General features: G+C 53.1%; 2 protein-coding genes across 2 annotated transcripts; one reads left to right on the forward strand and one right to left on the reverse strand.

The window, feature by feature from the left end:
• Nucleotides 1–40324: 40324 nt before the first annotated feature.
• Nucleotides 40325–463335, forward strand: DOCK1 (dedicator of cytokinesis 1). Its single transcript, XM_036264869.1, has 52 exons — nucleotides 40325–40481; nucleotides 82158–82241; nucleotides 88753–88793; nucleotides 91008–91063; nucleotides 94396–94492; nucleotides 97492–97640; nucleotides 101377–101512; nucleotides 102564–102721; nucleotides 103864–103945; nucleotides 104354–104489; nucleotides 107220–107292; nucleotides 110351–110430; nucleotides 115438–115563; nucleotides 120068–120192; nucleotides 120948–121046; nucleotides 121940–122012; nucleotides 126983–127086; nucleotides 127451–127634; nucleotides 131771–131868; nucleotides 134489–134578; nucleotides 134905–135005; nucleotides 139826–139960; nucleotides 147909–148017; nucleotides 185790–185860; nucleotides 189461–189567; nucleotides 206015–206142; nucleotides 208304–208399; nucleotides 315962–316063; nucleotides 323725–323819; nucleotides 381050–381128; nucleotides 387792–387892; nucleotides 393237–393295; nucleotides 400363–400511; nucleotides 409285–409370; nucleotides 409541–409697; nucleotides 412252–412292; nucleotides 414218–414308; nucleotides 416733–416852; nucleotides 427105–427194; nucleotides 428139–428243; nucleotides 432329–432470; nucleotides 432850–432928; nucleotides 434360–434444; nucleotides 437737–437823; nucleotides 440377–440553; nucleotides 441450–441533; nucleotides 447366–447503; nucleotides 449928–450073; nucleotides 454386–454584; nucleotides 457231–457384; nucleotides 458618–458775; nucleotides 462202–463335. Exons 1-52 carry the CDS (start codon nucleotides 40436–40438, stop codon nucleotides 462295–462297), a joined length of 5604 nt encoding a protein of 1867 aa, XP_036120762.1. The 5' UTR covers nucleotides 40325–40435; the 3' UTR covers nucleotides 462298–463335.
• On the reverse strand, nucleotides 215821–251226 carry INSYN2A (inhibitory synaptic factor 2A). Its single transcript, XM_036264870.1, has 3 exons — nucleotides 250055–251226; nucleotides 230541–230612; nucleotides 215821–216007 (listed from the first exon to the last, which is right to left on the reverse strand). Exons 1-3 carry the CDS (start codon nucleotides 251215–251217, stop codon nucleotides 215821–215823), a joined length of 1422 nt encoding a protein of 473 aa, XP_036120763.1. The 5' UTR covers nucleotides 251218–251226.
• Nucleotides 463336–570037: the final 106702 nt, after the last annotated feature.

Consider the following 570037-nt stretch of genomic DNA (forward strand, 5'->3'; position numbering starts at 1 on the left):
GGTCTGAGCAAAGCCCAGCTGTTTGCCGAGCGCACCTGGCCTGTGGGCTGCCCGTGTGTGAGCTCTGGCTCAGAAGCGGCAGCAAAGCGCTCCCTGGCCGGGCTGAGGACAGAGCAGAAGGGGACCGGACCGAGGAGGCCGAGCGTGTGTCCAGAGCACCTGGCCAGGGGCTCGGAAGGACGAAGACGTCTCCTGTCAACATTGTGACATCAGCTCCCTCATCCCAGCAGACCCCTGTGCAGGGTGGAGCAACAAGGCTCACTGGGCTTGATCTTGGCTGGTGGGGCTCTGCCAGGGCCGAGGTTTCGGTGGGCCGCACGTCCCCCTGAGCTGGAGCCCCGCATCGGCTCCCATTGGACTGCGCACTAAAGGTTTCATTACAGTCTCACAAGCACCCATGGGACACGTAGCTACTGCTTTTTAAAAACATTTTTTCTTTATTGATTTTTGAGAGAGAGGAAGGGAGAGGGAGAGAGAGATAGAAACATGGGTGAGAGAGAACATCGATCGGCCGCCTCCTGCATGCTCCCACTGGGGATCAGGCCCACAACCTGGGCATGTGCCCTGACTGGGAATCGAACTGGTGACCTCCTGGTGCATGGGCTGATTCTCAACCATTGAGCCACACCAGCCGGACCATACCCACTGTTTTAACTTCTCACGTTGCTTCTACCTCAGCAGACACACGGGTCCTAGACTTCTTGGCACGTTACAGCCCCATCCAGCCCATGCCGTGCCCTGGGCAGCAGAGGGGTCTCCTGTACCAGGCCCAGTGGCTCTAGCATTGGGCATTTCAAGCCCAAAACAGTGGGTCCAGGGGTGAAGGGGCATGTTTGCAGAAATGCGGGGGGTGCCTGGGCTCTTGTTCTCACCCCGTTCCTCCTGTGCCAAGCCAGGGCCAGCTACCTGCACACGGGCTGCAGCCCACACGTGAAGATAAAAGGCATGTTGTCTTCCTATCACTTGAAAGCATCCCATAAGATACACGTCGCACTTTGGGGATCCCTCGCCTACACCAAGGAGCGCAGACATTCAGGTGTGCTTCCTTCCACCAATTTCACAGTTTAATAAAGAGTCGACGCCGCTGGATAGGACCTATTCTTTGTGTACCAAAGGGACAGGCACTGCTGCTTTAAGGGAAAAATAAGTTGGAAATGTGCCCTTGGAAGCCACCATCCCTAAGTCCTTTAAACCGTTTTCTCCCGGGGACAGCGTGACATTCTAGCTGAACAGTGTCTTTGTCTCCAGCCGTAAGAGGACGCTTTATGTCCTCCAACAATTGGAAGGATATTGTCACCGTTATGATTTTATTACGCTTCTCTATCGTGTCATTCGCGCTGGGGACGTGGGGCAGCGAGCCGGAGGCCAGGAACAAGCAGGGCGGCCCGACCGGGCTCCGCCGCCTCCAGTTCCCTTCCGTGTAACTGGGGAGAAAAGCGTGGGTTTGTTTGCGTTTCTAATTATTGGGAAAGGAGAGGTTCATTCGTCCAAGTTAATATTCCTTAACCAAGTTAAAAATTAGCATATATCTCTTTAATTACACCTCGGGGTGACAGCATTGTGTGCCAGCCACCCGCACGGGGCCATTTACCCCGGTTCTCATTCACCTCATCCACGAACGAGGGGGCAGGGCATGTCCTGGCCGCCTGCCCCCACCTGCCTTGCTGGAGGGATGTCAGGCCTCCCCAGGGACCTCCAGCTGCCCTTCCCCACCGCGCGGGCCTGGGTGGCCAAGCTCCCGCTATCTGTTCCGATGGTGCCACTTGGTGCAGGGACAAGCAGAATAACTGCTGAATGAGGGCACAAACGGGCCAGTGAATGAATGAACGACAGCTGAGCAAAGCTTGTGAGCCGTCCAGTGTGGCACCACAGGGCACCGATATTTGACCTTGGAATCCAAGCTCTGAGGGGCCACGTGGAAACTGCTGCGGCGCCCCCTGGAGGCTGAGCAGAGAAGAGGCGCTCCCGCTGTGAGTCACCCTTCATTTCTGAGCCGTCACCCGGAGGTCCCACTCATTCCCTCGCTTATTAGTGCCAGAAGCAAGTGATCTACGTCGTAAATGTTCAACACCCAAGAAGCAGTGGAGGAAGGACTAGAATAGCAGTGTACGGCATTGCTGGTTACAATGATGTTTATAGCGCTCCCAGGAACATGAGGAATGTCCTACGATCAAATCCGAGCAGGAAACAACGTGTCTGTGCCACACAGTGTGATACGAAGACTCTTGTGGCAAATGCCCTTTTTCAAAATCAGAGAGTTCGAAGGTAACGCCGGGAGAAGACAGACGGGCTCTCTTCGGCTGACGCGTCTAGGAGACAGTTTCTCCTTTACGCTGCCCATACAATGAGCACCTGCTAATTTGATTCTATAAAGAAATCTCAACTTTTCTTTAATAATAGAAGGGGAGCCCTGGCCGGTTTGGCTCAGCGGTTGGAGCGTTGGCCTGCGGTCCAGAGAGACCCGGGTTCGGTTCCTGCTAAGGGCGTCACCTTGGTTGCAGTTTGTCCCCGGTCCTGGTTGGTCATGCGGGTGGCAACCTCTCTCTCTCTCTCTCTCTCTCTCTCTCTCTCCCCCTCCCGCTCTATCTGAACAAAAAATGGAAAAATGTCCTCGGGTGAGGATAAAATAAATAAATAAATAATAGAAGGGGACCTATAGCTACCTCTATGCCCACAGGCCAGCCTGAGGTTGCTTGTTTTGCTTTTCCCAAAGAGGGGGATCTGGTGACATCTCTGTGGCCAGGGGGCTTCCGCACATCTGCAGGGCTGTGGGGTCCGAGCTGCAGGGGTGTCCCGGTCCCCCCGCCCCATGGTGGCCACCCCTCTCCAGTGACAGGGGGCAGAGTTAGCTCCCAGATAAGTGGGGGACTGGAGCCGGGGCTCCTGCACCTGCGATCCCTGTTAATTACTCCGACCTGCATGCCTCACTGACCCCCACTTTCCATTTCCAAGGTATTTTAAAATCAATAACTAATTTATATATGGTCGTCTAAGAAATAGGCGTTATTTTTCATCTCATTAAAACGCAACTCGGAGTCGGCCATGGCTGATGCCAGACTCCGCTCTGGGGCTGGCTCCTGGGATGCGGTGGCCCGGCCAGGAGGGCGAAGACAGTCTCCAGACACACTGGGGCCCAGGGGAGAGGAGGGCAGCTGGGCAGGGAGTCACAGGTGCTCGGCCTAAGAACAAAGCCACCGCGGTCACAGGAAAGGGACCGTTCTGAGCTCCCGCTCGGAAATCTCTCAGTGCAGCACAGGGAGCGTTCACTTCTGCGACTCCAGGAAGCGGTAAACACTGCACGTGGAGGTGCGTACGGGGAGGGCTATTCAAGGGCCCCGTTGGAAGTCTTACAATAGCCATAAATACCCAAAGCGCGAGGTTATTACTGCTAATGTGCCCCCCACCTCCACATACCCACTCGAGCGTATGCCCAGGGAAGCAATTGCGGCGTCACACGCTTCCTATAATGTTTAATTTTTAAGAAAAATCTTTAAGGTTTTATTTAACAGCCTCTCCAACATTGCTGTCGTGGGGACAGAATCTCTTTTTAAATTGCTTAGGGGAACATCCGTCACTGGCGTTCAGAGACGGTGACAATCGTCATCGCGGCGCCGTTGAGGCTGAGAACGCTGCAGCTGTCACCTCCAGGCTGTCACCTCCAGGCTGTCACCTCCAGGCTGTCACCTCCAGGCTGTCACCTCCAGCGCCCGCTGCACCTTGGGGTGTGGCACTTCTGAAACCCAGCAATGACACTCAGGCCTCGCCCTGGCCATTTTGGCTCAGCGGTTAGAGCGTCGGCCTGCGGTCCGGAGAGACCCGGGTTCGGTTCCCGCTAAGGGCACGTACCTCGGTTGCAGTTTGTCCCCAGCCCTGGTTGGTCGTGCAGGTGGCAGCCACTGGATGTGCCCCTTTCACATCGATGTTTCCCTCTCTCTCTCTTCCTCTCTCTCCCTCCCACTCTACCTGTACAAAAAATGGAAAAATGTCCTCGGGTGAGGATTAAAAAAAAAAGAAAAGAAAAGAAACTCAGGCCTTGCATCCTCTTTCTCCCTGAAGCCCGCCCGTCTGCACACTCAGTGCCACAGGCACCTCCTCTCGTGCCCAGGTGCCTCCAGGTGCCAGGTCCTCTGAACAGCTCCGTTCTCCTCTGTCTCCTCCAGCCCTCTGGCTCTCCGGAGGCTCCAGAGCAGACCCACCACACCGTCGCCCTCTACTGGCGTTGCGCGGCAGGGCCGTCGCCAGGCGGGTCGTTTGGAAGAGAGGAGGAGGGAAGAACCAGAAAACAGCGGGTGAGACCACCAGGTTGGACATAAAAGGTAAGAGGAAGAAGGTGGAGATCATCCAGAAGGGCAGAAGCGGGTTGCTTTTGCAGGCCCCAGAAGGCCATGCTGAGACACGTGCACATCCATCAATCTGCAGGGAATAGGGAGCCATGGGTGGTTTTCAAGCCCAGGAGCGAGGTGATCAGAAATTGGATCTTGGAAGAAGGTCTTGCAAACAACGTTAGAGCTGCAAAACACACCCCCCTCAGACCCCCTTTGAGACCCCTCCTCATTTTGTCTATTCTCTCCATTGAGGAAGACTCCTTTCTACCTGTGACACGGCATCTCTGTCCCCACGTGGCTCCTCTTCCCCCTCGTCTGTCATCGGCATCTTGCAGGCAGGGTCTGCGCCTGACGCCCCTGTCCCACCAGCCCCTGGGCAGTGGGCAGTGCAGTCGGTCTCTGCCTGATTTCCAGAGACTCAGGGCCAGTCGCCGGTGGTAAAGAAATGAGATGAGCACATGGATAAATGAATAAATGAAGGAGTGAACACGTGTTTAAGGAAATGCCAGCTTCCGTTGTCCCAGGGATGCCAGGCTGGCCATGCATCTAGAAACCTCTGGGCATTGAAGGTTGAAAGAGAGAGAGATTCCTGGACCGCTGCCCATTCATCACTGAGCACCAGCTGGGCTGTGTCTCACATGAAGGTTCCTGGTACTCTCTCTGTCCCCTTGAGACCCTCTTCGTCTTCCTTGTCTCGTTCCTAAAGGATCGAGACCTTCTGTGAGACTAGCTTATGTGAAGACCATCACAGCCGAAGCGTTATGCCCTCGTCATGTCAAACTGCCCTTGACCACAGTCCTTAGGAAGGTAGATGCTGTCACTGCTCAGACTGAGCAAAGTGGTCTGCAGAGGACCACTGGTCCGCCCCACACCCAATACCGGGGTGGTTTTGTTCTGTCCCACCCTGTACCTTTCCCGGGTGAACTGCACCCCCTGGGTGAGAAAGCATTTTACAACGCCCACCTCCGTACAAACTTACTGAGCAGAAAGAGGATGTGTATCAGAGAGAGAAGGAGATGCTGGGCCTCCAAGTTATATCTATTTTTAAAAATAGCCCGTCCTCAATGCTCTTTATTTACAACATTGAAAAGCAAACCGTTTGGAAAAGCTGTAATAACTTTAACTACAGCATAAAGGAAGGTAACACGAAGCGTGATTTGCTTGCCGTTATGTTACTCGCACTGTTTAGATACAACATCTCAGAATCAGATGTTTTATGGGGACTCATTGCAATTCGGAAAATGTGACTGAACTTTTCCTAAATATGTAAAAAATGGAACAGCTTGTGAGCATACATAATGGGAAACAAAGTTTATGAGGCGGGAGATGCCTACAGATACCCACGGACGCTAACGGGAGCGTGTCAGAATGTGTTTTGTGTATGGCACCAGGAAGGGCTGCCCGGCACAGAGCGCGGCTTGTGCGGTGGGCGGCACTAAGCCCGTTCGCAGATGGCAAAGCGGGGTGGCGAGAGGGGCTGTGGGGTCTGGGACAGATGGGCTGCCACGTCCAGCCCCTCGGGGCGTTCGCCGAACACCTGCGTTCGCACAGAGAAGGGCACGAAGGGCGCTGGAGCCGCCTGGCACAGGGCGGCGAGGTTTGGTCGGGGCACTGACCTCTTTCCCGTAGGTGGTCGAATTTTTAAAAATGGTAACATCCAACACAACGATAGCTGTCTGGGGTGACTGAGTCAAAATTATATGTATTCTTTTGGTCAGATCGCCAAAAAATCCATTGTTGGTGTGCCACGGGATTTTAGGAATTAGCGTATGTGTGGCGAGATGGAAACGGTCGCGAATCGCTGGTGTGGGTTCCTCACGAGCCACCCCGCGAGGGAGAGGCAGGGCCCACCGTGTGCCCTCAAAGAACCCGGCCGAGAGGGAAATAAATACCAGCCCCCGACTCCCCCGAACCGTCTGCACTGCTGGTGGGAACGTACACTGGTGCACCCCCTGTGGAAAACGGTGTGGAGGGGCCTCAAAAACATTAAAAACAGAATTACCAGCAATTCCACTTTTGGACATTTATCCAAAGACAATGAAAACACTAACTTGTAAAGATATCGCCTCCATGTTCATGCAGCAGTTTTTTTGTTTGTTTGTTTTTTTGTTTTTTTTTTATCCTCACCCGAGGACATTTTTCCATTTTTTGTACAGATAGAGTGGGAGGGAGAGAGAGGAAGGGAGAGAGAGAGAGAAACATCGATGTGAAGGGACACATCGAGTGGCTGCCACCCGCACAACCAACCAGGGCCGGGGACAAACTGCAACCGAAGTACGTGCCCTTAGCGGGAACCGAACCCGGGTCTCTGCGGACCGCAGGCCGACGCTCTAACCGCTGAGCCAAACTGGCCAGGGCCATGCAGCAGTTTTTACAACAGCCAAGACATGGAAACAACCCAAGTGCCCATCCATAGTCAAATGGATGAAGAAGAAGTGGTATATATACACCATGGAATATTACTCAGCCATAAAAAAGGAACAAAATCTTGCCATTTGCAACAACATGGATGTACCTGGAGGTTATTCTGCCAAGTGAAATAAGTCAAACCAAGAAAGATGGATATCATGTTGTTTCATTTATGTATGGAAAGTTGTGGTTTTTTTAAATCCTCACCCAAGGATACTTTTCCACTTATCTTCAGATAGAGTGGAAGGGAGAGAAAGAGAGAGCAACACTGATGTGAGAAAGACACATCAATTGGTTGCCTTCTGCACAACCCCAACCAGGGCCAGGGACTGAACTGCAACCGAGGTACATGCCCTTGACCAGAATCGAACCCACGACTCTTTGGTCTGCAGGCTGATGCTCTAACTGTTGAGCCAAGCCAGCCAGGGCTATATATGGAAACTTAAAAAAAAAAAAAAAATACCAAGCTCATAGGTATAGCCAACAGATTGGTGGTTGCAAGAGGCAGGGGGTTGGGGGATGAGAAAATGGGTGAAAGGTGTCAAAAGGTACAAACTTTGAGTTATTAAAAAAATTTCCCTAGCAATCAGAACCACTTCCATATCCATCTATCCATCCATCCATCCATCCATCCATCCATCCATCCATCCATCCATGCATCGATTCTTTTATTTAACTCTTGAAGTTGTGAGTTCCCCACAGAACTGTCAGGGGTTGCCAGGGGATCCCTGCATCAATGAGGTTTCCAGGTGCTTAAGGTTTTTAAGTACTGACGCTGAGAGGCTGCAGCTTCGCCGAGTGGGGACTGGTTCGGGTGGCGACAGCTAATGTTGCCAGGCATTCTGAGCAGAGGAAGCGGGTGAATGAAAGGACCTCCGTGACATGCCCTCCAGCCCTGCTGGTAAGAGCCTACGTCCAGGCTTCCAACACTCTGCTTGGCGAAGTTACACAGACTTGCCCTAGGGCAGCGGTTCTCAACCTGTGGGTCGCGACCCCTTTGGGGGTCGAACCACCCTTTCGCAGGGGTCGCCTAAGACATAACAGTAGCAAAATTACAGTTATGAAGTAGCAATGAAAATAATTTTATGGTCCTGGCCGGTTTTGCTCAGCGGTTAGAGCACTGGCCTGCGGTCTAGGGAGACCTCAGTTCGGTTCCCACTAAGGGCGCGAACTTCGGTTGCAGTTTGTCCCGGCCCTGGTTGGTCGTGTGGGTGGCAGTCACTTGATGTGTCCCTTTCACGTTGATGTTTCTCTCTCTCTCTTCCTCTCTCTCCCTCCCACTCTACCTGAACAAAAAGGTGGAAAAATGTCCTTGGGTGAGGATAAAAAAAATTTAAAAAAAGAAAAGAACTTTATGGTTGGGGGTCACCACAACACGAGGACCTGTATTGAAGGGTCGCAGCGTCAGGAAGGTTGAGAACCGCTGTCCTAGAGGCAGAAGGCGGGAGGTGATTCTGCTCTGACCTCACCTCTGCTGTGGCTGAGTCATGGGACCTGGAGGTAAACATTCCACAAGCCCCTTGCTTTGTGCACCAGCCGCTGTTTCCATCCAGCTGACATCCCCGCCCCTGCACCCGGATCTGGACTCAGCTTCTCTGATCTCAGGGGAGGGCAGAAGCCCAGGTTGCAAGACCCCGTCCCCCGCCCACCGTGATTGGTCCAGAGGTGGGTGTGGAACCTTAAGCAGGCCAATCAGAGCTTTGCCTGCAGATTTTTACCTGAAGGTGTCGGGGAAGGTCTTGCTGGGGACAAGTGGCCAGGATGGAAGTTCGTGCTACCTGAGGCCAGGGCTCCACTGGCCTGAGAAAGCTGTTTGCATAAGAATTCCCCCCAAAAAAATGGGAGCTGAGAGGGTCAAAGTAGAGCAAGCCCCCCAGGCCTCAAGTCAGCCCACAGGCGCCCTCCCCCTGCTGTGTCCCCTTCCTTTTGTGAGTCAATAAAATACTTCCTTAAAAAAAAAAAAAACTTATTCTAATTTGAGTTGAGTTTCTGTCATTTGTAACCCAAAAGTCTTAATGAATATGGGGTAGAAATGAGGTCCCCAGAATGTGGGTGCTAGCAAGACCCAAGGACACAGAAGATAGGGCCCAACCTTTCTGCACTAGAAATATCTATTGGCAACACCTATGCCCCGCTCAGAGCGAGAGGAGAGAAGAAGGGATGGAAAGGAGAGGGAGAGAGAGGAGCCAGGAAGGAGGCAGAAGGGAGGTGCTGCCCTGCTGGATCAGCTGAGGGTCTGGGGTGCTCTAAGAACAGCAGTGCTAACGCTTGGCACATGCCAGGCAAAGTCACGACTCTCTGTGACCATACACTTTCTGGAAACAGTCTGCCACCTGGAAGTGGCCCATGTTCATGGAAGTCGGAAGGTGGCGATGAATCCAGAAGAAAGGGTGTCGGCTCACAGCCGGGCTCACCCTAGGTGCAGCTCAGGAATCACCAGGGAAGGAGAAGTCTTCAAGGCAGGAAATCAAGGCGTCTGGCCTGCCGTCCTCGTGAGAAGTGATGGGTCATTTGCAGACATCCAGGGTAGGCTTTTGATTTCCGTGGGTTTTTGAGTTACTGTTATCTAGATGTTGTGGGACCTGGAGATCTCAGAAGACATTTAGGTCACGAAGGAATAATTCCCGTTATCCAAGAAGACATTAAAACGTGTACTCGCCAACCTCCTCGGGTGTTCACTCGACTTTAAGGCAGGTGTGTGTAGGCAAGTGAGTGAAATGTTGTTCTTTGCTGAGAGAACGTCGTGCTGCGATCCAGATCTACACGTGAGCATCATTAACAGTGGTGGATTCGGTCCCTTTCTCATTCTGTGAGGGGCATTGTACAGTAAAAAATGCACAGCAATAAAAAAAGATTTCCCCAAGTCTGAGCTGCGCAGGACAGAGCCAGTACGACACAGAAACTGGAGCAGGACGGGGTCAGTAAAGCCGACGCAATGACTGCACCAGCCTTGGGGAACGAAGTCCTTCAGAATCAAATGGGCCTGGGCTAGAATCACCAAGAACACCCTTCTAAGGAACAAGCGACCATGTTTTTTGAAACATGCTAAGCTTACTTCAAAACGACTTCACCATTCCATGTCCACAAAAGAGGTTGAATGGGAGCGAGCGCGATGTGCATGAAGTCATTTCAAACACCCTCAGTTCACATCCACTCATAATGATGAGTCTGAGGAGCTGGCTCCCGCCGCCCGGAGCGGGGCCCGGGAATAATTGCCCGCCCGCGCGGTGCCCGCCAGAGCACACGAGCCCGCAGGCCCTGCGCCGGTGTGCCGCCCGCCTGGCGTCGCAAAGCAGGAAACTAGGCCTGGGGAAAGTGCTTTTAGGGTTGCAGGTTTCCATGAAACGTGGGCGTCTTAACCCCTAGGGAGGGGCTAGAGCAGCGGTTCTCAACCTGGGGGTCGCAACCCCTTTGGGGGTCGAACGACCCTTTCACAGGGGTCGCCTAAGACCATCGGAAGACACCTATTTCCGATGGCGGTTCACAACAGAAGCAAAATTACAGTGATGAAGTAGCAACGAAAATAAGTTTATGGCTGGGGGGGTCACCACAACATGAGGAACTGGATTAAAGGGTCGCGGCATGAGGAAGGTTGAGAACCACTGCCCTAGAGGGATCGATGGACAATGAAAATTTGTGCCAGACCCTTTCCTATGTCTGTCTTAGTTTTGAAAGGCGGAATTATAGGGATACGGAACAGATCTGGGGTCACCGGGGCTCGGAGCTGGGAGAAGGTTGGTCACAAAGGTGCAGCAGGGCGGATACGTGGCAGTGACGGAATTCTTTTGCGTCTTGGCCGTGGTGGCAGTTACTCTAGTCTATGCATTTGTCAAAGCTCATGGAACCGTACACCAAGACTAGTGATTGACGACATGCAAATTAGAAACAAAATTTTAAAAGCTGCAGTTGCCTACATGGGGTCAGTGGCTACCATACTTCGTGTGCAGCTCTGTCTGGCCCACTGCTGAAACAAACCTGGTGTACGCGCTGCGTGCGTCGGCGGTGAGGTACCGACTCCCGGCGGACCGATCCGTGAGCTGAGAACGTTCCGCAAAGCACCGCTATGCTCAAGTGCACTCCTGCCTCACACGGGGCAGCATGCCAAGTGCAGGGTGTCGGCTCCCTGGGAGAAGCACAGTCAGACAGCAATCTGTCACGAGCCTACATCCGAGTTTCCTTCTCCTTAGGACACTAGACACCGGTTGAGGGTCCACCCTAATCACTATGACCTCACCTTAACGTAATTAGATCTGCGAAGATCCTATTTCCAAAGACGGTCTTATTCACCAGGACTTGAATGCATCTTTTTGGGGGACATAATTCAGCACATAAGAGACCCTGACCATCATGGGGACAGAACCCCTTTCCAGGGTGGAGCATTCCAGGTCAGGTATGGCTTCACCTCTGACTCCTGTCACCATGTGCGTGTGTCCGTGTCCTTGCTGCACTGCGTGTTTTTGCTATAAGCCGAGCATCCTGCTCGTGGCCAGGGAGTGGTACCTGGCCCGTGTCTGCCCTTTCCCAAGCTCTCACAAGCTCTCCGCACTCAGGAGAAACTTGCCTTCATTAACCAAAGGGCAGGCCCCTGAAGCAGAGATGTGGCCCCTCCCAGCTCGGTGGCCGGAGCTGGGTGGTAGAACCCTGGGCACCTGGACGTTCTCATGGGCAACATGCAGCAGGGTAAGAGCACTGGGGTCTGTCCTATAGGATGCTTCTTGTGACAAGTGACACTCAGTGAGTCCCTTCACCTGTGAGCCTTACCTTTCTCCTTAGTCCCCCGGGAATGCAATGCCCTCTTGGGTTGTTCTGATCATTAAATAAAACACACAGTGAGCATTTCGTAGCGAAACGATAAATGTGACGTTCTAAGTCCTCCCCTTTCTGACTTTTTCCTTCCACTTTTCCACGCATACAGGGACCTTACAATGTAAAAATGTCTAATTAATATACAAATGAAGACAAGTTTGAAGGGCGAATTAAAATGTCTGTAATCCCCTCACCCAGAGATCATCATTATTTAAACTTTTGTGTATTTCCTCCCAGTCTTTTAAAATGTGTGTTTACACACACTCTTCCTGCAAAATTGGTTTCATTCGGTACATATTTGTTCTGTAACTGCTCCCACTTAACAAGATAGTACATTTTCATATTTCATCAAGTCATCTTCTGAGGCAGGGTTTATAATAGCTGCAGCGCAACCCATCACGGGTAGAACATATTTCTTCAATTAATAACTTTTTGTCGGCCATTTCGCTGTCCCTAATTTTTTTTTTTTTTACCATTTGAAACAATCTTGTTAGAAACATTCTTACGGGTGAAACATTGTGCACCTGTCCGATCGCTCCTGTTAGGAAAGTGACAAGAAGGACTTAAATCCACCCCTCAATGACCACGTCCTCCCTCTCCTTCCTTCCTCCTCTTCCTCTCAGCTGATCACCCCTCCTCTTTACTTCGCGGAGAGAACGGGAGCTATCGGAAGAGAACGTTCTGATGTTTCCCTGACTGACTCCACCACCTGCCTGTGTCTGGACCATCATGCTCTCCGGCCTCCTTCCTGACGGGCCCGCCCCCACCTGGCCTTCTGCACGATGCTGCGCCTGGAGCCCCCCCCCCCCCCCGCGTCTCCACGGTCCTTCCCAGATCTCTACACCATGCAGACACGCGGACTCCTCTTCTAAGTGCTTTTCCTGGGACGGCTGCGACCAATTACTGTGAACTTGGTGGCTGAGAGCCGCACCAATGTATTAGAGGAACATGCGGCTCTGGGGTTTCTCTGTGGACGTCACTGGGAGATCGTTATCCAGCCAACTACATCTTCCACCTGCCACCCTTTCTCCCAGAACCCAGCAGGGTTCACCCCCTGCCACGGCCCCCACGCGCCACATCCCGTGGTCAAGCTTCAAGCTTGCCGTGTCCTGGTGCCTCTGCTGCGTTCGATCATCTGACCGTTGTTTTCTTCACGGGGCTTCTTCAGCTTTGCAGGTGCCGGAATTCCTTGGTTTTCCGCTTATTTCACTGGTTGCTCCTTCTCAATCCCTCTTGCTAGGTCCTGCCCTTCCCCTTGACCACTGTGCAGCCCAGGACTTTCTTCTTTATCAGCTCTGACTCCTGGGTGGCCTCATGGGGTCCCATGGCACTAAAACTGGCCTATGTACTGATGGTGCCCAGGTCTATAGTCCCAGTCCCTACCTCTCCCCCGAGCTTCCAGACTCAGACGCCTCCCCTCGGTCTAACAGGCCCCGCAACTCGACATGCCCCAGACTGAACTCAGGGTTCCCCACATTCACCTGTCGGTGTGGTGTTCCGACCTCAGTGACTGGCCAGTGCTCCCAAATGCTCAGGCAGCCGTGTGGGTTTGTCCTGAGTCTGCCCTTTCCCTCCAAACCCACTGCCCTCCCTCAGCAAGTCCTGAAGGTGCCACCTTTACCCCATATCCCGAGGTGACCCCTCATGTCCAGGGCATGCCTCACACTGTCCTGTATCCAGGTGCCTCCAACTTGCCCGGATGACTGGTGTCCCTGCTTCTAGACCCGCCCTGCAGACTAGACTGTCTCCCATGCAGAAGCCGAGGGACCTTTACATTTTTACTGCAAGTGATGTCATCCTTGTGCTCAAACCTTCCAACGAGAGTGCGTGTACAAGACCAGGGGGTCACAGTGGCCCTGGATCTCAGCCATGTACCAGGGCACTAAGACCTTGCTGATGACCAGTGAGCAGGGGGAAGGGCCAGGTGTCATTGGCCCTGGTGGGCCGTGGGTGTTACAGGAAGTGAGCTAGAAACAGGTGGTGACCAAGCGACATCAGACTCGTTAGGGTTGGGTGGGGACAGTTTCAGTTTGGGAGATGGAACGTTCTGGAGAGTGCACAGTGAGAATGTACTTAACACCACTGAAACGTATGCTGACAAGTGGTTAAAATGGTAAATTGTGCATTTCACTACAATTTGAAAATACTATTTTTTTTTTTTAATTCTGTCCTCTGCCATATCTTCACTGAGTACCCAAGTGGGAGGCTCACGGTCCTCTGGACACCCTGGACACCGCCACCACCTAACTACTTAGAGGTGCTTCCTCCAGCAAATGGGGGCCTCCGGAGGGCAGGAAGGCCGGGCGCCTATGGGTCTCTGCAGCCTCAGCACCCTACACAGATGCCGACACATGGCCAGAGCAAAACAAATCTTTGCTGATCCATTAGGACCCAAAGTGGGATGTCACCATGAGGGGTCGAGCCCTCCCTGGCTCTCCTATGATCGCAGGTCCTTGCAGACTCCATCCGAGGCCCCGACAATTGACAAGCCACTTACAGAGAATCAGCCTGACAGATTGGACACCTCCCCCCTGAAAAATGGAGATGAATAAGAAAATATCCAGTATCCCGAAGCGATTGGATGATTTACAGAGTCATTAACGAGAGCTGAGCCCTGCCCAGCTCAACTTTGCATTGTTGGCATCTAAAATCCGCCCCCGTAGCCTTCCTCCCCTTCTCAGGATGACAAGCACATAAATATTGGGGTAGCATATGGCCGGGGGTCGGGGATGTCAGCCTCAGCGGGAAAAGTGTCTGTCAAAGGAGCTTGAGAGTGACTCAGAGGAAGACGAACGGGACACGGGACGTGGTGAGTGTTGGTTACAGAGCTGGGGTTTGGGATCCAGGCGCAAAGGCAGCCTTGGGGGGCAGGAAGAAGTGGGGGGGCGCTGAGCCCTCTTAGGCCAGGAGCTGCCCAGGACCTCCTGGCCTCCTCCTGAGCTGTTTGCTGCCCTCTGTGCCCAGGCTTTGGGTCCACTGTTATGGGGTGACTGAGTCCCAACAAAGGCCCAGCATGTTTTCATGGTCCCCCGCCTTTATGCTGCCTGTTCCCCATCCCCACAGTCAGCTTCTGGCCTTGGCTTGGGGTATGAAGAGAAAACAGCTAGATGGGGCCAGTGCCCCAAAGAGAGGTGAGTTGTAAACCCAGAGATGTGGGAGGAGAGGGGTCCTCTGTGGGAACGGGGTGAAGAGGTTGGAGTTGATTGGAAATGAGCATCTCAGAACAAGATTACCAAGATGGTCTATCATGACTCCTACCAGACCTGGGGGGGGCTTTAAAAGGGGTCTGAAAGCAAACAGAAAAGTGGTCACCAGCTAAGTGGCTTTGCTGACAACAACCTGACTTACGCCGACTGAGCCCTCGCTTGACACCAAGCGCTGTGATACGCATTTTTTCCCCATTTATCTTCAGATAGAATGGGAAGGGGGGCAGAGAGAGAGAGAGAAACATCGATGTGAGAGAGACACATCGACTGGTTGCCACCCACATGACCCCAACTGGGGCCGGGGACAAACTGCAACCGAGGTACGTGCCCTTAGCGGAAACTGAACCCGGGTCCCTCCGGACCGCAGGCCGATGCTCTAACCGCTGAGCCAAACCGGCCAGGGCTGTGCTAAGCATTTTTAAATGGACTATCTCATTTAATTCTCCATAGTACAGCATGTTGCATCATCTCCTCTTTCCTGTAACGAAAACGGAGGCCCCAAGGATTAGTGTCCTGCTCAAGGACCTGTGTGATGTGTGGGGAAGGACACAGGGGGGAGGCTGGACAGGGGTCATCATAAGTCAAGGAAGGACCACAGCCCGGGCCGGGAGCTGCGGGGACAATGGCAGAGATCTGTCCGCAGTTACTGTCATCACCCGTAGGCAGATGTTCGGAAGCGGGAACTGAAACATCACCGAGGTACCGCGCCCCGTGCTAATCGGAGGGTAACCTGATACCTCAATAAAGGGGCCGCGGAGGAAGTGGGGCAAGACAGCGGCCGCCCTGCCTGGAGACCGGCCGCAGCAGCAGGAGGCCTGGGACCCAGAGCAGCCACCGGAGGGACGGCGGCCCCTCCCCCAGGGCCCACTCCCACCGCGCCAGCGGGACCCTGGCCACACGCAGGGGTGCCCCGACCTGGTAGTTCACAGATACCTACGTCCTCAGAGAAAAGAGGACGGCGGTCCCTTAGCAAGTCTTCACCTGGCCCTTCTCCAGAAGCCGACATGCAATTCCACGTCATTTCAAACACTCACTCGGGGGACGTGCGATGGAAGGAGGCCAAGGCCCCCCAGTAGCCCCTGGGGCGGCACCCTCAGACATCTCAGCCCGGGACACGCACCAGGGAGGGAAGCCCGTCCTTGGCTTCACACCCAGCATGGACTCAGCGCGCCCACGGGTGCTGTGCCGGGCCCACGGCGTCGGGGGGATGGTCAGGCTGCAAGACGCCTGAGACGGAGGTGCCTGGAGCCCTGCAGGACCCCAGCGGAGGGTCACTGCCTCCGTCTGGCTGCACCCAGAAGCCAACCCTGAGACAGACCAGGACTGAAGGACCTACTTGGGAGGCGCAGGGCAGGCTGGTAGGGGACTGAGGAACGGCGGCCACCCTGCGGGGGGAAGGAGCTTTGTCCTGCTGGGAACTGGGAGCCAGTGTGGACTGCCTGCCTCTGAGCTGTCCCCAGAGGGCTCCTGCCATCACGCCGTCAGCGGCCAAGCCTACCCCCCGAGGGCTTTAATTCCCTGGCACGTCTTACCTGCCGTACAGGTGGCAGACGACCCCGTTGGCAAGAAAAATGTCTCAGGGGGTGGGCTATGCTGGCCTTGGACGCTGGCCGGTGTGCCCTAGAGTGGTAAAGGCAAGGGTATGTGGCCAGGACACTCACAGTGACCGCCCGAGGCTCACGCTGCCCCCAGGGACTCTTTTCCTGAGTTCTGTCCTGCCTCTCAAACTAGACTGTCAACCGCTCCATGGAAAGGCCACTCCTGCACCTGTAGGCATCCAGCCACAATATTGCCTGACCACTACCCTGTCTCCAGCACAGACCAGGAGGGCTACATGCATTATTTCCCCGGCGACGTGGTGGGACTGTGGGATCTGTCGCACAGGGAAGGAAGCAGACTCCGCGTCTGGGCCGCAGCTCCAGGCTCTGGGCGCTGCACAGCGCAGCACGGGGCCGGGCCTGCAGACTCTGCACCCTGCGCCACAAAGGCCAGGAAGCCACAGGGTGGAACCCGCCCCGTCTGCTCCAAAGCTCCGCTTCCTGGTGCCCACTTCTTCCCCTCCACGGCCTGGGGAAGGCGCCCCCCGTACATGCTCACAACACAGGGTTCCCAAGGAAAGCCCATCCGAACCCTTCCGGTCGCTCAGGACGTGCCCGTGAGTCATCGGCTTCGTGGCGGAAAGGGTTTGCTGGCTTCCCCAGGGAAGAGCCCTGACCCAGCATGAGTCACGGTGGGCCCCTCGACAGGCAGAAGACAGAGGGGGGAGGAGCGGAAAAGCAGGGCAGTATAGGGCGAATCGGTGAAGAGGAGAGGAGGGTGATGCAGACTAGGGAACCCCGCAGCATTCCCAAAGAACGGGGAGCCCCGCTCACAGGGCTCCGTGTGCCCAGCCCCAGCGCCCCCCCCCCCCCCAGGGCACCACCACCATCCACTGGCGCCGTGCCCGCGGCTTGGAGCCAGGCTGCTGAGGACGGCCTTCCAAATGAATGTTCGGGGCCCTGCGAGGCATTCAGACCAGCAGTTTCCTTCTCCTTTTAACCACAGTGAACTACCAGCGATCTGGCCCCTACCTCCCATCCGCTGGAGCTCGGCTGCCCCCGGGACAAGTCACCCAGGCTCTGAGAAGCAGAAACCTGCAAGATGGCCCGTGCCCGGGCTTGGAGAGGACACACTCCAGCACATGGACACACGCACACCTCCCGCCGCCTCCTGCTCTGGGTCCGAGGGCCCACGCTCTCTCAGGCTCCTCCCAGTGCAGTGAGCATCCCTGGTGCTCTGAACCCCATGCACCCCGTTCCGGCCAGGGCTGGGCCCCTGGGCACCCCACCCGTTCTTTCCCATCTGCATGCAATCCTGCACCTGAACTAAATGTCTCTGGGCTCTGCCTCGCATGTGTCTCTGACCTCACTCCAAACAGGCCTCAGGATGCTGGCGAGGTTGCTCGTGTCCCGGTCACACATGAGCTCCGGGCTGCCCCTTCAGTGGTCCCTCCTCCCTCTCATCCCAGCTTCTCAGCACCTTCCTAGGGGCCCACTCTTTCCTGCCAGCTTCCCCTCTTCCCTGCCCATGAGGACGTCACCCTATCTGGGGTCCTTTCCTGATCTTTGGGGGGCTCCTGCCCAGCTCCCTGTGCTGGCTCCTCCTCCTCTTTCTGACACTGACATATCCAGGGTCTGCCCTGGGCCCTGTCCCTGTCTCTAGGCGTGTCCTTCCCAGCTAATCTCACCATCTCCTGGCCCCCCACGGTCTGCTCTCATCTCCTCCCCAAATTCCAGACCCCCATATCTAACTGACAATTGATACCACGCTGCGGATGTCTGAGAGCCTCTCAGACTTCACAGGACAAACAGAACCCTCCCTGAGCCGTAGCCTGGACCTTCCTGCATCCCCTTCTCCTCCGCAACCCCCCACTACCCACCGGATTTTCAAACCAAACACCTCGAGTCCTCACAAAGTCCCTGCTCTTCCTCACTTCCCACCTGCCACTCAGCACTGAGTCCCGGCGTGTTCGCTGCTCTGTGGACCAGGACACCTTGCTCCCCGAGACCTCGGCACTTCCCCTGGGTCTTCCTGCCTGGCTGTTGGAACCTCCTCCTTCTCCGCTCAGGAGGCAGCTGGCAACATTGTTTCAACATCAGATCCAGGGTGGGGCAAAGGAGGTTTACAGTCTGTATGGAAAAGAATACAATAGTTAATAACAATACCAGGGTAAACTGTTCTGTGTACTCACAACCGGAACCTACTTTTGCTACATCCTGTGTGTTACTTCTCAAGTGTGTGTGTTACTACACCCACGGCTCACCGCCACCCTTAGAGTAACACCCAGGCTTTGCCATGGCCTCCAGCCCCTCAGGCTGATCGGCCCCTCTCCCTGCTCATGTTGGTTGGCCACGGGGCTGTGTCCACTCCCCACACACACTGTGCCCGCCTCAGTCCCGCTCCTTGACGGCACTGCCCCTCCCCTTGGCAGCGTGGAGCCTCATGAGATGCTCCCTCCCTGTCTCTGTCCTGATTTTAATATTTTCGAAGACCTTTATGCCACACCATTTGTTTGCTGGTTTATACATTGTTTTCATCCTGTATCACTCAACATGGGAGCAGGGATGGGCCACTGAGAAGCACTTGAGCAAATTAAGAATGAGCAAGTGTGCCTGGCAGGTGCGGCTCAGTGGTTGAGCATTGACCCCTGCACCACGAGGTCGCAGGTTCAATTCTCAGGGCACATGCCCAGGCTGTGGGCCCGATCCCCAGTGGGGGGCATGCAGGAGGCGGCCAATCAATGTTCTCTCTCATCGATGTTTCTATCTCTCTTTCTCTCTTCCTCTCTCTAAAAATCAGTAAAATATATATATATTTTTAAAAATGAGAAAATGTTTGAACTGACCCACGCTGTGAAGTCACTCAAAAACAGGCGTCCCCCCAAGAGTCCTCTGAGAACCAAGCCACCTGAGGGAAGGATGAGGTGGCTGCTTCCGTCCCCAAACACCACTGAGAAAATGAGGGTCAGGCCCGCAAGTCGCGTCCAGGACGGACCCCGCCTTCTGATGCCTCCTCTGGAGCGTCTCATCGGGTGACGCGCGCACTGCTTTCGAGCCAACCTGAGCTTCGCGGCGGGTGAGTCAGTGACGCGGGAATGACACGCAGAGAAAACGTCCCATTTCACGACCCTCGGGCTCAAACTTCACAGACATCTTTATTTCCACCTTGACCCCTAACTCCCGTAGCCAGCCACTGGGACTTGGAGTTTGATCTGTCATTTTTCTATAATTATATGTCAGGATTATGTTTCAGTAAGAAAACCCACTTGAAGCCGAATTTAGACGTGAAACAAACGCCCCGGCCCAAGCACGGGTGTGAGCCCCTGTCAGGTAACAACCGGAGTCAGAGGGGTCGGCCCTGCCCGTCGCTCAGCGGGAACCCGGATGTACAGAGAACACGGGAAAGAAGGGCCAGGGTTATTATTATTTTTGTTTTTAACCCTTACCTAAGGACATTTTTCTACAGATAGGGTGGAAGGGGGAGAGACCGATGGAGAGGGAGAGAGAGAGAAACATCGACGTGAATGGAACACTACGCAGCTGTAAGAAAGAAAGATCTCTTACCCTTTGAGACCGCATGGAGGGACCTGGAAAGTATCATCCTAAGCAAAACAAGCCAAGCAGAGAAAGACAAATATCACATGATCTCACCTATTTGTGGAATATAATGAACAAAACAAACTGATGAACAAAATAGAGCTAGAGACCTAGAAGTAGGGTACAGACTGACAACCCTCAGAAGAGGGGGTAGGGGGAGGGAAGAGATAAACCACAGAACTTAAATGCATGTATACATAACCATGGACATAGACAACAAAGCTGGGGACAGGGTTAGGGGGTTGGGGGACCGGGAGGAGGGTGTCCCGATGGGGGAAGAAGGAGAAACATCTGTAACAAAAATAAATTAATAAAAAATTAATTTAAAAAAAAAAGAAAGAAACATTGATGTGATAGAGACACGTCGCCTGGTTGCCTCCCACATGACCCTGACCAGGGCTGGGGACAAATAGCAACTGAGGTACACGCTCTTGACCGGAATCAAACCAGTGACTCTTTGGTCCACAGGCCAACACTAACCGCTGAGCCAAACCGGCCAGGGCTAGGGCCGGGATTATTGAACGGAAATATGCAGGACTTTCCCCCCAGAGACAGATTTTGTCCTTTGACCTCTGTTGCCGCTCTCAGACTCTGTGTGACCTAGGCTATGAAACTTCTCCTCAAAATTCTGACTATAGAATCCTAATGCATTTTGCCTGGCCGGTGTGGCTCAGTGGATTGAGCGTCGTCCCATGGACTGAGAGGTCCCGGTTCAATTCCTGGTCAGGGCATATGCCTGGGTTGCGGGTTCGATCCCCAGTAGGGGGCGTGCAGGAGGCAGCTGGTGGATGTTCCTCTCTCGCATCGATGTTTCTATTTCTCTCTCCCTTCCTTTCTAAAAAAATCAATAAAAACATATTTAAAAAATCCTTTAAAAATCCTAATGCATTTTGTAATGTGTTGGCATCAAGCCTGATGAAAATGGCATCATACGAAATACTAATCACCATCCTCCCAATGTCACTGTGTTCTAGAGGCGGGTTTTGTGACTTACAGACGTGGGTCTAAGGGAGACACGGCCCCACTGCTCCCCGTGAGACACGCTGCCCCTGAATAATTGGTGTGAGGTCACTCAGGGTGCCAACAACCAGAGGCCCACTTGGAAGGCTCTTCTCTCTCTCCTGCGCTCAGATCTTAGCTCCCACCTGTCCCATCGGCTCCTACCCTTCCGTGGCCAGGCCCCCATCACTCCCCTGCGGGAGAGGTCTGCTTCACCTCCCTGAGCCCTCCCCTCCAGATGGCATCTCTCATGCACCTTCCCGCTCAGCCCTGCCCTGCCTGCGGTACGAACAGTCCCACTGGTACACGCTGCGCCCAGAGGACAGCCTGCAGGAGGAGGCTCATGTGGCATGAACCGCGGGTGACGGAAGCAGCCGTGCCCGTCCCCCGTGCCCCCCTCACCTCACCCGCAGCTCTTTTCCGGGCTCGTTTCTTCGCTCCTCATCCTGCCATCTCCGCCCATATCCCAGCTCCACTGGGCTGTAGCCTTCACGTCTTCCTAGCTTTACCCAAACACGTTTTCCTGACATGGGAACTAATTCATGTGAACAGAACTTCCAAGAGGTGAACGTGTACATTAAACAGCTTACATTGACATCAAAAACCGAAAGGCTAAGTCGCCTGGGCTGCTCACTTACGGATCTGCGCACACTGCCAAGCCAAGGGCCCTGGGGACGTGAACTTCAGCAAAGGCTGCGGATTGGGTGACCCTAAGCGTAAGGCCAAGGGACGCGGCCAGCCGCTGCCCGTCTCCACCAGAAGGTGGCCTCTCTCCCCCTCGTCAGAAACCTGGCTTTAGATGGACCCCACTTTGCTTTCTACCTGTGCCTTTTCCAGCCCCTCTCCCTTCGTCAGATGGCACAGAGGGCGTTAGGTGTAAGGCTTTTCAAAATAACACCAAAATTAGATGGTGTCTTGGTTGGGTGCTCCCCAAAGCAGATGCCATGATAAAGATTTGGGTGAAGATAGTTTGGTGGAAGGTGACCCCAGGAAGCACAAGAGGAGACGTGGAAAGTGAACCCAGGAAGAGAGAAAACTTGATGAAATTTCATTAATGATCAGGGCGCTCCTGGTCCCCACGGTGGGTGGGGCCATGTGGAGTGTGCCCAGGACTTCTCCATGGGATGGCATTTATCCCTGGGGGCACTTGCACCCCACTCCACTCCCAGCTGCACCCCCGTGTGCCTAGGCAAGCTTCAAGTGCAAGAAAGCCTTCAGCAGAGGGTGAGAAACCAGAGCTCAAGGGGGAGCGGTCAGCGCTCGGGTACTGTCCGCAGGGGCCGGTGAAGTCACACAGGCTCAGCTCCCTCCGGCCGCACATTCATAATCACCTGAGTTGCTCCATAAAAGGCTAATTGTCTGGTACTTGATTCTTTCCTATTCCCCCAGAGGAGTAACCTCGCGATGACCCCTGTTCAAGCCTCAGCCCCAAGTTCACGGTCCACAGTATTCAGCCCAAGAATTCAACTCCAAGAATAAAAATGACACTCCGTGAAAAGATTGTTCTTTCCATAATAATTTTCATTCGCTGTGGACTATAAATGATTTATAACTTGATTTTCCCCATCTGCCACAAAATAGAAATTTTCAGTTCATTTTCAAGATTGATTTTTAAACTTAAACCAGCCCCTAAAAAATGCTAGCGTGATATTTAAAAGAATCTTTCAATGCGCTTCTATTTCAATGCAGAGATGAACGGACCTACTCAAGCTGTAAGACTTTATCTTTTCCCTCAATTAATATCTTAGACGTAACACTAATTATTAATATGAATGAGAACTTTTTAAATGATCAGTTGTGCCTAAATTACAACAAAGTCAAAATTTTCCAGCTGAAGAAGTGATACCCAAACCAACAGGGGCCTTTCCGCTCACGGTCTAACTAGAGAGACGGTCAGCCTGCTGTCTGTCCCCAGTACTTTTCAACCGCATTTCAGACCACTCCCTTAGGACGAGATCCAGCCACTCTCGGCTTATGTCTGGGCATCTAGAGCACAGTCTTTGTTCCTCCTTCGATGGCATCAGCAAACAGCAGTGCACATTTTCTCGGTGCTACCTCTAGCTGGACTGCAGCTACGGAGGAGTGACCAGGAAGGAAAAGCCATCAGAAAGCAAAGGTCTGGGGGAGTTGTGGGGCGAGCACTTGAAAGCAGGGGGTCTCTTGCCCCTGCAGCCGCTGGTGACTAAAAGGGGCCCATGCGAGGAAGGTCAGAGGGCCTGGGGCAGCTCAGGTCCTGTGCGCTCTCAAAACCCCCAGCCAGGGGTCTTCCTAGGTCAGGCGCAGGAGGGAAACCTCAGGGGGTGGAGTTAGAGTCAGTCAGGGCAGGGGCAGCAGAGATAAGGGAAGGACCAGACACGGTGGGGCAGGGGAATGGATCCAGAAAACTGTGCTTAGAAAGCAAGTTGCCGTATTTATGAACAGTTCACACACACACACACACACACACACATAGACACACACACCCACACACACACGCAGAGGAGGGAGCCTGTGGACTTAGAACGCTTTCCTGAAGAACTGATTCCACTGACAAATGAGCACGACAAGTATCAAGGTCAAATTCCGTACAAAACGACTATAAGAGGCTGAGAAGCATCCTTACAGACACTCGACGTCTGCCCGCAGGCATGCCAACAGGACACATCAAAATCAGCCTATTATTTCAAAATAAGCTAAAATGATAGGACGAAACTCAGAAATGAAACATCAGAACTCAGAAGAATTAGAAGTCCAAAAAATTTAGATAAACAGTGAAGACTAAATTAGAAGGAACACAGTAGTGAATAGACAAAAATAATTCCTGAAAAGAAATAGCAGATTTGCCCGGCCAGTGTGGCTCAGTGGTTGAGCGACGACCCATGCACCAAGAGGTCGCCAGTTCGATTCCCGGTCAGGGCACATGCCCAGGTTGTGGTCCGATCCCCAGTGGGGAGCGTGCAGGAGGCGGCCAATCGATGTTCTCTCTCATCAATGTTTCTATTTCTCTCTCCCTCTCCCTCTCCCTTCCTCTCTTACTAAAATCAATAAAGAAAAAAAGTTTTTATAAAAAAAAAGAAAAGAAAGAGCAGATTTTAAAAAATGTAATAAAAACAAAGATTCGAGAAAAGGTAAACCATGGAAAACATGAGAAGGAGAGTAAACACGCAGATCATGGGAGCCCACTGATAGAACAGTCACAGCGGGGAAGACAATACTAAAACATAATTCAAGAAAACCCCCCGAAACTGACAAACACACGGAGCTGCTTGTTAACAAGCACCCCGCACCCGACGTCGCTGACCCAGAAGACCAGCCCCGAGGCGTAGCCGGATAAAACCACCGAGTTAAAAAAAGTCAGGACGTGAGACCTTTAAGGGAAAGAAAAGTGGGTGATCTTCAGACTTCTTAACATCAAAGACATATTTAAGAAACTCAAGGAAAGGGGCTGTCAGCCTGAAGAGTGTATATCCAGCAAAACCGACTTTAAATATAAACACAAATTACTGTGCACAGGCAAGAAATCGCGGGGTAGGGTTTCCGTGAGGTCTTCCCGAGAGATTGAATAGGACCAGTTCCAGGACCCGAAGGATCAAGACGGTCATCAGCGTGTGGATGGGTGGTGAGCCATGAACGTTTAGTACTGGTGGAACCGAGGCGGCTGGGCGGGGGGGGGCGGGGTGGGGGGTGGGGTCTGGTAAGTCACGAGGATGCGCTGAGCAGTGTAGACACAGACTGCTCTTTTCCATGGGGGAGGAGCGGGTGTGCCAAGGTTTGCTAAGAAATAGTTCAAAGCCCTTAGAGCATCGGCCTGCGAACCAAACTGTCTCGGGTTCGATCCTGGTCAAGGGTTGCCAACTCGATCCTCAGACCTGGTCGGGGTCGTCTGGGAGGAAACCAATCAATGTGTCTCTCTCACATCGATGTTTCTCTCTCCCTCCTCCCTCCTACTTCATCTAAAAGCAATGGAAATATATCCTCGGGGGAGGATGAACAAACATATATGTATATAAAATATGGTCGTGTTAGTATTAGTATTTGTATTCTGAGGCTGCTGTGTACTCAATATGGGGTAAAATAAATGTGTGATTGTGGGCTCTCTCTGTTTTTTTTTTTTTTTAATATTTTTTTTATTAACTTTAGAGAGAAAGGAAGGGAGAGAGAGAAAAACATTAATCGGTTGCCAAAGAAACCATCATGTGATTGGAGGATTGAAACTTTCAGCCCCCAACCCCTCAATATCCAGGGAGGTCAGGGGCTAGAGACTGAGCTAATCACCAGTCATCAATGATTTATTTACTCCATCCTGCCTACTTAATAGATCCTCTACAAAACCCCTGAATGATGGGGTTCGGAGAGCTTCTGGGTTGAACACATCCACATGCCAGGAGGATGGTGCCCCCCAAATTCCAAGGGGACAGAATCTCTTGGGTTGGGACCCTCCCAGCCTTCATCCTCTGCACCCCTTCGTCTGGCTATTCATCTGTATTCATATTCTTTATCATACACAGGTCACAGTAAATAGTGTGTCCCTGAGTCCTGTGAGTCAATAAAGCAAACTAATTTGAGGAGGGGTTCATGGGAACCCCCAAATTGTCACCAAGTTGGGCAGAAGTGTGGGGAACCTGGGGACCCATTGCCTGTGATTACTGGGTGAAGTTAGGAGGCAGACTGTGTGGCTGAGCCCTTACCTGGTGGGGTCTGCTTGCTCTGGGTGGTTGGTGTTGGAAGGGAATCAAGTCCCAGGACAGGCAGGTGGAGGTGGAGAATTGCTTGGTGTGGAAAATCCACACGTTGGGTGTCAGAAGCGCTGAGTAGAAATCCGGTTTGCTTTTAATAGCGGACAAGGATGCATGTTTAGGTGATAAAAGTCCATTTTAAAAAGCACAAGAAAGTTATTACTATAAAAGTCAGGACAATGGTTGTCGGATACCGGGCCGGAGGAGGGTCGTGATTGAAACAGGAGCTTGTGATCCGGGAGGGGCTCCTGGGGCGGCTGGCAAAGTTCTCTCTCTTAACCTGATAGCGTTTGCCTGGAAATAATCCGCGAAGCCATACATTTGATGGGTGAAGTTTTCTGTCTATGTGGTTCACTTTTCAATAAGAAGAGTTTTAAAAGAAAACAGAAACAAAAACAAAGGTCAATCCCAGGAGGACAATATCCTTTTTGAACGCTAAAACCTGCTTCGTCTCACGTTCTCGTCTGTACATTCTGCAACAGCGATTTCTGTAAAACACAGATGCAGTCGAAGCGTCTCGAGGAACTTGTGTCTAGTTCCAGAGTGAACACAGAACTGACTCCTTGCTTAGTTTCACAAGGCTGGGTCTGACCTCTCCAGTCTGCAGAATGGAGGAATTCACCCACACAATTCCTGCTTTCAGTAGAGGATTAAGTCATGTTTCTTCAACAGAACGAAGGCATACTTCTCTATTATCTGCTCGAGAGCAACAGAGGCAGCCTGAGATCCTGTCATTTCCTTAGACAAGAATAGCCCAGTTCGGTCACGTAAGGTCATCCACGTCAGACTGGCCTTGGGCTGGGCAAGAGCTCCTGCCTCGAACTGCTGGGTGGATCTAAGCAGGTGTGAGCACGGACGGCGCTCCGGGGCTGCCTCGCCTTGGCACATGCTGGCTCCCGTGCCCTTAGGTGGGGTGCTGGGACAGGAGTCAGGAAACAAGAGGGAGTCGCTATGGCCAAGCCGACAAAACCGCTTAAATCAGAGCGGGCTGCCACACGAGGAACTGGTTTCACCTTGAACTGGGCTGAGAACGTCATCTGTTGACCTTTCAGTTCTGCACCGGGGCACAGGTGGACTTCCACCCGAGACAACCTGAAGATTTAGGCAAGAAGGGTCCACCGCCCAGCCCACCTGGAAGAGCACCACCTCGGACCAACCCAGGGGCTGACCACAGGGCTGACTCTTCTCAAGAACGTGCTTTGACTATGAACACTCAGTTTTCCGTTTCCTTCGGAATGCTCTGGGCACCGCCCGGATGTTTCCGAACTGCAATTCGCTGAAGACGCTGGCGTGAAACTCGGTCATTTGGTTCTGGTGAAGCCTCCTGACTCCTTCGTGCCCGCTCAGCGATGCTCCCTCTGTACCTGGCAGAGGCCGCAGAGCTGGGGCTTCAGCACAGTCAGCCACAGACCCCGCAGAAATGTTGGCCTTAAACTTCGTCCCCCTGACCCCACCGCTGAAATCAAGACCATCCCCGTGCGGTGCTCAGGAAAAGGAAACTGCGGAAGAGCAAGACGAAGCTTTGCTTGCGTGAAGTCCCCCTCCCTTCTGCCTTTGTCCTAAGCCAGACTCATCAAGGTGCACACCGCAGTACCTGCCCAGGTAACCTTACCTGCCGGTGCTGGCAGTGTTCACGCGCACTTAAAAAGTATCAAGAAACACTATCGCTGTTTCTAAAAATGGCACTGGAGCCCTGCTGGTGTGGCTCAGTGGATGGAGCGCCGTCCCGGAGACTGAAAGGTCCCAGGCGGGGCACAGGCCTGGGTTGCAGGCTTGATCCCCAGCAGGGGGCGTGCAGGAGGCAGCTGATCAATGTTTCTCTCTCACACCCATGTTGCTATCTCTCTCCCTCCCTCTCTCTCTAAAAAAATCCATTAAAACCATATTTTTAAAATGGCACCATACCTTTAAGATGCACCTCAAAAAGGCCGAGGTGCTGGGTTCTCAGAGCTCCCTGATAGTGGGAGCAGCAGGGGCTTCCAGTCCCAGCCCCCAGCCAGCAGGGCCCTCATGCAGGGTAATACCTGCAGAAGGGTAGCTCGACTACCTATTGTTAGTGTATATACTACACGGACACACAAATCAACTCAGAAATAGATGATCGTACAGAGTATTAAGTCATGTCAAGGCCTAGTTTCTGCCCTGGGGGGGGGGGGGTTCCTGTGGGTCGACAAGGATCACGCACATAAACTTAAGAAGCCACTTTAAAGCCGATCTGTGCTTCCTGCTCCCTGCCTCTGCCCCTGCCCCTTCTCCCTTCTCCCCTCGGCCCTACACTCCGGGGCCTCCTTTCCGACCTTCGCACCCACCAGGCGCATTCGGGCCCCGGTCCATTGTCACTGCTGTCCCTCAGTTTTGGTTACTCTGCCCCGGATTCTGCAGACCTCTTCCTTCTCATCATCAGGCCTCAGTTCACACGTTGCCCCCTCCCAGAAGCTATCCTGCAAGGCCACGTCGACCTGGTTGGTTTGTTCGCTGGTTCGTTTCCTGTCCCCTTGCTGGACCCTGAGCCCCATCAGAGCCGGAATCCTTGTCACGTACACATCCTGAACCTCCAGAACCCCACCAGCCTCCAAGAGTGCTCAGGGGACGAGAAGTTGAGAGGTGGCCGCCGGCCTTCCCTGTCACCATTGGCTCGTCCTGGCCCAGCAGGCCAAAGAGTTCACCGCGTCTCACGGGCTGGCCGTGTGCGGAATCAGGCGGCCTCGTGCTGGGGCCCTGTGTCCCTCGGCCCCCTCCCAGTCCGCCCTCTCCTGACCTGCAAGTGTTCCCCCCCCCTCCCACCCGGACAGCGCCTCTGCCTTGAACACACAGCTCAGGTCAGTTTGTCTGGAAGCCGGAGCTGGGAGGCCCTGTCCAGCGGCCTCAGGAAAAGAGCAGGAAGGTTTGGAAGCAGGGTCGTGGGGACTCTGCAAGAAGACAGCTTCAGCCAGATGCAAGGAGAACCCTGGGGCAGGAACTACTCCGGACGTGTCCCTGGGAAGACATGAAGTGTGTTCGGCATCTGCAGACTCAGTCACTGGCCTCAGTCTGGGTGGGGGTGGCTCCCCAGCGCCCATCCAGTGAGGCAGCGTTACCAAGGGGACAGCCACATTCACAGCAGCCGCAGGTCAAGGTACCGGGCGGGGCTCCTGACTTCAAGCAGCCCCTGCTTCCTGCCTGTGGGAACCCCCAGGGAAGGGATCACTGCCAGGGCACCTCCGCCCTGCCCACGATGAAGAACAAGAGAAACACGCATCCAGGAACCTAACTGGCCTCCCCAGTATCACGCCACAGAACAGGGCTCGGCCACTGTGAGCTCCCAGCGCAGGTGTGCCAGCTGCAGGGGGGGGAGGAGACCAGGCTCCCCCCTGCCCTCCCATGGGGCCCAAGTCCCTACGCCAGCCATGTGGACTCTGCCGCCTTGTCTGCTGCCCCACGGGGGGCGGGATGCCGGAGACCCCATCTCAGCAGCTCCTGGGCCACCGTGTCTCCCTCTCGTCTCTTTCACATCCGCGGGAGAACCACAGCCGCAGATTTGATCGCTTAGGAAATCCTATTCGACTGGCTCTGTTCTTGGGGGGCAGCCCATTACTATTTTTACTTGCAAAAGAAAGAAGAAATCAAGGATGCCCAAAATACACCAAGAGCACCTGTTTCTGAAAACACTTTCATTCCACTGATTAATAATAACAAAATCAACTTTGGAAAATAACACTCTCTTGGAAACCCCCCGGAGGAGGAATTCTGAGCATATTGCAGTCGTGATACCATCGCAGTAAAGAGCAGGCTGGTCAACCCCAGAAAACACCCACGTGTCCACCGGGCAGGGCGGGGTCTTGCTATCTCGGAGCGGGGTAGATGCAGAATGGAATCTAAATGCCTGCCCCCAGCACCTGTACCTGGCCTCTCACCTGCAGCCAAGTCAGAGAGGGAGCCAGGGGCCCGGAGGGCTGGGGACCCGCCTCTTTGCATGTTCGGGTGGCACGGCCCCGCTCACCATCACTGTCTAGTTCACCGCAAAGAACCAAGAGCTGAGCACAGCCCACAGCCGCTCAGCCTCGGGCTAGTTCTGCTTCTCCGACTGCAGCCGGCCCCTCTGGCGTCTGCCTTTCCAGGGCAGCAGAGTGGTTTTCTAGCTCAAGTCTTATCACCCCGCTAACCCCTCTTGGCTCCGCCTGCTTGCAAGACAGAGTCCCCATGGCTGAGCCTGGCTCCTGGGTCGTCCTGGAGCATCTCTCAGCCACCAGCGTGTCCAGGACCTGCAGGGTGCCCGCGTGGAGCGGGTGTGCCTGCCCACGTCCTGCCTGGAGCTGAGCCCGTAAGCTCCTGGCCCCCATCCCAGCAGCCACTTGCTCATTGCCTGTGGGCCTGGGCTGGGCCACAGCCATCAGAGACGGGGTGGGGCATGTGCCTGCCTCTGGCTGCGGCCCCGCCTCAGAGGTCCTCGCTGGCACGGGGTGGCTCGGGGCCGGTGTCAGGCCCAGGACCAGACACGGCTGGGCAGCGAATGTGTCTGTGGGCCTTGTCCTCTTCTGGGCAGCGCCTGGGAGTGGGCCTTCCGGACGCTGAGGTTCAGGTGGCGTGTGCAAGATAAAAAAGGGTTGAATGGGACTGGTCCCGACCCACCGTCACCCATGCTCTCCTGCTTAGGCCAGATGGTCTGGTCCGTGGGCTGGGGACGGGAGCTCACGTCCCGCTGACGCTGCAGGAGCAGCTCCCAGAAGGGAGGCGAGGCCCCCATATTCACTCACTAACTCACTCAGCAAACACCATGGATGACGGCAGCCAACAGCTGCTGCGCACGCACTCGGGCCGCGCTCTGTGCTGCCCACGCGGGTCTCTGCAAACGAGAGGCTATCACGATGAAATGAGCAGGAGCTGCCCGTTCGTATCATTAGTGCCCTCTACTCAGTGACCAGCTCCAAGGCAGGTCAAACGCACACGACTCCCTCCCAGCCTGTGGGGCGGTCACAGATAATTACTGGACCAGGTAAATGTTGCCCCAAGGGAAGGGCTTCTGAGCGCACCGCAGAGGGAGTGACTAAGTGCCTGGAGCCAGTCACCTGGCTGACCTCTGACCCTTGCGGGGGAGAGAGTATTCGCCTCGGCCAGAAGGAAAAGGCGGGGCAGGGCGCTGGCCTAGGATGGTCTCCACGCAGGTGCACTCAGGACATGAGCTGTGGACGGCCAGAGACCTGAGAGGCTCTGTGTGGCGGAAGCACCTGGCTCAGCCCAGTGTGCTGGGTGAGCGCCCGAGGGCGGGTGGGGGGCTGGGAGATGGAGCCTGGGCACGGAGGCAGCTCCCCGCAGGGTTGCCCTGGGCCCTGCCACCTGGCTGCCCCACTGGACCTGACTGCCAGTCAGTAGTGGTAGGGACACTGTTATTCCTGCTCTGAAGACAGGCCGTGCAGCCTAACCCCCTCCAAGAGGTCAGGGGTGTCTGCTTGGTCTAATGGCATGGCCAAGGCGGCCACTGTGAGGTCCGGATGGTGAGTGTCGTTCCCCTTCTAGGTGTGCCCGTGAGCTGCTGAGCCCCGGTCCCTGAGGACGGAACCCTGGGGGCCTGGGCAGAGCCCCTGCAACCCTGTCTGCCTCCTTCTCTGCAACGTGGGCGTAAGAACAACACCTGTCACACCCACCTCATCGACTTGTGGTCTACACCCAACTCCCAATTGGTTAAAAGTCTGGGCTCTGATGTTAGAATGATCGGCTTCAATCTGTTTTTTCTCCCTTTTTTCAGCATTTCAGAAAAACAAACACAGAGGCTCCACTGGAGAGTTGATGGTGGGGGTACAGCCCTGCTGTCTAAGTTATCAGCAGTAGCGTGTAATGTCCCTCACACACGTGGCTGATCCTCGGAGGGATAAGCCAACCTGTAGAAGGGGGAGAGTATGTCCTTTCTCCTACCAAACCACTGGCCAATATAGGGAGAAATCAATTGAGTTCCACAAACTAGTAATGGGATGAACAATGTGTTGATTGATGTGGTAGAGAGGGACACACACACACACACACACACACACACACACACGCACGTTATTGAGGGTCAGCTTACTGTGTGGGAGAGAACAGGGGGAAGCTCTGGTCCACACTCTTAGTGACCTGTCAGGACTAATCGAGAAAGGTCACTATACAAACCCGGCGGAGAGGGAGGCCCTGAGCAGGGAGACCCCGCAGGCTGAGGGCCGGCCTCCGGAGGCCAGGGAACGGGAAGGAAGCTGGCCAGCGTGCTCGGACGCAGGCCCTGGCGTCCCCACCACCCAAGCCGCCCTGTGCGGGTGACATCTGAGTCACCCCACCCAAACGGGAGCCTGAGAACAAGTTAGAGGGGAGAGCTTGCCCACACCCCGCGTGTATCAAACAAAATAGAACGAAGACAGATCCATCCGACTCTGCCCTGAAGTCCTAACTATAGGCGATGCGGTGGGACCCCACGCGGGGTGAGCCCCCCACGAGCACCAGGCCGCGCTCCTGATGGATTCAGCACGAGGGGCCCACTGTGGCTCTCAACCATCAAACCCTCCGTTACCTTTCTTTTACTTTTTTTTTTTTTTGGATATATTAAGATAATGTATTATTATGCAGTCTCAAATCGTGGAGGGTATTAACATAATTTTTCCGACGATGGATTTCCACTGTATTTTGCTAAATCCTTTTTATCATCATTTAATAGTTTTCCGGTCATGTTTACATGGATTCATCTGCAAGTTCCCACCTCATAGGTGGTTTTCATCACACGTGTTACCACCCTTCTTGCTCCCCCTCAGCAAGAAAATCAACACGTCAGCGGGGTCAGCTTCTCCTAAGGCCTCTCCCTGGGCTCAGAACGCTGTCCTCTCCCTGTGTTCGCGTGGCTGTCCCTCTGTCTGGCTGCACTCGGGAGCCTCAGTGTCCCCATCTGTAAAACGGGGTAACCATAGCGCCTAACGCATGGCTTCTTGTGAGGGTTATAAGTTCTCAGCACACCAGCGGGCTCCTTTGTCAGTTAGCTGGTATCAAGCTTCCGAGGGCTTCCCAAATTCACCCCACCTTTCCTCTTCACTTCCTCTCCAGACCCCGTCCTCCATCCTGCCGACTACCTTGCTCTGGCCCCCGGCAAGCTTCCAGATCGGGACCGGCTGGCCCCGCGGCTTGGTGTCACCTCCCTGCCCGCTCTGGCCCCGGAGCCTGCCACCCCTGTCCACCCACCCACCCTCCTGTCCAGGCCCTGAGCACGTTCCGGCCTGGCCATTGCTCACGCAGTTCCTTCTGCCTGGAATGACGCGTCTTGGTCGTAGTCTACCTTCTCCCCAGACTGCCACCTCCTTGTCTGCTTTCCTGTTCCCCCAGGTGGTGCTGTTACTTTCTCCTGGACACCCCCAGGCCTCCAGAGGGGCTGACACCCCAGAGCCCGCCCCCGGGGGCCTTTCACAGGTTGGCCCTCACCAGCCTCGTCCCGGGGTGTCAGCGGAGGCTCAGAGGAGGCGCAGCCTCGGCAGTGGGTGCTCTCCGAGGGCACCCGCAAGAGCCTGGAACAGGGCCAGCCTCGGCACGGTGGCCCACACCCCGTCCCCGGCTTTCGAGGTGGCTCTGGGTGAGGCTGCATGGCAGCGGGAACCCCAGCAGCTACCGCGCCGGAGACTCAAGAAGCCAGGGAAGAGAGACTCATTCCTCAGAGTTCTGGGGGCTGGGAGTCCCGAGGCCTCTGCATGGCTGCCACCTGGCTGTGTCCCCACGGCCTTTCCCCTGTGTCTCTGCGCGTGGCCAAATGTCCTCCTCTGACAATGACACCAGTCAGAGTGGATTAGGCCACCCTAAAGGCCTCATTCTAACTTACTCCCATCTTCAAAGGTCCCGTTCCAGACAGTCACCTTCTCAGGTACTGGGGCTTAGTGCTTCAGCATATGAATTTGGGGGGTCCCCTAGGGACAACCAGGATGGTGATGTCCAAAGAATGAGAAGTGGGGAAGGCAGGGGGACAGACAAGTCCAAGGGGTACCCACTTGAATTCCCGACTATCAGTTCTCATGGCCAAGATTCCCCGTGCCCCATGCCCGAGGCAGTGACGCTGTCAGAGCCAGAAACAGAAAGGTCTCATCTGAGTCTGTTTAAAAGGAAAAAAGCTAGCCCGGCCGGTGTGGCTCAGGGGCTGAGCGTCGACCCTGCACCAAGAGGTCGCCAGTTCGATTCCTGGCCGGGCACATGCCCAGGTTGTGGGCCCGATCCCCAGTGGGGGGCATGCAGGAGGTGGCCAATCGATATTCTCTCTCATTGATGGTTCTAGCTCCCTTCCTCTCTCTAAAATCAATAAAGAAAAAAATTATTTTTTCAAATAAATAAATAAAAGGAAAGAGGCTACAAGATCCCAGAATTTCCCAGATGGGAGGCAATACCTCGGAGATACTAGCACCGACCCACCAGGACAGTCACAGCTCCTGTTCACAAGTGTGAGCTCTGACCTCATGGTCTTCGTTTCTTCCCTCCTTACCTTTGTGTCTGCACCTGCACAGGGGGCCCAGGGGGCACAGGGGGCACACTGAGAACACTGTGCTCAGGGCTTTGTCCTGTCATTTCTGCAGCTGGAGTGTTACCCCTGGTTATGGGTCCTGTTTTCCGGCATCTTTGCTGCCTGGTCATTTTTTTTTTTTTATCCTCATACGAGGACATTTTTTCATTCTTTGCTCAGACGGAGCAGGAGGGAGAGAGAGGAAGAGAGAAAGAGAGAGAAACATCAACGTGAAAGGGACGCATGGAGTGGCTGCCACCCACACGACCCAACCAGGGCCAGGGACAAACTGCAACCGAGGTACGTGCCCTTAGCGGGAACCGACCGCAGGCCGATGCTCTCACTGCTGAGCCAAACTGGCCAGGGCTGCCTGGTCATTTTTGATTGGATGCCAGACATTGTGACTTGACAGGTCTGGCTCTGGATACGCTGTATTCTTGTAAGTAGCGTTACACTGTGTCCTGGCCTGCTGTTACTCAGGCTGTTTCATTCTTCTGAGCTTGCTTTGAGCTTTATCATTTCCCGGAGCAGCCTTGGCTTAGAACGAATGAAGCCCCACTCGGAAGGTGTGATCCTTTGGAAGAGTCTATCTGTCCCACGCTACACTGAGGTCTTTCCACCCCGGCTGGAGGAAACGTTGCTGTAAGCTCTGGGGCTTACTCGGGGCCTGTTCTCCCAGCAGCCAGCCCACAGGGGGCCTTGTGCAGGCTGGCACTCGCCTAGACTCCCCCAGTTTCCCTCCATATATGCCCAGGTCAGTATTCAGAGACTCAAGGGTGAACTCCTGCAGATCCTGGGTGTGTTCTCGCTGGGTGGGCAGCCCCTCCTCCTGAGTTCTTGGACCTGCAAGTCCTAGCAGCCTTGGCTTCTCTGAACTCCAATATCTGTCTCCACTCAGGGCAGCTGAGTTCCCCTTCCTGTGCTGCAGCCCGACCCTGCCTCCAGGAAGCCAGCTGGGCAACCAACCGCAGGCTCACCTCATTTGTTTCCCTTCTTTCGGGGACCCCTGTCCTGCACTGCCCAATGCCTGATATCTGAAAATCACTGATTTATCTGGAGCCCCCACCCCTTAAGCTCTGCTACCATTATTTGGTTACATGCTCATGACACCCTAGAAGTCAGGGGTTTTACAGCCAGGCAACTTAGAGCTGCCAGGTAACTTGCCCAGAGTCCGCCAGTGGCCAGCGTCTTGGTCACTGTCTGGCTGGTTGCATGAACGGCTACCCTGCACCTTCTGAGGCCCCTAAGGCCCAGGGGGATGGGGGAGGGGGCAGGCATCCAGCCTCCAGGGCATGGCCTGGACCACCTCAGCCTTGCAACCCATATCCAGGCTCCTTTAATTTCAGGAGGCTCCACCTCCTGCAGGTGTCCTCCAGCTCCCCAGCACACTCATTTCTGTGTGTGCTTGGTCTGCATTACCTTGGCGGTCACAGTGGCCCACAAGGCACATCGGCCCAGCACCAGCATCCTCTACGGAACAACACATTTGCTCCACGGAGCTGGGTGAAGTTCACCAACCAGAGCCTGCCCTGATCTTCCCGAGAATGCTGAGCGGTGCACCTGGGGGGCGAGGCCGCCCCAAGCGCCTGGCGTGAAGTCAGGTCGGGCTACTGCTTCTCAAGCTGGTTATAACCCCAACTCCCTCCTCTCCCCACATAGACTTGATTGCATGAAATTTTCTAACATACAGAAAGAGAGTAGGGAGCTAGATGAGGTGCTGTAGACCCATCGCCCAGACTGAGGGATGTCGCTCCATCTTCTTTTTTCTATAGTATTTCAGAGTAAATGACAAACAGTGCCAGGTCACTGCTGACCACTTCAGCCTGCATCTCTGAAACATAAGGTCTTGTTGTGGGTGTAACCACAGCAATACTATTATTACACCTAACAAAATAAATACTAAATTTTCAAAATGTTTTAAACCCCATCTTGTCCTCACATCTTTGGGAGTTAGTTTGTTTAAAGGGGTGTCCATCAATGCCTAGGCATCATGTTTCAATGTTATATTTCCCAAGTCTTTAAAAATCTGAAATGTTTCTCATCTACCCATTCTTTTTCTCTTTTTTTTAAAGAAAAAATATTTATTGATGAGAGAGAGAGAGAAAGAAGGAGAGAGAGATTTTTTGTTCCACTTACTTATGCATTTATTGGTTGATTCTTATATGTGCCCTGACTGGGGATTGAACCTGCAACCTTGGTGTATCGGGATGATACTCCAACCAACTGAGCTACCTGGCCAGGGCTCCATTCTTTTTCAATAACATCGACTTGTTGATGACCAGGGTCCCACAGAGGGGCCACCTTCCAGCTTCGTCGTTACATTTCTTGTGTGTGATTTAACTCGTTCCTCAAGCCCTGCTGTTTCCTGTCAACTTGAAAGTCAGGTTGACAATCTGGATCATGCATTGTCGTGCTCTGTGCACCGAGGCCACATGCCTGGTCACCTAATGTGATGCCAAGATCTGTCACTGGGTCAAAGGGCAGCAACTAGACACGTCACTGGGAGACCATGTTCCTTCCCTTTCCGGTGGTAGCAATGCGGTCACACCCCTGTCCCATTCGTATTCGTGCCCCCCTCCCAGAGGAACAGGACCCCCCCACCACCACTCACTGTACCTTCTGGCATCTCCACCAGGCAAAGGTTTGCATTGTGAATATAAAAATATTTTCGCATCAAAAATAAATTAAATTTGATTTTCAGAAATGTAAACAGTAATATCAATTATGCTTTTTCATGGCCCCATCTCAAGATTCTGCCATATCTCGGGCGGGGTCACCAGTCTGACTCCCACACGGGACTGGGCTGCGGGGAGCCCTGCTGCTCCTGGTGCATCACACATGCAAGCTTGGCAGACCCGAACCCTGCACGGTGTGCGGGAGGCGTGGCTGGTGGCCCACTCAGGCCAACCCAGGAGTTAAAATGCCAACCAGCTACCACGCCCAGGGCTCCTGGGATCAGAGATGGAACAGAGTCCGAGCCGCCGCAACCACGGGGCAGGGAGCCAGGGCCTCGGGCGCCACTGAGGGCCACAAGATGAGGCCACCGCAGAGAAAGCCAGGGGACGCTGACGAGCCTTCGCGGGGCTGCAGGACCTGTGGCCACACCTACGACCTCTCAGCCAAGACTGGGCACATGGCATGATAATGGCACCAAAGCCTCACTGCGCCCTACACATGGTCCATCGGGGGTTATTACTATTATTTTCAAACGATAAGATAAACTTTATTTAGAAAGCCACAGAGGTAGAAGGAGTAAGCTGTAGAAGAAAATGGGTCCAGGAGACAAATGAGAGGCCAAGGAGCAGCCCCCGGAGCTTGGGAGAAGGAGGCTAAGGTGGTGCACCTGGGGGGAGGGGGCGGGGAAAGGCCCGGCTGGCTCCCAGGAGGGAGCACGCCATCTGGAGCTTTTAATTCTGATTTAGAAATGTCCTTATATGACAGTCTTACATAAGTATACAAATCCCACACCACATTTATTTATATGTTCAGTGGGTCGGCTCTACCAGGGGGAAAGTGGTAACTGTTCTAGAACGTGTGAACTTGAGCTTCTCAAAGAACCTGGACGCAGCGTCTAATGACAAAGGCAGTCACGGTGAGTGTCTCACCTGTGGTCCTCGGAAGAGCCCCTGAGGCTGGTACGACGACCCCTCGTTCACACGCAGGAATATCAGAATCTGAAGGCCTGGACGCGGAGTGGCCAGGAGCCGCAGGCCTGGACACAGAATGGCCAGGAGCCGCAGGCCTGGACGCGGAGTGGCCAGGAGCCGCAGGCGCAGGGTCACACAGCTGGCAAGGCGAGGTCAGGCCTCCCAGGTACCCGACTCTCCAGCTGGGTCTTCTGCTGCAACAGGCCACGGTCCCCACTGCGGAGCCGGAACCCCCCAACCACCTCCACACGGGCTGGTCCTGTTCCTAAGAAGACACTGAGCTGCTTTTCAGAGACAACAGACCAAAACCACAGGGTCCGCAGAGAAGCATGCACAGAGGAGAGGACTTTGACCTCCAGTGCCCCGGAACCAAACTCTGTCCCCTCCAGGGAACCAAAGGACTGGACAGACCTGAAACTTGCAAGCCAGAGCCCTTTCCGCAGGGACGCCCCCCCGCAGGGATGCCCCCCTTGTCCGGGAAGATCAGTGCTGAAGCCTCTCAGGATAAAGGGCCACATTTCAGGTCCCTCCAAAGAAAAGGTGCCCGCCAGCCAGCGCTTCCATGTACCTGCTCCCCAGGACCCCTTAAACCTGCTCTGAACCCTGCATCCCAGAGACAGGTTTGAGCGATGTCTCCCGTGAGCCTACTCAGCACTGATTAAATCGCTCTTTCTTTTCTCAAGACCATGTCACTGTTTGGGCCTCCGTGCATGCCGGGCAGCGAACCCTTGTTGGGTAACACAGCCAGGCAAGCAGAATTGAAATTGGGCATAGAAGAGGAGGTGAATATCATCAGCGCTTGTTTTCTGGATTTCCTTTGCAGAATCTGAATTCCTAGCAGGACCTAGAAGGCCCTTCGAGGGCCGGTTCCTTTTGTGTCTCTTTCCTGTTGTTCCCTATGCTTTAGACATGCTGGCTTTTCAGTCCCTTGAAGCTGTGTGTTCCTCCTACCCCAGGGCCTTTGCACACGCTGTTCCCGCAGCAGTTCACCTAGCTAGTTTCTGCTTATCCTGAAAGCTGGGCTTGCGTGGTTTCCTCAGCGAAGCCCGCCCTGACCTAGTGTCTTGGAGCGCCCTACATCTCCTGTGCTGCACCTTCACAGTTGCTTGTTCCTCAAGGGGTCAGTGTCCCCAGGCCGTGGTTCAGGGTCTGAGCCTCTGAGGTTTCTAGTTTCCACGGAAGGCTCTCGTGCGTGCGATCAGAGCTCAGGCCCCTTCCGTCCCTGGGACTTAATCTCCTTATCAGTGAGGCAAGGTCTGTAACTCTACGAGCCTGTGGTTGATTCACCTCCAGCTCTGAGGTCACAGGCTATCCAGGCGATGGGCATTCTCTTCAGCAGAAATGGTGGCCCACTCTGCCTTTCGCTGACCCTACCGCCACCTCCCCAGCGCTGCCATTCAGGACAGTCCCTACTCCATGGGACCTTCCATCCCTTTTCATTTCTGCCCTCCAATCCTCGAAGGGTTCCAGGCCTACTGCCATTGTCAGCAGTCCTTGGGGGCATGAGAGAGAAGAGGATCGTCAGCTAACAGTCTGTGAAACCAAATGTACTCCATTTAATGGGCTGCCTTCATTCTGAGGCTGTCGCCTTTAACCTTTCTATTCTTTTTCGGAATTATGGTAAAAATAAATAGGTGTGTGTTAAGTTTTTCCTTGCGGAAGTCCGAAGCCCCAACTTTTAATGGTGTGAAACTGTGGAGGTCTGAGAACTGACCTACAGGGTAAAGACCAGGTTCCTAAGGGCCAGGCCTGAAACTTTCCCAGCCAGCACCTCTCCCTCCTTCCCCTCCCCCCACTTCACACACTTCAGCGGTTTCTGCAAACACAGGGAGGCTGAGGTCTCCAGGCCATGGTGCTCTCCCTCCTGGTCTCTGTGAATAACTGCTCACACTCCAGCAAGGGGTCACCTCCAGCAAAGCTCTCTGACCAGCGCGGAATCACCTGCTCAGGTGTTCTGCCCAAGCACTAAGAGGCAACCTATCTGTCTGTTGTTACCTGCCTCATCACCTCCCTACCCCTAGCCTGGCTAGCTTGGTGCTCCTGATACACCCAGGCATCGGGTAGGTGCTCTGTTAATGTTTGTCCAATCAATGAATGAGCCACGTGTTCTGGAAGGCTCCTCCCAGGGGGCCTCCTGGGTTTGCTCTGCTCCAGGACTCCCCACCCAGATGGAACCTGAGTTAAGGGCATTACATTAAGGGGCATGATGCTAACTCCTGGCTGAGCAAACCACATGCTTCACAACTCAACTAGAATCCCCTGGCTCCCTCCCCGGGGGCTCGGCCTCTCATTCATTGTGTGACCTCCAGTCCCCCAAAGGATCCACTGAATCTAGGCACCTCCACCGATCACGACAAGGCCACGCCCCCGCGGGGTGCTGGGGTGCTCCCCTGGGGCTGTCCGTGGGCCAGGATGTGGAGGACAGGGTGGGCGCGCGGCCACAGCCGGGTGCCCCGGCCCGGGGGCGAGGCTCCGAGGCGGCGGCGGGTCCCAGCGAGGGCGGCGCGCGGCCCGGGCCGTCCCGCCTCCCGCCGGCGCTCCCGGCCTTTCCCATCCGGCCGCGACGCCCCGCCCGCCCCGTCCCACATGACGCCGCCTCCGCCGCAAACTTTTTCCTCCCCATCCTGCCCGCTCGGAAGGGATGGAAAATGGCGGCCTAGGCGCCCGGTTTCCTGCCCGACCAGCGGCGGTCCCGGCGGCCGGGGGCGCGGGGTCCGCGCGGCGCCATGACGCGCTGGGTGCCCACCAAGCGCGAGGAGAAATACGGCGTGGGTGAGCACGCGCGGCCTCCGCCCTCGCCCCACTCCGGCGCGGGCTCGGCGGGCGGGCGGGGGCCGGGGCCGGGACCCGGGGCGCAGGCGGGAGGCAGCGCGTCCGCCCGCCCGCCCGCCGGGCACTGCCCACTCCGCCCCCGGGCGCGCGCCGTCCCCGCGCCCCCGCGAGAGCCCGGGCGGGCCGGGCCGGGGGCACGCGGTGGGGGGCGGGTGGTGTCACTTCCCGGGTGTCCCCTCCGACGTCCCGTTCCCGGGGGGCACCGGTGGCGGAGCCTTCCAGCCGCCGGGCCGCCCCTGACTCGTGGGTCCGGATCTGCGCGGCCGAAACCTGCAGCTGCGCGGGGCCGGCCGGGGGCCGGGGGGCCGGGGGGCCGGGGGCCGGTCGGGGGGTCGGGGGGCCGGGGGCCGGGCATTGTTCGCCGCGCCTCTGCCTTTCGGGGACGTGAGCGTGCGCCGGGCTGCGGCTCCGCGGCGGCAGTTCAAGTTGCCGGGATCAAAGCGAACTCCTCTCCCCCGGCGGGAAGTGGCGTGCGCCACCCGGGCGGGCCGATCGCGCCGCCGCCTGCCGCTGGGTGGCCCTGTCCCGGACCGCGCGGGACCCTCGCGGAGACGCGGCCCAGCGCTCGGGGTCCCTGGGCCCGGGGGCGCGGGCAGGGAGGGCGGGACCTGTTTTGGCGGCGGGACTGCTCTTTGTCATGTCCCGAGGAGAGTAGGGGGAGTTGGCTGCAAGTTTACGTTTCGGACCCCGGCACACATTCCAGAGAGCGTGGCCTGCCTTAGTGGCAGAACAAACACAGCAGCGCCCGTCTGCTGGCCGGCCCTCCCAGGGGATTTGCAGCCGGCCAGCCCCGGCTCCTGCCTTCTCTGACTTGCCCGCCGGTCTCCAGGCTGGGCAGGCTGCTCCCTGGTCTCCTGTCTCCCCTGCAGGTTTTCAGTCTCACTCTCGTCCGCCCTGTTAGGCGACCCCAAGAACTCTGAGGCTGCCTCTGCCTGACTTGTGACCTTGCCTGCCCCCCATGTCCTCCTCAGGTTCCTTGTCCTCAGCCCCTGCTCCCAGTGTCTTGCCCACACCCACTGCTGGTGGGCTGGTTCTGACCCCCTGACCTTAGGAAGCCTTCAGGCCTCTCCTTTCTGTGACCCCAGGTGCTTACCTCTCCTGGGTGTCAGGGACATACAATGGGACTGGCAGGGCAGTGGCTTGGGGACAGTCCTGAGGCACGCCTGGCGTGTTCCACAGGTGGAGCTGGGGGCCTCCTCACTTCAGGACCGTTGTGGCTGAGTGCCTTGCCCAAGCCCGTTGTAGAGCCGGGAAACTGAGGCTCGGGCAGGTGCACAAAGGTCCACAGCAGAGGTGGGTGTCCTGACTCCGGGAGCCGAGGGAGTGAGCAGCAGCCTGTGCGGATCCCAGTGGGTGCAGTGAGGCACCTCCTGATAGAACTGTCCCCAGGGGTCTGCATCTGATGAGGCAGGTTTTGGACAGAGATTCCGTCTGGGACAGTGACAGCCATGGGTGTGGCTGCCAGGAACCTGCTGGGGTGATGCCTGTGAGGAGAGAGAGAGCTGGGTGCAAACCCACTGGGAACAGAGCGGTGGGAGGGAGGAGCTGGGGCGCCAGGACAGGCAGGAGGCCAGCGGAGACCAGGTCTGCCTGCCCCGCTGAGGAGGCAGGGAGGGTGCAGGGAGCAGCCCTCGCCTGAGCCCAGGGTTTGCCCTCAGTCCTGTGCTGTGGGAATTGTGTCACTTCAGTGCACAGAGGCTCACCCACTCTCACGCCACGACTAATTGCTACATTCTGGATTTGAACCCTGGCCTTGACTCCAGAGCTCAGGCATGTCCTCCGTGTGCTTGTCAGCCAGGAGCTGGGGGAGGGCCTTCACTTTGGGGCGCTGCATTTTCAGACACGATGCCCTTCATTGGCACTCAGGGTGGCCTGGACGGTGCCGGTGAGGACACCGTCTGTGTTGACGCTTGTAGCTGGGCTGACCTGTCCACCCGCTCAAAGGGAAGGTCTAGGCGGAGGGCAGGGTCTCCTCACTGGCGAGGCAGCTGTGGGTGACAACAGAGCCGTGTCCCTCTGCCTTAAGTCTCACACCTCCCAGAAGTTTCACTGCCGCTCACTGTGGTGACTTCTAACATTGCAGCTTTGGCTGATACTTTGGTTTTAAGAAAACTGTGTTGGAAAATTTCCAAAGCTCAGTATGGATGTTTCTTTCCGGACAATTCTAGGAAGGGTGTGCGAAGCTCTGGGAGGAGGAGTGGACTGTTCCGCTCAGTGCACCAGGTGGGGATGATGCCGCTCACCTGCCCGGAAGCCAGCAGGACTCTGCAGCTTTAAATACCTGAGGCCCCTGTCAGGGAGGACCCAGGCCTGAACTCCCGCCTTTGTGCAGATGCAGGGAGGAGGGTGGGGTGTTGCGCTAGGAGGGTTCCTCCGGTTCCCCAGAAGGGTGCTGTCTGGGGAGAGGTCAGGCCTGGATGCCCATTAGCTTACTGGCTGTTTCAGCCTAAGGGAAAATTACTGGGCACCTCCCTCACCAACCACAGTAGGGCTGTGTGGGCCTAGAGGGGCCCTGGGGAGTCTGAGCGTGGGCCCCGCTTCCACCCTGGCCACTGGCTTGGCCGATGAATGAATCACGAGGGGAAAGAAAATGATAAAACTCCATCTCATTTGGAAACATGAATCACAGCTCATTGTTTGCAAGTGCTGGGATCTGTTAGAGGTGTCGTCCGTGGATGAAACACTTCAGTTACTTAGTTGTTTTGTAAAATCGGGAAGGAGTAAGGAGCTGAGCAGTTGCTTCCTCAGCCATGGCAGGAAATGCAGCCCCTCCCCCCGCCCCGCCTCCCACCCCAAGCCACTCCCCATCATTCCAGTGGGGTTGCCTGTGAGAGTTACCAGCCTTCGAATTCCCCCTGGACTTGAGTTTGGAGGGTCATTCACAGATCTGGCTTATTAGCACAGGCGGGGTTTGACCCAGCTGTTACTGAGGGGCTGGGCCAGATGAACTTTTCCATCACCCTTCCCACCCCCAGGTAGGCAAGGTCTTCTGTCCCAACACCAATAGAATTGTGTTCCTAGGGCCCGGCCATTGTGGCTCAGCGGTTGAGTGTCGACCCGTGCACTAAGAGGTCGCCAGTTCAGTTCCGGGTCAGGGCACATGCCCAGGTTGTGGGCCCAGTCCCCAGTGTGGGGCATGCAGGCGGTGGCCAGTCGATGTCCTCTCTCATTGATGTTTCTATCTCTTTCTCTCCCTTTCCCTCTAAAATCAATAAAGAAAGAAAGAGGGGGAAAAAAAGGAAAGTAGGCATAATTTAAGAAAAAAATTGTGTCTGGCTGGTGTGGCTCAGAGGCCAAGCATTGACCCGTGCACCAAAAGGTCATTGGTTCGATTCCCTGTCAAGACACATGCCCAGGTTGTGGGCCAAATCCCCAGTGCTGGGCATGCAGGAGGCAGCCAGTCAGTGTTCTCTCATTGATGTTTCTCTCTCTCTCTCCCTGTCTCTTCCTCTCTCTCTAAAATCAATGAAGGAAAAAAATTTAAAAAAAGAAAATTGTGTTCCTAGGGATCAGGTTCCTAAGGCTGGGTGAAAAGGGGCAGCACGTTCTCCAGTCACACTTGCGGCTGGTGTGTGGGGCAGCATCCCCCCAGATGCCCGTGCCCTGATCCTCAGAGCCTGGAACACAGCGTGTGACATGCAGAGGGACGGTGCAGATATGATAAAGGTTGCGGACCTGCGATGTGGCGGTGATGCCGCGTTATTCACATGGGCCCCGCTAGCAGAGGACTTCCTCTCTCTGCTCACAGACGGACTCGGAAGGAAGATGCAGGCCCCTCGGACAGATTCTGAGCCTGGGAGGGGCTGGAGGCATAGTTGCTGGCCCTGAGATTTAGGGGCTCGCTTGCAAGGACCAGAGAGAGGCCCCTAGGAGCGAAGGCAGCCCCCAGCCGCCAGCCAGCAAGGAAGTGGGGACATCAGTGCTACAGTCACAGCTGGATTCTGCTGGAAGCAGATTCATCCCAGAGCCTCCCATAGGGGCCCAGCCTGCTGACCCCTTGACTGAGACCCGGCGCCACTGGTGTCTGGGAGACCTGACGTCACACACGTGGGTGGTTTAAGCTGCTCTGGTGTGGTAGTTTGTTGTTGCAGCGACAGAAAACCGACAGGTGTGTGGAGAGCAGCGTGGCAAGGAGTAAGTCTTTCTCTAGCCTGGAGCTTGGTCCCGAAGCCGACCGAACAGCTTCGAACCGAGTGTGACTCTCCCCTCTGGCCTCTTCCACGCAGAGCTGTCCAGGGGGCACACAGACACCTGAACTCCTGGCTCGCATTCATGACGTGACCCTTGAACAATGACTCCTGCCTTCTTAGCCTCAGTTTCCTCATCTGGAAAGTGGAGCTAAGCCTGCCCACTGCAGAAACCAGCGAGGATGCATGGAGGTGATGCTGGCAGACCACGGAGCACCCTGCTGGAGATAAACCAGGCACTCCACGGGGTGTTGCTTTATTAATTTTTTATTGACTAAAGCAGGGCTTAGAAATGTAGTGACAAGTGATTTCCTGTTTGGATTTAAGTCACGAGCTGAAAGTGCTTTTTTTTCTTTTTTTGATCCTCACCCGAGGATATTTTAATCTTCATATAGAGCTGGAGGGAGAGAGAGGAAGAGAGAAAGAGGAGAGAGAGAGAGAGAGAGAGAGAGAGAGAGAGAGAGAGAGAGAGAAAGAAACATTGATGCGAGAGAGAGACACATCGACTGGTTGCCTCCTGCACGACCCCAACCAGGGCCAGGGACGAACCGCAACTGAGGTACGTGCCCTTGACCAGAATCAAACCCGGGACTCTTTGGTCCGTGGGCGACACTCTTACCACTGAGCCATACAGGCCAGGGATGAAAGAGTGGTTTACTGAAAGGTTAATTTCTTAGTGGGGTGCTTTGCCCCTGTGTTTGGGGCTGGTGACACTTGCCGGGTGTGGGGGAGCATCCGTGAGCGGGTTCAGGTGAGCCGGAGTGGTAGGAATAGTGTGATGCCCAAATAAACTTGGGAGAGGTCGTTGCGGAGAAAACTTTTGTTATCTAGAGCAGCAAACAAGCTGCTGCTTTGGGGAAGAAAATCAGGTTTGATCGTAAGTAAAGAGAAATGCAGATGTTTTCGTTCACTGGAATGGCAGAAAAAACCAAATTAGGGCCTATTTTATTTCTACAAACCCGATTTTACTTTGGAAACATCATAAAAATTTAAAATTTATTGTACCGGTGTTTGCCTAGAGTATCAGACACCTTACCGGGATTGTCTAGTGTGTGAATAGTTTTTCTCTTGTTCTCCGTGACCCCTGAGGATGCTGGTAGTGAAACTTGGAGAAAGAGGAAGAGGGTGTTGAGTCCTCCACTGGGTACATGGGAGGTTGCCATGGTGCCTGGGTCCAAGCACGCAGCGAACTCTGCTTCCTTTCTCTTTCCTTCCTCCCTCCCTCTCTCCCTCCCTTCCTCCATTCCTTCCTCTCCTCCCTCCTTCTCTTCTCTCTTTTAATTTAACTTTGTATTTTCAGATGATTATGGACATGTGCAGTTGTAGGAAATAATACTGAGAGGCCCCAAGTACCCATTGCCAGTTTCCTCCAAGGCTCTGTTTTGCGAACAGTGGACACGGTCAGCACCAGGATGATGACCTGGGTCCAGTCAAGATACAGAACATTTCCATCACCCCAAGGACCCTTCCTGTTGTCCTTTTGTAGCCACATCCTCCTCCCTCCTCCTTCCCACATAATCCCTGGAAAACTCCTCCGTCCTCCATTTCTGTAATGTTGTCCTTTCAACAATGTAACATGAACAGAAGAATCGTGTCTAGTATGTACCCTGTTTGGATTGCCTTCTTCCCCCCACCCAGCATACCTCTCTGGATTTTCATCAGGTTGTTGCACGGATGGATACTTTGTTCCTTTTCACTTATGAGAGTGATCAGGGTGTGGCTGGACCACAGATACTTCTCCATTCACCCAGGAAGGGCATCCAGGCTCTGGCTATGGCCAATACAGCTGCTAGAACGTCCACGTGCAGGTTTCTGGTGAACATAAGCCTCCCTTTGCTGGGATCGATGCCCAGGAGCGCAGCTGCTGAGTCCTGTGCGGGCTGCATGGTGAGCTTTCCAGGGGACTGCGAGACTTTCCCAGAGCGGCTGCGCAACCCAGCAGCCACCCAGCAGCCCTGTGTGATCCGGTTTCTCGAGCTGGTTTCCCCAGCGCTGGGTGTGTTCCTGTGGTCTGCGTCAGCCAGTTCAGGAGGTGTGCAGCGGGTGTCATTGGGGGTGGCATCTATTTGCATTTCTCTAATTGCAGCGCATCCTTGGAGGATATCTTGGTTTGGGAGATGATCCTGTACGCAGGTGCCGGTGCTGTGGGGCCAGGAAGGCTGCTGGTGGAGGGAGGCGGTACTGGCAGGAAGGGCAGAAGGATGGGGCCACCGAGCTGTGAAATTGTCCAGTTTGTTCACGGAAGGACCCTGAGTCCCTTGCGAAGAGAGGATCACGGAGTGGAGGATGGTGGGCAGGCCTAGCAGGGCGGAGAGAACAGCGCTCTCCAGACAAGTTGCACTTTTCCACCTCGGTCCGTCTAGAGAAGGTCTTCAGAGAGTTCAGCCAGGAGGCGAGGAACCCCGAGGGTTGGGGCCTGAGTGTTAGCCCTGACTCGGTCGCCCTTTTATTCCTGTGGCCTGGTACAAGTTTCCGAACCCCTCCAAGCCTCATTTTCAAGGTGGGGTGCCAGTGCGTGGCCTGCCTCCGAGGGCAGGCTGGTGGGAGGTCGCAGGCAGTAACTGTCTTAAGGCAGCTGGGGAGCTTTGTTAGCCGAGAGTAGCAGAATGTCTCCTGAGTTTGCTGTGTTCATTTGGTGGGAGCACTTTGGGGCTGTCATTGGAATCCCGTGTAAAGTGCGCCTATCAGTTTGCTGCCTAAGCCAAGTACCACAGCCTGGGGCTTGAGCCCCTGGAAGTCTTCCTTCCTCAGTCTGGAGGCAGGACATCCAAGGTCAGAGTGTTGGTGGGTCCTCTCGGGGCCTCTGCTTCATTTGCAGATGGCTGTTCTCAGTCTGCCCTCTGTGTGCGCCTGTGCCCTCCTCTCCCTGTAGGCCCCCATCATAGTGGATTAGCGCCCACCCCAGGACTCCATTGTATCTTAATGGGACATTCATTTCAAGTGGCAGAATTATGGAAAAACTGAGAGTGCAGAACATGGTCCTAGTGAACTGGGGCCATGCTCAAGCCCTCCGCTGTCACAGTTTGGGCGTGGACTCCCAGCCCCGTGGTCTCCCAGCCCCGTGGTCTCCCAACCCCGTGGTCTCCCAACCCCATGGTCTCCCAACCTGTGGTCTCCCAACCCGTGGACTCTCAACCCCGTGGACTCCCAACCCCGTGGTCTCCCAACCCGTGGACTCCCAACCCCGTGGACTCCCAGCCCCGTGGTCTCCCAACCCGTGGACTCCCAACCCCGTGGACTCCCAACCCCGTGGACTCCCAGCCCCATGGTCTCCCAACCCCGTGGTCTCCCAGCCCCGTGGACTCCCAACCCGTGGTCTCCCAACCCGTGGACTCTCAACCCCGTGGACTCCCAGCCCCGTGGACTCCCAGCCCCGTGGACTCCCAACCCTGTGGACTCCCAGCCCCGTGGTCTCCCAACCCGTGGTCTCCCAACCCCGTGGACTCCCAGCCCCCGTGGAGCAGTGGGTGAAATGCTGCTAAATGTGTTGGCAACACTTTCTCTACAGTGTCATTGCAGTTACTAGAGACATCTTCATTTTAAGTACATCTTATAAAGGCAACAGAGACTTGGAGTCTAAGCTGTTTATATTTGTGCTGTGTTGAATATAGATTCTTTCCCATGGCTGTGTTCATGTGTGTGTATGAACCTTCCCTGTGTGGCCGGAGCCCCTGAGTGGAAAACACTTTTCATTGTACGTAAGTCTCTTCACTCAGGTGGTTTATCCTAAAGTTTTCTGACAATTTAGAGGATTCTGCTTTGGATATATGACCTTGAGCTGTGGCATACTGAACTAAAAGACCAGTGTACTGTCTAACGTTACATGTGTTATTAGATACATGTCAGCCAGGGCGTAAGACAGGATGGCTTGCTATTCAAGAGATTTTACATTTTATTTATTTACTTATTTTAATTTGTACCCAATCACTTCTTTAAAGACTATCTCCAGATACTGTCACATTCTGAGGTATTGGGGTGAGGACTTCAACATTTGTATTTGGGGGACACAACTCAGCCCGTAACGTTATGATTATCATGACATAAGACTTTTCTTTCTTTTTTTTTTTTTTTTTAATCCTCACCCGAGGATATTTTTCCATTTTTTGTACAGATAGAGTGGGAGGGAGAGAGAGGAAGGGAGAGAGAGAGAGAAACATTGACGTGAAGGGACACATCGAGTGGCTGCCACCCACATGACCAACCAGGGCCGGGGACAAACTGCAACCAAAGTACGTGCCCTTAGTGGGAACCGAACCCGGGTCTCTCCGGACCGCAGGCCGACGCTTTAACCGCTGAGCCAAACTGGCCAGGGCTCGCTCTTTATTTTTTTTAAGAAATGTTTTTATTGATTTTTTTAGAGAGAGAGAGAGAGGTAGAAACATCAATGAGAGAGAACACCCATCGGCTGCCTCTTGCACGCCCCCCACTGGGGATCGAGCCTGGAACCCAGGCATGTGCCCTGACCAGCAATTGAACCAATGACCTCTCAGTCCATGGGACGACACTCAATCCACTGAGCCACAGCGGCCAGGTGACATAGACTTTTCCTTTGAATTTTCACTCTGCCTTTGGTGGCCACCCTCTAGGTGGTGTTTTCTGGAAGGTGATGGGTCCCCAGTGCTTTGGGACATCTGGGAAGAGAGGGGCGGTGGAGCCGGCGTTGTAAAACTCCTGTCGTGGGCGCGTGGAATGTAATGTCAGGACTCGAACTGGTTTCTCTGGTGCAGCCTGGAAATTTCGTGTGAGGCAGCCAGGTGGTCGGAGACCCTAGAGAAGTCGCACCCTTTTTAAGCGCGATCCTGCCCATCGCGAGCACACGGGTGTTCCCGAGGGTGGTCTCAGGCTCCTTGACTGCGTGCAGCTGGTGCTGAGTGTGCAGGCACCCGCCCTCTCTGCCCTCACACGGCAGCCGGTTTCATCCAGACAGTGGCTGTCCGTTGTTACACTTGCATCGGGGTGCCTGGGAGAGAAAGGTGGGTTATGCCAGGAGGTCACAGGTTCGGAGTCAAACAGATCCCTCCTGGGATCTCAGCTCCCACTTAGCCACGTGACTTTGGGCGAGTGGTTCCCTGAAGCTGGCTCCTTCGGCAAGTTGGTGGTGACACCCGCCTTGTTGGGCAGTTCTGGGGAGAAAGAGACAGCCTAGCACACGCCTGACCCCTCTGTGCTTGGAACGTGTTCGTCTCTTTCATCCCTGACTGATCGTGAGTAGAAGACTGTTGCCCGGGACTGAATCTCTGGATGAATAAGTCTCTCCCAGCCCCCCGGTCTCACTTTTGGGCTAGAGGATGGGGAGCTGTTGCTTCATGGAGGTGCTGTGGCTTTTCCTAGACCTGCAGTGCTCCCCTACGGTCAGGGTGCTGAAGGGACCAGAGGAAGGCAGGTCTCTGCGGCCTCCCGGGGTAAACCTCTCACCCAAAACCATTGCCTGGTGCAGTGGCTGCTGCTGCGTGTCAGGAGTGGGACACAAGTCTACATGCCGTCGTGAGCCATTTTGTTTAACTTGGATACGTGAGGGACACTTGTACATATAAACACAACTATTGTGATTTCCTTTCTCAGTTCGCGTTGGCTGCTGGAGGGGGCGCCCTTCCTTCTGCTCACATTTCTGTGCCCAGAGCTCAGGCCTGGCCAGACCTGGCAGCACCCGGGGCCCCGCCCGGAGAGGGGGTGTGCCTCAGCGCCAGGGTCCTTGTCTTGCTCCTGCCCGAGGTCAGGAAGCATTCCGGACCCCAGCGCCTTCGGCCTTGCGCACGGGGAGGTGAGGTCCTTGCAGCCGTCAGTCCCCGAGAGGCACCTGGAGCACAGCTGTCCAGACCCTCACAGCCATGTGCCGTGATGTGAGTGAGGCCAGAGGGTGCGTGTTCTGCTGCTCACGTCTCCTGGGCTTCAGGTGTTCGTCCCTGGGTGCTGCGCCCAGAGGGTGCTCCCGTGGGTGGGCAGTGGTCCTGCCTTCAGGGTGGCCTCGTTCCAGTGCCTGTTGAATTCTACTGGGCTCAGGAGCCTGGCTGGGAGTCCGAACGCCTGGAATCCAGGCCTGGGTGGCACGCCTCTCCACCCTCCCAGCCTCAGCCCTCCCTGGAAGAGGAGCGGACACGCACGCTGATGGGTGCCGAGAACTTTCCGGGAGAGGCCTGCTCACCTGAAGTTACTAATGTTTGCTTCCGTCGTTGACGTTGATTGACTCCTTAGAGAGATGACAAGCCGATCCTGGTGACGGAGCGAATCCCTCTTTAGTGGGAGACGGGCAGCCGGCACCGTGCGCTTTACTCTCCCTGCAGTTCCGTGGGTTTGTCCTGTGTGACTAGACGCGTCGTCTCGTAGTGGGTTAGCGTGGCGAGCAGGTGAGCCTTCTGCATGAGCGCCGAGCCTGGGCCGTGGCGCCTGCGTGTGCAGGGGAGGGTGACGGAGGTCAGAGTGCGTCTCAGCTCGAGGTACACGTCGTTGCCCCTGAGCCTCCGAGGAAGTAGAGCTAAAGGAAAACTGTGTTTTTAGATGACCCCCCCTTCCCTCCCTCCCGATCTGCTCTCTAGCTTGTTCTTAGACACTGGGGATCCTGAACCTTGGGGCTTATATTCTAGTGCGAGGTCAGTAATCCCTCAGAATTCAGGTTTGTCTCCACACGGAGAGAAAGTGGGTGTCTGTGTACCCCCAGCAGCACCCCGCAGTCAGACATGGCGGGGGAGCTGTGGGGAGCGGTGCTGGGCATCTACAGCCGGAGGAAATGAGCAGTAATTAGCCTCATTGTCACTCAGGCTCATTTTTACCAGAAACTCCGTGGTTTTGGGAGCTTGGGGGGTTTGCAGGGATGTGGGTCTGTTTGCTTTTTTCCCATGGCAAAACTGACAGATGCGGTTCGTTTCTCAGCGTGGATGTCTGTCCCGGGCTCTGGTTTTCTGATCTCATTTCTCAGACTGTCGGTGGCTTGGGAACCCTCTGCCGTGTCCTTCCTGGCCCCACTTCCGCGCCATGCCTGCCCACTGGTGCCTGGCTGGTCCCAGGTCAGGGTCTGTGATTTCCTTTCTCCTGCCTGGTTCGGGTTTGTGCCTCCGCCCCCAGCTTCGCAGGCCTCGTCCCCTCGGCCTCCTGTCGGCTTCCCAGAGAGACTGCCCCTTGTCTCCAGCGCCAGGCTGTGGGGACAAGTGAGTGTGAGGCCTGGGGGCCCAGCAAGAATGGCCTGAGCCCCTGGAAGTCTTGAGGCAGAGGGGGAGATGGGGGAGGGGATGGGGGTGAGAGAACATGGGGTGAGGATCAGGATTGAGGAGACCAGGGGCCTGCCCCCCCAATCTCAAAGCACTGTGGGTTCTCTTCTTAATTTCTTAACCAGAGTCCCTGAAGCAGACTCTGGGCTGATGGAGCTGTGTGCCCAGGAGGCTGAGTGCCCATGGCTCATAGCAAGGGGCCCGGAGGAGCTGGTCCTGACTCCAGATGCCAGGGGCCCAGCGCTGCCCACTGGTAGCGTACTGCCCCGAAAGTGACCTGTCTGAGGTTCAGTGCCTGTGAATATTCAGTGGCATCACTGCCAAGAAGGAACTTCCGGTGGAGGCTGCCCGGTAATAGGCAGGACCGTGGTGTCCAGCCAGGCTGGGATGCACAGGGTAGGGGTGGGTGGTGGGCATCTGACCTGCGTGGGATTGACATTCTGGGTTGGGTCATGTTCGGTCCTGAGGGGCTGTCTATGCGTTGTGGGTGCTTAGCAGCTTCCCTGGTCTCTGTGTACTAGATACCAGGAGCAACCCCCTTCCCTCGGTTGTGACAACCCCAGATAACCGCAGGCATTGCCAGGTGTCCTTTGGGAACATGAGGGCTCCCCCCGAGCACCCCTGATGCTGGGAGTGGCACCCCAGCCCTAGTCGACACTGCTTAGTTTATTGTTTGTGCCCTGACCCCATCGTTAGCAGCACTCTTTCCTGCATGTTGGGGAAGAAGAGGGAGAAACCTGCAGAACTTGATTCCTGAAGGGTGTGTTTTGGACCAGGGGGTGGGGAGGAGGTGACGGGAGGCAGGTGGGTGGGGGTGGGGTGTCTTGGCCCGCTGTGTTTCTTCTCCTTCCTGAGAGGTCAGGTTCTAGGACAGGTGCACAGAGCACCAGGGAAATTGTAGGGCCCCCCCCCCCCCGGACGTCTGAGAAGCCCCTTAGCGGCGGCTGCGTCCCCGGCAGAAATGCAGGATCTCACCATTTGCTCTTGGAGTTTTCTGGCATAAAAGGCAGTTATCAAACCTCCCTTTCCCCCTTTCTGAAATAATAACTTATTTTCCTTAACGTAATTGACTTTACCAGGGGCAAATAATGATTTAGCAGGAGGGAGATGTGATTATTTTTCTTCCAAATTGCTCTGCTTCTATTAACTTCACGAGATTTATTTTCAAGTCCTTCGAACGTCATGTGTGTTCTGCCCATTTTTCAAAGGCAGGAATGCATCTCGGTCCTGCAGGCGCTGTGGCCAGGCGGCTGTTTCTCCAGATTGTTTTCTGTGGGTGTTGCTTTGAGGATCCGCCTGGAGAGGCCAAGGGAGGGAGATGTGAGGGTGGAAACCCCTGCTGGGGACCCCCACGTGCAGGAGGGACATGACTCAGCCCAGCTGGCCTGCCTCAGTGATTCCTGGTGGCATTTTCGTACCCAGGCTCTGAGGTGCTCATCCCTGCATGTTCTGACAGGCCACAGTGCCTTTGCACATGCTCTTCCCTCGGCCTAGAACTACCCTTCATTCACCTTCCACCTGTCTAGCTTTTCCAAGGTCAGATCCACTTTAACCCCTTCTTGACTCACCCCGTCTGAACCCCTGCAGGCTGCTCCGTGCGGCTCCATAGCCCTCGAGTCTCTTGGACAGAGCACACCTCACCCATGTCCCTGCCGGACAGAGGGTCCTGAGGATGAGGGCTGGGCTGTGTTCCTTCCGCGCTGCCTTGCCCCTGGTGTGGTCCCTGGCACCCTGCTGAATGAAGGCAGAGGGGCAGAGAGATTCCGGCTCAGCAGAGTGTCAGGAACTGCCTAGAGAGCCCCACCCTGGGTGGGTGGCCCTCCCGGGACGTGTTGGAGCCAGCTCGGGAATCCAGTGGGTGATTGGGGGCAGTGGCTTTAAAGCGCCCCACTGACTGTGGGGAGCTCCCTGAACAGGGGCTCTGCCCCGAACTAGTGTGGTTCCACGTGGTATATGTATTTGGTGATATCGGTGGGCCAGACATGCCAAGCACAAACCTCCGTTCATGTGCTCCTTGGACTACGGGGGACTCACCAGCATTTCTGTGTCTTTACTGTCCCAAGAACGACCCCCTAAGATTCCCCCTCCTGTCAATATCAATATGACACTCAAGTCCCTTTGAATGAGTCCTTCCAATGGCTTGTTTTCTTTTTTTTATCCTCACCCGAGGACATTTTTCCATTTTTTTGTTCAGGTAGAGTGGGAGGGAGAGAGGAACAGAGAGAGAGAGAGAGAGAAACATGAATGTGAAAGGGACACATCGAGTGGCTGCCACCTGCATGACCGACCAGGGCCGGGGACAAACTGCAACCGAGGTACGCGCCCTTAGTGGGAACCGAACCCGGGTCTCTCTGGACCGCAGACCGACGCTCCAACCGCTGAGCCAAACCGGCCAGGGCCCAGTGACTTGTTTTCTTAGTCAGCTGCCAGGGTAGTGGGCTTCAGGGACTCCGTCGGCAGGAGGCCGAGGGGCAGGGGACCTGAGTTTGAGAGGGGAAGGCAGTGTGGGACCCCAGTGAATCTCCGACGGCTCTCAGGGCCGCCGGTCACCTGCCACAGCATGGTCTTGCCGTCAGGTATTTCTGCCCCAAGAGGATGGTGATAAAAAGTCGGCGACGTCAAAGTGGACCGTATATACCGAAGTGCCCTGTAAAGCATTGGACAGCTAAAAGCAATAGTAAGCTGCTTCTGCGTAGGAGCCATTGGCAACCTCTACATCCATGCCCAGGAGTAAGATACCTTAGGCTTTGCAGGCCAAGAGGCAAAACTGAGGATGCTGTTAGGTATTTACGTAACCATTAAAAAAAACGGAACCATTAGAATCATGTAAAAATCAGAAAACAGTTCGGCGGGTCCTCAAAATCCAGCCTAGAACTACCACACGAGCCAGAAGTTCCATTCCCAGATTTATACCCAGAAGAATGGAAAGCGGCGTTGAGACGGACACGTGTGCGGGGTGCGCGGGGGCCCTCCCCACAGCACCCCGGAGCGGCCTGCCCGTCCCTCCGTGGATGGGCGAACACAGAGACGAGGGGTGGCGGGTCCGTCCACTGGAATGTTTTCCAGCCATAAAAGCGAATGAGGCCTGACCCGTGCGCCCACCTGGATGAACTTGAAGAATGTGTTATTGGCGAAGGAAGCCAGGCACGAAAGGAGACAGCTTACGATTCTCTTTATGTGAAGTGCCCAGAATGGGCAAATCCATAGACCCAGGAAGCCGCCCAGTGGTTGCTGGGGCCCGGCGTGGGGGAGTAGCCACGGGGTGGGTACCGGCTTTCCTTTGGGGTGACGACGGTATTTTAGAACTAGACAGAGTTGGCGGTTGCACAACATTGTGAATGTATGAAATGCTACTGAATTGTACACTTTAAAATTGCTTCTTGTTATGTGAATTTTATGTCACTTTAAGAAAATGGTGACAATTGTATTGGATTTGGCCTGTGGGCACTAGTTAGCAGAGCCCTGGCTTAGTGTCTTAGGATCTTCAGAGTTTAGAATAGTGGCTGTTACTTTTGTAATAACATTATGTGCTAATTATGAAAGAGTTCAGGCAGCCCTGGCTGGTGCGGCTCAGTTGGTTGGGCATCCTCCCCAGACCTAGAGATTTTGGGTTCGATTCCAGGTCAGGGCCCTCGCCTGGGTTTCGGGCTCCCTCCCAGTAGGGAGAGTGCAGGAGGCAGCTAATTGATGTTTCTCTTTCTCTCTCCCTCTCCCTTCCTCTAGAACTAATAAGAACATACATTTTTAAGAAAGAATGCAAGCAGCAGGAAAGGTACAAAGAGGTAGAGAATCTCCCAGGCTTTCTCCAGAGAGTGACCATTCAGAAGTGACCTGTATGTAGAGAATAACAGAGAAATGGGGGATTCACAGACCTCAGATCTCAGCCTCCGGTTTTGCTGGTGGAGGAACCAGGGTCTGTGAGGGTGCAGCTGAGCTGGGACCCTCTCTGGCTTCCCCTGTCCAAAGTGTTAGTGCATCTCAGGCCCTTGAAATACTGAGAGGGGGGTGGGGTGGGGCAGAGAGAATTGAGTGAAAGGTGGAAAAAACATGATTGAACAGAAATCCAATTCTTTAGAATCCCTGCTTCTTCAGCCGTGTCCCCGCCAGTGGAACAGAAATAAAATCTCCATTTCGCTTCCCCTCTGACTGGCAGTTCCCGGTGGGAGCCGAGGTGCTCCGGGCTCCACACATTTGTCTGCGATTTCCCTCTGACCTCTGGATGCAGAGTGGCGCTTGGAGGTGGGGTCAGCCTGGAGGGGGCCTTAAAGCAAGAATCCCCCTCCCTGGAAGTGAAGTGTGGGAGGGAAGTGTTACTGAAGGACACAGTGTTGCTAATCCTGGCGTAAACAGTGTTGCATTAATACCTCCCTTTGGAAAGTTGGTTTATTGACCTGCCAAAGCCTGCAGCTCCCCGGCACATATGCACAGCAGCTCTGCACATTTTCTTTAAATGTGTCATCCGAGAAGAGTTTATACCAGCTTGTAAAATTTTCTCTGGGCCTGCACCTTCATCGGATAATGATTCATCTTGTGGGTGGGAGCGCACCGCTACTCCGAAGAAGCAGTAGGGTGCTGTTGAGTCCTGTCTTCCTGCTGAGATGGTCCATCTTACTGGGCCGCAGGCCAATGTGCCCTCTGCTTGTGTCCTAAAATACTTTTAATTATGTGCACACACACAAGAGTTAGAGCTGGTGGCATCGCGGCCTCTTCGCTTTACCCATCAGATCTCTTGATGTCTTTCCGTACCGCTCAGGGGGCTCACGGGTACATTTCTAAATACACACACGCCGCAGAATGCATGCAGTGAGCCCCGTGTGCAGTGGTTTGTTCTGGTAGCTCCAATATGCAGGACGGGGGCAGAAATGCATTGGAGACACAGGTGACGAGGGGTTTCTCGAAGCCGGCATTCGGAAGGAGGGATGCGTGACCTCAGAGGCCTGGACCTCTGCGCCCTGGGCCCTGTCCTCTGGCTCACACAGGTCATGCTCCTGGATGTTTTGTGTTATCTTTGCAGAAAATGGTCCAGAGACCGAGGTGGTCACGAATGTGCAAGGTCTGCGACAATGTTAGTAGAGGTCACTCTCTCTTTGGTCTAGTTTTTCCTTGCAGTTTGGATTTTACTTGAAGTTTGTTGATCGGAGCTTGATGGGAATAGGCATGCTTAATTATCAGCCATCCCTCCAAAGGGGTCAGCCGTCGAATGCCCCTCGGAGATCCTTCTGGCGCAGGTTGGTCTGTGAGTCAGTCAGTCCTTTCCCTCCTGCCCTCATCAGCTCTCCTGAGGCAGACCCCACGGGCGGACCCCTTCCCGGGCTGGGACTTCGTGAAGAACAAGGCAGCTTCCTGTGCGCCTCGTGTCCCTACCTGTCCGGCGGGAAGGACGGACTTGGTCCAGGCGGTTCTGATGCCCGGAGTGAGTGACTGCTCTGTCACAGGGAGGGCACTGCCCAGGGCTGACAGCCTGCAGGCTGTGGGAGCTGGCGCCCTTCATGGAGATCGGGGGGCTACGGGGGTGGGGGGAGAAGGGACGCGTGTTCTCCCCAGAGTGACCTGTGCATCGAGGTTCGGGGGAGGGAGCGGCTGTGGACGCTGAAAGGACGCACACAGTGAAGGTGGTCCCGGGGTGCGGCATGTGAACCCCGAGTGACCTGGAGGACCCCCAGGTGGAATGGGGGGCCTGGAGGGAGGGTGCGGGAGATCAGACCCAGCTCCCTGGTGGGCCCTGCTCTGTGGCCGCTGCCCTGGCTTTCAGCCGTGAGTAATTGCAGAGCTGTGTCCTGGGCTGGTGGCTGGGCTCTGCCCCCGGGGCCTCGGCTGCGCCCACAGCCTGACACGTACCCTTGCCCGGCATTAAGTCTCCAACTCCCAAGTTACCAGACACGGAGGAGAAATGGACTTCCTTGCTTCTGTTTATAAGTATGATTTTGCAGAATCGCCGCACACCCAGCATTGCCCTGAGCCGGAAGGGTTGATCTGTCGAGTCTAGTTTGGTGTTATGGTGAAGTGTTTCATCAGGTCGCTTTCAGATGCTCAGCTGTGGGAATTTTCACATCTTGTTCGAGGATGGTGTCTGCCCGGAAGGTCTGCGGGGGAGAAGTATTGAACGCGACAGCCGCCACTGGGGAGGTGCAGGGACTGGGGTTTCCAGCGGGTACGGATCCCTGGGGTACAGATGAAATCCACGCACGTTTATGACATCAGAATTGATTCTGTAACTCGGCAGGTCCTGTTATGAACCGAATAGTCTTTGGCCTGGATCCGAGAGGGTTAAGAGACGGTCTGCAGTCACACCGGACTGGGGGTGACCAAAGAGGTGGGAGCTTCTCAGAAATGAGGTGTGGGCAGTATATTCCCGGGTGGCCTTGGGGGAGGACAGCGGCGTATTTTCACGGAAGACTCTCATGGCTCCGACTTGGAGAGACAACATCGCTGGAAAAACGAAGTCCACAGCCTCCAGGCTGACCTGGGGAAACAGGTGAACAAGATGTGGCCGGGAGGGTCAGAGCAGAAGAGATGAGGACACATGGCCGATGCCCCGGCCAGCGGAGTCTGTCCCAGAGCAGCCCCAGGGCAGTGCCAGCCCAGGGGGCAGGTCGTGGGCTGGAGGAGCCGGTGCTGTCTGTGCTGGGGTCTTCGGGTGGAGGGCAGTGCACTGCCCCCCGGGGCACCGTGAACGCACGTGGGAGGGGCACACCCTGATGCACCGTGGGTGTGACCTCAGAAGTCCCAGGGGACGGAATTGGAAGATCTCCGAGTCCCTTTCCTCCTGAGACTCACTTCAATTACTGCTGGTCCTGGGGAGCTTTATTTTTATTTATTTATTTTTTTAATCCCCACCCGAGGAAATTTTTGCATTTGTCTTCAGATAGAGCAGAAGGGAGAAGGGGAGGAGGAGGAGAGAGAGAAACATCCATGTGAGAGAGACGCATCGACTGGCTGCCACCCACTTGACCCCAGCCGGGGCCGGGGACAAACCACAACCGAGGTCCGTGCCCTTAGCGGGAACCGATCCTGGGACTCTCTGGTCTGCGGGCTGATGCTCTAACCACTGAGCAAACCGACCAGGGTGGGAGCATTGTTTTAACAGCAGGTGCCCAGGAGTGAGGTCATGCTGAGGTCTTTGCACAGGGTCATCTTGGTTCTCCGGCAAACCCTCCTTTTTTCCTTGCGGGACATATGTCCTCTCGTCCGTTTTCCACGGGTTGGCTTGGGGAGATACGGAGGGACCCCACGGGCGTTTTTGTGTCTGGGGGAGGACAGCAAGGACTGGCTGGAAGAGTGGACGGCCAGGGGCGTGGAAACAGCACTGAGGGTGGGCTGACCTCTGGGAGGCTGCCCGTTTTGCCAGGCTGGTGCCCACTTCCCACGGTTGGATGGACTCTGGGGTGGGGAGCGTTGAGGTTTGTCGCTCTTGCAGGTGTGTTGAGATGGAAGTGGGGCTTTATTTGGGGGAAGCACGTAGCTGATGAAAATGGCTCCTGTCAGTGCTATGACGCGCTCACGGCATCTCTTGGCTCAGTGGTCTGCGCAGCGAGGCCGTCCCTGTATGAGTGCCAGGGCACATGCCCTTCGCTAAGGATGTGTCTCTGCATGTCAGGGGGCCAGGGAGACGTGGGTGCAGGTCAGAACCCGCTGGGCTCCTCGGTGCCCAGCGGGACAGAGTTGCTTCCTGCCCATTCTGAGTTAAAGGAGTCAGTGATGGGAGATTATGCAATAATTCTGTGACAGTCTTTGACCTTCCCGGGTTTTGCACATGGCATTGCGGAGGGCTCTGTCCTGGCGCTGGCCTAGGGCTGGACTAAAAGGAATGGAGAAGGCACCCTTGCTCCTGGGCTGTTCCCCAGGGGCATGGGGGAGGAGGACAGACTGCAGGGAAATGAGGGATTCCATCCAGTTACAAGTGATGGTGTCCTTATTCATCCTGTTTCCCTTTGACACCCTCCTTGTTTATAGAAGGTGGCGGACTTGAACTCTGGGACACAGGCTCTCCAGCCGTGTTCACATATGCGAAATGGAAGCTATTGTATTTACTCTGAACACTAGGGCTTCCATTCTACAGGAGCCCAGGTCTGTTTTTTTTAATTTTACTTTTTTTAATCCTCACCCGAGGATATTTTTTCCGTTTATCTTCAGAAAGCTTGGGAGGGAGAGAGGGAGAAAGAGAGAGCCAGAGAGAAACATCGATGTGAGAGAGAGACATCAATTGGTTGTCTCCTGCACGACCCCAACCAGGCTGGGGATGAACTGCAACCGAGGTACGTGCCCTTGGCTGGAATCGAACCCGGGACTCTTGGGTCCACAGGCCAGCGCCCTAACCGCTGAGGCAAACTGGTCAGGGCAGGAGCCCAGGTTTTAAATGTAGCATTTCCATTATCTTTGCATCTTCCGAGGGTTTAGTTTACATTGCCCGGATCCCCCAAACCAAACACCCTGGTCCTCGCCTTCCCAGGTGCATTTCTGATGAAGGAGCAGATCCGAGCTGGAGGGCGGAGGGACGTCTTGGTGTGGTACAGGCAGATGCGTCGCTGTGACCTTGGGCAGAGGAGCTCACTAACTCTCAGGCGCTTGGTGACAGAGCTCTCCTGAGAGAAACCACATGTCCACTGGATTTACGTGTTCCTGATCATCACACGGGTGTTTAGGATCCAAGCCTGATAAATTCTGAGAATGCCTGGAGATGAGTTTTAACTTTATCTTTAAAAAGAATCACTGTTACCTGACGTGGAGCAATAAATCGGAGCAAGACCGGGCAGCGGCTGAATCCTCTGTGCAGGTCCAAGGTTTCGCTCCCGTTCAGCCTCATCTGTCTGCCCACCGCTGTGCGCTGGCTGGGTTTGTGGCTCCGCAGCATGGCCGGGCCTGTGGAATTTAGGGGGTTTTTAGTTTTGCTTTATTCTGATTTTTAAAATATTTACTTATTTAATTTTTATTCTTCAGTGACAGCTGACACCCAGGGGCGTGTTAGTTTCGGGTGCCCAGCATCGTGCTTTTGGGGTTTATTTTCGCCGTGTCTCTGGCGGAGCCCTGATGGGATGAGGATGTGAGACGTGGGAAACCTCTCCTTAGAGATGTGGTGTTACATTGTAGCCACGTAGAAAGCCTCTGTCGGGAGGTTGCTGATTTTCATCCGGAATTTTCTACTTAAGAACTCCACGAAGTTGAAGAGTAGTCCACTATGAACACGTTTCGTTGGCTTCTGATTAGCGACTGAGCGGTTTTAATGTGGACAGTGTCGCGTGGGGTGGGCTGGGGCTCCGGCTCCCTGTTGTCCAGAGGAACTCTGGCTGCCAGACAGGGAGTCACCTGCCTGCGGGGGCAGGGCTCTCGGGGGCGGGGCTCCTGGGGACTGGCTCTCGGGGGCGGGGCTCTCGGGGACTGGCTCTCTTGGGGGCTGACCTGGCCTCTCCCTGGCGGCCCTGGCACTGCTCTCTGAACTAGCCAGGCTGGGCCACCTCCTGTGGTTTCAGGAAAGCGAAGGCGTCTTGCTCTGTGAGCCTGGAGGGCACCTGCCCTTCCCAGTTCCTGCTCCTTCCTCCGCTCTTCTCTCTGACCTTCTGAGGGGTGGACTGTCCCCTGGACACTTGCCTGCGGTGTGGTTATGTGCTGCCCACCGCATCCTGGGTACGAGAGCCCAGGCTGCAGGCAGTGCTGCGGCCACCTGGAGATGGGGCCCTGCCCAGCGTCAGGCAGCTGCCCCGCCCGTCTGCATCCTGGCGGCCGGTGCTGCTCTCCGCACGGGACCAGGGCTGACATGGTAACGTCCCAAACCTCGTGGTGATTTGTGGGAGCGTTGTTGCGGAGCACCCGAGTCGGAGCTGTGCTAGAGGAGTTGGCAGACCTCCTCTCGAAGGCCAGGAAGCAGATGTTTTGGGTGCTCGGCTCTGTCACAGAGACTCCTGCTCCGACAGCCCGAGCTGGTCCTGTCCCCGTGAAACCTGCGTTTCGGACACCGAAATTCGAATTCTGTGTGATATTTGCGTGTCATGAAATATTTCTGAGCCCCCCCCCCCCCAGCTATTAAAAATGTGAGACCCTTCCCGAGCTGCGGTTTGCAGACCTCTCGTCTGTGTGGGTTCAGATTGTGTTCCAGCCCTTCCCCCGCAAGGGCCGGGGTTCTCACTTCAGAAGAGTAAAACCATTTAGTGTAACGTCAAAGAAAGTCATAAATAGTTGTCTTAGCTGGGCCCATTGCCCTCTGGGGGTCAGGCTCCCTGAGCACACAGCCTGGATGGGGGCCGGAGCTAAGGGGGTCCAGTGGAAGCCGGGGTTGAGTTGAGGCCCCGAGAGAGGAGAAAGGGCACCATTCCTGCCTCCTCCCAAAGGCCCTTCTGTCCAGAGCCCTCCATCTGTGGTATTTGTGCCTCTAATTTGGACATTTCCTTGTAGTCTTAGTAACCTGCAAGAAATTGACCCGGTGAATTCAGCTTGTTTTTAGGAGTGGTGGGTGACGCTGGGGACTGGAGGGCTCTGACTTGCCTTGGGCCCTAATTTGGTTAAATTGCTGGCAATGGACTGAGAGTGGTTTAGAATAAGTGCCCCCCCCCATCCACGCCACCATTATGCTTATTCTTTCAAACCGGGGTGATTTTCCAAACTAGATAACACAGGAAATCTGGGGCATTTCATCCTCATTATAAAATTTCCAAGTACCTATTTTGGTAAACAAACTCTTCACTCCAAATCTTTCGGAGCCAACTTTTGTGGTTGGCCAGGGTGAGTGTAATTAGTGCATCGAGGACCATTTGAATCTTACCACAGAACTGGAGTCGGTAACAAACAGTGATCGCTTTACCTTATCAGGGAAACCAACGTGTCTATTGAATTGTAGTGATTCCATTATGTGGCTCTGTGAATTCACCAAGATAACTTTTCGGAGGGTGATTAAATGTGATTGTGAGACCATATATAAGAGAACACAAGCAGATGGATAAACAACCGGAGTAATTATGGGCTGTCCGCCTACATTTCTCATCACCGTATTTCCAGGACCTGCTGGTCCGAGGACTCTGTTGGGATAGTTGTCTGAAAGGATATTCTTCAGATCTCTTGATTGGCTAATCTACCCTGGGTGAGACCAGAAGGCATTTCAGCCGTTTGACCTCCCAGAAACATTTGGGACTTCGTGGTTTTGTGGGACCTAGTGGACGGAGAGGAAGAGAAAGTTGGATGGTGGGGATTTTGTTGAAAGATGCCGTTCTGTGTAAAGAAACGCCAAGAAACAGGTGCAAGAGGTGACATTTTGTGGGCAGGTTACATATATCGAAATCCCAACGAAAGTTTTCCTTTTGTGGTGCTAGTTGGGAGTCTACCCATCCTTTAAAATACAAATGCAAAACAAAATCAATCAACCCAACAAGAACAGCAACAAAAGAACTGGCAGAGTCACAGCTGAAACAGGATTTGTGGCCTTTGCCTGTCTGAATAATGTACAGTCGTCTTTCCTGCAGAATGTTGTCCTTCCTCAACCAGCCTTTGCAGGTGGAGGGCTAAGATTCAACCCCCCAGGGGAAGCTATTGCAGGCAGTGGTTCTGTGAGTCTTAGGAGCCTTTTTGGCTTAGTGTCCTGGGTGTGGATGCCAAGGTCCCCTGATGAGGAGCGGGGGGTCAGGAGGGTGTGTGCTGGCCCCTGTGATGCTTGCTTGCTGTTGCCCTGCTTCCAGAGTCCCGAGTAATGGGCACAAGGAGAGGTGGGCCGAGCCCTCTCCTTCGTTTGTTTTCAGTGGTGGGCGTAGTGTGGTCCATGCACTTGGGAGCGGGTTGCCTGATGCTCTAGTGGAAATAAATCTCGAGAGACCCACAAGCATTAGAATGGAAGAGTAATGGATGACTCTGCTTCTTATGTCTGATTAGCAGGAAGTTGCCTTAATGGAATGAGCTGGCCCCTAGGGATCAGCCAGCGCTGGGAACCTGAGACCTGCCATGAAGCCGGGAAATAGAACCCGGCTTCTTTTTCCTGTAAATACACTCAGCGTTACACAAATTCACTGAAAGATAGCCACGATCGGTCCTTTTGGGAAGCTTACGTGGAAAGTAGGCTATAGTGATGGTTCCCCTGGCCGGGTCTTTATTTACGAGGTGTTTCTTTCCAGAAAATACTTAAATAGATGGTATGTTTCACGACCTCAGGATTGATTCTTTAGTTTTCATGAGCACTTGTGGTTTTAATTACTATCCTAAAAAACATTGATTTCCATTCCTTTTTCATCTCAAAATAATCATTAAAAACAAACAAACTAAAGGTTTAAGACCTTCTCTGAATCTGGCCGCCTTACTTTCTCGGAAGGGCTACTTTATCTGTGATCAGAAGCACAGACTCTGCAGCCAGACGGCCAGGGGTCAAATCCCAGCCCGGTCACATGCTAGCTGGGTGACCTTCGGCAAGTCAGCCTGCGTGTGCCTCAGTTTCTTCGTCTGTCAGATGGAGATAATAACAGTGATCATGGCAAGAGGGGCGGGTTAGCATGTGCAAGCACTTACTGCGTTTATTTAAGCTTGAGGCCATTAATGAGTGGGTTTTGCCTACATTTAGACATTTGGTTAATATTTAGCAAGTGCCCAGAAAACGCCAGTCACTCTGCTAAGTTCAGGGATACAATGTGGTAAATGCTAGGAGGGACAGAGGACAATCAGGGAAGCTTTCCTGGAAGAAGTGGCATTTAGTGGGTGAGTTGAAGACTGGGTATGAATTCATGAGTTGAAGAAGGGTAGGCAGGGGTAGCATAACCATACCTGAGGCACGGAGAGTGACTGCGACTTTGAGGTTCCGTCTAGATCATTCTGAGGTTGGTGGGAGGGTGGAGCATACAATTCAACATAATATCTTACAGGATTAGTTTTTAAAACTGTGGATATATATTCTAAGGTTATTTTTATTTAGGGGTTTGGAAAGCCTGCGTTTTTCCCCTGGGTTGCTTGTGTGGAGTTAGGAGGGAAGAGTGGGTGTTGGAGCAGACAGGTGTGTGCCAACCTGTCCCCCGCGGCTGTTCACAAGCACACGTCCAGGGGGCGGTGCCGCTGCGGACTGGGGGGTCCCTGTCCCTCGGGAAGGGAGGACGTGCCAAAGCTGCGCCGGCTCGGGACTGACGTGCTCCTTTCCTGGGGGTCATTCAACTTCGCAAACATGGGGGGCTAGAAGTTTGTTTCTCTAGGGCAACCACTGTTCCTTTAACAAGGATGTCCAACCTCCCTTAGCTTACAAACTAAAATACACTTAGTATATTAAGTTGTAGTAAAAACTAATATAAACGACAGGAACACTGTATACATATAAATACATAAACTGTATGTAAAGCTGTGTGTATATATGTATACACACACACATATATGTATACACGCATATACACATACATACATGCATACGTATGGGCTAACCCTCTCCTACCTGCAGTGGGTCAGGGATGGGCCCTCCAGCATCACCGTGGAGTGGCGGTCCTGGTGCTGGGTCCGAGGACCAGCGTGCTGGACCAGAGGCCGTTTCCCCAGAGTCTTGGCCTCTTAAGAAACCCGCGATTTGTGAGTCTAGCCCCTCAGCTACGGTGAGCCCCAAACCTGTCACCCCTGGGAGCGTCTGAGCCCCTCTGGTTCTGTGGGCTTCATTGTCCATCCTCCCCTCACAAGGAGCCCCTTCCCCCATGTGCCCCCCGAGGCAGGTTTGTGTCCCCTGCCTGGTCCTCAGAGCTACCCGGGGCCGTGCGGAAGGTGGTGTGTTCACCAGCGAGCCGGGGTCCAGATCCCTGGCCTCTCACCCAGGCTCACACCCCAGAATTCGTTCCCCATCGTAACTGCCCTTTCTCCTTGGACCCTGGGACTCGGGGCACCCTTCCGGGTCTTGCCCGCCTTTGCCTGGTGGTTGTGTAGGTCCTGACAGGGAGGGAGAGCCTTCCTCGTCTGAGGACCCCACCCCTTGCTCCCCGCCTGGCTCCTGGGTCCCTGTCCCTCGAGCCCTGCTGTTGGTTGCGGGCGCACTGGGGGCGGGGCCCTGGGGGCAGGAGCCTACTGGGCCCCACTTGCTCTGACTCGGGGAGGCGGGAGCCTGGAATGGCCCCTAAGCCCTGCAGTGCCTTCCTGGTTACAGAAGGGTGCCTCCTGGGGTGGGGGGTTCGGCTCCTACTTGCCCCGTTGGACCTCAGCCTTGTGCAGTCCGCAACCTACCCAACTGCACCTGGTGCTCTTGAATTCGTAGTGGCTGAGGGTTGTGCCTGTCACGGGCTCTGTCCTTGCGAGCCCCGTCTCCTCGGAGCACTGGTCGCGCCCCTGTTTTATTGCAGAGGCGCAGGGCAGAGCTGGGACACGGATGAATCTCTCCGTGACAAGAGCAGGGCAGTGAGTGTCCTTTTCCTGCAACAACTATCAATCCCCGTCAGACAGGAGAACGTGGGATTTGACTGATGCTGGAAGAGTCTGAAGGGAGAAAGTATTACTGAGAATATTTCACTAAACGGGACTTGGTGACAAGTTTGCTTGTGACAGCCCTTGTGTGATACCAGATGATATTTTGTGTGACTTTTGCTTTGACATCTTTCCGCCTGGTTTTATAAGAGCTTTTCAGGGACTGCCAGAGGGAGAGGAACTGGGGGGAGAGCTGTGTCCAGCTGCCCGCTGTTCTGTTTGTTGTTTTTTTTTAAATTCTCACTTGAGGATATTTTTACATTTATCTTCAGACAGAATGGGAGGGGGAGAGAGAGAGAGAGAAACATCGACGTGAGAGAGACACATCAATTGGTTGCCTTCTACGTGACCCCAACCGGGGCCAGGGACGAACCATAATCAAGGTTCGTGCCCTTGGCAGGAATCGAACCCAGGACTCTTTGGTCTGCAGGCCGACCCTCAAGCTGCTGCCCGGTGTTCTGTAGCATCATACACACCAGTCAGACGCTTGACTCCAACAGCCGATGTTCCCCGCCTTCCAGAGCCGAGACTGAGCAGGCACCCTGACATCTCTGAGCCTCTGCTTTCTTACCTGTGAAGTGGGGGTGATCGCGGTCATCCCTGCCTTGGGAGGTTGTCTGATAATTAGATTAGGTAATTCTCGAGTAGCATGCAGCAGGGGCAGTCATGGTCAGGCATTCGGCGCTCTCAGGGAGATTTTCCTGGTTGTGTCTTTTGGAGACCTGGCTTGAAATCGGTTCTGTCATAGTGCATCCGGTCAGTCACAGCTCCGTTTTCGGCCGAGAGGACCTGTCTGGGGTTGTGAGCTCACAGCATAGGAATCTTGCCTTGTTCGTCTCCGCCTGCCCCTCGGTGCTCACCGGACCTTGGGTGGCGCCCAGGTCCCTCCTTGCTGGACCGGATGGCCAGCGGGTGGTCTTCGAGGCTCTGCGGAGCCCTGTTTGTGGGGGAAGCTAAGACAGATAGGACACGGAAGGGTGGTGTCGCCTCTGGACTGGGGCTCTGTTCATGGGAGTGATGGAATTGTCATTTCATTATGTCTCAAGGGCTTTCTGGATTAAGGGGTGTGGGGCCTCAGACACTGTCTGCAGTTGTCACAGCCCCTTTGAAGCCAAGGGGGCCGGTGCTAGAGGAGGCCCTGTGAGGCCTTGTTTGTGACCAGCAGCACAGTTGCTCTTTGTTTGTGAGGCGCAGAGCAGCCAGAAGGGGCTGTCCCCCGGCCAGAGATCACGTGATGCCACGGCCTCCTCCCTGTGCTCTGCTCAGCGCTTCTGTGCAGAGATGGGGTTGCTGTTCGTGTCCGTTCATGGGGCTGGTGTGGGGTGAGAGGAGGAAGGACATGAAGTTTTAAGCGCACTGCCTGAAACTTAGCTGTGATTTTTACCATAACGATGGTTGCGATGATGGTGGTGATGGTGTGGTTGATGGTGGTGATGGTAGTGGTAATTGTGGTGTTGGTGGAAGTGTATTGGTGTTATTGGTGGTGGTGTTGGTGGTGGTATGGGTGGTCGTGATGATTGTGATGGTGGTGGTGGTGGTGGTTATTGGTGGTGATGATGGTTGTGTTGATGAGGTATATTGGTGCTGTTGGTGATGGTGGTGTTGTGTGGGTGATCGTGATAATTGTGTTGCTGGTGTTGGTGTTGGTAGTAATGGTGTTAGTGGTAATGATGGTTGTATTGATGAAGGTGTATTGGTGATGGTGGTGGTGGTGGTGGTGGTGGTTATGATAATTGTGATGATGGTGTTAGTGGTGGTGGTGGTGGTATTTGGTGATGGTGGTGGAGGTGATGGGTTGTTATTGGTGGTGGTGAATACCCTATCTTCCTCACCAGATGCCTGTGTGGAATAGATCTTGTGGGAGCAATGTGAGTAGGATATCCCTCATTTGTGGTTGGGCATTTTCCTAGGAACCTGTTTTGGTGGAATAAATCACTTTCTGCGTGTGCTGGGCTTACAGGGGAATGTGGCTTCTTGGTGGTCAGCGTGGTGTTATCCAGAGCACCCTGCGCACGAGTCAGATGGAACAACGGGGCCTTGCAAGAAGAGGGGTGTTTTCTGATATCAGATCTGAGAAACTTTAAACTAAAAATGAAACAAAGTAACAAATAGTAGAGGTATGGTCAATTTTTTGCTCAGTACATCAAAAGAAAATTCTGAGTGGATGCTGTCTGTCGAGTATCATGGCGGATACATTGTTGCATGCATTTTCTGGAATGGAATCTCTCCTGCCTCCCTTTTATCATCTTCTGCTTTTGTCCTGTTCAGCAGCAGCTCTGTAAGCAAGCAAACAGGCCTTTATAGCCTCTCGCTAAGTATTTCTCATCTCACGCTAAGTATTTCTACCACGGTGCAAAAGCAATTTTATTACGTGATGCTGTATTTTTATAGTCGAGGGAAATGACTATTAAAATATCACACAGCGTTGCAGGCCCACAGCGCTCTGCTGGGGAAGCAGCGCCCTTGCAGAGGGGGCACCTTGTCCTGGAAGCGAGACCTGGGAGCCACAGCCCGATTCTCAGGCCTGAGACCTGTGGCCACCCGGACCCTGCGCTGACTTCTTTCTTCTGTTCGGAATTATGGTGACACGTGCACGACGTGACATTTACAGTTCTAGCCATTTGTCGGGCTCCGGTTCAGGGGCACGAGTACAGTGACATTAGTGCGCAACCGGTACTACCCTCTGACGCCAGAGCTTTTGCGTCTTGCCAAACCGAACCCTGTGCCCATTGAGCGCAAGTCCCCATTCGCCACTCTTCCCGGCCCTGGAAGCCACCATTCTACACCTGTCTCTGTGAGTTTGACCACTCAGGTTACCCCACGGACGTTGGATCATGCTGGGCCCTTTGTGACCGGCCGATTTCCCTTGGTGCCATGCCCTCCAGGTGTGTCCATGCCGCAGCGGTGACAGAGGTTCATTCCCTTGAAGACCGAAAGTGTTCCACTGTGCACATGTCACACGTTGTTTATCCAGTCACCCACTGGGGGGACGTGGGGGCCTTCCACCCTTCGGCTGTCGTCCATCTGCTGCAGTGAGCGTGGGTGTACAGCGGTCCGGTCGAGTTTCCGGCCAGGTGTGGCTTCAGCCACCTGATGGGCAAGACGAGGCTGGTGCTTCTGTGCCCGGAGGCGGTGCCCGCAGGCCTGGGCCTGGGCAGAGGAGCCTGTGAGCAGTGAGCAGGCAGGCAGACCGGGACCCCGGCGTCTGCTGCTTGGCTTCCTACCTGTCTTGGACCTGAACCCATACCTGGGGGCGCATGTGGCCTGGTGTTTGTGAGCGGAGCCTGTGGCCTGCTCCGTGAGGGCAGCCCACCCGCAAACACCCCTTTTCATCACCACGCTGCTTCTCCCATCTGCAACTGCCCACGGAGGGCGCGTTTATCGAGCCGTTGACGGGCGAAGATCTGTCTCGTGTCCCCCGCGCTTATACCGACAGGAGGGCTGGAGAAGGGCCTTGGGTCAGACCCATCCGCGTGCCTGCTGCACCGGACACGAGAGGCAGGTGGCTCAGGTCTGGCTGAGTCAGGCCCCGGGCTCCCTCCTTCAAGGCTGTGCTGGGATGGGCTCTCCTGCTTCCCACCTACCCCTTCAAGTGTGGAAATGTCCCTTCTCCCCACGCCGTGACCGCCCAGCGTGGGGAGAAGGAACAGGAAGGCTGTGCGTGGGCAGCTTGGCTGGCAGATTTGCAGTGACAGTCCTCGCGGGCTTCCCTTCTGAGCACACTCCTCTGTGGGCATTTCTGGAAGGCTGGGGTTGCACGGAGGCGGAGGGGGGGTGCTGGTCCCGACCTTTGGTCTCTGAGGTCAGCTTCCAGACCTTCTGGAGTGGGCGCCCCGCGAGCTGAGCCCCTCCCCTCTGTTTGCTGTTGCAGAACCGACTCCTCTGTCCTGGTCCCGCTCAGAGAGTGGGAGGAGACGGGCTCAGGAGGGCAGGCTGTGGGGCTAGCTGATGAGGCTACACGTGTGCAGGGCCCTGGGGAGGGCTTGGCACCGTTTGCCCGCGTACCTCTGTGCTTTCTTTCCGGGTGTGTGGACTCCCTGGTTAGACGGGCAGGACCGAGGTATCAGAGGTTGTCTCTGCCCGCTGTGTCCTGTCTGGTGCTCACTTTCTAGTGTGAGATGAACACAAACAAGACTACATGGTTTTCCAGAGGATTTGGGGTTCGGTAATAGGCTCGTTGCCTTGAATTTCTGTATTGACTTGTTAAGTGATTGTGCGGTCAGCGTCGGTGACCCTGTGGGTACCGGCTCTGGTAAGTGTGGATGCAGAGGTGGAGCAGATGCGGGCCAGGTATGACAGGCATGGGGAGCCCAGAGGGGCGAGGACCGGAAGCTAGCGGAGGGAGACCCCAGCCCAGGGCTCCATTTGAGGAATACCTATTGGGCACCTGGTCTGTGGCAGGTGCGAGCTGCAGTTCCCCCGGGGTGGGCTGAGGGCGCTGTTGAGCTGCTGTGCATGCTCCTGATGGGTGACCTGGAGGACCAAGCCCGGTGAAGAGGGGGAGCCACCCCTTCAGTTAGAGTGCATGGTTTGCAAGGAGGAGAGGGGGAGTGGCCTCGGAGTCTGCAGAACAGATCCCCTGAGACTTGGCGGAAGCCCAGGGAGAGGAGTGGGGATGATAAAGTGAACTTACCATTTAGTACCACCCAGAAAATGGACCCATGTTCAATCTTCTGCCCCCTTTGTTCCTGTGTGTCCCCGGGGGCCTGGCTCGCTCCCAGGCCTGTGCCTGCTCCACTGTGCCTGCTCCACTGTGACCCGGGGCGGGGGGCGGGGGCTGCGAGTGGCCTTGTTTGTAGCAGGGAAGAAAGACCTGCGTCATATCAAACCTTCAGCAGGTCCTGGCTGCCCCTGGTCCTCATCTGGAACTGCGGTGGGACCAGCCCGAGTGTGGCGTCCACGGGGCTCTCGCCCACCTGGCTTGCAGGCTGCAGTTCCCTGTGCAGAGAGCCTCTCCAGCGGCCAGAGGGGTGGGGCTTGCTGGCCCAGCCCCCCAGGTCCCTGGGACGCGCCCATGCCTGGGGGTGCAGGTATGCTTCTGGCTGGTTCACCCACATATCTCCCTAAATTGCAATAACCTTTCCTCCTTGAGAAGGGTGATTAAAGAGATTAGACCTTTCCCCCATCTCATCTCTGCACCTCTTTGCTGCTGAACAAAATGAAATGCAAAAACAGATAATTTTTAGGTCAGCCAAGTCTTTTCGTATTTGTGGGTGGATTTGCAAAGACTGTCAATAATGAGGCCAGCGGCTGTCTACTCCAGCACCGACTTTATGAAAGACGAATGTGGAATAGTGGAGTCTTATTTTTCCTGTCATGGAAAGAAATATAAAGCCAACATTCATCCACGACCCACTGTATTTCCTAAGAAACCTGCATGTTTAGGGCACTGTAACCTTTTGGACTAGATAGAGAAAAAGATAGTTGCTGGCTAGTCATGAATAAGGCATAAGGTGGTATTTTATTCTGAAGAGAGATATTAAAATGTCTTTGAATTGTGTCTATCACTTCAATTAGAATTTGAGAAAAGACTCTTTTTATATATTTCTTTTCACATGCTTATCTTCCCCTCCCCTCCCACCTGTTTCCATCCAAAAGGCAAAAAGAATGTGAATAACAGATAATGGTTACCTATCTTACTGTGCCCTGCACCCTGTCTTTAATTATTTAGATGAGTTCCTTGATTCTAATATCCAAATGTTGCATTCAGTCCTGCCTCAGGGGATTTCATTGGCCGAGAAACAATCTTTCTATTCCTAAGAAAGAAAGATAGGAACCCAACAGGAGTAACTGTGAATTTGGAAGTGGTGTCCTTTTTAGAAGCGTGATTACACACACACACACACACACACACACACACACGCACACGCGCGCGTGCGCGCCGGCGGGACCATCATCCTAATTTCCCTTTTCTTTGGACGTGATGTACGGGGAGCTGCTAAACCCACTGGGGGTTTGTATGTGGAACCCTTGAATATTTCACATGCCACTCAAGATGCTGAATTCATAAGAACTTTCCTCACTTACTGTTTGTTTACAGCCTTTCCTTTTATTCACTGCATCATTGTCATTATTATGGTGAAATAGATGTAATGTAAATCGACCATTTTGACCACTGTCAGGTGTTCGGTTGGGTGCCATGAAGCACATTCACCTTGTTATGGGGTCCTCAGCCACACCCACCTCCAGAACTTTCCGGTCCTCCCCAACTGAACCGCTCCACCCTTTAAATATTAACTCCCTGTCCCCCCTCCCCCTAGCCCTTGACAATCACCATTCTACTTTCTGTCTCGATGAATAGGACTGTTCTAGTACCTCATATTCATGGAATTATACAATGCCTGGCTTTTTGTGTCTGGCTTATTTTGTTGAGCACAGTGTCCTCAAGGTAGCATGGGTCACACCTCCTTTTTAAGGCTGAATAGCTTCATTGTATGCAAAGACCGGGTTCTGCCTCTACGCGCACCTGTCCGTGGACTCTTGGGTTGCTTCCACGTTCAGCTACTGTGAATAAAGCTACTGTGAATAAAGCTGCCGTGAATGCAGCTGCGCAAATACCTGCTCAAGTCCCTGCTTCCTGTTCTTTTGGCTGTCCACCCAGAAAGGGTGCCTCCGATCTGGTCGTCCCCCCTCCCCCCCCCCCCCCCCCCCCCCCCCCCCGCACTGCATTTCTGAGTGCATCCAGTGTGTGGAAGGCTGTTCAAATACCTGCTCGAGTCCCTGCTTCCTGTTCTTTTGGCTGTCCACCCAGAAAGGATGCCTCCGATCTGGTGTCCCGCCCCCCCGCACTGCATTTCTGAGTGCATCCAGTGTGTGGAAGGCTGTTCAAATACCTGCTCAAGTCCCTGCTTCCTGTTCTTTTGGCTGTCCACCCAGAAAGGATGCCTCCGATCTGGGTCCCCCCCCCCCCCCCCCCGCACTGCATTTCTGAGTGCATCCAGTGTGTGGAAGGCTGTTCAAATACCTGCTCGAGTCCCTGCTTCCTGTTCTTTTGGCTGTCCACCCAGAAAGGATGCCCCCGATCTGGTGTCCCGCCCCCCCGCACTGCATTTCTGAGTGCATCCAGTGTGTGGAAGGCTGTTCAAATACCTGCTCAAGTCCCTGCTTCCTGTTCTTTTGGCTGTCCACCCAGAAAGGGTGCCTCCGATCTGGCCCCCCCTCCCCCGCACTGCATTTCTGAGTGCATCCAGTGTGTGGAAGGCTGTTCACATACCTGCTCGAGTCCCTGCTTCCTGTTCTTTTGGCTGTCCACCCAGAAAGGGTGCCTCCGATCTGGCCCCCCCTCCCCCGCACTGCATTTCCGATGCATCCAGTGTGTGGAAGGCTGTTCAAATACCTGCTCGAGTCCCTGCTTCCTGTTCTTTTGGCTGTCCACCCAGAAAGGATGCCCCCGATCTGGTCCCCCCTCCCCCGCACTGCATTTCTGAGTGCATCCAGTGTGTGGAAGGCTGTTCAGATACCTGCTCGAGTCCCTGCTTCCTGTTCTTTTGGCTGTCCACCCAGAAAGGATGCCTCCGATCTGGGTCCCCCCCCCCCCCCCCCCGCACTGCATTTCTGAGTGCATCCAGTGTGTGGAAGGCTGTTCAAATACCTGCTCGAGTCCCTGCTTCCTGTTCTTTTGGCTGTCCACCCAGAAAGGATGCCTCCGATCTGGTGTCCCGCCCCCCCGCACTGCATTTCTGAGTGCATCCAGTGTGTGGAAGGCTGTTCAAATACCTGCTCAAGTCCCTGCTTCCTGTTCTTTTGGCTGTCCACCCAGAAAGGGTGCCTCCGATCTGGCCCCCCCTCCCCCGCACTGCATTTCTGAGTGCATCCAGTGTGTGGAAGGCTGTTCAAATACCTGCTCGAGTCCCTGCTTCCTGTTCTTTTGGCTGTCCACCCAGAAAGGGTGCCTCCGATCTGGCCCCCCCTCCCCCGCACTGCATTTCCGATGCATCCAGTGTGTGGAAGGCTGTTCAAATACCTGCTCGAGTCCCTGCTTCCTGTTCTTTTGGCTGTCCACCCAGAAAGGGTGCCCCCGATCTGGTCCCCCCTCCCCCGCACTGCATTTCTGAGTGCATCCAGTGTGTGGAAGGCTGTTCAGATACCTGCTCGAGTCCCTGCTTCCTGTTCTTTTGGCTGTCCACCCAGAAAGGATGCCTCCGATCTGGTGTCCCGCCCCCCCGCACTGCATTTCTGAGTGCATCCAGTGTGTGGAAGGCTGTTCAAATACCTGCTCGAGTCCCTGCTTCCTGTTCTTTTGGCTGTCCACCCAGAAAGGATGCCTCCGATCTGGTGTCCCGCCCCCCCGCACTGCATTTCTGAGTGCATCCAGTGTGTGGAAGGCTGTTCAGATACCTGCTCGAGTCCCTGCTTCCTGTTCTTTTGGCTGTCCACCCAGAAAGGATGCCTCCGATCTGGTGTCCCGCCCCCCCGCACTGCATTTCTGAGTGCATCCAGTGTGTGGAAGGCTGTTCACATACCTGCTCGAGTCCCTGCTTCCTGTTCTTTTGGCTGTCCACCCAGAAAGGGTGCCCCCGATCTGGCCCCCCCTCCCCCGCACTGCATTTCCGATGCATCCAGTGTGTGCAAAGGCTGCTCCTCAGAGACCAGGCTGTGGGCCACTTGACTCCCTGGGGCAGTGCTGTGCTCAGCGGGGTTCTCTAACCCCAGCCCAATGCGGGACCAGCGCAGGGGCCCACGAGAGGCTCGGGAACCACCGAGCGGCTACTGGTGTGGACCAGATAAACGTGTTAGGGTCATGAGACTTGAGGACAGCAGACGGACAGCCCTTTAGAATAAAGCCAGCCCTGCGGGGCCCAGACAGGCCCCTGCCTGGTCTCCTTCAGGACGAGGCCTGCATTACCCCAGCCCTGGGGAGAGGTGTGCAGTTGAGCCCTTTTTCCCAACTGAAGGCAAGGTAGAGGGAATGAGATCCCAGACAGAGCCATCCATTTTCAAGGGACTTTTCAGAAGAATTAATTAACTTTTAGATTGCTACTTGAAATTCCGAAGTCATGTTTCAAGAGGACAGGGTGTGGGACAGAGGAATGGAGCTGAGCAGGCTTCCTGGTACTGTGTGGTCGGCCTCCTGCCTTGGGGGCCACAAGGGGGCCACAAGGGGGCTTTGAACCTCAGGGCCGAGGGCAGATTCTCTCATAACGTGGGAGAGACCAAGCCAGAGCCAGAGCGTGGAGCGCTGATACTGTGTCCTCTTTCTTATTAATTAACTACATCTTGGTCTCCTAGATCTTTCTGTAAAGACAAGGTCATTTTGAAGAGGAACAAATGATACAGTTTTTGCTGTCAGTCCATTGCCAGCCTCACAGAAAGGAATATTTCGTGATCTGGTAAAATTCAGTGAATTTTTATCGAGTGCCTGCGAGGCATGGTGGTAGCTGTTGTGGACAATCCAGTGACGAATACGTGGTTTGTTTCCCCCTAGGAGCTTGGTCTAGGGGGCACAACTCTCCAAGGTTGTGGGATGTCACAGAGCTCATAGGAAAGTTCAGCAGCAAAGCAATGCGTTTAGGTCTGCACATATCTGTTTTTGGTTGAGGAAGAAAGTCAGAATTCAGTCAGGGTCTGTAGAAGGGTGTGAAATCCAAGGCAGGCCTTCAGGCAAGAGGCGTCTTCAGAGGTGCCAGAGGAGGGGACTTGGCTTGTGGCAGGCCTGGGTGGGGGCAGGTGCAGTGGGGGGAGAGATGAGGTTAGAAAGGTGGGTGGAAGTCAGATCTCACGGGACTTGGAATGTGTGCTGGAGAATTGAGCTGCTCTTCGGAAAGCCAAGGGAAATGGTGCAGTGACGATAACTGTGGGGATGGAGAGGAAAGAGAGTTTATACAGTTAATATAAACTGAGCTGGGAGAACAGCCAAAATATTACTTTTTGTCTCAGTGAGAGATGGTGAAGACTTAGGCCAGGCAGAGCCGGGTGGTGGAGACAGTCTGGAAGAAGTCGGCTGTGCCGTCCCAAGTAAGTCACACCTCCTCCTTGTGGGACTCTTACATGGGCCGATGGCTGGTAGCATTGTTTTCCTTGATGCCAGAGTAGCCAGGTAGGTCTTACTGTTTTTTCCCTGGCAAGGAATTACGTTTCCTCAGATCCCTTTCCTGCACCAGTTGGGATGATCGTGTGGTTTTTTTCCATCCTTTACTCTGTTAATGCGGTGAATTTAATTGATTGGTTTTCGGTTGTTGAACTAACCTTGTATTTCTGGAATTACCCCACCTTGGCTTCTTCTGTGTGAGGAATGAGACATCCATTAGCACCGTGCTTTAGACATTGGTGGATTTCAGGACTGCACAGACCTGTTTGCCTGCCGGGGACTCCAAGCTGGATGTTGTAATTTGCTATCAGGAGCCAATCTGAGGCCCAGAGGTGACCGGCTCTGGCTGAAGGTTGAGGACAAGCCTGTGCAGGGCTTTGTCACTGTGGCCCTTGATCCTGCTGGTGTCTGGCTCCGTGCAGCCCCTCTGCTGGCTGCTCACACGTCGGCAGCCTCTGAGCTGCTGGGAACCTGATGAGGGAAATGGGAAGAACTCTGTGTCCACCGCACAGGACTGTGTGAGGGTTCAGTTAGTCTGAGCACGGGAAACTTACCTCAGTGCTTGGCCCATGGAGGAGACTCGGTAAATGTCAGTTAGTGTCACAGCAGTACCGTCCTCACTGTCATCATCACCGTCATCATCATCACCATCATCACCATCCTCACTGTCATCATCACCGTCATCCTTATCACCATCACCCTCATCACCATCATTATCATCATTATCATCACCATCCTCATTGTTATCATCACCATCACCCTCATCACCATCATTACCATCATTATCATCACCATCCTCACTGTTATCAGCACCACCATCACCATCACCATCATTACCATCTCATCCTCACTGTCATCATCACCATCATCACCATCACCACCATCATCACCATCATTGTCACCATCACCATCCTCACTGTTATCATCACCGTCATCCTCATCACCAACACATCCTCACTGTTATCACTGTCATCCTCTCACCACCATCACTGTTATTATCACCGCCATCCTCATCATCACCATCATAATCTTCATCATCACTGTCATCACCATCATCACAATCCTCATTATATATTATCCATCATCACATTATCTTCATCATCATCCCCATCATTATCACCACCATCACCATCACCATCACCATCACCATCATTATCTTCATCATTACCATCATCAACATCATCACCATCCTAATCAGCATCACCATCACCACTGTCATTATCACCATCATCACCGTCATCACTATCCTCACCATCACCATCATTATCTTCATCGCTGTCAACATCACCATCATCACCATCCTCCTCATTGTCATTGCTGTCACATCATTTGTGACATCCCAATATCATACCATCACTCGCAGTGTCTTCATTCATAGTATCAGCACCTTCAGTACTATGAAAAGAGTAGCCGAGGAACTTACATGCATAGCCCATGGACACAGATAACAATGTGGTGAGGGCCAGAGGGAGGGGAAGGCAGGGAAGGGGGGCCCAAGGGGGGGACATGGAGGACACCTGTAACGTCAACAATAAAAATAAAATTAACTTTAAAAAAGGAATAAAATCATATAAAGTAAGATTATGCATATTGAAAAGAAATAACATGGGTACAAGTGGAAGCTCCCCTCTCTGATTTATAGCTGCAGGTCTTTCCTTACACCCCTGAGTGGCATTTTTAGGGCGATCAGATTGAGCAGAGGTGAGGCCTTTCCCTCTTCACATCTCTGATGAGTGTACACCCGAGTCTGCAGTCCAGGACTGAGAAATTCGTATGCCCGTGCAGGTATGTCCAGTGCCGCCGTCTCTGGCCAGGCTAGTACAAGGGTAAACGGACTGGAGGAGGAGGGATGTATCAGCCATACAGCCCCCCAGACGAGGTGAGTGCCACCCTCTCCAAAGATGTGGATGGACACGCTGTGACCATGTTCTCTGGTGGACTGTCCTCAGATCTTAACTGACTGGAAAGATGCAGAAGGCAGATTGGCGCCGGGCACGGGGCTGCCATCTTGGTACTCTGTCAGGTGGAGACGTTTACCACCTAGATGCCCTCTGCTTCATCCCCCTGCTAAAGGAGAGACGCTCTGCACTGCCCTGTCCCTGCTCTGACCCCAGAAAGGGGCAGCTTTGAACCATCGAACAATCAGAATGAGGAACAGCCTTTTGCGTGGAATAATTTTGGGTTTATTTAAGAAAAAGGTACTGCATTCCCGTATTTTTCTATCCCCTGAGGACTGGGGAGCCCTAGTCACAGACTTGTCAGAGTTAGTCACCTGCCCCTTAGGCAGTGACTGAATAAAGCACAAGACACCCTGTGACATTGTTGCACACACCTCCCTGTATGCGTTTCCTTTGCTGCTGGAGCACAACCACGCATCTTCAGGGTTCAAACAACACAAACTCACACGCTTACCGTCCTGGAGGTCAGAACCCAACCTGTGGGTGAAGGCGGTTCCTTCTGGAGCCTCTGGGGGAGAACCCATGTCCTTGCCTTGGACAGCCTCCCGAGGTGCCCACAACCCTTGGGTCGCGGCCCCTTTCCCGCGCCCTGTGACCTCTGCCTCTGTCCTCACATCTGACTCCCGCCTTCCTGTCGCCCTCTGTGCACCCTCGTGGTTACATAGGCCACGTGGGGAGTCCAGGGTTAGCATCCCCTGCCCTAGTCCCTCCTTCCAGAAAGCCCCACCCTCACAGCGTCTGGGGGTTCCACGTGGATGACTTTGGGGGCTGTTGTTCTATCACACGCACCCCTCCCCCCCACTCCCTTGTCCAGTAACCTTCAAGAGTTGAGTCTTATTTTAGCTTTAATATAGGACTGTTTAGGCAGTGAATCTAAGAAGAAGAGAAAGCTGGGGGCTGGGCAGCCAGTGTGGGGGTCCTTAGCTCTGCTGTCTCATTTGGGGTTACGTGCATAAACCCTCGGAAGCCCTTTCTTCCTCCATCCATGAAATCGGGGTCTTTAAGGCTCACTTCACAGTGCGGTTGGGGGTTTCTAGATTCAGGTGGGAGGTTCTGTCAGCTGCCCGGGCTGCTGTTCCGAGCTGGAGGGGCAGGTGCCCGGGCTGCCTGCTCCGAGCTGGAGGGGCAGGTGCCCGGGCTGCCTGCTCCGAGCTGGAGGGGCAGGTGCCCGGGCTGCCTGCTCCGAGCTGGAGGGGCAGGTGCCCGGGGTTCGCCGGGGGCCTCGCGGATGCACGTGGGCCGCCGTGTTCCCCGAGGACGTGCTCCTTTCCCTGCGCGTTCATTCCTCTCGATGTGTGTATTTTCTCCGCGTCTGTCGCAGAACTGGCGTGCCGGCAGGAGGCTGTTGAGAACTGTGCGGAACGCATTTCTGGTTCCTCGGGGCTGGGGAACACGGTGACACCGAGCCGGGGGAGCCAGCCCCGCCCCAGCTCCGGAACGCGTGCAGCGGCGCCTTGGTCAAGGTTCGCCGTCACCTGCTAACGAAACGGAAATCACTACCAATAACCATTTGTGTCAGTCAAGGACATTACACTTTTATGAGTTCTGGTGAAAATATGGGAGAATTCCTGCGAAAATGGGGTTTTCTCCTTATATGTGGCTTTTGATGGATTAGGATTTCTGCAGACGTGGGACAGGGTTTTGCTGTGGCTTTTCAGCAGGACCCGGGCAGCAGTAGAAGTTTCACTGCAGTGAGAACAGCACTGCCAACCACACCGAGCCCTTAGCCTTTGCTGAGTTCACAGTGGGGCCCCTGCCCAGGGCCCCAGGTCTCCAGGTCCCCAGGTCTCCAGGTCCCCAGGTCCCCAGGTCCCCAGGGCCCCAGGGCCCCAGGTCCCCAGGTCCCCAGGTCCCCAGGTCCCCAGGTCCCCAGGTCTGCCAGTGCCGTTGTTTTAAGACACAAAACGCACACACGATCCTAGGAGGGGAGGTATCAGTATCCTCATCCGAAGACTGACGATGGAAGGGCGGGTCATTTGCTGGCCGTCAGCAGGTCTTCAGGGCAGAGGCGTTTCCCTGCCTGTCTGACTCGAGTTTTCGGACGTGAAGACCGGGGTGGCTGTGTGGGCCTGGATTCGGGCCTGCTGCCTGTCTCGGGGCTCAGCGAGGAGCTGACGACTGCGGTTAGGGTGCTGCGGTGCTGGGGATGTTCGGAGAAGGGCGTTGAAAGAGCACACGTGCTTGGACCTGGCTTTCCGGAAGAGGTCCCCCTGCGCGGAGACCCAGCTGTCGAGGGGAGGCGATGACACTGCACACAGGTGTGGGAGGAGTTGAGGTCTTACCTTCAGGGGGGTCAGGAGTGTGGGGTGCAGGGCAAGGTGAGGTGTTCTGGTGCTGGAGGGCCAACTGTGCTTGCTGGGGGAGTTGTCCCACGATACGACCGAGGAGAATTTTACAGACACACACAGGCTGGTCTGGCAGTGTGTGCAGGACGGATGGGCGAGGCATCGACCAGGCATTTGGAGATGAGTGTACGTGGACGGTGGCATCCTTTTGGGTGGAACCCCCTGGGAAGGAGGGACATCACCGTATCTCTGTATTTTTTTTTTTTTTTTTAATTAAGAGTGGGCTAATTGAATAATTTTTGGGACTCAGACATTTTCTAACATCTTTTTTTCACTGTGACAGTTCTTTATCCCATAATGTTTGAGCACAAGTATGATCTGAATGGAATGATATCACTGTTTTAGGGGCTCATCCGGGAAGGGTAGGAGCTGGTTTCTGTCGGGATAAGGATTTGGGATTTTAGAGATGTGTCAGGGGTTACCAGTTTTAAGGATCTCTTCTTCTTCTTCTTTTTTATCTTCACCTGAGGATATTTTTCCATTGATTTTTTTCTAGATAGAGTGGAAGGGAAGGAAGGAGGGAGGGAGAGAGAGAGAGAGAAACACCCACGCAAGAGAGACACATTGACTGATTGCCTCCGGCACAACCCCGACCAGGGCCGGGATCTAACTGCAACTGAGGTGTGTGCCCTTGACCAGAATCGAACCTGTGACTCTTTGGTCCGAGGGCCGACGCTCTAACTGCTGAGCCAGACTGTCTGGGCAAGGACCTCTTTTTAATGCTGGGCGTGTTTTTGCCTATTCGATTGTAACATAGTTCTTGGGCTTCATATCAACATTGGTTGTATGATTTCAAAACCAGTTTGGCTTCCTACATGTTTTCAGTTCATGTGTAATTGGTTCATAGTCAGGAAGACATCATCCAATGACCAAAAATCTATGAATGGAAATCTCAGATAGCGTATCAAGCGATCATTGAGATGCTGTTAGTGGTGTCCTCTCTTTTCTTGATATTATCAATATTATTCAGCCATAAAAAGAATGAAGTCCTTATACGAGGCACAGTGTGTGTGAACCTTGAAAACATGCTAAGGCAAAGAAGCCAGACACAAGAGGACGAAATCGTGTGTTTGCTTTTAATATGAGGTAGCCGGTTATCATGGTATCAGGGTTGGGTTCTCAGGGGCTGGGGGAGGGACAAATGGGGAGCAATTGCTCCATGGGTGTGGGGTTTCTGTTTGGAGGGATGGAAAGTTTTGGGAATTGATGGGTGACGGTACCACACCATTTGAATGTGATCACTGTCACTAAATTGCTACACTTAAAAATGCTCAGAAAGGCAAATTTTACATATATATGTTTTACCACACACACGAAAAGTCACTTCATGGTTGTCTGAGTAACTATGAATTTCTTCTGCTTAAATGACGACTCTTTGTATTTGTCTCTTGAAAGAAAAGGCTGCGTCTGTGGGTATCAGAGAGGATGACCCAGGCAAAGACAAGTGTATGTCACATCAGACACAAGCAGAAACAGCACTAACATGTCGCCCTCTTTCCGTCTCTGCAGCCTTTTATAACTACGACGCCAGGGGAGTGGATGAACTCTCGTTACAAATAGGAGACACCGTGCACATCTTAGAAACGTATGAAGGTGCGTATACAGTGTAGCGTCTGTGCCAGTGTTGTTTCGGGCGGTCAGCACACTTTCCCGGTACCCGGTAGGCAAAGCGTGTCCTGCTAAGAAAGCATGGACACTCATGTGCCTTTCTCACGTGACTGGTTTTCTTGCCTGGCGGATGCCTTTCTGGTGAGGACAGTAGTGAGGCTATCCGTTATTTATTTATTGCTTTTTAATTCTTATGGATTTTGTAGAGAGAGAGAAAGGGAGAGAGAGAGAGAAACATTAATGTGAAAGAGAAACATCGATCAGCCGCCTCCTGCACGCCCTCTACTGGGGATCAAGCCCACAACCTGGGCATGTGCCCTGACGGGGAATTGAACCAGGACCTCTCAGTCCATGGGATGATGCTCAGTTCACTGAGCCACACCCCACACCGGCTGGCAGGGCTATCCATTATTTAATGAAGGTTTTATTAAGATGAAATTTAAACTAAAAACTCCTTTATTACATTTATTGATTTTTTTTTTTTTTTTTTTTGAGAGAGAGAAGCATCAATTTGTTGTTCTACTTATTGATGCATTCATTGGTTGCTTCTTGTACGTGCCCTGACTGGAGATCGAATCCGTAACCTTAGTGGATCAGGACAGCGCTCTAACCAACTGAGCTATCTGGCCAGGGCAAAAATTCCTTTTTTGAACCTCTAAAATTTTCTGTTGAAAAAGCTGTTAGCATTAAAAAAAAACAGACAAACTCTCATTGGTTCCTCTTTTGCAAATGTTTATAAATCCTGAGGTTAATAACTGACCACTTGGAAAAAAATTTAAAAATACATTTAAGATGGTTTAGTATTTAAGTCGTTGTGAGGTGTGTGATGAGAATGGTGAGCTTTTATATTTTTATTTATTTATTTGTTTTAATTCTTACTCGAGGATATTTTCTATTTGTCTTCAGATAGAATGGAAGGGAGGGAGAGAGAGAGAAACATTGACTGGTTACCCCCTTCATGACCCCATCCAGGGTCAGGGACAAACCGCAATCGAGGTACATGCCCCTGGCCCGAATCGAACCCGTGACTCATTGGTCCAGAGCGCTGAGCCAAACGGGCCAGGGCGTGGTGAGCCATTTCAGGCTGTTGCTTAGATGCGAATAACATTCTCAGAGGAACCAGAATGGTCATTTCTTACTTCCTTTTCTGTTTTAAATCTGTGGCCCCATTTTCCTGGGAGTGAACAGAGATGGTCACGGCTGCGTGGGGGGTGGTCCAGGGAAGCAGTTGTTATAATTATCCAATAAATACACAGCTGCTGCCAGTGGTTTTCCAACGTCCTTGCTTTCCCAGGCGGTGGTCTCTCACGTGGAGGGTTTGCGGATTAGTTGAGCGGCCGCCTTTCCTCGGCACTGTGGTTGTCGCTGCACAGGAGGGAAGCAGCCTCAGGCTTGATGTCCACCTTCTTCAGATCTGCACGTTTCGTGAGAAGGAGGTTTAGCATCAGTGGTCTTATTTCCTGCTGGAAAGGGTGACTCCCGTATAGCATAGGAATGCAATAAGCTACGAAAATCGGTCATGTCAACAGCAGCATTGCTTTGGAATTGGGTTCAGCCAGCGCCGTGCACGTGGGCGGTGGGGGCGGACAGGAATGGCAGGCATCCTGTCGTAATCAGCACACTGCACTCAGGCTCAGTCCTGGAAATCCACTTTGCACCCGGCTCAGCGGCGCTCGCTTTAGGCACTGGGCAAGCTGCGGCTTGCGTCGGTGTCCTGGGGGACTCCTGAGACAGGCACAGACCTGGTCGCACACCCAAGCTCACGTTCCTTAGTTCCCAAGTGACTCACGCTGACTTAGAATTCCAGTCCCTGTGCCCCCTTGACCCTGCCGGAGTCCTGCTGGGAGGAAAAGGCTCCAGCCGTGTCTTCCTGGAAGCTGGTGTTAGCACCGCAGAAGCGGAGCCGACCCTTCGGGGGCTGAGTCCTGGGGACGGGCGCCTCCGTTTCTGCAGCGGACGCTCGGATTGCCTCGTCTGCTCTCAGTATATAGTAGCAGTGGCTGAGAGGACACCGAGAGGCATTAAGCAGAGGGTAAGGATCAGAACTCATCTCAGACACGTTCTTGATCTGAAGGGGAAAATGCTCTTACAGCTGTTTTATTTCTGCCCTGGGTCAGCTGAAGCGGACTCCCGGGCAATAAGCACTGGGCAGTGACGCCATCCCTGAATAGATCAATGTCCCTTGCGCCCCGTGTGTGGGGACGGCAGCTTCTTGTCCTTTGCGTCCTAAGAAGAATGTCCTTGTTCACGCAGAGGAGTCCTTAGGCTCGTCAGTGAGCCTGTTACACGTTTCGCTTAAAAACCAAACCCCAAAACTGGAGAGCAGACATCTGACTTTTTGGCCGGCACCCTGAGAAAGGACCCTTCTGAGAGCCATCTCCCAGGTTTCGTTTAAAATACTCCCTTCTTTGCGAAGGCTCTTTCATGTAAAATGAATTTCTCTATTTGGAAACTGTCCTTTGGCTCGAATTAGACCCGGTCAGGGACATGCGTATGGGACAATCATTTGGACTTGGGGGGACGTGGTGATTTTACTACCACTGAATAGAAATGGAATGTTTGTCTGCTCTTGTCTCTTGTTCCTTTTAAATTTTGTGGATTGTATTAGGGTTTGGTCTTTTCTACCCTGCACCCCACTTGTCCTCGACGAACATTTATTTCTGTTTTGTTAAATTGGATTTTCTTTTTTCGTTGTGGTCGCTCTCAGGATATGACTGAGATTGTTCCGGAGAGTGTACCTTTTCTAGAGGGTCACTCTTTACTTTAAATTTCAGACGACACGTTTGCCCTCCTGTGACGGTTAATTTCTCTGTCTCAGGCTCCTGACGGCTTGGGGCTTCGCACAAGGAAAAGGAAGGTCACATGTCCCTGTGGAGAGGGCAGAGCTGTCAGGGTCATGGAGAGCACACCTTGCTTTACACAGTGTCCAGGGTCAAGCTGACCCAAGATACAGATGTTTGTTAAGTGACACACTCGAGGCCACGGATATGCCCGGCCTGTGGCCCGTTCCTTCCCACAGGATCCCCAGGGGAAGGAGGGTGTGCCCGGGGCCACGGATATGCCCGGCCTGTGGCCCGTTCCCTCCCACAGGATCCCCAGGGGCAGGAGGCTATGCTCGAGGCCACGGATATGCCCGGCCTGTGGCCCGTTCCCTCCCACAGGATCCCCAGGGGCAGGAGGCTGTGCTCGAGGCCACGGATATGCCCGGCCTGTGGCCCGTTCCCTCCCACAGGATCCCCAGGGGCAGGAGGCTATGCTCGAGGCCACGGATATGCCCGGCCTGTGGCCCGTTCCCTCCCACAGGATCCCCAGGGGCAGGAGGCTGTGCCCGAGGCCACGGATATGCCCGGCCTGTGGCCCGTTCCTTCCCACAGAACCCCCAGGGGCAGGAGGCTGTGCCCGAGGCCACGGATATGCCCGGCCTGTGGCCCGTTCCTTCCCACAGGATCCCCAGGGGCGGAGGCTGTGCCCGAGGCCACGGATATGCCCGGCCTGTGGCCCGTTCCTTCCCACAGGATCTCCAGGGGCAGGAGGCTGTGCCCGAGCAGAGCACAGGCATCACACAAAGATTAGGAAGTTATTCTTTTGATTAAACCACAGTGTCTGCTGCAGCCAGGTTTGTGGTTGCCCCCTGATGTCCGAGGGAGCCCTCCAGTCTATGAGCTCCCGGAGGGCAGACGTTGGTCTGGTCTGGTAGACTTGCTCCGTCCAGGGTGGCGTCTGGCCATAGTGTGTGGGCTCAGTTGTTTGAATGAAGAGTGCATGCTTGAAGTCTTGGGGAGGAAACCGTAGGATTTTCAGTTGCTTAGCAAGCCCATCAAGAGAAAATGCTGGCCTGGCAGTTTGCACAGTGGTCAGAGCATCGGCTCCTAGGACCAAAGAATCCTGAGTTGGATTCAGGTCAAGGGCAGGTAACTCGGTTGCTGCTTGGTCCCTGGCCCTGGTTGGGGTCTTGTGGGAGGCAACCAGTTGATGTGTCTCTTGGTGCTTCCCAACCCCCCTTCTCTTTATTGATTTAGTGAGGAAGGGAGAGGGAGCGAGACAGAAACATCGATGAGAGAGAACATTGGCTGCCTCCTGCGTGCCCCCCACTGGGGATTTGGCCCACAACCTGGGCATGTGCCCTGACTTGGAATTGAACCAGTGCATGGGTCGATGCTCAACCACTGAGCCACACCAGCCGGACCAATGTGTCTCTATCTGAAGATAAATGGAAAAATATCCTCAGGTGAAGGTTAAAAGGAGAGAAACTGCCCTGTGCTAGCATAAGCAAAAGAAGAGCCCCCGCCCCAGGGCTCACTGCTTTCTCCCGCTTTGCATAGAGAACCCTGCTGCTGTGTTTGAAGTGGTGTTTTGTGCCTTGACGTGCTGCCTTGCATCTATTTTTCATGTGTGTAAACATGCTCCTAGCTCTCTGTGTCTGACCTGGTCCTTGGTGCTCTCTTCAAAGACGTACTCCTGCTGCCGCAGCACCTGGAGCCTGTGGCTTTCACCCCCCATGTTGTACTAACTGCCCTCCCGCTACGGGCCCCCCATGCCTGCCCTTCTGCCCCCCTGGATTGCGCAGCCTGGAGCATCCTGTGTCCCCCCACTGTGTGTGGATGGGGGTGTGGATGCTTTGGGGTGCATTCCCCGGAGGGGCTTGCTGGTCTCAGGGTGTAGGTAAGTAGGGTAAAAGTGTGGGTAAGTAGGGACGCCCCCCCCCCACTAATTGCCACAGTCTACAGTCTCACCTACAGTGCCCAGGGGTGGCCCATATCCCCTACTCTAAAATTGCGTAGCAATTGTGTTTTAAATGTGCGTTTCTCTGGTCACCGGGTTTGAGCATCTCTTCATACGTGTGTGAGTTCTTCAGGGTTCTTCTGTGCAGCGTTCATAAACTTTGTCTGCAGTTCACTTGGTTTGTTTTTCTCTGGTCACTTTTCAGTACTTTCTTGTATATTCTAGGACACGAACCCCTTGTCAGGTTCAGAAAAGAAAGGGCGTATCAATACTGAGAATGCAGCGAAGATGGTGACAGGAGAGGGGACAGAGAGCCCCTTATGCTGAGTAAATGTAGCTTTGAATCACCGACTTCATGGACCGTCCACTTTTTCTGTGTCTGTGTCCCCAAGCACTGTCCTCGACGGCACCCCCTCTGGACTGGCTCGGAGAAACCACTGACCTGGGCAGCCTGGCTCTGGGGAGAGGAACCCTGCTGTGCAGCTGCACCTAGACCTTGTGTGTCCGCACCGCCCCACGATCTGTTCAGCCCCCTTGTGCAGGCAGTGAAGTGGGTTCATCGGTCGCCCAGGTCTCAGCAAGTCCTTTGCGAAGCGCCTGGGAGCCTGCCCGTCCTGTTCTGATGCTTAGACAGCAGCACCTGCTCAGTCGTCCCCGAGGGCCTGGCTCATTTGAGCCCCGTGGCTTTCTGGGTCCCCACCTCCGGTTGTAAAGACGATCGCTTCTTGAGAGGGATCCTGCCCTGGCTGTGTTGTTTGCCCAGGTTCCGTTTCTGAGCGAATTCACACCCTGGTTTCTAAGGGCTGACCTGATGCTGCCGAAAAACCCGGTATCTGGCTGCTCTGGGAATCCACGCAGCTTGCACTTTCCACGTGGTCGTGACGATTCCTGGGCTGGTCTTGTTGCTCTTGTGGGGCGCAGTTGGAATTTGCCTTTGCGTCAGGTGTAGTTTCCCCGAGTGAGTGGCCCAGAGGGACTTCAGGGTGTGTGAGCTAAGGGAACGTCTGCTGGCGTCCTGCCGTGGTGGGGTGTTGGGAGGCTGGGGCCTGGCTGTGGACCCGCGGGTGTTGCAGGGACAGTGTCTGCCCTGGGCCTGAGGGGAGGTGCCCAGGCCGTGGTGCGGTCTGGCCCAACACGGAAGAGACTCTTCCACTTACCAGGAATTCGTGCCAACGGCTGACGTCTGTCTGCCTTCTGCGCCCACTGCTCGCTCCCTCCCCACGGCGGGGACGGGGACTCGCGTGTAGGCCAGAGTCCGAGGGTAGGTGGGCCCAGTTCCTGCACTGTTGCTTCCTGTCCCGGACTTTCGCCACAGAAATACTTTGTGAGTTTCGTGAGTTCCTGGTTGCTCCGGGGCCGGGCCCCTCAGTCCTGAAACGGGAGGAAGTCTGTTCTCCGTGGGATTTCTGCTGTGGGGCAGCTCTCGGTCTGAGGGTGCCGGTATTTGCACTTGGCAGTGACCCCGATCCAAATCAGATGGAGGGGGAGACAAGAGAATCATTCTCAGGGAGCCTGCAGTTGTGCTTGGTAACTTCCCGCTGACATCTCAAGGCCGGGGTTGCAGATGGAGGGGAAGGGGCTGGCGTCTGTCTGTTCAGGCCGCTGCCCAGGCCTCAGGCACAGCCTTGAGACGGTTTCTGCAAATCCCCGTAGTGTATCCCCCGGCGGAAGGATTACTCAGCTCCAGAGGCGAACTGACTGTACCCCGTGGACGTGTGGTGAGGACCCTCGGATGTCTCCTGGCACTAACTGTCTCAACTTTGTGTTTGTTTAGGGTGGTACAGAGGTTACACCTTAAGAAAAAAATCTAAGAAGGTAAGTCGTTCTTTTCATTAAATCCGGTGCACGTCCCTTCATACATCACCCCGTGAGAGGAAATCAATTCCTTCTCATCCGTGTCTGTGCATTTTCCTTCTCTCTCTCTCTCTGAGTTTAAACTCTATACGGGCCGACATGCGGACTGCCCTGAATTGTCCTCTTCTGAGCCACACGGCACAGGCATCGCGGCTGCGGTGACTGCGATCTGGGCTGTGACACGCTGGGACCAGTTGCCATGGGCGGTGGGACCCTCCTGTTCTGGTAGAATTTTCCATCCTATTGAAAGTACAGGATGTGCCACAGAATGTTCTGGGTACCTTGACTCCAGAAAACAACAGCAGCAACAGCAGAAGCCAGAAAACTGGTCAGGGCTGTCAACTCGACGCTGGCCTCGAGGGTCAAGGGTTTGCGCAGCTCCCGCGCGCTTCCTCCCCCCTGCTCAGCTGTTTTTGTACCACGTGGCCAGCTTGCAGAAGACAGCTTCTGCTTTCCAGGGCCCTGGGCATGGGTGGTGTCAGACTTTCTGAGGCTGAGACGTACAATTACACGTGGGTCCCTGTGGCGGACACGCCCCAGCGCAGCTCTGCCGTGGCTCCTCCGTGCTTAGCTCCCCAAACCTAATGACGGCTCTTCTGTTTCCGCCGCTCGCGAGTGCTGTGCTTTCTTTCCTAGCTGTGGTTGGGCTATCCATGTGATCTTACATGTGCTTCGATGTCTAATTATGCTGGACAGATGGTTCCTTCTCCCTCTGTTCCTTAACCTTGCCTCTCATTACCTCCCGATTGGGCTGGGCTCCTCTGGTGGCCCTGAGCCTGTAACTGTGTCCTCTGAAGCCCTTCAGGCAGGGACTTCCCACCCGCCCCGCCAGGCTCAGACTGGGCCTCAAGTCTCAACCTGTCCAGTGACCTGGAGCCTGGAGGTTTGAACGAGGTTAGGTTCAAACCAGCTGGATGGTGCACTGGAGGAGTCCAGGGGGCGCTGTGGTTCACAGCGACTGCCCTTCTGGAACAAAGTGTCCTCCTGCAGGTGCAGCCCGAGCGTGCTCTGAGATGAGGCTCACGGGCCACCATGGACCCTTGTCTTTGCTGCTTAGCCTCTCTCTCTGCCCCGCTCCTTCTCTCTCTGGGATAATTCTTTCTTTTTTTAAAAAATATGTTTTTATTACTTTTTTAGAGAGAGAGGAAGGGAAATGGAAACTTTCATGTGAGAGAGAAGCATCAATCAGCTGCCTCCTGCACGCCCCCTATTGGGGATCGAACCCGCAACCCTGCCATGTGCCCTGACCGGGAATCGAGCCGGGACCTCTCAGTCCTTGGGACGATGCTCAGTTCACTGCGCCACACTGGCCGGGCTGGGATAATTATGTGTATGAAATTCGAGGACATAGACAACAGTGCTGGGGGTGGGGGCAGGACAGGGAGGAGGGTGTCTGGGGAGAAAAAGGAGAAACATCTGTAACGAAAAATAAATTAATTAATTAAAAAAATAAAGAAAGAAAGAAGACATTTGACCGCTTTCCTGGTAGGCAGGAGGATCAGGGATCGTGGTCCCGTACCCTTCCCAAGCATGACAGCGCGTGTGCCGTCCGCATGGCCCGTGTCCGCCCTCTGGGGCCAGGTGCCAGGGAAACCTGGTCAGAAGCTCCTGCTCCCACGACAGGTGCACCGGAGCCCCAGCGCTACTGAACGGTTTAGCCGGCAAGCCCTCAGTTTCGCCCACCAATTTCTGTGCCTAGCACACAGCCCCTCTGTCTGGAGACCGTGCAGAGAGTCTCTGTGGGTCAGGCCCGTCGTCAATGAGAGGTGGCGATCAGTAGTGTAAACTGAACCTTCGGGGATCACTTTGGCGCGTTGAGATCAGGAACAGTCAGAGACCATCACCAACAACTGTGTGCAGGCGTCAGCTGGCTGTTGATCTGCTTATGTCCAGGGCCACAGTGAGAACGAGCTGCGGCCTGTGCAGGGGGCAGGGATTGCTCCTTTGCAGAAAATGTGCCTGTTCTTTCCGAAGACATCAGCAGCCTCTTTGAAACAGAAGCTGACTGAGGCACCATCCTTGAAACTTTCTTTCCTTTGCCGTGTTGTGTGTGATGCTTAGCTTAAGACTTGCAGAATGCTTAGAGATCCCGTGACTCCCACTTTTTGGGGGACAGTTGTTTGGCCATCAGTATTCATCTTGATAATAAAAACGGTCTTTTTTTCCTCTCCAAAGGGTATATTTCCTGCTTCATATATTCATCTCAAAGAAGCAATAGTCGAAGGAAAAGGGTGAGTCTGGGCTGCGTGTTTTGACGAAGGCAGGGCTGGGCCTCGCTGCCTTTCCCGTGATCGGGTCACAGGAGGGGGTTGGGCGGCGGGCGGGATTGGCCATGGTGACCAGAGTTTTGGGCGAGAAAGAGGGCTTTGGGGTTGGGCGCAACATGCCTTTGAGCTCTTGAAGGGTCTAAAGTCAGCTCCTTAACTGCAGCCATTGTCCTTGAACCTGATGTTGATTTTGGAAAGCATCCCGTGCCCTGTGCTTCCCTGGTGAGCTACCCCATGAGGCAGAGGCTGCGATACGCCCCCCACCCCCCAGCTCGGAATCCGTTTCTGGAAGGCTTTGGTCCACATGGAGTTTAGGCTGAACCACAGCTGTTACATTGGGTCATGTAAAGTTTACATTTTGTCCACTTGGGAGGTATGCTTCTTAGAGGTCATCGAGGTGCTGCATACGGTCATTAAAAGGACATCTGCAGGGCAGGAGCCCATGGGGCAAGGGTGGCATGAATGGCCAGGTGTGAGCTGGGAAGGAGGGACATTAAAATGTTTTCCTTGTTTCTCAGCTCCATCTCCACACTCTGTTAAATATGTAAGTTATAAAATTGCTAATCACAGGATTGACTGCATAATGACATCTCTTTGGCTGATTACAAAATTGCCTTTGCAAGTACTGCACTTGCAACGTGTGAAAAAGGCCAGCCTGAGTCTCTGGTTCTGTGACACCTCATTAAAGTGAAGGAAATAATTGGGAGGCAGAAATGTGATCACCTGGAGAGTAGTATTTTGTTGCTGTTGTTGTTAATCCTCATCTGAGGATATTTAGATAGGGAGGGAGGAGGAGAGAGAGAAACATTGATGTGAAGGAGACACATTGATGGGTTGCCTCCCAGATGACCCTCACCAGGGTCGGGGATCGGCCTGCGACCCAGGTGTGTGCCCTTGACTGGGAATCGAACTCATGACCCTTTGGTCTATGGGCTGATGCTCTAATCTATCCGCTGAGCCAAACCAGCCAGGGCTGTATGCAAACTTTTAAAGGGGAGATGAAAAAGCAAAGTTCTGAAAGTTTGCCCTGAGCTGGAAGATGATCGGCTACAGGACGCTTCTCATGTATTTTCCATCTGCCTCCGCCAGCATCGGAGTAACAGTCAGACTGTGGGATCATTTTTTCAAAACACACTTTGAGGAATACAAATATGTGGGAGATACAAGGATGAAGCATGATAGTAAAGTGAAGAAGAGGTTATTTGGATTCTCAGTAAATAGAGTCATACCCTCCCAGACAGAGCTGGGCACAGCCAGACACTTTCTGGTCTGTGGGTTTTTTTTTAATCCTCACCCGAGGACCTTTTGCATTTATCTTCAGATAGAGCAGGAGGGTGAGAGGGAGGAAGAGAGAGAGAAACATCGATGTGAGAGAGACACAACGACTGGTTGCCACCCACATGACCCCAACCAGGGCAGGGGACAAACTGCAACCGAGGTACGTGTCCTTAGTGGGAACCGAACCACTAAGAGACCCAGTGGGGTCTCTCTGGTCCGCGGGCCGACGCCCTAATGCTGAGCCAGACCGGCCAGGGTGACACACTGGTGTCCCCATTCATTCTCCCTGCGCCCTGCAGGATGCTCTGCCCCGCGCCTCCTCAGCGCCCCTGCTGCAGGCAGGGCTGGGTTTGTGTCTCGCCAGCCGTGCGGGCGACAGTGGCTACAGAGGTAGAACAACACAACCACATCACCTACGTTGGAGCCAGTGGACACATTCGTGCAAGGGACACATTGGACCTTTCAAAAGGGACAAGGTTGGGAGAGTGCAGACTGACACCAGGCGCGGCCTCAGCTCTGAGCCTCTGATGGCCGGTGGGAGGTGCCCACTGACTCTCGGGAACCTCAGGATCACCCCACAGTGGGGAGAGCTTCCCTCTGGAGGCCTGTGGGTGCCCTGCAGACTGATGCACCGTGTCTTCATCAGCATCCTTCCCGGGAAAGGGACACAGACGGGGCAGGGCTTTTTGTTTAGTCCTTACCCGAGGATATTTTTCCATTGATTTTTTTAGATGGAGTGGAAGGGAGGGAGGAAGGGAGGAAAAGAGAGAGAGATAGAGACAGAGGCATTGATTGATTGGTTGCCTCCCGCACGACCCTGGCCCGGGCTGGGGATCAAACCTGCCACCCAGGTATTTGCCCTTGACCGGGAATCAAACCCATGACCCTTTGGTTTACGGGACGACGCTCTAACTGGTGAGCCAAACCAGCTAGGGCTTGGCCGGGCTGTTTCAGTTATCACATCTTGTAATGGACACCAATGATGTCCCTTCAGAGGTTAGTTTCTAAAAGCCATTTTGTGGCGTGTGGTCTTGTCTCCATCCTGCCCTCAGACTTCTGGTCCCTGCTGCTCCAGCCGGTGCCGTGGCCAGACCTCTCTGCAGGCTGACTTTCTCGCAGGGTCTCCATGGCCTCCTCCTTTGGGAGCCCTCCACTGTCAGGAAGTCCCTGCAGGCCTGCACCCCAACTGTGAGCTAATGTCAGAGTCCTGCCCCCAGGTCTGGGCCCTGTGCCAATCGAGGTATGTAGGAGTGACCTGTTCAGTGTCCCTGAACATTTCATGCTGAGTGGACACTGAGTGTGTTCAGGACCTCGGCGCCCACGTGGGCCGACTACACAAGCCACAAGTTCAGTCTCTTCCGCAGTCCCCAGTATTGTGGGTCCTACGCAGCCCGTGTCCAACCCAGAGCATGTGACCAGAAAACAGTGGTCGACTTGATCAAGACCAAGGCTCACGTAGGTAGGACAAGTCACGGGTTAACCTGCTGTGGGGGAGAGAAGAGCAGGAGATAATCAGTGTGGGATCAGTCGGCGTGCCTGCGGCAGCGACTTCACTCCTAGTTCGTCACGGGTAACGGCTCTGGTATTATCGTGTAATGAGTTTTATGCACAATGGAAATGTAAAAACCGTCCTAATCCAAACTGCATTTTAATGCCACACAGATAGGTGGTAATTTATGGCATGTGTCACATGGATGGGTACCCATGTCATGAAGGTACTTCCTCTTCCCAGACTTGGACGTTCTGGAGTTTCATGGGGTGGTACGCGTCCCCTCCATCTGGGCTTGACGTCAGGGGTGGACGGCTTGCACACAGGCTGACGACAGTCGCAGGCTTTGTCCGAATACCACCTGTTGGTCTTGGAGAAGTACGCGTTCGTAGGTGCGGACACAGCCCTCTTCTGTATCTTCTCCCCGTTTGCTTATTGAACTCTGCGGCCTAGGTTTGGAACTGACGAGGTGCAACTTGCAGAGATCCAGAGCTGTGGACTTAGCTGTCCTCTCCTCCTGTCTTCCCAGGCAACATGAAACGGTCATCCCGGGCGACCTCCCGCTCATCCAGGAAGTCACCACGACGCTCCGAGAGTGGTCCACCATCTGGAGGCAGCTCTACGTGGTGAGGGACCGGGGTGGCGAAGCCCTGACCGTGGTTCTGGGCCTTTTCTGTCCAGGCGGATGCTTTGCCGTCCTCAGAACCTCAAACGCAGACTTGGGGCCGGGCGGTATGCAGAACGGGCAAAGAAAGTAACATGTCGTCGGTGTTCTGCTCAGCCACGGGGGGTCATGTGCTCTTTGACCTGGTCCATGTTGGGGACCAGCTGGGCTCTTGACAGTAAACGGGCCGCAAGGGACGGGGTTACGGGTCTCACCTTCCTCGTGTGCTTTGCTTTTGAAGACAGGATTCGGCAGTCAGCATTCATGTGGCCTCAAGGTTTGCGTTTCGATCTTGAAAACAAGAATCTGTTGTTTTTTGTTTTTTTTTTTATCCTCACCCGAGGACATTTTTTGTTCAGATAGAGAGGGAGGGAGAGAGAGGAAGAGAGAGAGAGAGAGAAACATCGACGTGAAGGGACACATCGAGTGGCTGCCACCCGCACGACCAACCAGGGCCGGGGACAAACTGCAACCGGGGTATGTGCCCTTAGCGGGAACCGAACCCGGGTCTCTCGGGACCGCAGGCCGACGCGCTAACCGTTGAGCCAAACCGGCCAGGGCCAAGAATCTGTTTTTAAACTGTAATATTGCAGGTGCTTATTTATGGATCGGGTAGAAGATGATTACTATTATTTATTTATGTATTTTTTGCCACTGTCTGCGGTAGGTAATGCTTCTTACCATTTAAGAAAGACCACACCGTCTTCGAGGTTTCAGCGTGTTCATCAGCGGTGGGGCATCGCTCCCATTCTGGCTTCATGAGCCGTTGCTCGTTTCTGCTGGTTGTGGAAGAAGCCTTATTAATACAGAGAGGCTGGGGCTGTGACATGTTCCATTTCCGGTCCCCACAGGGCGTTTCCTTGCACATAAATTCATATTTGCAGAAGATTACCTTTTGTTAGCCAGTATTTCTATCCGAGCTGTTGATTTCTTCTCATATGCTAATGTTGTCAGTGCAGAAGCTGGGTCTGGGCAGGGACTCAGTGCATTGGTTTCTCGGGAACACTGCAAACTTCCCGATGTCCTCCAGCTGCTCTCTGGGCTTGTTGTTTTCATTAGACAGCGGTTCCCTGTAAATGCACAGTAATGAGCAGTTGCAGTAATTGTTCATCAAATGTTCTCCAAAACCTAAAAGCGCCAAGTTAGCTCTAGATGTTTTGTGTAAATCTGAGCAGTTTTGTAGTCGGCGTTTCGTGTCCGACTTAGCAATTCTTAAACAAAAATATGGTCGCAAAACAAACAGGAATTGATGGGAAGAGGTTAGGGGACTCTGTTTTAGCCTTATTGCCCTGAAGCAGACATTCCTGATGACCCCTTTGGTCTTCTTTTGGAAATTTTACCTTGGCCTTTTATGGACTTGTATTGTTGGATTTGTACAAAGCCAAAGAGAAATGCTTATAATATTGTCTTCTGTGGTTTTTGTTACTATTTCTTTTGCTCTACTGTGTTGTTGTAGACAAGTTAGCAAAACATTAAGGATTTAAATTTTCTTTCTTTATTGATTTTAGAGAGAGAGGAAGAGAGAGGGAGAGAGAGATAGAAGCATTGATGAGAGAGAACATTGATTGGCTGCCTCTTGCATGCCCCCCATTGGGGATTTTGCTCACAACCTGGGCATGTGCCCTGAACCGGAATCAAACTAGTGACCTCTTGGTGCATGGGTCAGCGCTCAACCATTGAGCCACACCGGCCAGACAACATTGAGGATTTCAGATGTTTGATAAGGTTTTAGAAAAATGGACAAGGAGAATTAGTACAAGGGAAACAAACAATTTTTCAATAAACCATTCATTTTGACTGTTTTGTTTTCATTTAATAAATTAAAATCCCGATAATGCTCTAAGAATTGATGGGATATAAAATAGCCTGTTAGGGCATTATATGAAGAGTAGGTGATGGTGATCTTAGAAATTCTTCGAAAGAAGGTCAAATACTAGAAATGGGGGCGGGGGGTTGGCAGGTTTAGATATGTAGAGGAGACATTATTTTAACAAGTAGCAATGATCGCATTTTAATTTTCAATAATTTTTTTTTATCCTCACCCAAGGATATTTTTTCCATTTATCTTCAGATGGAATGGGGGGGGTGGTTAGAGAAAGAGAAACATTGATGCGAAAGAGACACATCAACTGATTGCCCTCCCCTCTGCATGACCCCGACCAGGGCCAGGGACCAAACTGCAACTGAGGCACGTGCCCTTGGCCAGAATCAAACCCGCGACTCTGTGGTCCCAGGGCCGATGTTCTAACCACTGACCCAAACTGTCCAGGGCTGCGTTTTACTTTTTTATAGGATCGTATGTTTAGAATTTTACCGACCCGGGTGCCACCCAGATTTCTTTTCACAGAAAGAGCCACGGAGTTGCTTTTCCTGGGCCTCAGCCCTCATTTCCTGGGTGAATTGTGCTCTTGCAGGCGCAGAACTGTTTCTTCCCCTCATACCAGCAATCCCTTTGACTAGGTGGAGAGTGGTCAGGATGGTGGATTTTGCATCTTTTTTTGTTTTCCTTTTGGCATAGACTCACCCAGAGCTTGTAGATTCAGATTTGGCTTCCTACCGGAGCCCGTGTGTGTGGGCAGGCGAGATCGTCAGGCTCGGGCTCATTCCGAAGGAGTGCCAGTGGTTGCCCATCGGGGGTCAGTGCCTCTAGTGGGGTGGCTCTGGGGCTCTCAGTCCACACCCTGCTCTGGTCAGCCTCTCGACTCAGCGGGGCGTAGTCTGCATGGCCGGATGGAATACTGGGGATCGTGCAGGACTTTTTAGCCTTTTGATGTTTTAGTGTCTGATAGGAGCCAGATTCCAGAGCGTGTGTCCCAGTTCCATGCTAAAAACATCTTCAGACTGGACGTACGTTGCATTCTACTGTATAGAGCACACGCTGCCTGCGTCCTGGGAGAAACAAACCCACATGCTGTTTATACCCAGAGCGCTAATGCTGGCTTCTCTGTCCCCTCCCTGCAGCAAGACAACAGGGAGATGTTCCGAAGCGTGCGGCACATGATCTACGACCTGATTGAGTGGCGGTCACAGATCCTTTCTGGGACGCTCCCGCAGGATGAGCTCAAGGAGCTGAAGAAGAAGGTCACCGCCAAAATCGATTATGGAAACAGGTGTGTTTATTTGAAAGATGACTTCATGCTTCAATAATTGGGTATACCAACATCCACAGAAACTTGAGGAGGCTAACATAATATCTTATCCTGAAACCAAACTTTTCACATGCAAATAAAGAGTGCCGTGGTTTTCCTTAAATTTTTAAAAATTGATTATTTAGAGAGAGAGAGGAAGGGGGGAGGAGAGAGAGTGAGAGAGAATATTGATTGGCTGCCTCCTGCACGCCCCCTACCGGGGATAGAGCCTGCAACCCAGCATGTGCCCTGACTGGGAATCGAACCGGGACCTCTCAGACCGTGGACGACACTCACTCTACTGAGTGACACTGGTTGGGCTAAAAGGATGAAGTATTTTCTATTGCATCCCAAAAGTTAGAGTTTTCTGAGTCATAGTAGAAACCTGTTCTTCTCTTCGTGCAGCTGGGGTTAGGGCAGGTGACTCACCCACAGGGAACCCCTACTTTCTGTGCAGTGTTTGATTTGGGGGTACTTGGTGCCGTAACAAGCACCCAATTTCTTCCTGGATCTCTAGGTTCTCAGAGCTGAAAGGGACGTCCAAACTCACCTTTAAACTTGTCACCATTGAGGGGATGCCAGACTTGGCAGACAGTGAGGAAGTCACTGTCTTCGTGATTGTGTCAGGCACAGGTCCCCGTCTGCAGCCAGCCTCCGCCCAGCTGCGCACGAATGCGCTCTGCGGTGTCGCGGTCACCTCCCCAGAGCTCCTGTGCTGGTCCCGGCCTCCCTCTCTGGTCTGGAAGGGAAACAGCTGCTCCAGCCGAGTTCTGCGGGGGCTGGAGCCAGACTGTTCCTTCCACGCTGGGTAACTGTGTGCTTGTTCAGAGCGGCAGGAAGGCTTAGGCGTGGTCGGGTCCCATGGTTCCCGCACACGGGTCCGTGTCATAGGCGCTGGGAGAGCTTTGGAAACGCAGACGCCTGGGAACCCCTGCTCAGGGTTCTGCTGTCTGCCGATTGGAGGTCTCGGCTTCTGAAAGTCGAGCTAAGCTGTGATGGACAGCAGATTGGGAGACGTCAGGGTTCATCCAACCCCCTCATGTGACATGAGGACGTACGCAGAGAGGAGAGTTTTGTCCCCAGCCATTCTGCCGAAGGGGCCTCTGGGTAAACTGGACAACCTTTCCGTAAAGTCAGAATTGGAATGTGATTCTGTTTTCTGCTAATTCCTACTTTCCAGGGAGAAAAGTTTCTCTTGATTGATTTATTTTATTTTTTTGAGAAAAGTTTCTAAAAGGCACGTGATTAGATAGGGGTAGTGTTTGGATTCGACTGCTGCAGAAGGTGTTTGTTTTGGGAAATTATCCCCCCAGAAATCCATGGATTCCGGGCAGTAGGGTGTTTGATATGGTCGCCGTGAAACCCTTTTCATAACTACCTGCCGGAAAGCACCACACTTTTGGAGCTTGGATTTTATTTTCTGTTCGAGCATTGCATTTGGAACCTGTGTGCAGAGCCCACCTGCTCGATCCGGCTGCCAAAGCACATTATGTGGTGGAACAGTCTAGTTGAGAGAGGAAGTATTTCCAAATGGAATTTACAACTTGCGTCGGAAGTGCGGTCCTTAGCAAGACAGGTTTTTGCCCGAGGAACTCAGGTGTGCTCCGTTATTTCTCTCTAGACTGGTGCCCTCCACGTATCTTTCTAGTCCCTTTTCCTAAAAAAAAAAACCACCAAAATAAAATCACAGTGTTGCAAGCTTGATTTTAAAATGGTTTCCGGGAGACATTTGAGCAAAGTCATTGGATTAATGTCAAGGACCACCTTTCTAGGAAAAGGCACACACCTAATACCCTCAGAGTTGTGCACGTAATTTCTGGGGTGTTTCCACCCCCCTTTCGTCGGAGGTCCTTTGGGCGGCCTTGGCCTTCGTCTCTGATGCCGTCAGGTGCTCTCGCTTGGCGCACACACGCCTTCTACCGGAGGCGCCTTCTACCGGAGGCGCCCTCTGCGTGGAGCTCTGAGCCGTGGCACGAGGAAGCCCCCTCCGGCCACTCCTGTGGTTGTTCGCGTGGCCTTCTGGACGGAGCCTGGGTTCGGCCATCAGAGGGTTCTGGCTCGGAATCCAGGCTCTGGGCTCTTCTCCATGTTTCTCTGAGTTCCCCTTGCCTCCTTTGCGAAGGGGGTCTGATCATCTCTCTTGGCAGGACCGTGGTGAGGGGTACATGGCGGGAGGTGTGCAGCAGTTTGGCAATGGCCCGGGTCTCCACCCCTCAGGATGCTGACCCCGTATGGGCAGCCGTGTTAGCCAGGACCTCTGGCCAGTCCCTAAAGCCAGCTGTTCTGTAGCTCTGCCCATAGGAGAATGGATTCCCCTCCCTACCCTCATTAGCATGGACTCCGCCCACAGGAAGTGACCCCGCCCACTAAGTACCCAGGGGGCACTTTCAGGGCCTGGATAAGAGGTACAGTTTGGGAAACATGTTGCAAACACCCTTAATGAGAGCTTAAAAGGCTTTTTGAAATGTCTTTCTGTTCTTCTTGGGGCATCCGTAGTAGTCCGCAAAAATACCCAGGCTGTTTTCACTCAGGGTGGGAGGCCTCTGACTATTTGCTTAAAACAGCCTGTTTGCTCTGTGCTGCCCACTGGCCCCGCGGGCCCTGCTTCACCACCAGTGCATTTGCTTAATTGGTATTAAAGGGGAAAAAAAAGAGATTTTTGTGATTGCTTTTCAGATGGTGCTGTGGTCAGGCTTAACATCAAAGCAAAACCCGCCTGACTGTCCTCAGAAGCCGGGGGTGGCAGCCTTCAGGTGTGTGACCCTCAGGAGGCAGAGATTAGTTTGTCTGGATGGAGTCTTTATTGCCGTCAGTTTTCCTCTTAAACTCTTAACCATTAAAGACGTTCTCTAATTGAAATTTATCTCTCTGTAAACAGACTTTCCTATGTTGTATGGTTAAAAAAAAAAAAATTGCAATTTTCTGCTCCTCTAGTCTCGTTAATAGCAGGCAGGATGTCCCAAAGGCAAAGTGGAAGGATCTGTGGTTAAGATCCTCATGTCTTATTAGGAGGAACATCAGACCGCACCGCCACAGTGCAGCTCTCGGCTGCTTTCGTTATAGAATTGCCTTTGTCGGTTCCTTAAATAAAAATGACGGCTGCAGAAATCACCAAACCATCTTGCTAGATTTGGGAAGAACAGAGAGAACGTTGCCAAAAACCGTGACCAGATATAGATGGATAGCTTTGGCCAGATGCTAGGCGTGTTTTAAGTTGGCTACTGTATTTCACCATCTGGCCGGAAAGTTGCTTCACGTTATTATGAGTAATTTCCATATGTTTGGTGTTGAAAGACAATGGAACATCTTTGCTGAGGATCTTCTGACGGGCTGATTTAGAGATTCGAACCGACTCCAGGTGCAAGGGAAGCCGTGCGGTAGAACCTATCGGGGTGTTTTAAGCTCTTTGTACTGCTCACATGGCGATCGACAAGAAACTTGTCACTCGGGCTGCATAAATCTGTGACATTGGGCACGGGAAGGCAAAGTCACTGTTGCAGTGGAAGACTTTGTTATTGAGTTACGTTTTTGATTCCCAGGGGATACGTGTTCAGCGAAAGGAAATGACCTTGCAGAATTATGTTCCTCGAGTATGTGTGGGTGACCCCGCCACTTTCTGTGATGTTTTCCTCTGCTCAGTCGCTGGGACGGCGGTTGTGTTAGGAAATTCAAGGCTCTTGGTGTGTGTCCCTGAAGTCCCGAATTCTTGCCATTCTAGAATTCTCGATCTGGACTTGGTGGTGAGAGACGAAGATGGGAACATCTTGGATCCAGAGCTAACCAGCACGATCAGTCTCTTCAGGGCCCATGAAGTGGCTTCTAGACAAGTGGAGGAAAGGCTGCAAGAGGAGAAGGTAGGTGCGGCGCCCTGGGATAGGCCCTTGGCCAGGAGCGGTTTTCAGCACCAGCCGAACCCCAGCGAGGCCTGGGGTTTGCCTAGAAAGGACGCGAACCCGCACATGTGTCTCACACGGTGATGGATGGCGTGGTGCTGGTGTCAGAACACGTGCTGATGACCTGGACGGATTTCATCCCTCAGGAGCGTGGGGGGTGTCAGGAGGCAGGATCTTAATGACGTTGACGTGTTCTCATGGAAAACGATGCTTGGTTCTGTGCGTCCTCTTTGGCACGTGTAGAGGGTGGCATAGGCTAAGCTCAATGAGGGCAGGGAACACATGTCTTATTATTAGTGTTTCTTTTATCCTCACTCAAGGACATTTTTTTATATTTTGTTCAGATTGAGTGGGAGGGAGAGAGAGAGAGAAACATCGACGTGACAGGGACACATCGAGTGGTTGCCACCCACATGACCCAACCAGGGCCGGGGACAAACTGCAACTGAGGTACGTGCCCTTAGCGGGAACCAAACCCGGTTCTCTCGGGACCACAGGCCGATGCTCTAACTGCTGAGCCAAACCGGCCAGGGCGGGAACACATGTCTTATTGATCTTGTTCATCGTGTCTTGTGTAGAGGAGATGCTCAGGAATCGATGAACTGGTTGTCCTCCATTCATTAGCAAGTAGTGCTGGGTGCCAGGGACTGAGGACGCGGTGCGGAGTAAGACACAGATGTCCTTGTAGGGTTGTCTCATGGGAGAACCAGTATGTCACCAACGGCTCTGTGCGTGATCCCGTTATGACCCATTGGGCGCTGTGTGTCTCTGAAGGAAACACTCAGCCCGCCCCGTGACGGCCGTCAGCGTGGCCCGGGGCGCTGCTGTTTTCGGTCGGCTGCAGGCAGGTTTCAGAACTTGAAGTGGGGACAGAAGTGGCTCTGTGAGTGGCTCTGCTGCGTGGTGCCCCCTGGTCACACACGGAGTTCTGTTCTGTCGGGGAGGGAAAAGCCGGGGCTGGCGCTGAGCGCTGCTAACGTCAGCTTTCCGTTTTCCTTCCTTCCGCCTGCAGTCGCAGAAGCAGAACATAGATATCAACAGACAGGCCAAATTCGCCGCCACCCCTTCGCTGGCCTTGTTCGTCAACCTCAAAAACGTGGTTTGTAAGATCGGAGAAGATGCCGAAGTGCTCATGTCTCTGTATGACCCTGTGGAGTCCAAATTCATCAGGTCAGTGACATTTGCGATGCCAGGACGGTGGCCTCCGAGCCATGACAAAGCCCACTCTTGCAGAGAGCCCCCCACTGGTCAGACGTCCCCCAAGCAGCTGCCCCCGATGCTTTTTCGGGACAGTGTGATGGCAGAGAGTTTAGGCTCTGGGCCAGGGCAGCTTTCTCGTGGACGCGGGTATTTGATTGTAGTTTTAGTCTTGTCAAGTTTTAAGGACCGGGCCACTAAAGATTGAATAATACTGCTTCCTATGTTCCTGGGATCTTATTTATCCAGAGTCCCCAAATATCACTCTTCCCTTCATCTTGCTTCTTTGAATTTTTGTTCCCTGTGAATGCCTCTTCTGAATCTTTGACCTATAATTTCTCCATCATGATGGACGGGGAGGCCGTATCTAGACCGGTGCCCACCACATAAAGTCTCTGGGTTAATATGCCTTGAATAAAATACAGTAAATCCTGTCTGTCGTCCCTGTCATTTCTGATGTGGTCGTCTCTTTCCCATTTCTTGCTTTTGTCCCTCAGCGTGACTTTCTCTTGGTCTAGATGGAAAAATGATGGTTTAAATCATGTGTGAAGCATGCGTGTGTGTGTGTGTGTGTAAAACTCCAGCATCTTCAGTTCTGTTACTCAGAATTTTAAAGTGAGTATATACCAGCAAACAGAGCGAAGGGGAGGCTTCCAGTCTCACTTCTGACAAGGACTTTGCTTCTTCTTGGCGTAGGATTCCGTGTCTGCTTCTGGGTCCTATTTGGTTTTTCGAGCTCTGAAATACACAGTATCTATTTTATGCCATAAATGAGTGGATGGGGAATCTTCGGCTATAGTCTTCTCAATGGACAAAAATGCCTCACCGGTAATAACTGTTGAAATGCCATTTTCAGATCCCTTCGTTGTCCCTGCAACCCTAGACGTCCGGAGTTGCAGCCTCCCGCGCTCCGGGCAGGCCTGGACGCCACCTCGTGTGGCCAGTGCCTCGTCTTCTCCGTTAACGCAGGAGCAGCCGTGTTTGGCGCTGACGTTTCTGAACTCCTGTAGGGTGTCCGTGTCGTGGGCCTCCGAGGCCCTCATCATCGGTCAGTGTGGCTGTGCGTTTGGTTAGCCCTGGAAAATTAATCGGCTTTTCCTTCCTTTTGTTTCAAGTGAAAACTACCTGGTTCGCTGGTCAAGTTCAGGATTGCCTAAAGATATCGACCGACTCCATAATTTGCGAGCTGTTTTTACTGTAAGTGCCTCCAAAGATGTTGACTGGAATTGTTTACCTTTCTAATGACTATTTGTAATGACCCCCCCCCCCCCACCTCTCACCACACTAGCTCATGGGGTTCTTGCGATGCCTGCCACAGGTGGTCATTTAGTAATAATAACACCTTCCCACCATTGTCCAGCTTCCCTTGGAGTCCCCAGAACAGACTTGCTGCCTCACAGTGAACATAGCTGTCAAACTTGTATCTTCAGTTCGCTAAATGTTAAGTGGCTGCTGTTGCCCCGTTGCCTTGGCCGTGAACAGCTCGTTGCCGTGCTGAAGGCTGGTCAGGGAAGTGAGTCTCCGGCCCCTCTCTGCTGTCCGCTTCCTTCGACCTGCCCTGGGTCAGGGTGCTCCCGAGTAACTTGGGGAAATCACTATTTCTAGGACCTCGGGAGCAAAGACCTGAAAAGGGAGAAAATCAGCTTTGTCTGTCAGATCGTCCGTGTGGGTCGCATGGAGTTGAGGGACAACAACACGCGGAAGCTGACCTCGGGCCTGCGGCGGCCCTTCGGAGTGGCCGGTAACTCATGTCTCTTTGTCCTTGCGGGTCTCAAGATCGGCCCGTGACCCCGATCAGGGCTGCTGCTGATATTGGGAGAGAAAAAAAAAAATCTCTGAGTTCCCTCCTGGGTGGATTCAAGTCCTGGTGCTGCACAGGGTGCCGTCCGAGGATCGGATGTCAGTCGTACTTGGTTTGGAAGCTGGGGGGACCCTGCCCACATCCTCAGCCTGGAGGGAAGCCAGTCATTGCAGGGTGCCAGGCTTCACACACTGCTGATTGATTGATTGATTTGGGAGTGAATTCGCGAGTGGTCGCCGGCCAGGAGGAGGACACGGTGCACTCAGTGTAGGGGCAGCCCAGTGTCCATGTTCATCCTGTTTGGTTTGAGTGGTGGCAGCCCGGGAAAGGGAGAAATTCGTTGTCTCTGTTGAGGAGAGCCGAACCCGTCCCCAGCAGTTCCGATCGGTTGCCCATCTCTCCGTGTTGGGACGGATGGTGGGGGCGTTTCATCGCCCACCCTCTCTCGGGTCTCGTCCTTCTTGCCGATGCTCTGGCGGGCGTGTGAGAAGCGTTCTTTCTTCCCGCTGCTGCTGGTTTCTCGGACGAACAGTGGCTGGCACGCTTCACCCGGGCGGCCAGGGACCTCGGCTTCGTTCCGCTCCCTTGTTCCCTTTTAAACCTTTGAAACGGACTTGACTTTTGGGACAGTTTTAGGTTCCTAGCAAAATTCAGCAGAGAGTTGGAGATGGCAGTATCCTTTCTCCTGCCCTGCACGCAGCGACCCCAACCTGCACAGGGCCCCCCGATGGTGCGTTTGTTACAGCCATGAACCCACCTTGACGCGTCCTTGTCCCCCAGAGTCTATAGTGTACAGTCAGGCTCACTCTACATATTGTCCTTCCTGTGGGTTTTTTTTTTAAGTATTTTTTATTGATGTTTTTGAGAAAGGAAGGACAGAGATAGAAACATTGATGTGAGAGAGAAACATCTATTGGCTGCCTCCTGCACGCCCCCTACTGGGGATCGAACCTGCAACCCGGGCATGTGCTCTGACCAGGAATTGAACCGGGACCTCTCAGTTCATGGGACGATGCTCCATCCACTGAGCCACACTGGCCGGGCTTCCTGTGGGTTTTGATAGACATATAACCACTTCTATTTCCCATTTTACAGTATCATACAGTTTTCACTGCTCTCAAAGTCCTCTGTGCCCCTCCTGGATTTTTCTAGAAAAACCTATCCAGTCATTTAAATAAGTGATTTGCTACTTCCGAAGGATTGATGAGAGCAGTGATCGGGCATGGTGGGAAGGAAGCGTGTACCTCGTGCCGGTCCGTTTCCCAGCGGGCTCTGGTGCGGCCCTGCCACCGCGCGTCCCGGGAGCACGAGCTCAGGAAACTCTCCCGCTTCCACCCCCTATTTCTCGGACACGAACCTGGACTTTTGGAAAAACACGAACCGCTGTTTTTCAGAACCTGCACCATCTTTTGTGTGAAGTCTGATACGGCAGTTGGACTACTGAGATTTTTCAGGATTCTTGTTCTTTCCCACCTCCGTGGGAGTTTAAGGAAGTACTTTGTTTTTACCCCAGATGTATTAGGCTTCCCTTAAGCGAGCGGAGAAATCGTTGACCTCTATGTCCGAGGGGCCTCTTTCCACACGGGTGCTGTGGAATCTTTGGTTATTGGGCTACCAGTGCAGCGCTAAGTTCCTGTGAGTGCACAGGTTTCTCAGAGCCCCGATGACACCTGACCGGAGCTTGACAGCTTTCCCTTCCTTTTTTTAAATCCTCACCCAAGGATATTTTTTTCTATTTATCTTTAGATAGAGTGTGGGGGGGGTATTGATGTGAGAGAGACACATCGACTGGCTGCCTCCCGCATGATCCCAACCAGGGCTGCAACCAAGGTACGTGCCCTGGACCGGAATCGAACCTGTGACTCATTGGTCCGAGGACCGACGCTCTAACTGCTGAGCCGCACCAGCCAGGGCAAACGGTTCCTTCTGATTAAAGTGGGAATATTCTCAGCCTGCACAGGTTGTCTTGTGTGTGTGATGAAAACCATTTTCTACCTTGATCGGGCTGGTGTTTCCATGGATGGATGCATTTTTCAAAAGTCATTGAACACTATTACAATCGGTGCACTGGATCTGAACTTTTTATAAAGAAAGAAGTCAAGTCAAAGCATCCTTCCCTAGAGAAGTCTCCCCTGAGCCCCACCTCTCCTCTGTGCCCCAGTGACTCTCCGAATCCTTCCCTCATAGGACTTCACTTAGCCCTGCCCCCTCGCACACCTGTTGAATATATTTGCTGAGCTCCCGCACGGTGAAGACCCTGACTTACAGGTGTACTTCTCTGGTTCTACCACAGCCACAGGGAGTCAAAGTAACGTGGACTCAGCCACCATCCCATTCCTCCGCCACCCTGCCCCGTTTCAGGCCCTTGTGGTTCTAGAAGATGCCGTCACCCAGAGTTCTGCTGGGAAGCGCAGCTCTGGGGGGGCAGTGGGATGACAGGCAAAGGGGTTCATGAAACAGAGCTGTGCCGTTTGAGCCCCAGCCCCAGGCGGGCCAGCATTTCCAGAGAACATCACTCGTCTTTCAAACAGGGAGAGACTTGGCTTGAGTCGAAGAAAGTCCCCCCCACACCATTCCCGCCGCTGTTTGTCAGAAGACATTCTGATGTTCTTTGTTTCCTCTGATTATAGCATTGAAACAAAACGGTCTCTGTTCTTTTCTTGTCCCCAGTGATGGATGTAACAGATATAATAAATGGAAAAGTAGATGATGAAGATAAACAACATTTCATTCCCTTTCAGCCGTAAGTATGGAACAATCGAAGTACTTAACCAGAGATGCTGTAGAAAACATATGCTTATACTAAATATCTTGATAATTAAGTTTATAAATTCAGCACAAGTAGGGATTGGCTATTTTAAAATAATGAAACATCTATTTAGTCCTTGCTGTAGTGCACGGAATTCTCGTTCCCGTGAAAGAATCCAGGGGTAAAGTCTGGTCTTGCAAGTAGGCCGTTGCACGTGTGACCCCGAATCCCCGAGTCACTCCGCGCATGCGGAATTCTGGTTCTGCTCCAAGCGTGAATGTTTCTTTACCTGATTGATTATTCTCACAGCGATTCACGCTTTCAAAGTACAGTACTTTCAAATTCATCACAGGAGGCTGCCGTTGTGAAAATTGCAAACCAAACAAAATCATGATGAATCCTTTCGGAAAGCGAGGACTAACGCTCTCAGGCCGGTGCTCAGGCTGCTGAGTTCTGCCTGGGCCGCGGCCGGCGTGGCCCGAGTCTGCACGCCTTCCGAGCGCTTGTCTAGTTCGGACGCGCAGCCTGCGGAGGCCGGGGAGCCTGGGCGGCGGAGGGGGGGAGGAGGGGAGCAGGTCCTTCCGCTGATTCTCTGATTTGAAGGTAGAGCCTGCGGAACAGGCTGAGGAATAGGTGTCACTCCCCTAGAGGTTTAGGCAGGAGGGCGCCAGGATGAGGTGTGAGGCCGCTCTGAGGGCACCGCTGCACCTCCGAGGCAGAGAGGGGAAATCAGAAAGGGTTAGGCCACGTGCCGGAGACAGCTTCCTCCCGGGCGTGAGAGCCGAGCAGGGTGAAGGACAGAAGACCTGTCACCGTGCCTGCCCCTGTCGTGTCTCTTCTCCTTATTTCTGTTTTGGCGTTAGTGGTTTCAGACACGAAACACGTTTTAGTCTAGAAATTGATCCTCGTTTTCGGGAGTTGGCTGAGGGGGACTGGAGGCTGGTGGGTGGGTGGCTGAAGGGGTCCCGTCCTGGGCAGGGGTGGGGTGGGCTTCCCTCTGCACGTGAACCCACTCGGCCGGTGACCACCCCTTCCAGATGAGAGAAGGATTTGCTTTGTAGGCAGGCGACCTGGTCCCACGGCGTCCTGAAGCCTGGCTCCGTATACAGGCTTGCAGCCCTTGGGCACGAGGGTATCAGGAACCCCGTATTGTGGAGCTTGACGCGGGGTCCAGTTTGTGTGTCTCACCCCACACAACTGGGGCCGAGGTCCTATGGGGCTTCGGTGCCTTAGGGGTACTTTTCTGTTCGATACAGTAACCACCAGCCACCTGGGGCTATTTCAGTGAATGGAAAGTAAGCAAAATTAAATATTCAGCTCCTCAGTCACACTCGTCCCCACTCAAGTGCTCAGTACCACAGGCAGCAGGGACAGGACATTCCCCCCACCGTGGAGAGTTCTGGGTACAGCTGCTTTGGAGTCGCACCCAGTGAGTGTCGTTACTAAGGAAGCCGTTCTGCAGAATCCGGAAGCTCCCTCAGTAAACAGAGCCAGGTCCTGACATAAAATACACCCTTATAAAATGGTAACATCAGACTTCTTCCTTAACCCCGTGAGAAACGTGAGAAACAATGTAGCCCAGTTCTGTTTCCAATGCTGTCGTGTATATGAGGCCTCAGAGGTCCTTGAGGCCCAGATGTAGCCCTGAGTTGAAATTACTCATTGCCTGCTGGTGTCTTCTGGGAAAAGTCAAGGAAAAACGACACAGAACTTGGGTTATTGTTTGAAAAGCTAGGGAGAGTCTTAGTTTTAAGTTCACTGATCTCAGTGTCACGGGGACATGTTAAGAGCTACTTGAAATGGCATCTGGCCCCCATCTTTTTCTGCCTTTTCGTGAAACACCCGCTTTAGAAAATATTATTACATGTTCAACTCTTTCTGTAATTTGAAACTCCTTGCCCCATTAAAGGGAGTCTGATAATACACAGATTAATGTTTGCAGTGTTGGAAACAGAAAAGCAGCATGATTTTAGTAGCAAAATAAGCCATGACACCAGTTCTGTGGGAAATGCCATGCTAATGAAACCGTTTTTTGGTCCATTAAAACGGATTTATTATGTCACAAGATAAGTTTTAGGGAAGGGAAGCACAGTCCACATTTCTCTCCCTCTCTCTGTCTTCTAACTTGGAGAAGTAAATAAAACAGCCCTCAGCCCTCTTGAGTAACGGGGGCTCCCGCGGTGAATAACACTCGCCGTTGCTTCTGGAAATGGTGTTAAACATTATGCACGTGGTATACATTTCCTTGCTCATTCATATTGCCCTCTGCTGTGCTACATGGCACTTATCTTTGCCCACGTTGCCGTGTTTGCATTTAGTCTCTCGATTACTAGGGCAACTTCTATGAAAAGATCCTCTCTCGTGAGCCCCCAAAACACTGATGATCACATTCATAATGGTGTCACGATTCCACTTTCCAGAGACCGTGGTTGCGTTCTCCAAAGACTGCCATTCTTTTCACATCTAAGTATTTTAGGCCACATTGAGCACATAGCCTTTTGGAGAAGAGGGGTATCACCCACGCTTCTCAAGAAATTAGGTTGGAGGGATCCTTTTTAAAAAAAATCTTGGTTTTGCTTTTGCCCTTTAAAACACCTGCCCCTTCACCTGTGCTCTGGGCCAGAATCATTGAAACGGAAGAAATGCCCACACACGTTTCTTGGGATTAGATGCCATTCACTGCATACTTCAGATTAGTTCCTTTTTTTTTTTTATTGCCCCGTAGGAAAGGAGTGTGGGTTACGTAGGTTTATTTCCCGGGGGTAGGGTCGACCTCGCTGCTTTACTTTTCTCGTGTGGTGCAGCATTTTCCTGATCGATGCTCTTCCCTGTCTCTCTTGTCCATCTATCCCGTCCTTTGTCATGCGTTGACTCACGATGCCTCTCTCGCACTCGGTGACGATGATCTCTTGTGTTCCCTTGTTATCGTGACATCTGGGTCTCTGTGCCCCCTTGTCTCCTGTGGTCTTGGTCGTCCCGTGCCCTCCAGGCTCGCGTTGGATGATGCCATTCGACACAAGCCGCTGAACATGTCATCCCGTTTTTCACCCAGGGTGGCAGGGGAGAATGACTTCCTTCAGACTGTTATAAACAAAGTCATTGCTGCCAAAGAAGTCAACCACAAGGGCCAGGGTACGTATTCCATGGTTTTGTTTCTGTAAATGTCCACTTGTGTGAGCTAGGGGCAGTGCGGAGGGGTTTGCATTTTAGGTTGATGATCATGATGATGGTGGTGGTGGTGATGATGATAAAAATAATGATGAACATGATGGTGATGATGGTGGTGATGAGGATGATGATGAGGATGGTGGTGATGGTGATGGTGGTGATGAGGATGATGATGAGGATGGTGGTGATGGTGATGATGATGGTAGTGGTGATGATGATGATGATAAAAATAATGATGAACATGATGGTGATGATGGTGGTGATGAAGATGATGATGAGAATGGTAGTGATGGTGATGATGATGGTAGTGGTGATGATGATGATGATAAAAATAATGATGTACATGATGGTGATGATGGTGGTGATGAGGATGATGATGAGGATGGTGGTGATGGTGATGATGATGGTAGTGGTGATGATGATGATGATAAAAATAATGATGAACATGATGGTGATGATGGTGGTGATGAAGATGATGATGAGAATGGTAGTGATGGTGATGATGATGGTAGTGGTGATGATGATGATGATAAAAATAATGATGTACATGATGGTGATGATGGTGGTGATGAGGATGATGATGAGGATGGTGGTGATGGTGATGATGATGGTAGTGGTGATGATGATGATGATAAAAATAATGATGAACATGATGGTGATGATGGTGGTGATGAGGATGATGATGAGGATGGTGGTGATGGTGATGATGATGGTAGTGGTGATGATGATGATGATAAAAATAATGATGTACATGATGGTGATGATGGTGGTGATGAGGATGATGATGAGGATGGTGGTGATGATGATGGTGGTGATGAGGATGATGATGAGGATGGTGGTGATGGTGATGATGATGGTGGTGATGAAGATGATGATGAGAATGGTAGTCATGATGGTGGTGATGATGGTGGTGATGATGGTGATGATGAGGAGGAGAAGGAAGAGGATGATGATGGTGATGATAAAAATAATGATGAACATGATGGTGATGAGGATGATGTGGAGGAGACTGGTGGTGATGGTGATGATGACGGTGGTGATGGTGGTAATGAGGAGGAGAAGAAGGAAGAGGATGATGATGGTGGTGATTATGGTGATGATGAGGAAGAGGATGATGGTGATGGTGTTGATGGCGATGGTGATGGTGATGGTGGTGATGATGAGGAGGAGGATGGCAATGTTGGGTAATATGTGTACTTATGTGTCTGATGTACAGCATTACGAGGATTTTCTTGCTGATCAGCTGTGTAAGTACAGCTAAGAGCTAACCTCCTGGGTGCGAGGGTAAGACTAAGTGGTATACAGTGAAATGTTTGGAAACCAGAATGCGTGAGGCTGAAAGCAACTCATTTGTTTCTCCTTCAGTCTTTTCCAGCCATCTCCTTTTGTTCCAATTAGTTGTTTTGTTTTATCCTCACCCAAGGATATTTGTCCATTGATTTTTCGATAGAATGGGAAGGAAGGAAGGAAGGAGAGAGAGACAGACCGATTCAGACACACATCCATTGGTTGCCTCCTGCACGACCCTGACTGGGGCCGGGGATTGAACCTGCAACCAAGGTATGTGCCCTTGACCAGAATCCGAACCCGTGACTCTTTGGTCTGCAGGCCGACGCTCGAACTGCTGAGCCAGACTGGCCAGGGCATGTCCCAGTGATTTTTAAAAGCACTGGAATGACTTCATGGGAGCATCTAGGAACTGCCTTCTGGCTGTTATTTCTCTGGCTGTTTAGAGAAACGTGAGCCAATGACAGAACCCACCTCCACACCTGCCCTTCCCGTTTCCTTGCTGGTGTCGTTTTGATCACTGCACATCATTTTCTGGGACACCCCCTCTCGCCCCCTGAGAAAGTGGCTTCATTTCCTACTCATTTCCCTGAGGTTTTGTGGTAGAGGGATTGCTCCTTCTCCATGCCCTTTTGAACACTCCTCATTTTAAATCCGCCCTGACAAGTTTCCAAGCAGCTGAGCTTCTGTTGGCAGAAGCAATGAATCAGTCACCTCTGGCTGGGGATCGCTGGCACTTGGGCGGACCAGGAGAGCCGCCAGACGACAGGTGTTTACGGGGCCTCCAGCCTGAGAGGAAGCACCTGCAGCACCCCCTGCCTGAGACTGCTTTCAGCACCGTGGGGAGACGCACTGGCAGCCCCTGGCTGGAGGGAGGCTGACTCTTGCCTTTTGGGGCTTTGATGAGCAGACCTGTTTCATTGCCCAGTGGCCTGTGTCAGTAGACGTCTAAAACACGGTTTCATTTCTCCTCGTTCTGAGGGAGCCCCGTTCCCCTTGGGCCTCCTTGCTCTGACGGGATCCTCCGAGTTCGGCACAGTGGTGTCACTGCAGTCACACAGGAGAGGCGGAGATTGGTGTCAGGCCAGCAGGACATTTCTTGGAAAGGGGATCGAGAGCCGGCCTCCGTCAGTCTCATATCCTGTGACCAAAATCTGGGACACCAAAGGCCCTTGAGCTGATCGTAGGCCCAGTTCATGGAGCCGCAAGGGCAGGAGGGGTGTCTTCAGGTCACAGTGAGAGCTGAGAGAATGCCCTTGGGCCAGGTCACTCACTCAGGTTGACCTGGACATGGAGGTGAACTTCAGGGCTCCCTCTAGCCCGTGTCCCTGCTTTGCGGGCGGAGCCGGGAGGGCCCCGGGCCCCGTGCACACAGCCCTGGATGAGCCGCGGGTTCGCTGGGCTGGCCCGGGCTGCTCTGTGTCTTCCTCAGCAGGCACCTGGGCCCTCCTGATGCTTGCTGCCCATCTCCCAGTTCAGAGTGTGGGCAGCGGGCGGGTGGGAGGGCCGGGACCTTCACAGACACGAGTTTCCCACGCTCGTCCGTTCTCGCTGGTGCCTGGCCCCTCTGGCGCCTCTCTAGGCTTTGGCCTAGTTTAGGTTTACATCAGCGTGTTTACTTGTCCCAGTGGAAAACATCGTTTATAGTTAGCCCACATCGTTCTGCACCCTGACCCCAGAGGTGCTGTCTGGCTGGCTGACGTGGGTGGACAGAGAATCTTTAGACACCCCAGTACATCTGCCCCTATTGCTTTACGTAGAATAATTCTACCCCCACTTCCCTTTTTTCCCTTAATCTTCACTGGAGGATATTTTTTCCTTTGATTTTCAGAGACAGTGGAAAGGAGGAAGTAAGGCTGGAGGGGAGAGAGAGGGAGAGGGAGAGACACATCGATTGGTTGCCTCCTGCACGTGTGCCCCAACCAGGGTCGGGGATCGAACCTGCAACCCAGGCGCGTGCCCTTGGCCAGGAATCGAATCCATGACCTTTTTGTCCAATTTGCATATTTCACGGAGGTTCACAGTGAGCGTTTTGCCTGTGAAATGGAAGCCACGTCCCTGGTGGGGATGGGAGTTCGCCCTTTGTCTGCTGTGCCTGATGTGTGTGGGACACACAGTGGGTCCTCATTAGATACTTTTGAATAAATCCGGGAATCAGTAGATGGCAAGAGGACAGGGAGTTCAGCTGGCAAAGCAGACAAGGCCGTCGGTGCCCGCGGGCGCTGTCCGCCCCAGCAGTGCAGACCTTCGCAGACCACAAGGTGTTTCCAGGCCAGCTGCTTGGGGACCAGGGAGCCAGGGGATCAGGGTGTGAGGTGTGTGGTGTTCCCATTGTCCTCTGCTGAGTGTGGGTGCTGAGCTGAGCCGTGGTGCACAGTCCCTGCTCCCTGGAGGAGGACTAGCTAGGCAGACAGACAGACACACACACAGTAGCAGTGAGAATGAGGACAGACGCCTTTATATTCTTTTTTCTGTTTTTTTTTTTTTTAATCCTCACCTGAGGATATGTTTTCATGGATTTTAGAGAGACAGGGAAAGAGGGAGAGAGAGAGAAACATTGATGTGAGAGAGAAACACTGATCCGTTGCCTCCTGCACATGCCCCGACCTGGGCATCGAACCCACAACCTGGCTATGTGCCCTGACCGGGAATCAAACCCGTGACCCTTGAGTGCTCAGTATGATGCTCCAACTAACTGAGCCACACTGGCCAGGGCACGATGCCTTCCTATTCTCACGGGAACTTGGGGTCCCACATAGCTGAGTGACCAGGGAGCAAGCAGGCCAGGCCCCAAGAGTCTCAGGGACAGAGCCCCTGACGCGCCGGCCGACAGTGGCAAACTCCCTTCCGACCCGGGAGGGAGGCCAGGTCCTTGGAAACGGCTGACAGAGCCAGGCAGCCGCTTTGGCTCCTGCCTGTAACCTGGTCAAGTGTCCGCTTTCCCCCCGTGTGTTCTTACCTCCCGCTGACGGCTGCTCAGGACCGTCTCCTTACAACATGCGATTCTCCGTCAGCTTTTCGAGGGGGCTGGCTGGGCACAGCTCGGCTCGCTGGTGTTAGCAGGTTCGCCCTGCTCCACCCGGGGCCCCCTGTGCCTCTGCTTGGAGGGTTTGAAAGTCTTCATTTCCCCTCCCGTGACATTGAAACAGGGACCGGACTGCCCTGGCTCCGCTGTCTCAGTCCCGTGGGGCTGGCCCAGGGGCCGCCCGCAGCCCAGCTCTCCGCCGCCCACTTTATGGAGAGTGTGGATGCGACCTAGCAGTTGGAGACTCGTGGGTTAGTGAAGCCAAGAATGTACCTCCCGAATTCCCCTTTGCTGTTCTTAGGGGAACGAGAGGCCGAGCCTGTCATCCCCTCCCGGAAAAATGCCGCCTGCCAATTTGTCTGAAATGCACATCAGCTCAAAGCGTCGCTGTTCGCGGGCAGATGTGGCCCCCAACTGTTGTCAATGTGCACACCTGTTTGTGAGGCCCCCTAGTGCAGGTTTTGTATCCCAGCCAGTCAGATGCAGGGAATTCCCCTGGGCCAGCCCCATGTTTTCCTGGCCCCTCCCTGTCTCCTACACTATCTTTTCTCTGATTACATTGTGAATGAAAAGTTGCTCATTCAGGGAAAATGGTTTGTGATGTCTTCTTTTAAAAGGGGACGCGATAAAAGGTAATCCGTGCATCCTTTGTTTCCTAGGTTTGTGGGTAACTCTGAAATTACTCCCTGGAGACATCCATCAGGTTAGAAAGGAGTTTCCTCATTTGGTGGACAGGACCACAGCAGTGGCTCGGAAGACGGGCTTCCCGGAGATAATCATGCCTGGTAAGAGCCGCCCCTCCCCCAGCTCGGAGTTGGTGTGGTCGTAGCCGGCGTTTGGGATGGCCACAGAGTGTCACGTGGCCAGGGACTGTGGGAGCCCTGGCCGGCGGTGGGCTGAGTGTGGCAGGTGGCTGTGGACCCCCGTGTGGCTCTGCGTGGTTTCTGCAGGCAGGCACTGCGGATCAGGCCGGGGGAGGCGGCTTCTCGGCTGTAATAACCTGGGCGGGCTGGAGGGAGTGACGCCTCACAGTGCCGGAATGGGGACCCTCGGGTGAAATAGGCAACTGCCTGCAGGCACCGCCCCGGGAACTTGAGATGGGTTCCTGGCAGCGGCTGGGTAAATGTCATCCCTCGGTGAACAGCCGTGACGGTGCCAGGTCCGTTGTTGCCTCGTACCCTGGCCGGAAGGCTGTGTATTAGGTTGGGTCATCTGCAGTCATGCAACTCAGGGTGATCGGGCAGGGGACCCTTTGGAGGGTTTTGGAGAATTCACTTTCAGGCTCTGATGAATGGGTTGGTATGATGTTTGGTTCACTCTAGGACTAAGGCGACTCCTTTATGACGATCACGTACGTTCACAATGATGCCCCTGGGCTCCCCTTATGGCCCTGTGACAGCATCTGAATCATGCAGAACATGGTCCAAGTGGAGGGAGCGGTTTAGGTGAACTTACCCTGCTATGTTCCGGGCTTTGGAAAAGGGCCCTCTGGGGAGGCTGTGGGTTCCGTGTCTCGTCGCCACGGTGCTCCACAGAAGAGGGAGTGGGACCTGGATGCAGGTCCCTGGCTCCGAGTCCTCCTCTACCCCTCTCTGGCTCTGTGGCCTTGGGCAAGTCCTACCCGCTCTTAGCTGTGGCTTCCTCTTCCGAAGAACGAGAAGAATAATATTCCCACCTGTAGGACTGGTTGGGCTTATGAGACTAGGGTCTAAGGAACAGAAAACCCAAGGCCAGTGTGAATGGCCAAACCCTGAGGATACTTACGGATCAGCTCCGGAGACAGAAACAGAGACAGAGCAAGCCACAGCTCCCTCTGCTGAGCTGTCACCTTTGCACGAGGACGTTCTCCTCTGGGGACAGTCCCTGCTGATGCCCAGCTTCTTCCCAAATGCCAGTGTCCTGAGACACATGGCATGCTTTTGACCCAATGTTCCCAATCAAGGAGCCTGAGCTCATCCTGGGACCCTGACAGCGACCGCCCGGCAGGTGGCGTGTGCATGTTGGCCACCTGGACGTCTGGAGGGGGTCAGCTCCCCCCACCTGCACGGGTTGTGGGAGGGTGGCGTGGACACCCTACAAATCTGGATTGGCACCTGATGAAAAGAAGGAAGCAGGGGCAGAAGGTGAAGTGTACCCCTGGGGCCTGCTCAGTTCGTACCTGTTAGCGTACGGACCCTGCTCGGGCCGGTTGTGGAGTTTCAGCTTATTAAACCAATGATGGAATTCCGTGTTGAAATTAACCTCTTCTGGTTATATAATGCTTTTTGGTTTTCAAATAGCATTCATAAGGTTATTAACAATCCGATTTGATCCTCGCGAGATCTGGGGAAGCATGTCAATATATATCTTTTCTATCTGTGGGATTCTTTTTGGTTTGCAAATAGCGCTCACATTTATAGTCTGGCTCGCTCCGCCTCAGGATCTCCGAAGCTGACAAATTGGTGTTGAACTCATTCCTGACAAGATTCAGCCACAGCCTAAAGTCACACGGCTAATGAGCGGTGGAAATGGGGCCAAACCACCCCACATTTGACAACTCCCCGCGGCCACCTTTCACGGGCTGCGTCGCGAGGCTCCAGGAGAGGGGCGTTGGGTGAGCAGCTGTCAGCGATGGCTGTTTATTTCAGGGCAGTTGGGGACGTGCTCTTCCGACTCCCTCTCTCAGGGTTGTAGTGGGTCACGGTGTCCTCTGTCTGCTAAATCAGTGTGAAAGACATCCAAAATTGGCCAGACTGAATCGCGGAGGCCCAGCTGGACAGAAAGAAAGCGTGACTCTGCACCTTGTGAAACGGGTGCGCCCACCGCTTGTGGGAGGCACGCCTGTGTGCCGCACACCCGCTCGGACTCCCAGCGGACGGACACACTGCATTCGGATTCGCGGTGCACATTTATAGACTGTGTCCTTGAACTCACCCTGAGGATGCCCTCGTGTCCAGTGGAGGGCTTGGGAAGTTCTAGGTCATCGTGGTCATATCTCCCTTGTAACGGAGACTTTTTTTTTTTATTCTCACCTGAGGACATTTTTGCATTTATCTCCAGATAGAGTGGGAAGGAGAGAGGGAGGGGGAGAGAGAGAGAAACATCGAGTGGGCGGGACACATCAACTGGTTGCCACCCACACGCTCCCAAGCGGGGCTGGGGACAAACTGCAAGCGAGGTATGTGCCCTCAGTGGGAACTGAACCTGGGACTCTCCGGTCTGTAGGCTGACCCTCTAAAAGCTGAGCCAGATGGGCCAGGGCGTAACCGAGACTTAGACATCACGGCTGGACCTGTGACATCTTCTCATAACAGAGTCACAGGAAGCCATACAGCTGCTCATTGTTCCTGCAGCTTCCGTGGTTCCCGCAGCTTCCGTGGGCTGAGTCGGGAGTGGGGTTTCCAGGGTTAGGCATTCTGGCTTGAGTGAGCCCCACGTCTTACCCTGGGGCGAGACGGCGTGGGGCCTCCCCTCAGAGCCCAGGCCTCGAGCCCACGTGGTCCCGTGCATCTCACGGGGCCGGGTGTTCCCGCTGCTCGGGGAGGGCCTGCGGTGGCCTCGCTGTGGGCTGTCCTTTCTCCTGACCCACGGGAAGTCCTGGAGCCCTGGAGGACTTGTCGGGGGAGCAGTTTGTCCCCAGCTGGGAAGGTGGCTGGAGGCTTGGATGAGGCCAAGTGAGGGCCCTCCGTGAGGTCAACCCTGTCTCCTTCCAGTACCGTCCTCCCCTAAATGACACCCCGGAACTGGGGGGGGGGGGCATGTGCCGGGGGCCTCTTGTGAGCAGCCGCCTGTGGGGTTTACTTATTAAGATTAGGGTCACACTCTGGGGTGGCCCCGCCGCGCGCATCTCCAGCCGGCGGGAGAGGGAGACCCTGCCGTTGAACCACCGCCCAGCCCGTGCTGCTGCCCTGGCTGATGAGGCCTCTGTGATGCTGTTGGCACCCTTGGGGCTGATTTTCTGCGTCGGTGGACGTCTCCGGCTGAGGGATCATACACACTGCCCTGCCTTGCTGATGAGGCTGTTCAGTGGTGGGTGGCTCAGTGGGTGGAAGGCTCTGTGACTTGTCCCAGGTCACACAGCTCGCTGGTGGCAGGTCCTGGACCCGCGGCCCCTGCCCTGTGCCCTGTCATTCTTAACGACTCCCCCAGTCGGGAGCCCGGCGGGCCGCTTCCTTTCCCAGCAGCTGCCTGGCCCTGCTGACAACCCACTGGGGTCCTCCTAATAATGACTTTTAAATGAAAGCGTAATTTACTAGTTGGATACATTAAAAGCAGAATGGAGCAGGAGAAAACAACAACAAACCAAAAACAGGAAGGTAAGGAGGTTTCTCTTCTTCAGGGAGCCTTGTTCCTTGCCCAGAGCAGGCTGTTGGCTTCTCTGGGCGAAACCGTTCCTTGGGCCCCCGTGGGCCGGCAGGTGGGTCAGCCGTGGGAGGCGGCCGGACAGACAGCCGCGGAGCCGCCCCGGTGCTGCTGCGTCCTCTCCATCACGCTGCTAACGAAGCTTGCGGAGTTTTCCCAGTCGGACCGCTATCAGGGGCGCCTTTGTTCTCCGTGGGTAGTGCGTCCTGAGCTCGTTAGTTGCATTTTTCTCTTGCACAGTTTAAGTCCCTCACTTGAAAGTACACAGGTCTGCACTGTATGTCAACTGTACTTGAATAAAACAGGATGCACAGGTGTGTTCTATTCTCCTTCTGCTCCCTGTGGTCCCCATGCAGGCTCCTGACAGCTGTTTGCCCGGAGGAGAGAACCATGCAGAGAGTTTCTCCTGACCCATCCCTAGTCCCGAGCCCAGCAGCGCAGAGCATGGGCCTGTGGTTTGAATTCTTCATCAGCTTTTCGTCCAATTCCTTAGTAAAATGCACAAGAGGCCAACATTGCCATTACCCTCGGTGTCCGTCGATGTTACGATATTCTTGGCTACTGCGACTCCGATGACCACCGCCAGGAGTCTCACAAGGGGTGGTGACGTGGGTCGCTGGAGCGGGGATACGTCCTTGCAGACCCTCCGGCAGCATTTGGTCTGCTCAGGACACGGGCTGCCCAGAGATGTCCGAGCTCCCACCCCCATAGTGAGGAGCCTCGACATTTTTTTTTCCTCTTTCTTGCAAGTCCTAGGATGATGATGAAAACCGCTCTTGTTATGCTTCATGCGCCGGAACTGTTTTGTAGAAAGTATTTTGCTACCCTCTAGTACAGTCTTGGTCATACTTTGCTAGGAGAGGTGACGAGGGAAGACTATTCTGCAAAATTCACGGTTACTCAATGCATAATGGATTGGTTTTAAAAGCATAATTCCCCTCCCACCAGGTGATGTTCGAAATGATATCTACGTAACATTGGTTCAAGGAGATTTTGATAAAGGAAACAAAACCACCGCGAAGAATGTCGAGGTCACGGTGTCCGTCTACGACGAAGACGGCAAGCGGCTGGAGGTATTGGCCTGTCGTTCACCTGCAGGGATTGCTGCTTTCTCAGCATCCACCTCTGCTCTGCTTCAGACTAGGAAATCCTGCTCCTGCTTCTAGGGCTGCGTCTTTCTCTTTCTCCCCTTTCTCCTGCTGTCTAGAGCGGGCTCCCGCCGGGTCCTGGCAGCCGGCCTGCCCCAGGGGGCCCTGCACTCACTGCCAAGCTCCCTCTACGGACCAGGGCTGAGGGCTTAGCCCTGTGTGGCACCTGAGGCTCAGCTAGCTCTGCCAGGAGGTGGGCATGCCCTTTCTCTCCGGGTGGCTCTGTGCACGGTCCCACCGTGCAGTGCTGGCCACTTGGGCTCCCCCAGTATTGCTCCCACGGGAGTCGTGTGGTCAGTGTTCACGGCTGGGGATGAGCGGGAGGGAGTGTTCCTACCTCCTGGATTCTGTCTGTGGCCTGTATTTGGGGCCTACCCAGTGAATCAGGCGACTCCCTGAACGAAGACCCTAATGTCGGCGTCGTTCGGGTGAGGGTGTGAAGGGTGGAGGGCAGCATGGCCCCACATGGCCGCTGTCCAGCTCCTGAGTGTCTGGGAGTGAAGTTGGGTGCTGGCTTTGGCGCTGGTGGATGTGTCCTGGGCGGGGAGCGTGTTCCTTCCAGTTGCTGGGCCATTGGACCCCTGGAGCGTTCTCTCCTAGCTCGTCCGGGGGGAGGTGGGGAGGCGGAGGCCGCATCGAGCTCTGAGATTGACGTGAACCCTCTGTGCCTTCTTCTAAAGCACGTGATCTTCCCGGGGGCCGGCGACGAAGCGATTTCAGAGTACAAGTCCGTGATTTACTACCAAGTGAAGCAGCCGCGCTGGTTTGAGACCGTGAAGGTATCACTGACGTGGTCACTTTATCCCTCGGGGTTGACGATGAAATGCTCACTGGAGCCGAGGGAAGTCCCCACGTCCCACCTGACGGGCCCTCGCCCACGGGCACCCTGAGCCGCAGGGGCACCTCGGCAAAGTCACGCGAGGTTGCTAAGGAACCTGGCATTCCTTGGGATACATTTACTCTCATTTCCTTTTGGACATAAAAATGGCACTTTCATGGAGACAAATGACCAATCCTTTAAGGACAGCTATTGTTCTTCTCTTCCCGGGTCTGTTTTATGTGTGAAATGCTGTCTTTACAGCAAATGGGAAAAAGCAGAGACGGCTGTATGTAGAGGGTATCGCAGGGGAGACGGGCCTGCTCCCCGGGCACGGCCCCTCGTTTCACGGGGCACCAGGCTGCTGTCCCACCGCAGCGCACACACCGCGGGCCGGGAGAGTCGGAACCAGGCCAGCGGATGGCCGTGGGTACACATGTTCCATGTGAGAACTAGGGACAGTCTTGGCTGACAGGCAGCATGCATCAGGTCTCTTCTTTCACTGTAACTCACAAGAAGGCTTTCATCCTGCCGTCGGGGGAGGTCCCCACAGCTGTGCGGGAACCCGGACACCTCGGGGGGGGGGGGGGGCTGAGGACCTGCGCGGCCGCTTTTCCGACACAGAATCTTCACAGTGAGGGTCGGAGCATGGGGGGAACCTTGAGCCGCTCACGGAGTATCTCATTGACATTGTCCAAAGGCATTTGCGTTCGGGGAGTCTGCAGAGGGGAGTAGGTGTTTCTCCACGGCCATGCAGAAATGGGTGCCGCCGGGCAGGGTGCGCCCTGGAATTGTGCTGTCAGTGCGAGAAGACGCTGGTGAAGGTGCTCACACCCCCCTTTTCCGTCTCGCCAGGTGGCCATTCCCATCGAGGACGTCAACCGCAGTCACCTACGCTTCACCTTCCGCCACCGCTCCTCACAGGACTGTGAGTAACCGCTTCGTCCCTCTGTGTTTGTCAGCGGGGAACTTGGGGAAGACTCGGGGGGCTGCCCTTGTTCTAGATGGTTCTAGGTGGTTTTGGAACTGGGCGACCGAAACGCAGCAGGGTCTTGTCTCTTCCACCCGTGTCCCGGGAAATGTTATCAGCTCTTTCGCTGAGCCCGTCTGGGGAAATCTTTATCTTCTTCTCGGCTTTTTCCCAAGAGGTGCTGCCACGTACCGTGCTGTTGACCTCCTCCCTCCCGTTTCGGTTTGCGATGCTGTCCCGTCCGTCAGCAACGTCACCGAGGGACGCGGGGATTCCAGGCCCGGCTCTTCTGTCGGACCAGGAAATCCCGAGGCCTTTTTGGGAGCCTGGAGCCTGGAGCTGGGGCCAGGCTCCTCCCGTAGGGTGTGGGTGCAGCTGGGGTCTGTTGGCAGCTCTTGGGGAGGAAAGTACTGGTGTTGGAATCACTTACCTTCCAAAAGGCGTCATCATCCATGACTACAGTTGGCCTCATCACGTTTGCTGAAGTAACTGATCACTGAGGACGTCGCCCTGTGTTAGACACTAAATGATGTCACAGTAGGCACACTTGCCCCGCCCTTCGTGGCCTGTGCTCACGTGGCAGTGGGCCGAGAGCTGGAAGAGCACGTGGCAGTGGTGGTGCAGCGTTGCTGCAGCATGCAGGGAGAGGCGGTTGGTGTGGCTGTGTCTGTCACTGATGGCCCCTTAGGGGTCCCCAGCCCTGGCTGTGTGTCCCCCCATAGTTGCTTCAGCTTGAGGGGAAGAATGCCCGGGGTTTTGGTGACTGAGCAAGGTGGAGGCTGCTGACCCCTCGGCACAAAGCCTGGCGTAGAGCAGAGACTTTGTAGACACTGCTGCTGCTGTGACCGTGTTTCTTACCGTGTCTGGGGGCCTGCTTGACCTGGGCCCTCTCCAAGTGTGGGGTGCTAGAGACCAGTCTGAGAGGGAGCACAGAAGCAAAGGCATGACGTTGGGTGTGTGTAGACCCTGTGTGGGCTCAGTGAGAAGCCTGAACCCCACTGTTATTCAGAGGTTTTGGGGGGCATGGGGTATGAGGTTTGCAGGGCTGGTGTGTGGACAGCATCGACACCAGCCTGAAGATGCATGGTCCATCGTGTGAACGGGATGCATGGACAACAGAGGGGACGGAAGTGACCGGGAGCATTGTCCCTCTCCTTGTCCTGTCCCAGTGTCTAAGCAGAGCTGGGTCCAGCTGGAAAGGGCCAGGGTTCAAGTCGAGTGGGAGAAGCAGGGGCCTGAAGGCCAGGCAGCTTGGGAAGCGGAGCCCACGGTGGCCTCCATTCCCTGGGGCCAAATGCAGGCCCCAGGCAGCCGGCCAGGCTCTGCCAGGCGTGCGTGGAGCTCCCGATGGCCGAAGCTGGACAGCTGTCAAGGAACAGTTACCGACATCCATGTGCTCTTACCGTGCTCCTGACTCACCGTTTTACTATATTAGGTAATCGGTCATCATTTTCCACATGACAGATGAGAAAACCAAGGCTCAGAGAGCCCACCTCAGGGGCCCGAAATTTCTCGTCGTCAGGGCAGAGCTCTGGTTCAGACCGCAGCCCTGTGCCCAACTTCGCGCCCCCACACCTCTGGGGCGTGGCGAGGCCGCTTCCGTCACCTGGTCTCACGGAGGGGGCTCTGCTCTCGCAGAACGTAGATTTGAGTGGAGGACTGAGGTCACCTTGCAAGAACCAAGTAGAGAAGGGCAGTCGGGGGAATCGTGGGACATGCAGAGGTGGGGGGTGAGCAGAGCGGGGGGCGCGCATGGGGGACGCTTCGGGGCCAGGGCAGCGGTGGGTGGGCGCCCTGCATGAGTGGACTAGCAGGGCGGGAGAGGCCGGCTCACCGCCGAGGGCTGCAGAGGAGCAGGTGGGGAGGGGCCCCGGAAGGCAAGGGCGAAGCTCTAGAATCCTCAGAGGTCTTGTCTCAAAATCCGAGCACACTCCCCCTTATAACAAGCTCATTCCCTCTAATTAACAAATCACACTAGGGCAGAGGGGTATCTTCTGTAGCATTTCAATTTTCAAAATTCTTGTTTTTCTTGTCAGATTTAAGTACTCATTATAGACAAGATGCTATCACCCGGCATTACATGACACATTTGTATAATTAATGAAGTCTCCCCGGCCACAGCTTATGGGGGCTTGGGAACGTGGTGAGCATCCAAAGCGTGATGCTGATGAAATCCCGGGTTGTCAGCTGCTGGAACGATGTGGCCCCCAGAACCTCTCCTGCGGCCCCATCTGTAGACACTTCGGGTCAGAAGTGGAAAAAACCGGGGCCACCTTGCCCTCCCCCTCCAAGCAAAGTGTGAGCTGCTGTCCCCCTAAAGGGAGCAAGTGATAGGCTTTCTCGGCTGGCATCTGCCCTGGGCGTTTGGAAACTTTGTTGCTGATGTAACTAACACTCTCCAGCAACTTGTTAGCCATTCCAGAGACATCAGCTCATGTTTTGCAGGGATGCCAGCAGATGTGTGGCTTTGGGGCCAGGCCTGCCAGGAGCTAATGTCCCCTCCCTGTAGGGGGCCTGGTTGGGCGGGGCCTCCTGTGGCACTCTGAAAATTTGTTATCGACCTCATAATAGCTGCTAATGAGCATGTAACAAGTGCACTCCGTTCCCTTGCTGGGAAGATGTAAAATGTTGCTTAAAAAAAAAAAAAGTACACGTTTTTACTCTGTGCTACTTGATAGCAGGACCAGGGGACGCCGGCAGTTGATGGACACCCTCACGTGTCCTTCCCAATCATGGCTGCTTTTGCAGAGACATGCTTGATTTTTTTCATATCAGCCCGAACTTAGAAGAATCTGTTCTTGTCACCTGCTCGTTAAGACCTGCCATGTTTTCTAGTGCCCTTTTACAGCGTGTTTTTCTCGATTTCTAGGGGTCATCTTTTACTCTTATCCTTCCCTTTATTCTTGGTTCGTCAGTTGTTCATTCTTTCATCTGATTAGCATTTATTGAGCACCTACGATGTGCCAGGCACTGATGGACACCAGAGTGCAAAGGCTCATGCGAACTGCTCTCCCAGGTAGCGGTGTCTTCCCGCGAATATTCTGAGCCCTGACTCAAGGTGCACGGATGTGGGCTCCTCTCCTCTTTGACCTCTGGCCTTTCATCTCTAAAAAGAGACACCGGGACACCTAACTCGAAGGATATTCTCTAGCTCTGAAAGTCCGTGTTTCCATGTTACACGTGAATGCCCTTCTTCGGTCCAGGCTCCTTGTCCATCCCTACCTGACCTGGCCCCTGCCTGCCTTGGAGCCCTCCCGCCTCCTGCTCACCAGCCACACTGGCTTTCTGTCCCCAGACTCCCAAACCCAGTCCCTCTTTGGGACTTCTTTATCTGGTCATCTGTCCTCCTGGAAGGTTGGCGTCTTGGCTCATGGGTCGTTCATCTCCACAGGGAGACCTTTTCCACGCACCCGGGGGGATCGTCCCTGCCCCACCGTCACTCTAACAAAGCACCACCTTTTATTTTCTTTGTCATCTGGAAGAACTTGCTAGTTGGCGTCTCCCCACGTAGAAAAGATCTTGCCCTGGGCAAGTACCACAGAGGAAACACACACTGTCCCTGCCGTTCAGAGTTCGGGGATGAAACTAACCACCATCAACAACGGACACGCACGTGCGTCTGGTCATGTAGGGTGACACAGCTCTCATTTGAGTCAGCTCGGGCAGCCGTAATCAAATGCCGGAGACTGAGGGGCTCCAAGAAAAGACGTTTCTCTCTCATAGTTCTGGAGGCTGGAAGCCTGCGTCCGGCCAGGCGTGTGTGAGGATGTCTTCTCGACCCCGTGTGCTGCTTCTCGCCCTGGACTCGGAGGAGGAGCGCCCTGCCATCTCTCCCTCTTATCTGGGCACCAGTTCGAGGGGTCAGAGCCACACCCTAATGACCTCACTGAACCTTAGGCACCTTATTTTTTTAAACATTTTTTTTTCTTTAGTGAATTCTAGAGAGAGGAAGAAGAGGGAGAGAGAGAGAAAAATAGCAATGAGAGAGAACATCGATCAGCCGCCTCCTGCATGCCCCCCACTGGGGATTTGGCCCACAACCTGGGCATGTGCCCTGCCCGGGAATTGAACCGGCGACCTCTGGGTGCATGAGGCGATGCTCAACCCCTGAGCTCACAGGCCAGGCTAAGCATCTTATAGGCTTATCTCCTAGAGGGTCACGTGTAGGTTTGGGCTTCACCACACCAATATGGGGACACAGTTTAGTCTTTAGCAACTATGAAGAAAAATAAGCCAGGCGAGGGGCCAGAGTGTGACCGGTTACTCACTCACTCTTTATATGGCGGCTGACTGCTGACCGCAGAACCCCTGCTCCCTCAGCAGGGACTTGAATGAAGTGAGGGACCGAGTCTCACCTGCCGGTACCTGATAGAAGAACTTTCTTGCTAAAGAGAACAGCGTTTCCCGTTCAGGTCCTTGGTCTTCCTGTAATTCATGTCCCTGTTCTGTGTTTCATATCCAAACCCAGTTTTCGCAGCCAGTGGTCTGCCCCTCCGGCCGTCATTGACGGCGGCCTGTCCAAACGCGGTCGGTTCCCGCTGGTGTGTGCATCCCTGTGTTCGGACACCCTGTCTCATCCGGGCCGCTGTAGTTACTCCCGGTGTCCAGTATCGCAGGCTTTTCCTGCACAGTTGTCCTGGAACCTGTGGCCCATCCTCTGGAGTCAGAGTCCCGGTTCCACCAGCAGGCTCATGTGTGCGTTCTGATTGGAACGGCTTTGCATTCACAGGTCGATGTGAGCGCAGCCGGTCCCTGTGGGATAAGAGTCTCCCTGCCGGTGACCCTTGTCTGCTTCTCCCGTTACTTACGTTTGCTGTAAATCTGTCAGTGTGGTGGTGTCATTTCCTCAGAGAGACAGTCTTCGCAGCCCCTTCTGACGTGCTGCTCCCACGACAGTGGTCGGAGATGCTTGTTGATTTCTGTTGCAGCGAAGGATAAATCTGAGAAAATATTTGCCCTGGCGTTTGTGAAGCTGATGAGATACGACGGGACCACTCTGCGGGACGGGGAGCACGACCTCATCGTCTATAAGGTAGATCGTGTGGCAGGTGCAGGAGGGCGGAGGCTGCCTCTTCATCCTTCCCGCCTGAGCCGACATTTCTCCCCTCGGGGAGAAAGCGACCATTCAGAAACGTTAATTATGCAAACCCATGTTTCCAGTGGCCGGCCTCCGTGCTGCTCCTAATGAGAGATGATGTACAATAACACATTAGGTGCTGTGTAAAGAAATGCTCTGTTAACACGAATTAATCTACAGGAATTAGAGAAATCATTAGAATAAACAGTTTAGCACATGATAAACAGCAAAGAGCAGGATGGTTAAAAAGGATTAGGGATAACAAGGGCTAGGAAAAAACAACCGTGGGTTGCTGACGGCAGCGTCATTCGACCCGCAGGCGGAAGCCAAGAAGCTGGAGGACGCGGCCACCTACCTGAGTCTGCCCTCCACGAAGGCCGAGCTGGAGGAGAAGGGCCACTCGGTGACGGGCAAGAGCATGCAGAGCCTGGGCTGCTGCACCATCAGCAAGGACTCCTTCCAGATCTGCACTCTCGTCTGCTCCACGAAGCTCACCCAGAACGGTGGGTTTGGGGGCAGGTGCTCACCTGGCGGATTTTCTGCCGCCGCCCGATGCTTCTCACGCCTTTGGTTGTGCGGGGAGGCTTCTGTAGGCGCGGGACCAAGGCCGGTCACACGTGTTATCCCCGGTAATCGTCCTAGGAAGGGGTGACGTCCATCAGGTTTAAACGCCACACTCCGATTTTGATCTGAGATTGCCCTGAAAGAGAGATAAAGCAGTGGATGTACTGTCAGCAAAGCTCTTTGGCCAGGGGAAGTTGGCATGGCATAAGGTAAAATCCCCAAGACTTGGAGTCAGACGGAGGACCTGGGGTTGAGCCCTGGCCCTGCGCTAATCCTGGGAAGGACCTTGAGCTCGGGCCCGTGCACCTCACTTTCTTCACCTGTACACATTGATGCGGTGTCCACCTCAAAGGGCTTTGTGAGGGCTTGGTGTAGAATGTGAGGCTCCCGCCCTCTGTCTTCCCGTCCCCCAGCTCGTCATTGAGAAAGTTACCAGTTCTCTTTATTTTTAAAAGTTGGTTTTGAGGCCATTTCTAGTCCCCCCCAACAGTGAGATAAGGTGCCCCTCGATGATTGACGGACATCCAAGCTCAGCTGTGACCCAGCGTCAGGTGGTACCCGGTGACCCCGTGCTGGGCCGGCCGGGCCGCTCCCTGCTGTGTCTTCCTCTCTGCGGCTCCCCAGCGCCGTGGCGTCTGGCCAGGGGCACTTCTTGCTCGGAGCACACTGTCTGGCCGAGGCACAGGCGTCTTGGCGCAAACCCCCCCAAATGTCACTGCATCACAGCTGTGCAGAGTGACTCTGTGCTCTCTGGAAACTCAGCCTGACAATCCGCTTTTTCCCTCTTAGCCAGCTGCTCTGGGTTTTGATTATTAATATCTGTTGCTGTCCTGATCTGTGTCCCTGGGGCTTGTCCGTAAGTTTTGGCAGTGGTCTCGAATTTGCCCGAGGGACAGTCATCGTTTGGACTTGAACAGGATAATCATAGGACAAAAGGAAAGCCATCACCTGCTAGCTACTGCGTGGTGGCAGAAAGGCGCTGGGGGGGGGGGGGTGTGCACGCTCTCTTCAGACCTGCCGCGTCTGTGTCCTCACACCAGCCCTGCTTTCTCACCCCGTCTCGAGGGAACTGTGTGGGGGAGGGGAGTGTCACTCATGCATGGAGGTCATTTGCATGCACCTCTCTAACATGGCCCTAGAAACATTAGTTCATCCGAGACATTATGGTTGTTGTAGCTTTGGTGGTGCAGTGATCTCCATGAGAGAACGGAAACCTTACCTGGGCCCTGGCTCTGCACCTGGGCGGCGGGAAGGGCGACCACACAGAGAACTGCCGGGTTCGTACCCAGAAAGCACGCGGCCAGGGCAGGGCTGGTTTGGGCATAGATTACGGAAGGGATGCCCCACAGATCCAATGTGACTCTGGATATGGTCCGGATAGTCCCCTAGCCTGATGGCTGCACCCAGGCCCTCCCTCAGCTCAGGGCATTGGCTGCCTGTCCGGGGCGGCACCAGCCCATGCGTGTGCCCCGTAGCCCTCAGTAGGTGCCGATGACTGAGCTTCTGTGTGTTTCCGTTTTCTTTTTTTTTTTTTATCCTCACCCGAGGACATTTTTCCATTTTTTGTACAGATAGAGTGGGAGGGAGAGAGAGGAAGAGATAGAGAGAGAGAAACATCGATGCGAAAGGGACACATCGAGTGGCTGCCACCGCACGACCAACCAGGGTCGGGGACAAACTGCAACCGAAGTACGTGCCCTTAGCGGGAACCGAACCCAGGTCTCTCTGGACCGCAGGCCGACGCTCTAACCGCTGAGCCAAACTGGCCAGGGCTGTGTTTCCGTTTTCAATGTGCAGGAACCAGCATCTCATACGTGGGTCATGTTCCAGTCGTGTTCCAGAGGCATGTTTGCTACTCGAATCTATTTTCCCCACCAAACAATGTTCCGAATAGCAGTTAGGTTGTGCGACCTGCCCACAGCATCCTTCTTAACCCACATGCTCCCAGAGAGGAAGACTGTGAACCAGGAAAACCCCACTGTTCTAGAGTCACAGGAATCTCCCAGGGGGACATCCTTTCACCCCTGAGCTCCTTGAATGTCCCTGGCCCCAGGGTCATCCCTCCCTGGAGCTGAAGGAGAGAGGCACCCCGGTCTCCCAGTAGCCGTTGCTGGGCAACAAGGACATGCCGGTGTGATGCTGCTCACTCAGCAGAAGGGGGGCACCTTCTGCATTTTCTTTGGCCCCAGCCAGTGATTCCTCCTTTGGGGACGGTGGCATGTCAGGTGTACAGAAGATGAGGCTGCCCCAACATTATCCGTGGGCGCCCAGATTCTTTGGAGAGTCGTTTTTCTGAATCTGTGATTTGTTCTGTGAAGTCCATTACTTAGGGAAAAGCTGTGGCTGAATTATTCATCGCGGTTTGTATTATTATATATCTCCGTTCTCAGAAGCGTGCTGGATGCTGTGGGGATATAAAAAGACATGTAAGATGTGGTCCCTCTGCTCCGTGAGCATCCTGTATAATTAGAGAGAGAGGGGCGAGGGAACAGACCTCTTCAGGCCCCGCTGTGGTTGTGCCAGGCCGTGACGGCAGGACAGGGGAGCCTGGTCTGACCCTTTCTGAAAGCACGCTCCTCCTCCTCAGGGGTGTTCCTCCACCATAACCGGCCCCGTTGTACCTCCCCCCAAATGTACGGGGCAGAGGTGGCCTCAGCCTCCCTCATATCCACAGCCCTGTAACCGTGCAGGGGTGAGGTCTGCATGGTGCACCATCCACTAAGATACACCGGGCACGCTTGGGAGGTGGACGTCTCCCCAGACCCGGGGACGAGCGCATGTCTGGCCAGGGCACAGCCTTTCTCTTCACTTTTCATCGAAAATGAAAACGTTGACTTTCAGCATGAATGGCTCAAATTTTCAACTCCTGATCGTGTCTTTGGTGGACGATCTGCTGCCCTCAGTCTTCACCCTGGGCGTCATGCCGTTTTCTCCCCATCGTGCCATCTAACTCTTGCACCAACCCTGTGAATCGTTAGCATTGTACCCATTGTGCAGATAGGAAAACTGAGGTGAAGTTGCTTGCCCAAGGTCCTGTGGGGCGACGGGGCCCAGCGGGTATTTGAGCCCACGCTTTGCAAATCGACAATTATTTGGGATGCGGTGCCCTTTTTATGTCACCTTTTTTAACTTATTTGTCAGCTACACTGGAGGGTAGGGTCACATGGGTGAAGATGGATGTTTTAGGGCTCATCACAGGTATGCCTTTTGTGCGGTTTTACCTTCAAATTCCAATTTGGTGCCTTGTGTCCCCTGAAATCCCACCTACTGCCAGAATTGTATCTCTTTTCAATATTTTCTAGCGTTTTTCTTAGGGAGACCGTTTCTACAGCTGAAATTTATTCCTGACGAGCCTTCCCGGTAAATCAGATGCACTCTGCTAATGGTGTTTTTTCACGTACTGTGTAGTAAAATAACTTCAATGAGACTGTGTAGACACTCACTCTGTCCTAGAGATGTTCTAGATTCTGACTTCACGTCTTCAAGGACACCTGGCTGCCGTAAAGCCCTTTCCGGACCTTGTCGTCCACGTGTAGTCTGTAGAACCCAAGTAAGTCAGTCTGATTTTACAGCTAGAAAACAAACACACAAACCATGAGAAACAGCTGCGAGCTGAGCACAGAGAGGGTCCCCGTGGGCCCGGTCCCTGTCACCTCTCAGTACAGTCACCTTGAGGCATCAGGACCTGACTTTGTCAGTTCTTTCAAATTACTTTATGTAAAAGATTGAAAAACAAAAGTTTTATTCGGAAACTTGGGAGAGGATGTCAGGGCACCTGCCCTGCTGCAGATGGAGAGACCAGGTTTTCTTCCTGGGCCCCGGAGACGTTGCGAAGCTGTCACACGGCAATCACCTCCTGGTCAGTGGAGCTGGAAGTCATGCGTTCAGCCACTTCGTGTCAAGCCAGGTGCCGGGACGTAGTGCGGGATTGAGCGGGCGAAGCTTTGCAGAGAGGATGTCTGCAGGGAGGGCGGATGCCTCTGTCCAGCGGGGGGCTGGAGGACCTCGCGGGACGCAGCCCCTCGCCCCAGGGAGGCGGAGCCCGGCGAGGGCCTGACGCAGCCTCTCCTTCCAGTGGACCTCCTGGGGTTGCTGAAGTGGCGTTCCAGCACCAGCCTGCTGCAGCAGAACCTCGGGCAGCTGATGAAGGTGGACGGCGGGGAGGTGGTCAAGGTGACTCGGGCCTGGGTTCGGGGCGTCGGGTTGGTTCCCCCCCGTGGGTGGGGTGGCCGCTGCCTCCTGGGCTGGTATGCCATCTGGGTTGTCCCTTAACAAAGCGTTTCTTTGGGATTGGCGCGCCCTCCGACTGGGCAGCATCCGTCCGGGGGCTGGTCTGCTTCCTGGGGAAGGCGGTGGATTCCGCCGCCTCTTGTCCTGGGGCCTCACAGCGGGACCCACAGGAGCTCAGTCACCTCCAGCCTCAGATTCCCCGCTGTAACGTGGGTAACAAGAGTGCCTTCTTCAGAGGGTGGTTGTGGGGTCCAGTGAGATAAGGTAGCCTGTTACCTGCCACATGGGAAGTGTCATTGTCATCACCTGGCCATGGTTAGTAGCCCTGGCTCACGGCTCACCCATAGCTCCCGCAGTTGGCCTGGGGACAGGTATGGTGTGTTGGGCAGGTCAGAGCAATAGACTCTTGTCTTGGCCACTTTCTTCTCATGTGCCCTCGGACTAATCTCTTAGCCTCACACATAGCGGGCTCTGGAGAAGAAATGTTTGGTGTCCTCCCAAGTCTTTGTGAGCCCGGACAGTCAGACTAGGGCGATCTGATTCTTTTTTCAATCCTTACCTGAGGATATTTTTCCATTGATTTTCAGATAGAATTGGAGGGAGGGAGGGAGAGAGAGAAAGAAAGAAACATCTATGTGGGGGACACACCGACTGGTTGCCTCCCGCACGACCCCTCCAGCACGACCCCGACCAGAGAGAAAGGGAAAGAAAGAAACACCAATGTGTGAGATACATCGACTGGTTGCCTCCCGCACGTACCTCGACCTCAACCATGGTACGTGCCCTTGACCAGAATCGAACCCTAGACTCTTTGGTCTGCGGGCCAACACTCTCACCGCTGAGCCAAACCTGCAGGGCCGATCTGCTTCTTCACTGGGTGATTATTGGTGGTTCTGAAATTTTCCTCAATATCAGGATCTTCTTGTCTTTTATTTGCCCAAGTAACTTACACACATGGAAACACATTTAGGTTTTCAGTATGTCCCCTTTGGCCGGTGGATATATGACACTGGTCCCCCACTTGGGGAGTTTCATGGTCGAGGTCTCGACAGCCTGTCGCTGTCCCAGCTCTTGCCCGTCCCCAAGAGGTGCTTGCCAAAGGAGACTGTCTTATCTCTGTAAAAATTAATTACATAAAGTAGCCTTAATTAAACGGCAATATGGTCCACGTCAGAATAAATTAATTCCGTTGCACCGTTTTCCTAACTTCGTTGTACAACCATTGAAACGTAATCTCGCTCATCATCTTCACGGGCCCTCGTTGGCTTCCGCGGCTGGACCCCGTTAATCGCATTTTAAAGTTCCCTGGGTTCTGTGAATTCCCTGATTCGGATGGAAGCTGGGCGAGCAAGTTAACATAACTTTAGAAGACACACGGTTGATGAAATCCTGTCCCTTGTCATTTTTAAGTCCCGTGTCACCTCCGGAATTAGTTGTATTTCTGTTTGACCCATTGCCACCCTTGCCAGGGGACATCAAGAGCCCTCTTATCTGGTTCTCCCCTCTCCTGATCTAATCTGTTTCCAAATCTGATTGCTCATCGCTGGACACGCTTTTCCCTTCTCGCCCTCTGTCCCTGTGCGCACTGGGACCGCTCAGGCCGGTGACCTGTCCATCCCTCACCTCACCCGTCTGGTGTTCCCTTGGCCAGCAAACCCTGTAGGCCCGGAGAGGTGAATCGACTTTTCCAAGGCCACACAGCTGTTACTGGGAGCCAGGACTGGAGGGATCCCCAGCTTGCTTGGGGGCTCCTTTCACTCCAATGAAGGACACTGATAACCTGTGGGTTATTTCCATTCCTTCTGTATATTTATAACTAGTAATCGAGAGATGACATTGCTTGATAGATTGAGAAAAGTACTTGCTTTTTTAGCAAAAGATACTGTCTCCCATTTTGGTGAAAAATGAAAACAGTGACTTTGGTTCTCAAGGGATAGTCTTAGAGAGAGAGTGGCTGTCCAAAGAAGCCCTTTCCCAGCCCCGCCTGTGGGGGGACCTCCTTCGAGGTGCTCGCATCCCCCATGCACTGCAGCTACACACAGGTTAGCGAGCCACGGCTCTCTGCAGTCACGCTCTGTGCTATGAGCATGTCACTTTCTGGGGAGACCTGCTGCAGGGACTCGGGGTGAATGGGACGAGCCAGGGCTTGGCACCTGGACAGTCTGTTGGCCGTGACATTGGGCTCTTCGCAGATGGCAAAGTTTTGACCTTTGCAAAGATCAAGCAATGTGAAGAGGGTGGGAAAGGATGCAAAAGTAGTTGCCATTGAGCTCTTTGTCACCGGACTGATGGAAACAGGAAAGGGTTGGACAGGTCCCGTGGGAGGGGACCTCGGAGCCTCCCCTGCTGCCGCCAGCCCCGTTGCTCGGCTCAGCATGCCCATGTCCTTGTTCTGAAGTCACTAATCTCTGGTTTTTGTCTTGTGCATGAAAATGGCTGGAAAAATCCCTAAAGCGAATAGCGTCAGAGGTGACCTCTGGGAAGGGGGGATGAGCATTGCAGGGCTCGCGTGGGGCGGGGGCAAGCGGTCTGAGCTCACTCTCTCTGGCCCCTGTGTCTGCAGTTTCTCCAGGACACCTTGGACGCCCTGTTCAACATCATGATGGAGAACTCCGAGAGCGAGACCTTTGACACGCTGGTGTTTGATGCCCTGGTAAGAAGCCACTGCGTTTCCCGTGGGCAGAGAGCGGGATGTACATTCATGCTGCCGCCTTTGCGGCTGGGGCAAGGGGACCCATCGTGGTGACCTTGAAAGCACTGCCCTGTTCATCTCATCAAAGCAGATGAACAGAGAGCCAGAGGTCTCTTTCAGTGATGCTCTAGTGAGACAAGTGCGGTTTCTAGGGCAAGAAGAGGCACTGACCCGCTTCTGTCGGAAAATCGTGTTGTTCCTCGAGTCACACGGAGCAGATGATCCCGATGAAGTCTCCAAAAGGGTCTGCATTACCATACTAATGAAAGTATTGGTGACTGTCGCAGGTATTCATCATCGGACTCATTGCTGATAGAAAATTCCAGCATTTTAACCCCGTTTTGGAAACCTACATTAAGAAACACTTCAGCGCAACTTTGGCCTACACGTAAGTGGTCCTGGTGGTTTCAAAACCAAACCTTTCCCTGTGTGTGTGTGTGTGTGTGTGTGTGTGTGTGTGTGTTAGTAAGAGTCTGTCCTGTGCTTTTGTCTGTGATCATACATCCCCCTTCTCAGAACTCTGAATTGGCTGGGAGTATTTTCATTGTCGTTTCCCTCTGAACAGGACACACAGTCTTGTCAGCGAGGTATGTGGTCAAGGACCGTAGCCTTCTGGAATTCCTTCTTTCTGTCCTCCAGGTCTTCCGCTGGAGACGCTCAGTTCGTGTTGGACGACACTGAGGGACGGGGGCGGGGTGGCCATCCCAGGGTGGCTTCTCAGGGAGACTGTGCTGAATGAGGGGTGCAGGGGTTCTGGTTCGGAGATGACTGGTTCGGTGATACTTTTCAGTAGAGCTTTTTGCTCTTTAAAGAATGCCTTTCTCTCCGGCCGGTGTGGCTCGGGTTGAGCGTCAATCCGTGCACCAAGAGGTCACCGATTCGATTCCTGGTCAGGGCACATGCCCAGGTTGTGGGCCCGATCCCCAGTGGGGGGCATGCAGGAATTGGCCATTCGATGTTCTCTCTCATCAATGTTTCTCTCCCTTCCTCTCTCCCAAAAAAAAAAAAAAAAAAGATCAATAAAATATATTAAAAAAACAACAAATTTTGTTCCGTCAGTGGAGATGCCCAGTTTGCCTGCAATTTGGACAGTCCCTTAAGGACTGTGGGGAGGGCGAGTTCGTGTCCCCATCGCGCTCTGGCAGGGCAAACAGCCGGCCAGTGTGCAGGAGCGCCCGTGTGCGGCCCTGAATGGATATGGTCCCCGGTGCGTCACTTACGCAGTTCCGCTCTTTCTTTCTTTATTTTTAATCTTCACCCGAGGACATTTTTCCATTTGTTGTTCAGATAGAGTGGAAGGGAGAGAGAGAGAGAGAAACATCGACGTGAAAGGGACACATCGAGTGGCTGCCACCCACACAACCCAACCAGGGCCGGGGACAAACTGCAACCGAGGTACCTGCCCTTAGCGGGAGCCAAACCCCGGGTCTCTGGACCGCAGGCCGACGCTCTAACCGCTGAGCCAAACCGGCCAGGGCCAGTTCTGCTCTTTCACTGAACAGTGGCCAAACAGCTGTCCTCAGTTTGGACTTTGCACTTAATTTCTGAAAATCAGGACCACGTGTCCGCATGTTGCACTTCGCCCCTGGGGCCCGCGGAAGGAACGCAGCGCTGATTGATTCTCAGGGGCCGCGGGAACATTGGGGCGCTGTGGCCGATCAGTCAGTGGGAGAAGCAGAAAGTACCATTTGTCTTTCAGCGGTGACGCAGTGGCGCTGTGACCCAGTGTCCCCTGCTTCAGTTGCTGTAGTCTGCGGACAAGGGCATTTTCATTTTGGAGGAGTGTTTGTATCCTGTTCTGAGAAACGAACAAGGCCGGTTTGAACTTTACTTACACCTGGAAAACCAGTGGCGCTTGCTGGGATGCACCCGGGTTGACCACGTGCCAGGCCGGTGCTACTGTTACCCGGGAAGTCTCCCCCGCCCCAAGGCCGGGGCGTGTGTGAGACCCTTGTGCTGGTGGTTTCTCTACCTCCTTCCTTGACAAAGGCTGAGCATTTTAGCCTTTCTTTGCAAAGACCTCCAAGAGAAGTTAAAGACGACCGTAGGCACCGGGCCCCGACTCTTCTACAGACCTCTGCACAGGTCATCCATGGGGCCGGGCCTCATCAGAGTGACCAGTGCCGGTCTGGGGGGAGGGAGGGCACCGTCAGCTTAGGGACCACTCTGCCCGAAGAGCAGCAGGCCGGCTGCTTTCCGCCCCCCAGGTCTTTTCCCGGAGCTGGTCCAGGCCCCTCCCACTCCGTCCGCGCCCCCACGCTGGGCCGTGGAAGGTCCCCTCGCTGCAGCAAGCTCTCCCGGGCCACCCTGTATGAGGAGCTGTGTGCTTTTTCTGTGAAATCTCCGTAATGTAGAAAAATATTTAACACAATGTAAGATCCGCTTGTGATAAAACTTCCCAGCACACTAGGAATAGAGGGATCATCTCCTGTCTGACAAAGAGCCCCTAAGAGAATGCACCGCTAAGCCTCGATGCTGAAACACGGACAGCTCCCCCCACGTCCGGGAACAAGGTGGGGTGTCTGTTGTCACCCCATCTGTGCATTACTGTGCTCCATGTAAAGCGGAAAAATAACCGAAAGTGTAACCATTGGAAAGAAAGGAGGAAAGCTGTCTTTATTTCACAGATGTGAGTACGTACTGATGAAACCCTAGCGGATCTTTTCTTTAAAAGCCCCCCCCCCCAAAAAAACGTACTAGAGCTGGGAGTAAACTTAGGAAAGTTTAGGTCCAAAGCTAGCATAGAAAACTCAAATGTACATATGCAAAGAACTGGAACATGAACTACACTATAATTTACCATATTATATATATAAAAAAATCATTAAATACCCTGGAGTACATTTAATAAATGCTAGGTCAGACTTTTAAAAGTGACAAAACATTGCTGAGAGAAATTCTAAAAGAATGAAATAATTAAAGTATTGCCCAAATGTGCATTTTCCCCAAATTAATCTATGGTTGAACATAATCCCAATCAAAACCTAAGCATGCTTTGTGGAAAAAAATGACTAGCCTCTTTGAAAACGTATATAGAAATGCAAAATGTCTAGAATAGTCCGAGTAATTTTTCAAAAGAAGACTCTGATTTCAAGTCTTACTACAAAGCTGCAGAAACTAACTGTGTGGTTGGCACGGAGGTGGACCAAGGACGATGGGAAGAGAATGTAGACTGAAGAAGCCTCCCCTCCCCTCGGTTTTCTTTGAAAAGAAACACTGTAACTGGCCACGTATCCATGTTTGTGATGCTGTGGCATCTCCTCCTCTGGCCCCCACCTTTCTATTTAACATCTGCAATATTGTGTTGTAAGGCTGTATCATACGTTACTTACCCAGTGCTCAAGTGATAGACTTTGGCACTGTTTATGAACATCTACCATTGTAGACGTTACTATAATCAACATCCTTCAATATTTATACTTGTTTCTGTAGAATAAGTTACAAGTACAACTGCTGGAGTGTAAGGATTTGAATATTATTCATTGTGACCAATGTCTCCAGTTTATTGGCTGAAATATCTCTTACCTGTTACCCAATCAGCAGAATCCCCGCTTCCCCTCATCAAGTCTGATCACCGTATTTTCAGTCTTTTCTGTTTATCTGAGTATATTCGGCTATTTACTTCTTGTTATTTTAAATGGCATGCATTTATTTATTAGGGAAGCTGATTTTTTGTGGTTCTAGACTTTTTCAGTGATATACCTGGACATGGCCTCTTAGACTCCATTTCTTTGTTTATTTATTTATTTTTTTCTTTATTGATTTTAGAGAGAGAAGAAGGGAGAAGGAGAGAGAGATAGAAACATTGATGAGAAAGAACATCAATTGGCTGCCTCCTGTATGTCCCCCACTGGGGATTGGGCCCACAACCTGAGCATGTGTTTTGACAGGAATCGAACCGGTGACCTCTTGTGCATGGGTTGATGCTCAACCACTGAGCCACACCAGCCAGACTGTTTTTAACAAACCTGTTTTTAATGAACCATCTTATACACTCCGATGCTTTGAGCAAATTTACTAGCATTTGAACTTTCTGGTTATTTGAATTACAGAAAAACAGAAACATTTTCATGCTTTTTCTTTGATATGTAATGGATTAAAAAAAAAAAAAAACTACCTATGATTTATGCACTTAATCTAATTTATAAACCTGTGAATGAAAATCAGCCTTTAAATATGTACTTTATTTGTACTTACTGTCTGCAATTACTTATGTAATAGTATGACACATTTAAAAATAAGTCTGACCAATTTAGGTATATTGTAAACTATATAAACTTCAATGATCCCGAAAAAGGTTTTAAATGTTTTCTTGTTAGGGAGTTACTTGTTTTTCTTTCGGAATTTGTAAAGATACAGACTCTAAGAGGAGTATAGTCATTATATTTTTACGACTAAATGTGTGCAATTCTATTAGAAAATGTAAAAAATTACCAAACTTTCCAGGTAATGCCCATGTTGTTCTCATATATTGTTTATAGTCTTTTATATAAAGTTTCTTAGAAAACTCATTAAAAAATCAGGAATGTTTCTTATTTGAAAAATTGGTTATCCAATTTTTATTTTGAGTGTAAATAGTCTCGTTTTAGAAAATGAACTGCAGGTTGTGAAATGGTTCCCGATAACAAACACTATGTCAGGCGATGCCCTTCGAAAATATAGCTAAAAGCCACCTCACACCAAATGTAACATTTTAAACCATTGTCAAGGGTACAGTCCCGTCTATACTTTCAGCACGTAGTAGATTCAGTGCTGTGAGAACAGTATCTCGTTGCAGACTGTTTTCAGACTCGTTTTGCAAAGATTTGCTTGTGCCTCTCCTGGCTGGGAAGAAAGGCCTCGGATCTTTTTATTTCATGCTGGGAAGCGAGTCGACCTGTGCAAACCTGGGCGTGCCCTCTGCAGATCAGCAGTAGTATCCGCTCCTTGCCTTACAGTGCTGCTGTGAGAATTAAATTAGGTGATACACTAAAATGCTTAGAAAACATCTGCAGCGGAGAACGCGCGCGTTGCATGCTCAGATCCCACTCTTCGGAGAGTCGTTGTATGGGTGGGTCCCTTTTCCTCTGCTTCAGCGCATTTTACAGAGGTGCATTCCTGACAGATGGGAGGCGAAGTAACAAAAACCCACGTGCGTGCTTCCGTCCGAGTTGAGAATTGAGGCGCCGTGCTTTCGGGGGGATTGACTTGTGTTTCCGTTACGAGCAGGAAGCTGACGAAGGTCCTGCGGAACTACGTGGACAACGCGGAGAAGCCGGGCATCAACGAGCAGCTGTACAAGGCCATGAAGGCCCTGGAGTACATCTTCAAGTTCATCGTGCGCTCCCGGGTGCTGTTCAACCAGTAGGTATCGCCCGGCTCCCGGAGGGCTTCCTCCCTCCCTTCTCCCAGCCCTCCGCTCCCCCCTTTTCTTTCTCCTCCTCCTCTTTTCCCTTCCTTTCCTGGCTTTCTCGGAGGGCAGAGCAGTGATGGACACCGGCTGGGGCGGGGTGGCCACTTCTGCCGGCAGGTGCAGAGAGATGCGACAGAGAAGGTGGCCCAGCTCCCTGCTAGCGAAACAGTGTCCCCGGGAGATGTCGACAGGGCCCCAGATGTCGTGCCGGGTCATTCCAAGGGGGCCGAAGTCATGTTCACTGCATCTTAAACAGCAGATAGCTCCCCGAGAACAAACAACACGAATACAACCAGCAGCCAGGAAACGCCACGCCACGTCAATGGCCACGTCAATGGCCTCGCGTGGGAAGACGGCGGGGCTTCCTCCCTTCAGCCGCAGTGTTGTATTCCCAGAGAGGCGTCCCCACGCAGGAGATGGCCACGCGGAGGGGCCGCTTAGTGCTGGCGCTCAGTGACGTTTCTCCTGCTATCTGGTCGGATTTGAATGGTTTTTGAACTTGATGACGTGAATGGGAACCTTTCTGACGTCACTGCTTGATAGAGAATGTTGATACTGGTGTCCAGAGATCCCCCGGTCAAGGGCTGTGCCGAGATAAGGGACTTGCAGATGTCCACGGTCGTTCCCCGAAGGGGTGTGCCAAGCAGGTGCACATTGTCGGTGTTGGATCGACTCCCGCCTCCTGTTTCCTCTGGGGGACATAGCTTTGGGGGACGCCCTCGGGGCCATGGTGCCTGCTCGTCCTCGGCGGTTGATGTTTTCAAAGGTCGTGAGTTCTAAACCCAGATTGATTTCACGAGCCAGTGTCCCGCAGGATTAGCGAACACGGCACCTTTTACAAGCACAGCACTCTGGGAACCTGGTGTGAACTGGGGGACAGGGTTGAGCCAGTGGGGACCTAAGTTCATACCTACCTATTTCCTCTTCACGCTACCTGTTTGCCTGAGGGAGCTCTCTCCAGAAGAGCCCAGGAGGAAGGGGGGGTATTCCGAACCCAACTACTGCGCACCAGGGAGCGGATGGAGCCCTCGGAGGATGTCCTTCCCCTGTGCAGAGCTAGGAAGTCACGCACAGGGTGGTGCCCCATTGATCAGTGGATACAGCTCCCGTATTCCTGGTCAAAGGATTGATTGTGCCGTGGTCCCCGGGTCTCGTGATTAAAGCGATAATTGCTCCACTGCTGTTTTCACTCACCGTGCTCTTGTCTTCGGCTGGAACTCAAAGGTGCGCGCTTTTATTTTGTGGATTATGGACAGGAAGGGACCTTGATGTGGACCGAAACCTTCTCTTCCTAAGGTCGAAGCCATTGATTTTCTTACTCAGATGTGAGAGATGACCAAGTGCACTAGGCTGTGTTTTCCCGTATTTTCTTTTCTTTAGAATTAATCCTGTTGAAGTGAACTTGTCCCCCTCCCTCTCGATCCTGTACACCCCCTGCTGATTTGGAGCTTGAAGGCGTCTAAGCCGAAAGCTGCGCTGAGGGGAGAGGGTCACGTGAGAGACTAGAACCACTAGGGGCCACGGGACCAATCTGGTCTTGTTTGATTTGAGCCAGTTTTGATCTTGGACAGTTTCTGATCGATAGGCATTGTACCAGGGGCTGGCGGATGCCTGCCTCCTCTCCAAACACCCTGGAACATCCCTTCTCATCCGGGATTAGTGAGCATGCATTGGGCATCGCTGCCTTCCTGCGACTGTGATACATGCCAGGATCTTGTGCAAAATAATGCTGCGTAGACAAGATTGGGGTCACCCAAATGGACCAGTGACAGGATTCTCTGTCTCCTTCATCTCTTTCAATCTCAAAATACAAGTGGCATGAGATCTTAGAATTATGATCCATAAAAGTTCTTGAGTTTGTTGGTATAGTTATCAGGAATATGACTGGCTGCCTGTCATAGAAAACCCTAGAATCCTTACCAGATGAGGTTTCCCTTCCCTTCCCCTCCCTCCCTCATGTCCTTTTCACCCACACAGCATGGAGTTCAAAGGTCATGCATTTGTCCCGTGGTGACCTCGTGTTCTTGGTTCCTTTTATCTCTCTGCCCCACCATCCTGAGGGTCTTTTGTTTTTACTCATGGCCCCAAGTGGCTGCTGCCCCTCCTGGCATCAGGACTGCATTCCAGGCAGCAGGGAGGAAAGGTCACTCTTCTTTTAAAGCACTTTCCCCAGTCCATACAGAGCCATGTGCTTTATGTCATTGGCCAGAAGTATGTCCCACGAGCACTCTAGAAGCAAAGGATATTGGAAGGGATTTTCACAAAAGCATATTGATGCTTTTAGTAAAATCAGAGTTTTTTTTGTTTTGTATTTTTGTGGTACATGCCCCTAGCAGGAACCGAACCCAGGACTCTCTGGTCCACAGGCCAATGCTGAACTGCTGAGCCAAACTGGCCAGGGCCAAAATCAGATTTTTTTTAGTAAAGAGTAAATATACATCGGATGGGCAGTTAACATTTTCTTCTTATACTTCTGACCCAGAAGTTCTGTGGCCTGACAGCAGAGGACGTCCCTAATTTACTCCGGGTTATTAAATCCTCCTGAATTAGGCTCCTCGAGTCTCTCCTCTCTTAGTTTGCCGGTCAGTCTTCCAGACTCCTGTCTCCGAGCGTCTCTGGGTGTAAATCACTGAGCCCCAAGCCACCCCCAGGCGTGAATCAGTCCCACCGGGTGGTGTGGAAATGGAGTGAGATGCCCGGCAGCCCCTTGTCCAGCACCTGGGAAGTGTTTCACGTTTGGCATCCCTGGCGTTGCCTGGCAGCAGACTGCTGGCCCCCACCGTGGTCCCCGTGCCAGCCTTTTATCCTGGACTGGCCCTAGCAGGAGGTTCTTTGCTGGGAGAACTTGTTTGTCCAAAGAGCTGACACTGTCCAGGAGAGTAAGTGCAGAGAGGTCAGAGGTCAAGAAGTAGCAACTGTCAAAAGGCAGTGAAGCTTCCCCAGCCGTCCAGCGCCCCTGTCTGGGCGTGCCTGACCTCATCCACAAGGTATGAAGTGGTCCCGGGACTTCCGTGGACCGGATCCCTCCCTCGCTCCTTTGCTCCTTCCTTCCTCTGTGAGCTCGTGCTGAGCTTTGGAGCCTGCCTGCAGCCAGACTGGAGTCATTTGTCGACCTTATTTTTTCCTCTAAAAGTTTCATAAACGTGCATCCTGCCGGCCTCCGCTAGTTCTTGAGTGCAGAGAAGGACACAGGTTCCTTTGCAGCTTAGAGCACAGTGGTAGCCACAATGTGTCAATGTAACACTTCTTACATTTAAATCTGTAGGCTGAGTCTGCTGACGAGCTGTTACAGTATCTTAGAGATTCTAGGGTAGTAGAAAATCCCAGCCTCAAAATCATGGACAATAGTCATGTCCCATTGTCCTCCTCAGCCAACCCCCTTCCCACTCCATCCTGCTTCTACTGTTCTTCATCTGAGATACCAGAGATGTCCATTTTAGATGAAATGGTATTCCTATTTTGTGTAGGCTGCTTAAAGAAAAAGCAGTCCTGTGTCCTAGACAACATTTGATCGTGGTGTGGTGCTTCAGAGAGGGGGGACAGAAGGAGCCAGAGCCCCTGTTTTCTTGGTTGCAACACATTTATTACCTTGGGAGAAAACAGCTGTGCTCATGGCTGGAATTAACAAGTAGAGGTTTTTTTTTTTTTTGTGCAGAACAGTCTGCCGTATTTTCTTATAACGTGGTAGCTTCATAAAATTCCAGGGTAATTGGCAGTAATTATTCTTCTAGAGAACAAAGAGGTGAAACTCGGGAGATGAAGATACTGAAGCTTATTGTGACCCTGCTCTCTTTCCCACCAAGCACATCCATACTTGTTGCTTTGTTCAGAAAGCTCATTTTGTTTCGTAATGAGAACAGCCGTTTTAACACTCTGGTCCAAAGACGCCTGGTTCCCCCGGGGAACCCGAGGAAAGATTCCTGACAGCCAGGGGCATTTCTGCTGGTTTATGTTGGTCTGTGTTTTCTGTGTGGGTGGATCGCATTAACCAGAGAGCCGGCAAGCAGACACGACCTGATCAGACCTTCTGAATCTGATGACTAGAGCTAGCCGTCACGGCGCCCCCCGCCGTCTTCCCTGGCTTCGCGGAGTTCTTGCCTGTCATCTGGTGTGAGCTTTGTGCATAATTAGTTATTGATCATGAATGAGCGGTCACAGAGCTGCTGCTCTGCTCTCATTTCCTGGGTAACGAAAGTGAGATGTGGGTTCCAGGCAAAGATCTTGTCATTCCTCGTTAAATGAAAACTTAAGATGTTAAGTAGAGCAAGAAATGACGACTGGGTTTTTCTGTATAAAATCTTTATTGTTGAAAGGATTACAGATGTCTCCCCCCTGCCATTGAACCCCTCTTTCCTGCACCCTCTCCGCTCCTGGTTTCCCCAAACTACTGTCTGTGTCCGCTGGTTGTGCATCGATGCATGTAAGTTCTTTGGTTTATCTCTTCCCAACCTCCCCACCCTCCTTCCCTCTGAGGTTTGTCAGTCGGTTCCCTACTCCCATGTCTCTGGGTCTAGTTTGATTGACAGCTTATTTTGTTTGGGATGTTCCATGAATATGTGAGGTCATGTGGTGCTTGTCTTCCAGGGACTGGGTTGTATCCATCTATTTATGTACTGATATCCTCGGCTTCCCCTCACACCTTCTGCCTTCAGGTGGCTCAAACGGGTGACTCTTTGCTTTATCTGCTAAACCCAGAGGTGAAGCCCTGGACACCTCCCTGTCGTTACAGAAATATGCTTTACGTCGTTGACTTCATCTTTGTGTTTGAAGGATGTTTCCGTGTGATCTGGGGTTCTAGTGGGCAGTTAATTTCTTCCTGCCCCCTTTTGGTTTCCAGAATGTCCGGTGAGAAGTCAGCTCTCGGACTTACTGTTGCATCTTCGAAGGGAATGGAGTTTTCCTTTTCCTCTAGCTGCTTTGGCAGTTTCCCTCTTTTCCTGCCATTATTAGCGGTTTTGACTATGGATTGCATACCGACACTATGCTTTTCATTTATCCTTCTGTTTCCAGACCGCTGCCGCGCTGGGGGCTGGTAAGATCCAGGGTCTTCCGCGTGTCAGGAGACCTCCAGGTGCTTGATGTGCCCTGGAAAGATTTCAGGGATGAATTGGAGTGGGAATAAAGCAAGTTTTATTCAGGTGGAGACAAAGAAAGAAGCCAGGGTACTGGTGCTGCAAAAAGTATGGAAGAAGGGAAAAGTATCCATGCCTAAGTGCTCGTGGTCAGCTGGTGCTGGCATTTCTGTGTTTCTGGGGGCTTGTCTCCCAGCTCTGTGGCACCGAATTCCGACTGCCTTCCCCTTCAGAGGGTTCTTGTCCCTAATGAGGTCCGAGGAAGTGGCATGGCCTTCGTCCCCAGCGGCCCCCTTCTACTTGAGGTGTCAAGTTTCATTATAATAATGGCTTAAAGAGCTTTGGGGGTCTTGCTTTGGTTAGTTGCACCTCTATCTTGGATTAGTCTGGCTCTCCATTCTTTGTTTTTGTCATCTATCTCCCGGACTGAGGCGATTTGAACCGTTTGCTCTTAGATATCTATGGTTAGCGAAAAGTAGCTGGCTGTTAATTGCTCAGCTATCCCGGCCATTTGGTTCGGCCATTTGTCTCAGTTTCCTTATTCCGCTTGCCCGGGAATTCCTAGTTTCTTACTACCCTGTCTCGCTGTGTTGATTTTCAGAGCTTCTTGGATTTTGGGTTGATGCCTTTTATTCATGTTGGAAAATTCACGGCCGTTATCCATCCCCATGTTGCATTTCTCTGTTGTATCTCTCATTTTCCTGCAAATCTCCAACCCTCTGCATTTTCCATGTTGGTGCTTATTTCCCTGTTGACTGTCTTCCATTTCAGTAATTCTGTCTTTTACTCTAATCTAAATTTTAACCTATGTAACGACATCTTAATTTCAAATATTATATATTTTCTTAGTTTTAGAGCTTTCATTTGATTTTTTTCTTCTAAAATTTACATCTAAGCCTCTCTTCTCTCCATCTCTTTATTTTCCATATTTCTGTCTTTCTGTTTCTCTACCTTTTCTTCTTTGTTTTAAAATATAGTAGTTATATTTATTTCACATTATTGTTTGGTAATTACAGTATCTTGTTCATCTGTGGCTTTTTCTAGTGGCTTTTCTTCTTCTTTGATTGGCCATTGGTCTGGTCTTTTGCTGTGCTTAGTGATTTGTGTTTCAATGCAGGACAGTGTACATGTAAAAGTGTAAAAGCTCCAGGGGTTGTGACCTCCTTTCAGAGATGATTCGTCCTTCCCCTTGTAGGCAGAGGATGTGGGGCTGAGCCCCTTACTGGATGGAGGCTGTGTAGGGTCAAGGCTCAGGGTGGCCTTGCTAAGCCTCAGTCTACAGTACTTTGCTGCTGGTGCTCCAGGGTTTGCAACATAGAGTCTGCTGTGGCTTCTGGGGCCCCCTCCCTGGCATTATCCAGACTCTATTCATTATCTCTGGACACTAGTAAAAACTCTGCTCTGATTTATGGAGATTTTCATTGTGGTCTTTTTCTCCTAACCCATATAGTTGTAGGAATGGGCAGATATCCTGAGGGGACCGAATAACTGCCTGTCTGAAGGCTCACAATTGCATCGGTCCGCCAAGCCCTGCTCCCTGTCACCTGCAGCAGAGGTTCATGACGCGTGATTTTAATCGTTTAGTATGCCCTTGAAACCAACGTCTATTTGAGAACCCTTTGCAAAACAGATGCACTAGGTTGTAATTTCCCATTTTAGACAGTTTTTTGCTTTACAGTGGAACTCATTTAAATATAAGATTGCCTCTAGCATAGTTAATTATTACTTACTTTACAAAATTTTCCATTGCACACAAGTTTTCAGGTATGATATAGTTTTAATCAGGCAGAAAACTAGTCTATATTAATAAAGCACGTGAGTTGCAACATTTTAAATTGCAAATGCATTGCTTCTTAGTAACAGCAACTTGAAGTAACTGCTAATACATAATTTATAGATGAAACTTATTTACAATTAACAATACATATTTGCATATGTGTAACCAATACCCAGCCTTCCCATGATCCATTTATTGAATATGCTGCACCTCTTTAAAGTTTTCCCACAAGCACCAATTCTAGGATGAATGAATTTGGATAGTAACATTTTTCTCAAATATTTTTGAGTTGACTATTATGATATGACTTTTCAGATGGTTATAAGATTACATTACATTTAGGCAATTAAGTGTCTTTGTGACTCAGTTATGTGATATTAGAAGCTTAAAAACACTGGCAGGAAATACACCAAAATATCAGTGAGATCACTTCGGTGGGGTAGAATGAAAGCTGAATTTCTCCATCCTCCTTCCTGCCCTTTCTCTCTTTTTTACCTCCTTCCTGCCCTTTCCAGACATTTCTGTGTTTTTCAGGTTTATAAACTGTATTCTGTTACAGTGAGAACCACAATACCCAGTGTGGTTAAACGTCAGCTCCATCGGGGTGAAGGGGTCTCCATAGTTGGGTGGTCCAGAGCAGTGGGGTTTCCAGGCCGCCCACCTGGTTCAGGGATGTGGAGGGCATTCACCCCCATTCTTTTTTTTTTATCCTCACCCGAGGGCATTTTTTTTTTGATATTTTGTTCAGATAGAGTGGGAGGGAGAGAGAGAGAGAAACATCAATGTGAAAGGGACACATCGATTGGTTGCCACCCACACAACCCAACCAGGGCCGGGGACAAACTGCAACCGAGGTACATGCCCTTAGCGGAACCGAACCTGGGTCTCTCGGGACCGCAGGCTGATGCTCTAACCCCTGAGCCAAACCGGCCAGGGCGGCATTCACCCCCATTCTAACGTGTCCCCCAAGCAGCCCCCGCACAGCTGGAGACGCAGGGGCCCGAAGTCGCGGCGCTGCGGCCGGTCCCTGAGCGGTGTGTTCCTTTCCAGACTCTATGAGAACAAGGGCGAGGCCGACTTCATGGAGTCCCTTCTGCAGCTGTTCCGGTCCATCAGCGCCATGATGAGCAGCACGTCGGACCAGACCTTCAGGGTGAAGGTAGGCCCTCGTTTGCCGCCGTGCCCACGCTCAGGCCCGCTGTGAGCTGCAGGCTCCCGCGCCGGAACGTGCGCGGAAGGCCCGGGAGCGGCCTTTGTGGTGACGGTGGCCACTCTCCCCGGGGAAGGGAGTGGATTTTCCTTCCTCTGCAGGCTCTTCCATCCTGCCTTTGCTGCGTCTGCTCCTGGCAAGGAGAGGTTCTGAATTCACTTTATGCAAATGTGGGGGAGCCGATGAGAGTAGTGTGGTCAGGTGTCAGTGTCTGAGAGATGTGGGGGGCTGTCGGGGCCCCGGCTTCCATCAGACCCCAGACTATGTCCATCAAGCGGTATTGGGTCTGCGCCCTTCGTGCACCTTACGCCTGCGCAGGAGAGCGAGGGGTCGGGTCTGCGCCTTTCGTGCACCTTACGCCTGTGCAGGAGAGCGAGGGGTCGGGTCTGCGCCCTTCGTGCACCTTAACGCCTGCGCAGGACAGCGAGGGGTCGGGTCTGCGCCCTTCGTGCACCTTAACACCTGCACAGGAGAGCGAGGGGTCGGGTCTGCGCTCTTTGTGCACCTTACGCCTGCGCAGGACAGCGAGGGGTCGGGTCTGCGCTCTTTGTGCACCTTACGCCTGCGCAGGACAGCGAGGGGTCGGGTCTGCGCTCTTTGTGCACCTTAACGCCTGCGCAGGACAGCGAGGGGTCGGGTCTGCGCTCTTTGTGCACCTTACGCCTGCGCAGGACAGCGAGGGGTCGGGTCTGCGCCCTTCGTGCACCTTACGCCTGTGCAGGACAGCGAGGGGTCGGGTCTGCGCCCTTCGTGCACCTTAACGCCTGCGCAGGACAGCGAGGGGTCGGGTCTGCGCCCTTCGTGCACCTTAACACCTGCACAGGAGAGCGAGGGGTCGGGTCTGCGCTCTTTGTGCACCTTACGCCTGCGCAGGACAGCGAGGGGTCGGGTCTGCGCTCTTTGTGCACCTTACGCCTGCGCAGGACAGCGAGGGGTCGGGTCTGCGCCCTTCGTGCACCTTACGCCTGCGCAGGACAGCGAGGGGTCGGGCATTCCCAGGTCCTTCTCTTCTCATCACCTTGGTTACCTGTTCTCGCCTTTGGGAAGAAAGATGCCTTCATCCCTCCTGGGGTCTGAGTGCTCTTCAGGACCCCGGCGTGGGGAGGTGCCAGGAGGTGTCAGGAGGTCCCTGTAGCATTCCCCGGCCCTGCACGCCCTCCGTGCCCTGCCGCCCCCTGGGGGTGCGCAGTGCGATGCCCGGCCTGGGCTTTGCCCAGAGCCCTGGTTCTCCTGCGGCCCCGTTTCCTTCTACGCTATGTGGGATCCAGGGGCTCCACGGTGCCTTCCGTGGCGGGGGAGCCGTCTCACGCTCAGAAGCCATCTGTCTGCTCTCATCGCCTGTCCTTCCCTTGGCATGGGGCCAGTGGCCGAGTCCTCCGCCTTCCGCCCAGGCCGCCGGGGCACTGCTGAACCAGCCTGTGGGATGTGGGCACCATCCCGCAGCGGGAGGGAGCATTTGAGCCCGAAAGTGTCCCTGGAGCAAACACTGCAGTATTTTCTTCCCTCCCTGTCTTTCCTCCTCCTCTCTCCCCTCCCTCCGTCATTCTCTCTCTTTCTCTCCCTTTTCCTGAGGGTTGGGGCTGTGGCTTGTGTCAGTTGATCCGGGAATGACGTCAACGCCAAGCAGGGCCCTGTTTCATCGTTGGAGAGGACAAGGATGAGACGGCTTGGACGGTGACCTTCCAGGTCGCCTCGTCGGTGTGGGGGGACACTTGTGGAACCAGAACATTGATGGCCGAGGGTCGTGGCTGCACTTGCCTGAGAGCCGGCATCAGGCCAGTCCTTCTGGAGAGTGCTCCGTGGATAGGCGAGAGGGCCGGACGGCAGGCAGGGGAGGGACAGGCAGGCGGGGGGTCAGTCCCCTAGTGGCGCTGTGACCAGGGCTGCAGGCAGAGCTCCTTGCAGACGTGGTCCCCCCTCAGCTCCTCGGGGTGACGGGCTTGTCCGCGCGGCACTGCTGTCACAGAACCACGGATGGCAGGCTCATGAAGCTTTTGTTCCTCACTGTTCTGGAGGCTGGCATCCAGGATCAGGGTGCCCTCGGGGTCGGGTTCCGGTGAGGACCCTTCCTGGGTGGCCGATGGCAGTTTCTCACAGGGCAGAGAACAGGCAGGAAGCACCTTTCCTCGGGGTCCTTAGAAGGCAGCTTGGTGTCCTCACCTAATTCCAATTCCTTCCCAGAGGCTCTGCCTCCTGACGTGTCCCAGTGGAGGTGGGGTGTCGGCATATGGATTTAGGGGGACAGCAGCCTTTAGCTGATAAGTGTGCTCTTCAGAGGAACCTGCTGTGCGCCTTTCTCCTCGTTTCTGGTGGTGGCCACAGCCCGTGGTGTAGAGGGACATCATTCCTGTCTGTCTCCATCTTCGCCGGGTGGTCCTCCTGTAACTTGACGTCACTTGATTCCATCTTCAGAGACCCCGCCTCCACCTCAGGACACACTCACAGGCCCCAGGGGCTAGGGCTTGAACATCTCTTTTCCTGGGACATAATTCGACCCACAGCAGAAGTCAGTGGGGACATTAACAGGGATGTCAAAGGCGCCAGGTCCGTTGGAGGAAAATGAGAGAGGAAGCGGGCCCTGGTCCAGGCGCCCCAGGTGAGCAGGGCCCACAGGGAGCCGCTGCACTTCTCTGGGGCACAAGGTGTGTCAGGGGCGGGGGCGGGGATAGTTTGGGGTTTGAGGAGGTGTCCCGGAGGAGTTAGGTAAAGCAAGGATAGGGTGTGGGGGAAACTCCAGGTAGAGGCCGCAGACGGGAGGGTTTGCTGGTTTAGGAATGATAAGGTCCAGCTGTGGCTGGACAGGGGCCAGGAGCAAGCGGAGAATGGAGAGGCCGGTCTGGGCGTACTGGGCGGAGCCCTGGACACTGCCCGGTCAGACCACAGGTGGCTTTTCCAAGGGTCGTCTTGGCTGCTGTCTGCAGGGTGGATGGGGGAGGTTGAAAGGAAGCAGTGGGGTGATAGGCTGTCGTGGGATGGGGGTGAGAGGCCATGGGATGGGGCTAGAGCAGAGTTCTCCCCCTTGGCACTGTGGGCATTTATTTGGGCGGAGGGTTTGTGGTGGTGTGGGTCCTGCCATGTGCACTGTGCAGTAATTCGTGGAATCCCTAGTGGCTACATATGACATGTACTCCTTAGTATGACATCCAGAGCGGTCCCCTGGGTGGGGTGGGGACCAGCGGGCTGCAGTGTCGGTGAGGAGCTTGAGGACACAGGCTTGCTGGTGTAAGTACAGGCTGTGGAGCTGGGTCTGACGTGGGAGGTGAGGAAGAGGAAGGGAGGCGTCATGATCGCCTCCCCAGTTTTTGACTGAAGCTACTGCGTGATGGAGACCTGTAAGAAAGGGGCAAAGATGGTAGAACGTGTAGACATTGAGGCCGGGCATCTCCTGAGACCCTGCTTGAATGTTCTCTTGTCCTGGGACCTGCTGTTAGAACCTCCGCCCCCTCGCCTGGGGGAGCCTGTCCTTGTGCAGCTGAAGGTGCTGGTCCATCCCAACGTCTTGCCTCACATTCTGGACCTCTGTCCATGTGCGTTCACCTGCCATTTATAACAGGACCATCTCTAGGACCAGATTCCCATTGTCTTTTTAATTTTTTTTCCTTTATTGATTTTAGAGAGAGAGGAAAGGAGAGAGAGAGAGAGAAATATCGGTGAGAGGACATCGATTGGCCGTCTCCTGCATGCCCCCCACGGGGGATCAGGCCTACAACCTGGGCATGTGCCCTGACCGGGAATCGAACTGGTGACCTCTTGGTTCATGGGTTGATGCTCAACCACTGAGCCACACCGGCCGGACTCATTTTCTAATTATGTCTGGACAGTGTCCAGTGTCTGCCTCTTGTCCGAAGGTGGCTTAGCCACTGCTGGTGGCCACCAGTGTCCCTGCAGATGTTGTTGTCACTGTGGGGGTGCTTGGTTACGTAATACAGGGCGGTGAACTCCAGGCCCAGGCCCCCCTGAGGTTTGCCGAGTGCTCCTCTGCGGGTCTGTCCAGTCGGATGCGGGAGGCTGAAGTGATCCTAATCCCTGTGTCTGTGCCGCGCTCTCCTCCAAGCCTTTGATGCTGGTGACCTCTGACCCTCCAGCGCCGCCGTGGTGTCTGGCAGAAGCAACCATGAGAAAGCCTTCTAAGCATGGGCAGGAAACTAACCACGGAAGGTCTGTGCCCTTAGTAGCCGGGTCGTCGACGGCGACGTGTCTGCCCACACCACTGGCTTTTCTCTGGGATCTGCACATCGCAGCTGCCCCGCGAGCCCCTTCTGAGAGCCCTGCGTCTGGGGAAGGTGCGGGGATGCCAGACGGCCGCGAGCAGCCGGACTAGTCCAGGCAGAGTCTCCGCGTGAGCGGGGCGCAGGGGCTCGCGTGCCCCTCCCCTGCGGAAGGCTGTTTACACACCTGCTTGCTGCAGGTGTTGGTGGATTCTTCGCTGTTTTGAATTTCTGTGGATTGAGGCTTCTTGGTGGCAGATTGCATGAAACCACTCGTGACGTCTAAATACATGGGAAGAGGTTCCGCTTTCTGGGTGGGGAGACTCTGTATTGTTGAGATGTCAGTTCCGTCCAACTTGACCTCCACATCGGAGCCCTCTCAGTGAGAAGCCCAGCAGGTTCCTTGTGGGATGTTGACATGTGGATCCCCAGGCAGGGGTCCCAGGAGACGCAGCACAGGATTGGAGGCAGTCGGAGCAGGGGACTCGCAGGCTTGGCCGCAGGTCTCACTGTGGGGCCACAGCCCCCCAGCTGCCCAAACCCCACCCACATTAGCTCCGGAAAGAGGGGGGCCATGGATTCCTGTGGGTGGGGCGCCCAGGGCATGAGGGAGCTTTGCCGGGTCTGGAGGTTAAAGCGTGTCCCCGCTCTCCGCCCAGTTTCTCCTCTGCTTGAGGGGACGGTGGCCGCCCGTAGTCAGAGGCTCACCGGTTTCTTGTGTATAATCCTGGAGGAAGAGAGTGACTGCCTTTCTCTTCGAGGCCGTGACAGTCCTCAGGAGGAGCCTTGTTGATGGACCTTCCTCCTGTGAAGGGAGCATCATCCCCCCAAGGAGAAGACTCAGGACGTTGAGGAGAGGAGGAGAGATTCCGGGTGCGGACAGTGGGGAGGGGGCTGCCCACAGCTGGCAGGAGGGTTGGTGGGACATCTGTCCATGGAGCTGAGGCTGCTGCCAACCTGTGACTTTGTGTCGTGGTGCCTCACGTGTGCCTGGCCCTGTCTGCCGGGCTGGTGATGGAAAGGGTCGTGAAAGCCCTCGCTTCGGGCTGGTGTTCGAACTGGCGTGCCAGGCAGCTCGGGCTGAGCCCAGAGGAGCCCAGACCCCGAGTTTGCCCGGGAAGAAGTGCGTCGAGAACTGTTGGCTGGTGTGGGATTACCAGCGACAAGGAGGCGTGTGCCGTCTGGGAGCGTCAGAAATGATCGGCACTGTCGCACCGAGAAATTAAAACTTTCACTGACACTGTCTTGCAGACCTTTATGGTGGAACAAGTTGTTGTTGTGTATGTACTGATGAAGTCATGGGCTTTATGCGAAGTCAGTCTCAAAGTCCTCGAATAGTTAACGTCGGGAGTCGGGATTGGGGTGGCCACGTTGCATCCAGAGTTTTCTCAGGAACGCACTGCGGGGCGGAGAGTGTCCTGTGAGGACACCTCAGCCCTCGCTTTTCCGTTATCTGGCCCCTTGCCGCTCCCGTGACGTCCCAAGTCCGGTGCGATGTTTGTCCACGACAGCGGCGTCATTCAGAATGCTGAGCCAGCAGCGTCGCTCTGCCGAGAGGCCGAGCAGCCTCAGTCCCCGTGAACTGTGAATGAGACGCTTGTAATTCAAGCAGAATTATTTCCCCCCTGGGAAATCCCGTGCATTCGATGTGGTGCGCTGAGTTAGGGAGAAGTAAAGGACAAAGGAAAAGGCTGTAAAAGGCACATCGTGTTAAAACGTAGCAGGTTCCATTCTCGCCCACGTGACCTTTAGATGCAGGGCTGATTCTTTTTTTTTTTTTTTTTTTTTTTATCCTCACCCGAGGACATTTTTCCATTTTCTGTCCAGGTAGAGTGGGAGGGAGGGAGAGAGAGGAACAGAGAGAGAGAGAGAGAAACATCGATGTGAAAGGGACACATCGAGTGGCTGCCACCCGCACAACCGACCAGGGCCGGGGACAAACTGCAACCAAGGCACACACCCTTAGCGGGAACCGAACCCGGGTCTCTCCGGACCGCAGGCCGACGCTCTAACCGCTGAGCCAAACTGGCCAGGGCCAGGGGCTGATTCTTCATCGGAGACAATATATATATTTTTTAGCATAAACTGTCTTCTTTCCAACTCGATGGTGAGGCAAGAACACCAGTCCTCATCATCTGATGAGGCAAAACCAAACCAAAGAGTAATTCATTTCTGAGAAAGATATTTGCGTAGGATCCCTGGACAGGCCCGATGCAGCATGACACCCTTTCAGGGTCGTCATTCACGACTAAAGGCAAAGGCGCTATGTCTGAGAAGTCAGGTGACCGCCAAGGCTTTCATTGTCTTTTAAACAATTCATTTTCTGTTAAGATGAAAAAAAAAGCTACTCTGCCCAAGTGCTGTGGCTCAGTGGAGGGAGCATCCTCCATGGACTGAGAGGTCCAGGTTCGATTCCAGGTCAGGGCGCGTGTCCGGTTGTGAGCCCGATCCCCAGTAGGGGGCGTGCAGGAGGCGGCCGATGGATGTTGGTCTCTCACATGAATGTTTCTACCTCGCTCTCACTTCTCTCTTTAAAAAAAAAATCAATAAAAACATGTTTTAAAGAAATGCTATTCCTACTGCCATTTGTCAGGCGGATCATTCTGTGACCGTTCCCGCGTGGGCCCTGCCTCTGCTGGAGTTCTCCCCTCAGCATCCCCCTCAGAGGGGCAGCTGCGTCCTTCATGACCCCAGCAGACCCCTGGCTGGCGGCACGGTCGGCCAGCTGGCCCCTTCCCCTTTCTGCTGCGGTAGTTTGCCAGGTCAGTAGAGTACACGTGGGGATAAACCGCTGGCTCAGCAGAAGGTGGTCAGCTCCAGGTTGTACGATTCCCTTGCTGGAATGGCCCCTTTGCTGTGTCTGGTCTGTGAGTGTCGGCACTCATCCTTTCTAGGGTCCCACCTTTCCAGGGGTGCCCTTGGACAGAGGGCAGCCGGAGTTGATAACAAGCTGGGGTGGGAGCGGAGTGTCCTTTGTGGTTCTTTATTAAAACTTTTTTGTCTGCCACCTAATCTTGAGCCAACAAAAACTGTAGCGGGACTGTTTTTCAGTGAGAGTTTTGTTTCTGCAAGACAGGTAACAAAACGAGTGAAGTACTGTGAATGAGTCCACGTCAGTCTACTCCGCACCGTCAGCCCTTGGCCAGGATCATCTCTGAGCCCTTGGCTCCTTTAAGGATTGTGTGTCTTGAGATAAGCTGAGGATGAGCATGTGGCCAGTGTTTGTCCCCTTACCCCGCGTCTGAGCACCTCTCCATGTGACTAGGGAGCACCTTCTCGTAGACACACCGGCTTGCTGGTGGGTCCGATCACTAGCCAACGGGATGCTGATACTTTGAGGACAACCTGCCATCCAGTAACACTGAGGAGCTCAACCAAATGACCAGCCAAGCTCCATTAAGGGAAGACAAAGAGCCAGGAAGCCGGGTCACCGTGTAAAGCCCAGCTGGAACCTGGTGTTCAAGGCTGAGGCGTAGTCCCTCCTGATGGCATGGGGGGGTCTCCTCGGGGTACCCCTGGTTCTCCTGCTGCACCCCGTGCTCCTCATCCTCTTCCTGCCCTGGGGATGGACCTGCCTGTCAGGCCTGCCCCACCTAACCCGGGGTCAGCTCTCGGCCTGGACTCTGTCCTCTGGTCCTGTGCTCCTGGGCCGGCTCCCTCCTCCTCCTCCAGGATCCGCTCCTTCCTGCATTCGTCCTGGGGCGTTTCCCTGTTGGGGTCTCTCCTGCTGTTTCTCTGTGGGCTCAGGACTGGTGCGTGGACTCCCGCACACTGCCCCCTGCCTCCTGGCCTGGGTTTCCCTGCGTGGTGCAGACCTCTCTGGCCGGAGGCAGCAGGTGCTGCTGTGCGCACAGTGAGCGGGGAGCTGATCCCGGCGGGGGGTGGCCGGAGGACTCTTCCTGGGAAGGGCGCCACGGTGACCGGAACACCTGCGCAGTCTGCGTGTCTGATGTTCGTGAAGCTCGGGCCCGAGAGCAGCGTTGGTGCTTCCCCAGGTCCGCCTGCGCGGGCGCCGTGCCTGCCTCCTACCGGCAGGGCTCGTGTCCTGACAGCGTGTCCTGGCGTGTGCGCAAAGCTGACGTGGTCCGATCGCATGGCTCCATAGCCGCGTAGGTGCTCGTTGGGTGGCACCCGCTCTGGATGCCCCCGGCCCTGGGTCGTGAGGAACACGGAGGAACGGGTGGCCCTGGACTGGGTCAGGCTGCACCGGGCGCGGGAGGCGAGGGGGGGGGGGCACCTCCGTCCCCTGCCGGGACCTCCGAGCTGAGACGTGGACGTCCTGAGGGTCAGATAGTTCCATCTGACATCCTGAAGTGACTCACTGAGAAGTGACACATGGGTTTATTGTTTTAATCTTAACATTGCATTTTTAGAAAAGGACGCGATCTCCCCGGGAGGAACGAGGGGGAACAGACTTGTCCCCTGGGAGTCTCTCAACATGAAAATTACATGAGCTCTTAGAGATCTTAGCTTATGAAATTCCTTATTAGTGCTTTTATTTTTATCATGGGATGACTTTTTTCATTTACACTTTAAAGTAATATATGTCTTTAATTGAAAAAAGTTTTCTTGGTATCTGACAAGTCCTCTTTCAGAGGTTTGTGAGGTTCGCTGGGTACCCCTTCGCGGGTGGCACAGGGAAGCCTCCAGGAGCTTGGGTAGTGCCACCCGTTCTTCACACCGGGCGCCCTAACCAGGCAGAGAGGCGGCGACATGGAAGCGGGCCAGCCTGCGTGCGTGGAAGGTGTTCACAGAAAAGAGGAGCCACTTTCCAGGGGTCAGTCATCTTCGGAACGGGATAGGACGTGTTCTGAGTCCTCGCGCGACAGGAAGATGGCTCTGTCCCTTGCCTTCTGTCTCCTTCAATTCTGGGGTCCTGTGGCTCCCTGGATGCCCTGAGGGCTCTGCATGATCCTCGTCACCAACTCCAGGCAGGCCGCCGAGCCTCCTCCTGGGCAGCGTACAGGAGACGCCGGCAAGTCCTTTTCTCTCCAGGGTGTCCTCGCCCGCGGTGGGGACCAGTGCTGTTGGGAAGCTCAGCATCATTCTGCTTGCTGTGGCTGGCGTGTGCACGGAGGGTCTCTGTCAGCCTGAGATTTCCGTCTCTGCTCTCGGGGTACCGGCAGCGTAGCAAGCAGCACCGTGTTCTTGTTTTCTCCACTCTGGCAACCTCTGTCTTTTATTGGGAGCCTTTAATCTACTTTAAAATGCTCTGTTTACAGTCCCATTTTCAAAACGCTGAATTCTGACTTGGGGTATAGTCCACACACACTGAAATGCACGAAGGTGTCAGGTGCTCACGTCACGGAACCCACACCTCCCTCCAAGGGAAAGCTTTTCCCTCACGGCCCCTGTCCCGTGGGTTTTGGTTGCGTTTCTGTCCTGTGCCCACCTGGGACCTGAGCCGCAGCTCTGCTGCCGTAGACGGAAACCTCCTGCTGCTCCAATGTTCTTGTCCCGCCTGCGAAACGAAGGAAGGGTGGGGTGTGGACTGTTCTGGGGTTCCCTCCGCACTGAACACTCTGGGACCTTTTTTCTAGAAAGTGCAGGTCACCTCTTTGAACTAGGCGGTGAGCATCAGCTAAGCTTTGTGGAGGCCGGAAAGGATCCCCCCATGCCGTCGACGGCTCGCCTCGGGGAGTGATTCCCTTCGAGTGCCCCAGACAGCTTCAGAGAAACACTGCTGCTGGGACAGTCAGTCTTTGCGAAGTGATGTGTCTTTGTATTTTAAAGCGATTGTAGCTCCTCAAATGACATGGGTGTCATATTTACAATCTTTTCTTCAGCTCATTTAAAAAAAGTTGATTAATTTTTTTTTAGAGAGAGAGGCAGAGAGAAAGTAACATTGATTTGTTGTTCCACTTCTTGTATAGTCATTGGTATGTACCCTGACTGGGGATCAAACCTGCAACCTTGGCTTATCAGGAGGATGCTTTAACTAAATGAGCTGTCTGGCCAGGCATGCTACTCTTTTTTTTTTGGTTACTCCTCACCTGAGGGCATTTTTCCATTAATTTTTAGATGGAATGGAAGGGAGAGAGGGAGGGCGGAGAGAAACACCTGTGTGAGAGAGACACATTGATTGGTTGCCTCCTGCAGGACCCCGATGAGGGCTGGGGATCGAACCAGCAACCCAGGTTCACACCCTTGACTGGGATTCGAACCCAGGATCTTTCCACGGGCCGATGCTCTACCCGAGCCAGAGTGACCAGGGCCAGCTCATTTTTTGATCCTATGTCAAGTTCAGTGGAGCAAAGTCTCATTCCCAGCCCACTTCTTCATAATCTGGGATAATGACTTTCCCAGCTGGGCTGCCAGTGACCTCTTCAGCGGGGAGAAGGCGGCTTTGGCAGACAGTGCGTAGTGCAAGCAGGATTAGTCCGTGACCGTGTGCTTGTATTTCTCAGACAGGAAAACCTTTTCAGGAGCCCCCGAGTGTCCGGAGTCCTCCTCACTCTCGGCCCACCAGCTGGCCTCCAGGGAGTGGAGAAGCGAGGTGCTCCAAGTGCCCCTCAAGCTCAGAAATTCTAAGTTCCTGCCAGTGTCATGCTAAACCGGGCTGTTAATTTCCTGTGGGAACTTGAAAGTAATAGCAATTCATCTTTCGAAAATGTATCATTCTTACTTCAGAGTTTTTACTAATCTCTCCCCCACGCGCGCCTACTGCCACACTCCAGGGTTTGGTTGATATTTGCTTTTGTATTCTAATTAGTGTTGAATAGCCAAGCATCCCTAGCTGAGCAGTTCTCCCCTGCAGCTGGGTCTCCTTGCATCCAGAAACTGACATCACCTGCAGGAGGCGGGCTTGCCTGTCAGGGTGCACGGAGGGGCTCCTGGCCCCCCGGCAGGTCCCTTCAAGGTGCACCTTCAATGATGTGTCATCGTCGACACCCAGTCTGCTCCTCCAGCCCGTCGTTAATGCCAGGCTGCTGAAAATCGGTTCAATTTGTTCTGTGTTTGAAGTCGGACAGTAATTTACTATTTTATAATTTCCTACTCACTGGTTTACTATTTTCAGAAGGACACCGTCGGTCTGTGTCTGACCTGAGCGAGCATCTTGTTGGCCAGCCTGCTATGTGCCTGTCCTCTCTCTCGCCCTGCCAGCGTCTGCTCATTAGCTCGTAATTGTTTTCATAACCTCTGCGGAATCTGGCCTGATCCCACGCTCAGTCCTGGGTGAGCTCCCCTCCCCCCACCCACGGTACTTAGATGTTTTGCTGTCTCTGTGAATTAAATATGTCATCTCTATTTGAAATGTTCCTGAACGCAGGGCGCTAGGTTTTTGGCAAAATAAACACTAATTTCAGAGTGTTATCAAGCCCATCGTTTATATTTCCTTTTATCAGGAGATAGAATGACTTCAGGAGGTACGGGGCGGTCAGCTGATGTTGACCTTCTTGGAAGACGTGGCTGCTGGTGGTTTCGTGGTCAGCGTGCGGGACAATTCTTGCTTAGCGACTTGATCTCTGTGACTTCCCGCTTCAAGCGCCCATGGTCCCCAAGTCTGAGAAAAGATGGGGCCCCTGGGCCCGCTCCCTACCTCAAATCAACCCCAGGGGTCAGCGTGTTCTATTTTCCTTCCTGCCTTGACTCATCTCGCGTCCACTTTCATCTCTTTTTCGGGGCGGGGGGGGCTCTGTTACATGGACCTAGCTCCGTTGTCACCTTGAGTGACAGCAGCTTCTAGAGCCGTATTTCCTGGGGGGAGATGCCTGTGTCGGGCTCGAATTGCAGGACTCTGTCCCTTCTTCCATGCTGCCTCCGACGGACAGAATCGGGGTGCCTTAGGAGCGCTTTCAAACCCACGTTCATTGAGGTGCCTTTTGCTTTAATAACCGCAGCCCCATTGGGCGGTGGCTCGAAGAGCGAAATGGGCACCTCCTGTTGTCGCGCGTGGTCCAGAGTTGGGGTGTTCCTCAGCAGGCAGGCTGGGTCTGCCCCGTGCTGCTTACACGGCAGACGGTTGTGCTATGTGAGTCCGTTTTCTCTCCACCACCGTGGCAGGTGCTGGCCCCGTAGGTCAGGGAACGTTAACTGTGGTCACCAGGACCTAGCCTTCCCACTAGGACATTCTCCTCCCTCCGCAGGTGGAAATACCGTCACCCCGTCCTCCCAGGCCCTGCAAGGTGGCCAGCCTGGGTCTGGCTCACGGGAGAGCAAGCAGGGGCTGGAGCGGGGAGAATCAGAGGTGACAGCAGGGGTCTGGCTGGCGCAGAAGGAGCCCGGGTGTGCCCTGGGCTTGCGTCCCTGCCATCCGCTGTGCGTCCCTCCTAACTGGCTCTGCTCGGCCCCAAGGGACTGCTCCTTCCCTGGCCACACGGTCTCTGAGTCTGCATGCAGAAGTCTCTGTCCCAGGAACGCAGGCGTCACCCCTCCCCGGGGGGCTTGCCCGCCAGCCTCTGAACCCCAGTGCCGGAGTCACCGGTTCCTTTTTGTCCCGGTGTCCTGTGCTTCGTGCTGGTGTCCCCAGAGGCCTCCGCCCAGCGCCCGCGTGTTTGGTGAACCCCGCGAACAGCTGCGTGGGCAGTTGCCATGGGCGCGTTCTGCTGGTCCAGCAGCTCACAGCTCTTGGCTGCTGAGCCCTTGGCCTGTCACGCCACCTGTGAACACATGCCAACTGCAGGGCACTGCCTCTGGGCACGCGGCTGCGCCGGCCTCTGTCCGGGACCCCTGGCCGGCCCGGCTGCTTCCCGGCGGGCCCCCGCCCTGCGGGCTGGACTGTGTCCCCGGGGCCGCCGCCTCCTTTGCCTGGACCCCTGACCCAACTGCTGCGAACTGAGAAGCCCTTTGGCTGTTCGAACCGGAGTCAGTCGCAGGAGAAACTCGCCGTGTGAACTTGGGAGGGAGGAAGCACGCTTCCCGTGGATAGCTAATAAAGCAGAGTGGAGTAACTGGAATTCTTTCTAATGGATGTGATTATAAGTGATTTCCCTATTTACTCGTAGAAAAGGCTAAATGGAAGATGATTAGTGAGTTCTGTGTTCTGTTTTTCCTAAGGTGATTTCTTAATCTTCCAAATAAATTCCTGTAATACATCGAAGAAAAAGAAAACCCATTAAAAGTTACTTAAGATCGTTAAGTAGCTGTTCAGAGCTTTGGAACTGAGTCATTTTTCTGTCCCTTTATGATGTGATGACACAGGAGAGGAAATAGAGACAAACATTTCTCTGCACCTTGTGTACCTGGGGTCACATTTGCTAGACGGGTTTCTGATCGCAGTGTTGGGGCTTTCGGCATCTGTCATAAGGAGAATGATGAGTTTTTAGATTAAGAAAAAATACTTATGCTTTTTCCTCTTTTGACGCCCACCCCCAAATTAGAATTTATAATGTATCCAAATCTTTCTAAATCCCATTACTGAATCTTGTTCTGTCATTTGTTGACTAAAGAATGCCATATATATATAGATATATATATTTCTTACCGCCTTTATTCTCAAATCTCTCACCTATTAATCTCCTGGGCATTCTGTGGGTGTTTTATGACTGATAATTAATCAATTCTTCACTGTAAGTGATTGCTGTACATTGCCATTAGGAAGATAACATATAAAGCCACTTTTGGCTAAATGCATATGTTCTGTACTGAACTCACATGTGACAGGCGTCTGGTTACTTCATTATAACTGCCTCCTATTTTTTTTTGCTACGCAAGACGTCTGGCTGAAAACCCCTCTCTCACTAGCACACGAAGATGTTAACTGTAAATGTAGTGTGGAGACCCTGTCCCCAGGTGGGCTGTCCTGGTGCCCAGCAACTCCCCTTTGGAGCTCATAGGCTTCCCAGCTTACACATGCTGCCGCCACCCTGTGGGTCAGTCTGCTGTCCGACAGAGCAGGACTGTGGTCCTGGGTGCGGGTGGGGGGTCCTAGGTCCTAGGTCAGTGGGAACAAAACACAAGCTAATAGCTCAACAAAATGCTAGTTTGCTATGTCTTCCTAATGTTTGCCTGAGGAATTCCACGTTCAAGGGCCAGAGCTCAGCTACTTCGGTAGTTTCTATGCGAAGTATATTCACTCCCGGCTCGCTCCCTGGCCCACTTGGCACACCCACTGTGGGGACGCAGAATAGTGCATAGGTGAGGAGGAGGGTAGGAATGCCCTATGGGGGGGAGGGGATTGGCATCAGTCAAAGAGGGTTGATGAGAGCATGTGCCTCATGAGGACTTGGAAGGTGGGCGAGACTCGGGAGACTTGTAGAGATGGGAGCCCCAGGCAGCCGACAAGGGAGGGCTTGGACACCCCTAACCCAGGTGGGGATGGAAGACGAGGAATCCTCTGCCTTTTGATTGCTGGCTTGTTCCTCGTCCTCTAATTCAGTATTGTCTACCCCAGGCTCGATTCTTACCCCATCCTGCCCATCCCTGGCCTCAGCAGTCATGCAGAGGCTTGGGCCTGGATTTCGGGGGAAGATTGGGGAAAGAGAGAGAGGTTGGGAATCCTCACCTCTTGGCCTTCTTCACCCAGTGGGCTTCCTAGATCTTTTGGCCCAGTTTAGCAGGATCTGATGGGCCAGTCAAAACAAATTGTCACCAACAAATGAACTGTATTCACCTGGTCTTCGGGCTCCATGTATGTGCCAGGCGGTATTCCAGGCCTGGAGAGCGTTCAGTGGCCGTCAGGACGTGGGGAAGGGAGTGTATGGGAAGTGACAGTAGAGAGCTGTGTCACCGATCAGTTCGTGATGAGAGAGCAGTCAGGATGACTGCTGGTCATCGTCACCAGTATTTTATTTAAAAAGGGACCTCCTGAACTTTTGAAGTAGGAGGGATCCGATCTCATATTCCAGGACAGGTCTGCATTTTAAAAACTCTTGACTGCTATAAAATTGTGTCTTTTTCTTATTTTGGTCACACGGTCCAAAGAGGCCCCGTGGTGGCTCCTGTCGGGTTGCACAGAGACACTGAGGACCGTGTCTTCAGAAGTCTTTCAGCCGGAGGCCTCCTTTCTGTGTCCCAGATCTCCTCTGGGGACGCTGCGCTTTCTGCAAACCGTTGGTGACTGTCGTCATGCACATGTTCTTTCAACAAACAAACGTTTTTTAGCACCAAACAGAAGCCAGACTCTGTGGAAGGTGCTGGGACGGGGTGAATTAGAGCCTCAGCTCTTTGGGAGGTCCTGAGTGAGTGAGGGGTTACAAGAGGACCCCAATGAGAAGGACACGGCCTCTGCAGTCCTGGGGTACGTGGGGGCTGGAGGAAATTGCTGGGTAGGAACCAGATCTGAAAAACCCCACATCCAAGAAGCGAAACCTGCCCCGTGTCCAAAACGTAACAACCCAGCCTGTGAACATCCCACGTTTGCCTCCCAAGGGGGTTAATCCTTTCAAAGTTAAGACGCCTCTCTTTGAGGTCTGATAACTTCATTCTCATTATTTTATTGCAAAGTGGTACTAAAACATGTTAGCCTGAAGCCTCGATGCTCATTGGCCATGATTCTATAGGTTACCTGGCGGAATTGATTAAAAAAGGAGCAAAGACATTTAGCTGCATTTGACAGTTTTCTGCCGGCGTGAACACGAATGTTGGATGGCATTACATACCCTTTCAAGGTCACTTACAAAGTAGAATAATTGGTTACATTGCAGTGACCAAGGAAGATCATGAATGTGTACCTAATGTGTAAATTAGACAAAGAAAACGGCTGTCATTGTATAAATGGGGGCTTGTGGCTTGGGAGATAATTCACATCACTTTGGAAACATTTAGATGCCCAGGAATGTGTGTTGGTGATGATTGAGAGACTGAGAACAAAGGCGCAAGTGAAAAGTGAACTTAAAGTCACTTTGTAAAATGTGCGAGTGGACAAAATCTATTTCCAAACCAGTAGGAATATACTGTGATGTTAGGTAACGTGTAATTACATTAACGAAGGATTACACATAGGCAGTTGGCTTCTGGCTACGTACGTAAAAGTAGATATATTTGAAGTGGTCAAAATACAAAATTCTCTCATTGGGAAAATGAGGGACTGTCCTGTGTCCAGGGCCACCTGACTCACAGGGACAAAGGTAGTTTCGTACAGCTGGGTGGGTAGGAGCAGAGATAGCAGGTGATGTTTTGTGGTTGGCTCCAGAATGCTCCGGACGGACGCACACCCTAAGGGTCTTTGTTCAAGCGACGCGTGTTAGATCCACACGGCAATTGCCAAAGTGATAAGAGCCTTCAGAAGATGGGCTTGTAGTTTTCCAAACAGTCCAGGAAACATCATCTTTCTGAAGGGAATGCTAAGAAGTTCAACTAAGATAGGACATCGCTTTGTCAGATTTCGCCTGGTACTGACCAAGGCCCTGAAATGTGTTCTGGGCGCTGTCCATGGTACTCAGGGGCGTGGGGAGTGAGCAGGGGTGCTCTGTGGATCATCCTGGGGAGGATATTGAGTAAGGGGTTGGTTCCTCGACCTGTTAGGGTGAATCATGATCCGGAGGAGGGTCCCTGAGAAATCCTGGATTTCTCTTCCAGAACCCAGTTTAGGTTTACCCGAGGTCGGCGTGAGGAGCTTTTTGAGGGTGAGGGCATCCAGAGAACCTTAGTTTACAAACTTGATTCCCCGGAGACACGCCCATCCTTTCCTCTCTGTCAAGTGTCCTGCGGGGTTTGGGATTGCGGCAAAGTGTTTGCAAGGTTACCCTGACGAATTGTAAGCATCAGCACTGAGCTAGACATTTGCATCATGAGGGCTATTTAAAGTAGAACCAAAATAACTTTGGTATTAATTGGTCATTAAAGAGATAAATGACCCTTTGGTTACAAATGCAGATCTTGGGAATAAATGGGGAATCTTATCGTACTGTTCACGCACTGTCGTGTTTGTCGAATCCCAGATCTTCTGGGCTTCAGAGCCGAGTTATTTAATTTTCTCTGAGGATCATGTCGTTTCATTTTTCAATAAATGTAATTGTTTTCTGGCAGTTGCTTTTGTATTTAATTTCAGTGTTTTCTCCAATTCAATCTAAGTCATGCTTTACAAATGCAGAGCGAAAGCCGGCAGGTGTCCTGTTTCGTGTGTGGCAATTATAAGGGTAATTGTGAAATGAGCTCTAAATTTTATTTAACGTGATAGCCAGTTCGCCATAGCCAGGTGCCTCGGATTTTCCTTGGTCATGGCTTCAGGTGCACTGTAGGGTCCCACAAACCTTCGATCAATTGGAAGTGGGTGCTTTTGTCTTTTTCACTTGTTACTGCACTATTTCCTGTGACATTTTCTGTGTCCTTCAGTCATGGATGTCGGTTGTGTCTTCTAGCACAAACTACCATTTTTTCCCAGACCACAAACAGGGATATTGCATTTGTGTCTGTGTTAAACCGACCTGTCAGAGATTGTTAACAACTATCAACTTGACTGCCGTGTATGGGCACAGTAGGTACCGCAACATTGTTTTTTATTTCACGCCGGTCTTATGTATTTCTGTGAACTCTTGTTTGGGTTGGAATTAATCTGTCATTTCTGTTATTGTTTCTGAAAACACCAACGATCGTGGCACTTTCCAAAGAACTCTAATGTATTGGAACTGTTTCTAGGGAGGAAAACACAAGAGGTCCATTTGATTCCTTTTAGTGTTACTGGAAAAACACATTTGAAGCCAGGTTTTGGGAGAAGTCAATTTGAATGAATTTATGTTGCCTTCTCTGTGATTCTCATGTTTAATAGTGTCGCACGTCAGAGGCATTCAGGCCTGAAAGGGACCGAGAGTCCCCTCTGCCGAGGGGTCAGTGAGTGATCCACCCTCGCTGGTCGTATCTGTTAAAGACTGAAAGGAAAACCCTGTATTTGGAAGGTTTCTTTAGAGGAGTTCCATGTCCTCACCGAGTCATCCTCGTGGGAATTTTAACACAGCTTTTCTTCGCTCAGTCAGTACATTTTGTTTGAATCAGCGAGTGAGTGAATGAATCAGCGAGTGATTGAATGAATGACTAAATCATGGGAGGAAGGAGTTCTTGCCTTTGTAAGTTGGCTGAGCGTGTATTTGTCTCGCCCTGCATGGATTCAGCCTGGGATTAGGGAGCAGCAGTCCATCCCGTTCCCCAGCTCTTTCTCGAATGTCCTGCAGGGGTGGAGGACCCTGCAGAGCTCGGCGAGGCCCTTCCCCCCACAAGTGTTTGGTTTGGGCAGTTGGGCCCAGGTAAACCCAGGTGAGCTCACGCAGGGCTGTGCATGAGAGGTGTATCAGTCCAGCGCCCATTAGGAAACAGAGCCAATGGGTTATATATTTATGTATTGCAGTGAATTGGTTTACCTGATGCTGGGGCTGTCTACCTGAGTCTGAAATCTGGAGGGTGGGCCTCGGGCGGAAACTTTTCTTCCTCAGGGAAACCCTAGTCCTGTTTGTAATCTTGGGAAACCCTAGTCCTGTTTGTAATCTTGGGAAACCCTAGTCCTGTTTGTAATCTTGGGAAACCCTAGTCCTGTTTGTAATCTTGGGAAACCCTAGTCCTGTTTGTAATCTTGCAGCTGATTGGACCAGGCCCACCCCGCTCTTCCAGGTGAACTGATGGCAGCTGTTAATCACATCCACAGATTACCGTCACAGGTACACCTGGACTAATGCGCCATTGCCCTGCTGGGTGCTCTGGCCTGGCCACTGACACGGCGCGGTGGCCGTCACAGCAGGTGCGGTCCGAGTCCGTCTTGGTGTGTCTGTGTGTGTATCTGAGGAAGGACTGGGGGGGTTTCTGGTGCAGGGCGCCTCGGCCCCCTGGTCTGGCTCCGGGAATGAGTTAGGGAGCAGAGGGTGGGGGGTACCGGGGAGGAGGCAGGCTCTGGGAGGAAATACAGATGAGCAGAGCTTGGGGCAGGAAAGGCCGGTAGGCAGTGGCCAGGCTGTGGGGGGACCTGGGTGTTAGGAAAGGAGCTTGGCCTGGGGCCGCCGGAGGTTTCCAATCCCTGCTGCTCCAGGGAAGTGGATTTCTCTGCAGAGGCCTGGCTGCCTCGTCCGCATGGCCCGGGGTCACCGCAGGCTTTGAGGGGCTGTGCCCGAAGCCATAGCATCCGCCTCTGCTCTGGGAAAAGCAGAGGGGCATTTCCCATTTCTGCCCCTGGAGGGCGTTACAGGGCTGTGGGTGCCTCCATCCCAGGGAGGAGGCTTGGAGGAAAGGTGGGGGGCGGGGGGCCTGCCAGCTGGAAATAGAGTGCTTGCGTGTTGGGAGGTGGCCTGGGCACCAGGGGAGGCGGCTCGGAACCAAGCCTGCCCGGCTCCTGGGGCTGACGAGCGCCGGGGGGGGGGGGGGGAGCAGAGGGGAGGCCTGAGGGGAGACAGTGGGCTGAGCCTTGGAGCGGCCCCGTGTCTGCAGAGGCCGCCTCCCTGGTCACCGCGCGTCGTGAGCCAGCCCTGTGTGCCGACTTCGTGTCCCATGACAGAGCAGGGCCATGGAGACCAGAGCCACGTCTTTGGGGTCCCAGGTCCGGATCCCCGACTTGCTGCCTTGGGGGTGCCCTCCTCTCCACAGGTGCGGGGCTTCACTGTCTGCCTTCCCCGCCGACACCAGGAACTAAACATCGCCCACCCTGCGGAGCCTTGGTCCTTCGTTCTGCATGTTGTTGACCTTCCTCACATGCCAGGTGCTGGGCCCATGTGGGCACAGTCACGAGCGGGAACGGGGCTCTGCCCGCAGTGGGTTTTAGGCGGTAGGGATGGCACCAGGTGTTAGACCAGTGGGGTCGGACCGGACCTGCGTTCAGCAGCCTCGAACTTGAGTTCTGGCTGGGAACGAACTTGAGCCAGGACCCAGACTCTAAGAGAACATTTGTCGGGAAAATCACAGAGGCAGAAGTAACCTGCGGAAGAAATGGGCTTAGGAACCAAGTCATGGAGGCAGAGGCAGGGCCTTGGAGCTTGGGAGTGAGGACGGTCAAGGTGCCTGAGGTGCCGGGGGAGGGCGTGGAGTCTGGGAAGGGAACGGCTCGGGGTGCTCCTGGGGGGTGGCGCGCTGGGTCCCCCATTCTAGGATGCTAAGGGTGGAGATTTTAGGAGAGGTCCCAGTGGAAGGTCTTTTTTTTTTTTTTTTTATCCTCACCCGAGGATATTTTTCCATTTTTTTGTTCAGATAGAGTGGGAGGGAGAGAGAGGAACAGAGAGAGAGAGAGAGAAACATCGATGTGAAAGGAACACATCGAGTGGCTGCCACCCGCACGACCGACCAGGGCCGGGGACAAACTGCAACCGAGGTACGCGCCCTTAGCGGGAACCGAACCCGGGTCTCTCAGGACCGCAGGCCGACGCTCTAACCGCTGAGCCAAACTGGCCAGGGCCCCAGTGGAAGGTCTTAATGGAATGTCCAGCCGCTGTCCAGGTGTGTCCTTTCCGGGTCGGGTCTCCACTGACCGGCTGGTCCCGAGTCTGGTGCCGAGGGCAGCCATGGCGTTTTGTCCGGTTTTGCTGCTTTTCTGGGCCTGGAGCTGAAATACAACGGAGGCCTAGATGTTCTCTCCAGGGAGGAAAGGTCAGGGGTCCAAACCACATGACCACCGATACGCTAGTGGAGGTCACGCTGGGGGTGAGGGTCCCGCCCTACAGTTGTTCTTTGCTGGACACCCAGGGCTTCCCCCCTGGTGACCTTGACCCTGGCCCATCGTCCTTGCTCTGCTCACGTCTGTCTAACTGCCCACCACAACTAGACCGGCTGTCTACAGTTTCATACCCTGTGGTTTTAACCCCCAGGGGTACTTGTCTGGTCAGGCAGTGGGGTGTCCCTGCACAGTCCTGATGGCTGTGTGTTACTGGGTGGCTGGGGGCGGGATGTTTAGAGAAGGAACTTTAAAAAAAATTTTTTTTTTTTTCTTTATTGACTTTTAGGGAGAGAGGAAGGGAGAAGGAGAGATAGAAACATCGATGAGAGAGGAAATTGATTGGCCACCTCTTGCATGCCCCCCATTGGGTATTTGGCCCACAACCTGGGCATATGCCCTGACCGGGAATCGAACCAGTGACCTCTTGGTGCAGGGGTCAGTGCTCAACCACTGAGCCACATCGGCCAGGCTGGAGAAGGAATGTTTGAACGAACGTATTTGTGGGCAGATTTTGATCTTGCCCCACTCTGGGTTGCCCTTCCTTCCAAGGACCCCGTCGTGCTCTGGGTTGCAAGGATTCATAACAATGAAATTGTCATTAGTAGAAGAAATCTTACTGATTAGTAGACAAATGCCTTTGTATGAAGGAAGGAGAGGCAGGAGGAACAACTCTGTTATGGGCTGAGCTGTGCCCCCCACTTTTTTGTATAATTTAAAATTTTGTCGTTTCTTTTTGACTTTTTGGGAGTGACATTGGTTAAGAAAATTATATAGGTTTCAGGTGTGCAGTTCCATAATCCATCATCTGTATATTGTAGTGTGTGTTCACCGCCCCAAGTCAGGTCTCCTTCCATCACCATTTCTCCCCCCTTTACCCTCTTCTGCCTCCCCACACCCCTCCGGTTAGCACCACACTGTTGACTGTGCACATTTGAATGTTGATGCCCTCGTGCCCTGGGCCTCTGGGAGCCCCATCGGCGATTTACCAGTGTGATAGCAAACTCACAAAGCCAAGGAGCTCCTAAATCTGGTCCTGACTTAGCCTCACTCTCCCGCTCATCCCCTGGGGATGTCCCGCCTCCTCCAGGACCTCAGGAGCTCAGGCTTCTGCCCCGCCTCTAAGACACGGGACAGAAAGGCCACCCTGGCGAGCAGGACAGCAGGCTGGCTCCTGCCTTTGCAGGTCCCAGGGACCTTGCCTGAGGCCAGGGTGGGCCGAGGGGTGAGGGAGCCCTCGGAGCAGAGCGGCTGACGCTCCGGTCTCCAGGAGATACGCTGCCCCGCCCGGGGACAGCGGTGATTCATCTTCTCCAACCAGCTTTTCTGTTGGCGGAGAAGAGACTGTCTGGCCTGTAGAAAATATTTTAATTACCTGACCCGAAGCATTCCGTTAGGCTGGCAGCATTTTTAAAAATTCCCCGTGGGGCATCCGAGTACATTTTTAAAAAGGTACTCATTCCTGTGTTCGTGTTTTAAATCCTCAGACCTAAATACTGAGACGTGAATTAGACACATCAGTACTGGGCCGTGTTTTGGAGCAATGTCCTGTGTTGGGCACATGGGGCAGAGGGGTGGCTGTCCTCCCTGCTGTCCTTGGATTTCTACCTGGGTCGATGGCATTCCATTTTGCTTAATGAAGGTGTTGGCATTGATGATGACATGCTTCGGGGGAGAGGTGGCTGTCAGTGGACAGGCGGTAGCGCTGGGTCATTATGACACTAATTTCATGCCTCATTTTCGAGATGGTTTGAGGCTCCGCACTGTGTCCAAGCTGCGGGCCTGTCACCGCTAGAAACCGTTGTGTGGTCTCACGTGTCCCAGCTCCGGTGACGGTGTCTCTGAGTCAGGAAGTAAAGAGCAGATCTGTGACTGTTTCCATGAAAAGTGTTGTTGACAGTCACTGGCCGAATGCCCCCTTTTTTTTTTCCCAATTAATTTTTTGTGGGAAATATACATCAAAGAAAGTGCATCATTTCAACGAGTTTTTAAAAATCTTCATCCGAGAATGTTTTTTCATTCATCTTTAGATAGAATGGGAGGGAGGGCGGGAGAGAGAGAGAAACATCGATGTGAGAGAGACACATCGACTGGCTGCCCCCCACCAGGGCCGGGGATGAACTACAACCGAGGTACATGCGCTTGACCAGAATCGAACCTGTGACTCTGGTCCTCCGGCCGACGCTGTACCACTGAGCCAAACCAGGCAGGGCCATTCTAAGGATTCTGAGGTGAACCTTGAGTACCTGCACCCTATTGTGCTGCTGTCTCCAACCCAAGCCTGTCCCGTCTCCTGTTCCTAGAACAGTCCCCAGCCCCGCCTCCCCAGCCTGGCCACCCCCAAGCAGTCTGCTCTCTCAGTCTGCCTGTTACGTCATTTAAATGACCTCATGCGGTACGTGGCTTGTGTCTGGCTTCTGTGGTGCCCTCGCATTCCCCGAGGTTCACCATGTGTGGAGCAGGTGCCAGCACCTGGGTTCGAGGGCGGAATCGAATCCCAGCGCACCTTTCAGTGTCGTCCGTTCATCGGTTGATGGACCGTTGGGCCGTGGCCGCGCTTTGGCTGCTGTGAACGGTGCTGCGAACACCCTTGTACACGTCTTCGTGTGAACACGTGTGTTCAGTTCTTTCGGCGTAGACCCAGGAGTGGAACAGCTGGGTCATCTGCTGACTCTCTTTAATTTGTTGAAGAATGGGTTTTTTTCTGTAGTTTAATTTGGATGGAGCCCGAATTACACACGGAGGGTGGTCTGGGAAGGCTGCCCTGCCTCCCCCTTTTGTAGTAACCCTTCTGTGTGATGAACTCAGGGCTGTCTTTTCTGTTTTTAAATAGGGTTTTCATTGAGAGTTAAGACCCAGGGTGTCAAAAGCTCATGCCCTGTTTCCCCTGAGCGGGAGACAGCTTGTCCGGAAGAAAGAAGGACACGAAGATCACAGTCTTGTCCTCGGTCCCCCAGCCACGTTCCAGGTGTTCAGTAGACACAGGTGCCTAGTGGCTGCTGTGTTGGACAGAGCGTCATCCTAGGAAGTTCTGGACGGGGCTAGTTAGACTGTAAATAGTGGGGTGACACAGCAGTGATGCTGGTGCTGTGGGGGTGAAGGTGAGAGGAGGTGCTGGGTGGGAGGTGGTTCTGGGTGGGAGGAGGTGGTTCTGGGTGGGAGGAGGTGGTTCTGGGTGGGAGGAGGTGGTTCTGGGTGGGAGGAGGTGCTGGGTGGGAGGAGGTGGTTCTGGGTGGGAGGTGGTTCTGAGTGGGAGGAGGTGGTTCTGGGTGGGAGGAGGTGCTGGGTGGGAGGAGGTGGTTCTGAGTGGGAGGAGGTGGTTCTGGGTGGGAGGAGGTGCTGGGTGGGAGGAGGTGGTTCGGGGTGGGGGTAGGTTCTAGGTGGGGGGAGGTGTCAGGGTTTGATTCTGGAGAGGTAGTCATAATCTTTGCTCTGTCTTTTCTGACCAAAGCATACCCCTCCCCACATGGGCCTCGCCCACTGTGTCTGTGTTGCCTCTCACATCAAGTGGTCTGGCGCCCTTACCTGGGCTCAGGTGCTCATTTCCTCTCCCGAGTGACACCAGGACAAGCATGGACAATGTGTGCTTAGAAACTTATGTGGTAACTTGACCTCACTGGGTCATCCGTGCACCATTTCGGTTTACTAGAAAAGCAGCGTCACTGTGTGTCACACAGCAACTGGTTGGAAACAGACTGGAGATGCGAGCAGACCTCCGTCTTTCACTACTGGTGGCGGGAGACTCTCGCCTTAGGTCTGGGGACCGGTGAGTTTCCAGGGCTCCTTACGGAAGCACATGCTCTGATGACATCACACTGCAGACGTCCATCCTGTCTGTTCTCTCCTACCTCTCTGGGCATCCGCCGGGCTGTGGCCTGGGAGGAGTCCGGGGAGGATCCTGTCTGTCTCTCGCAGCTCATGGAAGCTGCAGGCAGTCCTTGGCGTTTGGTGGCTGGCGGCGTCACCACCCCACCCCCCTGCCTTCTCCAGTCTCCTCCCTGCACACCCCTCTGTGCCCAGTCCCCTCTCTTTCCTTGTATGAAGACACTATCTGCAGAGACTCTGTTTCCAAATAAGGTTCAGAGGTCCTGGGGGTTAGGATGGGAACATGTCCTGGGGGGTAGGCACAGACCCACATGCTGTGAGTGGGTTTGTGTCGGGGGTGCAGGGCAGCCAGTGTGTAACTGCTCGAGGTTGAAGCGGGAGCAGGAAGGGTGGGCCTGGGTCCAGGATGGTGGGACCCCTCTTTGCTTTCATCGTTTCCTCTCCCCAAAAGGCCTTCTTCACCCTGTTGGTCTACCTCTGGCCATAGTTTCCACACCCTTGACCAGGGCCTTCTTCACCCTGTTGGTCTACCTCTGGCTGTAGGCTCCACCCCCTTGACCAGGGCCTTCTTCACCCTGTTGGTCTACCTCTGGCTGTAGTCTCCACCCCCTTGACCAGGGCCTTCTTCACCCTGTTGGTCTACCTCTGGCTGTAATCTCCACACCCTTGACCAGGGCCTTCTTCACCCTGTTGGTCTACCTCTGACTGTAGTCTCCACACCCTTGACCGGGGCCTTCTTCACCCTGTTGGTCTACCTCTGGCTGTAATCTCCACACCCTTGACCAGGGCCTTCTTCACCCTGTTGGTCTACCTCTGGCTGTAGTTTCCACCCCCTTGACCAGGGCCTTCTTCACCCTGTTGGTCTACCTCTGGCCATAGTCTCCACCCCCTTGACCAGGGCCTTCTTCACCCTGTTGATCTACCTCTGGCCATAGTCTCCACACCCTTGACCAGGGCCTTCTTCACCCTGTTGGTCTACCTCTGGCTGTAATCTCCACACCCTTGACCAGGGCCTTCTTCACCCTGTTGGTCTACCTCTGGCTGTAGGCTCCACACCCTTGACCAGGGCCTTCTTCACCCTGTTGGTCTACCTCTGGCTGTAGTCTCCACTCCCTTGACCAGGGCCTTCTTCACCCTGTTGGTCTACCTCTGGCTGTAGTCTCCACTCCCTTGACCAGGGCCTTCTTCACCCTGTTGGTCTACCTCTGGCTGTAGTCTCCACTCCCTTGACCAGGGTCTTCTTCACCCTGTTGGTCTACCTCTGGCTGTAGTCTCCACACCCTTGACCAGGGCCTTCTTCACCCTGTTGGTCTACCTCTGACTGTAGTCTCCACCCCCTTGACCAGGGCCTTCTTCACCCTGTTGGTCTACCTCTGGCTGTAGGCTCCACACCCTTGACCAGGGCCTTCTTCACCCTGTTGATCTACCTCTGGCCATAGTCTCCACTACCTTGACCAGGGCCTTCTTCACCCTGTTGATCTACCTCTGGCCATAGTCTCCACACCCTTGACCAGGGCCTTCTTCACCCTGTTGGTCTACCTCTGGCTGTAGGCTCCACACCCTTGACCAGGGCCTTCTTCACCCTGTTGATCTACCTCTGGCCATAGTCTCCACACCCTTGACCAGGGCCTTCTTCACCCTGTTGGTCTACCTCTGGCTGTAGTCTCCACACCCTTGACCAGGGCCTTCTTCACCCTGTTGGTTTACCTCTGGCTGTAATCTCCACACCCTTGACCAGGGCCTTCTTCACCCTGTTGATCTACCTCTGGCCATAGTCTCCACACCCTTGACCAGGGCCTTCTTCACCCTGTTGGTCTACCTCTGGCTGTAATCTCCACACCCTTGACCAGGGCCTTCTTCATCCTGTTGGTCTACCTCTGGTTGTAATGTTTACACCCTTGACCATCATCTCTAGTTTGTCTGAGCGGAGGTGGGGGCAGCGGGAGGCTGCGAGGGTGGGAAGGTCAGGCATTTGACACAGACCAGCTTGTGGGTTTTCTCCCTCCTTCCTGCCTCCTTGTCCTGCACAGGCCCTTCCGCCCATTTCCGTCCCTGCTCGGTTATGTGGGGTTGTTCAGACCAGGAGAACACACAGGTGTGAGGGGCATGTCCCCCAGTCCCTGTTTCCAAACCGCTTCACTGCGGTTCAGGCTCTTGAGACACCTTTGAAGGGGACCACTGTCCTGTCGGCTTCCAAGGGTTTAGAAACTCGCAGTCATTCAGAGGCAGGCTGTGCCTCCGTCCCGGGAGCTGTCTGGAGAGGGAAGCGATGCTGGCCGGTTGTGGGCTGCAGAGGCCTGTTCAGAGGGTGCGCACTTCTCCCTGTGCCTGTTTGGTTAGACTCCTGCTGTGCCGGTGGAAATTGAAAGGAAAGCTCAGTAATGTAATTCAAATTTATTCTTGCCTAGATTACGGCAACACTCCTATTTAACATAACTTGACTCCCAGCACGTGGATTTTAGGAGGTTAAGGATTTAGGAGGTTATTCTTGCGTGCCTGCGGTTTGCTAACTCACCCCTGTCCCTGGGGCGTCGTGTTGGATGCTGGGGTCCTGCCGCTCAGCCCCAAATCTGCAGACGCCTGTGCTCGGAGATGGAGCTCTGCCCACTCCCTGGGCAGGGCCGGCTCCACCCGTCCATGCTGTTTCGTGGTTTATTCTGTCCTTGATGGAACTCCTTTCTGGCCTCCCGTGTGCCCTGCATTGGGGAACCCGGATGAAAGGGGTTCAGGCTGGGGTGCTCGTTCAGTAATGCATCTTACCACTGAGTGGGGGACGGACAGTGCAGAGCAGGGTGCCGGAGCCCGTGCCTGCCCCTTCTGTCTGCAGGTGCGGGTACGTAGAGACTGAGCACAGCTCCAGGTGGCCGGAGTGGACCAGTGGCCCATGTGTAGCCAGGCTGACCAATGGCTGAGGGCTGCTGGGGACCCATCTGCCACACAGCCACACACGCGGGGAAGTTCTTGTCCAGTGTGGTGGTTCTCAACCAGGGGCTGTTTGGGAATGTCACGGGCCTTGGCTGATTGTGACAATGACTCTGTGTGTGTGTGTGTGTTGCATATACTTCCTGAGGTATGTAATGGCAGGAGCTCACGGTGCCCTGCCCAGTGATAACACCCTGCCCTGACAGACATGGGAGGCCCCTCATCTATGGTTCTCCAGTCAGACAGGATACATTGTTTCCTTCTCCACTTGTTCTGAACTGTGGTCAGAGCTGCAAAGATAACATTCACCCTGTGAACAGGCCTGAAGTATTCAGTTCAGTGGGGTTAGCTCTACTCCTGTTGTTGTGAAAACAGATCTCCAGCACTTTTCATATTAAAATCTAAACTCTGTCCCCATAAATGGCTTCCTATCCCCCTCTACCCCCAGCCCCCGGCACACAGTCTTCTGCTTTTGGTCTCAGAGTTTGACTAGTTCAGATGCAGTGTGTACAGGAATCCTATAGAGTGTTTGTGTCTCTGTAGAAGGGAAATCCTAGTGTGTGTCTCTGTAGAAGGGAAATCCTAGTGTGTGTGTCTCTGTAGAAGGGAAATCCTAGTGTGTGTCTCTGTGTAGAAGGGAAATCCTAGTGTGTGTTTCTCTGTAGAAGAGAAATCCTAGTGTTTGTGTCTCTGTAGAAGGGAAATCCTAGTGTTTGTGTCTCTGTAGAAGGGAAATCCTAGTGTTTGTGTCTCTGTAGAAGGGAAATCCTAGTGTGTGTCTCTGTAGAAGGGAAATCCTAGTGTTTGTGTCTCTGTAGAAGGGAAATCCTAGTGTTTGTGTCTCTGTAGAAGGGAAATCCTAGTGTGTGTGTCTCTGTAGAAGGGAAATCCTAGTGTGTGTCTCTGTAGAAGGGAAATCCTAGTGTTTGTGTCTGTAGAAGGGAAATCCTAGTGTGTGTGTCTGTGTAGAAGGGAAATCCTAGTGTTTGTGTCTCTGAAGAAGGGAAATCCTAGTGTGTGTGTCTCTGTAGAAGGGAAATCCTAGTGTTTGTGTTTATGTAGAAGGGCAATCCTAGTGTGTTTCACTGTAGAAGGGAAATCCTAGTGCTTGTGTCTCTGTAGAGGGGCAATCCTAGTGTGTTTCTCTGTAGAAGGGCAATCCTAGTGTGTTTCTCTGTAGAAGGGCAATCCTAGTGTTTGTGTCTCTGTAGAAGGGAAACCCTAGTGTGTGTGTCTCTGTAGAAGGGAAATCCTAGTGTGTGTGTCTCTGTAGAAGGGCAATCCTAGTGCTTGTGTCTCTGTAGAAGGGCAATCCTAGTGCTTGTGTCTCTGTAGAAGGGCAATCCTAGTGCTTGTGTCTCTGTAGAAGGGAAATCCTAGTGTTTGTGTCTCTGTAGAAGGGAAATCCTAGTGTGTTTCTCTGTAGAAGGGAAATCCCAGTGTTTGTGTCTCTGTAGAAGGGAAATCCTAGTGTGTGTCTCTGTAGAAGGGAAATCCTAGTGTGTGTGTCTCTGTAGAAGGGAAATCCTAGTGTGTTTCTCTGTAGAAGGGAAATCCTAGTGCTTGTGTCTCTGAAGGTCAATCCTAGTGTTTGTGTCTCTGTAGAAGGGAAATCCTAGTGCTTGTGTCTCTGTAGAAGGGAAATCCTAGTGTCTGTCTCTGTAGAAGGGAAAACCTAGTGTCTGTCTCTGTAGAAGGGCAATCCTAGTGTCTGTCTCTGTAGAAGGGCAATCCTAGTGTCTGTCTCTGTAGAAGGGCAATCCTAGTGTCTGTCTCTGTAGAAGGGCAATCCTAGTGTCTGTCTCTGTAGAAGGGAAATCCTAGTGCTTGTGTCTCTGTAGAAGGGAAATCCTAGTGTCTGTCTCTCTGTAGAAGGACAATCCTAGTGTTTGTGTCTCTGTAGAAGGGAAATCCTAGTGTGTTTCTCTGTAGAAGGGAAATCTAATGTTTGTTCTCTGTAGAAGGGAAATCCTAGTGTGTGTCTCTGTAGAAGGGCAATCCTAGTGTTTGTGTCTCTGTAGAAGGGAAATCCTAGTGTGTTTCTCTGTAGAAGGGAAATCCTAGTGTCTGTCTCTCTGTAGAAGGACAATCCTAGTGTTTGTGTCTCTGTAGAAGGGTAATCCTACTGTGTTTCTCTGTAGAAGGGAAATCTAATGTTTGTGTCTCTGTAGAAGGGAAATCCTAGTGTGTGTCTCTGTAGAAGGGCAATCCTAGTGTTTGTGTCTGTAGAAGGGAAATCCTAGTGTGTTTCTCTGTAGAAGGGAAATCCTAGTGTCTGTCTCTATAGAAGGGCAATCCTAGTGTCTGTCTCTGTAGAAGGGCAATCCTAGTATCTGTCTCTGTAGAAGGGAAATCCTAGTGTCTGTCTCTGTAGAAGGGAAATCCTAGTGTTTGTGTCTCTGTAGAAGGGAAATCCTAGTGTTTGTGTCTCTGTAGAAGGGAAATCCTAGTGTCTGTCTCTGTAGAAGGGAAATCATAGTGTTTGTGTCTCTGTAGAAGGGAAATCCTAGTGTGTTTCTCTGTAGAAGGGAAATCCTAGTGTGTGTGTCTCTGTAGAAGGGCAATCCTAGTGTGTTTCTCTGTAGAAGGGAAATCCTAGTGTGTGTGTCTCTGTAGAAGGGAAATCCTAGTGTGTGTGTCTCTGTAGAAGCGCAATCCTAGTGTGTGTCTCTGTAGAAGGGAAATCCTAGTGTCTGTCTCTGTAGAAGGGAAATCCTAGTGTGTGTGTCTCTGTAGAAGGGAAATCCTAGTGTGTGTGTCTGTAGAAGGGAAATCCTAGTGTTTGTCTCTGTAGAAGGGAAATCCTAGTGTTTGTCTCTCTGTAGAAGGGAAATCCTAGTGTTTGTCTCTGTAGAAGGGAATCCTAGTGTTTGTCTCTCTGTAGAAGGGAAATCCTAGTGTTTGTCTCTCTGTAGAAGGGAAATCCTAGTGTTTGTGTCTCTGTAGAAGGGAAATCCTAGTGTTTGTCTCTGTAGAAGGGAAATCCTAGTGTTTGTCTCTCTGTAGAAGGGAAATCCTAGTGTTTGTGTCTCTGTAGAAGGGAAATCCTAGTGTTTGTGTCTGTGTAGAAGTGAAATCCTAGTGTTTGTCTCTCTGTAGAAGGGAAATCCTAGTGTTTGTCTCTCTGTAGAAGGGAAATCCTACTATTTGTCTCTCTGTAGAAGGGAAATCCTAGTGTTTGTGTCTGTGTAGAAGGGAAATCCTAGTGTTTGTCTTTCTGTAGAAGGGAAATCCTAGTGTTTGTGTCTGTAGAAGGGAAATCCTAGTGTTTGTCTCTCTGTAGAAGGGAAATCCTAGTGTTTGTCTCTCTGTAGAAGGGAAATCCTAGTGTTTGTGTCTCTGTAGAAGGGAAATCCTAGTGTTTGTGTCTGTGTAGAAGGGAAATCCTAGTGTTTGTCTCTGTAGAAGGGAAATCCTAGTGTTTGTCTCTGTAGAAGGGAAATCCTAGTGTTTGTGTCTGTGTAGAAGGGAAATCCTAGTGTTTGTCTCTGTAGAAGGGAAATCCTAGTGTTTGTCTCTCTGTAGAAGGGAAATCCTAGTGTTTGTCTCTCTGTAGAAGGGAAATCCTAGTGTTTGTCTCTGTAGAAGGGAAATCCTAGTGTTTGTCTCTCTGTAGAAGGGAAATCCTAGTGTTTGTGTCTCTGTAGAAGGGAAATCCTAGTGTTTGTGTCTGTGTAGAAGTGAAATCCTAGTGTTTGTCTCTCTGTAGAAGGGAAATCCTAGTGTTTGTCTCTCTGTAGAAGGGAAATCCTACTATTTGTCTCTCTGTAGAAGGGAAATCCTAGTGTTTGTGTCTGTGTAGAAGGGAAATCCTAGTGTTTGTCTTTCTGTAGAAGGGAAATCCTAGTGTTTGTGTCTGTAGAAGGGAAATCCTAGTGTTTGTCTCTCTGTAGAAGGGAAATCCTAGTGTTTGTCTCTCTGTAGAAGGGAAATCCTAGTGTTTGTGTCTCTGTAGAAGGGAAATCCTAGTGTTTGTGTCTGTGTAGAAGGGAAATCCTAGTGTTTGTCTCTGTAGAAGGGAAATCCTAGTGTTTGTCTCTCTGTAGAAGGGAAATCCTAGTGTTTGTCTCTCTGTAGAAGGGAAATCCTAGTGTTTGTGTCTGTAGAAGGGAAATCCTAGTGTTGTCTCTGTAGAAGGGAAATCCTAGTGTTTGTCTCTCTGTAGAAGGGAAATCCTAGTGTTTGTCTCTGTAGAAGGGAAATCCTAGTGTTTGTGTCTGTGTAGAAGGGAAATCCTAGTGTTTGTCTCTGTAGAAGGGAAATCCTAGTGTTTGTCTCTCTGTAGAAGGGAAATCCTAGTGTTTGTCTCTCTGTAGAAGGGAAATCCTAGTGTTTGTGTCTGTGTAGAAGGGAAATCCTAGTGTTTGTCTCTGTAGAAGGGAAATCCTAGTGTTTGTCTCTCTGTAGAAGGGCAATCCTAGTGTTTGTGTCTCTGTAGAAGGGCAATCCTAGTGTTTGTGTCTCTGTAGAAGGGCAATCCTAGTGTTTGTGTCTGTGTAGAAGGGAAATCCTAGTGTTTGTGTCTGTGTAGAAGGGAAATCCTAGTGTTTGTCTCTCTGTAGAAGAGAAATCCTAGTGTTTGTCTCTCTATAGAAGGGAAATCCTAGTGTTTGTGTCTGTGTAGAAGGGAAATCCTAGTGTTTGTCTCTGTAGAAGGGAAATCCTAGTGTTTGTGTCTGTGTAGAAGGGAAATCCTAGTGTTTGTGTCTGTGTAGAAGGGAAATCCTAGTGTTTGTGTCTCTTTAGAAGGGAAATCCTAGTGTTTGTCTCTGTAGAAGGGAAATCCTAGTGTTTGTGTCTCTGTAGAAGGGAAATCCTAGTGTTTGTGTCTGTGTAGAAGGGAAATCCTAGTGTTTGTGTCTCTGTGGAAGGGCAATCCTAGTGTCTGTCTCTCTGTAGAAGGGAAATTCTAGTGTGTGTGTCTGTGTAGAAGGGAAATCCTAGTGTTTGTCTCTCTGTGATGGGCCCCTTTCACTCAGCATAATGTCCTCATGTGGCAGCTGTGCTGAAGAGCATGTCAGAACGTCCTCCTTGTTTAGGGCGGAGTTACATCCCCCTGTAATGTATTTGCTGCGTTTTCTTCATCCCTTCACCCGGCGGTGGGCATCCATGTCGCTCCCCCTAGCTTCATTTGAATGATGCTGCAGTGTTCCGGGCCTGCACATCTCTGAGATCCTGCGTTCAGTGCTTTCGGTCTAAACCCAGAAGTGGAATTGCTGGACCGTGTGGCAATTCTGTGTTTAATTGTTTGAGAAACGTCCATCATGTTTTCCTCCGTGGCCGCACCATTCACCGTTCCCATCCACGCTGTACGAAGGGCTCTAATTTCCCCATGTCTTGGCCAGCACCTGTGTTCTCGCTTTTTTTGTCGTGGGCCATACCAGGTCCATTTTCAGTACAGGGGTTTTAAGTGTAGGCGCTTGTCCTGGGTTCACTGAAGAACCGTAGTAATAAGTTTGGGCTTTTTCTTCATCATTCTTTTTGTTTTGAACCTTGGGGTACTTGAACCTGAAAGTCCTCGTAGGAATGATTTTCTCCAGCTGCTGGGTCGCCGCTTGTGGTCGAATGAGCCGGAGCGCTGGCCGCAGAGACGGATGGCGAAGGCTGTTTGAAGGAACAGCCTCCGATCAAAGCGAGCCTGAGCACAAAGAGAAGCGGTCATTTTCAGATGAGAGTTACGAAGGATGTCGGCCGTCCTTCTTTAATAGGGTATAAGGAATCGAAGACGTGGCTGTCATCCTCTGTTTGGTGTGTTCTGGTTCCTGCAATACATGCAGCAGAGTGGCACGGAGCGGCGCACCCTTGAAGCGCCCCAGAGAGCCGTGCGTTGTCATTTCAGCCGCATGAAGCCATCATGTTCGGCCATCTGTCCTGTTTCATCCATTGCTCTCGAGAGCCGCAGCTCGGGTCCAGGGGCTCCAGTTGGCCAATCTGGCCTCGCTATGTTTTCCTCGGTCAGAATATTCGGGTTCTGCTGGGGCTGTGCCCAAATCTTCCAAAGGCGACACACTTAAGTCTGAAGGGAGAATTTGTGGACCGTATATATTGTAGCTCAAGACCTCCAAATGGAATCATATTAATATGTGTTTTCTGAAGAAATATGTAAATTAATAATTGCTTCATACATTATTCAAGAAAAACTTATTTTGTATCACCAATAGCTCTTGTAATCTTATATAAAGATATGCTAATGGATTTAATTAAAATAATTATACCGACTAATCTAGCCTGAACTTTACCCTAAAATAGTGTCTATTAATCATCATCAGTGGTAATATTTTTAGCCAGAGAGACACATAGAACATGATACCAGATAGAAAGTGCATTTTTATTTTTATTTTGGTTTACGGTTTGGATGAAGTTGGCATTCTCAGGCAATGCACAGCAATTAAATTTGCTTAGAAAAGAGTGCAAAATATATTTAACTTCTTTATTCTGACCTATGCCATTAATTAAAAAACGGTTAGTATTTTCTGCTGTTTCTTAACCTTGTGTGTTTCATGTCCCCCCTGAAACGCGGTGACAGTGTGTCTGACCTCACCCTTCTCAGAGTTGTGGTTGCTGGGCACCAGGAGGCCTTGACCGCCTGCGTGTTAAGCAGTGAACCCGGTTTTAAGGGGCACTTAGCCACTCACCCATCTTCTCACGTGTACAGGGATGGTCACTCCTGGCCATGTTGTGTCTAATTTTGTGTCTGGACTCTTCCCCGGCTTGCTGGCTTTTCATCGGTGCTGATGGTTGGGGGGCCCTACGGTATTTGGAGGAAATGTCTGCTTTCCCCGGAGCCTTTGTGTGCCTGAGTGTGCAGGGACTCAGGTGCGTGTTCTCAAGGGCACGTCAGTGTGGGGCACGTCAGGGTGGGGTGCATCCGTGAGGGGCGCATGTGCCCGTGGCTGTGGCCCAGATGCAGTTGGAACTGGACTCGGCCATCCTGGGCCGAGTTCAAAGGGACAAGCAAGCCAGGACTTAAATGGCCATTAAGTTCATGTAAGTGAGTTTAAAGTCCAATCTGGGAAGTAAGTTTCCTAAAAAGCAAACATTGATTTGATAAATTCAATGATGACTTAAAAAACTGAAGACGCACAGATAAAGCAAAAAGCAGTGAATTCATGTGCGTTCCTGTCTGTTCTCTGTTCCTGGCAGTCGCGAGTGGGTGCTGTCGCAGGGCTGTGGCTCACGGCTCAGCCCTGGAGGGATGGAGGAAGAGGCCCCTCCACACCAGCTGTGTCTCCAGGGCTCCCCCCACAGGCCTCACCCCTCCACTCCTATCCCCCACCCCCACGCTCCACCCCATCCCACCTCCAGTGACTTGATTACCACCGCCCCCCTGTCTGCAGGGGATCCAGCCAAGGCCGGGGAGGCCCCTTGGGCGGGGGGCTGCTCACGCGCTTGCCTCCTGGCCACTCACCCACCATTCAAAAGGGCCTCACGCATTTTGAACAAGATTTTATTAAATAAAGAACTGATTTACAAAAATGAGACAAAAACAGAAAAAAATAAATAAATAAAAAAAACCTCTCCATTACCCTCCACGTCGGTTATCCAAACTCCTTCGACTTGACAAATGCGTCTACGGAGTATTTACCTCTGTCTTCGGGGCGTTGGAAGCCGTATTGAGGGAGGTCATGTCGGAGGTCATGTCGGAGGTCATGTCGGAGGTCATGTCGGAGGTCATGTCGGAGGTCATGTCGGAGGTCATGTCAGAGGTCATGTCGGAGGTCATGTCGGAGGTCTCCGCGGGGGCAGCGGTCTGTCGTGCTCGCGTTCGCGCACATGCCCGCGGCTCGCGTCCCCTCCTGCGCCAGCGGTGGCCGGAGACCAGCCTGGAGCAGACGCCGGGCCCAGCCCGCCTTGTCCTGGGGCTCATGCAGGAGTAGCTTCTCCGGCCCGCGTCCGGGACCTTTATATCTGGAGGCGTCTTTCTGTACATACCTGCAGGCGCCCCGCTTGATTGGGGGGTGCTCTCCTCTGCCCCTGGGGAGGGTTCTGAAGCAGCAGCCCCTCCCGCGGGCAGGGCCGAGCTGAGGGAGCCGCGCAGTCCACAGGGGAAAGGTGCCTTTGCAGGGAGCTCCGGCCAGACCCCAGACCCTTGAGATGCCGGGCAGATCACCAAAGATTCCGGACAAATAACCAAAGCCAGGAAGGGCGGGGCTGGGTGAGGCCCTGACTGCCAGTGGGCGATGGATCAGACTTTGTGAGCAGGTCAGAGAGCTGGCCGGCCCTGGGAGCATGTGGGGGTCCCGGTGCCCCTCCTGTGCTCCTCCACCTGGAGTGGACCCGAGGGGCTGAGGATGGCGAAGCCTGTGGGCTGAAAGGAAAGTGGTGGGGTGTCTCTTGGGAACTGAGAGGTGATTTTACATGAAGCTCTGTCAGTCTGGGCGTCCTGGAGGTTCTGCTGTGCTCAGGATGCTTGGCAGGGATGACCACTGCTCAGCTGTGACTTGGGATCACAGTGGTCACAGGCCCCGAGGTCAGGGGCGGAGGTGAACATCAGCCTCCTGTGAACACAGCACCTGGCAGCCAAGGGTAGAAGGTGGAAGATGGGCCGCAGAGGCCTGTCCAGTTTGTCACTGTCTGCTTTGTCCTGTGACATGGAATCGATCGTCCTGCTGCAGGCTGGTGATGCTCTGTTGGGTTCGGGATAAAATGCACGAAGCGGATGTGTTCCTCACCCTCAGGACCATCACAGACTAAACGAGACGCTTCTGGGTCCAGGCAGTCAGCTGTGCAAATGCTGCTTATTAAATGTGACGATAAATAATCTTTTAGTTTTTCAAAGCAACTCCGAGGTCGGCGCGGCAAGACTTCTGAAACCGGAATGAAATTGTTTGTACTGAATGCTCTTTCCAAAAGTTGCATCTCAAAGTAGGTAGTTTTTACAGATTGTTTTTAGTGTCCAATATGAGAAGTCTTTGCTTAGCCCGAAGTCACAAGTATCTTCTTCTAGAAGTTTTATAGTTTTAAGTTTTGTATTTAAAGTTAATGTTCAGATAGTGTGTGAGGTGTGCCATGAATGGCAGCAGGTGGAGGAGGAGGAGCCTGGGCCCCTGGGTTGTAAATCAGTTAATTGACCATCTGTTCGGGGGATTGTGTTTAAACGGAGTGTCTGCCTACTTGCTTTTGGAAAAGGGGCTAAGGATGGTTTAAGTAATAGGTGTTGTATTCTCTGCGTTCAGATGGTTATCTTATTCTGTTTTGAATTTGATTTTGAGCTTTATGAGTGTTATTGTCCTTCATTTCATCCAGGGAGGGGAGCCCAGCCTGGTGTAAAGAGTCACTCTAAGAGTCACAGATGGGGTGCAGGGGGTGCAGTCAGACCCCTAATGTCCGGGAACTTTTCCCAACAAACTGTAGATGAGGAGGCTGAGGCTATGTGGCTTCCCAGAGAAGTGAATTTTATTTCTAGCTCAGTTCAGTCCTGGCTGTGTGATCGGGCGGTGGGGGTGTGTGTGTGAAAAGTAACTGATGGACATCAATTTCCTAACCTTCCTACACTGCTCACTTCCTCTAGGAGGTCTGTTGGAACTAAAACTAAAATATACGAGGGTCCCTAGCATAGTGCCTAGCATCATTATTTCCCTCACTCTATGTTTTTGCACACATAGGTTTTCTAAAAGATATGTAATATCGATATAGGAGACAAAAGTTACTACAGAAAAAATTATTCCTTCCAGCCGATGTGGCTCAGTGGGTTGAGCGTTGTCCCATGGACTGAGAGGTCCTGGTTCGATTCCCGGTCAGGGCACATGCCCGGGTTGTGGGCTCGATCCCCAGTGGGGGGCGTGCAGGAGGCAGCTAATCAATGTTTCTCTCTCTCTAAAAAAATCAATAAAAACATATTTTTAAAGAATGGTTCCTACGTCAGGGCTGCAGAGACGTCCAGGAGGACAGTTTTGGAGTGGAACAAAGACAGTCGCTTTAATTGCGGAATAAGATCGATCCTGACGGTCGAGGATCCTGCTGAGGGTGCAGGTCCTCCGTGGCCGCGTCAGGCTAAGGAGGAAATGCTCAGCAGGGTGCGGGCCTTCGGTCAGCCGGCGCCGTGTCAGTATCACTGTTAGTGTTCTGTGTTGAGACTGGAACAAACCACCAGTTTGTGGACCATCGATTTTTTTCTTTGCTTTTTTTTTTTTTTCCTCGTGTTTCACTACGAGCCGCTCTCCTGGAAAGGGATCTTTCTCTTCTTGGTATCGCGCGGCTCTGCCGAGTGAGTGTAAATGCACATTAACACGGGCTCAGCAATCTTCTCTGGTCTTGGTTTGCAGGGCGCCGCGCTCAAGTACCTGCCCACCATCGTCAACGACGTGAAATTGGTGTTTGATCCCAAAGAGCTCAGGTAAGGAAGCCCCTGGCCCTCCGCGACCTCCCCTCAGCGCGTTGAGTTCGTGGGGTGCTCGCGGTTCTGTCCCCTGGCAGCAGAGGTCGGTGCTCGATCGTTTTGGAGTTTGTGCTGGTCGTGGTGGCTGTCACGTCACTGATTATGACTCCGGAGGGAGAGGGCATCATCCATCGACAATCACAGTGTTTTCTTCAGAGTCCTTAAGCCAGTGGTTCTCAGCCTGTGGGTCGCGACCCCTTTGGGTCGAACAACCCTTTCCCAGGGGTCACCTAAGACATCACAGTAGCAAAAGTACAGTGATGAAGTAGCAACGAGAATAATTTTATGGCTGGGGGTCACCACAACACGAGGAACTGGATTAAAGGGTCGCAGCGTCAGGAAGGTTGAGGGCCACTGCTAAGCCCAGTGGGTGCCCAGTACCAGTGTGGCCTTTTGCATTCTTGAGGCTTTGAATGTCAGTATGTGGTTGTTGCCTTTTGTGTTTGTTGTCAGCACCCGAACAGTCTTGCACGGGGCCTTGAACATCCGCGTCTCACCTGTTTGTCAGGAAGTCACACCTGCTCTGTGTGAGCTCCTGGCGGGGAGGGGGATCTCAGGTGCAGGAGTCGGCACTTGTTATCCGAGATACACTGCTGGTCATCAGGCCTTCAGACCCAGGAGTGAGGCTGGGGACCAGACCCTTTCTTCTGCCTTCAGAGGGGGCCGCTGTCACCGGCCAGGGCCGTGCCCAGCCCCTGGTGTGTAGACATCACCGCCTTGAGCAGAGAGTGGCCCTGAGCCAGGCGGTGTCCAGGGTTCTGCACCCGGACACCCACAGTGCAGTTTCCTCCTGTTTTTGTTTTATTTTGTTTTAACGTTTGACACAATAAACCATGTCCAGGTGATGACAACGTTTTTAACCAGCCTGAAAAGCCCACCTAAATACTAGTAAAGGACCATCTTTCCCCTGAACCCTTCTACCGAAGAAAAATTGGTCATCCTTCGCATACCCTATGTCCGCCTTGGCTGGTGCCTGGAAGTGGAGGGCGGGGCTGGAGGGTGGGGCTGGTGGGCGGGGCTCCCCTCCCCAGGTTGGCCTGTTTCCTGAGGGCCTGAGGATTCCTTGTCCTGTGTGGACACATTTATTTTCTGCTCCTGGAGACAGCAGCACTGGCTAGAGCTCAGCAAACCCTAAATGAGAAAAGGAGAAACATACGGGCTTGTTGGGAGTGTCTGCCTCCCCGCCTGCTGCCCATCCCCCGCCTGCTGCCCATCCCCCACTCAGCTCTGGGCGTGGACTCGGAACAGCAGCCCAGAAGCCCGGGAACTGGTCAGAAAACACGGCATTTCGAGTTCCTGTCCAGACCTGAATCCGTCAGGGACTTCCCGGGGTGGTTGACGTGTCCGTCGTGGCCGTCCGCTGGGCCCGCCCTCCTCACTGTGCTCGGCCCAGCCCTCGCCCACAGGAAGGGTGGCGTCAGTGCCCACAGTGAGGGCTGGCACCATGTGCTTGGAGCTCCAAGGACAACCCCTTTCCCCGGGCCAGCCCAGTCTGCTCTTGGTCTCTTGGTTTTTTCTTAATCCTCACCTGAGGATATTCTTCCATTTATCTTCAGAAAGGGTGGGAGGGACAGAAAGAGAGAGAGGGGGAGAGAAACACTGATGTGAGAGAGACACATCTACGGGTGGCCTCCAGCACAACCCTGACCCGGAGAAGAACTGCAACCGAGGCACGTGCCCTTGACTGGAATCGAATCTGTGACTCTGGTCTGCGGGCCGAGGCTCCAACCGCCGAGCAAAGCTGGCTGGGGCGGTCCCTGGCTTCTTTGTGCACGGTGAGCCCCTTGCACACCTCTCTATTGATTAAAGAAAAAAAGACATTGAGTACGACATGGGTGTTTTTTCCTGTTTAGAAAGTTGATTCACATGTTGATGAAACAGAGGAGATCACAGGAGAACAACTCACCCTCCATGTCCCTGGACCCTTCTAGTTATCTTTTGTGCACCCTGCACACACACCCCTAAAATGTTCAACACGGTGTTCCTTGTCTTATAATCAGCCCCTGCACTGAGACATCTTTTCCCACCGCAGGATGGAGTCTTTGTCGTCACAGTCTCCATTGACTTTCACGGTGTGTCAGCCACGCTGGCCTGTCATTTATCTCCGTGACACTAGACACATTGATGACGTGCTTTCTCCACGCAAGACAGGTTTCCACAGGGCACTTTCCACGTTGCACTCAGTTAATCCTCACAGCAGTGGTGTGACCTAGGTTCTGTTATTAGCCTACTTTTGTGCTAGGTCAGTTGTTCATGAAAACTTAGTTGCGAGAGGCAGTAGACTGTGTCCAGTTTTTTATGATTGTGAAATATGAGGATAAAAATGTTTTGAGCTTAATTGTATTATCGGCCCTTATTGATATCATTAGAATAAACAGAAGTGGGATTACTAGGTCTTGCATGTTCATAAAAGATTTTTAATAGCTATCATCCAGTTGCCCTCCCACAGGTCAAACCAAACTTCTACCCGTGTGTATTGGTGTTGGTCTTAGTAAACTCTGTCAATGCTTGGAGTTGTTATTGTATAAAACTTTGCCAATGTGATTGGTGAGAAAGGATTTCTCCATTTTAATTTGCGTTTCTTTGGTTAATAACAAGAACTCTTCTAATCCTCCTTCACAGGTTTTCGGGCCATTTGTAAAAACAAAAATTTAAAGACATTGCTACTGAGATATAATTCATATACTATAAAGTTTACCAACTTCAGAGTCATCAGTTACATAGTTTCCAGTGTTTTTACAGAGTTGTGCGACCATCACCATAATATGATGTTAGAACAGTGTCCTTACCCCAGTAAGATCCTCTGTGCCCAGTGACAGTCACTTCCCATTCCGACCCCAGTGCTAGGCTACCATAGACCCACTTTCTGTATTTATAGGTTTGCCTTTCCCGGGCATTTCATGTAAACGGGGTCATGCAACAGGTGGCGTATGGGACAGTCTTCCTTCGCTTAGCGTGATGTTCTCCAGGTGCACCCATGGTTTAGGCTGTGTCAGGATTTCATTCCTTTGTTGGGTGAGTTGTATGGGCGTACCGCATTTTGTGTAACCCCCCTCCAGCTAGTGGACATCTGCACTGTTGCCCCTTCTGGGGTATTACGAGTAATGTTGCTGCATTTCATGTACAAGGTTTTGTGTGGATATGTTTTTCTTTCTCTTGGGTATGTACCTAGGAGTGGAAATGCTGGCTCAGGTCGTAACTGTTTTCAGTATTTTGGAGAACTGCTGAAGTTTCTTCCAAGTTAGCTGTATCATCTTACATTCCCCCCCACCGCGGGGTCCAAGGGTTCCGATTTCTCTACACCCCAGCCAATACCTGATAGCGTCTATCTTTTACACTATAGCTATTTTAGTGGGTGTGAAATGAAAAAATAGCATTTTAAAGCATCATTTTGGGGACAAGATTTTGGCCCATACTAGGAAACGGGCTTTAACCAACATTCTGGTGGCATTTGGTGACCACTGAATGACCTCGCATCTCAAAAACTGTCTTGTGACACTTTGGGCCATTTTGTCGTATTTCCCTAAAAGCTGTCTGTTGTGTTTTTTTTCCTCATAGCAAAATGTTTACTGATTTCATCCTAAATGTTCCCGTGGGTTTGCTGACCATTCAGAAGCTGTATTGCTTGATCGAAATCGTTCACAGTGACCTCTTCACGCAGCACGGTGAGTGGAGCCCTGAAAATCATGCAATCGTTACATCAGTGGTGGTCTGTGGGCCTTGCCCCTTCTGAATTCTCTCCTCCTCGCCTGAAGAAGGGGAGGCTGCAGCCAATTAAGACAGCTCCTTGACAAGACAGGAAGACGGAGCCCTTACAAAGCGTGTAATTGACACCTGGCAAAGGCAATAGATCATGGAGGCGGGAGGGCAGAGCCTCCTGGTTTGTAATTCAGGTGGGAACCAGAGGCCCCGGGTAATCAGCTCGCATTGTCGCCTTTTGCAGGACTGATTGTCTGTCCTGGGGAGGCAATCACTTGCTTCTGTCGAGAGGATTGCACAGAAAAATTGTAAGCTTTCTTTAAATTTAGACGTAATGGTCCTGTCTATTCCCGAACTTTGCCTTCTTTGACAGGGCTTCTTCAGACCCTGCTCAAGTAATGAGACTTCTAATGATTTCTCAACTCGTTGAACCTGAGGAGGACCTTACATTTTCCCCACATTATCTCCCTACCCCTTGTATGAATCATTGGCTTTCTTTCCCGACAGATTGAATTAATATTTTACACTTGGCGCGCGGTTTTCTTGAAAGCTTAAAACCTTTGCATGGTTCCGGGACCTGTAACCTTCCTCATTAGTCAGGGACAGATGTGAAAATGACCGCGGGACGTTCTGCCTGCGAAGCACAGCTTTGTTCTGTCGGCCCTGTGTCCAGACACCAGGTTTCTGTTCCTTTTCTCTCGTCCTCGTGCGTGGTGCTGTTTTGGGGCCGGAGCAGCCCACGCCTGGGAATCGGGGGTGTTCTCGCCGAGTTACCGGCTGGACTTTGAACTCAGTGTATGTCTGGCTTAGTTTTTGTACCTTCTGGGCTATTGGACTCTTCTTTTGTCTGCTCGTTTGAGCCTTATTTCTTGGTTTAACTTTATAAAATGGACTAGAACCTACACGTACAGCTAAGCTCGTGGTAAAGGAAAAGACGTGACGACTTCACCTGGGTGTTCTGGAGAAAACAACATCGAGGCCAGGGGAGGGAAGCCTTCTCCGGGCCCTGTGCGCAGACCTCTCTCCGGGCCAGGTGCTCATCTCTCACTTTCCTGAGAGAAAGTCAACTCTGTTGCATTGTTTGCCACTCAAAGCACAGGACTCTTCTCGAAGCCGTTAGTCCTGACTGTCCGTGTTTCCGGCTCTCGCTGGAGAGCAGGTCTTGCATTGTTCATCCTCCAGGTGGCTGCTGACGCTTGGGGACCCTGTGTGGCTCGGGGGAGGCGTGGTGGTGGGGGTGATGGGTGGGGACACTCCTGGTTTGCTTTCTTCCATATGGACTAAACTTCATACCAGAGCAAGTAAAGTACTCTGACAGTGTCCACATGGGTCCTTCTAGGTAGGTCAGTGATGTCCCTTCTTCCAGCCCCGACACACACGTGCCACCACTGTCTTCACGGACTTCACAGTCGTCAGTACGTAGCCATCGTCGATGGATGGACCGGACTTGGCTCTGAGAGACAAGGCAGACCTTTCTGAGGACAGATTTGTTCCCCATACGATTGCGCTCTCTTTGAATAAGAACCTAAGACATAAGCGCTTCCGTGAAAAATAGTGAGGATGGAGATGCTTTGAAGAATGCATTTCCAGGAGACGTTTCTTCTGTGGAAACACCACACGTGAGCCAGCAGGACGTGGTAGGGGGAGTTCTGGTTATTCCTGGTGGTGACCTTGGCCCAGATGTCTAGCTCTTTCTCGTTCTTGAGCCGTATTTCTCTTTCTTCTCATTTCTGTTCCACGAGTCTTTTTTTTTATGTGCATAATTTTATTTATTCATAGTTGAAAGTATTACTGTCCCCCATTTTACCTCATTACCCACTCCTTCCCACTCCCGCTGTTTTTCTTTTTTTAAATCCTCACCTGAGGATATTTTTTCCACTGATCTTTTTTAGACAGAGTGGGAGGGAGAAAAATCCATGTGAGAGAGACACATGGATTGGTTGCCTCCCAAATGACCTTGAGTGGGGCCAGGGATTGAACCCACAACTGAGGTATGTGCCCTTGACCGGGAATCGAACCCTCGACTCTTTGGTTGGTGGGCTGACACTCTAACCGCTGAGCCAAACTGGCCTACATGTCTTTTCCACAGACCGCCTCAAAGCCTGTTTTGGAAGTACGCAGTACGCAAGTAAACGTTTATAGCTCTTGTTAAGCATTTATAGCTTTTTATTAAGCAATAGTTTTGCTTAATAAGGAGTTACCAGGGTACATAATATTGTGGAATAAGTTGTATCATTTTAAGTACAGAGTTAGGAAGTTGATCTTAACAGCAAGTTGTACCCACCCACGTAGTCAATGAGATTGTATGAAAGACGTAAATCCAAAACGACCCTGGGCTAAAGGAGCCCGATCGGCCCGAGGCTTCGTGTCCTCCGAGCTGCCCCCGAGTCCCCGGCAGCTGTGGTCAGCAGCCCTTCCCGAGAGCCCGGTGTGCTTGCCCGTGCTCGCTGGCCACCTGGGGGTGCTTCGGGGGGTGCTTTGGGGTGCGCAGGCCAACGGGACCGTGGCCACACTTGCAGGCTTGAGTTCTAAGAGTCCTTTTGGGGAGGGATCGCAAGGACAGCCCGATGTCTCCCCTCGGGGCTCCCTCCTTCTTTCAAACAACCAACAGCATCCATCCGACCTCATCAGGAAAGACCCAGCAGTCGAATCTTCTCATTGGTCTGTTCTTTTTTTTTAATCCTCACCTGAGGATATTTTCCCCTTTATCTTCAGGTAGAGTGGGAGGAAGAGGGGAGAGAGAGAGAAACATCGACGTGAGAGAGACACATCGACTGGTTGCCTCCTGCATGACCCCAACCATTGCCAGGGATGAACCGCCATTGGGGTGTGTGCCCTTGGCAGGAATCGAACCCGCGACTCGCTGGTCTGTAGGCCAACATTCTCAGCGCTGAACCAAATCGGCCAGGGCCCGTTGGTCTGTTCTTACAAAGATGTTATACTTTTGCAAAAATATTCTTTGCCATATCCGTTATAAATATTTAAAACCAAACCATTTTCTGATGAGATGCGATGACTGTGATTTTCTTGCTCTGTTCCTTTTTTTTTTTTTGTTAATTTGTAAAATACATAATCGTCTATGTCTTGTTTCCTTACTCCCAATGGGACCAGGCACACCAACTTCCCACACATCCAGATTTTTAGAATTGAGGTAACTAGATTTAGCCGCACGAGCTGTGCCAGCCCCGAGGGGACATCCTCGGGCATGTGATCAGAGGGCACCGCTGTGCAGTGCCTCCGCGTTCCCCGGTGGCAGCTCCAGGGCGGGTCTCTGCCGTCAGCCTGGGTGATGCGCCACGGTAGACACTCACTTTGCTCTCAAACTTTCCATCTGCCTCAACATCAGAGACATTCCACAGTTTCAAGAGTCTCTTTTCAGTGGGGATGGTGAACCGATCTGTGCCTGGAGGCTGGCGATGACTTCTGAATCTGTACCTACCCCTCTGCAGAAGAGCCTCCTCTTGCCCAATGTGGGTCCCAGTCTGCCAGCTCACAGCACCTGGCTGTCTCTTCCTCCTTTTCCTGTTGCTCCTCCTCTGCCCCTCTGAAGGCCATGGGGCCTGAGCACCACCCAGCTGAGTGTGCTAGGCTACAGCCGACGTGTGTTTTGGCAAATGGAGTTGTGTTTGTCAGGCCCCAGCCTGTGTGGACACCTCGGCTGCTGTCCTGGCCACCCTCTGCTCATAGGCGTGCCAGTTGAGATGCTTCTTCTGGAGCAGTTTTATAAGATTAAGGTTGTCTTTCATTTGCTAATTATTCTCATTATTTCCCAGCGTGGTGGAAATATGAAGGGCGGGGCAGTTCAAATCTATCTCTGGAGTTGCCGTAGCTTTCTACTAAAATCATGGAATATTTCCAATGAATAGAAAAGAGTAGGGGTAACAAATGCCCATGTACCCATCACTGGGCTTCACAGTGTTCACGTCCTGGTCCGTCTTGTTTTCCCCCAGGGACTTGGAAGTGATTCTCAGACATTACTGCGTTTCGTTAGGGCGTCTTTTTAAAGGTATGGTGGTATTCAGAGTGCCTGACGTTGTTTCAGAAACGAGGGGGTGTGCAGAGGGGCTGGTCCCCACACTGGTGTCTGGAACTGACCTTGGATGTTCCTGCTTCTGCCCTGGCTCCGGGTGAAGGGCCTTTGACTCGTTAGCATGCCGTACACGGGAGCCAATGAATGGGTGGTAATGGCTTCCAAGTGTCGTCTCGCGATGTGACCTGACTACTTGAAAGCGGGTTGAAAAGCTGTGTGCTTCCCAAAACGATGACTCTCGCATATAATCTGTGGGGTGGAGTGAGCAGATTTCCCGAGCAAGATACGAAGAGACAGAAAGGTGACAGTGTCATAATTTGTGTACTTGTAACTGTGTTCCCAAGTGATCATCTTGTTGCCCAGGTACCTGACAAAAGCGGTGAGGATTAAAGCTTCGGTCCTATTCTAGGCATGAAAGGTTGCAATGTAATTACATTGAAATAAATGCTAGCACTCGCAGGTTTAGAATTTTTGCTCACAAAATTGTTTGACATGAATGTTATAGAAATTGCAATAAAAGGAATGGACCTGAGCATTAGTCGAGAACATTGGACATGCTTGCAAGAAGCCTTCGCGCTCAGGGGGAAGGCTTTGTGGGGCGCACGCTCTTCCCCACACAGCTAGCTCCCTCCCTCTGGGGTTCCGACCCTGAGACCATTGGAAACATCATTCCAGGTAGCACTGAATTGTTCCTTTACCTTCCTAGATCCCATCTTTCCATACCCCCGTATCGGAAGTGACCAAAGCAATGACAGTGTACCTGTCATTATGTGTCAGTGCTGTTCGGGGAGTTAGTGTGAGATTTGAAGGGTCAAGATGGGAGGATTTAGTGGGAGACAGCACTCTGTGGTCTTGACGGTCGTTTATTGTGAGTGGATCCCTTTGAGGAAACTCGCTGTTCCTGGGCAGCTTGTGTTTGTTGGTTGTCGTCTGGGTTTTTTCCCTCCGACGGTTGGCGTCTGGTGGTGAGCAGGAATGAAACCATCTCCTCTTTCCCAGCCATTTCTGCAGCACAGTGAACAGGCTCCTTCCACAGGGTGCTCGTCATAAAACTTCATCAGCGTCCCATTCTTGAGCAATACAGAGCTTCTTAAAAATGTCGGCATAACGAGCTTAAATTATTTTCCTCATTCTCATTTTCAAGGTGAATGATTCTTCCAGTTATGAAACTGAGTGAAACTCTCCTTTTTAATGGTGGGGACATTAGTTACAGCAGCCCTTTGAAACTTGGGGGCAAAGGCCTAGTTACCCATTGAGACTAGCTATCAGGAAATATTGAAGTCAGATTGCTAGGCTATTTTCGTTGTGATGAGATCCGAGGTAGGGGATTTATATCTCTAAAAGTTATCCTATTAATCAAATTCCGGTGCTTTACATGGTAGAAAGAAAAGCTGTGTGTTTAATACAGACCTATAATAAAATAGACCTTAATGCTTCGACCCATAAACAAATCAAAATGAAATCTCTTTAGCTTCTCCACGGTGGAAAATGGAGAGGTATTTCTTTTTCTTGAAATGAATCCCAAGCACAGAGCTACACTCTGCAGTAGTTTTGTTAACTTGATGGATGTTTTACAGAAAGAAAAATTGGGGTTGGGACCATCGTGTGCCATAATCACTCAAGGTGCTGCTCATATATCATTCTGGAATACTTCAGTTAGATAGTTGTGCGGATGATGTCTAATGAACGTGACCGGCTGTGAGCCCCAAAGACTGATTATTTTAAATAATGGTGGAATATGAACGGCGTTCTCTTCTCTTCCATTTTTCCATGCCTTGAAGAACATTTTAATCTTTATCTGCAATGCACTGTACCTTTTCCATCCCTCATTCTACAGATCCCTCTGTATCTTTCATTATATGTGTTTGTGGAAAGACCATTTGTTAAAACAATGCAGCATTTTAGAAATGGTTTATTGAATTCAGGAGGGCGAAGTCAATTTCAGTTTCTTAATTACATCCATTTCAATTCCATTATAATGTGTTGAGCACCTACCATGTGCTCAGGACAGTTTGTTAGCAAATTTAATTTCTCTGACAGGCTTCAGAGCTATCAACGTAAAAAAATGTATAATTGGAAAAGAGTAATTCTTTCAATTTACAGATAAGGGACCAGGAGTTAAGGAACAAGTTCTAGTCTCTAAGGGAAATCATGGGCAGGGAGCTGTCCATGACTGTGGTGCTGATTAAGGAGTTGTCTTTTTACAAATTCATCCACCTACTCTGAAACTTTTCCACCCTCCCCAGGAGTCATGCATTCCGACAACTGACTTAACTTCAAATGTCGTATGTAGCAAGATAAAATATAAATATGTGAATAAGTAGCGTGTCAATAAACATAAGTGAAGCACACGGTGTTATGTTCATACTCTCGCAGATTTTTCATAGCGTCTCTCTTGATTTTCTGTGTGGGGCTCTCGCCTGTAATCAAATTGGAGAGCCAGCAGTTTCTCGGGGCATCGTTGGCCTAAACGTAATTTTAGTCAGTTGACTCTGTGTCCTGTCCACCTCTGGGTGGTCTCCTGTCCCTGTTGCTTGTTGTTGGGAGGAGGAAGATCAATCTTGGAAGAGGCTGTGTCCTATCTGCCCAGCTGGCCCTGGACACCAGCACAGCCAGCCCCGCAGTCTCTCCAGTTTATGATCCCTTCCTGGCTCAGCTCTGTGCCTGCAATCACGTCACCTACAAGTGACTTGCCTGGGACAGTCGGAGGAGCCCCAACTCAGATGGCTGTTTCCTAGGCCTCCTTCGAGGCCTGGTTTTTTTCTCTGTTACCTTCACCACTCCCTAAGTGCACAGACCTTTCCCCAAGATGCAGTGTTCCATACCATATGCTTCTGCCATTGTTTTTATTATGTACCTTGAATCGCCAGGGCAACCAGGAGAGAAGCGTGTGCCTGACCACCTTGACTAAGACCTATGCGCTTGGTGATGACCTTGATTTTCCTGGTTAAAGAATGCATGCCACCCCCCAGCCCTGCATATTCCTCCCGTGTTTTATCTTCCTCCGCGTGGTAAGATTCTGCACAGACACTGACAGTCACGCAGAACTCGTTCTGAACTCACCACGCTGCCTTCTTGCTGTGCAGCATTCGATCTGCCTGGGAAACAGACTCCCGCTCCGCTGGTACTTCACACACGCTCGTTCTCAGCAGTTTTCTTGAGTCTTTCTCATTTTTTCATGCACTTATGTAGAGGAGTCATTTTATTATTTTTCTCCATTGGTTCTTCTTTCATTTCTTTTTTTTTTTCTGACAAGTTGTTTATTGTTACAATACTAATGGGCATTTAACTCCTGTTATTACACTTCTCCAAACTAAGGGATACAAGATATCTGTTGCCCACCCTTCTTCTGAAAGATGACATACTCATTCCTAGGCCCAGTGGCTTCGGCCAGAAGGTATATCTTTGACCAGCTTCTTTTTCCCATTTTCTGTAGTCCACGTCCCACCTCCCATTTCCATGATACTTGTAATCGCTTTGTCACCCTCTCAATGAAGATTCCGTGGCACTGGGGACCTCTGAGCTGGAATGCAGATGACCTTATCTCTGATCCCTCCAGCGCTCAGCTGAGTGGCGCTGAGGGTCTTCTGACCAGCACACCTACGGAGATGCTACCAGTCGACAGGAAGACAACCCAGTGCAGGGCAGTTGTATGAAAAACAAGTTCAGAAAGGGGGAAATGGCATACCTCGGGTTACTCGATTTTGTTTCCTGCTACTGCTAACAGTCATGCCTTGCTACATTTAGATGATTCTTGGAAATACTTAATTTGCATTTGACATGTAAAGATACCAGATTCATACATGTTTATACGCATGTGCTCATGCATGGATCAATTGCCCTGGGGTGCTCTGGCCTCCCATCTGGCTTGGTGGTGCAGTCTCTGTGTATCCTTCCCTCCGGCTCCTGTTCCCACATCTGTACCTTGTGGACGTACCTACAAGGCTCCCGTGATCCTTCATCGCTGGCTCCGTTTGGCGCATTTCTGTTGCCGAAAAGCTTGTATGGAGGGAGAAAGTCACTGGAACACATTGAATCATGTGGATACAGAGTTCTCAGATGGTTGAAATTAAGATGATTGTCTGTAAAAGATAAATAGCAAGCACCTCCCATTTATATGGCTCTTACTGTTTAATTCTCATTAAAAGTGTTACTTGGGATCTCAGTTCTGTGTAACAGGCTCAAGGTTATTAAATGTACTTTATGGATCATTTGTTTAATGTGACCAAACTAAAAATTAAGAAGCACATTACTCAGTGTTCATAAAACAAATGTTTTAAATGAACAAATTTATTCTCGTACTTGCATCTTGCTTTAATGTAGAGCTGTCTTGGGGTTATGGACGGATATTCTGCCTGGACATTTATAAGCTGATGATGCCTGTTGAATACCTTTTATGAAGATTAATATTTTTCGCTCTGTGCCCGTTACCAGAGCATTAATCGCCATGGCTTCAGCTCGCACAGCTGACGATGAGCAGATGTTGAATTACTGCTGTCTGTCATCATAGCGGCTCACACTGGGAGGGGGTGCAGAGGGGGGCCGGGGGGCTGCAGGACCTCCATCCCTATAGCTGATCTGCGTGGGTGATGGGTCTGCTGGGCTGCCTGCCTCTTCCTGGCGGCCTGGGGAAGCCAGGACCACAGTCCTAGATGGTTCTGCTTCCCTGTAGGGACGTCTGTGTCTCGACTCAGCGCTGGCGACAATGGTAAGTGCTGGAGTCACAGGCATGCCATGGCAGGTCTGACGGGAGACAGCCGTGGCCCGGATTCTGCCTTCAGGGGTGATCACCGGTTCATGCAGATGAGAGACTGCACACGAGGTTGCCCCCGAGGCTGTCACGTCTGGTCCCTGGCGCACTCCAGACTGTGCAGGTGTTCGGCCACATCTGCAGTTTAAAACGTTCCAGAGGCCTCGCTTACGCCAAAGTACAAAACCATTGGGGAGATTCATTTTAATGATGTATTTGATCCAAGATACCATCTCGACAGACTTCAGTCTAAAAATGACTGACGATGGACTTTGTGTTGTTTTCCACACCAAGTCTGAAATCCAGTGTGATTTTTACACTTACAAACCCATCTTGATCAGATGCCACGTTAAAAAAAAATTTTTTTTCTTTATTGGTTTTAGAGAGAGAGAAAGGTAGAGGGAGAGAGAGATAGAAACATCGATGAGAGAGAACATCGATTGGCCCCCTCCTGCATGCCCCCCACTGGGGATCGGGCCCATAGCCTGGGCATGTGTCCTGACCGGGAATCGAATCAGCGACCTCTTGGTGCCTGGGTTGATGCTCAACCACTGAGCCACACTGGCCGGGCCAGATGCTTCATTTTTATCAGAAATACTTGATCTGTATCAAATCAGCATTAATAAAATCTACCGTTGAAAAGTAGACTCCTGTACCCAGATTATTCAAAACAGTTGTCTCCAGTAATTGGGTCGAGTACACTTTTTTAACGTTGACATTTAAATTACTCCAAGTTAAGTAGAACCAAACATTTTGTTCCTCAGCAGGGCCACTGCCCACTGGCTCTGGCGGGGCGGCGTGGGCAGCACGGCGGCATGCGCTTGTGAGCTTGCCGTGGGAAAGGCTGCCCGTGTGTCACATTGTTCCCATCCCCCGTCATTTAATTCTCACAGTGCCCTGGAAGGTGAGCATCTTGCAGAGGAGCAGCAGTCGGGCTTGGAGCGTGTTCGGTGATTTGCCTGAACGCAGGGCGGAGTGTGCACGGAACGGCCGCGTGTGTGGCGAGCCGGGTGGCCTCCCCAGGCTCTCGGAGACCCGGGGTCCTGGACTGCGGGTCAGTGTGCGCCGCAGCTGTTTCCAGATGGTTGTCCGTGGGCAATTGATCTGAAATGCAAGGGTTTTTTTTTTTTATGTTTTTAATTGTCAGATGCCCAGGCCATCTGTGTTGTGCCTGAAGGGACGATCGACACAAACCATGGTGTAGCAATGACATTCTGTTCATGGGGAGGCGGGGAAGGGCATTCAGGACACGAGTGGGGTGTCCTAGTGTGAAGGCGAGGCCTCCGCCTTCCTGCTGGGGACCCTCTCGTGCTTTCAGATAGTTCCCTGCAGGTGTGCGTGGCGTTGGGGTGTATGGTATGTGAGAGCGTGGTCTGTAGGAATGTGTGGTGTGGATGAGTGTGTGTGTGAGTGTGCATGGTGCACCTTCTCCCCTCCCTTGAGTCTGGGTCCTGACTCGCAAGGACATGGGGGAGCCTTCATGTCATCGGGGCCACCTTACAGAAACCGAGATGCGGAGTGAGAGATGCCCTTGGGCAAAGGAGGGTTTGCGTCCCTCGGTTTGTTTTGCTCCTGGGAGGCAGACCGGTCCCTGCAGACCCGTCGCGGCGCTGTGCTCCTGTCGTTGCACTCACACACGCGCATGTGCGCCTGCACGCGGCTGTCGGATCAGCCTGGACGCCGTCCAGGGAAACTGGGGCACCAGAGCGGCCGGAGGGATCTTGATAGGATGTCCTTGATCCTCTGTTGTCTCCAGGGATGCAACCGGCTGTTCTAGACTGTGGGTGTCTCCTGACTGCTTCACAGGTGTACCCTGGCTTTTAGGTGAAAAACGAATGTGGGCAAAGTAACAATGCAGCGCCCCTCTGTTCAGGAAGGGGGCTCTTCTCCACAGTAGGCAGGTGCGCGCGTGCACACACACACACACACACACATACAGACATACACACATACATACACTGAGATATACATACACACAAACACAGACACATGCACACACAGACACACACATACACACAGAAATACACGCGCACACACAGACATACACACAGACAGACATACACAGACACACACAAACACAGACACATGCACACACAGACACACCTACAGGCACAGGCACGCACAGACACATGCACACACACAGAGACACACAGACATACAAACACAGCACATGTACACACACAGAGACACACATACAGACATATACACAGACATACAAACACAGAAACATGCACAGACATATACACATAGACACACACACGCACAGACACATGCATACACAGATACATACAGGCATAGGCGCAGACACACATACAGACATACAAACACACAAACATACAAACAGACACATGCACACACACAGATACACACACAGACATATGCACACACACAGACACACACACACAGACATACAGAGACGCACATACAGACATATACACACAGACACACACACACGCACACAATCTCCGCCAGGTCTTGGTTTGTGTGCAGGGCTCCCTGCATTGGTGAGAACAAGGCCTCTCTCTCACGGAGATCACATCCCGATGAGGAGGAACGGAGCATAGAGCCAGTGGTAACTCACAGTGCAAGAGCCTGGCATCTGAGGTCCTCCTGTGCCAGGCCAGACAATGGGCTGTGTGCCCTCGGCTTCGGTCCTCCCAGTGTCTCTGAAGGACTCTGGGCGTTGCCGTTCTCGCTTTGGGGTCCTGGGACATATTTCTGAATGGTGCTGCTGCCCCTCCGACCCTCTGTCCTTGGAGGCCTGCCTGAGATGCCGGTGTGGTCAGTGTGGCCTTGGAGGAGAGCCTGGGCCCCCGGCGATCTGGTCCTGGGGTCATGTATGCTTCGGGGCTGGAGCTCTGTCCTTGGGCTGGGGGTGGCCCTCCACCCTGGCATGGTGACTGCTTTTACAGTGTCCTTCTGCAAGCATCGGCTCCCTTCCTCCTCTTGGCGAAGGTTGCTTACCCCACGTCCCCACTCAGCCTGGACCGGCCATCGGTGGGTGGACACTGACAATGTCCAGGTTGTGAGTACAGGTCTGTCTGGCGGGTTGTAACACGTGCATTTTACGTTCTCGTGCTGAGAGGAGGAAATGCTGTCAGTGAGGTTGCCAGCAGCTCTGCTGCTTCTGACCAGGGGAGGCTTGGTAACCAGCGGCCGACCCCGGGCTGGAGGCAGAGGGCGTTCCCACCAGGTAGCCACACACGGCTGATAGCATCTCCCCACTGAAGATGGACAGGGCAGCCATCACCTCCTTCGCCTGGAGGGATTGTGACGAATGACCCCGACACGCTCAGAAACCCAAAGACAATGTGTCCACTGCAGCCTGTCCAGCGTGACAGATAAGGGAGGCGGAGAGGGATGGACATCAGCCAGAGCAGCTGGTTGCCAGGGCCTGAACGGCTGTTCCTGCCAACACTGAGCCTGGAACTGTTCCTCTGGGTACATAGGACTGCGCAGGGACACCTCCTGCCACCCTGACCGGCCAGCCCTCCAGGCCTTCTGCCTCTGTTGGTCCCTCTTAAGCTTGCCCAGGGCAGCCTTGCCCAACTTCCACAGTGATTTGTTTTCCTTTGTCGCGTTGTCCTGGTTTCTCTGTTCCTGCTCAGCTCTTCCTGGTCCTAACTGCTCCCTCTGAGATGTCCTGGGAATTTGGCATGTCCTTCTGAAGGGTGGCCGTGGGTAGGGATGACCCACAGTGGATGGGGCGGCCAGGAATTTGCCCCCGCTGAGGGTGGGCGGTCACACCACCAGGCATTGTGCTTCAGGTGGAAGGGTGTGAGGACGCATCTGGAGATGTCCTGCTGGGGACAGCAAGGGTGGACATGAGCAGGCAGGACTCGGATAGGTCTGCCGAGGGAGCTTCTCAGCCTGCTGGTCCCTTACAGCAGATGCTGTGTGAGGTTCAGATCCCAGGTCAAGGGCTAGTGAGGGTGATGTGCTTTGTAAACGTGAAGATCCTGTTGGAGCGACACTGAGCTTCGGGGTGTTGGTGGGATTCACGGATTCAGTGGGTTAGCATTTGGGGCGGATGTTGAGATTGGCTTCAATGCTCTAAGGCCCTTTTTTGGGGGGTGGTCCTTTGACTGGCTCTGCCATCTTTGTACCCTCCTATATAGACAGGCGTCCTGCATGAGTCCAAGGGCTTGTAGCTTTTGGGGAGACGCTCACCATGGGGGCCTGAGTTCATCCAGCGGCATCATAGGAGGGGCTGGGTGGGAAGGTGGGGTGATCCTCCCAGGGCCCCCGGCATCCAGGCACACAGGTTCGGAGGGACTGTTCCCGTGACAGCACCTTCTCCCTGGGCTATGCTCTAGGACACGGTAGCCTCTCATGCATTCATTCTGCCGGAGTGCTGATTATTGTAATTAAGAAGTCGACAAGTGATTTCATATATGCATTGGACAAAACTCTTTCTGCATAAATGTGGTTGTCATCAAGCCTTTCCTGGGGAATACATCTAAATGGAGTTTGCCAAAGTCTGAGTGTGACCTCCTGCCTCAGCCCCCGGAACACAGTGGCGCAGGAGGGCTTGTGCGTTTCTGCCTCCGGGTTCCTCCAGGCTGCGCCCGCCCCCGCCTGCCCACGCCGGCCTTCCTGACCGCCGGCCTTGGGAAAGTCTCCTGAGTGCGTGTGCGCGTACTCACAGGAGCCTTTCCAAGGCTGCGTGCTCATTTTCTCTCATAGTAAAAAACAGTCAGGAAACGTTAATGCGAAACATGCTTCTGTGTCTCATTAATGTTGCAAGTCCCGAAATGTGAAATCTTAACAACAAGGCGCGTGCAGTTAATGTTTCAGCACCCTGCCGCCTGGCCGCCTGCTCGGCATCACCGAGGAAGACGCTGGCCGGGCCGGCTCCGCGCGCGGACCGGCTTGTACGCGGAGTGCGTGCCGGAGGGGCAGCGCCACCGCTGCCTGGCGCTCCCCAGTGGGAAGCCGCCCAGTAATGGCATTTCATCTGCAGTCTCATTTGTATCAGTTTCCTTAGTGTTCTTTAACTTTCTGAACACCCTTTTCTCTGCTCCGGTGTGAAGAGCACACGGAAACCTGAGTGATCTCTGGGATCCTCACAGCCCAGCGTCCCTTTGCTCTACAGCTGCTGCTTCAGGACGGGCGTCTGCTCCTCCCCTGCACTTCTGCTCAGACCACCCAGGGAGCTGCCCAGGGGAGGGGTCTCTGGGCTCTCACAGCGTCCTGAGCGGTCCTCGTCCACGCGTCTGGCCGCACATGGCCACGTTGACTGTCCTGGTTGGGGTACCTTCACCTACCCCTGCCTCTTTCCACGTCTCCGGGCTTGTTTCACGTCCTCCAAGCCTGTCCCAACACCTCCGTCCTCATCCATTCAGGGCTTTTCCTTCTCCCTCGGCACGCTCCCCACGGAGAGGCTCACCCGCGCGCTTGCTTTCACTACTGGCCCAGACGGCGGCTCTCCAGCCTGTGCTTCTCAGCCGGAAACCCCCTCCGGCCCGGGAGCCCTTTCCCCAGTCGCCTACTCGCTGGGGTCACGTGGGTATCCAGCAGGCGACCCGAACTGTCCCAACCCAAGCCCTGGTCAACTTCTCCTGAAACACACGTCTTCTCCCAGTGCCCTCCCCTGCTCGTCAGCAGGAGGCTGGGGTGGTGTCCGAGCCTCAGCCCACACCCCACCCACCGCTCAGCTCATCACCCAGCTGTGTGGGCAGCCTGCTCAGTTTGCCCTTTTCTAGGCCTCTTTCCGTTTTAAACTTTGTTTTCTCTTTGTTGAGTTTAGAGAGAGAGCAAGGGAGAGGGAGAGCGAGATAGAAACACCGATGAGCGAGAACATCGACTGGCCGCCTCCTGCACGCCCCCCACTGGGGATCAGGCCCACAACCTGGGCATGTGCCCTGACCGGGAATCGAACCTGCGACCTCTTGGTGCAGGGTCGACGCTCAACCACTGAGCCACACCGGCCGGGCTCAGGCCTCTCTTTGCAAACTCATTTCTGCAGCAGGAGCACAGGCCTTTGCTATTTCCTGCCTGGATGGTTGCAGTAGCCAGTTGGCCCGTTCGGGGCCCCGTCTCCACTGCCTGCTTGCTGGCATCACAGAGTTTCTCTCCAGGCTGTTGTCTGGTCACATCTCCAGGGTTCTGGTTCCCACCCCGCCCGCCTCACCCATCATATTCATGATGAAATTTACCCACCCCCTTCCCTTTGTCCCCTCACCCTCCTCATCATTGCTCCGGTCTCCCTGACTTTGTACATTGTGGTCTCTTTCCTGGGCCTCCCCCCCCCCCCATGGCTGCCCCATGTGGCAAATTCCTCTTCTTCCTGCCGGCAGGTGCAGGAAACACTGCACCCTGAAGGAGGCCCCTGGCTCCCCTGCAAGGTCAATGCCGGCTCCCCATGCTCCCTCCCTCTCGTGCTGATGCATCAGCTCAGGCATCTGGGCGGCCAGCGCGAGGCTGTGGCTCATTGGTCGCGTTGGTATTGCGTCATGAAAGGGAGTCCCCTGTCCTGAGCCTCTAACCTGCACCTGGCCCTGACCTTCCAGTGAGCCTTGTGGGAGTCACTGTGCCTCTGCGTCGTGCCCATGTTGCAGATGAGGACACTGAGGCTCAGAGAGGGGACCGAGCTGCCCACAGTCATGCTGCTAGGAAGCCGCAGAATCTGAAGTCAGACCACGTGCTCCCAGAGCCTGAGCTCTGGTCCTCTGCCCACTGTCCCCCAGGGGCGAGCCCAGCAGAACGTGAGTCCAGACAATGGAGAGTCTAGCAGGTTGCGGGCCGATGGAGCTCAGAGACCTTTAGGAGGTGGTGGCATCTGAGCAGAAGGAAGCTGTGCTTTGAGCCTCCCGGGGATGAATGAGAAGAGCTACAGTTCAAGTCATTTTGGTTGGAAGAAGTATTTCTTTCAAAGTTGCACATCATTGAATTTATAGGCCCACAACATTAGTTAAAATCTCAGCGTGCATTTGAGTTCGTATCCGTGTGTACAGTATGGGGGATATGTGTTTATATGTTTTCATGCATGTACGTAATTCTATCTTATGTGCAGGGGATCCTAGTACCAAATGCTGTATATACTGTATTTTCTCCTATCCATGCGCACCTATGATATAGTTTAGTTTATAAATTAGGCACAGTAAGAGAACACCACGAGTAACTGCTAATGAACTAGAACAGTTATAACAGTCTACCGTGACGTGAGGTGCAGTGAGGATACGCCGGACGGGGGGCGATTCCCGGCCCAGGCGGACAGAGCAGCACTGTTCAAAGGGTCATCACACGGCTCAGAACACCGTGCAGTATGCAACGTGTGACTTGTTTATTTTTGGAATCTTCCATTGATTATTTTCGCACCGTGGTTGAGTCGGGGTAACTGGAACCCTGTAAGCGACGTGGGGGATGAGGCGGGGACGGCAGCATGTTTGCGAATTCTCGTGTATTTAGAGACACCCACGTCACTTACCCGTGTCGCTGTGCGTAAATGTCCACGTAGCCATGGAAGTGATTTCCTCCTCGTCCGTGAACTGCCGCCCCCAGAGGTCAGGTGGCAGAATGTAAATGTCCCGTCCTGGAGCACCCTGTCACGCGCTCCGGAAACAGGCTCCTAGCAAGCACCAGCTTTGTCTTGTTGGGCCCCCTCCTAACGGGCAACCCCGTGTCTCCGCAGACTGCAGAGAGATCCTGCTGCCCATGATGACAGACCAGCTCAAGTACCATCTGGAGAGACAGGAGGACCTGGAGGCCTGCTGCCAGCTGCTGAGCGACATGCTGGAGGTGTTGTACAGGAGGGACGTGGTGAGTGACGGCTGCGCCCGGGTCCGGGGCTCACGCAGGCCCTGCCGGGGGGCCGGGGCACGTGGGTTCTCTCCAGAAGCCCTGGCCTTGAATTTGAGGGTTGTCCTCTCTCTGTAAACTTGTGCCCGCACATTACTTTTATTTATGTCTAAGGTGCTAATTACACCACAATGTTTATTCTTCCCCGATAAAAATATTTCAGTTTCTTTCCTGTACCATCCCAGCTACAAGCCTCCCCAGACTTCGATTTTAATTCTCAACGTCAGACAGAGGCTTGGGGGTTAAAAGTGGGAAATGAGCAAATGGAGGGCCGTGGCCGGCACCCTTTCCTTCAGTTCTTACTGGGTCACAGTAACACACGCACATCGTTTGTTCGCTTTTATGTCACGGTGCTTCTGAGAGTTTGGAGGAGAGCGGATTTCTGCCTCTGCCCCCGGTTCCTCCCCCGTGAGTAATTTCTTTTGAGGCTCCCCTAGCTGGGTTTTGGGGTTTTTTTTTTAAATGGTATTTCCTTTTGCATTTCTAAATTGCATGCTTATTCCATGGACCCTTTCCCTTAATCATTACTTGCATACACATGGAGAAGTCTGACCCTAAGCTTCCCCATCCCCAGTGTACCCACTATATATATATGTGTGTGTATATATCTGTGTGTATATATATATATACACACAGATATATACACACATACACACACACACGTGTACACATGTGACATCATTGGTTCTCCAGGGGTGTCTGGAAACGTGTGCAAGGCCTTGGTGGTCTGCCCAAGCACTGGACAGACTGGTTGGATTTTCAGGTCAGCAAGGGTGGCTCTTTTTTTTTTTTTGCATTTATCATCAGATAGAGCGGGAGGGAAAGAGGAAGAGAGAGAGAAACATCGATGTGAGAGAGACACATCAAGTGGTCGCCACCCACACAACCCCAATAAGGGCCAGGGACAAACTGCAACCGAGGTGCGTGCCCTTGGCAGGAACCGAACCCAGGACTCTCTGGTCCACGGGCTGACGCTCTAACCACTGAGCCAAACCAGCCAGGGCAGGGGGTGGCTCTTAGTTCTATCCCACATGACCTCCAGACACCTTCCCAGTCAACATGCACACACAGACACACACACACACACACACACACACACACACACGTCCTGCCCACTTCCTCCTGCCCTGGCTCCTTCTCTGAGCTAGTTAGTGCCCTCAGAGGTAGACATCAGATAAATTCATTTTCAGTGGTGATGGCTTCACCCAGGGCAGCCTCCACTGGTACCAGTCCAGGGCTTGCCCTGATCTTACTGGAGAAAATGCCAGAGTCTGGTATGGCCAAACCTCACTGAGGAGATGGCACCTGTCCTGGGCTTGTGCGAATGTGACTAGAAAACATATTTTAAAAAATATTTTTTCTTTATTGCTTTTTAGAGAGAGAGAAAGGGAGAGGGAGAGAGAGGTAGGGAGAGAGAGAGAGATAGAAACATTGATGAGAGAGAACATCGATTGGCTGCCTCCTGCACGCCCCCCACTGGGGAATTGGACCCACAACCTGGGCATGTGCCCTGACCGGGAATCGAACCCGTGACCTCTTGTGCATGGGTGGACGCTCAACCACTGAGCCACACCGGCTGGGCTAGAGAACATTTTTATACACGTTCAGAGCTCATGCAGAAGAATCGAGAATCCCATGTCACGCTAAGCAGAAGCGCAGATTTGTACCGAGAGGAAGTCCTACGGCTGCACGAGTGTAGGTCGTTTATAACCGGCGTGGAAGCATTCTGCTCTGAGCGCTGCTCCCCCGTCGCAGGCTGACCTGTGGAGCGCCCCTCGCTGGCATCTGCCTGCCTCCTCCTCGAGGGCCAGCGCCTCCGGAAACGACTAATCAGGACTAATCAGGAATCATTAACCTTATGTTGTTTAAACAGGCTTGCTTTCATTTTTAAGGTTTGCTTAAATTACCGTGATTATATAACAAATATCATTAATGGACGGTAATTAATAAAATGGCTTGAGTTTGCTTTGCGAACGCTTTTGCCTTTGACAAGGACCATTTTTCATCTCGGAAGGGTTGGCCTCGATTCGGTTTCCAGGGGAAGTGGATGCAGTCACAGCCCAGGGCTTGTGTGTTCCCGACTGTTCTGGGTGCTGGTTCACACCCGTGTGTCCTCCCGCAGGGTCCCACTCAGAGGCACGTCCAGATCATCATGGAGAAGCTTCTCCGGACGGTGAACAGGACGGTCATCTCCATGGGGCGGGATTCCGAGCTCATCGTAAGTGCCCAGTGGCAGCGCGTGGCCGCTCTGTTGTGCCCAGCGCCTCTTTCCCAGGAATGGCATTTACCTTCCAGCCTGAAACTCCATCGGGTCCTTTTCCGACTGTCTTTCGAAACTAAGCCCACTTTGCTGTGGCCCCGCGCGGGCGAGGTGCCTCCGTTGCCTCTGCTGTGCGCGCGGTGCCCCTTGGCCACGAGCGTCGGAGGTGGACGGTGAGCCGGCCGCGCTTCGGGGCAGAGAAGGATGTGTGCTTTCTTCTCAGTCCTCATCCTTCTGGAGGTTTCTTTCTTCAGTTTACGTGGAAGATGCCATGACTAACACGTGACGAGAGACCTTGGCACGTAGCCGAGGTGCTCCAACGTAGCCGTTTGCTTCTGCTCTGATGCCCGGTAGATGTTTCTTCTTGCAGATCGTAGAGGCCTGGAATGGGATCTGAGAATAATATAAAATGTGTATTATGGCACCATTTTTCCCCAGAGTGGACCACTTTCCTCCTCATTTCATTATTCTTAAATTTGGCTGCTCTGGCACTTTCTGAGGATGGTTATGACAGGGAGGACCGTACTTGGTCTCACCCAGCTGTGGCCTACTTCCCGCTGAGCAGCTGGCAGCGGCCCAAGGCGAACGGCCCACATCCGGCCGCTTCCCACCGAAGTCTCCAAAGCAGGGCGTGGATTTGGGTCCCAAGCGGACACCTTCCAAGCCCCACCTCGGCGGTATCTGTAGGAGTTCAGAAATCCCATTTGTGAGACCAGCCAGGCTGCCCCAGGGTGGATCTCAGAAAAGCAGTTCTGAATGGGCTGCAGTTGTTTAAGGAGCCCGCAGCCTGGGATGTTTTCAGGACGCGCACTTGCCACTGGAAGTCGGGGCTGTAGAGAGGGCTCTTTCTGCTCTCGGGGGACCAGGCGTCCCTTCGTGGTGGCCACGGAGCGGCAGGATGCTCCCCTGAAGGCTGGGTTTGCCCTTGCATGCGACCTTGTGCTCAGATGGAGGTGTGCGCCTTCACTTCCTGGTGTCTCATCCCCGAGTCCCTGTTGTTGCTCTGTGAGTTTAGGTTAGAGAAAGGTGCTGGGGGTGGCGGGGGGCGGGTGGGCCTTCTGAACTGGAAAAAGCCCAGAGAAGGGTCTGGAGACCTGGTTTGGGGGAGCGCTGACATCCCTCTATGTCAGAGGGGTTTCAGTTCTTTTGTGCTTGTTCCTCGTTTTTAAGGGGATACAAGTGTTTTGAATAGATGCGCTTCTCTTCCTGACTGACCCCGCGATCCTGCCAGCAACCATCCTAAAAACGGGACCTCTTTTTCCACGGAGTTGGTCCGGGGGAGGCTGTTGGGTCTGGCATTTTCCCTGTCTGCCTGTGCGTGGAACGGAGACGCCGGGCTGTCCCGCGTCCTGCGTGGAATGGAGACCCCGGGGCGTCGCGCGTCCTGCGTGGAACGGAGACGCCGGGCTGTCCCGCGTCCTGCGTGGAACGGAGACGCCGGGCTGTCCCGCGTCCTGCGTGGAACGGAGACCCCGGGGCGTCGCGCGTCCTGGGGTGAGCCTGGGCACACCACGGAAGCCTTGCTTTGGGCTGCGTCCGGGTTTCATGAAGCACTTTGAGTTGGTTGTCTAACATTTGTTTCAGTGTATTTTCCATCTGTCCACATTCTGTTTGAAATGGGCTCTTGGAAAACATCTTATACTTGGAAGAAAAATACGCCATGATCTTCAGGATCACACTTTTTTTTGTAACCAATCAAACGCCACTTGGCAGGTGTGGAGCCATGGATGGGGCGGGGCCCTGGCTCAGGCCTGGTGTAGCGAGGAGGCTGGCGTGAATCTTGCCCACTCAGGATGCTGTTTTATCTTCACTGCAGTGTAGTCCACGCTGCAGAGTGACCGAGTGAAGGGCTTACTGTCAGACTGTCGGATTTCAGACTGTATTTTTCTGTTCCTGTTTGAAAAGGTGTCTGGGCCCTCAGTGTTAGGCGGTCCTCTTAGACTTTGGGGAAGCTCTCCGCAGGTGGCCGTGGTGGGTTCAGGTGCTCTTGCCTGGTGGACAGGTGGCCTGAGCCGTGGTTAGGTGGGCGACGGCCCCCCCAGGGTGTCTGCTGGAACGAGCAGAGCTGGGTTGAGAGCATGTGAAATGACAAACACGCAGGAATATTCCTTCTGCGATATTAGCTGCCACTTCTAAATGGTCGGGTTTACCTTCCGCTAATGGGTCCTTTAAAAATGTAATTGCGTGAGAAGGACATTTAGATTTTTCTGTGGCCTGGATACACACCACAAGACTACAAACGACCGATTGACTAGAAGGAAAAGGCGGGCCTTTGCCCAGGAAGCTGAGCCGTGGAGAACTCTCAGAAGCAGGCTTAGGAAGGGCACCTCTGCCTGGATCGTCCACTGGCCCGTGTGCCCGCCAGGCCTCCTGACCCACTGGACTCCAGTGTCGGCAGCGGGACGCCGCGGGGGCGGGAAGGTTTCACTGTGACAACAGCGTCGTCTGGGGAGGGCACCGCGAGGGAAACCCAGTGCTGTCCTCGGGCCTGGGTGGTCCTGGTCCGCGAGGGCCCAAGTGCTGCTCCCCTTGGAAAACACTGTCACAGTTGCTCAAAGACGGGATGTCTCTGCACGAACACGCACTTTGTGATGTCTGTTCTCGTGGAGTTCACGAATGGCTGTGCTTTTCAAAAAAGGCTGTTCTTAATTTTGTCTGCAAAAGAAAGTAATACATTCTAACACTTTCAAACGGACAGTGTCTGATTCTCTGTACTATACTTGTGCTGTCAAAAGTGTCGCTCATGGGCCCTGGCCGGTTTGGCTCAGCGGTTAGAGCATCAGCCTGCGGTCCAGAGAGACCCGGGTTCGGTTCCCGCTGAGGGCACGTACCTCGGTTGCAGTTTGTCCCCGGCCCTGGTTGGGTCGTGCGGGTGGCAGCCACTCGATGTGTCCCTTTCACGTCGATGTTTCTCTCTCTCTCTCTCTCTCTCTCTCACACACTCTCTCCCTCCCTCTCCCCCTCCCTCCTACTCTATTTGAACAAAAAATGGAAAAGTCCTCGGGTGAGGATAAAAACAAAACAAAACAAGTGTTGTTCATGGGACTTGGGCAGTCAACCGCCTTAGAGAGCTCGCGGCTTCCAGAAAGTCACCCCCGCCCGGTACGCATGTCCTCCTAAGTTCCCTTCTATCCGCCGATGGTGCGACGGGTTTCCCTGCCTCCCTCAGATTCCCGGGGCCCCGCAGTTTGTCCAGGGTGCTCACTGACGGGGGCATCACTGCGGAGGACGTGAAACCCGGCCATTGCCCAGGGTGCTCACTGACGGGGGCATCACTGCGGAGGACGTGAAACCCGGCCATTGCCCAGGGTGGTCACTGGCGGGGGCATCACTGCGGAGGACGTGAAACCCGGCCATTGCCTGGGCAAAACAGGCCACAAGCCCTGCGCGCTCATCCCGCACGGCAAAGGCAGCCCCGTTGGTCCCTGAGCTGCTTACCCGGCAACGTGCGGCTCTCGGGCAGCCTCTCTGCCAGATCTGCCCGTCACGGCCCGAGCGCACGCGGATGCGCAGAAGGGGGCGCTGCTTCCGAGTCGCAGCGCTCTTTCTCCACACCTGCCCTGCGCCCCGTGGGCCCCTGCTGGGGTGTCCAGATGAGAGACGTGCACCTGCCTGCACAGCAGCTCGCTCAGGGTGGCGCTGTGCCCTGGAGCTGCCGGCCCCGTGCCAGGTCGGATGTCACCGGCCGCTGACCCTGCTCCTGGTCGCCCAGTCCCCAGCGGTGGTCAGGGGAGTGCGGCTGTCTCGGACAGTGGGGCGCAGAGGCGCTCACGCTCCGCACTCCGTTCTTCTTGTCCCCGGTCCTGGTCCTGCGTCTCCGAGGCAGAGAGCAGGCGCTTCTCCGTGCGGAGTGTGCTCTGAGCCGTGGCCGAGGGCCGCGCGTCCTGTGCCGTGCCCACGCTAGCACCCAAGGACAGCGGTGTGGCACGGCGGGCTCACTTCCTGTTCGAGACGGGTCAGCCTGCTGCAGGGCACTGCCACCACACCTCAGCTCTCCGTGGTGGTGGTCACCTTGGCAACCTTGCAGGAAGCGTGGGGAGCTTCTGCCCACGTCCTAGGCCCTTTCTTTATTAGGTAGCATGGTTCTCCCTTGATTACCTGCCCTTTTTATACTCTCCTGGAGCTGGGGGAGGGTCTGAGGTCCACAGAACAGGGCACAGGCCTTGGGACTTCTTGAGGGTAGTGGCACACTGTAAGAGTGGTGGGCAGTGGCCCAGTGGGTGTCCTTTACAGCTGAGGACCTCAGAGGCACAGCAGTGGGGGGGACTCACCGGTGATTGTGGATGTGACTTCAGGTTCCCCAGCTGCTGTGGGTGGTGTCTTGGGTCTCACAAACTGTTGTGCCTGGAGTTGCTCAGCCCCTTCTCCCCCCTGAGGAACTGGGAGATGGGGGAGCTGTCTGCCTCAGCCCACGGCGGCCCTCCATCCTTGCAGAGACCAGGAAAGGGGGTACGGTTTCTCCTCTGGGTTTCCTGGCGGAACTCTTCCTTCAGAAGGGTCAGTGTTGGGCTAGCCTCCGCAGGAGAGGGTGCTCCTCAGCCAGCTGAGGTGTCGGTGTTCCACCCAGAGGAGGGGACAAGAAGGGGAGGAGGTGGCTGGTCCCCTGGGGCTGGGACCTGATTGATGATGGTCAGGGAAGCTGTCTCCATGGGACCATGGCAGGAGTTTCCCTGGAAACAGGGAGTTCAGTTGTCTGAGGTTCTTTAAAAACTGGACATCAGTGAGTGACCCTACTGTGAGCCTGTATGGTGGGTGCCCTGCATCCTCAAGAAGTCACCCCGTCTTCCTGGTGGCCGAAGCCCATGCCAGGGCGCATGGTCTGGTAAGCTGAGTCCCAGCCGGAGTGTGAGCCCCCCCCCCCCCCCCCAGCCGGGCAGGCCAGGCCAGTGCCCACACCTCGTAGTGGTCTCCTCTCTCGGAACCTCGATGAAGGTTTTTCAGCCTGAACGCCCTTCTTCTGTTGCTGTTTTCTAGTTTACTTCTATTTTCCCAAATAACTCAGACCACGCAATAAGTATAATAGCCACACAGAACATTACCTTTCGTTTTTTTTGTTTTTTTTTTTATTATTTGAAAATTAATAAAGAACTTAGTGACAAGTATAATAATTTAATCTCCATACGGAATGCCGTGGGCACATCTACATATGAGGGAACACTGTACCTTTTACCTTGGTTTTTGTATCAAAGTTCTTAAATCTTTCTAAGAGAAGAATCATCTGTTAATGACACATTGCAATTAAACTATGAAATGACTTTGAAAATAGTTTTCCTATTCTGAAGACAGTTTTATTTTTTAAATAGGAATGAATGTATCTTCAGTCTCCTTTTCGACTCGGAAAATTAATTTTTTTTTTTTAATCTAGGCTGCTTTTGAAAAGGGATGTTGTTTTGTTTACCAGGATGTCCTCGTGTGTCGACAGATTTATAGAACTAATTAGAAGGCTGCTCACATCTTTATTTCAGCTCACGGAGAGAGTTGGGAGTCCTTAAAACACGGAGAAATAACGTTGCGACATTTTTATAACATTAGTTAGAAACAGTACAAAATACATGGAACACATTTCTCAAAACTTTATGTCTCCACGACACAATTGCACTTCCTTCAGGGTCACAGGATCATCTTGTTTGTCCTTCTTTTGCACAAAAATATTGCTCAATTCTGTTTACCGATGGCCAAGGATTTGTATCCTTGTGCATCGTTTCAACAGAGGCCTATTTTTTCTTTTAATGAAAGAATTACCTACAGCTGTGGTGTAGCTGGAACAACCCCCAGAGGATGTCTACACCTCAGACTCTCCAGGTTCAGATCTGATCGCTGATCACTACAAGGTCCTTGTAGAGTCAAAACACTTAGAGCTAAAGTCAGTCTGCTGCCGAGTCAGGAGGAGAAACGCAGGGGGAGAAATAGCCCCGATCTGACAAATTCAGGAAGAGGACCTAAGGGGAGCCACTCTGCCCCTGGCATCTGATCAATGACAGGTGTATGTCTACACTAGATTAGAGGTGAGACTGTGAGACAGCAACTTGAAGACTAGGTTTCCTCATGTGTTCACAAATTATTCAAAATTCCATTTGTACAAAAACAAAACAAAAAAGGCAAAAGAAGATCCCTGCGTCCTACTGTGAAAAGCAAACGTCGATAGACAAGGTTATTCATAGATCAGGGGACTTTGATTTGTATAAAAAGATACTTGCCAAGGAATGAGTGAAAAAATAAAGGAACTAAGATTTATATTGCAGTGTGTAATCAAAAGAGAACTCTAAGTGTCACTGTTTATTGTAAAAAATACCTAAAAACATTTGATTCACAGCTTTTCCCCTAGGTATTTCGTTGAGTACAGCTGACTAATAGGTTAAATGGAGGTGATATTACGTTTGTTGGATGGTAGCCGCTAAACCACACACACTGTGTCTCGTTGAGGTGGTCAGGTCTTCCACAGGTGTCACCAAGCACGACACATTGTCTACGATGGCTGCCTGCGCCTTCGGTGATGAACATCGTTTCAGAGACTGATCCACAGAAACGCCTTCCGGCGGCAGAAAATGCCTGTGACTGATCGGCAGCTGCGTTACCCACGGTGTCTTTCGATGTGTGTTTTCGAATTCTTGCCAGAATTTAGCGTTTGGACTTTGGGTATCAAAAGATTAAAAATGAGATCCAAGGAAGCTTAGTGACCAGTAGCTCTGACCCTGTCAACTCGCAGTGATTCCAGCCATGTCCTGACTTTGGGAGACTCGGGCTGCTGGCCGTTTGGAAATGAGCGGTAAACATGTTGCCGGTCTGAAGGTGTGGAGGATGCTAAGGTGTCAATGTGACACTGTGATGTGGTCACTTGGCTTAGCGCTACAGCACATGAAGGCAGATATACACAGAGTCACATTTGAGAGAGTATTCATGGTCTCTGACCACTTGAAAAAAATTGTGCTTTCTCCGGAATCGGATGTGCTGGAAGTCGCGCCTGCCCCCTGCTTTGTTGGAAACGTAAAAATGAAGTCCTTTGCCAACATAAGGCTTGCTTTTTCTTCTCGTTATTAAAAAAACGAACAAAGGCTTAGAAATAGCCGTGAGTTCTGGCTGTGTACAGAGGGACCGCCCGCGTTCCGCAGGGTGACGACATGGGACTTGCCGACCTGGGGTGGGGGCAGGACGGCCAGGCGTCCCCTTGACTGGACGCGGCGTCACTTCAGGTTTCACCGCCCGCGTCGGCCGACGGGCTCCTGTTCACGATCGATCAGTACGAAGGCCTTTTTGGTAAGCGGGGTGCGAACGGGGTGGCGCCGGGTCGGCCACGGTTCACGTCCGTTCGTTTCGGGGAAGGGCTGACGGGACCCCCGTGGGTTTCAGAGTCGGCCTTGAGACTCCCAACGCCATGGGTTTTAAAGGAACCAGAGTTTCCATCGCCCGTGCTTTTTGGATTCGGGTTTGGATTTTTGCTTGGGGGTCGAGGCGTGAGGCTCCTGGGAGTAAGGCGGAGGAGGTGCGACCTGAGCGTCCTCGAAGGGGTGGAGGTTCCTCAGCACGGGCTGCAGTTTGTCTTCTTGCTGCTTGAAGTCCAGCTCCACGCTAGGAGGAAAAGAGAGGATGAGTTTAGTGTTTGGTCTTTCCTGTGTAAAGATCCTCCTAGTGACACTGAGGTGGGCGGCTTCTAACCAGGGTGCCGACCCTTCACAGGGTGTTTATGCTGTGGTCTTACGGCTTGGTAGCAAGCAGCGGGCTGTAATATATCCCAGCTCTGCGTCAGTCTGAACTGCACTTGAGCCTTGAACAACAGGGGGACGAGGGGACCCCATGCCCCTCGCAGTTGAAAACCTGTGTATCACTTTTGACCCCCCAAATCCTTAACTACTAATAGCCGACTGTTGACCGGAAGCCTTTCCGAAAATGTAAATCGTGGCTTAACGCATATTTTCTGTGTTATACGTAGTATAACACTGTATTCTTACCAAAGAAGAAGGCAGAGCAAGGAAAACATTATTATGAGAATCATAAGGAAGAGAAGATACATTTATGGTACAGTATTTATTGGAAAAAAAAAATCCCACTTGTAAGTTCAAACCTGTGTTGTTCAGGATCCTCCGTATTTCAAACAGGTTTTTTTCTGTGAAAAATAACTTACTTGCTTTCATTTTGAACCCCTGAACGGTTGTCAATGGACACAGGTGGTGTCCAAGTATAATCAGGGATGCATAATGACATTTTGGTCAACGACAGACCCTGTAGGACGGTGGTCCACAGGATGACAATGGAATTGAACATCCTGTTGCCTAATAACGTCAGAGCCGCCACCCTGTGATAGCACAGCACCTGGCCCAGGTGCTTATGGTGATGCTGGTGTGAACAGACCTACCCTGCCCGTCCCATCAAGTGCATCACACACAATTGTGGAAAATACATGACACTTGAGAAGGGTGATAAACAGCCATGTTACTGGCTTCTGGTTTACTGCGCTGTTCTTCCCCGTGTTGTTTTAGGGGGGGCTCTGTCTACTCACAAAGAAAGTGTTGCTTATACACAGCGGCCGTGTTACGCCGCGTGTCAGCTGTCTCGTGTTCCCCGTGTCTCTGGTTGTGCCCTTGTTGCCAGCACGGGACTGAATCTGGGGTTGTTTTGTAGTCACACGCTGTAGCCCAGGGGCACTGGGCTGGACCGCGGAGCCTGGGTGCGCGCTAGACTGTACCGTCCGGTTTGTGTACGTGCCCTCGGGATGTTCGCACCACAAGGCGATGGCCCGGTCACACCTTTCTCGAAATGCATCCTCGTCGCTCAGTGGTGTGTGACCTCCGAGTAACCCCTTTGCCTGTTTGCAGACTGCACCTGGAATGAGTAGGTCCCCACAATCTGTGTGGTCGGGAGCCCCCTTAGCACACACGGGCCAAATGTGCACGCGGAAATCCCGTTCTCACCCGGAACAGTCGGGGCGTGAAAGGGCCTCGATACCGTTCTCCTCGTGGATCCGATCTGCCTGAGAACCCCTGACCGCCGGCGCCTCCGAGGCCGGGGAGGCGGGGTGTGTGCCGTCAGCGCCCTGAACATGACTCAGTTCTTATCAAAGGCGGGTTTCGCGTTTGGGGAAAGTAACCCCGGAATTGTAATTACACCACGGGAGCCCTCGTGTGCAAACATGTTGCCCCAGGGGAGGACACTTGGCGGAAGTAATAATGTCTGTGTTAGAATGACAGGATTAGAGATGATGATTTTAAGAATTTGCTGTTTCTTAGGAAATTTCTCCTCTTCCTCACTTTGAAAGGACCAGAGCTGGTCCCCTAACCTTCGCTAACTTCGTGGTCCCCGAGGCCTCGGGACAGCACCCTGAGCCCCGTGTCACTTTCCTGTGGGGATTCCGGCACTGCTGTTGCTTCTGCCCACCTCCCTGTACCCCCGCTACTTGACTGGCTTCCAGAAATTCTACACTTCTCTTCCTTGTCTGGTCTTGAACACCAGGCTAAGTGTCAGTAGATTTCAGTAAAGTTTCAGCGATGATGATACTACGTGAGCTCGTAACATTTCGTATCCAGTGCGACCGTAAACCATTTACAAACATGAAATCCTGTTGATTGAGCTAGCGGTCCGTTCATCGCAGACAAATTCTGACATTTTGGAAACAGCCGAGGCTCTAGAATCTTGAGTTCTGAAAGCAAGTTCCAGACCCGCCGATGGGCCACTTTGTTCTACATCCTCTGCCCCACTTTGCTCATCCTCCAAGGTTGTGCTGTTCCGGGAAAAACTGAAGATGTGTCTGGAAATGGCCCGTGGCCCCCGCTCCCAAAACAAGAATTCGTCTTCGGCCCAATTTCCCGAGGCCTCTCTGGGTCCTGCTGTGGTTCCCTGCACAGAGAGCAAACCTCACGAACTCACGTCCGCTCGTCTGGAACCCTCGGGCACCGCTCCCCTGAGGACGGTCCTGGGAAGTGTGCGTCTCGCACGTGCGTGTCTGTGAGCATGCCCTCCGTTCTGTTACCTGCGCCGCAGACGGATGGGTTCGTCCTGTCGTTACCCCTTGATATTGGGGGGCAGGGGGGACTCCGGCACATCCCTTATCCTCTTAGGGCTCAGTTTCCTTCTCTTCAAGGGACATGATCATTGCTGCCCCGGCGATCTCACTGAATTAGGTAAGGATCCTCCCTCTCCACACCCCCCGGAAAGGTCCGTGAAGACGTTTTCTAAAATACAACAATGAATTCAGATATTGTCCTGATTATCAGATGACCATCAATTTTGTAATGAGAAAAAGAGCTATCCGTGATCCAGATAATCCTTATAAGAGACTTCTTCAACTTGGATATTTAACAAGAAAAACAGGAACCATGCTATTGAGTCTGAGATATCGTACCCAATACGGTTGTCAGATACAAGGAGTAATTTTACCAAGGTGCTTGATGGGTATTGAAAGCCCTCCGGATCAGAGCCATTTCGAGAGTCCCAGAGAGGCTGTGAGTTATTAGCTCGCAGGGTGGGGCTCGCGCTGCAGCTCTGGGTACCTGTAATTATTGAATTCCCATTAAGCAACTACATTGGGAATCCTGTTATTAACCAATTTATCACACCACGGAACCATGTAATCACAGAGAAACCTAATCTGAGCTCTTGTTAACAGAATGACTCGACTTTATCTGTCGAGTTGATTCCTGTTGGCTCTCCTCTGGTACGGAGAAGCTGCACCAGCAGTGGGGGTCTTCCTGGAGGGGTGTGTGGGGTGACTGCTGATGGAACGTGCCTATAGAGGGGCCAGCGAGGCGACCCTGAGCCCTGCGTCCCCCTCCCCTCTGTAACCACAAGAGCCTTCGGATGAGACCTGTGCACCCGCCGCAGACTGGGGGCCCGTGCGGCAGACGGGGTGGTGTGCCTGCACTCAGGTGCGAACACTCTGCCACCCTGCACCGCACAGTGCTTTCTGCTGGGGGCCTTTTCTCACTGGGGCAGGCACACACCTAGTCGCCGGGTTGCATCCAAAGCACACAGCTGCTGCAGAGGGCGACGCATGAAGGTTAGTGGTGTGGCCAACTCTGGCCGACACAGAGCAAAGCTGCTTTCAGTCTGGACAGCCAAGTGGCCAGAAACAAGCACCTGCTGTCCTGGTCAGACCAGGGACTTGACGTGGACAGACGCCACCGGCCACTGTAGGGCCCGTTGGCTGCTCGGCGAACACAGCGCGCTGTCCAAGCAGGTGGGGCGGCCGACTGGCCAGGGGAGGGCCCCACTCCGAGCTTTACCGCTGGTGTCTGGGTGGCACCGGGCGTGGGGACAGGTGCCCGCATGCTGCCTGGTACCGGCGTGGTCGCCCTGGGGTGAGTGTGAAGGCTGGGTGCGCCCTCCTTGCCGGTGGGACATCGAGCTCGGGCTGCAGGTGGTGCTGGGTGAGGGCCGCGGGGCCGGGGGCTGGGCATCGGCCGGAAACCCTGGGAGCCGCATTGTTTGCTTTCACACCCTTCCTGCCCCTGCCTGCGTCCCCGTGTCTGCCACACAGCCAAGCCACCCGGTCACACGCCCGGCACGGAGAGCCCCCCGCGTGCCATCACGAAGCCACCGAGGGCACCTCACGGGGCTCATGGTGACGGGGCACTGAAGCGACAGGGCGTACGTTTCATTTCATCGGTTAGCCTTGTTCTTAAAAATGCAAGTGCTGAGTATGGGGACTTTTCTGACACTTATTTTTCTGTACACTTCGAAGAAATGCTAATCTGCCCCGAGTCCCAGGCCGCGCCGGCGCTGGCTCCCGCGCACCCTCGTCTTCCCGGAGCCACTGCTGGGCTTTGTGGCCACACGTGTCCGCACGGCCCGTGTGCAGAGGCGGTCCCGCTCCAGCCGCCGTCGCTCGGGCTGACACGCCGTGAGGACGTGGGCCTGTGCAGTTCCCTCCGCAAGCTGTTGCCGACGCCTCGGTTAACGTCAGAGAAGTGGGGCTAAAAGGTCCTCCCTCCATCGCCCCGTGTGGACCGGGGAAGAGTGAAAAGGAGGCGGGATTGGCTGCAAGCGCTCGTTTCTGGAAGGAAACCTGAAGTCTGATTTCTCCGGCCTCGCCCACGGTGGCGTGGCTCAGTGGACCGTGGGCAGAGGCCTCCGTGTTTCATGGGATCGCAGAGTCCCCAGGCGGGAACTGGCCCTGACTGGCTCACGCTCTCCACTGTGGATAAATCACCTCACCTCCAGGGGTCTGAGCCTCCCGGGATCCTACGGGGGTTCCACGGAGCAGCCACATGTGCGGGGAAGCGCGGCCACGCCCAGGAGAGCCAGCACGTGGCGGGGCGTGATGCTCGTCCTGTGTGGATGTGGATGTGGGTGGACACTGGCCGTCCCAGGAGCCCGAGGCTTTGGGGCAGGGGAAGCAGCGGGCGGGTGCCCGTCGGCACCGCAGGGAACACCGGCGTTGTTCAGAGGACGCGGCAGCTGGCTCTCAGCTCCGGGCCTGGCTTTCTCCCTTGCCAGCGAGGTGAACACGGGCGTCTCTCTGTGTTCTGGTCCCCGGTTGACATGCGTGGCTCCGGCCATACTTGTAGCAGTGAAAGAACCAAGACTCAAAATAGCCGTCGTTGTCTCGTGAACCCATCTTTTTGTGAATGTCATCTGGCGGCACCCTACATCCAACATGTCCAAGGTCAGACCTCTCCCCAGCCTGCACGGCTACTCCTCCGGCTGGCCCAGCCTCGCACCTCGAACCCAGCTGACTCATCCTTCCTGGTGCCCCACCCGCTGGGTCACGGATACGCCCTCAGCATCTCCAGTGTCCATGCTTCAGCCACCTCCAGCCATGGTCCAAACCTGCCAGAGTTTTCTGTGTGTCCGTTGGCTCAGCTGAGGGTATCTGTCCTCTGCATCTCTCCCCTCCCTAACCCTTCCACCTCTGGAAACTCCTGGACCAACTGCTGTCGTCCTTCAAACCTGGGTCCTGTGTCACCTCTTCTTCCCGTGGATCCTCTGTCGTGAACACTGGCGTCGCACACACCTCTTTCCCGCGCAGACGCCTCCTCGGGCAGGGTCCCTCCCTCGTTTTACTACATCTCGTCTGTCTCACAGTTGCGTTGTAGTTATTTTCTCTGAGGTCCGTGGACTCGGGGAGGGATGGACCGTGTTTATTCATGCTACGTTTGTGGTGGACTTAGTACAGTGTCAGGCTCAGAAACACTTTGTTTACTGAACTGAAATAAACAGATGACCTGATCCCCTAATCCTCTTACTTCTGGTCTCAACAGAATGATGCTGCTCTGGGTTGTTTTACATCGATAATTCAGTCATCAGAACAAGCAGATACGCGCACATGTTAAAACCCGGTGTGGGTATTGACGCATATATATGGATCCCATCCCAGCAGTGTCCGATGTTAATAGTTTATAATCACCAGCTTCCAACATGGTGAACCTAGAATTGATTCATCACAACTCGGAATCCATCCGCACCACGACTTCCCATAGTAGGCACACAACATCGTTTACAGAATTACTGTCGTATGTAAATGACCAGAAGTAGGTGCGTCTTCAGTCATGCTGACACCCAGAGGATGAAACCTGCCCCTTGTCCTGGTATGCTGTGGCAGGGGGGTCCTCACGGCAGTTCTAGGACAGAACAACGGGAGAAAGCCGTGGTCTGTTTTCCTAGCGCCTCGTTGTTCCGGGAGGCGTCCCGAGTTCTCGTGGACAGTGAAATCGGACAGCATGGGGCTCCTGCCCACACCATCCCGCAGCAGAACCGCCCCTGGTGCTTGACCACGCTACCATCCTCGCTCCCTCTCCTCCGTGACTCTGGGGCCCAGATACTCCCCGATGTCCAGGGCTCACCTGCGTGCCGGCCACGGCATCAGGGAGCCACGTTTTAACCTCCCGGATGTTGTAAGGTCGAATCAGAACGACCCGAGGCCACTGTTTATCATATCTGCCCCTAGTAACTTCTCAGTAGGAACGGGAGCAGGTCACTAACAAGAGTGGCCTGTGTGTACTAAGCGCATCTTAGCCCGCACTCCTCCAGGCCACAAGGGTTAAGCAGTATTGGGGGAGGGTCAGTAACTGCACTGTGGCCTGCAATGCACCCCTGCCCCCGGCCTCCAAGAAGAGGGTGCGGCTTCTGATCTCGGCTCAGACAGTGCATGTCATTGCACTCAAAGGCAGAAAACTCAGGACCCTCCGAAATTGTCGTAGAGAGCCTCGAAGGGGACGGGTGGAGCCCCAGGTCAGGTGACGTGAGTGTGGTGACCAGGATCTTGGCTGTCGCCCTGTCGGTGCTTCTCCTTTTGCGATGGGCACGCGCCTTCCCGGGGCGGCAGATGTCTTCTTCCTGGGACCCAGTGCAGGAGCTAAGGCCCCGAGCAGCCTGACCTCTCTGAGCCCCGCCCAGACTGTGTTCCAGGCCCTCTCCAGGCCCGTCCCCTCTGATATGGCCCCGTCTCCCAGACCGGGAAGCACTACGTTCTTGAGTGTGTCCTCCGGGGTCACCAGTGCCCCGTCTGAACGTCGGCTCCGCTGTACCTCCGAGGATGCCCTTTCTATGACAGGAGCTCTTTCAAGGTGACTGATGGGGAGAAGGGGCTGCTGAGTGGTTTCAGCAGCCACTGTCTTCCCTGCTCACCCTCTTTCCCGGGGGCTCTCCCAGGACCTAACTCGGGCATTGTAGCCAGCCCACAGCAAAGTCTCAGCTGAACATGAACAACGACACCGGTTTCCTAGGACACCGACAGCGTGACCCCGCCCTGGAGCTTTGGACATTGGTGAGCACTGGAGTAGCTTTTCCCTTTGAGCATAACCGGAGGTGCACGTCCTATGGGGAGGATTATCAGCATAATTAACCCTTCTCTGATAACTGCTTTACAAACACTCGGTTGAGATGAACAGTCACGGTTCAGTTTTATAGCATCTAATACGTATCAGAGTTCCATGTTAGAAATAAGGTGTTGATAGGTTCCTGAAGATTACTGAGACCCAAATCCTTACCTATTGGGTAAAAAGAAACAATATCTTTTTAGAATTCAAATAGAATAGAAAAAAAACCCCTTAGATTATTGGCTTTGGGCATCTCCAAAGAGAATTTTGAAGTCTGTTCAATCATTCTTGTTTCCTGACTTTTCATTTACTTGATTAAAAAATGCTTCCTTACACCAGAATAGCGCTGCATACGGTATTGTCCAGGGAGTCCCTCTGTCCTCTGCTCCCCAGCCCGCCACTCACTGGACATCCTGACAACAGAGCACCACATGTTAGACAAAAGGCTACTTTTTTTCACTGCAGTTCTCGCTGTTGAAGAGCTTAACAGGCACAAGGGATGGTGATTGGAGCTGGACAGCAAAGGGCATTCCTACTGCAAGGGGACAGGCCAGCGTGCAGGGGCGACGGCTTCCCAGCGGGCAGACTGATCACCCTGAGGCCCCCCATGCCGATGGCTGTCCTGAGCACCCTCTCCCAGCTCCTCCTGCGGGAAACAGGATCCGTGGCATTTCCACCCACGTTTCTGTCTGCGTCTTTGCAACCTTGTATCTTGTGCTCTTACTGGTTATGTAATGCATTCCCACAGATGATCTGAGAAAATGGAACCCATTAATTCTGTGCATTCCTCGTTCGGTCTCAGACTGTTCGGGTACGTTACTCGCCTGTTTTCAAATCCTCTTGTTATGTTGGGAAGGAACGTGCTGAATTTTGGAACTTCCGACAGGATATGCAGAGGTGGGGGCCTCCTCGGACGTTCCCCAGCTGCTGGCAAATGGGTTCACGTGTCCAGCGAGGCAGCCCTTCCATCCTTGGCGATGCTCTGGCTGCCGCCCCCCTGGAGTTGCTGCCAGATGTCCCTAATTCTCTAGCCTTGGAGGGGGGTCGCTCTGCAGAAGACACCTAACACCTCCTCGACATGGTATCCCTCGACCACGACCCTGTCTCGGCTGAGTCAGCTTGTCCCCGGGTCCAGCAGCCTGGCTTCCTTCAGCTCCTCCTCTTCTGCTCTTTGTCACTGTCTGTGGCCTCCACTTTCAGGACTGGAGGTCCCCTTTTGTCAGAGTCTGATGGTGGGGGTGTGCTTGGGGTTGGCATCAGCCAGATTCCAAATTCCTCCCTGTCTCGCAGCCCCTGTCCCCTCTGGGGAGTCCCAGGACAAATGCTTGCTGAAGAAATGCATATAAGCATCAGGTGGAAGGGGCCGGGTGTTTTATCAGTGTGGTTGTTTGAAATCCTGACTCTGCTTGACCATCCGGGGGTCATGTCCAACGCTGAAACTATGACAGACACCAGGGCGTTCCAGAAGCCGCTCTCTTCAGTGCTGCAGAGTGATGGGCAGACCCGAGTCCTTCCCATCCATTCCGGGTCCCAGCCACTCCCGGACCCCTCGTCATCATTAGTATCACTGAGGCCAGCTGTGTGGTGGCCTTGATGAAACCGAGACGGAGCAGGTGTAGGCCTGCTGGAGGGCACAGTCCCTTAGGGTCTGGTAACGAACGGTATGAATTCTGACACGTGGCAGGAACATTTTAAATTCTGATGAAGATCCGACTTCCTGTGTCTTAATCAGCATCACTGTGATCTGGCCTTCATTCCCTTTCGCACAGAGGCTAGCAGGAGCCTCTCTCGCAGAAATGTCAGTTTGGAATTGAAGCCACTTTTTGTGGTATTTTACACACGAACCGCTCCAGCGAAGGAAGGGTCCGTGGCTGTGCCCTCGGCGTGTGTCATGGCTCCGTTCGGACGAAGGTGACTCACAGGTGCCTGACTCACGGGATCTGTCTGTCTAGGGAGCAGCCAGGCTAGTCGGGGTGCCGACGATTCCGACTGCTTCTGAGCAGAGATTCTATTCGCAACGTATCCTTCGAAAACTTTCTGAAATAGTGGCGGCGTATTTCGACAGGAAATATGGGTGACGATCGGGGAAGCTGTGTGCCCGGGAACACTCAGACGTCTACCTCTTTTAATACCTTGTTCACGCTGAGATGATCTTGAATTAGAATTTCACAGTTGGTCTGGATCCCTGGGGGGGGGACATGGAATCGCTTTAATGACCTCCCCACTCCAGCTGTGGAAAACACCACCTCTCACGCGCGAGGTTTCCGTGGCCTCGTCAGCGGGGCAGTGGCTTCCGTGCCCAGTTGTTCGTCTCTCTGCAAATCGATTTGCCGATACGGGAACGGATGCTGTGCGGATGAGAAATGGCTCGTGTGCGTGTCCGCACTTCTGGCTCCCGGGACCTTTCTGGGAAGCTCTCAGGCCCAATCCTCTCATTACCGTAAATCACTGGCTCAGATTTCAGAGCCCGAAGGGACCGACCTGATCAGTCACGGACCCTCCGTGCCATCCTGCCTTAGGATTTCAGGGACGCCCGCCAAGGACGGAGAGCGGCGGGGGTGGGGGGCGGGGTTCAGCCCCATCCGTCCCTGGGCGCGGGGATCCAGCAGCAGCCTGGGGCGGGCTGGTGTTTCCAGCCTCTTGCGCGTGGTCCTGGCAGCCCTTTTCCCTGAAATTGCTTCGAGACCTTTTGTCTTTCTGATGTTTTTCCCAAGCCCTGCATATTGCCACGACAGACTTATTTTTTAGAGAGAAATATGTGCCATCATTCACGCCAAGGTACACACTTATTACAGGCCTGTGTGATCAAGCCCCGGGCAGCGGGTCTTAGACACGGCCCTCTCCGCCGCTCCCTGTTTCTGGCGCCGCCGTGGACTCTTATGCAGCTCCGAGAGGGTAATTGGGTTTCCAGTGAAAAGCACTGCGTAAATGCAAGACAGGCGGGGTCAAATTCATTGGCCTCCCGAGCTCTCGGCTGCCAGCACACGGGTATGACAGATTGTAACACGTGGACGTGGCAGCTGTGGTGGCCTCTCGTGTTCTCCCAGGCTCTGGGACCCTCGCAGTCCTCTGGCATTTCAAATTTCTTTATTTTGAAACTCCCGTAACCGATTCAGTCCCAAGATGCTCCAGGCAGAGTGGGGGAGGTGGGGGAGCGGGGGCTCAGGGACATCTCCAAAGCCTCGGATGCAGGCCCTGGTGCCCACTCGCCTGGTGCCAGAGCCGGTCTTGGAACCTACGGGGAGGACACTGACCTTGAGCCCAACTTGCCCTTTCTGATGGCTCCTCTCTCTGCAGAGTCGTGTGCGGAGATCGAAAGAGGACTTGTTTGCAGGTTTCCTTGATGGAAGACGTGGACTCCACCCTGGCCGGTGTGGCTCTGCCGTTAGAGCGTCGGCCCGCAGACCAGAGAGACCCGAGTTGGGCTCCCGCTAAGGGCACGTACCTCGGTTATGGTTTGTCCCCAGCCCCAGTTGAGGTCCTGTGAGTGGCAGCCAGTCGATGTGTCTCTCTCACATCAATGTTTCTCTCTCTCTCCATCCTGCTCTATCTGGACATAAATGCAAAAAAAATGTCCTCAGGTGAGGATAAAAAAAAAGAAGTGGGCTCCAATCTAAAAAGCCTTTGACACGTGGACATTCTCTCGGGCTCACTTGGGTCTATAGTTCTGAGATGTGGCTCCCAGTGAACTCGCTGCCACAGGGCCACCAAACAGGGTTTTCTCCTGCCTGGGGCCACTCAGTGCTGAATGCTTCTCCACCGAAGAAACCTGAATCCTTTGTTTTTTGTTTTTCTTAACTCCTCACCCGAGGATATATTTTTTTCCATTTATCTTCAGATAGAGTGGGGGAGAGAGAGAGAGAGAAACATTGATGTGAGAGAGACACATCGATTGGTTGCCTCCTGCATGACCCCGACCAGGGCCGGAGCCTGAGCTGCAACCGAGGTCCATGCCCTTGATGGGAACTGAACCCACGACTCTTTGGTCTGCAGGCTGACACTCTGACTGCTGAGCCAAACCGGCTCAGAGAAAACCTGTATTCTTCATGAAGCGTTCGGCCTTTGAGGGTTGAGTCACAGGGCTGACTGAATGCTGAGCAGTCACCTGGCTGGATTCCCACTCGCTCCCCGTTCTATTGGGCCAAGAGAAGCCGGAGGGAAGTTACCCAGCTGAGTGGGGTGACGGTCATCGGCCATCAGGGAGGTCTCCGGTAGCCATGGGTTTCCCTCCTCCCCATGCAGCGTGTGGTGTTCGCCCAGGATTGTAACAGTCCCCTTAACCGACTCGCCGCATCAGCCACCCCTGTCCTGTGCCAGGTGACATCTGGGAGGCCGACACGAGGCTCCTGACAAACAGGCCACTCTGTCCGTCATCCATGTCCCTCTCTTCTTACACTCCAGCCGCGCTCACCAGGGGGATGTGGCGTTTGGGTCTGTTGGTGCCATCTGTACGCATGCCTGAAGAGCCACGTTGTCTTCGAATGTGATGTAAGCCGACATAATATAACTGAGCGAAGGGGACTGACTTCTGTGAGTTAGGTGCTTGGGGACGGGGAGGGTCCACAAAACGCTGAGTGTGAGAAACGAGGTGCAGAGCGGCGTCCGCAGGGTTCTGCAGTCAGGTCCCCACACCCCGCCTTGTTTCTAAGGCCAAGGAAAGGGGGCGTGGTCACGGGACAGAACTCTGCCCCCCCGTGGGCCTCCCCTCAGCAGTGTTGTCGCTGTAAATCGGGGGGCTGTGAGGTCTCCACCTATATGATTCAGGTGGAGCAGCTCAGCTCAGGTGTGATGGCTCTTCGGCCTGGTCTTTCAGTTAACTGACCACAGGCGGGCTCTCCTGCCTCCTCATCTGAAGAGCTCAGGAAACTCCCTTCCAAAGTCAATACTAAGGGTAGGGTCACTGTTAACGTTCACGTCGACACATGACATCGTCAAGTTAGCAGCTGTTAACTTTTAATGACTTCCAGCCTGAAGTCACAGGGCCGCTGGGAGATGGAGTTTGAGGAGCCATATGTACGTTCTACGTGGTGGTCACTTCGGGCTCTTCGTCCGAACTGATAGTTGGAGGACTGACTTTGCGGGGGGCCGGGGGACCTTCCTGTTCCCGCTGCAGGCGTCATTTCTGTTCACGGCAGGAGGTGGACTTGGGGGTTGTGATCATCACTCTGATGGAGAGATTCTGAACTCGTTTCCTGAAGGAGAGACCGAGCCCCCTCTTTCTCCGGGACCGCTGTCCTGGGAGCCTGGCTCACGTAGAGGCGGACGGGTCCGCGTGCCGTCTCCACCCAGCTCCTGCAGACACACGTCACCAAGCCAACAGCCCCTCCAGCCACGTCTGTGGTGAAAAGGTCTCTATGAGCAGATGCACATCTCCCCATGTTCTCTGCGACCGCTAAGGGGCCGCGGTGGCTCAGTGCCGGGGTGCGGATGCCCACGGTTCTTCGGAAAGGGGGCCAGAGGCCGGTTGTAAGGGGTTCACGCAGGAGGTGGTTTGAGCCAATTCTAAACAGTAACCACTCAAGGGTAATTTTCTGAGAAAGACAAGTTCCTGTTCTTCACAGGCCTGTTAAATCGCTTTTAATATCACTTTTAATGTAGGTTCCTTCTGGATTTAGAGCCAAATTTATTTAAATTACTTCAGTTACATTGGAGAGTGTCCTAATAAATCCTTTCCAATCGCCCACAGAATGGTAAATGGGCTCACGCGCACCACGCTCGCCCCAAACCTGCCTGCGCGTCTCTGCTCACGTCTGCTGCGTTCAGACTGGATGCGCAGCAGCCCGGAGTCCCGGCTACAGAACCGTGAGGACCCGCATCGGGCACCCACGTTCTTCCCGATTTCCCACCGGCCAGTCAGTGAAGGGAGAGTGCAAGTTGGTCACATCCCTTCCCCTGATTCAGGGCTGCCTCTGAGGTCATCTGAATTTTGTCGGCGTTGTTGACACAGGGAACTTGCCGGGGTGCTGGCTTTTCCCGGCCTCTTTGGGAATGTCGAGAATCACACCAGCACGGGGGTGGCGTGCTGCCCGGGGTTCCCCGGGACGCTGCAGTGCGCCTGTGGCTTAGTCCGCTGTCACCCACCAGGCAGGCCTCGGCCTCAGCGCTCCGGACACCCTGGACCGATGACTGTCCTGGAAGCCATCCTGCGCATCCTCAGATGTTAGCAGCATCCCTGCCGCGCCCTGCAGGTGCTCAAAGCACCTCCCCGGCGGTGACAACTGAAACTGTCTCCCTTCAGACCTTGCCCGATGTCCCCCAGGAGGCAGTGTCCCTCTGTGCATGACCGCTGCCCCGGGGCTGGCGTGACATTGGTGCTGTCTCTGCTCTGTGCTCTCTTTTCCCTTCTTCCAGACCAGGCCCCGGGGGAGCCGGTGCGGCGGGGAGACCCCTGGGCCCTGCCTGCGAGGTCCTGCCTGCCCCGGAGACGTGCGTGGGCCCAGGACTGGGGGGGTTCGGGCTTTCTGCCATGTTGAAGACGCCCTGTCCCTGTCTCCCCCTTTTTGATGAGAAAACAGTAAGTTCGGAGATCCGTTCAGAAGGCGCATTTGGGGCGGGTAGGGTTCCTTTACCCACGTCTAGGTATATAAAACTCTGCAGTTAGAAGTGATTTTGGCAATTTGGCAAATCAACTAAAGTGGTTCATCTTCAGGCTTCATTTTAAAACTGAACTACATCACGCCGCTCCTATCTTGTTTTTTGAAGATTGCATTTCCAGAAAGGAATAATAATAATAAAAGAAGAAGACAGTCACCTCTGAAGGTGGTGACTGTGTCCTGAGATCCTAAATTATGGACAAAAGCTACCCTAGCTTTGCCTGTTGGAAGTTCCCGCCATTTTACGGATGGGGGGACTCTGACAGACTTCAAATGGAAAGATGTGGGGACCAGCTGTGTGGGTCCCAGACGGGGTTACGCCCCAGGACGTACACACTCCGTGAGTTCCCAGGACATACACTGAACATGGGGTGTAAGCAGCCTGGGTCTCCGTGGTGTTCCTGGCACACCCGGGGTGGTGTCCAGCCTTCCGTCTGCACCATCTGAGCGGCTCATACCACACCGCTTTCCCGAAACACACGGTACAGGGCTCCTGGCTCTGGGTTCTGAGGGAGCAGGTCGTCCAACTCAGACCCCTTGAGAATCCACTAAGCTGTGTCTGCAAGATAAACGAGTTCACGCTCGCCCCGGGATCACACACCTGGGGTTGAGCCTTTAGAAGGAGCTTAGAATTAGGGTCAGGGAACGCCCCTTACTTTCTGCCGGACGGAATCCTCCCCGCACGGCCCCAGTGAGCCTGGCCTTTGTGCGCACACGTCCCTCGTCACTCGACGGAACGCGGGAAGGACGCCGACATACCTGTAGATGACACACGCGCTGTTCCTGCACGTGTCGCAGTTGGCTGTGTCCTGCCCCGTCCGATAGGAAAGCCTATGGGACAAGAACAGGAGAGCATTACAAGGGTGGCCGGGGGCGCCTGGCTCGTCCAGAGCGGACACCTCACGTCGGTCGCGTTCCCAGAGCCAGCCCGCGGCGTGGCGACGGAGCCCGACGTGTGCGTGCGTCCCGCTTGGCTCTGGGGTCCGCGTTTGCACACCCCAACGCCGCAGCTAGAGCTGAGATGATACTGAAATTAAATTGAGAATGTGAACCCAGGCTCCTGGATGCAGTAAGTAATCTGATTTGGTTAGAAGCAGAGGGAATGTGGGGTGTTTCTGTGCAGCCTTACATTTGTCGGGTTTTAAAGTAACTGGGAGGGAAAACCAGCTCCAGAAAGACATGGAGGCTGCGTCTGCCCCGAGACCGCCCAGCCTCCCGGACCAGGGGTCTGCACACCGCTGCCCTCGGGTCACATCCCACCCTTGGCCTGGCTTTGTCCAGCAAGCTAAGAATGGATTCCACATTTTTAAATGGTGGAAAAAAATCAAAAGAATGATAATATTCGGAACACATGAAAATCAGATTTCAGTGTTCATAAAGGAAGTTTTAAGACAGTGAAAATAATTTAAAATGTTTCTAAAAGTACCTACACAATATCCTCGGCTCTGCCTCTTGGTTTGCAAATCCCACAGTATTTGTGGAAGGCTGTATAAACGCAAAGGTTTGATACCAGAATTTCCTTGACCAGGCCTTGAATATAACAGCAGTCACCCCGAGATGCTAGTAAGGGGGTTCCTTTCACATTTTCTCTTAACCACTTCAGCTGGCCTTTACAATGTCTCTACCATGCTGGTGTGTGTTTTTCTGAATGTTCCTTTGTACCCGGGGATAGACAGAATAACCAGATCTGTTCAGTTTGTGGCCGAAGAGAAGCTTCCACCCGATTGGCTTGTACACACTTTGGGGGCGGGTTTCCATTTGGGGGTCACTCATCAGCGTGGTCGTGTGCACAGAGGCTCTCTGTCAACACACTCACCGGGGTTCACACCCTCGCGGTGCAAACTTCTCCTGTACGCATCGTGGGCTTGGAAGCGAAAATAACTGGTGTTTTCCTCATTATATTGTGTGTTACATAAACATTGGACAAAGGATTTTCTACTCAGTGCCCCGCTGTCTCTGAGCTTTGGTGAAACTGGGACTCGACCTTGGAGTTTGGTGCATTTTATTTATTGTTCGAGTGACCACATCCTGCCCCGAAGTGCTGCCTGTCGTCGTCTGTGACCCACTCTGGTTGAGCCAGAACTGGACTCACAGTGTGGGGGGCATTTGGGTTGACCTTCATCCACCATCACTTCCCTTTTAGGGCCCCTTTGGAGCCCACCTTGGCTTTTTCCTCTGCCCTTGACTTTGCTGGGAGAGGCAGAGTGAAGAACCCGTGTGTGACCCCCTTCCCTTTTCCTTCACCAGCCCCCCTCTTCACAACACGCCCAGGGGATGCTTGTCCGGAAGCTTCCCACCCGGCTCCAGGTTTGCAGAACCGTCACCAGAGCCCCTCCGGCACTGACCTCTCCATTCTCCACGCCCGTTTCTATCAAATGCCCTTCTCCATGCCGCTCCCCGCGCGAGGGCTTGGCCCTAAGCTCGTGCTGACCAAGGTCATGCCGCGCGGTGCAGTGAGCACAGTGCTCGAGCACGCGTCCTGGCCCTGACGTGCGTGACGTGGCCTGTGTCGTCACACTGTCGGGGTTGCAGGCGAGGGACTGCCCCACCGTGGTGTGCCCACCCCCTGCCAGGGAAGAGGGTGCATGACAGGTGTCTGTGTGCTGGTCAGCTCCACACCGCACACTTTTTCCAAGAAAACAGGCGGAGGGCAGGGGTCATTTTTTAACCCTCGTCTGAGGGCACAGAGAACCTTCCTGTCCTAGACCTTGGGACAAATGTCTTTCAAGCATCAACACCCCTTCCTTGTCTTATATCGTAGGTTTTCCACACGTCTCCCTACATTAGAGCCTTGAGTCCTCAAATTTATTATGCCCCCCGCATCCTGCAGAGGAGGGCACAGTACCGCTTCAGTCCCGGGTCTCACTGCTGTGCGCCCCCAGGCTTCGGGCGCTCCCAATGCCCTTGCCCCTTCTGACTGGTGTCCTGCTCTACTTGTTACTACCAGCCGGGGCCGGCCAGGGAATCCCACCCACAGTGACCAGCAAAGGCGCTGGGCACCTGACATGCACAAGAGGACTCTCTCTAGGACCCTGGGGTTCTCCCGTTAGAATTACTTTCCTAAGCCCTACTGAAAAGACTGTTCTTACCACCTTGTGAAAAGCACATTTCTTCCCTGTTGTGGTCAGTAAGCAAACAGCTATGAAGTGCCTACTAGGTGTCAGGCTTCATTCTGGCTCCTGAGGAGACACCTCTGAACAAATCTGAGCTCTGTCCTTCCCAAACTTACGGTAGGATGGGAGACGCAGACCAGCCACAGGCAAACACAGGAAGAGATGGTGGATGGATGGGTGGGTGGTTCCATTTTGATACTTCTGGGTGCTAGGGGAGTATTGTGGAGGGGGCCTTGGCTAGCTCACTGAGGACAGGTGGTTTGAAATAAAACCTTAATGATTTTAAAAAAAGCAGTTAGTCATCAGACGCTCCCAGGATGAGTGCTGTACGCTGGAGGCCCACCATGTGAACATCGCCATGGGGATGGCGCTGCCATGTTTGCAGGACAGAAGGGGGACCCGTGTGGCTGGGACAGGTGGAGCAAATGGCAGAGGATGGAGTGGAGATTATGCAAAATAGGAAGCTCTTTGGACATTATTTCAAATGGGATGGAAGTCCACTGTAGTTTATCTTCTCGGTGGCTGAAGGACATGGAAACGCGTCCTCGTAACCCCCTCTCTCAGCTGTGTCCTCCTCTGGCTTCGCGCATCCGACTTCCTTTCTCGCTTCTTGCATTGACCACCCTGCCTACCTTGCTCAGTCCTGACGTACGTATGGTTTGGCCGATGTCTGCTCATACGGAGCAGATGAGTCACTCTGTCTACTCTATATGGAGACATATCTGTGGTCCGTCTTTTATTAGCTGATTTAAAAGAGACACTGGTGGTCGGTCAGAGTTCCACCAGGTCTGAGCAGATTTCCAGGATCTCACTGTCATGACCTTTCCTCGGAGAGACCCATGCTTCTCCGGTTTTGTTCCAGACCTTTCTTTAGTTTAAGGGATTCAAATGTTTGGGGTCTGTAGAGGTAGTTTATGGAAATGGAGGTCAATGAGAGATTAATTTGTGGGTAAAGTTTAAAGTGTGGCCTGGTGTCCTGTGGTTTGGTCACAGGCTGCCTCAGCAGCTAATGCCAATCAAGGTGCGCCTGCTAAACTTTTATTAGGCACGAGGGGGTTCTCGACCGAAGGCTTAAACCTGTGCAGTCCATTGTGTTTATTGCTTTGATAACCCATCTAATTGTCCTTGGAGCTTCCAAGCTGTAGGGTTTGGTTTTGCTGATCATTTCATGGTCACATTAGTAACTGTGTTGCAGCATGTGAATGGATGTGTTCCCCAAATATGGACGAAACTGGTGAGTTGTTTCTACAGGATAGAGAACATAAAGTACCGTTAGGGAGTTTTGCTGGTTTTTCCTTCTCCCTTGGAAACAAGTCATAAAACCAATACTTGGCCTGGCCGGTGTGGCTCAGTGGTTGAGCATCAACCCATGCACTAATAGGTCGCCGGTTCGATTCCTGGTTCGGGCACATGCCCAGGATATGGGCCTGATCCCCAGTGAGGGGCAGGAGGTGGCCAGTCGATATTCTCTCAGTAATATCTCTGTCTCTCTTTCCCTCTCCCTTCCTCTCTCTCTAAAATCAATAAAGAAAAAAAATATTTAAAAAAACCCCAATACTTGGAATGATTGTCTTTCTAGATCACTGTTGTCACCCGGAGGAGCAGAAGCTTCTCAAGGGACAGCAGGGCTAGAGCTTCTGTGATGAGTTCGGAGAAGAGAACTTGCGTTATTGGTATACAAGCTGCAGTGGAAGGAAGTCTTGAGTAAAAACTATAAATTTTCAGCCTTGCAGGTTAATTGCCGCATTGGTAAATCTCTCTTCCCCTTTGACTTGAGGAACTTATTACCTTATATAGGTTTCTAATCCTGTGCCTGTCACAATGCCAGGTACACCCTGGGGGTTTAGTTAATATTAATTTAGCCAAATAAGACAGTCTTTGCATTCTCATATTGAAGTTCGGTGAGAGACAAATCTAATGAAAAAAAATTCCAACTGAATGCAAAAAGCAAATGAAAAGTATAAATTGTGAAAGCTCTGGCCCTCGCTTTTTCCCCATTAGGAACACATAGGACCCGGATGACAAGCGTGCTCACAGTAAATATGGATTTTTTCCATGCACTGGTCTCTGAAGTATTGTGTATTTGTTGTCCTGTTACACTTAGCTGCCATTTGTCAGTATTTCCTGGTCTTGGCAATGTAGATGACTTGGAAAACACACAAACAAACGTTCAGCACCAAGGACAGCGCCGAGGGTCCAGGATAATCTTCTCAGTACTTTGTTTCCCTGACTCTTTTGTTTTTCACCCCCACTCCCCCCAGAACACAGTTCCAACTCAAGGACCAATTCTGGGGCCCTGAACCTCTCCTCCCTTGAAGCCCTTCGGACACCACTGGTCTTGGTGGACTTCACTGAAAGGCGAAGGAGACATGAGCTGTGAGACAGATTTACCTAAAAGCTTAGACCCTGTGGAAGCACACAGAGCTGGGGTTGTCGCTCCAGACTTGTTGAAGCAGAAGGTTTTGCACAAGCTATTGTGACCACGTCGTTTTAGTGGAGTCAAGTTTTAAAGTCATTTGCACTTCTGCTTTGCCGTGAGGCCGAGTTCTTCACGAGATCTTGTTCTCCCTCGAAGAAAGTGCAGTGAGGTCGTTTATGGAAGACGGCCTGGGGCTCGCGCTTTGGAAGAAAACATCCGGGGTTCCTTTCTTTAGTGGCCCCTAATTCTCAAGTTCAGTTTTGCAAGCAGGCTTCTGAGTCATCTGCTCCACTTCTGTAGTTGTCATTATATAAAAAAAACTCTTGAATATAAAAATACATATTTGCATATTTATTAAAAAAAAAAACACAACCACAACACGAGGGACAATGTTGGGTGTGCGTGTCCTTCATGATCTCTGTTGCGGATCAAGAGCAAAAGAGGCGATCAGCAATTGAATCTAAAAAAAACGACAAATGACTGTAAAGATGGGATGGCACCCGGCTGAGCTGGTGTAGCTGTGTTTGTGACAAAGCCCAGGAGTGACAGGGGAGAGGACAACAGTCACCTTCCACCTGAGCGACACCACGGTTCTGTCCGGGAATGCAGGGTTTGCACAGCAGGGCCGGGGTGACCGACAGAACCTGCCTTTTCATGGCAGGGAGATGGATGGTGGCCAGGCCCCAGGTGGCGGCGTGGGTTCTGAGAAATGCCAGAGGAAGGTTTCCGACAGCTTTGTTCTGGCCACGTCCAAGCTGCCTGCTCTGTGTCTCTCAGAACTTGAAGATGGGGTCTCAGCGGCAGGCCAAACGATTCTGAGCTCAGAAAACATTTTTGATTGTTTCAGTAGGTCAGGATAGGAAAAGTATACATGCACACACACACACACGTTTTTGATTGTGCGTGTTATCAGAAGCAAAGTCCGGCAAAGTTATCAGCATCTCAGAGAAGAATGGTTGGCAGGTGGAGATTAATTCTACGGCATTTGATAGTAATCACTAGTATCAGGTTATTGGATTGACTTCAATGCACAACAGTGTTTTCTCCACAAGATCTTAAGTTCCCAGTTGAAAATCCTCCTCTCGCCTCCCTGGGACGTTTGATTTTAGATTTGAGGGACGCACTCCCCTGTGCACAAACACGGCCCGTGTCTTGGCATGCAGCCGGCCGTGCCTGGCCTCCGCAGCTCTGTGCGGGCATACACTGGGCGCGGCCCCTTGCCGCCTTGGTGGTCTTTCAATGGGCCGGTGATTTTCTGCAAGTTAGAGCTTCTAGCACATAAGCATAACGGCATTTGAGGGGAGGGCGAAATCAACGCATGCTCCTTCAGCTGTGGTCTTCAGAACATGTTCTCTGGAGCATGAGTGCTGTCGCTGTGCGGTCACCTGAGGGTGAGCCCTTGGCTGGAGGGGCTGGTGCAAAGCGCAAGCTGCTCTCCATGATCATGCCGTGCGCCGCCGGATGTGTGCCCTTCGGATCCGCCCCCTCGTTCTGTCGGTCGTCCCACTGGTGCCAGAGATGCTTTGCTCCTTGTGCGGTCCAGCCCAGGTTTGTGTTCGGCCGTTCCGGCTGTTCCGGCTGTTCCGGCTGCCCTTCCTGATAACCGAGCCTTCCTCTATTTCAGCACCTTAAAGGGCACGTTCATTTAATAGCCTCAAAGTGACGTGACTTAGAAGCATCAAGTGACACCACTACTGTTGTTGGGAGAGGTGAAATTTCAGAACGTGGACAGATTCAGCTGTTTTCCTTGATCCCCCTCCTGTGTGTTCAGCCCTCCCCCTGCCCCCACCCCCAAATCAGCTCTAGTTTGGACTTGTTTCCTCCGGAGTCTGTGTTCTCACTAGGAATTTGCCAGCTTAGGCAGATGATCACCATCCGCTCTTCAGCAGCTAAGATGAATTTAGACTTTCCCCATCTATCCATGGAAATGCAACTATTTATCTGTCGTATGCCCCATTTAGGGATAGGATTTGGGGAACACCCTCACTCAGTTTGTTAAAACAGTGTGGCGTTGATTTTCCTAACAAGCTCCGAGATCACTGGTGGTCAGTAGGAGGCCGGGCTGGCTTGCTTTCCCTGGCGAGGGCGTGGCCAGTTCCCTGTCTCCCACTAGCTGGTAGAGGGCATCTTTCAGCCAGGGGTCCACTTGCTGTGTTAGGCTGAACAGTTCTGTGTTCATTAGTGGCTGGGGGTCAAGCAATGTGTTTGTTTTAACTGAGGTGTTTTGAGGAACACAAAGTGACAGGAACCCCAATTCTTCATGCACCCCCAATTTCCCTGCCTGAGGGATGTCTAAACGAGTTGATTGTTCTGAAGCTTTCTTAGCATTCTAAGAAAACCCCCTGGAGCAGCACGCTCAGCTCCTGCTCCCCATACCTTCCCTGGACCGGAACACCAGCCATTGGTCTCGTCTTGGCACGCCTTTTTCTTTGTTGGCCAATCAGTGCCCGGTGTGCTCCTCGTGGGAGAGGTGCCTCTACAGGGTTTGGATGCACCGGATGGCGACCGAAAGAGCGAATGAAGAATGAGACTAATTGGGGAAGTAGATCTATGAGGCTTGGTTTGACCTTTGTTCCAGTGGAATTTAGCAGCTCTTACTTGACATAAAACTTTTAAAAGATTCACTTCCATGTATTTCGTTCAGAACCTTGAATGTGGCAGGGCCGTGCCTGCGTTCCACTTGCTTTGTAATAATCGCTGCACTGTTTGCGTGCGGGGAATGTTAACCAGGCGCCGTTTATTACCTGGTCCTGGTTTCTCGTCTCCTCTCTTCTGCCTGTAGACGGTGGGCCTGGCACTGGAGCCAACCCCCTAACTGCTGGTTTGTTCGATCTGTCTAGGACTTCTCTTTGGAGGAAAGGACTCTCGCGGAGATTGAGGTACATCAAACTCTCCTTTGTTTACCCCTGAACCTGGAGGTGAACCTTCCAGACAGCCTTCGTATAAAACATCCGTCTGTTAGGGGACCTCATCCAGGGAGATCTACTGGTGGAGGCTTGTGTCAGAGGGACACCCTCTATGAGCAGGACTTAGACTTGACGGTACTTTGAGTCTCAATACAGCTAAAAAAAATGTAAGGGCTCGCCTGGGCACCCCCACACCATGTATAATTGTGGCTCGTTGGAAAGTATGCTGAGGTCCAAACAAATTACTTAGAAATGATATTTTAGAGTAAATCCATTCATAGAATAAGGTGGGTCTTCCTTCCCATTTGTCTTACCCTTACTTAGTATTTTCCACTAACTGTACACACACCGTTTCCCCAGAATCAGAACTCGAGGTGTGGACCCCTGAATAACTAGCTTGACATGCAAACTCCGTGGGTTTTTATTGAACACATGAGGGTAACTGTTAGTACTTAGTGTTCTAATAATAGACCTTAAAGGACTTTGCTAGAAATTAGCTCAAATCACCAAGTGGCTTTCACCGGGCTGAGGCCCACCGCCTGCTTCCCGTGTGTCTATTCTGTGCCTGGCTCTGCTGGGGAGCAGCTGTCGGGTGAGGAAAACAGAGACCTGACCCCGAGACTCTAACAATCTAGAGGATATATGTTTCTAAGAGGAAGGAACTGCTTCTGTGTTAAGGAAGTAGAGTTGTGTTCCTTTGAAAAGTAGCACCCTTTCCAGAGGACTGTTTCTATGCTCCTTCAAGCCAGCATCCTTGGCTCTGGCCCAGCTCCTGTTCCCTCCTAGGGAGCTCAGCATGCACTCTGGTGCATTCCCAGCACCTTGTTTGTGGCTGTCTTACAGAACAATCCACCGTGGATATTGATGAAGCGATTAGGTATCTCTCTCTCTTATGACTCAGAGCATCATGTTGGCCATGGCCACGTCTTAATCCATCTTCCCAGTCTTAGCGTTTGGTTCAGCCTTGCTGTGTGCACCATCAAGACCCATTTCTTCCCTGACACAGAGGCAGTGAATGCCCTCCCTCCCTCCTCTGCTTAACCTGGCACCATCCCCAGGGAACATGCCATACGTCCTAGTCATTATTTTGCTTTTAGTCTGTGTCCCCACTGGAATGTGAAAACCACGAGGGCAGAGATTTTCTTTCTTTGTTGTTCTCTGATGAACATTCAGTGCCCACCACGGGTGCTCAGGAATAGTTTTTGAATGATGGATGAGTGAGTGAATGAACGAATGAATGAATGATGAAGAATCTGTGTGAGTTTTCTGCTATATCAGCTGATTCCTTATACTTCTGGAAAGGAAAATGGATGGTCAGTGTTGTTATGTTAGCAGCTGGATCCGGTGAGAACGTGTATCTAAAGGCATCACTGTCATCCCACCTTAAATCCCCCCACACACGGAAAAGGTTGGTTTCGTCTGTTCCCCACACCCAGTTGTGTGCACCTGAACCAGCCCCCTCCTCCTTCCTTTATCTCAGAAGCAATCCTGGTGAATGAGTTTCACTGAGAAACACCCCACTGGTAATGAACTCGGTGGCTTTCTTTAGGCAGTGTTAACAAAGGAACTTTTATTGGCCTAGCCGCTCTCCGTAAGTGGTGGCTGTGAGGGAAGCTTTCTGTGCTTGTTTTCATCACAAAGAATTACGGGGAGAGAGGATGGTGGTCGGTGGTAGACACTGGCCACTAGTATGAAGAGTCAAGCGCCAGTAGGCTCTGGGCCCCTGGGAGGAGGCTGGAGTCCGCTGCCCACCTTGCTTTCTCCCTCGCCCTCTGCCTCACTTCCAGAATGACGTCTCGCGGTTTGCCCTCCCTCAGCCCTGCTCCGTCTCCCTGCTGCTTCCCTCTGCCCAGAGCTGTGCGTGACGGAGGAGACGCAGCGTATCATTACCAGGGCCTGGACGTTAGGACTGTCAGCAGTACATGCAGATGGACACAGACGACACAGACATGAACCCTGCTATTAGGGCAGTCCTTTCTCTTAAGTGCTCTGTAATCATATTCCCTGATATAAAATCACTAGGTAAACACCAGGGAAGATACCCGTGATTATTTTTGCGCTTGAACTGCCTGGTTATATACTACAACTGGCAAAACATACACTTTCTTTCATTCATTTCTGGAATCAAGGAGATTCCAAGTGGCAAAATGATGACAAAAATGACAAACATGTCACTGGTCCCAGGGGGTATCGAGAGTAGCTATTAATAAGGAAAACAAGTCTTTAGGGCTGAGTCGATTAACTTGCTTTTTTCCCGGAGAAGAGATTAAGTTTAAGCTATAATTGATTGACAATTAATGAAAATAAAGTTTGGTGGCCCTTGCTGCCAAGTAGGGTGCACACAAGCATGTGGGTGTCCTACATGACAATAGACTCTCTTCTGGGCTCCCATTCTTCTTCAGCCCTGAGACTGTCCAGGGGGATGAACTTACAGAGCTTTTAACTTGAAAGTATTAATGTTGTTCCTTGGCCACTGGTTTCCATGGTAAACAGCCACAAGGGCTTTTACCTTTGATTTATTGTTTCTTTTGATGTGGTTTTTTTTCAAGAACAGTTTACTTAACAAATTTCAGTCAGAACTTACTTTGTTTCAAAAGCCTGACTTTGTTTCTATGTTTGTTTCTTTCTTTTTTCTTTTTAAACAAATGTTTTTGATTCCTTGTAGCTGAAGATGAAAATCTTTACATTTTGGTGTCATCATTTACAAAATTCTTGTGTCCAATAGTGAGACTTTTATCTGGGGAGATAGCCTATTGCTGTAACCAGCGAAATAGTGACAGAAAAAAATGTACTCCATCTTTAGTCAAAATAGGCTTATTTTAAGGTCATCTTTATGAAGTCAGTTCTTATGAACATCCTTTCAAATGTGGCCTTCTGAATACACGCATGCTTATTTCATGTTGCGTGGGGAGCTCTCCTGCAGCTTGTTCACTTGCACTTGGAAGCGCCCTTGAAGTTAGAGCCACGTGGGCACGCGTGGTTCTGGGGGGGCAACTCACGTTACAGGCCATACAGAAGGGCCCTGCGGTGGTGTCTCCAGGAAGGTGGCTCATGGACAGATTTTGTCCTTGGATCTCAGGTCCCTATGCTTCAAAATCAATGGCCTTGATTTTTCTGAAATTACTTCCCAGAGGGGATTCCTCTTACTGATTATGAATCCTTAAAAATTGGCATTATTGCCCCGGCCGGTTTGGCTCAGCAGTTGGAGCGTCGGCCTGCGGACCAGAGAGTCCCGGGGTTCGGTTCCTGCTAGGGGCACATACCAAAAAAAAAAAAAAAGGCATTATTTCTGGAATCCCTTCAAATGGTGGTCTCTGCTCTTTGCTTTCTCCAGAACATAAATTTGCATGGCCTTCCCAGGTTTGGGGTGTGGGGGGCTCTTATCCCCTTTCACTAGATGGAAGAACCCAGACTTGCAGTAATAACAAAAGTGCCTGCTTTTTAACTCTCTGCAGACATACCAGGTTCCTGTTTTCAGAAGAGGAACAGGTGCTTGGGCCCGAGGGGCCTAGATGTGAATTCTGAGGTCCCCATGTCTCGACTTTTTGATCTTAGGGGACGTTACTTAGCACATCCTGTAGTCTCCCTGTGGAGGTAATTCCTATACTGCAGTGTTTTCTTGTGAGGATGAAATGAGTGCAGGGGGGCTGGCTGGCGTATTGGGGTGCTCAGAATAGGTGAGCTTTGTAGACGCTCTGCTCAGAGACTCATTGCCCTGGGACTCTCCCACAGATCCACTAGGAACTAGACCACAAAGCATTTTTGCACAGCGTAGTGGACCCTGCATGGGATTTTAAAAAAGTATTTGAAAACTAGAACTTGCATTTCATCCCATTAAAAAAAAAAAAAATACAGATTCTGGGACACAAATCCATAAATTCCATAAACGTCCACGTCATGCCTTGGACTGCCCATTGGTCTGCAGATGGGGGTCTGAACTGCCCCGTGGCTCAGTGGGGAGGCTTGGATTTACCCACCAACCTAAAAGGCTGGGGAAGCATTGGGAATCTCTGTTGGCATTCTGCACAGGAAGGTTATTTAAATTACATCTTCAAGTATGTGTGATTCCCTGCATGAAGCCCAGAGCAAGAATTTGGAATGCGTTTTATATTCTGTGAAATATATTTGCTTCATTTTTCATATTAAAAATGGAAAGGCTATTATTTTTCAAGAACCTAAAAATAGTATTTACAAAGCTATACATTTACAAGCTACAGAGAAGGCTCCCCATGGCCTGTGCATTAAGTGAGGAAAATGCTAGAGAGGATACGATGCGGGTTTCCATTTCAAAATCATCAGATGTGACAACTCCTACTTGGACTTTAAAAATGGAATATTTTATCACAAATATATAAAAGTCATTAGTTGCCGCAGAACAAGAAAAAGAGAGGGACAGAGGCCAACTCCAGCATGTCTGGTCGTGGAAGGGATGAGGATGGTGAGGTGTCAGGAGGAGAAAAGGATGGGACACAAGATCGCTGCTCACGTTTATTGATGAACGTCTGCAGCGAGGGTCCTCTGCCTCCCTGTCCCTCTTTCTCAACTTTTGTGAGTGTGCAGACAGTGGCTGCAATGGCAGTGTTCTTTCAGACATCTCTGAAAATTTGTATCCAGAGTGGAAAGAAGCCTTGAGCGCCCCCCCCCCCCCCGGACCGTTCTCTGTAACCCGCAGCCCAGGGAGGCTAGGCCAGGATGTCCCATCCCGTGTCCTGGCTCCGCAGCTCTTCCCGGGACACCAGATGAACTTGCCCTGCACAGTGCTCTGAAAACAAGTCCAAAGCTTCACGTCTCTGCTCTGTAACCCTCAGCCCCTCGTAACCCTCAGAAATAAACCAGCCTGTGTCCTGAAGCAAAAATGTATCTCTGCAGGTATTCAGCTTGCTTAACCTCCCCGCGTGTCAGCGCTCGGCAGGTCGCTTCTCAGTAACAAAGTAACTTGGAAGGCAGCAACTGTTACCAAGTGCACACGCCATCCTGGACAGAGAACCCTGTCTTCTGTATTTCATTTAATCTCCCAGAGAAGCCCAGGAGGCAGGTATTCTTAGCTCTTTTACAGAGCAAGACGCTGAGGTTCAGAGAGGTTAATAACCCGCCCAAGCACAGTTAGGGGAGGGAGGGGCAGGACAGAGTTGCCAGCTCTGCGCTGAGCCCGGGTCCTTCCACTCTGCTCCCCTCCCGGGTTTCATCCCCGGAACCTGGGACAGCCAAGTGCCTGGGAGGCACGCCGCATTCGGCTGGCTGGACTGTTTTCAGATGCTGTGAGCTACCGATGTGCAGAGAGACACTGAAATTGATGTATCCAGAACACTGGCAAATGGAGTGCTTAAGCAGGGAGTCGGGAGGGACGGAGTCCATTTGGCAGGATAAGGACCCTTTGGCTTCTGATCCCACTGCCGCACTGCTTTCTCCTTGATGTCACGGTGGCCTGCTTTTCTGTGATGCGCCCTGGGCCAGACGCCTGGAAGACAGCCTTCCCGAGAAGGCCCACAGGCTCGTCTGCAGAGCCGCAGAGGCTACTGAGAGACGAATGTCCCCCACCTCCCCTCTTGGAAATGTGGCCGTCCCTGCTAGCCAGGTGGAAGACTTTGATCTCAATTAAGTGGGTAGGTTTTGGCAAGAGCGACCCAGTTGTCCTTGGACAGGGTGCCCAGCCAAACTGAGCTGTCCCTTTGGCTTTCGGAGGGGGCCCCTTAACATCCAGACCTCGGGGACTCCATCTCTGCCTTGGCTGCAAGTTTCCATGTTGGTCCTTTCTGCTCTGTGACCGCAGTGACCTAGTCCCCCATGCTTCGTCCGTGATGGCAGCATGGCTTCTGTGCGGGCACGGATAATGAGAGCGAATTGCAGGTCTCTCATCCCCCAGCTCCTTCTGAAGAGCACCTGGATTGGAGTGACTTGCAGGTACATAAGTTCAAGCAGGTACAGCATCTCCGCCCATCTCGCATCAGTCCGTAGGTGAAGACGAGTCGCATCTCACAAGGGTGTGCTGTGATGAGCTCTTCTCACTGGTGGGAGATCTAGAGATTTTCCGTGTTTGGCAGAAACGCTGTCATGCAGGTACTGGGCATCTGAATTACAGGGATGGGTTGCACACGCACAATTCCCAAGCAGACTCCAAAGGCTGTGTGGGCTGATGAGCCACTAGGCGTAGGCCGGCACAGGGAGTGGCCTGTGACCCTCAGAGGTGGGCCTGACTGCCCTGGACTTCGTCCCCTCTTCGCCGGCACAGTGTCCTCCACTGGGGAGACTCGAGGTGGAGGCTTCCCGAACATGTGAGCGAATGATACACCTCTCTACCTGGAAACCGCACACCTGGGGTGTCCTGCACCCACTTTGGGCCTGGCTTTCAGTTGTGTCGATGTGGTCACTGTCTTCACAAGGCCACGGCACGGAGGCTGGCAACCTGGCCCGTGGCCCGAGCTGGCTATGGCCTGTGTGTAAGCAAAGCTTCATGGGAACACAGCCCTGCTCCTTGGGGTGTGTACCGTCTGTGGCTCCTTTCGTGGGACAGTGGCAGGGCCACGTCATTGTAACAGACGCGTGGCCTTCACTGCCTAAAATATTGACCGTCTGCCCCTTTGCAGATAAAATCTGCCAACACCTCCCAGGCCAAAAACTGGCCCCGAGGTCTTCCAGAGCCTCGGCCCCGGGCCGTATCTTCCTCTCTGCTCCGCGCACACCCTCCCCTCTGGCCCCACCTCGCGGTGAGAAGGCAGACGACGTCCGCACACTGGTTTGTGTTGACGCGTCGCTGTCCCTCAGCCCTGTATGCCTGTCTCCTCGGCACAGCACCGAGTGCTGCCCTCACCGGCCCTGGTCTCGGGATGTGCACGGCTTGTATTTCCTCCCACCGTGGTTTCTGGACTCGGAGACCCGGCCTCCGCCAGGGAAATGCCCTTCCCGGTGAGGTTGAGCAGGGCCCTGGGAAGCGGACTTGCAGACCTTCCTGTGAGCTGCTGGCCTCCGTGGGTTGGTCGGTTGTTTAGGATTTTCTTCAAAGTGACAGTATCACATTTGTCCTGACTCGGAACAGCCACAGAGCCCCACGCTGCGTGATTCATTCTGCCTGTTCCTCACGCCTCGGGCCTCCACGTGGCCAGCGTTCTGCTGCTCCTGCCTCCTCCCCCCACGCCGGAGAGCCTGTAGCTACCACCTGGCGGGTGCTGGGGGAGCCTGGCCAGGGACGGAGTCTGCTTCGCTCGGGCCACGGCAGGCCCTGCCCTCCTGCCTGACCGCCTGAGTCACGCCTCCCCCGTCGTCGCCGGGTCTTCCCGGAATACCGGAGAACCCGTCACTGAGCGTCACCACGAGACAGGCCAGCAGCCGGGGTTCTGAGTCCCCTGCCCAGCTAGTCGTCTGCTCTGGAGCGTTACGGCGATGACAGGAGTCAGTTGGGTTTTAACTCCGTGCCCCACTTGCTGGCTTTGCAGCCTCAGCGACCACATTAGTGACTTCTGCGGGGAGCCTGTGTTCCCCGAGCTCCCTGGGAAGGGAGGAGCAGAGCACCCAGCGCCGCGGACCCAGCAGGCCGGTCCTGGCGCCCCTGCCAGCCGCCTGAGCCACGTGGAGCGAGCGGTTTCAGTGACCTGCCCCAGCTTCCCAGGCCTCAGAGCCGTGCTGCTGCCTACGTCCCACATCTGCCCGCTTGCAGAGGGCATCCTGCTGAAACGCCGGGTTCGGGCGGGTCCTTACTCGGTGCCCACGTGCTCCTGCTGGGGGCTGTGTCCACGTCACCTTTCTGCCTCTCCCGCCCCGATGGGACGGAAGAGAACTGGACTCTCAGACTGCGGCGCTCACCCCAGGAGAGCACGCGCCTGCGGAGGCCTCTGGGACTTCTACAGAGTGAATGCGGCTCCTGGAAGAGTCTCTCCTGCCAGGTGTCCTGGGGACGCCCGAACTGGTCATGGTTGCTGACCCGCACTCCCGTGCACTGTCAGAGGTCCTGCAGGGAGCTGCTCACACACTCGGCACGCGGTGCGCACAGAACCCGTGGTGGGGCTGCGTTAGCACCTGGAGTGCGGAGACGTTTGCTGTGCTTCAGAGATCAGGAATCGTCCCCGGCCCAAGAGCGCTGCCTCCCCTCCATCTAACAAGAGCAAGACTGCGGCCCCCCCAGACCTGTCTCGACACTGCTGTGCATGTGGATTCGGGGCAGGTGTGTCACTGGGTTCAAAGTCCTGGGCTCCACTGTGCACGCCAGACACCGGCCTCCCGGGCCGTTCGTAATGCAGCTCAAATTCTGTACCAAGCAGGTCCTCCGTGCTAGGGGCGGGGTGGGCGGGGGGAGAAAGATTTCCCCTGGCTTCCGAGCCTTCTCTACTCTTACTATAAACTTGAGAATATCTTCCAAGAAAAACTCCATGGATGTTTTTACTGGGCCATGAAATTCTCCATCACGTTACATCATGACTGTGTAATAATCTACATCATGTAGGGTGAGTTTCTCGTTTTCTACCAGGAGATGCAATGAAAGCATCTATTTCCCAGCTCAGATTAAACACACAAAACAGTTCCTGGTGATTCTTCCTTCTGAGGGGTGGGGAACCTGTTTTTCTGCCAAAGGCCATTTGGATATTTATAACATCCTTTGTGAGCCATACAGAATTATCAACTTAAAAATTAGCCTGCTCTATGCCCTGGCCGGTTTGGCTCACCGGTTGGAGCGTCAGCCTGCGGTCCAGAGAGATCCGGGTTCGGTTCCCGCTAAGGGCATGTACCTCGGTTGCAGTTTGTCCCCGGCCCTGGTTGGTCGTGCGGGTGGCAGCCACTCGATGTGTCCCTTCACATCGATGTTTCTCTCTCTCTCTCTTCCTCTCTCTCCCTCCCGCTCTATCTGAACAAAAAATGGAAAAATGTCCTTGGGTGAGGATAAAAAAAAAAAATTAGCCTGCTCTATTTGGTTAGGCTACATTGGTGAGGCCTGTGATGTTAGCTGGTATTGATTCTGAAGGCCTTATACGACCCCTGGGCCAGGTGTTCCCCACCCGTGCAAGTGACAGTCTGGGAACATGTCTCAGGCCCTGTGCTCAGAGGACCAGGGTGTTAAATGTTCAGGATTTTGTGAGCTAATTGAAATGGGACACAGTGGAGATATTTACCCCGAGGAATCAGCAAATGCTCCGCCCCCCACCCCAGAGCCAGTTGTTAAAGATGTATCAGCACCCCTGTCTCCCTACCCCCGGGACTCAGCTGGGCACAGACGCCTGGGAAGGGGACGAAGCGAGCTTGCCCCCGAGGCCAGTGTCCTCTCCTGTATTCTGACTTGGAAGAGTGGTATGGAATTGAAATCTGAAGGTCAGATTCATGACCCTGGGCACTGAGCAGGAGGGGCCGCCTCCAAGGTAGCCTTGGTTTTGAAACCACTTGCTTTTTTGTTACCTGAGGGCAGAGGGCTCAGAGGCTGCTGGGAACGCAGGTCTTAGGAACGACCGTGGGAGCCCGTCTGTGCAGGCTGTGCCGGAACTAGGGATGGATTTAAAAGTGAAGTCGCCCTCCGCCTTGTCTGTGGAGCCCAGTCTCGGGTGTCAGGAGCCGGGCGCTCTGCCTTGTTTTGGGGTTGCAGGGGAAGGTGTCTGCCTAAAGATGGAAGTGTTCTGCAGGCCGTGGCTCTGAGCGCCCGAAACGTGGCCAGAGCCGTGGATGAAGTGAATTTTCCATTGGAATTCATTTGAGTTTGAATTCCACGACCACGTGTGGCCAGTGACCACTGGAGTGGGCAGAGCAGCTCCGGGCTTTCGGGACGGCTGTGGATGGTAGCGGGGGGCAGACAGCATGGGAATGCACTCCTCACCCTGGACTCGGGAGGGGCCTCCGTGTGTTCCCCAGACCCCATCACTGCCCAGCATGCCCACACTCACTCCACTGGCAGCCGGCAGCCCATTCAGCCGCTCCTGGCACAGCCAAACAATCAGAAGGTCCCCGCACACCTGGCCCTCCAGCGGCAGGGCGGATGATTACCTCCACCTTCCAGGGAAATACACGAGGCACGCAGAGATGCTGCCCTTGCCCGAGAACTCCCCCCTGCACACGTCTCACCGACCACAGCCACTCCGGGGACCGATGCGGCCTCAGAGGGTCTTGCTGACAACGAACCCCACTCCCGTGCTCACAGTGCAAGAAGAAGCCTACGCACAGCGCGGCCGCCCCGTCATGGGTGTCCGTGGGTGTCCTGCCTGTGCACGACTGTGTTCGGGCAAATCCCCAGTAAGCACGCATATTAGCATACACATCTGGCCTGACGCCATCGGGAGGGTTTGATTTTTCTCACTGGTCATGTTGGTATCTTTCTATCCTGCTGTCTGGTGGAGTCACTACCGGCAACATCCAGGTCAGTGATCAAGGCCCTCTTTCGGCTTTTCTCCTTTCTGTGGGAATGTGGTCCTGCTGATGGACAGCCCCATGGACCCCTTGCAGTGTGAGCTTTGGGGTGTGTATGCCCCACATGACCGAAATGGGATGAAGATGGAGATGTGAGCCCAAGACCGAACGCGGCCTTTGGGAACACTCTGTAATGCCAGGTTCCCCTTAATCTCCGTTAGATGGCGACTCGTTGTGCTCACTGCTAGCAACTCCAAACCCTCCTATGTCAACCGGACGTGGGGGTCATTGAGAATGACCCCCTTTTGGAGCTGGGCCTCCCGCACTAAGCGGGGGAAGCCAGAAGCCAAGGGTGCTGCACCTGGCGTCCTGCCTGGGGGCCGGGCCTCAGCCTCGCCTGCTTCCTGGGAGCGCAGACAGAGGCTGTTCCCCCTCCTGCCGCAGCGGGCACCCTGGAACCCGGCCACGGCAGCCCTCCGGAGCAGGCTGGGCCCGGGGTTCCGCTGCCCTGACACTGCATTTCCTGGCTCGCTTTCGTGCTGGCTCGGGGCCCACAGGGTGAGCCTGCTGATCCCCGGAGGTGACAGGGAACCAGCCTCAAATGCCCTGTGCCAAACATGGGCTGGAAGGGGTCCAGCCAGTCCCCACCCGGAGTGGGAGCGAGGAGGCCTGGCCGCCAGGCAAAGGCCCGAGCAGTGCTGGCTGTTTGTATCAGTGGGGTGCCCCTGACCCCCACGAGCCTGCCTCGCTAAGAGGCTCAAGGCCAACGTGTGCTAGCTTTCCTCCATTTGTTTCCACATGTGCTGGTGCACAGTTCCAAGTCCGGAACGTGGGAGACGGGGTTCAGCATCTGTTATCAACGCCAGGCCGTTCGGCTGTTAACTTGGTAGGACTCCCTCTACGGCCCCGCTGGTCATACAGGACAGCGTGTGGCAAAGTCTCTCTCTCCTAATCGCATGCAGTCTGGGCCCAGGCCTGGCGCTGCTTCTGTGGGTCCCGGTAAGAAAAGGAAAACACACTGACTCTTGTATAAAAACCTGCACAGCCCTGAACATCAGCACTGTTCTAATTTAATGTAAGTGAGTCAGCATTTACTTTTCAACATGTAATCTGAATTCTTTCTTTTCTCCCTCGTAATACGATTCCTAAGAGGCTAGCAACTTCTGTGTAGATTAGCTCTTTCGGACAGGCATAGCTATTATACTTCGTCGATATAAACCTTTGGTCTTTGGACATAAAAGTAAAAGAGCCATCAGTTCATTCCAAATGGAAGTATGGATGGATCCCCAGGCCGGACAGAGGAGGGCTAACCAGGAAGTCACCTGGAAGGCACTTATGCAGTGAAGTCTAGCATCAGGAAGCCACCTGTGACCCTTTGGGCTTGCCCTGTGCTCAGACTGTACTACTGTTCACAGAAAGGGTAGCGTTAGTCTCATGATGGATGCGGGTGGGGTGGCCGCAGGTGGACCGCGGGGTGATGCGTCTGCAGAGCATCATAGAAAACGGGATCATACATACCCTTCCCGGTGGGCTTCTCCTTTCTCCAGCTCCTGGATGACCCCCAAGAGCACTTTGATGGTCTCCTGGCTGGAGCTGATCAAGTTCTCCATCATCTGAAGCTGCGCTCTGAGGTCCAGCACTTCCGTTCGAGGCACAATCTGTTGGCACTCTTCACCCACAGCAGCCCCTGGCGGACAGGGCTGGTGCTCCTGCCCAGCGGGGGCCGGAGTCTGCAGGGGCTGGTCACTACATTCGGGGGACAGGCACTGCGTCGGGGGCGCCTGGAGCCCGTTGAGGTGGGCGGCCCTGCTCCGCTCCTCCTCGGCCGTGGGGCAGAGGGACCACTGGCTCACGGCCGCAGAGTTTGACAAGGCAGGTTCAGGGGCCTTTGCGCCGGGGGCGGGAGCGTCATCGGCGGCCACCTCCGTTTTGAACACCCTGCCGTGGGCCGAGGGAGCGGGCTCCTCGGTGTCCCGAGCGGCCGTGTCCTGCTTTGCTGTCCAGTGCAGCTGGTGGCTGGGCTCTCGGGAGGGAGGCCGGGTGGCGTTGTGGAGAGGTTTGTCCGGACAGCTGTGCATGTCGGGGTTTCTGCAGGGCTCTGCACAGGGGACCCCGGCCGGCTGGTCCAGCGCGTTCGCGTGGGAGTGGAAAACCAGGGCCGCAGTCCTCTGCGCCCGGCCCGCAGCCCACGGCCCGGCCTCCTCCCCGGGCCCTTCCTCGCTCCTCTCCTTCGCATCTATCACAAACCCGTTGTTCTGACCTTTGAAGGCATCCGTGGCTGGGACACCTTTGAGATTCCCCTTTTTGCGGTCCAGAGGGAACGTCTGGTAACACTTTTTAAGGTCCGGCGAGGTCTGCACGCCGGTGCTCTTGGTGACGTTGGGGATGGACCTCCGCGCGGGCACCGTCATGTACTTGCGGTACGCTGCTCTGCAGGACACGGGCCTGGCCTCGCGCTTCTCGGCCGCCGGGCCCGCGGGGAGCTGCTCGCTCTGCGCCTCGCAGATGTCCTTAAACCGCACCTGCAAAGCCTTGTTCCGTTTCTTAATCTGCCGGTTGGGATCCAGGGCGTATTTCATCTCCAGGGCCAGGCAGGCGGCGGGTTCCACTTCGCTCTCGGACGCCGTGAGTGCGCATTTGCCGGTGTCCTTACTGACCATGGTTCCTGCATTGAGAAACATCAACAGAGGCGTCAGCGCGACAGAAAGGCACCCGCGTCAGCCCAGAGGATGACTGCCTGCTTCCCACTTCTTTTCAAGCAGGTGAGGCCGCCCACGCTGGTTAAGGGGAAGCAGCCGGGCAGGGCATCGCCGGTGGGCACAGCTCGAAATGCTTCCCCGACATTAAAGCCCGCTGCCTTTTCCACGTGGGACACGCTCGCTCTGCTTTGGATCGTACGGCGTGTTTCCCCCGTTAAACAAACCTGTTTTACTACGTTCATCAAGAAACCCCGCGGCGCGCCTCTTCTGCTTTGCAAATTGTCATCTCACACGCCCGGCTCCCCTTCCCCGGCAGATGGTGTTCCGAATGCGGTCGCTCTGGTTTGGGTTTTTACTATTTTTTGAGGATGACGTGGTTAATCCATTATGGGAATGCAAGGGAATTGCTGTTTTCTCTTAAAGACGTACTGGAGCGTCTAGCTCCTGACCAGATCAGTGTGCAGAGCCCAAGTTAAGGAACTGAAACAAAGCTGTCTACGTTCAGCCATGTGCACGTCATGGGACAGCGGGCCCCGCTCCTTCGTGGGGAAACCGAAAGGGACACATCTTCGAGGTGTGGCTTGTGTCCAGGGAGTTAACACCGACCGTGAAACGCACAGGTTTCCCTGCGTGTACAGAGGCAGTGTGTGCAACTCTTTTCTTTGCTCCCATCGGGAGTGCTTTTGAAAATACCCTCCCCCCCCCTTTTTTTAAAGACATTATTCATTCTGGAATCAAGTTTTGTGTTTTGATCACAACCTCCGAAAATGAAAACAAGGGTCGTTGTTTTGGTATTTAAATCCTGAAAGAAAATAAAATCACGAGGCTTTATGTTTGTTCATCATGCAGATTCATCTCGGGCTGAATTATTAAATGTGACTAAAAAGATGCAGGTGGCCAAGGGCTGCTCTCGGGGCGCCGGGGGGTAAATGCTTTCCCTTCTATTAGGCAGATTCACAGATGTTTAAGGCACATGGGAGCACGTTCCTGAGGGTTGAACTCAAGGTGAGAAACAGAGTTAAGTGTATTGTTTGTTGAGTTAGCATTCGCGCCCCCCTCCCCCATGTGTTCCGGAAGAAAACGGGGGAGGGGAGGAACCTGGGGTGTGGGGGGCCCTGGCCTCAGAGCACTGCAGCCCGAGCAGCCAGGCCAGGACCTGAGCCCGCGAGAGTGAGCAGCCCAGCGGATGACAGACCGTTGGGACTGCCTCGGGGGAGCTGGGATCCCAGCACAGAAACATCACAAAGCGCCTCTTGGAGATGCCACGGGAATGGATACCTGTGGTGCCGCTCCAGGTGCCCGGCTCCATGAAGACTACACCTAACACCTTCAGTGCCATGTGACCCGTATCAGGGAGGAAACAGGTTCAGAGAGGTCACGCCACCTGTTCACTGTCACACAGCAAGTAAGACATTCAGGCGGGAGCAGGCTCCTGGTCTCCCTGACCCCCGAGTCCAGGTGTCCATCCAACAGAGAGGCAGGACACCTCCCCCCATCCTTAGCTCCTTTTGAGATCGGACTGCAGGCCACAGGGTGGTGGTTCAGCCGCGGGGAAGAAAGGGAGAGGCCCAGAGCCGAGTCCAGGAGTGCAGTCAGGGACGGTCCTCACCGCAGCGCAGGGACTCCGTGACATTAGCGCCTGCATCCTGGCCAGCTCGGCGTTGGCCCAGGGCAGGACCTCCCTGGAGCGGCTGAAGGAAGGCTGGGAAAGCCCACGTGCTTCGTCGGTTGTGCCACGCACGGTACACTGGCCTTCATGTTGGAGGATGTCAAAGTCTGCAGAACCTGGGTTCGATTACCCCAGGGTTGCTCAGCCTGGGCACTCCCGGGCAGTGTGGACGGTGCAGCAGCATCCGGGCTTCTACTTACTAGCTACAAGTTCTCCCATCTTCTGCGTGACAGCTGGAAGTGTCTGCTGCCAGATGACCCCGAGGGCACAGCCACCCACAGATGAGAACCTCCCCATTGGATCCTTCACCCCGGGGTGGCCAGAGTGGGACCCGAAATGTAAGGCTGAGGAGAAGGCGGAGTGAAGTAAGACCAGGAACAGATGGCAGGTCCCCACTCCCCGGGGTCTGCCAAGTGCCTATTCTGAAGCTCCCGCCGGGAACAGCCCTAGCTCTGTGCTGAGCCGACAGCAGCCGTGTCCTCACCCCTCGGAAGCTCTGCGTATCCGCTGACAGAATCGGAGACAGTCCCATCAGGGTGGTTGGCAGAGGACAGAGGACTTCCTCCATCTTCGATGCGTCACTCCACGCTGAGGATATCTGACACCTCCAGCATTTGAAACGCAAAGACCTGAGCAGATGTGCAGAGAAGGTAACGGACCCCGGCTCCGTCAAGGACTGGATTGCGCGTAGTGGGTGGTGCAGAGCAAGCCTGCTGCGGGCAGACCGTGTACATACCTTCTAGAGACACTTGTCCCCACTGGTTAAAAAGATACACGCAAAAGACCCGGAGAGGAAGCAAGGATGGGAGACTGGGGTATAAGAAGAAAATCAAATCTTAACCTGAGCTCTTATCCCCTGTTCATTCTGGAGCCGCCCTCGCCGGGCGGGGGTGTCCGAGCGCAGGGGCCTTTTTCCTGCGGAAGGACCATCCCTCGAGGGGAGAGCGGAAAGAGGGAGCGTTCTTACGCAAAGCAATCTGCTGGTAATTTTTCAGCCTTTTCCCTGCCACAGCTGAAAAATGCGTGTCGGGGTAGGTTTGTCCTACCGTGCTATTCATCATCGCGATTGGCCAGGAACTGCACCGAAATAATTTTCTCCCATCAATCTGCTGGGTTTGAAAGATATTCGGAGTCTTGGACCCGACCATCAAACTCATAAAACAAATCAGAAAAACGAATGGCCAGTGGCAAAATAATAATAATAAAAGGTCCTCAGCTCGTCTCTGGTTTCCAGGGAGTCGCTAATGATCTAAAAATCATTTCCCGGTAAGTAAACATGGTGGTAGGAAGTAGGAGTTTTTATCAGCGCGGTGTGTTGTTGCGGAATCTTTCCTTAAGTCGTGGGGATTGAGCTGTCCTCCCGGCACAGGGAGGGAAGACACCGGGGCTTCTGTGGTTGACTTATTTGGGCTTCAGATGAAGTTGAGTTCCTTTTGATGGCTGGGGGACATTTTTCTTAAGCTTCAGAATGGAATTTTCCTGGACAAGAAGAATTCCTTTCCTGCCAAGGTGGACACACCTCTCCCATTAAGAAGGTGATTTTGTCGCAAGAGAAAACGTGGCGTTCTGCCGATGAAGGTCACGAGACACGCGGAACCGCCCGGCCCGTGCGTTCATGCATCATCCCTCCCCGTGTGCATTCGCGCAGCAAATGAACGTGCACCTGTTCCCGGCGATGTCATTGTTCAGGCCATATGCTCTGTGTCCCGACCAGATGCCAGCCTTCTCCAGGCACATCCCTTTCCCTTTCTCCTCGACCCTCGCGATCGCCCCCTAGGGGACGTCTTACTGTCCTTCTCAAGCTGCCCATTGAGCGGCTGAGACAAGACATTTTTCTTACCCTGCCTCTTGTGTGCCTTTAAATCCCAGGCATGGAAGCACCCTGCCTGCCCTGGGCAGTCTGTACCCAGTGACCCGTGATCAACTTCAAACAGCGCCAAGGAGCAGGCAGATGCCCTGGCCCTTTGCCACACAGTGTCCGGGGGCAGGTGCCGCAGAGGGAACCTCTGAGTGGGTCCGCACACCCCGAGCCCTGAGCACAGACCCAAGGAAGGCCACCTTGAGTTTGGACAAAGCGGGAAACCGACGTGGCCTTTCCCACCAGGGCGTGCCTTGGCCAGGCCGCCCTAGAGAAGCCTGCGCTCTGGTTCTTGAAGTTAATCTCTTGGCTTGAGAACAGCAGGAGTTCGTGAAGCTTATTTTTTGTAAGAAAATTGTGTTTTAGAATTCACTGGACTGTGCTGTTTTGAGGTAAAAATGGCTCGTCATGGATGTGCCTGTCTGGCTCCGGGCGCGCTGGGTGGCAAGGAGCTGTTTGGAATATAAATGTCTTAATTTCCTTCCAATTAAATTTCATAATCAAATGTGAGTTGTAAATATACGAACCCCATTCTTTTAGATTAGCGATAGAGAGCCTTCTCTGCTCGCCGCCTTAAGTGAATGGTTCATATGAGGAGCATGCTCGGCCCAGCACCAGAGGAGGGACTCAGAGACCCGATTGCCTAACTAGGTAAAGGGTTAGTCAGCTACAGCCTCAGCCCACTCCGTGTGGCCGTCGCGTGGCCAGCAGAAAGACGGTTCTCATCCCAGAAGGACACAGAGACAGAACAGCAGCAGCCTACCACCTTGTCTGGGAAGACAACGAACAGACGTGTTCCTCCTTGTATCGCACGGTGCACTTTGCAAGAGTGAGTCCCCTTCCGTTCCCAGGAGGGGGGCGCGCTGTGGTGTCATACCGTTTGCCAATTACAAAAACACGGGGCCGCGTCAGCCCATACCTCAGGCAGAGCGACAGGATTGGGCCTCTGGGAAGTGTAAACACTCGCATCAGAATAAATAAAAACCCAGAAATAATTAGATTTGGGTAGAAGCGGTCTCCCAAAGGTCATCTTTTATTATTCCGAGGTAGCCGTGAATGAAGGAATGAACTTCGAAGTATCGATGGTGCATGTGCATTCCCGTGCGCATGTGTGTACGTGGCCGCCCTTGCGTACGTGTCCACGTGTGGGTGGACATGATGGGCGTGCCAGAGCGTGTCTTGTGCAGCACCCGTCCACGCGGCACCATCTGCTCAATCAGAAATGAAATGGACCTGGCCCGTGATCTGCACTATGGTCTGAGGGAAACGGTGGGATGCGTGCCGATGAGGGGCGTCCATGGCCAGCTGTGCACCTAACATGCTGCACTGATCGGGAGGGACCCGTGTGGCCCCGAGCGGGGACCCACATGGCAGGATGCAGTCGAGGGACAGTGGGGGCTGCTGAGTGGCGTGGCCTTGCCATGACCTCCCGGGGCCCACCCGTCCGTGGAGATAATGACAGCGCTGGGCAAGCAATCCGGTGAGTCTGCAAAGGGACCCTGTGATATTATTGGCTTTCCTGCTGTTGAGACACCTTGGAGTCGAAGAGGCTGGCTGGAACTCAAGACTAATTGGGTCAGCATCTTCTTCCCTGTGCCCAGGGAACCCCTGCATGTTAGGCTACTCAGAATGGGGGGTGGCGAAATGGATACGCGGGGTCTTGAACAGCCGGCTTCCTGGGGTCAGGCAGTGAGGCAGGACCTCGCCTGAGAAAGGAACACCCTCCTGTTGTGAAAGGGTTAACTCCAGGCCCCGCTTCAAGGGCGAGGGATAAATGATTCTTCCCGATGGAAGTCCCCCTTCCTCGGGGCAAAGCTAACTGCTTATAGATTTTGGACGGTGTCTTAGTTAGATTCATTATCCAGTTTAATTTTCTTTAATACACTGAAATGACATTTTCCCAGACATTTGTTCTCTTCTTCAGAGGTCATTGATTAAGAGGACTGAAACAGGGTAACTAAGTGAATGCCACCACCCCGCGGAGACTGAGCGTTTAGGGAAGATGCTGCCCTGTCTCTGAGCTGCACCCTCCAGGTCCCTGTTCTCCTGATGAGCGGGACCTCGTGAGGAGGCCACCCTCCTGGAGGGCTGCCGGCCACCCCGCCAGAAGCAGGCGGAGGGCCCCTCGCGGAGCTGCGGTGCGGGTTTCAGGCAGAAGGCAAACCATCCCAGGGCCCTCGCTCCTTCCGTGATGTCAGAGCACATTTTAACCAACAGGAAACCTACGGCTGATACCCAGCCCCACGGTGCAAACCAGTGCTGCCCCGTGGACTCACACTGGTCTGCTTCTACCCCCGCCCCACGGTGTGAACCAGTGCTGCCCCGTGGACTCACGCTGGCCTGCTTCTACCCCCGCCCCACGGTGTAAACCAGTGCTGCCCCGTGGACTCACGCTGGCCCGCTTCTACCCCCGCCCCACGGTGTGAACCAGTGCTGCCCCGTGGACTCACGCTGGCCCGCTTCTACCCCCGCCCCACGGTGTGAACCAGTGCTGCCCCGTGGACTCATGCTGGCCTGCTTCTACCGAGTGGGGACAGGAAGGAACCATGTATTTCCCACACGGACGCTCGGGGTGTGGTGTTGAGGCTTTTGAGGGTCCAGGAAATGACCGGACTTTTCCTCTGTGTCTGTGCTTCACTGCGTCCTTAGTTCTTTGACGCTCAGCGCATGCTAACGGTAACCCTTGCTCACTTCCAGTCCCAATGGAATCTAAATGAGTAGAAATGAATTAGCCAAATGTCATGATACCGGAGAAAACTCAACGAGAAACCACGCCTCCCCGAATGGGACATAACATCAGTGTACAGAACTCATTTTCTCTGCAGCCGCTGGCTTTGCGAACAAAGTGCATCCAAAGAGACGGGTCCACAACCTGGCCAAACCCTATGTAAGAGCCATGATTTTCCTGCTCTGCCCCGGGCGCGGCCGGCACAGAACAGTGACGTAGGCCCTGAGCTTTGAACGTGGCTCACGCGTGTACTGGATTCTTGTGGGAGCTGTCCCACTGGCCCCGTTACCTGGCGGTTCCAGGTCATGTAGCAACAGTCGTCTGGTAGTCTGGGGCCCCGAGGTGGCCGTGGGCGGCCTGTGGCACATGGCCTGCCCTGCTCCGACTTCACGGGAGGTCTGGCCCCCCTGGGACAGGCTTTGGGAGCGTTTTGCCTTTTTGGGGAACTATGATGAATCCAAATATATATATATATGTGTGTGTGTGTGTGTGTGTGTGTAGATGTATATATATATATTTTTTTGTGCTAAATTGGCATGTTTTGACTCATATCTGAAGCTAAAATTAGAACATTGATTTTTCCAAGAAATAACTGCGTCACAAGAGTGTTTCTCCCCCGATACTTTTCCCAGTTGAATCTCAGGGGTCCACACTGGGACCCTCGGGGCAGGACTTCTGCTGGGAGGGACCCACTTGCTACACCTGGTATCAGAGTTCAGGGTGCATCTGTCTCTCTGCAAGGCCATGTGCTTACCCATCTCTCACCATCAAAACGGGTCCCCCTTTACTTCCCTTGGTACTGTGCCTCCCGTGTCCCCTGGGTCCAGACCAACGCCAGACTTTGCAGATCTTGGGTTTACTGCGGAGGAGGAGAACCAGGAAGTAAAGGGGAAATGAGCCTCCTCACAGCAGCGTCCTGCCCTGAGCAACAGCCAACCAGAGAACGTCCTGCCCTGAGCAACAGCCAACCAGAGAACGTCCCGCCCTGAGGCCCCAGGGACACAGCCCTGACAGGAGGTCACAGACAGAGTGGGCATGTGCGGGCTTCCCGCCGGCGTGTCGGCCGCGGTCAAGGCTGGACCGGTGGTCTTGACGTGATTTCCCTAGACTTACATCTGGCTTTTGGGCTAAAAGTGGTGCCGGGATGGTTTAATCTGCGTGGAACAACGAACGTGAATTAAGACCCACAACGTAAGAAGGAGCCTTTTCTTTCCTTACGTTGCATCTGATGGGCAGCAAGGGGAACCTCAGAAACAGTCCGTCACCCCAAAGGGAAGCTGTTACTAGTCTAGAGCAAACAGACCAGGCAGAGAGTACGGCCCCTTGGACGTGGGAACTGGGGGATGTTCTTGGGAGCAACTGACAGGTACTCACTGCAGATGCACTGAGGGTGCAGGTTTAGGGGCCAGGACCCAGAATGTCACTGTGAAGGGGAGGGGGGAAAAGAAAACAATGAGATGGTATGTCACATACTTCAAACTGTGCCACCCAAATAGCTGTCAGGTTTTGTTCCTTAAGATGAGTTCTACTTCTCATCGGTCCTGGTGTTATTTTCTGTTCTGCCGGGTGGGCTGGCCCTTTCTTCCCTTGGCCAACAGCTGCTGTGAACCTCTGTCTTCTCCACGCGTAACAATCGTAACAGTGACGTCAGGAGACCTGTGCCCCAACTCAGGAGTGTCGGGTCTCAGCCCTTCCCTGCTGGGGGTGCCCTGACAGGTGCACCAATGTTTTGCCTGATCTGTTCCCTGTTTCATCAACCCCCCACATCCAGTCCCCACCAAGTTCCATGGATGTTTTTTCCTTCCTGTTGCGTCACCAATCCATTCCTTCCTTCCCTTCCACCCCCCGTCCCCATGACCCCATGACCTTGATGTTCTGACGCCCCTGCCCTTGGCTCCCCACCCCCACCCTGCAGGTCCTGCTCGTCCAGCCTCAAGGGCCCACAGCTCTCCTCTCTGCCCACACCCACGAGAGTCCCAGTTTGGCAGCTCTTCCAGACAGCAAGTCTTGTTCATGGAAGGTATTCCGTGGTCTTCCGCACCCTGCTGTCTCTAGGTTCCTCAGGGCACCCAGACGCCCTCTGTCTGCTGACAGTTCCCACTGTCTAGAACATGCCGGGTCACTGCCAGCTTTGTGCCCTCACCCCCGGTGGTCCCCATTCCACACACAGCTTCTTTCTGATGGTTCCCATCTGGTCTTGCCTTCTCTGGCTGCTCTTGTCCTCATTGTCACCATCCTTGGCTGGGTGAAGAGCACCTGTGTGCCCAGGGTGCTGGACACCCAGGAAAACGAGGCACAGTCCTTGGAATGTGTAGTTCAGCACAGGAGAGACATATGTCTGTGGATGACACCAGCCCACTGTCCCCAGGGCCGCCATGGGTGCAGGAAGAGGGTATGCCGGAGGGTCCCCTGAGGACTCGGCCACCCTCACCTGGGAGATGAGCCTGAAGCAGGAACCGTTTGTCCTTCTCCTGTGAGTCCTTTCAAAGTCTTTGCAGATTGTGTCCCCCTGAGCACCTCCTGTCCCGAACCCCATGGGCCTTCTGTGCTTGCTAATTAGTTTAAGAATACAATGATGGACATCGCGGTGTCCTCGCTGCAGGGCCGGATGCAGGACGATTTAAGAAGGCTGGGGTGGGGGCGGGGCACAATATTATTGGCTTCTGTGGATTTGTTCTGTATTCCCTGGACCCTCACATCAGGCAGGACTTGGCTGTATTCTGAAACCTGGGCAAGGAAGAGGGACAGTTTCATTCGCTGGATTAAAACCACATGCAGATTCCTGTCTTCCCAACGCCAGGGAACTATCCTGAGATCGGTTGTTACATAGTATTTCTTTAGTTTCCTTTCGCCTGCTGAGGAAGGGAAAAGAGATGGTCCCCACGCACACAAAGGCACACAAAGAGTACGTGGTGCAGAAGCGAGCCGTGTATATTCACTCACCAAGTACACGGGGCCCTCGGTTGCAGGAAGCCTGACCTGCTGGGCGCGCCTGGCGGCCGGTTACATTTCCCACCTTCCTTCTTGGGGGCGGGACGCAGCTGTGGCAAAGTAAATTAAGAATGTAACTCAGATCCATCATAGCTTGAAACAACGTGAACATCCGAGTGTGGCTTCTTGGCTGTTCGCCTTCTACTCGGGCTCTGGTTTTGCCGCGGAGGAGGAGCCCCTGCCTGCAGGGGAGACTCGGCTGAGGGCCAGAGCACACCTTTGAGTCGCCGGACTGCTGAGGGGAGTGTGGTCGGGCACAGAGGTTTGGAAGGACAGAAATACCCTACACTGTTCCCTCACTTTGAGTTTAGGGCACAGAATGCAAAATCATAGCCAGTAAGTAAAATCAGTCCTTAGAAATATAATCCTGCACTGCTGTGTGTCTGTGAAGACGAACATGGAGAGGAAGGGAGAGTGAAATGAGGAACTAGGGAGAGAACGGGGGGGGGGGGGCAGAGGGTGAGAACCACACGACAGACAGGCAGACAGACAGACAGACACAGGAGAAGGAGGGCTGGTGCCCAGGAAGGAGGTCCAGGTTCCCCACATTCCCTCCTCCTGCTGTGACAGACAGACAGACAGACAGACAGACACAGGAGAAGGAGGGCTGGTGCCCAGGAAGGAGGTCCAGGTCCTCCACATTCCCTCCTCCTGCTGTGACAGACAGACAGACAGACAGACAGACACAGGAGAAGAAGGGTTGAGGTCCAGGTTCCCCACATTCCCCCCTCCCTGCTGTGACCTGGGGCAGAGGCACAGGTCCTGCCGATGGACGAAGCCCCGCTGTGAGCTTTTCAACTGCTATTTTGGGGTCAGTTACAGCAACCTGTCTCCCCCATCTAGAGTGGGACCTGACTGTTCATCCTGGGGCCAAACAAAAACCTGGGCCGGGCCCCCGAGGCTGGCCTCCCAGTTCTGCGAAGCGCTGTTACGTGCATGGACAGTCAGATTGTCAGTTTCTCTTTCTGCGTCCGCCTCTGTCTTTCCATGTGTCCAGCACCCCTTGGACTGACGCCCTCGTCCTTTGCCAGGATTGTGGCAAAGGGAGGCAGGACCGTGGGGCGAGGCTGGGGAAGAGCAGTTGGCATCGCAGGGGCCGAGCAGGGCTGATGAGGACACGTCTGCACGTCCGAACGCGACAACCCTCTGCCAAGGAAAACACGCATCTCTGAAAAGCCTCGAGCGACCCCACTCTGCTCTGGCCTCTGAAAGCTTTGCAGGAGAGCACAGGTGCGGAGAAGGGGAGCCGCTGACAAATTTGTGTTTTTGTCTTTTAAGAAGCATTTTTAGACACGTAGAAGAGAACCCAGAGGGAGGCTGGCTCCCACAGGAAGGAAGAAAACACGCATTTTCCTCAGGGGCTCATTCCCGAGTCCGGCTCTCCGGAACAAGTGCACAGGCCCCCACCCCATCCAGGCCAGGCAGCGTCCGGGGAGGAGACAGCAGCAGAGCTGGTTTCAAACGGCAGCCGTGATCAAGAACCACCCTCCGCACGTTTCGTTTCATTGTTCTCCCCCACCCCAGGCCTCTTGTGTCCTGCTGTATCCCCGAAGCTTAGGGCACCGCGGGGCACAGGGAGGGCGCCCTCAAATATTTACTGAGTGGAGGGATGAATGAAGGACCTTCTAGGGGAGTGGGGCATGCTGGCCCCTTCCATTTCTTCAAGAATGAACTTGGGACTCAGCCAAATTTGGGGGAGATCAACAGAGCCCAGGAGGCGGGTAGCAGGTCCCCCTTTCTTTGGCCTTACTTGTACATCAGTGGTGGAGGTGGGTTCACCTCTTGGGGGTGGGGGGTCACGGCCATAAGTGTCAGGTTTAAAATACAGGTCTTTTGCACTGTGGATTGATGATCAGATGACAGATTCCAAGTAACCTGTCTCTGCAGGTCCTCCGCGGGAAAAGAGTCCATCCACACTGTTTGTTTGATGTTTCTGGTTCGGGTCGCAGACATCTGGGATTCCGTCCCTTCCTGGGGAGAAATTCCGGGGCTGGGGGAGCTCTTCTCAACCACGGATTGGGGGTTGAGGTCACTTCCTCGTGACGGTCTTTTCAGTGAATGGTTTCCTTTTAGGTTTACGTGTAGGGTTTTGTAGATTAGCGAGGGGTCCTCAAGGTCATCTGCTTGGCGTTCTCACCTTCTACGACCTTTTTGTGACGTGGTCATTCCTGGCTACGCAGCATCTCACGATTCTTAAGAACTGGGGTTCGGAGACTGCCTGCTGGCCTGGTGTTCAGTTCTGGTCCTTCCACGAGTTCGTGCAGGATCCTGAGCATGTTGTCGGCTCGGGCAGAGGATGACACGAGCTCACGCGTGCCGCCATGAGTTAGGTACCATTTACACGGTGTATTCCAGCGTCGTGTCTCCACACACCTAGTAAAGGTGGGGAAACAGAGGCACTGGCAAAGCTGTGGGCACCTGCGGACAGTGTGGCCTGGATGCTCTCACCTCTCCGATCGGTGACGAGGGCTCAGGGGCTCGGTGTCTCTGTGGCCCTCAGCAACTGGTTCCGGTGCCGCCGCCGCCAGTGCCGACGCAGATGACGGCAAGGGCCACATGCTTAGGATCACGTCAGGTCCACGGATGACACGGGATACCTTACTTGAGCGGAAATGCTTGAGGACCAGTTGGAAGCCGTCAACCTTGAATGGCGGATTAAAAAGTTTCCCAGATTCTTATCTTAAAGCTGGGCATGTCAGTGGTCATTGTCACGGACCCCAGATCTCGAATTAGAACCGGTGCTTCGGTAGAGAACGTGAATGGCCTGGGAAGGAATGGGGAGCCTTGGAGCCCCCCCACTCCCTGCCTCTCCCTCTGGAGCTGCCCCCGTCCCGTGGAGGAAGGGTGTCCACCCTGAACCCCTCCTGTCCACTGAGACTGAGATGGTCCGAGGTCCAGTGTTCCAACCAGATGCCGCATTCGTCACTCGGCCTAACCTGGGCACTGTGGCCACACTCGCAGATCTGACAGATGTGATAAATAGTGGAGACTATTCAGGGGAGAGGATGTTACAGAGGGAGTCAGATCTACAGGACGGGCAGGGCCGACTACCCAGGGCGGGAGCCGCCTCTGTGCAGCCACCGAGCCAACGACACCACCAAAGCGCGCGCAGTAAGGAAGGGAGGAAGGCGGCAGCCGGCCTCTTCGTGGCCAGAACCCAGTGGGAGGTACGGAGTGGAAGTGAGGACTGACCTGAAGCTTTTCTTTTGTTTAAACTCTCTACACGTTCATGGGTAGAGCTTTTCTCGGGACTAATTCCTGGCCCCACTCCGCAGTGCCCAAGGGGGACCTCTGCCCCTGCACCTTGTGACTTCAGCAAGGCAGAGAGAAAACCAGACGGACAGACAGACAGACAGACAGACGTATGCCTCCGCGTGCCGCTCTGGGGTGGCCTGGAGGGAAAAGTGATGAATTAATTGGTGGGTCTGGCGCCGAGATCCGCGGGGTGGATGTCGTGATGTCAGAGTGAGAGCGGAGGTTGGAGTCGAGGGACAGCCTTCTGCGAATTGCCTGGAGCGGACTCAGTGCCCACTCGAGCGTCTCGGGAAGACGAGTGGAAACTTCAGTGAGGACACCAGCATTTGGGGTGAAAGCGTTAATTTATCTGACCGAGGCAAGTTTGAGTTTCTCGTGCCTTTTACGCTAACCCCAGGTCAGTGGGCTACAGCAAGTTCTTTCTGTGCAAATTCGTCTGCCCAAGTGGATGTTTACCGAGGGGAACTCTAAGCTTGCGTTTGGTAGTAGGACACCCACGTCTTGGATACAGGCTCCCCCTAAACTGAGGGTCGTCCACCTCTCTGAACTGCCTTCCCTTTTAGCCTCTCATGATCTTTCCGCCTGGTCTGCTAGGACAAAAGTCCACTTGGAAACGACAGAGGAAAACCGTTGTTCGATCTGGACTCCTCGAGTTTCTAGCAAAACCACCGGTCAGGTTTGCTGTGAAGAGCCTCATTCCATATTTATTAAGCACCTGCTATTAAATGGTACTAAGTCCTTTAATCATTTCTTTGTGTTGTGAATCCTTTGGTCCATTATCCCCTCTTTGAAAGTATTTCTTATGGAATTTCTAAGAAGTAAGAGGTGATGAAAAACAGGTTTAAAAATAACGTTGCCAGTTAAAAACTCAAGCTCAGCTTCCTAGCAGTAAACATACCTTTGCCCGGAAGCCCTCTGGCTCCCTGACCTCTCTCTGTTTTCACGTGTCACCCACCTCCACCTCATTTGCCCGGGACACCGTCTTCAATTCCTTTTGGCCTGGTCACGGGTCAAGACCTGCCAGCCACAATGTTCTCTCAAAGCTGCCCCCTTCTGTCCCCTCCTAGGGTCATCAGTCACGCTTGGTACCAGTTAATTCTCACCTGTCACACCTCTCGACTCATCTCCAATTCCTCTTCTCCAGTTTACCTCTAGCTATCAAAACTTAACCTTCTGGAAACGTGGGCTGCTGTCACAACCTCCCGGGGTTACGCACTGCCCACGAACGGAGGCCGTGTCCTTCAGACCGCTTCTCCACGCTCCCGCCCGTACCCGAGCCCTGCCCGCTCTCCTCATCCTTCCACGCAGTCTTTGCTCGGAGTCCCTGAGGACGGGGCTCACGCCCCGGGTGTGCGTGTGCTGGGCCCCAGGGTCCCGTCTCAGCCTTCGTCTCAGCCGGGGCAGCTCCCTCTCCTGGGACCCCCTGTGGTCTGTCCTGACCTCGCTCCCACCTCCTCTCACCCTCCTGGACCGGAGCCCCTTGAGGACCCATCCCTGGGACCTGCACACCTCCCGCGTGGCCCTGACCACTGCTGCCACCAGCTGGCACATCTCCGCAAGCCGGTGGCGCGTGCGGGGTACGCTGTCTACGGAGCTGCGGCCTCCCTGTGCCTGCCCACCTCCGGAGCCCGGCCTCCTACCTCTGCCACACTTGCCAGGAGGCGAAACTGCTGACGGCAAAAGCAAGCAGGTTTCGTGAATCCGAAGCAGATAATGTGAGCTGTCAAGAGTCTGACCGCTGTGGACAAATGGGAAAGACAGAGAAATGGGCTCGACAGACACGGGCTGCTTCCCGGGAACAGCCAGTGTGGGGGCCACACCACCCGTGAACGGAGCTAGAAACACAAGCCGAGACCGGCCAGTTTCACTGAGGTGGGCAGTGGACACGTGGACCACGGTGGTTCCTCAACTGAGCAGCTGGAGTGAGGCCCCAGAGCCTCCGCGCCCCTGTCCCCGGACGACTGAGGACAGAGAGCAGGTTCAGTTCGCGAGGCCGCTCGCCGCCGTTCCTGCACCCGCGGTCCCTGCTCGCGTCGCAGGTGCCGTAGCTCCGTGCACTTCATTTGAGGCCCGAGGCTGGATTAAGGATCGCGTTGGAATTTTCCAGAATAACTGCAGCCTACACTTCGGCCAACATTGTGCCTGCTGTTAAGACTTTTTTTAAAAGTTCCTTCACCCCCGTTGTGGCTCACGGAGTGGAACTCGGGCGAAGCCAGTGTGCAAGCACGGTCCCCACTCCAGGCTCTTCTCACTCAGACTTCCTGCCGGGGAGACGGCGTGGGAAGCCTGGCTTGTCTGTGGGTGGTCAGCTCCGCCCCCATAAAAGCCATACTCACACAGGATGACTGTGGAGACTCCTCTTTCCAAATCCCTCCGCGATATGGTATGAGTCGCATGGTTCATAATTTGGAGACATGACTCCTTCTTGTCCCTAAGATGCGCTTCTGCACCCTAGTTCATGTCCACCCAGCGCAGTCCGAGCTGGGAGTACGCACGCATCAGGATACCGACCTCTCAGGTTGGAGTGTTGTGCTTTTATTTCGATCGGTGCAGTGCCACTTGAGAATGTCTTTGTGCCCCTCCAAGTCCCCTGCACTCATTCATCACGGTGTGAACGATGTCCGGAGAACATGCGACCCCTGGCGACCCTGATACCTTACGGTCGAGAGGCCCCCCTCTGAGAGGCTTCATGTCAGGAACTGCATTCGGAACCAGGAAATATCTTTGAAGTTATGTTGTTTCTTAATCTGTGAGTTAAGAACCTTGGTGCTTGGAGACATCTTGGCACCTCTGCACCTGAAGCAGGTGCATGATCACACCTGGTCCAGAGGGCTGAACCTATACTCTGCATGTCTTCCTGTTTAACATGACATGGTGTCTAGACAGCTTGTTTATATGAATCAGGGTCCCCACAACATGGCACCAAATCTCTAGTCTCCCCTTCATCTGTAAGTAAAATATACTTTTAAATTAAACTGATTAAAAGTTACAGTGTTTTACTATATGTTGTAGGTTAGCTCAAATATCGGATAAAGACATCCAGATGTTTCCTGGTGACAAAGTGTTGCCATGTCCTACCTAGCACGCTAAACTGTGCTTTAAAATACCGAAGTCATTCAATAATGCTCGGAAATACTAAAATCAAACCTGCGAGGAGACTAGGAAGGAGCTGCTTCCCAAACCATGTGATCAGCTAGTTTGGGGTTGGAGGACGGAGGGCCAGGGAAACGGTGGGGGGACGGGCTGTGGTTCTTCGCACAAGTGGAAGAATTGATTGAAATGACGGTGTCAGTGTGGTCTGGGGAGTCGTGATGGCCTCCCATTTCCCGGATGACTGTGGCTGGCCTCACCTATGCACAATGTGTGTGGTCACCCACGCTCCTTGGGTGCCACTGGCCCAGCAGCAGCTTGACATGACATTCTCCGGTGGGCTGGTCCAGAGCGTGAGAATCAAAGATGCCTGGGGACCCTGTCCCTCCCGTCCTAAACGGACGCCAGCCCACAGGAGGGCCACTGTGTCGTGTAGCTGCAGTTTCTTCACCACTGTCCCCCGAGAAGCAGCCTGGAACCTGCCTCCCGCAGAAGAGGGCTCCGTCGTCGCTTCTCAGCGAGACAGCCCTGGGTGAGAGCAGACCGGAGAATACAAATGTCTCGCTAAGTGAACACATCTGTCCAGCTGCTCTGCTGTGATCAACGGTTAGTTCTGAGAACCGTTTTTCTTTCCTGACTGCTTGCTTCCACGAGCAGGAGTCTTCCTGTGGACTAATAATGCCTCTCCTGCACGAGCCTCTCATTTCTTTACTTATTTACGTAATTTCTTTCTCCCTACAGTGGGAGAAACAACAACAACAAAACAACGATCCTATCCTGCCACGGGGGAACCACCGTAGCAGAAGAGAAGCCCGGCAGTGTGTCTGTAGAGCAGGAGCCTCAGCTCCAGAGGCTTGTGAAAACCTCTTTGTACAGACACGGGGCTCTCCAGCTTTTTCCTTAGGAGACTCTTTCTTTACCAGCCATGGTGCTTCTCAATACGATAATGGACCTGCTTGAAGGAAAAGCTCAAAGTCTCCGTCACAACAATAATAATAATAATAAAAAAATGGAGTCGTGGCAACTAGACGAAGTTCAAAGGCACACTTGGCTTTTCAAGGGCATCCTGTCTTTAAGTAGAGGTCTTTCATTTAGCTAAAGAAATTAAGCGGAATCATTGTGTCTTGAAGGAAATGATGAATCTAGTGAAGTGAAGGAAAGCTCAAACTCTCTGCAGCCAACGTAATTTATGCAGAACCATGCAATTAGTGGTGGCTGTGCTAGACATTTTTTTCCTCCAAAATGCCTCTAATAAAACCGTCCCGAGGAGCAGTGCCATCCAATGTAAGTGGTAAACATGGCCAGTGAATTATTCATATCTGGTGAAGCCTAGATGGCAGGATTTCCACTTCTCCTCTGAGCTGCTTGTCTGCGTTTGCTAATCATTGTTGCAACAAAATGGCAAAGATAAATATGAACTTTTCTCTGAAAAGTAACATTCAACAGGATATGAATGTAATAAACAGCACACTGGGAATAGTAAGAACCTGCACTTTCCGCCTCCGCAGAGTGAAATGATGGTTACTTTGTGCTTCGTCTGTAGCATGAACTGAATAAGGTTAAAGTATGTTCCTATATGTATACTACTCACTGGGAATGGCCCAGGTCAGGTGATTGGAGTGGTACTTTTTAGGCAGATTCCCGACACTGTAACCTTGACGGTCCCCCCCTGGCAATGGAAATGTAACCCCCACGTCCAAGGGAAAACCTGCAAGCAAGCGCCCTGACCTCACCCTCTGCTATCTGAGCCGAGTGCTTGTGCTGATGGCAGGGTTGCGGCCAAGGCAGGCTAGCCCAAAGTTCCTTCCCTTTCAGTGCAGTTCACCTCAGGATGCTTCCGCAGAATTTAAGCGCCTAAGCAGACAAGGTCAAATTAAAGTGCTTCCCTGCTGCTTCGGGCTCAGGGGCCTCCCTGGCTTCTAGCCCCCAGGCACAGACCTGCAGCAGGAGGGGGTCAGGGCCCGAGCCTGCTCTGTAGATGAGCCTAAGGCACCCATTTTTTCCCTTATTTACTCCAGAGGCTCCTCTCCTCCCAGACTCCTGGCACCCCAGAAGCTACTAGCTCCATCTCCTTGTGGCATATTTCTGGGTAGTACAATGCTGAGGTCACAGGGACAGGCTCTTTATCTGCGAGATGTTGATGCTGAGCATGAACCAGCAAGACGCAGACTCTGGCTCTTGACTTTGTGCTCCAGGCTTGGCCCCGGCCCTGGCCGGCCACAGATGCCCTCCTCCCTCCTGCCCTCCCCTGCAAGCCCTTCGGCTGGGGCTGCAGCATTGGTTGATTTCCCATGCCTGTCTGATCTGACTCCGCATGCCAGGCACCCAAGAAGCCCCACAGGCTTTGACCCCGGCCCTCAGCCTCAGGAAGGGGCTGACCCCAGCCAGCCCTGGTGCCACAGCAGGAGATGGGCATTTCACGTGGGCATCCGCCTCTGCTTCTGCTAGTGCCTCTCCTCACGGCCAGTACCAGGGCCCCTCTGCTGGGACTCAACCCCCGAAGTTAATCAGCCTTACTTGCCAGTTCGCTTTAGTTTGCAGAATACTTAAAAACCTCGAAACGTTCAGGGACACAGCTGCCCCTGATCCCTCCGCTTCTGCCTGGCTAGGGCTGTGGGGTGCTCACGAGGCTGTGGCGTTTGTCCAGAACCCACATTGCAGCCATGCAGCCCAGCTCCTCCCTGGCAGTCACCAAAGTTGCTGGAAGCCCCTCAGCGTTCCTGCCACCCCAGATGCAGTTGCATAACCTCGCCCCTAGCCCGCCTTGCCCCGCCGCCTGGTCCTGGTCAGCTCTGCACAGGAGGTCCTGGCTCCAGGAGCCCCGAGTCCTCCGGAAGCCCGTTTGGGGGCCACTGCTAGCACGGTGGCGGGGGTGGGCGCCCATCCAGGTGGTGCTCTGCCTGGCCAAGCGCAAGGAGCACCGGGGCATGGGAAGAGGGTGCGCGGGGCTCCGCTTACCTTCTGCTGCTTACAGATAAGTCGAGGTCGGCGCAGCGCCTGGCTCGGGCATGTCTCGCCGTGGACCCGGGCAAGCCTGGCGCGGCACGGAACACTCCGGGCAGGGCATCCGAGGGGAGGCTCGCTGGGCTCTTGTGGAGGAAGGCTCTGCTCCGGGAACTTGGCCGGCTGCGAGCCCGTCACCCGCCCCCTCCGCCGCCGCGGGCCTGGCCGCCCGGCCGGCCGGCCCCCGCGCCGCAGCTCGCTTCCCTCCGGCCAGGCTCAGCTCCGCGCACGCGGAGGCAGAGGCTCCGTGGGCTCCGGGGACGCCCGCGCGCTGGCGAGCTCACGGCTCGGTGGAGCCAGCCACAGCCGCCCGGCTTCTTGTTCCTCCGATGTCCTCATTTACTGCAATTGTCTTCGCGGAGATCTGGGAGCCTGGGCCGGGAGGCGGGGGCGGAGCGGGGGAGGGAGCTGGAGGGAAGTCCTTGCAGAGGCCCCCAGGTCCCGGCTACTCCGGGAGCAGGCGGTTGGAGGAGAGGGCACGGGAGCAGCGCGCGCCACCTCCCGTGCGCCGGGCTTTCACTGAGGCGGGCGGAGCCCTGGACCCGTGGGGTGGAGGTGGGGGCGGTGCAGGGCCGCTGGCTGCGTGCGTGTGGGGTGGGGGATCTGGAGGGAGTGGAGGAGCCCCCGCCCTCGGACTCCAGAGCCCCAGCCGGAGCTGGAGGAGGCGGTGGAAGGAGCCGCCAGTGGCTGCCGCCTGCGCACGGGCTCCTCCAAGGTGCGTCCTCCAGGTCTCTGGGCTGTAGGCGGCGCTGTGCGGCCCGGGAACTTGTTGAGTCTACCTTGGAGCCACCTCTGGAGCAGCTGGAGGGCAGGGGCCCTGCGTTTTCTCCAGGGAGGGGTTGCTGAGGACCACGCAGGAAGGCTGTCTGCTGTGGGAGCCTGGCCAGCCCACTGGGGCTTGGAAATCCAGGAGCGCCTGCGCCTCCCCTGCGGGGCGCTGTGGAAATGGAGATCCAGGGTAAGTTCCCCGTGGAGTCCAACCCCGGTTCAGTCCCATAAAGGGAGACTGAAGGCTGGTGGTGGTGGTCCGAGAAGGGAAGCCCCTGGAGGGTCTGTTGCCCCTGATATGCAGGAATATTCCCCAGCAGGGGTCACTGCCCCTCCTAACCCTAACCCCGCCCTTCCCCACCCCCACCCACACAGCACTGCAGGCTCACAGGGGGCACTCTGCATGTTTCTGGGCAAAGCTGAGCTCACTTGGGCAGAGGTCTGGGATCCACATGATTACACCACCCTGCAGCCCCTCCCCCAATCCTCTGGCGATTAGGTCCCGGCTCCAAGTAGCTGGCCCCAGGGCCTCTCTGACTCCTGGCAGGCCTGGTGCCTGGGCCTGGGATGAGGAGCCAGCTGGACACGGGTCTCCTGGCTCCCTACATTTTTTCAGACTTGGGGCTTGAAGTTCATTCTCACGGACATGTTCGCAAGTCGCCACACTCATCAGTCTGAATATTTCTCAAGAAAGGACAGGGCAAGGGTGGACAGGGCAGTGGAAGGCTGTGGGGAAAGAACTGGAAGGATGCGTCCTGTCACTCTCTTCAGAAGCACACCTCTGGATGTGTGTCCCCAAGTCCCTGCCACCAGCCTGGTGACTGGGACCCAGCCCTGGCTCAGTTCTTGTCTTTGAGCTCCTCTGAGCCTAGCACTGTGCTTTATCTAGTGCCTGTTCTTTATAAATGGCTTTATAGGAAATGCTTTATTTGTCTGTATGTGGGTGCTTGGGGTGACGTGTCCAGATATTCCAGAAGAAAAACATCCTAAAGTCTCCTTCCTCCTCTTACCTCTCAGCATCCTTAGGGACACAAGTGCAAGTCGTTGGGCGCCCCGAGCATTCACTCTTCCCATCTCAGTCTGTTTATTATCCATTCTGAACCCAGGTCCCCCAAGTCGAACCCTCAGCTTATTTACTCCTCTGCCTGGCGGGCGGTGCTGGTGGGAGCTGGCCGGAGAGGTAGGGTTCCATCCATTATAATTTGAGGTGACGCGTCAGAAGCCTGGAACCTGTAGCTTGCTGTTCTGCCCGGAGGGGAACTGACGTGGGGAATGTGTAGGACTTGGGGACATTGCATGTCAGGCTGGAGGGATCAACACCTTTGTTCCCTCCATCATCTCTCTGGGGATGAGCTGTTGCTACTGTGGGCTCAGTAATTCTCCCTGAAGTCTAGGGAACTTTCTGCGAATCTTGCTTCATTGCTAATCTGTAAAGTCCAAACCCGCCTTCCATCTCTGAAACATGTCCCTGTACAGCAAGCTGCCCAGCAGTGCGGTGGTGGGATGGAAAGGGGCGTGTGTGGGGCCGTGAGTGAAAACGGGTAAGTATGAGCACGTGGACGGCAGAGCGCAGCAGAGCTACAGGTAGCAGCGTGAGCTGGCCAGAAAGTGACTCCAGGGACAGTGTTATCTGAGAACCACATGATGGATGCGTCTAGGGAGGAAATGAACATCTGCAGTTGGCAGGGTAGGAAACCCCACTTTTACGAAGGGGGAATCTAATTGAACTTCTTAGTGTCATCAGTACTACTCTCCATTGTTCAATGATCTAGTAGACTGCGAGTTGTTTTCCTGAGTCTGTTAAAATCATTGGTAACACCCCATCCCTTTTTGAAGCAAGAAACCGTTTGTCTATTGTATTAGTTAATTGCAAGTCTTCAGCCTCACACGCATAAATATTGATGAAAACTTGTTTCACTATACCTCGGGCTATGGAGAGACGTTCCGACCGGGTGAGGCTGCTGGCCCATCATCTTGAAGGCTGCTCTGGGCTGGGAGCTGGCGCGTGAGTGTGGATTCCACCGGCTTCCTGCCCACAGACACCCCACTGTGGGATTTTTTAACAGATGAGATGTGTGCATGTCTTTAGGGTCTAGAATGAATCGTTATGGTCAGTTTGCTCAGGAAAAGAGTTCATGTCCGTAGAAAGGAGATTCATTTCAGTAATCATTGAGGTAAAAATTTGTTTCTTAACATTTTGCTTCAAAGATTTGCTGAAAAAGGACTTGCAGCGGTAGAAATAGCTATTTTTGAAGTGGGATTTCCCGAAAGCAGACTCACCTAAAGAATACAGATACTAAAAGCACAGGATGGACGGAAATATCTGAGCCTCTCTTCTGTGGGTTTCTTCTCTGAAGCGGGCAGGTGTCGCATGGAGAATTGCTGGCTCACCAGCCTCACGGTTTAGGAAGTTTGGAGGTCTCTGTCTCCACATTTTAAAAGACAGGGACATACATGACAGGGATGTCCGTAATGATGTTGTCCATCTCCGTGTCAAAGTGGAAATAACCCGAATGCCTACCAACAGTGGAATGGATAAAACAAAGTCTTGCTTTATTCGTATAGCGGAGTACTACACAGCAAGGCAAAGGACGGATCGCTGATACATGGAGAAATATGAAAGAAGCTCTCGAAGGTCACGCAGAAGAAACCAGACACAAGAGTATGTTACACGGTTCATTCGATGGAGTCCCAGAATGAGAACCGTTATCACTGGCGATGAATGTCAGGACAGGGGTGACCCTCGGGCTTGCTGATCACAGAGAGCCGGGGCACCCTCTGTGGACAGGACTGGGTGCTTGCGGGTTGCATAGCTGTGGACTGACCGAGACGGTCTCTTGTCAGGATGCCTCCTGGCTGGGCAGTTCACTGCCTGTTTGCAGTAGCGCCCCAGCGCCCCTCAGTCATCCCTGGACGGACCAGCTCGACAGTCTGTGAGACCGAGACCGCCAGGTGTGCTGGAGCCGCTGGTCCACAGCCCCAGCGAGGAGAAAGCCGTGTGCGAACGGCTGCTGCTGGGGGGGGACTTGGTGTTAGAACTTCTTCCTGAGAGATGCAACCACGAGACAGTTCACTTTGGAAATGCTTTTCCTACCTCGTCCTTTCGTGCCCTACAGTGACCGTCAGGCGAGCCTCTGTCTGTGACAGCAGGCGACACCGTCCAGTTCAGAAGCTGTGGCTGGCAGCAGCTCTGCCCCACTCCTATGAAGGACAGCTCGCTCGGGTCGCCTCAGCCTGCGCGGGGACCGGTGACCTCGGGACGCTCTTTTCTCTTGCAAGAGGAAGCCACGGTGCTCAAAGGGCTCCAGCCAGACCCGGTCTTCTGCCGGAGGACTGAGAAGTCCTCTGAGCGAGGCCCTCTGCCACACTCCGCCCCAGCGTGTACCGCCACTCTGCGTGGACTTGGCGAGCGCGGGAGGGTCCGCGGGCTGCGTCCTCTGCCTGGGGTGCGCGTGCTGTCCTGGCCTTCCTCCTGGTGGGAGTCTGTGTTCCTGCAGGGCCGCCCTGTGCTTCGGGGACCGTCCCCGTCCCCTCCCCTAGTGACGTTCCAGCCACACGAGTGACTAGAGATGGTTTATTGACATGCAATACAACATGGCTTGAAAAATCTGGGCATCACACAAATGAGTCGAAACCCTTGCTTTTCTGTCTTGCTTCACTGTGAATTGAATTCATCTGTAGGAATCAAATTCATCTGTAGGAAAAGGAAGGGTTTCATTTGTCATTAACCCTCACCTGAGGATACTTTTTCCTTCTTAGAGAGAGTGGAAGGGAGGAAAGAATGGGGAGAGGAAGAGAGGGCGAGAGAAACATTGATGTGAGGGACACACCGAGGGGTTGCCTCCCACATGCAGGATTGAACCTGCAAGCCAGGTATGTGCCCTTGACCAGGAATTGACCCCACAACCCTTCAGTGTCTGGGCCGAGGCTCTGACCACTGCGCTCACCGCCCAGAGCAGGAAGGGTTTCATGTTACAAGGAAAGTGGCTCTAGGTTTTCTTGAACACATGGCGCAGCGGAGGCAATGCTGCCTATTGCGGAGTCGGATGTGCTCTGGCTGTCTACCCCGCCCCCTGCCTCCCGCCTTCGCCCCCCTGCCTGCCTTCCCCCCTCCCCCTCCCCCCACCCTCACGCCCTGTGCCCCCCGCCCTCACCCCTGCCCTCATGCCCTGTGCCCCTGTCCCCCGCCCCCCTCACCCCCTTGCCCCCTGTTCCCCGCCCTCACCCCTCCACCCTCTGCCCTCCCCCGCTCCCCCTGCCCCCCTGCCCTCACACCCTCTGCCTTCGCCCCCCCACCCTCCCCCCTCCCTCACGCCCTCACCCCCCCTCGCCCTCCACCCTCCGCCCTCCACCCCCCCTTCCGCCCTCCGCCCTCACCCCCTCCACCCTCACCCCCTCCGCCCTCACACCCTCCGCCCTCACACCCCTCCTTTGAAGGGCTCGCTCCAGCCCGGGGGCTTCCCCTTCCCTCAGTCCGCTGCTGCCCCTTCACTCCTCTGGGTGGACATCTGACCCTCATTATCCAGGTCTAGCTGAACGGAGAGCAAACCCCTTACAGATGGGGGTGATGTGGGGCTTTCTGAATCCCTTCGGGCAATGCCAGCGTCCCTGCACCTGCCGAAGTACGTCACCCTCATGAGACAAGCCATGTGCCCCGGCCAAAGGATACCTTTGAGCAGAATTAGGTCAAGAAAGGATAAAAATTGCTTTGAAATTTCAGTGTCTGCCTGCTGACCCACTGGGCGGTTGTCCACAGTGTGGCTGGGCCTCCCGGGGCCGTGGGTCCTGCTGCGCACAAGACCTGGGTGCCCTGGGGTCTCAGGAATCTCCTTGGTGGCCCTCCATCCCCTCCTTCGGTTTCACAGAGGAGGAGGAGGAGGAGGAGGAGGAGGAGGAGGAGAGGGAGGAGGAGGAGGAGGGCACGGGACCCTCCCTGTTCCACCCAGCCCTTTCCTCCCACACACCCACTGGACTGTCATGACCGTCTGCCTTGTTGGCCTACAGCGTGCCCGGCCCCGGCCGTGTCTCCTTGTGCCCTCACGAGACAGCCGTGAGATAGATACAGCCATGTTCTTCGCAGCTGAGGGACAGGAGAGCTAGGTGATTTCGCCAAGGTCACACAGCTAGGACGTGATGGAGCCTGCGGTCCAACCCTGCGGTCGGATGCCCCAGGGCAGCATTGCCTCACCCAGGTTTATGAGACTGACGTGAACTTGAGATTTGCTCAACAACACACGTGATAATTTAGGGCTCCTCCCCATGACCACGCACCGCTCAGATATTCTGGTCCTATTTGAGGAGCGACGTTAACCAATAAGCTCCTTTCCTGGTACTTCCTTGGCCCCAGTTACACCAGGGACCTGTGTCTTGAGTGGACTGCACACCTCCGGACTCTGGGGGTGTCACCTGGGCTCTCACATGGGACGGATTCTGACCAGAATGTGACCTGCCGATGGGAGGCTTGCACACAGCGGATGGTGCCCGCAGGCTCCCTGAGCAGCGTCCCCACTCACGTGCTCTTCACCCGCGTGACGCAGGCCTCACCTTCCGGAACCCTTTATACTTCGAAGTAGAAACGGCCACTGGAATAGCAGTGAACTGCAATCATTTGCGTATTCAGGTGGCACCCACGCCTCTCTGTATACTTTCAAGGACATCATTGCCCACTTTCTTCACTGAAGAATGACTGTTGAAATCATCCATCACGATATACGTTCCGTTTACACCACAGAAGACCATCTCATCTTCTGCCCCTGCGTCAGTGACACTGCGTCAGCGTGGTCTTTGGTTGTCCCACACAGCCCAGTGGTGCTCTCGTCGCCTGACTTGACATGGACTTGCTGAGTGGTGTGGGTCACGGGTGACGTGGTACCAGCTACTGTACATTGGGAAGCAGGCGTTTTGTCCTGAATGCCAAGTTCCAAGTCGGAAGAGCACAGAATTTAATGTTTGATGCCCTCTAAGGTCACACACATTTTCAGGCAGGTCCACATTTCATAAACATTTGTTTTATTTTATTTTTCCATATTCTCGAAGCCTTAGAGAATTAAATAGGTCATTACTTTAATGCACTGTGGGCTTGCCGGCCTCCCGTCTCCAATCTGCCTAATTGTGTTCTGGCAGGGCCGCGTCCGCGCCGACCTCTTCTGGGCCCTGCCTGCCCGCTCCCTGCGGGTTCTCGTCTGTTCCTACTCCCGGGCCTTTAACTAATGGGAAAGTAATCGTCACACACGTCGGCAGACACGCTTCTCACACAGTTTAATTTCTTCCAGGATTCGAAGGGAAGAAGACCTTATTTTGAAACGTCGCTTCTTTTTTATGGATGTGGTTAGAATGGGGTACACACGGTCACTTCTGCTCAGATCTCTGACTCTTTGTGCTCTGGGCTCTGTGGGGGGTTCTCTCCCTCCCCCGGAAAGAGTCCTCTGAATGGTCTCCAGGCCTTTTCTGTTGGAAGAGGGAGGTTCTTAATCGCCCAGAACGTGGCTTTCATTCAAGTGGGGGAGGCAACTCCAGGTGATGCTTTTTCTTTTTTTTTTTTTTTGCATTTATCTTCAGATAGAGTGGGAGGGTAAAAGGGAGAAAGAGAGAAACATCGATGTGAAAGAGACACATCAAGGGGTTGCCACCCACACAACCCCAACCAGGGCTGGGGACAAACTGCAACCGAGGTATGTACCTTTGGCGGGAACCGAACCCGGGTCTCTCTGGTCCGTGGGCTGACGCTCTAACCGCTGAGCCAAACCGGCCAGGGCCAGGGGATGCTTTTTCTCGGTTGTGTTCATTGTTTGGCCGTTTCAGTGGATTAAAGGAAGAAACTGGAAAATCAGTGTGTTTCTAGAACAATAAATTTAGGATGTAAATTTGGACAGGGCATCACCAAAAAGATGAAATAGCTTTACTCGAGAAACTAATAGATCGGTTGCTTAGTGTGCAGTTTCAAGCAAATCTTAATTCACTTTATGCGTGTTCTCACTGTGAACCCCAAACACCGGTTTCTGACTTGGTTCAATATTGAAGATGCTCACCTGGGCTTGGGCAGCGAAGCAGTAAATGGGGGCCCCAGGGGCTGTGATGGATGGAGCCCTACATGGCTGCCGCTGGCTGCAGTTCAGTGTGTCGTCATTATGTGTGATTTGTCCCCTCCTGAACCATCCTGCGCTTCGCATCTCTGCCCGTTGACTGTGGATCACCTTATCTGTCTCATCAGCACGAGCCGATGTAAAATGACCCTTTTATCAGGCTGTCTTGGGCCATGAGCATTATGTCCCGAAGTTCCAGGAGAATATGAAATTTATCGGTGATTTATTTTCTTACTGCATCCAACTATGTAAATGGAGAAATTCCTTTTAATGGTACTTCCCCCCTTCCCAGCGGCATAAATATTGTGTCACATGAAATGGCAGATGAGACTTTCGAGTCCCTTAAAATAAGACTTGTGACTCATTCACACCATCAGAGAGTGAGGAGGCGACATCGTCACCTGCGGATTCATACGCTCTTGGCTCCTTCCCTTTTGGTCCCGGGGTGTCAGTGGGCATTTTCACCACTCGAGCGACCTCTGCTGCGTCTCCAGCGTCTGGCGCGGCTGCGGGCTCAGCCCCGGGCGTCCCTGTGCAGACCCCGCCGCTGTGGGCGATGTGCATGAGTTCAGGTTGGTACCGCAGACACCCCTCACCAGACGAGGGTAAGCAGATCGAAGCCACGCCTCGGGTGCCCCCACCGTCCCCTCCAGGTCGCGTGAACGGACCTGGGCAGGTGCCCACAGCATGGAGCGCATGGCTTTCCAAAGAAATGTTTCCTTTTGTGCCTGTGCGAGCTCAGAGCTCGTGCTTTGTTACATTCTTGCAGCTTCTATGGAAGTACAGACTTTGTTGGAACCTGAAGGCCATTGGAAACATTGTTGGCGTGACACCAGCCTACGCTGGGCTGCGTGCACATGCTGCAGCGTGCCTGCGCTCGCCATGAAATTCAAATAAGCTCGGCCAAAGCAGAACTAATATCTACATGCCATGCAAAGATGCAGGGATCTCCCGTACACGTCCCTATTCTTCATCTCTTGACAAGCATGCATAATCTGTACATTTGAATGCTGAACAGAATCAATATTTTTAAAGAGTTATGTATCCATGGGTTAGCGCCCTCGAAGTGGACTCGCGTGGGAGGGGCGGCTCAGTCACCCGCCGGTTTCTCTTCCCAAACACTCCTTGGATGCAAGTCCCTGCGAGTAACGCTCTCTCGTGCCGTTAGAGGGATCCGGTTTGTCAAAATTACTTAAACTATGACTTTACAGAGAAGGGCACCTTTTTTTTCTTGTGGTTAATCCTCACTCATATTTTTTCCATTAATTTTTTTTTTAAGCTAGCGTAGAAGGGAGGGAAGAAAGGGGGGAAAGAGAGAAAGACCGATGTGAGAGAGACACATCGATTGGTTGCCTCCCAAAGGCACCCTGACTGGGGCCAGGGATTGAACCTGCAACCCAGGTACGTGCCCTTGACCGGGAATCAAACCCGTGACCCTTCTGTCCATGGGCTGACACTCCAACCTGAGCCAAACCGGCCAGGACTTGAGAAATGCATCATTCGCATCAAGTGCAGCCTTATATTTTCTTGTATATATATGCACGTGTGAATACCCAGATAGACTGAGAGTTTCCAGAATTGTTGGTGTTGGTCGGTGCGTGCTTCGGGAGTAAGATTGCGTGGCCGTGACCTGGGCTGTCAGACCAGAGTCTCGGTGCTCCGGTCCGCTCAAGTCCCTCCACCTTCTACTCGGTAGGAAGCAGAGCTGACAAGAGACAGAGGCAGACCCGTGTCCAAAGGGCCAGGCACTGCACTGGGGGCCTTCCACACCTTCTCCTACTGTCACCCCCTGCGCCGTGCTGGGAGGTCCCTCGATGGGCAGGCTGAAGGGCTGTGTGCTGGCCTGGTGGGGGATCCCTTGCCTACTCCAGTTTTCAGACACTTAGTGAATCGAAACTTACTGATGTGCTCTTCCTCGCCCCCCTGCAGGGCTTGTCCATGTCCACTGGTGATGTTTTTACGTAGCCCACGCTGTGCTCCCTTAATATAAGCAGACGTATCGGCTTGTTAATGTTTTAATTCAAATGTATGCTAATTTATTCTGGATAAATGAGGAATCTTGGCATCTCAGGGCCTGTGGGTCATGAAGTGCAGGGAGGTTTGGGGTACAGTCTCTCCTCCATTAGCTGCTGACCTCTGTTCTCTAGTCTGGATTGAGCTGCCTCAGTTTACGCACAGCCTGGTTCTGAAACTTAACAGGGAGGGGCGCCCTCACCCCCCTGAAGCTCCAGGCGCCTGTCATCTGCGGCATTTGTCAGACGACGCAGGAAGCCCAGGGCGGTCAACAAACAGCGGAGTCAGCCGGGACTCCTGAGGAAACCTCTCCTGAGAAGTGGGGTGATTAGGAGCCATCTCTGCAGGTGTCAGAGAGCAACCCCCCGCCCCAAGGCACGACCTCGCTGTGTGTTGGTCCTGTTTTTTTTTACCTGTGTCTCCATGAACCAGCGACGCTGTCGGCAGACGCGGAAGTACCTTTTCTTTTTCCCCAGGAAAACAGAGCATCCTTCCTTCTGGAACACGGGTGGGTGAGGATCGCATTTTGGGATCACCTCCACAGGCAGCTGCCTCTACCCTCTGATCGTGAGAGGAACGAGTGGTGGGTGGCAGGGTTCGCAAGCTTTTTCTTAACGAGTTGCTTCATAAATAGATTTGACTTCGCAGGTCATAGAGTCTGTGCCCTGAAAACTCACCCCAGCTGGTGAAGCCGGGAAAGCAGCCACGGAAGATTTGTAAACAAGCAAACGCGGCTGAGTTGCAATAAAACTTTATTTGTAAAACCAGGAAGGGGGCCAGATTCGGCCCACAGGCTATAGTTTGCGGCCCCCGGATTCCTAGCACAAGTGACTCTGAAACTGAGAAGCCATCTCTAATCTCACTTATTAAGGATCAATTGCTAAAGCATTTGATTCATCACAGGAAACTGTTTCTCCTTTGGCTACTCATGTAGTCTGGATTCCAGGGACCTGACTCCGCAAAGATTGGAGCAGAACGAGACAGTGTATTCTCTCCGGGGTTGCTTCTGCGGAGGGATGTGGTGATGGAGCTGTGTGTCTGTTAGTGTTTGGTAGCAATCAATCATCTCTTGCCTCAGAATTCACATTCTTGAGAAACAAAACGGGGAATGGCACCATCCCGGCCGTATACCGGGAGAGCTTTGCTTTGCTGGTTCTGGGAATACTCTAGTTATTGGAGCTGAAATGCGGTCTTCCCTTTGGAGAGAAGGCCAGTATCGTGCCCCCCCCTTCCCCCAAAACTGTGTGTAAGTCAGGACAAGGCAATGCTGGACAGTGAATATTGGATTTGTATCTCTTGCTGATTTATTTATTTAAGTGGTTTACAAAACCAAATGGAATGTCTTCGCTGTAGGCTTTTAATACTGGAGCAATTATGGTGACTGATGTGATACGTTTTTTGTTGCTATTGTTGTTTTGATAGCTTCCAAACAATTGAGATGAACAGTTGCGTTTCTGTGATGGTTCTTGGTACCCATATGAAAAGACGGACACATATTGCCTTAACATGGATTTTTCTCTAAAAGGGGGGGTCAATAAATCAGTCAAATGCCTTTATTATTTTATATTTACTTCTTCAGATCGGAATATTATCAGCGAGCAAAGATCTCATGGCCCTGTGTCATTTTCGGAGCATGGCAGAAATGTGACTGCGTGGTCACTGAGTTCAGTCAGGGTCCCTGTGTTGTTACCCCCTTGAAAAGTGGACAGTACTCTATCTTCTGTTAGCTCTTTGGGATATTCTCCAAAAACATAAGATGAGCTTTTAATGTAATGTTATGTTGCAACATTGTGCGCTGCCGCGTGGGGCTCCTTTGATAGTTAAAATGAGTCCACTGGACCACTGTCAGTTACCAAGTGGCAGGCAGTGTGATCTCTCTCCCGTGCTGGCCTCTGTTTACCCAGCAGTGAGACGTGACCGCCACCGCCTGGCCCTCCAGCGTGTCAACTGAAGACAACGCCTTTGAATTTACCTTCTCGCTGCATTGTGTTTGGAAGCCCCGAAGTTCCTTTGACCGTCCCGAGGCAGTTTTCTGGTTTTGTGCTTTGCTTCAGCCGAGCGTGAGTGGCAGCTTTGAGGACCAGCTTTCATCTTGTCGGGGTTTTAGTTGATGAGTCGGAATGTTTCACTCTTAGAAGTTAGGAGAAGTGTAAGGACGGAAGCACAGTGTGTGTGTGTGTGTGTGTGTGTGTGTGTGTGTGTGTGTTCAGGCCGGGTTTGGATTGTTGTGAAAGAAAGCAAAACCTGCGGTCATGCTGTGTGGGAAAATCCTTCTCAGTTTTCTGAAGGGTAAGCTCGTAGCGAGGAAAGTTGAGCCAGGAGGAGAGCAGGGTTCTGCGTGGGGTCGAGCCAGTGGCCTCCGACCCCTTTGGCTTCATGACTTGCTGGACATTCGGTGAGGGCAGATCTTGTCCCCAGGATCGGAACTGCAAATCCGAAACAGGGCGTGTGCGGCGCGCCCCTGACGAGGCGATGAGCTTCCGGGGAGTCATCGAAACCTCCCTTCCCTGGTTAAAGCTGCCGGTTTCCAGCGGTGACTTTGGAAAAGAGGAACGTAGACACAGTGCAAGAAAATGATTCACGCCAGTAAGTGCTCCATCAAATAGGTTGTAAAAATAAATACGTCCCACACCTGGGACAATTAAATGTCCCACATGGAATTTGTCAAGTTGCTTCGGAAAGTTGGGGGTCACAGCCACGATTCTGAACAGATGTGTGTGCCCACCCCCTCTGTCGGCCTGTGCGCCCGACGGTGCGGGACCTCTGAGCCCAGGAATTCAGCTGGGCCCTTTCCTGAGACTTCTCGGGTCATTGGAGTTGGCCCTGGCAGGGCTGCAGGGCTCCAGTGTCCCCTGTGCCGTTTTCCAAGGACACGGAGACTTGGCCTCAGAAACTCCAAGCTTGGCGGCCGCGCGGCTGCTGTAAGTCACCACGCCTGCCTTGCAGCCCGGCGGACACAGCACCCTGCCAGCCAGTCATCGTGGTCTTCTGCTCCTTCTGAATCAGGAATAAAAAGAAGAGGGGACGGTTCCTATCTCAGTTCCCTGGTTCCCTAGAGTGACAATGACATTTTCCGTGAAGCCTTCCTCTGGTGGCTACTGTTCCGTTACCTCTAGAAACCACTGTGGACTCCATTCTGCTCCCATCACCACGTCCGTGGCCACCTTCAGTGCCCTCACGTGGCCCCAGCGCTCATCCCGGGGAGAAGAGCTCAGCTTGTCCCTGCAAACGCCTCCCCCGGAGGCCGGGGAGCGCTAACGAGGTGACATGAGCGCTGGGGCCACCCTGCAGGGACCCGTGCCTGAGAATGTGCTCTGTGGCGTGCGGGGAGGAGCCGGTACAGCTGGACGATGGTCTGGTCGGGGCTTTCTGTGGTTATCAGGAAATTACTCTCAGGTTGAGCCCCAAATCCAGAAATGCAGACCTCCCAGAAGCCAAGCCTGCTCTTTCTCCCCCCCCCCCCGTGCCTCTGTCCCTCGTCCTGTCTGTCCCCCATGGCACTTGGATATGCGGGTGGCAGGCTGTTGAAGGGGCGGGTGCCAGGCCAACTCTTCGCCCTGTCCTCGCTGCGGCAGGTCCTGGCTGGTGGCGGCGGGGAGCGGGTGACCTCTGCTGGTCTCTCGCTGTTTCCTTCCCCCAGGATCCCCACTCCCTGGGGTTCAGAGCCCAGGGCACAGTCTCCCTGGGTTGCATCAACAGTCCTGAATTGCTTTACAGGAGCGAGATGAAAGTCCGCGCTATTCTGTGGCTGGTTTCTGAGTGTGACAAGGGCTTAATGACTTAATCAATGACAGCCAGCACCTCTTGCTGTGCTTTTCAGAGCTCTGGCTGGGCTGACTCCTGCACGCCCACCGCAGGAGGGGCAGCAGGGAATGCCAAGGGCAGCGTGCTGGGCAGAGGTTTCTCGTGTCTCTGTTGGGCAGGACGTGTCTCTTAATTTACTCCGTGGGTTAATAGTCTCAGGTTCCGGGCAGATGGTATCAGACTCCTTAAAGGAGAAACACGCCCGCCGGTGCTCCGAAGACTCAGGCAGCCTCCTGTCCCCTGCTTTCTGTCCTCACAGAGGCTTGTCCGGTGACTGTCAGCCCCTACTTGTACAGGTGTGGTCCTGAGACGTGATCTGACCAGCTTCTGGCCCTCTGTGGAGGATGCTTTTATTATTGTCATATCTGCCCCTGACATTTAATAGCTTTTATTATTGATTCTTATAATCCTGTCTTTATTTTTTGGAGCAGCTCTAGGTTCTCAGCACAGTTGAAGGGAAGATAGGGAGCTTCCCTTATAACCCCTGCCCCTCTCTCTCCCCCTCTCCCACACGCATCGCCTCCCCCTCCCCCTCCCCCCACATGCAGCACTCCCCCCCCCAGCAATATCCCCACCGGAGGTGCGTTTGTTACAGTCCGCGCACCTACATTGAGACCTTGTTTCCAGCCACAGTCCACAGAGCACCTTAGCATCCACTCATGAATTTTTTTCCTGGTGATGAGCACAGATTAGATAATTGGCTAAATAGCGAGACACCATAATTTTTATAAAAATGTATTCCAGCCCTGGCTGGTTTGGCTCCGTGGGTAGAGCATCGGCCCGCCAAACAAAGAGTTGGGGGTTTGATTCCGGTCCAGGGCATGTGCCTCGGTTGCGGTTCGGTCCCAGGCCCTGGTCGGGTCGTGCAGGAGATAACCAATCAATGTGTCTCTCTCACATCATGTTTCTCTCTCTTTCTCTCTCTCTCTCTCCCACTCTATCTGAAGATAAATGGAAAAAAAACATAACCTCAGGTGAGGATATTAAAAAAAATATTCCAAAGTAATGCTTGTGACTGGTGAAAGGTGAAGAGGCATAGCGGGGTGGGGGGTGGTCATCTCTGGTCTCAGCCACCCGTGGTGGGGCCTGGGTTCCCCTGGGGCCGCGCCCTGAGATGCCAGCACCCCTCTGAATTCTCACCATTCCAGATCCGGGCCCTTGGTCTTTCTCTCGTGGACGTGTGTCTTGCAGGTGATGTCACACCTGTCCCCGCGCCCTGCGGAGTGCGCCGAAGTTCCGAGTTTGAGAACAGCGCCATTTGGGAAGATGTGAACCTGCGAACACAATTCAGTTCGTTGTGGAGAAAATACAGCGTGTTGTCCTGCCTGAAGAAGTAAACACAAGATACTCAGAGCTGGTCTTGTCTTGGTGATTTTCAGAAGATCAGTGCTTGATCTCATTTAGTTTTTAAGAACGACCCATCACAAGTGGGTGTATACTTTGGATTCTGTGCATTTTTCAGGATAACATCCTGAAGGAAGAGAGTTGACCCCTCTTGGCCTCCAAGTATGTGTCTGCTGGGCTCGGGAATGAAACCACGTCAAGAATCATTTTGGGTCCCGCCGGTGTGGCTCTGTGGTTGAGCATCTACCCTGCACCAAGAGGTCCCAGTTCGATTCCCGGTCAGGGCACAGGCCCAGGGGTGGGCTCGATCCCCAGCGGGGGGCGGGCAGGAGGCGGCCAGTCGATGTTCTCTCTCATCGATGTTTCTCTCTCTCCCTCTCACTCTCTCTAAAATCAATAAAGAGAAACGTTTTAAAGCATGTTTGGGTCTTTGCACTCCTGCAGAAAATGTTTTCAGAAGCAAAGGGAACCTGTGAGAAACTTGCTGCCTTCCCGGGACAGGGAAAGTTCACGCTCACAAGGCTTTTTGCACTTAGCTGTGCTTGAAGGGACAGGCGTGCCTGCCTGGGACTCACTCAGGGTTAGCAGGTGTGTTCCAGGCAGAGGTGACAGGCTCCCCCGCGGCAGCGTCCCACAGAACCCTCTCCGGCCCTAAGCACGCTCACTGCCCCCCGAGATGCCGGCCCAGGCCGCCCCCGAGCCTTCTGAAAATCGCCAAGGCAGAAACCAGCTCTGAGGATCTCGTGTCACGTCTTCAAGCAGGAAGGCACACTGAGTTTTCTCAACAATAAATTGAATTTTTTTTTGCAAGTTTACATATTTCTAAATGGTGCTGTTCTCAGATTTGGCTCCATAGTTTTTCCTTTTCCAAAACATCATACAGTTGTAGCCTCTCCCTATTGGTTTCTTTCGCTTTGTCATTCGCATTGAAGTGCGTCGCGTGTCTTTCCACGGCTTGATAGCTCATTCTTTTGCGTGCTGAGTGGTGTTCCGTTGTCAGGGTGCAACCCCGTTGGTCCGTTCACCTCCGAGGCACAGACGTGTTGGTGGCTTCCCATCGGGACATTTACGAGCAAGCCTGCGAGCAGTTTTCGTGAGGACGTAAGTTTCCCACTCCTTTGGAGAAGGACCAAGGAGCACGTCGCTGGCTCTCGTGATGAGAATTCATTAAGTTTGGTCAGATCGGTTTTTCCCTTTGACGGCATGACACGGACATCCCTGCAGTCCACAAACACAGACCCGAGCTCTCTGTGTCCTTCCCCCGCAGTATTCTTTAAACACTCACCTGCCCTATGCCCACTGGAGGCTGTCACGCCCCCCTTCATTTCCCTGGACAAAGTCACTGGGACTGATCGTCTTTGCCGCAGATACATGCATGCTTGTTCTTGATGGTGGGCAGTGGGCTTGAAAGGCCGCTTGGAAGTTAAGAGCTTTGAGCAGCACAGGAGGGAAGTCAGAGGGGCCCAGAGAGACCTTGTTTCTCCTGCGTCAGAAGTTCTGATCACTCTCCGGGGAGAACTCTGGCAGGCTTTTGGGCTTGGCTAGAGTTTATATGATTTGCGGTCGTATTTTGGGGTATTGTCAAACGTCACTTAGGGGACAGTGATCAGTTCTACTTCCTGGATTGGTCACACGAGATTGGATAACAACAGGTTGAACTAAATGGAGATGCTCCCCTGTGGCGGTGTTTTCTCGAATGTGTGGACGCGTACCCCGAATTTCTGGAAGAGGGGCAGGGCTTCGCACGCAGTGTTTTCCTAACTTCTACCAACGAGCTCTCGGTTTGTTCTGTGCAGCAGGCCAGGGCTGGCGTTCCAGGGAGCACACTTTGGGAATGGGGCCAAGCACCTGTAGAGACATGAGCTTTCCCGCTGAAGAGGTTTCTGCCTCATTCTCCCCGATCAAGCTCATCCGCATCATTTCATCCTTTTTTATGTTAAATCTCAATGTATCCCGCGTGTAAGGGAATCAGTGCAGGGTGGGGCAGAAGTGAGCTCACAGTTGCTCCTCTGGGGAATGGCACCGTGATTAGTAAACAACACACGAGCGAGCCCCGCGCCGCACGCTCACACTCGCAGCCGCACACCTGCAGCCGCACACCTGCTTTCGCCCGCCCTGGGCGACGAGGATGAACCGTCTGCAGTGGTTCTCAGCCTGTGGGTCGCGACCCCTTTGGGGGTCGAACGGCCCTTTCACAGGGGTCGCTTAAGACATCACAGTAGCAAAATTACAATGAAGAAGTAGCAACGAGAACAATGTTATGGTTGGGGGTCGCCTCAACATGAGGAACTGGATTAAAGGGTCGCGGCATCAGGAAGGTTGAGAACCACCGATTTACAAAAAGTAATGGTCTCTGTGCAGCCTCCAGCTCGGGACTCTCAGACGTTCCCCCTTCTTTCACTGTACCCCTCCTTTTCTGATGGAACCGACGTCCGATTGGGGTAGTTACCCCCTTGCTTTGTTCTGTAGTTCAGTCACGCAGTCACGTGCCCTCTAACAGCACCTCCCGTGTTCTCCCTGCCTCGGCCCTTCCTGCAGGTGGAATGGGCCAGGACCTGTTCGCCTGTGACATGCTTCTTGCTCTCATCCATGTTGGTGGGTTCAGCTGTGATTTGTCCATTGTCTTTACTGTATGTTATTCCAGTTGTAGGAATCCACTGTGGCTGTGTTCACCTTTATGCGTGGGTGTGTGGGGTGCCGGGGGTTGCTGTTAGGACAGTGCATTGGTCTGGCCAGCTCCTGGGTGGGTGTGTGGGGTGCCGGGGGTTGCTGTTAGGACAGTGCATCGGTCTGGCCAGCTCCTGGGTGGGTGTGTGGGGTGCTGGGGGTTGCTGTTAAGACAGTGCATCGGTCTGGCCAGCTCCTGGGCGGGTGTGTGGGGTGCTGGGGGTTGCTGTTAAGACAGTGCATCGGTCTGGCCAGCTCCTGGGTGGGTGTGTGGGGTGCTGGGGGTTGCTGTTAAGACAGTGCATTGGTCTGGCCAGCTCCTGGGTGGGTGTGTGGGGTGCCGGGGGTTGCTGTTAGGACAGTGCATCGGTCTGGCCAGCTCCTGGGCGGGTGTGTGGGGTGCCGGGGGTTGCTGTTAGGACAGTGCATCAGTCTGGCCAGCTCCTGGGTGGGTGTGTGGGGTGCCGGGGGTTGCTGTTAGGACAGTGCATCGGTCTGGCCAGCTCCTGGGCGGGTGTGTGGGGTGCCGGGGGTTGCTGTTAGGACAGTGCATCGGTCTGGCCAGCTCCTGGGTGGGTGTGTGGGGTGCCGGGGGTTGCTGTTAGGACAGTGCATCGGTCTGGCCAGCTCCTGGGTGGGTGTGTGGGGTGCTGGGGGTTGCTGTTAGGACAGTGCATCGGTCTGGCCAGCTCCTGGGTGGGTGTGTGGGGTGCCGGGGGTTGCTGTTAGGACAGTGCATCGGTCTGGCCAGCTCCTGGGTGGGTGTGTGGGGTGCCGGGGGTTGCTGTTAGGACAGTGCATCGGTCTGGCCAGCTCCTGGGTGGGTGTTTGGGGTGCCGGGGGTTGCTGTTAGGACAGTGCATCGGTCTGGCCAGCTCCTGGGTGGGTGTGTGGGGTGCCGGGGGTTGCTGTTAGGACAGTGCATCGGTCTGGCCAGCTCCTGGCACCCCTGGGCTAGTTTCTGGGTTCTATGCCCCAGAGTGGAATGGTGGGGCCCCATTTCCTCCAGGCAAATGCACACATAGGCAAGGAGAGTCCCCGAGCTTCTGACCCCCCAAAGTCGGCTCCCAGCAGTAGCAGTGCAGCTCGGACTTGGACTTGGTGATTCCTCCTCAGGCTCCTCCTCACTCTTCTTCTACCTAATGTTATGCTTACGGTATTGGACTTTCAAATACGCGAATACACCTCCCAGGCGGTGGGAATGTATTGGTCCCCACAGTCTCTGTCCAGCTCCCAGTTTCCCTGGAGGCCCAGCCCCTCTAATCAAGGCCGTGTGAAACAGAAACTCAGCTAAATTCCGGCCCCTGCTAGCAGGTATGAATAGTGATGGATTGTGGACAAATCGCTTTGCCTTGTTCTGTTAGACCCTGAAATAAACAGGATGGCTTTGATAATGCTCTTTAACTGATGGGCACATTTTGTAACCAAATCCCATTCAGAGGCTTAAAATGTGCTTCTGTGAGGTTGATTTCAAGATAAATCACACAGGGCTAAAGAAAAGCAGAGGCGGAAAAATCCTACCTAAAGGGGATGATTTATGGACATTTTCAAGATTGTCTAAATCCAGATTTTTTTTGTAGCACGTGCGCGCGTGCACACACACACACACACACACACACGGCACCCGGAAAACAACAGGAGCGAGAACATCTGACTAACATGGACAGTGAGAGCAGGACTCTCCTCCGGTCACCCCGGCCCTTTAGGAGAAAGGAGTGGCCCCACCTCCGTTCAGCTGTGCACATCCGTCCGGTGTCTGCCGCTGAGCCACCCGACTGCCCCTTCCATCTCTCATGGAAACTCGCGGAGACGATGCTCCGGGAGGCACAGCTCAGCCGCAGCGGGAGGGGCTGCCCCCAGGGCCTGGAGCCCCAGCTCGCTGATACCTGGGAGTTGGGCAGGGACTGGTGGTGGAATTCCGGAATGAAATTGTTTTCTAGCGCTGGCCAGTGCTGCTCCGTGGTTAGAGTGTCGACCCATGTGTGTCTACAGGTCACAGGTTTGCTTTCCGGTCAAGGGCACATTCCTGGGTTGCAGGTTCCCAGGCCTCCACTGGGGTGTGTTCAGGAGGCAACCAATCGATATGTCTCTTTCACATCGTTGTTTCTCTCTCTCTCTCACATCGTTGTTTCTCTCTCTCTCTCATCGTTGTTTCTCTCTCTCTCATCATTGTTTCTCTCTCTCTCTCTCTCACATCGTTGTTTCTCTCTCTCTCTCATCGTTGTTTCTCTCTCTCTCTCATCGTTGTTTCTCTCTCTCTCTCATCGTTTCTCTCTCTCTCTCATCGTTGTTTCTCTCTCTCTCATCATTGTTTCTCTCTCTCTCTCATCGTTGTTTCTCTCTCTCTCTCATCGTTGTTTCTCTCTCTCTCTCTCTCTCTCTCATCATTGTTTCTCTCTCTCTCTCTCTCACATCGTTGTTTCTCTCTCTCTCTCATCGTTGTTTCTCTCTCTCTCTCTCTCATCGTTGTTTCTCTCTCTCTCTCTTGTTCTTCCTCTCATAGTTTTCTCTCTCTCTCTCATCATTGTTTCTCTCTCTCTCATCGTTGTTTCTCTCTCTCTCATCATTGTTTCTCTCTCTCACATCGTTTCTCTCTCTCTCACATCGTTGTTTCTCTCTCTCTCTCTCTCTCTCTCTCACATCGTTGTTTCTCTCTCTCTCTCATCATTGTTTCTCTCTCTCTCACATTGTTCTCTCTCTCTCTCATGTTCTCTTATCTCATCGTTGTTTCTCTCTCTCTCTCATCGTTTCTCTCTCTCATCGTTGTTTCTCTCTCTCTCTCTCTCTCTCTCACATCGTTGTTTCTCTCTCTCTCTCTCTCTCTCTCTCTCTCTCTTCCTGCCCCTCACTTTCTCACACTTTCCCTAAAAATCAATGGGAAAAAGACCCTCGGGAGAGGATTAACAACAACAACAAAGAAGCCGTTTTCTAGGCCGTGGGCGTCTGCCAGTCCCTGGGCTGCAGCACAGGACACCCACACCGAAAGCGCCCCTCGGGCGTCCCCTGTGGCTACTGGAAGCTGTCGGGCAAGGTGTCCTGGTCGAGGACTCAGGTTTAAAAGTAGCTTCTGCGAGCCTTTCTATTGATGAGGAGGAGGACACTGGAGTCCTTGGGTCCCGCATCGGCGCGCGTGGCCCCGGTGTCGGTGGGCGAGGGGGACAGGAGGGGAGCGTCGCCGGCCTCTGAAGGGAGGACCACTTGCTGCTACCACGTGGAACCGTGTCCAGGGAGTTTATTTTTCAGAGAGAGCGTGTCCCCAGAGGGGCCACCCCAGAAGTAAGCCTATGCCCGTGGGCTGCTGCCTCCTCCCTGAGCAAGCTCCCTGCTCCATCTCCTGGAAAATGAGAGGAAAACCCACTCAGATCCTGGACACGGGGCTGCTGCTGGTAAAGTCATGGCTTCCCCGGTGCGTCCCTGATAGCGCGCCCCACCCCCTCTCCTCTGAGCTCCGCTGATCAGAAAACTCAGGGGCGTCTCCGCATACCCTTCGCCCCGAGTTCCGAAGGGTGGCATTTCTCATCACCTTCCAAGGTGTGCCAAGTCTTGAAACATCAGAAGAGCCAACTTGCTCATTCAACCAAAGACTGAGACCTGAGGAGAAAGTCCTTGTGCCGCAGGGGTGACGTCACGGTCTCTTTCTGGAGGGAGGCCCTGTCCTGGGTGGGGCAGGTGTCCTTTCGGAACTGGCCTCATCTCCGTTGGGCACGACCCTTGCCCCTTCGACGTCCGTACGTGTCCGTGAGGCTGTGAGCTCGGCTTTGCGAGGCGGCACCGCGGGGTCCGGTGTTCGCAGGCTAGGACTTTTCCTTTCCTCCTGCTGTTCCTAGCACCGTGGGTCTCCTGTCCCTGCGGCCCTGCGGAGGACACGGCCGTCCACGTTGAGCTCCTCCCACGCCTGTGAGCATGTTTGATGCTGGTCGTCATGTGTGGGTGGCCCCGTGTCTCCTTCCCTTCGCTCCGATTCCCGGTTCCTCCGTCCTGCCTGCAGCTCTCCCGATCGGAGAGGACTGTGTCCCCCTTTTCAAAGCCAGTTCTGCTCCGTCCTCATTTTCATTCCTGTGCCATCTTAGGACTTGCTGCCTCCACGGTTCCCGTGGCCCCTGCTGTCCCCCATCCCCGCATCTCATCTCCTTCTTGCTCTGAGCTCAGCTCTCCTCACCCCAGAAGAATCGCCGCCAGTACTTCCTCCGGCCCAGGTCCCTCTGCTCTGTTCGTTCTCGTCCTGCTCACCTTCCGGCAGCTCTTCGAGAACATGTATAGTTGCCTCCATTTCTAAAGGCCCCCTCTGCCTTCATGTTTCCCTCCTGACCTTTCATTTCTGAAGCTGTTCTGTCCTGGGGTCCCCAGCAGCCTCCTGGTGGCCCGGTCCACTGCCTTAGGACAGCCCTCATCCGCCAAACCGCTCACGGGCATCCGATCCCCTTGCCCTAGCTGCTGACGGACAGACAGAAAGCACACAGTGACCGCCCACTAAGTATCAGACGTTTTCAAACAACACTCGAGGGAGAAATAACCACCCAGAGTTTCACATGAATAAGATGCTTCTCGGAGAGACTGAGTGATTCCCGTGTTACATTGTATCGGAAAGGAATGGAATTCTGCTACCGAAACGCTGTAGCCCCCTGGATGTGACCTTACATCCTCATCTCCTCGACCTCTCTGAGCACTTTCTCTTGGTCATTCTCTGTCAGCTCCGTCCCGTTGTTACCTGCTCCTGTTTTTTGTTTCAAGTTCTCTTGCTTCATGTTATTCTCGCCGCATGAATCTTGACCTCGTGCGCCAACTCCTGGGTTCTGCATCTGCTGCTCACGTCTTAGGCCGCAGGTCTCCCCAAGTTTCTCACTGGGGCTCCTCCTGTACTGCCCAGGCACCTTCTTCCCTGTCCCTGCTGTCTTCCTAACATGCATTTGAAGTGTACGTTTTATCCGCCAAAGGCCGCTTTCTATTCTTCTTAACTCTTTTATAACTGTGACGTATGTAGGTTATTTCCAGGGATAAGTAATGCTGCACGGAACATCTTTCTGCCGAGACATTTCTCCATTGAGATTTATTTTTCTGTAGGCTTTATTCCCACAGGCAGTGTCCCTGCAAAAAAGCATTTTGAGGGAGTACTTAATAATGTCAACTGGGGAAATGAGATGAACAACACAGAAAAACGAGCTGAAAGTGCAAAATAATAAGGTAAAATGAAATGCTGTCTATACCTGAGAAAAATTCAAATGCCTATTTAGGTATCAATTTTATTTTCTGTCACATCAGTTAAATAGGATGTGGCTTTGATTAAAACCATTCATGGGTCTCGGTGATCGGCAGGGGCTTGCATTTTATGTGTGTTTGAATTCCCTCACTTGTCTTCTAGGTAACAATTCATATTCCACCTGTTGAGACACCCGCCCTCCAGTGGACACCCAGACTGGGCCGTATACTAAAGCAGTTTTTCCTGGTAATAGGATCCTGGTGTAGCTTCCTCAGAGTTCTCGCCTGTTGGGTTTTGTGCGCACCACTGTGGCCAGACACAGGCATTTAGAGAGGACTTGATTTGTCCGACTGAGTCCGGTGAGGATCTGAGCAGTTTGGAAGGACTCCTTGTACTCTCCGGATGGGAAGCCATACTCCGACAGGGCCGGGTCTCCCAGGTGCCGGCGACGCCCGCCATCCATCCTTAATCTTTCTGTCGTTGTGTCAGGGGCAAGGTTTGGTGTTCTTGCACAGTTTATCCTACAGCTCAGGTCTGGTCACGTGCAAAGAGAGGTGCCCACTGGCCATCCTGTCTCCCCTTCTCTCCAGGGGTTGGCCGGCCAGGATGTAGCGGGCTGTGGGTAGAGGAGATATCCGTCCGCCCTGGTTACTAGGTGATGACCACGTGCCCGTTCATGCTGTGCCCGTTCCCTGTCTTCATGGAGGGTCCATCATAACATACATCATTCCTCCCCCTCATGGGGGGGGGAGGGGCAGGAAAAGCAAGGGACAGTCAAGGACCTCAGGACGCAGTGCCTTGAACCCGTGCCTGTTAATGAGACACCTGCTGACCCCTCTCCCTTCACTTTTGCTCGACGTCGTCCTCCGTTCCCAGCGTTAGAGATGCTAACTGGTTTTGTAATTGGATCCTGCCCATTATTTTTGTGAGACCGTGTCGCGTAAGCGGTTTCAGCAGTTTCCTGCCGGGTTTCGTCTTGTTAGTTGTACTGTCGGGGGTTTTCATTCTCCTAAACGGACAGGCGAACGAGGAGAAGCCTCCGCATCCGCCCAGTGTCCCAGGAGGGTCTCAGCGCCTGGGGGTTTTCCGTACTACTCTGAAGATAGCAAAGCTATGTTTTAAAAATATTTTCATTAATTCACTTTAAGTCACTTAGCAGTTTGCAGATCCTCATGGAAATACTGGCAAAGTCCTGCTTCGGACACGTAGGCCAACGGATGGGCGGGCACCCTGAGGGTGTCGTGTGCACCTCTGTACATTGCAGGCGCCCGTGATGCTTATCCGAGGCGAAGCTGCAATGTAGGAAATGTTGCATAGACATGCTTTTTTATTAATCTGAGAGAATCTTTGTTTTTTTCCTTTTTTCTTCTTTAAAAATATGTTTTCATTGATTTTTTAGAGAGAGGAAGGGGGAGAGAGATAGAAACATGTGGAGGGAGAAATGTCAATCAGCTGCCTCCTGCACGCCCCCTACTGGGGATTGAGGCACCAACCCCAGGCATGTGCCCTGACCAGGAATCGAACCGGGACCTCTCAGTGCCATGGACCGGGCAATCTGAGAGAATCTGCGTAAAAATATTTGGATGGGGATTTCCTTTACAGAAACAGAAACATCATTTGACTCAATATGCAGTCAGTGAGGCTGCAAACTGAAAATATTTGTGTGTCTGAACGGAATGGGCGCGTTTCCGTGTGGTACTAGTAGCAGAGCTGGCACGATAACTTCCGTTCACAGAGAATCCTGCCTCTCCTTCCGCATCCCTTCAGCACCCGCTGCCTTCATCTTCATCCTCGGGTTTGCGCCCCGGTGCTCACCATAGGCCACGGCTGAGAATGGGGATGCCCAGAAGTCTGGCAACCCTCCAGGGCAGATTTACTTGTCACCTAGGTGTCACTGGGACGTAGAAGGACTTTGTGACTGTGGCCCCTGCTGCAAATCCAGCTTCGGGGGGCATTCTGGCATTCGGGGAGCGGCCCCCCTCAGGGAAGCGTGTGCTGGGCAGTCTCAGCGTCAGAGGTGTCATGAGATGATGAGCTCTGGTGTAAGGCCTGCACATCGCGAGTTACGTTTCCTTTACTGGGTTTTCTTCAGCCATTTCCTTAGTTCACGATGAAAAACAGTGGCGTGCAACATTGGTGGGGACATTCTGTGTATTTTGACGTCCAGCTTTTCTGTTTGGAAAAGCGACAGAGGCCCCCACTGGCATCCGAGGAGGGTGAGCACTGTGCCGTGTGCAGACTGAGCTGCTGGGTGACAGAGTCCTGTGGGGTGCGTGGCCCACGAGACCGTCACGCAGGCAGGTTCCACAGGGAGATGAGGTTCTGAGAGCGCTTCAGGGTCCCTGTCTTCGGGGATGGGCGTGCGTGGGTGCAGGGAGCACGTGCTGTACCTGAGCACCCAGGAGCAGCGCCAAGTACCGATGCCAACTTCTGTCCACACTGGTATTTCCAGCATTTCTCTTTATTCAGGATCTGTGCTTGCAAATGGCCTGTTGAAAAGTACGGGTGCAATTAGCTCACTAAAGCACCTCTGTATCATTAGTCTCGCCCACCTCGGAGCAAAACACCGCATCCTGGAAAACGCTCCACAATTTATCTTTGCTCACCGTGAGCTCTGAGGAGCTGCGGTGGCCCTGAGCATGCCCACAAACCCTGCATTTAGTATCTCTTTCCAGCGCTAGTTTTTTTGTTGTAGCTGAGTCTTAGAAAATGCTGAAATCCTAGTCAGATCAACATCGAGATGGACTTGGTGGGATGGCAGTAGGCTGGCTGACTCACACAGGGTTCTTTCTGTTCTTTTTGATAGAAATCTTCACTTGATAAACAAGGTTCCTTGGTAGATGCGTTTTATAGTGTCTCTAGATAGAAATCTCCCATGTGGGGGTTGCATTTCTCCTATTTTTCAAAAGCTTAGCTTTATAAGTTATTATACTTCAGACATACAGAAAAATTGCCAGGATCACACAGCCGGGTCACAGGGCCCCCCCCAGGGCCCCCCAGTGTTGGCATCTTTCATGTGGTGTGCATCACAGCTCAGGAAGCAACCCTGAAGGCCACTCTGAGCTTATGAAGATGTTTGATTATTTAGTGTAAACGATCTCTAAAAAGATGTGTAGCAACATAAGTCAGCATCTTGTGAGGATATTTTGAAAGAAGGCTTGGGAATGTATATCAAAGCAAAGTAAATATTACGTTGTGTATGTTAAGAAAGCTAAAAATCAATTAGTCCTATCAAAATCATCTTTTAACGCCCTTTAATTGGATAACATGCTAGTATTTAACTCACCATTTTTGAGCCTGTAATTCCACTTTGCTAATATACCTCCAATGGCTCTTACTGGCTGGGTAGTGTATTAGTGTCAGCCTTCTCAAGGAGCCAGCGAGAAGGTACCAGCGTCCAGGGAGTGCTCCGCTCCTCCAGAAGTGATGCTAGTCGCTGTAGGATGGTGGCATTTTAATGACATTGGTCCATTCTCCTAACTCCCTTTTCAGTTCAGCCCTCCCTGCTGTGTGCAGAGGAAGAAGGGCGTTTTAACCTACCAGGAGTCAGGGTGGGGCCCTGTTTCTTGCTGTGAAAAGAATAAAAATAAGGAGGCTCAGCAGAGCTGTTGAGAAAGCATCCCGGAACTGTGAGAGTCCGCTCCCTGGGCTCCGCCTCCCGCTCCCCGGGCTCCGCCTCTCACTCACCGGGCTCCGCCTCCCGCTCCCAGGGCTCCGCCTCCCGCTCCCTGGGCTCCGCCTCCCGCTCCCCGGGCTCCGCCTCTCACCGGGCTCCGCCTCCCGCTCCCTGGGCTCCGCCTCCCGCTCCCCGGGCTCCGCCTCTCACTCACCGGGCTCCGCCTCCCGCTCCCTGGGCTCCGCCTCCCGCTCCCCGGGCTCCGCCTCCCGCTCCCGGGGCTCCTCCTCCCGCTCACAGGGCTCCGCCTCCTGCTCCCCGGGCTCCGCCTCCCGCTCCCCGGGCTCCGCCTCCCGCTCCCGGGGCTCCTCCTCCCGCTCACAGGGCTCCGCCTCCCGCTCCCCGGGCTCCGCCTCCCGCTCCCGGGGCTCCGCCTCCCGCTCCCCGGGCTCCGCCTCCCGCTCACAGGGCTCTGTCTTACCTTGGTTTGAGATTACATGCTCCTTCTTAAAAATTCATGTATTTATTTTCTGTGCCTGGAAAATCAGCGTCTGTATGAGCCATTAATTATTTAATAAGAAAAGAGATTCTATTTTAATTAAATTCAAAGACAGCTTGGGAGCATCTTGGGAGCATGTTTTTTAGGATGGAGGAAGACTAGAAAATTGTAATTACATATATTATGTATATATGTGTATATATATATTTAACTACACACACACACATACACATACATTCATTAAATTATTTCAAATAATTTCAAATGAAAATTTGAAGCAGGAATTCTGGGAACAGCAAGGAAGAATGTATATAATAAAAACTATTTGAACTCAAAATAGTAGAAAGTTCAAGTACATTTTAATGAATCTGAATATGTTAACTGGGGTGTTGGAACAGAAAGAAAAAGTTATATATAGCCATTAAACTAGAAGGGAGGTATCAGAAAAATCACTGTATATAGTTTTGTAATCTATTTTTGAATACATGAATGACTATATGTGTATCTATAGTATATATGTAATTATATATATAGTTACATATATACACACACGCACACATAAAATCTGTTTTTACAGAATATGTTCTGAAATGCACATTTTCTACCACTTTATTCTCTCTCTGCCAGTAAGTATGAATCAGAGAGGTCTGGGAGTCTTACACGACAATGCGTCAAAAATATAAAAAGTAATTGATGGGAAGAACAAGACTGTGATTTGTTAGCAGGCACCTTATAACTGCGTTTTCTAAGTACTAAGCTGACCTTATCTTAACCTTGCACTGTGGTGGCGACAGGGAAGGATGGACTCCGTGTCCCTGCCAGGCATCTCCCGCTCACTGGGCCAGGAGGAGAGCGGTGTCTGCAGACACCTCCCTGGAGAAAGCAGGCTGCCTGAGGCACACTCCTGATCGCCATTCTTTCCTGCGGGCCCCAGAGACATCATGTCACACAGGACGTACCCGAGCCTGTCCCGTGTCCACACGTCACCATCGCTCCTTGCTCCCGTCGGCCCGCCACCGAAGGCAGGGCTTCCTCGGCTCTGTCTGAACGGAGGAGCTGGCCTTCCGAGTTCTAACTGCTCGATACATAGTTTAGAAGATTATAAGTTGCTTCAAAAGGATCTTTTTCACTTTTTTACTCTGCAGTTGCCAGGAAAGGAATTGCATTTGTGTACAAGAGCATGCAAGTAGAAAGCCAATTAAAACCTATCATCCGTGAGAAGTAGTTAATATAATATGCTCATTTCAGAGCGAACACCAGAGTGGTGGGAGTTCTGCAGTTTCACTAACAGGCAACTTTGTTTCCGCATCATATCGATTTTGCTGGGTGATAGACTGGAGTAATGTTTAATTTGCAAGTAGAATGATTACACAAAAGACACAGGAAATCTGGGCAAAGAAAGTTGAGCTATATTACCCTGCTCCCTATTACGTCTTGGCTTCTAACCCTGACAGTAACCAAGCAGATGTGTCATCAGGTACAGTCATAAAAATATGAGCAATCTGTAAATACTTCTGCTATTGCAAACAAGCCACATTTGCCTAATTTTTTTTATGAAAGGAAGATGCTGTCAGGTTGCAGAATGAGGGGGGTGGGGTCGTTCGAGTGGAGGGCAGAGGACTTACCTGGTGGGTCAGCCCTCTAGAAAGGTACCTGTGTCTGAGTCCCCGCCAGCCTGCCCACTCCCCGAGGTGGTAGAAAGCTTCTCTCCTGGGCTGGGCAGTGACCGCACGGGACCCTGGCTGCGTGTCCCCTCAAATGCTGTAGAACACCCATTGGCAGCATGAGGTTTTCTGCTTCCTCGCTCTCGCTGAATTATGGGCCTGCGCAGTGATCGCGGGGTGGGGACCGCAAGCTCTGGTTTGTCCAGGCCTCGCCTGGGTGGGCTGACGGAGGCTTGTCAGGGTCCGATGTGACAGAGCCGCGGTGTGCTGGGCGGAGCCCTATCCCTGCCCAGTGCGAGCCTCACAGACTGATCCTCGCTCCATGTACAACATGACACCACTTCAGCCGTGGGATTCGCGTGATCGGCGCAATTCTCATCAAACGCACCGCAGTGACGCTTGAAGGCGGAGCAGACTCTCTGGGCGCCAGGGTAGGGTCTCAGCTGGCGCTGGAAACGATGATGTGGAGAGACTGTCTACAGAGAAAAGGCAGAGAGCCAAGCCAGGGCATTCCCTCGCATCCAAATGCCCCCTGGGCACCCCCCTCCCCCAGATATTCTGAAAATACGGATTTAGCCCTTAGTTCTGGTGTCTCACTGTCTCAACCGTACACTTTGGGTTTATTTAAAAATACCTTGGTGCTTGAATTTATTTGGAATGGTACCATTTAGCTATCGGTTCAGGGGGTCATTAAAGGGGTAGAAAATTCATCGATCGCTTCCCTAGAAGTACATTCTCTTATTAATTCATGGAATCGGTCTCCTTATTGTGAGCTGTGGCCTTTCCCTGACTGGATAACTCCCCGTTCTGCTTGTTTATATCAGGACTTTTTCTCTTCTTTGACTTTCTATATATATAAACGTGTGTGTGTGTGTGTGTGTGTGTGTTTGCGCGCACTTTTTTTTATGGGTATGCATTTGGTCGGGCTCGCATGGACCCCCTGGTCGTTTCCGGGCCCAGGGGCCCAGCGGAGCCCAGCAGAGACCCCGGCCTCACGGCGCTCACAGTCTAGTGCGGAGAGACGGTGCGTGGAGAGACGGGGCGCGGAGAGACGGGGCGCGGAGAGACGGTGCGTGGAGAGACGGGGCACAGTGACGCGAGCACGTGGGTCGGCGCGCACCGCGAGGGAAGGTGGCGCAGGGCGAAGGGATGAGAGGACCGGGATTGGTGACAGCCTCACCGGTTGTGGAGGCCGAGCACTTGGGAAAGGAGGCCGTGGGGCCTCGCTCTGCAGGAGGGGGCGGGAGTCCGGAGGTCCTGGGAGGCAGCCTTCTCCAGGGGCACAGGGCGGGCCCTGTCCAGGGTGGGGAGGGCCCGGCCAGTCTAGGACCCCGTGGAAAGCGGGACCAGGAGGGAGAAGGAGTCAGATCAGGCAGCTCGGGCTGCCGAAGCAGAACGCCGCAGAGTGGGCAGCTTAGACAGAGGTCCCTGGCGCCCAGTTCTGGAGGTCGGGGTCCAAGATGTTGGCAGGGTTGGTTTCTTCTGACACCTCTCTGCGCGGTCTGAGATGCCTCCTCGCCCTGTCTTCACGTGGTCCTCCCTCTGGGTGTGTGTGGGGTCTCCTCCTTACGGAGACAACAGTCCGATTGTATTAGGTCCCACCCTAATGACCTCATTTTACTTCAGTCACCCCTCTAAAGGCCCTAGCTCAAAATGCATCCCCATTCTGCGGTCTGGGGTTAGGGCTCCCACACAGGAATGGGGGCGGGGTGGCCAGTTCAGCTCATGAGAGGTGGCACCAGGGAGATATTGGGGAAGGTTGGAGCAACTCATGGATCGTCCTTCGACTTATACGGGTGTCCACTTGAGCCCTGAAGTTTTGCTTTTTATTTCTGGTAATGGCTTTATCCCGAATACGTTTTTTTAACCAGACTTCCCATGTAGCAGTGTTCAAGGTTTCTGGTTCTTTCCAACACATGCCTCCTGCTGACCATGCTTCTACCTAAGAGATTAGCCTGGGTTCTTTCTGCCCCTTTCTGGCCCCTCGACAGCGGGTTTGAATGTAAACCAAGTCGGCTTCGTTAGCCCGCGTGCTTCTCGCCTGGACAGGACCTAGAGGCTTACATCTCGCAAACTTTAACGGGGTAGCCAGATAACTAACTTACGAGAAACATATTCAGTTTGGCCAACGAGTGATGATTCTGGAACATGATTAAAACGAGTCACGAAAGTAGCACTGTGTGGTGTCCCTTCCACTACATGCTGCTGAGATCCCGTCTGAGTGATTTTATGAAGAAATGAATGGTCTTGACTGAACATCTGTGCAGAGTGCCTCCCAGTTTGCATCTTGTCTATGTAGCTTTCGATTGGAGTTTGGGGTTCAAGTGAAGGGATTCCGATGGGATTTGTGGTGCTTCCTTTTTAATTTGATGTATGAAGTAATAACTGAAAATGTCCATGATTGTCATAAGTAAAAAAAAAAAAAAAAATCTTTAAAATATATCAATTTTGTTCAAGGAGATTAATCTTTATAAACCAAACTTTTTTATTTCTTAATTAAAATTATAATCATCATCATCATCGGTGCTAAGTAATTTGAAAATTGCAAAATGCAGAGCTAAATGTTGATAAGATTAGCAGACTGGCGTCTCCAGTGTTTTCATTATGTCTCTGTAGAAATGTGAATCATGCTTATGTAACTCTGGGTAGATTGCTATGTATTTCGATCGGTTTCTCCTTTGAGTGATTTTTCTCAACAAGTGGCCATCCAAGAGGGTTTTTTTTACTTTGTTTTGTTTTTGCAAAATGTGATGTGCAAATATCTACAGGGTATATTTTCCAAGTGTGTGATGCTACCTTGCTCCAGGTACCAGAGGGTGCCCTTCAGACACTGTTTACTTCACCTCGAACAGGTGGGTCTGATGTTTACATTGGGGTGCCAGTAGGGAGCTGTAGGATGTGGCCCCCGAGGGCTTCAGGAGCAGAGCCTGGTCTCGGAGGCTGGCCGCTGTCAGTGTTTGGTCAGTGGATAGACCACATGGCTTCAGTCACCTCCTGGGAAAGGAGAGGTATAAAAAATGTTCTTTTCCAAGTTTCGTTTTATCATAGCTTGCCCTTGTATCATTCCTTCTTATTCTATTAGTAAAAATGTTAAAGTATCGTATGTGCTCTTTTATGCTTAATTTTATTCTTGGTCCATTTCCTCTTCAACCATAAAACTTTTATTTTGTAGTAATATCCATAATTGTCTAGCTTCACCTATTCTGTTGTAGGTGGTCTCTAGGTTAGTCATACTTCCTTAACATCATACATAAAGTCTATCTTCTTTTCTTCACAGTTGACATTCAGTATCATATTAGTTTCAGGTGTACAGCTTGGTGGTTAGACATTTCTGTAACTTATGAAGTCATTCCCCCGATAAACCTAGAACCTACCTGGCACCATACATATTATTACAATATTACCGACTACATTCCTTATATAAAGTCTACCTTAAACCATTATCTAAGAGACTAGACCTTAAATGTTGGCACCACCAAAAAGAAATGGCGATCATCTGACTTGACGAAGTGTTAGAGAAAGGTAAGATGGGAATTCACAGTGCTTTACAGAAGTGCCTCAGATCAACACATTATACACCTTATTTATTTATTTATTTATTTATATTTTTTAACCTCACCCGAGGACAGTTTTGCATTTATCTTCAGACGGAGCAGGAGGGAGAGAGGGAGGAAGAGCGTGAGAGAAACTTCGATGTGAGAGAGACACATCGACTGGTCGCCACCCACACGACCCCAACCGGGGCCGGAGTCAAACTGCAACTGAGGTACGTGCCCTTCGCGGGAACCGAATCCCGGTCTCTCTGGTCCAAGGGCCGATGCTCTAACTGCTGAGCCAAACCAGCCAGAGCAGCACATTATATACCTTAAACTTATGTGACATTTCATGTCTTCTTGAGGTATAATCAATAAGGTAAAAAAATGAATAAACTTAAAAAAGGAGACCCTAACGGCGTGCCCACTAAAATCTCTAAGAAAATAAAGACACTGTTCAAAAAGAGTTGAAATCTTCTCTGTATTTTTATTTAAGTAATTGGGGAAACTGTTGAATTTGACGTGTAGATTTTGTAACTGAACTTACAGAAAGAACTCTGTTATTGCTCCCAATAAACTTTGTTACTTGGAAGAGTGGATGGCCCTAAACAAATCAAAATAACACCTGTCGACAGCTGTGTGCTGTCCCCTCTCATCACCGTGAGTCATCTTTCAGTCTGTAGACTATTAGTCTACCACCACCAAGACAAGGTCAAGCTGTAACAGTAACTATTATATACCTTAAACTTACGTGACATTTCATGTCTTCTTGAGATATAATCAATAAGGTAAAAAAATGAATAAACTTTAAAAAGGAGACCCTAACGGCGTGCCCACTAAAATCTCTAAGAAAATAAAGACACTGGTAGTTACTGTTACAGCTTGACCTTGTCTTGGTGGTGGTAGACTAATAGTCTACAGACTGAAAGATGACTCACGGTGATGAGAGGGGACAGCACACAGCTGTCGACAGGTGTTATTTTGATTTGTTTAGGGCCATCCACTCTTCCAAGTAACAAAGTTTATTGGGAGCAATAACAGAGTTCTTTCTGTAAGTTCAGTTACAAAACCTACACGTCAACTTCAACAGTTTCCCCAATTACATAAATAAAAATACAGAGAAGATTTCAACTCTTTTTGAAAACAGACGAACAAAAAAGCACATCTTCCCAACGCGAACAGTAATTCAAGAGCTAGGTAAGGTCCCGAGGACGGGAACCGCAGCATCTGCCGGAACGGCGTGGGAACAGCATGCTGAGTGATGAAGAGGCTGGTGGGGAGAACCTCCTCATTAGTTTAAATGTTCGGTGGAATCTACGTTTCAATTCCATTGGGACTGGTTTCAAAGGCAGTGATGTGGTTCTAAAGTTCATGTGCAAGAATACATCAGCATGGACACTGCAGGAAAATGAGAACACGCACAGTGAGGTAGTCGGCACTCCCGAATAACCAAAGCACCGGGAAGCTGTAATCATTAGCGTGTGATCCCACTTAATGAAAACCTATCCGCTTCCAAATGTACAAAGCAAGAAGGGACCCACTACCATGGCAGTGCTGGTGTGTATCACTAATAGGGAATTTTATGACTTTCAACTTTTCTTCTCTGGATTTTGACAGATAGGTACAGTCGTGTCCCCACTACCCAAAGCAAGATTTAAAATGTTTCTGTTCCCTCCACAAAGTCCCTCTTGCCCCTCTGGAGTCAGCCCCTGCCCTTTGTCAAGGTCTCTTCTCCAGAATGTCATAGGGACGAATTCACAGTGGTGCCTTTGCGTGCCTGGCTTCCCGCGAGTGCACAGCCTGGGCTCCGTGCCCTTGATCAGCAGCCCTGGTCATTGCTGGGCACCGGTCCTCACAGGGCGCTCCGCAGCGTGCTGATCCATTCGCTAGGTGTACTCACCAAGGGGGTCCCCGCTTCGGCAGTGTGAACACAGCGGCCTGTGAACGTGTTCGGGCTCACGTGTCCACCGTTCTTGGGAAAACACCTAGAAGCAGGATGATAGGGTCACACGCCAAGTCCTTGGTCAACGATACAGGACCTTGCCCGCTTTCCAAAAGCCTGTATCATTGTGCCTCCAGATCAGCACCATCGGCGAGTTTTAGTTGCTCTGAGCCTTCCTTCCTTCCTTCCTTCCTTCCTTCAGACCCCTGCCTTCTGACAGGTTTGCTGTGGGGTCCGATTGTGGGTTTAATTCGCATTTTTTCTACGGACTCGTGACAGCGAATATGTTTTCATGTTTGTCTTGGCTGTGTGTGCGTGTGTGCACGCGTGTGTGCACGTGTGTGTGTGTGAAGTGCCTATTGGAACTTTGTTGCCGGCTGTTTGATGGGCTGTTTGTTTGCCACTGGCTTTCAGAGCCCCGTACCCGTTCTCGATGCACGCTCGCGGCCCGGTGGGCATTGTCAGGTGTTTCCTCCGGTGCCGCCGCCTCTGCGCGTCTCCTCTGCGCGTCTCCTCTGCGCCTTTCGAAGAGCGAACGCTGTTAATTTTGAAGTACAACTTCTCATTTTTTCTTTAATATTTCATGCCTTTTTTTCCCCATATCCTAAGAAATATATGCCTACCCCAACGTCACCAAGATTTCTTCCTGTGTTTTCTTCTAGAAGTTGTGTTGTTTATGTTTTGCATTTAGGCCTGTGATCTGTGCTGATTTTTGTATATGGTGTGAGGTGTGGCCGCTCCCTCCCTCCCTCCGTCCCTCCCTCTCTCTCTGTCTTTCAGAACAGCGCCTCATTGTACCAGTTGAAAATACCACTTACTGCAAAGATATGTGTTTTTATCTCATTGAATTTTCTGGACACCGTTGAGAATCAGTGACCCCTGTCACGTGAGTTGGGTCAGTTTTCCGTCTGCACACTGTCTTTTTGCCGCACTGTCTCGGGGTCTGTAGTTCTGTAGTAAGTCTTGAGCTCCGGCGGTGTGGCCCTCCCCTGTGTTCACAGTGTCTTCGGCTGTATTAAGTTATTTGCTTTTCCATATACAATTTAGAAGCAGGGCATTGACTCCTGCAGTGAACACCTGATGGCATTCTGTAAATGTGTGTCAATTGGCATCTTAACTGGACGGATTCTTCCAAACCATGAACTGGACTCTCTAGTTTTTCCTTCCTCTTCGTTTCTGTCTCGAATGCATTGTGATTTTAAGTAGGCAAATTGTGACTCTTTTTATCTTTTACTAATCACCGTCATCTTCGTCGTCACCACCGTGTTCCTTCTAGCCACCACTCTCTAGCTGTGCTGATGTCCTCAGGTGCACCTGATGGAGACCTTTCACGACCTCCCCATTTTACAGATGAGGGGACTGAGGCTGGAGAGGTTGAACGGCCTCGTGCTTCATGCGGTAGCCTTGATCTTTGTCGAGTGGTGATCCCCATCGAGCTGCCTCTGACGTCTTTCAAGGCTTGACCTCAGTAATTACTCTCGTTTCCCTGTACAACCTCCATCATAAATAGGACAATGTTGTGAAATAATAAAAGGACTGAGGGATCTAAGACCTGTATTTGGTAGGGAAACAGGATGATGTTACTCTTCTTCCTGATGTTCACTGGAGAGTGTTTTAAAGACCAGAATACATGTGTACAGTACATGGAGCACACAAATTCACCATCCACGCATTTGAGAAAAATGTATATGGTGGAGTTGTATATGCAGAAGCAGAGCGACCCCATTTAGTTACAGTTTAGCTCCTCAGACATTTTCCAGAATGAGTATCCCTGGGTTTAATTTGCTTAAAGCTACTCACTACCCGCCCCCCTTCAGTGTGTTTAAAAACAGCCAAACTTTCGCTGGCTTGCTGTTACTATATTTAGTAGTAGCACCTCTGATTGGAAAAGCAATACCTCCTCCTTAGAATTCCCTGTCGGTCTATAATAACTGGCTTTTATAATGTTTGTAACACTTTTTCTTAATTGGCATGTACGTCTTTTCCACTAGACTGTGGGTAGATTGTTTTCCCACAGCTCTATGACACCCACAAACATTAACAACAGTTCCCTAATATTATTTAGTATCGACCCACAGTGAAATTTCCCCATTGATTTTTTTAGGGTCAGGTGTCCCAGATTATGGATCTGTCTGTTCATCGCCTCATGATGAGAAGCTTTTGCTACAAAATACTACTTGTGATTATGTGTCCTTAGCATCCATCAGACAAGGAGGCACAAAGGGTAATGACTGAGAATCGTGAGTAGTGTCCTCCCCAGAGACCTTGGACCTGATGGCTTCAGTACCCACTGGGGACCCTGGCGGCCGTCACCGTTACTTTAGGAGTTGGAATTACGATTTACTGATTTCCTCATTTGTCCACATTTCTCAGTCTTCTACCAGGAATAGTTTTACCTCTGCCTCTCCCCAAACCGCCCTCATGCATGTGTCAGTATAGACGCATGGATACTTTGTTTCATTCAGTGTGTTATACTCTGTCTCTCTCATTGTTCCTTTTGATCCTCCAGTTGCCCCACACATGGCAGGGCTCCTCCAGCACCCTCTCCTGTCTTTGGACTGGCTCCCACTGGTGTGGGGTCGCGTTGTGTCCAGGCTCCCGTGTCTCATCCCGGGTGGGGTTGTGTTGACCCGTCTTCTGCCCTCCCTCCAGAAACCCCCTCCTTTCCGCTGTCCTCTCGGACCCTGACTGGGCACTGCACGTGTTCATACTCGGCATCATTTTGAATCTTTTCATCATCTTGGCCTCACCCCTCAGTTTCTTCTAGTGTGTTCCAAGTGGCCCCATTTTCTCGGAATCTCAGGAGCCTTCAGTTTCTTCAAGGCTGTGGTGAGGGGGAGTTGAGAGGATGTGGGGTCTCAAGGACGTGTTTCGTGCTTGAGGTTTTCCTCTGCGTACCCGTTAGACTGTACCTCGCTCTGCAGGGTGTCTCCTGGGTACCCCCAGGAGGAGTCACTTCCGCGCAGTAGGAGGTTTTGAAATAAACACCAAGACATTTAGCGCCCAAATCTCACCGACGGCCACACAGTCATAAGCAGCCGAGCTGCGGGTGATGCATTGCAGTGCGTCCCAGTCAAGCGTAGACACGCACATAATGTTTGCATGTATTTGTGTATAAATATTTTCTAAGAAGACGACCTTATACCTGAGATCATCCCTTGTTTCTATCATATAGTAATCTCATATTTCAAAATATCTGATCTTCCTGTGATTTATTAATGCAATTTTTAAATATCTGCTATGGGACGTAGCGTCTTCTTCACCAACTCTTCCACCCAATAGATGTGATACTGAGGACAGTATTTTTTTATGATTCTTGTAGAGGAATTTCATTTCATTCAATAAGGAGTTTCAGCTTGAATCTGTAGCTTTAATGTAATAATATCCTTTATGGACAGAAGTCAGTTTTAAAACAAAAACAAAAACGTGTAGGCATATTTATCCTCCCTTCAGTGGTAAAAATGTTATTAAGATTGAATTACTCTTGTTTATATTACAGTATATTTAAAGATATTGTGTATCATGGGAGGTGACTTTAAAGATTCTAAATTCTCTAAGGCGCTAATATTATCAAATTTACTGAGTTCATGAAAATAAATCTAAAAATTTCTGCTTTAGTCTCTAACTTCTGTTACCAACAAATGAATTATATTAAGATGTTGTATATAAAGATATAGTCCTCATTATACCATAAAATATAATTGTATGTATAAAATTTGATTGTATTTTACTTTTATTTTCATAACAAATGTGAATATGCGTTTAGTTTATTACATTGAATAAGTACCAAATAATCGTTATGGGTAACTTTAGATCCATATACGCCCTTTTGGTATATTTGGCCCATAAATATCTTCCGACTGTTGCAGCCACTGTAAAATTATAATTGATTTTGTTTCTAAAGTTAGATTTCTTCTCTTACTGTGTCTGCAATGATGTAACATACTAGTATTCAATGAAGTCAACCACTCTATTTAAATTTTAGGTTTAATTTTGTCACTAGTAGTTAAAAATAGCTAATAGATGGCAGTAGTGTAGTTGACCAACTGTACTGTTTTTAATTTCTTATAGTCAACTTTTACAAACATTCTTTTTTTTTTTTTTTTTTTTTATGGTCCTTTGTCAAATAAGGAATCACAATAGTTTGGAAGCTAAATGAGTAAGAATTAACCAGACATTGGATAAAGGCAATCCTGGGACTGAATTTATCTTTAAACGAGAAAAGGCACAAAACACAATTCTCCCTGTTCCCACGGAGTGTCCTTCTGGGAAAGGTGTAAGTTCAGCTGCTGTGAGTGAATGCTCATTTTTTCTAAGAACCTCAGTTTTAACAATAGAACCTAATGAAGACTTTTTTTTTATTATTATTATTATATCTGATGCTGAATCAAATATTGAATTGACAACGTGAGAAATACCTTTGCCAAGTATAGCAATCGAACCCTTAAGCATGTCATCATTGGTTTTTCCTCTTGGAAACAGGCCTTGTATTACCTGTACCGTGAACTTCCCAATACAGGGATTTATTTCAGGCCACACCTGCCTGTTAAGTGGAGGACTGGGCTCCCAGCCACATTCCATTTTTGCATATTCCAGTTCTCATCAGTTGCTTTTCAGCGTCGGTTCTTTGGCTTGAATACTCCCCCAAATGAAAGTCCTCAGAATCCACCAAGTCCTGATCTTCCCGCTTGGACCACAGTCGTTGCCTAGTGTCATTGGGCAAATACGGAAAACGTCGCTGGAGGGGTTCCTTCCCTTTACTTGGCAGTGATGGTTATGAAGCAGGTTGTTTTCATCAGTAGGTTCGAAGTTTAACCCTGTACACGAGAGTTCCTCTTCAGGGCTGGCCTTGGTGAAGACGAGTGTAGACCCCGAGTGTGTCTTTGCAGGCCGTCGGGGAGAGTCCCCCCGATCCCACGAGTGGAGTTGTTGTAGCCAGACCTGGTGCCGGCCCCCCAGACTCAGGGCTCTGGGCTCACTGGTTGTAGTTCTGACAGCTTTTGGGGTTTGGAGCTGCCCTCAAAGCCCTTGGCATTTGGGGCCCTTCAGAGGCACGTTTTCTGCACGTGTCCCGGAGAGAGAGGTATACTCCCAGCGGAGGACGAGCTCCGGGCCATAGGGAACATTCCTGTGGTGGATGGACTCACCAAGGCGATGGCCTGCCCTGTCCTGCAGTCAGGTGCCCAGGTCTGTCTTTGCCATGTAAACGGGCTCCCTGCCAGAGCACCTTGGGAAGCAAGTCCCTTGGGATTTTCCTTACAGTCCATGCTCACTCTTAGACCTTAAACCAAGCCAAGCTGACAAGGACACTGTTGAAAAGGTCGGTCTCCTCCTAAATTCCTATTCTGCAAAATCTGTGCTTTCTTTAACCTCTTGTCTCTATACCCTGCAGTGACATCTTATATTCACTTGCCTGCCGCAAAAATGTTCTCTGCCTCCCCACCTGTGCTCCATTCTGCCTACTCTCAGTTCCAGCTGTCCAGCATTCTGTCTGTCCGGCATTCTGTCTGTCCTCCATTCTGTCTGTTCTCGGTTCCACCTGTCCAGCTTTCTGTCTGTCCTCCATTCTGTCTGTTCTCGGTTCCACCTGTCCAACATTTGATCTGTCCTCTATTCTGTCTATTCTCGGTTCCACCTGTCCAGCATTCCGACTGTCTTCATCCTACCTGTTCTCTGTTCCACCTGTCCAGCATTCTGTCTGTCATCATCCTACCTGTTCTCAGTTCCACCTGTCCAGCATTCCGACTGTCAACATCCTACCTGTTCTCAGTTCCACCTGTCCAGCATTCCGACTGTCATCATCCTACCTGTTCTCAGTTCCACCTGTCCAGCATTCTGTCTGTCTGCATCCTACCTGTTCTCAGTTCCACCTGTCCAGCATTCTGTCTTCATCATCCTACCTGTTCTCAGTTCCACCTGTCCAGCATTCTGTCTGTCTTCATCCTACCTGTTCTCAGTTCCACCTGTCCAGCATTCCGACTGTCTTCATCCTACCTGTTCTCTGTTCCACCTGTCCAGCATTCTGTCTTCATCATCCTACCTGTTCTCTGTTCCACCTGTCCAGCATTCTGTCTGTCCTCCATTCTGTCTGTTCCCGGTTCCACCTGTCCAGCGTTCTGTCTGTCATCATCCTACCTGTTCTCAGTTCCACCTGTCCAGCATTCCGACTGTCTTCATCCTACCTGTTCTCTGTTCCACCTGTCCAGCATTCTGTCTGTCATCATCCTACCTGTTCTCTGTTCCATCTGTCCAGCATTCTGTCTGTCTTCATCCTACCTGTTCCCGGTTCCACCTGTCCAGCATTCTGTCTGTCTTCATCCTACCTGTTCTCAGTTCCACCTGTCCAGCATTCTGTCTGTCTGCATCCTACCTGTTCTCAGTTCCACCTGTCCAGCATTCTGTCTGTCTGCATCCTACCTGTTCTCAGTTCCACCTGTCCAGCATTCCGACTGTCTTCATCCTACCTGTTCCTTGTTCCACCTGTCCAGCATTCCGACTGTCTTCATCCTACCTGTTCCTTGTTCCACCTGTCCAGAATTCCGACTGTCTTCATCCTACCTGTTCTCTGTTCCACCTGTCCAGCATTCTGTCTGTCTTCATCCTACCTGTTCCCGGTTCCACCTGTCCAGCATTCTGTCTGTCATCATCCTACCTGTTCTCAGTTCCACCTGTCCAGCATTCTGTCTTCATCATCCTACCTGTTCTCTGTTCCACCTGTCCAGCATTCTGTCTTCATCATCCTACCTGTTCTCAGTTCCACCTGTCCAGCATTCTGTCTGTCTGCATCCTACCTGTTCTCAGTTCCACCTGTCCAGCATTCCGACTGTCTTCATCCTACCTGTTCCTTGTTCCACCTGTCCAGCATTCCGACTGTCTTCATCCTACCTGTTCCTTGTTCCACCTGTCCAGCATTCTGTCTGTCTTCATCCTACCTGTTCTCAGTTCCACCTGTCCAGCATTCCGACTGTCTTCATCCTACCTGTTCCTTGTTCCACCTGTCCAGCATTCCGACTGTCTTCATCCTACCTGTTCCTTGTTCCACCTGTCCAGCATTCTGTCTGTCTTCATCCTACCTGTTCCTTGTTCCACCTGTCCAGCATTCCGACTGTCTTCATCCTACCTGTTCTCTGTTCCACCTGTCCAGCATTCCGACTGTCTTCATCCTACCTGTTCTCTGTTCCACCTGTCCAGCATTCTGTCTGTCCTCCATTCTTTCTGTTCCCGGTTCCACCTGTCCAGCGTTCTGTCTGTCATCATCCTACCTGTTCCCGGTTCCACCTGTCCAGCGTTCTGTCTGTCCTCCATTCTGTCTGTTCCCGGTTCCACCTGTCCAGCGTTCTGTCTGGACTCGGTTCTACCCGGGCTCCATTCTACCTGATCTCAGTTGTACCTGTTCACCTGTCCTCTGTTCCACCTGCCCACCTGCCTAGAGCACTGGGGGCAGCTCCAGGTGTGCTCAGAGATCAGTCCAGTTCAGGGCCTGCAGGGCCGTGCAGAGCGGTGACCAGGTCCACACAGACAGGGGAGTCCTGAGAACGAGACTTTTGAGGATAAGGAAGTAGGAACGGGGGGACTCGGGGCAGGGAGAGTTGGTCCCTTCTACCAGGTGAGATCTTTTCTTTCAGGACTACCTTACAAAATAGGAACATACTTTTGGTTTATAAACCTAATCTGGGCTCGTTCTCCCACCCCTGATAATGTTCTGGTGTCTTTTTTTCTAGCTGTTTCTTCACCTCCACTTTTATTCTTCCGGCGTTTTCTCACATTACTGAACAACTTCGTATTTGCATAGTTAGTGTTTAATGTTTTGACGTTGGCATAATATTTGATCACATCGGTATGGTATGGTCGCCTGATTTGGCGAATGAAAAACAGGGCACCCGATTCAATTTGAGCCCCAGGGAAACAGCACATTCGTTTTCCGTAGATGCGTGCCCCGTGTAGTATTTCCGATGCAATATTTGGGACGTCCTTCTTCTTCTCTGCTTCTCTGAGATTCAGGTTGAATGGCCCGTCGGAACCTTATCTCGCAGGCCTGCAGAAGCTCACTCTGTTCGCCCAGCTCCTTGCCACTGGGCACGGAGCTGTCCTCAGTGATGTCATGGACAGCGCTGGGCAGAAAGCGTCCCATTTTGAATGACCGCCTTGGGTGGATTGTGAGCAGCGGAATTACTGAGGAGATGAGTATGTTTTCCAAGACTTTCCAAACCTATTGCTAAATCGCTTTTTAAAAAGGTTATAGCAATTTAGGCTCCCACCAGCGGCGTCTGAGAGTGCTCGTCCCCCACCCTAGCTGACACGCTCATCACTTAAAGACTCTCCGCTCTTCTGGCAAGCAAATAACGATACATCATTTTCATCTTTGATTACTAATGAAGTTCACAATTTATGTTTATTAGGCATTCTGTCCTGAATTTTAAATCTCCCGCAGCCGCACCCTGCCTGCCCCGGCCCTGTGCTGCATTGCTTTGAAGTCAGACGGAAGAGGGCTGATTTTTTAAAATGTCTTTGTTCACGTTTGCTCACCCCCTGGGGCAGGGGGAGTCCTGCACGCCCACCACCAGCCGCGCTGCCCACTACCCCTTGTTTCAAAGCATTTGACTTCGAAATGCATTTCAGATAGAGCCGTTCCAAAGCGCAGAAGATACATTTTTTCAGATCTGCGGAATGTAACTTTTCTTTTCCATTTCGAGGGAGACTTGCCTTGTGTCCAGTTATCACTGAGGTCAGGCCCCCAACCCCCCCCTTTCCTGCCCTCGGAAGCCTGCCGTGGGTTCGTGGTGTCCACAGAGTTTCCCCTGAAAATACGGGCTCGCAGACTCCATTCCTGAGGAAGGGGAGGGGCATCTCTGCGAAATTTATCTATTTATTTATTTATTCATTCATTCATTCATTCATTCATTCATTCATTCTTTTATCCTCATCCGAGGACATTTTTGCATTCATCTTCAGATAGAGCAGGAAGGAGAGAGGGAGAAACAGAGAGAAGAAACATCGATGTGAGAGAGGCGCATCGAGTGGTTGCCACACACACAATCCCATGGGGCTGGGGACACACTGCAACCAAAGTACGTGCCCTTAGTGGAACCAAACCCACGTCTCTCTGGTCCGCAGGCCGATGCTCTAACCGCTGAGCCAGACTGGCCAGGGCCATTTCTGCGCATTTTAACAGGCACATGCCCCTCTCCCCATGGGGTCCAAAGCTTCAGGTTAGAAAAGGGCTTTGCTCCTTCTAGGAAAACTGAACACACATTCCTCCGGGACGTTTCCCGCGGTTACGTGAAGGACACGTTTGCACCGCCTGGCTTTCCAGCCTCTGACTCATGCGGGGACCCGTCTCTGTCCTCTCCCGGGACGACTGCAGAGAGTCCCCGTCGTCGTTCAGCAGGGAGCCACTTGGTACCTCCTCTGTGACGTCCTCATCCACCGTGAAGGCTTCCGCGTGGCCGTTTGTCTCGTCCTGGGACTTGGCTTTATGGAAATGGCTCCGTTATCTCCAGTCCCTCATTTTCCGCGACACATCGGTTCCCCCAGCCTCTCGGCCTCTGCGCGTAGGAGTTCGTCAGCGTTCATGGCCAGCCGCGCCCGGAATCGAGTGGCCGCGCACCTGTTCGAGTGCGGGCGGCCAGGCTCCCGACGCGTTGCTTTTCGCCCTCAGCGTCCGTGCCCTTGGCCTTCTCAAGGCTGCTCTGAGGTCTTGCTTTTCTGCTGTGAACTTGACACTTTGAAGTCGGCCCTTCGGTGTGTTGCTTCTGGTTAGACATGGCTGGCGGTGAGCTTTAGGTGTTTCTAGTGTGCACGTTGCCATTGTTACCTCTTGTGACCTGCAGAAAGTTAGCGTGAGCCCAGGCTGGGGGCACCGTGTGGTCCAGGCCTCTTCCCGTCCTGGAAAAGCCCCTCTGTGTTGGGGACTGGGGGAGGGGGGGAGGCCAGGTCATGGCCGGCCCCGTAGGCACCGAAGGGGACATGGTCTGCGGTGGTCTTTGCCTTTCCTGTTCCCTTCCGGCGTTCTCTCTGCCGGTCTGAGTGTGGATCCCTACCTGCTCGGCACCGCCCTCAGGTCTCGGAACTAAAATGCGCGTCCACAGAAGAGGCAGAGAATTGAGCTCAGCTGCCAAGCGCCACCTCGTAGCCATTGACGCGTTCCCAGGGGAACAGGTCTCCGCCCAGTGCCACTGCCTATAAAATGGGACCCGAAGAGAATGTGTGGTGTGACTGATGGGCCGTGGTTCTGATGGCCTCATTGTCACTGAGCAACGTGGAATGTCGTGGAGACCGTGACCCAAAAGGCAGCATCTCGTAGCATAAAGGAGATGGAAAGGTGGCTTCTCTTGAACTCCACAGACGCCAAACATGTATTTCAGAAGTTCGTATTCAGTAATAGATGCTCGCCGTGTCCCAGCTCATTTCTCCAGCGCAGAACAAGCAGTATTTAGCTCTTTCCCCGAACCCCAACTTGGAATCTAAATCTCGGCAATTATTATCGTTCACAAATAACTTAATTTCTGGGCAAGTGGAAGACACCATGCTATCATTACTGTATTTTGTTCAATTTACGTAATGCACCCTTTGAGAACTCATTTGGAAGCATATATGTATACTGTAGATGTAAAATGAATTGGAACAATATTGGACTTGAACATCTCACTGCAGAGAGTGAATTTCAAATTAATACCAAAGACATTTAGGCATTCAAATATACTGCTTATAAAAATAGAGTTTGTTAAAATAATGCAATTTGGGAACTCATTTAATAGGGCAAAATTAGGGACATATCTAAAAGTATGTTTCATCCTATAATTTTACCATATTTGTACTGGCTTAATGGGAGAAAATGTATGTCCCGTGTTTCTTAAAATGTCATTAGTTTAGAGGAAAATGTAGAAGAGCAAGGAAGGCTTTTAAGATGTTAGTCATGAACCCCAGAAGTGACACATTGCCGTCAATGGCAATAGGACTGGTTGGCTGCCTGCCCACCTCACCTGCCAAACAAATCCCCTTCAGTGTGCACACACAAACGCACACATGCACAGACATGCATATGCACTGACCTACACACACAGGCACATGCATGGGCCTGCACACACATGTACACAGAATTGCACATAGAAACACATGTGCAGAGACCTGCACACACAAATATACACATGCACAGACCTGCACACATACACACTCACATGCACAGACCTGCACACAGAAATATGCACATGCACAAACACTCACATGCACAGACCTGTACACACATGCACAGACCTGCACACACACCCACACACATGCGCAGACCCGCACACACAAAAACGTGCAAACCCACAGCCACACACATGCTGGCCGCCTCCGTCTGCCCACTACTTTAGCCCCTTACTTTCTTCTTTACATCTTGCTTTTGTTCGTCAGTTTCCTTTTTCCTCCTTCTCTCCCTTTCCTCCCAGCTCTCTCTGCTGTGAGAAATGCCAGTCTCCCCACTTCACATTCCGATGAGCTCATGCTCTTCACCTTCTCCTTGTGGAGGAGAATTAGGCCATCTTTCACGGTGGAGTCGATGGTGATTGCCTCCAAATGGGCCAAGGGGGTCTAGGCAGGTTTCTGAGTAATAGAAGGCCTTTCTTTACTGTGGCCCAAGGGGAAGAACTCACACGCGCTTTGCATGGTGATAATGCAGGTGCCTGCAGAGCATACGGTAAGTGGTGGTGATTTCAGCCCTGCCTTTAACTTCTGCGTATGTGAGGCAAACATACTTCAGTCTTGTTTTTCCAGCCCGGACAACCCCGTGTCAGGAAGCATTTAATTTAATGCAGTTATAGAAAAGTAAATAGAGCAAAAAAAAAAAACCCCAAAGATTGTGAGTTTGGAGTGACTGGTCACCTTAGGCTGGCTCGCCAGGGGTGGCGGAGGTCTCGGCTGCTGGCTGCGGGTTTCCAGCCCGGACCCTTGGCCGGCGGACGTCCGCACTCCTGTGAGTCCTGCTCTCTGCCCACCTGACGGGACCTGCTGCTTCCTTTGCAGGGGAACTTCGTGGCTTGCATGACGGCCATTTTACGACAGATGGAAGATTTCCATTATGCCCATTTGATCAAGACTTTCGGGAAGATGAGGACTGATGTGGTGGTGAGTGGAACTTTGACTCCTTTCTCGTTCCTGTGTTTTGGGGCCAGCATGTTAGGCAACACATCGGGCTCATTATTTTCCTCTGAAGTGTGATTTTGCCTGGGGGCTTGCCTGCAACTGATTCAAGAAGCCACCTGGACGGTCTCCCCGTAGCACGCCCCTCCGAGGAGGGTCCTCACGCGTAGGCTGGCTTCTCGTGCGAACCCCGAGAAACCATGTTCCTGCTCTGGTCCCAGCTTCCTCTCCCGGGCCTGGGGACCCCTGGAAATGGAGAGAGGTTGCCCTTGGAGAGTCTCTCTGACTCCTGTCCGTGTGCTGATTGACGTCCAACTGCAGAAACCAGGGTGCTTTTTCGGCCTTAAATTATACTCTGCTATCGATTAGCTGTGATCGTGGAAGCTCGTCAGCATTTCCTCAGTAAAACTGGAATACAACTAAATCAGAGCGTGGTGACGGCGGGGAATTTATCGCTTAGGAGCCCCCTCCATCATGACTCGGCCTGACCTGGCCACACGGCCAGAGCCCTCCGCAGAGCTGCAGCCAGACTTGTCGGCAGAGGTTCTGATTTGATGGGGACCTGACGTCCGGTGTCTGGTGGCAGGGGCCCCATGTCTGAGGCCCCCAGATTCCGCTCGAATACAGGAAAGGCTACCAATGTTTACAGTACAGGGTTGGTTGCCCTTTCCATTGATCTTTTTAAGGGCTGGGAAGAAGAGTCTTCATTTCATGTTTTTTTTCCCCAAAGGATTATTTCTAAGATAAAAAGTTACCCTATTTTATTTTATTTTTATCCTCACCCAAGGACATTTTTGCATTTATCCTCAGATAGAGCAGGAGGGAAAGAGGGAGGAAGAGAGAGAGAGAGAGAGAGACACATTGATTGGTTGCCACCCACACAACCCCAACCGGGGCCGGGGACAAACTGCAACCGAAGTACGTGCCCTTGGCGGGAACCGAACCCGGGTCCCTCTGATCCGCGAGCCAACACTCTAACCGCTGAGCCAAACTGGCCAGGTCCAAAGTCACCCTGTGAGTTGTTGCCCCTGTATGTGTGCACGTGTGTGAGAGAGATTTATATTTACATTTCTAACGGGAACCAAAATGGGTCTCTACATTAAAATGATAGAATTTGTTCTTACATAAAAGTCAAGGGACAAGCATGAGTATATGTTTATGTATTTGTGTTGGTTTTGGTGTTTTTGAAAACATGAACGAGCCCTTTCAAGCAGGGCTATTCCCATAGATGTAATACGTATTGACATCTACGGTCCTTTAGCCATCACGGCCCATTGAAATCACTTAGATACGTGTGCCCTTGAAAGCCACCATTGCCTGTAACCGGACCCCCCAGCCTTGTGTGGGACCCCGGACGGAGAGCTGTAGCTGAGCCTCTGAACAAGTCCCGGAGACTGTTCCAGGCCGGGGGACGAAGTTGGCGGGAGGAGCAGCATCGCCCGTCCTGGAAACGCAGGATTCCAGCGAGTAGTTTACCCTTTACCGGAACACTCACACCATCCACACCCACCCGCACGGGGCAGCAGTGTCTGCTCTGCAGTCTGCGGTGCTGAGCCGGAGTCGCGCTGCGCGGGGGCCTCTGCGGAGCGGCGCTCAGACGCGCCTGCAGCTGGGGTCCCTGTGCTCCCCGAGCGCAGAGCAGGTGCGCAGACGCTTCCTACGCGCCGTCGCCCTGGCTTCCCAGGGGCTCGTTTCCCGGGGACACGGCAGCTCAGAAAATCAATTATGTGCTGGGATTTGGTTTCCGTTATCAAATGGCACGTGGGGTGTGGATGTCACGCGTCCGTGCCTGGAGGGTTGCAAACTGTTTTTGTTGCTGTTCCTCGGCCAGGACCTCGGTAAGATGGGTTCCCTTCCATGAACCATACATGGGGAGTGTTTTTTTTTTTCCTACGCTGACAGCCTCTCCCCAAAATGAAAGATTCGCCTGTGGAAAAGAATTGGGAGTCGATATCGCAGGATGAAAAAAGCCAGACCGTGTTCTCCAGACTGCTTCCTTGTAACAAGCGCTACTTCCGATTTCCAGACTCAGCCCTTTGGGTTGGAGGCGTCATCCCCATACAAAAGAGGCAGTTATTGTCAGTACCCAGCTCATCTGCCACAGAGCTCTGAGGTTGGGTCTCTGAAAACACCCCGTGGGCCCCAGGACAGAGGACGGGGCCCAGCGCGAGGCAGGAAGACCGGTCCCGAGAAGAAAACGATCGGACACTTTCAGCTTGAAACTCTCTCACGACAGAGGCGACCCGTTAGGGCGAGGGGCCGTCTCGACGTTCTCTGCCGTGGAGATGCTCATCTGTGGGAAGGGTGCAGCATCGTGTGTCCAGGTCTCAGACTCAGGAGCAGGAGCAGGGAACTCGTTCAGACTCTCCAGCGAGACAGCGGTGATGCGGACGTCTCTGGACCTTCCAGGGCAGAGAGTTGATTTACCATGTGTCCCAGGTCCCCACTGAGTGGCCTTCGAAATGCCTGCTGAGTGACACGCGCAGGGCGCTGTAGGTAGAGTAGCTCCTGGCGGAGAAATGAGCACAGGGATAAAGGACAGTGGGAGGTTCCCAGGGCCTGGGTGCTGCTGTCCCTGCCTCCTCCCGCGGGACTCATGGGTGGCCACAGGTCCGCGTGCCGCCCACCTCCCCCTGTTCCATCCACTGTGGTTATCCAGGGCAACTGGGGAACTCTGAGGTCCTGCTCTCTGAAACGCCCTCCTGCCTTCATGCAGTCCGCCCCACCTCTTACGAGGACCCCTCCCTGCGCCTGCCCTGGTCTCGCCAGGTAGATACCTGCCTCCTCACCTTGCCCATCCCAGCCGAGCACAGCCGACATCCGCCTACACGGGCTGGTCCCAGGGGACGCTCACCCCGGGGAAGTGGGTATGAGAATACGCGTGGGAATGTCCGGCAGGTGACTGTCCTTGCCCAGGAGACACTCTGCCGCTGGGGGTTCCAGGCCTTAGAGACCCCGAGTTCCACGCGGAACAGCCACCAAAGCAAGCCTGTGAGGATCCTTGGGCTGAACATCAGTTCCTTGTTCCTCGCAACCATTTCCTTGTAAGTGACGCTTTCATGAAGGCTCTCTCCACTGGGCAGGGCGTCTGGGGCTGAGAAGCCTTCGACAGTGAGTTCACTACCGAACCCCGACGTGACGGCTAGCGCAGTGGAAGGGATGGCGGGGGGCAGGGGGCGAAGCAGGCAAGTCCTGTTCTTCTGGCCCTGCGGTCCGGTCCAGACTAGACTGGCGATACAGGGCGTCCTTCCAAGGACCCGAAGGACCCATGCTACAGGGGAAGGGTCCTCGTACAGTAGCCAGACCGCCTGAGGCCGGTGGCCAGGGAGCCTTGGCGAAGGAGACGATTGTGGGATGTTGAGGACGAGGAGGAAGGACCATGCAGGGACGGGGCAGCACGTGAACCAGGGTCCGATGAGCCTGGAGAAGAACTGGGGCGCGAGGCCCCGAGCCCGCGGATGGGCCGAGAAGTGTGCACACCTCGCTTGTTTGTTCTCAACTTTCCATGTCATTTATTCACTCTTTTTTTTTTTATCCACACCCGAGTTTTTTCTCTATTTTTGTTCAGACAGAGGGGGGCGGGAGAGAGAGAGCAACTTCGACGTGAAAGGGACACATCGAGTGGCTGCCTCCTGTATGACCCCAACCAGGACCAGGGACGAACCGCAACCGAGGTCCATGCCCTTGACCGGAATCGAACCTGCGATTCATTGGTCCAGGGCCAACACTCGAACCGCTGAGCCAAACCGGCTGCTCGCTCTTTTTCTTTTCATTGCTTTAAAATTATTTTTAAAGCATTTATTCTTTGAGGAAACGCCTTATTTGGAGATAAATGTAGAGTCCCGTGCAGTTGGGAAAACTAAGGCAGAGAGGTCCCTGCAGCCTTTGCCCGTCTCCTGACAGTCACGTCCGGCCAGACTGGGGCACACGGTCAGCTCTTTGGCTGTGGAAGCCACAGCGCCCACTTCGCCAGATCTCACCCCCTTCTCCCGTTTCCCGTGCCTTCCCTCCCCGCGGCTCGGCCGTGAGCGTGGCCAGCCCGAGAGCAGCGGGAAGAGCGTGCGAGGGAGGCGGTCATTCCCATCCCCCGAGTTCATCGATGGTGAGCGCTTCGCCCCTTTGCCGCCTCTGTGCGTTTCTGTCTTAGCAGCCGGATCCCTTGCGGATGTGAGCTCTCTGCCTGTCCCCTAAGCGCTTCGACCAACTGCTCTCGAGCACGGAGCCCGGCCGGTTTGGCTCAGTGTCCAGAGCGCTGGCATCAGGGTTGATTCCCGGGCAAGGGCACGGTACCCCGGTTGCAGGTCCGATCCCCAGGCCCAGTCGGGGTTGTGCAGGAGGCAGTCAAACGATGTGTCTCTCTCCCCCTCATCCCTCCCTACTTTGCTCTCTATCTACAAATCAATGGGAGAATATCCTTGGGTGAGCATTAACAACAGCAGAGAACGGAGACCTCTCCAGTGGCCCTTCCAGAACATAGCAGCCATCCCCTTGTCTCAGATATATTCCAATTTCCCCGCTGCCCGGCTGGCCTTGTCCTTCCTTGGGGGCGTCCTCAAAGCAGAACCCAGTGCAGAGCCAGACACTCCGCTGCTGGTGTGTCTCTCCTCTCCTTTCTAGACCAACCCGTCACCTGGCTTTTTCTTCTTTTCAAGACGTTGCTTTTCACATTTTTGGAAGACACCATGCCGATCATGTTACAGACTGCCCCCCATTCTTCAGAGTTTGGGTGCTACCTCGTCGTACCTTTGAGCTTGTTCCTCTCTGCCTCCACCTGTCCTGCCAACAGGAAGCTGTGTCTAGAATTCAGGCGTGTCCTTCTGCAGGATTTCTTCCCTGCTGTGTGCCCTGAGAGCTGAACGCAGCCAGCCGACCACCACGCTGAGGATACGTTTGATCCCTGGTTAAAAGGGGTGCCTGCCAGGTCTCCCCGTGGTGGAGATGTACGCCCCCCTGCCATTGTCCTGTCCTCTTTGGGTGACACTTTGACATCCACAGAAAGTCAGCAGTTATTCTACCCCCGACAGTACTTCGTCTGAGGAACTTGGCGTCTTTTGAGGGCCCTCGTCTGAAACAGTTATTTCTTTGGCAGAGTGGTGGTGTGTTTCTGCTTCTCAGGGTCAAGATGCTTTGTTTTGAAGAACATCGGGAAGCCACGGGGGACGTGGGTGGAGTGGGAGATGGGGGAAGTGTGGCCGCCTTGAGCGATTTACTGCCTGTAAAGATCACTCTGGAGGACATGTACGGACCAAGGGGGACAGGGTGGACGAGGGAGATGGGCTAGGGTTCCCCTCCAGCAGTGAAGGTGAGGGCAGAGGGATGGACAGCAGGTGGTTTATGACAAGAAGACTTTGCCGTAGGCTACACTGACCAGCGTGGCCATGTCCCCACTGCCCACTCAGGGTGTGGGACATACTCTCAACTGCCAAACTACGAAACACAGCAGTGCCCGGCCGGTGTGGCTCAGTGAACGGAGCGTCATTTCAGAGACTGAGAGGTCCTGGTCAGATTCCTGGTCAGATTCCCAGTCGGGGCACATGCCCAGGTGGCAGGTTTGATCCCCAGTAGGGGGCGTGCAGGAGGCAGCCAGTCGATGTCTCTCACACATGGATGTTTCTATCTCTCCCTTCCTCTCTCACTCTCAAAAAATCACTAAAAACATGTTAAAAAACCTCTCACGTGAGCCCTCCATGCCCCTTTGTTGATTTGGAAATGCCAGTGTCGCGGTCTGTGAAGCCGCACCCGCTGTTCTGGGCGAACGCGGCGGTGGGGACGTGGCCACGCTGGTCAGTTAGGCGGCCCCGCGGGGAGGCCTGAAACGTCACCCCCAGAAGAGGCCGCATTCCCTCGGATCAGCAAAGTACCCTCGCCCTCCAGCCGAGCATGCTAATGAAGTGCAGGGCTGTGTTTCCTAGGGAGGGAAAAAAAGAGAGCTAGGGAAATAGGCTTCTCTTTCAGAATGATAAAAACCAGACCCTCTATCTCAATTATTAGGCTTTGAGGAGTGATCAGCAAGAAAGCCGGCAATTTCATGCAAATCGAGATGTGGCTAAATTACAGCACTCGGCCTGCAGAATCTGCAAACTGGTCATTAAAACGTGAAACTCTTGACAAAGTGGGGAACTTAAGTGGTGAAATATGCATTTGGATATTTAAACCGGGGGGAGGAGCAGTTCGCTGTGCCGGGGGCACCCGGACGCTCCTGCTGGAAGGTCTGGGGGTCAGGGCTTGCGGGAGCCACGTGTGTAGGGTGGTGGGTTCACTGTGCCCTCCTGACTTGGCTCCAGTCCCTGAGGCCCACTAGACCCGTGGCCTCTTGTAAAAAGGGTGATCACAGTTGCTCCCTGAGTTTTTTTTTTTTTATCCTCACCCGAGGACAATTTTGCATTTATCTTCAGATAGAGCGGGAGGGAGAGAGGGAGGAAGAGAGAGAGAGAAACATCGATGTGAGAGACACACATCAAGTGGTTGCCATTTCACAGCCCCAAGGGGCTGAGGACAAACTGCAACCGAGGTACGTGCCCTTAACGGGAACTGAACCCGGGACTCTCTGGTCTGCGGGCCGACGCTCCAACCGCTGAGCCAAACCGGCCAGGGCGCTCCCTGAGTTTTTATTCCCGGGAGGGGCCTGGCGTTGGGATCACGGCTGCAGAGAAAGCGTCCTAGCTGTGCCTCTTTGCCAGAAGTTCCTGGAGCTGTGTGCTGGGAATTGCTCTCCTGGCTCCTGGCTCACCACCCCGGTCTTTAGCCCCCGCACCCTATGATTCCGTAGACTACGTGCGTGAAACATGTGCACGTGTTTGGCCACCCGTGCCCGTGGCCTCACGGTTCCGTGCACTCGGGGCTTCTCCCCCTTCACCCCCAGACCTCGAGGCAGCGTATGAGCTCCCGGGCCGCGTGCTTTTCAGGGTAACCCCCGTTTTGTTCCGGTTAGTTCAGGACGAGTGCTGGGCTGCCAGTGATCTGACAGGCACAGGGCGGAGCCCCTAGGAAGTGGGCACCCCGTCCTGAGGCCTGGCTCAGTCCTAGCGTGCTCCTGACGGGACAGTGGAGGGCGACCGCGGGCGTCAGCAAGCCACCGGGGCGCCGCTGAGGAGCTCATGGGGATGTCGCTGCCGGGAGAGTCTGCACAGCCACTCAGCTGGGAGCTGAGCATGTGCAGGTGGTCGGGAGTTCCCCTTCGAGCCCTTTATTTGCTAAATTATATAAGAAAAAGGAATGGATAATAAAATCCCATATTCAACTGGATAGGGCCTCTGATCATGAAAAATACATTTAGAGTAAACACAACTATTCATAATCATCACGTTCATGTTATATTTGTAAAAAGCATGTTTTTCTATTAGCAGAAAGAGCACAAGTCCATTTATACTTGCGGTCTTTGAGGACTTAACTCTTTGTGACTATTAGAAAGTCATGCCCAGGGACTACTTTCGAGCATCTCCTTGGGAACGTTTTCCCGATACGAGGTGCTCAGGCACACAGAAAGGCAGAAGGACTACACAGCGCCTGGGAAATACATCTTCATTACTTTGCAGAAAGTTTGCATTCGGCTAATTATTGAAGGGCTGGGGGGTGGGGGTGGGGGTGGGGGACCGGTTTTCACCTTGTTGTTTGTGGGCCGTTTCAATGTTTTGGTTTCATTGCAGGATTTCCTGATGGAAACATTCATTATGTTTAAGAACCTCATTGGAAAGAACGTCTACCCTTTCGACTGGGTGATCATGAACATGATGCAGAACAAGTGAGTACTGGGGGCAGCTCTCTCCTGGCAACAGGGGGGCGTGGTGGTGTTGCCTGGTTACCAGCGACTCTCCCCAGAGTACAGGTCTGCACCTTCCGTGATGCAGATACTTACTTGGAGAAATGGACCTGGATAGTAGGTGACTCCCTTATGCCAAGACGGGGCTCTGGCTCTGGGAACTCGGGTTCTGCTGCTTCGGAGAAAAGCAGACCTGAACACAAGCCGCCCTCAGCCTTGTCACGAGCAGACAGGCGCTGTTGCCACAGTTGCCACCTGATTTGAACCACTGTGCTTCGTAGCCAGAGCGGTGCTCAGCTCTGTGCTAGGTTTTGGAGAGGTGTTTGCATTCCACATATTTCGGCTTCAGAAAACTCATGAGCATTGTTTTTCATGCTTATTAAATATTAAACTTGTGCTTGTCATCTCCCTGTGAGGGCTGTTGGTTCATTTTCCAGCCCTTGGGTTGTTTTAATTTCTGTAAGCCCCAGCAATGATCACTGGGGTCTCAATCACATGTGATTTCTCGAAGATATTGCTGTTTGCTCCATTTTTTCCTTCTTATTGCAATTGTCATGGAGATCCCTGGGGATTCATCGTCTGTGCGGCTGTAAGGAGTCACACGGGGAGAGATTGTGCATGGTTTATCCAGATTCCCTCAATGGTAAACACTTTGCAAAACTGTAGCACCGAGCACAACCAGAGAAGGGACCCTGATACCATCCATGGATAGGACTCACATTTTCCCAGTTTGACTGGTACTTGTACGTGGTGTCTATTCTTGACTCCATCACAGTGAAGACCCTCACCACAGGGGTCCCCCGTGGCCCATTGATAACATGCCCCCCTCCCCCTTCCGCCTCACCCTCCCCAATCCCTGGCAAACACTCATTTCTTCTTTGTTTCAACCATGTTGCCATTTGAAAATGTTACATCAGGAGGTATGTGACCTGTGGGGATGGTGGGCTTTTCTCACGCTGCAGAATTCCCTGGAGAGTCAGTGAGATGGTCGCGTTGAAGGCTTGTCCCCGACATTTCCGAGTAGGATCCCGTGGTGTGGACGTGCCACAGGTGGTTTAACTGTCGTCCTGTGGAAGGACATCCGCACTGTCCGGTTTGGGGCTATTCAGATAAAGCGGCTGTGAAGCTTTGAGTACAGGTTTTTCTGAGAACGTGTCTTCATTTCTCTGGCACAAATGCCCAGCTGTATGCTGGGTCGCATGTCTGTTTCGCTGTTATTGTTTTTTTAATTGATTTGAGAGAGAGAGAAAGAGAGACATTGATTTGTTCCTCTTATTCAGCATTCATTGTTTGATTCTTGTATGGGCCCCGACTGGAGATCGCACCCCAGCCTTTGTGTATCAGGACAACGCTCTGAACCACGCAGGCTCCCGAGCAATGCGTTTGTCTCACGTCTCCATTGCCGCACCGGCTCTCGGCGAGGCCCCGCGTCCTGGGGTGGAGGCGGCACCCCGGTGCGGCACGCTCTCCTGGGCCAGGCCGTGCCGCTGGGTCACAGCCTGCAGTCGTGTCTGGAATGCCCTCAGCAGCACCCGGAGACGGCTGTTTTGACAGCCATTTCACAGATGGGGAAACAGAGGCGTAAAGGTTTGGTAACTTGCCAGAGACATGCAGCTGGGAGGGGGTGGGGCCAGTATTTCCCATGGGCCATCCGCTGAGAGCCCACGCCCTGACCACCTGCTCCCTTGCCCTTGGGTCTTGAGCATGACTCAGTATTTCCCAGAGAGAATGGGTGTGTGTGTGTGTGTGTGAGATATTCCTATCCTTAGAGCACTTTTCACAAGATTTACTACTCTCCTGAGTGAGTTTTCCGCATGAAGTCAGAATGTCCCTCCGTAGCTGTCTCGGTCGTCAGCAGCGTGCCATTCATCACTGAGCTCCCTGGAGGGCCGCCGTGACTTTGCACAGGGTCAAGATCCTACTAATGAAATAAAATAATTTCCTTTGGAGACGGCGTCGATGTTGTAGAATACTTTCTCTGTCACTATCGATTTGCCTTTTTATGCCTGTGCCTTAATAGCCTGCTGTCCGGTGAGCGGCCCGCCGTCCCTGCCCGCCGTCCCTGGCACGCCTCACAGACCTCCTTGCCTCCGCAGTGATTCCCAGAGCGTCCAGAGCCTGTATTTCAGTGTTCACGGCTCAGCTTGACCTGTAGTTATACCGCCCTCGGCTTGGAAACGGACGAAATCAGCCTCTGCGGTCTCTTAAATCCACCTGTGCTCAGCTTAGTCTGCAAAGCAGCGGTAGCGTTCCTCCTCCCTCCGTCCACGGGACGTAAAATGTAATCAGAGACGGCGCCGTTAGTTTGCCTGCAACACCTTGTGAATCAAGAATCCCACTTCCAGCGTGTAAGAAACATCACAGAGGACACCGGTCACTGGGCTGCTCTTTCAAGAGAGTGACTGACTGGCGATGGACCGACATTGGCTCTCCTCCGGGATGCGACGGCGCCAGATGGCGAGGTGACATTTCAGATCAGCACAGTGCGGAGCTTGTCACGTGCGCGTGCGCCTTGGCATCCGGATGCTCTGACCTTCCCGGAGGGAGGCGGGCACTGTTTCCGTGTCAGATCTCAGGTCGTACGGGAAGCCTAGACCTGCTGTGAGCACATGAGGGCTGGCGTGCGTCCTCACACTCAGCGAGCTCGCGTTCCGAGTGGTGCCTTGTGGTGCGCGTGCCGTGCCGAGGAGCAGCTGTGCTGTGGCTGCCACCCCGTTCTTTCCGGTTCAGGACAGGAGCGTGACCCCTTGGTTGAGTTTCTGTGTCCGTCTTCTCGTCTTAGGGCTTGAAGTCATCTCAGTAGGGTGTTGGGACACTGCTAACCCCTGGCTGGACCGGGAAGGCACAGGAGGGCCCGTGGGAAATGAGTCTCAGGACGGAAGCGCTTCTCACCTTGAAGAGAGCGTCAGTGTGAACTGCCCTCATTTCGTGGGAGAAAGGCGTCCCGACAGTGTGCGCCGGGGCTGCACTGCGTGTGGTTCTCAGAGTTTCAGAATTAGACTAATTCCGATGACTGCCTGCTCCGGAGCGAGACCCTCCCGACCTGTCAACTCTCCAGACTCGAAGCGGAATTATAAAACGTTCAGCTACCCAGATGCAGATGCTCACCGGCCTCATTGTTTCTGTCCCCGGTCAGGATGAAAATAAGTGAAACCGACATCGTCCCTCCCTCTGAGCTGTCACCGTTGGCCACTGTGCTGATCAATCATTTGCAAGCACTGGTCTCTGTGGGCGTCGACTTTTGCGTCTCAGACTCTTAGGTTTCTTCCGCATTACGCTGGGGCCTACAGGAGATTTGCGGTTTAGATCCGGTACCCTTTCCTACAGGACTTGGCATGTCTGACGAGCCAGGACTCACAGACCGTGAACATGGAGGAGAACACGGAAAGCCATCGAGAAAACCAGGAGCTTTCTAGAGGCCACAGGCTTGAAGCTGCCTGGGCGGCAGAGATAAGGGAGAACAGTGGTTTGCTGAGTTCTCTCTGGAGGGTACAGAAGACCCTCGTCATGTGTCAGGGTACACTGATGACGTACGACGCGTGACTTCGAGTTGGAGACTTTCCTAGTTACAGAGCAGTTGAGAACTCAACACTCTGCCCACAGGGAATGGAAGCGAGCCCTGTGTCACTTTTGAGATGCTTAAGACGTTACGAGTTGGACCATTCACATTTGGCCACCAGTCAGAACCTGCCATCTGGTTTCACAGTATCTGGAATTACACTCATCTTATATTTGTCCTTTCCGACTCTGACATGTCATCTTAATTCGAGATTCTTGTGAGGTCGTGTTGCTGTTTGTTTCCCGTGCCTGGACGCTGCTCATGTGTGTTGCTCGTGGCCACGCCAGACAGCCCGGAGTGGTCCAGAGGATGGCTGTTCGTCAGCATCCTTCATCTCCTCCGACCACAGCCGCGCTCATTTCTCTTCTGTTCCCCCTCCGCTCGCCTGCGACTCGGGCAGCTTTGGCCAGGAAGCGTGTTCCTCAACCCATCCGTGTGCCCACCAACCTCCCATGCGCCATCCGCACTTACACACGCGTCGTCATAGGGGGCCCCTCTCAGCTGGAGACTTTCCCATGCCTATTTTTTGTCACTGAGTCTCTCTTTTTCAATCTAGTGCATACTCATCAGCAGTATCCGTTGGCTGTATCCGAGGATGGTGAGCTCAGTGATATTTCTGCCAATATTAATTTGGCGTAGAGTCAGGACAGGAAAGGGCCCGGCCCCTTCGCAAGGGATTCCACCTCTGAGGTGGCAGCTCTGAGGGATAAATCACGGTCATGCTCAGAGGCTCAGAAAGCGAGTTTGCGGGGCGGGCTGTTCGCAGGTGTAACGCCACGTAGTGTCACTGCTGTGGAGGTGAATCCTCCCAGGACGAGCCCGGCTCAGATCAGAGAACGTGCCGTCTGCTTGAGGGTGGGAGAGGGTGAGGCGGGGGTCCCCGCTCCCTGGGGACCAGCTGCAAGATGGTCAAGGCTGGTAGGACTGGGTTTGCCCAGCTCAGCCTCGTTCCGAGGAAACGCTTCTCTGCGCGGGGCGTTGGGGGCTCCGGGGACCCTTACGTTGTTTATTCTCGATGACTTTTTCCCCTCTTCCTTTGAAGCCTGGGGTTTTAGTGGATGTTGTTACTTTTTAATTTGCTTTATATTTTGCAATTCACTGGCCTCTTGTTGAGGCTTTGCGTGGCCAGTGGCTTGAAGACTTGAAGCACACCTGTCCACAGCTGGGGCCGTCAACGCTGTCACAGCGCACTGGCCAGGGACCGAAAGGAAGAAAACATGCTGTTCTTGAGTGAAGAAATGGGAATTCAGAGTCAGTACGATGAAAACATTCGGGAATGAAAATTTCCCTGGGGCTCAGCACGCCTGCATTGTCCCAGCTCGTAGACGTAGGAATGTCGTTCTTTAACCCTAATCCTCGCCCAGGACCTGGCCAACCCGGGCTGCTGGGGGCTCAGCCCCAGACCCAGGCCCCTGGACCCAGGCCTGCCTCCTCGGGGGGGCCCACCTGGCCGCAGGTGGGCGAGGTTCTGGCTCGTCTCCCGGAGAATACGGGACATGTCCCTGAGCAGCTGAGCCGGCACCTCGAGGCAGCGGGACTTCGAGATGTATGTTGATCGGGGTCTGGTAATGGCAGTCTTGGCCCGCGCTGGAGAGGGACCCGTGACGGCCCTCAGCCACCAGTTGGAGTTCCGTCTCTCCTTCACGGTGTTTTCATACATCCTCGTAACATTTTCCACGCAGTTCTTCTGGGACATGTGCGCTTTTGTTCTTTGCTTAATAATGAAGCGTGGTCGACCATTCAGACACAGAATTCCGGCTCTTTCCTGGTCCTTGACAAGCAGCGTCTTACACAGAGCGTCGATACTTCATCCAGTTGGTTTTATTCAGATGGCCTCTTTATGTGATTCAGAGATGAAGACACCAAGTGCTCTCCAAGGCAGGCAGTGATGGAGAGCGCCTCGCGGACGCCAGGGCAGAGTGTGTGTGATTCTCCGAGTGGCGCACCCTCGCCGGGAGCTCCAGCTGGCGCTGAGGATGCTCCGGGCGGCCCTGGATGCCGGAGGATGCCCGTCCCTCCCGAGGGATGGAGCCCACCCCCTCCCCGATCCCTCCATCACATGCACTTAAGGGCTCTTCAATGCAAAGCAAAATGGGAGGATGCGTTTTATTAAGGGTGGGTTGCTCTCTAGAACTTTCCATGTAAAATTTTTACCTCCAGCGTTCCTGAGGCTTAGAAGCAAGCCTGAGAATTGCAGACCCTCTGATGTTGCTCTTTTACGTCTAGAACGGGAGGCGGGGGAACCAGTGTTAATGAGTGTCTTAGGACCCTTTCCCATGGTTCTCAGCCAGGGACTGTTTTTCCCCCTGAAGGACACTTGGTAATGTCCAGACACAATATTGTCGTCACAACCAGGGCTACTGGCTTCTAGAGGTAGGATGCAGGGATGCTGCTAAACAACCCCCCAAATGCAGGACAGCTCCCTACTGCAAAGAATCATTTGACTCAACACATCAGGGATCCCCAGACGTTGTGGATGGAAACAGAGTCTCAGTGATGTTAAGTAATTAGTAGAGATAGATGTGACTCATTACCACGGCCCTGCTCTGTTCAGTGCCGCGTTTCTCAGCAACCTGTCCCTGTCGCATGACCCCAGCAAAGACAACAGCCCTTAAAATAAGTAATAGCCGTCTCCCGAAGATTCCAGGGCTGAGCTTTCATGTATGAGGTGGTGCCTGGGAACTGGGGGGCTCAGCTTCGCAGCAGATCCCCGTGGACGTGGCTGAGGTTCAGGTGACAGGAGCAGGTGAGCGTTGGACTCACCCTGGAGTGGATTGGGGCTGCTCTTCCTCCTGGCACGTTGCATGTAGGACACGGCGGAAAATACCAGCAAGTGTCTCTTCTGGGGGGATTTGTTTCTTTGTCGTGAGGTTCTGCGTATAGGTGAGGTCGTACAGTATGTGTCTTTCTCTGTCTGACTTAGCAAAATGCTCTCAAGGTCCATCAATATTGTAGCAAACGGCCCGACTTCCTTCTTTATCACGGCTGAACGGCATTCCACTGAGTGTTCTTTGTCCGTTCATTCTTGACACTGAAAGTTTTTATTTGTAAAAAAAATTTGTTTTTCATCTTTGAAGAAGACTCTTACAGGTGGGTACTAGACATCTTGGGGTGATCACTTTGTAAATTATATCAATGACCAATCACTATGTTGTGCACTTAAAACTAATGTATTATTGCATGTCAAATATGACCGAAAAAATTTTAAATGAAAGAAAAACAAAGCCTCTTCCATAAGGAAGCAGTGCGGACTTCCTGCTGGTGAATCAGCTCTCACGAGCTCGGGACCATCCACGCGGGAAGGTGTAACGTTCTTTCTGTGTGGAAACTCCGTTAAATGTGGGTTTTGAAATGACATCATCCTGAAGGCGAGACATGGAATGACACCATTATTTATTAAGCTCCTGCTGTATTCCAGACATAAGGTTGGAAGTAAAGTCGAATAATATTCTGTCTCCATCTTCAGGAAATTTTGACAGTGAAATACTTACATTTTAATATATTTTATTTTATTTATTTATTGTATTATTTTTTTTATTGTTGAAACCATTACAGATGTCCCCCTTTATCTCCATTGACCCCCCTCCCACCGCCTTCCCCAGCCCAATGTCCTCATCGATTGGTTGTGCGTATATGGTCATGGCAGCAGGGGACAGACTGACAGACCTCAGAGGGATGCGTGGTCGGAGCGGTGGGAAGAAATAAGCCAAAGAGAAATACTTAAATTAAAAAAAAATTCACGTATGGCCCTGGCCAATTTGGCTCAGCGGTTAGAGCGTCGGCCTGCGGTCTGGAGAGACCCGGGTTCGGTTCCCGCTAAGGGCACGTACTTCGGTTGCAGTTTGTCCCCGGCCCTGGTTGGTCGTGCGGGTGGCAGCCACTCGATGTGTCCCTTCACGTCGATGTTTCTCACTCTCTCTCCCTTCCTCTCTCTCCCTCCCACTCTATCTGTACAAAAAATGGAAAAATATCCTCGGGTGAGGATAAAAAAAAAAAAAAATTCACGTATGTGATACATTTGCAGAGCCATAAAGAAACAATCATATTGTTTAATGTAGTTTCTCCATCGAGTCTACATAGTAACAGGGTTGTGACATCTCGCATACACGTTGACTCAGACGGACACTTCTGTGTGTGACTGGCTGGCTCTTCGCGGGATTCTGTGCATCTGTGCGTGGCCCTGGGCTGGTGTGTGGGGGAAATCACTTCTCAGCACAGTGGCTGCGTAGCTGCCTGACTTAGGGGGTGACTGTCCGTCGGAATCGATCTTTGTTGCCACGTCCCCTGTGGAGTGCCTCTGTCCCATCCCTTCCAGGACTGACGGACAGTCAGCGGTCCTCGTTATGTGTGGTCCACGCAGAGATCGTTCCACAGGTCCGTCACCATGAACAAACGAAACCCCTTGTTCTCTTCAAGGCCCGGTAGCCAGTGAATCTCCTTCACGGGAAGTTGTTCTCTTAGCAAACAGTGTCTGAGGGAGACTGGCCTGTGCCCTGGACTGGATCCACGTGAGGTCCGAGCAGCGGGAGGCTGCTGCCCGCCCGCCCGCCTGCCCGCCCGCCGTCGCGCCGTGACCTTTCCGATCGCGCTGCGGACGGGGCTGGTCCTCAGCCCTGCACCTGTCAAGTTCCCCGAGCTGCAAGCACGTCGGAGATACAAATTATATTGTAAAGTGAAGTATTTTCTGTTATACTACAGTTTGGTTGATGTAGGAAGACAATGGACTCTGACAGCTTGGTCTTTGCAGTTCAGTGAATTCTAATGATTCGAAACAGAAGCCACACCCAAGGCCGTTCCCACGCTGCTGTGTCTGAGCCGCTGAGCACGAGGCACCGCGCCCCGGACAGACCCCGTGACCCTGACGCCCCGTCGCGATGCCGGGCTCTTAGGAGGGCTAAAGAGTGTCAAGTGCTAATATTTGTGACTATAAGCATTAACCCTCCAGCAGGGGAAGGCCGGCTGGCCGTCTGGGCAGCTTTTCAGAACTCCCGGCTTTTCTCAGACTTCTGCTTTGCACAAAGTACCTGCTGCCCGTTCGCCTGACTCGTTGCCTTTGCTTCCTCGACTTGGAGCTGCCTGGGACTCAGAGGTCGGGAGAGGAGGTCCAGGAGCCCCCTCAAGCTCCCCAATTTTGCAATTAGACTTGGCAGCCTTTGCCTCTCTATTCATTGTGCATTAGGCACCGAGTGGGGTTTCCTGCAGGGGCTAGAGAACCCCGCGTCCCCAGACTGGACTCGTGAACTGTGTACATGGGTGTCTGTGTGTTGGGAAGCTGGGGGGGTGTTTGGCAGGGCTGGGTGGCTTCCGGGAGCTTTCCACACCTGGCCCTGAACACCTTCCTTGGGGCTGCTGCTTTGCTGGGCTTCCGAGGGCCAGGTGGCGCAGGGGGTTCTTTGCCTGGCAGACCCCCGTCCCTGCCATGCAGATGCCAGCCTCTCCCCACTGTCCCTGGTATTCAGGAAGCTGGCTTGGTTTTTCCAACTGAATATCATAGCTCCCCTGAAGTAAACGGCCATCTCATTACCGTGTGATGCTGCCATGTATAGTGTGGAAGGTGTTTTTAATGAGCTAGTAAACTGCACAGAATTTGGAGATGGAATATAAGAAGCCAGCTGGATATCAGACAGTTTATTTTTAATCTAGAACCTGCAAATTAAGCTTGACTTGAGAGAAGGAAGTGTTTCTCTTCTCTGAGATACCCTCGGAGAGGAAGATGCTGCATTATAATCGAGGGGGCTGCCCTGGCTGGTTTTGCTCAGTGGTTAGAGCGTCAGCCTATGGTCCAGAGAGACCTGGGTTCGGTTCCCGCTAAGGGCACGTACCTCGGTTGCAGTTTGTCCCCGGCCCTGGTTGGGTCATGTGGGTAGCAGCCACTCGATGTGTCCTTTTCTCTTCGATGTTTCTCTTTCTCTCTCTTCCTCTCTCTCCCTCCCACTCTAACTGAACAAAAAATGGAAAAATGTCCTTGGGTGAGGATGAAAAAATTTTAGAAAAATTAAAAATTGAGGGGGCTGGCACCTCTGAGCAGTGTGGAGCCCAGTTAGTTAAGTGCTGTCTTGGGGACCTCACGCTCCCCAGTATCCAGGGCATTGGGGAGTGAGGTTCCGGCGCCGAGAACAAGGGTAGAGAAGGGGAATGTCTGCTTAGTGTGGATACTCTGCCCGTAGGATGGATTTGGGCGGGTTTTCGGGGTAAGGTCGTACGTGCAGCCCGACACCTGCTAGTGACGTGCAGTGAGATGGCCGTTGTTGGGGGAAGAAGGGGCTGGAGGGACCCTGGGGGAACCTGGCACAAGGCAGGCACGTCACGGAGCACCCCGTGTGCCCTCATCCCTCTCTAAGCCCAGACAAATGAGGGACAGTGTGAGTAACGTTCTTGGGGTCTGATCAGAATGTAAGCACTCTCCAGCGGAGGACCCTTTTCCCTGACCCTAATTTCTAAGGTTGTTTCTTGTTATTATTGATTGATTGGAGAGAGAGAGAACAAAAAAAAAAAAACACCAAAAAATATCAATTTTGTCATTCCATTCCTTTGTGCATTTATTGGTTGCTTCTCATATGTGCCCTGACTGAAGATCGAACCTACAACCTGGGCATTTCGGAAGCCGCTCTAACCACTGAGATCCCCGGCCAGGGCTGGTTTTGTTTTGTTTTACACCACAGGACAGTCCTCGTTGTCTTGAGGAAAAGGCACGGGCCTTCTTTGCACGTTGCTCACTGTGGTCAGGGCCGGAATACAAATGACATTTCTCAGGTCCCCTGGGCGGTGTCACGCACGGATCTCACTCTTTAGATGACGCAGCGTGTGCTCTAGAGAGGTCACGGTTCAAACACAGCCTGGGAAGGGGCTGCACTCCCTTGTGGAGTAATCATGGTCTGGACGGCTTCGTGAGGGTGTGTCCAGGGTCCAGAGCCAGACTCCACACCCGCGGCAGGAGTGTCCTCCCCACCCCACGGTGACGATCGATGCGTTAGCCGCGTGCGGGGGCAGCCGTGGGGGCCTGGAGAGCCAGAGTCTCCTGACTCAGAGGCGTCAGCCTGCTGTCGGGGTAGCTAGTAGTGGGGGTGATGGGGATACAGCGGCCACGGCTGCGCGGCCAGCTCTGAGGTTCCCTGCACCCCGTGGGGGCATTCCCACGTGGTCTCCCCAGGGCGCGTGAAGCCTGCATCCTGTGTGTGCTTCAGCGTCCGTCTGTCCGACAGTGTTGCCGTCACTGCACCTGAGCTCTCTACCACCCCAGCAGCTGTTCTGAGGGAGCCAGACGCATGCTCACTGGGCCCCAAAGCAGAGTCTGTCCCCCGCGCTGCAGGCTGGGGGTGTCTCTGGGCCCTTGTCTTCCGCTCAGCCTGTGTAGATATGAAAAGAAACCCCAGTGTACGGAGCTGGGGCGGGGTGGGGGTCACAGCCGAGATCCTGCCCCGTCACTGGCTTCGCACAGGGGCTGCTCCTTCCTGTCTGGAGCACTTTTCCCCCTGGGAGACGCTCAGTGCACATCGAGTTTGAGTGAATGTCATGGCTCCTGTCGGCCACGCGGCTGCTCAAGGTGGCAAAAGCGAGTGGCGGTGCACGGGCAGGGAGCTGTGTGGGACCAGCCGAGGCTCCGGCTCTGGGCTCACGCCCGAGTCCCTTCACTAGAGGGTGCATGGCCTTGAGTCGGGGTGAATGGTCTTGGGTGGGGGGTGCGTGACCTTGGGTGGGGGATGTATGGCCCTGGGTGGGGGTGCATGGCCTTGGGTGGGGGATGCATGGCCTTGGGGGGCTGTATAGTCTTGGGTGGGGGTGCACGGCCTTGGGTGGGGTGCATGGCCTTGGGTGTCTCCACCAGCACCTTAGGTTTCCTTGGGCGAGCCCACTAACTCCTCCTTCCTGAAATGGAGGTGGATGAGTCAGGATGGACATTTCAGAAGATGCTGAAAAGCCCACAGCTCTCCTGCAGCAGAGGCGCAGTCTCTTTAAACATCACAACAAACCAAACCAGGAAATAGCACAGAGTGGGTCCCTCTAAGAAAGAGCACTTTTCTCAAAGTGCACTGGTCTCCACGGAGACACCGGAGAAACAGACGCCGCACCGACAGAAGAAAAGCTTTTATCCCCACGACGTGGGAGCATCTTGGACCCAGTGAAGCCCTCAGGCGCAGGTGTGTGTGTGTGTGTGTGCGCATGCTGTGCTTTTATGTGATACCGTACAAGGTGAGAAAATTCACCTCCGCTTCTGGGGCTGCGCCGGGGACGCGCGGCTCCTGGCTCCTGTGTCCGTGCGCGTCTGCCGATCGCTCGCCGTGGGGCCGGCGCTGTTCTGGGGGCAGAGCTGGAGGGGCGGAAGCCGAGTGAGGGGTGGACACCTGAACGCTCCGCGCCTTTCTGTAGATCTGCAACTGTTTTCAGATTTAAGTTCCTTTGAAAGTTTAGAAAATGAAGGCAGCAGGCTGGGAAATACCAGATGGCGGTGAGGAGCCTTTGGAGACTCTGGGGGGAGGCTTGATACCCCAGGTGGCCTGGAGACCCGGGCTCAGTGCCGGCCCTCTGGGGCTGTGGCAGTTGGTTTGGCACAGACAGTAGGAGAAAACGGTGCAACTGGAGGGCGAGAGGTGGCTGTGGTCTGCGTTCAGATGGCAGCTGGGCGAGAGGGGGAGGGGAGGGTTTGGGGGAGGTTTGCAGGGGGGTCAGACGGACTTGGCACAAACAGGGCGCATGCAGGGAAGGAAAGGGAACAATCGAGGGAGGTCTCGGATTTTAGCTTGAGCCCAGGGGGTTGGCGGAACTTCGAAGGAGATGGAGACTTGGGTTGGGGAAGGAGGTGTTCACAACCTCTGCTTTGGCCTCGTTCCGTGTTTCTCCATCTCATTGTCCTTATCACCCTGCTAAGAAGATGGATCAAATTGGATTTACATTTAATTGAGAGGAGATAGTCAGTGCCAAGAAATAAAATTTTGTAGGTCAGAGCAAGCTTTGTGGGGCCACAGGCCAGTGTACCGTGTAGAATGTTCTCTATGCTCCCAGAGAAGGAATTTCCACCCCCTTAGGGGAGGCTCTGCCCCCTGAGAATGCGTGGCCTAGTGCGTAACGAGGTGCCTGCCAGACGGCGAGATCAAGTTGAGAAGGTGGGCTTAGGAGATGTAATTGGGGTGTCCTGGCATTGACATGATGCGAATGAAGCCATGGGAAGTGAGTGTAGCTGGAGGGGCTGTCACCACTGGGCTGGAGCCCCGGCGTGCTCTCCTCTGTAGGCAGGGGCTCAGCCATCGACGACAAGCCAGCAAAGGGGACCTGCGGTGGCCAGTAGCAGGAGAAGGCAGGAAAGAGAGCCGGTGCTGAATCCCAGTGAGAGGGCGTGGAAGACAGCAGGAAGCAACCAGAGGATTCGGCCACACGGAGGTCACTGCTCATGGTGGCCAGAGCAGTGTCCTTGGTGTGGCCGAAGGAGAAACCCACCCGTAGGGTCACTGAGAGAATGGAGCACCCTGAGCGTGGGCACCTCCTTCGGGATTTGGTGGTGCCGGGTCCGAGAAATGGTACCTGGAAGGAGCTGTTACGCCCGACGGGCTTTGCTGTATTTGCTGTTGATACATCAGGGCATGTTGGAAACTGGCTGGTGGAGACGGAAACAGGAGTGGTCATGGGAGTGTGGAGGAGGGGAGTGGGAGCCGAGCGGTCCAGAGTGGACGGGTCGGACAGGAATTGGACTTGGATCCCTTGTAACAGGAGAGAAGACAGCGAGGGGACAGGTGTCAACATGGGTGTTGATGCGGGGGCGGATGATGAGAAAAATCATGTGGTTTCTTCCCTATGTTCTCACCGAAACATGAAGCAAGGTCATTAGCAAGAAGATGTGGAGGGACTAGTCGAAGATTCTGGTCTACCATATGGATGTGAGGTCCGTATGGTTCGTTTATCTGCACCCTTGCCCTGTTTCCACCGCTCACGGGGCAGACCGAGTGGGGGGTCCGGGGCTCATGCCTCCCTCCCACGTGAAGCCCAGGAGACGCCTCCCACCCAGACGAGCCTAAAAGGATACGTTGCTTCAAGTAACTCGTGTGGAATCATCCTTCTGGGAACATTTCTAGACGGATCTTGTCGTTCAAGCTTCCACAAACCCTATTAGCCATCCAGACCCTCTCGTCTCTTAAAATAGCCCTCTGCCACCTTCCTCCCACACAGGTGTGCTGTGCTGTATGGCCGCGGAGAGGCTGGGAGGGCATGTTGGCCACGTGAGCCCACTGGAGAGGACCGGTGTCCAGGGCCCATCTGTACTCTGCTGCTGTCCTGAGTTCAAGGGCTGCTTCTGCTTCTGCCCAGGGTCTCAGTTGGGGGGCATCCCTTTGGAGAAATGGGGCTGCCTTCAACCTCTATCTGCAGGCACCCGGGCCCAACTGCTTCTCCTCGTCATGGCTGTGAGCTCCATGATGCTCCGGGCCTTCCGTACCATGTGACCTGCTGTTCCTCCCAGCTGCTTCAGTTTAGAAATTCCCAGAAGACCATGGTCCTGTTCCTTTTCTAGCATCTCATTCCTCCTGTCTTCCCTGTCTCCCCGTCCTTAAGGACAACAGCGCGGGGGTCCAGGAAACCCTCTCGTGCAGTGGCCAGTTGAGGTCCCAGCTGTGACTGCTGTGCTAGTTTGTTTAGCGGCGTAGAAGACACAGCTCTGCTCGGAGCCTCCTCGTCAGACCCGGGAGACCTTGGATGCGGCAAAAACGTTGAAAACCAGAGTCTTCCCACATCCTCGAAATCACTGCGTGGCCTCCGAGAGGCCGCTGATCCCCCAACTCCTCTCCTGCACAATGCGTGCGGGGTGACACGAGACCGATGTCCCCGGTGCCAGCAAGCAGCTAGTCGGGGTGCCGAGAGCTCGCAAGGCTAAGGGCCTGGATGTGTCTTACTGCTCACGGCCACAGACAGGAGCCTCATCTGCGAGCAGGTGGCGAAGGTAGCGCAGCCGGGCAGCCACGCGAGGGCTTGACTCCCGTCTGGGCTGGGAGTCCAGAGCCAGGTCCCTTGGAACATAATCAGTTGCCCTTTGGGGAAAGAAGGTTACTCCAGAAATACCTTCTGAGCCCTGGGAATTCGAATGGCCTTTGACTTGAAGAAATTCTTTGTTTTTCGATTAAGTGCAGAAGCGTTTCGGCCCGTGCTTCGGAACAGTCATACATCATCAGCCACTCGTCAGAACATTTGGTGAGGTGGTGGGTCATTAACACGACAGAATGCACAGACACCTGGCACGCTTGAACCGAGGTGATGAACACTCGCTTCCCGAGGTGCGATGTCACGTTGCTCTGCCTCGTGTGTGTGTGTGTTGTGAGACGGGCCTGCTGATCAGCCGGCACGTTGACTTCTGGCCCGAAACACCTGCAGTGAGCAGGTCTCGTACCTAGAGACCGAAGGACTGAAGACGGCTGAGCCTTGGCTTCTCGTTTTCTGTGCCTTTCCCGGTTGTCCCGGGCCCGTCTGATTCGACAGCAGTTTTTAAAGTGAGTCTTCGTTTTAGTCGTCTCAAAGCTTGCCTCTTCATTTTCTCGTGAAATTCATCTTTCCCCTCACAGTCCTACTTTATCATTTGATGCCATATTTAAGCCTACGATGCACTTGTGCTAACAGGTTCCGTGGGCAGACACCAGGTAGGGAACACACGAGGCTGGCGTAGCTGTGCGTGGGCTTGTTCTCAGCTGCTGAGACTACATAATAACATCACGGGGGGAGCTAGTTAATGGAGCCTTGTGGTGTCGTTGTTGAAGAGGTTAGAAAAGGAAAGGTCTGTTACAGTAAAAATGAGACCTTGTTGGTCAGTATTGGGAACTGGGTATCTGGAGGGCCCTTGAATCCCTGCACGTGAGAAGGGGACCTAAACTGAACTGCATTGGACCTTCCTAAGCAGAGAGACGGCAACATATTTAAATTAGCATTAAGTACAATACTAATGGCAACCAAGCAACTGCTGTGTTTACTAATACTAATGAGCTCTCTGCTTCTCAAAGACGGCGGGCCGGTACGCTCTCAGATCCTCAAACAGAGGCCGGCTTTGATTAAGGTCTGAGAGAAAAACGAGAAAGGAAGCAGAATTAGAATTCAGTGGACCAGGGGGTTTATTCTCAGTTTCCCCCAAACATCTCTCATTCATCCAAGGGAGACTCACATGAGGGGGAGGGAGTTCCAGGAAAGGAAGTTCAGAAAGCGGTAACAGAAGGTTGATCTTACTTTAAAGGTTTATAGTCTTTCCTCATCCCAAGTATTGAACTTGATCATGGGGTCAAGCCCATGGTAACTGATGAGATCACGTGACACCCTATCACATGGTAACTAATGAAATCACAGGGCCCTGGTCACATGGTATCAGATGAGATCACGTGGTACCTGGTCACATGGTAACTGATGAGATCACCTGGTAACTGACCACCTGTCAACTGATCATTGGTAAAGCACCACCCTGGCCCTGAGCCTGGCAGGGGGGGAGGCAGGGAAGGGAAAGAAAGGGGAGGGGGAAGGGGAGGGGAGGAACTTATTTTATTTCTTGAAAGGTAATCACTGGTGTTCGGAACTAATGAGATGCGTTTGGCATTGCTTACCAATTACAATTCCCTTCCATGTGACAAATAGGAGATAAAGCAGGTATTTGGATCTGCTGCTTATAAAATGATGGGGTCAGCCCTGGCCAGTTTGGCTCAGCGGTTAGAGCGTCGGCCTGTGGCCCAGAGAGACCCTGGCTCAGTTCCTGCTAAGGGCACGTACCTCGGTTGCAGTTTGTCCCTGGCCCTGGTTGGGGTTGTGTGGGTGGCGACTAGTCGATGTGTCTCTCTCACATGGATGTTTCTCTCTCTCTCTTCCTCCCTTTCACTCTGTCTGAAGATAAATGCAGAAAAATGTTTTCCGGTGAGGATAAAAATAAAATAGACGATGGAGGCAAAGATGGGTCTGTAAACAGAAACCCCGCATGGTGCCACCTCATGGAGGTACCATGCCCCCAGGACATAGCTCAGCCCCCTGAGCATCTCGGTTCCCACAAAACGTTTGATGAATGATGAATCCGTCGTTCCTGCTTTATATCTAGTCAATTTCCTAATGTCGCATCTCCTACAAAGGGGTGTGAACTCTGCACATGGAATTTGCACGGTAGAATAGCATCCATGATGCTTTAAGCTGCGCACAAGCCCCGAGTAGTTGCTTAGAGTTCTGAGTGGACGTTGTAGGAATTGTTATCAAGGGTACGGGAAATGATAATAAAACCATTTACTATTTATCACACCTTTAGTCCAGGCTGCACACTTACTTACGTCATTCTGTTCAGTCCTGTGTGGCCAGGTAAGGGGGCTGAGGTCGATACTGATTACAGTTCACATAAGGTCACAGGGTTAAAAAGTCAGTGAGGACCAAGTTCAAACCCAGGTTTTCCTGACTCTAAACCTCCTGTTCTGATGTTTAGTCTGCACTTAGTTTTCACCTTCATTGTACCGTCTTCCCCCTTTCGGGTGCGTGGGGTACAGGCACAGGTCACCCTGTAACCTAATCGCCCCCACAAACCTTTTCCCCTTCGTTTGGGTGTAGAACTTCCTGCACCAGCCATAACCCTCTGACCACTAAGTGTTTCGGGTGTTAAAAATTACCCATGACACTCGTCGAAGGTGTAAGGCAGACGTTAATCAGGACCACTGTGCTAGGGTTAGGGACCGCTGTGCTAAGGTTTCTGGTGGCCGAGAAGGAGCAGGCTCAACTCCGAGCACAGAGTGTGGGATTTATAGCCAAGGAGCAGGGTCAGGGTCAGGGGACGGAACATTACTGAGCCGACATCAGAGGTGAGGGGAGATTCCCACTTAACTGACCTGCCGGGGTTCTTGCTCAGTGGAGTCCAGAGTGACCCGACATCACCCGGGGCTGAGGGGGGAGGAGAAACCTTATCAGATATTGAAAGTGATCTGAGACAGAGGGTGGGGAGGTCTGGCTAAACTGGCTTAGTAGGGTTCTTGCTAAAACGGGACAATGCGGAGATGAACCCAGAACTCAGGGTCTAATTGAGAAGAGAATTCAGGGAGGCTTGATGAAGCCTAGGGAGGGGATCTTTGGCAAGGGCCAGAAATAAGGCTGGGGTTCAAGTAAAGAGGCATGTCGTGTTCCCCGCAGAGGTGGTCCTCGCCTGTGGGCAGGTGCTCTGGAACCCAGACAGCCGGCAGCCCCTCGGCTGGCCTGTCCCTACTGGGGCTGTGCGGTGAGCCCATCCCCCAGCTCGGGAGGCTTGGGAGACGGCCACACAGCAAAGCGAGTGCATCTTACCTGTCGCTGCTCATCCCCACAGCCGTGCCTTCTCCGTACCATCAGCATATCACAGGGTTGTGGGGAAGTGGCCGTCAGAATTGTGGACTCAAGCGTCATCCTGTGAAAGCCCAATTGGTTTTTTATTTTTATTTTTGTGGTTTTAAATTTTTATTTCAGATATAAAGTTTAAAAACAGGATAAAGTTTTGTTCTTTGAGTAAAATGCCCTGAAAGTGAGCATCTATTTTTTTTTTTTTTTAATCCTCACCCAAGGATATTTTTCCATTGATTTTAGATAGAGTGGAAAGGAGGAAGAGAGAGAGAGAGAGAGAGAGAGAGAGAGAGAGAGAGAGAGAGAGAGAAAGAAACATCGACGTGAGAGAGACACATCAGTTGGTTGCCTCCTGCATTATTTTGCCCACTGATACAGGCGTGGCTTGTCTTTTCCCCGTGTGAATGTCTACCCCAGGGTCTGGCTCTTTCTAGCTGCTCAGAAAGTCTGGAATGCATCGTAGGCACATCACAAATGCTTGCTTCCCTCCTCCTTTCCTTCCTGCTACTGAAAGTGTTTGGAGAGATACATATGTTTTTATTCTAGGAGGTTCTGCATCAAAGTTTATGGGGACACTGACCAAAAAACTTTGCCCTACAAATTACACGCCAATGACACCTCAATGTGGTGGTTGCCATTTCTTTTTTTGTTTTTTAATTTTTTTTTTTTATTGAATTTTTGTTTTAGGGAGAGGGAGAGAGAGAGAGAGAGAAACATCGATGAGAGAGAACATCGATTGGCTACCTCCTGCATGCCCCCCACTGGGGATAGGACCCACAACCTGGGCATGTGTCCTGACTGGGAATCAAACTAGTGACCCCTTGGTGCCTGGGTCTATGCTCAATCACTGAGCCACACCAGCTGGGCGTGGTCTCCATTTCTTTGGGTCTCCTGCTCATGGGGAGTTGACAGGTGTCCTTTGTCTCAGCTGAGTTAGAGTCTAGAATCAGCTAAATTCTTTTTCCTTGTTTTTGTATTAAAGCAATAGAAATTGATTTTCTCATAGTTCTGGAGACCTGAGTTCTGCCCTGAAGGTGTTCGCAGGGCCGCATTCCCTCTGGAGGCTTCGGGGGGAGTCTCCTCCTTCCACATCCACGTTGTGGGGCTGCCCGCCAGCACCCCTCTGCTTGTGGCCCCAATACTCTCTGCTTCTGTCTTCACTTTGTCTTCTCTTGTGTCTCAAATCAGCTGAATTTGTCATCAACCCCAGACTTTTCCACACCTGCTAAATCCTATCAGATCATGACATGACCTAAAAAAAAAAATCAGATTGTTAGGAGGCTTGATTACCAATGTCTTCTGCAGTGTTGATTAAATTATGTGAAGTGTTATATACATAAGTAGGCATCATTCATGCTTTGATGGTTTTTAACTCATCTTCTTTTTATGGGAGGGTGTATACATTTCTTTGAGAAACCTAAGGGGTAAGTCTCCCTTCTTCCAAGGGGGAGGTAACTATTGCTTACAACGGTGTCACTGTTTTAAAGGAGTTTGAGCTCGTCTCTTTAATTTGATCAACACTGTTGAGGTATAGTTTGCCTTCGATAACATTCATCCATGGTAACCATATAGATTGTTTCCAAACCCCACTTGATTCTGGGGTCTCTTTGGGAGACTGAGTTTGAGCTGCTCGACGTTGCTGGGTCTTCAGGGTCTCTGTGTTTACCACGGATGACCTCAGGGCCATTTCCTGCTGTGGTTTTTTTTCTTCCGTTTTTCTGGAAGAGAGGCCAAAGGCACAGACTGGTGTGACTTGCATGGAGCTTGGTGGTCACTCCACGCATCTGGTGGTCTCCCGTGACCCTGAGGGACCCAAGTGAGACTTGGGGCAGCCTGTTTGCCCTACAGGACCGTGCAGGGGAGGGGCGTCGGCCAGCTTCCGACAGATGTGTGCTCAGAAACCTGGACGCTGTAGCCTCCAGAGGGTGGTCTGCCCCGGGGTGAACAGTGGTCCGACTTCGGCCGCAAAGCTTAATTTTAAAAAGCGAGTGTAAGCCCACAAGGAGGTCACCAGAGAAAGGCCACCGTCCACCTTCACCCTTCCCCTGCACACCCCACTTTCCAAGTCACTTTTTCTCCTCGTGGCCATTTCTTCCTTGGCATCCTCAGCAGCTGCAGATTCTTCTAACTTCGCTTGTTCCAACATCTCCGAGTTCTGAGAGCAGGCTCCGTTCTGGTTCTGGTTCTGGTTCTGGCCAGTTGTCCTTTCTTAGGGGCGGACCTTTTTTTTTTTTTAGAAGGAAAGACAGTCTTTGTAGTGATATTGGGAACTGCTGGAGGGGACCAAGGTACCTCATGGGTTTGCCAGCTCCCCAATCCTCTCTGCTGTCACTACCCGAGAGCACGCACATGGGAACGTCCTCCGCGCAAGGGCTGTGTATCCTGAGTTCAATGTCCCGGGAGAGCAGGGCATTCACTCCGCGTGGGTGGTGCCCTTGGCTCAGCTCCAGAAGTGTGTCTGCCAAGCCAGCAGTGAGGTCGGAGCAGAGCCCTTCGCGGGGTCTGGGCCCAGGGGTGCAGTCCTGACCTGATTTCTCACCTTGGAGGTCACAGAAGCCTGCAGAAGGCATACAGCCTGCTCCCAAACTCCCAGGAGAATTGAGTGGTGTTTTCCTTCCATTACATCGTATTCGTAACATACAGAAGAAAGGGAGAGCCATCCTATATTTAGCCTGAATTAATGAGCCAAGTCCACACAGTCCTACACGCTACCACCAGTTTTCCCTGTTGGGTTGATCTTCACGTGGATATGTTACTTTCTCACACTCCTAGTATAAATATCGTCTGGGCACCGCATTTTTCACTTGGCAGCCCGTCACAAACTTCCCCGTGTCCCCACACCGCTGCCGTCACCTGCCGGCTGCAGCGTCTCTGCAGTGGTTGCCAGCGCATCGCCTCATTTCCTGTGTGTTCCGGGTGCTCTCGAGTTGCACCTCTTCGGGGTGACACTGTGGTGTCTTCATGCGTGTGGCTTCTGCGTTTCTGGACCGTTTCCTAGGATCCGTTCCCAGAAATGGGATTCCTGGGGCTTGATACATATTGTCAAACTGCTTTCCCCGCTGTGTTCCTGCCAGAGATTGGTATTATCTTTTCAAACGCGTTGTTACTTCAACAGGCAAAAGGTTGCCTTCTTCTGTTTACATTTGCTTTTTTTTTTTTTCTTTTTGATCAATTGCAAGATGAGGTCATTTCTATTTTCTTTCTAATCATTTCTGTTTTGGGAACTGTTCACATCCTTTGCGTTTGTTTGCTTTTAACATTTTTTTTTTTGGTAGTAAGAATTGTATTAGCATTTTTAGACAGTGATCATATTAACCCATTTAATATTTCTTCATATGTTTTCCCCATGTGGTTTGCTCTCTCATTTGGTTATTTTTTTAAATTCGTTTTTGTTAATTCACATACAAAATTTTAACTTACCAAATCTCTCCATCTTTTTCTCTGTTACTTCTCCAGAGTTGGATCCTTCGTCCACAAATTTGATATTCAATTCTAGGTTTCATTTTTATTACATTATTTGATATTTAAATTTTATTTTTATCTGGAATTTGACCTTTTGTGCTCAATGTATCTGAATTGATTTTTATATTGAAACTGGTTATCACACCACCATTTATTAAATCATCCTCTGTAGTTTAAAAAATGATTCTTTTAATGAAATTTTAGGAAATGTTATTGGTCATTTATGGGCAATTTATTGTAACCAATGATATAATCTTTTATTCCTGGGCCAGGACCACACTGTTTTTTGTCAGTCCTCACCAGAGGATAGTTTCCTATTTATCTTCAGGGAGGGTAGGAGAGAGAGAGAAACATCAATGTGAGAGAGACACACCGATTGGTTCCCTCCTGCATGAACCCCAACCAGGGCTGGGGACCTAACCGCAACTGAGGTACATGCCCGTGACTGGAATCGAACCTGCAACTCTTTGGTCTGCTGTCCGACGCTCTAAATGCTGAGCCACACTGGCCAGTGCAGGACCACACCGTTTTAATCACTACTGCTTTATGGTATATTTTTCTCTCTGGCCTCAACAGTGCTCCCTTGAGACTATTTTTCTGACTTTTCCTTAATATTCTAACCCAGTGCTCTGCCAAGTGGAATTTAAGATCATTGTAACAAGTGTCCTATCAACAAAATTCTTTTCACATTCTGGTTGGACTTGTGTTAGAGATTACTGTGAAACAGGTGCATCTCATGGTGCTGAATTTCGTGTTGGCTGTATTTTGTTAATTTGCAAAGGAAATCCATGTTTTATGTGGAAGATATTGGACGATAAAAAGCCAAGTGGCTCATCACCCACAGGTGAGCCTACTGACAGTATAAGGTAGAGGGTGTCCGTGCTGAGGACCCCAGGTGCCATGTGTCCGGTCTGCAGGGGCCAGGCCCGGGGACCTAGGAGTGCAGGCGTGGTCACTTGGAGAAGGTACAGGGGGACAATTAAGTGTGCTCTGCCCTCAGGGTGCTGGTGGTTTTTACAAACTACTGCCCTTGAGGATGTTCTTCGGAACTGGCTTCAGCAGCCCCCACCGGCCGGACAGTCTGCAGGTGCGGCTTTGTAGCCAGGCGTTACCTGCAGGACCACCCTCTGGGCTCAGTGCACCTGTCTAAGCCGATATGATCGAGTCTCCTTCAGCCTCAGGTGGGGGCTCGCCTCAAGTCGTCCTTCGTAACCAGAGCAGGTGTTCTGTCTGTGCAGTGTCCCAAAGGACAAGGCCACCAGGACACTTGCCAAGATTCAGCTGCCAGCCTGCATTTCTACAACCTCCTCCCCTGCCTCCCCTTGGACCACCTGCGGCACGGGCCCCATCCCGTCCCGGGGAAATGGAATGAGGGCCCTTCCTGCATGTCTTACTTTCCCTCTGGGGTGATTTTTTTTTTTTGCCTGAGGCACATCTGGGTCTGCTGATTTTGAAATCTTGCTTTTTTTGGTCTGCAAATGTCTTTGCTTTGATTTCATTTTTGAAGAGTATTTCAGGTAAAGAATTTTAGTCTGGCAGTTACTTTTTTCTATCAACTTGATGGTAATCATCCCACCACCTTTTGGCGTCCATTATTTCTCTTGAGTCTTACTGCTCCTCTGGAGGGAATGTGTCTTTTCTCCGGTGGCATTTTGTTATGTAACCTTTTGTCTTGGGAGCTTTGGTACATGTGCTAAAGTAGAATTACCAAAATGACTCCCTGGTATGCCCGTCACCCAGCTGGAGCTAGCTACACCGTGATGAAATCGCCGTGTTTGTCACTCAAACTGTCTCTCTCACCGTCATACGGAAGCAAATCCTAGGCATTCTCTCTGGGCACCATAAACACTTCGGTTGTATCTCTTAAACATGAGAACGTTTTTAGCACTACGATATATTATCAGACCTTTAAAACTTTGCCCTACAGATATGTTTAGACTTTGCTGAAACAGCATCTAGAATTGCATTTCGTTTTAACATTTAGCAGGGTTTTTTGTTTTGTTTTTTATATATAATCTTTAGGTTCTTCCATTTTTTAAAAATCTTACAATTTATTTACTGAAAATATTGCAATGTGTGTCTCAGGAGTTTCCACATCCTGTACTTTGTAATTGGCTCCGTGTGGTGTTACTGAACAGTGCTCTGTCTGCTGCATCTGCCGTACGCTGGGGGGGGTGGGAGGGGGTGGGCACAGATCCCATAGCAGCAGGTTGTCGGGCCAGAATACCTCGCGGGTGGGTCGGGGTTCTCCCTGTTGCACCCACCAGAAGCACATTAGGCTTGTTGGTCTGTCTTACAATGCCGAGATTGATATGGTTCCCAGCACTTGTCCATTTATTCAGATTTAATCAAAACGTAGTCATTTTTCACCCAATGATCATGTCCGCCAATGGTGGTCGCTGCCTGGGCGCATGATTTCCGTTAGGGTTGCAGACGTGAATTATTCTGATTCTGTTGCTCTCTGCAGGCGTTAGTTCGGGTACTTTCATGCAGTAGGTTTGTTCACCGAGTGTGTGGTCAGCCTGAAGAGTGGGGTGTGCAGGAATGATAAATGTTTGCCTCCTTTGTTTACCTGTTTTCCAAGCAGCGGGTTGGTTCTCACATCCTGCAAGGATAGCCAATGTGTTTTCTCGTTACGATCAGCATGACTCATCCTGTGTCTTCATCTGTGGTCATCATTGTTGTTTTTGTTGCTTAAATTGTCCCGCCTTGGGCCAGGTGGACTCTCGCCTGGGCTCCTGGGTCCTTGTCACACCGCCCAGGTCATCTTGGGGCATGGCTCAGCCTTCTAATGTGACAGGGTGTCCCAGGCGGATCTGGTCCATTTTCTGCTCTAGATCTGGAATTAACCAATGAACTGGAGTTGCTTTTCGTGGGAATTCATTTTTAGAGATCACGTGCTGGGCGGTAATGGGCTCACCCACTGCAAGTGCATCAGTCACGCCCCCCAGCCGGTGAGTGGGCGGAGCCGGGTACTCCGTTTTCAAGGGGAAAAAACCGCAACATGAACCCACATGGGTATTTCCCCTTCCATTTTAGGATTGTGGAAATTTTACTTCTTTGATTTCTTATTTGTAAATGAGCATGTCCTCATAGTCTCTCCAACTCATTGTGTCGTCAGACATTCATTTTTGCCAGTTGTCCCGGTGAGCACTGGCATCTCAGCGTAGTGTTGACGTCCAGGTGTGTGGGCTTCCTCTCCACTTGTTTCCACGCTCTTGGCTCAGCAGGTCTCTCTCCTATTACTGCTTCTCTCCGGTTCCCTCTCTCTCCTTTCTCTGGAACTCAGTTACTTCTGCATCAAACCTCTCAATCATATAACTTCTGTCTCACGCTCTTCTTTAGTTTCTATTTTCCATCCATATTATATCTGCATTTTAGTGTAGATCTTTTTTCTGAAATCTCACCAAGTTCCATATTCTTTCTCTTCTGTCACATAACCCACTGGTAAACCATGGACTGTGTTCTTAATTTGTTATGGGATTGCGACTTGGTGATTTCTGCTGATCAGATTCCCTTAAAGGCCTTTGATGGGTCAGTTTCTATCACCTTTTGGGGGAATGAGGAGGTCTTGAGCTATGATTGTGTCTTGATTTCTTGTATGTCTTACCTGGATTTTTTTTACAGTGAATGCCAGAAATCACATGTAAAAAAAAAAGCAGAGTTAATGGAGGAGGTGAATTATATCATCTTACTCCAGTTAGGGTTTCCTTTTCCTTGTCATTTTATAGTGTGTATATTTGTATAGTACAACCAAGCTCCTTTTCTGTGATATTCAGAATAAAGATGAAGGCAGTTTTGAGTGGGAAATAGATTTTTTAATTGCATTTCTTAAACATTGTATGTGGAGATAATTACAGATTTCCGTGCAGTTACAAGAAATAACACAGAGAGAGCTGCTATCTTTTACCCAGTGTCCTCCGATGCTGGCATCTTTCACACTCCGTCACCACCAGGAAATTGATCTTGCTACAACTGTATTTTATTCAGCTGTCCCTCGTTTCGTGTGCCCTCTTTTGCTTGTCTGTATGCGTGTGTGCATTTAGTTCTGTGCCTTTTTATCGAGGTGTCGATTCACGTGACTGGCACCACAGCCGTGACTCGGACGGTTTCGCCACAGGGTCCCTGGCGTTTCCTTTTACAGCCACAGCGACTCCCTTCCCTCCTCCTCGGCCTCCCCGAGTCCCGGCAACTGCTCATCTCCGCAACATCTCTCCGATTTTTTTCCATTTCAGGAATGTTATGTAGATGGACTCATGTACTAGGTAGCCTTGCGACAGTGGCTGCATAATTGCCTTGAGAGCCATCCACGTTATTGTAACCGGGGTAGTTGCTTTTTTCTTTTTTTCTTTTTCTAATTGCTGAGGACTGTTCCATAGCTCGGCTGTAGCAGTGCTGCGGCCATCGGAGGACATTTGGCCGGTGTCCCGTGCGGGGCTGTTATGAGCAAAGCGGCTACAGTCCTGTTGGTGTGGGGGTGTCTGTGTGAACATAGCTCCCTGCTCTGGGACAGAGGCCTGCAGAGTCCAGTTGCTGAGTCATGTGGCCGTTGCAGGTTTAGATCAGTAAGAGCCTGGGAGGCAGGGCCGTGGAGATGCGTAGCGTAGCTGGGACTTGGCACCTCCTGCTTCAGCTGTGGACGCCTGTCCTGAACTGAGGTCCCTGGGCTTAGGTGGAGGGAGAGGATATGGAACACGCCCCTGCCCCGGGTCCTCGGTGCTGTTAGTCACGAGGCGCAGAGCGGCTCCGGCACCGTGTGCACCGACCAGCCGACGGCGCAGAGCGGCTCCGGCACCGTGTGCGCTGACCAGCCGACGGCGCAGAGTGGCTCCGGCACCGTGTGCACCGACCAGCCGACGGCGCAGAGCGGCTCCGGCACCGTGTGCACCGACCAGCCGACGGCGCAGAGCGGCTCCGGCACCGTGTGCACTGACCAGCCGACTGCTGCACGGCAGGCAGCCGTCCTGATGGCCATTGGGGACGAGCAGAGTAGCAGCCGAAGGTCGCCTGTCCTCTGTGCGGTTTTGGCCCTGCCAGCTTTCTCCTTCCCGCCGTTGTCCCGCCAAGTGCTGCAGTCTCAGACCCGCAGCTCCCGTTGTCGGGCAGAGGTCCATGCCCGACCCTGGTGGGAGTGGTAGACGCCCTTGGGTGGGGCTCTAGGGGCTGCTGTGTGTCTGCTGCCCAGCGCACCACCTCCATACCCAGCAAGTGCCCGTGATGTGGGGTGGGCATGGGCCAGCAGAACCCCTGACAGCATGGGGTTGGTGGGTCCAGGTCCTCATCACTCGAGACCCACTGCTGAGCCTCAGTGGACAGGGATCCGCTCCTACCCGTGGGGAGGCCGAACCCCTCCCCCCTCTACCCGTGCGTGTGGACTGTTGATTACAAGCGAAACGGGCGGAGCGGAGGGACAGAAATGCTTCACGGGTCACAGGCTGGGTGGGTCGCTGGTTGCAGGCGGTCCCGCAAGGAAATGGGCGAGGCCGGGCTCTCTCCAGCCCCTCAGTGCCTGTGCTGGGCTCCCTGGCTGTGTCGGGCTCTGTGCCTGCACCTCCTGGGGCACGTGTGTGGGCTGGACAGGACACCGTGGCCGCAGGTCTGTGGAAAGCCGCCAGGCCACAGCGCCTCCCCCCGGGCCGAGTCCCAGGGGCCCTCTGACAGCACTGCTGACAGACGCTCGGATTTGGGACAGTTTTCAGTGCGTGCGTTTCCAGTGTGACCGCCCAGGTCTCCAGTTATGTTTTGGTTTTGAAATCATCTGTAAGTGGTTTGCTGGGGCTCCACACCTGTGGCAGACGGGGTATTTCCAGACCCTTCCTGTCAGCCGCAGGGGAGGAAGCGGGCCGCTGGCCCTGGGCCCTGGGCCTTAGGGACTCAGGTGGTTCCCCTGCTGCTTGGGACACATACTGCCCCAGGTAGGTGTCCCCCGGACACCTCTGCTGCAAAACTTTGTCTTGCTTCAGAAGACACTGGAATGTGAAACAGGGCTACTAGGCATGTATGTGCCTTTATAAGAGATGGGCCACTGCCCTGGCCGGTTTGGCTCAGCGGTTAGAGCATCGGCCTGCGGTCCCGAGAGACCCGGGTTCGGTTCCCGCTAAGGGCACGTACCTCGGTTGCAGTTTGTCCCCGGCCCTGGTCAGTCGTGCGGGTGGCAGCCACTCGATGTGTCCCTTCACGTCGATGTTTCTCTCTCTCTCTGTTCCTCTCTCCCCCTCCTACTCTACCTGAACAAAAAATGGAAAAATGTCCTCGGGTGAGGATAAAAAAACAAAAAAAAAGAGATGGGCCACCAACATTTGTCACTTGTCCCGGGTAGCATCGCACAGAGGCCATGGGACAGTGGGGCTGGCGCTGTGAAGAAGAGAGTGTGGGTCCCCGACGGTCCCAGGTGTGGCGTCACCCGGGTCTCGGAGGCATGGGGCACACATCTTCGTAGACGTGGTCATCCCTTCGGCGGGGAGGTCACGGTGTGCCTCCACTCCACACGGCAGGAATGAGGCCGGCCAGCAGCCCGCCCCCGCCACCAGCTTCGGAACGTGCCGAGGGGAACCTGCCGATGGCCGAGGGGACACGCGGCCCTCTGAGAGTTGGTATTGGCAGACAAATCGCATGTCCGTCTCCCACCTGCTTGCTGCCTGGCACTGGTTAGGGATATTAAAAACAGGGCCAGGAAAGCCCCAACTTGACAGGGTCCATTTGTAATGTGGAAGGTTCTGAGAATAAACAGATTGAGGGCCCAGCAGTGTCCGCCCAAACCTGCTGCCCGAGAACCCAGCAAGACCCCGCGAGGCAGAGTGGAGGGCCGGGGACACCCGGGGGAGGCCGCCTGAGCTCAGGAGCTTGGAGACTCTGCCCCGTGCTCGGTCTCGGCGGCTCCGTGTCTTCAGAGGGAGCCCAGACGTGGCCGGAGGGACCTTTCCGTGGGGAGACCGCTGGGGCTGTGCCAGCTGAAGTCAGTCTTTACCTCCAAAGAGACGTGAGTTCCGGGGGGAAAGCAACAGCTGCTTGCCTCCTCGGCGCCCCCTGCCCGCCCCCCGCCCGCAGGTGGCCGTGGCTCTCCCTGCCTCTCCCTGCCTGCGCGGGGGGGGGGGGGGGGGGGGGGACTCGGGAAGGAACTCCGCAGCCTCGCCTGACACGGAAGGGCCAGGGCTCGGTTCCAGGAGTCACTGGCGTGACTGAGTTCATGGTCGCTCGCAGTCAACAGAGCGATGGCTTTGCCACCGGCGTGCTCGAGTGTCCTTGACCAAGGCGTACTTGTCCCCTCCCCACCCCGCAGGGGGGCGGGTCCTGTTCTTCTGCCTGCTGGGCGGCCCTGGGGTGAGGTGATGCTGGTGAGCCAGGTGATCAGCTCCCTGCACCTGGGCAACAGCTCCGGTGACCAGAAAGCCTTGGTACATGGCAGGGGCCCAGCTGGTAGGTGCCGGGCCCTTATTTGTAGAACAGCTACTGAAAGGAATAAGAAACCAGCAAAACCAGGTGGGCCGTATATTTTTAAAAGCCTGGTGAGGCCCTGGCTGGTTGCTCAGTGGTTAGCGCTCCAGCCAGCACAGTCTTGTGGCAGGAGCTTGGGAACCCTTGTAAGAGAGTCACTTCCGAGGGGAACGTGTCTGGACGCAGGTGATGTCAGTGATGAGCATCTCGTTGGAGCCAGCGTCCAGCTCTGCCTTCTGTTCCCGTGACTTTCTGCTTCCTGGTCCGAATATTACTCACTTCACTGTTGTGTTTCTGTTTCCCGAGGAGAACAAATACTATTGACTGAATGCAACCGAGCATAATATCGGAAAAGCCACTATTCCCACCGCACGTAATGACCCGTCTGTAGGAAAACCACTCCACTAAGTGAGGACGAAGGTTGATTGAAATACTGTTGTTGAGGTCAGACTGGGTCCTAGTTAGGAGTCTTTGCTGATTTTATTTTTATTTTTCCAAACTTTTTTTTTTCTTTATTGATTATTAGAGAGAGAGGAAGGGAGATGGAGAGAGAGAAAGAAACATTGATGAGAGAGAACATCGACTGGCCGCCTCCTGCATGCCCCCCCACTGGGGATCGAGCCCACAACCTGGGCATGTGCCCTGACCGGAATCAAACCGGTGACCTCTCGGTGCAGGGGTCGATGCTCACCCACTGAGCCACACCGGCCGACTTTGCTGATTTTAGTATTTGCTCATGCATGCTTTGTGATGCCACGTTCTGTGACCTCAAAAACCTTAATACCCACACAAATAATATCTGTATGGTAATTAGTGTCAAAAATCACGTCACCCCATCAGATGTTTTACAGATGAATCCCTTTGTTTGGGGTTGGTTTGAACCTGTGACTAATTAGATAGTGACTCCCCTGCTTTGAAATTCGGGGGATAATTGTAGCAGAGGCTGCATGTGTTTGCATTTTCAATAAATCCTTTATTAAACGCCATTAAATCCTTTTGTTAAATGACTTCTCATGCTTGAGTTAATGGGGAGTTTTCCTTTCTTTTTAAGTTTACTAGAGTAGCCCTGGTTGGGTGGCTGAGTCCTTTGCAGTGTTGTCCCGGACACCAAGAGGTTGCAGGTTTGACCTCTGGTCGGGGCACATACGGGAGGCAATCGATCTATGTTTCTCTCTCGCATCATTGTTTCCCCCTCTCTCCCCATTCCTCTCTCTCTAAAATCAGTTAAAAAATGTCCTCTAGGGAGGATCAAAAATAATAATAATAATAGTAAGTCTACCGGAGCATCCTTCCTTTGTCCTGGAGTGCGCCACGCCATTGCTTGACCACTGCCAGCCAGAAGCATTCCCCCGGCCGTGCTGTCTTCCCCGGCGGGGCCACGAAGTGTCTCGCAGCTAAGACTGCTGTCTGCTTCCGGGGCCTGGAGGCCCGTGCCCTGGAGGCTGGGCCTTGATAACCGTGCGGGGAACTGTGCACACGGCCCTGGGTAGATTTCGGGAGAAACACCTTGCACACCCATCTGGGCTGGTATCCCAAGGTCCAGGGCCTGCGTTGACGAACGTCACTTTTGAAAGTCAGCTGGGCACATTTTTTAGAGGTTGCAGGAGGGCCTTGGCAGCCCAGAGCCCAAGAGAAAGGCTTGGAGCAGAGCAAGCGGCCAGGCTTCCTGGAGAACACCCCCTGCTGACCGCTCGGCTTTGGACTTCTGGTCTCCGGGACTGTGGCGCCCAGCCCCCGCCTGAGGCCATTTGTCACAGCAGCTTTGGGACATGGCATCTCTCGGCGGGTCCGGTGGACTCCTGCTGTGCCCTCCCAGACCCATGCCCACTACTTCGGAAGGTCACCATCCTGGGGTCAGGGGTAGGCGGACATGGTCAGCTGAACTAAGTTCTAAGACCCTGTACTCACCACAGCCAGAAAAACAAACCTTGTGTCCCGTCTCTTTTTTCCTGTCTTCCTGGCGATGGGTTTTGGGGCCGGGGGGAAAGTATCTGTGAATGTTCTTTATCTCAGATCCTGTGTTCCTTCTAGGAGCATCCCGCCTATGGGCGCTGACTGTCTCCACAGCCAGCTCCCCCGGTCACTCGTGTGCGGGGTGGGGGCGAGGACAGGCTAGACACAGGAGGGCAGGGGGCCGGGGGCGCAGCGGGCTCGGCGGGCTCTGCTGTCCCCTGAGGAATGCCCTGCAGCTGGCGCAGCCTCGGCTGGGAGCTGGCATCCACCCTCACTCCCCTGCCCCGCAGCCCAGTGGAGAGACACCGAGGGGGGCATGGGGGCGGAGGCCTCTGGAACCTTCAGGTCCTCCCCGCCCGGCAGGCTCTCGTTTGCCCTTCTCCTGTGCTTTGCTCATGAGGCGGTTTCTTCCCTGAGCCCCCGGGGCAAAGCCAACTAGGAAATGAGCCCCAGGTAGGCCGGTTTGCACGAAGCCAGCTGCTGTGATAAAGGTCATTTGTTCTGGAGTGGGGGACCCCAGAGAAGACAGCAGGGACCTGTGAACATGGGTAGACCACCCACCGTCCCTTGGGGACCACCCACCGGGATGTTGTGTCAGGACCAAAACAGCTGAGAGATGCTCCCGCCCCTTTACATCTGAACTCGACTCCTGGCGACGGTGCCAGGGGTTATATCCCGACTTCTTCTCTTTTTCCTTTTTCAGCCCTGGGGTTTCTTAGATGCCTGTCTTTGAATTCCTTCTGAGGGTTGGTGGTTTTGGGCCTGTGGGCTGCCCCAGGCTTTTCCCTCCTTCGCCCTCCAGGCTGGCCTGCCGCCCTCCCCGGGCCCTGCCCGCCTGCTTTGCTTTGTGCTGGGCTTTGAACCGTCCCTCTTCCCGGCCATCCCACAGGCGGTGCAGGTCTTTCTGCCCCCGAGCCGGGCCAGCACAGCGGCGTTCCCGGCCCTCGGCCCGCTCAGGTACGCCTGTGTTTGAGAGGTGTCAGAACGGTGCCCCCCGGGAAGAGGAGTGTGTGTTCCTGTCTCGGCAGAGACAACCCTCTCTGTGTGATGGAGCCGCCGCGAGAGAAGCCACGGTCAGCACAGGGTGGGCCTGGAGCTCCTTCCCGAGGGGAGAGGCCGACGTGCCTCTCTGAGTGGGTGCAGGGCGTCTCTCGGCATCGCTTGGGTTCTGCGCCAAGGTGTGCATTGGACCGGATCCGCGCTGCGTTTCTCTGAGGCTGTTTATGCACCAGCACAATCCTGCAGGAGCTGTGAACAGTAAAGTGAGCTTCCTGTGGGTTCCTGGCCATGTGTATTAAACTACCCAGATATTTGGTTGATTTAACAAATACTCGTTTGTGAAATCGGCCCTAATGATTACTGTACTAACAACTTGGTTTTTTTGCGGGGGGGAGGGGGCAGAGCAATGACGGGTGTTTGAAACCACCTTCGCTGCTGTTCTCCTCAGTGTGCGATAATAACTCCTCGAGGCTTTGCAGTCACCTGTGAATATGTACATCTAGGTGTCGGTATTTGTAAAACAAAACCAAGTGTGGCGTGGGCAAGGGTTATGCAAGGTCAGCTCCCTAAGGACCTGAGCTCCACATGCACACAGGGAGCCTGCTGCCCCCTGACCTCTGCGTTTTGCTTGGTGGTGGTCTCGTGGGCCTGTTAACTCCCGGTGGCCCTGTGGGCTGGCATAGCAGGATCCCCACTGGCAGGCCTCAGAGTCCCAGGTCCCTTCTGCCTCTGGTGAGACCCCAGAAAGAGGACCAGCCCCCCTTGTGGCCCAGCCCTATTCCACAGTCCGTGTTTCCTGCCCTCAGCCTGCCCTGGAGGAATTCCAGGCAGCCTGGGCCAAGCCAAGCCCCCGTGCACCGAGCCCACGGTGCCTGCCCCTCCAGGACCACCAGCGAGGGGAGCCACTCAGGCATCGCCAAGCATACCAGGCGGGCGCTGAGGAGGGTACAGGCACCAGGAGGCCATTCCTGGGTGGCCAGACTGCTCCCTGAGGGGCCCCAAGTCTGTTCTGCTCACTGTGCCCGCCTCTGAGCAGAGTGTGGCTGCTGATCGTCACAGCACCCTGAGGACGAAGAGATGTCCCCCCACACACCGGCCACGTGTCGGAAGTGGAGCCATGGCGAGAATGCAGTGAAGGGAACCCCCGCAAGGGTTGGGATCACCTGCAGAACGTCACAGAATGCGGGTGCCTCTGCCCCGATCGGCTGGGGCGTAGCCTGGGGTCCCGGGGTTCCCCAGTGTTCCTTGGCAATTCCAGTGTGGAGCCCAGGTCGGGGACCCCCTCACTGAACGGATGGGGCCTGGCGCTTTGGAAAGGGCGGTCCACCCATGCAGCGCTTCTGTGCAGACCGAGCCCACACAGAGGAGTTACGTGCCCCCCTCTCGGCGCGGTGGAACCAGCCAGAAAACTGCAGGGGCAGCCGGTCCCGCAGCCAGAGCGCAGGCCGGGCGCTCAGAGCACACGGGCCGGGCCTGACCCTCGGCAGGGCACCGAGTCTCTCAGTGTCACTCTTCACATGGACAGAGACTTCCAGGCCACCTCTCCGGGGTTGCTAGACGGGTTGGGGCAGCCCGTGCCCAGTGCCCAGCTCGGTGAGGGACCCAGGTAATAAGCAGCAGCAAGAGGCCTGAGCTACATGGAGGTGGAGGGGGCGGGGAGTCGCGAGGCTGACCGTGGGGTCAGTGTTGGCCCCTGCGAACGAGCAGCTGGGCAGAGATGCTCGTCCCAAAGGCAGGTCTTCCTGTCATCTGTTCAGGTGCCTAGTCTGCCTGCCCTGCGGGGGACACGGGAACTGGACAGCTTCACTTGCTTTTTCATTTTCTTCACCGAGGACATGTTTCTCCATTTTTTGTTCAGATAGAGTGGGAGGGAGAGTGAGGAAGAGAGAGGGAAACATCGACGTGAAGGGACACATCGAGCGGTTGCCACCTGCACGACCGACCAGGGCTGGGGACAGACTGTAACCGAGGTACGTGCCCTTAGCGGGAACCGAACCCGGGTTTCTCTGGACCGCAGGCTGACGCTCTAACCGCTGAGCCAAACCAGCCAGGGCAACAGCTTCACTTTCAAAACTCCAGCTGAAGCCCGGCCGGTGTGGCTCACTGGTTGAGCGTCCGTCCACCCAGGCACCAAGAGGTCACCGGCTTGATTCCCAGTCAGGACACATGCCCAGGCTGTGGGCCCGATCCCCAGTGGGGGGCGTGCAGGAGGCGGCCCATCGATGTTCTCTCTCTCTCTCTCTCTCTCTCTCTCTCTCTCTCTCACTTCCTCTCTCGCTAAAGTCAATAAAGGAAAAAAAAATTTTTTTTAAATAAATAAAGACTCCAGCTGTGGAAAACTTAACATTTGAGGACTTACGGTCCTCTTTGGAATGGACTTTTTCTGTCTTTTGAGGTGAAAGAACCTCATTTTAAAAAGCCAAACAGCCTTCATCATGTAACGTAGTGTTGGAATAAATCAACGGGAAGAGAAAAACAGCTTTGCTTCGCTCTATCACGATCACTTTCTCGGTCCTGGTGGGCCGCGGGCAGCCTGCAGGAGCACCGTCCTGTACAAAGGTGCTGCGGGCCCTGAGCTCTGTGCCGATGGTGGCAGTCTTCGGACCCCCTGGGAAAGACGCCCCAGCTCTGTGCAGTGACAGCGGGGGTCTGGGGTCACCAGAAAGCTGTGTTCTTTACATTTCTTTACATTTCAATCACCAGTGTGATTGTAGTTTTTTTTTATCCTCACCCGAGGATATTTTTCCATTTTTTGTACAGATAGAGTGGGAGGGAGAGAGAGGAAGAGACAGAGAGAGAGAAACATCGACGTGAAGGGACACATCGAGTGGCTGCCACCCGCACGACCAACCAGGGCCGGGGACAAACTGCAACCGAGGTACGTGCCCTTAGCGGGAACCGAACCCGGGTCTCTCCGGACCGCAGGCCGACGCTCTAACCGCTGAGCCAAACCGGCCAGGGCTGTTTTTTCAAGTTTTTAACAGTTTGCTAGGCTGAGAGTATTTGAGTGGCCAGGGCCTGGGGTGAAGGAGCCATGTGTCCCAAGCCCCCTTGCCTCACAGGGTGGACTGTTCCAGATGGGCCCCGGAGCACTGGAGAGTGAGAAGCAGCCAGAGGGAACCAGTCTTAGCAAATGAATCAAAACGCGGCTCTTCTACTAAGAACCACCCTAGCAGCTCAATATTCAGCTCTGAGATCATCTTAGTTGATCCTTCTGTACTTCAGAAGACAGAGTCTTCTGTTATGAGGAGCAAAATGCGAGAGTATTTTTGCATGCTCACTAGTCATACCAACGAGAAAAATGTCAGCCCTTGTCCTGAAGTTTATTGCATCCTTGTGACTTTCAGTGAAATTCCAAAGCCTTCCAGAGCAGAAGCTATTTCCGTCATTATCACACACCTTCATCATTTTATTTTTGCATAAATGCACCTTTTATACTTTCCCCTTTTTGCTGACTTTTTTTTTTTTTTTAATGTAGGGCTAATGCCTATTTTTGAATGTGCTTTACCGATTAACCTTCAGAATGTACAGTCAATGAATTCCACCTAAGGTTTCTGTTTCGTGGGGTCAGGAGGTGTTTGCATTTTCTTGTTTTCCCAGCTTTTTCACTCATGCCTAATTTTGCAGAATGTTTAAGTTACTTACTTCTTTAAACTTTCTAAAGCATTTAATTTGGTTTTCTATAAATGGCTCTTGCTGGTTGGCACTCATACTTCATTGTCTCATATTGTATCTAATTACCCAACTGACCTTGGGACTTGTGCCCCAGTGCGTGTGCTCGGGCACACCCAGAGTCTGGGAAGGAGCCTGAGCCCACAGGTCAGTGCGCCGTGGACACCGGCCGCGTTGTACCAGGCTCTGCACAGTGTGAACTCAGGAACTTACTGCCCTGGAAATGATCTAAGAGGATTCCTACTGCACGAGGGTGCCCAACAGCTAGCCCTTGGCCAAGTCTTTAGGGGGACGTGGTGTGTGAGTTGGTCCCGCCCTGAGGGACACAGTTTAGAAGACAGGATGCAGTCTGGTCACAGTGCAGACAAGGAGATGTGCCCTCCGGGAGATAAGACAAGGAGCCTCCGTGACAGTCTCTCAAGCCGCAGAAACTGGTCCTGGAGGACAGAATCCTTTGCTAGATGGGCAGTGTGTCTGCAATCAGAAAAGAATCCCAGGCCACTGCCTTAGAGATGCAGAACCGAGATGTCCTTTGGCTGTGACATCGACACGGAGGGGGATGTTTACTGATTTGTTTCTTCTGGTTGATTTCAGAGGGGTTTTTTTTGTTTTGTTTTTTCAGAGTAGGGTTCCTTTCATCTACCTGCTCGTGTCCTAGAACAGGCCACTCACCTTTTTGTACTGGGTTGACCAGAGGGCTTGAACCCAAGATGATGGCATCCATGTATTTTTTTAAATATGTTTTTATTGGTTTTTTAGAGAGAGAGGAAAGGAGAAAGAGATCGAAACATCAATTGGCTGCCTCCTGCACACACCCCACTAGGGATCAAGCCCGAAACCCAGCACGTGCCCTGACTGGGAATTGAACTGGGACCTCTCAGTCCCTGGGACAACACTCAGTTCACTGAGCTGCACTGGCTGGGTGGCGTCTGTGTGTTTAAATAAGGTAGTTGGAGGCTGAATGTTCTATGGGGTTAGCTCAGGTACATTTTAGAGATATGTATTTGATTTGGAGTTGGTGTATAAACTTGAAAACCTCAAAAGTGGGTTGTCAGAAATGCTGCCTGTCTCGAGTCAGGTCTCCATGCTCGGTGACATCACCTGAGTGGACGGCAGGTGCACAGTGTGGAGCAGTACCCCTGGCTCACACACTCAGGAGCCGTGAACATGGGCATGTGTCCCACATCCAGGTTTGTCGGTGCGTGTAGAACCCCAGCTGCGGCATCGTCCGGGCTGTTAGGGGATCAGGAGACTGATGACCTGGGATCACGTGTCTGGATGGGAACGGAAATTGTTTATCTTTCACATAGAAGTTTGTCCTGAGTCCAAAATTAGGCCTGCTGTCTCTGACTTTGGCATTTCATGGTCTTAGGAATTTATCGGGGATGTGTGCTTTGTTGATTCGTACTGACTACGTTACAGGAAGCTTGGATAACTGTTTGGGGGGCTTTTAAATGTATCTCTCTGCTAGGTTTTCAGCTGTTACAAAATTAAATCTAAAGCAAAGCAATGGGGGCATTAAAATCGAAGTTTGTGAATCTGAACGTCTTGATTTCTTAAAAGGAATTACACCATAATCTCTCTCTGGATAAGAATTAGAAAAATATGTCTTTACATGTAGTACATGCAAAGCATAGCCGTTAAATTAGCCATAATTGAGAAGATGCACTGACAGTAATTTGGGAACTGTCTCCGAATTCAAAGTAACACCCCCTTTTAAGCAGGTGTTGTCATTGCAGTCTTTGTGATGTGGATTCGGCAGTGTCATAGGTCACTCTCCAGCGTGTTACTCTGAGAGGCCGCGACGGGTGAGCAAGGCCCCGGGGCTGCGCAAGCCACATCGACTGGCCCTTACTCTTCCCGCCTGTCTTCGCTTGTTTGGATGTTTAATCTCCCGTGTCGACATCTTTGCCGTTTCATGAAGACGGGTGAAATGCCTTCCTCCTTCGGCCCTCATCTGGGCAGTGAGGTCCCAGCCCAGGAGGCATTGCCACGTTGTCCACTGTACCTTCCAGGACCTGCACTTTCTCTGGGGGCCCGTCCACCCTGCCCGCCCAGCCTCATCCCCTCCGAGATGCCTTCCATCTCAGCCGGGCTCCAGGAGTGGACACCGCACCCTCAGAGGGGATTCTCGCGTCCATGCATGTGTGTCGCAGCCCTCGGTACCCGGTCGGGAGACAAATGTGTTTCCCTGCCAGCTCCTCAGGGGGCCTGGCCCCGTGCACAGCCGTGGCTCTTTCCCCGGGCCTGGGGCAGACGTGGAAACCAGGCATCTCTGAGGCCCCCGGCACAGGAGTCCTGCTCTCCCGTGCTGTCCCCTCCCAAGGTGGCCCGGCTCTGAGCCCTGGACTGTGCGGATCCCTGGCCCACCGCCTGGGTCTCCCAGGCCTGCATTTAGAGGCTTCATGCTCCACCCGCACTCTGAGTGTCTGCACACGTCATGGGTACAAGCGCCACCGTCGCTGGGACATTCTGCTGTCGGGCTCTCTCTCTCTTTTGTCTCTTGCTACCTAGGGTCTCTTCCTGGGAGCCCCCCTCTCACAGGGCCCCTTATCTCCTCTTATTCCCCTGGTGTCACCACGGCCCGGAAGCTGAGGCCCTGTGTGGGGGAGGCCAGGCCCGGATCCGCCTGCGGGGCTGGTCCACTTACCTTTCGAACCAGGAGGAGATCCCTGGAGAGGTGGGTGGGTGTCAGGTCGACTTGCTGGTGGCCCAGGCGGCTGTGTCTAGTAGCTCCCTAGGGGGTCTCAGACGGTTTCCTGATCCGGTGATGATGGCTTCATGGTCTGGAAACTCCGGTGTCCATTGACTTTCTCTCCTGGCCTGGCAGCGGCGTGTGGCTGCGTTTGCCTTGTTGATCCCTGCGGGTGTTGTAGATCCTGCCGGGACGTGGTCTGTGTGCTGGGACAGCGCCTCTCAGTGGGGGACCCTGCCTCCTGCCCCTCATTCCTGGGGCCGGTGACCCCGATGCGGGGCCCGCTCTCTGCTTCATCCCTCGGGTATTACCCACCCCGTGCTCCGGGTCACACAGCTCCAACCACGTTTCTCCGTTTCCGGGGCTCGTCGGGGCCGGCTTCACGGAGGATGTGCTCAGCGTTCAGTGCTCGTGGCTTTTCATCAGTGGGATGACTCACAGCGTGGAAGCATTTCCCGCGCGTTTTACCTGCTCGGTCAGGGGACCACCGTGGTCTGCAGGCTTTCTCGAGGCTCTGCTGGTAATGAAAACCAGGAACTAGACCTGGGGGTTTTCTCTGAATGGGAGCTTGTTGCATGTCGTACCCCACACCCCCCTTGTCCCGCCTTCCTAATGTCAGAAGCAGATAACTCTGGGCCCTGAAGGGGAGCGGTCTGAAGGTCCCCTTCGGTGGCTGAGGGCCGAGGCGGCGGAAGGACGGGTTTCGAGAAGAGAGCGTCGAGGGTGCCGGCTGTATGGGAAGGAACAACTTTTCTGACTGTATCGCGGAAACGCCACGACCTCTTTGTTACTTACACTGTGTGTTCTGTAAGCGTCGTCGAAGAGAGGTAGCAATGTGTACAGAGCAGAGGGTGCACAGCCCGTCCTCGTCAGAACGTTCTGCAAATCGCTTTGCTCGCAGCCCCGAGGTGGCCATCAAGACAGATTCCTCGCGCTGGATTTTCAAAGCCACAGGAGCGGCCTGGAGTGGGCGAGGGTCAGCCGGTGATTAGAGACTGTAATGCCTCAGCTGTCATGAGCTGTAAGGGGATGAACTGCAGCTGCTGCAGGAGCACATGGCCACAGTGTTTCAATGCCTGGAACCAGGAGGCGAGCCATCCCCTGCGTGTCTCACTAGGTGGCGAGGGGAGAAGAGAAAGACAACCCAAGCCGAGGACAGAAGACATCCGAGACGGGTGGGCTACCGGCAGGCCCCGTTGTTAAGCTCAGGTCAAGCTTGGCCCTCACACTTCTTCGGAGGATCGAATAATCTCTTTCGGACACAGAACTTTTGACCGCGGTGGATGCGCATCGCGTTGGCTCGGGGGACAAGCACCCCGGAGCACACCGCGCTTTCTTGCCCACACCACAGTACCCCGGTGCACGCCGCGCTTTCTTGCCCACACCACACTACCCCGGTGCACGCCGCGCTTTCTTGCCCACACCACAGTACCCCGGTGCACACAGTGCTTTCTTGCCCACAGCACAGTACCCCGGGGCACACAGTGCTTTCTTGCCCACACCACAGTACCCCGGTGCACACCGTGCTTTCTTGCCCACACCACGGTACCCCGGGGCACACAGTGCTTTCTTGTCCACACCACGGTGCCCCGGTGCACGCCACGCTGTCTTGCCCACACCACGGTACCCCGGGGCACGCCGCACTGTCTTGCCCACACCACGCTACCCCGGGGCACGCCACGCTGTCTTGCCCACACCACGGTACCCCGGTGCACGCCGTGCTTTCTTGCCCACACCACGGTGCCCCGGTGCACGCCACGCTTTCTTGCCCACACCACGGTACCCCGGTGCACGCCACGCTTTCTTGCCCACACCACGGTGCCCCGGTGCACGCCGTGCTTTCTTGCCCACACCACGGTACCCCGGTGCACGCCACACTTTCTTGCCCACACCACGGTACCCCGGTGCACGCCACGCTTTCTTGCCCACACCACGGTACCCCGGTGCACGCCACGCTTTCTTGCCCACACCACGGTACCCCGGTGCACGCCACGCTTTCTTGCCCACACCACGGTACCCCGGTGCACACCACGCTTTCTTGCCCACACCACGGTGCCCCGGTGCACGCCACGCTTTCTTGCCCACACCACGGTACCCCGGTGCACGCCACACTTTCTTGCCCACACCACGGTACCCCGGTGCACGCCACGCTTTCTTGCCCACACCACGGTGCCCCGGTGCACGCCACACTTTCTTGCCCACACCACGGTCTTGGAGCGCTTCGTGGAAGGCAGCGTGATGTCCAGAGGCCCCGGAAGAGCCTGGAGCCTGCTTCCCAAGGAGTTCTTCCCGGGGCCTGCCTTCGAGGGGCGAGGTTCTGATCCGTCCCTGCGGATCGCAGACGGGTGCAGGTGTCCTTTCCAGAGGGCCCGCCTTGGCCACCACTGGCTCCGAGTGCCCTCCGCACGCCCACCCCACCCAGCACCCTGTCCTCACGCTCACCCGCCCTCCACAGGGAGGGGTTTTCTGTGTCTCTTCAACGAGGCCCATCATGCCCCCTGTCAGCCTCAGTGAAGACAGGAAGATGGGCCCTGCCTTTCATGTGGCGGGTCCCAGACTCACTGACCCTCCCGGTTCTCTCCCAGGGGGCCTGGCCCCGGTGTTCTCTCTGATTCTGGGGCCTGGCCTGCAGCGTGGCGTCCTCGGATGGCAGCTGACCTCGTGCCATTTCTGCCAGCATTCATTCCTGGCACCCACAGCCCGGAGGCCGTCCCCGGTTTACCGCCCGAGAAAGGGTCCATCAGCCTGCTAGTCCCGCGCCTGGGAAAGGGGCCCGGAGACCAGCAGTGATGTCCTGCCTGGTGCCGCACCAAAACCCGGCTGCCGGGAATCACAAAACCACGTGTCGAGCCCCGCCTGTGTCCGAGAGTGCTGGCTGGTTTTGTATATTTTAACTGAAAATACCCATAACATAAACTTTGTCACCTGAGACATTTTTAGGGTACCGGTCACCGGTGGGAAGTACATTCACACGCATGGTCGTCATCTCGCAAAACTGAAATTCTGTACCCGTCAATCACGGACTCCCCATTTTATACCCCCCAGCGCCCTGGTCCTGGCCACCACAGACCTCCTTTCTGTCTCTGGGAGTTGGACGATTCCAGATAACCTCGTGTAGGTAGAATCACACAGGTGTCTTTTGTGCCTGGCCTGTTTCCCTGAGTATAATGTCCTGAAAGTTCATGCCTGAGGGTGTCTGTGTCAGAAGTCCCTTCCGTTTTCAAGGCTGAGTAATATTCCTTTGTGTGGACAGACCACATTTTGTTTAACCGTTTTTGCCAGGGAGGACCACTTGGGTTGCTTCTGCCTTTGGGCTATTGTGAAGAAGGCTGCTGTAAGAATGAGTGTACAAAATCTGTTTAAGACCCGGCTTTCGATTCTTGTGGCTACGTACCCAGGGTGGGACTGCTGGATCATCCAGTCATTCTAGCGTCAGGTCTTCGAGGAGCCGCGGTACAGATTTGCACGGGTTCTGTGCCATTTTGCATCCCCATCGACGGTGCACAGAAGTTCGGGGTTTTCTACATCCTTGCTAACACTGGTTCTTGTCCGTACTCGATACTGTTGTGGGTTAGCTGGGAGCCTCCCATAACCTTTCGGAGGGTTACCAATGAGGGACGTGTTCCGTACGATGAAGTCCTGTGGGAAGGTTCCTCGTTCCCCGTCCACATCCTTCCTCCATCCGGTCCACACGCCACTACTGTCCTGTCCCACCTGCCGTAACCACCCCCCAATCCCCCCCCCCATTTCTTTTGTGGATGCACTGCCAAGCCCCCGTCTCAGCAATGGACAGAGGCACTTTCTCTGGAACCCAGGGCCCTGCTGGCGATGGCTGGGGCTCCTGGTGCGCATCCCATCTGGTGAGGCGTGAGTTTGTGTGTTTGCATCTGGTCTGGGTGTGTGTAAGACTTCTGCATAGCAGCTCTCTCTGATGTATGCCATCGATTTGTTCCGGGAAGAGGTTTCGTGTGGAACTGATTTTATGTGGCGGTGGTTTGGGGCTCTGCGGCCATCAGAGGAAATGACTTTTCAGCCCACGAACACGGAGGCTGGAAATGCTGCTCCCTCCTCCGGAGCATCTTACATGCACCTGTTTTTACACTTCAGCTGATGAGCCTGCTCATGACATGAGCTTCCCCCAGGGACCTGGCTTATCGAAACGATGTCTATTTTTAGTGCAACCTGAAAACAAGAAAGGACAGGCCCTAGAAATGCTTTCTGTTGGCCTGGACCCTTTGGGGCAGGTGGAACTGTGCGTGCGTGTGCGTGTGTGTGTCAGAGGGGTTTCATAGATTATTCCCCGACTGCACGCTGGAGAAAGGGGGGGGGACAAAAGAGTAGAGCCAGCAGCCCCCCGGACGTGAGCACCGGCTCCTTGAGGAGGCTCTGGATGAGCCGGGAGTCAGCCGCACTGCTGGCTCCGAGCTGGGCATCACGTCGGTGTTGGGGAAAGTCCCAGACGACGTCCGCAGCTTCCGTTAGAAACGGGTTCTGTTCTGCTGTGAGTTATTGGGACGCCCCGTGGCCCCGGAGCGCTGCCCCTCCGAGGCGTTTTGCAGACCGGGGTGTGTGCAGCAGAGCCTCGTGCGTTCTGGCGTCCACCTCACTGGAAACCAGGAGTCTCGTGACGAACACTCCCTCCCTCCAGGGGCGCAGGCAGCTGGGCCACAGGCGCACGTCCAGGGGAGGCCGGTTTTCGGGGTCTCTCCACATTCCTCCAGGCAGGGGCTGTGGCTCCCCACTGCTCGGGCTGGCACAGGGCTCGTGGGCACTAGCGCTCCTGAGCACAGACGCCCTGGGGGGTGGGCTGGGTTCAGAGAGCATGTGTGTCTTCTCTGTGCGGTGGGGATTCGGAGATGAAGGAGCTGGGCCCTGCTTTGTGGGCAGGTCGTGAGCGGTGGCACGGCTGCGTGTGAGCAGTGCCCGCGGAGACGCGAGTGCCCCCCTGCTCTGAGGGTTTGGCTGGACCAGCTCGCTCTCCCTTTCTCATGCCAATGGCTTACGCAGCTGCACAGTGGAAGGCGTCCCCTCCTCCGTGAGAGAGGATTGGGGTGAGGCGGCATGGGGTGTCGGCAAGGAAAAGAATTAACACCAAATGTCCAGAGAGGTGCATCTTGGGAGACCTGTCCTGCGGACTGTTCCAAATAAATGAGAACGCACCCTCGGAATGAACCCGTGCTGAGCTGAATATGTATCCCCCCCCAAATTCACGTTGAAGTCCCAATCCCTAATCCCTTATAACGGGACTACGTTTGGAGATAAGGCCTTCACATGGACAGTTAAAGTTAAAACGAGGTTATTAGTGTCAACTCTAACCCTATATGACTGGTCCCCTTGTAAGGAGATTAGGACACAGGCAGGCGCAGAGGGAAGGCCCTGTGAAGACTCGGAGAGAAGGGGACCGTCCGCAAGCAGGCCTCGGGGGACCGGCCCTGCCCACACCGTGATCTGGGATGTCTGGCCTCTAGCATCGCACGGGGACGAGCGTCTGTGTCTAAGCCCCAGTCTGTGCAGGTGTTCATTGGGTGCCTACTGAAGGTCACACAGAGCATAGGTTCTGGGGATACATGAGAGCCAGAGCAGATGGGGACCCTGCTGTCATAGAGTTGAGAGTCTAGGACGTGGACAGTGGGCATTACTGGACATCACCCAAACTACCAAAGGAGTGAACCTACGACGACAAACGCCATCCAAGCACGTGGCCGCAGAGGTACAGGGTTCTAGAGGAGCATGTTTGAGGACTCGTGTGGCTGGGAAGGCCGGGAGCTGAGACATTGGAAGGAGCTAACTGGTGTGCCCAGGCAGGAAGAGGCCGCCCTCCAGGGAGGGAGGGCTGTGCAAAGGCCCTGCGCACGGGAAGCACCAGAAGGCCAGTGAGCCTCACGCTGTGCTCACCCTGCAAGTTCATGGTGCGTCATCGCATCGTGTAGGAGCAGAGTACACGCTGGCCCACAGTACAGTGCTGAGTCAGACTGATGACTCCCCTGTCTTCCTGGAGTGGGACTTCTCCTCGGGGGCAGGCTCGGACGAGAACCCAGCAGACATATAACTTGAGCATATAACATCAGCAACTAATAAGTGTTATGGAAAAAATATGACAGAGGTCTAGAGATTACCCAGAGGGCTCTGCTGCTCTTGGCCAGGGACCGGGGTGCTGAAGCAACCTCATATCCTACCTGCCCCCTCCCGGCCACCCAACACTGCACCCTCCCGAAGGACGACTAAGGGGAAGAACAGAGAACGGAGGAATCAAAACAGAGAACCCGGCAGAGATGGCCAGGAGCACCCGGCGCAGTGATCGCATCAGTCAGGAAACCGATTCCACCCCTGGTTTGCTTTTCCTTTAAATAGGACATTCAGTCATAGCTTCACCATAAAATTGTTTTATTGTGTGGAAATAATTTCCGTAGCAGGGGAACTAATTTGATTGTGTAGCATAAAGAAAATGTATGTGGGACAATGGGGAAGAATAGAGGCAAAATGAATCCAATATATTTTAATCTCCGCAATACAGATTATATTTTCAATTAAGAAGCTTCGCGTGCGCTTGTGCGGCTGGTGGGAGCTTCCCGGAGCACTTTCGCGTGTGTTTGTGGGTAGTAAGTCACTTAGCATTAAGAAGGTAGACAGTCATTAGCCCGTGATCACCCACTTGTCTCCCCTTAACAGCGAAGTCGATGCCTACTGCCATGTCGCTGCGCTCGGGGGGTGCAACTGGAGAAGTGGGGGGAATGGGGCGGTTGTGTTGGTGAACGTGACTGTCTAGGCCGAACAGGGAAATGCTGAATTCCTGTCCCTTCGGCCCCGCGGTGCCTGGTTCCCTGAAGTCCCAGTCAGGTGAGAGGTGGCCGAGGTGGCCTTTGGGCTTCAGCACCAGGCCGTCCAGAGGCGAGCACCGCATGGCCGTGTGTCTGGGCAGCGTTGCTCACTAACTGCATCTCAGGAACATGGCTCTGAAGCAGACTGACGCCGGGCTCTGCTCCCTGGTCTGCCGTCCGCGTCCTCAGGGTCGCTCACAGCGCGCAGCCCACGGGCTCCCAGTGAAGGGGAGTCAGGACACCGGCCCTTGGCCATGTGTCTCGGATCCTCTTTCACCCTAAATCCGCTCACCAGGTGGACCCGTTGTCGCTCATACCTGGCAGGCCACGGGAGCCCCCGCTGCACCTGGCCCGTGCCCACAGTCCCCACTGCTTCCTTCCTCCTCTCCGTCCGGGGGCAGCGACTCAGCAGAAGGCCCGGGGCCTGGCTTTGCCGACTCTCGCACCTTGGCTCCCCACCTCCAGCGCAGACGCACGATGAGGAGAAGAGCGTGGAAGAAATAAAGGGGTCATTTTACAAAGAGAGAGCGAAGGGATCTGGCAGGAAGAGCCGAGGCAGATGTGGAGTTAGTTCAAAAAAAAAAAAAAAGATCTATTTTGAGCCTTTCCAGAAGGCTGGCTGGCTGGCTGGGGCGGCCGACACGCAGGGGCCGGTGCAGACACAGAGCAGTTGTGTAAGTAGAACGAGTCGCCCTGGGCTCCCTCCTGCGCGGCCACGTGGCTGGGCGCACGTCAGGTCGGATAGCATCAGATCGGACAGCGTGGGCCGGATGAAGGCCCCGGAACGAGGTCAGAGCTGGGGAATGGGGGTGGGGGCTGCAAGCCAGACAGCACCTGAGAAAGGGGTCCAAGGCAGAGGGACCGAGCAGCAGGTGTACCGGAGGGTGACGAGCCCCAAACCTGGACCTGGGATCAGCGGTGAAGGGACCGGAGCCACAGTGGTGATCAGACGGCAAGTCCTGTCTCACACCATCGGTTTGGGTGTTCGTTTGTTCTGGAAATACTTACTGGGCCCTCAGTGTGGCTGGTGTGGAGACTAGTCAGCCTCGGGCCCAGCCCACAGGAGGCCCTGTGGTCTCCTCCTCCCCCCTTGCCCTCGCCTCTGTCCATCCTCCAAGGACTGGACTTTCCCGTCCTCGGCTGGCTTCCCTCCCCCCACCCTGGGCCAGGAAGGGGCCGGATTCTTCTGGTGTCTGCCTGTAGCCTTGGGAAGCATGGGCACAGACCGCTGCACCTTTTTGATTGACTGTGACTTGTGGATTTTGTCGTAAACGGAGCTTCATAAACATTTATCTCATGGCAGTTGTCACTTTAACACCGGTTCTCACTTCAGGCTCGTGGGGTGACTCAGCCTGCAGAGTGGAGACCCGTGTTCCTCCTCCCACCCGCTCGGCTCTCCCCGGAGCTCCTGGGTCCCCTGGACCCTCTGTGAACAGAGAGCAGCCTCGTGGTAGAGCGCTGGCCTGGGGCTCCCCTTGTGCCTGTCACGGGCTGTTTCACAAGTCCCGGGACCTCCAGAGTCATCCCATGTCAGAGCCCCACGAATCCTAAAGAATACCCCAGCCCAGCACGTACACAGAGGGACGGTGAACCCCAGTCTCTTCCCACAGGGAGAACGTGCTGCCTCCTCCACCCGCCTCCTCTCTCCGAGCCTCTCCCCCCTGTGCTGTGTCCACTCGGAGGTCAAGGGGAGAAGGCTGAGGGCTTTCCCATAACCTGGAGTTAACCCAGCCGCACCCCCAGTGGGACACACCCCAGAACTGGGGGCTGTGTGGCCGCTGCGTCCTCTGGCACAGAACATGTGTCCGGGGAAAGCGGGGGACGTGACCCCGCCTTGACTCTGCCACTCCAGTCGGCTGAGGTCTCCAGGGCGTCTGCAGACGCGGGTCTGGCCCGCGCTCCTTCCTGTGCACCCCCTCCCCACGGACGCGTCCACGCTGGAGCCAGGCCGCGGATTTCCGTTCAGCCAGGGGGGCCCGCAAAGGCAGGCCGTTAACACTCTCATTTCCCTGCTGTGTCTTCCAAAACCAAATGTCACCCGTGCAGGGACTACGGGGTGCCACCACGCCGCTTCGTTTAGTCTGTGGGGGTGCCTGGTCCGGGCGGCAGCCTCCACCTTCTCCCCTCCGTGTGGCCAGCGAGCCGTAGGTCGGGGAGGAGGACGGGCAGTCACATGGCTTCTTATCTGCTCCGCGCCAGGTAGCTGGGTCCCCGGGGCAAGCGGTCAGCCGCGGATCCTCGGTGCCGCGCTGGTCTGTGGTAGAGACGGGGTGAGCGTGGACCCGAGCTCCAGCCCACGCAGGAGCTACCTGGGCAGTGCCAGCCCCCGTCTCACGTGTGACGAACAGGAGCCTGCGCTTCTCCTGCCGCGCAGGTCACGTCCCAGCCGGTGTCCAGCGTCCACTGCTGGGTGGCCTCTGGAGTCCGCCGCGTGCTCAGGAGCCCCGGGCCTGCCCCCGGGGCACACGTCGCAGCCGAGGTGGGAAGAACCACGACAGCAGCTGCCCCTGAAACGCTGGTTCTTGACTCTTGAGGAGCCGGGCGGGGTCCTTGGACTCTTCCCAGCTTGGCTGTGTGTTGTCACAGGATCAAGACAGCAGGGAGACGAAGCTGTTCCCAAGGCCATGGACGAGAAGTCGGCTCAGAGGAGACCCTGGTGGGAAGAGAAATCCGCTTCTGGCGCCTTCATTCCCTGGACCTGAGGCGACAGAAGGGTGGGCCGAGCGGAAGTCACCCACTTCAGTGCAGCTGACAACCGAGCACCAGCCACGTCTCTCGGGAGACTTGTCATCTGCCTGTCATCTCCTGTTTGCCATCTGTGGGCCTCTTAAAGGAGCGGGTCCGTGTTGGAATTCAGACACTGGAGACTGCCTCTCCCGTGGGGCCGCTGGGGAACACCGCCTGTGGGGCCCTCGCCGAGGTTCCCGGGCGGGACGGGGACTCGTGCGCACGTCACAGCGTGGCAGCATCTTGCAGCCGTCAGAGCTGAAGTCCGGGTCAGAGCCAAGTCACACCCCTGTGAGGGGGGAGCCGCCCTGCTGGGAACGGACCAGAGATACATTTTAGATGCTTTCTCATAGATAGTATTAGTTGTTCATCCTTAAAAGGGGGTGAAAATTAACCAGAGATATTTGCACCTGCTCATACCGACAGCACGCTCCATAGCCAGAGGGTGGGAGCAACCCGGGTGCCCATCAGTGGATAAACAAACGAGGTCCATACGTATAATCCGTCTTGAAAAGGAAGGACACTCTGACACCTGCTACAGCACAGATGAATAAGTGAAATAAACCAGTCACAAAAGGACAAATGGTGTATGAGTCCATCTTTCCGAGGTACCTGGAATAGTCAGACTTCCAGAAATAGGAAGTAGGATGGTAGTGACCAGGCCTGGGGTGGGGACCATGGGAAGTTGCTGTTCCGTGGGCACTGAGCCTCAGGTTTTCGGGATGACAGGCATTCTGGAGACGGATGTGGTGGTCACACAGCAGTGTGAATATACTTAATTCACAGGACTGCACACTTACAATGGTTAGGGCAGCCTGGCCGGGGTGGCTCAGTGGATGGAGTGTTTTCCGATGGACTGAGAAGTCCCGGTTCGATTCCCCGTCAGGGCACATGCCTGGGTTGTGGGCTTGATCCCCAGTGGGGGGCGTGCAGGAGGCATTCGATTGATGTTTCTCTCTGACACCAATGTTTCTATCTCTCTCTCCCTTTCTCCTCTCATAAAAATTTAAAAAAATGGTTAAGACAGTGAGTTTATAAGTTAAGAGAGTGCGGTTGGTGTTAATGGCCCATTCTAAGTAGGTGAAGACCGAGGCCTCAGAGCAGAGTGGCCGCCCCAATCCAGAGAGGCATCCCGGACCTCAGCGGCTCCGGGGTCCCAACGCTACGCGTGACCCGTGAGCTCCGTACGGCAGGCCGACATGACTCAGGAAAGAGTCTGACGAGAGAACGTGTTTTACGACTTTGCTATCAAGAGCCTTAAATGTTAAGGGTCTTCATCTGGCAAAAATGAACTGGGAAGACAAGATAACATGGGCCCATCTGAAAAGGCTGTATACCGTATGATCGCGACACCCAATGTCCTGGCAAAGGTACATGTACGGAGCAGTAAACAGCAGTGGTGGCCAGGGAATATGGAAGTCTCCACTTTTGTTGCAAACCTGAAACCTCTTTGAAAATAAAGTCTGTTCATCACAATGATCGTGTGGGAGGGGCTTCGGAAGGGGGAGGGAGGAAACCATCCTGGGTGGTAGCTGTTGGTGCCCAGTGAGGGGACCCGGGTCTCAGGCCGCCTCCTGCTGGACGCGTGGGGAACTCCTCCATAGGACTTAGAAGCGGCCGTGGCGGCCACTTACTTGGGTCGTGCTGACCACACTGACTGGCTTCCTGAGGGAGACAGTGGCCTTGGACCAAGGCTGCTCTGCCCTCCCAGGAACCTGAGTGTGCACCTCTGAGCTTGTTTCTTATTTGTCAGCTGTTCGGTGGTTCGTGCCCGCAAGCTGGTGAGCGTGAACCAGCACGAGCTCTATGACGTCACAGCAGTGCGGGGAGCATGCGGGGTGCCCGGATCTGCGGCAGAGCGAGGGCCAGCCACGCGGGGAGCTCTGTGACGTCACAGCAGTGTGGGGAGCACGCGGGGTGTCCGGATCTGCGGCAGAGCGAGGGCCAGCCACGCGGGGAGCTCTGTGACGTCACAGCACCTCTGAGCTTGTTTCTTATTTGTCAGCTGTTTGGTGATTCATGCCCACAAGCTGGTGAGCATGAATTAGCACGAGCTCTATGACGTCACAGCAGTGCGGGGAGCACGCAGGGTGCCCGGATCTGCGGCAGAGCGAGGCCCAGGCACGTGGGGAGCTCTGTGACGTCACAGCAGTGTGGGGAGCACGCGGGGTGCCCGGATCTGCGGCAGAGCGAGGGCCAGCCACACGGGGAGCTCTGTGACGTCACAGCAGTGTGGGGAGCACGGCGGGGTGCCCAGATCTGCGGCAGGGCGAGGGAGGGCCAGCCACGCGGGGAGCTCTGTGATGTCACAGCAGTGTGGGGAGCACGCGGGGTGCCCGGATCTGCGGCAGAGCGAGGGCCAGCCACGCGGGGAGCTCTGTGACGTCACAGCGGTGCAGGGAGCATGCGGGGTGCCCGGATCTGCGGCAGAGCGAGGGCCAGCCACGCGGGGAGGAAAGAGGACTGTGGCCCCCTCTCATCACTCTCCGGAGTTCTTGCCCTCAGCCTGCGGTGCCGCACTGGCCACAGCGCTGATTGGGCGGAATCAGCTAGTAGTCGACCCGGGGATCTGTGCTCGGGACACCCCAGAGCCAGGATGACCCGTTCCTGGCCAGGGCAGGCTCCCCAGGAATTCTCGGGGTTCCCACATACCGAGCCTGCTTCCGCCAGGGCTGGCCAGCGGGGAGGCTCAGAGGACTTCGGACGTGAGTTCAGACTGGGACGGATGTTGAGCCTAGTGACTTGAGAAGGAAGCGGGATCTGGGAAAGGAGACACCTCTGCGCTGCGGGGACAACGGCAGTTGAAGCCCTTGGCTTTGCTGCTCCTTCCCCGCTTTTGTCTTGGGGTCCCTCCTGCTCTTGACAAAGAGCCGCTCGGCCAGGTGTGGGGGACCCGAAGACCGATCAGCCGAAGGAAAGCCTTCAACACCGCTCCTTCCCGCCTGACCGGAGGGACATCTCTGCACCTCGTCCGTCAGGTCACCTGCAGCTGCTTCTCCTTCCCGGCAATTCCTGAAAGATGCGGAAATCACTTCAAGGCAAACCTCCAGCTGCGATTCCTTGGCTCGCTGTTCTGCGGGGAGAGAATGTGTCGCTTTCAATTTGTTTCCTCTTTTCCACCCACTTTGGGCAGAACATTTTACTGAAAGATTCATCCCCCCCCCCCCCAAGCAACCCTTGTTTTAATGCCAGAGGTCTTAAAATGCCCTCGAATAGAACCGTACAATGCAATTATGTAACTTTAAGTGAAGTTTAGGGGAAACAGCACAACCCAGCTTCACCCGTTGAGAAATGGGGCTTTGAACGCTGTGGAAGTTCAAGGCCTTGCTGGCTGTCTCCCTGCAGTACTGAGGCCCCTCCTCCGCCAGGCTTATGGGCAGCAAAGGCAGCGTAAGCGAGATACTAGAAACGCCCGCGGCTGCATCGGAGGCAGGTCCTTTTAGTGACTGTCACTGTGCCAGGAGCTTCTCATAGTTAAATGCTTCCTGATGACCTCACTGGCTAAGTCCCTTTGACTCAATGAACAGATCGTTATTTAGGACAGTGCAATGAGTATTGTTCTGCACACACTGCTTTCCAAAAGGCGGATTTGGGGGACGGTCTCCCCCGTAGCCTTCACAGTCCTTTTTGTGCGAGACAGTGGGGGTGCAGGCCCAGAGGCCAGGCTGGTGGGGCCGCCTCTGTACGGTGCCCGGGTGAAGGGCTTGGTGCCCCACAGGCAGAGCCTCCCCCCACACCCAGCCTGTCTCCTAAAGGCTTGCAAAAGTGTGGAATTCATAGGGAAGCTTCTCGTCCTGCAAATGCTACTTAACATTGCGTCAAGGGTCAGCAGAGCGCGTTGTGTTGAAATGACTTTGTATTATGTGACACTGTCTCTTTCTTACCTTTAATCTCCAAATTAAAAAATAAAAACAAAAACACTAAACACCCTTTAAATCACAGTTCGAGGGAGCTGAGAGGCCACACAGTTTTCATGTCTTGGTTGATAATATGAGAATCTCAATAACGTAGGTAACTTTGGAAGGTCCTGTAGCTAAATGATTACGTGGATATGAAGTGCTGATAGATAATTGACAGATAGCTAGATAGATGATAGATACGAGACATAATTGGATTAAGACTGCATGAGTGTGTGTGTGTGTCTGTGTGTGTAGACAATTAAACTCATATTTGCACCAACGGGCATTACTGTATAGCATTTTGCTCCTAGCGGGAGCTCACATGGTTAAATGTCCAGGTAGAGAAGAAGGAGATCAGGAATATATCCCAGCTTGGAGTCTGTTTTTAATTGTATGAGCTTTGGGAATGAACTCTATCTCACATTGGACCCAAGTTATTATTTTAAAAAAATTTTAAATGATTTTATAGACAGAGGGGAAGGGAGAGGGGGAGAGAGAGAGAGAAACCTCCGTGTGAGAGAGAAACTTCTATCCGTTGCCTCCACACACGCCCTGACTGAGGGTCACACCCACGACCCGAGTATGTGCCCTGACTGGGAATCGAACCCACAACCCTTTAGTGCACAGGAAGACGCTCCAGCCAACTGAGCCACACCAGCCAGGGCTGGACCCAAATGATTTCAAGTGGGTAAGGGGGGGACTGATGAAGATGATACTTTGACGTCCCGGAGACAGGAATCAATCACCAAGAGGAGAACGAGGTCATTCTTTGCAGGAAGCATCAGAAATAGTTTGCAGCCACCTGCTTCGAATAATTTCATATCTTAGACACGGGGCTCTGGACCTTCAGGCTTCTTAGATCTTTTCGGGATGACGTAACTTGCCTGTGGTTCTCTCTACATTATTTATTTGGTTTTATCTTCTAAATGCATCAGATTTTTAGATTATAAATAAATCCTTTCATAGGTGAAACATAATTGAAAAGAACTCTGTTAAGTATGGACTTAGCCCTTTCCTGAATTATTTTGACCAAGTGGGACAGCCTCCCCGAGAGCATGTAATGCCCCCGCCATTAGCCTTGTTCTGTAGAAATTGCCCGAGTCTCCTGGCTGGGAGAAGACGTTGGAGCTTGGCTCACAGAGTGATGGATCTTCTCTGCGAGTCCCTCACTTTTCTGGCCGGGTGCCAGAGCATCTGCGTGTACTGTTCCCGGTTCTCTACCTGCACCTTCTCCGGCTCCTGCACGCAGCCGGTCTCCTGTGCTCAGGAACGTACGAACGTGACGTGTGACCTCTGTTGATTGTGTCCTGATGCTGCTGTGCAGTCACATCGAGGGCAGAGAATGAAGAAGACCTCGATGGCCAAGGGCAGGGTCCTCTCTCCCCACCAGAGCAGGCTCAGGGGGTGCTTGCTTGTTTGTGTTCATTTTGTTTGGCAGGCAGGAGGCCCCGGACACCGCGCTGGTTCTGAGCGATGTTAGTATGGTTTTCACGCGGAGGTTCCTGGATCAGAACCTTTCAGAACATGCACAGTAGCAAGGGGCGCCTTCAGATGTTTGGGGGATTCTGATGGACAAAAGACAAGGTTTCTGCCTTCAAGGAACTAGCTCCAGAGGTGGGTTGGGGAGTGAGGGGACGACCTCTGGGGATGGAGAGGAGATGTAGGTGTTAGTGCCCAGCCATAAATGCCAAGTGCTTAATGAGAAATTTTGTTAACAAGAACTTCAAAAGAACAGAACTTCACAGTGGAAAATCTACTCGAAATGCAAGGACTCCAGGGAGAGCCAAGGGCTACCAAATGTTCTAGCCTCTCTGAGCCCTCAGATTTGCATCAGGGCCTAGTCTTCTGGGCCAGCTCATCCATCTCTCATTTACTCATCCCTCGTCTGTTCATCCATCCATCCATCCATCCATCCATCTATCCATTCATCCATTTATCCATTCATCCATCATCCATCCATTCACCCATTTTTCCATCCATCCATCCATCCATCCATTCATCCATTTATCCATTCATCCATCATCCATTCATCCATCATCCATCCATTCACCCATCTATCCATCCATTCATCCATCCATCCATTCATCATCCATCCATTCACCCATATATCCATCCACCTATCCATCCATTCACCCATCTCTCCATCCATCTCTCCATCCATCCATCTATCCATCCATCCATTTATCCATTCATCCATCATCCATCATCCATCCATTCACCCATCTATCCATCCATTCATCCATCCATCCATTCATCATCCATCCATTCACCCATATATCCATCCACCTATCCATCCATTCACCCATCTCTCCATCCATCTCTCCATCCATCCATCATCCATCCATTCACCCATATATCCATCCACCTATCCATCCATTCACCCATCTATCCATCCATCTATCCATCCATTCACCCAGCTAGCCAGCCAGCCAGCCATTTATGCATCCATCCATCGTTCATTTATTCATCCATTCATCCACCCATTCATCTATCCATCAATTCATTTATTTATCCATCCGTCCATCCGTCCATCCGTCCATCCATCCATCCATCTATTCATCTATTCATCCATCCTGCTATCCATCTACTCACCTACCCACCCATCCATGCATTTGTTCATTCCTGTGACTAACACCTGGTGAGCACACGCGATGTGCCAGGTGCTGACGGGATATGCAGGCATGTGGGAGAATCAGCAGACAGGACCATTTGGGAGGAGTCTGGAGGGCTCCCCTGCCTTTGAAACCAACTCCAACAGTGCTCAGCACAGACAGGGCCACCAGGGAGCAGCAGCCAGCCCCTTGCATCCCACCCTGGCTCTCACCACCTCCCAACAGAAAGGATGGGATGTTGAGCCGTGTCCACCAAGCCTGACCCTTCGTTTCAGAGCAGTGAGGCACCCTGCCACCCATCACTTGCCTGAGCGTGGGGTCATTTTCATATTCCTGTGACTAAAAGCGGATTGTATACAAAGCTTCTAACGCGTTTCCTTATTTTTCCCCCTAGTTTGATGTGTCTTAGAACTAACTCAGGAATGACAGCAGATAATGGATATTCTTACCTAAAGAAACCTCTGTTTGGGTTTCTTTTTGCCTAGTTAGATCGTTGATTTACTGCCGGAGGGACCTGGGGCATCTCCGAGTTCGCGATCCCATCCAGTGGAGCGCGGGGTGTGCTTTGCGTGAGCCGTGTGGTTCTGTGGACTGGTCCGGGCTTGACGCCTGGGGCCAGTGCTGTGTACCGTGGTCCGCTGCATCAGTGACTGGTTCCTATTCGATCTTCCCTTCGGTTTTCTGAGCACAGCTCTGTTCCGTGTTGTGTGGTTTTCGTCCCGGCTTTTAAAAAACTTGATAGTGACTAAATTACGGAATCTCTCGGCGCTGCTCCTGCTCTGTGGTCAGTTCATTAAAAAGTGTTTGATCAGCGTTGATATTATTCTAGTGCGGCCTATTTTTTTTTTTAAAAAGTCATTTGAGAACTATCTTTATTTAACTAGCTGAAATTGTTCCCGTGCTTAATTAGAAGTAGCACGTTGCAACTGGTCGAATGCTATCGAGAGGCAAAATAATTACCCTGTACTAATAATGCACGTTCTGGTTAGCTCGTTTGTATCGCCGAGGGCTGCAGAGGGGTCTTCCTCCGTGCACCCAAGGACCCACGGGTACTCGAGCACACAGCCAAGCTCTGCAAGTGAAGGGAAAACCAAGCACAAAAACGTGTGGCCAAAAACCGAGTGTTTCTGTGTCGCGTGAGAGCCCACTCTCGTGATGACAGGAAGTTGCCCTGTCCCACTATCTTTTGGGAGCTTCTGATTGCTGGGTCAGTGCAAGCCCCTCTGAACGCAGTTACCCAGGGGCAGGTGGGCAGGGCAGACCGTCTCCCCCTGAGCCCACGTCCTGCACTTCTGTGGACTGCATGGGACAGGGGCGACCCCAGCCCAGGACTGGAGGCTAGTTAGGGTACCAGGTGTTCTGTGTATACAAAACTCACCCTGAATGTGGTGGTTTTGTCCTGGTGCTGTGTCCATTTTTCAGGATACCCTAATTGCCCTGTATTTAGCTTCTTCCCACCAAATTATAAAATTCAGCAGTAAGGGCTGCTTTTCGAATGTCACCGGGCATCCTATGCTTGAAGAATCTGACCCTCCCCTGGCTAATGGAGGCTGCTGCCCAGTCTTGGTTAATGAACACAGCCAGGATCACCAGGTCCCTTGGTTAATAGTTACTTAAAACACGAATTCCCCCGTTCTGGTTACATTTAACGTCCCCTGAGAGGAATTCGGATAACTCCATCCAAAGCAGATGTTCTCCACCTTCCTAACGCCCGGACACTTTGATACAGTTCCTCTTGTTTGTGGGCGTGTCTGCATGTGGGTAGATCCTTCTGGAGGCGGCCAGAGGAGCGGGGTCTCGGTGCCTGAGACCATCGGAAGTACGTGTTTTCCCATGGTCTTAGGCGACCCCCATGAAAGGTTGAGAACCGCTGGTCTGCAGTTTTCTTCAGCAACGGAGACAGCAAACCATGCGTCACAGGCCATGCATCACGCACGTTTGGCCCTGGACCCCACGGCTGGGTTTCTTAATGAGACGATGTTTGCGAAGCTCCACCACCTGCAGAGCTGCACACAGTGTGAGCACGAGAGAGACTCCGTGAACACGGGCGTGCAGCGGCCGGGAGGGGTGAGAGGGGGTGATGGAGCCCCCGCTGAGACTCCCTTTCTCCCTCCTCCTGGCTAACTGGCCATTAGTGGCTTGAGATGGCCAGGGACAGCGAGCTCTGAGGGCAGGAGTCACAGAGGAGATGAGTTATCAGAGAGCAGGGTCCCTGGTAAATAAGCTGGGTTTCTCTTATGTGCTGCGGCTGCTTTCTAGAGGAACTGTACTGAGCTGGACTATCTGCGACCTCGTGCTGATTCCTTGTGCCCCCGCCTTGGCGCAGAGAGGGGCCCTTAAAAAAGAAGCATCTGGACTGAGCTTTGTTATCACCCACACTTTCAGGAGGAATAAAACAAGTCTAAGTGCACCAGCTTGTGAAGGGCTTGGTGCCGCGGAGTCATTTATGAGAGTTCAAATGGCACATCTCATCGTAAAGAGCAAAGTGACGGTGTGGATGTGTGTGGTATTTTGCTCCGGGTGCTTCAGATCGTACATTCTCGATGAGTCATTCAGTATTCTTGCTGAAGTTCTTGTTAAAGCAGTTTCATAGCTATTAAAGGTTTTTAAAAGTTTTATGTAAACAGTGACCAGAATTGGCATTTGAAGCATAGGACAAATGATACCGAAATAAGACACACCGCCACGCCGGTGTGTGACAGCATTTTCCAGTGCGTAACCTGCAGAAGCCAGCTGAGCAAAGAGCAGCTTAATAATGTAACATTAAGGCGTTGTGACTTGAGAAAAGGCTTTAATTGGCACCTTTTTAAAATGGGTTTTTTTAGTGATACTTTTCATAAGTTACTTTCAGACGTCGTTATTTTTGTCTGTTTTTTTTTTTATTTTGAGTGTGCAAATTTCCTTGATTAATTTGGAGAAGGTCTGCACAGAATTGTCTGGGTTTTTCACGGGCAAACCCTCGCCGCTTTTCGCAGGACTGGCAGAGTTCCCTTTCCAGACAGTCTCGGGTTGGATCTAATTGAAATGCCAAACCTTCCGAGGTGCCAGAGCCTGAGTGTGTAATTATGTAATTTTCTCTTGATCTTTCAGAGTCTTCCTGAGAGCGATTAATCAGTATGCAGATATGCTGAACAAAAAATTTCTGGATCAAGCCAACTTTGAGCTACAGGTAAGAGAAGAGAGGTAGACATGACCTTGGTTGGGAAATCATGTTAAAACAAATTGCTCGTCTGAGCCAATATCTTTTCTCCCGAATCCGCACACTTCATCGGTCTCCCCTCCAAGGTGCGGGAACGGCATTTACGGTGCGTGCTATCGGGACTCGAGGATTGAAAACTGTGCCTTCGGGGTATTTGCACAACTTAACGAGTAAGATGGTGAAGAAAGGATTCAGTCAGTGACAAGTAGGGACTCAGCAGGGACGCCACTGCATTGGCGAGAGTGGCAGCCAGGATGTTCTCAGACCCGCTGATGAGGGTCCGCAGAGGAGGCAAAGTGGGTTCACATCCCTGAGCTCCGCTTGCTTTCAGGACTCAGTTTCCCCTGATATATTCTCTCTGGGCTTTGTCCTGCTCAAGTAACCTTTGCCAGGCAAGAGACCGCTCCCCATCCCCGTGGGTGTGGGTCAGCTGGCCCACCAGTTTCAGCCCTGCACCTTCAGGGTTTGCAGTTTGTGTGTGTGTGTGTGCATGCGCGTGCATGTGTGTGCGTGTACGTGCATGCATGTGTGTGCGTGCATGCATGTGTGTGTGCGCAAAGAGGGAGGGTTTTGCCTGCCAGGATTTACTATGCATCTGATTCTCCTGGGCGTGCTTCTGCTAACAATGATTGTGTCGTTATTATTACTTAGTTTCATTCGCTCAAGTTTGCAAATAAAAAAAGCGTGCAGATGCGAATGGCATGTTAGTTTCCTGGGCAGATTCCTTCACGGAGAAGGCGCCTGAAGAATTTCTTTTCCTGCAGTGGGTGGTGCAGGTGGAAAATGTGATCGTGACGGCAGACGTTAGATGCGTGTGTACTTTTGCACGGCCTCCCGACAGTTCCCAGCTAATGCCATACTTAGGGCGGGTCCTAGGTGCCTCAGCCCTTACTGCTTTTACAGTTTTTAATTTAAATTTCTATCTTCTCGGCATTATAGAACATAAATATAAAATGTACCAAGCACTAGATATCTAGATATGTTATCTTTCACTTTGTATTATTTTCTCTGCTTAAAACTTATTTTCACGTGTCCTAATACACAAATACATTCTCATCGGAAAATTTTCATGCAGCGAAAACCAGCCGATGGAGTAAAATAAACAAAGGACCCCTTTTCTGTCTTTTTCCCTCTGCAGGGTAGCTTTTAAAAGACCCATTGTGTGGTCTTTCTGATAGAGACCTATGCATGCTTTCTTTTGGCTTTTAACATGAGTGGATCACATGCTATGTGTTTTTCAGTTGAGTCACATCCCACGGTATAAATGTACCGACGTGTGCAGGTGTTCCCGCACGGTGACCTGCAGGCTGTTCCCAGTGTCCCCGATTAGCAATGCTGCAGCAGCAGTAAACACTGACACAGCTCAGGGCTGCATGGCTATAGACAAGGTTCCTGGGGACATAATTACTGCATGAACAGTACGAAATTTTAGTTTGATGGAGATGCTTCTGCAATTTGCAATCCCACCAACCTTTTCTGAGATAAGCCATTTTCTAGAACCTTCTCCAATATCTGTTTCTTTAACATGGTTAGTTTTTTTGTTGTTTGTTTTTTTTAATTGGAATTTCTGTAATTGCTAGTTAGGCTGAAAATACTCACTGGTTGTGAGGATTTCTACTAGGGAACTTTCTGATCATTTCCTGTGCTTGTTTTTCTATTGGGCTATTGCACTTTTTTCATAAGTTAAAATTCTTGATATAGCTTAGTCATGGGTTTAGTTTTATCATATAGAAACATTTCATTGTTCTGCAGTAAAACCGTCATTTCTTTGATGGCTCTTGGGTTTTATATTCTGCTTGGCAAGTCCTTCTTTGCCTTGATATTATAAACGTAACTATTTTTATGTAGTTTGTATGTGCTAATACCTTTATAATTCTGCTTAAAATTTTTTTTTTCAATGACTAATCCATCTGGGATTTTTATAGTTAGTGGTAGGGGGGTAAAAGCTCAACTTCACTTTTCTCTGCATGGTTTCATGAGTAGATGCTACTCGCCAATGATTTGAAATGCCACTGTTAACATAGTTGCAAGTGTGTGTGTATCAAGTCTGGTCTTTGTCATTACTTCCTGGTTTTATACCCAGCTAGCAGGGCCAAGGCTTCCCTGTTAGTGTGCATTGAAGAATTATCCGAGCTCTTCTTTAGAATTTCCACGTGAAATTCAAAATCAGCTTCTTAACCTTTTTCTTTTTTCTTTTTGCTGTTTTTATTTTAGCTAGGGTTCCATTGAAATCATAAGTCGATGTAGGGGAATGCTCGTGTCGGGGGATGACTTTGCAGTATTTATTCTCCCATCTCATACAGAATATTTTGGTCTTTGTGTGTGTGTGTCCTTCGTTAGGTGTTGTCATGTGTTTGTTACCTGCGGGCAGATGGCTGAGTGCTTTGCGTGGCTGCTGTGAGCGTGGGCTGCTGTCTCCGGCATGTCGGTCACTGCTGCCCTTGTTCACGCCTCGTGAGTGCCCCCCCCCACGTCCCCCTTGCACCACAGGCTGCAGCAGCAACCTGCTCTTTCCGCCCAGCAGAGCGCCTTGCCCTTGGCAGGTGAGAAGTGCGTTACCCCAAAGGGTGCCCACCCTCCACCCCTGGGGAGTGTCTGCGTGCCGTGGGGCGGAGGCAGCCTTCAGTGGGTTCTCCAGGCAGCTGGCGCTGTGACCGGGCGGATTTTTATGTTCTTACATCCTCAGGTTCGCTGCACAGTTCTCTCTCCTGACACTTACCCTTGAACTAATCAGCCCCGAGGGCTGCTCCTTCCCCTCTGCTTCCCGCTGCCCCTCCTCAGGCTGTTCTTCATTCCTGGCAAGTACGGTACAAAGACATGTTTCCTGGCCTTCGAATAGCGAGCTGACATCTGCACCCTGCCACCTCCCCAGTACTGGGTATGTCTCCTCCAAACAGGGACTTCCTCCCATAGGACGACAGCACAGCCGCCCAGATCAGGGATTTACATTGTTATCACTACCCTCTGGGCCTCAGACGCCGTTCGTGTTCAGCCGTCCCTGTCGTATTGTTCAGAAGTCAGCGTCACCTGGTGCAGTTTGCTGTCATGGTCATTGCTCACCGTTTTGTTTTCTCTTAATGCTTGTATTTTATGGGATTTTTTGTTTTTAAGACTTGATTTTCTTATACCATTTAGGGTCACAGCAAACTTGAGCAGAAGGTGCAGAGATTTCCCCCACCTGCCCTCTGTCTCACACCTGCCTTCTGTCTCACACCTGCCCTCCGTCCCACACCTGCCCTCCGTCCCCACACCTGCCCTCCGTCCCCACACCTGCCCTCCGCCCCACACCTGCCCTCTGCCCCACACCTGCCCTCCGCCCCATACCTGCCCTCCGCCCCACACCTGCCCTCCGTCCCACACCTGCCCTCCGTCCCACACCTGCCCTCCGTCCCCACACCTGCCCTCCGTCCCACACCTGCCCTCCGTCCCCACACCTGCCCTCCGCCCCACACCTGCCCTCTTTCCCACACCTGCCCTCTGTCCCACACCTGCCCTCTGTCCCACACCTGCCCTCTGTCCCACACCTGCCCAGCCCTCCCACCAACAGCATCCCGCACCGGAGCAGTCCCTTTGTTACCGTCCATGGACCTACACCGACACACCATCACTCACAATCCATAGTTGACACCAGGGTTCCCTCAGTGTTCTCTAGGCAGTGTTGGGTTTGGACAAATGTTTTCTTTTAATCTTCACCCGAGGGTATTTTTCCATTTATCTTCAGAGAGTGGGAAGGAGGGGGAGAAAGAGAGAGAGAAATATTGATGTGAGAGAGACACCTTGATTGATTGCCTCCAGCACGACCCTGAACAGGGCTGGGGACCGAACTGCAACCAAGGTACGTGCCCTTGATCAGAATCAAACCCATGACACTCTGGTCTGCGGGCCGACACTCTAACCGCTGAGCCAACGCGGCCAGGGCCGGACAGTGTGCTCTTGTGTCCACCATGATGGTATCACACAGGGTACTCACTCTGCCCTGCAAACCCTCTGCGCTCCGTGTGGTCATCCACCACCCCCGCCACGCATTCCGTCTCCTCTAGGCTAGACCAGTTCCTCACTCTTCTTGACTCTCCTGACCTCGAGACTTCTGAAGGACAGGCCGTGTGTTTGCAGAAGGCCCCCTGTGGGCTCTCATGCCCCTCGCGGTCAGCCCCGGCCACACTGCCCTTCAGCAGGACTGTCTCAGAAATGATGACCCTTGTGCCGTGTGCTCCTGGCCCCTGGGGCCCCTCACCCCACTCAGGCTCTGACAGTGCCGAGGGATTTTGGGGTGCCAGCAGCAGGCAGCCTCCCTGTGCTGAGGAAGTAAAGTTCTCCTCCTGCTCGTCCCGTCTGGCTTTACAGACAGGAGCGCCTGGTCGGCCAGTGTGCGGGGCAGCGGCCGCTGACGACACTGTTCCCAGGCACCTGGGGCGGGTGCCTGGGAGGCTTCAGACTCAGCAGAGAGGCGCTGAAGAGGGGGATGGGGGGTCAGTGACGCTGGAGACTCAGGCATCCACGTTGTTGATGTTTTCACGGGCCGCAGGTCTAAGTGAAAACCCCGCTGGGTCCGTGCACTCGCGGGTCCTGTCTGAGCTGTGTCCCGACTGTGACTCTCAGGATGCACGTGGCTGTGGCCACAGTAGGGTGTGGCCAGGAGGCGGGCAGTGGAGGTGGGAGGCACAGCAGGTGTATTGGCCCCAGCCCCCCCCCCCATCACTGTGAAAGGGGCTGATCGAGAAATCACTCTGTGGGCTGTGGGTTGGGACGCCTCACTCTACACCCTGTGGCTCTGGGGTGAGTGGAAGCCGACACAGTCTCCTCTCTTCCTGCTTTAAAATTCGCACTTAGTCCCAGGTAACAGATGGAGTGAGAAGGGTCAGCGCCCGGTTTTCGTAGGACTCTATCCAGCTATCTCACTTGGAGCAATAAACACTGTCCCTGTTTGGCATCGAGAAGCTCGACATGCACACATTTCTGCGCGGGGTGTCCGAGCTGGGACACGTCAGGGAGCCCCGCAGGCCCCGGCTCTTTCTGTTCGTGCTGGTGGAACGGTCCCTGTGTCCTCTGCTGGGAGAACGGTCCTTCCTCGGCCGAACACAGCCCTTCTCCAGGCTCAGCGGGCCCCTGGCGTCCACTCTGAGCCCTCGCTGCTGCTCTCGGGGGTGGGGCTCCCCGCTGGCCTCTCCCCGTCTCCCCACAGCTCCCAGCAGGGCGCCGCCCTCCGGGAGAGGGAGCCGTTGGAAACGGTCCGGAGGAGATGTCCATACAGTTGTCACGTTGCGTCTGGGAACTCCCGTGGGTCCCCCCGAGGTTCTCACCGTTGCTGCCGGATCGCTCCCTGAAAGCCACACTCGATCCCTCCTCCACGCCAGACACTGCGCCGTGGAGGGAGAGCCCGCGAGGCTGGACGGACGCCCGCCCCGTGAGGGAGAACTGAGTGTCACTGTAGGCACTGACCGTGTGCCCTGCGGGCCAGGAAGGGCGATCGCACCTGATCCAGGTGCGCTGAGCCACCCCGGAGAGGAGAAAAGGGTGGGCCCTTGTCTGAGGGGCCCAGGCAGAGGGCTGTCAGCCCGGGGTGTGAGGGGACAGGTTGTGAGGGGACGAGTGGGTGAGGTAGCCCTCATCCTCAGGGTCTGTTCCGACCTGGCAGGTGTGGGAAGTTCCCAAAGGGGTTCAAGCTGGACCAGGGGCCCTGGGATGAGAGTCACGTCCCTGTGGCTGCGGTGTGGCAGGGGGTGTGTGAGCAACGGGGCCAGAGACAGGAGCAGGCCGCTGCTGTCCTGGTCTGTGGGAGGGGCTGACCCCTGCCCTGCAGCCCCCGACGGGCCCCGTGGCGGGTGGGAGTATTTGTGAGGTGAAAGCTGGTGGACTTGCTGATTGATCTGAGGGTGTGGGAAGGGACAGGGCCCCGAGCGAGTCTCGGCGCGGAGGTGGATGGTGGTGCCCCTTACTGAATGCCGGGGAGCAAGCAAAACCTCCCGCTGCCAGACCCACGGACTCCTCCTCTCCATGGTGCTGCCCTGTCTTCAGCATCCACCTCAGCAGGGGTTAGTCCCGTGGCCTCAGGAAGGTGCCCGTGACGTTGTTCGCGGCAGAACACTTTCGTGACGACAGGTCTCGGTTAGCGCGTCCGGATGCACGGACCCCGCCACGCAGACCTTCGTCATTTCACAGTGCGTGGTCCCTCAGGTCACGGCCAGTCTGTGCTTCTGTTAAACGAAACGTTTGTTATTTTGCATCTGTTTTTCTTGTCTGATATTTACACATTTAGTATGAGAACAAAAAGTCATGAATGATGGGGATCGGTGTACTGTGAAGCCAGGGTCTCCGGCAGGGCGAACACGTACCCCGTTCTGAGGGCTGCCCAGCACCACAGGAAGGCTGGGTTCGCCCTTTATCCTCGGCAGCCCCACGGGGTGGGCACTGTTGCAGCCCCATCCTACCCGGGCGGATGCGAAGGCTTGAGTGGTGTTCGCCTCGGTAAGAGGCAGAGCTGGGGTGTGAGCTCACGCGGTGGACCTCAGCCCAGTGGGCCCCGAACACACCCCGGGCGGCTTTGAAACAGCCTGAAGTGTGCTGGGCCGATGAGGCCGGTCCCCGCGCGGCAGGGCCCCGGTCAACACCTCTGCGTCTCCCCTGTGTTTCCAGCTGTGGAATAACTACTTCCACCTGGCGGTCGCCTTCCTCACCCAGGAGTCCTTGCAGCTGGAGAACTTCTCGAGCGCCAAGCGAGCCAAAATCCTCAACAAGTAAGTCGCCCCCAGCCCCTCGCAGGGCAGCACCCGGAGCGCTGTGAGCGTGACTGTGCGGGAGCCTCTGAGCCGCCCCGGTTCGAGCGGAGACGCGGTCAGGGCGGAACGAGAGGGCGGGTCCCAGCCCGTGTCGGTGTTGCCTTTCCGAACCCGTGAATCGGGACGTGACCTTGCAGGATTCCTCCTGGCGGGTTCCGAGTCAGGGTGACTTGGCAGCTGAGCACCGCACGGGACGGCAGTTTGGGGAGATGATCGCTTTGGCTGTGCACTGACCAGTGTCCCGCGTGGGGTCTGTGGTGGTGCTTCTCTGACACCGCTTCAGAAATGGGGCTCCTGGCAGAGGCTTGGCACGGTGGGACTGAAGGACTCGCTGTGCAGTTGGAGCTGTCTGGGTTCCCGCCCTGCCAGATGCCCCTGGCTCCACCCCAGCGGGGGCTCTGAGGGCCTGACCTGGCACGAGGCTCATCCTAGCAAACCCCACCGAAGCCCCTGGGCGGCGGAGACCCTGCCTGGCTCCCAGGCCCCCGAATCCTTGCACGGGTTTCTCTCCACCAATACCGACCCCCGGGCGCCCTGAGGGTCCCCCCCCCCCAGTGGCACCAGGTTCACTTCTCCGAGTACCCTTTTCCTGTGTACTCCTTTGTTTTTTACTTTTCCTTCTTTATTCAGTGTTCTTGAGAAAAAGCAACAGGACGTCTGAATTTGCTTACAGATTAATTTTGCAGGAATTCTGCCCTGTTAAACCGTACGGAATGCTAGGTCGCCTTGCTCCACCTTTTCAACAGGCCACCACAAAACGTACTCAAACAGGGATTTCTCAGAAAGCAGCATATAAGAGTCATTCATTCATTCATCCATTCATCCGTTCACTTTGAGATGGGTTCTCAAATCGCCCTCCACTGCGCCATCACCGTCCCTGTTTGTCACTGTGTGAGACCTCTGCCGTAACGGGCTGTTCCCAGACTCTGCCCCCCGCCCCGGGCCGCGCGCTGAGGTCAGAGACTCCGGAGGGACGTCAGCAGGTGACAGCGGCTTAGCCTTTCTCATGTCTGTGAGTGTGTGTCTCACTTGGCTGCCGCAGGACACGGGTCTTCCCGCCAAGTCCTGGGCTTTCAGAGCCCCCCGAACCAGGGACGATGAGACCCGCCAGCCGTGTCCCCCGGTCCAGAGCAGCTGCGCTGGGGCTGGGACGTGTGGCAGGTTCACCTGTGTTGGTTGCTGCTTTTTTTTTTTTTGGAAGTATAATTGATGCACAACATTATGTTAGTTTCAGATGACATAATCGTTCCAACATAATGATTCCACATTGCAAGATGATCACCACAATGAGTCTATTTGCCATCTGTCCCCAAAGTTAGAAAAGTTGCTTTTTTTTTAATCCTCACCTGACGATATTTTTTCCTTGATTTTCAGAGAGAGTGGAAGGGAGTGGGGGCAGGGGAGAGAGAAACATCGATGTGAGAGAGAGAGAGAGACATCGATTGTTGCCTCTCTCGCGTGCAGGAGGGCCAGGGATCGAACCTGCACACACGTCTTGTGAGATTGTTTGACTGAAGTCCTTCTCCACCAGGGTCCCTCTAGCCCCTCAAGGGTGTGGGTCTTGTCTACTTTCCACACTGCAGTCATATTGCTACCCCAACAGTCATATTTTACGTTAGCTCTGTGCCTGGCTCCAGGGCAGGCTCGGGACTAGTGCATCAAGGCGTGTTGTTCACCGAATGGGTCGGAATGACCAGGGACACCCTGAGGACGATGCTGTGAGGAGCCTAGTCGGAGCCTCCAAAGGGAGGGACCCGGTCTGGTTTGAGGGCTGGGACACAGGGGCCTCATCTCTCGTTCTCACAAAAGCCTAGGAGGTGAGCATCACACATTTTTATCCCAGCGCTACAGACGAGGAGACTGAGGGTCAGAGTGGTCAGGTAACTTGCCCGATGTGCTGAGATTTGGGCCACAGTCGGCCTTACTCCATGACGGCGCTGTCTCTGGTGGACTTGGATTTTCTGCTTCTTGGGGTGAAAATTCAGGGAACCAGGTGCTGAGGTGAGGCCACAGGCGGAATGCGGGATCCTCCCTCTGTCTGTGGGAAGGTTGCCTCCTGGGGGCCCGCTGGCGGCGTGAAGGTGCTCACTCACCTTGGTGGGCACGGGGCAGTCGGGTGGGTGGCGGCGCCAGGTGACTCCAGCCCCACGTTGCTCCAGCTTCTCGGAACCAGGCACGTCTGTCTCCGGGCACCTCGGCTTCCTCGGGAGAAAATGGCCACGGCCCTGTCTTCTCGCTCATCCATCACCTCCCGTGAGGATCAAGTGACATGAACGCACGTGGACCGTGCAGCCCTGCGTGGTGCTGGGACGTCACTCCGGCCCGGGCAGCCCCGGTGCACCTGCTGTGGGCCAAGATCCTGGGTTTCGGAGTCTGAAGCCTGGGCATCTCTTCCCCCTGGCCCGTGAGCTCTGCTCCCCCACTAGGACCAGTCCAGTCCCCTCCGCTGGGCAGTGTTAGAGGGGACATCGCCGCGGTCAAAGGTCCGCACCCGCTCTGGAAGGTCCTCGGCGGTTCTGCACGTCAGCCCGGAACCTCAGCTGTCGCCTCCTCCTCCTCGGGGCGAAGGGACACGGGGTTCCGGGTCCCTCTCGGGTTCTGGTGGCAGCTGGAACCTGCTGGGGATGACGCCGAGACGTGTATGGATCCATCCATGCTGCCTCCTTATTAAAGCTGAACGAAGCCGGATCTCCCTGCCAGGGGGGCTCAGCCTCGCCCTCCCCTCCAGCTCCTTCCCCACTCATGTCCTTCCTCCCGGCCGGGAGCGCCTCTGTCTCGCTGGACGCGGGAGGCGGCATCGTTAGCACCTGTGCAGGAGGCCAGACCCTCGGGACCCTCAGGAGGGACGTGCTCTCCCCTTCACATACCCCCGGTTCCCAGACGCCGCGAAGGCTCGTCGTTTTCCATGTACAAGGCAGTGAGGCATCGCTGGAAAGTGTGAGCCCCCAGCCCGTCAGCCCCTGGAGGGGAGCACCGTGCCGAGAGGCAGACCCCTCCTTGGGGCCCGTGGCCAGGTGTCGACTCCAACTGCGGAGGAGGGCGGGCCTGACGCCCTGAGCCATCGGATCGCTCCTGAACGACCCAGACCGCATCCCTGAACCCACCGCTGCCGAGGGGCCCCTGTGCCTCATCTTCCTGAATCTGGGGCGTCCCTCCGGATGGAGAATCCACAAGACCTGACAGAGGAGTGGAGTCGGGGCCGGAATGGCACAGACACAGACGAGGACCTGGCGTCAGCTGCTCTTCTTTCTTGAGATATTTTCCCAGGACGAGAAGGAATTGTGAGGCTGGGAGAAGAGTGTTTATTTTTATTTTTATTTTATTTTATCCTCATCCGAGGACACTTTTGCATTTATCTTCAGATAGAGTGGGAGGGAGAGAGGGTGGAAGAGAGACAGAGAAACATCAGTGTGAGAGAGGACACAACAAGTGGTCACCACCCACACAACCCCAGCTCGGGCCGGGGACAAACTGGAACCGAGGTACGTGCCCTTAGCGAGAACCGAACCCAGGTCTCTCTGGACCGCGGGCCGACGCTCTAACCGCTGAGCCAAACCAGCCAGGGCAAGAAGAGTATTTAAGCTCGTGTTAGTCAGTCAGTGGCAGGTGGGCCCTGTGACGGGATCACACCTCCTCGGGACCCTTGGCCTCCTTGGCGCACTGAGGTCTGAACCCGTGGTGGCAGGGGCGGGGGGGGGGTGTCCTTGGCTCTCTGCTGTGATGCCACCATCCCTGCCTCGCCAGATGTCCGCTCCTCTGCAAAGTGGCTCGTCTGCTCGGACGGCGAGACCCTCAGCAGCCTCGGGAGGAGAGCTCGGCACCGGCCGTGAGTGCGGTTTCACTTTCCATGTTCCTCCTGCCCTGCAGAGCCCAGCAGGACGCCCGTCTCCCAGGTCACAGGCAGCCACTGTGTCCCTTCCCGTCCTGGGCGGCAGCTGCCCGGCCCCTCTGTCGTGTGCATGGGAGCCACACGGGAATCAGAGAAACGGCCCTGTGAGCCTCAAACTCGCGCCACTCAGATCATACACACGTGGGTGATTTGGAGTGTCGTTTAGGCATTGAAGGGTGCTCTCCTGTCACCCACAAACTTGGATTCAGCCACTTTCTGCGGGGAACTTTCCACCAGCAGTGGACAGGCCTGTCCTCACCCTGCCGTTGGTGGTGCGTGCGTTCCCGGCCGAGATCCTGTCTTGCTCACGGGGTCCGGCAGCATCAGCGCCCCCCCTCTCCCCCGGTTGTTGGGCTGGGCTGGGGGGTCATGTCTTCTCAGAGGACCAGCTGGTCCCTCTAGGGAGGGGTTAGGTTCTCAGTTCAGTGTCTCGTCTGTGAGGGAGCTGCCAGGCAGGTGGGCTCATGTCCCTGGTTGCTGTGGTCCCCAGTCAGTAACCCTCCTGCCGTCACTGATGGGCAGGTGTCCAGGGCACAGAGGCTGTGGCCAGAATCTTTGCCTCCAGAGCCACGGCTCGGTGGCCTGGACTCGGACGACCTTGTCACGTCAGCTGACGAGAGGGGAACAGAGCAAACCCACAACGCAGCTGAGAAACTGTAACTCTGTACGATAATTTCACAAGTTATTATGTTTAATATAATCAGCCTTTTCCTTAGGCAATAAAGGGAAAAGTTAAATTGCTCACAAACTAATAAAGGTTTATCTTCTGAAGCATCAAATTCTGTTTACTCTGGAAACACACACCCCCTCTGCCGACCCACTGGGAGGAAAATTAGCATCTGTTTTTCCCTGATAAACACAAAACAGGGTGGGGGGTGATTGCTGACAATGCCAGGTGCTGAGCCCTTCCTTACCCTGGACATGGCAGAGGAGAGAGGGAGATACTTGGAGGAGGCCTCCCTGCTCCGACGCCGTACACCAGGCTCCAGGGCTTAATGGCCAGTCGGGGACATTGCTTGTTGTGGCAGGTTGTGGGGTGTCGCTGGTGTCCACAGTGTCTGATGCTAACAACAGACACAGGAAACAAGCCCCCCACCCCTTAGGCCAAGGAGCCAGGCTCTCTCCCACTGGCCCTTGGATACCGAAGAAAGGAGCGTTCATCACTACCTTCCCCCCTCCCCCGTGAGCCCACAGGGGGAGGGTGTTATGTAACGCGTGGTGCTGGGTAGGTGCGATTCCCCTACTGGGCCCCTCCTCCTTCCGTTCCCTTTGGTGGCAAAGGAGGATGAAGCCTAGACACTGTCTTTATTTGTCTCTGTGACAGTGGCCGGAACTGCACAGAACAGTAATCCAAGTTTGGTTTTCAAATGCTCTGTCGAGTGACCCGGCACCTTTCCTGTTCCTGGTTTTCAGGTATGGAGACATGAGGAGACAGATTGGCTTCGAAATCAGAGACATGTGGTACAACCTCGGTGAGTAACCGTGACCGCAGGCCAGCGTGGAGTGTCTTGAATCCGTGATGGGTGATGGCATCGGCCCTGTTTGTCATTGTCAGGGTGTCTACAAATTTTAACTGCTTTTGTTCCTTGGAGAAAAATTGCTATTCTTTGCAATAATGGTTTTCAGTAAGTAAGAAATAGGAGACTGAGTGAAAGGAGGAAAGTCTGCCCCCTCACCCCCTTTTAGTCTGCTAAAAGGGGGTGGGGGGCAAATAGAAGAGTCAGGAGAACACTGTTGTGTGCCAGGGGAACAGCTCAGCCTTGGAATGCCTTGACTTCTGGGCATTGCTAACATTCCCTCAGTTTCTCATGCATCAAACCTTGTAGCTCATCCTACTGTTACGTATGCCGTCACTTATTGGATTCAGTTTCATATACTCTGCTTTCAAAAGAGTCTATTCACCGACACAAAACTGGATCCTGTTTTTAGGTACACTGCCACCAGGTAGTGGTAGCTTGCTTGTGCATTTAAAGCAATAAAAATATGTGTGTTTAAGATAAGAAATTAATGTAGGCATGTATCACTATATACTTCCCTCTAAGTACTGCTTTGGCTGCATCACATAACTTGGAGTATATTGTGTTTTCATTGTCGTTTGTCTCATGACATTTTGTAATTTCCCTTCTGATTTCTTCTTTGACCCATGGGTTGTTCAAGAGTATGTTTTATAGTTTTCATTATTTCTGAATTTTTAAAGTTTTTATCTGTTACTGATTTCTAGTTTTATTTCATTATAATCAGAAAAGATAGTTGGTATGATTTTAATCTCCTTAAATTTGTGAGTGATTATTTTATGACTTAATATTTTATCTATCCTGAAGAATGTTCCATGTGTACTTGAAAAAGAGAGAATGTGTATTCTGATGCTATTAGGTGGAATGCTTTATTTTATGTCTGTTAGACCCTTTCAGTCTACAGTGTTGGCTTTACTAGTGAAGAAAGATCTCAAAAACAATCTAACTTTATACCCCAAGGAACTAGAAAAATAACAAACTAAGTCTAAAGTTAGCAAGGAAGGAAATAATAAAGATTAGAGCAGAAACCAATGAAATAGGAAAATTCAACAAAACTAAGAGTTGTTTTTTAAAAAAAGATAAATAAAATCAACAAACCTTTAGCTAATTTATTAAGGAAAAAAGGAGAAAAGACTTAAGTAAATAAAATCAAAAATGAAAGAAGAGACATCACAGCTAATACCACAAAAATAATCAAGTCTCTTCTAAGAGATGACTGAACAATTACCTGTCAACAAATTTGATAACCTAGAAGAAATGGGTAAGTTCCTAGAAACAACCAACCTACCATGACCGGATCACGCAGAGTTAGAAAAGCTGAGCAGACCAATAACAAGTAATGGATTGGATCAGCATTCCGAAACTTCCCAACAAAACCCCAAGACCAGATGGCTTCACTGTTGAATTCTACCCAACATTTAAAGAAGAATTAACTAATGCCAGTCCTTCTCAAACTTTCCAAAAACTTGAAGAGGTGAGGACACTCCCAAACTCATTTTACGAGGCCAGCATTACCTTGACACCAAAGCCAGACAAAGACACTACAAGAAAAGAAGGAAAATTACAGGCCACTTATCTCTGATGATTATAGATGCAGAGTCGTCCTCAACCAAATACTAGCAAACCGAATCCAACAGCACATGAAAAGGATCATACACACTGGGATACAAGGGTGGCTTATTAACACAGTCAGGTTAGTAAAAATAATACCCTATATCAATAGAATGAAGGATCAATATCATGAATATTTCAGTAGATACGAAAAAAGCATTTGACAACATTCAACACCCTTTCATGATAAAAAATAAAAAAATAAAAAATAAATCTCTCAACAAACTGGGTATAGAAGGATTTTTGCCTTAACATAATAAGGCCATATGATAAGTTCACAGGAATATACTCAGTGGTGAAAAACTAAAAGGTTTTCCGTTAAGATCGGGAACAAGACAAGGATGCCCACTTTCGCCATTCCTATTCAACATAATGCTAGAAGTTCTAGAAGTTTGAGCCAGAGAAATAAGGCAAGAAAACGAAATGCAAACATTCAGATTGGAAAGGAAGAAATAAAAATATCTCTATCTGCAGATGGCATGATCTTATATATTCAGAACAAGCATTAACATATTAAAAGGTGCCCTTGTGTCTTGACTAATAGCTGCCACCCCAACTCAGCCCATCCTGGCCCCTTCCACTGCCCAGGCCCGTCCCCCCCTCCGCTCTCTGGCCCCTCCACTACAGGGCCACTCCCTAGCGTGAAGCAAACCTCCAAAACTCCACTGGACGCACAGCCGGCCTCATTGAGGGGAGGTCCTGTCTTTTCAGTTTTCATGTTTTAAGTATTTTCAAAGTCCTCTCTGGAGTCCCTGAGACTGGCCATTTGACATTGGTTCCGTTTTGCTCTGTCCATTTCCACGATTGCAATGAAGGACGGTGAGGAGCCCAGGAAGGCATGAGCCCTGATGCCTCTGCGGCCCTCGGGAAGGCCGGACCTTCTGACGCACCCTCGGGTGTAAACCAGGACTTGAGAGCCCTTTCGGGGTGGGTGGTTCTCCTGACGCCCTCTGTCGTTATCCTTCAAGTAGGCTGGGTTAAGTGACGGGAGACTTGAGTTGCTCCGTCGCGGGCGTGGAGGAGAGAGCACGTGCCCGTGTCAGCCCGTCCGTGGCTGGTTTGAACGCTGTGGTTCACGCGAGAGGTCTCTGTTTTGCTGCTTTTCATCTGAGAAGCGGCCACGAGGTCAGCTGTGAATCACGACCGAGGTCAGCCAGCCAGGGCCGGGTGGCGAACAGCAGGTGCTAACCGCCGACCAACAGGACTGAGTTCCTTGCTCGCAGAAGAATTAACTTATTTTTGAAAGTTTAAAAAGAGTGAAACTTCTGGCTACCCGCAGGGTTTGCCCGAAGCAGCCCCCAAAATGGCCAGGCGTAGCCCCTTGGGGCCAGCTCGGGCGGCCCGGCCCCTTGCTGCCCTGAATCTCAGGTGTGGGGTGTCACTGCTGAGGCCACCGCGCCAGAAATTGATGACACCTCGTCAGTTCCCCCAGGTGTACACAACCTGTTTCTACACAGCTTCTTTTTTTTCCTGTGTCTTCCTTTGCATGGGCTTATTGGTCTGGGGAAGGTGTTGGCGAGGTGACCTAACCAGCCCTGCCAGGAAAATAAAAATAGAATCAGATATATTTATCATCTTACCATTCGTCACCTATCAAGCAACCGGGCCTTGAGCCGAATGCTCCGCGCACCCCCGGCTCCCTGAGCCCGTCCAGTGATATGTGGGGTCGTTGAGGTGACTGTCTCAGGTCGAGCCTCACGGCACCGGCCGGGTCTGTTCTGCTCGACTGAGTGCAGGCGTCCCACTGGACGGACCGCACGGGTCTCTGTCCTCTCAACCTGTCAGATTCGGAGTCAGAGAGGGCAGATCAAAAGCAGCCTCTCTCCAAAAAAAGGGGGGGTGGGGATAAGTGTGCTTCTGCACCCGGCTCTTCGGTTCTGTCAGCGCATGCTCTGCCGGGCAGCCTGGGGGCGCCGCTCCCCCTTGGGCCTTGGCCGCCTGGGTTTGGTTTCATTAATTACGTGCAGCACCGGGGACCCAGTCCAGCCAGAACAAACGTGCTGCCGGCGCGACCCTCGTCGCTGGTCCCGTCAGAGATGTTTTCCAGGCAGGGGTCTCTCCAGGGGTATTTCTGGGGACTGGACCAAATGTGTGCTTTTCAAGAAACCCATATACGGCGAGGCCTCATCATCTCATTACGCGGTGGGGTTATTTGCTTGTCTGCCCTGCGTAGACAGAGATTTCCTGGGATAAGACGGGGTTTAAAGCCTGGGTTTCTGAGCATCCATGATTGTAAGGAGATCACCCAACCCCCACCCGGAGCCGGGCTTCCCTGAGAGGGAGCTGTCCGTCCCCGTGGGAGACCACAGGTCCACGTCCTGTAACTGGAGGAAAGGCTCCAGGTGGGGGTCGGATTTGGGGGCTAGGAGGTCGGACGGTGACGAGAGGTGAAACACTCTCATTGTGATCCGATGATCAGCTTGTTCTTTGGCCTCGAAAGGAAAAGCAAACGTGTCCTTTTTCTTGACGTCTACACTGCACGAGTCACCTTGATCCCTGTTGAGTTCACATGCGTGTGTCACCCAAGTGTAGCAAGACGTGCTCCAGGGGAAATCCATATTGCACATGTCCAAAGCAACAAGGAAAAGATGGATACGGGACATCACCCACCTCGCTCCCCAAGACCCTCCCTCTGGAAGAACGGAGCATCGCGCTGGCCCCAAGCCAGTGTTCCCCGTGTTCGCGGGAAGGGGGTCAGGGAAGGGCCGCCCCCCGGCTCTGTAACTCATGCTTCCATCTCTGAGCCACCACCACCTGTTACTGCCGCTGGGTCCCTCCCGCTGGGGGCGGGCGGAGCTGCCCTGACACACGGATCTGTCTGTGACGCTCAGGCTGTGGTCATGAACAACTCGCTGTCGCTGTCGCTGTTCCCTAGACACTGGCTCTGACATGTTCCCGCATCGTCCAGGAAGCCTGTCACCGGAGAGACGGAATAGAGTAGCGTTTGTAAGAGCGATTTGCAGCTACTGCGGGCCTTTCAGAAACGGAGCGTCCGGGGAAGTGTGGCCTCGTCCGGTAGCATCTATTCGGTGAACGTGAACATGGCTTCTCACTGCGTTCAGATCCCTCGGCGAGGGTTACATTTCGTGGCTGCGCCCACCCAGTCCGCACGGTAGGAGTAGACTAGTTTAGACTAACACGAGGGTGATGTAGTTCGTTAAGTGCAGTCATTTTTAAAAGCCAAATTTGTTTAATGGGTCTCCACAGAAATCTGTATTAGCTGACTTATAAAGCAAACTAAATTCTTTAGGCTATCCATTCTGTGTCCTGATTGTGTAAAAATATTATTATGGTTGATTAAGTCTGGATTAATTGCTGGTATGACTAGAACAAAATGTCACAAGTAATTCATTCAAGCATTTAGTTCTTGTGCATTTTTCTAGCATATGTTCGAAATGATCTGATATAAATTGTAACGGGGTAAAATGAAAGTAACTCAAGACTTTTGACACTAAAGACAAGAGGGCAGGACTTTTAGTTTGTTCTTATTTTGTTGTTGATCTTCGCTCGAGGCTATTTTTCCATTGATATTTAGATAGAGTGGAAAAGAGGGAGGGTCTGAGAAACACTGATGTGAGAGAGACACATCGATTGGTTGCCTCCTGCACAACCCCTACCGGGGCCAGGGATCAAACCTGCAACCCAGGTGTGTGCCCTTGACGGGGAATCGAACCTGAGACCATTTGGTCTGAGGGCCGACGCTCTAACCGCTGAGCCAAGCCGGCCAGGGGGAGGGTAGGACTTTGAGAAGACCACTTTCTTGGTAAGACCAGCCTCTAACTGTAATAATGTCACCCTACAGCACCCTAAATTAAGTCAGCCCCCCCTTGTTTCAGAAGTGAGTTTTCCAGAAGCTTCTTTTCAGGAAGTGAACTAGGGCGGTGGTGGCCTCCCCCTCTGCCTTTCCTCAGACACTCCTTGGTTTGCTTCAGGTTCTCTCTGAGCTCACCCCTGTCACTCCCAGCTCTCAGAAATTTAGAAGCATCTCGCCCAAAGGGTACCCTTGCGGGGGTGGGCCCACAGCTCCCAGGAGGCGGTGCAGAGCCCGCGGAACGCCCCGCCCCCTTCTCCATCTCTGCAGCTGAGTGCAGGGCGCAGAGCAGCTTGGGGAGACCGGACACCAGGACTTGCAACAAAAGTAACTAAATAGGAAACGAAAGGTTTGGTGCCTCCGAGAAGGCAGTCCCCGATTTCTGGGAGACTCAGTTTGCGATTGTGAGACCCCAGCAACACGCAGTGAAAAGACAGGTCTGTGCCGCGCGTCTGGCTGAGTCTGCAGCAGACAGTGAGGAGCTGTGTGGACCGTCTCACTGCGGTGCAGAGGCCGTGCCCTGGGAGAGCCCCGGCGGGCAGGCCAGGGAGCAGGGGCAGGGCTGGCGCGTCAGGATCGCCCATCACAGAGCCCTCCAGTCCTGCTCCTCTGCCGGGAACGGCGCGTGGCCTGGGAAACGGCCACTGCCCGGAGCTGGCGCCCGCTCCGCTGGGGGCTCTGGACACACGGAGGCTCTGCGCTGGGGACAGGGCTCCAGGCGAAATCGCTGCACCTGCTGCTCACTTTTGCTGCAAAGGATGAAGTTGATTGACTGGCAGTCCGTTAAGAAAGAGGGGTGGTGGCCATCGCGGAAGGCTGTCGTGAGAATCCGCGCAGCATCCTCTGCTGGGCTCGTCGGAAGTCGTCCTGTGAGCTACCGTTACAATCGTTACTCTCCATCAAGGCTGTCGTGTTTGTTCGAAAACAACTCCTGAGAAACCTTTTCCTGAATTCCTTACACATCCTCTCTGGATAAGACAGGGGAGTTAAGATGAATAAAGCAGTTATTTCAATAAGCGTCTTCCTATCACACAGCAACGGCTGACGGAGGCAGAATCAGTTCTGCTTCTCAGCCTCGTGTCTGAGGCCTGTGTCTGTCTTCCGTGGGGGTCGTTCAGAAAGTTAGAGCTCACTCTGCACTTTGAGGGTCGCCCCAGGGAAAGCTCTCCTCTAGGACAGGATGGAGCTAGAGGGACCCAACAGACCATCTGCTCTGACGCCCTCACTTTGTCGGCTCCTTCTCATCATCCAAAGAATGAGGTCCTGTGTGTTCTTCTCCCAGCCCACTCTGTCCGAGGCTGGGTACCCATGAGCTGCTCACGACCTCTCTCTGTGTCATCAAATCGTCTACTTGTCAATGGCGTTTATCTTCTATAACATCGGTCATGACTGCGGATGTGACATTGCAGGGCGGTGTCCATAGGTTCCTTTACAACAGGTACAGCATCCACTCCTTGGGCTAAAGACCCGAGATGCCCGCAGATGAGAGGTGGACGCGACATCATCCCCACGACATCCATGACCTATATCATTTCGTGCCTTGAAGCCCATTCTAGAACCCTTTAAATACAAAGGTTCTGAACAGTGTCTTTCTTTACTCAAGGTCAGCACAAGATCAAGTTTATTCCAGAAATGGTCGGCCCTATGTTGGAAATGACGCTCATTCCCGAGACAGAACTCCGCAAAGCCACGATCCCCATCTTCTTCGACATGATGCAGTGCGAGTTCCACTCCACCCGAAGCTTCCAGATGGTAAGGAGGGGTGTGTGTGTGTGTGTTTGGGGAAGGGGGGGACAAGCCTGAAAACCTCGAAAAAGACTGATAGGTGGTTCTGGAGTTAAGGGTGTTCGCCGTGGAAAATGTCTTTCCCTACATCTTAGGAGAGAAAGACCCTAGGACTTTCCCCGCGGAAGACGTTTACTTTCCTTTGCTCTCATCTGGAGGGACAACCAGTCTCTGCCTTTAGCTTTAACGTATGCGCGTCTGTCTGGATTTACGGGCACGGGAAACCCGATTAAGTCTCCTCCTCGCCCTCCTTGGCAGACGCACCCCCTAGAGCAGTGGTTCAACCTTCCTGATGTCTGATGTCGCGACCCTTTAATCCAGTTCCTCGTGTTGTGGTGACCCCCAGCCATAAAATTATTCTCGTTGCTACTTCATCACTGTAACTTTGCTACTGTGATGTCTTAGGCGACCCCTGTGAAAGGGTCATTTGACCTCCAAGGGGGCCACGACCCCCAGGTGGAGAACCGCTGCCCTGGGCGTTGACTCAGATGCGCGGTGCCCTCTCCGACCGCCGATGGCCAGCGCGTGTTGAGTCTGAGGCTTGGCGTTTGTTCTCCGAAGTGCACGGCTCAGTCCTTGACCCGTGCAGTGGGGCCGGAGAAGTCCTCGAAGTGCTCTCAACGTGCGGCATCGACAGGGACGACACACCGGAGGAGTCCGTGCCTGGGAAGTAGCAACACCTCCTTCCCTGGGTCCCACGGAAGTCAGTCCGTGTTCACATGTTCACGGGCGGACACACTCAGAGTGCACAATGGCATTCCCTCGTGTGGACGGACGGTTGGACCGTGATGCTTTGCAGAAACCAAGACGAATCCCAACGATAGGGCGCCCTCTGCGTTGAAAGCAACCTTTGTTTAAACGTTACGGGACTTCAGCTACGTGGGTGTTTATCTTGCATAGATTTTTTGAGGAATTTTGAGAGAGAAAAAAAAATCCTATATTGAAAGGAAAATACAACTATCAATTAAGGTACATGACTTTCGTGGGAGCTAATATTGACAGAAGGGCGTCCTTCCCCACGTGTGCTTTCTAGTTGACGGGAGCTCTGTGTAGTTCTGGGCGCTCACTGGCCGTGCTTCTTCCTGATGGCCCGAGGTAGTGAGCAGCCGTGACACACACGCTTGCCATTTCCTGGGACGAGAAACAGGTGCAACAGTAGAAGAGCCTCCGCTCTGTGAGCTGGGGTTGAGTTAGACACAGATGTCAGGTGGACCGTGATTCCTAGCCCAGCCTGGTGCTGCCTGGGTCTTGAGCAAGTCACTGGACCTCTTTAAGTCTCCAGTTCAGAGCTGTATTGTGGGTATAAAGATAGAGGGTACTCGGAAGGGATGTGGTGAGAAGCAAATAGAATCAAACCCATTAAGTGCACCTTCCCCCTCTTTTTCCATCCACCCTTTTTCCTTCCTGTTTCCATTTTTTTCTTCCCGTGGCTGAGGAAGGTTTCCTGACATTTGTTTATTTGTCAGAATAAGAGTCTGTTGTAAAAGGACAGCTGTGTGTGTCCTCCTGATCCACTGCCTGTCTTTGTACGTGTGTAATTGTCACGTTGTAAACATTGTCCCCATTTTCTTGTGCTTTGTGTTTGACGATATATCAAAGGTAGTTTCCTTGATTATGATGCAGTAACGAACAATGATTTTCATGCTGGCATAACGTTCCGTAAAATGCCCGGGCTCCTCTTCTCTTGTTCATCCCCTGGAGTGGGCACGTGGGTGGTGTGCGGGTTTTCACTGCCCCGAATAGATGTGCCGTTAACACACGCGTGCATTCAGCGTGGCTTTTTTAAAGTTTTTCCAGAATGCGTTCTCAAAAACGGGGTTGCTAATTCACAGTGTATTTGTGACCTTTGACACGATAGCCCGCTTTTTTATATCACTGCCGTAGGATGGGACCCATCTCCACGGCCGCTGGCACTGAACCGGGTCCAGACCCCCTGCTGGCTCAGCAGAGCTGGGACCTGCCGTGTAAAATGCTTTGTTTGCAGCTGAACGTGCACCTGACCTTTTGAATGTTACAGGAACCGAGCTCCAGGGAACGACCTTATGAAAACGGGCTATGACATTGAAGCATGTTTCCCTAAGGTCGTCTCCAGCCTGCACCTGCTTCTCCCTGTGCCCAGGTCAGGCCTCTCCTGGACCACGGCCTTGCCTCTGGACTTGCTAATACTTTCCTAGCTGCTTTGTCTTCAGCGTAACTGTCTTTGTTGGCTGCTCGTCCGGAAGTACGAGGCCTGCCCTCTGTTCCTTTAGTGGGTGTCGGTGAACATGCAGTGAGGGGGCACGTCCCTGCCTCCGTCCAGGGAGCCTCGGGGGGCTGGCTGGCTGGTGTTTAACTCATCCACCACCAGTCCAACCATCTAACCTTTCTAGTCACACCAACAGGGGCTTAAACTGGCCCCTCATATAGAGAGGCGCAAACCCAATGGCATGAGGGGCGACATTCAAGATTTTCGTTTTTACAGAACGTTAGTGCTTTGCGCATAGGATGCAGTGTATGTGTTAAAAGGTTGCTGTGTCTTTTGGAGACGGGCTGTTCACATGCTCCGTTGGGGAAACACGTCTTCTCTCTTCCAGCTGGAGAAGGGAGGGGCCTGTAGATTCAGGCGGAAACCCTGCCATTTCGCTCAAGATTAAACTGCGTCAAACCATTATTGGAATTTCAAAAGCCTGGATCTCAGGACGGCTCGTCTGGAGCTCCCCAGAGGTGCTGCTGCTGCTTTCTCGGCCGCGTGGAGGCCTCTCCGTAGGATGCTCTCCCGCTGCCTTCCCCGAGCGTGCCTCTGGGCGCCCCTGGAGAAAGAGCATGAATCTTCTTTCAGAACTGATGTCCTCGTCCCCGCCTGGCCCTGCCTCTGCAGTCTCTGGGCACTGAGTGGACTTCCCGGTGGGGGCATGGAGTCATCCACGCACGTGTCTGTCCTGGTGGCCTGGGACACTTCCGGGCTGCAGGCGGTGCCCTGGGTCGGCTTAATGCCATTTGTTCTGGGCAGGGCCTCCCAGGTGGCGAGTGAGCTCTGCAGAGACCAGCTGACTAAGAGTCTCAGGGGCTAACAGAGCCACCTGCAAGAGGACATGTGGTACCGGAACCTGAGGCTGAGAGGCAGAGTTGATGTGATCCAACGTGCCGGAGCTCGGGCCGGACGGAAGCACATGGACCAGAAGGCTCACGTGTGCACAAAGTGTCCTCGAGTCCTTTGCAGCTACAAAATGCCATGCTCCACTTTGGCTGGTTTCATGGCTGGAGCCCATCTGTGGTCCAGAAGGGACACTTGACAAGAAAAGTGGATGTTGCTTGATTTCTTTGTGATCTGAACAGCTCTCTCCCGTGCCCAGATCCTCACTGGACCAATTCACCCTGTGTCCCTGTCGGTGTCGTGCCGTAGCGCTCACATTGTGGGTACCCAGTGGGCAGGGAGGCAAGAGTGCATCCGAGAACCTCAGCTTGATGTCCACTCTGACTGTGCCCCCCATGGCTGACCCCTCCCTGCCCTCACTGACCACGGTCCTGTTCTTGTGGCCACTGTGATTTCTCTGTCCTGTCCACGTGGCCGCTCTGTTCTGTGTCTCCACACAACAAAAGCCTCATCTCGTCTTCTCTGCCTCTTCCATTTTCCTTGAGAGCCTCCAACACTCCAGCTGCCCTTCGCCATCCTGGTTCTTTCTGCCCTACGGCGTGGCCCTGATCTGGGTGCCTGCCTGTTCTAGGTCGGGCTGGGGAGTCTTTTCTCTGCCAAGGGCCTTCTGGATCTTTATAGCATCACTCGTGGGCCATACAGAATGGTCAGCTTCAACATCAGCCCGCTGTATTGGTGAGGCGTGGGATGTCCGCTGGTGTGGAGCTCGCGGACCTTACAAGGTCCCCGGGCCGGATGTCCCCCGGCCCCCGATCTAGATGGTCCTCCTCTGCTCCTGCTTCTCCCTTTCTTTCTTTGCAACTGGCCCACTCCTCAACTCACCTCAGAAGTTGTGTTCACTGTCCCCTGGGCCCACACCAGAGTAGCTCATGGGTGTAGACCTGCTGAGCCCTGTCCGTGGGCCCTCTCCCCCACCCCACTGGGCCCCCTGCCCCCCGTGAGTAACACCTTCCAGTCTCAGCCTCCTTGGGTTCTGACCCTAAAGAATCCCATTTGTTATGTCTTTGGAAAACAGAGAACTCACCGCGGAGACTTGCAGGACATGACCGTGGGGTCTCTAGACCATTAATACAAAGGGGATGGAAGAGTCCCCATAGCAAAACAGGATTTTCAGTCACGGAGCTGTTTCCCGCCTTCTTCGCGAGGGTTGGTAAGGGCCCCCAGCCTCCGGAAATGCCCGGTGAGCTGCACGAGGCTTGGAGCAGGAATGACCTTGGTGCCTGGGCATCTCCGCCTCCCGTGCCCTGACCTCTGCCGCCTCCTGAGCCAGTGGCCTCAAGCACAGAACTGAGTGCCCCAGCGGAGGTTGGCAGCTTTTGCTACTTGTGGGAAAGCAGTGTGCTTTGCTCTGCACTGTGGATGTGAGCACGTCTGGTGGCAATTTCATCTTGTTTATTCTTCAGCTCATTTGGGATTTTGTTGGTTGGTTTATTTTGATTTCCATTTCAGAGCCATACTTGAGTCCATTGTTTCGGATGCTTAAAGGGGAAATATGGACAGAATTAGGCTTTTATTTCAGGGAGTCACAGACCCAAAGAGGTTGGAGATCGTGGAAACGAATACCCTTGATTCCAAGAGATCTAATTACGTTGACTTCAGTTCTTAAAAGCCCTCCAGCAAAGAAATGCCCAGACTCCCACCGTCTCCCTTAACCAAGGGAAACGGGACTCCCTCCGAGGGCACGTTCCTGGAGGACATGGTCAGGGCCTGCACCCCGAGTCCCCCGCAGTCTGGGTCAGCCGCCTTCCCAGGCGTCGCCAGGTGAGAGCCAGGCGGCTCGGGGCTGGGGCCTTGGAGCCTCGAGGCTTCTGGGTGTTTCACAGGAGCATCAAGGTCAGCCAGCCGCTTGCTGCTGGACACAGAAGGGTGTGGGATTTTAGGATGCAGGGGTGCGGAGCGCCGAAGATTAGTTAAGTGTGTAATTAAGTTCACGGGGCGGTGAAGCAAGCAACGCAGTATACATAAAAACCGGCGCCTGAGCAGAGTGATAGATGGCGGGAGTCAGACGCCGTGCGGATGGTGGCCTGTGAGCCTTCCCCAGAGGCTGCTGGAGAGCCAGGCCAGTTCTCTCTGGGCCACGTTTTCCACGCAGGGACGGTTCAGTGACTTTCTTCCGCCCTCCCCTCCTGTCTCTTCCAAAGCGAAGGGGTGTGGTCCTGCCCTTTCGTGGGACGGGTTCGGTTCCGACTGCAAGTGTAGAAGCGGGGACTCTGATTCCTTGACAGTCTCTGCTACCAGCGGGTGGCCCGGAACCGTGGCCCATGTCCGTGTTTTGGACCCCGGAGTAGGTAGAGCATGCAGGACAGAATGCCACCGTTGGCTCAGGTTCATCTGTCGTCACGCTGTCAGCGCCACACGTTCCGAGGTTCCAGCTCTCACCGGCTCTGGGCGACCTCTCCGCGCCACAGTGGCGGGGTGAACCGTCGTGCAAACCTTTCCTGCCTGGTCCCGTTGCCCACCTCACTCCCACCCGTTCCAGACGGACGTCTGCAAGGTGCAGGCCTGCTTCCACACACGTAGTCATGCACGGATGCACCCCATACCTTCACAGTCAGAATGACACACCTCACCCCAAACGAGGACGTACCTTCTAAACCCAGTAGAATTGGCTTTTGGAGTCTCCACCGTGCAGACCCTTCGCCCCGTGATCTCTTACACGGAGCCAGTGCCCCAGGTTCACCGTGGCCCTGAGTGGCAGAGCGATGCTTGCTCTCTACGTTCTTTGAAGTTAAAGATGTCAACACCCCTGCGAGCCCAGCCCCGGAAGCTCCACGTACCGTGTAACAGCGACCTTCCAAAGAGGCCTGTGTTCGAATGTGGCTTCCGTCTCACGTTCTCCGAGGCACAGGGGCGCTCTGTTCCGTATTTCCAGTTGGACACCCCGTGGATATTTTTGTAGTGACACTGGTCATTCAGAAAAGAGGGGAAAAACCACAGACGGTTTCCACATATCACCTGAGTGAGCTGCTGCCACCTTTTGAGCAACAAAGTAAACCGTTGCTAAATGTCATCCTGTTGCAAATTACCAGACAGCAGGCATCCACAGGGGTCATAACTGTGACTGTTCCACAACCAGCTCCGCTCTGTCAACAAACCTTCTCCGATTCGCTGGGGCAGGACGGCTTCTCTCTGATGATGATGACCGTCCGCGGCACCTGTGTCCAGCAACTGGCTCCCAGGGCGTCCGTCAAACTCCACGAAGACCCGGGACTTGGACCTGAGCTGCAGATCTGTGTCGGATCCTTGCTGATCAACGGCACAGGGCTGCCAGGTGTTTGTGCAAATTACCTAGTTTAGACTGGAGGTTAGTAAAATTAGACTCAGCTGTGTTCCCCTGATTTACTGCTCATGCACTCGCGCTCTTTAGAAGACATTAAATTCATCAGTCACACTTTGATAAGCAGCCAGCCTAATGAGCTGCAGCTCCTTACTGCCCTTATTTGTGAGCCTGAGCGGGCGGGCGGGGGAACACGGGCCGTTTCCAGGAGGCAGCCGCGGCGCTCGAGGATCCTCCGGGTAAGAGGCTCGGCCTGCAGCACCTGTGCGCTTCGCCTGCGTTCGGGGAAGGCATCCTCTTCCGCCCTCTCCAGGCCTTCCTCGTGGGGTGTTCTCTCAGCAAGGGTGGGAGTGAATCGTGCGTTTTAATTAAATTGAGTCTTAAATCGAGACTCACCCGACATGGGCCCTTCGGTGCGCCCTTGGTGGCATAGTTTGGGAGAGGAGGTTGTTGGAGGCGCCGGTCCGGGCTCGACCAGCCATCTCCCTCGCACCCGGTTCCAAAAAGAGCCGCCTCTTGCAGAACCTTTCCCGCAAAGAGCAGAGTAATTGTGGGTTCGTGTCAACGGTGGCTGTTTTACGATAAAAGTCGTCATCATCATGAGACTTCAGCTGAGAAAGAACGAGAGGAAAAAAGGAGGTCATCCTCTCTTCTTCAATAAAACCGTCTCTTTTTCTATTTTCCAAAAAAAGAAAAAGGAAAAAAAAATCCCTGCACTTCTGAGGCTAAAGGGAATCAAAAAGAGGGTGTTTGTCGGGGGAGGAGGCGCCGGGGAAGATCAAGAAGAGACTTGCGGGGACTCGCCGAGGTCCGGGTTCTTGTGAGGTTGCCGCGTCCTTGATGTCAGGCAAGAATCAATACTTCCCTCCAAGCCAGTCAGCATGATCAGACCGGGACTCGGTCGTGTGGCCTGGTCAAGGTCAGGCAGGTCTGGGCCTGCTTTCAGGCTCCTCCCTGGGTCTCACCAGACCCCTTGCCTCCTGCGTCCCAGGAAGTCCCCATCAGCCCCCCACAGCAGCGCACCCTGTGTCCCAGGGCAGCGGACGATGCCTGCAGTACCTCTGACAAGCACTCGGATGAGTGTGCTCACCGCTTGGCTTGTGTGGCCAAGAGAGCAGCGTGTCTTAGCAACCTCCTGGCCCACTCCTCTGCTGACACGTTAATCCCCTGGCTCCAGTCCACCCACCGCATCCAGTAATTTACGTGCCCGTCATGTGTGATCCCATCAGCAGCATCAGCACCGGGCGCTGTTCTAGGGGGCACAGCAGTGACCAAGAGAGAAGGCAAGTCTTCCTCTCCTGCAGCTTAAGCTCTGTAGGATCCTGATAATAGGGGGTCTGGGGATGGGTGCCTGGGGATGCGGTGTCTGGGCAGGTGTGTTCAAGGGATCCCAGCGACCCTTGCAGACAGGCAGCCGTGGTGTGCTTGCTTCCCAGACCCTGAACTCCACTGTTGTTTCGTTCAGTTCCTCCTGCCTGTCGTCTCCGTCTCTGTGGGAACTCAGTCTCTCCCAGCCCCTCCTTCCAGGTCGATGGCTGGCTTCAGGGTCCCCTGCAAGGTAGCGGTCACCTGGCTACAATCCCAGTACTGAGGTGGCTCTGAATTCCAGGCAGCGAGGACGGGGACACATACATGTCGTCATCAGGATAGTTATTTCCCCTTTGAACCGCCACGGGGTTTGTGGCTCCTTGGAGCACATCTGCAGACTGGCACCTCACCAGAATTGAGAGTTTTTCCGAAAACGTGGGTCGGAGAGACCGGCGGGCAGTTCCGAGGGTTCTCTCCCACCTCGATGTTCTGCAAGTCCAGTCGGAAGCTTTGGGAAGTGTCTGCGGGTGGGTCTTTGGAGACAATGTGTCTCTTGTGTCTTGCAACATTGTTTCAAGCAGAGGGAGACGTGGCCCTGGAGTCCGGAAGGGTGCAGGGAAGCAGCCCTGGATGTTTTCAGATGGGCTGTCCTCCCCCAGGACCACGGACTCTTAGATGTTACTTGTTCGCAGAGATGACGTTGGAGACACATTCTCACGTCGTGCCCTAATTTCTTTCCCCGCCAGTCTCCTTGTCTGTCTTTCCCCGGCTTGCGCTCCCGCCATCAGAATCTGAACGTTTAGACTTTATTAACCAGGAAAGGAAATGGAAGAGTCCCCGTGGCAGGGGACCGTCAGCAATCTCTGGGGGCTCGGGGACAGCCACTCTTAGATGAAGTCAGGCTTCAGGGCGGAGGGGGTGTCCGAGGATGACCCCTCGCTGAGGTAGGTGCTGCTGACACTCCGTCGTGAAGTCAAATACCCGCCGCTCTGATTACTGACACTTCCTCTGTTTAATTATAGTTCGAAAATGAGATCATCACCAAGCTGGATCACGAAGTGGAAGGAGGCAGAGGAGACGAACAATACAAAGTGTTATTTGATAAAATGTAAGTGTGATTAACGGCGGGACTCATGTCAGGGGAGAGACAGAGACTAATTAGACGACAGTGGACTTTGTAGCCCGGCAATAACCGAAAGGTGTTAACGCCGGGAAGTGTTCTGAGCGGTGCCTCCGTCGAGTCCAGAGGGGGTAACAAGGTGTGTGCTTGCCCGACAGCCTCCTGGAGCACTGCCGGAAACACAAGTACCTCGCCAAAAGCGGGGAGACGTTCGTGAGGCTGGTGGTGCGCCTGATGGAGAGGCTGCTGGACTACAGGACCATCATGCACGACGAGAACAAGGAGAACCGCATGAGCTGCACCGTCAACGTGCTGGTGAGTGAGGTCCGGCCGCAGAGCTTCCCGGCCTGGCCACCTCGCCTTGCTCGGTTCCCGTCTGCTGGGGGAATAATGAACTGTGTGCGGACGTTCTCTCACGCGGTCTGCAGACCCCACCTCCCCCGGAGGTTTCCTGGGGCTGAGATTGCTGAGCCGTCTTATGTTGCCAGCAGGGGGCACCCTCGTGGGTCCCCCGTCTAGTGTTCCCTTATCCCGAGATGGGTTGAACGGTGGCTGCAGCCTAATCCTCGCACCTGTGAGTGTGACCTTTGGAAAAAAGATTCTTTTCAGATGTGATTCAGTTAAGGATCTTGAGGTGAGATCCTGGATTACCCAGGAGGTCCCTAAATCTAACGACAAGGATCCTTGTAAGTGACAGAAGAGGAGAAAGATACAGAACAGTCCACGTGAGGACGAGGCAGAGAGAGGGGTGCGGTTGCCACAGCGAAGGGACCCCTGAGACCAGTATACTGGAGGGCCAGGCAGGGTGTCCTCCTAGAGTCCTTGAGGGAGCACAGTCCCCCTGGCGCCTTGGTTGCAGACCTGGTCTCTGGAATTGTGACAAAACACACACCTATTTTTTTAAGCCACTGAGTGTGTGGTAAATCATTACGGCGGCCACAGGAAACTAACGCCGGACCACACGAACGGCTCGGGCGGACGTGGCCCTGCCCTCTGCTGGGCTCCTTGCACAGCCGCCGTCGCCGCGCCGTGGCCAGGCCCGTGGACCCCGTGGACACCCTGGCCCTGCCGCGGGCACGCTGCCTCGGGACGGGGCGGGGCAGGAGCTCTCGGGAAGCGCTGACAGCTCAGCTGCTGACCTCGGACCTTAGTACTGGTGCAGAGGGGGCCCGAGGGGCCTGTGGGGGAGCGGAGCCCTGGGCAGCACCTTGTACCCGGACACCACAGGGTTTGAGGTGAGAGGTTTTCAGGACCTAGGAAGGGAGCAGATCCCAGCACCGGCAGCAAAGGGAAGACGTCTCCGTATCTCGGGGAGCCCTGGAGGTCGTCCCTCACTGTGAAGGTGCAAAGGTGGATCGAGAGCTTAGAAACGGATGGAAACCAGGATAGTCGTGGTGCGGAGCTGCAGCCTGTGATGCCGGCACGTAGGGGGAATAAAGGGCCCGTCCGCCTCCAAGGCCGCTGTCACGGTGCCCCCGTGTCAGCCGAAACCCCTCATGACCGGCCTCAGCCTGTGAACCGAGGGTACTCCAAGCTCAGTGCAGCAAAACGTGGCCCTCTTGGTGCACTTGGCCGAACGTGCCCCCAAACTTCCTGTGCTTATTTATCGTTTCTCTTCTGAGAGCTCGATGGGGCGATGTGCCGGTTTGGGCTGGTGGGATGGACAGGATATTTTACCTTACTGGGCAAAACACGCCTCTGTGATGGTGATACCCTAGCTATCTCGGGCCTGACTCTGGGGTTCTAACAGCAGGCCAGGTGCTCGGTTCCCCACGGAAAGTGGCTACTGTGTTTCCATACCTTAGGCCTGTTAGGTGACCATTCTGCACTTTCTGTTGCCTCAGCTAAGACAAACGTTTTAAAGTGCCCACAGGGATGTCCACATTAAGAGAGATGATTCTGAGCCCGGCCGGTGTGGCTCAGTGAAATGAACGTCGTCTCGTGGACTGAGAGGTGCGATTTGATTCCCGGTCAGGGCACATGCCCGGGTTTGCCAGCTCGATCCCCAGTAGGGGGCGTGCAGGAGGCAGCCTATCTCTGTATCTCTCTCACACTGATGTTTCTCTCCCTTCCTCCCTCTAAAAAATCAATAAACACATATGTTAAAATATATATGTATATAATTTTGATAAAAATGTGTATGCTCACCCAGAAACTATTTTACAATGGGTAGAAATGACCTGTTTTTTATATTCTGTGAACTAGCCCCTCTCCATCAGTGTGTTTCAGGTGGCGGCCAGTGTTCTTGCTGTGTTTGGAAGGTCTGTCTGTGTGTCGAGAACAGTGCTGTCCAATAGGGACAGCTGTCCAGCAGTCCGGTGTCCACATTGTTCTCCCCAGTCACAGGAGCCCACGACTCCGTGTACAAGGGCAGCTGCCCTTCATTTCATTCTATTGAATTTATTCCCTAGTTGAATCCACGCGGCCACTGGCTACTAGAATGCCACGCTGCCTTCTTCTGGCTCTTGGGGAGGCTGAGTCTCGTGTGCTTTGACTTATGTGATCACGCCTGCTCCCAAATTGGGGATTTTTAAACTTTTTCCACTTCTAACAAGATTACAATGGTGACGAAGGGTTCTGATGTCAAGCCTTTGGGTGGGACCCTATTTCCATTGACAGAGTAGATTTTCGCCATCACCGAACTTGAAGTGTAGGAAAAGTAATTAGAATTGCGCCCCCCAGCCCCCCACCAAAATGAAAGTGAAGGAGTGTGTACGTTGTTTTTGCCTCGTTGACTGTATGGTTTTCATCCAAAGAGCTGGGTCCATGGGCTGGGTGGGGCACAAGCTGAAGAACTGAGAATGTGTAATGTGCATGTCAACCTTTCATAGGACAGGTTTCTTCAAAGTGTTGTGGTTTGATTTTTCAGAATTTCTACAAAGAAATTGAAAGAGAAGAAATGTATATAAGGTATGTCTGCATCCTGTGGGTCTGCTCTCTCTTCGTCTCTGTTATCATTGCTGTTTGTCAAGCCCAGGCGAAGAAATGTTTTGAACCACTGGGGGTTAGGGTGTGGGACATCGCAAAGCCTGGAGATTGTTTGGCGGAGCACCCAGCTGTATTCAAGCCTGCGTGCAGTTGTCCAAGCCCGTATGGAGACTGGGGGGTCATACTTAGCCTGCTCAGAAGCCAAGACAGAAACGATGACTTCATAGAGTTTTTATACCTCTTGATCGACTCATACGATCCTTTTGAAAAAAGGCACCACCACCAATTGTCCTGTTTCACAGTAATCAACCGAAAAATCCAGTTTTCACTTGATCGGAAATAGGCAGTATGGAAATTGTTCCGCCTCTGCTTATTCTGACACCGGAGTCTCATGTTCTGTGTTGTCTGCTGAATTTTGGTTCATCACTTGCCTTTTTCTCAACTGGTAGGATGTGACCAATCCCCTCTGTGGTCACTTTTAGGGTCAGTGTCAAACATTCAGCAAGATCGCCACTTAGAGGCAGAAAAGGGTACAGTCCTCAGGACATTAGTGTTTAATGATGGGTTTATTCCACTACCCATGATTTTCTAACTTTGGATTTTTAAAGGTTTTTTTTTTTTCTTTCACTTTCTCCTTTAAAAGAAAGTAGCGTATATAGCCCAGCTGGTGTGGCTCAGTGAATTGAGTGTCATCCACTGGACTGAGAGGTGCCAGTTAAATTCCTGGTCAGGGCCCATGCCCAGGTTGTGGGCTGAATCTCCAGTGGGGGGCGTGCAGGAGGCCGCTGATTGATGTTTCTCTCTCACATGGATGTTTCTATCTCTCTCCATTCTTCTACCTCTAAAAAAAATCAATAAAAATATTAAAAATTTTCTAAGTACCGTATATATAATAAACTTTTGGGGAAACAATCAAATTTCTTTTATCCAAAAATGTTGGTTGCTTTACATTAAAAAACGACCTTTATTTCCTTACGGCAGAGACATTCTTTGGGTCATATTCACTGGGATCATCCGAGTTCTTTCTCCTTACGAACTTGTGTTTTGGGGATTTTGTGTGCGCGTGTGAATTCAATAGCCACGCAAGACATCATCTGAAACAGTGTCTCGTCCCACTTCACACGTGTGGAGGAAACCGAGAGAGGTGGGAAGGAATGAGGACCCTTGGAGTACAGTTCTACCCCCTTGTTCCTTCTTCAGTTTTGTCCTGAAAAAAAGAGGACTTACATTTAAAAAAAATATTTTTTTTCTGCCTTGGCCGGTTTGGCTCAGAAGTTAAAGCCATCGGCCCCCCGACCGGAGAGTCCCGGGTTCGGTTCCCGCTAAGGGCACATACCTCGGTTGGTTTGTCCCTGGCCCTGGTGCGGTAACCACTCTGTGTGTCTCTCTCACATCGATGTTTATCTCTCTCTCTTCCTCCTTTTCTCCCTCCTGTTCTATCTGAAGATAAATGCAAAAAATGTCCTCGGGTGAGGATAAAAAAAAATTTTTTTTCTTTATTGATTTTAGAGAGAGAGGAAGGGAGAAGGAGAGAGAGAGAGAAACATCGATGAGAGAGAACATCGATTGGCCGCCTCCTGCATGCCCCCTACTGGGGATCAGACCCACAGCCTGGGCGTGTACCCTGGCCGGGAATTGAACCAGCGACCTCTTGGTACATGGGTCAACACTCAACCCCTGAGCCACACCAGCTGGGCGAGGACTTAAATTTCTTTTTTTTTAAATGACTGTATGTTGCTTGTGCTGGGTTTCTAGTGCTTTCCACAGCAAGTGTTTCCCAACTTTATGCGTCGAGGACCCCATGACAATGACGCATAGGCGCGGTTCACTGCCGAAGGTGGCATCTAGCTCTTCCCAGCACGATATTTGGGGACACATTCTGACGCACCTGTATCTCGCCGCCGCAGGTACCTGTACAAGCTGTGTGACCTGCACAAGGAGTGCGACAACTACACGGAAGCCGCTTACACGCTGCTGCTCCACGCAAAGCTCCTGAAGGTAACGCGGCCGCCCCGCGCTTCGTGACCAGTCATCGTGGACGCTCAGGCTGCGTGGACGGTGCTTCTCGGTGCCATGTGCTAACCTGCAAGTTCAAGTTGTGTGGATGTTGAGTGAACGCCGTGACATGAACCCATATTTAGGAAATACTTTGATGATAGGTTCGGTCCGGCACCATGCGGATTTGATTAGGTGTCCCGGAAAGTTGTCGCTCAGCATCCGAAATGCGTTAATACCCATCGCTGGGCTGTCAGCTGGTGGAGAGTTAGAGACCCCACCCTCCTGTCTCAGGCCAGCGAGGCTGCGTAGCGGTGGACAGGGACATCCATAAGGAGGGACATCTGCCGGAGCAGCCGGGGTAGGACGAACATGCCCTCACTCACCTCTGCGGCGTCCAGGTGGGGCAGATGGGGACTGTGTGCAGCACCGCCCCTTTCTCATTTTAGGGTGTGAGCAAGTCATAGAGGGGCTCACGAAGTGTAGTGTTATTTTTAAAAAGAGGGAAATTGGAAACTGGATAAACAAGAACAGTGGAAAACTAGAACACAGTGTGTGACTCAGTGTACACACTGGCTTTCAGGGGACCTGTTTCCAACCTCAGGCCAGCGCCCCACAAGCCGGAGGAAGGAGACCCAAAAGCCATTATGTTAGAATGGGCCCTAGGCAGTGTCTACTGGATGACAGCAGATACATGTACACAGGCCGCTGTGCAGACTTCCGAGTGGGAGATCCGCCTTTGTCTGGAAAACTCGGCTGGGGGCTGGGCTCGACCCGGATGGCTTACCCGGAGTCCCCAGGAGCCCCCTGGGACTTCACACTTCGGGAAGCTCCCAAGCAGAGCAATTTATGAAGTTGGAGATTCGAGTTGGCGCGTCTGACACGAGTCATCCCCTTAGAAAGTCTGACTGTCTTCATCTGTTAGAAACCCAGATTTCAGTGACAAGGCGCGTCTGCAAATATGAAAAAAACGTCTTTTACATCAGGGAAATTAAAATAAGGTTGGCAGACTGCTTGCTCACCATTATGCTCTCGTACTGCATGAAGCCTTATAGGTGCATGTGGTGTGCAGTGTGTGTGTGTGTGTGTGTGTGTGTGCGCACTATCACTCGATTCATCACTGGGTTTGTACCACATCAGGGTGCGTTTCCCACCCAGGTCCGTGGGCCCAGTTGCATTGTCTATTGCAACGGGCTCTGAATTTCTCAGAGAAGCAGCAAATGCTACATAATCTCTCTCCACATCTTCTACATCATTACGTTTTGCAATTTTTCCTAAATAGGTTTTGATCCTGCTGTAAATGTGAATCCATGCTGGTTAATCAACATACGAAAGAACATTATTTGTATTGTTACGAAAATTCTTCTCGGTATAACAATGACAAATACATTCTTGGTCCTTAACTAAAAAATCCTCAAATGTAATCTTGTTTTTGTTTAAGGACATTTTGTCAGCAAACGAGGAGGATAAAAGCATTAGCCTTTTAGCCTAGCAATTGAGTTCTTACATCCTTACATCTCACTGTTTAAGAGAAAGGTATAGAGGAATTTTGCCTCCCTATTTAGATTTTTTTAAGTGATGTGAAGGTCCAAAGAAGTCATTTGAAATCTGAATTTTCTTATTCTTATTTATTTATGGTAAGTTACATTTCAGAATCCTCTAAAGTTTTTTTTTTAACCCCAAGAAAAGCAGAAATGTAGCTTTGTTGTGAAAACTCCATAATGAATGAGTGTGTAACTTCTGAGTGGGGTCAGGATAAGCAAGTCTAAGCTTATGGTGTAAACCTGCAGACCTGCCAGAGGTTTCTCATGCTTCCTTGACGTTCCTAGAGCTGGGGAGTCATTCAGGTACCCCCGGCTTGCTGACACCTCTGTGCTTCGTGCCTTTAATCCATAAGTCCGCCCGCACTTGCACAAACACTGGCTGAGCCCCGCCTCTGTGCCAGGCGGTGTACCTGGGGCTGAAGGTACAGACGCCCTTCGTCTGTAAGGAGCTGGGTCGCCTCTCAGGTCCCTTTTTCATGACTTGGGAGTGGGGTCCATGCGCCCTCTTTGCTCTCGGTTACAATGTTGAGCAGCACAGGACTGAGGCTTGGACCCCAAATGCCCAGTGAGCCAGCCGCAGGTCCCCGGGTTCAGAGCTCACCCCAAGTGTGGCGTCATCAGCAAGCAGACAGGTCTGCTCTCCAGGACCTGCCGGGCTTTTCCTCTCTGGGAATCCAGACCCAGCTCCGCCTCCCTCTTGTCCTCCACTCCTCTCGGGGCCTCTCGGGGTGCTGCCCTCATTCCCAGCCCCGGCACCCTGACCCAGCAGCGCAGCATCACAGTCATGTGCGTGCCCCCTGCGCAGTCTGCAGAGGGCGGGCAGAGGGCGGCACCGGACGTGCCCTGCCCTGGGGGCACTCCTCACGCTCTGCTTCCCCCTCAGTGGTCGGAGGATGTGTGCGCGGCCCACCTCACCCAGCGGGACGGGTACCAGGCGACGACGCAGGGACAGCTGAAGGAGCAGCTGTACCAGGAGATCATCCACTACTTCGACAAGGGCAAGGTAACGGCAGCGGCGGCCCTGCCCCTCCCGTGCGCCGCCCTGCGGCCCGTGAGCACGCGAGGCTGTAGGACCCGAGCTTGTCTCCGGTGGTGTGGTGGTGGCTCCGCGTGTGCTTCCGATAGAAACCCGAGCAGACGGCCACCGCCCCTCTGCAGACGCTCTGCTCCAAGTGCGGACTGGACACACAGGTGTCTTCGCTGCCCCCGGGGGAGAACGGGTTGCAGGGGTTCTAGGGCAGAGCGAATGCATCCCCTTGATGTCGCGCTGCTTTATCGTCCCTGAAGAGTGAGCCCCGTGGGCCTCCTCGTACTTGGCCCAACAGCACGATGTATCCGCTGACTCTCCGGAGGAACCGCCATCATGTCGCTGGGCAGCGATGGCTGGGGGGGGGGTTCGTGAGATGAGACCCGCGGGCAGGGCTGCCTGAGAAGGGGGTAGGGCGGCCTCAGGGGGTTTGAAAGTTGCCCCAAGGTGACCTCGGAGCTCCTGCGGCGGCCTCACCGGGATTCATCTGGTTCCCTGCTTTGTCTTGCACTTTGAGGAGTGTGACCCAAGAATCCCGGCAAGGTCCTATGTGAGTGTCCTGGGGCCACAGTTACAGTGCCACAGACTGGGCGGCTTGAGGTGACAGAATTCACGCCCACGGTCCCGGAGGCCAGACGCCTGACGGGCCGTGTCGCGGGGCCTGCTGTCTCGAGAGTGTGACGGGCCGTGTCGCGGGGCCTGCTGCCTCGAGAGTGTGACGGGCCGTGTCGCGGGGCCTGCGGTCTCGAGAGCGTGCGGAGGAGCTGCGCAGCCTCTCTCTCGGCCTCTGGTGTCCTGGCCGCCCGTCCTCCCCCAGCGAGCAGACACAGGGCTCCGTCCCCGCCTCCATGTCACTTGGCCTTCTCCCTGGGTGTGTCTCTGGGTCCACACCCCCTCTTCTGAGGACACCAGTCATTGGCTTTAGGACCCACTCGCTCCAGTAGGACGTCATCGTAACTTGACTATTTCTAAGTAAGGTGACATTCACAGAGACTGTGGGTAAGATGTCCACGTATCTTTTTGGGGGGGACACAGTTCTACCCCAGATAGTACCTGTATTGGGAAGGGATGGAGCCTGCCCCTTAGCGTGGCTGCTGACATGAACTAAACCCTCTTGAAGAGATAAGGTGTGTTCGATTCATTCCCTGCCGTCCTTGACATGGAGCAAAATCAGACCTAGACTCGCGTGTAGATTGTCAGAGAGCGCATGGGCATAAAGATCAGCGATGTCCTGTGGATTGTGCTCCGTCCTGCGTGGGAACAGAACATATTTCCCCATAAAAAGGAGGCACATTTATGATGAGTGCCGATCACTCAAACCCTCGTTCTCAGCAGACTGCTAAAGACTGGAGCCCATTCTGCTGTCCTACTGCGCGCTAGGCGTGGGGTCAGGTGCTGTGGAGGGGGCGGGGCGGGGCAGGGGTCCCCAGGGAGGCCGGGCGGCCTGAGGGACAGCTCATCGTGGCTGGAGGAATGTGGGACTTTGCTGATGGCCGTTCTGGGTTCTCCTGTGGCTACACCCCCTCTGACGGCGTCCGGGCAAAAGCCCTGCTGCTCCCCCGGCGGCATCTCTTCCTGGTGCTCTCAGAGTGGGGTGCATCGCCCACTGCGCTTCCCAGGGGCCCCACACCCATCCCGGCCTGTCTGCTCCCTGGGCCACCCCTCTGAGCTCTAACGAACAGGCCAGGTCAGCTCAAATTGCCTCAGGGATGCACAGACCTCAGGGGACCCCGCACTGCAGGCAGATCCGAGGTGCTCACCTGGCCGGCAGGGCCCCTGGCAGGGGGGCTGTATGCTGCCATCTCCCCTCTCTTTGCCCACAATAGCTCCCTTTTTCTGAACGTGCTCTTTGGTCCCGACCCCCTGGACTGCCTGCTGTCTCCATGGCATCCGTCCCACCTCCCAGGAGTATTTCCACGCTCTGTCCCCCATCCTGCAGGGGTCCTGTCTTTGCCCCGCCTTGGGACTCTCTCTCTGGATCCTGGGTCCCCTCCTTCCAGTACCACACACTTGAATGGCCGCTGAGTCCCCTGGAGATCTTGTTAAAATGCAGGTTCTGATTCAGTGGGTCTCGGGGGGGGGGGGCCTGAGACTCCACATTTCTAAGCAGCTCCCAGTAATGACAATGCCGCTGGGCCAGGGGCACCCTGGCCACCAGGCCTGCTTTGGTTGGAGCTCCTGGAGAGCAGGGCAGGCTGTACCAGCGTCCCTCTGAGGGACACTGTGCTACACACAGATGGGCACTCGGTCATTTTTTTTTAATTTGATTTTTTTTAGAGCAGTTTTGGGTTACCAGCAATCTTGAGAGGAAGGCGCAGAGTGTTCCCCTACCCCCCGGACCACTGTCCTTATTGTCATTTTTATTCATTTCTTACCAAATTGAGCACATTGTGGCCAGTGCGTGAGCAAATACTTGCAAAGGCCCCCATGACTCAGGCATTGCTGCAAATTCTTTGGCTTCTGTGTCTTCTTGGGATGGTCTTGCCTACTGACCGAGCTCTGAGACCCTCAGAGGTCTGGGGTGCGTGTCCCCCATCCCCAGTGTCGCCCCTGGGCAGACCTTGGCATCGCTCCTGCCGCAGGGTTCAGGGGTGGGCATCGTCTGTGGGCTGCTCTCCCAGCCGGACTTGGACTGTACCTATTTCCACGTTCCCTGCAGAGGCTGCAGGTCAGACTAACACACGTTCTTGCAAGAACAGGGCCGGCTTTTCCTGCCTGGACCCCTGCGTACCTGCTAGAAACAACAGCCTTCATTCAGGATAACTGCAGGGGTCCACGCTGTGAGCGGTGGGGACAGGCACGTAGGGAGGGCCTCCCTGCCCCGGGGACAGTCTGACATCGCTGCTGACACGGTTCCTCCCGGGCCTGCGTTCTGAGCATTTCTGCTGCGCAAGCGTGTTTAAATCACAGGACTTGGGCTTGATTTAATTTTAGGGGAAACACTGCAATTCTGCTTTAAACCATGTGTTCGGGTAAGGGGACAGTACCACCGCTGGCTTGAAGACCAACAGTTGCTGGGGATCATGAAATTTTTTTTAAAAATTTTTAATTGATTTTGTTAGAGAGAGAGAAACATCATCGATGTGAGAGAAACATCGATCAGTTGCCTCCTGCACGCCCCCTACTGGGGCTCAACGGCAACCCGGGCATGTGCTCTGACTGGGAATCGAACCGGGACCTCTGGGTCCATGGAATGACACTCAGTCCACTGAGCCACACCGGCTCGACAGAGATCATGAAATTTAACAATGGAAATTAGCCTTGGCCGGTTTGGCTCAGTGGTTAGAGCGTTGGCCTGCAGGCCAAAGAGACGAGGGTTCTATTCCTGGTCAAGGGCAGGTACCTTGGTTTCAGTTTGATCCCTGACCCTGGTCGGGGTTGTGCAGGAGGCAACCAGTCAATGTCTCTCCCACGTCGATGTTTCTCTCTCTCGCCTCCTTGCCTCCCACTCTATCTGAAGATTGGTAGGAAAATATCCTTGGGTGAGGATTAAAAAAAAAAAAATTAGCCCTGGCCGGTTTGGCTCAGCGGTTGGAGTGTCGGCCTGCGGTCCTCAGAGACCCGGGTTCGGTTCCCGCTAAGGGCGCGTACCTCGGTTGCAGTTTGTCCCCGGCCCTGGTCGGTTGTGCGGGTGGCAGCCACTCGATGTGTCCCTTTCACGTCGATGTTTCTCTCTCTCTCTCTGTTCCTCTCTCTCCCTCCCATTCTACCTGAACAAAAAATGGAAAAATGTCCTCGGGTGAGGATAAAAAAAAAATTAAAAATGGAAATGAATGGGGCAGAAGTAAGACTCAGGGAAGCAGGCTGTCCTCGTAATTAAGGAATCTCCGTTACCTCCTCGGTGTGGAAACGTCGCGCATCCCAGCGTTGGCTTCACTGGTTTCAATGTCTACAGCGACCCGGGGGAAACGGGGACCTACAGACTCCAGGCAGCTTGGTCTCGTGAAGACCTCGAGCCGGCCACTCAAGCAGCCGGTGGCCGTGGCCCGGCCGTGGACGGCACCCTGGGAGGGGACACCAAGGCCCTCGCAGGAGGCCGGGTCCGATTCTAGCAGAAGTTTCTGTAGCTTGTGCTCCGACAGCAGCCACACCAAACGGATGTTCTGTTTCTGGACATTGGACACCCTGACTTTTGGATTCTGTTATCTTCCTGCATTTCTCCTGCACAAAATAATTATTTTATGTTTGCCCTCCCCATTTAATTTTTTTTTTATTTTTATTCATTTATTTATTTTTTTATCCTCAACCGAGGACATTTTTCCATTTTTGTTGTTGTTGTTGTTGTTCAGACAGGGCGGGAGGGAGAGAGAGGAAGAGAGAGAGAGAGAGAAACATCGACGTGAAAGGGACACATCGAGTGGCTGCCACCCACACGACCAACCAGGGCCAAACTGCAACCGAGGTACGTGCCCTTAGCGGGAACCGAACCCGGGTCTCTCTGGACCGCAGGCCGACGCTCCAACCGCTGAGCCAAACGGGCCAGGGCTGCTGCCCGCGCCCCCCCCCCCCCCATTTTAAAAAGGTTTTCGCGTCTTTCAGCCCGGCCCCTGGTCTTTCCGTCTCTTTCCTTCTCTCCCCAGAAGGTCATTTGCGCCTCTGTCCCCTTTCATTCTGTGGCGGCTCCTCCTCCTGGGCTGATGACTGCTGGCCTCCCCGTCGCGTGGCCCACGCCCGCCGAGCGTCTGCCGGCTTTAATCACGGCAGGCCGGTGTCCTTTCCTGAAGATGCCCCGAATAGTCTGTCTCGTCGTGTTCGGTGGAGGCCCAGTGATTTTCAATAAAGCCTTTAATGCAGGCGCGTCGCTGAAAATTGCCCAGCTTCTCTGTGGAGCGTGAGCAGGAAACAGACCTGCCCACAGGAACATGCGGTCGGAGCGAGGTCGCCGGCAGTGCCGCCGTGGGCCCCTCCCGGCCCATCCGCAGCCCGGCCGGGGTGGCGTCTGACCCCCAGCCCACGCCACGGGTGAAGCTGCGACCGTTTTCCACTGCGCTCTGTGTGTTGTTTCCTCTCCCAAAATAACCTCGCCCTGACCGAGTTCGCACTTTGCCTTGTGCCCAAGTCAAAAACAAGGAGGCTTCTTGCAGCATCCCGTGAACCAAAAATAGGGGTTCGGGAGCAGGTTTCTGTTTTTGCTGAAATGGCTGGATTTCTCTTCTCGGTCCTGGGGGTGAAATGGCCTCTGGGTTCCGTCTTTGCCGACCACGACGAGCGTCAAGCGGAATGCCACCCTCCTTTTGGTGTCTGCACAGGATTTCCTGAATGTTTGAAAGTCTTAGTAGTCTCCAGAAACTAGTCAGTTAACCAGAACTTGGCCCAAGTGTTCGCTCTGATCTGCTCCTGTAAACAAAAGAGTCATTTACTACTGAGTGTGAGAAAATCAGATTTCAGTCAGTAACCTCTCTGCCCCCCACGCTCTGCCGAGCTCAGGAGTTTTCTCACGAACGAGCCTGCTCGGTGGCGGGTGCCACCCAGCACCCGTGACTGACGGAGCGTCGGGCCCTGCGGGGCTGGCTCTGGGGTTACCAGTGGTCGGACAAGCAACCGAGCACTGCTCCAGTCTGTCCCCCTGGTGCGTGCTGGGGCGCCCAGCACCGGAAGACGGACTCCTGAAGATGGCTCACTTGGCTGCAGCTGCAGGGAAGTCGTCTGTCTGTCTGTCTGTCGGGGAGCAGCGGGCCGCAGCCCTGAGCCCCATCGGCCGTTCCCCTGACGCATGTCTTCCTGGCGATCCAGCCCCGTCCGAGGGGACATGGGAGGGCCTCTCCTCTCAGCACCCCACACTGACCTGAGGGCGGATGCAGTGCTGGTCTGGGCCACCATGGTCCCTCTGGTGCAGAGGGGACCTCCCAGTGGATTTCTGTCCCATCAGTGACCTTGTGTGACACTGGAAATTCAGAGGGCTCTGGCTTGTGACTCTTTTCCAGCGGCTGGCTGGAAATACAGATGAATTTTAGAAGAATGACTGAAATTCAAGAAGGCACCTCCTTGGTGGGTTACTTGCAACTAGTGAGCAGAGTAAACCCGAGCTGCCCTCCGATATCCCCGGGTATCACTGCCAGCCTGAACTACTGGTCAGGGACAGGTGTGCAGACTGAACTACTACTTAGGGACAGGTGTGCAGACTGAACTGCTAGTCAGGGACAGGAGTGCAGACTAAACTATTAGTTAGGGACAGGTGTGCAGACGGAACTATTAGTCAGGGACAGGTATGCAGACGGAACTATTAGTCAGGGACAGGTGTGCGGACTGAACTACTTACTAGTCAGGGACAGGTGTGCAGACTAAGTTAGGGACAGGTGTGCAGGTAGAAGCCTGAACTGGTCAGGGACAGGTATGAAGACTGAACTATTAGTTAGGGACAGGTGTGCAGACTGAACTATTAGTTAGGGACAGGTGTGCAGACTAAGTTAGGGACAGGTGTGCAGGCAGAAGCCTGAACTAGTCAGGGGCAGGTATGAAGACTGAACTATTAGTTAGGGACAGGTGTGCAGACTGAACTATTAGTTAGGGACAGGTGTGTAGACTGAACTATTAGTTAGGGACAGGTATGCAGGCGGAAGCCTGAACTAGTCAGGGACAGATGTGCAGACTGAACTACTGGTCAGGGACAGGTGTGCAGACTGAACTACTGGTCAGGGACAGGTGTGCAGACTGAACTACTGGTCAGGGACAGGTATGCAGACGGAACTATTAGTTAGGGACAGGTGTGCAGACTGAACTACTGGTCAGGGACAGGTGTGCAGGTGGCATCTTGTCCTTCATCTAACACTACTGCTTCTGTGAGATTGATCATTGTCATTCTGTCCGCCGGGCCATCACCAGCCTCCTCATTCTCTGTGAGAAATCAATACCTGTGTTCAATCGATAGGTTCTGGGCAGCCACTTCTGTCTTGGAAGTTTTCAGCAGGAAAAGAAAAAGTGTTCAATTCCTGCGACTTGCAGAAATAGAACTTCCTCACGCCGACAGGCCCAGGAGGAAAAGGCCATCTCGGGGGAGGGGAGCGAGATCATTTGACGGGGAGAGCGTTTTGTGTCGCAAGTCAACGAACAGTTTCAAGAAGACTATCGAACGGCTTAAGGACCACATCAGAAATGAAGCTGCTGCGTTTTCATTTAGGCCGCGGTGAGCCTCGGACGCCCTGGGCACTTCTCACGAGGGATCCCAGACGGCCATTCGGCCGCACCGGCGGAAGCCGTCTGTCTCCTCACCGGGTTATCGAAGTCTCCGTCGCACTGAGTCTGTGTTCTCTGGCTCTAGTTTTCATTCACATCAGAAGTATGAGCTCCCCACACTCCTTAGAGCCCCGTCCTTTTAAAAACAGGTGAAAAATCTCCTTAACTCGGAACCCTTGAAAAGTGCCTGGGTTGTGGGGCGCGGGGGGGGGCGCGGTATAGAAAATCTGGCAGAAAACACCGCCGTGTAACCTCGGGGTGAGTTGGATGCGATATTTATTCAGGACTTATATATGTTTTAAACAAGTGTTTCGATGTGTATCCAAATCATCCCATCTGTCACTTGGGGCAAGAAGACATTAGGCCGCGGATTAGAAGCCCTGACATTCTGGAGCTCGGGGCGCGAGGGGGCTTTCAGGACAGGGAAGCCCCGGAGAGAGGCCTGCGGGATGGCGCTGTCGTCCCTGAAATGGACATACGCCGGGGCTCAGGAGGGACGTGAGAGGGAGAGACGCACACCCTTCCTGAGTGTGAGCAAAGGACCTGAGAAAGCTCCGGACGGGGACTAAGATGCCGAGGACGCTCCTGAACGGGAAGGAGGTCACGGGGGTAAGGGGCTGGGAGCTCCGGGAGGGAGCACGCGTGTCCTCCGTAGGAAGGACATCTTCGCCTTTTTCTCTCTTCTCTGGGCTTATTTTCATTTTGTCTTTCTAAGTATTAAAAGGCGTCGCTTATTTCAGAATAGCTTTTTCCTCACCAAAAACGGCAGATGGTTTCTAGAAGCCGTAACTATGTAAAGAGTATTTTAAGTCTTTTGGGTGATTCAGTAATAAGTAAGGCCCTGGTGGGGGTCATTGTGCTGAGAAAAGGCAAAGATTAGCAGGCAGGTAGGGCTCGGTGCCAAGGCTATGCCAGGTGCGGGACTTGCCAGCCTGTTCCAGTGGCGTTCGGGACGTACCTTTCAAACCCGTCCTGGGGGGGTGGGGCACATGGTCCTGCGGAGGGCTGAGCATGTGCACCTCCCCCAAACACATATGATGAAGCGCTACCCACCCTGAGATGGTGTCTGCAGGGACCTCTGGGAGGTACTATGTCTAGGCAGGGTGGTGATTAGGACGGGCTCTTGAGAACATTCGTGCCCTGATGAAAAAGGAGAGGGGCCCACCTGAGCACACCTGGGAAGACAGCTGTCTACAGACCCACCTGCGCACACCTGGGAAGACAGCTGTCTAGGCCCACCTGAGCACACCTGGGAAGGCAGCTGTCTGCAGGCCCACCTGAGCACACCTGGGAAGACAGCTGTCTAGGCCCACCTGAGCACACCTGGGAAGACAGCTGTCTAGGCCCACCTGAGCACACCTGGGAAGGCAGCTGTCTACAGGCCCACCTGAGCACACCTGGGAAGGCAGCTGTCTACAGGCCCACCTGAGCACACCTAGGAAGGCAGCTGTCTAGGCCCACCTGAGCACACCTGGGAAGACAGCTGTCCACAGGCCCACCTGAGCACACCTGGGAACACAGCTGTCTACAGGCCCACCTGAGCACACCTGAGAATGCAGCTGTCTACAAGCCAGGAGGAGAGTCTTCCCCAAGAACCGAACCTGCCAGCCCCTCAATGTTGGACTTCCAGCCCCAGAACTGCACGGAGACATGTGTGCTGTTGAAGCCGCCCTGTCTGTGGTGTTTTCTGTCGCAGCTCGGACTCAAATGGTCATCAGGAGCCAGAACTTTGGAAGAAGACCAAGCTGGCGGAGTCGACCCCACTGGGTGCCCTTGCCCAAGTCACTCAGGTGTTTGATCCCTAACTTCCTTGTGTGCAAACAGGTGTAGTAAAGATGCCCACCTGGCCAGGCGGGACCTGCACAGGAGACGCGGTGGCGTGTTGCTGGGCAGAGTGAGCCCGAGTCACTCGCCCTACAGCGGGCGCTCTGTCTGTGGCTGGCGGGCTGGAGAAGCGGGTGATTGGTGTCCAAGGACGCGGGACACAGGATGGTGTGACGCTTTCCTGATTCTAAGCCAACAGCCTTCAGTTCTGATCGAGAAGCTTTGATGAGCAGGCCCAGGGCTCAGGTCCAGAGGATTGGATGCTGCTGGGTCTCTGCCCTCGGGGGCTGATGGGCTCTGAGGACGGACGGGGAATAGGGGAATCCTGGGTCCTTGTGGGAGAACAAAGGAGGGCGGGCAGCACCTGGGAGGGCTTCCTGGAAGAGGTGGTCCCTCCGTATTTCCCATGTTCCCCTCAAGTAAACCACTGTCTTTTGTTTTTCCCAAGGCAAATCCAGGCCTACTATATGTTTCAACAAATTATTCCACAGGTGTCAAAAGTGTAGCAGCATTTTTTTTTTAATCCTCACCCAAGGATATTTTTCCATTAATCTTCAGATAGAGTGGGAGGGAGGGAGGGAAGGAAGGAGTGAGAGAAAAATATTGACATGAGAGAGACACATCGACACAACCCCGACCAGGGCTGAGGACCGAATCGAACCCGCGACTCTCTGGTCCAAGGGCCGATGCTCTAACCGCTCGCCAAGCCAGTCAGGGCGGAAAGTGTATCAGCGTTTTAATAACGATGGCCGCAGGAAGCTCCCCCTTTTACACGGTGGCGGCCTGACAGTTCACGGTGCCGGCACACAAGCGAATGTCTGCCGAGCCTTCGCCCAGCGCAGAAGTGAATCCTGGTCTTCTCGGCCATTGAAACAGTGTTTATGAAATAGGGCGATTTGGGAAAGGGGCAAAATCAGCCTCACCTCCGCCTCTTATCAGCCTGCGGTCCCTTTTCCCAGTTCCCCCGCTGACCACGCCGATGGCTCTGGTGGCCGTGGCCGTCAGCAGGACGGTGGGCAGAGGCCGCGTGACCGATGAGCCAGGAGGTGAACAGGTGACTCAGTGGATGAAGGTCATGAGCCACTGTCTTTTCCGATATTATTCTCATCATGTTTTCGATTCAAGCAAGCTTATTTCCACACTGTTTCATTATGATGGTCGTGTGACTGTGACGCGTTGAGCGCGTGATTCAGGTGTGGGTTTCTCTCTCCCTTTCTCCGTCTCCTCACAGATGTGGGAGGAGGCCATCGCCCTGGGCAAGGAACTGGCCGAACAGTACGAAAACGAAATGTTTGATTACGAGCAGCTCAGCGAACTGCTGGTAGGTCCCCCCTTCCTGCTGCCGAGGGGAGCCCAGGCCACCGGTGTTCCTGGCCTTCCCTTTCCACGCTGGGATCTCCCCAGGCCTCGGCCAGCGTCCTGCATCGTCCAGAGGACGCTCTCCGTGCTCCTGCGTGTTGATTCTGGCTCGCAAGCATTCACTTTTGGTTCCCGCGGAGCTGGGGTGACCACACTCTAGGACTCCCGGGACGGGTTTACGTGTGGGGAGCTGCCGGAGCCCCAGCAGCCCGAGAGGCCCGGTAACCTGTCCACCAGACGGCAGGCAGCCCAGACCTTCCTCCTGCCATGGAAGCTGGCAGCTCCCACTGCCTGCCTCTCCCCGCATCATGGACTTAATGATGTTGTGATGTTTATTAGAGCAGAATTCTGCTCTTTTAAATTCTCCCTGAATATATCCCAGGATCTGATCAACACCATTAAAAAAATTTTTTTTTCTTTATCAATTTTTAGAGAGAGAGGAAGGGAGAGGGTGAGAGAGATAGAAACATTGATGAGAGAGGACATCAATTGGCCGCCTCCTGCATGTCCCCCACCCCCACTGGGGACCAGGCCCACAACCTGGGCATGTGCCCTGATCAGGAATTGAACCGGGGACCTCTTGGTACATGGGTCAACGCTCAACCACACCAGCTGGGCAACACCATTTTTTAAAATACTAATGACCAGCCATTCAATCAGAAGACAGACCTTTTCTGGGCACCTGTTTGGTTCTTGAAAACACCTGTAAATTCCAGCTGATGGCTGAATTGGGCGTTTTTGGTCCGATTCCCCTGTGGAATGCTGGAGGGGAGGTTACATCAGAGGTGGGCCTCAGTGCTACCCTCCTGGGGCCCCCAAAGCCGACAGCCCACTGGAAGGACCCAGAGAACAAGTCCCCAAATGCTCTAATTCAAACCTGAAATGTGCCTTCTTACTTCCTTTCAGAAAAAACAAGCTCTGTTTTACGAAAACATCGTCAAAGTGATAAGACCCAAGCCTGACTACTTCGCTGTGGGTTACTACGGACAAGGGTTTCCCACTTTCCTCCGGGTAAGTAGGGACCGGCGCCCCTCCCGCCCTGAGGGAGGGTTTACACTTGGCCTCCGAGGGTCAGTCTGACTGCTCCTATTCTGGTGCTCGGTGCTGAACTTAGGGTGCCAGAGGGGGGCTGATATTGGATTGCATATGAACTTTCCATCTGATTTTTCCAAAACAGAACTCTTCTTCAGAGATGCATGTGTATTTTTTAACCTGTGGTAACATATACATAACATGAAGTTGGGCATTTTAACCATTTTTAGTGCACAGCTCAGTGGCATGAAGCACGTTCATTCACATCGTTATATAACCGCCTCCATCATCTCCAGAACTTTTTCGTCTTTTCAAACTAGAACTCTGTCCCCAGTAAATAATAGCTCCCACTTCTCCCCTTCCCCCACCCCTGGCACCCCCCACCCTGCTTTCTGTCCCTTGGTTTGCCTGTGGGATCATACAGTATTTGTCCCTTTGTGTCTGGCTCATTTCTCTTGGCACAATGTCCTCAAGGCTCATCCATGTTGCAGCAGGTGACAGAACTTTGTTCCTTTTTATGGCTGCATACTATTCCATTGTGCCGAAAGACCGCATTTTGTTTATCCCCTCGTCCACTGATGGCATTGGGTTGTTTTGGCTACAGGAATAACATAGCTGTGAGCAGGTATATTTTTAATCAGATGAGAAACTGGAAATGGATTTCCAGGGCTGGAAACACCTCATCCCTGAGGCAGGCAGGTGCTATTGGACGCGTGACTGTAGACGTACAGTCTGTGATCATGAGCTGAACACCCGTCCCCTCGTACGATGAGGCCAGAGGAGACGGTGTATAAATAGATCCTGCCTGGCCTCCTAGTAGAATTGTTCTGAGTTTCTAAAAAACTCCTTCTTGGTTGCCATTGGCTAGTGGGTCATGATTTTCTGGCCTTTCTTAGGGCATTTTTCAGTGACACGTGGTTTTCCCTTATGCTGGGAGCTGATGTGTGATTCCTCTGGTTTTAGGGGAGCAGAAGCTGTGCCTAGTGTGCAGCCATCTGGCGCAGTTAGATCCAGAGAGGAGATGTCCCTAGTCCCAGGGGTGTGTCCCTTTGGCCCTGATTCGCGGGAGTCCCTGATAGTAGATGACACCTTCATGCTGGCTGCAGCAGGAAGGATGTAGCTGGGAGGACCTGTTCTTGTTTACAGGAATGTCAACAAGTGTCCCTCACAGAGTTGGGCTGCTCCAGAAGGCAACCTGTTCATTGTCCCACTCAGTTAGGGTCCTGCTAGTTGACTGGGGCTCTGTCCCTGTCACCATGGGTCATTCTGTCCTTGATGTCATTGCCCTCCTTAAATAGCTACGACAATATGTATCTAAGATAGTCGTTGATCAGAAACCCCAGATTTTGGAGAATGTCTTCCTTCCCAAAGAAAGAATAAAGGATGTTCGGTTTTAAGCCCCAAATTAGGGAGGATTTTGAAATTAACTCGATTTTAAATAAAGAAATCGGTGGCTCTAACGAGCTTGGGTTGGAGTCACCTACTGTTGCTTGGGGCTTTGACTCGTGCGTGCACCTGCTTGTGTGCCTGTGTCTCAGAAAGAGGGAGAGAGACTCGCCCTGCCACGGCTGACCCGTGCGGTGCTGGGGTGTACGGTGTGTGTGGCCCTCTGCGGACGGTGCTGTGATTTAAGGCCACGAACTGCGGCTCTGTCCTGGTGTCAGGATGTGCCAGCAGAGTGGGCATTGCCCCTGAGCGAGCCGATGCCAGGGACGTGCTGAGTGTACACATGGTGCATGCTTCAGGGACCGCCCTGAGTCATCCCCCCACCAAAAAAGGATGAATTGCAGTCATTTTGTGGGGCTGTAGCAATATGTTTATTCTGCTTCACAGATCATTTGTCGGGTCAACCTGGCATGCCATCGGCACTTACAAAAAGAGGGTGACACGTTTGGCTACTGAATGCAGGGCTGGGGACCGGCTGGCTGTCCGCTTTGCTTTGCTTCTCTTTAAGAGCCGATCTCATTTTTGTAGTCCTATGAAATGCATGCTCCTTAAAAGGAATGAATAGCTTTAACTATGTGTACATTTCCCCTTGTTTTCACGATTGAAGGACCACGTCGAATGCAAAGTCATTGACGTTTCTAGAAAATGTTATCAGTGTTTTCACCTATAACTCACTACTATTTTTCTATTAAAGCCTTTTATATACATTTTTATTAAGTCTTTCTTCTACTGCAAAGCATAATAAATTCATGCTCGTTTTATAGTACCTGTTATACATTAAATCCTCCTGAATTTCTGAAGTGTTTGGCTTTATTTAGCCTTCAGAGATGCCCATGCTGTGTATTTATACTTCTGACTAAGACTACATATTACTTTGGTTTCTGCTTGACATTATTTTTCTTTTTTTTTTTGGAAAAGAGAACATTTTTCTTCTATAATGGGTATTTTAAGACATACCTAAGCACAAAGTGAATAAAATATTCAATTCTTAAACTGTTCCTTCTTTAATAATTTACAGGAATTCAGAATAAGTTGAGACTAGGGAAGGAGATAAATTGAATACTAGATCTCTCTTTATCTTTTGAAAATCCACTGATTAGACAAATTTTATAATGATTTTATAATGATTTTGAGCTGAGTCACTAAGAGATACACATAAAAACATGCTGTGGAATGCAGATCTCTCTGTCCCTGTGTCCCTCTGTCTGCCCCCCCCCCCAGCCCCTCTTGTCTGGCATCTGTCCTGGGTCACAGCAGAGGACAGGGGTGCACCTGAGTGACCAGCCGGTCTGGGGTCTCTTGCCCAGTGCCCCCGGACTGAAGCACAGATATGCCCACATAACCAAGTCCCCTGAGGAAAGGCATCAGCCCCCACCTCCCGTCCCCCCAGTCCTGTGGCTGCTGCTCGCTGTCTCTTGTTGTAGGTTTGCGCGGGGTTCAGACAGCCCTGAACCCAGGTGCTCTAAAACGAGGGCAGGGTGGGTGGGGGTGGCAGGGGGCTTCTGCAACCTTTCTGTGACTCAGTGGACACTCAGCGCGCACTTGTTGAACCTGTGAAGGTGCAGAGACCTGGTATACCTTGGAGTCAGAACTGTCCTTATGGATGTTTACAGAGTGGCCATGTCACACCCAGGCAGAATGCGAGGGCAGGCCTGCTACCCCCCACCCCCAGAGGGGACTCTCCAATGTGGACTTTGTGGAGGTGACAACAGTGTCACTCCTACCGGGAGAAAATAGTATGTGTATATACAGGGTGATGCCGTCTCTCGGCCTGCCGGGATCGGTGCAACACAAAGAAACTACCAGCACACGCTGCTGGGAGTGAGGGGGAGCTTTGCAAGGGAGCAAATGCTCCAGCTCTCTGGACGCAGTCCCATTGATTTGCAGATTGGTACCCCCAGGTCACAAGTGGATTTAAGTAAATTATTTCCTTGAGATGGCACTACAGCAGTCACCCTCGCTTTGTCTCTTGCTTTTTACAGGAAGAGACCCTGAAGCCAAAAGATAACAAACCCTTATTCACATGCAAATGAAGCACCCAACACACTGGGGTGGGCCGGTTCCCCCTTCCCTGACCCCCCACCACCCTCTAGGATTCCAACACAAGGTTGAGAGTGCTTAACATAAGGTTACAAAATGTCCATCTTCCACCCCCCAACCCCACAGGGTGAGGCAAAAGGAGGCTTACCGTTGTTCGTGTGGCAAATGTGGTAATTAATCAGTGAGGTACAAGAATAAACTCTTATGTTTCATGCACTCACACCTGCACACCTACTCTGACCCCCGTGTGTATGTGACGCCATTGTCCACTTGTCCTGGGGCCTGGATTTCCCTGTCTGACCGTCTCACGCCTAGTGGAGGGTGGGCTGTGACTAAGCCCTCGGTTTTTCGTGGTTTTGTAAATTGGTTGGTGCTGGTAAGACCGCGGCACCCGACCCGAACCAGTGATGCTAGTTTGGGGCTGATGACACAGTCCTCCGGAGTGGCCCGTGTGCAGGTTCCTGAACGTGTCCCTGGGCAGTGACGGTTTCTTCAGGCGAAGAGCCACGGGCCCGTGTGGGAACTACCCTGGCTCCCTTGCCCGGTTACCGTTACTTAGTGAGTGTCCCCGTCTCCAGGGCAAAGTTTTCATTTACCGGGGGAAAGAGTACGAACGCCGGGAAGATTTTGAGGCTCGGCTGTTAACTCAGTTTCCAAATGCTGAGAAAATGAAGACAACTTCTCCACCCGGCGACGAGATTAAGAACTCCCCCGGCCAGTGTATCCTTTAAGACATAAAGAATGGGACCAGCCCTGGCCGGTTTGGCTCAGCGGTTAGAGCGTCGGCCTGCGGCACAGAGACCCGGGTTCGGTTCCCGCTAAGGGCACGTACTTCGGTTGCAGTTTGTCCCCGGCCCTGGTTGGTCGTGCGGGTGGCAGCCACTCGATGTGTCCCTTCACGTCGATGTTTCTCTCTCTCCCTTCCTCTCTCTCCCTCCCACTCTATCTGTACAAAAAATGGAAAAATGTCCTCGGGTGAGGATAAAAAAAAAAAAAGAATGGGACCAGGCCGCCAGGCCGTTGGTGGGGAGGGCTGGGTGTCCTCGCTCACGGTGGCATCCGTGTGCCCGCCTGTGATCCTTGACCTCGTCACCTGCAGATATCCAGTGCTTCACCGTGAAGCCCAAGCTGGATTTGCCCCCCAAATTCTACAGGCCCGTCTCGGAGCAGATTGTAAGGTAATCCACCCGTTTTCCTGTCCAGCACGAGGGTGGGAGGGCTGTGGACACATCTCCTTTGGAGATTGGACCTTGGCAATGTTGGGGTCTGGCCTCGGCTTAGCTTCCCAGATGCTCCTTCTGTTCACTTGGAAGAAAAAGGGAAGCAGATTTTCAGCAGCGAGAAGGAAGTGAGGTGCTGTGAGGAAAGTCTGCTTGACCCTTGAACCACGCCCGGGTTAGGGGTGCTGACCCCCATGCACTCAGAAAATCTGTTTATCACTTTGACTCCCCCAAAACAGTTGTCCCTCGGCTTCCGGGGCATTGGTTCCAGGACCTCCCTGCTCGAGTCCCCTATCAAAGGGCACAGGCAGGGCACAGTCAGCCCTCTGCATCACAGACTCCCAACCATGGGCAGGGAACAGTCACAGGAAGTTCCTGAAAAAATCCACCTTGGCTGGACCTGTGCCGTTCCAACCTGCGCTATTCAAGGGCCCTGCAAAGGGACGAGGAGGAAGCCAGGACTCGTGGGTGGGGGACGGATTTTAAAATGCACGGGTCAGCCATCTGAATTCGCGGGAGACTGCCTGCCTCTCCGTGGGTTGTGCCTGGCGTAGCAGTGCTGTGGAAGCACCTGCATCACAGGCTTCTTTGCTGTTAAAATTTTTCTTTTCCATCTGATTCATGTTCTGTTCGGGGAAAAAAATGCTCAGGGTCTGCTTATCTTGTAGCCTGAAGTGGGTGGGTTGAGTCCTTCCACCAAATTCACTATCGTTTCTTTAACCTTTTATCAGCAACAGCGATAAATAAACCGACTTCCGCTTCTTGGTGAAGGGCCGTGCCCACAGGCATGCATTTGGAGTTTCGCAGCGGTTTTTTCGCAGAGACATGAAGTGAATCGTGAACCATAGGATATGCTCAGATACTTCCCGTGGTCCTGGGGGAGGAGTCAGCCTCCCTAGCGGCCTAGTGACACCCCAGCGGGGCGGGCACGCTGGTTCCATCCGGGTCACCCTGAAACTAAAGCATGTGAGACCTCTTTCAAAACAGGAAAGGCGTAATTTTTTAATTTTTGAAGGAATACATTATTAACTTGAAATATTTTAATAAATTGTTGGGTGACTAAATGAAATGAATAAGTGATTCATTACGTTTTCCATAAACGTAGGAAGAGAGGGTGCTGGCTTTTCCTCTCTGCTTCCCCTCACCTCTCTTTCTGCTCGGGTCTTGTCACTCAGCATCTGTTCTCCCGCGAGTTTGCGGGGACAGGCAGGAGGCCAACTGAGCTCATTTTCCCGCCCGCCAAGGTCTCGGTCCGAAGCTGTCGCCGCGGGTCAAGGTTAGGGCTATTTCAAGGAATAGGTGACCTGTCGGGAGGCAAGACCTCACCTCTGAAAGGACACCAACTGCTTTTCGGGTTAAACACCTAGTGATTTCTCGGTCTCTGTTCAGTTTTTACAGGGTGAACGAGGTCCAGCGATTCGAATATTCCCGGCCGATCCGCAAGGGAGAGAAAAACCCAGACAATGAATTTGCGGTAAGAAAAAAAAATAAAAACACCCCTAAAGCTCATTCCACCCCCAGCCAAACTGCCCGTGGACGAATGTGGCCAGGGGGCCAGCACAGCCCCGGTGAGGCGGATCCACGGCATGTGCGGACATCCTGATGCTGCAGACACCCTCGGGCTTAGTGACCGTGCCCCTTCGCCAGCGCCACGGCCCAGCCCCGGGGGTGTGACAACAGGCGGCTGTTGCTGTGCAGGTGTTTCCGAGTCTGGGGCTCACACCTGTTTCCCTCCTGGTGTGTCTGCGTTGCTCTTCATCTGGGTCCCGGTCCTGGCACACGTGCTGGTGGGTCTGTTAGAAATGGCTCAGTGGATGGAGCACTGTCCATGCACTGAGAGGTCCCGGTTCGATTCCTGGTTGGGGTACATGTCTGGGTTATGGGCTCGATCCCCAGGAGGGGGCGTGCAGGAGGCAGCTGGTGGTTGTTTCTCTCTCACATGGACATTTCTGTTTCTCTCTCCCTTCCTCTCTCTAAAAAAAGATTTAGTAAAAACATTTAAAAAAAAAGAAGAAAAAGAAGTGGCACAGAGAGGTGCTGAGCACTTGGTTTCTGCAGGCAGCAGGCACTCGGGAGCGGGGCAGGGCCTGACCTTCTCGGGGTACCACGCGGGCACTGGAGCAGGGTTTCCGCTGGCACGACTGAGTAATGGGCTGGAAATTCTCCGTGGGGTGGGGGCGTCCTGTGCATCGTAGGCTGGGGAGCAGAGTCCCCCCTTCTCCCCACTAGAAGCCAGTAGCACCTCCGCAGTCATGACAACCAGTTGAAACTGTTGCCACACCCTGCCAGGTGTCTGTCCCCTGCTCAAAGCGACTGCATTCGAGTCATCGTAATATAGATCCTTGTGCCCTTTTAAAAAATACACATACAACTGGGGGAGTGGGTTCCATTTTGCAAAAGCATGGAATGAGCACAGGTGTTTTTTTAATGTTACTCTTTCTCTCTCTTCCTGCCTGCAAACTTCCTCTGAATGTCCTAGGTAGGCACATATCAGGGAGAATCAGCCCTGAGGACACCAGCGTCGCTGGGGGCACCTGGACGAGCAGAAAGGCAAAGGTGAATTAACACCTTGCTGCGGGCCCACGGCGAAGCTGGGCACACTTCCAGGAGACTGGCTCTGTCACCCTCCTGGACGACCCCAGTGCCCTCCAGTCTTCAGATCTCGGGGTACCTCGTGCATTAACAGGAACCTGGGGGTCGGTGAATTCGGAAGTCGTCCCCAGTTCCAACACTGATTGTCTCAAACGAGCACCCTGTTTCTTGGACCTATTTGGTGACTGGTGACTGGCGTTGTCTCTAGTAGCAGCACAGGCCTGACCTGGGCAGCAGCGTGGAGGACGGTGGCTTTCTGAGCAGTCCCTGCCTGCTGTGGCCTTGTGGCATCAACGCCGTTATTTCTGGTGTCTCCCAGCTGCAGGTTAATGGGCAGTTCTTGAATCCCCCTCATGCCTGTCCATCTGGGAGCTCTGTGCTTCTGTGCTGATGAGAGAGATGCCAGGAGGTCGCACGGGCCGCCCACGGGGGCAGAGCCCAGAAGCCAGACTCCCGGCGTGTGGAGCTGCCTGAGCCTCCGAGGCTGCGATGTCTCCACGTGGCCCCGAGCTCCCCATGGCCCGCCCGGCCTCAGCACACAGAGGGTTTCTGAAGCCACGGATTCAGTCCTTCACGTGCGAACACAGCCTCGGCCAGGCCCGGGGGCGCAGAGAAGCCCTCGCAGGCGGGCACCGGGACAGCTGTCCTGCAGCCCAGGGGGCTCAGGGTAGCAGCTCAGCCGTCACCCCCTCACCCCCTCACAGGGAGCTGGAAGATCTGGGATCCTAGGGCCATCGGGAGGAGGAGAGACGGGGCCCGAGGTAGCCGGAGCTGTCCCTGAGCCCTGGGTGCAAACAGAGGCCCCTCCCAGGGGGTGTGGGCATCGGGTGTGGGCATTGGGTGTGGGCTGAGTGTGCGAGTGCCCCAGGGAGCTGCCGAAGGGGCACAGGAGCATCGGCCCGGGACAGGAGGCCTTGGCCTATGTGCTGGGTCCCAGAGGCTTTAGCCCCGTCCCCCACCCCCCTCCCTCCCCAATGGAGGAGGTTTGGGAATCTGCTTGCTGAGGTCAGCCCAGGTTTCTGGGGTCATGGACGTTCTACTGCGCCCTGTGCTTGTGTCAGGGGCGCTGTTGAGACCCAGCCACTCAGTGAGCACCCTCGCCAGAGGGTCACGGCGACCCCCGCTGGGAGGGTCACAGTGTCCATCACCCAGAGGGTCACGGCCTCCCTCACCGGAGGGTCACGGCACACAGGTGGTGAAGGTCTACCCTGCGACACGGAGCCCAGAGCAACCTCAAGAGACGTGTCCAGTTCTATGTATTGGCTGGAAACATTTTCCTGCACCATACAATGCACCGTGTTACAAAAAATACAGATTACAAATGGTATTTTTACTGAAACGACACACTTTTTAAGGCTCAATAAGAAGCCCTGAACAGATTCAAAATGTGTGAGTGACCATGTCTGAGTAGTGGGTGATTTTCCTCCTTTCTATTTCCATATCTTGACTTTATAGTGGAAACATTTATTAGGTATAGAAAAAAATTACAGGTTGAAACGCTGATTTTATTACTATGTGGGAGGTCACTTTACTGAAGCCGTTCTCCTCAATGCATTGTACCTTTGAGTTCTGTTTTATTGTAATCCTCACCCGAGGATATGTTTTTATTGACTTTCAGAGAGGAAGGGAGAGAGAGAAAAGCATTGATTGGCTGCCTCCCGTACCCACCGCGGCCAGAGATCACGCCCACAGCCTAGGTTTGCCCCTAACCGGAGATCGAACCTGCAGCCTCTTGGTGTAGACAACACTGCCGCCGCTGAGCCCCCTGCAGGCTCCTTTGCGTTTCTCTTGACGACTGTGGGCTAAGGCCACACTCAGGGCAGCCTCCCAGAGCCTATTTGCTCAGAGGGAACCTCCCGCGTTTCGATGTAGCTAATTCTCCCCAAGTCTCCAGTTACATCCTCTCTGCCAAATAGCAGGGAGCACCAGTGGGCACCGTTGGCAGGAAAGCAGGGGACACTGATGTGCCCGGGTGACTGACGGTCAAGCAGAGCATGTCTGCGAGGTCCCTGAATGCAGGCCTGTCCTCCTCGGACCACAGGGGCGCCGGGGGTCCTTCCTCCCAGCAGGAGCCCTGTTCTGGAGCCCGTCCCTGCAGGTCATGCATCCCCAGCAGGGCAGACGCCATCACCAACTGACATCCTCTAACAGGTGCGTCTGTGTTCTCTTTGCAGAACATGTGGATAGAGAGGACCATCTACACAACTGCGTACAAGTTACCCGGAATTTTAAGGTGGTTTGAGGTCAAGTCTGTTTTCATGGTAAGGACACCCCTGGAAGGAACCTCTCTCGTGCCTCTGACACGCCCTCTTCCCCCCCAAGTGCCGTGGGGTCCCTGTGGCCGAGTGTGGACCACAGATCCCAGATCAGGCGAGACTGAGCCCAAAATCACCCCACCTGTTCCTCGGGGCCTCGGGCCTCCCGGTCCTTGGATAGTGTAGTGAGAGGCGTGGTCCCAGCCCGGCAGAGAGTGAAAAGCCCAGAACTGAGACTCCTTCCTTCCCACCCCGTATCCAGAGCCGTCATCCATGCTGCTCGACAGCTCCTTCAGCTGAACTAAATGAAAAGTTGAAGACCGGGTTTAATTTACAGACAGTTTCTCAGAGCTTTCTTCCTGTCGGGTCTATTTCATTTACATGACAAACAACTTGATTAATAGCACTTGCTCATTTCAGGTAAAAATAGCTTAAGGTGCCCCTCCCAGGCCCTTCTTAAAGAAGGACTGGTCTGCGGTTCGCTGAGCCTGCAGCGCCTCCCTGGTGCGCGGTGGAGCAGCTCTGCGGGGAGCCCGAGTGGGCCGCGGCTGTCCGCGAACACGCAGCCCGAGTGGGCCGCGGCTGTCCGCGAACACGCAGCCCGAGTGGGCCGCGGCTGTCCGCGAACACGCAGCCCCAGTGGGCCGCGGCTGTCCACGAACACGCAGCCCCAGTGGGCCGCGGCTGTCCGCGAACACGCAGCCCCAGTGGCCGCGGCTGTCCGCAAATACGCAGCCCGAGTGGCCGCGACTGTCTGCAAATACGCAGCCCGAGTGGGCCGCGGCTGTCCGCGAATACAGAGCCCGAGTGGGCCGCGGCTCTCCGCGAACACGCAGCCCGAGTGGGCCGCGGCTGTCCGCGAACACCCAGCCCGAGTGGGCCGCGGCTGTCCGCGAATACGCAGCCCCAGTGGGCCGCGGCTGTCCGCGAACACGCAGCCCGAGTGGGCCGCGGCTGTCCGCTAACACGCAGCCCGAGTGGGCCGCGGCTGTCCGCGAATACGCAGCCCGAGTGGGCCGCGGCTGTCCGCAAATACGCAGCCCGAGTGGGCCGCGGCTGTCCGCGAACACGCAGCCCGAGTGGGCCGCGGCTGTCCGCGAATACACAGCAGCGGGGCTGGTGGTTCATTGGCCTCCATCCAGGATCCTATCCAGAGGGTGTTGCCTGCCCCTTGGGGTGCAAGGAATCCCCTTGGCAACCCCTGGTTTGGCTCTGGAACATGGGACCTCTCTCCCTGCTTCCCGAGTCCTTCCTCCTTAGCAGTCTGCGCCCCTGAGCGCATCCCCCTCCCTATCCCAGGCGACCCTCTTCCTGCTCTGAAGCCGGGCCCCTTGCCTGCCCCCCCTTGGGCCTGTCACTGTGCTCTGGGGGCTCCGGCGGGGGCCACAGCACCCCGCTGGCCCTGACCTGGGACGCTCAGGACATCAGTGGCGGAGAGCTGGCCTCCCTGGCTCAGTCGTGCGAGACAGCAGGAGAGGAGGCCCTTCACATCAGCAGGCACTAAGCCTCTTAATGAGCCTCTTCCCATAGCCCTTTGCACTCGGGGCCTCTGTGAGCTGGCAGGGATGCCAGAGGGCGGAGCTTAGCCGCTGGCCTCCTGGAGGACGTGGCTCTGCCTCGCACGGTCCCAGAACGGCATGACCGAAGCCTCGGGACACCCCGCCCCCTGCCGTGTGCCTCCAGGGACATCCACCGCAGGACATCTGTGGGCACAGTGGCTAACCTGTCGGTTTGATAAAAACAGGAAGCTATTCTTTCTTGAGGCAAATGGGGCAGAGGGTCATGAGACCAAGGAAGGAAAGCTGAAGAGGACATACGCTTGGTTCACCGAGCAGCGGCCGGTGCGCAGATGAGGTCTGTGAGGTCCGATGAGAAGTGTAACAGCCTCCCTCCCTGTCTTGGGGAGGGGGGAGCTCTTCTTTCATAGGACGGTACGAGGTCCTATGTGGAGACCACGGCACAGCCCCTCTCCCCTCGGGAACAAACAGGTACAGGGGCTTGCACAGTGCCTCACCCTGCCTCCAGGACAGTGACAGGTAGCTCAAAACTCCCCTAAAATCTTTACCCTCTTTACAACAAGAGCAAACAAGACCTTGGTGAAAAGACCTCATTTGTGAAGCAGATAGATAGATTGTGTTCAAGAACCACTCAGGCTGTGTTTTCCTGGGATGATTACATGTGTACACGTGTGCACACGTGTGTGCATGCACGTGCACGCACAATAAACCGCACATGTATGTGTGCATGCAAGCACACGTGTACATGTGTGCACCCCTGCATGTGCACACACAACCAGAACTAGGCAGCCTGGCATTGTTCCTTTGGGATTGGCACATGAGGACCACACCTGTGCACACAATACTGAAATGCCTGGCTGCCCAATCAGGGATCATGCCCCAAAAATTTGTAGGGAAGAAAGGTTCGTGGGGATAGGAAGCCTGTCCTCACTCGGAAATGCTTCTCCCCTGGCGAGGTCTCGTAGCCGGAGCATCAGCTGGGGACCCGGCCACAGGTGCAGAAGCAGCTGGCCTGATGTCATGAGTCTCTCCTTCCCGGCAGGTGGAGATCAGCCCCCTGGAGAACGCCATCGAGACCATGCAGCTCACCAACGACAAGCTGAACAGCATGGTGCAGCAGCACCTGGACGACCCCAGCCTCCCCATCAACCCCCTGTCCATGCTCCTCAACGGCATCGTGGACCCTGCCGTCATGGGTGGCTTTGCAAATTATGAAAAGGCAGGTGACACGCCACTTCTATCTTTACAACCCTGTCCTGGGGCAGACCACCTCCAAACCCTGTCTCCGTGCCCCGTGACTACCCTGGTTTCATTGAGTAGCCTCAGGGTGATGAGCCACGGCCGGGCCAGGGGCGCCCAGCTGACCCTACGAGCCATAGACGGTCAAGGCTCACCACAGGCATGCCTGGCCCAGGCATTGTCCACCCAGGTTGGCTCTGAGTGGCGACCTTCAGTGGCTTTCAAGAGACCTGGGATCATTACGGCCACAAGATACAGCGTCACCGGGCCTGGCACAGTGGAGAGGGCCAGCTGGTCTCCCCGGGACGTGTCGTCATAGGAATGGGCAGAGCCAAAGGACAGTGGTGTGGCCTGGACCGGGCGTTGGCACCTCAGTCCACCCGTTGTCGTAAATCCTGTTTGGAACGGGGCCCCGCCGTTCATCACTTCCTGTGTGTGTCTGTTCTGACACAGCGGCCGAGCTGACCTCTGGTCTAGATGCAGGAGAACTGGGGGCAGAGGGGCACTGCCCCAGAGTGGGCACCACGGAGGGTTAGTTGTCCTGGACAGAGAAGTGACACTCTGTGGGGGCTGCCTTTAGGTGAGCCTCCGGGGAGCAGCCACCCAGCAGACAGCCTCCAGATCAGCTGTGGTTTGGCTGGGTTCCCAGGCCCGGGGGTGCCACCCTGAACCCCCCAGGCTGCCTGTCCACTCCATGGCCTGACCTCACCGGATTCTCTGCCCTGGGTGCTGGAAGGCTCCAGCCAGGACAGTGCGCTCCCGGGTGCAGGGTGTGGTCTGTTTCACCCACAGCCCTGGGCCCGGGCCTGTGGCCAGCAGGTGTGCACACGTGTTGGGGGAGCGGGTGTGCTGAGTGGCTCTCCCTGTCGTCCTCAGGCCTTCTTCACAGAGCGGTACCTTCAGGAGCACCCAGAAGCCCTGGAGAAGATCGAGAAGCTCAAGGACCTGATCGCGTGGCAGGTACATGTCCCAGCACAGCCTCACGGGGCTGCAGTGGGGGGAGCTGAGTCTGGGCCCAGACCCACTGGGCTGCCTCAGCACACGTGCCAGCCGGCACCGAGCCCTGTGGGCATCAGCCGCAAGGCACATGGTGGGGTCTGTCCCGGTAAATCCCCTCTCTGTCCTGACTCAACTCCAGGCTGCAACCAGGCCTTTGAACACCCAGAAAGTACTCTCTTGAAAATGAGCCCAGTCTGGTCCCACTTGTTGATCAATTTAGCATCTGCTGGGAACTGTCTGGTATTGACAGACTAGGCAACAGAAGGAGGGTCAGAACCACAGGTCTCCGGACCCAGCTCCAGCCTGTCCTGGGACAGGCACTCAGGGATGCAGTAATGCTGTGGGGGTGATGTTGTGCACCTTTGTGTGCATGCGTGTGTGTGTGCATGCATGCATGTGTGGTGCAGAGGGCAATCTGCAGGGCGCCCACCCCTTGTTTTCTGTGTGTGCATGTACACATGTGTGTGCATTTGTGTGTGTGCATGCATGTGTGGTGCAGGTGGGAACCTGCAGGGTGCTCGCCCCTTGATTTCTGTGTGTGTGTGCATGCATGCATGCATGTGTGGTGCAGGTGGGAGCCTGCAGGGCGTCCACCCCTTGTTTTCTGTGTGTGGTGCATGCACGCATGCATGCATGTGTGGTGCAGGTGGGAGCCTGCAGGGCGTTCACCCCTTGTTTTCTGTGTGTGCATGTGTGTGCGTGCATGCGTGTGTGGTGCAGGGGGGAACCTGCAGGGCACCCACCCCTTGTTTTCTCCCTGGCTATGCTCAGGGTTGGGGTTCCTCGTTTGTGTTTTCCTAGCTGCAATACTGTATATTATTTTGCTTTGCTACTCGTGTTTGAGACCCTGGAGTCTTATGAGGATGGGTGACTCCAGAAGGTGTCTTGTGTTTGATGGAAAGTCCCCTGTTCAGGCATCTGTGCGTCCTGGAGCCTTTATGAGCCTGGGGGTGAGGGGGCGTAAGACCCTGTTGTCATGGGAGCCCTGCCGACTTTGGGCAACTCACTTCCTCCTCTGTTTTCCCACGTGGGAGGTGAGCGGGGTGCTGTCCGAGGGAACCCACACACCTGGCTGAGTGAAGAGAGCTCATGGGAGGGCAGGACCCTTTGGGCCGGGCTGGGTGTTGTGCCCCAGGCCACCTGCTAAGCCGGGGTCTCAGGCTGACACCGGCCGGGGTCTCAGCCGGGGTCCCTGACTCGGTTGGTTCTTCCTGGGGAGACATGTCTGTGGACCCTCTATCCTGGTCACCCGGAGCCTCACCTGCGTGCCTTCCTCTCAGTATCCGCACATCACCGAGTGTGACCTCCTAGGGGGCAGTGGGCTCCGCTCTGGTTTCAAGCCAAGTTACACGTCCTTGATTTAGTTTTCATTTTATTGTGGTGACATTTACATGACATGAAATGAATCACTGCAGCCATTACATGGTCAGCTCAGCGGCGTTGTCCACATTCACACATGTAGCCACCACCACCATCCATCTCTGGGACTGTTCATCTTGCGACACTGAAACTCTGTCCCCATTAAATAGCTCTCCCTTCTCTCTGCCCCTGGCACCCACCTTCCACGTCCCGTCCCTGTGAATTCCTCTGCTCTAGGAGCCTCCTGGAGGTGGAACCAGACGGCATTTGTCCTTTGGTGACTGGCTCGTTCCTCTTGGCATTATGTCTTCAAGGTTCATCTGTGTTCTGACACGTCAGAATTTTCTTCCTTATTAAGGCTGAGTAATATTCCATAAAATCAACCGCATTTGTTGATTCATTCATTCACGGACAGACGGGTGGTTCCCACCTTTCGCCTGTTGTAAATAATGCAGCTGGGAACACGGTGTACAGACACCTGTTCGACTCCCTGCTTTCACCTGTTTGGGGTACACACCCAGACGTGGGATGCTGGTTGACCTGCTAGTTATATTTTTAATTGTTTTATTTTTTAATTCCTTTTTTTATTGATTTTAGAGGGAGAGAGAGAGAGAGAAACATCGATGAGAGAGATCATCGACTGGCCGCCTCCTGCATGCTCCCCACTGGGCGTCTGGCCCACAGCCTGGGCATGTGCCCTGACTGGGGATCGAACCGGCGACCTCTTGGTGCCTGGGTTGACGCACAACCATGGAGCCACAGGCTATTTTTAGTTGTTTGAAGGCCCACCGGCCTGTTTCCACAGCGGGTGCTCTATTTGGTGATCCGCCCGCAGGGATGAGCCAGGGTTCCCGTTTCTCCACGTCGCGTCAGCACTTGTTACTTTCCACTTGGGTTTCGCGTGCGTGTTTTGTAACAACCATCCTAAGGGGAGTGACTTTACCACGAATCCATATGCATCGGACATCTGTTTGGCTTGGAATTAATTCTGACCACACTGGGGATGACTCCACGGGACCTCATCGGCCGAACTGCCGGGGATGGAAGCCAGCCCCATCGGCAGTCACCCTGTGACTAAAGAAGAGGGAGAGCGTTTAAATGTCTGAATGATTCCAATTTAGATGTTGTAGAAACCAAAGGGTCCACAATTCCAAACTCCTGAAGGCTATAAAGCCATTGCACAAAAACTAGTTCGGTCTGCAAAAGTCCTATTGATTTTTTTTTCCCCTGTAAGCTTTAACAGCAAATTGGATTTTAAGAGTTTCAAGTCCTACAGAGAAAAATAATTTGTTCCCCAGAGAGGACTTTGTCATTGCCCTAATAACACATTAAAGGATGAATTTTGAAGCAGCTCACGGGAGAGTGGGAAGAAGGCATCTGTTTTCTAGCGACTTCATTAAATCAAAAGTGCTGAAAATACATATTCCCCACAGTACCTGTGACTTGGCTTTTCTTTGCCAATGTTTTGAAAACCACACGTTTCCCTATCAGTAATTGAGCCGTGCAGTCATTAAAAAAGGGGAGTTTGGGGTGATCAGAACGCTGTCTTGTTTTGGTTTGTTAGTGCGTGTGGTTTGGGGTGTTTATCCTGAGACTCCACGGCGAGTGGGAGGCTTCCCCTCGGGAGTCCCCGGGACCCCCTGGCAGTTTCCACACTGACATCCAGCGAGCACATCCTGGCTCCTAAAATCGCTTGTGAAGGCTGGTTGTCCAGTGGCAGCTCCCGCTGTGCTTTGCCAGGGCTGGGATAGGACGGTGCCGACCTGCCCCTCCCCCGTGGGGGCTGGAGTCAGTGCAGGCGGCACGGGCCGGGCCTCGGCTGGGTTTGCAGCTGTCACCGCGGTCACGAGCGAGCACCGGCCCTTCCTCCAAGGCACCGCTCAGTGACTCCACAGCAGCTGTCCTGCTGAGCATCCCGCCGGGTGTGCAAAGACGAATCCACACAGACTCATACTCGCCCACGGGGATGTATCCAGGTTTTTCTTTTATTGTTATTCTTTTAATCCTCACCTGAGAATATTTTCCCATTGCTTGTTTTTGTGGTTTTTTTCAGATAGAGTGGGAGGGAGAGAGAGAGAAACATTGATGTGAGAGAGACACATCAACTGGCTGCCTCCCTCGTGACCCCAACCAGGGATCGAACCTGCAACTGGGGTGTGTGCCCCTGACTGGGAATTGAACTCGAGACTCTTCCGTCTGCAGACCAACGCTCTAACCACTGGGAAAACCAGCCAGGGCTACATAGTTCTCTTTTAAAATGAAAGAGCCAACTCACTCACCCTGCCCAGCGGCAGCAGGCGTGGCTCGTGGCGGCAGGCGTGGCTCGTGGCGGCAGGCGTGGCCGGCGTGGCCGGGGGTGGGGCTCCTGGCGCGCTGGGCGGGACTTCCAGATGCTCTGTGCTGTGGGCAGGCCCGCCGTCTGCAGGGGACACGGGGCAGCCGTCAAGGACAGCCTCCTTTAGAAGGGCGTCACTGTGGAGCAGGTTCCTGCTCAGCGTGAAGGAGTCCAGGCCGCCTCTCCCCTCCCTGGGCTCTGGGACGCTCTCGACATGCAGATTCCGGGGTCCGTCCTAGAGCAGGTCAGCACTCGGGGTGGGGCTCAGCAGGCTGCCCCAGGGGTTGTGATGCTCAGCCAGGTTGGAACCCGCGGAACTGAAGGGTCCCACAGGCCACTTCGGGCCTCGCTCCGTGGCTCCTGCGTGTATGCTGAGCACCTGGTAAGTCGGAGGGTATGTTGATCGCGGCCACGGCTCAGCCCCAAGCAGACATAGATCCGCCACATCCCATCCTGGAAGAAGGTTCCCTCGGACCCACGTCCGGGACCTCTCCAGGGGATGGTTCGCATGCTCCATACACGTCACCTGCCAGATTGCACTTCATGTGGTACCAGTGACCGAAACCCACGGTCTTACCTTGGGTCCAGCAAGTAGTGTCTTTGGTGCCCAGAATCTGCCCAATTCGGAGCTTTGTCAAGTCGACGCAATGCACCAGAATGATTAGATTGCATTTTGCACATTCGAGAAAGGTCCCCTTCGCCACCGAAATGCTTTTAGTATCCAGGGCAGCTGTGCTTTAACCTCCAGAGCGCACCCCCATCCCTGCCTTTGCGCCCCCGTGGACACACCACGGTCACCATCCCACCAAACGCTGTCCCCAGGCTGCCGGCCCCCAAGGCGGGACTTGGGAGGCAGAGAGCTTACTGTGAGCATCCTCTGCTGTTGAACCCGAACAAACCACAGCCAGCCCCAGGGACGTGCCATCTGCAAGAGTAATTCCTGCAGAATATTAAAGAGTCCCAGCTGGCTCAGAACCTCTCCTGCACACTGTCCTTTCGGCGGCAACTGGCGGGAAGGGGATGCCTGGCGTGTACCCCGGGCGTGTGGGTGCCGCCGAGGGCAGGCCAGCGGGCTGTGAACTCGGGGAGCACGCCTCCCATCCCGTCCCTGGAGCAGCGGGAGAGGACGCAGCTGCCTGCAGTAAACGGCAGCCACACAGCTTATGCCTCGACTCATCTTGATAAGAATTCTTGAATTGGTTCACATGCAATCCAATTGTGTACTTATTATCCTTCTTATAAATCTGCTCATTGAGGTTGGTGTCCTGTTATATTCGGAAAATCTGTTTCTAATCAGTATGTTGATTTAATTATAAGTTATTAGGAGGAAGCCTCTTAGCTTGATTGCATTGAAGAGTGTCGCACTCCCTGTCCGAGCGGGAGGGGTGGGGGGGGGGGGTTGGAGGCAGAAGCCGGGAGAGAAAGGAGCCTTTACGCCCTCCCCGACTGCGGGGACCCTGGAGGGTCCCGAGGACTGGGCATGAAATGTCTCTTGGTGACAGTTTCAAAGGTCAGCTTCATCTCCACACTGGGAAGTGAAGTGTTGGCGTGGATACTTTGTGACAGCAATGTTGGCAGAGAAGAGATTATTTTTAGTTGTACGAAAGAATAAATGTGGTCTTCCTTTCCAAAGAAGAATAGCCGTCGGGACCGCAGATCACATGTAATTAGATTTCTGCATTTGGGAATAGGGCTCTCAATGGCCTATAAAGGCAATTTCTTAGCTAAAAAAAAAAAAAATCTTTGCACTGTGACATGACCCGTGGCTAACAGATCAAGTTACACCTCAACAAATTCAAAAGTCAGCTTTTCCCGAACTCAAGTGAAAAGCGCAGGTAAGTCTGTCCGGGCTGACAGATGAGTCCGGCCAAGTCCAAGAGGGGCAGGCGTGGGCCGGGCTGAGCGCCGCCCCAGACGTGTCCAGTTCAAAGCACAAATGATTTTAATGTCAACGGTTTGGGCTTTGGGGCAATGAGCCTGCTGACGCATTGAATCAGCCAGTCTGGTGTGGGTGCCAAAGCAGATGCCCAGTGACGGCCACTGCCTCCCCCCGGACCTCGACCCGGGACATGAGGAGGGTCGGCCTGTTTGTTTTGCAGATTCCATTTTTGGCCGAAGGGATCCGGATCCATGGGGAGAAAATCACCGAGGCGCTGAGGCCGTTCCACGAGAGGATGGAAACCTGCTTCCGACAGCTCAAGGAGAAGGTGGAGAAGCAGTACGGCGTCCGGACCATGGTGAGGGGTCTCGTCGCAGAAGTGGGGCAGGAGGGAGGGCTCAGGGTTTCACAGTAACGGAGACGTGTACGGGACGCCTGCTTAGGGAGCGGGGGTGTCAGGGACCTCAGCCCCTCTGTCAGTCCGTCTGCCAGCACACCAGCCACCTCCTGCGGTGATTGGAAATGGCAGGGTGAGTCAGTGTTCCTGAAGTGGCTTGGTCACCGGCGACCCTCAGTGTGCTGGAGCAACAGAGAAGTAAATCTCACAGAACATACAGAGGGTTGATCAAATAGCACAGGGCTGGGGCTTCCACGGAGCCCCAAGTCAGAGATGAGCCTGTGCCCAACCCAAGGTCAAAGCCACAGGCGGAGCAGTGATGGGTTTCTGAGGTCTGAGGTTGGCGAGGATTAGCTGCTGGAGGAAGTGGTCACTGGTCTAGGCCAAGAGGGGTGAGTCGGGGGTGGTTGGGGAGAGATGGGCGCACGCCGCCTAGGGAGAGGCCTCACTCGCAAAGGCTGCAGGCGGGATGAAGGGCAGGCCAGGGCCCCTGCAGACGCAGCCGGGCCTTGGGCAGAGAGTCCGAGGAAGTTGGAAGGTGCCTGACCACCAAGAGCCTAGCACGCCAGTGCGGGGCAGAAGGCTTCCCTGGGGTGAAGGGCAGCACTGGGCTTCTGCTAAGAGTTCGTGCCAGGTTTCTGAGCAGGGCCTCGTCAGGAGCCAGATGAGAGAGCAGCTTGGGACTTAGGATGATGCAGAAACACCTGGTCGCTTAGGCCCTGTGGCGGGCGTGAGACGGTCTTTGTGAGCCATGTCTCAGCAGCTTGGGGGTGAGGCCAGACCCCTCCTCAGAGCACCTCTGACTCCTTAAGCCACGGGCACCCTCGGGCTGGCTGGGCCTGGCCTCCGTCCCACGGTCCTGGGCTGTACGGAGCCCGTTCCCTGGATGGAAGCGCAGGAGCTCAGCTCCTCCTCGTGCTGCAGGCATGAGAAGCAGACCCCAGGGTCCTGGGGCGGAGGACCCTCCGCAGAGCAGGCCTTGGATTGTTTCCGAAAGGCCGACGGGGCTGTTGTAGCTCAGAGTCTGTAGGTTTTATCCAAGGAGCATGCTCACAATTTGGACTAGTCTACAAATCACCGTTTCCTTTTTAGTTTTCTCATAAAGGCCTGTTAATGACAATGGACGTCTCCAGGGACACGTGGAATGGCACCGTTATTGGTGCTAAACCCAAGCCGGGCAGACCCTCCCTGCCGCCAGAGCCCAGCGGCATATTGCTCTGAACCGGCGGTGGGCAGCCTGCGGCCGCCCCCATCTTTGTTGATAAAGTTTTATTGGCAAGCAGTCACGCTCACTCGCTGCGGTCCTGTGTGTGACGGCCCCCAGGCTACCGCAGCGGAGCTGAGCAGCGGAGCAGCCCCTTCGTGGCCGCAAGCCCGCAGCACAGATTGGCCCTTTGCAGAAAAGCTTACAGACCCCTCCTTTAAACGGTTCTTTTGCAGTTTTGAACCTTTTCTTATTAAAGAGATAGCGCGCAAATCAAATTGTATTTCGTGTGCAAAACACATGTTTTGAAATGGGCCCACTTTTAAGATGTGGAAGTGGTGACATGTGATCTAATCAGCGAGGGTCCCAAACAGTCGGCCTGGGGATGGGGGTGCAGCCGAAGCCTCAGAGAGCACGTGCCCTCCCAGAACGGGGTTTCCACACCCTCCAGCCAAAGATAGGAGCTTCTGCAGCAGCTGTGGCCCCAGATGTGCCAACATCTGGTTCGGGTGCAGGTGCAGTAGCATTTCCTAGCTAATTAGAGGCTGACACAGGGTATATTTCAGGGACAGTTTTTCAGTGATCTGCGACAATATGTCAAGGAGGATGGAAAATTCCGTCCGGAGACCATTTGTATGGGAAGATGCATCACTGGCCACCAGCGGGCGAGGAGGTGGAGCAGGAGGGCAGCCCCACGTGGCGCCACCGAATCCACGGCACTTCCCCGCAGGGAGGACGAGCAGGGGCGTCGGGTTTCAGTCCACGGAAGCTCAGCCATCCAGTCTGTGGTCTGCACGGTTCATCGATGTGCCCGGGTACAGAGTTCACCCGAAGACCCTGCAGACTCTCTCACCCCTTTCTGGACGTCACTGTGGACGTCCGGTTCTCTGGCCCTCCTGTGACTTTGGAAAAGGCTGGTGCACTGTGGTCTTGGTCAAGAAAACAGCATGTAAACTTGTGTAAAGCCAAAAAGAGTTTTTCACAAGAACGGGTCAGGTTTCAAAAAAAAAAAACCAAATGATCATTTTCAGCTTTGACTCCAAACAGGAACGTGTGCTGTTTATAACAGTGTTGGTCTGGAGTCCAGGCTGTTAAGACCGTGTGGTCCCAAGACTGGAAGTTTTCTGGGACAAACATCTAACAAGCCCCTTTCTCTCGGTCCCTCCCTGTCTCCCCTGCAGCCCTCAAGCCTGGATGACAGACGAGGCAGCCGTCCCCGGTCCATGGTGCGATCCTTCACCATGCCGTCCGCATCCCGGCCTCTGTCGGTGGCCTCTGTCTCCTCCCTGTCATCAGACAGCACCCCTTCCAGGCCGGGCTCTGATGGGTGAGTGGGACTCGGCTGCAGGGAGAGAGAGCTTGGGGGGGGGGGGGGGCACTGGGAGGAGCCACCCAGGGCCCTGGGTTGGTTTTATCACAGCTGAGAAGATTTTCAAAAAATCAGAATGGGTCCAGCCAGGTGTGGCTCAGTGGTTGAGCATCGACCCAGGCACCAAGAGGTCACCATTCCCGGTCAGGACACATGCCCAGGTCGTGGGCCAAATCCCCAGTGGGGGGCAACCCGTCAATGTTCTCTCTCATCAATGTTTCTATCTCTCTCTCCCTCTCACTTCTTCTCTCTCTCAAATTAATAAAGGAAAAACAATTTTTTTTAAATCAAAACGGTCTTTGAAACGGATACCCTCCGAACTTGACGAGCATAGTGCCCGGGAAGACTTTCAGGGTCTTGTGAGTCTCTGAGAAAGAAGTTCGCACTTTGGGTACCACTCTGGGGATGGTTCCCGTCGATTCTCACACCCCAGGGAGCGTGCGGTCCCCACCCACTGTGCGTGGACCCCATCTCTGGCTCACTTCCAGGCTGTCTCTCCAGTTACCTCGGAGAGCTCAGAGATCCTCCCCGTTGACATGCTCTGCGCTTTTGAGAAGCAAACATGTAACGTTTGCTCTTCTTATCCAAAAAGAAGCAGTGCGTGCGGTTGAACCACCAGCGAAGAGCTTCTCATGGTGTCGCTGTCGGGTGTGCACAGTCATGTGCTCGTCCAGCCCCATCTGGTCAGCAGTCCGTCACCCTCTCGACCCGCAGGCCCCCGTCCCTGCAGTGCATGGACCCCAACGTGCAGACACAAACCCTCAGCACCTCCTTTCTTGTCCACGGCTGACGTCACCGGGCAGAACTGAAAGCAACAGCCACGTTTTTTTCTTAGCAGCGGCTGTTCTCAGCGCCTGGTCTTTGCAAGGCCAGGTCCATCTGGACATTCTCAGCTCAGAGGTACTCGAAGCGTGTGTGCTTGTCCCGTGGCACGAGATTGCTAAAGAAATTGAATTCAGCTTCTCCCCACGAAAATCGCCAGGCTGGTTATGACAAGGCCTGATATTTCCCGGGATGTAGGGATGAGGGTGGACGTCGCCCTGGGGGTTTGGCCAGAATCGCGACGTGTGGCGCGTGTGAGCACCTGAGCATCATTGCCTTCTCCTGGGCGGCCTTGGTTGAACCTTGAGCTGGAGGACCTTTGGGAGAGTCCAGGTTGTTGTTCTTCCCCAGGGTTCCCCCCCCCTTGCTCTGTAACTGATGGGGGGAAATGAGGCTGTGGTCTCACAGGGCCCGGGCCACCTGCGGGATGAAGGATATCCTGTCGGCAGTTACTTCTCACGGGCGAAAAATCTAAAACGGAACCTGTCTTTCTCATGGTTCTTGGTATACGTGTCTGTTCTTCCCAGGACGCGTCTTCCTCTGAGCCAACACCCCCTGATCCTTTTCCCTCCATTCGGTGTCTCAGGTTCTCCAGGACCTAGAAGAAAGTCATGAATATTTTGATTATCGCTTATAATATCCTAGACACAGTATCTACCACATCATGGATGTGGACTTACCGGTTCATGTGAATTCAGCTGGAGAAGCCTGGGGGTCCCAGAATGCCTTGGTGGTCGAAATCCACGCTGGTGGATTTCATCAGTCATCTTTAAGTTTCTATTGTGGACAAGTTTCGGTCACATACAACGTGGACAAGATATTTCAATGGGGCCTGAGCCCAGGAGCCAGCCTCTGTCATCATCAGCCCCTCGCCAGTCTGTTTCAGCCTGGACCACGCTTCCTCCCTCCCCCACATGATTTTGAAGCAAATCTGAAACTTCGTGTCTTTTCATCCACAAATATTTCAGTGTGAATTTCTAAAGGCTAAGAAGTTAAAAACAACCACCATTTAGCCCACGTAAAAAAGTAACATTCATTTCATAGTATCATCAAATACTGATCTTACTTTCTAATTGTGCTATAAATGTCATAGTTTTAAGTCGATTTGTTTGAAATTGATCCATAGAAGATTCTCATCTTGCACTTGATTGATGTATCTTTTTAATTCTCTTTTTTGTTTGTTTTGTGTTAATCCTCACAGGAGGATATTTTTTCATTGCTTTTTAGATGGAGTGGGAGGGAGGAAGGCAGAGAGACAGAGAGAAACATGAATGTGAGAGAGACACATCAATGGTTGCCCCCTGACAGGGCCCAGGGATCGAACCTGCAACCCAGGTACATGCCCTTGACCAGAATCAAACCCAAGACCCTTCGATCCACAGGCCGACACTCTTATCTGCTGAGCCAAACTGGCCCGGGCTTAATTCTCCTTAAATCAATAGGTTTCTCCCTCTACATTTTTTTCTTGCAATTTATTTCTTGAGAAATCTAGGCTGCTTATCCTGTAGCCCAAATCTTGCTGGTTGCCCCCCCTACGGTGTGGTCTGGCGGGTGTCTCTCTGTCCTGAGTGTTCCCAGCAGATGGGTAGAGGCATCTAGAGGCTTGATCAGATCCAGGTGCGATGTGGGGACAGGATGACTTCATAGGTTCTTTCATGCAGAGGGTCATCATGTCTCCCCGTGCCTGCTCCGGTGGTGTTAGCAGCTGTTGGTAATCAGCGCCTACACTCGGCACCACTGCGGTTCGAATGGTAGCGGCCTTCCCGGCTCGTCCGGCCCGCCTCCAGTCCCCCCGGGGAGACACCGTCGGAGAGGAGGCTCCTGCTCTCAGCATCCGGGTCCGCGGTGCATTTGCAGTTCGGTTGTGCGAACAGTCACCCGAGTGGGGGTTTCCACTGTTGCCTGCCCCACGTCGTAAAGGTGGCTGGGCTGGCCTTCTGAACCAGAGCAGTGGATTTGTTCCTAAGGCTCCTTTCACAAACGGGGTTACAGGAAGCCACCGCTAGGATGAAATCGAACTGCCTTTCTGAGTCCCCTTAGGAAGCCATCGTATTCTCCAGGAGGGCAGGCTCCGCAGGTCCTTGTGAGGACCGAGAGATCCGAGGACAGGCTCTGGCCAGCTCCGTCCCCACAGCCCGGACGGTGGGGACGGGTTTGTCTACCACCAGGCTTGGGGACTGCCGGGCCCTGGGCAGGCAGCTCTGAATTTTGTTTCTTTCCATCACGTGGAAATGATGGGTAGCCCACAGCCCCGAAGACATTCATCAGAAATCACAGTACAGGCTGTTTCCCCTCTATGGCTGTATGGCTGGAACTCCTTTTACGAAACCACCTCTCTCGTGAAATGCCATTTTCATGGGCTGTGTTTTAAGAAACACAAGACCCTCATAATGAAATGCCTCACGTGGGAGCTGACGCAGCAAGACTTCAAAGCCATTGTCGTCCCTTCGCGCACACCGGCCCCACCTCCCGCCCCCTTCCGGCGGCACAGAATGGGAGTCCCGTCTCCTCGTACGACTGACGGGGACAGAAGGAGGGTGCCCTCCAGTCTTACACGGAAACAGCGGACCACAGCGTGTGCGGGCGTGTGTGTGTGCCCAGCTTTGACACGCGCCTTAGAAATGAGTTCCAGATCCATTTGCTCAGTGGGTTGACCGTTAACGTGTTTTTACACCACGTGCCCAGAGGTGGCGGTGTCCTCACTTCATCCTGTGACTGGGACGTCCAGCCCACAGCTGATAGAGGAGGGGAGACTGACCAGCAGGCGGCAGAGCCCTCTGTCTGTAACTCAGTGCTCGGCTGAACCCCTGAGGGCACCTCTGTACCTGTGAGCAGGGCCACACAAAGGGCTGCAGTGGGCGCCACCTGCTTATCTTCAGTCTAAGCTGGACGCAGACCTGGTCGGATCGCCACACCAGAAGGGTCTGCATCAGCACGAGCCTCTACACCCAGTACCACCCCCCTTCACAGGTCAGCAGACACCCCTGAAGACTCGTGTTTCCACCGTCCTGCAGCCGTGGGTTTTTCCGTTTGTTCTTTCCCAGGGGCAAACTCAGTCCATCCGTCGCAGTTGGTTAATATGTATCTCAGGTTTCCTTCCAACCCCTTTTCAAATCATCCTTTCCTGTAGAATTCAGCGGTTCCGGGCAGCACGTGGGTTTTCCGAGAGTGACTTGACACATGACTGCAGGGTGGAGAGCCCGTGATTTATTTCCGTTTTTAAAATAGGTTTTATTGATTTTAGAGACAGAGGGAGGAGAGTGAAAGAGAGAGAAACATCAGTCGGCTGCCTTCTGTACCCCCTAACCGGGGATCGAGCCCACAACCAGGGCATGTGCCTGACTAGGAATTGAACCCATGACCTCGTGGTGCCTGGGATGATGCTCAGTCCACTGAGCCACACCGGCCAGGGCAAGAGGCCGATGACTTAAACAACCATTTCCTTTAGGTTTGCCCTGGAGCCCCTCCTGCCAAAGAAAATGCACTCGAGGTCCCAGGACAAGCTGGACAAGGACGACCCCGAGAAGGAGAAGAAGGACAAGAAGAAGGAGAAGAGGAACAGCAGGCACCAGGAGATATTCGATAAGGAATTTAAACCCGCGGACGCGGCCCCGCAGCTGTCTGAGGCTGTGATCCTCTCAGAAACGGTAATTCCCAGGGGACCCCCCTCTGTGGCACGGCTGGGACCCTCCTTTGCTCGGCATTTAGCCAGAGGGGCTGTCACACGAAGATCCAGGGCTCCCTCCACCCTCCTCTGGTCTAACTTGCACCGCCCTGCATCCCGAGGGGTTCGAGCAGCACCCCCATGTTCTCGGGCATCCTGACGTCTCCGTGGGCGAACAAGAACGCTCTGATGTCAGAAAACCGCACCTCGCGTGCCTTTCCCTGGCCCTCCTGGCCAGAACCCTCCGCCTCAGGTGGCCCAGTGCCCTAGCGCCCAGCGAGGGTGCCCGCCCTTCCCGCCCCGCCCGCACACAGCCCTTGTCTCCCAGGCCTCCCCTCCCCCACGCTCGCGTCTCCTGGCCGTCTTTCCAGACAACATGGCCCGTGCTGGTTGGTTGACGTTAGAAACGGGTCTCAGGGAATCCCACTCATTCCTGGGTCCCCCGCGCGATGCAGCACAGGAGCCTGGGCTGAGCCTGGGGGCTGCTGCTCCCCGGAGCTCAGTGTTAACAGCCTGTGGGCAAAATGAGGCGCGGACAGCTTCAGGGGTGACTCGACTCCGAAAATGCTGTTTGGAGGCTGGAAACTCCGTAGGGAAGACGCCGGCACAGGCTGTCAGTGGCAAAGGTCAAGCCAGGCTTAGAGCCCCGCCCATCGCTCAGGACAGGACAGAAGAGCATTTGTCTGTACAGTGGCCAGGAATGCCCATGACCCGTCCTGGCTGGGCCGAGGTGTTGCTTCGTCGAAGGGCTCAGATGGGACCCCCTTTTCATAAGACAAACGTCGTGGTTTTCTGTACCTTGAACAGTGGAGGGCACGTGTCATCCAGGCTGCCGGCTGCTCAGACCTACAGCCACATGTCCTTGGCTGTCTGAAGGCAGAAGGCAGACCCGAGAGCCACGGTGGCCTGTGGACACCGCTCTGACCGCCGCTGGGCTGGGCTGCTCATTGCGGCAAGCGGCGGCCCAGCGTGTCGGGGCCCCGGGAGGGACTGGCCAGTGCGGGCCTGGGCCCTGTGGTAAGGCTGAGAAGTTGCCGGTGAATCAGCCCACATTCTCCACCGCTATTCGACCCGTCCGGGCCTGGCCAACGTCTCGGCCAGGGCAGCGCCCTCACACTCACGCCCTCGTCACTGGCTGGGGCGCTAACGGAACCAGGTGACTTGACCGAGGGCCGGACACTCCAAGTCTTCCCTGTGGTTCTCTGTAGGCTCCTGTGAGGCTGTGAGAACAGAGGCCTAGAAGCCGAGCCCGCAGGCAGAGTGGGTCACCGTTCAGTTGTGTGACGAGAACTCAGGGCGTAGCAGGCACTTGGCTGTCACAGCAGCAGTCTGTCCCTCCCCACGGTGGCCGTTTCCTGCAAGGATGCCGTCAAAGGCGGGCTGAGTTCAGCACCAAGTGGGCCTCCCCCGGCTGGCCCAAAGTCTCTCAGCAAATCCGCAGAACAGGCCAAGGTCAGCCCAGAACCTTGACCCTCCTGTGACCTCTGATGACTCTCAGAGTGACCACGGCTGCAGCTCGGAGCCAGGACTCCCTCCGCATCTCTCGCTGGAGCGGACCATTCTTGGTCCAGCCTGGTTACCTGTCCAGAGCGGCCTCTCCCGCAGGTGCCAGGTGCCAGCAAGGTCTGTGAGTCGTTCAGCATCTGCAGGTGCAGTGTAAGCCTCAGGGTGCCTTTGACTGGCCACCTGCCCTGCCCTGAGGTTGGCGGGAGCAGAAGCCGCCGCCCTCTCCCTGAGGCCACGCCAGCGCCCCAGTGTCTCCCGGGCCCTCTGGGGCTGCCACTGCCCGAGCCCCTGAGCTTCTGCACAGCTTCCCTCTGGTCCCTCCAGGGGGGGTCAGCTGCCTCCGTGGTTTGCGTCATTAACGATTTCATGACCTGCCACCCAAGGAGCCCAGAGCTCGCCCAGGCCTCTCAGGCCTCCCACGTGGGTTTGCCCGGGAAGGTGCACCCGGTCTAGAAGTCAGCCTGTTGCCGTGTCCCCTCAACCACCCCGTTTGCCAAGGGGTTCAAACGTTCCTGCCCTCCTTCCAGCCTCCGGAGCCTTTGCAGACCCGAGAGGGTGTGCGCCCGCCCGCCTCCCCTTCCTGGGGATCTGAATCCCTCCTTTTCGGCTAGTTAACAACATGTCGAATTGCTCCTAGCTCAGAGTAACTAGAGGCCACCTTGTAAGAAAATATAAATAAACTTCCCAATGTAACAAATGTTTGCAACAAAGCACCAAAACCTGGGGGCTTACCCAGCAGAAACTATCATCTCACAGTTGGGAGGAGGTTGAGGTCGAGGTCCAGATGTCCTCGGGGGGGCTCCTCCTGACGTCTGTGAGGGAGAGTGTGTTTGTGCCCCCCCCCCCCAGCTTCTGGGCTCTACTGCCATCACTGGTGCTCGTCCGCTCCTAGAAGCATCACCCAACCCCTCCCCCGTGTGTCTGTGGCAAAATCCCCCTTTCATAAGCACATCAGTCATATTGGGTTCACCCTAATGACCTCATCTTAACTTGATCATCTGCAGAGATCCCTTTTTCAGGTAAGGTCACCTTGGTGGGCACTGGGGTCAGGACTCCATATGAATTTGGAGGTGGCACACAGCCTGACAGACCCTAACTCTGCTCTCTCTGTCCCTCCGTGTAGATAAGTCCCTTGCGGCCCCAGAGGCCGAAGAGCCAGGTGATCAACGTCATTGGAAGTGAGAGGCGCTTCTCAGTGTCCCCGTCGTCACCGCCCGCCCAGCAGACACCCCCTCCCGTCATGCCACGGACCAAGCTCAGCTTCAGTGTGCAGTCCAGTAAGTGGGACCTTCTCCGCATTTGCGCACGCCATGCCCTGTGCCTCACCCCCTTGGCTGAAGCCGCTACAGTTAGACCCACCTCCTCCCGACGCAGCAGACAGTCTCTGAGCACCTGGCTTGCTGGCACTGTCCCTCAGGACATCAGCACATCAGCCAAAGCTCAGTCCCGGGCTTCCGAGTTGCCTGGGAGGAACGTGCGGAGCCATCCAGGCCCTCAGTGCCGTGTGCTGGGGGAGGGGGTGGGGTGGGCGCCTTATGGGGTGGAGACTGTGTTGGGGGCGATGCGTTTTGGAAACAGATAGTTGTGATGGGTGCACATTATTATGAATGTGACGGATGCCACTGGTTTGCACACTCACGACGGCCAGTTTTGTGCCGTGTGCGCTCTGCGCAGTGCGCCACCCGCTCCCTCTGGGGCCGTCTCCTTGCTCCCCTCCACGCCACAGCAGGCTTCCCGCCCACGGAGACACGACTCTCCTCGGAAGACTTGTCCTAATGAAGGACTTTGTCATCAGCTGGGTCATCGGGAAACCGGTAAAGAGACCTGTCAGCAAAAATGTCAATTTTCCTCTCTTTAACACAAAAGAAACACAAATTACTTCCCAGAGTCTCAACAAGGGCTGAGCATATGCCGTCTTAACGATCGTCTCCCCGTTTGCAAACCGCGACTTTTTCCATTTACTGTAAAAATCGATCACACTTCCCCCTGGCTCACGGAAAGCAGCCTCCACGGGGCCGCAGCTGCTAATGACTCCGTTTCCTACAGTCGCTGAGCGGCCGGCTGTGCCGCAGCGTGAGTCCTTGCTTGGTGGTGCTGTCCAGGTACTCCCCTGGAGGGCTGGGCACAGCATCCTTCGCCAAGGCAGGTGGAGACCGCCTTCCTGACCCAGCTGGAGGCAGAGGGACCTGGGGAGGGATTGGAAAGGTCTCGGGGTGACATGACTGTTTTTATGGTGGGTTCAAGCTCTCTGACGACCTCTCTTGCTGACAACCGCTTGCGTTTTAAAGTACCCACCAAGTACCTGATGTTCCCTTTCCAGAACATGCCCGTAGCAGGGGACCCCACCCTCTGCCTCGTCTACCCCTTCCTGCCCTCCCTGCTGCCCTGCTGACAAGCTTTTCTGAGGGATCGAGTGTCTGCCTCCCTGCTGCTCCGGAGACTGAGAAGCAGCTGTGTGTGTTCACTCCCAGTGGGAACATGGTTTGAGTGCACATCTGTCCGGTTCTCAGGTTTGGAGCTGAATGGCATGGCCGTGGCCGGGATGGACGTGGCCGAGGTCCCACCCCCTCTGCCTCTGAAGGGCGGCATGGCGGACTACGGGAATCTCATGGACAGCCAGGACTTGATGGGCTCTCCCGCACCCCCGCCTCCCCCTCCTCACCAGAGGGTAAGTCGGGAACCTGAAATGAGCGTTTTTAATACCTTTGCCTCCAAAAATCGAAGTCCCTCCTTCCTGACGTTGGCGTGTTTGCTTTGGGCCAGTCTGGGTTTGATTTCGGGGGGGGAAATAAAGGCCCAGTGGTCACAACTGTGGCCTGCGGGACCTGTGGTCCTGTCATCGCTGCACAGGGACCCTCGCCCAGGAACAAGGAAAGGGGTGAAGGCCGCCCCGTGGCCACAGAGGCCGTTGCACTCGAGGTGCCGCTCTCGTGGAAGTTAGATTGTGAAGATCAGCCTTTCTGCGAAGGGGCCGTCCGACTCTTTACGGAGCTGGCCGCTGTCAGGCTGCACGGGGCACCGGCTCCTGGACACCAGCATGGCCCTGGGGAAGCCCCGATCCCACAGTCCCTGCAGGAGCGTCACCGCCGCACTGGCCGCCCCTGGTGGGACAGGCTCCCGCCACTCAGAGAATCGGCAGGATTGGGCTCTAATTTGGGCAAAGCCCAGATCCCGTAGGCCAACCCCCCCGTGCCCCCTTGGGACCCTTTGCTATTCAGATTCAGGGTGCTGGCTGCCACAAGCTGCAGCCTTATCCATGCTGGCTCCCCGAGGCTGGCACCCTCTCGAGACGGTTTTAATTATTAACCTTGTCTGATGTACTCGGGCTCAGCGGCCTCAGGGCCGACCTGCTAATGCAGATATCAGCGAAAAGGCTTCAAACGCCATTTAAGCCAGGGTCTCTGCTGCCAGTGGTCAGCGTGGTCTCAGACACAGCCTGTGTGACCCACCGCGCTGCCCTCCTGGTTGTCCAGGCTGGCGTCACGTGGGCTCTCGGTGGCTCCGTGGCCTGGCTGCGTGCCAAGGGGCGCACAGAGGAGGACCCTCGGCTGGGAGACCCCCGTCCAGGTTCACCTGATACACTTAGATGAGCCCAGTCTGGAGGGGGAAATCCCTGTTCACATCGGTGGGTCTGCTCAGCCTTATACAGTGACCACGTGACAGCAGAACTCCAGGACACTGAAGACAGAGGTGGTTACGTGGCTGTGAGTTTTTCATAACAGAGGCGTGCTTTTTCCCCTTGAAACAAAGTAAATTCTACAGGTTTTTCTTCTCCCTGGACGGAGACTGTCTTACCGACCGCTCTGCAAGCGTGTATGATACTCTTCCTGTGACTGGTTGGGCTTCTGCCCTGACGCTGGGGGTCACCTGTCCCAAGGCTGCAGTGCCTTTCAGATCAGCCCTCTGTCCCTAGAGGTGCCAAGATGGGGAACTGGCCCTGGAGACAGGGCAGGTCACCCAGCAACGGCTCTTGTTGCAGCAATGGAAACGGAACACAGACCAAGCAACTACAAGTTAGAACGAGAGGAGACCCAGAGAGTCCAGCGAAAACACTGATTGGTCGGGGGGTCTTCTTTTCCTAGCAGCTTAGTCAACCAATCAGATCTTTATTTTCATGTCTTTGTTTGACCGGAAAAGGAGGGTTTCCCCGCAGGGCCTCCTACACCAGGGAACTGAAAATTCTCAACCTGGAAGTCTGAGCAAGTCCCTTTTGGTTACAAATCCACTCAGGGGCCACATCGTCTTGGCTCCGTTTCTTAGACTCGTCCTGCAGGGGCTTCGACGCTAGTGCTGTTGGTCAGGGACGCAGCCCAAGGCACCGGCTCTGGTCCCTCTTACAGAGGCTGTGATTCAATCAGATCCATCCCTCTCCCGAGTCTCTGTGCTTTCTGCTCCTCGTTCCATTTACCCGCAGCGCGAGCGCACATTCGGGTGACATGGCCATGGGCCCCGTGTGTCATGATGAGTTGGAAGCAGTTGCGTATCCAGGGGGCCTCCCTTTGTGGGGACCCTGGGAGCTGGTAGGATGACGATCGTTCCTCTGCCGTGGGGTGTCGATGGTCTCCGCGACCACCCCTGGGCTTGCCATCCACACCATCTCTTCCTGTTGCCTCTTTTAACTGTCTAGCCATACTTATTCTCTCCTCTGTTGAACACTAGGTCATCGTATTGTTTTCTGTTGTTGTTGTTAATCCTCCCCCGAGAATATTTACCCTAGGATATTTTTCCATTAGATAGAGTGGAAGGGAGGGAAGAAGGAAGAGAGAGAGAGAGAGAAAGAGAGAGAAACAGCGATGTGAGACACACATCGATTGGTTGCCCCCTGCACGACCCTGGGGATTGAACCTGTAACCCAGGTACATGCTCTTGACTGGGAATTGAACCCAAGAGCCTTCGGTCCACAGGCTGATGCTCTAACCGCTAAGCAAGACCAGCCAGGGCAGCACGGGGTCATTTCAGTATGTCCTTGTCTGCAAACAGGGAGGGAATCTGGACAAGGGACAAGAGACGGCTGTGCCACCGTTCTGTCCTGGAAAGCTCTCCTCCACGGAGCTGTGAGGTCGGCTCTCGCCCTAGTTAGACGGTGGCTGTGATTTCGTCCGGTTTGTCCTGTCGGTGGCGTGCGCCCCTCACCTGGTCCGTTCGTCTGCCCGTCTAGTCATTCAGTCAGTGGTTCACTCATCTACCTACTGGTCGTAGTGGCGTCTCCTGTGTCTCAGGTGCCTGTCATGCAGGAGGGTTCAGAAGCCAGAGGGAACAGCCCCCGCCCCCATCATTCACACCTGCCAGGTCCATTAAGTGGGTCTTTCTGCCACCTTTACGGTTGTGAATTTATTCTCGAGACTCTAAGGGAACCATGGTCCTTGGGCCCAGTGCAGCCTGTTTCTGTGAACACTGTTTATTGGGACACAGCTACACTGTTTTTTCAAGTACTGTATTTCCCTCCTGTAGAGTTTAAACACCCCCCTAACCTGGTTCATGGCCCTCCGTGTGCAATTTCAGAACAGACTGGATGAGAAACGACCTTGTAGATGGGTCACTTGGATGGTGGCTGCAGGTGCCATCCATGGCTTGGCCAGACCTCCTTGTGGCCGTTCCCATCCTGAGAGCCAGGGCGGGCGTCTCTCCCAGCCTGGAGGGCACCTCCAAGGACTTGCCTGTCCTGGACTCGTGTTGAGGCGTCTGCAGGGGCCCAGGGAGCGACCTGTGGGTCCCCATGGAGGAAGGCTCCGCTGTGACACCACCAGGCTGCCTGAATGGCCCTGGTCCTGCTTTGCCCATAGTCACTTGCTCTGAACAAGTAAACCACCCAGTGGGCACCCAGTTCACTTCCGGGGCCCTAGACAATGGCACCAGGCTTTACAGCCGCCGTCCTTCTCCGGGGCTGTGCAGACCGCTCTGTGAGAAAGCAGTTGATCTGGGGGCCGGCAGCCCAGCCCTGCGTGTAGCGGACCTGCCAGCCCCACACCCCACAGAAGGCAGCCCCCACGCAGGGGTGCAGGTCAGCGTTCCCTGCTGCCGCTGTGCCGGGACAGACCCCCCATTGCTTCCCTGCATCAGTAACGTGCGTCTCCCTCACCTCCCTGTCTTCTAGCACCTGCCGCCTCCGCTGCCCAGCAAGACCCCGCCTCCGCCCCCTCCGAAGACCACGCGCAAGCAGACATCGGTGGACTCCGGCATCGTGCAGTGAGCAGGGCGGACACGCTGCAAAGAGCGAGCTGTCATCATGCCTGTCCCCGTCCCCGCCCCCTTCTGTGTCTGGCGTTGACCTCATTGGACCCGAGGTGTCTGACATTTAGGGCCATTGCTTTTCCTTAAAAGGAGTTCCTTCTCAGCCTTGGACTGTGTGGATTTTAGTATTGGGGACCACGGTGGATATGGGCCAGGGACGTCCTGGGGTGTTTATCAAACTAGGGGCTTCTGAGTGTCCTCTTGGAGAGAGCCCAAGTCTTGCCCCAAAGCCCTTTCTTCTCGTGCCTTTTGTGCCAAATGTCATTAGCAAAGAGGGAGGCGGAGCTGAGCTGAGCCCAGCAGAAGGGAGGCGTCGTCCTCGGGAACCCCGTAAGTAGCCCCCGAGCTTCCCACGCCTCATCTTGGCATCGGCCAACCCCCAGCTTCCGCGCGGGATGATTTCTCAGACCCTCCCGGCTGCAGCCCGCGGCGGGGCTTTGCGTGGGTGGAGTGCATCTCCAACGACGGCAGTTACGGCGGACTGTTTCAGGGAGTGCCTGGTCTCCTCTGGTATAATTTAAAATAGGATATTTCTCAGCTACTGAACAGTTACTAATTTATGGAGTGGAAACACCATTAAAAATACTGGATCAAGTGGAAGAATAACTATGCGTATAGGAAGATCAGTTTTTGTCTTTTTAAATAGAGAATACATGTTCTGTGAGAGATGGTTTTAACTGGGTGAGTTCTTTTTGTCCTCTGTACAGAAGTGTATATATATATGCTGGTTCTCACGACTTTTTAATTGTTGTGGTCCTTCCATTTATTGTAATAGTTGTCCGCAGTGATTCCCGATGTGTGCTCTTCATTTTTAACTGCTGGAAATGTAAAAAAAAAAAAAAAAAATCCAAATTAATTTCTGTTGTTTTTTTCAAAGCTCCAACGTCCTGAGAATGTCGACGAATGATGATTTTAAAAGGCTAACTTTGTATAACCTAATATTTTTATTCTATCATCTATATTTTTTTATTCACTGTAATCATGATACCCTTCTAATAGGCTCAAAAGTTAATCATTGACAATGAAAAATAAAATGTTATTTAAAAGACTCCAGGTGTCCGACATGCTGTCTTTACCCCGGATGTAACCCACAACTGGGGCTCTGCATTCTGCATCCTCGGAGCGCTTTGCGCCCCCCTGTCCACGATGCCGCACCCCCACCCGAGATGCCTCCCGCCCTGGGCTCCGCCCGCGCCCCTTCCCCTCCCTGGGCCTTTCCAGCGTCCTGTTTGGAGAAGGCTTTGTGTCGTGGGATCTGTCTTGCAACTTGAGACACAGAGGACGGCAGACCTTTCTCTGCACCTCGGGCGATGAGAAGCAAGGCAGTGGGGTCCTCTTCTCCGTGTAAAACGTGTTCCCGTGTCCCTTCCAGACGTGCGCCTCGCAAGCAGGTTCACCTTAAATCAGTTCTTCCAGCCGAGTGTCCGGCTTAAGTATATGCGTAACCAGTGGACACAGACCACAGTGTGGTGAGGGGGGGGGGGGAGTGGGGAGGAGGGGGTCACTGGGGAAAAGGGGGCCATCTATGATACCTTCAACAATAAAGATAAATTTTAAATTAGGTAATATATATATAACTTTAAGAAAATGAAATAAATAAATAAATAAATAAATAAATAAATAAATAAATAAATAAATAAATAAATATAAACAATGGGTTTCGTGGCTTCGGTGGGTCCCGTTCCTCGGCGTGTTCCAAATCTCCACATGTTGCTTTAAACGCTATGAACAGAGCGCATGCGTGGGAAAGGACCCGAGCCCGCCCCCTCGTGGGCAGTCAGCGCTGCGACGCCGTCTCGTGGGTACGATTCGGAATTGCGTGCGTTTCTCTGTATAAAGTGGTCATCCTGCTGCAGACATGGTTTTCTCGCCAGCTCTTTTCACCGCACATGAACTTCTGTCTCCTTCAATCTTTTTGAGAACATGAAACAGCACGGGAAGGGGCCTCTGGGCCCCCTGCACCCAGGCCCTGGGGCGGCTGCCACAGAGCAGCCCCAGCCACTCCGATGTGCCTGGTCTCCGGGAGGCCCCCCCAGGTTCATCCGTGCTGCCTGTCAGTATACAGCCCATGCCCTGGGCCTCACAGACACCCGTGAACATGGGTTTCTTTTCCGTGCGAATCCTTACTCTCTGACAAGGTAAATATCCACGCTCCGTATGTTAGAAATGGGATGTTATCCATGACCCTGAAATAAGGCCTCACCACACCAACCTGGGAGAGCCTGGGAGGCCAGCCTGGGGGTGGATCGTGTTTGGATGATCTGCATTTCAGTTGCATGAGCTGTTCCCCCAAACTGTAACAGCCCCTGTGCTCCATCACTCTCTACCACGCTCCACCGTGTTCCACCAGGCTCCTTCATTCTGCACCGAGCTCCAGCTGCTCCACTGTACACTAATATGTTCCGTCGAGCCTCCTTACCACAGCCTCCTCCAGAAAGTCCCCCCGGGTGACCCCCACACGCCACACGGCTGGATCCCTCCTGTCCCACGAGAGGTGCCAGGCTGCTGTCCAGAGCTGGACAGAACATGGTGAACGCAGCAGTCAGGGAGGACACACTGGACACATTTGGCACATTCCAGAGACTTCCTAGTTATCCATATGCAAATATAGCCACGAAAGGATGAACGTCAAACTGCACAGAACAGAATGTCTTCGGGGTTGGACAGCAAGGCTAGACTCAAGGTGGAACCGGCCGCTGCTACCGAGAGCCTCCCGAGATGTTCCTTTGGCATCAGGTTCCAGAGGCAACGACAGATCCCTTTTCCTCAGAAGCTGTTTCTCAACCTTTTCTCGCTGTTGCTTCCCGAGGAGCCATTTATTTTATCAATGTTTTTGTTGTTGTTAGTCCTCACTGGAGGGTATTTTTTAATTGATTTTTTAGAGAGACTGGAAAGGAGGGGGGTAAAGAGAGAGAGAGAAACATCGATGTGAGAGAGACATATTGATTGGTTGCCTCCTGCACAACCCGATCAGGGCCAGAGATCGAACCTGCAACCCAGGTATGTGCCCTTGACCAGAATCGAACCTGAGACCCATAGATCCACGGGCCAGTGCTCTAATCGCTGAGCCAAACCGGCCAGGGCTCTAATCATTCTTTATGAAATGTTAATAGTATAGATACACTGTATCTATCTATGTATATCTATGCTTCTTCCCTAAAGTAAGATGTTTTTTGTCCCCCAAGAACCAGTGTTCACCCCCGGGGGGCGATGTGGCCTCATGGGGAACGTGTGCTCTGAAACGGGGCGGGGGGGGGGGGGGGGGCTTCTGTTCTATTTTTGCTTTGGGTGTCAGGAAGCTCAAAGCTGAATTTAGCTCTCACATATTCAAATTTTGGTTTTATTTTTCTGCCTTCCTAAATGCTTTGTGATCTATCACAACTTCATCTTTATATTTTAATACTAAATAATTTTATTGGCTTTTTAGAGAGAGAGGGGGAGAGAGAGAGATGGAAACATCGATGTGAGAGAGAACCATCGACTGGCTGCCTCCTGCACGCCCCCCACCGGGGACTGAACCTGACACCCGGGCACGTGCCCTGACCGGGAATCAAACCAGGACCTCTCAGTCCATGGGGCGATGCTTCATCCACTGAGCCACGCCAGCTGGGCTCATCTTTATCTTAACTATTCCGTTTACTGTGTGCTTTCCTCAAATGTTTATTAGAAGTTACTATAGAAGCTGGAGTTTACAAGCTGAAACGTCTTTTTCTTATTTAAAAACCACCCTAGGTGCTCGAAAATTGCTTCCTGGTTTTTAAAGAAATTATTTTCTAATCAATGTTAAGACTGTTCTTTTATGTAAAGATTTGATCTTTTTCATTATCTCTGGCTCTGGCCTCTCGGTGTTGGGCTTTACCCTCGTGTTCGCCCAAGCCTTTGCTGTGATAAATTTGAGCTTTGCTTTCTAGTTTTATCTCTAATTACTTTTTGGTAACGACTTAACTGTTTAAAGTCTGTTTGGGGACTTTTATCTTTCTTATTTTTCCACACTGCCCTTTTCGAATTATTTAAACATCTGTTTAGTTGGTGCTGGCTTAACAAACGTACCAGGGAACCTGCTGCGCAGTGAGTCTTTGCTCCCCAACAAGCTACAGATCGATGCCCTCTGTGTGCTGCTCATTAGCACAAAGAAGCAGGCGCGTCATTCAGGTCCTGGGACAGCCTCAGACACCAGCTCGAGCTCCAGCGGAGAGCTCGGCCTGATGGGAGTGAGGGCACAGCAAGCTCAGTCCCAGCCCTGCGACACCGACACCGTGCTGCCCTCCTGCCCCGCCCCAGCTGGCCAGCACCCCATCCGCCCCGGCCCGGCAGCACCCCACCTGCCCCGGTCAGGCAGCACCCCACCCTTCTCGGCCCGGCAGCACCCCACCCGCCCCAGCTGGCCAGCACCCCACCCGCCCCAGCTGGCCAGCACCCCACCTGCCCCGGCCAGGCAGCACCCCACCCTTCTCGGCCCGGCAGCACCCCACCCGCCCCAGCTGGCCAGCACCCCACCCTCCTCGGCCCGGCAGCACCCCACCCGCCCCAGCTGGCCAGCACCCCACCCTCCTCGGCCCGGCAGCACCCCACCTGCCCCGGTCAGGCAGCACCCCACCTGCCCCAGCCAGGCAGCATCCCACCTGCCCCAGCTGGCCAGCACCCCACCTGCCTCGGCCCGGCAGCACCCCACCTGCCCCGGTCAGGCAGCATCCCACCTGCCCCAGCCAGGAAGCACCCCACCTGCCCCAGCCAGGAAGCACCCCACCCGCCCCAGCTGGCCAGCACCCCACCCGCCCCAGCCCGGCAGCACCCCACCTGCCCCAGCCAGGAAGCACCCCACCTGCCCCAGCTGGCCAGCACCCCACCTGCCCCGGTCAGGCAGCACCCCACCTGCCCCGGCCAGGCAGCACCCCACTCTCCCCATCTGGCCAGAACCCCACCCTCCTCGGCCCAGCAGCACCCCACCTGCCCCGGCCATGCAGCACCCCACCTGCCCCAGCTGGCCAGCACCCCACCTGCCCTGGCCGGGCAGCACCCCAGTCACTTCCCAGCTCCGGAGCATCACTTCCTCGTCTCCCTAGTCTCCTTCAGTTTGGGCTGCCCTTTGCCACCTTAGTGGCTGTTGCTAGAACTTGACATTTATCTTCAGTATTGGGAAGGGCTGGATTTCATCTCTTCTTTATTGTCTCTCACTGCTGGGTGTGTCACGTCATGAGACATGCAGAGGGTGAGCGACATGCCAGGAGCTGTGCCAGGCACGTGGGTAAAGGACAGAGGCCCAGGCCTGCCCTCTCGGATCTCAGAGTCCGGTGAGGGGATGGACGGGCCAAGGGCCAGCTCAGTTTGTTTGCTGCAGGCCACCTGGGTGAGCACAGGCCTGACAGCAGGGGGGAGAGGCCTTTAGAATGTGATGAATTCTGGGGGTCAGGGGGAGCAGGGGAGGGACAGTGTTCCAGTAGAAGAAACAGTGCATGCGACCTCCCAGACATATGAGGGAGCCCCATGCTTTGAAGGAACTTCCAGAATACCAGCAGGATGGGTCCAGAGTGGAGGAGTGGTCTGAAGAAGTCCAGGGATCTGGGCAGCATCCAAACGGGGACTCCCTACTTCCAGGCCATTGTGAACACCCTGGGCTTTGTCCTGTGTACCCTGGGAGGACCCACACAGCCTTCGTGTCATGTTCTCCTGTGAATGGAGAACTATGAAGGGACATGATGGAGCATACTGAAATGTAATAGAGCATGCTAGAGAATGAGGGGAATGGTGGAGCATGGAGGAGCACTGTGGAGAATGGAGGAGCATGATGGAACATATTAATGTAAAATGGAGCATGCTGGAGCATGCTAGAGAATGAAGGGGAATGGTGGAGCATGGAGGAGCACTGTGGAGAATGGAGGAGCATGCTGGAGCATGATAGAGAATGAAGGGGAATGGTGGAGCATGAGGAGCACTGTGGAGAATGGAGGAGCATGATGGAACATATTAATGTAAAATGGAGCATGCTGGAGCATGCTAGAGAATGAAGGGGAATGGTGGAGCATGGAGGAGCACTGTGGAGAATGGAGGAGCATGATGGAGCATGTTGGAGCATGCTAGAGAATGAAGGGGAATGGTGGAGCATGAGGAGCACTGTGGAGAATGGAGGAGCATGATGGAGCATGCTGGAGCATGCTAGAGAATGAAGGGGGATGGTGGAGCATGGAGGAGCACTGTGGAGAATGGAGGAGCATGATGGAACATATTAATGTAAAATGGAGCATGCTGGAGCATGCTAGAGAATGAAGGGGAATGGTGGAGCATGGAGGAGCACTGTGGAGAATGGAGGAGCATGCTGGAGCATGATGGAGCATGATAGAGAATGAAGGGGAATGGTAGAGCATGGAGGAGCACTGTGGATAATGGAGGAGTATAATGGAGCATGCTGGAGAATGAAGGGGAATGGTGGAGCATGGAGGAGCACTGTGGAGAATGGAGGAGCAGGCTGGAGCGTGATGGAGCATGATAGAGAATGAAGGGGAATGGTGGAGCATGGAGGAGCACTGTGGAGAATGGAGGAGCATGCTGGAGCATGATGGAGCATGATAGAGAATGAAGGGGGATGGTGGAGCATGGAGGAGCACTGTGGAGAATGGAGGAGCATGCTGGAGCATGATGGAGCATGATAGAGAATGAATGGGAATGGTAGAGCATGGAGGAGCACTGTGGAGAATGGAGGAGTATAATGGAGCATGCTAGAGAATGAAGGGGAATGGTGGAGCATGGAGGAGCACTGTGGAGAATGGAGGAGCAGGCTGGAGCGTGATGGAGCATGATAGAGAATGAAGGGGAATGGTGGAGCATGGAGGAGCACTGTGGAGAATGGAGGAGCATGCTGGAGCATGATGGAGCATGATAGAGAATGAAGGGGAATGGTGGAGCATGGAGGAGCACTGTGGAGAATGGAGGAGCATGATGGAGCATGCTGGAGAATGAAGGGGAATGGTGGACCATGGAGGAGCACTGTGGAAAATGGAGGAGCATGATGGAGCATGCTGGAGCATGATAGAGAATGAAGGGGAATGGTGGAGCATGAAGGAGCACTGTGGAGAATGGAGGAGCATGATGGAGCATGCTGGAGCATGATAGAGAATGAAGGGGAATGGTGGAGCATGAAGGAGCACTGTGGAGAATGGAGGAGCATGCTGGAGCATGATGGAGCATGATAGAGAATGAAGGGGAATGGTGGAGCATGGAGGAGCACTGTGGAGAATGGAGGAGCATGATGGAGCATGCTGGAGAATGAAGGGGAATGGTGGACCATGGAGGAGCACTGTGGAGAATGGAGGAGCATGATGGAACATGCTAGAGCATGCTGGAGAATGAAGGGGAATGGTGGACCATGGAGGAGCACTGTGGAGAATGGAGGAGCATGATGGAGCATGCTGGAGCATGATAGAGAATGAAGGGGAATGGTGGAGCATGAAGGAGCACTTTGGAGAATGGAGGAGCATGATGGAGCATGCTGGAGCATGATAGAGAATGAAGGGGAATGGTGGAGCATGAAGGAGCACTGTGGAGAATGGAGGAGCATGATGGAGCATGCTGGAGCATGATAGAGAATGAAGGGGAATGGTGGAGCATGAAGGAACATGCTGGAGCATGCTGGAGCGTGAGGGAGAATGGTGGAGAATAATGGAACATGGTAGGGAGTATAACGGAGCACGGTGGAGATAACGGAGCACGGTGGAGCATGGGTAATGAAGGCCAATGTGGATGGTGTGAGCCCAGGCTGCAGCATACCCAGGGGGACTTAGCAGCCACTCCAGAACACAGCCTAGATTGTGATGGTCTGGGCATGTCATGGATCCTATGCCCCTGGGGGAGCAGCCTACGAGGCACCGCAGGCCAGAATTCCCCTCACCCATGGTTCCCTAGTGGCCCTCAGCGGCGCCTACAGAAAAGGGCCTTTGGGCAGTGGCGCAGCATCCCCTTTCGCCTTTGGTAAGCCTTCCGGTGGAGTGACAGACCTGCAGGAAGACCATCTTGCCTTCTGAGGTGCCCCCAACACCTCATCAGGTAGACATCCCTCATAGCTACCTGGATGCATTTGATTCCTTCTCAGGGTCTTCTCGGGGTCTCAGGTCCAAAAGGTAAAGCTCAGCTCCTCTTCCTCTTCCTCCCCCACCCCTTCTTCCTGAGCTGCTGTCCTGAGTCGGTGTCGGGCACAGAGCACGGTGAGCATCCGCACGGGGGCCGGGAGTCAGGGAGCCACGGGTGCAGCCAAATGCAGGAGGAGAGAGGAACGGGAGCCCCAGATGAGAGCTGGTGGGACCTCACTCCCCGCCAAGAACTGGAGGGGATGGAAGGCATGGCCGCAGGGCCTCCTGAAATCCACTCCGTCGGGGGCCGTGGCACTGGGCTTTGGGTTCGTCTTCATCATCAGAGTCCACGATATTCTTGCTGGGGGTCACAGGGAGAGGGGTGCTTCCAAGAAGGGCCAGGGAACCAGCCTGAGCCCTCGGTCCCTGCGTTGCCCACTCGGGCAGAAGCAGGTGGATGTTTTCCCATTGCTGCCCCGCCCTTGAGAGAGAACACTCGTCACCAGCAGTACAGCCAGTGCTGGTGGCATCATCCTCCCAGTCATTACCGACCTCGTCCACGGCACACCGCACGCACGCTCTGCACACGCATCCGTGGAGACCACCCGAGGCAGTGACCGGGAACAGAAGCCACGCCGGTGCCTGGTCACAGAGCCCTGACGCCGCCACCGCTGATGAAGAGCGCAGCAAATTCAAGGGGAAAAACAATCGCTCTGGAAACGGTCATATTTCCGAATTAGCATAAATTATACTATTTTAAAATACTTGTTAACAGGTAATTTAACATCACGAACACACGTTGAAGCGGAGGGCGTCTCGCGCGGAAGGAGGAGCGTGCTGCAAAAACAGGGCTATTTTTAAGCTCCTGCGGATTCTGGGGCTCTCTGCGGGGCTCCGATGGCAGCTGAGGACTTCCGCTGATTTGGGAAACTTTTCCAGGTGAGAAGTAAACCGGGAAGTCAAGATGATAATGATCAAAGGTCACACTGGCCCTGGCCGGTTTGGCTCAGTGGTTAGAGCGTCGGCCTGCGGTCCCGAGAGACCCGGGTTCGGTTCCCGCTAAGGGCATGTACCTCGGTTGCAGTTTGTCCCCGGCCCTGGTTGGTCGTGCGGGTGGCAGCCACTCGATGTGTCCCTTTCACATCGATGTTTCTCTCTCTCTTCCTCTCTCCCCCTCCCACTCTATCTGAACAAAAAATAGAAAAATGTCCCCAGGTGAGGATAAAAAAAAAAAAAAGAAAAGAAAAAGTCACACTGGAAGCAGCCCTCAGCTTCCCGGCACAGCATGAAGGGCGGGTTCAGTGACAGAAAGCAAACCGGACGACTTCAGCTTTGGAGTAAAGAGCCGCTGCTTCCTCGGGCTTGCCAGCCTCGGGGAGCTCAGGGGGCGGAAGGGGCTGTGGCTGAAGTTTTCCCCTCTTTCTGTTAATCTTTGCCCAAGGATGTTTTTTCCATTGATTTTTAGATAGAGTGGGAGGGAGGGAGGGAGAGAGAGAGAAACATCGATGTGAGAGAGGCACATCGATTGGATGCCTCCTGCACGACCCCAACCAGGGCCAGGGATTGACCCTGTAACCCAGGTAGCTGCCCTCTACCCGGAATTGAACCCACGACCCTTCAGTGCACAGGTCGATGCTCTAACCACTGAGCACACTAGCCAGAGCCACTGTCCCTTTGAACATGCCTTGGACAAGGCCACCCAAGGGGGGATGGGGGAATCCGGGGAAGGCGGGTCCTGGGCTGTCCCCAGCTGCCTCGTCCTGGCTGAGAGGAGGTGGCGTGGGATTGAAGCGCACACGGATGATCTGGGAACCGCTCCAGGCTCAGCTCCTGAGGCTTCGAGACCTGCAGCCGGCGAGCGCTGTCTCGAGATGCACCCGCCGGGCCGTCCTCTGGGCTGGCGTTGCCGTGGGGAATAAAGACAGTGGGGGGGGGGTGGCACCCACAACTAAACAGGCCCATGTTTGGGAAAAGCAGGAAAGGAACCCCCCCTCCCCCGCGCTGTCTCAGGAAAGACCCCTGGAGCTCGGGGCTGCGGCCTTCGTCCTGAGGGTCATCTCACTGTCAGCGTAGGTGGCTACGTATGTGACAACGAGGGGCACGTGAAGTCAGGCCTCAAGCCTAATAACCAGGGAGCTGAGCTGGACATTAAGCTCTTCTCTCCTGCCAGCCACCTCCCCTTCGCCCCCTGCGCACCCACCCTTCCACTTGGGCAGCACCCATGGGACCCTCGGCAGGCCCTCGAGCTCCTCCTGGAGGTGAGGGGAGGTCTCCTCCCTGCGTCTGTGCTTTTGGCCCTCAGGCCACATCCTCAAACCCATCTGCACCGCCCGGGGCGGGGAAGACGGTGCAGGGAGGACCTCAGTGTGCACTGGAGCATCACGCGGAGCGAAGAATGGGGTCCCACACCCCTGAAAGTACAGACAGGCTCCCAGGAGGCAGCGAGGATCACAGGGCAGGACCCAGAGTGTGGGCGATCGGAGGTCAGCAGAAGGCAGAGAGGGGTCTCAGACAGGGGAGACCGCTGCGGAGAATTCCAGAAGGCGGACAGAGGAGGAAGGGCCGGGAGTGACAAACAGGACCAGGCCTGTCCAGCCCTGCTGGCCCTGAGGTGCAGGTGCCGGGAGAGGGAGCGGTTTCTGTCAAGGCTGCAGACGAATCCGGTCAGCAGGAGAGGGGTGCAGCCAGGTGCCGATCTGGAAGGTGGAAGGTGGGGAGAGGGTCAGGAGCAGCCCAGGTGCAGGATCTGGAAGGTGGAAGGTGGGGAGAGGGTTAGGAGCAGCCAGGTGCCGACCTGGAAGGTGGAAGGTGGGGAGAGGGTTAGGAGCAGCCCAGGTGCCGACCTGGAAGGTGGAAGGTGGGGAGAGGGTTAGGAGCAGCCCAGGTGCCGATCTGGAAGGTGGAAGGTGGGGAGAGGGTCAGGAGCAGCCCAGGTGCCGATCTGGAAGGTGGAAGGTGGGGAGAGGGTTAGGAGCAGCCCAGGTGCCGACCTGGAAGGTGGAAGGTGGGGAGAGGGTTAGGAGCAGCCAGGTGCCGACCTGGAAGGTGGAAGGTGGGGAGAGGGTTAGGAGCAGCCAGGTGCCGACCTGGAAGGTGGAAGGTGGGGAGAGGGTTAGGAGCAGCCCAGGTGCAGATCTGGAAGGTGGAAGGTGGGGAGAGGGTTAGGAGCAGCCCAGGTGCAGGATCTGGAAGGTGGGAGGTGGGGAGAGGGTTAGGAGCAGCCCAGGTGCAGGATCTGGAAGGTGGAAGGTGGGGAGAGGGTTAGGAGCAGCCCAGGTGCAGGATCTGGAAGGTGGAAGGTGGGGAGAGGGTTAGGAGCAGCCCAGGTGCAGGATCTGGAAGGTGGAAGGTGGGGAGAGGGTTAGGAGCAGCCCAGGTGCAGGATCTGGAAGGTGGAAGGTGGGGAGAGGGTTAGGAGCAGCCCAGGTGCAGATCTGGAAGGTGGAAGGTGGGGAGAGGGTTAGGAGCAGCCCAGGTGCAGATCTGGAAGGTGGAAGGTGGGGAGAGGGTTAGGAGCAGCCCAGGTGCAGGATCTGGAAGGTGGGAGGTGGGGAGAGGGTTAGGAGCAGCCAGGTGCAGGATCTGGAAGGTGGAAGGTGGGGAGAGGGTTAGGAGCAGCCCAGGTGCCGATCTGGAAGGTGGAAGGTGGGGAGAGGGTCAGGAGCAGCCCAGGTGCAGGATCTGGAAGGTGGAAGGTGGGGAGAGGGTTAGGAGCAGCCCAGGTGCAGATCTGGAAGGTGGAAGGTGGGGAGAGGGTTAGGAGCAGCCCAGGTGCAGGATCTGGAAGGTGGAAGGTGGGGAGAGGGTTAGGAGCAGCCCAGGTGCAGATCTGGAAGGTGGAAGGTGGGGAGAGGGTTAGGAGCAGCCCAGGTGCAGATCTGGAAGGTGGAAGGTGGGGAGAGGGTTAGGAGCAGCCCAGGTGCCGATCTGGAAGGTGGAGGTGGGGAGAGGGTTAGGAGCAGCCCAGGTGCCGATCTGGAAGGTGGAAGGTGGGGAGAGGGTTAGGAGCAGCCCAGGTGCAGGATCTGGAAGGTGGAAGGTGGGGAGAGGGTTAGGAGCAGCCCAGGTGCAGATCTGGAAGGTGGAAGGTGGGGAGAGGGTCAGGAGCAGCCCAGGTGCAGGATCTGGAAGGTGGAAGGTGGGGAGAGGGTTAGGAGCAGCCCAGGTGCAGGATCTGGAAGGTGGAAGGTGGGGAGAGGGTTAGGAGCAGCCCAGGTGCCGATCTGGAAGGTGGAAGGTGGGGAGAGGGTCAGGAGCAGCCCAGGTGCAGATCTGGAAGGTGGAAGGTGGGGAGAGGGTTAGGAGCAGCCCAGGTGCAGGATCTGGAAGGTGGAAGGTGGGGAGAGGGTTAGGAGCAGCCCAGGTGCCGATCTGGAAGGTGGAAGGTGGGGAGAGGGTTAGGAGCAGCCCAGGTGCAGGATCTGGAAGGTGGAAGGTGGGGAGAGGGTTAGGAGCAGCCCAGGTGCAGATCTGGAAGGTGGAAGGTGGGGAGAGGGTCAGGAGCAGCCCAGGTGCAGGATCTGGAAGGTGGAAGGTGGGGAGAGGGTCAGGAGCAGCCCAGGAGCCGATCTGGAAGGTGGAAGGTGGGGAGAGGGTTAGGAGCAGCCAGGTGCCGATCTGGAAGGTGGAAGGTGGGGAGAGGGTTAGGAGCAGCCCAGGTGCAGGATCTGGAAGGTGGAAGGTGGGGAGAGGGTTAGGAGCGGCCAGGTGCAGATCTGGAAGGTGGAAGGTGGGGAGAGGGTTAGGAGCAGCCAGGTGCCGACCTGGAAGGTGGAAGGTGGGGAGAGGGTTAGGAGCAGCCCAGGAGCCGATCTGGAAGGTGGAAGGTGGGGAGAGGGTTAGGAGCAGCCAGGTGCCGACCTGGAAGGTGGAAGGTGGGGAGAGGGTTAGGAGCAGCCCAGGTGCCGATCTGGAAGGTGGAAGGTGGGGAGAGGGTTAGGAGCAGCCAGGTGCCGACCTGGAAGGTGGAAGGTGGGGAGAGGGTTAGGAGCAGCCCAGGAGCCGATCTGGAAGGTGGAAGGTGGGGAGAGGGTTAGGAGCAGCCAGGTGCCGATCTGGAAGGTGGAAGGTGGGGAGAGGGTTAGGAGCAGCCCAGGTGCAGGATCTGGAAGGTGGAAGGTGGGGAGAGGGTTAGGAGCAGCCAGGTGCAGATCTGGAAGGTGGAAGGTGGGGAGAGGGTTAGGAGCAGCCAGGTGCAGATCTGGAAGGTGGAAGGTGGGGAGAGGGTTAGGAGCGGCCAGGTGCAGATCTGGAAGGTGGAAGGTGGGGAGAGGGTTAGGAGCAGCCCAGGTGCAGGATCTGGAAGGTGGAAGGTGGGGAGAGGGTTAGGAGCAGCCAGGTGCCGATCTGGAAGGTGGAAGGTGGGGAGAGGGTTAGGAGCAGCCAGGTGCAGATCTGGAAGGTGGAAGGTGGGGAGAGGGTTAGGAGCAGCCAGGTGCAGATCTGGAAGGTGGAAGGTGGGGAGAGGGTTAGGAGCAGCCCAGGTGCCGACCTGGAAGGTGGAAGGTGGGGAGAGGGTTAGGAGCAGCCAGGTGCAGGATCTGGAAGGTGGAAGGTGGGGAGAGGGTTAGGAGCAGCCAGGTGCAGGATCTGGAAGGTGGAAGGTGGGGAGAGGGTTAGGAGCAGCCCAGGTGCAGATCTGGAAGGTGGAAGGTGGGGAGAGGGTTAGGAGCAGCTCAGGAGCCGATCTGGAAGGTGGAAGGTGGGGAGAGGGTTAGGAGCAGCCCAGGTGCAGATCTGGAAGGTGGAAGGTGGGGAGAGGGTTAGGAGCAGCCCAGGTGCAGGATCTGGAAGGTGGAAGGTGGGGAGAGGGTTAGGAGCAGCCAGGTGCCGATCTGGAAGGTGGAAGGTGGGGAGAGGGTTAGGAGCAGCCCAGGTGTAGGTACAGGGGCTGATGAGAGCCCCAACTTCCAGAGTCAGAGCAACGACCGTGGGGTGAGGGTAACTTGGAAGACTCTCACCCTCAGAACCAGTCCGCAGAGGCAGAAGAGGATTGCTGCAGTGTCAGAGGAAAGAGGGGAGGAGTAGGGGAGGAGAGAGAAGACAGGAGAGGAGGGAACGCAGAAAGAGAAACCGTGCCCAGGGGCACACCTGTAGCTCCACCTCATTTGCACACACCGGGAACCTGTCATCAATTTCACAGGCTCGGAGAAGGAGTAGCGGAAAGAAGACAGAAAACCCAGTCGGCCCCGGTCAGTGCCCAGCGGATGCCCAGGCCGGCCTCCCCTGATAGGGTGAGTCCTTGCCCTCCCCACGGTGCCCTCCCCACGGTGCCCTCCCCTAGATTTCATTGGCTGGTGGGAGATGCCATCTGGAGTCCGGGAAACAAACTAAAAATCTCACCAGACTTCCAAACTGCTGTCAGCTTCCTAGAGAGACTTCGTAATGAACCTAGAAAGTTATAATGCTGGTGAATTATGATTGTACATAATATAGAATAATTTATTTTTGGTCTTCATCTCTTGACTTTCCAAAATACTTTCACACTTATCTCATTGGTCTTTCAAAATTGCCTTCTGGTGGGTCGGAGGAGTCATGTATTTCCCTTCCCGTTTTATAGAGGAGGAGCCGAGACCTGCGAAGTTTGAGTGACATGTGGCTGAGGTAGACTGTGCCCCTGCCCACCCCCGGGCCCTCCCTGTGCGCCCAGGGAGCCCAGCCAGGCATCAGATGGAACCTGCAGTGGACGCCGTCTTGTTCAATCCTAACACCCCTGTTGATGGGTGAGGTTGGCTTATTTGTTATTCAACACCTGTCTGCTCTTCTCGGTGTAGCGGATAAAGCAACGACCAGGTGGACGAACGTCCTTCCTTCCCCTCCGGGCTTCCTCGGAGGAAGGCTCTGACTCCTGAGCCTGGCAGCCTAGTCTGAGCTGTAGCTCTGCTACTTCCCCTTACAAATGATTGCCCTTGAACAGGTTAATAAACCTAAGCCTCATGGGCATCGTCATCAACCGCCATGATATTGGTCGTACGAATAATAGTAATATAAATCTCTGTCCTGGAGTTTGGGGATGACAGCCCAGCAGATAATTCCCAGCCAGTCGGCATGGGCACCCCACGGGCAGCTCGTGTCGACCCAGAGGTGGACGTGACCCACTCCGAAGAGAGAGATTGCTGTTTATTTGGGGGAAGAGGTTGTCCTGCTTCTGCAGCTTTTGTTCGCATTGTGACTGTGCCTGGCCCCAGTGAGGACCAACCTAGCATGACGCTGGCCCTGGGGATAGTGTCAGTCACCTGCACTAATAACCCTGAAGCGCGGTGGTTCAAAACCGCACCTGCGTCCTTCTCACTCCAGCTGCTGACCCACCTGGGGCAGAGGGGGCGTGCCCCTCGCGGCCCCTCAGCGGCCTGGCCGGCTCTGTTTCCACATGGCCTCCACAGCCATCACGCCACAGGGGGAGGACACAATGGGGGCCCATGTGACCCGTGCCACCCGCTCCCATTTCCCTGACCAAAGCAAGCCCCCAGGACGGTGGTGTGATGGTCCCACGTGCTGGGAAGGCAGAGCCTAGACATAGTTGGGGAAGACAGAGTGGAGGGACAGAGAATCCAGGTCCCTGGTGGCATTGCTATGCCATCCTCCTCCTGGGCTTGGCCGCCTCTGCCCCTACAGTTACATGGCGTATAGTTGACCCTTGAACAACTCAGGTTGGGAGCGAGGGTCCGCTTCCATGCAGATGTTTCCAGTGGACACACACTGTCCAGTGGCCCCGTGCGGTGCAAGCCTGTACTGCCCCAGGTGGACGGGCAGTGAATCCGCAGGAGCAGAGGGCTGAGCGGGTTACCGTTTCAACTGCGCAGTCGGTGGCCCTGACCCCCGTCGTTCCAGGGTCACCATCACGCTCTTGCTTATTCTGTGAGCTGCACGGTGGTTTCTGCAGGGTTGGCCGGTAATGGCTCCTCTTTCTTTCCTGATTGCGGTATGTCGAGTCTTCTCTATTTTATTCTCAGTCCGTCTCGCTGAAGGGAGACAGTTTTGGTGATCTTTTCAAAGCGCCAACTCTGGTCTCCCGGGTTTCTCCTCCCTAGTTCGTTTATTTCTGCTCCCATCTTCACGACTTCCTTCCTTCTCCCGTTCGGGGTTTGGCTTGCTTTTCTCTCAGGTTCCGAGTGGCGGTGAGCACGCGCCCTGATCACCCATCGGGGTGGCAGTTGAGAGGACCCAGTGACATAACGAGCCCAGGGCGTGCGCAGGGCACACAGGCTGGCCCTCCGGTTAGCCACGTGGCGTCCACACCTGGGGAGGCAGGGGCTACAGTTCGCCCGGTTCGCCGTGGAGGCAGCGGTGTCCAAGCAGGTTCTGGCCGGGGCCCAGCGCCTGTCGGAGGAGCTACACTGAAACTGGACCGAATTCCACTTAGGCTCTTGGGACCCAGCGCCGTGCCTGTGTTGGGAGGGAGTGTCCCGAGCGGATGACAGCTTCCCCAGCCGACGGGCACTGACGGGAGGCTGACGGAAGGTGGCATCCTGATGGGCAGTGCCCACTGTGGCTGAGCGTCCCCATCGTCACCTGTCTTCTGCAGGCACAGTAGCTCCCTCCTCAGGTCACATCTGCACCACAGAGACAGTTTTCCTCTTAGGACCGGCCGGCCTCCGCGGCCCGCCTTCTGCCTGGCACCGAGGGCTCAGTGACGGGCAGCATGGCCGGGAGTGACGGGTCACGTGCAGTGGTGTGTGGGCCGAGTGCTTTCTCCAGGGAGGCACTGGGACCAGGGGGCGCTGCGGGCTGTCGGGGCCTGGCTGCTGGTCTCCTGTTGTCTGAGACGGGATGAAGCTCTGTCAGGGTCCCTGTCCCTCCGTGCTGGACCCAGGCTGGCAAACAAGGGTCTTCAGCCCCCTCATCCCCAGAGCACTGAGTCTCATAGCGAGGAACTTCCCCGATTCTCTTGATGCCTCCAGCACCACGTCCCTGGTATTGGCACACGAATGAACTTGCGGAGAACCTGGGGGCTTTCAGAACTCTCCCTTAATTATGTTTCCACTTAGGATGTGGCCAAGTTTTCCCATGGAGGCAAAGTCCCCATTTACACACCAACATGCCAGGTCATGTTTCCTGAGGGCACACACGTTCCCCATGAGGTCTCAAAAGATGACAAATAATTTGGCACAAGTGACTGTGTCTGAACTCCAGGGTGACCCCGCACCAGCTCCTCCTAGTCCGCCTGTGCCCTGGGGAGTGACCAGTGGGGCTGGTGGCCCTGCACAGAGCAGGCAGAGTGTCCTGGAACATGGGCCCTCTGCACCCCTCTCTCCTCGTAGTGAGGATGACAGGGAGACACAGGTTATTTGAGCAACAGTCGGCAGACCCACGACTCTCCCTGCTTAGCCCCTGGAAACACTGAATGACTTTGGGTGTTAAGTGCGTGTGTGTGTGTGTGTGTGCGCACATACATGTGCATGATCTTTAGAAATTGCTGCTCACACATAGCTGTTAAAACAGTGAGGGTGGGCCCTGGCCAGTTTGGCTCAGCAGTTGGAGCATCAACCTGAGGACCAGAGAGTCCCGGGTTCGCTTCCCGCTGGGCCTTGTCGGCTAGGAGCGTGTATCAAAAAGTAATAATAATAAAAAAATAAAAATAAAACAGTGAGGGTGTCTGTGGAGGGTCTGCTTTGTGTCTCGTGGCACGAGACCCCTTCTCTGTGTCATGAGACAAGGTCAGCTCCACCTGCCAGGAGAGGAAGCCATCGAAAACCCGGCACTGCAACCCACAGACCTGACTGTCACAAGGCACGCCCTGCTCTCCCCCCACCCCGGCGTTTCCAAGAGGTTGTACCGAGGCGCTAACCCAATTAGGACCCAATGGGAAGTGTGCCCCCACGCAGGGCACAGAAGGAGGTCTTCGACCACTTGTCGAGCAGCTGGGCGTAAGAGAGGACGCCGCCGCCTCCTGGGGCAGGACGCCGTGGAGATGCTCCGGCTGCCCGACAGGTGTGTGGCTGGGCAGGAGGGCTGGCTGCAGCTCAGCTGATCTGTGCGCAGATCAACCCCCAAACAAACCACCTGCTTCAGGCTCCGCTTCTGGGGCAGACTTGGGCTAAAACAGGCTGTGGGCCCAACGAATTAGAGGGTAAATGTGGAGGGCATCCCCTGAGGGCCCCCTGGCCCAACAGGAGGGGCAGAGGTGAAGGTGAAGTAGCAAATGGGGACACCATTATTCATGGTAGATAGTGATGGCTTCCAATGACATTCCAAGACCTGAGGTCCTAGAACACATCAAACGCCACGCTGCTTTCTCCCTGTCGGTTCCAGGGTCACGGGTCGTGGTGCAGTACCAGTCTTGCCAAGGGATGTCCGACAGCCACGCAGTGTTTGAAGGGAAACATCTGCCTTTTCAGAGATTTTTGCAGTGCTGGCCCCTCTGGGTCCTCTTCTCTTACCCTCTTTCCTTGGCCATTAGAACTTACTTAGTCTTCCAAATGTATTTTTTTTTAATTTAATGAATTTATTTTTGTTACAAATGTTTCTCCTTTTTCTCCCATTGACACCCTCCTCCCATTCCTACCGCCCCCCACTGTTGCCCATGTCCATTGGTTATGCTTATATGTAGAAGTTCTTTGGTTTATTTCTTCCCTTCCCCCTCCTCTGGTTTGTCAGTCTGAACCCTGCTTCTATGTCTCTGGGTCTATTTTGTTCATGAGCTTATTTCGTTCATTATACTCCACAAATAAGTGAGATCATGTGGTATTGTCTTTCTCTGACTGGCTTATTTCGCTTAGCACAATACTCTCCAGGTCCCCTCATGTCATCTCAAAGGATAAGAGGTCTTTCTTTTTTACAGCCACATAGTGTTCAATTGTATATATGTACCACAGCTTTTTTATCCACTCCTCTATTGATGGACACTTGGGCTGTTTCCAGATCTTAGCTATTGTAAATAGTGCTGCCACGAACATGGGGATGCATATAATATTTCTGATTGGTGTTTCAGGTCTTTCTGATTGGTGTTTCAGGTCAAATGTATTTTCACTCATTTATTTTTCAAGATCAATTTTGAGATAATTTGATCAACTTGTTGGAAAAGAAAAAGGTGTTTGTTAATTTCCTAACACTGAATTATTATTTTATGTCTGCAAACACCTGGCTTGGTCTTGGAGTAGTATTCATATTTATTTAATAAATGTATAGATTCCGCTTACTAATATTATAGTTAGAATTTTTTCCCTAGGAGAAGCTCAAAATAGAAAAATATTTATCTGAAAGGTACTTAAGACTATGGCTTTTGTCTAATATTATGAACCTCCAATAACATTTGTGGGAGACCCACAAACTTTTAAAAGAAGTGTATTGGCGTGAATGACACCAGTGTGGACTGAAAGACCAAAAAGAAGAAATGAAAATAAATGAGGGGACCTCCCCAGAGTCCTGCTGGCAGGAAGCAAGTAGACAGAATGTAGCCACAACAAACATGCTTAGTTTTACAGGAAAAGAAGGAATGACTCAGAAAGTAGAACCCAAAGTCCAGAGGACAGAGCCAAGAGCTCCAACAGGAACAGGAATAAGAAAAACCCACAACATCTTCCTGGCTGGATTTCAATGGTGGGGCGACTTGTCTGTGCTTTTGGAACAAGAGCGTCAATAACGACGACCCATGTCCCCTCCCTCACTGTCGGATGCGTGAGGGCCAGACAACTGCTCTGTGTGCTCACAAGTCCTCAGCAAGAGGAAGTGAACTTGCACGGAAGGAGCTCCAGCTGAGGCCCTCGGGTCTGGACCTGATTTAGGTGAGATGCTGGATGGAGAGCTCAGTGGCCTCCTGGGAGCAGCCTCCAGAAGGCACAGTGTGTTTTGCATGTGGGAGGAACGGAAACAGTTTGTGGCCAGAAGGCAGACTGTGTTGCTTTTAAAATATGTCCACAAATTCTTTGACACACCTTCCTTCAAGATGTGAAACTTAATTCCCCTCCCCTTAAATGTGGGCTGGACTTAGTGACTCCCCCTTAGTGGACAGAGCAAAGCAGAATGGTGAATTCTTAAGTCATAAAAATCATTGCAACTTTCCCTTTGTTCTCTCTCACAGGTCCCTCATTCTAGAAGAAGTCACCAGCCATGTCATGAAGATACCCAAACAGCCCTATAGCGGGCCTTACGTGGTAAGGAGGTGAGGTCACCTGCCAAGACCCAGAAAGGAACTGAGGTGTCTGCCACCTGTCATGAGAGCGGACCATCTTGGAGACAGATCCTCCAGCTCCGGCCGAGTCTTCAGACCACTGCAGCCTCAGGAGAGACAGTGAGGCGAACCACCCACCTAAGTAAGTTGCTTTTATATCCCCGACTCACAGAAACTGTGATAATAAATGTTGTTTAAAGCCACTAAGTCTTCGGGGGTAAATATTGACAGCAATGCCTAACTAACATAGCGGTGTTACTGGGAGCAATAAAATGGGACATTTTCCCTATGCTCTGGGATGCTTAAAAGCACACAGAAATCTACTTGATAGAATTCATTCCAGATTCATTTGGAACCAGAAGATTTGTTTGTGTATTAAATTTTGGAAGTAGATTCCTGATAGATTTTAAATTTTCTCTTTGGCTTACATGGGTTTTTGACTTCTTGATAGAGTTAAAAATTATTTTTGCTCATTTCTTTTCAACTTTTTAAAAAAGTAATCTTGACTTTCTTATAAACATAAGAAAAAAAAATCATCCATTCCATTAAAACTTTATAATACCTTATCATAGAGTAGCTCGCTCTATACCTTTGAGATATTCACATTTGTACTTTTGTCCCTTTCTCCCTCCTAACAATGTGCTTTTTTGTCATTTTTCCCGATTACATTTTCCAGGGGCTTGTCTGCTTTATGGGTTTTTTATAGAAACATTGCTTGGACCTGCCAGTGTTCTGAGGTTTTATATATTCCAGTTTCATTATTTTCTTTTTTTATCTTGATTAAATGTCTCTATCGCGTTTTCCTCCGGTTTTTGTCTCCTTCGCGTCTTTATTTGAATGGTAAACATTAAATATTTGACTTGGTGGGAAGCACATGAGAGTGTGGCTCAGGTGTTCGCCTCCAGTGCTGACAGTGTGGCCTCTGTCCTCTGTATAAACAGTCGGCAATGTGGCCTCTGTCCTCTACATAAACAGTCGGCAATGTGGCCTCTGTCCTCTACATAAACAGTCAGCAGTCTCCATTCTCATTGCCTAAGTCTCGAGTGTTCTCACAGGACTGAAAGGCTTCATTTCCAAATGCCGGATTTTTTAAATCATGCATTTATCATTTTACAACATTGTGGTCTGAGGTGCGGTAAACATGCTTTACTTTTAGAATATTTTTAATTTTTGTGCATGGCCTAAGGATATTTTGAAGTAATATATGTTACCCAAAGAGTATGAAGTTGTATGTGTTTATGTATACTTTTATATATTTAGATATAGATATGTGTGTATAAATATAAATATATAAAAATATTAACAAAATTTAAAAATACATATATCACCCTTCCCTTCTGCCTCAAATATCTCCCCTCCTCACCCAGCCTGTCCCACTGTCTTCCTTCAGAGACTAAATCAAACGTCGCCTCTAAGGCGCTTTCGCTGGCCCTCGGGCACAGGGGATAATTTCCCGAGCCAGCTCTGGGTCCCAGCGCGGAGCTGTATTACTCTAATTGGAGTGACCCCATCCTCTCTGAGTACCTATCTTCCTCCCTGAGGTCAGGTTTGGTGATCCTCCTCTGTATGTCCTCAGGGGTTAGCACTGAGGGGTGGAGTGTTTTTATGTTTTTTTTTTTTCCCCATTGATTTTTAGAGAGAGGGAAAGGAAGACAGAGAGAGAGAGAAATATCGAAGAGAAAGAAGCATTGATTGGCCACCTCCTGCATGCCCCCCATTGGGGATCGAGCCCACAACCTGGGCATGTGTCCTGACCGGGAATCGAACCAGTGACCTCTTGGTGCGTGAGACCACATTCAATCCACTGAGCCACATCAGCCAGGCCAAAGTAGTGTTTTGTGAATAATATATTACTCAAATATATCTACATCCACAATTTGAATGTATATTCAACTGTTTATCGAAAAATGTGTTTTCAAAGCCATTGACTAGTGTCAGTTGGGCACACATCTGTGAAGCGCTGTGTTTTATAGAAAAACCCGCAGATTAGCTGACTTTTCGATCAAAGCGTATTGCTTTTGTGTTAATATCCAGCCCTTGCAGCAGATCTATTGCTATGAACCCTTTTAGAACATGAGTCTTGTCAAGCTTCATTATTCTCAATCCAGTTTGACTGTGGGAGGTTAAAAGATACCCACTGCCTTGCCCAGATCTCCGACTTCCTACAGGTGGCCGCCCGGTGAATGGCTCCTCCTGCGGTGGTCCAGGTGCACAGTGGGTGTCAACCCCCCAGAATGTCTGCTCTGTAACCTTTACCCAGCGCCTGCCCCGTAGCGCCAGCTGCTGTTCCACACGATACATGCAGAATGGCACGTGGTACGTGCACCGTATTCCCTAAGAAGGACTCTTTACCAACTGCTGTTCCATGCACTACATGCAGAATGTCACGTGGTACGTGCACCGTATTCCCTAAGAAGGACTCTTTACCAACTGCTGTTCCATGCACTACATGCAGAATGTCACGTGGTACGTGCACCGTATTCCCTAAGAAGGACTCTTTACCAACTGCTGTTCCATGCACTACATGCACAATGTCACGTGGTACGTGCACCGTATTCCCTAAGAAGGACTCTTTACCAACTGCTGTTCCATGCACTACATGCACAATGTCACGTGGTACGTGCACCGTATTCCCTAAGAAGGACTCTTTACCAACTGCTGTTCCATGCACTACATGCACAATGTCACGTGGTACGTGCACCGTATTCCCTAAGACAGACTCTTTACCAACTGCTGTTCCATGCACTACATGCAGAATGTCACGTGGTACGTGCACCGTATTCCCTAAGAAAGACTCTTTACCAACTGCTGTTCCATGCACTACATGCAGAATGTCACGTGGTACGTGCACCGTATTCCCTACGAAGGACTCTTTACCAACGGCTGTTCCATGCACTACATGCACAATGTCACGTGGTACGTGCACCGTATTCCCTAAGAAAGACTCTTTACCAACTGCTGTTCCATGCACTACGTGCAGAATGTCACGTGGTACGTGCACCGTATTCCCTAAGAAGGACTCTTTACCAACTGCTGTTCTATGCACTACATGCACAATGTCACGTGGTACGTGCACTGTATTCTCTAAGATAGACTCTACCTTTGCTCGAATGTTATATGAGGACAATTTTTTTGGATATGATTATATCTTATTAGCAGGAGCTTAGGTTATAACTTCTTTATGCTACTTAGACTCATTTTCTAGGATTTTTTAAATGCAGAATTTCCTCTTGAAATTGTTTTAATTTGTAAAAGTGTCCATGAATCAAAACACGGATGTCCTGTCTGGTGTGACTCAGTGGTTAGAGTGTTGGACCGAGGGTTGTGGGTATGAATTACGGTCCAGGGCATGTATTTAAGTTGCAGGTTCGATTGCTAGCCCCAAACGGGGCACGTGTGGGAGGGAACCAATCAATGTGTCTCTCTCACGTGGATGTTTCTCTGTCCCTCCCTCCCACTCTCTCTAAAAGTCAAGGAAAAAATAGCCTTGGGTGAAGATTAACAAAATAATAAAATAAAATGAAGAACACTGAAAGGCTGCTGCTATCCCGAGTCCCTGAATGCTCACTGGGTCACCTGTGCCATGGATCGAGAGGCATCCTTAGGGGCCCTGTGCACGGAAGTGTCGAATGACTGCTTGGAACAGTGGAGAAAGGGCAGCTCTGGCTAAATGGTGACCTTCTAAGTCTCATCCTCTAAGCTCATCTGCACGATGGTGACGACTGTCCATGAAAGAAAACACTTCCTTTTACCTCTTTGTATAGTAAGAAGCCACAGTGTGACTCTGACCTTTCCTCACACTCTCCAGCTGGTGGCAAAGAGATACAATGTATCACCTCATTGGACACTCAGTCTTAATGCCAGCAGTTATAGGATGGAGCTAGCTCTCCACTGAATGTCAGAGGTGAATTTGGGTTAAGAAAAGTGGCTTAACCAAGAATGATTTCGGGTGTTTGGACGAATGATGGAATGGCAAGTGTTTTGTTTGTTTGTTTGTTTGTTTTTTAAATGTTTCCATAAAGGGAACTTTATTTTCTTTCTCCAGTGTGGTCACACCATGTCTTTCATAGGTCAGTAGACATGAATAATCTCATAGGGTTTCATTCTATGTGTTGTGTTATGAAGATGACTTCTAAATGTCCTCAATATCGCTGTCCCGACCACAGACATGAGCGCCTGCCCTGGTGAAGTCAGGCGTGCACCCCCGGGAGGGTGGGGGACCACCCGCGACCGTCTGCCTTCGACAGTGTCCTCAGATTCTCTCACCAGAACACGTTCCTGGTGCCGCAGAAAGAAGTTAAAATGGTTCCTAAACGTATAACAAATATGTCGACCACAAAATAATTCCTGTCGGACAGAACAGTTAAGAGATGCTAAACAAATAGAATGTCTTCCTCACGCCTGTTCAGTGGCTTGCTGGTAGCTAAACATTTATTTAGCAGGCTTGGTTTAATTTTTAACTCGGATCATTTAGATAGCTAAAGCTTGCACTAATGAAAACCAGCATCAAAGCAGGGCTGAATTACCCGACAAAGAGGTTCGTTGTGTTTTATTTTAAATGCCAGGTGAAATGCTGGCATGTCTGATGAGGCGTCTTCTGTTGCTCTGTCACGAAAGCTTTCCATTGTCAGATGACTGCGGGGTAACATCTCTCCGAAAGAGACATGTGGCTGAGCCATTATCTTAGAGGGTGAGCTATTCTCTACCTCAGTTTTCCTATTGTGGGGCTCGAGCTATTGCCTCTGAGTTTATAGGTTTTAATTCTTCTTTGTTGATGCAAGAGGCAAGATGGACATCTCCAGGAGCACACAGGAGTGGAGAGAAGCCGCTAATGTGTGCTGTGCACCTGCCGTTTGCCAGGCCCTCCGGCCTGTGACCGTCGTCATCCCATGTAATTGTCGCCATCACACTGTGAAGAGGGTATTGTGACCTTCAGTCAGTGGATGGAGACAGGGTGGAGGGAGGGGCCGGGGAATTTTCTCAAGGTCATGTTACTCTCAGTGGCGAGCGTGCTTGGCTCCCCCGGCTGGAAGATCTTGTGTACGTCCATCGTCACTGTTCCACTGTTCCTCCCTCGTTTCCACTCCCTTCGCGGCCCAGGAGGGTGCTCCCTCCGTACCCTCAGTCCCTTCATGGAAAAAAGAATTAGACAGATGAGATGTTCAACTGCCCTTGATCGAAGATCCCACTGTTCTGTCTGGGTCCCCAGCCCACGGAAGCTGTGGAGTTCTCCAGGTCTGTGGGAAGGCACACTTTCTGATTTCTTCCCACCTCCCAGACTTTGGGGGGATCTTCCCTGGCCTGCCCCCGATCCAGACTCGAGGCTCCTCTCACTCTGTGTCTTTAGCTTGGCCCGTCCCCTGACTGCAGACGTACCTATCCGACCTCCGGGGTACAGCTCCCTGGGAGGCCCCATGGGGCCTTCGGCGCCTCACTGGCTGGCCTCGATGCTGAGCCCTACCCACCACTGCAGGACCACAGAGCGTGCCACCCACTCCTGCTCATGCTGCTCATAGGCCTGCTCCTAAGCTTCCTGGCATGAACCTCTTGTTGAAATAGTTTTGCAACGGTGACTCCTCTGTGTTCCCAGGAGTCAATCACACAGTTCTGGAAGCTTCTCAAAGTTCATGGCTGCGCTTCTCTGTCCGACAATGCTGCCTGACCTCCCTCCCTGCCGTGGGCAGACGAGACGTGCTTGAAGTGTGCGGCTCACCCAGAACTCCTCCCGGCGTGAATGTGAGCGCGGTGAGCGGGTGCGTCCACTGGCCGTTGAATGGATACTTCCTGACGGTGCCCCTGGCCGTGACTGGACGCAGGCTGGAGCAGCACCAACAGCAGGTGGCACATCAAAGTCACTGAACCTGCTCCAAGATCTTTGTTTCTAAGGGCTCCATTCTTTTTCTCGGATTCCATTCACTAATCCTTACCCTTCCCTTACTGGTCCTGGCTCCACTCTGTCTCCTTGGACAATTGAGCTGCCGGATTAATCTCCTCAAGTGTGATTTCCATCCCAGAATGATGGGATCGCTCGCTCAGACATCCGGCACCTCTGGCCAGCTACTTACTGTCCCCAGGCCAGGTCCTCAAGGCTGCACAGTTCTGCCCAGGCCGCGGCGCCAGCCTGCCCCTACCTGCCCCTACGTGTCCCTTTGTCACCTGCGCAGGGACATGGACACGTGCCTGGCTCCCTGCACCTGTCCTGCTTGACAGCCCCCCAGGCTCTGTCTGAGCCCCCTCCCCACCCCCACTTCCAGGCCTGTCATGGACTCTACCAGTTCTGATGTCACAGACCCTCCGCAGGGCGTGTCCCTCCACCCACGAGCCTCAGCTCTGGGTCCCTGTCACTTCACTGAGCTGACCGGGAATCGGGAGGACGGGATTCTAAGCCAGGGCACTGGACGTTCCCTGCACGACAGAGGCGGGTCCTCGTACCGGAGGTTCTGCTGGGACAGCTCACAGGCAGCGTCCGGCCGGATCAGGATGCGTGGCTCCGAGGGCTTCTGTCACTTCGTTTCACGCTGGAGACCTACTTAGGGCTATCACGTAAAAATGCTCATTGTTTGCAAACGTGGAAGGCCCCAGAGTTTTTAAAGAAAAGTTCCTCTCGAAGGCGACCGGCAGAGAGCACTGCGAAGTGCGTGTTGACCTCCCAGCCTCTCCGCGCAGGCTCGGCCGTGTTTCCAGGGCAGACGATGGGCTCACGCTGGAAGTGTTTACTGCACTTAAAAACGCCTTTCGTGGTCGAAGCTGTTGGACCGCCTCGTCTTGGTTCATAGCCGTGGTCACAGGGGCGCTGAACTGCGCTGCCAGACGCGGGTCAGGAGCAGGCACGGCCCCTCCCCTGCTCGTGGCTCACAGTGGAGCGCGACCCCGGCAGGGACGTGGGGAGGCAGCGGCCTGCCCAGGACCCTCCCGCCCCCGCGATGCCTGCTCAGAACCAGGTCCCGGGGCCTGGTGCCCTCACCCTCCGGGGGCCTCTGCAAGGTGTGGTGAGCCCAGGCCCTTGCCGAAGCACCTGCCCAGCCCCACGTCCTCCGTGTTCTTCCTCCAGTGCACTGCCCGCACCGTCCCGGGGGCAGGTCTCTGTGTCTGGTCTCATCCCCCGACACCGACCTGCTTTGTAGTGTTTGGTCGCCCGGATGGAAGAACTGACGTTTAGGTAAACAGTTTTGTCCGCAGTAGAAACCTTCGGGTTATTGTCAGTGTTTCATTGTTTCAGACGTGTTGAGATGGACACGCGTGAGTGTACGACTTCGCACGACTTTGCACCAACCTCGGATAACTTCGCTGGGCCAGAGTGGCCCGCTCCGGCTCCCCAGACGTGTCCTCAAACACGAGCGAAGGGAGCCTGTCCCGTCAAGGCAAGCGGCGGACGGTGTTTTGGGCCAGTGATAACATTTGAGCTTTCAAGTGAACATTGGAATTTTGGAACACTGTATCAGCCCCATGAACCTGACAGCTTCCCGGGGCCTAAAGACGTCACCGAGGAGATGGGTGGTGATTCTAACAAATACGATGCTAATGAAATGTGTCAACATTTGGAAGATCAGTAAACCAACATTTTCCCAAATGACCCGTGGGTGATGGCACTAAATTGTGTGTGGGCATACAAACCCATTCGCAGTGTTAGATGCACCAAGAGCAGTTGATGGAGTGATGTGGGGAAGGGTCACTGATGGGGTTTCTGCTTCGAGGGGGCATGTGCACGTAATTTGTCGCGTTCCGGCGTAGTACGCGACAACTCCACCATTAACCGAAGAGGCTATTAAAATGAGGCTGCCTTTTCCAACTGCTTGTCCGTGTGATCTCTGATTTCCTTCATGTCCTTCGAGCGAGACAACACGTCCCACGTCAGCAGAGGTGGCTGCCCAGCTGTCTTCTGTCCAGCAGACATTCAAGAGGCACACAGGCTGCCCTTCCTGTCACTTCCTTTGGCTTTGAAAAATATAGCTAATTTTCATAAAATAGTGTTTGTTAACACATGATAGCTTTGTTATTATAGTTTTAAAATGTATTAGTGCCGTTTAGAAACGGTCTCGGCTTTCATTTCTAAAACGGGACGTATTGCTAGATACCACCCCTGTACACGAGAGCTGGGTGAGGCCCTTGTTGTTTTTCTAGTGCAAAGAGCTTCTGAAACCAACGGTTTGGAGACCTGCTCACGTAGGACATTCTCCTCGTCATCCCCACACCCCCGTCGGAGGAGGAGGGCATGGTGATGCATCATTAGCTGCGAAGCTAGGTCACCGTGCATCCAGTTGTCACAGGAGAGGCTGTTCCCTACTCTGCCCGTGTGGCTGCCCAGGGGACACCCAGTACCCAGGTTCTCTGCCCTTCTCTGGTTTTCCCTCTTTTGTTTCTTAAATATTTTAAAATTAAGTTTATATAGAGAGGAAGGGAGAGAGGGACAGAGAGAGACAGAGAAATATCGATCCGTCGCCTTCCATACGGGCCCCATCTGGCATCGAACCCAGCTGTGCGCTGACCGGGACGACGCTCAACCACCTGAGCCATGCTGGCCAGGGCTCTGTCTTCCTTCTGGAAGGATCCGCATGGATCTGACCTCCCGCCTTCTCCGTCCTTAGTTTCTGAAGTTCTGGTGGTTCCAGTAGCTTTTCTCCTCTCGTGTCACACCCGGGATCGTGACTTCCACAGGGTCCCGTTACTTGCCAAGCAGCTGGCAACTTTCCAAGCTAGGGGCCGGTTTTTAAACTTTTTGTGATCATGTCTTTTGATTTACAAATTGTACCCTTTGTGACGACCTGGAGGGACCTGGAGAGTATTATGCTGCGTGAAATAAACCAGTCAGAGGAAGACAAGTGCCACATGATCTCACTTATTTATGGAACATCACGAACAAAATAAGCTGTCAATCACAATAGATCCAGAGACACGGACGTAGGGAGCAGACTGACGAGCCTCCGAGGGAGGGGCAGTGGGGGTTGGGAAGAGATAAACCACAGAACTTACACGCATACATGCGCAACCAATGGGCACACAGTAGTTTTGGGAAAGCAGGAGGGGGTGGTTGCAGGGAGAAAGGGAAAAGGGGGGACATCTGTAATACTTTCTACAACAAAACATGGAAAACAGTTTTATATAACATGACGTTTAAAGCTTTTAATTTATGGCTTTTACTTTGCTGTTGTGTTAATGAAATTCTTTTGTACCCAGTAGTTATAAAAATATTCTTCTAAATTTTCTTTTAGCATTTTAATGTCTTCTAGTCATTGCAACTTTAACCCTTGAACAAAAATAGAATTTTTGAAAAGCGATTTTGTTGAGGTGTAATTTACGTACAATAACATGATTGTCAAGGCATGTCACGAGGCTAGCCCACATTCAAGAGGTGGGGACAGAGACGCCGCCACCCACAGGGCCAGTGGCAAAGCAACACCTGGGAGAGGGTGCCCCCCGGGGGGGGGGGCGTGTGTGGCCACTTTTGGCAATTTGCCATCTGACTTTGACGGGGATGCCTGATGATTTATTATTAGCCTGACGCTTGCTGGGCATTTCGAATAGATGCTCTTCATTTTGGAGAACTCATTTCGACTCCCCAGTTACTTGGGATTTTGATCCGAAGCAGATGTGCCGTTTCAGCAACTGTCTTCTTGGCACCCACATGGATGTCCATATGGTCTTCCCGGTTCATCTCCGCGTATCAGAAATCACAGAGGCGGGGTTCCCGGCTCCCTCCTTCTGTTTGTAGACAGCGTGGCTCCTCTCCCCATTAGGGTGGGGACCCCTGGGTGGCGCAGCCGTCTCTGCATCTGTGTGCTGGCTCAGCGCTCGCTCGGCTCAGGTCTGCTGGCTCCGTGCTGGGGACTGTCACTCACACTCAGGTCGTGGCCTGGCTCTCGGCTGACTCAGAGGACGCGCTGCAGGTGACGTGTCCTCCCCCTTCCCTTCCTCCTTCTCTACCCCTCCTCCAGCTCCCCTTCCCCACTGGGCACCTCACTGTTCTTACTGTAAATTAAGTGTGTCTTCAAATAGGGGCGAGCTTCCTAACAGGATTGGGGTGACATAAGGCTTACCCTGGAACTGTTCCATAACTCGGGGTCACTCACTCAGGAGACCCTCCCTTCTATGTCCACGTGACCCTGTCAAGTTCAACTGGGAATGAGGTCAGTGGCTCTTTAGTCCTTTCAAGTTGCCTTTTTAAAAAAAATCCTCACCCAAGGATACTTTTCCATTTATCTTCAGACAGAGTAAGAGGAAGGGGGGGCGGGGGAGACAAACAGACAGACAGACAGACATCGATGTGAGAGAGAATCATCAACTGGTGGCCTTCCAGATGACCCTGTGCAGGACTGGGGACCGAACCACAACCGACGTACATGCCCTTGACCAGAATCAAACCTGAGACTCTAGTTCGAGGGCCGACGCTGTAACCACTGAGCCACACCGGCCAGGGCCGCCTTTTTTATAAAGCAACATACTTGGCCTGGCCGGTGTGGCTCAGTGGTTGAGCGTCGACCCTGCACTAAGAGGTCACTGGTTCAATTCCCGGTCAGGGCACATGCCCAGGTTGTGGGCCTGATCCCCAGTGGGGCGCGTGCAGGAGGCGGCCAATCGGTGTCCTCGCTCATGGATGTTTCTCTCTCTCTCTCCCTCTCCCTTCCTCTCTCCCTCAAATCAATAAAGAAAAGAATATTTAAATCAACATACTCTTATAGAGTAGTTTAGGTGTACAGGAAAATGAAGCAGGAAGTATGAAGAGTTCCCACATGCCCCCACCGCCTCCTGCCCGGTGCCCCGGTGTTACCATCTGCGTGGCGTGGGCAAGCAGCACGGACGCGCTGTTACTAAGCAAGGCCGTGGTTTGCGTCCAGTCGCTCTTTGGAACTCTGCTGAGTTTCTGTGGGTGTGGACATATGCACCCCCATCACAGAACCACACAGGATAGTTTCACGACCCTCAAATTCCCCTCTTCGGAGCCCTGGGCAAGTGTCTGTACTCGTTCCATCTTGTCTTCTAGTGATTGTCCATCTTAGGACCTTTGTCCCCTCAAGGACCCAATGTCTCTGCTTTCACCCAGTGCCTCTCTTGGTTTCTTCACAGCAGATGATGGCGGTACCCCAATTATTCAGGGGCTCACTTTCCTGCTCCGGCACCACCTTGATCACTTTGCCATCTGCTGGTACCTCTGTGCTCCCCACGGGGTGACCTGCTGTAGGTCTCTGGTCCCCACAGCCTGTGGATGTTGCTGGATCCCTCGTGTGGTGCTTCCATCAGCATCGGGGTGGAGCCTTCACCTGGCTCCCGCGTGGGTCAGTACCACCTGCTTTACGCAATGAACCCGTACATTCTGGGCTGTCACTCACATCCCAGGCTCCCTGCCGGCGCAGGAGCCGCGTGTGGAGCGGTCTGTCCCTGTCTCCCGGGAGGAGTCGGGGCACTGACCTGCACACACTGTGGCAGGCAGAGACGAAAGCCCACTTCAGAGGTCCGAGGGCCTGAGGGCAGCCCCAGCCGGCCACGCCCTCTGGGCAGAGGAAAGACAGACACCGCCTGCTCTTTTCTGCAGGGGGTTAATTACTGTTTAATGACGCTGGCCTGGATTTATCCTTGAGGTGCACAGGGGCCAGGCCTGCCTGTGCCTCCCCCTTAGCCTGCCGATCCCCCGATGGAGTTTAAATCCATTCCGCTGTGCCCTGGGTCTGAGGGTCCGGAATGGGGGCACTTACGAGGGTCTGTGCCCTGTCACTAACCAGCTCTTCTGAGATCCACCGTCCCTGGCACGCATCCTCTGTCTTCTGGTGACCTTGCCTCTCGAAAATTAATTGTGTCTGATTGAAGAGGCTGGTAGCTCACAGCCCCACAGCAGCCGGGGGGGCGGGGGGGGGGAGAGGCCAGGAGCGAGGCTCAGCTTCCCTGGGTGGACGGCGGTGATCTGAGCCTTCACAGAACAGCCCGCACCTCTGCCGGCCTGGGCGGGTGGCACCCCAGGCAGCCGAGCCCAGGACTTCACCTCTGCACATGTGCAGAGCTGGGCACTTTCGAAGCGTTCCAGAGTGGAGCCCATCTGCCGCTGCTCCTCCGAGTGGCACAGGGCAGCAGCCTCCTCTTATGGTCGGGCTGTGGTGGCCTGGGGGCCGGAGCGGCCACGGACAGGTGGCTGTTGTCAGGTCAGGAGGACAGGCACCCCAATGCGGAGCCCCGAGCTAGCCGAGGTTTGTATGCCAAGTGCAGGTGGAAATTCTGCAGGAATGGACAGGACGACTCGGGGAGGGGGAGCTTTGCCCTCTCATCACTCCTGGGAGGGAATTTGGGGCCCAAACCCACAAACCAGGACAGCAGGTGAGACGATGGCAGAGTCTGGGAGAGACGGGGGACAGGCCGAGCGCGCTCCCTTTTTAAACCAGAAAACCTCGACATGCTCCCTTTTTAAACCAGAAAACCTCGACATGTTTTTACAACGGGGGAGTGATTGATCTGGGGACGTGTGGATGCTCTGTGCCCAGGGGCATTTAAAGTGACCAGGACTTCCGTTCTTTCCGTTTCTTCCAGCTCCCGGCCGAAGGCTGAGGTCCCTGGGGCCAGGCCACCTGCTGCTCGATGGTGGCCCTGCTGGAGGAGTCGAAGCCAACAGGTACCTTTGAGCAGGGGTTGGCTTGATGCACACAGTGTTCCAGAAAGGGCCCCCTGGTGGCAGAGGGCAGGACAGCTCGCTCGGAGGCAAACCAGCCTGCAGCATCAGTGAGAAGGAGCCATGGCTTGGCCCCGGGCCGGGTCTGGGAAGCCAGCAGCTATGGGGAGACGTGCGGAGACGTCTGGGTTCGCTGAGGAAGGCGCAAGGGCACTTCCAACAGTCAGCAGCGCAGGACGAGGGGGGTGGGGACGCAGGCCGGAGCAAAGGACTGCCGGGCTTCTGCGGGGGTCCTTCTGTTAGGCCACTGGCAAAGGGGTCCTGCAGCTCGGAAGAGACCCCGGGGACAGGATATGTGGACGAGAGAGGGAGGAAAGGACTTCAGGGTTGCAAGTGAGGGGTGCGGCTGCCCCACTGAATGTCGAGTAACCAGCAAAGGGACAGACAGGAACAGTGGGTCAGGAAGGCCTCGGGGGAGGGTCAATGACAGGGAGGGGGACAGTCAGGGAGGAGAGGCCAGGCAGGGAGACTTGTGGGGGAGGGGCAGCTGTGCCTGCACTTGGCTGGGTCATGTGGGGTCTTGGAGAACACCGTGAGGGGGTCCAAATGCTGGCAAACTGAGGGCTGAGGGCCCCAGGGGTTCAGGCGGGACAAGTTACCTGAGTCCTCTAATGAGAGACAATTAAACACTTAGGAATCATGCAGATCACTGCAGATTCGAAGGAGCAGATGAGGGAGTGGAGGCCCTGCCTGCAGAGAGGGCTGGCGCTGGGAGGGAGACCAACAAGCTCGCTGGCCACCTGGTCCCAGGCCCCACTGCCAAGCCGGGCAATCCCTGTGGGCGAGTCAGGAGGGACTTCCCGGAGGGAGTGTTTCTTGAGCTGAACTTGTAAAGCTTTCTAGCAAAATTCACAAAGCCACCTACAGGCAATGCAGATCTTCACTGAGCTAGCTGTGTGAGGTCCCCACTGTCTGAGACTGAGTGTCCTTATTTAAAAGACATGGGGCGGTCCGGCCGGTGTGGCTCAGTGGTTAGAGCGTCAGCCCTCAGATCAAAGAGTCTCGGGTTCGATTCTGGTCAAGGTCATGTACCTTGGTTGTAGTTCAGTCTCTGGCCCTGGTCAGGGTCGTGCAGGAGGCAACCAATGAATGTGTCTCTCTCACACAGATGTTTCTCTCTCTCCCCCCGCCCCCACCACTTTCCATGAAAATAAATGGAAAAATATTCTCAGGTGAAGATTTAAAAAAAAAAAAATACATAGGGCAGACCTGTGTTCTCTATAGGCATTTCTGCCTCCAAAACTCAATGAGTTAATCCTTTGAACAACACGGCTTAAACTGCATGGGTGTTCAGGGTTCTGTCAGTTAAGCCGCTCAGTTCAAAACTGCCTTGTTCAAGGGCCAACGGTAGTTCTAAAACCTTTGACGTGGAGAACAGTAAGGTGGTTCCTCAAAAGATTCAAAATAGAATTACTATATGATCCAGCAATTCCACTTCTGGGCATTTACCCCAAAGAACTGAAAACAGGGTGTCCAAGAGAGATCCATACACCCAGGTCCATGCCTGCATTACTCACAACAACCAGAAGGGGGAAGCAGCCCAAGCATCCATCTGAAGATGGATGGAACACAAATGTGGTATATCCATACATTAGAATATTATTCAGCCCTGAAAAGGAAGGAAATTCTTACCCATGCTACAACATGGATGAACCTTGAGGAACACTATGCTTAGTGAAGTAAGCCACTTACCAAAAAACAAATACAATCCCACTTCATGAGGTGCCTACAGCAGTCAAGTTCGTAGAAACAGCAGGATGGTGGATGTCAGTAGCTGGAGGAGGGGGGAATGAGTTGTTCTTTAATAAGTAGGGTTTCAGTTTTGCAAAATGAAGAGTTCTGGAGGTGGTTCCAGTGACAGTTTCATAACAATACACATGTACTTAGTGCTGCTGGGCTGCACACTGAAAAATGCTTAAAAGGGTACATTTTATGGATATCTATTTCACCACAATTTTTAAAAAGTGCTATGAAAACAAATATAACTCATTAAAAGTTCTAAACAGTTCCATAAAATTTGGATTTTGAAAAATTGTGGTCATTACAAAAAGCAAACCACATTAGACTTGATGTCAGAACCTTCGGTTTTACTTAGTCTCACTTCAAAGAAAAACCCTGAAAATAAGCAGTGGGGCGACTCTAGCCTGGGCTTGGTTGGACAGTCTGTCAGTGGTAGGCTGGCCGGCCATGGCTCTGGGCTGAAGGTGGGCTGGCTGGCCTGGCTCAGGGCTGTAGGGGCCTGGCTGGCTGGACTTTGGGCTGCAGGTGGGCTGGCCATGGTTCTGGGCTGCAGGTGGGGTGGCTGGCCATGGCTCTGGGCTACAGGGGGGCTAACTAGCCATGGCTCTGGGCTGCAGGGGCTTGGCTGGCTGGGTTCTGGGCTGCAGGTCTGCTGGCCATAGCTCTGGGCTGCAGGGGGGCTAACTGGCCATGGCTGCAGGCTGCAGGGGGGCTGGCTGGCCATGGCTCTGGGCTGCAGGGGGGCTGGTTGGCTGGGCTCTGGGCTGCAGGGGGGCTGGTTGGCTGGGCTCTGGGCTGCAGGGGGGCTGGCTGGCTGGGCTCTGGGCTGCAGGTCGGCTGGCCATGGCTCTGGGCTACAGGGGGGCTGGCTGGCTGGGCTCTGGGCTGCAGTCTGAACTCAGGTGTTCTTCATTGTTTCTCCTTGAATCAGCATCTCCCAGGGCACGAATTTCTCAAGGCAAATTACAGGAACACAAAGACCACAGCTGCCCAGCGCAGGTAAGGCTTCTGCCCATGTCATGTCCACTAACATTCCATTCACCAAAGGTATATGGCCAAGACCAAAGTAATGGGCAGGGGAATTTATCCTTCCTACACTTGAAAGGAACGCGACACTGGCTGTGTACTGTCTGATTCTGTAACAGAGAGGGGGGAGGAGTCAGCAATCTGGGCGGCAGCAACCACATCCCAAATTCAAAGTGGCTTCTTTTTTATTCCAAAGGCCCAAGTCCACTTTAGAGTGAAGACAACCATCTCTTAATGTTGCTCCATATTTATGAGTTCTTGCAAAATCTTGTCTCCAATCAGCCTTCATTTCCATAGGACTGTGTTTGCATTGCTGTTGGGTAAACAAATCATGGCCTCTTGGAGAAGCTACCGCTTCTCTGCTTGTGCTATTTCTGTCTAGGAAAGTGGTTCACGGGATCATCCATCCTGTCTCCTGGAGTCACACTTTTTCATTTTGGCAGTAGCTGTTTTATTTATTTCCACACTACGTCAATTTCATCACTGCCGTAGCCTGACCCCAGTGTCTAGCTCTTGCTAATTTCCTAACAACATCTCGGTTGTTAGTTGAAAACAGATCTAGACAGTAAGCATTCCTGATAACGCCTCTGATGTGTAGTCAGTTACTGTGTCCATCGCTTCCACGTTCGTGATGCTGGGTGGAGGAATGGCGCTCAGTGACCGTGGGGACGGTTGAAACCCCACATACCGTCATCACAGCTGAGGTATTCCACCAGAGCGCTCCTGTTTCAATGTCACCGCGTGGGAAGACATGCAGATGGCAGGAGTTTTATTTGGTAGCGTGTCCACCTTCCCTGGCTCATGGGAGATGAGGGAAGTGGAGACTCGCAGGAAGAACACAGCACACTATGCCCCTGCTCGGTGGGTCATCACTGGCAAACGCTCAGCAGCCGTTGGATGTTTCCGTACTCAGCTCCTCACCTTTGATTCTGGGCTTCACAGCAATGCTTAGAGAAATGTCGTCCTGCTTGAGGTTCATGGATGCATTTCCAGCGAGCGGGCTCTCTGTTGCCAGGACGCAACTTGGCTGATGGAGGATCCGCACCTGGTGTGCAGCTGGTTTCGCAGCAGGAGAATGTGGTGTGGGTCCTGAGAAAGCATACGGGTTCTGCGGATGTTGGACAGGAAAGCCAGACCTGCAGAACCAAGTGGCTGACCCACTCAGAAGCCGGGGTTCTGGTGGAGCGTCCCTGAGCTGTGACATTGCAGAGTCCCTGCTGAGGCAGGACAGAGGTGGGGCGCGTGCAGACACAGCAGCTTTGCAAGGAGACTGCCTGAGTGGCAGGATGGAAGAAAGACAGCCGGTGGTGACAAGCGCTGCAGCTGCCGATGCAGTCAGCAGAAAAGATGTCGACATTAGGTTATCTCTAGAAGGTCCTGCTTGCCCCGGGCAGAAGTGTGTCCGTAGGTCAGTCTGCCCGGTGGGTAGAACTGTGCTCATCAGTTTATATTCCAACTCACTGTCCTAGCCCACCCTCCCTGCGCTGCAGCAAAAGGCTGCCCAGAAAGAACTCACTGAAAGAGGAGTAGCCATCAAAAGGAAATCTACATAAGCCTCAGAAGTCGGAGCATAAAACAAGATGACTCTGAGGACGTAGTTTTCTGAAGTGGGTCTGAAGTGTGCCGCTGAAGAATTCTGCCGCGAGACAGCCGATGTCTGCAGACAAGCATCTCTCTGCGACACAGACAAAGGGGACACAAGATGAGCCCCTGGAACAAGCACACGTCCATGAGCTTTCGAAACTCAGAAGCAGGTGAGAAGGTGACAGAAGGTGATGAAGAGAACACACAGAGAGCGTAGGAAAGACTTGGAAGAGAAAAATCAAGTCATTGCAGAAATAAATGCCGAATTCAAAGCAGTGAAAAGGATGTTGCTGTTGCAAAAATTGTAGTCGGGGTGGGGGAGTGGGGTTCGAAGAAGAAACTCAAGGCCGTGAAACAGAAACGAGCAGAGTGTAAAAGGTCCAAGAGAAACTATTTTAGATGGAAGATGGACAAAGCAGACATACGCTGCACAAAATTGGTGTCCTTGGAGGAGGCAACGCACGGAATGGAAATGAAAAATACTCAACGATATGGCAGAAGAAACTTTCTTTGATGACAGAATGTGAATATGGACTTGGGAGGGAGCAGCTCCAGGAGAGCAGGCACAGAAGGAGAACACGAGAGGGAGGGTCCGAGACGTTCAGACAGCAGATGCAGAGGACGGGGGTCTGACAAAAGGGAGTGTGAATCAAGCTGACGCCCTGGCCTGGGGGCTCGGTTATTGTAGCATCGTGCCGTACGCCAGAAGAGGTTGCGGGTTCAATCCCCAGTCAGAGGCAACCTATCCTTGTTTCTCTCTCATGTCCATGTCTTTCTGTTTGTCTGTCTGTCTCTCCCCCCTCCTCCCTCTCTCCTTCTCTGTAAACATATCCTCGGGTGTGGATTAAAACTAAAAAACTCAGTCGTTGATTTGGTAAAGCAAGAACATATGGAGTATTTGAGCCCTTCTTTGAAATGCTACATGATAACACAGTCCAGCAAAACAAAAGCTTCAGGGTGAATGAATTACTGAGCACTGAGGCTATTTGAATATGATAATTATGTATACAGAAGAGAACCAGCTTCACAAACACTGACATGTAGAATAATCTAAGTGTAAATATCAGGGGTGGCGAAAGTGCAGGCAGCAGAGGCTCGTAAATCAAGTGAAGATGATAAATAAAGGTTTAAATGTGTTAAGGTCAGAGGTAACGCCTAAAATAATTAAAAAGTGATATAACTAATTGAAATTCCCCAAAGTGGAAATTATACAGAGTACATACTCATCAAAATGAAGGAAGACCCTACATTAATAACTAAACATTTATTAATCACCTGATATTTAGAAACTCTTAACCAAAACTACCTATAAGATTATAACAAGTAAAGAATTATATATCAAAACTTAGAAGTAGCCAAAGAATAAAAAATTCATGACTTTAAATTCCTATGTTATAAAACAAGAAAGGCTGAAAATGAATGATCACTTAATTAATGAAGTGCAAAAACAAATAAGACAAATGAACTCCGAATGAAATAGCAAAGATAAAAGTAGAAACTAATGTATTAGAAATAGAAAACCAGTAGAAATAATCATTTACTTGGAGAGATGTTTTCTGCAGGAGGGGAGATAACTCTCGCTAACGTAATTAAGGGAAAAGGACGGAAGCATAAATAACCAAAATCAGAAATGAGAGTTAAAAATTAGAGCAAAATAAATGTAATCAAATACACTCCATTAACACATGCATAAGTACCTGGATGGAGTGGATGATTTATTGGAAAATATGCATGACCTAACTTCAGCCCTAGAGGATTGTGGTAGAATATCTACAGTGGTCTCCCAAAGCTATCCCACTCTAATCCCTGGGATGTGGGAGTATAATGACATGTCACTCCCCTGACTGTGTTCCGTTAAATGGCACAGTTGGCCTTCAGATGGGGAGATTATGTAGATGGCCTTTATTTAGTCACGTGAGCCCATAAAGCAAAGAACTTTCTCCAGCTGCTAGTAGTAGAGAAAGTCAGAAAGATTTGAAGTAAGAAGGACTCAACACACCACTGCAGGACTGAAGGTGGAGGGGCCACATGACAAGCGGCGGAGGTGCTTCTCACAGCAGAGAGGACCCACACGGACCACCAGCCAGGACGTGTGATCACCAGTCCTGCAACCATGGGAACTGAATCCTTCTGACAACCTGAGTGTCTTAGAAGAAGATTCTTCAACTTAAGAGCCCAGGCCAGCTGATGCCTCAATTTTAGCTTTGCCCAACCTTCAGCCCAAGATCCAGCTGAGCCTGCCTGGCATGTTGTTAGACCTGGGAGTTGGTGAATGGATGTTGGTGTAAGCTGCTACGTTTGTTCCAGTTTGTTCCAGTAGCAACGGACAACAAATACAGAGATACAGAGCACCAGAGCAGGTAAAGCTCCATGAAAGAAACAGTTGCCACTAAGTTTCAGAGGCAAATTTTTCAAAATACACATGATTACAATTATTTATTGAAACCAGAATAACATAGAAAACAAAAGTTGGCGAAGAGCATCACAACAGAAAAAGACTGAGGTGTTCTAGGTAGGAATACTGATGCAGTGATTTGAAATAAAATATTAGCAATTGATTCCACCAACATATTACAAAAGTCTAAATCTCCTTCTATCAACGATGCTTTTTCCAGGAATGCGTGGATGATTTGATATTAGAAATCTGTTACTATAGTTCAAGATAGTAACTGACCAAAGAAGATCAAATGACCTTTTGCATGGGTGGGAAAATATATACGTTAAGAAAGTAAACATCAGTCTTGGCAAAATAAAATATTCTTAAGGAACTAGGAAATGGTAGAAGTCTTTCTATAATGTGAGACCAAAAGCTACACCCAGCTAGCAGGAAAAACACCAGAAACATTACCAGTAAGGTCAGGATGCTGATGAAGAGGTCCTCGGTAAGTTCGTATATACAGGGTGGGGCAAAAGTAGGTTTACAGCTTTTCATATGGAAAATAAGACAATAATTAGTAAGTGATAATACAGGAATAAACTCTGTGTTTCATGTGCTCACAACTGCGGACCTGCTTTTGCCCACCCTGTATACAGACAGATTCTGGGAGTACACACAGCGGCTGTGGTGATGGCCTCCTCTCAGACTGGGAGCCTAGGACAGGAGGAAGGTGTGGTTGGATCGACCCTATTTGTACTCTTGGAATCTTTCAACATGTGCTTACACTGCATGAGTTTGGATCCTCTGACTTCGTAATGCTTTGCCCTAATTGACATTCACAATCAGTCAAGAGAGACCTGCGGTCACAGACCAACCTGTGTTTGTTTAATTTGGGCATGGGCATAGTTGGCAGGAGGTGTGGACTTGGGGCTCAGAGGTGCCCGCTCTGAGCCCTCCCTCTGTAGATCCAGTTAAGGGTGATTCCGAGAGAGAGAGCCCTGGGCAGGTCTCAGAAGACTGAACTCACCTCCCGTCACCTGAGCCCACACTGTGCGGAGGAACACGCTGGTGGGGGTGGGGGGCGGGCTGCTCTGTGCCACGTGGTCCCTGTACCAACTCAATGTGAGAAGCCACTGGTCACCCCAGACACAGGAAATCTCAACATGCATCGTTTGTCATGGATTCTGCCCCCCGACCCCTAAAGCCGGAACCAAGCACGGAGGAAGGAGAATTGCAATTGGAAGGAAAAGTAAGTAGCACGCTCCCTGCACTGCCAGAAGTTTCTAAAGGCTGCCGTGTATTTCTGTCTCAAGTCTACTTCGAAAATCAGAAAGTCTCTGAAGAACACTAAGGAAACAGGCTTTCTGGTTCAACACACCCGGTTCAAGCAACTCCTGGTCTGAGAAGCAGGGCTCGGAGAGCAGGTGAGGTCTCAGCCCATGCAGAGGGACCGCCCCTCCCACCACCTTTGTGTTTGATTCGGACCCTCCCAGATTACCTGAGCCCCCCCCCCCACTGGGGAGGGCCATCGGTTGACTCAGTTCACCAGTTCCAACACTAATATCTTCTGGAAACGCCTCCAAATACTGCTCCACCAGGTCCCCGGGCACCCCTGAGCCCAGCCAAATCGACACTTCAAATTAACCTTCACAGAAGTTACAAATTACTTCAGATGAACAACAGCTAGGGAGACGATTATAATAAATATTGCGTAATCACCATCCAGCTTAAGAAGTAAAACATCATAGCCCTGGCCGGTGGCTGGGTGTTTTAGTTGGTCGGAGCGTTGTCCTAAACACCAAAAGGTTGTGGGTTCGATTCTGGGTCAGGACACATACCTAGGTTTCATGTTCATCCCCAGATAGGGTGTGTACAGGAGGCAACTGATCAATGTATGTTTCCTTCTCTGTCTCTCTCTCAAAAAAAGTAAAACATCACAAATGTAGTAGCAACCCACTGGGTACACCTTTCAGTCACATTTCACTCAGCAGCACACTGACCCTCATCCTCCCCAGACGCGACCACTACTTAATAAACGGATTTTAGAACAGTCATAGGACAGAATATCTAGCCATAAAAATGAATGACTAAATCCACAGCCCTCCGCTGGGTGGAGGGCAAGCACTCCAGGGCTCCCTCCACACTAAAATGCCCATCGCTGTCTTTATTGGGTACAAGGGAAGCTGTTTTTCTGTCTTCATCCATGTGGGAGGCTGAGCAACTGACCAATAGTTTCCTTCAGGGAGGCCCCCAGTTCCAGCTGCTTCATTGAGATTGGAATTTTTAATGGGCCAACTTTGGTGTTTTCCCATTAGAAACAAATTTTTCTTCTATTTCATGGTTTGTAATTTCCACAGGTTAATATGCTTTGCACTAAAAAAAAAAAACAACAAAAAACCAAACAAAAAACCATAATTACTTTGCACCAAGCTGTACGGAGCTGTACCAACTCAAGAACATAATAATTGCTGTGTTGTGAGCACAGCGGAGTTGATTCTTATTTGTGATCCTGAGTTATGACGCTGCAAGTCTGCAAATTTTAGACAGAAGTAATTACACCCAATATAGTTAGGTTCTGAGTACGACAGATTGCAGTAAATTGGAAAGCATGATCCTAAATGTATATATATATATGTTGTGTTATCTTGTTTTCTCTCTCTTTCCCTGAGTCATTTATTTCTTTCCTTGCAAACTTTGATTCATGTAACTGCTTGTCTTGGATGAGTGTTTTTTTTTCATATCATATTTTAATTTTTTTCTTTTTCAATTACAGTTGACACACACCATTATATTAGTTTCAGGTGTACAGCATGGTGGTTAGACATTTATATAAACTTACGAAGTGATCCTGCCAGTAAGTCGAGTACCACCTGGCACCATACACAGTCATTACAATGTTATTGACGATCTTCCCTGTGCTGTATTTTTACATCCCCGTGACTTTTTTGTAACTGCCAATCTGTGCTTCTCAAGCCCTTCACCTTTTCACCCAGCCCCTCCACCACTCTCCACTCTATGAGTCTGTTTTTATTTTTGTATGTTTGCTTATTTTGTTGTTAATATGCTACATATAAATGAAACCATATGGTGTTTGTCCTTCTCTGTCAGATTTATTTCACTTAGCATAATTCCCTCTAGTCCATCTAGGTTGTCACAAATGGTAAGATTTCATTCTTTTTTATGGCCGAGTAATATTCCATTGTATATATGTACCACATCTTCTTTATCGCGTTGTATTGATGGACACTTAGGTTTCTTCCATTTCTTGGCTATTGTAAACAAGGCTGCAGTGAACATCGGGGTGCATATGTCTTTTCAAATTAGTGTTTCGGATTTCTTCAGATAAATATCCCACAGTGGGATTGCTGGGTCATATGGTAGCATATATTAATAAGATGTAAATTTTGAGCATTACAGAAAATCAGACCATCCTTAGCTATTCATTTTCCATGCGAGTAGATGATGGTGTGGGTCTCACCCCTGCCCTGGACATCGACCTGCCACTCAAGGTCAAGCTTAGAGATTCACAGGGATCTTGAAAAAGCAATTATCAAATAACCTCTAACTTGAGAGAGATGAAACTCAGCAGTAAATCTTTAAAAACTTGCAGACCGTACGATGCAGCCGTGAGACCCCTGGGCATGGGCCGTGAACCTGCGAGGCAGGTCTGTCACTTGCAGCCGTGGTAACCCTTGCAACACTGTTACCTTTCTGAGATGCCACTTTCTTTGCCTACAAAGCGCGTTGCTAAGATTAGCAGCACCTCATGACAGACTGTGCGCCTTTTAGGTAGAGACTGTTAATAAGGTAACCAACAAGCAAGTGGGACTCTTATTTTTGGCTGAATGACCTCAAAAATCAGCACAAGGTGACTGAATTGACGTGCATTTGAACAGGGCTTTCATAACTCATTCATCCTCAAATCTGGCTGCTCTACAGACTTCTGGGGAAACTCTGGAAAAGCCAGACCTTGCCACAGGGATTCTGACTTAGAAAAAGGGCACAGTGCCGTGTGCTTAAAAAGCCCCCCACCCCAAGTGACCCAAATGTGCGCCCAGGACCCCGCTGCTGTACCTGCTTGGCTCCCACCTGAGATGATCTAACTTTTAGCTCACAATCAATTAATCCTGCTTCGAAGTATGCTGGCCTTGCAGCTGGCTTTTGAGTAATTACAAATGTTGGTTCCCCAAATGGGCTGCTCAGCATCATCCCAGAAGATATTTAAAAGTGGAGATTTCTGAGCCAAGTCCTGGGTCTGCTGAATCAGGACTCCAGGAGTGAAGCCCAGAAATCGGGGTCGCTGTTATGAGCTCCGCAGCTCCCCGGGATGATCTGAACGCGGACAGCGCTGGTTCAGGTGCTCATGGAAGGATTGCCCATCAAGAAGAGAAACGAAAATGAGCGTGGGCCTAGATTAGTCCTTTGAAAACCCAAACAAGGTGGATGGAACCAAGTGGACTCTGAGTCCCTGCAAGATCATCCTTTCGCACCTCAGTTTCTCTCAAGGATGTTGGCTGATCCAACACTGCCTTCTCCAGCCCCTGGGCACCCACTCCGGGCTGACCCCTTGCAGGTCCCTGCTGGACACACAGATGAATCAGACGCCACCTGTTCCGTAGCATCCTGCTGGGAAGATGGCGATCAAAGGACACTGAGAGTATCCGTGCGTTGCTTTCCTCTTTGGTATTCTTGGGCAGACACGATCACATCGAATTTTTGAGTATGTCCCGCAGAGGCACGTGGATGCATGTACACACTCACTCTGAGCGGTGCAGTCACGGTCTGAGCCATGCCCAACTGAGCGTCCACTCTTCGGAATTACAAAGCACGCATTTCCCTTGCCCAGTCGTGGGTGGGGTGCGTACCTCCACGGCCTGGCAATTATGAAAGCATTTCTTCTTATCCATGCTTGTTTTGCAAACGCATCAGCTGTGTCAAGAGTTGACTTGTCCTTACTTTTCCAAGTCAGCCTCAAAGGCACCGAGACTGCAAGGGACGGCGGGAGGGAAATCTTACTTGAGAGAAAATGTTCCAGTAAATGGTCCAGATGAGACACTGGGTGGACCGCTTCGGAAAGTATTCAGGGGGATCAGAGAGCTGGCGGGCATGGAGACTACAGGTCTCAGTTCAAGCATCACGCCCTGGGTGCCCTCTCTGACCCTGTCCGGACAGCACCTCCCCGGGGACACCTGTAGCGCTGTTGGCACAGGACCCTGTTTTCCATCTACAGTTTGTGTGCTCTCTGTAACCGAGTCCCCGCCCCATTTTTCTGGAGTCCCAGTAAAGCTTCCCAGTTGCCTCTTGTTTTAAATATGGACAAAATGGGGCTTAACCTTAAGCAACTCAGGGTCCTCTTCCCCCTTCTCCATCCCCCACTCCAAATGTCACCAGGGAGGAGGCCCTCCTGTGTCACCCGGACCTGTGGGCAGGGGCAGGGGCCCAGGCTTCCTTTGTCCTTGCTGGCCTCCAGGGTGGCGGGGCTCATCCTTTGTCCTGTCCTGTGTGGACAGCTCCTGAAGGCTGATCCTCCTCTTCTCCCTAAATTTGGGGCTTTTGGGTCCTTGCCGGACCCTTCCACTCCCATCTGGAGGGGGCGACATCTCAGGTGCCTTCCCGAGCCACTGTGGGGTGCACAGGACTCCAGGACCGGAGGACGAGAGCCTGGAGAGGCGCCCGAGGGCAGCTCCCTGGCGCTCTGCCGGCCGGTTCCCACGCCCCCGCTCCCTCTGGAGCCTGGACCTCAGCGGTGGGTCAGCGCTGCCGACGTTTCAGGGACCCGCTTCCTAAGTGAACCCCAGTTGCCTGTGGTCTCGCTCCTGTGACCAGCTGGGCAAAACCTTATGCCCTTTTGGACAGAAACAAGTGAGTTCTCTTTCTAATCTATTATATGTGGATTAACTTTATGCCCTCATGCCTCAGACTTCAGCTTTTGAGTTTCCAAACGAAGGCTTATGGAATTCAGATGAGCTGTTCTGTCTCAAGAGCCCGGCTCTGGCAACTGCACACCGCAGCTTCGAGATCACCAACTGTTCCAAGCTCATCTTCGTATTGCCACTCGGGTGTGTGTATGGGGTTGGGGGTGGGGGGTTCATGGAGAAAGCCCTTTGTGCTGCTTGAATAGTGGAGGGGAGGGGAACCGTAAAAGGAATTCAGAAAGAAAACAGTAATTATTGTGGGGCTGAATCACGGCCACCCAAAGATGACCACGTCCTCATCCCTGCACCCGGCGATGTCACCTAACGTGGCAACAGGGACTTTGCAGGTGTGACCAAGGGAAGCGTCTTGAGACGGGGAGATTGTCCTGGGCAGGTCCCGTGTCCTCACAAGGGTCCTCATGACGAGAGGCAGAAGAGACAGGGCCAGAAAGCAGGACACGACAGTGGAAACAGCGGTTGGAGTGATGAGCGTTGAAGACAGAAGAAGGGCCACGAGCCAGGAACTCGGGCAGCTTCCCGAAGCTGGGGAGGGGGAGGACATGAATTCTCTCCAGAACACAGCCCTGCCAGCTTTTAGGTGTGTTTTATTTATTTATTTTTATTGAGCTATAATCGGCAGATACAGTAGTATAAGTTTAACATGCACAGTGTGTGGGTTTGATGTCTGTCCCCACATGATGGACACCATAGTGTTGGCTTACGCCTCTATCACTGCACATAATGATTGCTTCTTTTTTGTGGGGAGAACAATTAAGACCTAGTCTCTTGGCAACTTTGACGTTTATACTAGAGTATTATTGATTCTCATCACTAAGCTGTGCATCAGATCTTCAAGACTTACTGGTCTTCAGGAGGTAAGTTTGTGCCCTAAAGGAACATCTCTCCAGTGCCCCCTCCATCAGCCCCTGGTGGCCACCGTTCTACTCTGCTTTTATGAGTTCAGCTTTTCAGACTACACGTGTGAGATCATACGGTATTTGTCTTTCTCTGTCTGGGTTATCTCACTGAGCCTAATGCCCTCAAGGTCCATCTGTGTTCTGGAAAATGGCAGGACTTCCTTCTTTATTGTCCTGCCAACATCTTGATTTTAGCCCCCTTAAGACTCCTTTTGGACTCCTGACCTCTAAGAAAATAAATTTGAATCGTCTCAGCACTACATTTGTGGTCATTTGGCACCGCGGCAATAGGAAAGCGATACTGAGATACATCAAAATATTAGCCCCCGCCTGTCCCCACTGGTGGGGCTGGCTGAAGAGTTGCCACCGCCCCTAGTGGACTGTCAGCCTCAGTAGACTCGGGTCTGTTTGGCTTGTGCTTGGCCTGCCCGTGGTAGGCACTCAGGAGAGCTGTCGAATGAATCAAAGACGACTTCTGCTCCGAAGACAACCATCTGCCCAACGTGAGGACTGTTATCATTCACGCTGACAGCTCCTGGCCTCTGGTGTCTGCAAAATGTGAACATCTTACTTTTTACTGTGCCGTCTGTTTCTCAAGGTCAAAACTCACCCATCTCAGCCCTCCCTGGAGGTCTCGTTTCTATCCCAAGAAGCATGCATTCTCCCAGCCGAGGGTCCTTTCCGGGAAGCTATACTTTCCTAGAATTACGTGTGGGGACTCAGGTCAGGCCCCTCATCCTTCCCTTTCTTCAGTGACTCCGAACAGGTGGCCTCCTCTCACACCAGGGTGGCCCCACACCCCAGACCTCCCCAGCATCCCCTCAGGGAATCCGAACTTGCCCAGAGGAATCATGATGACTCGTCCACACTCAGGCATATTGTCCCAAAGGGCATCGACCCTTCTCTGTGGCTTCTGGTTCAGCTCTGAAGAGGTGGGCAGACTGGTTTGGGAACGTCAGCAGCCAGGGACCCGTGGGGCACCCCCTTCCCTCCCAGCACAGACCGCCTGCACCAGGACTAGCATGTGGGCGACCTGGTGCATGACAGCCGCCACCATCAGCGGCTGCCTGGAGCACCTTGCTGGGAAAAGTCAGAGGTTACAGTTCAGACAAGAAGAGTGCCCCAGTTGATGACCGCTGTCTGCGGCGGCCACCTGGGGTGTGCATGACAGCTGCCACCATCAGCGGCTGCCTGGAGCACCTTGCTGGGAAAAGTCAGAGGTTGCAGTTCAGACAAGAAGAGTGCCCCAGTCGATGAGCGCTGTCTGCGGCGGCCACCTGGGGTAGAAGGGGCGCCACGAAGTCCCCGTTCCCGTGCCGTCCGCCTGGCCTTGCGCTGCAGCCTTCAACGGCCCGTTTCTTCGAGTGCACCTGGCCCAGCTGATTGTAAATCTGCTGGGGACAGAAACCAGGGCATAGACTTCTGGGAGTCCCCAGCATTCAGCACAGTGCTGGGCACGTCAGGGCTTTACAGACTAATGTGACTTCACTGCTCTCAGACTGTTGCATCCCTGACTCAAACAGAATCTCCGTCCTTACTGCACGTGGTTAACCCCTGGTTCACTGCTCCCTTCACTGCAGAGAGCCCCCGGCACATCAGTGCACCTGCCTTGACCACGTGGTTTGTGTGGCCTGCTGACCCCCCTCAGCCCCCGGGAGGTCTGTGTACTCTGCACTCCGCATGTTGGAAGCCTCTCCTAGTAGGGTTTAAGACGCACTAAGAGGGCCAGTCTGCTTCTGGTATTCAAGCTGTTGCGTGCAGGTTAATGTCTAGGCTGACAGCCCTAAACTGGGTAGAAATGTGGGTAGTTAACAATCTGGGGAAACTGCTGAAAATGTGCGTGCCCACTGACGGTGTTTCGATTTCGTGTTTTTGAGTCGAGCAGGTGGAAGAGGGTGCTGATGTGGTCATCGGGCCTCTGGATTTAGCAGAAGTAACGACCCCAACTTCTTAACCGTGTTGTCATTAAGAATGATTGACTATTATCCAAATCGCAATGAAGAAATTCTCTTAACGACCCTCCTGTATGTAACCATCATTCACAGACGACTTAGCTAAATGAATCGGTGGTTGAATTCTCCTCAAACCTTTCTTTGGCAGAGTACCACCCAGCTGGCTCACCTCACAAAATCCTTGCTGGTTTGCTAAGCCTACACCAGATGGTTTAAACCCAATTTTACACCCCCCCCCAAGATGGACAGTGGGGGGCAGGCCCGTAACCAAGATGCAGGCACTTGAAATGAGCGGTACTCGGGCTGAAAGGCTTTAGCATCTCTGTGTGTCAGGAAGTGACTGTTCATGCTAAAAAGGGTTAATCAGCTTTTGTGGATTGCCATCCAAGTCTTATCAAATGTCAGGGTTTTCTCAATCTGCTGCTCATAATCGAGATGAGAGCATCATTGAGAGGAGAATTTATAGGATGTGTCTGTGTTGATCCCAGGGCACAGAGGGAGTCGTTGCCCAGGCAACGGGAATGTCTTTGTGATCACTGGGTTCAGGGTGCTTTCTCAGCCTCTCCTCCCTGGGCTCTGGGATTTGTTCGAGCAGAACGCACTGGCTTTGTAGGGAGGAGGCCCGGCTGTCCCGGCGGGGCGGGCCCCGGCCGTCCATCACCCAACTTTCCGGCAGATGGGGCGGGAGGGCAGCGGCTGGTCAGAGTGAGGGGTGGACTGAATCTAGCCCAGGTAGGTGAGTACCCTCTGGCTCAACTGCAGTTAAGTGGATTTGGGAAACAGATGGTGTCGTCTGCAACCCGAATTACACGAGGTTGATTCAATGGAGAGGTAAACGGTACCTACCTTCTCTGCCAACAGATGGACAGGTTCTCCCCGGAGGACCAGCTAGACGATCCAGTTTCAATTACCTACGTTTAAGATTCCACCCGGGAATGGTTATATGGGTATAAAAATAAAGGGGAGCGATAGCAAGGGAGAGCTTAAGGATCGAGGAGCAAAGAAGAACTTTAAAATGAATGCTGCTCATTAAGAATTTCAATTACAGATTTTTAAAAGGGACAACCAGAGAGAGGAATTTCATGACGACAGAGCCCCAAAGCTCATTTCACAAAGAAGCATCTCCGCAAACCCTCCTGGGTGCTTCCCAAGGGCCTGGACCTAGACCGCGGTTCCCGAGCGTGGGTCTTCCCACGCTGAGGGTCTTCCCACGCTGAGGGCCTTCCCATGCTGAGGGTCCATGAAGGCCTCCAGGTACGTGCCCGGGCCCGTCGGCGGGGCAGTGACTGAGCTGAGGTTGTCCTCTGATCTCTCCTCCGAGACCAGGAAGCTCACTGTTCAGACTGTAGCTCAGATGGTGGTTCTTCATCAAAATCCATTTCCTCATGGAGGCTCCTTCCCGGCCCCTCGCCACCATTAGGAGGGACCACGACTTCTCAGCTGTAAACGACTTCCCGAGTCCTGTCCTCTGCCGACAGGTGAAGCCAACGACAGAACCCTGGATGGCTTTGGAGTCGAGCTAGAAGGAGCTCCAGCCTGTGGTGTAGACCCCCTGGGACGCACTGCAAAGACAGCCATCCGAATGAACGCATGGCCCGCCACCTGCCAGCTCAGGAGCCAGGCTGCCCCACCCCCACCCTGCTTCTCTGTGTTAGGGATCTGGGTTGATTTCAACAACTGACTGTTTGGGTCACTTGTTTTGTTCTCTTCCAGAGCTTTACATCCCACTGTGTGGTCACAGGTGTGCCATACGCCTTCCGGGACCTGTGAGTAATACGTCTTTTATTTGTTTTCAAAGTTCCCTGAAGACGACGGCTGAAGGGCGTGTTGCAGTCGCAAGAAGAGCCACCGGGGCTGGTCAGGCCACAACACTGGTCATTGATAGGCTGAGACGGGCACAAACCAGGCGCCTCTCGCCACACGCAGGAGACCCCCTCACCGACAGAGCACCCTCTGCAGGATCACCTGTTCTTTTTGACCCACGGACGTATCTGGGCCTATTTGTTACTGCGGCCAAGCGGACTCTAACGGATACAAGCAGCGTTTTGTAAATACGAATGGTATCTAAATGCATGTGTTCAACAGATGTCTGCTGAGAGTCATTCTGGTGGGCTCTGGGGATACCAGGGTGTATGAGAAGGACATTATTTCTGCCATCATGGACTTGTGAATGATGTGGGAACAGTCAGATGAGAATCATGTTAATGAAAAAAATATATATAATACTCGCTAACTGCTATGAACTCTACGAAGGAATCACTTGGGTCAGAAAGTGCCTTCCTGGGCTATTCAGGGAAGGTGTTTCCACCCAAGTGGTGTTTATGCTTCTCTAGGAGATGGGGAGACTGAGACCTGTGGGGAGGGAGGGCAGGTGTTTCTGAAAGAGGGGACAGCATACGCAAAGGCTCAGAAGCAGGAAGGAGTGAGCGCCCTTGAGGACAGAGCAAAGGCAGACACGATCGTACAGACACGCTGACGACTTAGGACAATCCCAGGCACAGTGAGCGAGGACCACGGGCTCTAAGGCTCAGCGGGAGACCCGTTCGTGTTTCTCTCTTGGAAATGGTGAACTTAGGGATGTGGGAACACGGAGAAAAGTACACGAGCTCTCCCTGCCCTGCGACAGGTTGACCCAAATCACTGCCACAGACCACACGTGGCCCGGCCATCCGGTGGAGAGAGAGAGAGAGGCCTGCAAAGTGGGCGTCTCAGATTTGCTGGGAAGGGGCTGAGATAGGAGCACCCGCTCGCCTGACACCCAGCCGGGCCCATCCCCTGCTGGGCTGATGCTGTGACTCTGCAGCTTTCTCCAGGGGGGACCTTCCTGCAGACAGAGCCAGCTCGCGGGCTCCCTCTCACATTTACATCGCGGAGGCTCTTTCTCCCGCCGGCCACACCTTCTGGCCTTCTTCTCCCCACCTGGCGTTCTTATCACCGATGCCTGACTCCCCCACAATCGCTTTCTCCCCGGAACCAGAGATCCCCAGGTGTCAGTAGGCAGTGGTCTGGGCTGCCTGCGCCCCTCCCTGCAAAGGGCGGGGATGGTGTCAGCAGGACGCTCTGCTCTGCTGTTCTCGAAGTTGGGCTTCCTGGGGGAAGCGAGCCGTCTCCTACTGGCTTCTCGGGCGGAGGCGACGTGCGCGGGCAGACGGCACTCGGGCTTGGTCGGCACCGCACGGCGTTGACGTTCTGCTTCGACCACTGTGTGATCCAGGCAGAGATGGTCTCATGTGCGGGCCCCGCGCCTGGGTGACGCCCTGCAGCTGCCCTCTGGGCCTCCCTCCTCCTGCTGGGCGAGGAGCCCACGTTTCCCTTTGGCACTGGGCTCCGCCAACCGTGCTGTGGGCCCGGGGCTGGGCAAGTGGCTGAGAAGAGCGGTGACCCCCGGGCAGTGCCAGGCCCTCAGGTAGCTGATGGGTTCGGTGTCGGCTCCATTGTCCAGAGGAGAAGACCGAGGCACAGAGAGGTTAAGCCACTTGTCTAGGTCACAAAGCTAGAGGTCACAGAGGTTAAGTCATGTATCTAGGTCACAAAGCTAGAGGTCCCAGAAGGGTTAAGTCACTTGTCTAGGTCACAAAGCTAGAGGTCACAGAGGAGTTAAGTCACTTGTCTAGGTCACAAAGCTAGAGGTCACAGAGAGGTTAAACTCACATATCTACGTCACAAAGCTAGAGGTCCCAGAGGGGTAAGTCACTTGTCTAGGTCACAAAGCTAGAGGTCCCAGAGGTTTAGTCAAGTATCTAGGTCACAAAGCTGGAGGTCACAGAGAGGTTAAGTCATTTTATCTAGGTCAGAAAGCTAGAGGTCACAGAGGTTAAGTCACTTACCTAGGGGTCCCAGAGATGGGACCACCCCGTCCTGCTGGCTCCAGGGTCTGTCCTCAGAGCCCCATGTCTTGCTGCTTCCCAGGCTGACACCTGCTCCTCCCGCAGGTGCGTCTGCGGCCGGCAGCCTGGGCTTCCTGTGGTGGCAGCACCCTGCTGGGCCCGGGAAACAGCCTGCCTGCTTCTGGTGGACTGGGTCTCACGTGCCCTGAGCCCACCGAGTGCGGTCTGGTGACCAGCCTGGCCAGTCTGACTTTGTCTTTGGAAATTCTCCTCCTGGCTAAGTGGTCTCCCCCCTCACTTGTCCATGAGTTCCTGCCACCCAGGGGCTGGGTCTGCCAGGCCCCTGTCCCAGGCACAAGGGATTAACTCCTCCCTCATTCCAGGTGCCTCTTCCAGTCTCTCTGGTCTGAATTAGCCCGTTAGCCTCATTGGTGTCTTACAACCTCGAACCCTGACTGTGCAGGGCCTCCGGAGCCTCTCTGCAGCACGGGGCCTGGTGTCTGCCACACCGGGTGTGTGACAAGTGATCTGGCTTCCTCACACAGTGGGTGTTCAGAGGGGTGACGGTTGCTGTCTGAGGTAGAAATTAAGGAATAGCCTCATGTTCCTGTGATCTCGCTGGGAATCCAGTCTTGCGGCTGCTCTGAGAAATGCCATGTTTGTCGTGGACTTAGCCAGACTCCAAGGGGGTCTTCTCCCAGAGTGGCGTGAGGCTGCCTCTTGGACCAGAGTCTTTATTGTGATGCTGACATCTTTCTCACATCGCACCTTCCTTAGCATCTCCCTGAGCCTCCTGTGAAGCCGATGCTGGTGGGCAGAGACAGCCCTGTGTCCTCTGGGGGGCCCTGCCCAGAGCCCCTAGGTCACACCCACAGCCTGGTAAGACTGTCCTGTTTCTGGCCTGCAAGCCCCGTCCTTCCCCAGAGAACCGCATGTGGGCGTGACAGAAGTGGCCAGTTTGCCTGGGCGTGCCATCTGCCCTGGGGCTCGTCGATGCTGGAGGCAGGCTGACACTGGCAAGTTCTCACCAGGCTGTTCATTGAAAATACGTAGAATAATTTCAAAAAGAGTAGAAATAAAAAGTCCTCACACATCTTTCAAAACAAGATCATCCGTGCTACTCATTTCTGGGGTTGAAGTTGGCTGCTGGAGGGTCTCCCAGCCCCTGGTGCCGGGGGGCAAGTCCGATCAGCAGCTTGGGGACCAGGCAGCCCTGCCCCCCCACCACACCTGCCTCTTTGTGAGCCTGCCTCGAGGAATCGCCTCCGACTCACAGTCAAATCCCCCCAGTAGTCCACCCTTTCTCCACCTGCCCGTTCTCGAGGGTTCACCCGGGAATTTGAGAGAATGCGCGCTCCCGAGAGGACTTCGGGCTGAGACATCTCCGGGGAAGCAGCGGAACCGGGAACGGTGGGCACAGCGCCGAGAAGCAGGGAATGCTCCCCAAGACTTCGGGGAGTCCTGCAAGGGTGGGTGCCTCACGGAGGGGCAAGGGGCAAGGGGGGCGGGGCCGGCAGCGGAGCGGGAGCCGAGTGCCCTGCCAGCCGGGCCTCCTCCAGGCTGAACCCTGCCGCCCTCGTGGGTAAACTCTATCGCCCAATGCCCGAGTGAGCAGCACGCTCGAGGTCTCTCCGCTGAAGCCCTGAAGTGACTGGCAAGGCTGGGGTGCTAGAGGCCGTGACCCCCGAAAGGGCAGTGTCCCCCGACACGCTCCAGGGAAGATCAAGTGACCTGATAAGACCGATTCCAGCACCAGGCTCGGGAGGGGCCTCGAGGGACCTGGTCTTCCCGGCAGGGCTGAGAAGCACGTGGAGGCCCGAGCTGGATTGGCAGCACATGCCCTCTGGGTCCCACTGGGCGCTGACGGGAGCTCAGCCTGGGCTCGGAGAGAGGTGGCGGGCAGTGGGACAGAGCTCGGACTCGTGGGAGCTACCCCATCCTCCCTGGCCCTGAGCTTCTGTCCCGTCTTTGAGGCCCACTTGATCAGGATCAGGTCCCAGCATGTACCACGGCCCAGCCCAGAGCCCCGATGCTCCGAACACTTTCGCGCCTGAACGACATCTCCCAGCGACGCAGCCGAGTTGCCAGGACCTCTGCCAGGCGACCCCAGGGCGGTGCGCTTGGCCGGGGCCCGTCTGCTGGCACAGGTGACTCGCAGTCCCCGCTGAGGAGGCTGCCCAGCCCCTGCCTGCTGCCCTGGACCTGTGTTGAGAATGGGAGATCAGGCAAACAAGACCATGACCTGTCTAACCGGTGCCCTGTTCCTTCCGGCCATTCCCCTGGAGAAGGGACATGGACGTCATCTTGAGCAGGAACACGGTGTCATTCAGGGAACTCCTTGTGATTCTGAAAGGGAAGGTAAGAGAAAGACTTTTGTTCCCCAAGGAAGGGAGGAAGGTAGGAGGAGAGAGGTCACCTCCCTCTTTCTCCCCTCTCTGTCCACCGTGAGGGCTGGGGAAAGGGTCACCCCCCTCTCCCTCCCCTCTCTGTCCACCGAAGGACTGGGGGGAGGGTCACCTCCCTCTCCCTCCCCTCTCTGCCCACCTTGAGGGCTGGGGGGAGGGTCACCCCCCTCTCCCTCCCCTCTCTATCCACCTTGAGGACTGGGGGGAGGGTCACCCCCTCTCCCTCCCCTCTCTGCCCACCTTGAGGGCTGGGGGGAGGGTCACCCCCCTCTCCCTCCCCTCTCTGTCCACCTTGAGGACTGGGGGGAGGGTCACCTCCCTCTCCCTCCCCTCTCTGCCCACCTTGAGGGCTGGGGGGAGGGTCACCCCCCTCTCCCTCCCCTCTCTGTCCACCTTGAGGACTGGGGGGAGGGTCACCTCTCCCTCCCCTCTCTGTCCACCGAAGGACTGGGGGGAGGGTCACCCCCCTCTCCCTCCCCTCTCTGTCCACCTTGAGGACTGGGGGGAGGGTCACCTCTCCCTCCCCTCTCTGTCCACCGAAGGACTGGGGGGAGGGTCACCCCCTCTCCCTCCCCTCTCTGTCCACCGTGAGGACTGGCGTCACTTTAATGTCTTCCATCACACTGAGAATCAAGTCCAGCCTCCTAAGGGTTTTTGTTTTTTCTCAGTCCTTGCCGGAGGTTACTTTTCCATTTATCTTCAGATAGAGTGGGAAGGAGGGAGGGAGGGAGGGAGGGAGGGAGGGAGGGAGGGAGGGAGGGAGGGGGAGAGACAGAAACGTGGATGTGAGAGAGACGCATCCTTTGGTGGCCTCCCGCACGATCCTGACCAGGGCCAGGGAGCGAATAGCAACCAAGGAATCGAACCCCGGAGTCTTTGGTCTGCGGAGGGTCATGTTATTTCTGATGGGGATGAAAAGACTTCAGACAACCCAGCGGTGGCTGTGCCCAGTGCGTGGACAAACCCGGGGCACCTCCCGTGTCAGAGCAGGAGGTGAAAAGTGGGGAGTCGGGAGCGAGCCTCAGGGCTCCTGAGTTCCTAGGGCGTCTGCGGGGAGGGAGGTGAGGCCGGAGCTGGCAGGAGGCGTCTGGGAATCGAGGCAGGAGGACCCGGGAATCGAGGCTGGAGGACCCGGGAATCGAGGCAGGAGGACCCGGGAATCGAGGCTGGAGGACCCGGGAATTGAGGCTGGAGGACCCGGGAATCGAGGCAGGAGGACCCGGGAATCGAGGCGGAGGAGGAATGGGGGAGGCCCGGGAATCGAGGCTGGAGGACCCGGGAATCGAGGCAGGAGGACCCGGGAATCGAGGCTGGAGGACCCGGGAATCGAGGCAGGAGGACCCGGGAATCGAGGCAGGAGGACCCGGGAATCGAGGCTGGAGGACCCGGGAATCGAGGCAGGAGGACCCGGGAATCGAGGCTGGAGGACCCGGGAATCGAGGCTGGAGGACCCGGGAATCGAGGCAGGAGGACCCGGGAATGGAGGCAGGAGGACCCGGGAATGGAGGCAGGAGGACCCGGGAATTGAGGCTGGAGGACCCGGGAATGGAGGCTGGAGGACCCGGGAATCGAGGGAGGAGGACCCGGGAATGGAGGCTGGAGGACCCGGGAATTGAGGCTGGAGGACCCGGGAATTGAGGCTGGAGGACCCGGGAATTGAGGCTGGAGGACCCGGGAAGGGCGGTGGGGGAGCAGTCAGCGAGGGGGACGCCGGAGAGCCCGGTGTCAGTGGCGGGAGGAGCCCTGCTTCCAAAGGAAAGAGCTTGGTGTCTGTGTCCAACCTGCTGGGAGAGCAGGTGACCTAAGACCCGAGGGGCGGCCTCACCCGGGGAAGAATCGTGCTGGATCGAACAGGAGGCTGGTGGGCCGAGGAACCCGTGTGGACCATTTTTTAAAAAAACAACCAGCCCTGGCCGGTTTGGCTTAGCGGTTAGAGCATCAGCCTGCGGTCCGGAGAGACCCGGGTTCGGTTCCCGCTAAGGGCACGTACCTCGGTTGCAGTTTGTCCCCCGCCCTGGTTGGTTGTGTGGGTGGCAGCCACTTGATGTGTCCCTTCCGCGTCCATGTCTCTCTCTCTCTCTCTTCCTCTCTCTCCCTCCCACTCTGTCTGTACAAAAAATGGAAAAATGTCCTCAGATGAGGATAAAAAACAAACAAACAAACAAAAAACAACAACCAGATGTTTTTTCTGATGCAAACTACAACAACAATATGTCTGTCACCTGACGATGATCGTCTGTGACCGAGAGAGTAAAGCTTGCTCAGCCCGAGAACACTGGCTGTCAGCTGAGGTCGGTTTGGTTCCTCTCCCAGGAACGAGGTGGAGGGCCATTCACAGCTCGAGGCCGGGGGGGGGCTGCTAGCACCCCACAGTGCTAAGGGGGCTCCCGGCAGCCCGAGTCCTCAGCCCCAATGGCAACAGCAGCCACGCTGGGAAGCCAGGCTTCCGACCAAACACAGAAAGTAGCCTGTGCCCTTCACCTTCTGGGTCTCCTTTGCCCTTTTTGCCCACTGACCTTTGATCTTAAACCCTGGGCCCGTCCTGAATGTGCGTCTGAAAACTATAACCGAGACGTTTAGGAGTAACCACGATTTATTAAAGCAAAGATTTGTTTCAAGAAACTCACCTGGGCTCTGCCCAAGCCCTTATTTGCCCTCCGCTAGTAGAAATGCCAGAAAGGGCATTTACTCTGCATGAGCCTCACTCTGCCTTCTCATTATGCTTTCAGAGAAGAAGGGCCGAGTGGATCAAGAAGCAGGGAAACTGAACGGGGTTCCCCACAGATGCCGAGAGCTGCCGGGCGCAGTGCGGATCGCGATTGGGAACCGCGGCGTCAGATGCAGGCTTCGTAAAAAGCACCCAAATTACGCTGAACGGGTCACCTCATCCAGCTTGTCACCTGTTTCCTGCAAAATCACTGTAACACAGTTCCAAGTCCTGGTTTCAGCCTGGAGCGAACCCAGTAGCAGGAGAGCTGGTGTCGGGGGGAAGACCCCCGGTGTCGGGAAAGGAAGCCCGGGAGGGTAGGAAAGAAAAGGTCGTCTTTGATCTCGTCCACCCAGAATCTGAGCTCATGTGCTTGCACCTCTGAAGCACGATTCCGAAAGCGACTCTCGGCTTTAGGGTCGACCACCGAGAAGCAAGTCAAGGAGAGTGTGCTCCTTCTCTCGCTGGCTTCCACGCTGATGTCATGAGGATGCGGGAAGGGCTTGGGTGATGCCGAGACAGGCACAGAGACGGAGCAAAGGGTAGGTTCTCATGAGAAAGCTCCATTCAAGTCCAAGACGCTGCTGAATGCCAACCTGCCCTTTAAGTATTGACAGTGGGCCCTGCACATTCTAATGGCATCATAGACAGTCACCAAGAGAGGTGGCCCAGTCCTGGGCAAAACCCTGTGCACCAGTGTGGGCGGACTTCTTTGAAGTCTCCTGACTCCAGGTCCCCCTTCCCATGATCTTCTGAGAAGCCACCCCACATCTTTGGGCATCCAGGGCTCAGCCCCTGTCTCCCCTACACAATCAAAACCGGGTTGAGCCCTGGCCGGTTTGGCTCAGCAGTTAGAGCATCAGCCTGAGGTCCAGGGAGGCCCTGGTTCAGTTCCCGCTAAGGGCATGTACCTCGGTTGCAGTTTGTCCCCGGCCCTGGTTGGGTCGTGCGGGTGGCAGCCACTCGATGTGTCCCTTCACGTCGATGTTTTTCTCTCTCTCTCTCTCCCTCCCCACTCTATCTGAACAAAAAATGGAAAAGTGTCCTCGGGTGAGGATAAAAACAAACAAACAAACAAAAAACTGGGTTGAAAACAAACAAATGACGCTTGCATCAGATACTAACAGGTGAAGATGCACGTGATCTGGTGAGCGTGCTGCTGAGTGGGGGCACCCTGACCTCCACCCCAGTGAAGTAGCGAAAGGTACCGCTGCTGATTTGTAGGAGACCAGGCCTTGTGAACAGTTCAGGACGGAAGCTGTGATGCTGGAGCTCTGGCCTCAGACGTCAGGAACATTTACAGGCCCTGAGCCCTGCCCCGCCCTCTCTCGGGGTCTGCCCTGGACAAGCAGGGGAGCAGGGGGTGACCAGCCATCTCCCTTAGGCCCAGTGGGAGGACGGCATGGGGGCAGGGCTGGGATGATGACGTGTGGGAATTCTCAAGCAGCAGAATACCGAGAGTCAAAATAACACCTTGTCCTAGAGACAGAGTGAAACTCCAAGGGGGAGCGTGTGTGTGTTGGTGAGCAAGTGGGAACTTGCTTTTCATAAGCGCTGTCTCTTCTAGACCCGAGTGGAAGGACCCTGTTCTGGTCTTGTGAGTGGACAGTGAAACACACTGGTTTGAAGTGTGACCTCTGAAGTCCCATAGAACTGGGGTCCCTGCCCTTCACACCCTGTGTGACCCGGAGACAGTGGGCAACCTGCAGCTGTGCGGGGTTCAGCACTCAGTAAGCACTGGATAAAGGTTGACCTGTATTATTTTGTATTTGCCCTTGTCAAGTGTTTTTAGTTAAAATGTCTAGTTTTTGTGTACATGGGAGTTTGGCTTATGTAATTGGAGTGTCAAGGGAGAGAAATTACTTTCAAGCGTGGTTAGATCCAAAAATTGAACAATATCATTGTCAGATCTCAGGTGCATCTCCCTCTCCCTCCCTGCTGCCTCCCACCCTGCCTCTTTCTCTTCATCTCTGGCCTCTGGCTTCTGGCATGGGTCCTAATCAGGCAAGCTTTCTCTGGGTGGAAGTGAAGATGCTCCTTGGCATCTCTGAGTATACCTAGTTCGTAGTGATATAATTTTTTAAAGTTCTGCTTTATCACAGTTAATAATACACCCTATTTAAAGAATAAAATAATTCTATGGGCACTTTTATGAAAATAGCAGCTTCTGTCTACTGTTCAATTTCCTCTCCCAGAATCATCACTTTTAGGATTTTTAGCTGATTATTTTTCTACCTGTCTCTAAATAACATGATACATTTTAATTTTTCAGAATTATATCTGAATTCGCTCTATATGAGGTAGGTAATTTACCCCACTATTGAGCATACCCTTCCCAACACCTAGTGGTCAATTCAGTTAAATTATCCTTTGGTAAGATTGTGAATCAATAATTATATTATTATAATAGGCAGTGATACTCCCAACTGAGTCAAGTAGTTTCACTGTGATTACTTTTGATTCTTATATAAGCCTGTTGTCATTGAAATGAATATGTGTCTCTATTTTTCTTTTGCTTATCTGTGGATTTATCACTAACTCAACCCCAAATTCTCCAGCTTCATACTTCTCTTAAGACATTCAGATAGTCTATGGTTTCCATCTTCTTGTAGAAGTCTCGCCCAGATTCTTCTAACACATGCCAACCTGGCCTGGTTGCCCTTCAGGTCCGGTGTGCAGATCCCATTGGAGATCTCTCTTTGCTGTCATGCTGGAAATTTTGTCCCTTTGTTTCCTGTATTGATTTCTTGTTATGCATATCTCACTGGTTTTCTATTTATAGGTTCATACCCTTATTTTGTTGGAGCACATCCTGAAGTGCTATCTGAGAAAAGATGTGTGGAAAGAACAATTTTGAGATCCTCCATAATTGGAAAGGTTTATTATAACCTTACACCGAATGGATAGTTTGGTTGGGAATAAATTCTAGATTGGATATCATTTTTTTTCCCTCCAGATTTTGAAGGCATTGTTCATTGTCTTCTGAGCTGCCATCATTAGTTTTCAGAAGTCCAAAGTATTTTGACTTCTGAGATTTGGTAGGTAATCTAGAAAATGGGCACAATTTGCTGAAATTTTACAATGGTATTATCTTTGTATGGGTTATATTTATTCATAATACTGGACCCCTGACGAGTCTTTTCTTTCTGGAAAATTAGAACCTTCTGTATGGGAAATGTTCTTGGCTTTTGTTTGTTTGTTTTTGTATTGATGCTTCCTTCCCTTGCTTTTGTTTTCTTTTCTTTTCTAGAATTTCTATTATTTACATGTTGGACCTACTGAATGGATACTATTCTTTAATTATCTCAATCGTTCTTTTTTATCCCCCTCTAATGTCTGGGATATTTATTTAACCCTGCATTTTAATTATTCTACTGAGCTTTTTATAGTTTTCATTTTCGTGAGCTCTTTTTATCTTCTAAATGCTACCTTTTATGTAGCTTTCTTTATTTATTTCATGGATACTACATCTTCTCTTCTTCCTTGGAGAATATTCAGTATTTTAAAAAAGTTTTCATCTCTTGTATTTTCTCTTGTTCCTTTGAATGACCTTTTCCCCTTTTTGTTTTGGTCTCTGTATTTCATGACAAAATATTTTTACTATAAATTTATGCCCCATTTACTTTGTTCTGATTGGTCTCTGACTTCATAAATATCCCATACTCTTTCCCATAGCATTTCTGAGTTGTCTGTTTATATGTACGAGTGGGGCACTAAAGAGTCCATACTTCTTGTGTATGTTGGTGGGTATTGCCAGCCCTGGACTCTGGTGAATTGCACTTTGCTGGGCTGTCTTTATTAGGGAATCCAGAGGTTGGTGTCTTTAGATTTTTTATCTTCAGCTGATTTCCCAGCAAAGAGCCTTCCATTAATTTGTCTCCAAGGTAAAGACATATCTAACCCTGTTCTGGAAGTTGTGTCAAGGAAGACATCATGGTCTCAGCATCGAGTATAATTCTTGTCCAACTGTTGTTTTCAGATGAGAAGCCCCTACTGCTACGTGCCTGATCCCCTCAGTCAGGAGACCCTCTGCTTTACCCTCTTCTTGGAATAGACCCATAGCCTGTGCCGAAGCAGCAATAGTCTGTACGTGGTAAATGGGGAGGGGATGTGGATTGAACCAATTCTTCAACTTCCAACTGTTACTGATCCTCCGTTTTTTAGTGCCGTCTGCATCACACGCAAAAATAGCTGATTCTGCGAACGTGTGGGTGTGCTGTGGGTCGGCTACTGAATTACCATTGTAATAGCACCTTTCTCTGATCTCCTTAGCCCATCGCTCATCACTCGAAACACAATGCTGTCGTCTTCTCTGCCATTCTTTTGTTCTTAGGTGTTATTTCATCTGGGTTTAAGGAGGGACCAAAAGTAGATGCGTGTTCTGTTCCTTGGTGCTCTTTAAAAACTCTCTATCTCCCAACCGTCATATCATTTCATATCATGTCCCCAAAAGGACTATGATCAAAGGCTTTGATCACGTGCCCCTGCTCCCCACTTGGCACTAATTCTGTGAGCTGGGTTCCCTTGAGAGTCTGGGTCACCCGCTTTTCCTCGTGCTCGGCGACCTGTGGCGAAGTGATTGACAGCTACATGAGAATCATCCCAAGTGGCAGTTCCCAAAGCAAGGGAGGTAGCACTGACAAAGAGGCGGCAAATGTCTCAGACACCAGGCAGCTTTGTCCTCCGGAAGGAGCTCATCTTGAGGAGGCAAGGATTTCCCTCCGTGGCTCTGTGTTAAAAAACCTTGGCTTCGTCTCAGAAACACCCGTCTCTGGGCAGAAAGCACCTCTCTTGATGTTTTCGGCCGCCGTACGCGTCAGCGACATCTGTTCGCACTCAGCGCTCGGAGTCAACGGATTGGTGTGAGCGCCCATGAAGGGTGAGGACAGCAGAGAAACGGGGGTGTCAGGACTGGGGACTGCACATGGAGGGGGGTAGAGCCAGCACCCTTCCTTTCTTTCGATGACTAGTGCAAGGGGTGGGGGGTGTGCCCTGCTTTAACCTCAGAAGTCCTAAAGGAAGGAAATTTGCTGTAGAAAACACGAAGGATGTGCAGGCTTTGTTGTTTGGGGATACGCCCTCTATTCTTGTGAAGATTCCTTTTGCGTTAGTCTCTGAAACGAAATACCTGGGACGTTAAAGACACAATGTCATCCTCACAAATGTTTAAACCGGCAGGGAAACAAACTTTCGATCCCCTTTGAGACCTCTGGCCATCTCTGTCACGATGATGCAGTTTGGAAGACAAGGCTTTTGAAGGCTCTTTTTAATGGCAAACTTCAAATGAAGTCCACTGTTGGTAGCTTAATGACAGTGCCCACGCATTATTGTCCTTTTCAAATTTAACAAGAATAAAAGGCCACCGCCAGACCAATTAGTCACATGTGATGGGACATGATGACATTTTTACTCCTGAACTTTTCCGGTATAAAAAGCGTTGCCCAAACAGAATGACAGCAAGTGTGAGGAATTTGCCGACAAAGCCAGTGAGCTGCGGAGATTTGGGGAAGTCCAACATGATTAGGTAAAAGACTGCCTTTTTCCACAAAGAAAAATGTTGAATTTATATGTGCTTTTTTAAAGTTTATACTTGCCTGGACGATGCTAATCCGAGATGCTTTTTTCCTACTTTGCAGCTCATTGAAATTCAACCTTATTCTGGTTCTGTCGGTGACCACGATGCACGTGGCCGGGGGTTATCCAGCTCCATCTCTGAAGGTAAGAGCTTTGCGTGTGTTTCTGATACCGGAGTAGATGATTGGAACTGTACAATATGTAAATTCAAAATAATTTCAAAGGTGATATGACGAAAGTGATTTTCTTTGTTGTTTGAGTTTTCAATGAAAAAACATAGAAGGAGAGTTATGAAATTAGTAAAAACAAACATTTATGTGACAATAAGTAATACTGGAATATTATGCAGTTTGTTTAGAATTATTTAAAAGTCTGCCACTGGATAGGGAACTATTTACTCCAGTGTAACATGTAAATTGTTTTGCCCATGACAGCTTATGCATTCTTTCCTCCATACAGAATCAAAGTGAACATTTAATCATTGAAACGATATACAGATGATATATTATAGGATTTCACACCTGAAACCTATATAATTTTATTAACCAATATTACTCCAATAAGTTCAATACAAAAGAAAATACAATGCACCATTTTTCAAAAACAGTGAATTTGCTAATTTTATGACAACGGTAACTTGCTCAGATGTGGAGGGTAGATAAATATTAATTCATATATTTACTCGGGAATATTAATTGAGCTTCACATTATAGTCATTGAACTGTTCAAGACATCCAGAAAATACATGTCATTCTTTGGAATTTTTATACTATTTCTACATATTTCAGTTGTTTTATGTCAATAGGTTATTTACAGTTTTAAGATTATTTTTTTGTCACTGGTAGTGTTTTGTGTTTTTACTTTGCTTCACTAAAACTTAACCTGGCCTACTGCAATTACTAAAATCAATGTCATCTATGAAACTCCATTTAGGATAACGAGATGCCACGTAAATAGTAAACAATAAACATATATCCAAACATAATGATCTAGCCATTTATAAGATTGCTGTTCTCACTGCTCTTTGCTTTTGTCATTTTCTATTTTGTGTTTACTTAATTTAGCCTCTTTTTCTCCTGTTTCATTTCCCGCATCCAACCCTAGTTTAGTCATTGATTCTGTAAGACACCACGCTGATCACGTTGCTGAGTCACCACCCATAAGCTGGTATTTTTCTCATTGACGTTCTATTCTTTCCCTAAGCTTCGTTCATGACATTGCTTTGAACAAGAGGCACTTGTGTGCGTTTTCTTTTGTAATTAAGAATGTACTCCCTCCTAAGGTGCTTGTGAGATCTCCTTGTCCATCAGTGAGATGGCGTGCCCTTCACTAATTTCCCTTTGTTCTATCGCTGCCTGTGACAATTCTGTCCTCATTATAAACCCATCATGTAGTGATGTACCAACCTGACTGTTTAAGGCGAGTGGTTATACAGGCAAAGGAGGCACAGCTCCTGCTCACAGTTCTGCTGCGAACTTCACCGTCACCTGGGTGAATGTACCACATCACTCCGCTAATGAGCCTGCGCAGGGGGGTCCCTCCAGTGACCCTCAGCGGGCATCGGTGTGGTTTTAGGGATGTTTCTGGGGGTCTCATAACTAGAACCGACGCATTTCTTTTGCAACGAAAACGTGGCATTCGGGATATTTCTGGAAAGAACTGCAATGCTTTCCTTCCTGAAATGACCCGGTGTCTCCTGGCCGGGGTTTCAAGTCAATGACATCATGTCACGCAACACGGGAAAACACACGGTGGGGGTTCAGATAAGAATGTTTGATCGCTTTTCTCATAATCAATATTTCTGAAACTCTATTCCCAGATGAAAAATAAATTAAAATGCCCACCTTTTCCCCAGAAGCCAGTGGGAATGATTTTCCGGGGAGCTCTGACTGCTGGAACTTTCCATAAGCGCCCCCCGCCCCCGTCAGGGGTAAGAGTCCCAGGGAGCATTCTGGCCTCATTTCAGCTCCCAAAGTCACTCACAACCCAACTGCTTGTCCTGCCCCAGGAAAGGCAAGTGTGAGTTTTTACTTCGTAGTATGTTTCTTTATTTAGAATAAAAGCACTCAGCCCCCGGTCCCCTTGTTGGTCTCGTAGGGAGTTGAAACACATGGGCTTGGAGTCAGATGCTTCGACTCAAATCCCTCCTCACCTAGAAGCCATTTACTCTCTTCATTCAAAGGCAGTTACCATTCCGGACATGCCCGTCCCCCCATCGCGGAGCTCTCTGCAGGGTCACCGTAAGACGGTGCACAGAGCATGTCGCGCAAAGACCAGCGACCAGTCTCTCTCTCACTAGTGATCAAACGTGCAGGTCCTTTGTCCGCACCGAGCGTCCTCTGAACCCGCGGAGAGAGGGCACCTGAGACGCGCTGGACATGCTCGTCCGATGCTGAGTCCCGCCGGCCTCGTGGGCTTGCCAGCCTGTTCCTGGGCACATGCCCCTCTGCTCTTGAACTTGGTATTTTCATCTACAAACTATGGGGTTGAACTACAGCTTCCCGATGGCAATTTAGGCTCGAGGATTCCAGACTTCTGCCTTCCGTGACCAAGTGCCCCCTAACTACCCTTTGAGCCACAGATGGAGAGCGGAGCCCAAGTTTAAGGACAGGGGCCACGTTTAGGTAGCAAGGCCTCCCGAGGAGAACCAGCCAAGCGGCCCAGAACCAGCCCCAGAAGGAGAGCGGTTCCAGCTGAAATCAGAGGTTTGGTTGCCATGGATTGTTTTTCTTAGTGAAACTTAAAAACGGTTCCCAGGGCTAATGAGCGCCACTTGCAAGATTCCTTATGAAGTGGTAACGACCAAGTCCATACTGGACAGAGTGTCAACTAGACACGAGGGCAGATCAAATAGCACCATGCACTTAGATGAAGTTATTTTTCTTTAATTTCTCCTTAAAAAGATTGGTTTTCTGGGACTTATTGCCATAAGATTTTGCAAGTGGTCACTGCTGAAATAAACCTTGAACTCTGAAGCTGTATTCTCTCCATCTTCGTTGCCAGGTGCCCGGGTCTCCTCATCACGTGCTCACCCTGCTGCCCAGCTTCCGGACCAGGGCAGACAGGGGCGAGGGACTGGACTTCCCAAAGCCACTTTCGGAGAAGGTGTCCGTGAAAAGGTCCTTTCGAAATGGAGTTGGCACAGGGTTGAAAAAAACTCCCTTTCCAAGAGCAAAATCATGAATAAGTGTGCAAAGGACTCTGGGATTTAATCTCCAACTTTGTAAAGTATGACTAACGTGCAGCAAGTCGGTTATATCTGCTTCCTTAAGTACTGGTCTGCTCTCCTAAATAGCTTTTCTCTCCATGCCGGTAGAGAGTAAATTGAGTCTTAAAAAGTGTTAACCTGTCTCAAGCTTCCACGGCACGAGAGCACTGTTCATGTGATCAGTCAGTAGCTGTCCGGAGTACAAATGGACACATTCATTCTGATCTTAAATTGGCCAGAAAGTACGAGTATTCTTACCAAAATGACAATGGTATGACTTTTTCCCTGCCAGTTACACTGGAATAACATAATTTCTGAGATGACTTAGCAAGGCCAGTTCTGTGGGGATGTACTGTTTCCATTTGTAGGAGTCCTGGGAGATTAACCAAAGTGAAGATCCGTGGTACACCTGTATTTGTCTCCAGTGGTACCAGAAACAAACATCACCCTCCTGGTGTGACCCCTGGTGCACTTGCCTATCAAATTCACTCAGACATAGATCGTTGTTTTTGCCTTGGAAACGTGTCACCTTTTGAAAATCTTAAAACAAATGCCGCCAGTAACGATAATGTCAACAGACGACTGGGACCAGGTGGTAGGTGGGGGTGTCTTTGAGGTACCAGGTCCACAAAATGTGCTGATTGGCCCCATTCCTTCCCCGTCCAGGAAAGAGCTGACACCCCTCCCATCGAAACCCCTGACACTCTGTTTTTTTTTAAAGATACTGCTATTTCGGTTGATGTGTTGTTATTTCAAAAACATAGCATTAATAAACCTGTACACGTCTGATTGTGCAACACGCGAAGGGCATTCTAACAAGACAGTCATTGCGTGTTTCACTCACTGTGTGCGTGTGGACACGCATCCGTTTCCCTGACACGGTTCTGTCAGATTGTCCACAGCTCAAGGGGAGCACTGTCCACGCCACCCACGAAGCCCCATGGCGTGGCCGAGCGGGAAACAGGTAGGTCGCTAGGGATGGATGTCGGTGCTGCATTTGCGGAGGCTCGAGAGAGAATCCTGGGGTGGCGCTCAGATGCCCGCACTGGGGGGATGCAAAGGGCCCCCAGTGAACGGCACACTCCGCCAGAGTGTCCAAGGGAAGCTGGCATGTTTTATCTGCCCAGCATCGTGGCAGGAAAGCTGGTTAGAGAGCCCCACAGACATTCCCTCCCGTCGCCAGGTGCAAACAGTCACTGCGTTCATGGCTCGTGGGAACGGGTGTCGGCTGGGGATCCGGTGTAGCGGAAAATCGTTATTACGGGGGCATCTTCTTCATTTCCGATCTGCATTTGGGTGGACTGGTTGGAATAACCAAACCCCAAAAACATCATTGGAAAATTTCTCTTTCCCTTTCTGGATCTACAGTATCATTCTAACCTTGGTGAGGGTGGCGGGGGCTATGAAAAAATATCTGCACGCTGGGAATTGGAGTGGAGCGAGGACCGGCACCAGGGAAACTGGATTTTTGAGCTATCGCGGGGGTGCGAGCCTTCTGCTCCTGGACTGAGGCTTGGACTTGACTTACACTTGGGCTGCCCTGCGCCTCAGGCTGCAGACTCACACTGCAGTGCCCGTTCAGCCCTCCGACTCCCACTCCGGGCCTAGAGAGCTAATTGCTTATAATCCTAACAATCTCTCTCCCTCCCTCCTTCCCTCTCCCTCCCCCTCCCTCCCCCACCTCCCTCTCTCCCTCCCCCCTCCCTTCCCTCTCCCTCCTCTCTTCCTCTTCCTCTCCCTCCCTCCCTCCCTCCGTCCCTCCCTCTCCCCCTTCCTCTCCCTCTCCTTCCCTCCCTCTCTCTCCCTCCCTCTCCATGTACATGCATCCCCCTGGTTTGTTTCTCTGGAGAACCCTGACCATGACAGTGTACTAGTCCCTCTTGCTCCGTAGCCTCAAGGCTCCCCAGGGAAGGCTCTGCTTCTGTGCTCACGAGATTGTTGGCAGAATTCAGCTGTTCGTGGCTGAGGGCCTCAGTGCCTGGGTTTCTTGCTGGCTGTAGGCGGGACCCACCCTCCACTCTCTGTTCCTCGAAACCGCATTGCTTCCTGCCAGGTGGGCCCCCACATGCCTGCTTCCTCCAAACCTGCAAGGGAGAATCTGCCAGCAAATGGCCGCTGCAATCTTAGGAAACCTAATCATAAAAGGGCATCCCATCACCTTGGTCCTATTCCATCGGCTGGAAGCAAGTCATGGGTTTTGTCCACATTGGTGGGGACGGGTTCACACATGGGTGGGAACACCAAGAGGTAGGGGTCGTGGGGACCACTTTAGAGTCTGTCCATCACAGAAGTCATGGGTCACCACCCTGGCAACAAGCGGTCACCGTCTGTCTCCAGACCCAAGGCCCAAGGAGTGGGAGCCGCACCCGGTGAGCCGCACCCAGTGTGGGCAGTGCCGGCGGGGAGAGTCTTCGAGATGTCTCGCCAGCAAGTTCATGCGCACTGGGCAGGCACCTCCTCCCCCCACGTGGCTGGCCTGCACCCACGTCCTGTGGAACAGCCTTGGAGCTGAGACTCCGATTTTCAGGTGTAAATACATAGTGACATTTAAGTGATTAGAAGCCCTCTGTGTGCCAGGTGCTGGGTAAAGCGTGTGAGTGTGTGAACTCATTCAGTCCCCATGGTCACCTTACACAGAGAGGAAATCACCTCTGTGCCAGGTGCTCTTCTCAGCCCTATTTCACAGGTAAGGCATTGGGGGAAGAGGTTAAGGAACCCCTCAGGGTCCCCTAGCTTGTAAGTGGTAGAACCAAGATAGGAACCCAGGTGGTCTGACCCTGGACACGGAGCCCTCCCCTCTTGGCCTCGGAACCCTCAGAGCTGAGAGACACCCTCTCCCAGGGGCCCGGGCATCTTGGAATGGCATAGGCGGGTAAGAAAAGCTGGCTGAGCTCGGGTACAGCAGACACTTGTGAGTCAATAAAGCCAAGAGAAAGGAAAGGAAGCGGTATTTGAAATGTGTGCCCCCCATGAAATGGGAGGAAACAAGGGAGCAGTGAAAAGAGACCGGATTCGGTTCAAATAGAAAATCCTGCACTTCTACAGGAACTGCTCATGCCTTGGTGCACGCGACACGATGCCCTTGGTGCACGCGACACGATACCCTTGGTGTGCCGACACGATGCCCTTGGTGCACGCGACATGATGCCCTTGGTGCACGCGGCACGATGCCCTTGGTGCACGTGACACGATGCCCTTGGTGCGCCCACACGATGCCCTTGGTGCACGCGGCACGATGCCCTTGGTGCGCCCACACGATGCCCTTGGTGCACGCGACACGATGCCCTTGGTGTACACCGAGGATACGGCAAAGCGCCCTTCCCGTCAGCAGCGCGGAGACAATGCACTTCCAGCCCCCGCAGTCCGACAGCTGCAGTTCTGTGGGCCGACAGCCTAGAGGAGGCTTGGATCTTGCCCCCTGTGCACGCGTGGCAGGACTTCACGCAACGTGGGCCAGCGGTCAGTCATTATCAGAGTGAATTACAGTCGCTGCCCGAGGATGACATGGACCGGAGTCCTGTTTTCTGTCACTGATGGAAACCCTCCAGGTACAGAAAAGAATGATGGGTGCAGGTTCTTTCACAGCCTTTAAGAAAAAGGTCCAGAGCTCGGAATTGGTGCCCTGTGTTCTCTCTCCAGGTTCCTCTGGACTTTGGGACCCCAGGCCATGTGGGTGGCCGGGATATTTCCAAGGGGCCTAGCACTGCTGACTTACAAGCACAGGTTTTGGATTTAGACACATCTGAGCTCAAATAGTCGACACGGGACTGCGGTCAGGTTCCCGGGCCCTCCCAGCCTCAGTCTCCTCCCCTGCGAGTCGGACCCCATCCTGAGGGTTGGTGGGAGGTACGTGAAATGACACGTCGTGCACACCCCTCAGGGCTGTCTCGGGTCTGCATAGGTGGTAGCCAGCATCCCAGTTTAACACTGCACAGAAAACCAGGTGTATGACTCACACTTACGAGTGAGTCAGTAAAGAACTGGAGGCAGCTGTGGCCAGTTTGGCTCAGCAATAGAGCGTCGGCCCATGGACCAATGAGTCCCGGGTTCGATTCCGGTCAAGGGCAGGTACCTAAGTTGCAGTTCGTCCCTGGCCCTGGTTGGGGTCGTGTGGGAGGCAACCTGTCGATGTGCCCCTCTCACATCGATGTTTCTCTCTCTCCGTCCCACTCTATCTGAGGATAAATAGAAAAATATCCTCAGGTGAGGATTAAAAGGAATTGGAGGCAGATGCTGCTTGTTGATGATGGGAGCATGCATTGGGTCTTATCCCCAGTACACTGCTCAGGCAATACAGACGCTTGCACGGCTGGGCCAAGGGGAAATGCCGATGATTTTAGGAACATGAGGCCAATACTGCGGAGTCAGCGAAGAGCACCGAGAGCTGAGCAGACAGACAGCATGCCCGGATCGTGTGTGACGCTGCGGATGACGCCCTGGAAAGCAGGCTCCGGAGCTACTGGCCACACACAGTGCGGACCTGGCCAGCGGCTGCCAAGCTCTCTCTCTCTCTCTTTTTTTTTAATCCTCACCCGAGGACATTTTTCCATTTTTTGTTCAGGTAGAGTGGGAGGGAGAGAGAGGAAGAGAGAGAGAGAGAGAAACATCGACGTGAAAGGGACACATCGAGTGGCTGCCACCCGCACAACCGACCAGGGCCGGGGACAAACTGCAACCGAGGTACGTGCCCTTAGCGGGAACCGAACCCGGGTCTCTCTGGACCGCAGGCCGACGCTTTAACCGCTGAGCCAAACCGGCCAGGGCTCCTTTTTTTTTTAATCCTCATTCGAGGACATTTTTCCATTTTTTGTACAGACAGAGTGGGAGGGAGAGAGAGGAAGAGAGAGAGAGGGAAACATTGATGTGAAAGGGACACATCGAGTGGCTGCCACCCGCAGGGCCAACCAGGGCCAGGGACAAACTGCAACCGAGGTACATGCCCTTAGCGGGAACCGAACCCGGGTCTCTCCGGACCGCAGGTGGACGCTCTAACCGCTGAGCCAAACCAGCCAGGGCCAAGCTCTCTCTTTTATTTTTCCTCCACTTCCAACTCAGAACCAACAGAGCAAGTCAGATATGCCCCCAAGCCAATCCCACAGGACACCCTGCTTCTACCCAGGCTCCATCAGGGCCACCGGCAGCCCTTCTGCCAGTCGCCCCATCCCTGCGCCTGTCCTTGGGACGCCGCCCACCCCTGTGGTGAGGCTGAGCCCCCGGCTGGAGCGGCTCTGAGCAAAGAGCTGTCGTGCCCGTGTGGGTGGTCTGCTCATTGCCACATCGCCCACGCAATCAAGGCTGCCTGCGCTCACAAGAACTTCACAGGCACTCGACGGCATCGGTTGAAAGTCAGAATCTGTTGGTGTAAACTTGTTAAAGTGTTTCCTTGAACAAGGACACTTGTATTCACTTACCTTACTGTAAATTTTAAAATTAGACATTTAGAAAATTTAGGCAAAGGAAACAAAAATAGAAGCTTCATCTCACTACCCCTCAGTAACCACACATACATTGTATTCTGATATGTAGGCAGTATGGAAGGGAACACACACACATGCACACACGTACTCAGATGTGCACACACACACATGTACACAAACGCTCACCCATGCACACACGTACACAGATGCACACACATGCACACGTACTCAGATGCGTACACATACTCAGATGCGCACACACATACACAGATGCGGACACACGCACACTCACATGCACACACATTTGTATATGAATGTGATTATACAAGTCTCACTTTGAAATCTCTTTCTTCAGTCTCACCATATGCATGGGTCTAGCCTTCCATGTCTGTGCATGTGGAAACAGACCACTGTGTTGCATGTCTGGATAGTGTTCATTGTAGGCATACATCACGATTAGTGAAAACATCTTCTACTAATGGACATTTTCAGATCATTCAGTATTGTGTGATTGGGAAAAATGCTACATTTGTCCAGTTGCTTCGTAAGGATGAAACACCAGATGTGCAGAAGCTGATCAACAGGTATGCACATTAACATCTCAACACTTACTGATGAATAGCCCTCCAGGACAATCAGATCCCTAGAGGAACACTGGACATTGTCTATCTTTGGCAATTTTGCTAATCAGTAAAAAGCAATATCGCATTATTTAACTTTGAAATTTTGTGATGTTTTTATTATTCGTAAAAATAGACATTTAGCCCTGGCCGGTTTGGCTCAGCGGTTAGAGCGTAGCCCCTCAGACCAGAGCGGCCCGGATTCGATTCCCGCTAAGGGCACGTACCTCCGTTGCAGTTTGTCCCTGCCCTGGTTGGGGTCTTGTGGGTGGTAACCACTCGATGTGTCTCTCTCATGTCAATGTTTCTCTCTCTCTCCCTCCTGCTCTATCTCAATGTTCTCGGGTAAAGATTAAAAACAAAGAAAAGAATAGACATTTATATATATGTCTATCTATCCACACACACACTTGGGACTCATTTATGAATCACCTTTTCATGAACTCGGACGGTTTTCAATTGGATATCTTTTCTTGTTGATGTTAAAACCTTGGCATGGAGTAAGATACTAAGCATTCTGTCGTACATGTAATTACATTTTGTTTCATTTGTATTTAGCACAGAAATATCTTTCCTTCTTCTCCTTCCCGGTTTCTGGCTCCTGGGTCACGGGAAAGATAATATGTTCCCATTCCAGGATAATAAAAGGTTTAAGGTTTTACTTAAATCTTCGATAGAGGGCATCACCTCTGGCTGAGTTCAATCATATCCTCAAGTGTATCTTCCTAAAGGTGCGTTAATCCTCTTTGCGTAGATAGAAGGTCCTTCTGCTGACGTCCCATGTAAATGGCAGCTTCTTGAGTGTACTGCTTCGAGGTTAGCATCTTTTCTTTCTGACCACGTTTTGTAGACATTTGTTTGCTCCGTCTCCCCTGAACTGTTACATTGTTGAGAGATTCTAACCAGCCTTCTCGCTTTTAATTCACCTGTTTCTTCTTACTGAATACCTATAAGATTCTTTGAGTTTCTCTCGAGTTGGGTAATCTTACCAGGATACATCTCAGTCCTTATCACTCTCTACTGGTTTTCCAGGTCCTGGTGCTTCCTTAAAAGTTTCCCCCTTTTCCATTTCTTTCTATCGTTCAATTCTGCTCGCTCATCCTCTAGCCCATGGACGTTGGTATCCGCATCGTCTCTGACTTCTGTCACATTTTGGCCACTACCGTAGTCTGAATTCCCCAGGTCACAGAATAAGGGCACAACCTCAGGGCCACCTTCTGTTTGGAGGCCAGCCCAGGCCAGCCAGGTTGGCAGAAACACAGAAGTGGGCAAACAAGGCGGAAGGCTAGTGCCAAGCCGGGTCCTGTCGCCAGCCAACACAGCTGGCACCTGTGGCTACCTGAACTCCCGGCTCCTTTTGAGAGTCAAATCCGTCTACTCCTTTCCATCCAAGTTCGCCCTGCAGAGCACTGTCTCCGTCATGCTTGTGGGATGTGGTGCCCAGGCTCCCCTGGCAGGGAAACTGTATGCCGCGTCCAGTCATGTGAAGCTACCCCTGAGCCCGGAAGTGATGGGAGGCCCAGGACACTCAGGCCTGCGGTTGGATGCGGATGCAGGCGCCGATGGTATCAGAAGTAGCTGGACCAGGGCTGTGTGTTGCTGGCAGTGCTGGGAGCGGGGAGGGTGCAGGCTGTCCGCACCCCTGGCTGGGGCTCCCCAGGAGGCCCCGCTGTGTGCAGCCCAGACCTGGGAGGCTTCTCTGTGGGATCCAGGAGGAACATGTCCTCTATCACTTTTAAAAACATTTTTCCCTTTATTAATTTTAGAGAGAGAGGAAGGGAGAGGGAGAGAGAGATAGAAGCACGGATAAGAGAGAACACCAACTGGCCGTCTCCTGCGTGCCCCCCACTGGGGATCAGACCCACAACCTGGGCATGTGCCCTGACCGGGTATCGAACCAGCGACCTCTTGGTGCAGGGTCGACGCTCAACCACTGAGCCACACCGGCAGGACCCTCTATCACGTTTCAGTTTCTCTGGCTTTTGCTTCTATATTTCTGTGACTTTTCAGTCCTGTCCTGAATGCCATTGAATTGGCTTCTGCAGTCTCCGGTCTGACCACTGCAGCTTCTAAAACACATTTCATTTCTGCAGTGGTAGTTTCTCTCCGCCATCTTTCTGTGGGCCAGCCAGATCTATTTTGATCTCATTCTGTGATTTTCTTTCTTTTTTTCAAAAACCTTTTGTTCTTTTCTCTCTCCAAGAGCGTGAAGAAATTCCCTGACACGTTTGATTTCCCGAAATAACCGCTTTGGGATATTCTGTCCCTTTCTCTCACTCATTTAAAAAAGAAAATAAAATTTCAGAATAATCATGCATTTTGAATGCTTACTACGCCAAGTGCTTTGTTAAGTACCCAAGCATGTTATCTCTCGTTCTTACAGCGAAGCGGAGCGGCGGTGGTATTATCTCAGTGAGGTGCAGGGATGAGTTCAGTCGCCCACGGTTGCCCACGGGCCCACGGAGGAACACGGCTTCCACCGCCGTGCCTGCGAGCGCTTACCGACCGCCCCTCCTCAGGAGCCTGGGGTCCCCCTGTTAGCTTCATGTATCGACCTGATTTACTGCGGAGCCTCGACCCGGTGATCGCACTAGTGATGCCCGGGACCCCGTTTCCACTCTGCCCTCTCCAGCTCCGGGTGTCTGGCTGTTTTCTGCAGACCCCTCTCCTGCACTGCTTTTGGAGACGTGGCCTGGACTCTCGTCCGGGTTCTGCTTGTCCAGGACTGACACAGCATGGCTGCAATCTCAGCTCCTTCCTGCTAGAAAGAAGTTTAACAACCAGACACAATGCCAGGTGCATCCCCTCCCAACACACACACACACACACACACACACACACACACACACACACACACGATTTCTTGTCTGGGTAGCCAAGCGCAATGATGACTAGAAGCAGGGATTCATCTGCTCAGACCTCAGAGCGCAGAACAAATCTTTGGTGTGGACTCTCTGTTCTTGGAAGAGTCGCTTCCAAAGCCCTGTCGACCACCAGAGTAGGGCAGGTACTTATTCGGTGTCCTCAGCACAGCCCCGGACCCTGCACCCCTCACCACCCTGGAAGCCGAAGGTCCACCCTGGGGAAATGCAAATCCTACCACACTCTTCAAACCAGGGTAGTGGGCTCTCTTCAGTGACACAAATGCTGCCCTGTGGGGGAGGGTACACGTGCAGATTTTTACAAATGTTTAGTGCTTTTAATCGGCAGTTTCTTTAGTAAGAGATGACATTTGAGGATGTTGGGGATGTGGGTAGGGATAGCGCTAATGTGCTGGGCTCTCCTTTAGGAACAGGAAGATGGCTTATTTTCACCCCGCAGTCCAGAATTTGGACTTCGTTTCCAGAAATCGAGGGGTGTCAGGATACAACTGGATCATGATGTCCTTACGTTTTCTCCAGCTTTGCGTGGTGGACCTTGGCTCGTTGCCACCACCCAGTACTGCCCACTTCTTCTTCTGGTAACAGGAACAAAAGATTGTTCTTACTCTGGGCCCCATGGTCCTGTGAGGCTCAGTACCAGTTCCATGTGACCAGTCAGCCCAGTTGGCCCCCCTCCACTGGAGTCAGTGAAGAAATCAACAGTCGAAGCCCGGACATTTGCTGAAACCACCTGCAAGGGGAATTCTTTCATCGTTGGCCATGGAGCTGCAAGGACTGGCGCTGTGGCAGCCCCATTGCCACAACGAGGAAAGACTTTCAATGGTGGTGAGTGACGCAGGGACATGGGAGATACCGGGTCCTGAAGACAAGGGCTGGGGCCCCGGGGTCCAGCATGCCCGAAGCGTGTCCACCCACGCCTCACCTCGATGTGCACGGACACAGACCCCTTTACCGAAACAGCTCTGAGCCCAGTGCTCGGCAGCTGGCAAGCACGCTCTCCCCCCTCTGCATCCTGGGCGCCTGGGCAAGGGCTTCATGATTCTTTATGACCACTGAAGTCAGCCCTTCCTCCGAGGCCCTGGTTTCCACTAAATAACTTTGATGTTCTCTAATAACGTGGCTGTAGCATTTCGCTTGCCCGAGGAAACTGCCTGAGGGTGTTGTTTCTCCGGAAGTATTGCATAAAGCTCTCAGCAAGCAAAATTAATATGAAGTTATCTTCTTCTTAGGTGGGAGACTTCCTTCCCCGCTTCCAAGTACATGCTAGCATCCTCCCAGGCCGAGAGTGGTGTGAGCAGGCTCTGAATTACCTTCCGTCTCCAACGGGCACTGAATTCTGCTCCTGTAAATTGGGACCAGTGAGGAAACACCAAGGCGGTGGCATCTTCTGCTGTAAAGTCCTGCTAGTGAGCATTAAAAAACGCGATATAATAGAGGAGCAGGAAGAGGGAGAGAGGAGGTTTAAAAAATTCTTTTGTTTTATTTTGTGGGTGTACCCATAAAAAATAATGGCTTCCCTTTGGATTAGCTTTCTCGTTCTTTCTCTGAGAAAGTTCACAAGCACATGTGACTTGACATAGGTAGAAAAGACATTATAAATCCCATTTTATAGTTGACGAAACTGACTTGCCTAGGAATGAGCCAAGGATAGGTAACTATTCATCTGTGCTTCTGAGGAGTCCGCCTCTGGGGGCTCTCGGGATGAGACTGTCTCTGTTTTCTGATTTAGAGATGATGTTTTAGCAAACTGTATTTCAAAAACAGTGTGTGTGAACTTGCCACTGGACATGGAATCTCTTGTCCAGGATCCCAGAAGCTTCCAAGTGATATAAGCCCTTGGCAAAGGGTCAGTATTTCAGTTGATGTTATGATTTCATTAGTAACTCCTAAAATTCATTGTTAAAGGCTACGTTCGATATATCAGAGCTTCTGCAAGGTTTAAATCAAATTGTTAAAGTCAATGCCTCCTTAAAGTTATCATTTCAGAAACAGCAAATTGTATCAGGGAGGAGGGACAGACATTTGCAAGATGACAAAGGCCAACTGTACTTAATGATGAAACAGGAAAAGCTATGTCACTGCACATCGAGTGTGGGCAGGCGGATCCCCTGAGCTCTGCCTCAGATCACGGTGCAGGACTAGAGGGGTTCGGGTCACAGGGCTCCCTCCAGCCTGTCAGGACCACGGCGTTGGGCTTTGCACCGTAACCAGCGGCAACCCCAGCTCACCATTCCTAGCTGGAGACCTTGAGCACACTGCCTTTTGTTGCTGTTAATCCTCACCCAAGGATATTTTTTCCATTGATTTTTAGAGAGTGGGAGGGAGGGGGCGAAAGAGAGAAAGAGAAAGAGAGAGACACACCGATTGGCTGCCTCCTGCATGCGCCCTGACCTGGGCCAGGGAATTGAACCTGTAACCCAGGTACATGTTCTTGCCTGGGGATCGAACCTGAGACCCTTCTCTGTGAGGGCCAACGCTCTAACTGCGGAGCCACACTGGCCGTTGCTTTTTTCCTCTAGCATCTAGTTCCTTCTTCTGTAAGATGTCCTTAATAACAGTAACTATCCCACAGGGTTACAAAGAGCAAATGAGGGAATACATGTAAAAACCTCGGGTGGAGACCTGATACCGCTGAGTACTCACCAAACATCACTGTCATTTTAGGATTGTTCTTCGCATAGATAGCTCTTGCACCATCAACATCAGCATCCCTGTCGTCAAAAAAAGCAAAACTAAACTAAGTTCGGTCTCTTTTTCGGGGAATCTAGTTATCCGTCTTCCTGTGACAATGTGGCGTCCTGATGAAGCACCCTGACCTTGCTTGTCCCCCATGGAAGGACGGACGGACTGTGCCTGTCACACCTCAAGCATCACACACAGGAGTCAGAATAACACACGACAAGAGATACAACTTTTTTACACTAACCTTGTGCCTTATGTCACTTAAGCCAAAGGACTCAGACACTCTACAAACCACTAACACCTCAGGGTCCTGTGGCTGTTTTGCGTTTTATAGCCATATGTTGTACCCCTGGCAAGTCTAAAATATGACTTAAAATGTTTCCATTCAGAATTGTAATGACATGTGTTAGAGAAGAATACAAGTTGTTACTTTCTTTCATTATGTCCCCACAAGCACTTAGGAAAGAAGATAAGATTTGTAGAGTGGTCTTTTCGTGTCACATATAAAAGGTAACGGATATTCCCAGAAGACCAGTGATGTCCCCAAGTTGAAAAGCGCCCCCCAGCCCTGGCCGGTTTGGCTCAGTGGTTAGAGCATCGGCCTACGGTCCGGAGAGACCCGGGTTCGGTTCCCGCTAAGGGCGCGTGCTTCGGTTGCAGTTTGTCCCCGGCCCTGGTTGGTCGTGTGGGTGGCAGCCACTCGATGTGTCCCTTTCACATCGATGTTTCCCTCTCTCTCTCTTCCTCCCACTCTATCTGTACAAAAAATGGAAAAATGTCCTCGGGTGAGGATTAAAAAAAAAAAAAGAAGAATAAAAAGAAAACCGCCTCCTAAAAGCATTCACAATGGTTATTCCTTTTCGGTGAAAGTTTTGGGACATTGTGGGGATCATTCATTACGCTGCAGAAGGGACCTTGAAGGGGGGTCCGGAGTGAGCCCAGACTGTTCGGGACTAGACAGTCCGAGGGGCAGGGGCCAGGCCACGCCTCTGTGAGCGGCCGGAGCGGCCGGGACTGTCCCTGCAGAGTCCGCAGCCCTCACATGACACGGTGACCGGAAATCACCAACACTTACTGACTAACTGAATATTTACTTACACCTTCTTTGTTTTAAAGACATGACTAGCTAGGAACAACTAGAGCTAAAAATGACCTACGGAATCACAACAGATCATAAACTCCAATTAAACACAGATTAAAAATTAATGTGATTCTTAATGAAAGAGAGGCGTCCCTTCCATTTGGTTGGCTGAGGCAAGGATGGCATTTATGAGCTGTCCCTCACCTTCATGGGAAACGGGGCGAGAGGAAATGAGTTAAACATTAATAGATGGCATCTGACGTAGACGTAAGGAAGTCATTTCTGGTGACGGGTTTTGAAAACCCTCATCAGGGAAATGCTGCCTGGCCCTCCGGTTAGAAAGAGAAGATGGAACAAACGTGTCCAGGTTTATATCCTTCAGAAATGGCATTGGAACCATAACAAGGGAGAATGATAGACAGAAGTCAGATCCGGGGTGTTGGGAGGACGGAGCGAGGACAAATGGCCCAGCAGAGCCTGGAAAACGTCACGCTCATCGGCAACGTCACGGGTGAGCCTCGCCCTGCACTTAGGAGCCTGGGAGACACTCACTGCCCTCGGTTATTGGGCCAAAAGGAAAGATCCAAAGACGCTGACACTGGAGGGTCCCTGACCACCCCCAGGGTGCACAGAAGGCACCCCCGTGGGACCAGAGCCTCCTGTCGCCCGTGGACCCCTTCCTGATCGGCGGACAGCCGAGGAGAAGCCTCTCACAGGGAGGACCGTCACCACCGTACAGATGGAGGAAGCAGCCCGGGAGAGAGAACTCTGCCGGAAGACGGAAACAGCAGCATCAAAAGCCAAAGGAAACCAAAGGACTATAGAAACCTATCGGTAACGCCCTCCCCGAGTAGGAGAATACAGCGAAACCACAGAACAGGAACCGGACACCAACAAAATAAGTATTCAAAGAGCAACGAAAATGGTGGAAAATGGGAAATGCAGCAACAGAGATTAGCCGTCAACAGAAAATTCTGACTATAAGTCAAGAAAGTCTCCCAGAAATCAGAACAAAACGAGGAGAAAATGCAGCACAGGAGAACATAATGACAGGGCCCCTCCAGCAGGTTCAATATGTTGCCCAATGTAGCCCCAAAAAGAGAGACTGGAACCAAAGAAACCACCAGTGAAATGAATCAAGAAAATCTCCCACGACCGGAGGACCCAAGTTTCTCGTTCAAAAGGATACACCGATCATGAAGCCCAGTAGCAGAAAGGAGACCTTACTTATTAGGGTCACATCAAGGAAGTTTAGAATAATCAAGACAAGAAAAGATCCAACCAGGCTTCTAGAAAGAAAGAAAATAAGTTCACATGCAAAGGACCCAGCATCAGAAAGACTTCAGACTCCTGAGAGACACTGAAAAACCGCTGAAAGTCCGTGGAGAAAGAGCTGGTAATTCCCAAGATCCCTACCCAACCAACGTGTCAGGAAATTGTGAGAGCTAAGTAAACTGTTTTCAGAGAAATGCTCTCTCAGAAATGTGTTTCCTACTCCTTCTCGGGACACTGGAAGAACGTGTTTCACGCTAAAATACAGATCAAGAAAGGGGAACACAAGAGCCGGTGGTCCTGACAGACGTTAACTGAAGGGGACCCAGAATGACGGAGAAGGGGGTCCAGGGTCAGCTGTGCCCGAGCGCACAGGACAGCTGGTCCGGACGGGAGCCTCTCTCAGGTTCTGGGGCAGCCTTCAGCAAGAAGTTCAAACAGGTAAGAATCTTGATGTGTCTGAATGTCTTGAGAGAGGATGATACGGCCAGTGACGCTGTGGGGTTGGGCTAATGCGGGGGTAGGCGATTAGGCGGAGTGGAGAGAGAAAGATGAACCCAAGGGGAAGCGACGCGCGCAGGAGAGGAGGCGCCTTGGCTCCTCTGATCGCCCCGAAACTGCACCTGGACTGTGTGATGCCTGAGACCCAAACACCAAGAGGTGGCACAGCCCAGGTCTGCAGACAAAGGGCTGGGGCCAAACCCATCTGCTGAAGGTGCTGAAAGTGGTTACGTCTGGGGAGGGGAGGGGAGCACCGTGGGAGGTGGCTGTTTTCATAAGGAAATCTGTATAACTAGTGGCCTCTTTAACCTGTGTACATGTAGAGGTTTGAGAAGACTGAGAACTAACAGAAAAGAGAGAGAAGGGGGAGATGGAGGGAGGGAGAGGTAAGGGAGGGGAAAGAAAGAAGAGACGACCCTGGCTGGTTCGGCTCAGGGGTTAGAGCCTCGGCCCTCAGACCAAAGAGTCTTGGGTTTGATTCTGGTCAAGGGCACGTACCTCCGTTGCAGTTCAGTCCCTGGCCCTGGTCCGGGTCGTGTGGGAGGCAACCGATCAATGTGTCTCTCACATTGATGTTTCTGTCTCTCTCTCTTTCCCTCTGTCAGGTGAGGATTTAAAAAAAAAAGAAAGGGGGGAGGGAGGGAGGAAAAGAGGAGAAAAAACGAAGCGAAATGAAAGGAAGGGGGACGTGGATTCTGCTTCCTGGGGGCCCTGGCGGACTGATCCAAGGTCCCCACATGCGCCAGGCTTGGCCCTCAGGTGGCGGCATCTTCAGCATCTCCTGTGTGCGCACATGTCCCTCCTGCCGTCACCGCCCTGACTGTCAAGTTGAGCTCACTGGAGTCGTCCATTAACAAACCGAATGAACATCACAGGGAAATTCTTCCGGCTGGGGCCGGGCTGAGACACACGTGTCCGAGGTGAGCCAGTTAACCCCGCGGCGCTGTGCCCAGCGGCTCACACGTCCGTGGTGCACTGGGAGGCCCGGGCTCTGTGTGCGGGATTTACAGTTCCCAGCGAAGGCCCGTTTTACCGCTGCTGAGAATGGATTTGGAAGACCAGCGTCTGACCTTCCCAAGCCCTCTTCACTCGGAGGGTCCACTGCTCTGCGAACGCAGGAGGCAAAGGCCCTCTGGGCACCTGCCGACCGCCCGGGTGCTCTCTGACTTTGAGGGAGGAGCGTGTAAGGGGTCCCCACTTCTGTGCTTTCCTCCCTTTGGTACTGCGTGGGCCTGTCAGAAACTCCGGGGAGCAGGCAACCTTCTCTTTGACCGAAAGGGGCAGATGAGAGAGCAGCCAGCCGAACGCAAGGGGACCCAGAGGCCCTCTGGACGCGGGCTGATCCCTGGGCTGGTCCCTGGGCTGCCATTCACTGGGACCCTTCGCATCCCCTCTCTGAGGCCCGGTTTCTTACCAGGAGACGAGGATCCAGTGCTCTCCCAAAGGCCCCTGAGAGGGTGATCTGAGACCAGGCGACAAACTCGGAGCACAGTGGCTGTTATCACTCCATGTACTGCCTCGTCTTCAACCCTGGTCACCACTGACTCCACCTGTCTTTGGAAGAGATGACCGCTTCAAGCAAGACCACGTGTGGTTCAAACTGGGGCCCCTCCCACGCGTTCTTGTGACCAGCACGAGAATCCCGAGAAGGGGGTGAGCAGGAGGAAACAGGGGAGCCGAGTTCGGTGTCTCCTCCAGGCCACCCCGCTGGTGAGCGTGTGGGTGCAGAGCTGGGTCCAGGAGCTCCCATCACACCGGTGCCACAAGTGGGAACGCTCCCCCGCGTGTAACTTCTGCGGAGCCATTTGTTCGTTAGAAAGCTCTTCCTTGCTGGAATCCGTCACTGGAGCCAACTTCTTTCTTTGATGGGTGACTCTCTGAACACTGGAAACCTGTGCCCCCGTTTCCAGGCACCAGCACCATGAGGACGTGAGCATCTCGTGTCACTGGCCAAGGTCCAGTTCAAGGGCATTGTAAGCTTTCTCCTCCCTGCTGGCTGTTCTGAATCCTGCAGAATGCTGGGTTCTCAGACCGCACGTGACCTTGCACACAGCCCTTGATGACAGCTTTGTCATAAGCGCTGGGCTTGCTTCGTCGTCTTTGCATACTTCCGTGAACCTGAACGGGGTGAAGGGTACAGTAACCCCCGGGTGGAGATGTGTTCAAGGCCCACGTGCTCATGGCCACCCCACCCTGCTCTTAGGGGCAGATTTGTCGCCCCTTTAAGTCAACCAAGTGCATTGCGCTCACACACAGTGGTTCTCATGGACTAAACGTTGAGGATCCCGGCTGCTGGCTTCCCGTGTCTCGCTGAGGAGCCCAGGGCAGGCGACCCCTGTCCTCTGTGTCTGTGCAGGGCCCTCATCTGTGTCCATCTGCAGAGGGCAAGGGGGCATTGCAATACTCCTTAGTGAAGATCAGCCTAAACGCGATGCCGATTGGAACCACATACCCTGGGAAATAAAACTCGGCACCCTAGCACCCGATTCTGACCCCAGGGAGAGCAAGGTGGCTGGCATTCGGGATGAGCAGGGACGTGCTGACTGAGCAACTGCTGGGTGTTGCGCTGTGTTCCACGCCGGCTCGGGGGTCAGGGCGTCTGTAGGCACCGGCTTTGAGCGCATCCCTGTGGGCTTGGGAGCCGAGTCCCAGATGGAGACGGGGCAGATGGTGCAGCAGCACAGGCGGGTGGGAGGACTCAGTCCCTCGGAGAAGGTGTAACATCATATTCCCAGATGGAGAGGTCAAGGCCGTGCATATTTTTGGTGCCTTTGAGTAGGAGGGTAATGTTCTTCCCAGACCTGATTGGCAATCCTCTTCGGAATGATGGCGTTTCAACGTTGGCGCGGATGGGTGCTGGCTGTTGTCACCTCATCCCGTTACAGAAATAACAGTTGCGCGTCCTGCTCATCTGTGACGTATGACTCAGAGGTGCTATCTGCAGGGTGTGCGAGGGAAAGAATCGCGGGATAATTTTAGAGGAGAACGCTGGATGCTGCTCTGTCCTCTTCAGCAGGCCACAGGGAAGAAGGTGCAACCTGTCAAAAATGCACCTCAGCAGACAGCTCACGTCCTCTGGTGGGCCCACGAGCCGACGTAGGACCCTGGCCCGTTGGTTCTGCCGTCCATGGTACGAACTGGAAGAAAGGGGCTGGCTGTGGGAAAGACACCCAACGCGATCGTTTTGCCTCGTATATTTTATGTCGCTTCCTGGTAGGACACTCAGGAGCCATCAAAAACTCGGCTTCCCAGGGCTTAGTCGGAGTTTTAAGCATTTCCGTACGACGGAGCTAATAACCAGCCTCTTAAACGTTTAATAAAACGGATTAGAAGTAAAGTGTGCATAATATCACTTTATCTTTTCTTAATGAAGACACTGCCACCAGCTGGTCAATCAATGATTCTGACTGTTTTTACTGAGTGAAAAAAGCAAGTCATTTCCCCTTCATTTGAGAAGGGATCACAGTTTCTAATAAAGGTCGTTTTTCCTCTTTCCCTACAAATCCACAGCCTCTCATAACGCCCGTCATTATCGCGCCACTTGCGAGTAACGTGATCTGAGCAAGGCCTGTGCTTTCTGTCCCGAGCGGGGTCCCAGGACGCGGGTAGTTTATGGCGGGAACTGGCCAAGTTCATGGTCTGCGTCCGGTGACTCGTGGTGCACCCCGGGCAGCAGGCGTCCTTGCCTCCCCGAAAGTGAGGAGAGCTCGGATTGGGGACCTGACCGACACAGCAGGAGCCCTCCGGTGGCCTCACAGTACCTCTGGACTTGGGGGGCGGCCTTCCTCCCCTGTTGCAACGGAGTCCCCGCTCCCTCTGAGCTTGGACGTGGCGACTCCACAGGACCGGCCTTGGCTTAGAGCGTCGTTCATGTGACCTAAGAATGTTTCCAAGTGTTTAGACACAGAGCTGCAGAGAAATGAGAGAATCCCGGCCACTCCATCCGGCAGGCACGGCCGGCCTCGGGCCTCCCCCTGCGCAGTGCGGACGTGAGAACCATCCGCACCTGCATCCGGTCAGCTGAGGCGGCGCAGGCGGGAGCTGGCCGGTCGCTTCGTGTGGAAAGCCTTTCGTGGGGAGGGCTGGGAGCCTGTGGGGGGAGCTCCTGGGGCTCCTACCGTGCAGGGGACACCTGCCAGGCTCATTCCAGGCTCTCCCCCACTGATGGCAGAGTTGGAACTTCAATTTCAGGACATGTTGTCGCCAGCGAAGGGCGCAGGACACAATGCCCGAAGCCCCCCCTGATGGAGGACCCCACTGAAGCCAGGTTCGAATGAGCACTGCAGGGGCCTGGGCCACCCGTGGGGGCTGGGGGCAGAGGGGCGGGGTGAACTGGAGGCTGCAGCCCCTCATCCACAGTGACCACTGAATGAGGGCGGGTGAACTCAGGTTGCCCATGTTGGAGCCCCCACCACGGATGTGGTTTTGCTTTTTCTCGAGGTTTGTTTGATTTGCGGTGCCTAAGGCTGGAGTAACGTGCCCTGGGGTGCTTCTGGTGACCCCGGTTCAGCAGGATGTTGGTACGTGGGCCCCGTGGTTTGGGAACTGCTGAATTCACCAAAGTTGAACACTGTGTAGTGTTCCCCAAGCTTCTTCCATCGCAGGGTGAGGCAGGCAGGACTCGTGTCCTCGGAAAAGGCCCTGGGAGACCGGGAACGCCGACTGCACCTCATCTAGGCCAGTGCCTTCCACACTCAGCCGGTGGCAGCATGATGGCACCTGGACGATAAGGGCCAGGCGGTGAGTCTAACGTCCAGTGAGGCTCCATCAAAGCTCGTGAGACCCACCACAGCCGCCTGCCTCCCTGCCTGTGGGGTTCGGACGCCAGCCCCCCAAGGGCTCGGGAAACGGCTCCGAGAAGGGAAGCGGGGAGCAGCACAGGGCAGGGCTGCCCTCACCCCACCCGCTGGGACAGGAAAAGGGGACAGGCGGGGCGTCGGCTGCCTACGACCTGCTGGGACCTCGAGTTCTTTTCTAGCCCCCTCTGGACCTCAGGTTTCTGACAAGTCAAATGAAGAAACGGGGATTACAATCGCTTAGAACCTCCTGTCCTAAGGTTCCTCACAACCATGAATGCGTGCACGTGTGTGTGTGTGTGTGTGTGTGTGTGTGAGAGAGAGAGAGAGAGAGAGAGAGACAGGCACAGAGACAGAGAGGCAGGCGCAGAGACAGAGAGAGGGATGCTATTCACTGGAGTCTCTTTCCAACTAATGAGGAAAATGTTAAGGATCTCCCGAATACGAAAATCCATCTTTTCAGAAGACTTGAATAAGATGGGGAAGGGATTGTTAAGATTTTAAATAGGAAGCCCGGCCAGTGCGGCTCAGTGGTTGAACGTCAACCCCTGCACCAAGAGGTCGCCAATTCGATTCCTGGTCCGGGCACATGCCCAGGTTGTGGGCCCCATCCCCAGTGGGGGGCATGTGGAAGGCAGCCAATCAATGTTCTCTCTCATTGATGTTTCTCTCTCTCTCCCTCTCCCTTCCTCTCTCTAGAATCAATAAAGAAAAAAAAAAAAGATTTGTAAAGAAGAAGATAAGAGCTCTTGGAGATTCCCATCAGCGGCCTTAGACGTCGGACGGTGGCGTCTTTGCTCTCCCTGGTTTTGTCACCGCGGGTACCCAGGGAGCGGAGGTCCGGGCCTGGGGCATCGCTCGGGGGCCGTGCCCGTCCCGGGAGGTTAGAAATGACCGACGCACACATGAATTCCGTGGCAGAGTTCATGTTCACACAAGGAGCAAAGCAACCATTTCGAGTTCCCCTGAGACGTTCATAGTGATCCTGGAAGTAAAGCATAAAACATACTTTTTATTCAGAATTATCTTTTCCAAATTTTTTTTAAATCTCACCAAGTGAAAACGAGGCTCTTGTTATTTATTTATTTATTTTTACAAGAACAATTCGCTTGAAACCTCCTAGCTGGGCTGCCGCCAGCCTTTCCCGCCCACAGCCCATCGGCCTGACACGAGCAACATCAGGACCAAGGAGAGCTCTTGGCACGAGCCTCACAGGCCACATCCGGGTTCTCCCAGGGCCTCTCCCAGACGCAGAAGGATGTGCTTGACTTTCCTGACTGCTCAGATCCAGCCTGGCGGCAGGGGTTCCCCTTCCCTCTAGCAATCAAAGGACCCCCCCAAAAGCAAACACACCCTGAAACTTCCCTGCGGAGAAATTTTCCCCACTGGACCTCTTGGCCTCCAGGAGCCCCTCAGGACCTTGGCTTCCAGGCTCCAAGCAGGAGCAAATCAGAAGCACCTCACTTGTGTGCTTGGGGCCTCAGGAGGGTCTCTCTCTCCACGTGCCCTGGGCCCTGCACAGCGCCCCCTGCAGGAGACACAGCGAACTCGCCCGAGCAAATCCAAGAGCCACGCGCTTCCACAGACAACCCAGACTTGATGTGGGGGGACAGGACCCAGGCACCAGGACTGCCTCCCGCTGGGAGATTGTGACAAGCAGCTTCGCATTTTTGCACATTTTGCACTTGGCCTTTGCGTGGTTTCTCTCCCGTGTTGTGCTCACTCCCGCAGGCTGTGACCTTTCAAAAAAACCAGTGCAAGAGGGGCCTTCCCGTGCACCGCTCCCCCACTTACAGCAGAGCCTGGGAGTGAAGGGTCACCGAGAGCCCTCCGGAAGACAGGATGACTGGGGTTTTTCTGACACGCATGTTTATTTCATTCTGTTTTTCCATTGTTAGAATAATACACAATGTGGAAGCGTTATCATTTTATTACACATACTTATTAACCCATCTCAATATTTTCTCAGCCAAGAGAACAACTCACTTCAAGTCCAGAGGGTTTGCCATAGTAAGGTAAGTAACTGTGACTCGGTTAATTAATCTAGCCTTTGTTGTACCGATCGCCTGCATTGCTGTTACTCACCCCCCTTGTCATATCATCGACAACACTAGATTTAAGGGATTTTTATGATGTGTTTGGTTTCCATACACTGCATACTAAACCCAAACACACGTTCAGATGCTGCAAAAATAAAGTGAATAAATACACTCAGTGTAGAAAATTGGAAAATGGGACAAAGTATAAACAAAAATAAATCCTATCACCAGAGACAACCTCCTTTCACGTTTTAGTTTATTTTCTCCCAGGCTTTTCCACATTTTTAAAAAATTTTTTTAGAAAATATCTTCCTATATGCTGGTTTTGTATCCTGATTTTTTTCACTGAACATAGCAGAAGCCTTTTCAATTTCATTAAATATTTAGCAAAACACATTTAATGTTTGCACAATATTCCATTAGGTTATTATACTAGAATTCCTTTGCCCATTAGCCTCTGATGGAAATGCTCCTTTTTTTCAGTGAAAATGTACCGAGTACAACCTGTGGCAGGGGCCGTGTGGGGCTGGGCATCTCACGCTCTGTGATTTTTTTTTTAGCTTCATGGGCTTTGTCGTGTTGAGTATATTTTCCCTACAGCTTTAATTATTTTATTAGGACAAGCTTCTTCAAAGGTCACTGTTGGATGAAAAAGAATTAACACATTTTTTGGCCAACTTTGGTTTGAAATTTTTCAAACCTACAGAAAACACACACACATCTTTCCGCTGAGCCCTTACTTGCCTGAAGGTAATTTGCAGATGCCAAGGTATTTCACTCCCGCCTAAACACTTCAGCCTGCATCTCTAAGAAAAGATTGTCTTAACTGGCTGGTGTGGCTCAGTGGTTGAGCATCAACCGTGCACCAAGAGGTTGCTAGTTCAATTCCTGGTCAGGGCACATGTCCAGGTTGTGGGCCTGATCCCCAGTGGGGGGCGTGCTGGAGGTGGCCAATCAATGTTCTCTCCCATCGGTGTTTCTCTCTCTCTCTCCCTCTCCCTTCCTCTCTCTCTAAAATCAATAAAGAAAAAAAATTTTTTTAAATGAAAAGATTGTCTTGCACAATCATTTCACCTTTATCATGTGTAAGAAATATAACATTTCAACAATATCAACCAGTATTCATTCACTGATTTCTCCCCCGACTGCCCCAATAATGTCCTTCATATCTATTGGATTTGAATGCTGTTTTGTTTGCATGTTTATTTATTTTTTGACCAAGGGCCCAACTGAGATCATTCATTACACTGGAATATCTTGTCTCGTTCCCTCCCCCACACGATGGATTTATTGTGGCAGAATTTACGTTGAGTAAAGTTCATTCTTTTTAGGTGTATAGTTCGATATATTTTGACAAACATACAGTGATGAAACTACTTCGGTGGTAGTCTCAAGATACAGACTATTTCCATCATCCCCAAAGTTCCCTCCAGCCTTTTTTTTTTTAATCCCAGCTGAGGACATTTTTGCATTTATCTTCAGATAGAGCCAGAGGAAGAGAGGGAGAGAGAAACGTTGATGTGAAAGGGACACATCAAGTGGTTACCACCCACATGACCCAACTGGGGCCGGGAACAAACTGCAACTGAGGTACATGCCCTTAGCGGGAACCGAACCCTGGACTCTCTTGTCCGTGGGCCGTCGCTCTCACTGCTGAACCAAACTGGCCAGGGCCCTCCAACCTTCTGAGGATCCATCCACTTCATCCTTCTCCCCCCTAAAGCATTGATCTGATCTCTGTGCTGAGGTTTTGCATTTTCCCGGAGGTCACATCGGCGGAAGCATACGTTGTGCCGCCTGTGGAGTTTGACTTCTTTCAGTAAGCGCAATGCTTTGGGGACTCACCCCCGTCCTGCGTGTACCGGGAGTTTCCTCCTAATCACTGAGTTGCGTCCCATCAGATGGACAGAACACAGTTTGTTCCTTCATTCACCAGTTGATAAACATCGGAGTTCTTCCCACTTTGGGGTGGAGGATGAATAAAAGTGCCGTAAGTGTTTGTATACTGATCGTTTTTGCACTTAACTTCTTTTTGGTGACTATACAGGTGTGGGGTTGCTGAGTCTAACAGGGAGCGTCTGTTTAATCTGATGGAAGACGACCAAACTGCTTGCAAAGGGGCTGCATCATTTCGCCTCCGTCAGTGGCACGAGAGTCTCAGTAGCTCCAAGGTGAGTCAGGGTCTTCTGTTTTGAATGTAGATGTCCAGTTGTTTTTTGTTTTTGTTTTTCCCAGCACTGTTTTTTTGTACGTACCCCTAGCGGGAACCGAACCCAGGACTCTCTGGTCTTGGACACAGGCCGATGCTCCAACCGCTGAGCCAAACTGGCCGGGGCTGTTTCTTTGGGTTTTGCTTAAAGAATATTCTTTCTCCCTTGGCTCATTCTGCTTTATAGACAAAAGGATGCGAGAGCAAAGATTATGTAAAGAGTGATATTGATTCCGAACGATTAGATTTTATGGAGCAGGCGTGGGAAATGACTGCAGACTTACAACCTCATTGGCGGCCATGCCAGACCGAGCGCCAAGCAACCAGCCTGCTACATGCTCATTGGCTTGATGAGAGTTTGGTTGAAAAGGGCATTTCATTGCTAATCCTTCAGTAGTAGGACTTAATGTTATGTAGCAAAATTACAAAAATTAATAAGCCTTTATATAATTTTTGCTCTTTCATAATATTTGTGCTCTTATTCTGGTTTTTGTAGATTAAAAGACATTCACTATATAGGAAATGCTCCTGTTTTTCAGGACTGTTACACTTGAAGGGACACTTTATGTCCATCGAGCGCTTGGCAAGTCGCCGTTCACCCCCGGGGCCGTGGTCAGCTCCTGTCGGAAGGGAGAATTACAGGGGAAAAACGGAAACTCCCTTTGCTTTCCCCCCCGTCATTTCTTTCCCCTGGACATTTCTTGTTGCCACTCAATCACGAGTAACTTCTGTGTTCTAGTTCAGTGTCCGAGCATGCTTTAACACGGGCAATAGTACTTTAAATATACCGAGAGGGAACAGAAGATTTCCTTCCTGCTTCCTTGTTTAGCAGACGAAACGCTGGTGCGGTGATTCTGCCAATTTCCCAGAACTGGACCGAATTGCAAAACGCTGTCTCTGCACACCGGGTTCTATATCCAGACCCTCTTCCTCCTGATTTGTTAGCTCAGTGTTTCAAGAATCCAGGCTCACGTAAATGCATGAAAACCCATGGCTTCAGAGTTCATCCCTTTTCTCCCACCGGTCTGAGGGTAATTCTGATTAGAGATGCCCCCAGCACTGCCCAAAGTACCGTACGGGGCAGTGCCTGGGCCCCCCGGGTGGGAATTTCAACAAACAACTTCTGACTGAGAGGTCCGTTATTTGTGCATAAATTGAAGGGGGTCTCTGACCCTCTCTGTGACCATTCATTCCATGAAATTTACAAGTCCATTACGTGGCCAAGGAAAGACATAAAAGGAGGAACAGGGGATGCACCCTGCTCTCCTGAAGGGCAGGGCTGGTGGGGAGGGTTAGCAATTGCACCCACCACAACTCACACAATGAGGGCTTTTGGGCCAAGCACATGGGTGTGCACCCTGGTCAGTCCACACAAGGTCATCACCACCATCTCTCAGTGAGAAGAGACAATTGATGATGTACTTTAGCTGCTACAAATGCAGTAAAACTTATCACAAGTAAGTGAGCCAACAGTCTGCGATGATTAATGGTCTTCATGATCAATAGTCTTCATCCAAGTCCCTAGCTCATCTCCAACAATCTTGTCATCAGCAATAAGCGTATTCCATTTCCCTTGCAATGGTTGATGGTGAGGGTTGAATATCGGCTGCACCGGGCAGATCTGTGACTTTCTTTGATGTTTGGATGAACCATGAATTCATTCTCTGTTCAAGAGATGGCTGTTAATTCTCCTCCTTGAAGAAAACCAATAATTCAACCATAAATAGGAAAGTATGACCAGTGCTTTCTCTCTTCCAAATCAGCTAGTGTGCATGAAGCAGGACAAAAATTTATGGCTACTTCCCATTTTATCAAAATTTAACCCAAAATAAGTAACAAAACACTATGATATTCAACGTGTCATTTTAACTTTCTATTTAACGCTTGGTTTGGAATACTTCGAGCTGTAAATAACACTCAAATAGTGCCTATCCATAGCTTAGCTTAGAGTTTATTTCACCCACAAGGTCCTGGGCCGGTACGGGTGCCCCCGGGACCCAAGCCATTCCGCATTTCCATCTTTGCACGCCACTCCTTGATGGACGTCCTCATCGCCATCATGCTTGCCGTCTCCTACCACAGATGACCCTGCAGCCTGGTACCCAGCAGGAAGGAACAGAGGGCAGGGGGAGAGGTGGAGGAGCATCGCGGCCACCACTTCTAGCTGCAGGGGAGTCAGGCACTACGTCTGTTGTAGCTGACACCTTGTGCCTGCAACCCAACCAGCCAAAGGGTGAGAAGTGCTGCGTAGGCAATGAGGGACTCCCATGAACAGAGACGTGAGGGGAGAGGTGCTTGATGTCTTTGCAGCATGCAGTGGGGTATAGCAGGTGTATCTGCAGTGCTCACATCCCCTGGTCCCTCACCGTATTTGTGCACAGCTGCTGCCCCTCCTGCTAGGCAGCGACTGTCCGCTGGAGGGCTGCCGCGGGTTGTTGGAGTGTACTTTGCTTACATCCCAGGAGAGCAGGGGAGGGCTTGGAAATGTACACCCCACCCCCGGGATCAGACCTTAACTGATCATGTAAGTACTTAGCTCCCCAGCTTCCCTGGGGAATTAAGCCAAAATTGCACATCTGGAGCCCGATGCCCACCCTCCCTTGACCTCCTTGCCTCCCTGGTCCCACCTCTCCATTCCTCTACCAGTTTCTCTGGAATCACTTCTTTTTCTTTAGTGATTTGAGAGAGAGAGGAAGGGAGAGGGAGAGAGAGAGCTGGAGACATCGACGAGAGAGAATATTGATTGGCTGCCTCCTGCATTCCCCCTTCCCCCAGGATGTGGCCCACAACCTGGGCATGTGCCCTGACTGAGAATCGAACTGGTGACCTCTTGGTGCAGGGGTCGACGCTCAACCACACAGGCTGGGCTGGAATCACCTCTTTTTATTTATTTATTTATTTTTTTATCATCCTCACTGAGGACATTTTTCCATTTTTTTTGTTCAGGTAGAGTGGGAGGGAGAGAGAGGAAGAGAGAGAGAGAGAAACATCGATGTGAAAGGAACACATCGAATGGCTGCCACCCGCACAACCAACCAGGGCCGGGGACAAACTGCAACCGAGGTACATGCCCTTAGCGGGAACCGAACCCGGGTCTCTCTGGACTGCAGGTCGACGCTCTAACCGCTGAGCCAAACGGCCAGGGCTGGAATCACTTCTTAATAAACGACCTTCCCAGACAGCTTTATCTCAAGGGGTGCTTCTCAGGGGCCCAAACCAAAACATCAGCTGTCATCATTTTAGCCCCATCTGTACATCCAAATGTACATTTCCCCGCAGACAACCCTGCAGTTATAAAAACAAACCTCACACGTTGTTGAATATTTCTGTGCCATATCTGACCAGCAGGTGCTTTGTGGCATGATCCGTGTCCACAGGCGCCATCATAACATGCATTGTGAACACAGATCAGCCCACTTCAAGGTAACAGGCTGAGTTCGCCTCAGTTTCGTAGCCATTTATTTGAGCAGAGGTTGACGTTTAATCGGAATAAAGTGCACCCTTATCATGACATCTGAGAAGGTCATGTTCTCCAGCAAGGCTACTTGTATTGGTTCCGAATTCCAAGCAATCACACTGACAAAGTCGGGCCTCGCCCACTTGTCTGTTGTGCAAGTTACTCCTGAAACCACGCTTCGTGGAAGAATCAAGCAGCCTCGCATCTTAAGCTCCACTTGCGTGTGCTTTCCACTCACGTTTCTCACCAAAGACCCCCCTCCAAATGCAGAGTCAGATTTTCTTCAAAGCTTGCGGGCTTGTGTTCAAATGTTCCACTACGATCTCAGTTTTGTATATAATTCATGGTTCTGTTTTGTTAAATAGGAGACAAGAAGAGTTACGCGTATTTGCTTTGCAGCAACTGTAAGATTCATCTTTGCAACAACTTTCCAGGAACACCCATCCATGCCTTCTCGAGCAGATGGGGGGACCGCGACTCCCGGTGCCGGCTGTGCTCGGAGGGCTGCTGCTGTGCCCGGGACGAGGCCGCCGGTCCTCGGAGACTCCAGAGGCTCGGGATGGACATCTTCACCACGGAGGATGTTTTCACTTGTTTCAGGCCAGTCTTTCACTTCCCTTTTTATTTTTATTTTACTTTTTTTTAAATCCTCACCCGAGGACATTTCTGCATTTATCTTCAGATAGAGCGGGAGGAAGAGGGAAAAGAAGAGAGAGAGAGAAACATCGACGTGAGAAAGATTCATCCACTGGTTGCCACCCGCATGACCCAACCGGGGCCGGGGACAACTGCAACCGAGGTACGTGCCCTTAGCAGGAACCGAACCCGGGACTCTCTGGTCCACAGGCCGATGCTCTAACCGCTGAGCCAAACCGGCCAGGGCTAACGTCCCCTTTTAAAAGCAACATGTTTCAAGTGGCCAATTGCAAATATAATTCTTAAACTGAAATGCTTTAACAGAGTGGGTGACAAATGTCACTAACTCAGCAAGAGCTGAATTTGCAGACATTTTTGCCATGAGACTTTGTTGCAGCGGGAACCAGGCAAAGTTGCACTTTGAGAAACAAAACGTTTGCGCCACAACTGCGGGGGGGCCTTAAGCTGGCTTGTGCGGCCACTGCTTCCTCAAGTCACCCTGCCCGGGAAGTGACACGTTCGCTTGGAAAACAGCCTCCAGTTTGAGATTTTGCACCAAGGACGTGTTTTCACTTCCTCCAAATAAACCTACAATGACAGGAGAAAAAAAAAAAGAACAAAAACAAACAAACAAACAGACCCTCAAAAGGGAGTGCATTTGTAACAACATCATTACGCCTTAAAATGCCGAATAAAAAATGAGGTGAACTCGCCCTGGCCGGTTTGGCTCAGCAGTTAGAGAGTTGGCCTGCGGTCCGGAGAGACCTGGGTTCGGTTCCCGCTAAGGGCATGTACCTCGGTTGCAGTTTGTCCCCGGCCCTGGTCGGTTGTGCGGGTGGCAGCCACTCGATGTGTCCCTTTCACATCGATGTTTCTCTCTCTCTCTCTGTTCCTCTCTCTCCCTCCCACTCTATCTGAACAAAAAATGGAAAAATGTCCTCGGGTGAGGATAAAAAAAAAAAAAAAAATGAGGTGAACTCATAAAATCCTTCACGTTTTAGTAGTTTATGTTTCCGGGGAATTCTCTGCAGCTGACCCTCAGCTCAGTCAAGTTTTTTGTGTAAACAAAGCATTTCTGGCACAAAAACTCCCTCGAGGAGGTGAACTGATTGGCACCACCAAGGCACTTTCTGAATGCAACAGCAGCCTATCGGTGAAATCTCCTTGCTCCCAAGACCTCAGCTTTCGGTTCCAGGTGGTCTCTGGGCTACACACTGACCACCCTGCAGCAGGAAAGTCGCTGAGCTGCTGGGAAAGAGATACACGCAGGGATACACTGTTTCTAAGAAATGCTTGGTGGGCCAAAGATTTCCATGAGCTCAAACATGCCCCAGGCACCCAGTAACAAGGCATTTCCCGGCAGACCACCCTGAGGTCACGGGGGACGGGCATGCATGCGGGCTTAGTGGAGGACCCTCGGTGCATGGGGTGGACCCAGCTTCCCCGTGATCCTTCCTTACTGTGTCTTCCCAAAGCACGGCACCGAGTCTCTCCGCCTGAAGGAGAGCGGAGCACCAGCCAGTTTCAGATGCTTATTGAGCACCTACTGTGTGTGCAGAGGAGACGATGACTGGCAGCTCCTGCCCTGCCGTGCAGAGGGCCCTGCAGAGTTCAGGTTGGCACCAATGCCCGCGGGGACTTCTCCTGCTGCCCTCTAATTCTAATGCAACCCATTGGGCCATCGGTGGGTACCTTTTATTTTTTAAATCCTCACCCGAGGACATTTTTGCATGTATCTTCAGATAGAGCAGGAGGGAGAGAGGGAGGAAGAGAGAGAGAAACATTGACGTGAGAGAGACACATCGAGTGGCTGCCACCCACACGATCCCAGCCAGCGCCGGGGACAAACTGCAACCGAGGTACATGCCCTCAGCGGGAACTGAACCCAGGGCTCTTTGGTCCACAGGGTGATGCTCTAACTGCTGAGCAAAACCGGCCAGGGCTGTTGGTACCTTTTTCACACCTGTCAATGTGCCAAGACGCTCTCTGTCCAAATGAACATGCAGCACAGGGTTAGGGGCCATGCCAGTCAGGAACGTGCCCAATAAACCCTGCCCACCTATGTTAGGGGAGCTTAAAACATCCCAGGACATGAATAATGGAACCTGCGATTAATTATACTGTTAGAATCCACTTCGATGTTTATGTTTGGAATTTCTCACACTGCCATGCACTGGTCTGCTCCCTGGTCCTCGCTGAGACCTCAGTGTGGAGAAGGGCATGTCTGTGTCCGTCCAGCTGAGATGCCACAGCTGGTCGGCATGGTCCTCTGAGGCCCCCAAGAGGGGTTTGGGTGTCTTAGGGCAGATTCAGACCGAGAGGGGGCTGTGCCTTCTTAGTGACATCCTTTTATGTGAAGGAAGCTTAAAATTCCTACTGCTAAGACTAGGACAAATACAATAACTTGGTTACACGTGTTCCCCTTGGCCAAGTTCCCAAGGACCTTCTGTGCCTTAACCTCTCTCACTGCAGTTGGTTCAAGGTGGCCCGTGGCCTACCCTGCCTGATCTCCTTGGCACTGGGCGTCGAGGGGGCCAGCAGGGTATCGGAGCTCACGGGACACGCCCGACGGTGCAGGACAGAAAAGGGCTTTGTCGTCATCTGGGTTGGGGTGGTTAGTTTCCGTAATGCGAGGAGGTCTCGTGTGCTTGGTGTGTGTATAAGGAGCAGTCCTGGAGGGCTGGGCGACCTGATGGTCAGGGGAGTGAGGACAGTCACTGGAACACCCCCTGGATTGGGGGAGCGATGGTCTGCAGGGCGCACAAGTAGGTCACTCCCGATGCGGGAGCAGGTGGTGTTCCGTGGTCAGGAGGAAAGGCAGTGAGTGTAACGGTCCTCCAGACACCGTGCATTCAACTGTGGAAATTGAACAACAACGCAAAAGTTGGTTCTTGTGTGGTCTCGGAGAATGGCTCATTTCCTCCTGACTGCAAACTCCCAGCGTGTGGGTGGGAATCAGACTCCCAGCTGTGGTCCCGCGAGGTGCAGAGGTTCTGACTCTGAGCTGTGGTCCCGCGAGGTGCAGAGGTTCTGACTCCCAGCTGTGGTCCCGCGAGGTGCAGAGGTTCTGACTCCGAGCTGTGGTCCCGCGAGGTGCAGAGGTTCTGACTCCGAGCTGTGGTCCCGCGAGGTGCAGAGGTTCTGACTCTGAGCTGTGGTCCCGCGAGGTGCAGAGGTTCTGACTCCGAGCTGTGGTCCCGCGAGGTGCAGAGGTTCTGACTCCGAGCTGTGGTCCCGCGAGGTGCAGAGGTTCTGACTCCCAGCTGTGGTCCCGCGAGGTGCAGAGGTTCTGACTCCCAGCTGTGGTCCCGCGAGGTGCAGAGGTTCTGACTCCCAGCTGTGGTCCCGCGAGGTGCAGAGGTTCTGACTCCGAGCTGTGGTCCCGCGAGGTGCAGAGGTTCTGACTCTGAGCTGTGGTCCCGCGAGGTGCAGAGGTTCTGACTCTGAGCTGTGGTCCCACGAGGTGCAGAGGTTCTGACTCCGAGCTGTGGTCCCGCGAGGTGCAGAGGTTCTGACTCCGAGCTGTGGTCCCGCGAGGTGCAGAGGTTCTGACTCCCAGCTGTGGTCCCGCGAGGTGCAGAGGTTCTGACTCCGAGCTGTGGTCCCGCGAGGTGCAGAGGTTCTGACTCCGAGCTGTGGTCCCGCGAGGTGCAGAGGTTCTGACTCCGAGCTGTGGTCCCGCGAGGTGCAGAGGTTCTGACTCCGAGCTGTGGTCCCGCGAGGTGCAGAGGTTCTGACTCTGAGCTGTGGTCCCGCGAGGTGCAGAGGTTCTGACTCCGAGCTGTGGTCCCGCGAGGTGCAGAGGTTCTGACTCTGAGCTGTGGTCCCGCGAGGTGCAGAGGTTCTGACTCCGAGCTGTGGTCCCGCGAGGTGCAGAGGTTCTGACTCCGAGCTGTGGTCCCGCGAGGTGCAGAGGTTCTGACTCCGAGCTGTGGTCCCGCGAGGTGCAGAGGTTCTGACTCCCAGCTGTGGTCCCGCGAGGTGCAGAGGTTCTGACTCTGAGCTGTGGTCTCGCGAGGTGCAGAGGTTCTGACTCCGAGCTGTGGTCCCGCGAGGTGCAGAGGTTCTGACTCCCAGCTGTGGTCCCGCGAGGTGCAGAGGTTCTGACTCCGAGCTGTGGTCCCGCGAGGTGCAGAGGTTCTGACTCCCAGCTGTGGTCCCGCGAGGTGCAGAGGTTTCGACTCCGAGCTGTGGTCCCGCGAGGTGCAGAGGTTTCTGACCTCCCAGCTGTGGCTCCCGCGACCCGGTGCAGAGGTTCTGACTCCCAGCTGTTGGTCTCCCGCGAGCGTGCAGGAAGGTTCTGACATCCCGAGCTGATGGGTCCCGCGAGGTGCAGAGGTTCTGACTTCCCGAGCTGTTGTCCCCGCGAGGTGCAGAGGTTTTCTGACTCCGAGCTGTGGCTCCCGCGAGGTTGCAGGAGGTTCTGACTCCCTGAGCTGTGGTCCGCGAAGGTGCCGAAGTTCTGACTCCCCAGCTGTGGTGCCCGCGAGGTTGCAGAGGTTCTGACTCCCAGCTGTGGTCCCGCGAGGTTGCCAGAGGTTCTGACTCCCAGCTTGTGGTGCCCGCGAGGTGCAAGGTTCGACTCCGACTGTGGTCCCGCGAGGTGCAGTGCAGAGGTTCTCTCTGAGCTGTGGTCCCGCGAGGTGCAGAGGTTCTGACTCCCAGCTGTGGTCCTGCGAGGTGCAGAGGTTCTGACTCCGAGCTGTGGTCCTGCGAGGTGCAGAGGTTCTGACTCCGAGCTGTGGTCCCGCGAGGTGCAGAGGTTCTGACCCCGAGCTGTGGTCCCGCGAGGTGCAGAGGTTCTGACCCCGAGCTGTGGTCCCGCGAGGTGCAGAGGTTCTGACTCCCAGCTGTGGTCCCACGAGGTACAGAGATTCTCCCATGTTAATTTGTAAGTGTATAGGGAGGTCGCAGCACCTGTAACTTGAACACACATTTGCTCTTTTGTTTTGTGTTTTATTTATAATGAGTAAGTTTTTATTAGGATAAACTTACAAAAGCCACCAGGACCATGATAGGTGAGTGAAAAATGTGTGTTTTTTGATAAGCAATTGGAAGGATGGAGTTGTCACCTACAAGGTGGGGAAGACTATGCATAAAGCAAGTTTGGCGGGAGGAGGAAGACCAGGAATTCAACTGGGGGAAAAACTTAGAATATGTAAAACAAACCAAGAAAGCCTCCACATTAAAGGAAATACCAAACAACTCAAAATAAAAATAGAAAATAAATTCTAACCGGCAATTAATTGATAAAGAAATGTAAGTGGGCAACAAGCTGATGGAAAATAAATATACCTGTATAGTCAGGAAAATGTATATAAAACACCAGTGTCATGCATTTCTTTTTCAATGTAATTGGCCAAGCTACAAAAATATGATATCAAGGGCTAGTGAGGATATAGTTAACAGAGCAATTTCATGGACTACTTAAGGAAATATTAATTGGTAAATATCCAGGAAATGGTTTGAAGCTTAGTTAATATTATTACATTGCGTGAGATGAATTGTCTTCACACTGGTTTAGATTTTCAGGTTTTACTGAAATCTGGTGAGCAAACCTTTTGAGAAGGAAGATTTTCTTTCAGCTGTTTGCTCTACCAGCTATGGGCTCCTTCTTGATTAAAAAGTTAAATTAGATTTTGAAAATAAATATAAATCATTTCTTCTCTTTGCCAAGTTTGATCCCATGGAATAAGCCATCGGGGTGTCAGAGGAATTCAGTGGCAGGGTTGTCACGTTTACTACAGTCCTGCAGTGACTGACTCATGAGCCCAGCACAGCTGGCCCAGAGACCGTGTCAGGTGGGTGCCAAAGCAAGCGAGGCCTCAAGGTGAAATCTAGAAGAAATGTCTTCTTATTGCCAACCAGCGCTGCTAATTTAGCCCAAGAGGGTGGTGGATTTCTAACTGTGGTTACATACAGACAGCACCTTCTAAACACAACACAGAAAACCCATTTCTCCTCTGACTCTCTGCACCCGTGAAGCACCTGGAACAGAGACACTAGACAGAGACATGGAGGACCATCCACTATGTCTGATCAATGGATAGATGAATGGATGGATGGATAAGGCGGGCGGTGGATCGATGGATGGATGAATGGACAAAGTGGGCGGTGGATCGATGGATGGATGAATGGACAAAGTGGGCGGTAGATGGATGGATGGATAAGGCGGGTGGTGGGTGGATGGATGGATGGATGGATGGACAAGGTGGGCGGTGGATGGATGGATGGATGGATGGATGGATGGATGGATGGATGAATAGATAAGGTGGGCGCTGGATGGATGGATGGATGGATGGATGGATGGATGGATGGATGGATGGATGGATGGATAAGGCGGGCGGTAGATGGGTGGATGGATGGATGGATGGATGGATGGATGGATGGATGGGTGGATAGACGGACGGACGGACAGATACCAACAAGGAATGAAACTGAGTCTTCCCTGCACAGCCAAGCTGGTTCTAAAGCAGCCAAAGGAAAACCTGGCTCTGAAGAAGCCTTGGAGGCCATGCGCTCAGACCAAAGACCTAGATACATAATTAATTAAAAGAAGACATTCCCAGAGCCATTTGCTTATTGGAAAAGTAAAAGCTTTTTTTTTTTTTTTTTTTTCCTGTCATTGGCAGCATTTTATGAACTGATTCTTTCCCGGGTCTGCAGATATCATTAGGACGGCATGCTTTTTTATCTTTAAATAACGAGATTAAAAAAATAAGTGTTTTCACATTCCAGACTCCTAACTTGTTTTCAGAAAAACACTCGCAAAGGCTTTTGTGTTAATTCTCATGATTTTACGAGGGATGGCAAGCTGACTTCACAGGTTATTTCGAAGCCAATGACATTTCTTTCTTGGTCTTATTAGCTAAACGATGCCGCTGGTGTCCTGCCTGCGTGGGGCAGATCCGGTCTGCGGGCTGTTTGGAGATGCTTCCCGCATCGCTGGCCACTCGCCCTTCACTCGTCCTGTGGTGACACTCCCGGCCACACAGGAAGGGGGGTGCCATTCCTGTGATGTCACGCTCCTCCGAGATTTATAGCTGCAAATTCCATGGGGATTGTAGAGCGAAGTCTCTCCGAACTTTGCAAAGTCAAAATTTTTTTTTTTTTTTATCCTCATCCGAGGACATTTTTCCATTCTTTTGTACAGACAGAGTGGAGGGAGAGAGAGGAAGAGAGAGAGAGGGAAACATCGATGTGAAAGGGACACATCGAGTGGCTGCCACCCGCACGACCAACCAGGGCCGGGGACAAACTGCAACCGAGGTACATGCCCTTAGCGGGAACCGAACCCGGGTCTCTCCGGACCAAAGGCGGACGCTCTAACCGCTGAGCCAAACCAGCCAGGGCGCAAAGTCAAATTTTTATAATGTTAGTGTGAACACGAACGAGTGAAAATAAATTGGTGGTTTCTTCAGCTCCAGGCCTGGGGTCTATCAAGAGAAAGAAAACCTTAGAAACTCCCCTCTGGTTCTCTGGGTCCAGAGGTGCCCAGCCAGTGTGCCCTCTTCTTCCCACACTTTAGAGTGTTAAATGTTTGTTTTATGTGAGTAATGTTTCAGGTATTTATTCTTGCTTACTGGGAGGAATAGTGAAACGACATTTACTTCATTTTTTTCAGAAGCGTAGGTTCTTACTTCGTTTTTTTATTTTTTTTTTATCCTCACCCGAGGACATTTTTCCATTTTTTACTCAGATAGAGCGGGAAGGAGAGAGAGGAAGAGAGAGAAACATCGATGTGAAAGGGACACATCGAGTGGCCGCCACCCACACGACCCAACCAGGGCCGGGGACACACTGCGGCCAAGGTACATGCCCTTAGTGGGAACCGAACCCGGGTCTCTGTGGACCGCAGGCTGATGCTCTAACCGCTGAGCCAAACTGGCCAGGGCTCGTTTTTTTTTTTTAATGAGACTTTATGGAGGTGTACGTTAGTACAGGAAATTGCCATATTTTACGTGTGTAGCTGGTTAACATTTCAGGTACGTGTGCACCTGTCGCGGCCGCGGCCCAGAGAGCTGTCTCCGCGCTCCTCCCAGCCATGACCGTCACCTGCCAGGCTGGTCTGACATTTACCACCAGAGATCAGTTGTGCCTATTTTTGAAATTTACATAAACAGGATGATTCATATCATTTTGGGTCTCGCTTCTTTTCTGCAACATAGTATTTGTGAGATTCGCCCAGATTGTTCCATGAATCAAAAGCTCATTCCTTCTTCCTGCTGAGTCGTCAGCAGTTCCGTGTGCAAATAGGCCAGTTAATTTACTCTGTTTAGTTTGTCTTTAGGGGCGATTCGAGGCCAACAAGCTGAGGAGTTGGAGGGAAGTTCGTGCTGGTCAGGCCAATGACAGACACGTGGGTTATGAAAGGTGGAGATGGAAAGAAAAATCATAGGTGTTTCTTAAGCTATGTAACGGGTTAATGTGAAAGGTACAGTTTACATTCCTCACACACAGTAATTTTGGGAAAATCCTATTAGGCACCCATGGGTGTCTGCACCTTTTGAAATGCTGATTAGTTGACATCTAGGCATCTCTGAAATGTGCTGTGTTCACGCTCTCAAAATTCACACCATCACTACCAGTTTAGCAGGAACGTGCCTGATGTAAAGTGATAGATAAAGACGTGGCGATGCGACTACTGACCAGAAGAGACAATTCACTTCCTATCTCAGTTGGAAATATTTAAACAGCCGCTTCGTGTCGCTTTGCCTGCAAAGCAAAGCAAAACCCCCGAAAATGCTGCAGAGCTAACTCAATTACGGATGGATTTCGCTTGCAGAGGTTTCCGCCCGTAATGTGCAAAATCAAATATTGCTGCCGGTCGTGGGGAAGGGAGAACATGTCAGCGGCCTCAGACTGCAGAAACCCAACCAATGAGCCCGCACAGAAATGATTATGCAGAAAAGCATTTACTGAGCGCTTGCTGAATGCAGGTCACAGGACGCACTGTCAGTGCCTGCAAGGAAGACATGCAGCGCCTGCAGAAAAGAGCTCACTGACTGGTTGGGGGAAAAGGCCAATGCAGCTGCCCGGCCCGTGTGGCTTGGCGGTCGAGTGTCAACCCCTACAGCGTGAGGTCTCCGGTCCGATTCCCGGTCAGGGCACTTGTCCAGGTTGTGGGCCCGATCTCCTAAGGGGGGACATGCAGGAGGCAGCTGCTTGATGTTCTCTCACATTGATGTTTCTATCCCTCTCTCCCTCTTCCTTCCTCTTTCTCTAAAACCAATACAGGAAAATATTAAGGAAAAGAGGAAAGGCCAATGCAAAGAAGATAAAATAGCAATACAAGATTTCTCAATAACCGTTCTGCAAGCAGAGAAAGCTAGATCTGAGTGTGCGCGTTCTTCACAGAAGATCTTGGCCGCAATACCGAGAGGATGACCCAGGGAACATCCTCCCTTCGTGTTGAATTGGGATGGGACTCAGGGAACAGGTGGCTGGCCCGAGCGCACCTGGGCTGGGTGTGGGGCACGACCAGGGCCCGGGCACCCTCTCTCCTGGCGCCCCTGTGGGGAGCGGGAGAAGATGGGAGATGGCCTCTTCCCCCTGGATGGCGCAGAAGGGAGGAGACAGGACCGGTGTGCAGGTCTGAGCTGGACCTGGGCCTTCAAGGGCTGGATTCGCGGACGTGGATGAATAAGGTTTCTCAGGAGGAGGGAGCCCGCGAGCCCACCCTCTGGAGCTAGGAGCACGCGGCGAGCAGGCAGTGATCAGGAAGACAGTTGCCTTGGGCCTCCTGACCTACAGGGCCGGGAGGAAGAGACAGGAAGTTTGTCCAGGGCGGCCGAGACCGGAGCTGGAAGATGGCCCGGCGGAGACAGGTGACGCCCTGGTGGCCGGGCCCCGGGTACGAGCAGTGAAAACACGAAGAAGCGAGATTCCAGTTATGTGTGCGTATGTGGCTTTGAGCGTTGTCTTTTTGCTTTGGTTCGTTACCTAGTGAGCTTTCAGCCTCTTTACTGAAAGGAGAAGTGTCCTGCTGGTCAGGGAGACGCGGTCATTGGTCCTCGTCATCTCCCTGGGAGCCGGGCTGTGTCCACAGTCCGCGGAGCTCCAGGTTTGGGAGGCTTCTCTCCCTTGTGGTGTTTCCCCCTGGGCTTTGGGATTCGCTGGAGATTTCTCCGAGGGTCTGAGATGGCAGGTGTGTCCACCGGAACCCCCATCATCACCTGGGAGCCCTGGTGGTGGGGGCAGGTGTGGGGAGAGGACACTACACTCCTAAGAACCTGTGTCCTGGGCTGTGGCCCCCACACGTGCTGCTCAGTTTTGTTTTGCTTTTTCCTCCTTAGGTGAGACAGGAAGGTAGGCAGACCTAGAACTGAGTACTTCCCTCCCCCCGCCAGTAGGTTCACCTGTGTTAAAACGCAGGGCAGCTGGGCTGTATAAACAGGCTCCTCAGCACAGGCTCTCGTGAAGGACGCCCTGGGGCATCCACGGGTCACTTTGCCTCACCCTGCTGGAAGCATGGTTCTGCCTCATCTACGCCCTGGCACCCGGAGGGGCGCCTTCAGGTAAGGCTCCTGGGGGCGTGCATCCCCTCCGACTGGGTTCCCTGGCGTTTTTCACTTTCACGTGGGGTACAGTCTGGGTTTTCTTACCCAGCACGGCCTCCAGGCTGGGGTCCTTCCAGGCCACCGCCTTTCTCTGCAGTTGGGGGCCACCGTTCGCCCCCACGACTCAGTTCCCTGACAGCCCTAACAGGCTGGTTCGGCACTTTTCTTGTTGTGAGCATGGGAGCGACAACTTCCAATGTCCTTACACATCGGAGCAGAAACTGTACTTTTCAGTCATTTGATTGTGAAAAAATGTTAACATTTATAATCTTAGCAAAGCCCCCAAGGCCGTCCCCCAGCTTCAGTGATTCCCAGCTCATGCACTAGCCTGTTTCATCGGGTGCCCTCCCGCTGCCCCCAATCCTGGAATTAAATGCCAGGATGGTGTCACCCACAGATGTACATTCCAGGGCGTGTCTCCAAAATACAAGGAACGTTAGAAACAATCTACAATGCCATTTTGCAACTTAAAAAAGAAGCCACCAAATATTTCCCTAATATTATCAAATATGGTCATTCACATTTTTCTGATTGCCTCATATTTTTACATTCATTTGAATTAGTATCCCAGCTAAGTTGAGCCTCTTTTTAATAGCCTTTATTCTCGCTTGTCTCGACTTTCCCCCTTGTCTCTTTTTTTTTACTTTAAACCACATTAACAGTACTATACACAAGGAGTCTTGGGACAGAAATTTGGTCATTATTTTACAAAACTGGAATTAGGTCCCACGGACTAGTCTGTTTGGTTAAACTGATCTCACTTAACATAATACTCCCAAGTAAACATGCGTGAGAACTGACTCACTACTCACTTATTCTTATTTTATCCTCACCTGAGATATTTTTCCATTTATCTTCAGATAGAGTGGGAGGGAAAGAGGAAGGGAGGGAGGGAGAGAGGGAGAGAGGGAGAGAGAAACATCAATTGGTTGCCTCCCACACGACTCCAACCAGGGGATGAACCACAACCGAGGTACGTGCCCTTGGGTAGAATCGAACCTGTGACTCTCTGATCTGTGGGCTGACGCTCTAACCACTTAGCCACACCAGCCAGGGCTCACCGCTCATTTATTAATGAGCGTAGGATAAGTGTTGCAATACTTCCCTTCACATGACCCTTACCTGAAGGCCATGTGACTTGGAGAGCATGGATTCCCAGGAGTGGGCTTGCTGGATATGAGCATAGGTGGTGTATTTCCAAAGGCTTTTTTTGAAGTGTCATTTACATATATTAATATCAAAGTCAATTTCAGATTTCTTTACTGATTTTCTTTCCATCTGTCTGGCAAGTACTAACAAAGTGCATTGACGTTTTGGACAACTTTGTGTTTATTTCTCTTTTTAGTTTTATCAGTTTCTGACTCATAGACTCTGAAGCTTTTCTTATAAATGTTTAGGATTGTTCTGTGCTCTTGAAGAGCTGACCCCTGGATCATCACGGGATGATTTTCTTTATCTCTGATGACAATCCTTGGTCTGGAATCTTGGTTTGAAGAGTTGGACTCCAATTACACGAAGAGCAGACCACTGGAAACCCTCCTGCAGCTCACTGATTCTCTATTTTCCAGCCTGTTTCACTCTGTGTTCTACTTGGTAGCCTTGATCACTGTGTCTTCAAACACTGTTTTCTTCTGCAATCTCTAATCTGCCAGTAATGCCATCTAGCGGCTCGTCACAGGCCAGGCAGGAGGGCCCGGTCGCCACCACGGGCAGCTTTCAGAGCGGAGAAACAGAAGGCGAGGCAGAACCGAGCCGAGGTGACTCGCGGGCCGGGTGCTGAGTGAGGCAGCCGGCACACAGACAGGTCCCACGTGGGTGATGGAAGGCTAGCATCAAAGAGCAGAGAGGGAGAAAGGAAAGAAGTCACAGCAAGACTGGGGAATCTCCCAGTTTACAGGGAGAGTAAGTCTTTCATTTCATTATTTTTTCAGGTATCCTTTACAGTCAGTGTTACTTGTATTGGTTTCAGGTGTACAGCATAGTGGTTAGACAATCATGTACTTTACAAAGCGATCCCCCGATATTTCCAGGCCCACCTTGGCACCATCCACAGTTGTTACAATGTTACTGACTGTATTCCCCAGGCCGGGCTACATCCTGTGAGTGTTCTGTACCTTTCTCTACTTCTCGATCCCTTCACCGTTTACACCCAGCCCCCCTCGCCCCCTTCCCCTCCCCTCTGGCTATCACCACTCTGTTCTCTGTTTCGTTTACTTGTTTATATTGTTCTTTAGATTCCACATGTAAGTGAAACCATATGGTATTTGTCTTTCTCTGATGGACTTATTTCACTGAGCATTATACTCTCTGGGTCCATACACGCCGTCGCACATGGTAAGATTTTGTTCTTTTTTATGGCTGAGTTATATTGTGTTATGTACCACACTTTCTTATCCACTTGTCTCCTGATGGGCACTCGGGTTGCGGCCATACCTTGGCTATTGTAAATAACGCTGCAACAAACATAGGGGTGCATTTATTCTTTCAAATTAGTGTTTCGTGATTCTTCAGATACGTACCCAGAAGTAGAATCGCTGGGTCATGCAGCAGTTTCATTGTTAGTTTTCTGAGGAAACTCCATGCTGTTTTGCACGGTGGCTTTACGAATCTACACTCCCTTCAGCAGTACACAGGGCTCCCTTCTCTCCACACCCTCCTCAACACGTTGTGTGTTGATTTGTTGATGGCAGCCATTCTGGCAGGTGTGAGGTGATATCTCATTGTGGTTTTAATTTGCATCTCTCTGATAATTAGAAACATTGAGCATCCTTTGATATGTCTATTGGCCATCTGTGTCCTCTTTGGAGAAGTGTCTATTCAGGTCTTTTGCCCATTTCTTAATTGGATTGCTCTTTTGGTATTATCTGAGGTCTTTACAAATTTTGGATTTTAACCCTTTATCATACATATCATTGGCAAATATGTTCTATGGGGAGACCAAGTCTTGAGGGATTTATCCACTCTGAGTCCATCTCCCTGGACAGACTGACCCATGAGGACAGGGACTAGCGTCTGCCCTGTTCGTGACAAGCATTTGGTAGAGAGAAGCTGCTCAGGGTACTTTTGAACAACTGACAGAGGCAGGCCCATGGACTGCCAAAGCCCCAAGAGCCAGGTTTAGGGCAAAAGGCCCCTGACCCAGATTTGGGGGTTTGGAATCCTGTGACCTGGAAACAAGGGAGGAAACAGATCAGCCCTTCCTCTAAGAATTTACCTCCAACTCTGGATTCCCTGGCAGTTGTTAGATTTTCACAGCATGACTACAGGGGAGTGTAATTAGGCCCATAATGCATAATAGCTACCAGATTGATCCTGTGTAAATGGATTATATTTATAAGTGCTGTACACTGTAATTTTAAATAAAAATGGAAATTGGGATTTTACGACACATCTCAAAATATCTCATTACCAGAAAGCACTTCTGCCTGCAGATGCCCTAATCTGTTATTGAACATGGGCACATTTTTAAGCGTGACTGTAGCCAGTCACAGTTGCTCC

Source organism: Molossus molossus, unplaced genomic scaffold (assembly GCF_014108415.1).
Source record: "Molossus molossus isolate mMolMol1 unplaced genomic scaffold, mMolMol1.p scaffold_m16_p_17, whole genome shotgun sequence".
Taxonomy (NCBI): domain Eukaryota; kingdom Metazoa; phylum Chordata; class Mammalia; order Chiroptera; family Molossidae; genus Molossus; species Molossus molossus.

Excerpts from the sequence above, each read along its gene's own strand:
- INSYN2A (XM_036264870.1), bottom strand. The coding sequence starts at position 251,217 with ATGTTTCTCAATGCAGGAACCATGGTCAGTAAGGACACCGGCAAATGC. Across the intron at positions 230,613-250,054 it reads GGAGAAGCCCACCGGGAAGG|GCTTTCCTATCGGACGGGGC; the intron begins GTATGTATGATC and ends CTTGTCCCATAG. Across the intron at positions 216,008-230,540 it reads AGCGCGTGTGTCATCTACAG|CGTGGAGCTGGACTTCAAGC; the intron begins GTATGTCGGCGT and ends TTTTCCTCCTAG.
- DOCK1 (XM_036264869.1), top strand. The coding sequence starts at position 40,436 with ATGACGCGCTGGGTGCCCACCAAGCGCGAGGAGAAATACGGCGTGG. Across the intron at positions 316,064-323,724 it reads AGATGAGGACTGATGTGGTG|GATTTCCTGATGGAAACATT; the intron begins GTGAGTGGAACT and ends GTTTCATTGCAG. Across the intron at positions 432,929-434,359 it reads GTCTCGGAGCAGATTGTAAG|TTTTTACAGGGTGAACGAGG; the intron begins GTAATCCACCCG and ends GTCTCTGTTCAG.